The sequence below is a fragment of the Neovison vison genome, chromosome 3 (assembly GCF_020171115.1).
Source record: "Neovison vison isolate M4711 chromosome 3, ASM_NN_V1, whole genome shotgun sequence".
NCBI classification, from domain to species: domain Eukaryota; kingdom Metazoa; phylum Chordata; class Mammalia; order Carnivora; family Mustelidae; genus Neogale; species Neogale vison.
The window spans coordinates 38,373,143-38,853,706 of record NC_058093.1 but is presented as its reverse complement, the minus strand read 5'-3'; the positions used below and the strand labels follow the sequence as shown (position 1 = coordinate 38,853,706).

At 41.3% G+C, this 480,564-nt stretch overlaps 5 protein-coding genes, 1 non-coding gene and 1 pseudogene across 32 annotated transcripts; 5 read left to right on the top strand and 2 right to left on the bottom strand.

Annotated features, from left to right (window-relative positions):
* Positions 1-10,334: 10,334 nt before the first annotated feature.
* On the bottom strand, positions 10,335-85,756 carry SP140 (SP140 nuclear body protein). Of its 8 annotated transcripts, none has more exons than XM_044241817.1 (26): positions 85,676-85,756; positions 83,663-83,790; positions 81,138-81,301; positions 64,773-64,950; positions 63,146-63,314; positions 60,793-60,876; positions 59,245-59,328; positions 54,517-54,600; positions 51,080-51,163; positions 47,456-47,521; positions 46,977-47,060; positions 43,615-43,710; positions 43,294-43,398; positions 42,429-42,482; positions 29,839-29,904; positions 28,276-28,356; positions 24,927-24,986; positions 23,505-23,609; positions 19,576-19,718; positions 18,368-18,415; positions 15,482-15,523; positions 13,147-13,262; positions 12,352-12,457; positions 11,935-12,012; positions 11,597-11,740; positions 10,335-10,802 (listed from the first exon to the last, which is right to left on the bottom strand). In XM_044241817.1, exons 3-26 carry the CDS (start codon positions 81,194-81,196, stop codon positions 10,695-10,697), a joined length of 2,244 nt encoding a protein of 747 aa, XP_044097752.1. In that variant the 5' UTR covers positions 81,197-81,301; positions 83,663-83,790; positions 85,676-85,756; the 3' UTR covers positions 10,335-10,694. The 8 variants fall into 8 exon arrangements, with proteins under 8 accessions (XP_044097752.1, XP_044097758.1, XP_044097757.1 ...); XM_044241823.1 differs by having other exon boundaries at positions 19,615-19,718; XM_044241822.1 differs by having other exon boundaries at positions 43,294-43,395.
* LOC122902070 lies at positions 33,905-34,596 on the top strand (annotated as a pseudogene).
* SP110 (SP110 nuclear body protein) lies at positions 85,724-120,119 on the top strand. Its single transcript, XM_044241826.1, has 21 exons — positions 85,724-85,918; positions 88,677-88,824; positions 90,425-90,593; positions 92,465-92,722; positions 93,086-93,130; positions 95,893-95,970; positions 98,015-98,083; positions 100,072-100,221; positions 102,347-102,430; positions 105,471-105,536; positions 107,008-107,151; positions 108,652-108,720; positions 112,675-112,773; positions 113,218-113,360; positions 114,200-114,241; positions 115,985-116,083; positions 116,549-116,664; positions 117,352-117,460; positions 117,760-117,831; positions 118,393-118,533; positions 119,620-120,119. Exons 2-21 carry the CDS (start codon positions 88,678-88,680, stop codon positions 119,728-119,730), a joined length of 2,211 nt encoding a protein of 736 aa, XP_044097761.1. The 5' UTR covers positions 85,724-85,918; position 88,677; the 3' UTR covers positions 119,731-120,119.
* A 75,810-nt stretch (positions 120,120-195,929) lies between these two features.
* On the top strand, positions 195,930-225,969 carry SLC16A14 (solute carrier family 16 member 14). 2 transcript variants are annotated; one of them, XM_044241797.1, is made up of 5 exons: positions 195,930-195,999; positions 202,826-203,097; positions 209,763-209,906; positions 215,617-216,585; positions 223,478-225,969. In XM_044241797.1, the coding sequence occupies exons 2-5, from the start codon at positions 202,839-202,841 to the stop codon at positions 223,627-223,629; spliced, it is 1,524 nt and encodes a 507-aa protein (XP_044097732.1). In that variant the 5' UTR covers positions 195,930-195,999; positions 202,826-202,838; the 3' UTR covers positions 223,630-225,969. The 2 variants fall into 2 exon arrangements, with proteins under 2 accessions (XP_044097732.1, XP_044097733.1); XM_044241798.1 differs by lacking the exon at positions 209,763-209,906.
* A 15,021-nt stretch (positions 225,970-240,990) lies between these two features.
* Positions 240,991-333,629, bottom strand: FBXO36 (F-box protein 36). Of its 2 annotated transcripts, XM_044241796.1 has the most exons (4): positions 333,514-333,629; positions 272,415-272,523; positions 252,882-253,054; positions 240,991-241,179 (listed from the first exon to the last, which is right to left on the bottom strand). In XM_044241796.1, the coding sequence occupies exons 1-4, from the start codon at positions 333,607-333,609 to the stop codon at positions 240,991-240,993; spliced, it is 567 nt and encodes a 188-aa protein (XP_044097731.1). In that variant the 5' UTR covers positions 333,610-333,629. The 2 variants fall into 2 exon arrangements, 1 of the variants encoding a protein (XP_044097731.1); XR_006383801.1 differs by lacking the exons at positions 240,991-241,179; positions 252,882-253,054; positions 333,514-333,629 and adding an exon at positions 268,182-268,268 and having other exon boundaries at positions 272,415-272,487.
* On the top strand, positions 301,383-301,489 carry LOC122903788. Its single transcript, XR_006384015.1, has one exon. It is a non-coding gene; the product is annotated as a U6 spliceosomal RNA (small nuclear RNA).
* Positions 332,951-479,678, top strand: TRIP12 (thyroid hormone receptor interactor 12). Of its 18 annotated transcripts, none has more exons than XM_044241789.1 (43): positions 334,150-334,250; positions 375,857-376,003; positions 392,656-392,781; positions 393,623-394,278; positions 394,366-394,425; positions 411,117-411,222; positions 413,999-414,135; positions 419,721-419,804; positions 420,845-420,940; positions 430,436-430,584; positions 433,385-433,420; positions 433,503-433,598; positions 434,516-434,608; positions 434,812-434,973; positions 437,265-437,333; positions 437,421-437,586; positions 440,045-440,162; positions 440,283-440,439; positions 442,244-442,397; positions 443,541-443,769; positions 444,078-444,196; positions 446,469-446,676; positions 449,441-449,541; positions 449,762-449,936; positions 451,301-451,442; positions 452,565-452,756; positions 454,010-454,161; positions 455,684-455,841; positions 456,222-456,295; positions 456,379-456,578; positions 457,375-457,502; positions 458,828-458,979; positions 459,651-459,793; positions 460,899-461,055; positions 462,614-462,712; positions 469,473-469,587; positions 469,893-470,047; positions 470,763-470,927; positions 474,048-474,212; positions 475,751-475,864; positions 477,568-477,662; positions 478,351-478,454; positions 479,137-479,678. In XM_044241789.1, exons 2-43 carry the CDS (start codon positions 375,906-375,908, stop codon positions 479,331-479,333), a joined length of 6,102 nt encoding a protein of 2,033 aa, XP_044097724.1. In that variant the 5' UTR covers positions 334,150-334,250; positions 375,857-375,905; the 3' UTR covers positions 479,334-479,678. The 18 variants fall into 18 exon arrangements, with proteins under 18 accessions (XP_044097716.1, XP_044097714.1, XP_044097724.1 ...); XM_044241788.1 differs by having other exon boundaries at positions 440,283-440,442; positions 455,669-455,841; XM_044241781.1 differs by lacking the exon at positions 334,150-334,250 and adding an exon at positions 332,951-332,968 and having other exon boundaries at positions 393,623-394,425; positions 440,283-440,442; positions 455,669-455,841.
* The last annotated feature ends 886 nt before the right edge of the window (positions 479,679-480,564 follow it).

The following is a 480,564-nucleotide window of genomic DNA, read 5'->3' as shown; positions in this document are numbered from 1 at the left end:
GAAACATCCATGTGTCCTCCCGTGCTTCCTGACTTGTCTAAGACGGTTTCTCAGTATAATGGGGTGGGCACGGCGGGGGATGGGGGTGGGGGGGGACTCCTTATTTGCCCCTTCCCCTCACGGACATGGCTGGGGGGCGAAAGAGGGAAAGGGAAAGTTCACATCTTCTCCCTTCCTGTGGGAGAGCCTGGACCCAGCAAGATGCCAGCGTGGGAACCCAGGACTGGAGAGAGCCCACATTCTCAGCATCCTAAACCAGGGCAAGTGTGCTTAGTGTCCCTGGAAATCCGCCAAAGGTAAGAGAGAAATCTGCAAGGCCACAGCCAAGGTGATGACGTTGGTTAACGTCTCAGGTGCCTGGGTTTAAAGTGTATTTCCCAAATTCAGTCCTGAGACACCTGAAAAGCAGTCAGTCACCAGGGTGCAGAGCAGCATCGGCTTCCCTTGGATGGACAGGGAGGTTGGAACCTACAGGACCTGGAAGCCAATGGGCAGGTGAGCCCCGTGGGGAGGAGGAGCCTCTGCCTCAGAGTCCTGTCTGTCCACAATGTCTCCTTCAGATGTGAATCATCATTCCACAAAGCCTGAGAAGTGACCCAGAAGACTTCATTACATTTGAAACCACCAGGGGAAGGAGGTTTCTATCCTGTTTCCATGGATATTCTGTCTTTCCCCCAAAGGGGTAAATGGCAGTCTGGCTGGGATTCCAGGTTGTTGACAAAGACTCCTTTACCCATGGACCAGGTGTCTATACCAGGAGCAGCACACACCTGGATCTCTCTCCCCCACTCTCTCTCCCGCTTTCCCTCTCTCTCTCCCACTCTCCCCCCCTCCCTCACTTGCAGGGGTAGCAGGACTGGAAGCTGAGGCAGTGTTGAGCACATCTGTCCTCTGCTTCTGGCCTCCATGGAACACAGATGACACCAGCCTTTTCTAGTGTCCCTTGTCTCTCTCCTTCTCTGTCCCTGGGCAGCAGACTGTCCCAAGGCCACCACCATACTGGGTATTGGCATATATGTGCCAGCTTTTCCGTGGGTCTGCATAGGGCACCTGCAATAGAGGTCACTGAGTGGCCGGCAGGGGTGGGGACATCTATGGGTGGCTGCTGCTGTGAGGAGCACTGACATCAGGGTGCTGTCCTCAAAGTAGCCCAATGCTGGACCTGGAGGCCTGGAAGGTGTGAGAAGCATGCTGAGGAGGGACTATGGGGCAAAGGACCCACCAGGGGACGGGCTCTGTGAATGTCCCCAGGAACAGCTTCTGTTCAGACTTTCATAGCAAGTCTCCAATTCAGGAGACCCCTGTGGGGACCAGAGGTTTGTCCCTAGGAACCCAAAGGTAGGAAGGCTTGGTGACAGCAGCCAAAATGGCCACTAGGGAAAGGACATAACAGCCTTCACACTTCTGTGGATGTGGAATCACAGAAGAACCTGGGATGTGAGTGGGAACACTCAGGCCCTGCTCCAATGTCCCTGAAAGGGACATCCATCAGTGGGACTCATCTGGACTCCCTAACCTTCCCTCCTTTCTGCAGAGACTCTGGTGGAAGGGGTGAGCTGGCTCCTTGCTGGGTCTCCCAGGGCTCATGGTGCCTGGAAAGGCTAGGTCTCTGTTGGCTTTTCCAAGGTCAAGTGCACAGGGACAGGACGTTGAGGGGGGTTGTGGGAGGCTGGGGGTGTGTCTGATTGATTAGAGCAGCCTGAGGCTCTGTGGATAAGTTCAGTTTGGGGGTTCAGTTTGAAGGATCCCTTTTTGCTATATACTAAGCCATGAGTCCCAATGTAGCTTTTATCAGGAAGAAAGCTGGTATTTTGAACCCCATCTATTCAGTTTTATACCGATCTGCCTGCTGGTGTGGAACTCAGGTGAGGGAAAGGGAAGCACTTTGAGAGGTAGGGGCAGCGTATGGGTACACATATCTTTCCACCAGTTCTCATCCACCCGTGCCCGGGATGGGTAAAGAGGCTCAGAATCCTACCCTCTTGCCATTGCATGGTCATAACCCAGTCATCCCGAACGGATTCTGTGGGTATTTGGCGACAATATTTCTGCGTTGAGGGGCTGAGGTGGGGGCGGGGCCCTTTTCCCACTAAACCAGAATCTCAGGGACCCCGCAGAGGTGGCAGAGGCGCAGAGGCACAGAGGCGCAGACTCCTGTTGCTGCCAAGTTTGTACAAGGCCAGAGGGATTGCTGGGGATGAAGTGTGAAGGTTTCTACAGGGAAGAGAGTGACTCCTTGGAAAGGGGGCTGGGAAGAGGCATGTGGGGAGAAGAGGAAGTGGTTAAGGGGCGTGGGTTGTGGGGAGTGACAGAGAACTCCCGGGCCCCTTGAGAAATACGTCTGGGCCACTTTCCGAAAGCCTGCACTCCCCTCTAGTGGTCACAGTAGGCATTGCAGTCTCCTTAGATCTGGCATCCGTCGCCTGCTCCGCCTGTTCTGGGAAACCGAAACCGGAAATTGTTCTTGTAACTCTTTAACCCCTCGAAATTAGTAGCAGGAGCGCCATTATTTCTTTCTACATGAAGGTTAACCAATTTAAGGATTGGGTCCTGAGATGATTTTGAGATGCACACATGGACAAGCTTCCGGCCTGGACTGGGAGGGTCCTCCACACCTGCTGACCATCATCTGGAGGGGAAGGGGAGGGAGACTGCTCTACCAACAGGAGCTCTGACTAGAAATGGGTGTGGCTGGGGAGACCTTGGACACTCCCAGGGCACCTGTGCCTGGGGCTGAGAAAGTCCCACGCAGAGGATGAGGTTGGCCTTCACAAACCAGCAGTTTAACAGTCCTGGGCCAGGGGAATTCCAACTAGAGTCTAATGAGCTCCCCCCTCCCTGCTAGGGCCAAGTCCTGTGCTTTTTCCCCGGCCTGGGGCCCGTGTTTCTCACATGTACAAGTACTGTGCTGGAGGATCCAGCACACTGGTACACAAGGAACATGTACGTCTGGCCAGGTCATCGAGTGGCCCCAGGAACACAGAGATATGCCCCTGAAGCTCTCCACCAGGCTCTGTGGGCCATCCCATGTCTCACCTTAGAGTGAAGTTTGTCAGCAACAGGTATCCTCCCAGGTCTCCTGGTCCAATGGTTCATGGTCAAGACCACAACCAGCATAGTTGTAAGGATTTCTCAAGACAACGACACTGAAGTTAAAACCTCACCACTCTCATTTGACTCTGGCTCATAAATTATCCTGGGGCATTAAGGGAATACAGGGAAAGTTCCCTGGAGGTCGGATGCCATTTCTGCAACTTCTCCCACCTTTTAAGAATGGCCGGTGGGCTCTGTCGTATAGGTGAAACCCTCCCTTCCATAGAGAAGGAAGACCCCTCTGCCTCTTCTGGGCATTCCATCTATAGTCTATGGCACCCCCACCCATGAATAATTTAAGGGTGGAAGGGAAACCTCAGTCTCCTGAAGGTGAAGCCAGGGTGAGGGGCTCTCATGTGTCCAAGAGCCTGGATCCCAGGCCAAGATGTGAGGACAATAATGGCTTCCTTGAGCTGTGCCTGCAAGAACCCCGCATCGGAAATTGTGTCCTTATCCCCTAGGGAACTTCAGCAGGTTGGGCCTGGATTTACCACTTGCCATCAGATGAAGGTATCGTGTAGGAATCCAGGGACTGTCTTGTATTTCCTGAATACACACGAAGTAAAGGCATCAGCCAGCTCCTACAGGGCACTTCCACCACACGCAGGGACACAAGATTTTGCAAAAACTTCAAAGAGTGGACATGTCCAAGGGCATGCTGAGAGCGTCTGCCACAGGCTCCGTCACTGTTCTCAGAGGCCCTGGGAAGTGGTCACAGACACCAGACAAGCCAGAAGCTGGGGCCACATCGCTTTGTAGCTAAGGCTCATGCGCCTGAGATCTCAAGGCTGGGGTCCTGCATCTTCCTCCCCATCCCAACACAGGCAAGCGTAGATGGGCCCTCGGAGATGGTGAGATGGAGTGTGGTCCTCCCTGCCTCTGCAGCAGCTCTGGCAGAGCTCAGGGCCACCGCTCCCCTGAACACTCCCCACTCTTGTTTCCAGTGAGATACAGGTGTGAATACTACTATGTTTGGTATGAACTAGTGTAGACTCTTTCTGTCCCACACATGGGACTCAGGGGAAACTCTGGAGGATGACCAGGGGAGAGAAAAGTCCTAGATTTGATGGAAAGTAGAATCAGTAGTTCCAGGTCAGATGAAAAATCTCAGACCCATGGGTCTGAGCAGCAGGACCTGCTGAAGTTACGATAAGAATCTGATTACTGTTTGGCACAACTCCTGTGTCCAGGCTGGGTTTAGATTTACTAAACTGGCAGCTATTCGGCACCTCTTGCTGGACTTGGAATGATCACTCACAAGGCCCTGCTCAGACACCACCACCACCCCCCAACCCCCGTTGCCTCCTCCTCTTCAGCTCAGACTAGTTCAGCCTGCTTTCACTTGGTCCCGGGCCATCAGCCAGCAATGTGGGGAGGGCTTAGACACTGGGTGTTCCTCTCTATGACTTTCTCTTTTCTAGCATTTCCCCCTTGCTACCCAGAAAGCTTAGGGACTCAGGCCTTCTTCCCTGGCTTTGCTGACCAGAGGGAATGTGGGATTTCTATCAAAGTTTTTGTTACCCCATGCAAGACTGGCCTGGCGACTCTGGGGCCAGATGATAGTAAACAGTAACATCTTACTTTGGCTGTTTCCTCTTGAGTTCTGACTTCCCTCCAAAGTCGGCCTGCTTTGGTTTACTTTTCAGAGGCCTTTGGGGATGGTTTTTTGTCCAGAGCTTCTAGCTGTTTTCCGCAAGAGGCTGGTTGGTGAGGAACCCAGGCTTGCAGGTCTAAAGCAGACCTCCTTATCCTCAGTCCGAAGCTGCAGGCCCGTCCTTCCCCCTCCCAGACCCAGCCATGCTTCTGTAGACGCCAGTGGTTCCAATGCCGCCTAGCCCTCGTCCAGCCAAGGGAGAGAGAGACACGAGTGTGTAATGCATGCATCAAACAGAAAGCACCCCTTGGTCAGCTGAGACGCAGCCAGAACTATGCCCGTTGTGTTCTTCTGTGCCCATGGGAACACAAATCTCACCTACTTAAGGAAGGTAGGGGGCTTGTTCAGTAAACAAAATGACAGAGCAAATGAAATGCCTGGGGGGGAAATGTGGATTATTCTAGAATTTCAGTTGGAGTTAATACTTATAGATCTATACAGATAAGACATATAAATTGTTGCTGAGAAGTCTAGATCTATACAGATAAGACATATAAATTGTTGCTGAGAAGTCTAAGACGACTTTTTTTTCTTTGTTCAAGGAGGGATCTTGTTTTTGTTTCAAAGGGCTTAATTTCAGCAACCTTGTCTTTCCAAGGAATTGGGGCCACAGCCCTCCCTCTGCTTGCCTCCTGCACTAACTCCCCATCCACAAACTAGGAAAGAAAGGGCCCCCGACTGGATGTGTGTAAGTTAGTATTTGGCTTGATAGGAAACCCAGCCATGCAATTCAGTTCCTGGGCCCTGATTTCGGGCCTTCTGAAGCCTCACCACCTGGTTTGCTTAGAGAGAGCTAGAGAACCCCCTCTCTCCTCTCAGCCCAGCAGAGAAGGGGGTGAGCCCAGTAGAGCTGCCTTGGAGGTTCAGGCTGAGGGGTCCTTACCAAGAGCCTCAGGACCTCAGGAACACCAGGTCCTCCTACAGCTCCCAGGGCCATGGTACACTGCCCCCTGTACGGTCACGGCCAAGATCCCCAACATCTCAGCAAACAGCCTGCAACTGAGTCCAGGTAAACCGGACTGATGGGGTGAGAGGCTTAGTGTCCTTCATTGCCCTTTGCTGTCCTGGAGGGGAGGGGAGTAGACACCGTCCTTTCAAGCATGAAGACCATCTCAACCTTCATCTCCACAGCACAGGGCAGTGAGACCTCAATCAACCTGCTCCATTTGGCTGGGGGACCTCAGCCCCTCTGAGCAGCCAGGCATTGCCCTACCCTCCGTTAGACACAGGGCCTGCCGCGGAGAGTCGATGGGTCAGACTTCATCTCCTTGGCCATCCAGCCTCTTTCCCCACTTTCCTAACAGCTCCCAGTTTCCTCTGGGTAGACAACATCTCCCCTTTACGTGCAGGAGCAGAGCAACTGCTGATCAGAATCAGGCCCCTGAGTGAGCCGTACCCGTCAGCTGCTTTGGGGAGTTAGACTCTTGAGAGAAGTTTGCTATGGAGTTTAAAAAAAAGAAAGAAAGAAAGAAAGAAAACATTCCTTCTGTGGTGGCTCCTTGACAAGATGGCGGAGTTGTTCCTGGAGCTTGGCTCTGGGGCTGTTTGCAGACTCTGGGTCCAGCTTTCCTGCCCTTTCATTAGCCAGTGGGTGTCTGTTCAAAGAGTGTCTTTTTGTTCAACCTCCGTAGAGCTAGTCTGACTGGCAAAGAGCCCTAACTGATACAAGGATGTTTGTGAGTTATTTACTTACTATTTTCAAGACCAGAAACTTCTGAGGAGCACAGCAAATATTAACTCATTAATACCCATGATTCCACGAGCTACATACCACTTTCTTTATTTTACAGATGGAATTAGTGCATGTGGTTGGGGGATCAAGTCACGTGCCCAGGGATTCACAACCATGAATGACGCTGGATGGCCCCGAATGAGGAGCTAGGATTCCACCTCCTGTGCTGGCCTTGAGAACATAGTCTGTGTTCTCAAACACGAGGCTCTGCGGTCCCTCATTACAAATTAGAACCGTTCACAACACCAAGAATAGTCAATAAGAGCCAACTGCAATTGAGACTTAATGAAAAATAAAAGCTGTGATAAGGACGATATAGAATCATATTTACTGACATGTAACAGTGCCCATTATACACAAGTAAGTGAAAAATACTGATTAGAACACATTTTATTATTAAGACAGTATAACCATTGCCCCCTCCTAGCTGGTACTCACCCCACCCTCATCCCATTACAAAGCCTGGAAAATTTTTGATCAAATTGGTTTCTCCTTACCCGGAGAAGACTAACAGGCATTGCGCTTCTTCGTGGTAGAAGATGCAAGGTACAATAGCTTGGAACTTTAGAGGGGATGTCCTGATATGCCCCTCACAATTGAACCCCTAAATACTTACCTATATGGCTGTACTGGAATTCTTAGTAGGGCTTATCTCTCACCATCTGAAGTAAGAGTGATTCAACAAGAACACAACACTTTCTGCTTCTCAGATCTAATTTACATACTGTCATAGTGATGGTTAATTTTATGTGTCAGCTTGATGGACCAGAGGACACCCTGTTTAAACATTATTCCTGAATATGTCATTGAGGATGTTTCTGGATGAGATCAGCATTTTAATCAATGCACTCAGTAAAATCAACTGCCCTCCCCAGTGTGGGCAGGCACCAGCCACATCATTAAGGGCTTGTATAGAACAAAAAGGGGAGAAAGGGAAATTCATTCTCTGCCTGCCAGCTTAGTTGAGCTTGGATTCACTTTACTTACTCTCTTGGATTTTCTACTCTCTTAGACAGGGATTTACATGATCTCTTCCTCTGGTTCTTGGGCCTTCAGACTTGGGCTGGAATTATACCTCTTCTTTACTGGGCTTCTGGCTTGCAGGTGGCATGTCGTGGAGATTCTTGGTTCTGTTCCCCCAGAAGAGCCCGATTAATACAGTCATTGCTATAGCAGACCGATGTACTATATTTTAGTGACGAGGCAGACTGGGTTCCTTCCAGCCATGTTGTAACAGAGAACAGGAAAATTCAGATGGTCCCAGGGAAAGACTGTAAATATGGACTGCTGTTCAGTCTATGTGAACATGAACTTCTGAACTTCTTCTTACCCTATTTCCTACCAGGTGCGTTAAAAGCACTGGGTGTGGTGAAAAAATAATGAATAATGTTTTTGTGAAAATAAATAAATTGGAAAAAAAAAAGCACATGTAAAAGTTGCATAGTGTGTACACCATAAGCCATGCTACTCAGCTCTAATGAGGATACCACATCCAGAACAACAGCTGGCTCGGTCCTACAACTTAATTACAGTTATTTATTTATTTATTTTTTTATTTATTTATTTTTTGAGAGAGAGAGAGAGAGAGTGCACATGCAAGCAGGCTGGGAGGGGCAGAGGGAGAGACAGAGAAAATCTTAAGCAGACACCACGCTGAGAATGGGGCTTGATTCCATGACCCTGAGATCATGACCTGAGCTGAAATCAAGAGTTGGACGCTTAACTGAATGAGCTACCCAGGTGCCCCTTGATTACAAGTCTAGTAGCCATGAACCAAGTGGCTTCTACAGAGGTCAGACCAAGGATAATGAGGATACAACCACTATAGCCTTGAAGTCCTTGCAGGTGGCACTAATCTCGGTCATTCCCCAGCCCAGGAATATGATATTGCTTTTGACTATTTCACCATGGGAAATTTCAGTTCCAGAGCCTTTCACTGGGATTTTCTTAAGGCAGTCATTATTATCTCACAAGGCATTTTATAGGTTAAAGGACCAGTTCATCCAACTCTCATGTGTGTCCTGATTATATGCTCAGAACCTGGGGTGGCTCCAAGGATTGAGTGGACCCCTTGTGACATGGATATTACCTGACTTCCATATACTCCACTCTAACAAGGATCGTGTTGGGGCTTTGCCTCCCTAGAGTAGCATCAAATCAGATGTTGTTTTCAACAATCTTTGAAAGATCTATGTATTTTCCATTTTCTGACCCATAGTTCTAGAATAAAAGAACATCGATCATTTTGGTGAAGATCTGAAGAAATCACTACATGTATTATTTGCAGTTCTCATTTCCATCAGCAGGTTTTGGGTCCAAGAATTGACTCAGGCCTGGAAACTGGGCAAGGGATCTTGACTTTTCATTGGGGAAGCTGAACTCAGTTATCTGATCATCAATTTTTAATCTCTTTTGATGGTATATATGAAGCAATCTCCTTGTTGGCTGCCCATCTGTCTTGCCTATAAGAACACCATGTCCTATTAACTATCTCCAGAGACATCCATGGACCAGGCCCCCTGGCTGTCATTCCAACCTTGCTCTCCATTCCAGAAGTTACATCATCTTGCTCTGACAGTTAAATGCTGCCCTTAGCTTTTGTTGTCCACTCATTTCCATTGCTACTAGGGAATCCAGTTCTGTAAAACATGCCTACATTTTTCCAACCAACAGAGAGTGGCCCCTGCTGAGCATCCCAAGAATACTGGTGCCCCCCCAGCAGTGCACTGTCACCTGGTTAAGTCAACATCTCTGAGGCTTCCTGAGATACAGTCACCTGAAGGATGGGATTTCCAACTGCAGAAGGCAGAGCCATGCCAATTTCACTTTGCTTTTAGACTTCCCCGTTCCATAACCTGTCCCAGTAGGTCCAATATCTCTACTTCTGCTTTGTCTAGTGTGTACCCTGCCTTACAGCAAGCCTATAAGAGCCACCCAGGAGAACAGTAGAACCATCACCTTTGGCTCTTGCCAGGCTAATGAAGTTCTGTGGCACAGCAGAGTGCACGCATATCAACAATTCTCCTCTTTCCAGTTTTGCATCTCCCTTTCTTCATTTAGTATCCACTCCCAGACACAATCCCCTGGAACCTGCTGGTACACACTGGCCAGTCCCATAGCACCATTGGACTAGAAACCCTCTCTTCACCTAGCAGCTGTACTCAGGACATTCCCAGTCAGGGCGTGTGGAGGTTACTCTGCAGGGTCCTCATTCAGGGAAGAAGTGGGGTGATAAGGTCTGTCTCCAAAGTAGGGGCAGGAGTTCTCTTCTACAGGCCCAGTGGGTTCAGGGGGATCTGGAGTTCAGAGTTCTCATATACATATTCCTAGAGAGCCCCTTTCTGAGTTCCAGGGTTTCACTCCTTCTTCATTAGTACCCTCCCTCTGGCATAAGAGACCATCCTGAGCTTAGAATTCAGTCTTCTCTAAAGTTCTACTGTTCTTAAAATATTTGGGTCAGTCCCTCCATACTGTCTGCTTTCCAGCTGCACGTATGAGGATCTCTTTGTTTAGGTGGTGATTAACAGATTTAAGCCTGTCATTTATTCTTTTCAACATATTAGAGGCACTTAGCAATAACCATCAAAACCCATGGTTCTTAGTGTTACTATTTTTCTTTTCATAAACGTCAGGCCATCATATCAGCTGGTGTGCCTCTTCCCCTGGAGCTCATCCAGTTTCCTACAGGTGAAAGTTTGGGCAATGGCACTGTTATAACATCCCGGGAACTATCAACATTCCGCTTGTCACCATCTGGCTAAGCAGTGATCCAACATCAGAACTCCATCTTTAAGGCCCATTTGCTGGGACAGTTACCTGAAGTTGGGTTTCTTGGAAGCAGAGGCTGAGATAAAGTCTCTTTAGTAAGTGATTTATTATGAGAAGGCATAGTAGAGGGTGTTTTTCAGGAGAAGAAAGGAGAGGGAAGAAGGATGGCATGGTGGGAAAAACCAAGCATGGATGTGGTTCCAGCTAGAGGCTAGCTCTAGCTTGATCTTCTGGGGAGTGCATGAGCATGAATCACACCACACATTGGTCCCACCTTGGGGCTGGGGGCCAGCTCCCAGGTCCAAGAGGTGTTAACTCCAGATGAAGCTGGCATTGGCAGAACATGATATTTTGGGGAGGGGTGGCATCCACAGCCAATCCTCACAGCGGATGGGAGATGAAATTTCTGCCCCAAAAGGGAATTTTCCAGGATACCAACACCCTCTACTATGCCCGTGAACTGCTCTCATTTGTTTCTTCAATAGCAAACACTTCCTTGAATTTCCTCTCGAATTTTTCTTCCAGTCTAAGTCCCATTAGGCCAAAGTCATTGTACTGAAAAGAAAAAAATTTTAAGGACAAAAATAACAATCCTCATTGTCAGTGTTATTAGACACCTTGCAATCAAGAAGTTTGAAGACCCTTGTTTAAACACCTAAGTTACATTAACCAGGTGACACTTAAAAATTCATGCAGCTAAGGGTAACTGTTGTTTCCTAAATGCACAATTACTTCTCACTAAGCAGACAGGGATGGGAAATCACTGCTTACCTGAGACTTTGACTTATTTGGTTTGGATTGTTTATTTTAGTGAGACTTAGAAAAGTCATCTACGTTCTTTGCAACCATCAAGAGCTAGTAGTCTAACTACAATCAGCCATCTCCTTCTAGTCCTAGAGGACTTCTAGTCCTCTCTGGTGACCCTGTAAGACTACACACTCCACTCACATGCAAAGGAGTCTGAAATTGGGACTTCTAAGAGTTTCCAGTGAGTTTATCTGGGGAGAGATAAGAAGGGTGACATAACTTTAAGAAGCAATTCTCTCCTTGGGTTTGAAGCAGGCAGGACTCCACTGTTCTTTGGGGACACCTGTCACCTTGGAGCAAGGGAATGAGCTCTCAGGGGCCTGGGGTTCTGGTTACAGAAATAGCCTCTGACTCCTCTGACTCACTCTTACCCTGCTATGGTGAGCTTACGTCCTGAATTAGAAAAGTCACTCCTTTCCAGAACCCTTCCTTGTGCAGGCTTGTTGTAGGGTGAGGGAAATGTAAAACTTTCCAGGCACCAGACTATGAGGGCAGAGTGACTCAAAGGAAAAAAATGAAATGAAGGCTGGGAGAGCCTGTACCTTGTAAGACACCCTGTGGTTCTGAAAGATGAGACGCATGTCCTGCACGAACTCCCCTACTTGGCGATAACCCTGTTTATTCAACTTCTTCTTGATTTTGTCCAACCACATGGGTTCCTTCAGGTTTTGAGAAACCTCTCTAATCTGGTAAGAAAATAATATCAATGGAAGAGTTACTGGCATAGTTCAATGTCCCCAAATCCAGCAGAGACCCAAGGTACAGATAATGGTGGCTCATCCTGTCTCATGGGATTCAGATCACAAATTTCTCCAGCGCCTGTGTGAAGGGCCCAGAACATCACAGTGGCCTAGAAGTGTGGTTGGTTGTTATTACTTACATAGTAATAATATGGGATCTTCGAAAAAAATGAGCTCTCTGAATGGCAATAAACCTTCAAGAGGAGGAACTCACATTTCTGCAAAAGAGGAAGGCTGTGAATAAAAAGCAGTTTGGGTGGGAGGGGGGGTGTGGGGGGAAGCTGTTTGGAGACATTAAACCCATACACATGCCCAGGCAGAGACATGACTCACACCAGTGTTCTGGAAGTTTCCCCAAACATGTTTGGCTCTTGGAAACAGACATGTAATAACAGAGTTATTTCTTCCACAATCAAGTTCTGGTATGATTTCAGCATGGTTGAGACATGGCTTGGATAAATAGACTCCTTTGGGGTGCCCTTCCCCTCCCCCTCTACCTGTTGGACTTCTCACATGTACAGGATAAGGAGAAGGCTTGGGGATTGCACCCAACTCACCAACTGCTCCTCAGGCTGCATCTGTCTCTCCAGGGCCTCAGATTCCCCGTGACATGGCTGCCTTCCAAAAGACTCCATCCTGCAGATGGTGCAACTCCATGGGCTCCTAAGAGGTTGGGCATGAGTGGACAAGGGCCAGGGCCCTGAAAACAGACTCTGTTCCAATGGCTACCACTATCCTCCTTTCAGGCATGGCTGATGGACACAGCTGGGAGATTAAGGGGTGCCCCAGAGTCTCCAAGACCCCCAACCAGAACTTAAGCCCATGACCCTCCTCCCATCTACAGTGGCACCAGAAGACTCAGTGCATGGAGGGTGGTGTCAGGGTAAGTGGTGTGTTCTCCTTCCCTTGGCTGAGCTGCTGGGAGCACAAGACGCCCTGCCTGTAACACCCAAGTGTCAAAACTGGGCCTTAACCCCTTGTGACCCAGGTTTCTATCAGCCCATTGAGCCCGTGGTAAAAATGCAGGAACCAGACCACATATTCTGCCTTTTCTGCAAAAGCACAAAATGCAAACAGTTGATGTTCCCATCTTTGTGAATAGGGGCCTAGGCTAGAAAACACCTTGAAGGGATAGTAGCAGTATGAAGGCAAGGGATGCAGCCACCAGCCTCAGCATCCCAGCCTCAGCAAAGAACAGTATTATTTCCTGCCAGTGTCTTTAAACATCTCTCTGGACCATACTACTGGACCCCAATGTCCAACCCTGCTCTTTCTCTGCTTCGACACATAGGTTCCTCCTATTGAGGGGGGAAGGATTCCTAATCAGGGCCAGGGGACTTTATCTCACAAACCTCTCAGTTTCCACAGGTGGGATGTGACAGTGTTTATGAAAAGATCTCGAACAAGTATCACAGCAGAACAGCATTCCTCCACTCCGGCACATCTCACACATGTTGGAGTTTCCCAGCTAGAAGGTGAAAAAAATGTCCGTGTCCCTGGTGAGACCCCGACAGACCACCGCTACAGGAATCTAGAATTTGAGACCTTTGTGCGAACCTGCCTGGACACATCTAGCTTCTCCCTGAGGTATGAAGGAGCATCATGGGGTGGAGGCTTCAGAAAAAGTTACCATCTTCAGTGATGCTTGGGAGGAGGAGCCTGTGTGTCATGCCAGAAAGTCCTCCCTATAAAACCAGAGTATCTAACACAGAAAGACCAGCAGCAAAACAAGAAGATGGTTTTATAGGAATCTGAATACTATTATTACTTTGCAGATAAAAAAGTTCCCAAGAGAAAGTGCTAAATGTATTTGCCTATGCCACAAGGAAGACAGACTTATGGAAAGATGAAATTTTGAGAATTTAAAAAGATAGCATAAACCCCTTAATGTGGAAAGTGATAAAAAATGAAAAGACACTCATTAACAATATTTTGAGTCTTGTTTTGGGATTTGGGGTGAAAATACTTATGTTGAATGAATTGGGTTCTGGTTATTTCTTTTGTTTTTAAGAATGGCCATGTATGAGGAGGTGCTAACCCCAATGAACATCTAGCCAAATTCTCCCATTCAATGTTCCAGGGGATCCTCAAGGATACCTCCACTGGGGCTGAGACTGCTCTGGCATGGAGCTGTGGGGCCATTTTTCTTCTCATCAGTGCAGGCACTCATAGATTACTGTCATCAGTCTCTAGGAAGTGATGACCACTCTCCCCAGAAGGACAATGAAATAACAAATTCAGCCAATGTTTAAGAATCTGTCATTTGTATACTTCTTAACAGATACATCTGTTTGATTCTTAGTCCAGCTGCACACTAAACTCATCCAGGAAGATTATGTAAAATTCTAAAATCCTGGTCCCAATGCCAGAGATACTGAATCAATTGGTCTGGGTGGGCACAGCCATTGGTGTTCTTTTTAAATTCATAAAATGGGTAATTTGTGCATCAGAATCATTTGGGACTTTTAAACAATCCTAATGTCCAAAACATGGCCTAGATTAAATAAATCAGAATTTCACAGAGTGGAATCTAGGCAATGTTATTTTTCAAAGGTCCTCAAGTGATTCAGTGTTGAGTTAACCCAAGTTGAGATTTAGCCTGGTTATTAGGCATGGGGATATTATAAGTCAATGTTGAACTGGACCATAGTATCTACCCCTGGAAAGATTATGAACAGGGGTGAGGGTCTATGTCTATCCCAGACAAGCCACACAACACTGGAATTGAGGGCTGTTTAGATGATTGAAGACTCCCTCAGTTGGCCAAGTGTCAAAATCAGTGTGGATAAGATCTAAATCTTGTTGGGGGATTGCTTTGAAGGTATAGTGTACACAAACCCATCCGAATACCCCTCCTCTGTTCAGTGTACTGTGTCAATCTTACTGCTTGATATCCTCTGTGAATGCTTCCCCCTGGAGTTGTACAAAGATGACTCTGATTCAAAAGTCTATTTTGATGCAATGAAAGGAATCAAAGTATGATTTAGCATAGAGAGAGCAATCACCCATAATTTTGACAGAAGTTATAGCAGGTAGCCATATGGGACCACGTGGTCCCATATTGTGGGGATTGTGTGATTGGCTACGTGGTGATGGTTTCAGCCCTCACCACCTTAGCACCTTGATGGCTCCCTTGAGATTGGAGACATGGCCTCCAAAAAAGACCACTTGCCCTGCATGCACTTGCCTGCAGGACTCATAATAGGGTCTACCCCCTGGAATCATCACCAGCTTGGCCAAGCCTGTTCTTTCTGGTGGATCTTAGCTCTGCCTGTACCTTGGAGTGGATGTTTGTGATTTTCCTTTCCTCCCCTATTGCCTTATTTAAAATGCTAGTCTCCCAAATTTGCTCCTTAACCCTAATCTGCTGGCCAGCTCTAGCTATTACCACTTTAGGCCCTGGTTCTAGAGACCCCAATGGTCTAAAGCTCTGCCTCCCATACTCACTTTCAAGGGGAAATGAGGAAACAGGAAGGTTTCCCTGAACAAATAGGAAAAAATATTTTCACACAGAGACACAAACTCCAGAACCACCTCCCTGGTATGGGTGCTGCATCTGCTCTTCTCCACTCGTCACACACAGTGACACACTCCAACTGAGTGTGAGCATGCTTCAAGGAAACAGCAATGACAGTACATAGAGGAACAAGGCCTCGATTATTCTGGGGTTAGAGGTGTAGTACTTACATGAGGGTCAGCCAAGATATTGTCATGAGGCTTTGGTATTTTCTGTTGAAAAGAGAGAAAGACTGAATGACAATATTGAATGCAAGGATTGCATCCATCCCTTATTCAACAGCTATCTGTGGAGGAATTCAAGCCACAGTCTACCCATTATTTCATACTTTTTGTACGGACCTATATATCTACTTGGAGAATAAAAAGTACCAAAATACCACTGTTTGGCCCAATGCAAATTCAATTTCCTGGATTTCTGACCCAAGGTAGACCTTTATAAAACCAGGCAGGGAGTCCAGCCCTGATTTCCACAGATGGAGTTGGAGAAACTCCACTGGTTCTCCTATTTTGAAGAACCCTCAGGCATTTTTCTCTATCTTAGAGAGTATCATCCCACCAGGAAGAGGTGCAATGGGAGAATCAGGTTGAGAACTCATCATCAACAGCCCCCAGTGACCACAGGACCCAGAGTCCTGGAATCCATGGAAACATACCAGAGAATTGCACTGACTTTTGCAGTCCTCTTAGGGCACAGCCTCAAAGATAAAATGTGCCCAAGTTCCCCATTGTGGCAGCTTTTCTTCCAGAGAAAAGGTCATCCTTCTCTCTCCTCCCTCCTTTTCTTCCAGAGAGAAGGTCATCCTTCTCTCTCCTCCCAAAAAGATGTCAGCTGGGAGACTTTTCAGAGGTAATTGATTATCACTCACTAAACTTACAGTGCTTTTGCATATTCAATAGAATGACCAGGCATCCTTCCCTCTGTAATGTGGTTTTTATCTCCAGCACAGAGCATAGTAGTCATAGACTAGTGTGATACATGGGACAATGACCTGAGAAGTGTCCAGTCATTGCCTATCTCTCTGGGTGACCTAAAATCTCCCACCCCTCCCCAGGTTAGAATTTGAGGTTGAAATAATCCTTGAGGTCAGGAATATTGTTTCAATCAACTTTAATGGCCATTAGACATTTAGTATGGACTTGACAATTATATGTTGAATGAGTAAATAAGTGAATATTACTTAGCTTAGGAAAAGAGATTACTTGCTATCTCTTAAGAAATATTAGTATACAATATACTGGAGGAATATATTATTTTGCAACACTGCAACTATCACCAAAAGATATTAGTGGCCCTTGTCAGGAGCCAATAAACTATCATGTGATATCAAGAGTGATACTGAAGTTTCTGAAATCCAAGGGGCTCCAACAGCAAAAGAGATTCTGGGAGGCACAGAGGACCCATTGGGATAATAATGAATTGTAAGATCTTCCATTCTGGGGAGTTCATGGAGAGATACAAAATATAGAGGCGGCTGAAGCTTGTTGTAGGAAAGTATTGCACCCATGTATAAGGGTAGATACTGTTGATAAGAAGTTGCCAGCTGACAAGGGTAATCTGACTAACTATTTTATCTTGTTTTTTAAAGTTTATTCTAATTTCATTTTTTAAGTAAGCAGTATGACCAACATGGGGCTTGAACTCATGATCCCGAGATCAAGACTCACATTCTCTACTGAATGAGCCAGTCGGGTCCCCCAAACAGAGTAACTCTTGACATCTGGGAAATGATACAGATGCTGGTCTTTAATATACTAAATTGATCAAATAATAGTTTCCCTTTAGGAAATCCAGTGGATGCAATGTCCCAAGGACTGAAAGTTCAAATGATCCAGAACATCAGAAAATCACATTCCCAGTGGAAGATGACGTTTCATTGGCCAGCTAGGCATGGCCTAGCTTAGAAGTCTATGAATATCTTAGATGGCCATTCTTACTTGAAGTATGTGAGAATGACACTTCTTTTCTCCCCCTCTTTCTTAAGTTCTTGTTCATACTCGATCTTGGAAAATCCATCACCTTGTCCTGAATCTACACTACACTTAACCTGTTTATTTGTTGTCTACATAGACTTCTTCTATAGAGGAAGAAACCATTTTCTCAGATAGAAAAGAGGTCTCTACACCCCCCCGATGTAGCCAAAAGGGTAGCATCAAAGTAAACAATTTTCCAGATCTGCCCCTCCCATATGATACATCAATCTCCCAAGAAGTTCTTTCTCAACAGCATCATCCTCAAGACAGGCAAGTAATTTCCCCTGAGAAAAAAAGGTCTGTGTGTACTTTTTAATGAAAGGTGAAAGGGGATGAAATGAATTAGAAAAGAAAATATGCCTTTTGTTTCCTATCTCATGAAATGATTTGGTTTTGTCTATGTCCCAGAATGGACTATCTGCTAGAAAGGAGTTGTCTGAATCATTTAATGAAATCACCATTAGATTTCATTAAATTGGACAATAGTAACGATGATTTAAAAAATCTGTATTTGAGTTGAAGATGACCATTTATCACCATTTCCCCCCTAAGATTTATTTATTCATTTAAGAGACAGAGATAGAGTGCATGAGCAGGGGGAGAGGCAGAGGGAGAGAGAGACAAACAGACCACTTGCTCAGTGGGGAGCCTAAGATGGGGCTCGATCCCAGGACTCTGATATCGTGACCTGAACTGAAATCAAGACTCAGATGCTCAACTGACTGAACATCCAGGGGCTCCAACCCTATCTTACTATGAAATTTTTTTGTATTGCATAGTCATGTTTGCTTTTACAACTTTGACACCCTTACAACATCTGCACCTACAGTTAAAGCATATATATGAGATCTGTTTTGATGACTCCTTATCATCTCTACCTCAAATGATTTATCATTCAAAGAAGATCTTGTCTTTTATACAGCATAATGTTCGAAGTAGCAACTCTGAAGTCACATGCCCCCCAAAAAAGGGGGCGGGGGTTGGAGGAAGCAGAATTATAATTATCCAAATGATTACTATAAATAATTGTGCACACAACATCAGTTACATGATGAGAACTTATAAAAAGTGACTAATAATCACCTTTCTTCTCCCGAAATATTTTCTTGGAGGATTATGTAGAAGTCCTTTCTGAAAGATAAAAAGATCCAAGTTTGTGGCTAGCCTATGTTTCTATTTTGTAAGTCTGGCGCTTCCAGCCTCCTCCCATATATTTCTAGCTGGATGTCCCACTGCCAGATCAAAGCCAGGGTGGCTAAGTGAAAAAATATCTCCCTCTTCTCAGCTGTACTTCCAGAATTCAATCAATGGTTAGAATTTCAAGCATTGGAAAGTCATCTTTGGAACATTTTTCCTTTCTCTTGTCTTTTTTCCCAAGTTTTAAGAGGTTTTCCTTCATCTCTTTGACACCTCTCACTTCCTTTCCATTCTCACCAATGCCACTCATGCTGAATCCATACACCAGGACTATTCAATCAACACACATTTATCCCATGTGTACTGGGTATCAGACATTCTGGACAATCTTGGACACTTAAAGATGGACAAACCCTAGTGGTATTTTGAAAGAAAAAGAGAATGCATGGAAGGATAAGTATAAAACAGTATAATAAGGGTCTTAGTAGTGGGCTCATGGAGTCCAGGGAAGGGAGGACCAGGCCAGGTTGTTCAGGGACTATTCAGAGAAGGGAGACATTTGACATGAGCATTGCAAGTTGCATATAGGTATCTTTGGGCTGAAAGACACTGAAATCATTTCAAGCCCCCAAGATTGTCTGAAATATTGTTTTAAATATGTCATTGCATGCCTCAAAAGACCTCACTTATTTTTCATTGTCTATATTATGAGTTTAAACTCCTTAGGCTGACATTAAATCCTTCGTAAACAAACCCCATTGATGGATCACCCCTTATCATACACAGCCAGTCTACCCCAACCCACAGAGCTACTTTTGTTGTGGTTCTGGTTTTTATGCCATTCTTTTTCTGGAGCGTCCTCTTTCCATTTGTTTGGCTGTAGACAGTCTTGTTTCGGTGCATGAAATTTTCTGCATGCACTTGGGTCACAATGACCTCTCCCTCCTTCAAGCTCTGGCCTCTATCCAGACAGAGCCCCTTTATAACATTAATGTGCAACATTATAGGGAGGTTAAGAATGTGGGGCATCTCTCCCTGGGTCAGCAGATAAACTCAGGGGCATCAGATTTTTAGCTATAACTCAACAAAAATTTGGTGAGCAAATAATGACTGTACAACAAGGAAAGTCACATCTACTCCAGTCCTTGGAATACCTCCATTAGCCATCGTAGGGGCCTCCCACCACAACGCACACTCAGCTTCCAGTTCTTTGATCTTTTGTGGCCTCCTTCAGCTTCAAATTGCTTGGGGGTGAACCATCTTCCATCCTCACTCTGTATACACTTCACCAAGACTCCTGTAAGACCAGGGTAAGTTGAGCCTCAGTCCTCTTTGTCTTCAGAACTCAGATGATGAGCTCCCACCACAATGCATCTGGAACTGTTGCAGCCAGCGCGACAAGAGGGAGTAGGGTTGAAGGATAGGAGAATGAAGAAAGGGAATGTGGGGAACAGAAGGGACACAGGCGAATGTGTCAAGCAAGTGCCAAAGTTTATTTTGCAGAGTTCTGATTTATACCACACAGTAAGGGAATCACCTCCTGTACATCTGGTGCTAGTTTCGATTTTGGCCTGAGAGTAGCTGGCCATGCAGAGATATCAGACAGCCTTGACCTTCGTGGTTTGGACACCTAGGCCATAACTCAATATTCACAAAACACAGGAGCCTTATTAGCTTAGTCTTGAGACAGCAGCTGCAATGGCAACAAGCCAAACCTTACAATGTTCTCATAACAATCACCAGGGAGACACGGTGGCACTCTAGCTCGCCACCTGTGAAGGTCCTCGGTTGAAGAGGCTCCCAAGAACTGTTGTTTTATTCGGTTAACCCCTTCTAGGCATGAGGCCCTCAACATGGAACCACTCAATTTGGGCTCAAGATTTATAGCAGGAGAGTCTAGCTTCCATTTTCAGCCTTTGGAATGCCCAAATATAGCCTGTAAGACCCCTTAAAGGAGATTTCCTGCCTTGGGGCAACATTTCTTTAAAACTTTGTACAATAAAAGGTGATAATTACCATCAAAATCAACCTTTTAAAAGTATTTCAAAATCATCTACAAAGGAAAAGCACATGAACCTGAAGAGTGAGAGGATCTCAATTTGCTGGGGACAGAGAACAGACCAGTCTCCAATAGCTCTTGGGACAATGTGAAGGAAGAACCTCAGGTTGATACTGAGCTTAGAATGATATCACCTATTAGTGATTCTCCACTGCCTACAAATAAAGTTTAAATTTCCTAGGACAACATAGCTTTTAAGACACCTCTTCCGTTAGTTCTTCAGATCCTCACAATTTTCCACCAAATAGTAATCTCTTCTGAATTCCCATTGCACTTTTTTTTTTCCTCCGAATTTATTTATTTTCAGAAAAACAGTATTCATTATTTTTTCACCACACCCAGTGCTCCATGCAAGCTGTGCCCTCTATATTTGTAGGCAGTGGAGAATCACTAATAGCTTTGAAAAGATAAGGCTGCAAAGTTAACCAGTTGAATGAACAGTGCCTGTCAGTAAGATGGTGCTTATTATTATATATATTGGACTGGCGACGGGAGATCTGTTAGATAGATTCAAAGAGAATAGACTTTGGCTTAGATTAGAGGGATAGAGAGTTTAGATGACTTGGATGATGGTTTCTATTTATAAAACTAAGGATGTTGGGAGGGGAAATGTGTTTGAGGTAAGGTAAGGGAGAAGTTGATGTGGAGGTGAGTAATTTTGGAGTTTGAGTTGCTTGTGGAACTCTCCGGATGGCTTCATTTAGCATAAATTTGCAATCTTCGGAGATTGAGGTGATAGATAAGTGAAGTCCTGAGGATGAGTAAGATAATAGAGCTTCATTGTTTAGACTCTTGCACTCTTGAGATAGGGCTAGGATGACTGAGAAACCAAACCTTTAATTTCATTTCAATTAATTTAAATTTAAATAGCCACATGTGGCCAGTGGCTACTGTATTGGAAAACACAGACATAGAACATATCAAGAGTGGCAGAAAGTTCTGTTAGACGGTACAATTACTACAAAGAATAGGAGGCTTAGGATGAAGCAGAAACAGGTTCCAGAGAAAATTGAGAATGCTGCAGTGGCACAGAAGCCAATACGGAGGGGTCACATAAAGGTATCAGAGGATAAGCATTGAATCTGAAGACAAGGGAATCATTGGTTATCTCAGAAGAAGGAGTTTCTCTAGTGTTATAAATATGAAATCAAATTTTGAAAGAGTTGAGAAATGTAGTAGTGGGTAGTAGAAGTCAAAATGTAACTATTTTGTACCCCCCCCATTTGCTTCTATTTTTTGTCCTCACAATCATTTGTAGGAGGCCTTTAGTACATTTTTGTGTCCCCAGTACACAACCAAGACTAGGTAGGCAGGCAGGCATCTAGGGATGGAGGCTGCAAAGTGAAAAGCAGCAACACAGCACCAACACGAAGCTGGACAAATTGGAAGAAAGTGTTTAGTATGGAAGATTTTTTAAAAGTTGAGCTCTTGGAGAATAGCGCTCCTGAAATGGAATATTTGACTGTCCAGCATGGTGGCTGAATTGGTGCTTTTTTGGGCTATTGGGAAATCTCTCATAAATACTGAAATTGCAGTGTTGGAAGCTGTGTTGTAGTTGTTGAAGCCACGTAGGGTATGATGGTTGAACATGAGGGATGTGGGAGATGGGTATGTGACATTTTAAAAACTTGATTGTAGAAAATTTCACGCGTATATAAACAGAATAGTATAATAAACCCTAAGTTACCCAATTAAAAAAAAAAAAGAATGGTATCACCTGATTCTGAAGCCTTTATTACATTTTTTTAAATCCAGTGTAATGGCATTATTAAGCAGAGCTTTTCCCTTCCCTGAAATCATGGATAGCTGATATTAAAAATAATTTTGAAATGTTACCCAGTGGAAAATTAAGCTATGCATAAAAGATAATCATATGCTAAACAGCATTTCTCAATAATTGGGGAAATGCAAATCAAAAATATCATGAGATACCACTTCATACCCAATAGGATGGTCATATCTAAAAAATCAGACAATATAAAAAAGAAGTCAGACAATAACAAGTATTGACAAGGATGTAGAAAAATTTGGGCTCTCAGACATTGCTGGTGGGAATGTGAAATAGTGAAGCTGCTGTGGAAAACATTTTGGTGCTTTCTCAGTAAGTTAAATGTAGATTTAGCATGTGATCCACCAGTTCCACTCCTGGGTATATAACCAAAAGAATGGAAAACATTTGTTCCCACAAAAACTCACACATGAATATTCAAAGCAACATTATCCATAATAGCCAAAGAGTAGAAACAACCCAAACTAATGAATGAATGATGTATATGGTATATTCACACCATATGAAATATATTATTTGGGGAAAAAACGGAGCACCAATACATACTAACACATGGATGAATCTCAAAAACATCATGATAAGTGAATAGCACAGTCATAAAATGGCACATATTATATAATTTCATTTATATGAAATACCTAAAATAGGCCAATTTATGAAGGAGAATATAGATTAGTGGCTGCTTAGGGCTGGGCACCGGGATGAACTGGGAATGCGTACCAACTACAAATAGATGTGGCATTTGCTTTAGTGGGGGATAGACACATGTTCTAAGATTAGATTGTGGTGATGGCTGAATAATCCTGGGGAAACGCAAGCAAAATTCAACATTGAATTGTACACTCTGAGAGTTGAACTTCATGATATGTGATTATATCTCAGTTAAGCTGTTGAAGTATCTTACATTGATTATGTAAATTAATTCCTCACAGCTATACTGTGAGGCTCTCCAGTTCTAAATTCTGTGGTCTCACCGCATCCAGCACCCTCTCCTGGTGGTAATCATCCATAAGGGAGGAAGGATATGAAGATTGAGGCTGAGGGCCTCTTCCCTTTTATTTCTGGTTCACTGCTCTTTGGTTCTTTGGGCATTGTGGGATGATCACTTAATATGTATTCTGGAAGTATAAAAATGTCATCTTAGGGATCCCTACCTCCTTTCCTCAATTCCTTGAATGTTGTTTAATCCACATGGGTAATTCCATACTGTAAATCAAGTAGACCATGGAACCTACCTTGTTTCAGTCTCTTCTTATATAACATCCCCTTCACCTTACCACAGGCCACAGGAAGTATTTGAGAGTGAAAATTCACACTATCATCTCTGCACCTTCTTGACCCTGAAAGAGAAGATTTCCTCATTCCACCTCATTTGCAAATGCACATGCACCTCTCTAACCTTGTGGATTTTGTTCTTGTAAAATACAGAGGTGCTTAGGGAAGTCCATGCTACAAATCTCTAGCATCAAAGGCTTTCTTCCATGATATTTTTGATACATAACTATAGAATGTCTACCTCCATCTTACCCTTCAAATCCCACACAAACCAGAATGCTTTTATAGAGAAATAAGTCTTCAATAAAACTGCCTTATTCCCAATCTAGTAAGCCTTGCTGATTCTTACATGACAATGAATTCTTATATGAAATTCTTGGATTTCAATTTCAATATAAGAAATCAAATAAATTCTTATATGATTCTTATATGAAACACACAACAGCTGCCTTGTTCTGAAGGGGGGTCTCCAGCGACATTATTTCACCACAGTCAGGTAGCTGGAAACAAAGTGAGAGACTGTACTTATGTCTCCCTAGTTGAGATCTGACTCACTGAGCAGAGAGAGGGGAATGAATGACAGGGTAACCCAATGGAGATGATGTCTGCCTTCTTTTGTTTTTGTCTCCGTCTCTTGTTCTTATTCTTGTCTCTGCTTTGCTTCATTTCTCCCTCACTAAAAGAGGAGCTAAAAGAGGAGCTCAGGAACTCTAGAACAATCTGCACACTGCAGAAGGGGAGGTGACTGGCGACCTGACTCTGTGGAAGTAAGGATGAAAGGTCTTCAAAGTAACTAACTCAAGGAGGATGTGTAGTTGATGCTGCCCTTCCAGCTGATGTTTAGAACCATGATGGGAGGAGGGAATGTCTGTGGTCCAGTGTTGAGCTGGGTAGACTATCAGAACTGCAATGGACTGAGAATTATTGGCTTAATTTTCTCTCTTGCTTTGTGCTCAAGTGACAAGTCCAAGCACACACAATCAAAAGTAGAGAAAGGCAAAGACTACTGACCATGACTCCAGGCTACCTGCAGTGTGCAACCTGTGACTCTCTATGTAGCAAAAGAAGGATCAACTAAATAATGTGGGTTATATGGCAACAGATGATTTCCAGCTCAAAATTTGTCAGTTCAGTAAAGACGGTGTCATTACACTGGCCCCTGGACCCACAAGGTCTGGTCACCAAGTTACTTGTTTGTGGGATTATCTTGTTTCTCTTCCTGATGTATTTTGAAAATGACCCAAATTACATACATCTTTCAATAGTTAGTAAAGCTATAACGCAATTAGGGAAATGGGTTTATTACTAAAATCACAGAAACCAGGAAAGCACAGGAAATTAGCTGTTTAGTTATTGAAAGTTATTCCCCTTTTCTTCTTTACCTCTTGACTGGAATCTTTTCTGTGGGGCCCTTTCACTATGAGTTCTGCCTCTCCTTTTCCCTGATAAAATAGAAAAATATAATAACAATCACAGACATGCAGTTGCATTGCATATATTAGTGCTTTTCAAAATTTCCATTTAAGTATAATTTCCCCAAAGCCTGTCTAATGGATAAAGAAAAACATATAATCCCTAGTGTTAAGATACCAAGAATTAGATAGCTAACTTAGGTTTACCTTATATTTTATTTTTCATAGCCCCACATTAGTAAAACAAAAAACAAGTGAAATCAGCATTCCACTGATACCTCAAGCAGTCATGTGTTAAGGGCTTAATAGATGTCAGTTGTACATCTACTAATTTACTTAGTCTTTCCAACAAACATATGAGATCAAGATGATGATTACTGCCATTACAGAAACTAAAATGTTCAGAGAAAATTGAGACAAAAACTATAAATTTAAGTGAAGGCATTCCAGGTTTCTTCTTGTGGAGAAATGGAAATAAACAGATGTTCTGTGAGGGAAAACCCTATGACAGGTTTTACACGTGAGACACATTCCACAGACCCTGAATGAAGTCATTTATACGTTTGTGCTGAAAGTGATAATAAATGTGACCAAGGGCTTTGTTTACCTGGGTTTGGACAAAGATATTAGAATCTAAGAAACTACCAGAAGAAAACTAACCAAGAAGAATGGGTAGAATTGAGTCTTCCAAAATCTTAATTTCAAATAGTTACTAAGAATTGATTTGGTATGTTTCTGGGGAGTGGGGAGGGAGAGGGTGGTTGGGTTATGGACATTGGGGAAGGTATATGCTATGGTGAGTGCTGTGAAATGTATAAACCTGGTGGTTCACAGACCTGTACCCCTGGGGCTAATAATACATTATATGTTAATAAAAATAATTAAAAAAAAAAAGAATTGACTTGGTAGGTGTTGCATCAGAAAATGTTCTTACTTTTTGCAAGCTTTGGCTATGAATATGCATGTCTGTTTGCTGTCATTCAAATGTGCTTTAGTTTCTAAGGCAGGAAGACAAATTCATTCTCTTCTTTCTGTGTTCAATGCCCCACTATCTGGTGGTACTAAGTGGGATTATGTAGACCCCATAAGGAAATATTTTCCAGACTACTCAGTCCTAAGTGCTATAAACTATAAGCAGATTATGAGCATATTAGACCAGCAAAGCAAAAAAAAATCTTTCTTTCAATTAAACCCAAAATGGACTGATTGCTTGGTAAATAGCCCCATTTTCTGGACTTTATCCTACACAATTACTGAGAGAGTTTTCATCTCTTCAAGACCAAAATGGCCCCATGGATGAATATTGATAATTAGACTTTATCACATCAGACAAGTTATAGACTCGCAAGTCATCACTCGTTGTTATTTAACCATTACAACCTGGGGACACAAAAATTAGTTATAACCTGTCTAACATTATTTAACCAAGATAAAATCACTGGAAACAAAAGATTGGTAAATTTCTATAAGAAAGTAAAAGACTTGGGTATTACCAGCCATGGGCTAAGGAGAATAACTAAAAGGGTGAAACTGTGGTTCTCAAAAGACAGATTAATCTTTTTGCTCCCTCTTGGTTTCTCCCTCCAGAAAGTGGGATCACCAGCCAATAGAAGGTCATCCACCCAGTTAGCTCTCCAAGGGACTCTCCTCCTCTCTTCTTCACCCAAGATGGTAAAGTGGTTATGGACTCTCTGGTGCTCTCTCATTACTCTCCTGAAGGTCTATGCTCACAGTACCAAGAGAAGAGATCCAGATATCTTACTCTTACCCTCCCATATCCCAGCCAGGCTTGGAACTAAAGCTCTAATCATAACCTTGAACAACCCAATAAATAGAGAGTCTTTTTTTGGTCTCCATCTGTCCCTCTCCCTGGTTACATCTTTCCTGGGACTGGTAGCTATGTTAAACTTATCTTTCATCAAACCCATTAGGCCTAATATTTTTAGGAAGAAAAAGGAAACACACTGAAATACATTCTAGCCTGTGGAGCTTTTGATAGAAGGAAACCTAGAGCTTAAAACCAGCTAATTTATAATACAGCACCATTGTGTTTTCTTTTGAAAATAGAGTGATTAAGCAAGACAGGATCTAACTAATTTTTATGTCCCCAGGTTGTAATACCCATTTGATAATACAGAATCCCCTACCATGAATTCTATCATGGCATTTAATATATAATTGAAGGGGTTTTTTTAATTGTTGGGCTTGGTATTAATTAATCTCTAATAGTAATTGTGACACAATTTTAAATTATTTCCTGTTTTCCCAAAATTTTAGTAAAAGTCTCAATAGAAGGGAACAATTCACTAAGTGCCAAGGAGGGTAACCAACTGTCCCAGTCCACCCAGGACTAAGGGGTATCCTGGATGCAGGGTTTTCAGTGGTAAAACTGGTAATGTCTTGGGCAAACCAGGTTGTGTTGTTCACCCTAGTTTCAAGCAATCCGATCATAAGGCAACGGGACCAAGTCACTTATGTGACCGTACAAAGTATCAGTGGAACAGGTTATGCCAGCTCTAGTTCTTTACTCATATCCACACAGTAGAAGAACGGCTACATTTCTCTGCAAAAAAGTCAAGCAGTGGTAACAGACCAAACTGTGGAGGTGATGAAAGAATTTCATAGAGGAAAGAGCTAGCAATTGTGTACCCTGCATTCCCAGTGTTATCTCTCCAGTGACACATATCCATTTCTTATCTCTCCTCTCTCATCCATCCCCCCTCCAATCCTGGGGTGGCCCAAACCAGTAGCTGTTGAGTGTGGGTGGAGCCAAGCGAGAATGTGAGAAGAATGTGACCATGCCGCATCCCCAGTGCAGGTGGCCCAGACAGAGGTTTACTCAGGCTGAAGGAGGGGAGGAGCTTTGAAATGGAGAAAATATTGAAATTTTAATACTAGTCCCAAAAGGACTCTTAACTACTGAAGAGGGACTTAACTCTTGTGACATGGGAACAGGAAATCTATCAGGCATGCCCAAGTCAGGAAAAACTCATCCAGAAGGTAGATTTGAAAGGGCAGTGAAAAAAAGAACTTATTTTCTACCTGTCATTTACCAAGTCTGGCCATGTTAATAAACCAATGATGCAAGGTAAAGAAATTTCCACAAAAAGCAGATAAAACTCAGGGAAAAGATTTTAGGTCCTGGGCAGATAAAAACTATTATATAAACGCAAACAATTTATAAGCCTGGCTCCAAATGGGTTTGCTTTCTAGATTTTGCTGCTCTCAAACTGACTGATAACCTAAGCTGTCAGTTTAAGTTTGCTAAATTTGTATTGACCCCTGGGGCCAAGTGGAAGTGGTACAAACTTTATCTTACCCCTGATCTTGGCACTTCCTTGCAGACGCTTTTTCACTTTTCTCTCACTGGAGACCAACTGGTCATCAGTGTCGCTTCTTTCTGGGGATAAGCAGGGAAGATACAGAGTTGGACAAAACAGCAGTTGACATGAGAGACCAAAAGCAAGTGAGTAAACACCGGATTCAATTCTGAAGCCCCTTTTCCTATTCACTCAGCCAAGAAAGCCTGTTTATGGTAAGGGATCTCAAACAGGTGTCTAGAGCATACTCTACTTTTAGGAGGGAAGAGTTTTAATTATGTACAAGATTTTATTGTACTTTGGAAAGTACAAAGTGGTTTAGAATTTATCTATATGTTTATCTATGTACACCTAAATGAGAATGATATAATAATTAAATCCAAATATTTGGTATTTTGAAAATATCTATTTTAAAATATCTATTCTTAAAATAGATGCTACCACATTTTTTTTTGCCCAAACAAAACTGTACACATTCACCAATAGGGTAGTCATATAAATTGACAAGAACATAAGAAATATAGATCGGTGAAAATTAATAATTTTAATTGGACTTCAAAATCTTATTATATGGCTCTGTTCTAAAATTGATGATCACATGGTCTAGGTCTCATTTTCTAGAAGGAAGGAGTGCTTTAGACCACTACTGAGGGACACCTGGGTGGCTCAGTTCATTAAACGTCCCTCTTGATCTCAGCTCAAGTCTTAATCTCAGGGTCATGAGTTCAAGCCCCACATTGGGCTCCTCGCTGGGCCTGGAGCCTACTTGAAAAAAAAAAAAAGAAAAAGAAGAAGAAGAAGTAAAGCATGACTGAAGTAAAAAAATTTCAGAGGTCCAACTAGAAGTAATACATAATCTATTACTGGAAATGTAGAACATAAAAATTATATGAGATATCACTATTCTAGAAAGAGCCATAATTAACTTGTTCAAAAATATTCCCCTAGGCTTTTGTCTCTGTATATTTTACTATTTAAACAATATCTTTTCATTGCAAAATTTGAACATGTTTAATACTTTCCTTGTACACACATACACTTAAAAACACAAATAATAACATAAATATCACCTATATTCCAAAGACCATATATAAACTACTGCATATATTTTTATTGATGACCATCTATTGATTTTTCCATATATCCATATCTGTGTCTCTCACTCTATAGACAACTACATTTAAGTAAGAATTTACAAATATCTAAAAATACATTTGTACAAATATATATGTTTTTGGTTTTTGACCATGTGCACAGGTGCATGCCCACCTACACATATAGGCTGTTTTTTGCATTTGGCTTTCTCTGGAAAATCTTACCAAATTAATACAAATTTCTTGACCCAGCAGAGAAGCCACATATGGAGGATGGCACTGTCTCCTGGGATCACTTAGCTCTGGGTGATTCCGTGTTGAGCACTAAGCCATTTTGTGCAAGCCACTAAGTTTTCAGGCCTCCTTGTTTACAGCGTATTAGCTTATGTCCTCATGGTGCAGCCGCTAGGAAAGGGTCAGGGCCCAAGCAGTGAGATAAGAAGCAGGGCCTTACACTGAAGTGCTTACCTTTTTGATTTACTCTTCTCTGATATCTTCTTTTAATCCTTGTCCAGGCATGTCCTTTCTTTTTTCCTTCAAACAAAAGAGAATAAAGTTAATCATTCAGAGCTTTAAATATAATTCTCAAAGCCATAGATGTTAGTAGTTTCGAGTACTTTTTCAGGCCACAAGAAGAGGATGAAATTCTTAAATACCAGCACAGCTGTGTGAGGCTGACTACAGAGTTATGCTTTACTCCACACAGAGTTGGGAGACTACAGGAGATGACCTTCCTTTGAAAATTAAAAACCAAAAGCAAAAAAATACTAAAATTGGAAAATAAACAGGAGTTTATTTTGGTGTCTTAGCCTGAATGACCACCTTTGGGGACGTATGTCAATGTTTCCTCTTCAAGTGTCAAATGTGTCATGAGGAGGCACATTCTTCATAGTCAGATAGCGTCATGGATAATATGCCATGTTGGAAGTTGGGAGATGTTCTTAGCTTTGAGGTGGAGACTTAAACAATCTCTGTACTTGTAGTTGTGACACAAATCCTCCCACTTCTGTGCCATCTAGTGCTGGAGGACTTAAAGAAACCATAGCAGGTTATGTGTTGTGCAGCGTATGAACACATAGGAGTGTGAAAAGACCACTGGCACTGGGTAAATAGAGATCTTATCTTTTCACCATTGTGAAATAAAAATAGCCAGCTATTAGATTTTTACTGCCAAGAGTGAAGACCCAATCCATGGAGGGAGGCCTTGTGACTCCCTCTTGAGATTCCCATTTTATTCGGAAGTGGATCTACTCAGACTCTAGGACTTACAAGGCAGGAAGGGCCTATAAATAAAAAGCCTTGCTCATCAAATGAAAATGATATGTGCAAGAATTCTGAGATTTTGCCCTGTTGGTACCATGGCTTTCCAAGACCCTGCCCAGGCCTGTGTAGAAGTTATGACTATGTGCTAACCTGTTTGTCTGTCAGTGGGTAGAGCCACATCACAAGGGACTTTGTTCCTGACTGCTCCAGGACACTGATCAGGCCTTTACCTCCTCTGGGAGCTATGGGTGGTGCATCAACACCATCCACATTTCAGCTCACAGACCAGATGACTCTGGCCACACCACTGTGGCCCTAGAAACTCATATGTGTCAGAAGCATGGCCTGTATCATTAGTAGTCCGACAATGGTGCCCTTTATCAAAAAGTTCCTTCCAATGCACTGATTGTCCGACTCTATGTCCCTCATCTCTTCCTGGACACCCACCTCTGGAAGGCTCCTTTGTCAGTGAAGGCAGCTGTCCCCAGAAAGGGATTAGTTCCTTCCTGCATCATGATCAGGATAAAAAGTGGTGGGGGATTAATGGTGTTAGAACAATTCTGAAAATTTAGGATTCTGTTCTGCCTGCTCTTGGAGATGATGCCTCATTCTTTCTCCTATCAGTCTGTAGAACAGAGCCTTCAGAGAGCCTAGGGGATTCAGATTTAATTCTGATCTGATTACATTTTATGAAAATGCCCTTGTCCGACTTGTATCTGACCCTCAGGATAAAAGTCAGAGTGGGAATAGGAGATTGTAAGGAAAGGAGATGAAGTTACAGCCACCAAAACAGTACACACAGATTTTGTGGCAGAAAAGGAAGAGCAAAAATCCAGACACCTCTAAAGTCTAACAGGTATGGTGGAAGGGGAAGCATTAATGATATCTGTCTAGCAGAACTGCCCTGAATCCTTCCTCCAGAGAGAAACTACCCCAGTACATATCTCTTACCACAGACATGATGAGTCTACCTTTCTGCATCAGACAAGAAAACAGAGATTGGCCCCAGCATCTACACATCCCATGCAAGATTCCTCTAGACATCATCCCTACCCCTACTCTCAGTCACTTGGGAGGGTGGGCAGTTAGGGAAGGCTGATGCCACTCGGTTTGTGTCATGGATAGAAAGGACCGATTGGGATGGACTATCCTCAGGAAGTGCCCCCCCAACTGAACCCCACCCCCAAATCAAGAACTAGATGCAATGAATGAAACTGGGAGCTCCAAGGTTCATAGCCCGCCAGAGGCCCACGTTGGAGGCACCATCCATCTTCCCCTGGTTGATGTATGTTCCATTAGGGAACCTCAGCAACTATAAATGCTTCCCTTTCAGAGTCACCATGTGTGCCCCTGGAATTGCACATCTTGTGTGGAAATGCACTTCACTTGACCACTTATGAAAACATGGTAAATTATACTTTAGGGTTGTCATTAGAGACCTAAATCATTTATACTTTATGAAATTTGTTAAATACTGTAGGAAACAAATTGAGTGGATTTGGTCTTAGCCTACACTGGCCAAATTAATCAAAATGGCTGATGGAGTCGTGTCTTCATGGGTAAATTTACCAGGATCTGCTGTGTTTGGTAAATTTGTGGGAAGGCAATTTTCCATGGCATTTCCACATGCCTCAAAATATCTTTTTGGCAAGGGTGTTTGAGTAACAAATAACCTTGGAAGCCAAAGATAATGTAATCCTCTAGATCAGAGAGCAGATTTGTTTACTGACCTGTATAAAATAGAAAACTCCCTCCTCTCCCCAGAGGAGATTTGATCAAGCTCCAGCTAATAATATAATGTTTCCTTCAAGGGTAAGGTTTGAGCAGGTGTGCCAGCAGCTTCCTCCTAAGACCGAGGTTTCTGAAGTGTGGTATTCCTCAACTTGAGCACAGCCTGTCTGTGCCGCCTCACAACCAACGTGGGTTTTCAGGGAGAAGAACTAATGTACCTATCCTATATCCCAGACATTCCATTCCTAGGTATTTATACAAGGGATCTGAGACATGAAGCCACAGAAAGTCTTCTACAAGAATGTTAAAGTTCACTGCAGCTTTTTCTTATTAACGAAAAACAGGAAACACTTGCAGTATGTGTCAATAGGAGAATATATATACAAAATTTGGTATACTTATATACTGGGTGATACTTTGCAAAGAAAATGAACAAAATGTTGATATATCCAACAATGTGAATAAATCTGAAAAATATGCTGAGTTAAAGAAACCTTACAGCAAATGAGAACATGCTCCAAAACCTCACTTATTTAAGGTTTTAATACAAGCCAAACCAACCTGCCGAGAAAACTTAGAAAAGTGGTTCTCTCTCATGAGTGATGGATAAGGCTATACCAAAGGACATAAAGGTTCTTTGCAGGGGGATGGTCATGTTCTGTATCTAGATAAGGATTTATACAGGGGGAATACATTTATCAGAATTCATCAGATGATACACTTCACATTTGTGCATTTCATTATAATGGTCATCTTAAAAGAAAAAGAAAAGAACTGAAAACAAATAATGAATTCTAGTTAATGATATGCAGGTTGAAGTATTTGGGGGGAAGTGTACTGATATCTGCAATTTTGAGATGTTTCAAACTTGAAGACGGGTTAGTGAAGAGAAGGAACAAATGGATAGATAGATGGAAACATGACAAAGTAAGAATAGTATAATGCTAATTATGAATCTACATGAAGTATCTTGGTGTTTACACAAAATTCTCCCAAGTTTTCTGTCCCTAAACTTTCCATTATTCGATCATGGCAAAAGAGCTTTAGAAAGAAAAGAAAGATTATTTACCAAGCAATGACACTTAGAATAAAAGAAGAATTTTCACCCATCACACAATAATTTGATAAGACAGCACATTAATCACCTTACTGTATTGAGGAGAAATAAATGTCAACTTAAAATTTTTAATCTTGCTTTAAAAGTTCGATCAAGGCAAATTTGCAAAGATAACACTTGGAGAGTCTGCCACTTAGAGATCACTCACGAAAAGAACCAAAAGAATTAAGTCAGCTGAACAAAAGTCAAACAAAAAAAAAAAAAAGAAGAAGAAGAAGAAGAAGGAAAGAAAGAAAGAAAAGAAAAGAGCTCTTTCCCATCTTGGAAGACGGCGGGTGACAAAGCTGAGATGCCAGAAACAAGGAAGAAGGAACTGAAAGCCAAAAAGGCTGATGCTGGTAGCAAGGTTAAGAAGGGGAACCTCAAGGCTAAAGCACCAAAGAAGGGGAAGTCTGACTGTCGCAAAAACCCCATCCTTGTCAGAGGAAATGGCAGGTATTCCTGATTGGCTCTGCATTCCAGAAAGGCCACATACAAGAAAAAGTAATCAACAGCTAAATCCAGGGTTGAAAAGGAAAAGTTTCTTGCTACTGTCACAAAACCAGAATGGCGGTAAAAAATACCTACAAAATAAATAGGTATTATCCTACTGAAGATGTGACTCGAAAGCTGTTAAGCCACGACAGAAAACCTTTCAGTCAGCATGAGAAAACTGCAAGCTAGCATCACTCCTGGGACCATTGTCATCCTCACTGGGTATCACAGAGACAAGAAGGTGGTTTTCCTGAAACCACTGAGCAGTGGCTTGCTACTTATGACCAGACCTCTCGCCCTCAGTCGAGTTCCTCTGGTAGAACACATCAGAAATTTGTCATTGCTGCCTCCATCAAAATTGGTATCAGCATTATGATAATCCCAAAACACGTCACTGAAGCTTACTTCAAGAAGAAGCTGTATAAACCCAGACACCAGGAAGGTGAGCTCTTTGACAGAGAGTAGAAGAAATATGAGATTGCACAGCAGCACAAGGTCGATCAGCAAACTATGGTCTCACAAATTCTGCCAAAAACCAAAATTGTTCCGCAGCTTTAGACTACCCACACTCAGTGTTTTCTCTCACAAATGGAGTTTATCCTTACAAATTGGTGGTATTAAATTTCTTACAAAGAACCTAATTAAGTAACTGATCATTTAAAAAGTAAAAGAAAGAAGAGTGAGCATATAAAATTTAAAAAAAAATTTAAATTAAGGAAATATCAACTGCAAAAAATGGTAATAGTTTCAACATTTGTGATGAAAGAAAATTAAAAACAAAATGATACAATATTACACAACAATAGCTACCTGGTGAAGAAATCCAGGCAAGACCAAGTTCACCTACCAAGGAGTGCAGTTTCAATACCAAGGAGAGCAGCAGAATTCCAGATGGGTCAAATGCCGAATATATGGTGAATCCCCATGTTCATTAGACCTTCGACATCATCTGGGATTGAGGCACGCTAAAGAGATGCCAGAAATCTCATCTCAAATTTCCAAAATAGCAGAGGAAAAGAACGGAATATAGAATTCAATCTCAATCCATCAGAAAGCAGGGAATGAACATAAAAACACAGGAAAAGAATGGTCAACAGTAATATAGAAGATATAAATCCACATATATCAGGAATCCATGAAAAATACAAAGTGAACTGAACTATTAAAAGATTAGAATTATCAGAGAAGATTATTTTAAAAACTAAGTGTTGCTATAGGAAACATAAAACACGGCTGTACAAGAGGACTTAATGAAAAGGAAATTTTAAAAATTCAAAGATAAAACATTAAAAGTTAAAATAACAATTTTAGCTTCCCAAGAAAGAGAATTTAAGGTAAAAGAATATATATTAGAAGGATAAGGAATAAGATTGTGTGATTGAAAAAATCCACTAAGTCATAACAATCATGAATTGCCTCATAGTACTTAAAGTATCAACAGAATAAGGAGGAATTGGCAAATACACAATCATGTGGGAAAACTGAACACATCTCTGTGCAAACCCAATACAGCTTAATTTAGAAGATTTAGAACAAAGTTGTTCTTGACAAAGAAGATGTGTATGGGGAGAAGCTAGAGCCCAATATACAGTATTTTAAAGTGGCATAGGCCATTTACAAATATTGACCATACATTAGTGTACAAAGGAACTTTCAACAAATTTTAAAGAACTGATGAGGTCAGTTGTTCAGACTGTGTTCCAGATGGGCATCTTCCATTCCTATTTAACAGAATACCTGCATTATTAGAGATGTCAATGTGTCTGTACAATACCCTAGTTTATAATGTCCCTTTCAAGCTCCCATGGCCACCAGCTTAGGATCTGATCAGTAAAGTAAAAGCAGGATATTGTTGCGGGAAGAAGAGAACTCTAGGAAAGCTTTTCAGAGAAGAGATAGACCTCTGCAGGAAGGTGTATTTTGCTCTTCACCCTTTCTCCCTCTGTTGGCCTAATACATAGACACACGGCTGGAGCTCAGGAGGCACTTTGGACAATGACATGTTTTTTTTAAGATTTATTTATTTATTTAATTGAGAGATAGAGAGTTTATGAGCTGGGGGAGGGGCAGAAGGAGAGAGACAAGTGGACTCCCCACTGAGCAGGAAGCCCAGTGTGGGGTTGGGGTTCAATCCCGAGATTCTGGGATCATGACCTAGGCTGCAGGCAGACGCTTAACTGACTGAGCCACCCAGGCACCCTAGGACAATGACATGATCTTGACAGTGACTGAACTGAAAATCAGAAGAAGCTCCAAAGTGAAGAGCCTAAAGTAGCCAAAACAAATTAGAAAAAGAAAAACAAAATGGGAGGTCTTACACTAATAGATTGCAGCACTTACTATAAAGCTATAGTAATTAAGATGGTGTAATATTGGCATAAAGATAAACATACATATAAATAGAAAAGAATGTCCAAAGTTACACCCAAACACATATGGACAACTGACTTACAACAAGGATGTCAAGGTAATTAACTTATAAATTCAATGCACAAATGATCTGGGACAACTGGGTATCTGAATGTCAGAAGGAAGGAAGAAAGGAAGGGAGGGAGGGAGGGAGGAAGGGAGGAAGGAACAGTGGGTTCTTCCCTCACACCATAAGCAAAATTAACTCAAATTGGATCACAGATATGAATGCAAGAACTAAAAACCATCAAAATTCTTGAAGAAAATATAGTATCTTGAGTAAAGATTTCTTAAATAGAACTGAAAAGTTGCAAATTATAAAAAATGAGGTTACAATTCAAAATAAAATTTGCTCTTTGACACTGCTAAGAAAATGAACAGAGAAGCTACAGATTATACAGTATATAACCAACAAAGGACTTCTATCCAGAATATATTAATAACTTTAAAATTAGAAAATAGACAACCCAAATAAATATGGATAAAAATTTTGAATAGACAATTCACTAAATGAGATCTATGGGTGACAACTAAATACATAAAAAGATGGTTCAGCACCATTACTCATTAAGAAAATGCAAATTAAAACTATGAATTACCCTTACACACCTATGAGGATGGCTAAAATTAAGATTAGCAATACAGAGTGTTAGTAAACATATGGAGTAATGGGGACTTTCTACATTGCTGGTGGGAATATAAAAAGATACAACATAAAACATACTTTGGCAGATCCTTAAAATGTTGAATATGTACTTATGTTCATATGACCCAGTAGATCACTCCTACATATTTACCTAAGAAAAATTAGATCATATGTCCACCCAAAGATTCGTATGCACACGTTCCTAGAAGTGTTATTTGCAATAGCCAAAAACTAGAAACAACTCAATGTCTATCAACAGGTGAGTAGATCTGTGGAATATCCATATAATGAAATACTTCTCAGCAGTAAAAATGGAGTGACTAATGATGCACATACCAGCATGGTTGTGTCTCAAAAGCTTTATGCTAAATGAAAGGGCCACGAGGGGCACCTGGGTGGTTCATTTGGTTGAGCCACTGCCTTCAGCTCACTCAGGTCATGGTCCTGGAGCCTTGGGACGGAGTCTCACATCAGGCTTCCCCTACTCTGTCGGGGGCCTGCTTCTCCCTCTCCCTCTGCCTGCCACTCCCCCTGCTTGTGCTCTCTCTCTCTCTGTGTCAAATAAGTAAATAAAATCTTTTTAAAAGGGGGCCACGTGTTGAAAACTGTGTACTGTATGAAATCATTTATATGACATTCCAGAAAAGATAAAACTATAGTGATAAAAACATCAGCTGTTGTCAAGAGCCAGAGGGTAGGAAAAGGGACACAGGTTCACTGGATGATGGAGATGTTACATGTGATGACTACAGCATTACATGACAACACATTTGTTAAAACTCATCTAGTCATCCCTTAACAATGATGACTGCTAGTGTATGAAATTATATCTCAATAAAGCTCATAAGGAAAGTAAAAATGTGCCAGATCTACAGAAAGAAAACTAAAACTTCGAAGAACATAAAAGGTGATCTGAAAAAAATGTGTGGTTCATTCTCCTTCAATTCTACCCAAATTAATCTGCAATTTCAATGTATTTTCACAGAATTGGGGAGGTATTGGGAGAAAATCTTGACTGATTCTAAAACTCATCCACAATAAGCAAGCCAGGATTACTGAACTCTTATTTCCTTTGCCTTTGGAGACGTATCTTGAAGGAAGTTATTGTGGCTGATGTCAAAGAGGTTATTGCCCAAGTTCTCCTCTAGGATTTTGATAGATTCCTGCCTCACATTAGGTTCTTTTATCCATTTCAAGTTTATCTTTCTGTATGGTGTAAGAGAATGGTCGAGTTTTATTCTTCTACACATAGCTGTCCAATTTGCCCAGCACCATCTATTGAAGAGACTGTCTTCTTTCCACTGTATATTTTTTTCCTGCTTTATCAAAGATTATTTGACCATAGAGTTGCAGGTCTATATCTGGGCTCTCTACTCTGTTCCACTGGCCTATGTCTGTTTTTGTGCCAATACCATGCTATCTTGGATCACAGCTTTGTAGTAAAACTTGAAATCATGCAACATAATATCCCCAGTTTTGTTTTTCTTTTTCAACCTTTCTTTAGCAATTTGGGGTCTCTTCTGGTTCCATACAAATTTTAGGATTGTTTGCTCCAGCTCTTTGAAAAACACCGATGGAATTTTGATTGGGAAGGCACTGAAAGTATAGATTGCTATAGGCAGTATAGACATTTTAACAATGTTTATTCTTCCTATCCATGAGCATAGAATGCTCTTCCATCTTTTTGTGTCCTCTCCAATTTCTTTCATGAGGGTTCTGTAGTTCCTCGAGTACAGATCCTTTACCTTTTGGTTATGTTTATTCCCAGGTATCTTGTGGTCCTTGATGCTATAGTAAATGGAATTGGTTCTCTAATTTCCCTTTTTATATTTTCATTGTTAGTGTATAAGAGAGCAACTGATTTCTGTACATAGATTTTGTATCCTGCCACATTACTGAATTGATGAGTTCTAGTAGTTTGGGGGTGGAGTCTTTTGGGTTTTCCATATAAAGTATCATGTTATCTGCGAAGAGAAAGAATCTAACTTCTTCTTTGCCGATTTGAATACCTTTTATTTCTTTTTGTTTTCTGATTGCTGTTGCTAGAGTTTCTCGTACTATGTTGAACAATAGTGGTGAAAAAATTTGAAATCTCTTTTCTGATGTTCCTCCCTGCATTGTTTACTTTTTTCCTTGCAAAAGAAACTATAAAGAGTAGGAATAGCAAAATATACTTGAGAGCTTTGTAATTAAACCAATTGCTATGCATTAGAAATAAACAAACCAGTGTTTCAGAGTAGAAATAAACAAACCAGTGTTTCAGAGTGCAGGCACAGATCCATGAATATAAGGAAAGGCACATAAAAAGGACATTTCAAGTCATAAAGAAAAAATATTGGGGTTATTTCTTGAAATTAGTGTCTCGCATCATACACAAAAAATGTGAAATATAGATATAAACATTAAAAAGTATTAAGTACTTCTGATATTCTGAAAGCAAATACAAATATTTTTAAAATTTTGAGGTGGGAAATATCACTGTAAATTTTAAGTATAAGCTAGAAACCATAAAAGAAAAGCCTGACAGATTTTACTACATAAAATTTTCCATCTTCCTTAAGACAAAAGATAATACCAACCAAAAAGAATAACATTAAACAACACAAAATAACAACATATGTCAGCAAAATGTAGTATATATATTATTAGTTCTATGCTTGTTCAGCATGGTTAAAAAAAAAAAAAAAAGGCCAGCAGGATTGTATCACCAGCAAGACACATGCACCAAGCATTTTTAGGAGGAAATCAAATGACCAATAATAACTGGAAAATGCTTAACCACAACAAAAATGAAAATAATGCAAATTAAAACAGAAATGAATGGTAAACTTTTACAGGTAAAATGTTACAGGTAAAATGTTAAATGTTTGTAAAGTTTTGTGCAAGAAATACTGCTCTAAAGTAAAGAAAATCTAACTGTATGAATAGATTTATTCAGATATATGATAAAATTCTAAATGTGTTAATATATGCCTAGAAAAAAATCTGGAAAGATATATGTTAAAGTTTACAAAGATCATTTATTTTTTTTATTTTTTTTAATTTTTTTTTCAATTTATTTATTTTCAGAAAAACATTATTCATTATTTTTTCACCACAAATATTTAAAGATTAATTTATTTATTATTTGAGAGAGCATATGAACACACATGCACATGGTGGGGAGGGGCAAAGTGAGAGGGAGAAAGAAACCCAAACAGACCCCGAGTTAAGTGTGGAGTCTGACCCCAGGCTTGATCCTATGACCCTGAGATCACCACCCAAGCCAAAACCAAGAGCCCGATGCTCAACCAACTGCACCATCCAGAAACCCAACAAAGATCATATATTAAAAATAAATAAATAAATAAATAAATAAATAAATAAAGATGTGAGCATTCTGAAAAAAATGTAAATTGCTATTTTAAAAGATGTGATCTAACCACATTCCTTTTTTCATTTTTTGGTCTTATGAAAAGTGTTAGTTCTCTATTGCTTCTGTAATAAATTGCCATAAGTTTCATGGCTTAAAAGAATACAAACTTATTATCTTACAGTTCTGAATGGCAGAAATCTGACACAAGTCTCACAGGGCTAAAACCAAGGTGTCTACAGGGCTTTGCTCCTCACTGGAGGCTACAGGATTTGAAGGACCCAGGTGACTTGATTGCGGCCACCTACACAATCCAGGACAGTCTCCCCATCTCAAGATCCTTAGCTTAATCACACCCTCAAAGTCTCTTACCATGTGAAGTAATCAGTTACAGGTTCCAGAGATTAGGACTTGGATGTCCCTGCTTCTGTTGATAGAAGATCCTTAGGGATCATAGCACTCCCATGTATGTCACAGGGATCTCCTCCATTAGACAGACCCTTCCACAGATCTTTCCTATACAATCATGTATCTATTTTTTACTTCTGTGGACATGGCTGAGGGGATCTGTGAGTCACATACTTAATCCCTTCAAAGAACCTCTTCCTCGTTGACTGAATACGATGACTGTTCACTACTTCTGGCGCATTAGCAGAAAGTTGTAAAGCCATACTCTTGGTTATCACTACAGACCACACTTTTCCTGACAGTGAAGCTCCAAATTTTAGCACCTTTTGCAGCTTGGAAAGGCTGAGACCTTTTCAAATCATCAAATCCTGAACCATGAGAGACTATGGACTCTGAAAAACAATCTGAGGGTTTTGAAGAGGCGGGGGGTGGGAGGTTGGGGGAACCAGGTGGTGGGTTATTAGAGAGGGCACGGATTGCATGGAGCACTGGGTGTGGTGCAAAAACAATGAATACTGTTTCGCTGAAAAGAAATAAAAAATTTTTTAAAAAATCCTGATTCCTTTTGCTAAGCAGTTCTTCCTTCAATTTACCTCTTTCCCCTTGCATTTTACTATGAGCAGCAAAGTGGAAACCAGTTGCACCTTTATCACTTTGCTTAGAAACCTCCTTAGCTATATATCCATAAAGTTTGGTCTTCCACACTATCAGCAGGACAGAATTTTGCTAAGCTTTTGGCCACTGCATACTAAGGCTTCCCCTTTCTCTAGTTTCAAAAAACATGTTCCTTATCTCCTTCAAAGTGTCACCAGTGACACTTTGAACTTCCATATTTCTACCAAGTCCTCATGATGATTTGGATATCCTCTAAGACAAAATAGGTTTTCTCTACCATGTTCTGCACTTCCAAGCTTTCTCTAGCAGAGTCTGCAGCCCCATATTTCTAACAAACTGCTTAAGGTAATCTAGACATTTTCTATCATTCCACTTAAGATTCTTCCCTTTGCCCACTGTCCAATTCCAAAAAACATTTCTACATTTTAAGGAATGCATTACACTTGCACTCCACCCCCAATAACCAAAGTCTGTATTACTCTTCTACTGCTGCCATAACATGACTACAAATTTAGTGACTTACAACATAAATCTATTATCTCACAGTTATGTTGATTAGAAGTCTGACAAGGGTCTCTCTGGGCTAAAATAAAGATTCCAGTAAGCTTTCATTCCTTTCTGGAGGTTGTGCAGTAGAATACATATCTTTGACTTCCCCAGATTCCAGAGGTCATCCATATTCCTGGTTCTTTCCTTCCATCTTCCTCCTCCTCCAGCCAACAATATGGTATCTCTGTGTGACTATCTTCCATGGCCACTCCCCCTCTCTCCACAGCTAGGAAGAGCTATTCCATTATATTGGGTCTACTCAGATAATCCAGAACAATCTCCTCTTCCAAGGTCCCTAACTTGATTATATCTGTAAAATCTCTTTTGCCACATAAGATAATAGGTAATACAAATTCCAGAGATTAAGATATGGACATCTTTGGGCAGATAGCATATTATCATCACTTAATATTATAAATAGTAATAGTGCAATTCTAGCATTTAAAAACCTCATTTTTAACATCAAAAGCAAGTAAAATCTTATGTACTCTTACTTCTCTTCCTCTTGAGTCTTCCCGAAGAAGAGGTGTTTTCAAGATCCACAGTATCTAGAGAATTGACAGGTGAGGGTAGGGAAACAGAACTTAAAAACAAAAGTTACACATTTTAGGATTACTCATACTGCAGAAGACTTGAATTTATAAAGATGTTTGGGTTATCATTTCTCTCTCCCTTCTGAAGGGACTAAAAACCTACTGAGTTCAGAAGTAGGAGTCCAAGATGGGCCCCAGGTCTTCCTTTGTTTCTCAACAGTCCTTGGAAAAACACTGTGAAATACCTTTGTACTTCACTTTACTCAGGAACATTTGTCCAGGTATTAAGATTATTGTGAGGATTAAACAAAATCTTATGTGAAAATATTTATAGGAAATCACTAGATAAACCAGCAACATGCTAGAGGGCATCCATCAAAAATATGTGCTGAGTTAAGGATAGTCTTTCCTCTTGACAAGTAAGTGGCATCACTAATTATCTTTTGAGATTTTTCTAAGGTTGTGACAAAAAGACACTGCTATCTACTAGCAGAAGTATGCTTGGCTTTCTTGGGCTCCACAGAAGATTGGGTGTGACAGGGATGGAAATCACTTTATAAATTCAAGTGTTCATTATTAGTAGACTAATGTAGTAAACATGATACTGCCATCTTTAAGTGTGTATTTCTACTACAACACTCATGTGTAATCAGCAGGGCCCATCCTGTTAAACACAACTTTATTATGATCTCTTGCCTCTCTACTAGTCCCAAAAGGGTCAGGTCAAACAAAACAGGGAACAGGATACTGGAATGGACTGGACCACCTGCCACTACCCAGACCCTATAGAGCCACTCCCCATCCCACAACTCTCCGGTGGCCTTACCCATCATGTCACATGTTTGGCTACTTTCAGGACCTTCCGGCACATCTTTTGAAAAGCACATAACACAGGAACACTTTTCATTTCCATCTGCTGGTAGCTCAGCTTCTGGGCCAAAATTGTGATGTATGAAGACTTTAATTTACCTCAGGTACCCCCTTTTCTGTACCCTTCTTGATCACCCCTTCTCTGCTTCTTCCTCTGAAATCTTCCATTGACCATCCCCATCTCTGGCCTTTCCTTTAAGTCTCCCTTTTTCCTCCCTTGTCTTTTTTTCTCTATCAGCTCTGTTTCTGTTTTTCTTATTCTCTAGGTCATAATTACCTTCTCCATCACAGAGTAGTAGTCTGGAACTAAGCTCTTCTGATTCTTCTGATTCTTCCTCTCTATTCATTTGGAGAGTTTCTAGTTTTCCAGATACTAAAGAGAAGCAAGAAAATTACAGTCCATAGATCCTGAGAGTGACCAGGGAAGAGCTTCTGGTGCTTTCATGCTGCACCATGATATCCTGAGCTAAAATGAACTGCCTTCTAAAAGACTACACCTGCTCCAATAATCACAACCTAGAGCTGCCAAAGGCATGCTTTTCCCATCTTTTATACCTCATTCTGCTTTCTTTTATTCCTACTTTTCTACCTGTAGGCTCAAGAATAAAGGAAAAAGATCTTATTCTTTCAGGAAAAAAACAGCTATTCTTTGAAAATAGTAAAAAGTAATTATGAGAACAGTTCTAAACTCATCCCAGTTGGTCCATCACTACTTACATCACTAACCACATTTAAAGCCAGTCAGTGACAACCTCACACTTCTGAAAATCAGCCCATCAGCAAGAGTCGCATTCCAGAAAGCCTGTTTTTATGACTAAATGATAACCTAGTTATAAACACTCCCCAGGTCTGAAAGTCTGCAGTTCCTGAACTACAAGCTTCCTAAAACTCTACCTAAAAGCAATTTCCTTTTAAAAAGAAACTATATTCTCTAAGTACCATACCTCCTTCCACCATGCATCTTGCTTATCAAGATATGGCATGATGGTCTATCCCTCCAAAAATGGATTTCATGGCAGAAATGAATGGCAACATCATGTTGGATCTTTGGGCCAATAGGCCCAATCCACTGCTTCTTGTGCCCAGCTCAGATTGGGTGACTGATCAATCCATCTCAATAATGACTTGAGCTCTGCCTTGTTTCATTGAGTTCTTATTTCTGAATTAATTTTTATTTTAGATTTTATTTATTTATTTGTCAGAGAGAGAGAGAGAGAGAGCACAAGCAGGCAGAGTGACAGGCAGAAGCAGAGAGAGAAGCAGGCTCTCCGGTGAGCAAGGAGCCCAATGTGGTACTTGATCCCAGGATCCTGGGATCACAACCTGAGCCAAAGGCAGTGGCTTAACCGACTGAGCCACCCAGGCATCCCCTGAATTAATCTTATTACTTAAAGGTGTATATGCAATTAGACACAAAGTAGTTAGACACTTTGGTTTGGAGGTGTAGCATTTAGCAAATATTCTGTTAATATTTTTTATTCTTCTACTGTTTCATTTACTCTAACTTTTGTCTATTTTCCAAAAGGTTTTCTTATGTGTGTTTGTTTGCTCTTGATTTTCTTGTGCTTCTTGAATGCTGGAAGGAAGTGATCCAAAGCAAATAGATGGAGGCACAGACCTGAGAAGTCCCCTATGCAAAACTTATTGATGGACGTGGGTCCATTAGACAGTAGCTAGTGTGTGCAAAAATATTTGGTCACCCTTGGCCTTGAGTCCCTCTCCAAAACCTCTCATCAATTTGAGAAACAAAATCATTTTGTTTAGCAAATAATCTGAGGTCAACTGCTATCATGTTATCAATCATACGTTCCCTTTGCAGTCTCTGCTCAATGGATGAACCCAATACTCCATTCACTTGCAGAACACAATTCTCATCAAGGACTGCATCAGGTGACCTCATTGTTACTTGCCATGGCTGTGTCCTGGTTGAAGCTACAGTCTCCTCCTGAAAGAACTCCACTTCCTCTTTGTACTCTCAGAATTAGTCTTGCACTTTTCTTAATAAATGGCAAAATTTCACCAAAGGTAACTTTGAGTTTCAAAGGAGAAGTCTGGACATGTCAAAAGTAAACAATGCTTTTGATAGTACTTCTATAAGAGAGAGAAAGATGACCAAAAGTTCCCATGTCCCAACCAGTAATTGCTAATTTCAGACCATCGTCTAACAGTTTCTTTTCTTTTAAAAAATCTCCATAAATTTAATAGGAAGGATCTATTTTGCAAATGAAACTACCAGATTAAGGGGCACCTGGGTGTCTCAGATGGTTAAGCAACTGCCTTTGGCTCAAGTCATGATCTCAGAGTCCTGGGATCAAGCCCCATGTCATGTTCCTGGCTCAGCGGTGAGTCTGCTTCTCCCTTTCCCTCTTTCCCTGCCCCCCTGCTCCTGTGCTCGCTCTATCTCTCTCTCTCTCTCTCTCCAATAACTAAATAAAATCTTGGTTTCACTTACTTCTGAAACGTAAGGAATAGCATGGAAGACATTAGGAGAAGGGAAAAATGAAGGAGAAATCAGAATGGGAGAGGAACCATGAGTGACTATGGACTATGGGAAACAAATGGAGAGTTTTAGAAGGGAGAAGGGTAGGGGGGATGGGTGACCCTGGTGATGAGTATTAAGGAGGGCACAAATTGCATGGAGCACTGGGTGTTATACACAAACAATGAACACTACATCAAAAACTAATGCTGTACTATATGGTGACTAACATAACACAATAAAAAAATAAAATTTTCTCTCATTAATAATTAAGTAATTAATTAAAAAAGAAAGAAACTACCAGATTAAATATAAAGGAAGAATAATTTTAGAATTCCTAGAAAATTCTCCTATGCATAATCAATTTATAATTGATTTGAACATTAGTATGTCTACACTATGCATGATTTGAGATCTGCAGGCAGTTGACAAAGTAGGTACAACTCACTTCTCTGTAGTACCTAACCCAATTACTATAACTCTTTTCTAAAGCCAGATTCTTTTCTTTAATACATTTATGCTCAGCTTTGTTTGATGTCCCATTTGATAAGAATATGTTACATTATTTACTTGGGAAAGTCAATGGCTCAACTGGACTGTTATTTTCTAGAAATGTACTTAAGTCTCATTGTAGTAGGCAGAAGTCTCAATGTCCACTCAATATTCCCTTCCCTGACCCCGGGGACTGCAAATATCATGAGATGTTACCTCTATTTTTAGGTTATGCCATATGGCAGAGTTGCTGTTAAGAAAAAGAGATAATTAACATGAGAGATAACCAATGCTGGTGAGGATGTGGGAAAAAGGAAGTCTTGGTGCACTGTTTGTAGGATTATAATGTGGTGTAGACACTATGAAGAACAGTATGGGGGTTCCTCAAAAAAAAAAACCTAAAAATTAAAACCTCCATATCATCCAGCAATTCCACTTCTGGGTATATATCTGATGGAAACAAAATAAGTGTGTCAAGGAGCTATCTATGTCCCCATGTTCATTTCAGCATTGTTTACAATAGCCAAGACATAGAAACAACCTACATGTCCATCAACAGAAGAATGGATAAGGAAAATGTGATAGGTAGATACATATATACACAATGGAATACTATTCATCAATTAAAAAAAAAAAGGAGGGAAATCCTGCCATTTGCCCTCCCTTACCTGATTCACTTTCTGGTAGTGAGTTCAAGTCTTCCTGAGGTTCTTCTTCATCACACATTTCTAAACAGGCACTGTTACCTTCTGCTGAACAGAATAAAATCCCTTAGAGGATCCAGCATACGACCAATGGAAACAACAGCAGGAAAAACCACCCTGAAAATCAAGGTGGCTCAAGTAGCTTCCAGGTGGGAATGTCCCTGACGTCAGACCCTCCTGCCTTTGAGTTCACCTGACCTGGAAGTTAACATGGCTTATGTCACTATCACCAGTGGCTGAGAATGGTTCACTCATCTCCCTCCCTTACCATACATAATTCCCTCTCTTTTTGACCCTTTTCACTTGGCTTTACACATTTCTTCTGTAAAAAGAAGTGAAGAGGAAGGGAATCAGTGGAGGAGGGAAGAGAAGGGAAATTTTCCTCCTTGTGGAGAGAAAAACAAAGATTTGGTTAGCAAAATGGAAATTGAAATTGTACTTACCTTCCCCGTCACATAGCAGTTGCCTGGGCACGTCCACTGGTTCTCCTTCACTGATCATCTGGGGAGCTTCAGGATCACAGGACCATGAAGGGAAATAAGGAAATGAGCTGAGCCAGGATGTTCAGAACACAGGTGAGCTGCCCTTTGGGAAAAGGGACATCTGTTCCAAGGACCCCACTTGAGATCCAACTGAGCCCTTCTTCCTCTGGCTCCCCTACTCTCTGCTTCTCCATTTCCTTCCCATAGATCTTCCTCCAGAGATTTCCACTTCTGCACTAGGAAAATATTTGTGCATCTTTGATTTTATGGGCTCCACTCCCCTGACTTCTTCTATTTCTTTACTTTTCTATCTTTTTGTTTCCTCAGTGGTGATCTTAATCATTTCTTTCCTGCTTATTCCTCCTATCTCTCTTCTTCCAGGTCTCTCTAATCCCTAAAACAGGGTCCACCCCTTCTGTCACTGTCTCTCTTGACTTCTTCCCCTTCCAACTGGCATTCTTTACTTGTAAAGTGGAAGTTTTTCTGATTTAGGCCCTGTTCTGTTCCCCCTGGGACTCTTCTTACATGACCCACATTGACCTCTGTTAGCTTCACATAGCCACTACCTGCAATGAAATGCTCAGGGCATGGGTCTCTGCTCTTCCTCCTACTTGATCTTAGGGAAAAACAAGTAATCTTCATCTGTGCTTCCATGCCTTTCTCTAGGGAGAATTAACAGCAGTTTCCCTAGTACTCACTTGCCAAAGTACTTTGGAGATTGAAAAAAGATAAAAAGCACAAAATAATCCAATAACATGATGACAAAAGCTATAATTTGGGTTCAGGAGCCCTTGATCCTTCCCTCTGACAAGAAGATCTCAGAACCACATTTCATCTGAAGCCTACAAGTTTATGACAATATAATAATAATATTAAGCACTAGGTATATACTTAATTAACTTTTGATTCTTTATAGAAAATAATAAGTAGCCAGGGGTTAAAATCACAATACTGAGTCCTTCCTATAAATAGACATAAAGAGTGTGAAGGAAAAAAGGCACTGTCTTTGCCAGTATTTCTCTACCACAACATGAAGAGGGAATACATCTGTTCTAACAATAAGGGCCATGCTGTTCAGCTCTGAATTTAGCTGCCTGATACCCTGCAGCCCAGGGCTGGCAATCCCTTCCTTATCTTGCCCACATGCTGGTGGGGAACTCAAAGCTTCCTGAGGCTCTTCTTCCTCACGGGTCTCCCAGTAGGCATTGCCATGCTCTGCAGAAAGGAATGAAACCGGGTGCCTGGGTGGCTCAGTGGGTTAAGCCGCTGCCTTTGGCTCAGGTCATGATCTCAGGGTCCTGGGATCGAGTCCCGCATCGGGCTCTCTGCTCAGCAGGGAGCCTGCTTCCTCCTCTCTCTCTCTCTCTCTGCCTGCCTCTCTGCCTACTTGTGATCTCTCTCTGTCAAATAAATAAAAATAAAAATCTAAAAAAAAAAAGAAAGGAATGAAACCCCTAGTCATCTCAGTACAAACCAGGGGAGATCATCATGAGAAAACTCCCAGCGAAAGCATGGAACACTCAGGAATCTGCTAGGTGGGGCAGATTCACAAACTATCTGGTCAATCTCTGGGCTCACCTGGCCTCAGGTTGACTCACTCCTGTTGCCATCACCAGAGCCTAAGGACTATCCACCATCTTCCTCCCCTTGTGTATACCTAATTCTGTCTCCACTTCTCCTCGTTTCCCATTGTCCCTGCTTATTACTTCTGTCTCTGCCCTTATCTCCTGCTGTCAGTGTCTCCAAGTGCTTCTCTTTGTTTGGATGTGTTTCTGTCTCCTTTTCTTCTGTATCTTTTTCTCTTGTGCCTCTGACACTCTTTAGTGTTTTTATTACCTTTCCCTATCTCAGTTTTTTCTTTCTTCTAAGTTAGGAGAGGTATCCCTAAAATAGTACTGTATAACCTGATCAGGAGGTGGGATAAGGAACAGACTAGGTCAAGGCAACACCACCACGCACAAGGAAAAGTTGTTCTAACGCCCACATATAAAAGAAATATTATAACATTGCAATCACTGAAAATATTTACACTATCATGAGAGATGAGGCAGAAACAATAGCCTGGTGCACCACGGTGAGTGGGAGACACAGAAGACCACAGGAAGGACAACTGATTTAATCCTAAGACAACAAAGATCACCAGGTTTACATCAGAAAGTAATATGATCTGATTGACATCTTGCAAATAACAATCATGCTAAAGTGAAGGAAATGGAGAGAATGGGAACAAGAGGAAAGGGTACATTCATGTCCCCTTTAACAAGGAAGCAAACTCTGGAGAAGGAGTTTCTAGTTTCACAGAAGAAGCTGTTAGCATCAGTTTTGGAAGTGTCAGTTCCTGAAAGTCATCTAAATGGAGAGGATCCTGTGATAAATGCATTCAGGTACACAGAGGGATGACCTTGGGAGACAGGTGTCCCTAGCAGGCATGCACTTGAGACTCATTCTATTACCTGGGAGTAACTGAGATAGCCAAGGAGAGAATTATTGGTTTCTGACTATGTCCTGGGCACCACTTCCTACCTGGGGAGATTAAATCTGAAAACTCACTACCAAGATAGCCTCCTTTTGTTGGAAGATGCTCATGTCTAGACTTGTACTTCAGCTTTATAAGATCCCAACTTCTCCCCTATACAGCAGTTTCCACTCCTTTTTGGTTTTAAAATTATTTTTATATAACTCTTTCTCTACATAGTCTCCTTTGTGCTTTCTTTCACATTATTATTATTTTGATGCTTATTTGCCAAATTATTATATAATCTCTCTAATTTTCATCTTCATACCTCATTTCTCCATTAACTTACACCCTTTCCAGGTTGTCTCTCAATTTCTCCTTTTCTACCTCTGTTTCTCTGAGTCTTTCCCTCTGGATGCTTTAAAATTTCCCTTATTTTATCTATTTTTCTTGTTCTCACAGATGTTTCCTCCCAAACTGACAGATGTTCTTCCCTTTTCACATGGACCACAATACCAGACAGCCTTCTCTTATCAGCTCTATGCTAACAATCTCCCTAGGGACCTTTTAAAGTGCAAACCTATCACTCATTCACAAATGAGTGATATGTCCATACTGCTGATACTTATGGAAGTAGGCTGAAAATGATCTCATTGCTTCAATTGCCATAACCTGCTGTTATTTGGGGTTTTGTGGACATTTAATAAAATGACCCAGGCCCTTCTGCTCTGGTGCCCCAGCCTACCTCTGTTATATCCTGTCTCCCTGTGTTCTCCCTGACTTGAGAACTCAGGAGCTCTGTTCACCATTATTCTTAGTCTCTCTCACAGTTTTGGAAAAAACAAGACAGAAAATGGACACAGTCTTACTTGTATGTATGTGAATATGAAGAATAGAATGGTAGGATGGGAGAAAGGTAAGATTTTTTTTTCCATGCTGATCAGAAAACAAAAGCTTATTGAGAGAGTTGGGAATTTAAATCAGAATTAAAAATTAAAAAAAAAAAGAAACTAGTCTACTATTGACAGTGGACTTTTAAGAGTTATCTTTTATGAGGAGAACAAATCTCCCAACTTCTGGAGCTACAAAACATTTAATGCTTAAAAAAAAAAAAAAAAAAAAAGAATTACCTTGTCCCTCTTCTGCTGGCTGACTGGGCATCTCCTCTAGTTCTCCTTCATTAGTCACTGGGGAAACTCTGGGATCATAGGTCACTGCAGAGAAACAAGAACATTATGGACCATGGAGGGTGATGGGAGCAGAACTCATCATGTCCACGCCCCACCAGGATGGGAAAGAAAGCTGCCTGCTCCATGGGGCCCCTTGGAGCCACATTGTCTTGTTCCGCTTTCTGCCATCTTGTTACATCTCCTCTGTCCACTTCTCACTGTCCCACCTGCATTCCTGCCTCCACACATCTGTTTCCTAACTGTGCATCTCTTACATTGTCTGGGCTTCTACCCCATCTCTTGTTTTTAGGCCTTAGATTTGTTTTTGCTTTTCAGTGATAATGTATCTATTTTCTCTCATTACTCTGTCAAGCTTTCTTACTCTAGATGTCTTCAAGCCCAAGTGGTTGAGTCCATTCCAATGCTCTCTGTCAGTATTTCCCTTTCTCTCCCCACCAACATCAGTTTTTCCCTTAATTTTTTTTTAACTCAAGAAAACTTTTTATTTTAGGAGGTGAAACAGGCCCAGCTGCAAAAACACTAGAAACAATTCTCTTATACTAAGGTGGAAGACTGATGATTACATTCTATTAGAGCAGAAGGGGCTGTTAAAATACTCTCCTGTCCACAGGCCCTTAAGAATGTTGTCAAACAGTTGAAACATTTGGAAACCCATACCCAGTTTTTCTTTTTTTCTCTTCTTAAAAATTCTTTATTTAAATTCAATTTAATTAGCATATACTGTATTATTAGTTTCAGTGGTAGAATGTAGTGATTCATCAGTTGCATACATTACCAGTGTTCATTACCATACATACCCAGTGTTCATTACTTCAAGTGCCCTCCTTAATACCCATCACACAGTTAGACATTTCTCCAAAGAAGACACACAAATGGCCAACAGTCTCATGAGCAAATGCTCAACCTCATGCAGCATCAGGGAAATACAAATCAAAACCACAATGAGATACCACCTCACACCAGTTAGAATAGCTAAAATTAACAACTTAGTTTTCCTCTTAATGAAGGTCTTATGTTGGACCCAACTTCTTTGGGAATGTGTGGGACTCCTGGGGCTTCCTCTTCGTGTTCTGACCACAGGACCCCACCTTAACTGCCAGGTGGCTTCCCACAACTGTTCCCTCAGTGACATATCCACTGCTGCCCACTCTCCCTTTTCTGCTTTGCCCTTGCAAAAACAATCTGAATGCCTTCTGTGCTTTGTTTTCCCATCCACAAAACAGAAGTTACAACAGTTTATATACCCGTGTCTTAAAGTTTTTCAAAGATAAAAGGAAGTCTCCCACAACCCAGTAATCTGATGGAGACTGTCAGAAACTTTGCATACCTGTCTTCCACACTTTGTTCTCTTTCTCATTTTTACCCTTCCCATATGTGTCTGCCTCTTCTGTTTCCACCTCTGTTTCACTCTTGGGATCTCTTGTCACTCCTCTTTATCTTGATTTGTTTCTTTCCCCATGTCTGTTCCCACCTCCCTTTTTTCCCCATCATGCTTCCCTGGTGCTGTGCTTTATTTCTTCTTCCTGACTCTTATCTTGGGGATTAGAAAAGGCATCTCTGAGATGGTATCTAATATCTACATGATTTCACCAGATTAGTGAGTGAATGGGCAGGTAAACTGTCCAAGCACAGGGCCAAGCATGTGCCAAAGCTCAGGTGAGAAAGAGTAATCAGATAATTAAAATTACTAAACAAGTTTTATACAAATTTTTGAGGTAATTGCAGGACAGACATGAGGCTGGACTGATGGGAAGGAAAGTGGATTTAATCCTTCTGACAATAGGAAGTTATCGACTTAATGTAGGAAAGTAGAATAGACCAACCTGCATTTTCAGAGTCCTCTAGTTAACCTGGAGAGATTGGGTATGAGGGGAACATGACTGGAAGGAAGATATGAGACTAGAGGCTGTTGCTCTGGTTCCAGAGAGAAGAGACATCTGGCTAGAGTGTTTGTTTTGGGTATGAAGGGGAATGGATGGGCAAGAGACAAGTTTGAGGTATAGCTGACTAATCTCGATGACTGATGGGCTATGTGAGTTGAGGGAGGGGGATGAGTCATTGATGACCCCTAAATTTCTGCCTAAGGAATGAAACAATGGGATTCTGTCCTGAGATAGGGAACACCAGGAAAGGAGGAGATCTGGTGTCAAGAAACATGGCATGTGCAATTGAGGGTATCTTGTATTGAGGTTCCTGAAAAACATCCAAATGGAGATGTTCTTCAGGCCTCCTGCACAACTGCATTCAGACCCTGAGATGAGTGAGGTTAGGAAACAAGTCTGGGCCAGACAGGTGTTTGGGGATCATAAGTTATAGATGGGAGCAGACAAAGATGACAGTGGGGAGGCCCACTGCCTCTGAGAATATTAGGGGGTACCATATAGATAATTGGGGACATGATAATTTGAAAACCATGGCTAACATTTTCCACCCTTAGTGGCAAACTTGTTTCCGACGAATGACTTCTCTCAATTCCTACAATGTCCCAAACTATCTTCTCTTTCCCTTGTACAGTGTTCATCTCTGCTGAATTTTCACTCATCTCCTTTTTCTTAACGTAAAACTTCTGTGCCCCTTCTCCACCCTTTCTTTTTCTTAGTGTTTCCCGCCCACCCCACCTCGCATTTTTCTCTTAACATCATGTTCTCTATCTAAAATGATGGAGTTTATCTCCTTTCTTCAATGTTGTTCATTTCCCTGCTTCTATCTGTTCTCTCTAGTTCTTAACTTTCTGTTTCTAATTTTTCAACCTAAGAATTAAAACTGAACATTTAAATTTCAGACTTTCTGTGTATTTCATCCACGTCCATATTCCTTCCCCATATCACCAATGTTCTGGACTGTGGTCATTGGCAAATGAGCAAGGATCCTTCCCTTTGCCAGGTACATTTTGAAATTCTTTCACATGAGTTCTCTGTGTTGCAATTATTCCCATTATGCCCATGTTCCTGGCATAGCTTCAGGGAAAATAGGTTGGAAACGATCTCCCCTTCCTGATAACATGGTTATATTTAGACTTGATGTCTATTTAAATAGAATTGCCAATCACTTTTGTCCTGTCTCATGAGTTTCATTTCATGACTCCATCTATATTTTTCACTCTCCCTCTCTTTGTCTATGTTCTATACCCAGGGAAACCCCAACCAGTCTGAGATCATTCTTCACTGCTTGTGTCTCTCAAAGGAAGCAATCAGAAGCTAGGCATAGTTTGTCTATGTGAATATGTCAGGATTGATGGATGGATGGATGGATGGATGAATGGATGGATGAAAGGCGAATAGGGAAGGGATGAAACAAGGTGTCCCTCTACATTGAAAATAAAATACATAGAAAAATAAAGTTTTAATTAGATAACAGATCATTTAAATTCTAATTACCTTCTTTATCGTAAGGTAGTAATCCGGGCATCTCTTCTGATTCTCCTCCGTCATCCCTTTGTGGAGCCGCACGTTTGCAAGACGCTGAAGAGAGAAATAAGAACATGATAAACAGTTGGCGTGGATTCTGCCTGGATGTGGCCAATACTCAGAGAGCACTGGAGCTTGATGTTCAGAGTACAGGAGAACTACTCCTTGGGAAGAAAAGTATATTTGTACCCAATGAGCTTGCTCTGCCTTTTTAGCACCTTCTTAGGTCTGAGTTCCCTTCTCTTTCCTTCCCTCTTCTCCCTCTAACCCTGTCTCCACATGTTGCTGCCCCTGCCCCCATGAAGCTGTAGGTGTCTTTGTCTATGACTTCTGCCATCTGTTTGCACTTCTCTCTTTTTGCTCCTCCACGAAGTTCATCTCTTTACTCCATTATCTCCCTATTTATTCTCTTATCTCACTTTCTCTCTGCTATACTTAGTATTTCATGAACCCTATGCAATCCCTTGGAAGTAAGTTAAAGATTATCTCTCCCCTCCCAAACCCCAACCTGCTAGAGTTTAGAGTTCATATACATTTAGACAAAATTGGGCCTACTTAACCAACTCCACTGGTACTCCCAGTCTGCATTCTTATTATTCTGTTCCCTTCATTCTTCACCCTAGAGCCCTTCCATTAAGGTGCTTAGCCTCCTTTCTCCTCTGTCTCCCACACACCTGAGGAAAGCTGAGTCAAAGTGTATATTTGTGTCTGGGGGAAGGAAAGGAAATGTCCGTTGCATACAAACAGGCAAACAAATTTAATGAAGTAACTGCTCATTTAAATCATAATTACCTCTCCCATTGCCTGGTAGCAGTTCAGACATCTCTTTAAAATCACCTCCATTTGTCCTTTGAAGAGCTTTATGCTTACAGGAAACTGAAGGGAAATGCAAAAATGACCAACCAGACGTGACAATAAGGGAACAGAGCTCAGGAACCTCATGCTGAACTCTGGTGTTCAGCACTTGGGTGAGATTCTCCTTGGGAAGGAGGACCTCACCTAAGACCTACCAGAGCCTCCCTCTAGCTCTTCTTCTTCTGTTATCCTTCATATACCTCCTTTCCTTCTCATTGTTCTGTCACCACACACTGTTTCTTCTATACCACGAAAGACTGGACATATCCATGAATCCCTGGGCTTCCCTCTTGGGCTTTTTCTTATTCGTGGTTCTTCCTTGCTCTCTGTTAGTTTTCCTACTCGTGGCTCAGTTTATCTTTCTAGATCTCTTGCCTCCCACATGGTAAGTCCCAATCCTGCCAGCCCTTTCTGCCTTTCCTCGTTCTCACTACTGAAATATATTTGTTAGCATGAGGGCCTTCTTACACTGGGCCCTGAGCCACTGGCCTAAGTACCTGAACACTTTCTGGGTTCCCCCGTGTGAACTCTGCCTTGGTGATCCTGGCCACCCTGAATGTCAGCCTCACATGATGATTACCATAGTCCTTCCAACTTGTGTAACTGCTTTGACCTGATAAAAGACCCTTATACACTGCAGTGCTCCTATTTCTTTATCTATAAAATAGGAAGAAGCAATAGTTTGTCTCCCTAAATGCATAAGTTTGTGAAGATGAAATTATATCTTATTTGCCAAAATTCTTTGAAAATCACAGTAACATAATAAAAACTATTTGACAAAAATTTTAATTTAGGGTGGAGAGCCGTTGATCTGAAGGACTATGTTTCTTCTGGGCTTTTTCCAGTATCAGGCACAAAATAATAACATTATCAATAAATAGGATAATGCTTAGTTTTTATTCTCTGGAGAAGCTAAAGGGTCTGTGGGTATAAATCCAAGTTTTTACTATGAATAAGAATGAAAGACATCCCCCTTCTTCAGCAAATCTTTCCCCGAATGTGTATTTGGGAACATTTATGTGATTCATGGGATTCCAGAACACCCTGGATTTTTTCACTGTGGAGTGTGCTCAGGGTAAAATGCATCAGGAAACACCAGCTTGAAACTCAGCCGCCTGACACCCTGCAACCAAACACTGGCAAGCTTCCCCACTTCTTTGCTGGGCCCACGCCTTGGTGGGGAGCATAAGGCTTCCAAGGCTCTTCTTCATCACTAGTCCCCCAACAGTCCTCGCTATCCGCAGCAGAAAGGAATCTCAAAAGGAAATCTCACCAACATCTCAATTTATGACCAAGGGAAAATCACAGCAAGAAAATAAGAAAAACCAAGAAACCCTGAGAAACTGAAATGCCCCATTCCACAAGACAACCTGACCTAAGGTTATGTTCGCTTCAGTAGCTTTCACTAGAGGCTGAGAATAATTCACCCATCATGGGAAAATATTCCTCTTCTTACTTACACATCCTCCTTTTTCTATTCTTCCCTTTTCCGATTCTGTAAATCTAATCACTCTCTGCCCTCAGTTTCTGCTGTTGTCTCTTGGAGCTTCTCTTTTTCTTGGTGTGTTTCTCTCTTGTTCTCTGCTCCTGCAACTTTTCCCCTTGTTTTCCCCTGATACTGCTCCTCCTCTCCTACCATTTGTCTCTCAGTTGTTCCTGCCTAGCTTTCTCTAAAGACAGGCCTCCCCAAGATGGCTTGTGTTAAGTAGGACTTAACCAGAATGGAGGAAGTTACGCCAAGGGCAGTGGAACAGAAAAACAGTTCTAAACAAGGCACATGAAAAAACTCAGATGTGAAGGAGATATCTAACAATTAAAATCATTGGGGAAGAAAGTTTCTTTTATTTTTCTATTTTCTTCTCTTTTTTTACTTTTTTATTTTTTTTAATTTTTTAAAAGATTTTATTTATTTATTTGACAGAAATCACAAGCAGGCAGAGAGGTAGGCAGAGAGAGAGGGGAAAGCAGGCTCCCTGCTGAGTAGAGAGCCCAATGCAGGGCTCTATCCCAGGACCCTAAGATCATGACCTGAGCTGAAGGCAGAGGCTTTAACCCACTGAACCACCCAGGTGCCCCAATTTTCTTCTATTTTTTTAAAAGATTTTATTTATTTATTTGACACAGAGAGAAAGAGAGATCACAAGTAGGTGGAGAGGCAGGCGCGGGGGGAGGGTACAGGCTCCCTGCTAAGCAGAGAGCTGGATGCGGGGCTCCATCCCAGCACCCTGAGATCAGGACCTGAGCCGAAGGCAGAGGCTAGAGGCTTAACCCACTGAGCCACTCAGTTTCTTCTATGATGAGGCTGGAGAGATAGGCAGATGGCTCATTGTGGGGCAACGCTGGACCCCAGTGAGAGAAACTTTTATTTAATTCTTGATGTATTAGGAAGTAGGAAGTACTTCTTATTATTCCTAAGTAGGAAAATAATACAATCTAACTTTTATTTTCAAATGTCCCATTCAGTTGAAGGGCAAATAATTCACTTAATGGCAATAAGTTTGGAGGGAAGAGGGAGGCAGAAGCCTGCCTCTGAGAACCACGATAGTTGACAGAGACATGGATTAGAGACTCGGCTCTGGGCACTGGACAGATGGACAGGTGGGAGATATTCTGAGGGAGAACTGACCATGTTGGAAGAGTGACAGGTATGTAACTGAGGGCCAGAGAGTCATGGGCAACTGCTAGGTTTCCAACTTGAAAAAAACACAGGTGAACAGCAGTCTATCACTGAGGGACAGAATACTGAGGAGTTAGATCCAGCTTGAGCAAGGAAGAATGAACAATGCTTTCAGTTCGGGGTGTGCCAAGGTTAAGGCTCTTGAAAGAATTCCAGTGTTGTTATCTATCTGACTCCTAGCCTTCAGGTCCATGGATAAATAAGCTCTGAAGATGACCTGGGGTGGAGATTTGGTTTTGGGAATCACTGAAATATTCGGGGAGAGGCCTATCACAATCTGACATTTCGTAAGTGCCACTTTGATAATTTGGGACAGTTTGATCTGGAAACTCAGAGCTAATGTCAGCCCTTGTGCCCAAAGGTGCTTCTATCCCCTGCCCTGGCCCCAAACCTGCAACATCCCAACCTGCTCCTCTCCTTCTTGTCCCCTATTTATCAGCCCCCTAGTTTCCATCTATTCTATTTCTCTCCATAGGTGTCTTTGCACTTCCCCAGCTTTCCCCATGTTCTAGTATTTATTTTCCACTCCATATTGCTCTTACTGTAGATTTTTCTCTCAATTTTTATCTCTAATCCTTGAGCCATTTTTCAGTTAAATAAACTACCTGCTACATCTCCCACTTCCTCCCTGCCTATCACTGTTTCTCCCACTTTACCTTGGGAGAGCTTCTATCTCTCCATGTGCTGAAATCCTCCTGATTAACTCTCTCATCATTTCCAGCACTCAAGGCTTAGACTACAGTACCAGGGGCCTCCCACTGGCCAGCTCCAGGGGATCAGTCTCCCACATGGACTGCACATGGATGCTACCTCCAAATTCCTTTCAATGGTCTCTGAAGTTAACTGAAAATTATCCCCCTTCCCCACCCTTGAGGGTAAGAATGTATGTTCCTTTTAGAAAACTGGATCCATTTGTGTGATTTGTCCTGTTACCCTAGCTACCTTTTCCTCGTTTTCCTTCTATATTCTCCATCAAAGAGTACTCTCTCTGCTGAGGAGCTCAGATTCGTTTTTCTCATGGTGTCTGTTACATCTGTGGGTAGGTAAGTTCAGGTAGAAAGAAGGATTAGCAGAAGCCTGGGATCAGAAACAAAATGCAGGCTTTCCTCCCGCAAAGATAAGAAAACAAAGATTTAATGCAGAATTGTAAGTTGAATGATAGTTACCTTGCCCCTCATTAGGCAGTAAGCTGGATGTCTCTTCCAGTGCTCTGACATTATTCATTTGGGGAGGTGAGTGTTCACAGGACTCTGAAAAGGGGACAAGAGCATGGCAGGACTCAGTGTCTAGAAAAGAGACCTCTGTGTGCTGAAGCTGAACTCTGATATTCAAGCTCCAAGGACTTCACCTGGGGCTCACCAAAGCCTTGCTCACCTCTTTCCCATTGTGATGCACCTAACTGAAATGTAAAACAACTGTGTCCCCAATGCAGCCGTGGCACTTAGTGGCCATTTTCAACACCTGGAACATTTCCAGCAGACCAGAGAGCTCCCATGTGCTGATTTCAAGTCTGTTTACAACTACTGTAAGCGACCACTCTTCTGATTTTTTTCACCTTCAATTAAGTCCTTTCTTTCTGGAAATGTGCTCATCTGTCCTGATGCTCACATAAATAGGGTCACACAGCATATACTCTTGCGATTGGCTTCTTTTGCTCAGTGTACATCGGACTCTTGAACAACACTCACAACAACTTTATTTTAGATATATAGATTTCTATATTGGTAGTTTCAATTTACATGCTAGAACACAGAACGTAAGTAAGTCGCTGAAGCAAGCAAGAGGTAGAGCCCAATGTGAAGCCAGGCAGTGAGGACTCAACACGTTTGCCCTTTACTGGTGTAGAGAAGAGGATTCGAACCTAGATTGGTCATGCGACCTTGCACAAATCACTAACTCCCCTCATGTCTCTGTTTCTTCCCCTGGAAAGTAGGACTAACAAAACCTTATCATAGGGTTGTAATGAGGAGTACTTGTGAAGGGATAGCTGAGTCAGAGTAATTTAGCAAGAAATCATAATTTTCTGTATTAATGCCATAAGCATTATAATTTGAGAAAGGTTGGTGTTGCTACTATTGTCACTGTTAAGTGATTATTGCCCTTTATTCTCTTTACCCCCATACACTTTCTTTTTCCCTCTCTCTCTCTCTCGCTCGCTCACTCTTTAAGTTGGGAACTCACATCCCTGAGATCAAGACCTGAGCTGAGCTCAAAAGTCAGATGCTTAATGGACTGAACCACCCCAGAGTCCCTCTTTTTCTTCTGCACAGCATCACTCCTTCCATATTCTCTTCTGCACACAATTTTTACTCTCTCTCCCTCTCTTTTCTCTTATTATGGGAAGCATTTACAGCAGTTTCTTGCCTTTCTCTTTGGGTCTGCCTCCTGGTGCCAAATCTTACCCCTTCCTAGATCCACTAAATTCCCAATTCCCACTAAATTGCATCTCCTGGTCACAGTAAGATCTGCTCTTGTGCATTCCTGTTATACCTTCTGAGTGATCCTCTCTGCCTGGCAACATTTTTGAATTCCACACCTGGTTGGTTAGTTAGGATCCCATACAAGCCATCACTGACTTGGCTTTCTCTTCCCCCACCATCTCCTTTTACACTCCTCCCCAGGGGGCACTCTCCACCCAGGAGCTTGGCCCCCTGATCTCTGCTGCCTTTCCTCTCAGCAGATGAGAGAACAAGTCTCTGTGAAGTCACACATACCTAACTGGTGAGGTACTTGTAAGTGGAGCATTTCCTTTGTCTCTTCTTCATCAATGGCTTCATAATGGAAGTTGTCATAAATCACTGGGAAGAGGAAGAAAAGGCAGTTAGAGACTTCTGGCAGTGACCAGGAGCTTCCTCTCTCAACTACACACCTGGCTCACCCCTGACTCCAGCAGTTCAGCAGGAGCCTTCCAGCTCTCGGGGAACCCTGGGCTTCAGCAGGTCTCATGGGATGAGAGACTGATGTTATTGTACATCTCACAAGGTTTAAGAGAAGATGGACAGTGGAAAAGTTGTAAATAGTTCAATGAACTATTTAGAACAAGGAAAGCTAACTTAAAAAGAAAATATATATATATATATATATATATATATATATATATATAATGTATTTTGTGAATTCTACATGCAACTAGGAATATAGAAGCAGCAGAGGGATTTCACCAGGAGAAAACTAATGTTTGAAGAGAAATAGACCTATATAAAAAAAGAGAGCCCCAATATCTTTTAAGGATGGAGGTTTTAAAGGAAAGAAACAAAGAAGCGAAGAAACAAGAGAAAGAAAAAGAGGAAAGAAAGAAGGAAGAAAGGGAGGGAAGGAGAGAGGGAAGGGGGAAGGGAGAAAAGGATAGAGGGAGGAAGAACGGAAGGGAGGGAAGGACGGAGGGAGAAAGAGGATCTTAGATCAGGGAAGGAGGATGATCTTGTGACAAAGTAAACTAACAGTGAAGAGGAACTAGCATTTTCCTGGGGTGGGGTGGGTGGGGAGAGATACAGGGAACAACAACAAAAAGACACTCTATTAGGCACAAACAGTTTGAAAGACACACCTGAAAGTGAATGTCACAGCTGTACCAGGGTCCCAGGAAATGACAACAAAAAGTTCAGGAAAGCAGCCTAGGGCACCCCGCTTCACAGCTGCGTCTAAAGGCAACTCAACCAATGATAGACAGAAAACCAAGACTCACAAAACACGAGGAAAGAAATCCAAGAAATAGAGAAAGACACCAGCCAAGAAAGATGACAGGAGCACAACTCCTGGAAGCAGCCCCCAATGAAAGGTGAGGGCAGTAAGGTTGGGGGGAAGGTAGAAAGGCTCAATTCGCACAAGAGATGCTTCTGCAATCCCCAGGACACATTGACTTCTTGTCCAGGCAAATACCAGAGGAGGACATGGGGATAAATGCTGTGTGAGACAGAGGTCTTGGGAACACAGGGGGTGCCCCACATGCATGTATGTGTCTCTCTGTGTATGTGAACAACCATCCTACCAGCTTCTTGGCTTTGGACCTTGACCCATGGCTCCCTTGAACAATAGGGTCTAGGAGGCGCCAGCAGCAACCTCCTGGTGGGTGTACAGGGGCGCGGTAAGCCTCAGCATGGGGAGCCCCAGAAACTAACATATGTGGTGTGGGTGCTGGTGTCCAAGGAAGGGGATCCCCACAGACCACGGAGAGGATCAAGCCTCTGAGATGTGGGCAGTAACAGTAACTGCCATTCCTTTATACCCATGAGCTTGGGCCATCCTAGTTCTATATATTAAACTGACTTAAAATTTATGATTGGTATTTGATTTCCTTTATTCCTTTTTTGACTTGGATATACCATAACATGGAAATATTATAGATTTTCTTTTAATCAAGCTATGGTTTTCATAAGCCAGCACGTCCCAGTCTATACATTGACTTCTTTCACTTTTTCTCTGCTTAAAAATCCTTCATTACCTCCTTATTTCCCAGATAGTAAACTTCAAATTTCTCGGCACTGGGAATCAGACCCTCAAAAATCCCCAGCAACTTCCCTTCCCAGAATTAGCTTCCAAACACTCTCTCCCAGGCTGTATTTTCAGCCACAGTCTTCTGCCAGCCCACTGGTCCTTTCCCAGCTGCCGCTCCCCAGTCCTCTCTAGTGACTTCTCCACTATTTGTCTGGAGAAGTAAGTTGGCAACAACTGCACCAAATGACACATTTTCTAAAACAAAGAAAACCTTTGAATATTTGAACATGACTACAGGTAACAGAGAAGCTTCCTCCCCTTTCCTACAAAAGTACATCATTCATGCCTTCCCCCCTAAAAAAAAGTAGAAGTTCAAATCCTACATTTCTCAGCACCAAATTCAGGTCCTGGCTGAGCAATCATTGGTGGAGTTACTTGGCTAAAGGTCTGTCACCCCCACTGGCTGTAAGTTCCATGAGGACATGGATCATGTGCATTTTCTTCACCACTGTCCGTGCCTGTTATGGAGCAGTCGCTCAATAAAATGACTATCAAATATTAATGAAGATTGAATGAATGAATTAGTAAATGAATGGACTTGAATCCCCCAAAGTTGTTGAAAGCTGTAATTACCATTTTGGAAGCTTCTGCAGATCTCAAGTAAGTCAGGATAGGCCTTTAGGTTTGTGTTGCTGAACAGTGCATCCAGAACTGTCTTGTCAAATGTCTTCTCCAGTTCACTGAGCACCTGATAGACCACTTCTTCCACTGGGACCTGATTACTACAAGCTTCTTCAAAATTCTTAAAAATATTGAACAGAGAATTATGTAGATATGGATTTGCAGGTTATAGAAGATGCAGATTGTAGCCCAGACCACCTGTTCTCTTGTGAAATGTTAGAATGTCACACATGTTTGGATGACTTCTTAAATAACCATCACAAAAATAGACCCTTATTTGAACGTCTCTGACACTGATGCACACTTGAGGGAGGAATTTTGAAGAATAAAGATGGCTTCAAAGTCAAATGATTGTGGAGGCTTCAAGAGCCTGGCTAGGATGCTTTAAGAGTGCTAATGACTATGTCCACAATAGCCAAACTATGGAAAGAACCTAGATGTCCATCAACAGATGAATGGATAAAGAAGATGTGGTATATACACACAATGGAATACTATGCAGCCATCAAAAGAAATGAAATCTTGCCATTTGTGACAACATGGATGGAACTAGAGCGTATCATGCTTAGCGAAATAAGTCAAGCAGAGAAAGACAACTATCATATGATCTCCCTGATATGAGGAAGTGGTGATGCAACATGGGGGCTTAAGTGGGTAGGAGAAGAATAAATGAAACAAGATGGGATTGGGAGGGAGACAAACCATAAGTGACTCTTAATCTCACAAAACAAACAGAGGGTTGCTGGCGGAGGGGGGTTGGGAGAAGGGGTGTGGGGTTATGGACATTGGGGAGGGTATGTGCTTTGGTGAGTGCTGTGAAGTGTGTAAACCTGGCGATTCACAGACCTGTACCCCTGGGGATAAAAATATATGTTTATAAAAAATAAAAAATTATAAAAAAAAAGAGTGCTAATGACTGATAATGAGAGGCCATTCTGTTGATGGGGCAGTAACCACTGCCCTCCCACCAGGACTGACCTGCCCTGAAAGGCTCCAGGAATTCAGGTGACCACTCTCCCCTGCAATGAATGTGGCCAAAGGGCAAAGAAAATTCATAAAGACAAAGAGAAGGCTTGTCCTCAGTGTCCCCAGGAAGACCCATTATTAACCTTCACCTGTGTCCTAGGGCTCCAGAAATTTCTGAAGAGCAAGAAATGATTTTGACTGAGAATTTAAGCATTTGCCTCTGGATTTATCCTAACGTGACCCAGCTTGCCTATGAGTTTCAATCATCTCGGGTTCAAATGTGTCATATAAGAGGGCTTTGTAATGAAACATCGCCCAGTTCATTTATTTGCTTTTGGTTCCTATTACTCAATTGTATAAATGTACCTAAGATGCACTGTAGCTTTGTAACATCTCCAGTCCCAATCCAGCTCCATCTCCACCACCATGCCCTTCCCCCTACATTTCCTACAGAAGAAGGAATGTTTTCTGTGTTGCTGTTTCTCCTGTCACCTCTTAACTTACAGGATGGTGGTGGTCCCCACCCACAGAAGACCCTTGGGCCTGTTCATTGCACCCCGCAGTCTGGCAGAACATTGGAGGGGCTGGGTATCATAAGAAAAGTCTCACTTACTTCATACTTTTGCTCAGAGATAAAGCCAAGGTCTCGGAGGCCCATAAGGAGAGGAAATGTCTTATTTATTGCACTTGCAATCTCCACCTTATTCTCTTTGAAGAACGTAAAAATAAACTCATAGAAAGCCTGCTCCTCTGGGGTTTGGTCTTCTAGGTTCTGGTTCCCTGTGAACATCCTGAGAAACAAAGACACATTACGAATTGAGTTTCCAAGAGGCCTGTAGTGAGTGGAAGATTTTAGACATGAAAGACAATCACGGGAGAGCCAATGTGTATCCAATAGTGTTCTTGTGGAAGGACCAGAATAAATGGAATTTGTTTACTGATGGAGTAATCAAGGATGCAGTAGAAGAAGACACTTCACTTAAGAAAGACTTGTATGTGAGGGGCGCCTGGGTGGCTCAGTGGGTTAAGCCTCTGCCTTCAGCTCAGGTCATGATCCCAGGGTCCTAGAATGGAGCCCCCCATCAGGCTTTCTGCTCAGCAGGGAGCCTGCTTCCCCCACCCCCCTCTCTGCCTGCCTCTCTGCCTACTTGTGATCTCTGTCTGTCCAATAAATAAATAAAGTTTAAAAAAAAAAAGAAAGACTTGTATGTAGCAGTGAAAGAGTTCACCCTGAGATAATCAAAACTACTGAGAAAGACTTTACCTGAATCTTCTAAAGAAAACATTGAATTTAAAAATGTTAACATCTTTATAGAAATTGATATGATACTGTGATAGCGAATTTTAGGTGTCAACTTGAAGGGGGTTTGGGGAAGAGAATAACACTTAAATTGGTAGATTTCAAGTAAGTAGGCCGTCTGTAATGTGGGCCTCATCCAATCAGGCAAAGGCCCACACAGAACAAAAAAATTGACCTTGCCATGAAGGCCCAGATAGAACAAAGAGAATGAAGAAATTCACCAACAGACCACTTTCAGACCAGAACTACACCATCAACTCTGATGGGACTCCAGCCTGACAGCTCCATGGCAGATTTTGGAATTGCCAGGATCCATGTTCATGTGAGCTGATTCCTTTTATTTTTTAAGATTTTATTTATTTATTTGACAGAGATCACAAGTAGGCAGAGAGGCAGGCAGAGAGAGAGAGGGAGAGAGAGAGGAAGAAGCAGGCTCCCTGCCGAACAGAGAGCCTGATGTGGGGCTTGATCCCAGGACTCCAGGACCGTGACCGAGCCAAAGGCAGAGGCTTCAACCCACTGAGCCACCCAGCCACCCCATATACACTGTTTTTAAAAGAAGTTTATAGACAAAAAAAATACAAAAACAACTAAAATAATATTATAGAACATAGCACTGAACAGCAAGGTGTTTTTTCTTTAAACAAGGTATGCCTGATTTGTTTGCCTTTTTCCATGTATCATTATATTTATAATGTGTCCATATTGATATTTTTAAGTCAAATCAATGCATTTTAATTGCTGTGTAATAATATTTTACATAAATATAGACAGCATTTATCTAATAATCCTTTACTGGTAAATGTTTAGGTCTATTCCGATTTTTTGTTCTTATGAGCAGTATATTTGTGAACATCCTTGTTTAGATCTCCTTATGTGAACATAATAAGAATTCCTTTAGCTTACATACCTAGAAGTTAATTGTACAGTAATTGGGTATACCACCTTCAAACTTTTAAGTTGCTAAGTTCTTTTTCAAAGTGATTGATTAGTTTACAGTCTTGCCAGAATTTCACAAGAGTTTTTCTTTAGACTTTTGTAGACACTAAGTATTGTCATACTTCAAAACTCCAATCATGATGGCTGTAAAGCCAACTTAATTTTGTTTTCATCTACATCAGGAAGTATTTTCTGCAGTTAAAAGAACACATGCAGGAAGTAGCAGGCTGAGACGACATCAGGTAGCAGAAGACCAACTAGATAGCTTATCAAACCATTCTGAACACCTACAAATCCAAAAGGAGATCAAAGATAAGAAGAGCAACAATTCTAGAAACAAAATCGACCACTTTCTGAAAGGTAGATCAGCGGAGAAGTGAATCCAAAGCGATGGGGAGATATATCACAGGGGAAGGGCCCAGCTCCCGGCAAACAGCAGAGTAACAGAGCACAAAATCAGAACTTTGAAAGTCTGCTCCACTGAAGGACATCACTCCTGAGGCTAAACTGGGGTGAAGCCCACGCAGGGACACTTGGCCTCAGGTCCCACAGGGTCACAGAAGGATCGGGGCTCTCTGAGTGTCAAAGAGCTCACAGGTATTAGAGCAGGGAAGCCAGCTATAGAGACAGAGCCAAGGAGTGAGCTCTCAACTCAGGGTTACCTTGAACCATAATCCATGGCACAGGCCACTGCTCTGTGAGTGGGGTCCCTACAAGATCCGGGGAGGCACCCCCTGGAAGAGTTCAGGGATCTGCAGGGTTCTGAGACTCTAGGCAGAGCTGCAGGCCAGAGACAGAGATGCTTGGTCATAGGCTGGGTGAGCTCAGAGCGCGGCTGGGGGCCAGGGAGACAGAAGTAATTGAGCACTTTCCTCTGAGGGTGCACTGAGAAGTGGGGCTCTGAGCTCTCAGCTCCTCCAGGCTGGAGATTGGGAGGTGGCCATTTTCATTCCCATCCTTCGGAACTCTACAGAAAGCGTTCAGGGAACAAAAGCTCCCAAAAGGGAACCCTAGCAGATTACTTAACCTGGCCCCTGGTAAGGGCAGTGTAATTCCACCTCAGGCAAAGACACTTCAGAATCACTAAAACAGGCCCCTCCCCCAGAAGATCAATGAGAAATCCAGCCAAGACCAAGTTCACTTACCTAGGAGAAGAGCGGAATTCCAGAGGAGGAGAAAGCAAAGCATTGAATTCATAGCTTTCTCCCCATGATTCTTTAGACTTGTAAAGTTAGTTAATTTTTTTAATTGTATTTTTTTTCTTCTACTAAACTTTTTTTTAACTTTTACCCTTTCCTCTTTTAACATTTTTAACCAGTTTATCTTAACAATACCTTTCATTTAAAAAAATAACCTTTTTTGAAACTTCATTATTATAGTCATATTTTATCCTTCATTGTATCTAACCTTATTTTTTGTATACCCAAAGGGTTTTTTCTTCTAAAAAATTTGGGATACAACTTCTTCTAATAGATCAAAATACACCCTAAATCTAACACCGGGCTTGTTCTAGTCTCCAGCCCGAACAAATTCTCTCCACCTTCTTTTTCATTATTCTCCCAACTAACTTACCTTATCAACTCCTTTTTTAGAAATTAAAAAAAAATTTTTTTTCATCCTACTCCATCCCTTCATTGTGTTTACCCTTGTATACGTTTTTCATTCTTTAAAATTTTGGGAGGTTATTTCTTCTAAGAGACCAAAATACTCCCAAAATTAAGTGGGTGACCCTGTTATAGTCACCAGTCTAATATATACATTTTTTTTCTTTTTTATGTTTTTTCTTTATTTGTTTTCTTTTTTTAATTTTTTTTTTCTGAACTTCTTTTTACACACTTCCCCACCCCCCCACAATTTGGGGTCTCTTCTGATTTGGTTAAAGCACATTTTCCTGGGGTCTTTGCCATCCTTTTAGTATTTATTTACCTCTTCATATATTCTTATCTGGACAAAATGACAAGACAGAAAAACTCACCACAAGAAAAAAAACAAGAGGTAGTACTGAAGGCTAGGGACCTAATCAATAGGGACATGGGTAATATGTCAGATCTAGAGTTCAGAATGGCAATTCTCAAGGTTCTAGCTGGACTTGAAAAAGGCATGGAAGATATTAGAGAAACCTTGTCCAGAGAAATAAAAGCCCTTTATGGAGAAATAAAAGAACTAAAATCTAACCAAGTTGAAATCAAAAAAGCTATTAATGAGGTACAATTTAAAAATAGAGGCTCTTACTGCTAGGATAAATGAGGCAGAAGAAAGAATTAGCAATATAGAAGACCAAATGACAGAGAATAAAGAAGCTGAGAAAAAGAGAAACAAACAACTACTGGACCACGAGGGGAGAATTCAAGAGATAAGTGATACCATAAGATGAAACAACATTAGAATAATTGGGATTCCAGAAGAAGAAGAGAGAGAGAGGGGAGCAGAAGGTATATTGGGGAGAATTATTGTAGAGGATTTCCCTAATATGGCAAAGGGAACAAGCATCAAAATCCAGGAGGTGCAGAGAACCCCCTTCAAAATCAATAAGAATATGTCCACACCCTGTCATCTAATAGTAAAATTTACAAGTCTTAGTGACAAAGAGAAAATCCTGAAAGCAGTCAGGGACAAGAGGTCTGTAACATACAATGGTAAAAATATTAGATTTGCAGCAGACTTATCCACAGAGACCTGGCAGGCCAGAAAGAACTGGCATGATATATTCAGAGCACTAAATGAGAAAAACATGCAGCCAAGAATACTATAACCAGCTAGGCTATCATTGAAAATAGAAGGAGAGATAAAAAGCTTGCAGGAGAAACAAAAACTGAAAGAATTTGCAAACACCAAACCAGCTCTACAGGAAATATTGAAAGGGATCCTCTAAGCAAAGAGACACCCTAGAAGTAGTAGACCAGAAAAGAAGAGAGACAATATACAGTAACAGTCACCTTACAGGCAATATAATGGCACTAAATTCATACCTCTCAATAGTTACCTTGAATGTAAATGGGCTATATGACCCAATCAAAAGACACAGCGTATCAGAATGGATAAAAAAAACCAAAACCCATCAATATTCTGCCTACAAGAAACTCATTTTAGACCTGAAGACAACTCCGGATTTAAAGTGAGGGGGTGGAAAACAATTTACCATGCTAATGGACATCAAAAGTAAGTCAGGGTGGCAATCCTTATATCAGATCAATTAGATTTTAAGCCAAAGACTATAATAAGAGATGAGGAAGGACACTATATTATACTCAAAGGGTCTGTCCAACAAGAAGATCTAACAATTTTAAATATCTATGCCCCTAACATGGGAGCAGCCAACTATATAAACCAATTAATAACAAAATCAAAGAAACACATTGACAATAATACAATAATAGGGGAATTTAGCCCTCCCCTCACTGAAATGGACAGATCATCCAAGCAAAAGATCAACAAGGAAATAAAGGCCTTAAATGACACACTGGACCAGATGGACATCACAGTTATATTCAGAACATTCCATCGCAAAGCAACAGAATACACATTCTTCTCTAGTGCACATGGAACATTCTCCAGAATAGATCACATCCTGGGTCCTAAATCAGGTCTCAGCCTGTATCAAAAGATTGGGATCATTCCCTGCATATTTTCAGACCACAATGCTCTGAAGCTAGAACTCAACCACAAGAGGAAATTTGGAAAGAACCCAAATACATGGATACTAAACAGCATCCTCCTAAAGAATGAATGGGTCAACCAGGAAACTAAAGAAGAATTGAAAAAATTCATGGAAACAAATGATAATGAAAACACAATGGTTCAAAATCTGTGGGACACAGCAAAGGCAGTCCTGAGAGGAAAATATATAGTGATACAAGCCTTTCTCAAGAAACAAGAAAGGTCTCAAATACACAACCTAACCCTACACCTAAAGGAGCTGAAGAAAGAACAGCAAAGAAAGCCTAAACCCAGCAGGAGAAGAGAAATAATAAAGATCAGAGCAGAAATCAATGAAATAAAAACCAAAAAAACAATAGAACAAATCAACAAAACTAGGAGCTGGTTCTTTGAAAGAATTAATAAGATTGATAAACCCGTGGCCAGACTTATCAAAAAGAAAAGAGAAAGCACCCAAATAAATGAAGTCATGAATGAAAGAGGAGAGATCACAACCAACACCAAAGAAATACAAACAATTATAAGAACATATTATGAGTAACTCTATGCCAACAAATTTGACAATCTGGAAGAGATGGATGCATTCCTAGAGACATATAAACTACCACAACTGAACCAGGAAGAAATAGAAAGCCTGAACAGACCCATAACCAGTAAGGAGATTGAAACAGTCCTCAAAAATCTCCAAACAAACAAGAGCCCAGGGCCAGACGGCTTCCCAGGGGAATTCTACCAAACATTTAAAGAAGCACTAATTCCTATTCTCCTGAAACTGTTCCAAAAAATAGAAATGGAAGGAAAACTTCAAAACTCATTTTATGAGGCCAGCATCACCTTGATCCCAAAACCAGACAAGGATCCCATCAAAAAAGAGAATTACAGACCAATATCCTTAATGAACACAGATGCAAAACTTCTCACCAAAATACTAGCCAATAGAATTCAACAGTACATTAAAAGGATTATTTACCACGACCAAGTGGGATTTATTCCAGGGCTGCAAGGTTGGTTCAACATCCACAAATCAATCAATGTGATACAACACATTAATAAAAGAAAGAACAAGAACCATATGATACTTTCAATAGATGCTGAAAAAGCATTTGACAAAGTACAGCATCCCTTCCTGATCAAAATTCTTCAATGTGTAGGGACAGAGGGCACATACCTATACCTTAATATTATCAAAGCCATCTATGAAAAACCCACTGCAAATATCATTCTCAATGGAGAAAAACTGAAAGCTTTTTCATGAAGGTCAGGAACACGGCAGGGATGTCCATTATCACCACTGCTATTCAACATAGTACTAGAAGTCCTAGCCTCAGCAATCAGACAACAAAAAGAAATTAAATGCATCCAAATTGGCAAAGAAGAAGTCAAATTATCACTCTTTGCAGATGATATGATACTATATGGGGAAAGCCCAAAAGACTCCACTCCAAAACTGCTAGAACTTGTACAGGAATTTAGTAAAGTGTCAGGATATAAAATCAATGCACAGAAATCAGTTGCATTTCTCTACACCAACTACAAGACAGAAGAAAGAGAAATTAAGAAGTCAATCCCATTTACAATTGCACCCAAAACTATAAGATACCTAGGAATAAACCTAACCAAAGAGGCTAAGAATCTATACTCAGAAAACTATAAAGTACTCATGAAAGAAATTGAGGAAGACACAAAGAAATGGAAAAATGTCCCATGCTCCTAGATTAGAAGAACAAATACTGTGAAAATGTCTATGCTACTTAAAGCAATCTACACATTTAATGCAATCCCTATCAAAATCCCACCCATTTTTTCAAAGAAATGAAACAAATAATCCTAAAATTTATATGGAACCAGAAAAGACCTCAGTTAAAGGAATATTGAAAAAGAAAGCCAAAGTTGGTGGCATCACAATTCTGGACTTCAAGCTTTATTACAAAGCTGTCATCATCAAGACAGCATGGTACTGGCACAAAAACAGACACATAGATCAATGGAACAGAATAGAGAGCCCAGAAATAGACCCTCAACTCTATGGTCAACTCGTCTTCAACAAAGCAGGAAAGAATGTCCAATGGAAAAAAGACACCCTCTTCAATAAATGGTGTTGGGAAAACTGGACGGCCACATGCAGAAAAATGAAATTGGACCATTTCCTTGCACCACACACAAAAATAGACTCAAAATGGATGAAGGACCTCAATGTAAGAAAGGAATCCATCAAAATCCTGAGGAGAACACAGGCAGCAACCTCTTCAACCTCAGCCGCAGCAACATCTTCCTAGGAACATCGCCAAAGGCAAGGGAAGCAAGGGCAAAAATGAAGTCTTGGGATTTCATCAAGATCAAAAGCTTTTGCACAGCAAAGGAAACAGTTAACAAAACCAAAAGACAACTGACAGAATGGGAGAAGATATTTGCAAATGACATATCAGATAAAGGGCTAGTGTCCAAAATCTATAAAGAACTTAGCAAACTCAACACCCAAAGAACAAATAATCCAATCAAGAAATGGACAGAAGATATGAACAGACATTTCTATAAAGAAGACATCCAGATGGTGAACAGACACATGAAAAAGTGCTCCACATCACTCAGCATCAGGGAAATACAAATCAAAACCACAATGAGATACCTCCTCACACCAGTCAGAATGACTAAAATTAACAAGTCAGGAACAGATGCTGGAGAAAATGCAGAGAAAGGGGAACCCTCCTACACTGTTGGTGGGAATGCAAGCTGGTGCAACCACTCTGGAAAACAGCATGGAGGTTCCTCAAAATGTTGAAAATAGAGCTACCCTATGACCCAGCAATTGCACTACTGGGTATTTACGCTAAAGATACACACATAGTGATCCGAAGGGGCATGTGCACCCAAATGTTTATAGCAGCAATGTCCACAATAGCCAAACTATGGAAAGAACCTAGATGTCCATCAACAGACGAATGGATAAAGAAGATGTGGTATATAAACACAATGGAATACTATGAAGCCATCAAAAGAAATAAAATCTTGCCATTTGTGACGACATGGATGGAACTAGAGGGTATTATGCTTAGCGAAATAAGTCAATAGAAGAAAGACGACTATCATATGATCTCCCTGATATGAGGAAGTGGAGATGCAACATGGGAGGTTTGGGGGGTAGGAAAAGAATAAATGAAACAATATGGGGTCAGGAGGGAGACAAACCATAAGAGACTCTTAATGTCACAAAACAAACTGAGAATGGTGGTGGGGGGGAGAGGAGGTGAGGGAAAGGGTGTTGGGGTTATGGACATTGGGGAAGGTATGTGCTATGGTGAGTGCTGTGAAGTATGTAAACCTGGTGATTCACAGATCTGTACCCCTGGGGCTAATAATACATTATATGTTTATTAAAAAATTTAAAAAAAAAAAAGAACACATGTAGCGCACATGATCTGCCATCAAGGCATCTCAAACTGTGCCCCAGCATTCTTTCCCTTAATCCTGTTCTGTCTGGTATGTTTCTTGAGATTCCATTGTATAATATAATTAAAAATCACTCAGTTGGGGCACCTGGGTGGCTCAGTAGGTTAAGCGGCCAACTCTTGATTTCAATTCAGGTCATGATCTTTGGGTGGTGAGGTTGAGCCCCACGTCAAGCTCCAGGCTTAGTGTGGAGCCAACTTGTCCCTCTCCTTCTGCTCCTCCCTCCACTCATATTCTCTCTCTCTCAAAATCACAGACTTAGGGGCACCTGGGTGGCTGAGTCGTTAAGCGTCTGCCTTCAACTCAGGTCATGATCCCAGGGTCCTGGGATCAAACCCCACATCAGGCTCCCTGCTCAGCAGAAAGCCTGCTTCTCCGTCTCCCACTACCCCTGCTTCTGTTCCCTCTCTCACTGTGTCTCCCTCTGTCAAATAAATAAATAAAATCTTTTTTTAAAAAAATCACAGACTTAAATGAAACCATGCAATGAATGCTATTCTGCTACACAATATTCTGTAAGCAGAATATTAAACTGAATATTCTCTGCCTAGAAAAATCCTACTCTTTCTCAAGAACACCTTGGTTATCACCTATAAGAACTTTTCCTCACATTCTCCTATCTAACATGTTCCTTAATCTGTTTACCTCTATTAGACAGAGGGAGATCATTCTTGGTTATTCCAGATTATTCTTTGACCCTACTGTGTGATATCATAAACAAGGATGGAGTTTTGCAAAAGCCTGTTCAATTTACCCATTCCACAATGAGCCTGCACAAAGACAAATACAGACTCTGGATGCAGATCACTTGAGGACAAATCCTGGCTGTGCTTCCTACTTGCTCTAACCTTGGCCAGCTTTCTGAGATTCAGTTGCCTGATGTGACACAGAAGTAGTGATAATATCCATTGTCAGGATTTGGGGAAACTTAAGTAAGACGTGTGTTGAGTATTTACAACAATTGTACAGCAAATCTTCTTAGTGAACAACAAATGGAAGAAATCTCAAGGAAAATGTACAAGAGGTAGCTCTCTCACACCCGTCTGTATCTGCAGGGGTAAGAATGGCATTCTACATCATAAATTAGGTTAGAGATGCCCCTCCCATAATATTTCAAGTAACAGTCACAATAATATATGTTTTTCTCTGGTCTAATATAGAGACGTGTCTATATTAAAAAGTATAACTCATTGTTGTGTATCTAAACCTGTCCATGTAAGTGTTCTCTATACATGGAGACCTGTAAGACCCCTGGATTCCAAACACTATGGTCAAGCCTGAGAAAAATAATTTCTAAACCGAAAAAGCTTTGTAATTCTGGTTCTTACTCAATAGGTGCCTTTTGAGTGCCTGGCTGATAGTATCTTAATAAACCTCTCTGTAATTCTAAAAGGTATAAACACTTGTATGATTTTTCTATCCCACATTAAAAGGGTCATTGGGACTTCGCGTTATAAATATGCATTAGAACAGAATGAAACCCATTCCTTCCCTGAATTCCTTTAAAAAAGAAAATGACTTCTGGTTAAAGCTAGTTGACCCAAGACAAGTGCTTTGCCCTCAGACTAGAGAGTTCCCTAAAATGGAAGTAAAGGAATTAAAGGCACAATAACTAAGGGAAGGGAGTTAGGTGAGAAATTGAAATCAAAGTCTGAAAGAGCAAAAGTGGTCTGGGTGCTAACTGCTGTAGCTGGTGGCCAAAGACCCCAGAGGCAAAGAAGGAGTCCATCCAGTATATCCTTCAGCCCTGAGAGGCAGTGGGGCCTGGGAGGGAGACTCAAGCATTAACCAGCAGGATTGCTTGAAAGGCAAAATACTGAATGCCCCCATGCGCATCCATGCAGGAGACTCGAGGCTGCTTAAGAAAAATAGAGATGACTCGGAGGGGAAAAGCCTTCAACCTCAGGCATTTGGGATTCACAAAGCCAAAACCACAGATTTTCAAGTCTATCTCATTTAATGGAGTTCCACACTAATACCTCAGTCCCTTGCCCTTAAGTAGGAACAAACAACAGGCCACAAGCGTTTGCACAAACCTACCACAAGAACGAGTGGAACCAAGATGAGCAAAGAATAAAAATGACCCCAGCATACACAGAAATAGTGCTGGGGACAAAAGAAAGTTTCCAAAAAAACAAGTATTGTCATACAGATAGGAGCATATATTGTTTCCAGGATGACATGAAGAAAAATCAGAAAATAAGAACACAGTGGGCCTGGAAATTTGAAATGGTTGTTAAGATTAAAAAAGAGATGACACCTGTCAGTGCAGCGGGGGCGGGGCGTGATGGGCTGGGCAGTCACACGCTGAGCCACCGGGCTTCGGTTCAGTCGTTTCAATAAGCATCATCAATATCAGTGGTTCTGCTGCCTCGAAACACAGCAGGGCTCCTCCCCTGTCCCTTCCGTTTATAGTTCTCTGGGAGAGTTCTATCTTTCCGTTTTGGGTTTTTTGTGTGTGTGTTTTCGTTTGTATTTTATATCTTGTATTTATGCCCTAAACACATTTTGTACTTTTTTTTTCTTTTTTTAAGAAAAGAAACTCGTTTGTGTATATATAGATATTTGCATGATACACTGTAGTTGACATTCGGTTCCTCAGAAGGTCTTGCCGCTGTCAGGTGTTACGCACTACGTCCGTCATAACTGTATTAAACACATTTCATATGTAAATAAATGTGGGACATTGGCAAAAAAAAATTAATAAAAAAGAGATGACAAAAAGGTTAGTGAAAGTGGTTATAAAATAAGAAAATTTTCCCAGAACACAGTGGGGAAAAAAAGAGGAACCTAACCAACTAAACTTGAAACCCTCAATGTCTAAAACAGTTATTCAGTTCTACAGATTCAGAGGTAAAAGGAAATGACTCAAAAATATATACTCTGTTCAGTTATTCATGTGTGAAGAAGGCAAGATACTTGTGCAAGGTACACTGTACTGAGCAGAGCATAACCTACACCTGAAACTAATGTAACATCGTGTGTCAACCAAACTTCAATTAAAACAAATCATTGTGCAAAGGCTCAAAAAATATTTCTCTCCTGCACCATCTATATTGGTCACACAATTTTCTTTAAGATTTTATTTATTTATTGGAGTGAGAGAACAAGGGTAGGGAAGGGGCAGGGCGAGAGGGAGAAGCAGACTCTCCTCTGAACAGGGAGCCCAACACCGGGCTCGATCCCATGACCCTCAGATCATGATCTAGGCCGAAGGCAGACACTTAACTGACTGAGCCACCTGGATGTCCCAGTCACACAATTTTTAATGCCATTTCTTTACTTCTGGGCAAAGGTAAGCTGCACCTTCCTGTCTCCTTGGACTAATAGGTATCACTTTGGCAGAATTCCCAGCTAACACCTGATTAGCCATGCTCACTTCTCCTCTGTTACAGTGGCTGTCATTTCATATGGCTGCCACTCATCAGCCAGAGTCAGAGTCCAAGTTGAGGGTTCCCTGAAGCAGAGGTCATTGACCCACTGAAATTTTAGAATCGTTGTTGCAATAGAATAATCTACTCCATTCTTACTGACACATTCTCTAGAAAAATTATTTGATGATGTACTACAGAAGAGAATTAAGAAATCAATACCAGCAAAGTTTTGTTACAAGGGAAGTAGAAGGCATCGCCCAAACCAGTTAAAATAGCGATGTCTAAAACCTATAAATTTTATTTGAAAACAAAAGCTCATCTCAAAGGTTATTTTTTTATTTTTAAAAGAGTTTATTTATTTATGTATTTATGTATGTATGTATGTATGTATGTATGTATTTATTTTAGAGAGAGAAAGAGAGACCACAGAGGAAGAGGGAGAAACAGACTCACAACTGAGCAGGGAGCCCAATGCGGGGCTCCATCCTAGGACCTTGAGATCAGGACCTGAGCCAAGGCAGAAGCTCAACTGACTGAGCCATCCTGGTGCCCCTCAAAAATTACTTTAAAATCGTGAAAAAATAAAATTAAATTAAAAAATGAAAAAAAATAAATATTTGGTATAATTCTTCAGGGAATAAATAAATAAGTAAAAACAAAAAATTATTTTATTATTTAGTGATTCTCAAAGTAGGGTCTGGGGACCCCTGGGGTTATATAAGACCCTTTTAGGTATGAGCAGGGTCAAAACTGTTTTCATAATAGTACTAAGACATTATTAACCCTTTTCCTCTCTTGTCATGTCACACATGTATAGTGGAATTTCCCAGGGAATGCATGTTCTGTGGCATCATAAAAGATTGAATGCAGAGCTGATAGGAGAATCTAGCTATCTTCTACTGAGGCAACTATTAAAGAGATCTGTGAAAATATAAAGCATTGCTAATCTTCTTATTAATTTACTTTCTTTTAGAAAACAGTTATTTTTCATAAAATATGTCATTTATATTAGCAGGTAATGAGTACATTATTTTTTAATGAACAAATAAATATTTAAGTGCTCAGTTTTAATTCCTAATATGGCAAATATCATATAGATGTAATCATATAGATAGAGTTCTCACTGATTTCCTATTCTCAAATCATCTAAGAGATACTGTTTGTTCAAAGTAATAATAGCAACTATGTGATTAGAGCATTTGGACAAGCAAAATGACAACAGCAATGTTGATTAGGACAGGAAGGAGAAGTTGGTGACATTCTAAGATTCCTGCATCTCCCATGAAGCAGGACAATGTAATTTGAAAACGTGGATATGAAGAAAATAAATGATATTAAGCAAAGTAAAAATAAATAAGTAAATAAATAGCTAACAGATATGACTAGTTGTAAATATATATTGCAACCTCTAGGGAAAGCACTAAAAATGTTTTAAAAGAAACATAATTCATATACCAGGAGAGAAGAGAAAATGGGGTCATAAAATGTTCAAATAAAACCAGAAAAGGCAGAAAAAGATAAGAGGAAAAAGTAGAAACAAAGACAAAAATAATGAGTAGAGAACAGTTGCAGACATATAGCTATTAATCCAAGTACACAGATACTCTATATGTGAATGATCTCAATGTAACAATTAAAAGACAAAGATCAATAGAGTGGAAAAATTAAAACAAAAAAACACCCAACTATATGCTGTCCATAAGAAAGCCACCTTAAACATAAAAACATAGATAAGATGAAAGGGAAAGGATGGAGAAAGATATACCATGCCAGCGTTAATCAAAGGAAAGCCATAGTAGCTATATTAATTTCAGACAAAGAAGGCTTCAGAACAAGGAAAATTGTCAGAGCTAAAAATGAGTTATATAGTGATAGAGGGGTCAGTTTCTCCAGGAAGACACAGGAATCCTTCATATGCATGCAGCTAACAAAGTAGCATCAAAGTACATGATCCAAAAATTGATAGAACTATAAGGAGAAATAGATGAGTCCTCTACAACTGTTGGAGACCTCAATGCCCCTATTTTAGTAATTAATAGATCAAGCAAGCAGAAAACTAGTAGGAATATAGTTGACCTGAAAAGCACCATCAATCAACCTGATCTAATTGCCATTTATAGAAAATTCCACTCAACAACAACAAAATACACATACCCCTCAAGCTCACATATGCCATAAAATATGCCATATTCTGAGCTATAAAACATACCCTAAAAATTTAAGGATAGAAGTCGTTTAAAAATATGTTCTTGGAGCATAATGAAATAGAAGTAGAAGTAACAGATAGCTGAAAAATTCCCACAAATACTTGGAATTAAAGAACACACTTCTAGGTTAAAGAGGAAATATCAAGAGAAATTATAAACTATTTTGAGCTAAATGAAAATAAAAACACAGCTTGTTAAAATTTAAGGGATGTAGCAAAAGCTGTGCTTAGGAAAATATAGAGCACATATTAGACAAGAAGAAAGATATAAATGAATAATCTAAACTTCCACCTGTAGAAACCAAAGAAAAAAGAGAAATTGAGACCTAATGCAAGAAGAAAAAAATAAATCATAAAAATTAAAGTAGAAATCAATGAAACTGAAAAGAGGAAAACATTGGAGAATATCAGTGAAGTCAAAGCTGATTTTGGGGGGAAAATCAATAAAATTGATAGACCTCTAGAAAAGCTAACAAAGAGAGAAGATAGACTTTGCTAATATCAGAAATGAAAAAGGGATCATCACTATTAATCCCATGGATGTTAAAAAAGATAGCAGAGAAATAATACCATGGAAAACTCTATGACGAAGAATTTGGTAGAAGATGAAACAGACAAATTCCTTAACATGCAAAGACTACCAAAGTTCACACAAGCAGAAACAATCACCTGAATAACCTATATCTACTAAAAGAATTGGAACAATGATTAACAAACCTCCAAAAGGGATGTCTGGGTGGCTTAGTTGGTTGAGCACTTGACTCTTGAGTTAGGCTCAAGTCATGATCTCAGTGTGTGGGATCAAGGCAACATCAGACTCCTTGTTCAGCTTGAAGTCTGCTTGTGATTCTCTCCCTCCCTCTCCCTGTGCCCTCCTCCCCAACCCCACCCCACTCATGGTTGTGTGTGCACACACGCATGGGCTCTCTCTCTCTCTCTCTCTCTCTCTCTCAAACAAACAAACAAATAAATTAAAATCTTAAAAATATATATATAGATCTCAAAAAAGAAAAGCACCAGACCCAGGTGGTATCACGAGTGAATTCCATGGAACATTTAAAGAAAAAAATAATAGAAGTTCCCTCCAATCTCTTCCAGAAAATAGAAGAAGAGGCATCACACCCCAACTCATTTTATGAGGTCAGCATTACCCCACCCTCACTTCTCAGTGCCTTCCTTTCTCTGCCTGGAGGCCAAGGACTGGCTGGACTCAAGCGTGCTCATCTCCCATCTCTCGGAACCAGGTGGAGGAGCAGCTGTGGACTGCATCCTTGGCTTCCAGGAGGGAGGGTGCTGGGTGCTGAGGACCTACCTGGCTTTTCTGCAACGGTGGGTGACATTCTGGGGTCTGGCCAGCACTGGAGTTGGGTTAAAGGGATTTCCATACCCTTCTACATTACTTTAATTTCTAACAAGAATGTGTTGATGTCTTTATCTTGTATTTTGAGAAGACAAATTCCCCCCTTCCCTAGTCAAATGTGTAAAACCCCGGAACAGATAAAGCAACGTCTCTCTCCTTACCTGGTTGCCTTTGTCAGTATTGGATCTGCTTTCACTTCCCCTAACTCGTTGGTGTTCAGGGGCCCTGCTTAGATGAGCTCTGAGCAGAACTATCCCCCTGCTACCCAGAAGCCAGAAGTTTGATAACAGGCATCCAATTTCACTGTTAACTTTTTCTGAAAGAAACTTTTCAGGACAGAGTTGTCTTTGGGATTGGGGTAGGGAGAGAGGAGACATGGGAGCAATGGGAAGATTTGTAGGGCATGGGAGTCATGGAACCCCACAGCGAGGCCTCAGGAGGATCAGTTCCACCCACGTCAGTCCAGCTGCATGACTTTTGCAAAAAAATAAAAGGGTGACATGAGTCAGGGTGGCCCCAAGTTTCCCCAGCAGCTAATCTGCTGTGATTTAAGAAATCTGATCTGCCCATTATTGATTTATGTGGAATCTTTTTCTGTCATATACCTGTGGAATGAGTCTGGGAAGACAGAAATAACCAATGTAGATGCCGACCTTACAGGAGATAGGGATCAAGGACAAGAGGTGAGGACTGACCTGCGGCTGAGCTGGCTGCCTCCACTCGCCATCTTCCACTGCCAGCCCCACTGGGTCATGGAGCTGGCCCAGGATCAACCTTGAGCAGACGTTTACTCCCTTTGTGCCTCCCCGGAGCTCTGAGGAGAATGTCTACCAATTGATTGATCTCTCAAGTGTGGCACCTGAAGGGTAAAAGTGAAATCACTGAAGCGTGTGATGTGACTGCACCGACACAACGGCCCCCTCCGTGCCCAATTTCTAAGGCAGTTCTCAGCCCTGGGGATGAGGGGCAAGGCCAGCTGGGTTTCCATGGCAGACAGGTCACTGTTTGTGCAAAGGAAGGAGAACAGAAAGGCTGATTTCACGCAAATAGATCCAGGTTGTTCGTGGTGAGGGGGCATAGTATATGGGGGCAGGAAGTGAACCCCATGTTTGCCCCAGCCTCTCTCTGCTCAGGTGGTCATGAGAAGGAAAGAAGGAAAGCCAGACATTTCAGATCTTCTCTGAAATGGTGGGCTGGCCTGGCGTGGTACTCAGCCTGAACCAGAACAGCATTATAAGATGGGGAAGATGTTCCTCAAATTGCCGAAAAGCAGCCAGAGGCCGGAGAGAACCCCCGACTCCTGCAACCAGAGGGAAGTTCCAAGTTTGAGCAGAGAGGCCTGGTGTGCCATTCTGTTTTCTTAAATTCACGGGCACTTTACAGATGCATCCAGGGTGATGAGAAAAACTGAGCTTCAACTCATCACTGAAGTCGGGGTGACAGGCTTCCCAAGGGATGGGGGGAGGATTTGGTACTGACATTACCTAGACCTTAAAGGACGAAGTGATGCTGGCTACCAAGGGCATCACATTCATGTTTGTATGTAATTTTTTTCACACATAGCCAGCCTTTCATTCTGTAAAGGATTTGAAGCCACTTACAAAACCACACTGTATCAGCATAAAGTTGGAAGATAAAGAAACAGGAGCAAAGCACAAATAAAATAAACAAAACTGGAGGACTAGAAATTCTGGTAGGACAATGGGTCCAAGACAGGCAAATGGGAGTCAAGGCATCTGTAGAGTCCAGGGCCTCTATCAGCACAGTGGGCCAAAGCAGGTGAGGCCTGGGGGACCAGAAGCAAAGCAGGATGTTTCTAAAGTATGTTCCACCGAATTCTGCTTCTTCCGGCTCATTATAACTGTGCTATAAATTTGCACAGATCTGTTTGCCAAGTGTAGAGGGCCAGAGACTTCTACCCTTCTGCACACTTCAGCTCTTTCTTTCCTCCAAAGAAGTGAACATCCATCTGGGTGGGACAGATTCCATATTCTGGAATATTGATGAGGACATCCTTACCAGTGGGTGGGGCCTACAAGCTTTGCAGGTGCTGCACACACATGGGACCGCCTGCATCCACCTGCTGCCTGTCCTTTCTCTCTCCCTCTCTCACTTTGTGGGTCAAAGGAGCTGTGAAACTGAGCTGAGTGGCCCAGGCAAGGCCTGGCACAGACTATGAGAACCCACTGCGGAGTCTCCTTTCTCTCCTCTTCTTGCCCTTAAGCAGCAGGCAGACCCAGGCCACCACTCAACTGGACAATGACATAAATGTACCAGCTTCTTTTGCTTAGAAACACGAGGTCTTTGGCATTACTCAGGGGTACTCCCACTGAGTTTACAAGAAAGCCCTAGTTTGCGGTATCCTGCATTAGCCCAGTTAACAACAGACTGGAATTTTAGCTTGTATCTCCCTCTATCTTGTTTTTCTCTATGTTCACTAGAGAACCAATCTACCTGAGATAACAGATCCCGGACCAAAACCATCAGATGGTCCCTGGTTCCTAACACAGGGTAGAGTTGTTTTCTTTTTTCTTCCCTATGACCCGTAAGATAAGAAGATTCTGACCTCTGTCCTGCCTCTGTTTCCCCACCCAGATTTAGGCCAAGTAGGTGGGAACCTCTGAAGGCCAGTCAATGCTTTCTTTATAACTGGAAAATTCCTCTCCATCTTGTTAAGTGTGCTAAGATCTGGCACTTAGAATTGTGTAGTCCTAATCACAATCCAGTGCTAGAAGTTAATATGCTACCTTGCTCCTTGCCCAAATCTACCACTCCCATTTTTGAACACTAATGGGATGTTCACTCCATTTGTGTCTAGGCAGGTAAGATAACCAAGCTCAGACTAAGCATACTTCTGTGAGGACTCGTTGCCCACAATTCATTCTGATACCAACTTTTAGTCAGTTGGAGTGTTGGGGTATGAGTAATCAAAACTGACACTGGCTAACTCAGGCAGAAAATCAACTTCTTAGATGTACGTTGGGTAACTCCCAGAATTTACAGGATGGCCAAGGACTGAGATAAGAAAATAAGCAGTCTGGGCAGTAAGATCCTAAGCCCAGGTCATTCCACAGACCTCAGATCCATGGTATGTGGGCACCGATTTGGCAATGTGTTCTTTCCATTCTGGTTAGAAAGGAGAGTCAGAAGGAGTTTTAGTTCCTGCATGACACATAAGCACACTCATTTACAGTTTTGTCTTGGGGTTATAATAACTCACCTGTCCTTTGTCATAAAATAGAAGAGATCTGGATCACCTGGACATCCCACAGAACATCACACCGATCAGTTACATTGGTGACATCATGGTGATCGGACAGGATGAACGAGAGTTGGCCAGCACATCTGCTGAAGAGGAATAATATTGACCTTCAACAACAGAGGAATAATACTGACCCTCAACCTCAAGAGCATCATGACGACCCCAAGAAGCCATAGAAGTATGTATCAAAATGTACATACTGTATTTTTTCATTTCTGCAAAACTTTGATACTTGCAAAAAGAATCCTCAATAACAGGAAGCACATCAGTGACTGCCTGATGCTGTGGTTGGGGAGGAGGCTATTTGCAAAGGGTATGGGGGAACTTCCTGGAATGAAGGAAATGCTTTTTATTTTAATTGTAATTATGATTACATTGTTAAAACCCATGGAGTTAAACAGACACTTAAGACGAATGCATTTTTATGCCTCAGTAAAATTGAGCTAAAAAGGAATTATGCATAATTTTAGCAAATTCTCAGAACATGTATCATTGAAATAAACAGCTCAACTTTTCTCATTAGTACTGAATTCTCAAGCATGCATGGCTTAGATAAAAACATCTTTCATCTTTATTCACATCTTTTTCTAGTTTAATCATTTCCGTCTGATCTGGCATTGTTTCCTCACCTGCTTTTTTTTTTCCCCCCCCTTTTGCCATATCTATCTCTGGGTGGGTCTAAAGGAGGGGATTCTTGGTTCCAGGCTGGGATGTCCAATGTCCATGAGGGGGTTTTCTAGGGTAAGTGGAGGGCTTCAGGTAAATGAATTGTGACAATTGTACAAAATGGTCTGATTCCCTCTCGCTGCCCACACTCCTGTACCACCCAGTGCTGTATGCTACCTAGCATGGCAGCCGTGAGCACCACATTGTGTCCCGGGGCTCCCTCTATTACCACGGGCTTCCTGAGTCTTCTATGCTTCTGTCAGTGCTGACCTGCCAGCCCTGGCCTGTTGCTCTAGAATATGCCTGGGTTGCTGGTGCCTCCATAACAAGCAGGGAAGGGCTTTCACTTGAGCCTGTGAGCCCTGGTTTCAAGCCTTTTTAGACCCCAGAACCATTTCTCCCATTTTTTCCCCCCGTGAGGAGTATGGGTGTCCTGGTAAGGGGAGCTCATGGGTAGAGCACATTTGAGAATTATTGATTCAAATAAAGTTAAACAGATTTCCGTGTTCTCAAAGACCCAATGTACATATGGAATCGTTCAAGGGTGTTTGGAGGGAGTATTCTGCCTTCCCTGAAGTGGCTGTCTGGAGTCTTCTCCTGGTCCCAGCTCTTAGACCTGGCTTCCTCACATCCCCTGCTCCCAAATGTCTGCCTGGCCCCTGGTCACTTTCCTGCCCAGAAGTCTCCCTACCTTTACATGATTTCAGATTATTATTTTTTTTATTTTAGAGATTTTTATTTATTATTTGACAGACAGAGATCACAAGTAGGCAGAGAGGCAGGCAGAGAGAGAGATGGGGAAGCAGGCTCCCTGGCAAGCAGAAAGCCCGATGCGGGGCTCAATCCCAGGACCCGAGATCATGACCTGAGCCGAAGGCAGAGGCTTTAACCCACTGAACCACCCAGGCGTCCCATGATTTCAGATTATATTCAGGTTCCCTTTTATCTCAACTTTCTCAGACAATAATTTTATCCTGACATTATGGGCATTTCTGATTTACCTCCCCTCCCCTTTGGTTTCCATTTGTTTTTTGAAGTTTGATGGTTTCTAGTAAATTTATTCAGTTGTATAACCATCACCATACTTCAGTTTGGAAACATTTTCATCCCCCCAAAATTACAGAAGGAGAACAAGTCCTGGGCAAATAGAAGTGGGTAGGGAAGCATACAGATGGTAGATTCCCAGCTCCCTCCCATGGCCCCTGGGGCTGGACTCTAATGCCTCCTCCCTCCTGCCCAGCCCTCCCCAGGCTGATCCAAATGGCAGCACTCCCCACCTCCCCCAAATGCCCCCGAGAACCTCACAAGTGTCTGGACGGAGATGGAGGAAGGCAGCAAGCACTGTCTTCAGCTTCCTGCACGATCTGCTCCAAATACTTTCACTTTTCTTTTCTCCGGAAGCCTGGCCCTCACTGCATGTGGCAAAGCACAGACTTCCTGTTTCTTCCCTGGCATCCCCCTGCTGTTCTCTCAGTCTTCCAGGAGTGATTCCTGGCTCAGACCCTGGACCGGGAAAGGGGCAGAGCAGGTGGCAGACCCAGCATCCAGGTGGGTTTTTGTCTTGGCTGCTTTATTCTTCATGTTTGGTGATTGGATTCTGATAGCTGATTTCCCGGCAGCAGCTACAGGATGGAACCAACTACTCGAACTGTGAGCCTCTCTCTTTGTAAAATATTGTCTTCCAAACATAGAGAGCAAAGTGGGATTTAACCAGAGACTCTGAAAAAGGGGGACAGACGTGGGAGTAGTGGGGGAGCAGATATAAAACGCTTTTTTCCTAAATTCTAGCCTGTTGTTGTGGATGGAACCAAGATTTGCTCTCTACTCTCCTCTTCGTGCTCTGTGATTTACACTTTGCCCCAAATGGGCAACTTATTTATTATCCATCGTGTAAGTGACTAGAGGTAGTTGGTGGGAAAGAGACAATAAAGAAAAAACATTTAATTTCCTCTCTAGTGTTTCATGAACTTTTTATATATTTTTCTTAAGCACATTTATGATTGGTTCCTTGAAATAAATTCCTGGAAATGGAATTTGGAACTCAACGGAATACATGCTTTAGAGCATCTGACCCTGATGGCTAAATTAGACTCCAGAACATTTGGACCTGTTTACATTTTCACCAGGAGCATTTGTGATTATTGCTTTTATTCTTTATATGGAAAAATTTAATAGGCAAACATTATTTAGTTTTCGGGATGCCCGGGTGTTTCAGTGGTTAAGCATCTGCTTTCTGCTCAGGTCATGATCCTGGGGTCCTGGAATCAAGTCTGGCATTGGGATCCTTGCTCAGCAGGGAGCCTGCTTCTCCCTCTGCCTGCTTTGCCTGCTGCTCCCCCTGCTTGTGCGTGCTCTCTCTCTCTCTCTGAGAAATAAATAAAATCTTTATAAAAAATTATTACGTTGTCTTCTTTTGTACTGTCCCAACTACTGGTGAATTGCCATGTTTTTATATATTTATTGCACACTTGAGTTAATTGCCCTTTTATGCCTTTTGCCTTTTTTCTATGTGGATGTTTATTGCTTATTCATTTTTAAGACTGCTTTACATGATAAAAATCTGAACACTTGCATACAAGACCCAGTATCATGCACTAGTAAAAAATGGGTTGCCTGGATGGCTCAGTAAGTTAAGCCTCTGCCTTCCGCTCGGTCATGATCTCAGAGTCCTGGGACTGAGCCCCCACATTGGGCTCTCTGCTCAGCGGGGAGCCTGCTTCCCCCTCTCTCTCTCTGCCTATCTCTCTACCTACTTATGATCTCTGTCTGTGTCAAATAAATACAATCTTTAAAAATATATACATATGTTTAAAAAAATGGGGCTTTAGTCAGACAAGCTCTGCTTTACCAACCTTAGGCTAGTTACTTAACCTCTCTGTGCCTTGCTTCCATTCTTGAGAATCATAACAGACGAAGAAAAAGGAACCTAGTGGATATTATGTTCTGAATGCTGAATGCTGTAGTATAATTAATCATCCTAAATGTAACCCCAGGGCCACTTCCTCTTCTTACCACCTGTTCATTCTGGCTTTCTTTTACTCTGTGCTGATCTTTGAAGCATCCTTCCCCATTGGATGGATTCTGTCTGTATCAGGAATTCTAGATCTCCCTTCCACCTGTTCTCAGTCTTCCAGGATTTGTTCACAATTACAGATCTCCCATGGTGTCCTTTCTTTCTCAGGACTGTTATGGATTATCCTATTTTTACAATATGTTTCTTTTTTCCTGTCAAACTTACAGGATGTGGGAATGAGTAGAGAGAGCAGGGATGCTCTGTCTTCCACTGGTATTAGCCCTGGAACAGTCATTACTTACAGTTTAACTTTCAATCATACACAAAATGAAGTTGGAAAGTTGGAATCTCTGTTTTGTTTTAAAATAAAATCTCTGGGTGGTTGAATTTTTTTGTTAGTACTCTTTTCTTGACAATTTGTCAGGAATGTCATCTGTAAGTTTGCTACCTATTATAACATGAACATTTTCTCCTGGCCTATCATAGCTAATTTTTATAAATGTCGCATGAGCATGGGAAAGGCCCATGTCTGTTCTGAGATATGAAATTGATATATATAATAAATCAGTTACATTGCCTTTACTAATCATGTCTTTCACATCTTTCACATCTGTTTATGTTTGTCTTGCTTCTGTGTCAAAGATTATAGGTGGGTTACTAAAGTTTCTACATATTATCAGGTTTTCATCTTTATACTCATTACCGGGTGGTCCCTCTTTATGGGCTTTGTTAGTGTCTGCCTTAAGTGACTGCTCAGGCAATCTTAACTCCTTTCAGTGTAGCCATGGACGATAGAACTTGTGACCATAAACCTAAAAGCAAAAAGTCGGAATCTGTTTACTTTCTACTACTTCCAAGTCATATGACTTAGGGCAAGACAGTAAACACCTCTGTGTCTCAGTGTCCTTCACAATATAATGGCTACAATCACAGTAACCATCTTGCAAGGGTTTTGTGAGGCTCAAATAAGCTAGTGCATGCAAAACCCTTAGAACAAAGTTTGGCACATAGGAAGTACTCAATAGATATTGGCTATTTGAAATCTGTTTTATGTTTACCAGCAGCCGCTTTGGGATTTCGGCATCATATTCTTGGTCGCTTTCCATCTCCACGGTCACTGGGTGTTGTTATTGCCTCCTATGCCCATGAGCCTTTTAGGCAGGCATTTTGCTTTGCAGAGTGCTCAGGGCTGCCTTTGGGACAAGGTTGCTCGTCTGAAGACGGCTACTGAGCGCAGAGAGCAGCTCCCTGAATTCCCAGAGTCTTTATTCTCTTCTCATGCCTCTTTCATAGGATGCTCACCATGACCAGGGCCTTAGAAGAGGCTCTTCTCCAGCACTTCATATACCGGAAGCTGGAAACTGCTTATGCCATATACAAGCCTTTTCCCTTCCTCGAAGGCTTCCGAGACAAATCCTTCATCACGGAGACAATGTACAGGGTGAGTCATGTTGCTTGCTTTCCCATGTCAGCCCAGCCTCACCAAGGAGTCCCCATCACTGAAGTTACAGACCCCAAACTCCTAGGGCTTCTGGAGCTCAAAAGACCTATTCCCAAAGGCTCATTGTCAAGGAAAGATGGGGTCATAGGGCCTTCCACACAAATGACCTCGACCAAGGTTACTCGAAACAAGAGAAATGTATTGTCTCACAGTTTTGGAAACCAGAAGTACAAAATCAAGGTGTTGGCAGGGTTGGTTCCTTCTCAAGGCTCTGAGGGAGCATCCGTTCCCTAACTCTCCTGCCTTTTAGAGGCACCAGCAACCTTTGTGTTCCTGGGCCTATAGAAAAATTACCTACAGTTGTGGTTTCAATCTCCACATCAGGCTCTACATGACCATTTCCTATCCTTGTCTTTTCTCCTTCTCTCCTTTTATAAGGACACTGGTCATTGTGATTTAGAGCCCACTCTAGTCCAGGGTAATCTCATCTCAAGATCCTAATTTAATTACATCTGCAAAGACCCTTTTTGCAAATAAGGTCACATTTATAGGGTTCAGGCAGACATGTCTTTTTGGAGGAGCGACACCATTCAACCCACAAAGAGCACCCTCCCAGTTCCTAAGAGCTTGTTGAGCACAATCCACTCAGATGTGAAGCAAGGCAGGCATTGGAAGATACGACTATGCAGACAAAAAGGGCATTCTTTTATAATTTGGGGGTTTTCTTAATGCACTTCCTGAGCACCAGGCCCAGGGAAGTGCATCAGTGGTTGAACGATCTTCTCCCAGTCTCGACCTGGTTGGTTCCAATCCTTCTTCACATCACAGCCCAGATGTCACTACTCAGAGAGGCTTCCTCAACCCACTCATCCAATTGATTTCTCCAAGAAACCTATGCTTTCTTTTCATAACAATTTTCTCAATAGCAACTGGGCATTTCTTTAATTTGTTTATTATTTAATGCCTATCTTCTCCACCTGACAGTGTCCCTCGCTCAGCGTGGGTAGCACCATGTTTATCTTATCCATTGCTTTCTACCCAAGACTAGTCTAGTAGGTGCTCAGTGTTATGTTGTTAATTTTCCTGCCATGTTTCTCCCTTTGGCCAGCTTATCCTGAAGAGGAGTTCTCTGGATGACTTCCTTATGGCTAGAACCTATTCAGGCTATCCCAAGTCCAAGAGAGGGAGCAGAGGCTAACAAGCAATTGCAGAATTGCCCCCTTGTGACCAACTCCTTGATCCATTGCTACAGAGTTCTGCCCAGAGCCTTGGAGAATTAATGACACAGTAGCAGCCTCGACTCCCCTTTTCCTTCCCTATTTCTCTCTTCCTTCAAATGTACCTAAAATAAGGTTCACAAAGCAAGCTTACTTTAACACTTATTTATTCCTATGACTAACAATCCAAATGTATGTGAAGTTCTAAAAGTGAACATGTGGAACTGTAACTTTTCTATGTTAGAGTTTAACCATGCATTTGTGCTGATTCCTTCTTAACGGAACAGAATACCATTCCTACAACTCAGAAAACCATAAATGTGTAATAAACTTCCGTTCTGTTTTATAATCATTTATAATAATCCTCGACTCCATTTTTTAAGGAATCCTTGGAAGCCTGTAGAAATCATGTCCCTGTATCCAGAGTAGTGTACAACATCCTCACCCACCTGGAAAAGACCTTCAGTCCGTCGATTCTGGAGACGTTGTTCAGCCGAATTAACCTGAGTGAATATCCCAATCTGACAACTATTCTCAAGGGCTTCAGAAGCGGTACGAGGCTTGTTGAATATCTTTTGGGCTATAAAAGCATGCCAGAAGCTGCTATGGTCAAAGCTTGTGTTGGCTTTCAGCCCCCTGGAATTATGCACTTACAGTGCTGGGTTCTCTGGAGAGATAGGGAGCGTACTCTATCACGGGTGCGCCAGGAAGAGCAGCCTCTGGCCCCAGCTCTCTAAGACAAATTTCTAGAAGACACATTTCTGTCTTACCTGTTCTATAATGTGGGGGGAAAGTTGTCCAGTTTACCCCACTGGGGAGTCTCTAGGAAATACAGTTCCAGAGACTTAGTCTGGCAGAAGGATGAGGAGAACCAGAGGGGAAGAGAAATGAATAGGAATCGACAGTAATTATCTTTTTGTCTCAGTACTTACTCTGTACCAGGCATTGTCCCAAGCCCTCTATTTGGTTACCTCATATCATCTTTATTATTATCCCATTATTATCCCCATCTGACATATGAAGAAGCCGTTATTATTCCCATCTGACATTTGAAGAAATTAAAGCTCAGAATAAGTTTCCCAAAGTTACTTGTCTGCTAAGAGCAGAGCCAGCTGTCCCACTTGGGGTTCCTAGCACCAGGGCCTGAGATTTCAGTCCCCCTTTTAAATAAGGACAGGTGGAAGGCTTGAGATTTCAATCCCTCTTTTAAATAAGGACAGGTGTGCTCCTGGAGGAGAGGGGAGGGAGCTGAAGACAGAGAAAGGGTAGAAGAAGGAAGCAGAACGTGATGCACACTAGGAACAAGAACAAGCTGGATAGATAAAGAGCAGGAGAAAGAGCAAGGACAGGGATGGGAAGGAGGAGGCCAGGGCAAGAGGAAGAGGTGACATGATCACTTTAGGCTTAAGGCCTAAAGCGCATGGTTCACTTAGCTGAGAACAACAGGAAGAGGACCAGCAGGTCACCCTGGATTGTAACATTTTCTTAGTGGGTTCACCACTATTAACAGCAAGAGGTTCCTCCCCCAAAGAAGAAATGACTCCTTGAGCTAAAGGGGTAGCAAAAGAGAAAAGTGCCCTTCCGTGTTAACCCAGGTGCACTTGAGTCCATGCTCCTGGCATCATCGGGATGGCATGAGGAGGACTGAGTTCTCAGAAGCCATGCTAAGTCAGTCTGAAAGCCAGAGACACCACACCCTGCAGTGCTCCCCACAACCTAGCCAAGCTCACGCATCTTTCTGGATCTGCAACTCTAAGCTTTTGTTCTAGGCCCCTCTCCAAAATCCCACCTTAATTCTTTTTTCTGTTCACTGGTTGAGACAACTTAACTCCTGAAATAAATGATGGCGAAGAATCATAAGAGAAACCTGGCAATTGAAGGAATCACATACAGAAAGCCAAGGGCCTAGAGTATTGAGGATGGGGTGGAAAGTTGGTGTGGCCCACCATAGGGTGTGAGGCAGGGATCATGAGGCTTGTTCTGCAGAAATGAGCATAAACCAGAGTAGAAAGGATGCACCATGTGAAGGAATTACATTTTATCTTATTTGCTACAGGGAGGTGTGATGTGTTTATTTATTAAAACAGGGACATGTATTAAAATTATAACAGTATACAAAATTGTCTAAATTCTGAAACCAAAATTAAAGAAAAACTGAAGAAAATTAAATCTCTGAGTTCAAAGTGAAACTCAGCTTTATGTGGGAAATGACTTCAGTATTAGACCAGAGGTCTAATGCCCAAATCAAACACATAAATAGAAAGGGGCCACAAACAGAAGATGCTGGTCGTGAATGGGTTCTATGCACCTGAGGGAGGATGAATCACCCCATGCCCCCAACTCTTTGGAAGTCCTGTACAAAGAAATTCCCTAGTAATTCTGAGTAGCCAGGGCATTGATGTGTGTTCCTTTGCCGATCCCAGTTGTCATTGCCTATGGAGGATGCAACAACAGAGCTGTGCTGACCCCCCTCGAAGCTCCAGCCAACCCAGCAGAAGGATGCTCCCTCAAGATGCTGCTGCCACTGCCCCCACCCCAGAGCCACCAGCCCCCTTTGCCCAGTGTCACTGAACCCAGTTCATCAGCACAGCATAGAGCTGAGATCGTGGGTGAACCATCCAGCCCTTCTGACCCTGCTGTGGCTCTCCCCAGAGCCACCAAGGAAGGAAGGATCATTCCAGGTGAGGGAAAGACTTTGTCTGACACCTGTGCCACCCTGGCCTAGGGTACCTGTGGTCAGGTCTAGAAGCCCAGGGTCCCAACTTTTGGTAATCTTGTCCATCCCGTGTGCCCACCTACACACACAGCCTTCTCCAAGAAGGACTATGAGCCCTGTTAGGGGCTTGGGGAAAGCTTAGAACCCAAACACCTGCTTCCCACCCCTGGAATAACCCAACTCTCTGCCCTGGGGCATTGATGCTTCTGTCCTGGTTGTTTTTACCATTTGCTTTCCTCCCTGATATGCTGTCCCTGTACCCTGTAATGATTTTTCTTCCTCTCTTCAATGCCCGACGACAACTTAACATCCAAAATAAATGATGAAGAAGACCCACAGGAGACATTTGACTCTCCCCCCAACACTGTTCAAGGTAATATTGCTTGGGGATGACTTAGTTTAGTTCAGAGTGGATATGAGGGGCAAACATGCACCTGCCAACCCAGAGGCATGTAGCAGAAGCCCAGAGAAAAAGAACTGTGTGAGACAAAGAAAAAGAAACAGGAGGACAGATGCCCCAGCTCAGCACAGGACTACTTGTCAGGGATACCTCTACAACCAGTTTGATACCATGATGTCCACCTAATATCAGTGGTCTGAACTGACACATAACTTGTACAATATCCCTCTCTGTGACCCTCACTAAGTTTCTCACTTTCTGGTTACATGGTCCTTCCAGTCATATTCATTTTTATGTGGTTTGGACTCTAAGAGTTAGATGAAATGTTAGAGAAATTATTAGAAAAGATGATAGGGGCACTGGGGTGGCTCAGTGGGTTGAAGCTTCTGCCTTCACCTCAGGTCATGATCCTAGGACCCTGGGATCGAGCCGCATTGGGCTCTCTGCTCAGCAGGGAAACTGCTTCCCTTCTTCTCTCTCTGCCTGTCTCTCTGCCTACTTGCAGTCTTTGTCTGTCAAACATATAAATAAAATCTTTTAAAAAAAGGCGCCTGGGTGGCTCAGTGGGTTAAAGCCGCTGACTTCGGCTCAGGTCATGATCCCAGGGTTCTGGGATCGAGCCCCACATCGGGCTCTCTGCTCACAGGAAGCCTGCTTCTTCCTCTCTCTCTGCCTGCCTCTCTGCCTACTTGTGATCTCTGCCTGTAAAATAAATAAATAAAATCTTTAAAAAAAAAAAAAAAAGAAAGAAAGAAAAGATGATAAAACGTTGAAGGATCTGCTGATTGAAAAATCTGCTAAAACATTGATTTAGTTTCCAAAATTGTGTTTCATATCTCTCCCAACCATCATTATTAAGGACATTGATTCATTAAATGTAACCATGGAGTATTATCAGGCACTGTCGAAAATGGTATCATGGATTCTCCAAGACTGAGCATAAAGGGCCCCATTTGGTCCAAATGTTTCCTTCATTCCTCTAATACCCACCATCCATATAAGATTAACATAATCATGAAGCCAATGACAACAGAAGAGTCTATCTTCTAGACTACCCAAAGAAAGAAATCAATTATTAAATTAGGAAGTAATGAATCATTGTATTCTATACCTGAAACTAATATAACATTGTATGTTAACTACATTAGAATTAAAATTTTAAAATAATAATAAAGTTGAAAGAAATTGTAAGCAGCTAGTTGAAAGGAAATGATTATTGACTCTCCTGCTCTATCCCACCCTTGCTGGGCCTTGGTGTTGGGTTGGCCCCATCGTTTTTACTGGCAGGAGTAGATTGGTGTTGTTTCTCTCCCTCTGATCCCTGTTTGCTGGTCCTAGGACCTGGAATTCCTCTTCTTCCTCTGTTCAGTGTCCCATAACACTCTGAGCCCCCAGATAAAAGATAACAAAATGCTCAAAAGATGCCCCACCAGGCTACGTGCGAGGTAATTTTGATGTAGACAACTTTAGCTTGTCCTACTTTCTGTGTCTACCGAGAGATGAGGTCATTGAGGTCTTCTTGAGACAGAGCTCTCCTTGCCACTCTAGACCACCATCTTTGGGTTGTGCTCCCAGCCTTCGGGAGCTCCTACATGCAGGAGACCCTGGGGTGGACAAGGGAGACAAGTCTGGGAAAGGAAAATCTAGAGTGGGGTCACTGAAGATGAGAGGCAGGAGCTCAGTTGGTACCCCCTGGGCCTGGGCTACAAGCATCACTAGGAGGTGTGCTAAGCACAAGCATTCACTGCCATGAGTGCTGGTGGTAGGAACCCTAGGGAAAGGACAGGGACTGAGTCAGAGCAGAACTGTGTAAGTCACCCATGCTCTGAGGTCATTGCAATAAGGTAAATTTCAAAACTGCTCCATCCAAATGTGAAGGAAACAAAATCGCTGTGTGGCCCAGGAGTGGATGGTTATTTCTCCAAGTTCCCACTCTGACTGTGGAGAAGTTTCAACTTTAAAACCAGTCATTTCTATAGCATTTCAATTTTTAAGAGTTAATAGGATTAAAATAATTTTAAATGCAACAAATTATTTAAAATGTCTCATGACTGCTTACCAAAATCAGAGATTGATCTCATAGCACTGTGCAAACAAGAAGGTGACAGTCTTACTTGAGATTTATAATGGCTTCCAGCCCTTCTGTCTTCTCAGTGCAGCAAAAAAGTAGAACTTTGTATTTATTTGCTGTTAACACGTGCTTACAAGTAGAAGTTAGCTCCTGCTTTCTTGGTCCTTGTACACAGAACTATCAAGACTCTTAGCTTCCTTCACTATTTTTCAAGGTAAAATCATGACAAAGAGAAGGTCCAAAAATATCCATTCACAGACCTCTAAGCAATAACGTGTATTTTTCTTATGGCGAAGACATTCCCCTTCATTGAAGGCACCAGAACTCAAGGTCAGCCCTCACCCAGCTCGAAGCCTCACTCCATGCATGAGGGCGGCTGAGAACCCTTCTTCCTCTCTTCCACTGAATAAGGGGAGCCTCTTGAAACAGATCAAACTGAGCCTTCCTCTGTGTGACAATGGTTCCCTGCTTCACGGGGATAGCCACCCAGGCAACTCTAACCACAAATTGATCACATCAAGGCAGAGCCAGGGGGCCCCATGGGCTGGCAGACCTCTAGCCCATGGTGACATGTTCTGCACCCTCCTGCTCTGCCCTCAGCTCCCTCAGGGCTTTTCCTTCAGCCTGTTCCAAGCTCTGAACTGAATTCTCTTTCCTTTGTTAGTGATAACAGATGACTCTCCAGAACCAAACGACCCCAAAGAGCTCCAGGAGGCATCCAGCATACCTCCCAACAAGAAAGGTAAGGAAGGGTTGCCTTTCTCCTGTAGACATCAGGAGCATGAATTTGGAGAGACTTTCTGCTTTTCTGCTATTTTGTCAGAAGATCCCACCATATGATTGTAGTCATGATGTACATATGTTTCTGCATTCACTGTGCCTTCCTTGAAGGCTTTCGTGAAGACTGTAAGGAAGCCAGGAGGCACTGAGGGCCTTTGAAATATGTATCCATTGCAGTCACTTTCTCTGAAATCATCAAGGTCTTCTTTACCCACAACTTCTTGAAGGGTTAGTCATACCCCCCTCTAACTGAAAGTGGGTTCCCCTGAGAGGACACTGCAGTCTCTCAAGATAAGGCCGCATACTGTCTGCTCTCACTCTTGGTGGAAGGCAGGGAGGATGTCCACTGCTTGCTACCCACGAGCCCCAGCCAGCCCCTTCCTCCTCCATCCTCTACTTTGGGGCTTAACCATTCAAATGAAATACTCCCTCCCTAGTCATCACTACCATCCTTGACTTGCCCCCAATTCCTCAGCACACCCGAAAAGCTGACTTAGAATTTTTCTATCAGTTCAAGTTCTGCCACCATCCTGGACACCTTCAAGGTACACATGAATAAGAGTACTCTCAGATCCTTCTTCAACTCTTTTCCAGCAACTTCTTCCTGCACCAATTCCTGGCTCCTGCACCCAAAGGCAACCCATCAGCCTTCCCATCATTGAAGCCTGGCTCAACCTCCCAATAATTAATTTCAGAATTCTCTTTTTTGACCTCTAATACTTAAAGTCTCCTGCTTCTATAGCCATTGTTCCATCTCTGAGCTCTCCTCCTCTGCCCAATCTTAAAAAATTAATTCGAGAGACACCTGGGTGGCTTAGTCAGTTAAGCCTCCAACTCTTGATTTTGGCTCAGGTCATGATCTCAGGGTTGTGGGATCAAGGCCCATGTTGGGTTCTACACTCAGCAGAGTCTACTTGTCCCTCTCTCTCTGGTCCTCCCCCAGCTCACATATGCATGCTCTCTCTCTCAAATAAATAAATAAAATCTTTTTCAGAAATTAATATGAAGGTATCCCTGCCTGGTTTCTTCCTTACAATTCGTTCCCTCTGGAGCTGTCCTTCAACTTCATTTGGATGACCAGTGCACTGGCCTTTCTCTTTTCTGGTTCATTATACGCCCTCTTCATGCCCCTTTATACAAGGTTAGAGCCCACAAACCATTACTTCAGTAACGTCTTGCTGATATCTTAATCTGCCTTGACTCTCACTGTCTTTTCCTAGTATCCTCTGGCAGGTCTTGGAGGGACCCCATTATCGGCTTTCTGCACACTGTGTCTGAAGGCCGGTACTGCTGGGGAGAGCCACACAGCAGGACAGAGCACATGGGCTGTGTCTTCATGACTCCAGCATAAATGACCCTCCCATGCTGCCTGACAATTGCACTTCTTGCAATGATCCTTTCCAACCCTGAGCTTTTTCTTTGAACTGCCGACCCTCTCACCACCTCTTTTTTCTTAACAGATTACTTTTCCTCCTACTTCATAGAAAGGTTCAGATAGGAATCCCCTCAGTTCCTGCTACCAACCAGCAAACTCTAACTGCATCTGTCCCCTCCTCTCTGGTTCCCTCTTTCCCTCTATAGCAATCGTTCCACCTCCCCTGATGAGGTCCATGACCCCTTCTCTTTCCTGAGAATTCAGCATCTCCCTGTCACAGGATCTGCATTCAACCACTTGCCAAGCTTATCAGAGCTCATGAAAAGAGCTTCCTCTTGATTCTCAGCTCACCTCACCTGCTTCCATAGTTCTCTCCTCCATCTCACAACCAAACTGCTAGAAATGAGTTAGCTAAACTCATTGTCTACATCTCTTCATGTCGCTCTCTCCTCTGCCATGTTAGAATTTCTTCTCCCTCATTTCATGAAGCAGCAACAAGTAAGGTCATCCCAGTACCTCCTCACCACTATGGTGTGAAGACCGAAAGGGAAAGCTGAAAATTATCGACACGTAAAGTTGGCAGGTTTATGTTTGTAGCCATGAAAAGATGATCTGTACTTTTTCTGTTTAGGAAAGAAAAGAAAAAGATGTATCTGGTCAACTCCAAAAAAGAGACGCCAGAAAAAAAGCCTCCCAAAAGGTAAGATGGGAGAACAAGAGGAGATCAGAGGCCACAGACACCTCATGTTTGCAGGTCAAGGTGTGGGAAATCGAATTTTATTCTAATAAATGAGGAGACATTGAAGAGATTTCATCAATAAAGTGACATGATCCCATTTTATGTTTGACAAGAAGGGTTCTGGGGCTGTGTAAAGAATGAACTGGAAATGGAAAAGAATGGAAGCAGGGCAACCCATTTGGGGGGCAGATGTCACACAAGTGGATAGAACTCTGGATTCAGATCTGGCAGTGGGGATGGGGACGACAGCCAGTTCAAGACCAGCTTGGAGGTAGAGTTGAAAGGCCTCGATAAACTGGAAGCTAGGAGCAGAGAGAAACGAGGCCTGCTCTTCAGTATCTGGCTTGAATGGCTGGGTGGAGGGTAGCATGCATTGCTTAGAGAAGATGCAAATAATTGGAAGAGAAATTTTAGAATTTTCCATTTCTTTCAAGGTTGGTGTTAGCGGTCTATGACCTTGTGCCAAGACAGTAAGTTTTTTGTCAAAAACTGTGAAGGGTCTGAGATGGTACCCCATTAGGCACCCTAAAGAATGTGCACTGGCACATTCTTTAGGTATATGACCACCGCAGGAACCCAGGCACCTGAATCCAAGGGGAGAGAATTCCTTATTAATATTCACAACCAGCTCAACATCCAGAGTAACACTGCAGCATCTAACCCCCCCACATGCAGACCCACAAGCAATGAGAAGAGAGCTGATGGAATCTTTCTGAGGGCAGATGATATCCCACAGTCAAGAGACAGATAATGAGAATGGTGGATTTTCTGTTTATGGACAAGGACAACCATCCTCTTGCCCTCCTGAAAGGAAAAGAAAACAAAACAAACAAACAAAACGAACAAACAAAAACACCCCTTTTGCTGCTCTGAGATTAAGATTGAAACAAACCTGGGTTCTCACCCTTAACTTTTGGAATTTAAATGCCTCTTTCTAAGAGGCAGAGAAAGCCCAGGTGTCTCCAGGTTTTACAAAGTTGTCTTCAAGTTCTGGGCTTCAACCCTTTTGATGTGTAAATACCTATGGAGGGAGGACTCCTCCCCCCCTTTGGATTTCACTTTGGGAAGTTAACTTTGGGACTTAACCTAGGAATTTAGCCCTGCTCTAGGCATTGGGCAATCGCAGGAGATGAGAAGTTTTATCATCCGTTTAGATCAGACAGCAATTGACTAGCTATAGCTCTCTTTCTCATGATATGTGAAGAGCAAATGTGTCTAGGTAAGTGAAAGCAAGCATTCCCTATCTTTATTCTGTATGTATTTCCATGTTTCTGGGGGCGAGGGCTTCTTACAGAAGCACTGAGAAATCAAGGGAGTTTAATTTCCCCACAGTATGTCACTCTGGCACTTGATAAAAAATCAGACTCAAAGATATAAATATAAGTCCTTGGCAAAATGAAAGCATCCAGGACCATGGAAAAGAGAACCCTAAACTTGACAAGACCTACCTCAGGCATTGCAAATCCTCTGTGTTCCAGACTCTCACACCATCATGGGGCCCCTCAATTCTTTAATACTTTGCACTCTCCCTACCAGAGGCACCTAAGGACACTTGGATTTCTCCTGATCCATACCTAGGCCCTCAGCAACCTGGAGAGGTACTTTTAAACACTGCCCCTGCGCCAAAACAGACCACTTAGCCATTTTTACTCGGATGCGGCCGCCGCATGTGGTGTCATACAACAGGGCCCAGGAAACAAATTCTATTACTCTGGGATTCTGGTTAATTTCAACAGGTTATACAGGGGTGAGAGCAGATGGGAAGTCTAAGGGAGAAAGAAAGGTGCACACAAGAAAAATATGTAATTTTACAGAGAAATAGCAGGAGAAAAACAAGACACAGGAGTTCAGAGATCTCAAAATCTGTGGGAGCTGGGGGCATGCGGGGGGGGGGGGTGCTTTCCTGGGCACCCTGGTGAAAATTATTCACAAATCACTATTTGGCCCAGGGAAAGCCTCGCCTCGGCCAAGAAACCAAGAGAAGCTCCAAGTGGTGGAACAGGCAACTCAAAGGAAGGACGATTCACCCAGGAAGTCAAATATCATGCCAAGCGCCCAAAAGGCAAGCGCTGAATGTGCCCAAAGCTCTGGACCGGAGGGTAAGGCCAGTGCCAGAATCTGCCATTTGAATGGTTGGTGTGGGAGGGTCTTTCACGGAACAAGCAGTGTTAGGCGGGTGTGTAAAGGTAACAGCAGAGGGAGGGAGAAGTGCGGAGACAGGTGTGTGTGAGACAAGAGGGACACAGATCTGCTGTACCTGAGGACATTTTGTGCAGAAACAGCTCTGACCTCAGCGGTGACCTAAGGCAGTAGCTCTCAACCTTTTTGGTTCCAAAACTCTTTACATTCTTCAAAATTACGGAGTACCCTAAAGACCTTCTGTTTCTGTTGTTTATATTTATCTGTATGTACTTCGTTAGGCATTAAAACCGATCGTTTAAAAATATTTATGTGTTAGTTCATTTAAACATAACAGTAATATGCCAACTACCTATTAATATAAATGATATATTTTCATGAAAAACAAATATATTTTCCAAACACAAAAACCGGTGAGAAGACTGGCACCATTTTACATTTTTACAAACCTCTTCGCGTCTAGCTGAATCCAAAACAGCTGGATGTGTATAGTTGCTTCTGTGTTCGATCGGTTGGGAAACATTGCTTTGGTGGGAGGACAGGAAGATAATCCAGCTTCATGAGGATCTGTCGTTCCAAAGGGTAGAGTATTTAAACAGTTTCTTGAGATAATTCTTTGATATTGCACCCAAAGTCAAGAAGGGATGGTTTCTTAAAGGTTAGTTGTGAATTAGCATCTGAAACCACAGCAATTAACTTCTTACACCCTTCTGAAACTAGTAATACACTATATGTTAATTAACTGAATTTAAATAAAATAAAATTTTAATTTTTCTTTAAATTAACTTGTTATACTCTGTTGCAATACAACGCATTGTGCTGTCTTGCATTTTAAATGGCATATCTGCTTACACAGGATTTTGTAATATCTCGAACATTTGGAAAATATTGGTTCACTGAATTTGACACTAAGCTTGCAGCTCAATCACATGAGTATTTTTCTCGAGACATTCATGCTTCAAGATGTAGCAAACTGCTTTAGATGAACTCCCCAGTTTTCCACAGAGACTATTAAAAAGATGTCTACACTGGGCGGCTGGAGGGCTCAGTCCGCTAAGCATCTGACTCTCCACTCTTGGCTGCAGCTCAGGTTGTGATCTTACAGTCGTGGGATCCAGCCCTGCATCAGACTCTGTGCTCAGCAAGGAGTCTGATTCTCTTTCCCTCTCCCTCCTGCTCACTGTCTTCTCAAATAAACAAATAAAATCCTTAAAAAAAAAAAAAAAAAAAAGATGTATACTCAAAGGTAGAAATTTAATAAAGTTAATAATTTTCATTGTTTCATCAGGAACATTCTTAAATGAAACTGGCTTCTTTTTTTTTTTTTTTTTTTTAATGGTCTGTGGCAGAGAAAACTGTATGCGGTTTAGGGACACTGCTTTGATTTGTCCTAGGGTACCAGCAGCCTTCCCTGCCATGACTGCTGCTCCACGTGAGAACTTGTCAACATAACGAAAAGGCATAGATCATCTTAGTATGGGACCAGTTTTGACCCCAAAGATCTCCTGAAAGGGTTTCTGGGACACCCCAGGGATTCACAACTTCACTTTGAGCTTCTAGTCCAGGGGCTCAAATGACTGCCCGTCACTGGACATTTCCCTTGGTAGAAGACAAGCTACTGCCCAGCCTTGCTCTCCTCCTCCCCAGAGGCAGACAGACCCAGTGGTAGAATCATTCTCAGAAAGGGTTATGGAGGGGCACCTGGATGGCTTAGTGGGTTAAAGCCTCTGTCTTCAGCTCAGGTCATGATCTCAGGGTCCTGGGATGGAGCCCCACCTCAGGCTCTCTGCTCAGCGGGGAGCCTGCTTCCCTCTCACTCTCTGCCTGCCTCTCTGCCTACTTGTGATCTCTGTCTGTCAAATAAATAAATAAAATCTTTTTATAAAAAGGAAAGGAAGGAAGAAAGAAAGAAAGAAAGAAACAAAGAAAGAAAGAGAAAGAAAGCAAGCGTTTGGGAGGTGCAAGCAAGACCTGGAAACCCCAGCCTTCACGACAAAAGGTCTTTCCTGGGACCTCTGGAAACTCCTATGGGACTTTCCAGAGGATATTCTGAGATCTGAAAGAAATGTCTTTTATTTTTTTCAGAAACCAGTGATGACTCACCAGGAATGAATGAAGAAAAGAGCCTCCAGGAGGAGCCGCCCAGCACAGCACCAAGCACCCCACATGGTAAACAGGAGGGATTGCAAGTCCCTGCATGCAATCCCCAGGAGCCCAAATCAGAACTGTTAGACTCTAAATCAGTGTTTCTCAACCCTTTTTCAATTATCACTGCCCTCAGGAGCCCTCTTAGATATTTTTTCCTAATCATGAACACAACCTATGATATTTTAATACCACAAATATATTATATATCTATTTATGTTTAGATAGCTAGGTAGATAATTATTTTGAGGAGGAATAAATCTGTCTCTCCATATACTTTATACATAAAGAGAATGATTTCCCACCCAATCCCCAAGTCAACTTTTCTTCTACCTAGGAGCTGTACCACTACTCCTAAATGTGTTCTAAATACATTCATGGTACTCTATTGGAAGTTCCCAAATCATGGAACAAAATCTTTCCCAAGGCCCAGATTTCCATGTTGCCCACTTGACCTTTCTGGGAGAGTTGGGAAGAGACCAGCTCATCATAAACACAAATGCAACTGTGTTTGTGTTTCCTATAAGCAACTGAGGGGTTACAGCTGACACGGCTGTGGGAATGCATTGACAAACAGTGAGGGGAGTGCACCCTCACCACTGCTACCATTGGCCATTTGCTATCACTATCCTCAGAGGGGAAAAGAATATGAATATTTTTCTGTGCATTGGCAATGTGGTCATTGTGTCACAAAATCACAGAATGCAACTCTCAAATGACCAGTATTTATTGTCAGAAAGAATGGGTAAAATTTGCCCACCTTAAAATACAAATGATCGTTTTAACAGTTTCTCCCATATTACACTAACTTATATAGAAATACTTGAAATTTTCTCATGGATAATTTCATTTTATTTCTACAACAAACCTTGAAAAAGGTTGAATAATGATTTCAGATTTTACAGATGAGACTGAGACATGTCAAGGATGAGTGGGTTTTTCCAAGATCCCATGGATAAAGGATGGTGGCATAAGACAAGCACCTTGGTCCCCTAGAACTTTCTTCAGACCCCATTATAATGGAAGAGACCTAAATAATGTTATCAACTCTTTGCCAACTCAGTAATGTCTGAAATGAGGTGGTCACAAGTTTAAAGCCTCTTTAAAATGACTTTATCTTATTACTTTCTAGATCCAAAAAATAATGGAAATAAACCATCTTTAGAAAGATCACCTGGGGAAAAGCCTAAGTGTAAAGAACCTATTCGGTCTCTGTTAGGGTGGATCTAATGTTACTTTTTTGGGTTGTTAACACTCTTCCAGGCTACGAAAGACATGCTAGCCCATAAAAAGATTTGTGCTTTTTAAAATAGTGATTTATTTTTTTTCAACATAGAAAAATTTCCACACTATAAAAGCAATATGCAGCCGCCATTGAGATTAGCTTGCTGTGTGGGACAAAAACCACCTTTCTCCTCAAGAACCAGTGGCTGAAATAAGAGAGCTTACTTATTTCTCACTCCCATGTGGAGGTAGGCTAGAATCTCAAACTCCTTAGTTATTGTACCACCATTCCCAGAGGGTGGCATCCCCTCACTGGGCCCAGCTAGCAGGTCTACATTCCCACTAAAGGAAAGAGGCAAGGTCTAGGAGGGTGTGTCCCTTCCATTGAGGACACCATCTGTAGGTTGCATTTAGACATTCTGTTACCATTTCTTTACTATGAGTGACCTGACTACACCTGACTGCAAAGGAGGCTGGGAAATGTCATTTTTATTCCCGAAGGACAAACCAGCTCAAATCCAACCACTTGATGAGCAAAGAAAAGTGACACCAGAGAAAGCCGAATAGTCAGCAGTCCCTGCCCCATGTACCGTGGTGGTGAGCAATGCTAAGTGCTCACCATTATTTCCAGTTCTCTTCCGAGCCCTGGATGCTGCATTTCCCAGCGCTTTGCAGGAGACAGGGCGGCGATCACAGGTCTGGCCAATAAGCTGGTGCGAGGGTCACTTCTGAGTCAAAACACAGAAGAGCACTGTGCCACTCTGCACCTCCTTCCCCTGACTGCAGAAGTGTGTGGAAGAGGGAGGTGCCAGAAGCGTGGGTCTCAGCCCCACCGCAAAGGTTGCCGGGAGACTCCAAGTCCCGCAAGGGACTCTGTGTGACTGAGACATAACACTGTGAACATGAAGCCACCAAACTGTGGTTTTGTTTGTACTGCAGCATAAGACTATCCTGGTCTGTGTGATACAGTGTTCTCAATAAAATCCACAGAGTCCGTACAGGAAGTTACTAATCACGAAGTGAAACTCCTATTTCATATCTGCTTCCCCTAGTTTATTTCTGTACCTTAGACATCTGTATACATTATCTCATTCTAGATACATAGAAGCTCACACTATAGAGTCTATAAACAGTTTTTTAATTATATATTTAATACACATATCTGCATATCAATGTTATCTATTTTTCTTTCTTTTAGTTATACAGTACATTATTGTATAATTAGCAATTTAGTTTAAATAATCGCCCATATGATGGATAGTTAGGCTATCTCTAATTTTATATGAAAATAGAAATCATGTTTGTATGTGTTTGTATCTTTGCACACATGTCCAATTGATTTCCTCAGAATTAATTTCTAAGTGCAATTACTTGGTTAGAGCCTGCGCGTCTCTGATTTTATCTATGTAGGCAAATTTTATATATACTGAAATTTCCCTCTTTTTTTGCCTTAATATTATAAGGATGTTTTTTAAAGTGTGGGGATTTTTTATTTTTTAAACATTCAAATCTATTCATCTTTCACGTTTATGATTTTTACCCTTGAGTTTTAGCTAATTAAATCTCTTATATGTGGCTTATAACAATCTCTCTATTTTCTTCTACTCTCAAAAAACTGGTTATTAACTTGAAAAAAATTATATATTTTGTTATATTTATTTTTTAAATGGCATATTTTAAATGTTGATAATTTGGTATATCTATTACTTCTTTGTTCAATTCTTTTTTTATTTCCAAATAAAATGGAGTATTTTTACATAAATTTATTTATGAAGTATTGATATTTTAAGCTTGAAGATCAATATTTATAGCCATAAGTGATTTTTTTTCCCTGTTTTAGGAAAGAGGACAGAAAAATATAATCTTCCATCTTCAAAAAGAAGACAGGAAAGAAAGCTCCCAAGAAGTAAGCAAGAAGAATAAAGCTACTATTCCCTTGTTCAGGGGCTTACCTGGATGACCAGTATGACCTCCTCCAGCCACATGGCCATCTGGGTATCCCTGGAGCACAGACAGTCCCATCCTTGCCTCCTAGACCACCCTATTAAAGGACATCCCCTCACAAAAGAAGGAGAACCCAGACACCATGTTGGTTCCAGCAGACTTCTTTCCTCTTATCAGTAGGAGGAATAGGGTGGAACTGGATAGGAAGTGTCAGACAGTTTTGAGATTAGGACTGTGTCTAGTCTGGCTCAGAGCAACGATGAATAGACCAAGCAAGTCTTAATGGACAGGCAGGATTCAGACTCCCAGTATCAAACTGGAGTTAGATTTAGAATTACTGAGCATTCAAAATCACCTGAATCAACTCATGCTTGTTTTTCTTGTATCATGCATGAAAATTGGATTATTTGCAGTTTAGGAAAAAAAAATTGTAAAACTGCATTTTTTAGTTCCTCTGCTTTATCTCTCTGCTGTCCTTGTCTCCCTGAACTCTCTCTCTCTCCTACATTTCTCCTTCCCTTTTCCTTCATACTTTTACTCAAAACTATGTATCCAAGGTGTGCCAATCAGCACCACTGCTTTGGACATGCTCCGAATTTTCCTGCTTGTTTCTAGGGCCTCTCAGTCTCGGATTTGACCCAGGAGGGGACTCAGATCTCCTTGCTTGCCTTCTTCTTCCCCTTCTCTCTTTTTCCTGATTTCAACCCCATCACCTTCCACAGCTGGAGGAAACTTAGTGTTTGTCATATGCTTCTTTACCAATGACTTCTAGGAAAACTTCACATTTAGACCTCCAAACTTGTATTCTTAGCCTATAAAGGTAATTTTTGGAACTTAGAAATACCTTGGGCTCTCAACAAGTTCTATGTTTCAAGATTTAGTATGAGGTCTCCAAAACAGCCTCTACTGAGCAGTGACATCTCAGTTCTAGCCAGTATCTATCCTTTCCCAGATACTTATGATATAATAATTAGGGAACCTTGGGTCATTGTGATTCATAGAGATAAAAAATACATCAGTTTAATATTTTCAAAAATATGCTCCCCTTCTATATTCAGTCAACAAAGGCGAATGGAGTGTAAGGTATGTGCCAGGTACATGTCCCAGGTCCTGAGGGTTCAGCAGTGAGCAAATCACAAATATCACTGCCCTCATGAAGTTTACATTCTAGTTGATGTGTAATGGACAAAAAGGGGAGTTGAGGGGAGAAAGAGAAACAAGATGAAGTATTGTGAGTTTGGGAAAGAAAAAAAGCTACACACAAAAAAGAGGAATAACTATAAGAAAATAACATTAAAAATGAAGTACAAGGGTACAGGGATTTCCTGAAAGGTTGAGGACTGGGGTATGAGAGGGGAAGTCACTAAGCGGGGAGGAGGCAGTTCACTAGGGACCCCATTTAAACTATTCACAAATCGCTATCCCATGCGCAGCCTCACCTAGGCCCAGAATCCAAGAGAAACTCCATGCGGTGGATCAAGCAACTGAAGGGAAAGGTGATTCAACCAGGAACTCAAAGATCATTACAAAGGCCCCAAAAGCAAGGACTGAATGTGTCCAAACCTCTGGACCAAAGGGTAAGCTGGGGACTGAATCTGCCATCCGATTGCTCAGTGTGGGAGGGCCTTTCATGGGGCAGGCACAGGGTTGGGTATTATGTGAAGGAAATGGTAGAAGGGAGTAGAGCAGACAAGACAGCAAGGAGCTTCTGGACTGAGAGTGGTTGTGGAAAGAAGTTAGTGCAGTGCTCTCAACAAGCAGGTCAGCTCAGCTGTGCCACGTGGACTCAACATGACCACTTCCCAGTGTCTACTGTTTACATTTCCATTAGTAGAGTCACCACTGCTCCAATGGGCCTGGGGACTTCTGTCAGATTCATGCCTGTTCCATGGGAGGAGTGGCACCAATCCTCAAGGTGGACACACTCTTAAGAGTATTTTTTAATGGCTTATTTCTAGATGTGAAGTGGCTTAATCAATATTTAAAATTAGCACAGACTGATGATCATATTGTTGCCATTTCAGACTCCCACTGACAGCGTACAGATGCTCTTTTTCCTCCACCTCCACCAAAACTAGAAATAATAGAACTTTTCTGTGTTGACAGATTAAAAACAAAGAATGATATCCCTCCCATGTTTTCCTTGGAATCTTTTTGCATCTTGCATGTGATAGATTGTATTACTGCTCACTGATATCTCAGAAGGTTATAAACCCTTGCCCTGTAGACTCCAGTGTGGTCATTCACTTGACTTGGCCAAAGAAATGTGGACAGGTGTGAGGGTCACTTCAAAACCAAAGCTTTAACAACCTTTGTGTGACCTTTTTCTCTGCCATGGACCAACAGTGTTCTAGAGAGAGGTTGCTCTGTTCCCAGGATCCATGTATGTCAATGACATGGAACTGCATGTGATGAATGTATGTCAATGACATGGAACTGCATGTGATGAATGTATGTCAGTGACACGGAACTAGCTTGTGATGAATGAGCAACATGAAGGAGAAGTACAACTGGGTTGTTCTAAGCCAGCACTTGGCAAACTTTTTCTAAAAGGGCCAGATAATGGTTCAAGATTTGTTGGCCATACAGTCTCCAGTGCAACTACTGGACACTGCCACTATAGAATGAAAGGATCCAGAGACAATTATATATAAGCGAATGAAGATAAAACTTTATTTTTATTTTTTATGTTTATTTTGTTAGATTTTACTTATTATTACTTGATGTTCATTTCTCAAGACTCATATCTATCTTGTTTCTCCAAAGTGGTAGAAAGACAGAAAAAAAATTACATTAAAATAGTTGATATAGGGGACGCCTGGGTGGCTCAGTTTGTTGGACGACTGCCTTCGGCTCAGGGCGTGATCCTGGAGTCCCGGGATCGAGTCCCACATTGGGCTCCCAGCTCCATGGGGAGTCTGCTTCACTCTCTGACCTTCTCCTCGCTCATGCTCTCTCTCACTGTCTCTCTCTCTCAAATAAATAAATAAAATCTTTAAAAAAAAATAGTTGATATAGAAAACATAAAAATCTGTTTCAAACTATAGATGACGTTAATTTCTTTCATTTTTTTTTAGAGAAGAAAAGGAAAAAAGATGTTGATTCAAGTTCAACAAGAAAGTGTCGGAAAAACATTCCTCCAAAGGGTAAGCCAGAGGCAGGGACTGTCCATCAGACTACATGGCACCCTGGCCAGCAGCTGACTGTTTGTCTTCCTGTCTTCCTTCTCTTTCCTTCCCATCCTTGTCCTCCTCTGCCTAGGTATCTCACCTGCATTCTTCTCTGCTCTAACAAAATGTCACACCTGACACTCCAGGTGAAAGGCAGTGCATACCTTGGGTTGCCTACCCAATCACCAACTTCTCCACTGGGATGGATTCTTCAACACAGAATCCACCAACAAAGACCCAAAATGTTTAAGAGAAAATGACTGAACCCATGAGTCAAGTTCTAACATCAACTTCTACTTCCCTCATTGTAAAATTTGGTGAAAACTCTTAGGGAAGCAAGGCCCTGATGGTGTTCCTATTTGCAGAGAGCTGAGCTTTCTCTTCCTGTGATAGACAGGGGTGCCGGACTGGTCTCTGTGGGTCAGCCCCTTGGCTTGTTTCTGCCCCCTGCACTCCGAGATCTCTTGGGGTCATTCTCCCCCTCTCTTCCTCCTCCTTTTCCCCCTCCTCTTTTTCTGCCTGCACTCATTTTTCTTCTGCTTTTGTGACACTTCTTCAGCATTATCTCCTCTCACTCTCCCTTCCCTTTATGGTTCAGTGACATTGATTGGTCTTTTTTTCCCCATGAATTTATTGAATTTACTGTTGAGGTAGAACAGGTGCTACTTGAGGTAGGGCCCACAGACTGGGGCCATTGACAAGTCTGTGGCAGGTCTGCAAAAAGAAGGAGCTTATAAATTATCTGTGACACTGAACACACTGTCTTCACAGACCATCTCAGTGGAGATGACTTGATATCCATTTTTTTTCTTTTTCTTTTTCTTTTTCTTTTTTCTTTTCTTTCTTTTTTTTTTTTTTTGAGAGAGAGTGTGACAAAAGTAAATGAGCTCCCCGGGGGACACCTGGGCAGAGGGAAAGGGAGAGAGAGAGAATCCCAAGCAGCATCCACACCCTGCATGGAGCCCAACATAGGGCTAGATGCCACAACCTTGAGAGCCTTGATTCTATTTTGATCAAGCTGCTATCTCTCAACACATCACATGTTGAGTAGTGCTCGTGTAATAGGCCTAAGAAAAATGCATGTACCATAAATGTACACCTTGAGGAATTAACACAAAGGAAAAACTCACATTTAGCTGGCACCTAGGTCAAGAAACACAACATAACCCACATCCACAATCCAACCCCTACCCACATGCTGAGTGCCCCCACTAGCCTGATTTCTCAGAGCATGGGCCATTTTGAAACTAGATGCTATGTCCTCCTTTCCTGCTCAGGACTTCCTCAGTGTATCCCCCTCATACACCCCCTCCCCAAAGCTAATAATCCCCCTTGCTCAACTTCCCTTTGCTTCACACCCTCAGGCCTCAACTTGAAGTAAGCATTCTCTGTCCCAGCAGGCAAGGGTGAGTCTCCCTGACATGACTTCATAGAGCCTGGTGTTGTTTTTCTTCATGGCACTTGTCACAACTATAATTAACTGTTGACTCTGTGAAGGGCAAATGAGATCAGTAAGCAGTCAATCTTGCTCATTGCTGTACGTCCAACTTCTTCATGCCTCACAGGGTTTATGCTTAAATAACTGTCAGATCAATACTTTATCTGTTCTTCTTTGCAAAGTATGAATACCAATATCAGAGCCTCAGTTTACTCATACAATGCAGTATGAGCTCCAATGACTACTACCATGGAGCTCCAGACCTTTCCCCAGGCTATGTCTGTCCATGAATGATTCTCACCTTTTGCCTTTTCCCTATGTTCATCTATCCAATCAGTAATTACTTTTTTTCCATTCTGTTTTTCCTTGTCTCTGTTAGGCTTTCTTTTTGTTTCCTCCATCATGCTTTTCATTCCCATGAACTCTCTTTGTTAATTGCTTACTTTTCATAACAGGTTCCTCACTGTTTGCTCACACTTATGAATGGTGATCTCATAGATGTGGGAGAGCTCCAGGCAGGCTTCTCCTCAGGGTTCCATCCTTAAAAGCCTGTTTGCAAGAGGAAGACTATTGGGATGCAAAATTATTGGGAACAGATCAGAGAGCTGTCCCTCCTTAAATACATGGTGGGCTTTGGAAATACTCAGGACCCAAGGTCCTGCCTGACTTGGTAAGCTGCCTACACCAAGAAAAGGACAGAGTCTTGCTTGTGCCCACAACTCTGCACCCTGGCTTGCTGCCCAGAACTGCCAGTGCCACCCACTGTTCCTGCATCTGCTTATAAGGATGTCTGGGACCTATATTTACCATAGGGAATTAAGAAATTAGTTCCATGAGACAGAGAACTATACAAGGTCCCCAGTGCCCCGCTAATCCCCCTTGGGGTTTGCAGTAGTCCAAAGTTGCTTGTGGCTCTGCCTTGTCACCCACATTAGGAAACCCCAGGGACAAATCTTTCACTCAGCTTTGACAATAATATGCACTTAACATAAACTTGCAAGTAAATTGCATAGTCAAGACTATAAGCCCAGCCAATCTGGCTCCTGAGGCTGAGCTGTCATCCTCTGGGCCATATCAGTTGAGTAGCCAGAGTCTGGAGACAAGTAGTGGAGCCGGCCACTCCATGTGAGAATTCCGGCTGGCTCTTGAAACTAAGTTCTTCCTACCCGCTATTCCTACCCAGGCTTGCTATAGCCCCTGCCCTTCCAAGACTGGACATCTTCTACCATTCTGTTCAGGGGAGCCATCCTTTCAGTCTTCAGGGATCTCTGCTTTCTTATCTGACTCCAGTTCACATCTTTCCAAAGTAGCTAATGGTTCCTTCACCATTGATGCTGCTCTGTTCTTTTTCCAATGGTTCTCTCTTTTTCATACACTTCTTTTTGGTTCTTTTTTTTTTTTTAAGACTTTATTTATTTATTTATTTAACAGAGAGAGATTTAGATTTAGATTTAGATTTAGATTTAGATTTAGATTTAGATTTAGAACAAGCAGGTGGAGCAGCAGCGTGAGAAGGAAAAGCGGGTTCCCTGCTGGGCAGAGAGCTGGACACAGGGTTTGATCCCAGGACCCTGGGATCATGACCTGAGCTGAAGGCAGAGACTTAACTGACTGAATCACATAGGGGACCCTCCCTTTGGTTCTTTTAATAAGTATTTGAGAAAGTTGGACTGGTTGTTCACCTAGACTTATTCCACAAGTAACGTCCTATATAAGCAACATAAGCCATAGGAAGAGCTTTCTCCTTGCCCCCAGAGACAGCTCCTGCAGTCTCTCTGGAATGAATCCATCTACAGTGAGGCTGGGACAAAAAGAAGCAGGAATTGTTGATATTTATTTTAAACTTTTATAACTGCTTCTCCTGAATCAATATCCCACATCCCTACTCAGGGTTTCACAGTTACCAAATCTCTCCATGTGCAATTTGCTGATTAGTCTAGAGTTCTTGTGGGTTTTCTTTTTTATTCATAGGGAAAGAAACAGAAAAATAATAAAATGAAAAAGGACGCAAAAAATGAAAACTGACGATAGTAACTCATTGCTAAGCACCACACTCATGCTGCCTTGGTTTAAATCAGGAGATAAGATTATAGGAAAAAACCTTTTCTCTAGCCACATGGGCACCACGAAATATTCTGAGCAGGCAACTTCTATTCACACAGAAGGATAAGCAGGATGCTTATGAAATAAAGGAAACTTAGGTGATGGCCAGTTAGCTTATGAATTAAAACTATCATATATTTTACTAACCATTTTGTTTGATGTAATGTTGGTGGCAATGGTTTGGTTTATTGGAAACTGCTCTGTCCATGTTAGCTAACCTGCCTCTTAAAATGGAAGACCCCCTGCCAGTTAACCAGAGGTTGTCTCTGGTGCCACTTACATGATTATTGTTATTACTATTATCAGAATTCAGGGAAAGGAAAATCCATGAAGAAAAGAGAATGAAGACTGAGCACACTACACTCTTCTACTTTCCTTTCTACTTTCAGAAAAACCTGAAGATGAAACTGTAGATTTTCTCTCTCCTGAGCTTCCTGTGACCTGTGGTGAAGCCAAAGGGATTTTATACAAAGAGAAATTGAAACAAGGTGAGTTTCTCAGTCTTCTCTTTGGAACCCCTAAAACCACTAGAAGAGAGAGAAGTACCAGTGTGTTGAATCACCCAGAAAATGATCCCTGCAAGCGAGGTTCCTGAGAAAGAAGTGCTTGCTAAGAAAGAATTTTTAGTTTTCTGTGTCATGGTAAACCTGGCAGCTGGGCCACTCTACTCCACAAGGAAGTCATCCACTTGCCTCATGTAGATGTCACAAAAAATGCAAATCCTCTCCTACTCCCACACCACTCCTGCAGGTTTTAGGGCTTCCTTCAGTCGGAGAGTGGAGGAATCCAGACTCTTTTGCTACTGCTCCCTCCCTATAGGGAGGCTCTCTGGACCCAGGCAGGTGGAACAACCATAATTAGGGATTTGAGGTTTAGGGTGAATTCACAGAGAATGAAATTGGATCTAGGAATAGTCCATCTTTATCTTACAGGCTCCTCAGAGAAGTGCATTCGGAATGAGAAGGGGGTTTGGTTCACACCAAAAGAATTTGAAATCGAAGGAAAACGGGCACATACAAAGAAATGGAAGGAGACTATATATTGCAGAGGAAAGACCTTAGGAGAACTGCTGGAGGTATTTAACAGGGAACAGATGGGTGATGGGTTTAATTCCTGGAAGGATAAGTGGAATTCCAATAGCAGAAATGTGAAGGAATTTCCTTTAGGATTCAATAGCATGATTGAGAAAGAGCTGGATTTTTCATAGAAAAATTTGTGGGTGAGAAAGTTAGGAATGCAGAGTGGTGGTACCCACAGCAGAGAATGTTAAATGTGAGGAAAGAGCTGTGAGGGTGAGGTCTGGAGAGTTTTAAGAAGTTTAGCCTGGGGGTATTAGATGGGGTGAGCTAGGAGGAAGCCAGATAGAGACACAGACCTCTGAGACCTTCCTTGCACCCTCTGCCCAATAAAGACCTCCTCCATACCCAACTCTATCTGGACCCCTGGGTGACACCTTTTCAGACCATCCTGTCTGTCATGCAGTCAGGCAGTCCCTCGTTTATACTTCCCCGGCTCACACTCTATCCTGTGAGCAACAAGCAAAGCTAGTGGTCTTTGTGATCCCAGAACCCAACACAAAGCCTCCCCAAAACACTAAAAAAATTATCACTGGGATGGAATCATAAGGACTTTACCTACAGAAAGAAAAGTGGAGAGGAAAAAATGGGTGAGAAAAGAACTGGAAAGGACTAATGGGTCTTGGGCTTGAGCAATGGGGGAAAAACTTATTTTGTCAAGTGAAGTCCAGAAGAAGAACTGATTGGAGGATGGAGCTAATGTTTCTCTCAGACACCTTGGGTTTGAGACTGAGTAGGATATCCCGGTACAAATATTCACTAGGAAGTGGGAACTTCGATGTGGACAAAAGAAGAGGCTCTAGAATAACCTCAGTCACTGACCCCTTCTCTCTTTCAGAAAGGACTTTTGCTCTGTCCTCCAAGAAGTGTCAAGAGAGAGGTAAAGAGCAGGTGAATTTCTACCACATTTTCAGTCTCCGTATTGCAGACTCTGCATCCAAAGGCTTACCTTTGAGTCCTCAAGTTCCCCAGCCCTGGGTCACCTTTACTTTTAGGCATTGCATCCTCATGACAATAGCGTTGGCACACTGATACATGTATGTGCCACCATAATTTCACAGTTCATTTTATATGGGGCCACAAATAACTCTTAAAATAAAAGGACAGAAACTGATGATTTACATGTGTTTTAGACCTGGATATTTGGATGAATACAGACCAAAGTTGTCAGAAATAGAGTGCTCTAGTTTGAAAAGTAATTATGAAATAGAGGTAGATAAGAACAGTATGTGAAAGAGCAAGAAGACCATCCTTGATTGAACATAACTATTCCTCAATTCAACATGCTCATTATCAACAGTACCAAAACAAAATAGTGTTTGAACTGGGCTTTGTCTCAGCAGAACGTCCCTCCAGGTGAGAATGGCAGTCATCATTGTCTTGTGCTCTTCCTCCTCAGCCTTCTTCACTTGCTTAAATATGCCCTCCAGATACAAATCTCACTCATGAACTTCCCATTGATCCAAACCTTAGGCAGAGGCAATGGTGCCTTTCTCATGTCACTCTGGAGGCTGCCCTGACCCTTGGCTGGATTCATTCAAAGTTTAAAAAGCCAAAGGGTCCCCCAAAGCTGTTTATTTTATAAAACATCTTTTCCATGCTGATTTGAAATATCTTAATGTGTACAGGGGTGCTCCTTGTAATAGCCAAAAATTAGGGAAGAATACAAATGGCCATCATTATTATAAAACAAAAGGATACATCTACTGACTGGTGTTCAAAAAAAAAAAAGCATGGTTATAGACTCCTCCTTAGTCAATAGAAAACCACTCAAAGGTTCTAAAGTCAAGAAAGTTTCAGAAGTTTAAACTAGTAGTAGTAGTAGAAGGAACCCGATTTTGTTTATGTGACTATGTAGGTCTGTGATTGAAAATATATCTGAATGAATTGGTTATTTTGGCATAGGATTATATAAGACATTGTTTTCCATATTATACGTTTATGTACAGGTAGAAAATGTCCATTTATTACTTTTGTAATGAGCAAACAAAACAATAAAGATATTTTAAATCCAGAGCATTAATCAATGGTCCCAATATTATAGTTCCTTCTCACTCATAATGTTACACTGAGCAGGGAGCCCAACACAGGGCTCGATCCCAGGACACCAAGACCATGACCTGAGCCAAAGGCAAATGCTTAACCGACTGAGCCACCCAGGCATCCCTCCGAGTGCCTAGTTTTGAGAATGGACAAAACATTTCCATCCCTTATGTCCTCAGCCAGGTCCTTGGACTTGTGTCGTGGACAGTCGAGGGTAGTGGCAGGATTTCTCTCCTTAGATACGACTGATCCCCAGCTCCTTCAGTCCTTTCCTCCAGCTCCTGATGGTCTATTTCCCACCTTTTCAACACCCAGAAAGATGCCTCTTCCTGCCTCCTACCTTTAGTACAGAGAAAACATGTTCTTATGTATGGAGCCCCACTGTCCCTCTTGCGGGGTCAGGAGTAGAACCAGGGGCTCCTGCCTGTAGATTTTATCCAGCAGTAAAAATCCCTTGTAGAATTTACTGGATCACATTTTAAGACCATGAGAAAGACAATGATTTTAAAGGCTCACGAAATGACCGATTTATACAGCAGCTCTCTGTCTTTATGTTTCTGTTTTTTGGCCATAACATCAGGAACCATTCTGGGTCTGCCCGGCACACTTGCCTGCACACAGTGGACGGGACAGTTCTGAACCCAGAGGCACAGGCAGCCTGGGTGCCAGTCTGGCTCAGGTAGTAAGTTGTATCAACTCTGCAGAATAAAAAGACAGCTCGCCTTTCCAAGCTTGTAAAATAAGAAGATTGCCAAAAGCCGGGTTTTCTCAAATTTCATGTACTTCCAAACCATCTGGGATCCTGTGAAAACAGATTTCAGTTCAGTAGGTCTGCATCTCTAACCAGCTCCCAGGCGATGCTGATGTTGCTGGTCCTCAGGCCACACTTTGTATACAAAGGGCTTAAAGCGTGCTCCATCCCTTCCAGCTCTGGCAAGGTGTGGTTCAAAGGCAGCTTGATGATTCTTGCCATTTGCCTGTCTGCGATAGGAAAGGCCACGCTCGTCCCCCATCAGCCACCTCCCAGAGCACCATGGTCAGTCAGGTTGGAAACTTCCACTGGGCAACACACAAGGATGGCATGTTCCAAAGCCCCTCAGTGTCAGGGCTGATCCCAGTGCTGCTGCATTCTCTCTGCTTCTAGGGAGAAAACTCCAAGGAATGTGAGGTGTGCTGTAGAGGCGGACCACTGGTCTGCTGTGACACTTGTCCAAGAGCCTTTCATGAGGACTGTCACATCCCATCTGCAGAGGCAGAGAGGTTAGTGAGACGCAGCCTTGTCTTTTGCACACGGACTCTGCCCAGGCTCTGCCTCTAGTGACTCTTCTCCAGGCAGAAGAGCAGGACCTGTGAGCATCATGGCTCAGGTATGACCCAGAGCAACAAGATGGGGTCTATGTTCCATGTGGTTTCGTGGCAGACTCTACTTCTAAGTCTGTGACCGAGCCACCTTGCCTCCACCTTGCCACTGCCCCTGGCGAGCATCCTCTCCTAGTTTTACAACCCTGACTCCCATCCCTGGGGATTGAGGATGGGAAACACCAGCTGTTTATGTTCCACGCTTTTTCAGAAAAGGCAGGAAACATGGCCTGGTTCCTGCATTTTACCACGGGCTCAACGGACTGATAGAAACCTGGGTCCCCAGGGGTTAAGCCCCAGTTTTGACATGTGGGTATGACATGCGGGGTGTCTCAGCTTGGGGAAGCACAACCCACCATTCACCCTGACCACTTTCCGTGCACTGAGCCCCCTCGTGCCACTCTCAATGGGAGGAGGGTCATGGGCTCAAGTCCTGCTTGGGGGGTCTTGGACACTCCGGGAGGTGTCCCCCTCACCTCCCAGCTGTGTTGTCCATCGGCCATGCCTGAAAGGAGGACGGTGGCAGCTGTAGGAACAGGGTCTGTTTCCAGGGGCCTGGCCCTTGCTCACTCATCCCCCACCTCTCAGGAGCCCGTGGACTTGCACCTTCTGCCGGATAAAGGAGTCTTCAGGAAGGCAGCCGTGTCACAGGGAATCTGAGGTCCTGGAGAGGCAGATGCAGCCTGAGGAGCGGTTGGTGAGTTGGGTGCCAACCCCAAGCCTTCTCACCCCAGACACGTGTGAAGTCCAACGGGTAGAGGGGGAGGGAAAGGGCGCCCAGAGGTGCCTGAGGGAGCCTGCAGTGTCTGGCTTCCGAGGATGGCGATTCGGCGCCCAAAGTCCAGAGTTCGATGCACCCCACGGCTCTTTCGCAAATGTGGCTGGACGGCCGGCTGTGTCCAGCTGTGCCCTCTTGTGCCTGTCTGTCTGGGCACAGGCCCGGCTTCACTCTCTTGGAGCTGCATTTCCCTTTAAAGCTCTCTTCACATTTTACAGAAATGTGAGTTCCTCCTCTTGAAGGCCTACTGTCATCCACAAAGCTCCTTTTTTGCAGAAACCCCACATAACGTAAGTGACGTTTCATGGTTCTTGTTCTCTGGGCATCTCTTTGACGGAAAGCTCTCTCTGGAATTTGGGAGTGTGACCCCTAAGGGCGCCGGCTGTTGGCCAAGAGCGGGTTTAGTTGCAGAGTCTAGAGGGGGGACACCCCTGTTCAAACCCCACCCTCCGCATCCGGGTTCCGGCAGCCCCGCGCGACTTGCTCTGCCTCGTGTGTACCTCAGTTTCTCCTTCTCTTAGATGAGAATGTTTTTCTTACAGGCAGCAGAGCGTTTAGAGCCCTTCTCGGGAGACTTCAAGTCCCGCCTCCACCATTTTTTAGCTGTGAAATCCTGAGTAGGTTGTTTAAGGTCTCCCTCCTTTGGTTTCCTCATCTGGAAAATGGGCGTAATTATAGTATCAATCTCACAGGGTTGTTGTAGGATCATGTTAACCTAGTGGCAGTGCTTAGACCATGTCTGGCATAGACAAGTCCAGTGCTAATATCATCACTTCTGTTGGGTTCCTGTTGGATCCCTTCCAGGAATAATGGCGGTGCCAATATCACTCTTTTGGTGGCTTTGTCCCTAGATTCGAGATTATGGAGAACCCTTTAAGGAAGCCATGTGGTTGGACCTGATTAAGGAAAGGCTGAGTGAGAACGTTTACACAGTGGCGTGGTTTGTCCGTGACATGCGCCTCATCTTTAGCAACCATAAAACATTTTACAAGGTAAAGCGTGTCTCTTGGCACCCCTTTCCACTTTTCCCTAATTTCTGGGGCAGCAGAACTTTGCAAGAATTTTACCAATCTGGTCCTAGAGAAAGCTCAAAATGAGTTGGATTACAGAAGAGAGTGGCCTCTTAACTTCAGGGGTGGAGAGGAATTCAGACAGAACAGGGAGAGGGAAGCATCCTTCCCTGAAAACAATCTGTCCCCAATTCTAGAACAGGCTGGATAGTCGTGCGGAGAACAGCCCATCTCATCCTGCCTCGTTCAAATGGGGAGGAAAGGTGATTTATGGTTAACTTTGTTCTCCATGCCTCAGAAATACAGAAATGAACAAAGGAATTCAACTTCACGAAATAAACTTCCAGGATGCTCACGCTTGGGTTTTTTACTCCTAAATTTTCCAGGGGACCCAAACCTCCAGAATTGCCCTCAGAGGGTGTTGGGTTCATCCTTTGTCCGCAGTGAGGGACAACTAGTTGAGTTATCTTGCAAGCCAACAGGTTGTTAACTGTAGTCTGTTGAGTTTATCCTGATTTATACTATCATTCGTACAGATACTTCTTGGGAGGTATCTAAGGAAGATTTCTATTTCCACCCAGCCGCCTTCCCTTCCTCCATGGCACAAGTTGGCCTGTTCATGAAGACACAAGTTCTAAACTAGTGTCAGCTTGTGGAGCTGGAGGGAAAATCTACCCAGGGAGCTCCTCCATGTCTGGCCCACTGTCAGCCTTGGAGAACGGAGGGTTCATCCTTCCTTCAGAGGGTGGACTTTCAAGAAATGCTTTATCTCTGTCTGTTTTATCCCAAGCTCAGGCTTTGCAGTGATTAAAATCAGCTCTCCAGTCCTGACCACCGGTCAGGTCCAAGTTAAGAATTGGGCAGAGGCATGTCCATTTCAGTATTGTGGCATCAACGTCTCCCTGTGCCCTGCGCACTCTGCCTGGCTGCTGGGGAAGCACAGTATTTGGGATAGGCAGGGTGGGGCTCTAAAAAAAAAATTTTTAAATGCAAGTGTTTTGATAGTCCTAATTCTTTATCCTTAAACGTCTGTTTGTTTGCTTTTTTTTTTTTTTTTTTTTCTTTCAGGCTTCCAACTTTGGTCAGATAGGACTGGACTTAGAGGCAGAATTTGAAAAGAACCTCAAAGAGGTGTTTATTTTTTGCAAAGCCAATGAGAACAGCTTCCAGACTCGTTGACCCTGTTCTAGAAAGACTAAGACACCCCAACTTTAGGACCCAGATGACATGACACTGGTCACCTTTAGATAGCCAGTGAGTCTGGGATGCTATTGGCTACCCTCTTGACTCAAAGCCAGAGCCTTCATACCATCATCATGCCTTCTTTTTGTTTGTTTGTTTGATTCTTTCTACACCTAAAAGTGTGTGTGTGTGTGTGTGTGTAAGATACACCTCTAATCCCCAGCCAAAACCACAAGCCTCTTCTTTGTCAATATTTCCATCTCTCTTCTCCCACAGTTATCTAGTCTCTTTTTCTCAACTAAACTACAGGGATAATAGCTTCAGAATTTTTATAGTCCAACCACTATGAAAAAGAAACCAAGTTGAATCTTAAATTGTGTGGAAATTAGTTTCTCTTTTATATGTATATTCTGTTATATTTTGTTTCTGTTATATAGATATATAATTTATATATAAAAATATATTTTATATATATCATGATATATTATTTATATCATTACATATTTCATATACCATTGCAGAGAGTACTTTTTAGAATTTTGCACTTGTATTTGTGAATGAGATTGGTCTGTAAGTTTCTGTGTACTGTCAAAATCAGATGTAGGGCTATCTCAGCTTGGCACAAGTATGCCTAAAACTTTCTACCTTTTTATGTGCTCTGGAATAGCTTATAATGTTTTCAATGAACCAACTCATGAAATTTTATAGCCTGCTATTCTTTGAAGAGGTAATATTGACCACGTTCTTTGCTTTTTCAGGGTCATTAAATGATTCAGATGTTCTCTTGCTTTTTGAATCAGTTCCAATTTTAGTTTTCTAAGAAGTCATTCATGTATGTGTTGTTTTGACTTGGCCTTATTTCTGCCATATTATTTTATTCCTTCTCTTTGGAATACTTTCATGTGATTTTAGTCTATATTTTCTTTGTTTTTGCCTTCTATTCTGGAAGACCTTTGTAAGAGTTTTTAATTTTAATATTTACCTGCAAGCTTTCCAAATGTGTTTTTAACTTACTTTTTAAATGTCAGAGTCTGGGGTGCTTGGGTGGCTCAGTCTGTTGAGCGGCTGACTCTTGATTTCAGCTCAGGTCATGATCACAGGGTCCTGGGATTCAGCCCTGCACAGCAAGCTCTGAGCTCAGTGGGGCGTCTGCTTGACATTCCTTCCCCACTTCTGCCCTTCTCCCTGCTTGTGCTCTCTCTTTCAAATAAATAAATAAATCTTTAAAAGATAAATAACTGTCAGAGCCAAAAATAAAATATCTTCAATGAGCCACATATTTAAGCCAAGGTGTTCATCACCTCTTATGCCCCTTGGTTTCCTAATTCAAACAGGGAAGAATTCACTATTTTATAATATAGCTATTTATTATCATTATCAAATGCTTACTTTTACTTTGTATTGTTTTAGTTTTATTCAATTATATTATATAAATCATTATTTTGTTATTTTTACATTATAGAAATTATTTGTTACTTCAAATAGCTACCAGAATGGAAAAGCAGAAATTAAAACCACAATACCCCAGCTTCAGGACAGCAACATTAATGCTGTGAATCAGTGCCGCTGGTCTCTTCTCGGCAGTGACTTCTCCTTGCTTCTTTTTCTGCTCCTTCTTTCAGTCAGTGTATCTTTAGGTAATTTTTTTTCCGGCAATTTTAAAAGAAGAGTACACAGGTGGCATGTTTTCTGAGACTTTGCATAGCTCTGAATGTCTTCTCTGTTTTCATAAATTCACTGTTGGGCTACTACACACACACACACACACACACACACACACATATTTTAAAGACTTTATTTATATATTTGACAGAGAGAGAGAGCACAAGTAGGCAGAGAGGCAGGCAGAGGGAGAAGGGGGAAGCAGGCTCCCTGCCAAGCAGAGAGCCCGAGGCAGAGCTCGATTCCAGGACCCTGGGATCATGACCTGAGCCGAAGGCAGAGGTTTAACCCACTGAGCCACCCAGGCGCCCCTACAACATGTATTTTATCAAAACTTCTCACTTTCAAAATCAACTTAGACTTTGGTCCACTGTGTTTGGGCATTTTCGTCCTATACTTGTGAAGTGTGCTTCTTTGTTAGTGTGTAGGCACACAGCGGGTTTCCTTGTTTTCTCTGTACTTACATATTTTTGACGGACAGGATTCGGTATAATATTCTTATCATTGATCTTGCCTGGCACTCTGCCCTTTCAATATACATACCCAGTTCTTTTTTTCAGCAGCTGCATTAAATCTTTCTGATCCTTTTGTTCTGGGCTCTCTTTCAAGAACATCTATTATCCATACACGGCTCTCTGCTCTCTGGCTTATCTATTTATCATTTAAAAAAAAGAAAAAATAAGTTCCGGGAAGCACTCCTCTTCTGAGGTCATCAGTCTAAGACTTAAATATACTTATTCAAAACAATTACAATTCTATGGTCAATATTTTTAATGATTTTTAAAATTTTTTTAATTTTTTATTTTTTTATAAACATATGATGTATTATTAGCCCCAGGGGTATAAGTCTGTGAATTGCCAGGTTCATACAGTTCACAGCACTCACCATAGCACATACCCTCCCTAATGTCCATAACCCCACCACCCTCTCCTGACCCCCCTCCCCCCAGCAACCTTCAGTTTGTTTTGTGAGATTAAGAGTCTCTTGTGGTTTGTCTCCCTCCCGTTCCCATCTTGTTTCATTTATTTCTTTCCTACCCCCTAAGTCCCCCACGTTGTTTAATGATTTTTTCATCATTTCAATCATGCTAATTGCTCTCTATCAACCTAGCAAACTTTTCTTATCACAACACTTTTCTTTTCTCAAAACAAAAATAAAAACTTACTGCCACTACTAAGTTGTCCTGACCTGTGTTCCTGATTTCTTCAGGAATGGAAGAGTGTTATGGATGGAATTGTGTCCCCGCCCCCCTCAAATTCCTATGTTGGAGCTAACCCCGTGCACCATATTTGGAGATAGGGCCTGTAAGAAAGGGTTAATGGTTAAAGGAAGTCACAAGTGTAAGGTCTTAGTGAACTAGGATGAGTGTCCCTATAAAAGGCGGAAGAGACGCCCAAGGGGGCTCTGCCCGTGTTCTCTCTTCCACAGAGGAAGGGGCAGGTGAGGAGGCAGCAAGAAGGAGGCCCCCTCTCAGCCACAAGCCTGCTCTTCCTCGTAGGGAATCAGCAGACACCTGCACCCAGAACTTTCAACCTCCAGAGCTGTGGGAAATAAATGCCTGTTGTCTATGCTGCCCCAACCGACTGACACAAAGAATGAGAGGCACTTGGGACCCCACTATTCTCCCCAAACAGGGACTAGGGCAGCAGTGTGTGGGAGCCTCCGTCTCGGTTCCAGGTGTCACAGACTCATAAACAGACAATGGAGAGGGAGAGTCCCCTATTGTTTCCACAGCAGCATGAACCACGATGTGGACTGGCCAGCTATGATCCAGGAAAGGGTGCAGGCAGCTTGAGTCCTGACTTAAAAGAAGCAAGTAAAGAAATAGAATTTCTTGTATGATGTGAGAAGGGGACAAACGAGGCCATAAAGACTGCAGTTCCTGATGCTGTTCTGGAAGGGAAGATTGGGGTAGGGTGTGGCTAGAGATGGCCATCCCTGCGGTACAGATCTCTCCTCCTCCCAACTCACTGTCTGTGCATCAGGATAAAAGATTTCTAGGCCCACCCCACCCTACCCCACCCCCGGCCCCCGGCCCCCGGCCCAATGTTTACCAGTGGCCAAGATTGCTGTGTATGAAACGATTGCACATCTTTTGGTGACGCTCTCTCCCATTCTGACCCTGGCAAGCTGAGTCGAGTCTCTCTTTCTCCTATCACCGCTGTGGCCTGCTCTGTAACTGAAAAAGAAACCAACAACATTGAAAGAGTCTTTTATTCCTTTGAAAGTTTCAAACACTAGCAGTTTAGTTGCCATGACAACCAAGACCCCATCCCAGAAGCCATCTCTCCCTCTGGCTCCCTTTTGTTATCCTACTGTTCCTCTGATTTTCACACTATTTCCACCTGTAAGAGCAGGGTTTGCTTTATTCTGCTCTACTCAGCTGACCCTCAGTACCTCCAGCAGGTAGGCTCCTGCCTGCTCTTCCCTTGACTTCGCAACCCCAGTCCCACCCTCTGGCGTCAGTGACACCCTTGCACACAGGCCAATTGCCTCTCCCCACGAACCCCTTCTAGTTCTGCACCCAGGCTGTTTCTCCCTTCCTGGTCCAGCTCTGTTCCATTCCTCCCCAACCAAGCTGGCCAGGCCTGCTAGAGAGCCTAGGTCAGCCCAGGATGACCCCCTCAAACCGGAGGTTATAAATGACTCTAAAGTGGTCCCTTGAAGCTGGGCAGGGCAAAGGCTACAAAAATGTAACATGGAAAAGCTTTCTATGGGACGTGACTAAAGGAATTATACATAAGAATATTTACCCTCCTCCAGCTGATACCAGAAATTCAACCTTGGAGGGGCACCTGGATGGCTCAGTTGGTTAAGTGTCTGACTCTTGATCTCCTCAGCTCAAGTCTTGATCTCAGGGTCATGAGTTCAAGCCCCACATTGGGCTCCAGACCCAATGTGGAGCTTATTTAACAACCAAAAAAAAAAAAAGAAAAAGAAAAAGAGAAGAAATTCAACCTTGGAAAATTCAATCTTAGGATCTGGGAAGGCATGGTCTCCTGGTCAAGTTAACCTGTCCTCAGGGGAGGTAGACTTAACTGGCAATCAGCATCTGGCCTGAGCCCCTTTCTCAGATGCTCTCCATACTTTGGCAGAACCAGACCCAGCAAGGTCCCATCCTGCAGGTGGCTGGGGAGCTGTGCCTCCAGCTGGCCTGGTAGGTCCTGCTGGGAGCCTTGGCCTCTCCCCTTCCTTCTCTGAGGAGACTGACTACTTCTTTCCCCCTAAAGATTCTCCTACTCCATCATGGAGTTCCTCACCTCCTGGAATTGGGCGTGTGGACTACATGATTCCAGGCTCTCCCTTCTGCCATTGTCCCTGGGAAAAAGAAAAGGAAAGGAAAGGAAAAGAAAGGAAGGGAAGGGAAGGGGAAAGAAAAGCACAGACCCTTTTCCTTTCACAAGCCACGCTGCTGTGAAGTCACACGAGATAAAGGAATCCATGAAGCCATTGTCTTACTCATTTTTCCCCTGGTCTCAAGGGGGCCACTTGCATCTCCGGAGCTCTCTAGAAAAGGGAATGCCATTCAGCAAAGACCCTCTCAGCAGAAGGTTCCTTCAGGCAGTGTGCCAGCAGGCGTTTCTGTTGGATAAGACCAGAGCTGAGATGCCTTGGCACTGGGGACACCTTGGGCCAAGAGGAGTCATTGGCATCTGATGGTTTGGAGCGGGTGACGCCCCCGTGGGACCCCTCTCCTCCGTTGATCCAGAAGTGACATGGAGGCCAATTTGCCAGCAGACAGCACAAGGCCTTCAAGCCAGGAGACTCGGGAGTGAGGACAGCGACCTGAGCCTGGACGAAAGGCCTGAGTGTCAGCAGGAAGGAGCAGCTGCAGGTCAAAGATGTCAGCTGTCACCAGAACTCATCTGTCCCATTGCCCTGGGATAGAAAGTGTTCAAGGTGGAGGGATGGTTTGGCACTCTAACGCTGTAGTCTCAGGAGTGAGATGAGGCAGACACGTCCTTATTTCCCAGGGGCAACACTAAGGCTTCCTGTCTTTAGACTCGGCAGCCCTGCAGGCAGGGAGCCAGGGCGCTGGGGTCGTGAGCTCAGACTCAGGCTGCAGCGATGCCCCGTGGTCAAGGCCCAGACCAAGGGGCTGGCTCTGTGGACCCCATGCCTAGTGTCTGAACTGATTAATGGGCCCACGGAAGTGCCCTCGTGGTGTGAAAGCCTGGTATTTCTGCCCCCCGGGGCAGGAGGCTTCTGGCAGCCCATGAAAGGTGGGCATTGGGGCTAACGGGCACATGTGAACACTCAGCAGCAGGTAACACCTGAGATGTTCTAGTACCTACTGTATCCTGCAGGGAGGTGTATCCCCTGTGAGAGGCTCGTCCTCCTAAGAGGCAAGGCAGAGGATTAGTCCTAATGTGGGGCACGGGCAGTCGGGCTACCCCTCAGCCCCTACGAATAACAATGCAGCCAGAATTGCCCTGGGACAGAGGCCAGAGGGCAGACTTGGCTATTTCCGTATCTGGACCGCACCTGATGTATATGTGTAGCCAAGCCTGGTATCAAAACCACCCGTCCCCGGGTCCTCAGAGTAGTTTTCCCTGGACTCTCTGGACCTGGTTCTGAGCTCTTTGGAACACCTGGGCACAGCTGAGCCAGAGAAGAGCTCTTCCCACTAGCCCAGAATAGGCTCCAAACCAGTTCTGAGAGTTCCAGGCACTCAGGACTTCTGCAGTAACTGAGGATGAAAGGTCCCTTTCTCTTCTTGTCACCAGTTTAAAACCTCAAGGTCAGTGTAGATGCACTAGGAGGCGCACTAGGAATGCCGGCTGGAGGGAGGGCTGTGGGATCTGTTTTTCACTGAAACAGTTTGGGGTCTGGTGGTTGGCCCAGCCTGGAGCTGGCCACCAGCGTCCTCTGACCTGGATTCTGGAATCTCCCATTAGCAGGAACGCCCATAGGGCCTGCTCTGGGGGAAGCTGCACCACTAGAGGGGCCTTTGGTCCCAGTAAAGTATCTCTGACCTGACGGTGTTCAGAGAGGGGTTCTCCAAGATGGCTGGACATGGGGTCGCTGCTTGCCAAGATGGCCCGTGGCTCACGGCTTCAGAATCACCACGAAGCTTAAGATGCAAATTCCTGGGTCCCTGGCCCCAGATGGCAATCTCTAGGGCTGATGCCCAGAAAATGGTGCATTCTACAAGCTTAACAAGTTTTTGAGGTGACACTTTTTTGCCACCATGAATTCTGACCTCCACTGCCCTTTTACAAGATCCACTGCTTATCTTCTGACAAGCGAACCAATCTAACTACTGTGGTGAAGCTTGCAACTTAATAACAAGAGCTTCCCAAGCCCTGCAGGGTGACACAGCACACATTTGTGGTTAGCCTGACTTCCAGGCTCTTTTGTTTGGCTGTTTCTTGTGTTCTCTTTTATTTAAGCATTTATTCAAATAGAACCAGCTTTCAGAAACAATGATAAGGAAGGAAAGAAGGTATTTCCAGAAGGAAAAATGAGACCAGGAGGAGAAAGCAGCTGGGAATGGGGGTGGGGAGGGCTGGGAGGAAAAGCAACAGAGCTGGGGGTAGGGGGTTGGAGGACAAGCGCAGGACCTTGAAGAGAGGGGCAAGTGGAGACCATGCTTTGTCCCAAGTCAATCTTGAGAGACCTGAGATGTCTACATGCATTTTGAAGCTTTCCTTGGATGTTGGTCTGGTAGTGTATTTGAATGTGAAATCACCCTAAGGTGGCTGCCAGGCACCTCCCTCCCCTGTTGTGTCTAGGCTAGGGGCAGTTGCAAAGAACAAGGAATCCAGAATAGTGCCAGGTCTGGGGTAGACAGGCTTCATTGCAACGGCTGCAGGGAAATGCAGGAAGTGAAGGCAGTAGGGGGCCCAGAGCAGAGGACCAGAGGCCCCAAGAAGGCAAGGGAAGCAGCCACATCCTGAAAGAGGCACTGTGGTCACCCAACATCTAGGTGGAGACAGGAAATAGGAGAGGTGGCTGGGGGCGTGTCCCTTGTACCACCCCACCCTTCCCTGTTAGTGCTTCCAAGCATCAGGTTCCAACCATCCAGGCTTTTAAGGGGGAGCTGTGCAGTCGGGGTGACGAAGAAGGACCACTGTACCCAAGGCAGGAAAGGCAGACGATATGGACAGGGGTCACAGGAGTCTCCTCTAAGCTCCAGCTTCTGGCCTAAAATACCTAAAACTAAAATACACCTTGCACTTGATGTAGTTTTGGAATGTTGGTGAGGTCCAGAGCTAGAGGCCAAGAAAGAATTCTTGAGATGTCTTTGGTGCAAAAAGGTGGTTTTATTAAAGCACAGGAACAGGACCTGTGGGCAGAAAGAGCTGCCAACCTGGGATTGTGAGGAATGACCGATTATACACTTTGGGGTTGGGGGAAGTAAAGACAAAGGGAACTTCTGAAAGGATTTTCAGATGCTGAAGAAGACGTACAGGATACCCCAGGCCTAGCTATTGTCAAGCTAAGGTTGTTTTTGCCTCTAGGAAAGCATTAACATTAAGACAGTTGAGAGCTTCCTGGAGGAACTTATACCCTGCCGGCCTTGAGTATTTGTCAGTGGGCTGCAGGCTACAAGGACATCCAATTTGAGGTACATTTTCCTCCAGAAGTTAGGTCATTGCCAAGAATGCCCCCTTCCTGCAAATCACCAAAACAGCTGCAGACCGAGACCCATGTCCTGCAGGACAGCGATCTCCATAAGCCAACCACTGGGTCTTCCTCCCCCCAGCTCCACGGCAGCCAGGAATGCCCAAGGAATGCCACACACACCCCACTTTGGAGGGGGTGTCTGCAGGGTCTCAGCTGTGCCCTGTCCCCAGCCCACCCTCTGCTCCCCCATCATACTGAAGAATTACACCCACTCCTGATCCCCAGGAAAGAATCCCAATCCTATCAAACTGTCACGGTCCATCCACCTAACTTCTTTCCATTTAACTGTTTCATGTAGTTATTTCACAGAAGTCATTTCTTGAGAACCACTAAGCCTGGTTGGGCTTTATTTCTGCAGGAAGAACACCTACCCTCAGCCCCAGAGTATCTAAAACTTTCTTTCACAGGCAGATTACGGAAGGTGCCCAGCCCCAAATTACTCATGTTAATTCCTTAGCAGGGAAGAAGTGTCATTGATCCAACCACGCATGCAGCGTGTCTGGCACACAGTGGCCACTCCATAAAGCGAAGTCATTGCCATTGTCTGAGATTAGTGGGCATTCCTAGCCCTTTACCTGCATTGTCCCAGGTCCTCCCTCACCACCCTGCCTGTCGGTGATCCGTGGAGCTGAGGTCCCATCACGCTCCATGCTTCAGCCTGGACGCAGCACAGATGACCAGCTTCCATCAGTCTGGCCAGAAACCACTACCTGACTAAGGTTAGGCACGGGGATCCCCAAAGAGAATGTGACCTCAGCCCCACCCAGAGCGACTACATGCCCAGAGGGGTAGACGATGGGGACAGAGGGAAGCTGTGAGGGTGGAGTTCCCGAGACCCAGCCTCCTCTTGTTCCTTGTTTTCCTGGATGTAGTTCTCATTGTGGGAAACCTTTCTTAAAGGAGAGGGAATGCTTTCTCAGAAATACTCACAGCAAGGCAACATTCCTACCTCACTTCCCCACTCCACCCCTCCCCCAGCTTCCTGGGGTGGAAATTCGTGATCTAGCCCAAGGTCCAGCCCCAGTGACATTCCAGACAAGAGGCAGGAAGTTGGCAAACAGCCACAGCACTTCAAAGAGTTGGCCCACAATTTACTGGCTTTGCCTTTAGGTGGCATAAATGCAGAATGGGCTGTGTGTCCTCACCTCCACTGGAAAACCACCATCGCCCAGGTTTTGCAGTATCTTCCCTGTTGTCCCCACCTCTGTCTTGCCAACCCCCATCCCACCTGCCTCCCAACTCCAGCCCACACCCTATTCCCTGAACAGCAGCCCTACTGTGCCTGTTGGAACCCTCGGATCCCACTGACTCCACCCTCACAGTGAAAGCCCCGAGTCCCGCCTGGTGAAAACTCCTTAATATTTCTCCTTTTTGCTGGATCCTCTGCTCCTCATTCTTCCCTTTCATTGTTTCCTGAGCACCAGGGGCTCCTGCTCAAGACCTTTCCAGCAACAGTTCCCTGTTCCTGGAAGTTTCCTTCCCCTACAAATGCCCATGGTTCGCTCTCTCATCCTTAAGGCGTTTTACTCAAATCTCTCCTTCCTGGGGAAGTTTACCCAGACTCGCCCCTACCCCTGCACCCCTGCCCTCACCTGACCCCTCTCACTCCCTCTTACCTGCTTCCTTTGTTTCCCTACAGGGACCCACTGATCATGTTCCAACACAAGCTGTCCTTTGTTTATTATAATCCATGTCTGTCTCTTGCCACTATGATGTAAGCTCCTCGACGACAAGATTTTTTTGTCTACTTTGTCAGTATACTTCTGTCAAGCTTAGAAGTGCTTCATAAATATTTGTAGAATGAATGAATGATTCTATTCTCCCAGGTATCCTGAGCCAACTGGCCTGTGGATTCCAGAGCTTCCCTGAGCAGCATCTTGCCACCTTGTCCCTCTTCCTCGTTCACTAGTGGGGGTCTCCCTCTTGAGTACCGGGCCAAGACTTCTTGTGGTAAGTTAGTTTTGCTCCAAGATTTCTCCTGCAAAAAGTTTCCCAGAAGGGGACAGATGAGCAAACTCAGCTACCATGCAAAACACTTCATCATCGAGAGACTTGCCAGTTCTTCTGGCCACAGACAGAATATTGGGCCATCTCAGGAACCTTCTGATATCACCTTCATTTCCGACCCCAGTTTAGAGACTGTCATCTCAGGTTTTTCGCCTACAGATTCGGAAGAAAGAACAAGAGGCTTTAAATTTAATAAGCTTAGCTGCTGCGACTCTGATTTCTACTTAGGAAGGAAATGGATTAAGAATTCAAGACTCCTCACCCCATCTACTGAGCTGTGTCTACTCTTTGATTTCAAAGACCAGACTGGTCTATGAGCCATGCTGGATATTTGGCATGAGGTCCCAGGCTCTTAATGGGTCTCTTCAGATACCAACACTACTGAGAGAGAGACAGGTGTGAGATGTGGCCTCGAGATGGGCAAATTCCCATTGTAAGTGGCATGTGCAATGATCTGTCTGACATTCTACCTTTTAGCTCATTCCTTGCCTGTGGAGCAGTCAGATCCCATTCTTACCTGTGCCCCACCTCCAAATCTCCTACCCCAACATTGCAGCACCCTGGAATTGACCCACTCTTTCCAGTCCTGCCTCCAATTTCTGATCTTTACAGTCTGGTCATGGATTGTTGCCACTCCTCGATAAGTCTTCTTCTTAACTATTCCCAGGAAATGCCCATCTCACCCTAAAGAAGCAAGAAGAGGAAACTAGGAGTCTTCTTATGGCTTCCTTTAGTTCAGAATTGTTTAGCACCCCTGAGCCTACTAAGCCATGGATTCCATGGCCATCTGGAATGCTGAGTATGTGTAGAAAGTGAGAAGGGGAATAGGTTTCCATATGCCTCCACTCCTAAAAATTCCCAGAAAAAAATATTTTTTATAAATGCCTAAAATATGATACAACTGTTCATGGAATCAACTAACATGAATCATAGTTCTGTTTGTTCTGAAACTATAAAAATCATAATTTTTCATGACGATAGAAATAAAAACCCTAATTTGTCCAGCAAATACTTTTAAAACAATTGGATATTCACATGCAAAAAAAAATTAAAAAGGAAAAAAAAAGGAACTCAAACTCATAATCTCATACCACATACAAAAATTAATTTAAAATGGATCATAGATTAAATTATAACAGGTAACATGGGAAAGCTTCTAGAAGAAATATGGGGGAAAATATTTGCCCCTGTGGTCAGCAGGATGACTTCCCAAAGATGCCCACTCCCTAACCCTGAACCTAGAATATGCTAAGTTATATGGCAGAGCGACTTTGCAGATATAATTAAGGTTACAGACTTTAAAATAGGGAGCATATCCAAGTGGGCTTAATCTAATCACAAGATCCCTTAAATACAAAGAACTTTCTCCAACTAAGCAGAAGGGAAAATTAGAGATTCTAACTGTGAGAAGGATTCCACATGTTTTTATTGGGCGTGAGGGTTAGGCACTTAAGTGTGAGTATCAGAGAGAAGTCTCTAGGAGCTAAAGGCAGCCCTGGCTGACACCAGCAAGGAAATGGGGACCCTGGTCCTATAACCTCAGGGAACTGGATTCTACCACCAACCTCAATGAACTTGGATTCTTCCAAGGAAATAGATTCTTCCTGATCCTCTCAGCACAAACCCAGCCAACCAACACCTTCGTTTTGACCTTATGAAAACCAGAGCTGAGAAACCAGCCAAGGAACCCACACTTCTGACCTCTAGAAATGTGAGATAAGAAATTCATGTTGTCTTGGGTAGCCTGGATGGTTCAGTCAGTTCAATGTCTGCCTTCAGCTCAGGTTATGATCCCAGGGTCTGGGATCCCAGTGTCCTGGTTCCCACATCAGGCTCCTTACTCAGCAGAGAGCCTGCTTCTCCCTCTGCCTGCTGCTTCCTCTGCTTGTGCTCTCCCTCTCTCTCTTCCTCTGACAAATAAATAAATAAACAAACAAATACATAATAAAATCTTTTTTAAAAAAAAAGAAATTCATGTTGAATTATGCCCCTCAATTTGTAGTAATTTGTTGTAGCAATACTAGAATATTAATAGAGATCTTGGGTTAGACCTACCTAAAGATTTTAGGTAGGACATAGAAAAACATGAACTGGGGACACTTGTGTGGCTCAGTCAGCTAAGTTGCTTTTGACTCAGGTCATGATCTCAGGATCCTGGTATCTGCTTCTCCCTCTCCCGTCTCCACCTCTCATGCAACTCTCTCTCTCTCTTTCAAATAACTAAATAAAATCTTTAAAAAAAAAACACATGAATCGTAAGAGGAAAAAATGTATATATTGAACTTCATCCCAATGAAAAACTTCTGTTCTTTGAAAGATACTTTTAGGAAAATAACAATGACCAACCAAACCAAGACCAAAAGAAAATTTTTACAAAACATGTATCCAGTGAAGGACCTGAATCCAGAATATACAAATAAATCTTACAACTCAGTAATTAAGAAGACAAAACACCCAATTTTTTTAAGTGGGGAGGGCCAAAAATTTGAACAGATGCTTTATCAAAGAGATAAATAAATGGCAAATTAAGCATATGAAAAGATGTTCAACATCACTGGCCATCAGGGAAATGCAAATGAAAGTCCCAGCTAAATAGCATTACATACCTGTCAGCACAGCTAAAATTTAAAAGACTGACAATACTAAGATTTGACAAGGATGCAGAACAAATAGAAATCACATGCATGGCTGAAGAGAACACAAAATGGTACAGCCATGCTGGAAAAGAGTTAGGTGGTTTTTATAAGATTAAACATATGCTTATCATTTGATCCAGCAATCCCCCCATAGTTATTGAAATGAAAGCACAGGCCCACAGAAAGACTTGTACATGCATGTTCATAGCAACATTATTTGTAATGGACAAAAACTAAATTGAGAAATATCCTAAATGTCCATCAACCAGTGAATTGGTAAACAAATTGTGGTACATTCATGCAATGGGATACTACTCAATAAAGAATAAAGTATTGATACACACAACAACATAGATGAATCCCAAGAATATTCTAACTGAAGAAAGCCAGACTCAAAAGGCTGGTGTGTTAGTTTTCCAGGGTTGCCATAATAAAATATCACAGACTGGGTGGCCTAGACAAGAGAAATTTATTTGTTTTCTCACAATTCTGGAGACTGGAGGTCTAAGATCAAGGTGTGGATAAGGTTGGTTTCTGGGAAGAACTCTCATCCTGGCCTGCTGACAGCCACCTTCTGGGTGTGTCTTTACATGGCCTTTCTTCTGTGTGTGTGTGTGTGTGTGCGTGTGTGTGTGTATGTGTGTGTGTAGAGAGATTTCTGTTGTCTCTTCTTATAAGGACCCCAGTCTTATTGGGTTAGGGCTCACTCATATGACCTCATTTAACTTTAATTATCTCATTAGAGGTCCTATCTCCAAATACAGTCATATTCTAAGGTACTCAGGGTTAGGATTTCAATATATGAATTTGGGAGAAAAAACACAATTTAGTCCATAATAGATGGTAATGGGATAGTTTCATTTATATGATGCCAGTTGGATGACCATCTAGAGAAGGAAAAATGGGAAGAACAAAACACAAATTGATAGTGACCCTGGGCTGGGGATTGGGGGATGAGAGAGAACTGACTGCCAGCGGGCCAGAAGGAACTTCCTTCTGGGATAAAGGAACTGTTCTCTGTTTTGATCATATTGGTGTCATAAACCTCTCCATATTCATCAGGACTCATTGAATCTACATCTAAAAGGGGTGAATTTTATTGTATGTAAACTATCCCTCAATAAATCTGACTTCAAAAGAAGTCAGAGCCCCCATTTTGGTTCCACTTGGCCCACATGGTTCCTTAAATTTGATCATTCTTGTTACTTAAGCTTTTGACAACAACAGATGAGTTTTCTAGAGTTTTTCTGCCAAGTCTTCTGCAGTGAAAGACCCATTTAAAGGCAAAATACCCAGAAGAAGGTTCTGTGCCTTTAAGATCCCTACAACTCAGGATAATGATTTAGAATGAATTGCCTGCTTTCCTTCCTCTCATCCCAGCTAAGAGTTCATCATCAGATGAACGATTTTTAATCGTAGATGACGATTAAAAAAAAAAGAACACAGCCTATCCCATCTTACATCTTCATGTTCCCTGTATTTTACCAGAAAACAATGGTTGAATTCTCTAAAGTAAGGACATGTCAGCTGCCATCCTCAGAAGTGCTGACAACAGAGACCTCAGAAAACAAATGAACACTCATCCCAGACATCTCTGGCAGCAGTTACCCTTCGTATAGAGATGAGAACTGCTCGGTAAGAACAGATGGGGGAAAAAAGATGTGAACAGCATCTGCCCTAGGGCATTCCTGCTTCACTTTACATTCCAGGTCTCCCACACAGCTCAGTGAAATTCAGAAAACACCCTAGATTTAAGACTCTCCAATCCTGATGTTCTACCTAGATAGGTAAGTCACAACCCACTGTATTATATGTACTGGGCCAACTGCCAGAGGTAGAGTAAGTGCAAGAAAGAGATGCTAAGTCAGTCTGCTTATCATAATGAGCAGTGAAAATTATGAAATTTTTTCACTTTTTCTCCTTCTGGGATCCCTATTATGTGACTGCTGGAATGTTAAATGTGAAAAGTGAAATTCTTTCACTTTTTATCGCTATCATATTATATTGAGTCAAGGACACTACAGATTGTAAGGAAGGGGAAAAAGTTGCAAATTAAACTATGCCACAATTATTTTTTATTTCTTAGGAATTGTAGTGTGTATTTATTCAAGAAGCTTTTAAACTTATTTAGACAGATTCTTTTTTATCCCATATCACCTATGAGCCAATAAAAATATAGATGCAAAGAAAATTGATTGGTTAAGGTGTTTCTTAAATCTATTCCTAACTTTCTTGAACCATATTTCAAATCAAAGTCATCAGATTCTGTGTTTTGCCAGGCTGTCTTTCTTGGCCAAGGTTAGCGAATGTTTTCTGCAAGGGACCAGATAGTAACTAATTTGGGCTGTGGGGGTCATGCACCTACTTGACACTGCTGTGATGAGAAACAGCCATTGGTAATACTTAAATCAATGGGCATGGTCCAAAAAATCTTTATGGACACAGGAATTTGAATGTCATCATTTTCACATGTCATGAGATATTCTTCTTTTGTTTTTTTTTTCCGACTATTTAAAAATAGAAAAAACATTCATATTTATAGGCTATGCAATAGCAGACGGTGGGCTGGATTTGGTCTGTGAGACTTAGTTTGCCAACCCTTCTTCTATACTGTCAGGAACATTGGTAATGCAGTCTATCTTTTTGAATCATATGCTGTAATCTCCAGGGTTGTCCTGAAACAATCCATCTTGCAAATTTGGATGCTGGGGAACATTGGTCAGGACAGACTGGGTTATGGTGCAGTAACTCTAAAATCTCAGTGGCTTAGAGACTGCCAGGAAAATGACAGAATAGGAGCCAGTCTCACCTCGTGCAGGGTGATCCCCTGGAGAACACCCAAATAGCATAAATAACCCAGAAAGCAACCTGAAGAGTGGCAGAACACTCCCTGCAGCCAGAGGTAGACAAGAGGCCACAACAAAGTGGATCCACCTCCTCCAATCACTCTTGGCAAGATCCCATCAAAACAGTGCTACGAGCCTGGCAGTGTGGAAGCAACCCAGACAAGGGCCAACACCACTCCAAAGTGAGTCCTGCTCCAGGGAGAGGAGAAGATAACCACATACCAGTCTGACTGTAGCCCCTGCAGTGGGCTGGGGGCAAGCAGCTGATCTAACTATGGGCCCCACCCACCAACAAAAGTTTCTCAGGGGACAACACAGGGAAAGTGCCCCACAGCTTGGTGCTACTTCGTCTCTGGAAAACACCTGGTCTTACTCAACTCAAGCCCAAGGCAGCCCCAGACTGGCCCACTAATACCACAGGCACCAGACTCTGCCCACAATGGGCAGAGAACCATTGAAGGCTACACTAAAGGCAAACACAGCTTCACCACAATGGTAGGTCACCCCTGTAGCAACACACATAGGAGACACCCCTGAAGCACAAGTTTCTGGTGAAAAGAAGACATTGCACTGTGGGGTACTACAGGACCTCTTCTTCATAAAGCCACTACTTTCAAGTGTGGGAGATATAGCTAATTTTCCTAACATGTAGAAGCAGACACAGAAATAGGCAAAGTAAGGAGACAGAGGGAAACTGTCCCAAATGAAAGAACAGAACAAAATCTTAATAAGAGACCAAAACAAAATGGAGATAAGTAATATCTGAGAGTGAATTTAAAGTAATGCTCATAAAGATACTCACTAGAATTGAGAAAGGAGTTAGGACCTCCATGAGACCCACCACAAAGAGATAGGAGACCTAAAAAAATAAGCAGTTAGAGATAATGAACTCACTAAATAAAATTAAAAATAGATCACCTGGGTGGATGGAACTAGAGGGTTTTATGCTGAGTGAAATAAGTCAATCAGAGAAAGACAATCATCATATGATCTCCCTGATATGAAGAATTTGAGAGGCAATGTGGCAGGTTTGGGGGTAGGGAAGGACAAAATGAAACAACATAGGATCGGGGAGGGATACAAACCATAAGAGACACTTAATCTCACAAAACAAACTGAGGGTTGCTGGGGGGAGGGGGAGTAGGGAGAGGGTGGTTAGGTTATGGACATTGGGGAGGGTATGTGCTATGATAAGTGCTGTGAAGTGTGTACACCTGGCGATTCACAGACCTGTACCCCTGGGGCTAATAATCATATGTTAATAAAAAATAAAAAATTTATTTAAAAAATAGATCACCTGGAATAAATAGCAAACAAGAGGGAGCAGAAGAACAGATCATCAGCCTGGAGGACAGAGTAATGTACACAAGTACACAAAATGATTATAGACCCAGGGAACTCAGCGACACTGTCAAGCATAACAGTCACATAATAGGGATCCCAGAAGGAGAAGAGAGAGAAAAGGGGAAGAAGATTTATTTAAAGAAATAACAGCTGAAAATTTTCTGAATCTGGGAGATGAAAGAGAAATCCAGATCCAGGAGGCACAGACAGCCACCAACAAGACCATCCCCAAAAGGTGTACACCAAGACACAAAGTAAAAACAGTGACCCAAAGTAGTGATAAAGAGAGAATTTTAAGAGCAGCAAGAGAAAGGAAAGCAGTTACACACAAGAGAAGCCCCATAAGGCTACCAGTGGATTTTTCAGCAGAAACTTTACAGGCTAGAAGAGAGTGGCATGATATATTCGAAGTGCTAAAAGGAAAAAATCTGCAGCCAAGAACACTCTACCATAAGGCTTTCATTCGGAATAAGAGAGATAGAGTTTCTCAGAAAAACAAAAGTTAAAGGAATTCATGACCAGGAGCAAAACCAGCCATGGTCCCCATCACACAAAATGCCACAGGCCTGTGGATCCCAAATCCACAGTCCAACCACCCTCCTGCCTGAGTCAGCATGTACTGCTTGCCACCTGCTCAATGCCAAGTCAACACACCTTCACCTCAGACTGACAAGGACTCAAACTGACACTCTTCCCCTCAAATTCCAGCCGGTGTACTCAAGTTTATGCACAAAAGTGGGCATAATTATAACAGCAGAGTGAAACAACCCAAATAGTGAAACTAATTCCATAGACTCTACAATGGATAAAAGTAGTGTTCTAGGCTGGAACATTAACAAACACATCAAAGAACAATACATACACCATGATTCTGGTTAATTAAAGAAACAAACCCAGAAAAAATAAAATAAGATGAAATCATAAAGGGAGAAAAACCATAAGAGACTCTTGATCATAGGAAACAAACTGAGGGTTGCTGGAGTGGAAACAAACTAGGGTGGGGGGATGCGGTAACTGGGTGATGAGCATTAAGGAGGGCACATGATATAATGCACACTGGGTGTCATATAAGACTGATAAATCACTGAACTCCACCTCTGAAACTAATAACACACTGTATGTTAATTAATTCTATTTAAATTTTTTAAAAGCACCCCCCCAAAATAAAATAAATAAAATAAACTCTCAATGGCTTAAAACAATAGTTTATTTATCACTCATGTAAGGTCCCCTGAAGGTCAGGGCTATTTTCTAGGACAGCTGTCCCTCATGCAATGACTCAGCTTTACTCTTCAGATAAACACATAAACCTCAATATTGGAAAGGGGCAAGAATGTGGGAAATCACATCTTAGCTCTTAAAGGTTTTCCTCTGGAAGTGACATGTTTTGGTTTTCATTGGCAAAACCAATCACATGGCATTGTCATTTGTAAATATATCTACAAAGTCATTGACATTGTTACCTCCAAAACGTGTAATCTAATTCCCCTTCCCTTGCAAGTGACTAGACTTGTTGCCTCAGTGCTCACACAGGGAATGTTGCAGAGGTTGTCCTGTGTGACTTTCGAGGCTAGGTGTCTTACTCTGTTCGGGCTGCTAGAACTAGATAGCACAGGCTGGGAGGCTTCTGAACAACATACATTTACTGCTCAAAGATCTGGAGGCTGCAAATCTGAAATCAGGATGCCAGCATGATTGGGTGAGCGCCCTCTTCTAGGTCATAGTCTTTATGTGGTGCCTTCATATGACAGAAGTGGCAAGGGAGCTCCCTAGGGTCTCCTTAATAAGGGCTAATCCCATTCATGAAGGCTCCACCCTCGTGACCTAAGCACCTGCCAAGGCCCCACCTCCACATACCACACATTGGGGATTAGTTTTAAATATAGGCATTTTAAGGAGACACAAACATTCAGTCAATAGTACAAATGATTGAGCAATATTCTGAATTTTAAAAAACATTAATGCATCATAAACTATAGTTACAATGACACCACTAGGCTCAATCTAAGCTTAACTCATTGAAATATGCCAGATTCAATTGCCCAAAAATGGTCCTGTAACCATACATGTATATATGCAGAAATGGGGGCGCCTGGGTGGCTCAGTCATTAAGTGTCTGCCTTTGGCTCAGGTCATGATCCCAGCGTCCTGGAATCGAGCCCCGCATCAGGCTCCCTGCTCAGTGGGAAGCCTACTTCTCCCTCTCCCACTCCCCCTACTTGTGTTCCCATTCTCACTGTGTGTCTCTCTCTGTCAAACAAATAAATAAAATCTTTAAATACAGAAATATAAATTTCTCTACACACACATACACTTAGCCTTCCATACTGCGAATATGTCATAGAAATGTCTATCACTCTTTTTTCCTGTTGCTAAAAACCACATAACATTAAAATTACCATCTGAGCCATTTTAAGTGTACAGTTTGAAAACATCAAGTATATTCATATTTCTGTAAAACAGATCTCCAGAACTTTATCATCTAAAAAAAAAGTCCATTTCAAAATTTACACCCATTAAACAACAACTCCCATTTTCCCCCTCTTCCCAGTCCTAGCAACAGCCCCCCCACTAATCACCACTTTATTCTCTGTTTCTATGAATTTGACTACTTTAGATACGTCATATTAAGTAGAATCAAACAGCATTTGTCTTTTTGTGACTGGCTTATTTCTCAGCACAATGTCTTCAAGGTTTATTCATGTTGTAGTGTTGATGGGATTTCCTTTTTTTTGAAGGCTGAATGATATTCCAACATATGTATAGATTACTTTTTTTTACCCATTCACCCATCAACGGGCATTTGGATTGCTCCCATCTATTAGCTATTGTGAATAGTGCTATGTCCATGACCATGCAAACCTCTCTTCCAGACTCTACTTTCTTTTTTTTTTAATTTTTTTTAAAGATTTTATTTATTTATTTGAGAGAGAGACAGGGAGAGAGAGCATGAATGAGGAGAAGGGCAGAGAGAGAAGCAGACTCCCCGTGGAGCTGGGAGCCCGATGCGGGACTCGATCCCGGAACTCCGAGATCATGACCTGAGCCGAAGGCAGTTGTCCAACCAACTGAGCCACCCAGGCGTCCCTCCAGACTCTACTTTCAAAAGTATGGGATTCATTGGAATTGCTGGGTCAATCCAGTGGTCCCATTTTTTATTTTTTTTGAAGAAACTTCAATCTGTCTTCTATTATGGTTGCACCATTTAACAATCACCAACAGTGCCCAAGGATTCCAATGTCTCTACACCCTTTTGAACATTCGTCATTTTCTGTGTTTTTTTATAGTAGCCATCCAAATGGGTGTGAGGTGGGATTTTTTTTGTGGTTTGGATTAACATTTTGGACTTTTTTTTTTTTAAGATTTATTTATTTGACAGAGAGAGAGAGATCACAAGTAGGCAGAGAGTCAGGCAGACAAAGAAGTGGAAGCAGGCTCCCTGATGAGCAGAAAGCCTGATTCAGGGCTCAATTCCAGGACCCTGAGATTATGACCTTGAGCTGAAGGCAGAGGCTTAACCCACTGAGCCACCCAGGCGCCCCGGTCATTCTTGAATAATAAAAAGTCCTTTGGTCTTTTTGAGGTCCAAAAAACAATCTCATTTTAGCAAATGTGGTAGGCAAAGTAACACCAACTACTACCACAAAGATGCCCTAATCCCTGGAACCTGTGAATGTGTTTTGCTACATTTCAAGGGGGAATTAAGGTTTCTAGTCAGCTTCCCTCAAGCCCCCGGGTGGCCTGTGACTCCTGCAGGGTTAGCAGAGATAGAAGCTGAAAGAAGATATAAGGGGCAGGAGAGATCATCCTTACCAAAGGCAGATACTAGACAATGCTTGCATCTTCTGGGTGGGACAGTCTCCCAGCAATAATTGTTTCTCTTCAATAGTGCTTTGTGGAGTCCTCAATCAAAGTTACTGCTTCTGGGCCCTTGGGCAATCCTTGTCTCTGGCCAGGTGCTCCTTATCCCATCTTCACCCTCTGAGCCAGTGGTACATTCCAGCCTCTTTTGGCTGATGGCCTCTGTCCTTTGGCAAGAAGCCTTTAAAGACAAGCCTTTTCCGACAACCCCAAGGTCAGATCATTCCACCATTCCTCTTGGCTCATAAGAACACTCTGGCATCCTCTCCCTTCTTCCATCAGGGATAAATGTGTGGTTTTCTCCCCATTGCTTATGTATCTTTGCTTGGCCATCAGCAGGGCAGTTCAAACCATAACCCTTGATATTTTCGGGGGGGAAAAGTGCTTAAAATTCATTAATGTGGCTGATTTTATAATCCTGAGCTTCTGAGCAATGGCCTGGATTCTTTCAACATTTTCTTATGATGAGCATTATGAACCACCTTTCTGTTCTTGCTTTTAGGGACTTTGCCTAAGTCCATTCTTAGTTAGCCAATATATGTTTATATAGTATATCTATGGATAAGTCAGAAATAGTTTCACGCAGTAATAATATGGTTGCCATTATGGTAAAATACAATGTTGGTAAGAACTTGGGAATCTTGAAATAATTTACATTTTTTCCTTAAGTAGTGTATTTTCAGAGCTATTTGCAAAGTGTGTGTTCTCTGAACATGTCCCCCAAACCTATACCCTTTCTGACTTTAGTATATGTGCTGTCAAAGCAAGTACTACCCTTTCTGACTTTAAATTCAGTATCGTTGCCTAGCTCTATAGACAAAAGAAACACCTTACAAGAACCCTCAACAAATTTCAAGTGACTTTAGCCACCACTTCCTCTCGTCCTTGCACATCTTGTCCAAGTTTAAAGTTCTCTAATGAGTGCAAAAGATTTATACATCATGAGAAAGATTATTGTTGACGTCATTTATGATAGACTCTTAAATACAGAGAACAAACCAGAGGGAGGTTGGTAGGGGGAATGAGTGAAACAGGTGAAGGGGATTAAAAGGTACAAACTTCCATCTATAAAATAAATAAGACACAGAGATGAAAAGTACAGCATAAGGAATATAGTCAATAATATTTTAATATTGTTATATAGTGACAGATAGTAACTATACTTATCATGGTGAGCATTGAGTAATGCATAAAATTGTCAAGCCAATGTACTGTACATTTAAAAATAATATAACATTGTATGTTAATTATGCTTCAATAAAAAAATTTAACACCTCACCCCCAAAAAAGGGGAAAAAAGGAAAGCTTTAAGGATAAATGAAATTGTGTATTTTAGACCTAGGGCTTATAATTGAGTTAATTTTGGTAAATTTTTTGAGTTTTTATTCTACTCTTGGCACTCAGATTATTTTATATTTCAATAAAAACAAAGAGACAGCTTGGGTTTTGTGAGGAAGGAATTTGTGAAAAGGGCATGTCTTACTGACCAGTGAGTCCATTACATCATTTGTACACCTGCTAGCTACAGGCGCTGTGTCGAGTGCCAGGACACAAAGATAATCAACCCTGGCAGTCTTTCTGGCCTTGGAGAGATTTTCATATTGCTAAAGAGAAGGTCATGCTTTGAAATCTCAGATTTGAGGATGGAGGAAGAGAGAAGACACAATGAACACCCAGAGAAGAGGCAAGAAGGACTTGAAGCCAAAATGGAGTCTAGACATGATATGGAAGGCACTAGAATCTGAAAATAAGTGGGGGTCTAAGGCTGGGAAAGTGTAATCAAAACAATGGGTGAAAAGAGGCTCTTTTCCACAAGACAGTTGTCTACACCCAAAGCAAAGTGGAAAACTGAAGACCAAATTTCATAAGAAATTTGGTCCAGCTCTCAACGAACACCTTCAGCCAAGTCATGTAAATGGAAAATGTGAAAGGGAAGTTCCTGTCCTCCTAAGCTCCTGTACAGCCTTTCTAAGCCTTAGTTTTTCTCATTTCTAAATCAGGAATAATAATACCTATATTATATGCCTGTTGTGAGGATTTGATTTTATGTATATAAAATGGCCTGCATAGTGTCAGGAACTTAATAGCTGTGAATGTGTTGAGCAACTATTTTGCTTCTGTTGTTGTTATCACCTGTAAATAAAACTAAATGTCATAATGGTGGATCCCATGGATTGGCTCTTTCAATCCTCATTTCACCCTCACTTTGGGATAACTTCCTGTTCCTGTGAAACTAGGAACTATATTTCCCAGACTTTTTTGCTTGTAGGGTCTTAATGCCAGATGAGTTTCACCAGTTAGAGGCAATCACTTGAGATTTGAAAGATGAAAGGAAGTGGAGGCCATCTTCCAGTTGCTCCTTCTTTTGCAAATTTACTACATTAAGAGGGGCCTGAGGCATGGGCAGCAATGGTGGAAACAACTGCTAGACCACCAGATCCCTGTGGGATTTTGACACCAACAAGTGGTGGCTCCTGATTTCCACTCCTCCAGCCCTGCTGGTATCTTTGTAAGTATCTAAGTCCCATATTAAACCCATGTGTCTAAAGTACCTAGAGTAATGATTCCTGTTTCTAGAACTGAATCCTAACTTACTTAGAAGTGGGTGTTTCATCTAAAGAAATCTCATATGTAAACTCCCATGAAGGACTTTATTTTGTACTACTGCTTCAAAATGGCTTAGATTTAAATCATGAGTTAATTCCCATGTTTAAACCAATTCAATGTTCTTCTTAATGCCATTTTCTTTGAGAACTGTTAACAAAATACAATTAAAGTGTTCTGGAACTTTGAAAAGTTAACTCCAAGTACCACATTGAAAGAGGCAGAGTATATTTTTTTATTATAACCCAGCCATTGTCTTTCTTTATACTTTCTTTGGTTGAGAGGAAAATGGTCCCTGAAATAAGTTTGCCTCCTCATAACTGTTCTTCCTTCCTTTCTTAGTATCAAGAACCCCAATTTTTAGCTAGGGACACTACTACCCAGCTAAAATTTATTCCCACTCTCCCTTAAAGCCACGCATAACCATATGACTAAGTTTTGGTCAGTTAAATATAAAAAAAAGTGTTTTGTGTAATTTCTAAAAGGATATAAACCCTCCTTTGCCCCTTCCTCCTTTCTGTTGGCTGGAGTATGAATGTGATGACAGGAGCATTAACAGCCATCTTGGGTCATGAGGCAGTATAGTAATCATGGCAGAATAGAAGAGAATGAACCTGTTGCCTACAAAGCTTCTGTATAGGACTGGATTGTTTACCTCCAGATTCCTTTTACATCAGAAACAAACAAACGAACAATCTCAAACTTAAAAAAGTCATTGTTATTTCGTTTCTGTTTTGTTATTACATGTAGCCAAGCCTATGCCTAATTAATAATAAAGGAACAGCCAAACTTCTTCTCTTCCTATCAGCCATGGACTGTTTCTCAGTTTTTAAAAATTAGTGCATTCTCAAAAACTGCCTCATTACTAAGACGCAGTAGGACATGCTGCCAAAAATGTTGATCTGGGTTTAAAATTAAAGACATGAAGTGATTTCACAGAAGCGAATTCCATGTACACAGCAGCAAAATTTGCAAGCTAGATGAATAACTCTGACTTACTCATATGGTTGAGTAAAAGGTAAGTCCTCAAGCATAGCTAATGATCCATTAGGGCTAGAGTTATTGATTCAGTGTGGCTGAATTTCAGGTTAAACTGTCTCTCTGTTGGTCATCATGTGACCACACCACAATTGACAGCACATCCAATGGTACAATCTGCTTTGCAGCTCTTTATTCCAGAGCCCATAGATCAGAGGGTTAAGACATTGGGCAAATGCAAAGACTCCAAAAAGCACCAGATTTAAAACAAAGAAAAACAACCCACACATCTTTCCCAAACCTATGAATATCAGGGTCGGTATCACATGTAAACCCATCTGCACTAAATGAATAAGGACTGTTTTCCTTGCTTTGATATTTGATCTATTAAAATGGCCAGCCCGTTTCCCTTCTTGGTAGATCAGAGAGTAACTTACAAGAATGACGGACAGAAGAAGGAAAAGGAAAACCATGCCAATGGCTCTGGCAACAGAACCATTTAAGATCACAGGGCAAAGGGGTTCAGACTTTAAAATAGCACCCTGAGTGGGGCTAGTACCCTCTATGAGGAATAAGCAAACATTCTTGAATATAATGATTATCCAAGACCCAGTCAGAACCCTATACTTAATTGAATCTACAAAGGCCAGAGATTTCAAAGGCCAGCAAATGGCCAGGTAAGTGTTGACAGCCATCAAGGCCAGGGTGAAGAGGATCCCTTCTCCAACACTTAGCTGGACCCCAAATACCACCCAGCACATCAGCACTGGACTATTGGCCAGCAGAGCCCGCATCCCTTGGAATACCACCCCCAGGCCACAGTAGGAGGAGATGCACAGCAGATGGTGACACAGGAGGATGTAGCGGGCCTCTTTCTTCAGCTTCGAATTCTGTGACACTATTGTGACGATGATGGCAGTGACAGATGTGGCAAAGAAGAAGGCAACGGTGTACACAGAGGCTTTCACCGTTGCTTCCAGCCTCAGCCAATCTGATATGTTGCAGTGCTCAGAAGACAAGTTCATGATCTTTCAGGGCAACTTGGTTCCTGCAGGATTAAAGAACAAGGAAGAGTGAATCTTAATGCTTCTGGTGTGGTTTTCCAGCTCTGTGATCTAGCAGAAATTGCAAGGAATACATTACACCTTTTTCTGTATAGAAGACAACAACTTCAGACAGCATCGACATGAATCAAAGAAACTGGAGAAATCTTCTGGGCTCTTCACTTTATTTCAAGAGAGGAGCACGTACTCCAACCATCCAAAAGGAAAGTTTGAAAGATGTACTATCAGGAGTCAGCAAATTGCTCAAAATCAGGTCAAGGTTTTATTCTTTGTGCATCCTTTTCCAACTTTGATTATGAGAACTTTTTCGACTCAGAGCCACAGTTGATGAACCCAAGTACTTGTTAACATTTAGCACATGCAAGGGTCTGGGGAAGACATTAGGGCAAGAGCTGTAAGGAATGTGGGGAAGCCATTGATGCAGAGTCCTGAATTCATTTGGGTCCATAAGACATGACCGGGATATTAACAAAATGACAGCAGTGAGAGGTGACATTTACCCAGTACTTTCTAGGGATCAAAACTATTTTTAGATCATATTCCTCACCAGCTCTGGGGCATGTTTTATTTTCCACAAAGTGGTTTTATTATGCACTTTTCACAGATGGGGAAATAGACCTAAAGAGGCTAAGTAACCTGCTTGGGGCCATATGGTTATTGGGTAGAGGGGCCAGGATGTGAATTTCAGAGTACAACTCCAGAACCCACTCTCACAACCACTATAAGAATGTTCATGTCAAATGCAAGGTCAAATAAATGCATACCATGAGTTCTTCTTTGGCCAATGTCATTGGCTCCCAATGTCAGCTGGATCCCGTTTGTAGAAATACTGTTTCTGTTGTTAAGCTGGAAGACTGCACATCCAGCAAGGTTCTGGGATCTTGGGATTACTGAGGGACTGTGACCACTGAAATGGTAGTAGACACACTAGATCTCCTCAAGCAGAAACAGTGGTAAGTGGCTGTGTGTTGCAGCCTGGGGATCCTCCAAATCTCAGGATCACTGTCTCTGAAAGTCTAGTGTAGAGATGCCAACCTTTGCCTCCCACTATGGCTTTACTCATTCCTCATCACCTGTTGCATCACCTCCCTCATCAGAGTTGATTGGAACTAGGGGTACACATCTGACACTGAGCTGAATCCACCACTGTCTGCCTCTTAAAAATCTGACTGAAGAATTCTCAGAGAATGGAGTTTGAGTGTGATGTTGAGTGATTGGCCTGCCAGTCATGTTAGCTCGTAGGTGAGTAGAAGAAAGTGATCGAGAGAGGTAAGAGAGAACCAGAGGGAACCACAGAGTCCCTGCAAGGCTCCAAAAGCCCTTGCAAGGTAGAGAGAGAACAGCATGGGCTCCTGAATTTCTGATTCTGCTGAGATGCTCTGAATTTTCTGTGCTGGGGTTCTAAAAATATAACACACCCCTCTATTATTTAAGTTAGCTTAAATAGGTTTCCCTCTACTCCTTTAGGTCAGCCACTAGCATTCGAAAGGATATAGAGTGGACCCTGAAGAGGCCCAGTATATCATATGGATTTCCTAAAAAGTGTATCACCGTGGAGACAGCTGCTGCAACTTGCCAAGAATCTGAGATGCCACAACTCCTTATGAAATTCTTTGCCCAAGGCATCTGTTCTCCCCCTGCATATTGTGTTGTCACCCTTTGTGGAGAATTTCTCCTGTTTAGATGGATTTTTGTGCCATTGCTGTGCAGTCAAACTCCATGCGTTTATTCTTCTCTCTCCAGCCCCCAGAGAGGAATTGAAATGGGAATGGTCATTGTCATTGTCAAACTCAATCATCACGCTTTCTTTTAGCTGCAGAATTTTTGGTCAAAATCTTATACCAGAACCCTTCAATAATCAACAGAAAAATGCTTATCCACAGGGCACACTCCTGTAACTGTCCTCAAGGCACCACCATAGACACTAAGGGCCCCAGTGAAGATGGCAGATGGACCCTGGTAAGTTAGAACTCTGCCCTGCCTGGTGGAGTCATAAGAACTGGGCTTTAAGCCTAGGTCTGTCACCAATTAGGAATGTGATTGTGGATATCAAAGTCACTTTGCTTCTCTGGTCCTTGGTTGCTTACATCATAGTCATACAGGATTACAAGTTCCACATCTTTTCTATCTACAGAGTCATCCTCACTGACATCCTCAAGAGCCAAATCTTAACTTGGGCCAGGAGATTCTGGGCTTTTTCCTTATTCTTGAGACAAGATTGGCCCTGCCTTGATTCGGAATGTCCCCATCTTATCCTCCATGGCTGAGCTTGAACAGAACTGCCAGCTCTCTAGGACAGGGCCTGCCTTGTCCTGCTAGGTCCCCTCTAGGACCTAAAACCCAGTCACTGAGTCCCTGAATTAGAAGGCCACTGCTGGCAGGCTATACAATTGTGACAGCCTGCCTGTCTGCTGGGCCTCCCAACAATGCTCATTCCCGAGCTCACTGTTGCTGGGTTTGACCCAGCTGATGGGCTACGCTCCCGCATTATTCAGTCTTGCTTCCCATCCCCCATTCTGCCCAGAACCTCAGTCATGTCTTCAGCTTCCCTGTTGGATTCCTCTTTTTTGCTCAGCAGGGTTTCCCTGCTCCTGCATGTCCCTGACCCCCATCATTCCTACACACCTGTCTGGCTCTTTCACAGCACATTCCCAACAGCAATGAGTGGGGCTTGGCCTTGTTGTGTTCTACGACTTGTAATCCTACACAGAGCATCAGAGACTCCCATTGCACTTCCTTTGAAAAAAATTTTTACAAGCTTCTTTTCTCCCAAATTACTGTAGCTACAACTATAATAAACCCCTCTATTTCCAGATCTAATACACGTTTTCAGGCAACTGGTTTTTGTGGCTTTCTAGTATGTTTAACAGACTGATCGATGCAACACACCGTTGCATCATTCTAATCTACCGATCTTCACTGCACATTGAAACACACGACACATATTCTAAGCGGTGAGCTAACCAGGTGGTAAAACACAGGTGCTGACTTGCAGAAGCCTCTCACCCAACAGAAGAAACAGAATACTATATAACTAGGTAATAATAACCAGAAACATCATGTAGTTTCACTTAACCTGCCAGATGAGCAAGAAAGTTGGGTGTCTCCAGCAGGGTTGAGGGGTTGTTCAGAATAGAAAGGGTCATGGAGTCAGTGAGAGAAAGCTTCTTGGAAGAGCTGAGGCTCAAACCTAGCCTTTCAAGGTTGAAAACAAAGAAAGCAGGACCCAGGGTGAGGTGGATAGAGACGAGGAGAGGTCCAGATTGCAAGCACAGAAAATGGGAAGAGCCAGGCTGGGGCAAAACCTGGGAGTTTCAGGAGAGATGAGCAGATCCAGTTTGAGGGACTGAGGGCTTTTTCAGAGGACTAAGGAGAAAGTCCAGGACCAGATTTGGAGGACCTTCATTCCATTCCAAGGGTAAAAATTCACTTTGCACTCAATAAGGAGCCTTGCATGATTAAAATTAGGAGGAGCCACGCGACAGATTAAGAGGACACATGAGATGCCCACCCTTGCCTGCACAGTGGGGTCTGATAGGAGCTCTACAGAGCAGGAAGCCTGGCACAGGACAAATGTACACAGTGAAGACACTACTACCATAGCAAGTGGCTTAGAATTCTTCTTGCGGACATAAAATTGCCGGGAGAGTTGCAAATCTGCAAAATCAACGAGGGCAAGTTTTATCGCCTTTAATTTATTTATGAGAACTCAGAAAGATGAGTTCTTTATTCAGGATCATGCCGCCAGACAGAATTTCCCATTCTTCAAATACATATTCCTTCTCAGAGGTATATTTGCTCATGGCAACAAAAGCCATATAAGAAGTCCCCTTCTATTATGTCTTATCTCTACTCATGGTTCATTCCTAGAGTCTTTTTCTTTGGAAATTGTAAAATGGAAATACCTATTTTCCTCCAGCCCTCAAGGTTCCTTCAGCTTCAGCTCTGAAAGAAAACCCTGGAGCTAAGAATCACATTTGTTCCACAACTGCTGTGATAAAATCAAAAGCAACTGCCACCACTCCCTACAAAAATCCTGCTGGAAGCATGGGGGGCGGGGGGCGGGATGGGCACCTAACAAAAGCAGGGAAACAATGGGTTCCAAAGAGTCCAACTTACGGCAAACCCCTGAGGGCAACATGCTACCCTTGGTGGGAAACTGAATATATGAACACATATGGTCAACCCATGTATAAAAATTAAATGCTGATCCACAGCCTGTAGCAACCTGCCAGGAAACCAAGCCCCCGCCCATAGTAACAGGTGTCTCTTGTGACCGTCCAGGTAGCCAGACAACAGCCTCTGTAATAACTGGCCCCAAACAGTCAGGACTTTATTAATGATCGGCAGCTTCCCTAATTTTTGTCCCTGCTTCCAACTTAGGACCAACCAGAGAGAGTCAAATATGTCCCCCCACCCAGTCACAAAGACACCCCACTTTTAGTTAGCCCTCCTCCAGCTTCCCCAGGCTCCCATCAGAGCACACCTGTAGCCTCCCATGCCCACACTAAGCTCCCCCATTCCTCTGCCTGCCTCTGAGGCTTTGTTAAAAAGCAAGTGACTGGGGTTCACTCCCTTGCTCTCGCAACCTCTGACTAGGTGGCCTTGGTTTTGCTCATCTGGTCGGTCTTTGCTCGTCTTCAGATCGGTATGAAAAGAAGGTGCTAGGGGCCCTCCAACAGCATGTGTACTTGGAGCCATTTCCCCAGGGAGATAATGAATGGGTGGCAGCACATTCTTCTTCTCCAGCATGTGCCCCCATGCTAGTCCACAGCAGGGTCCAGGGAGACAGATAACTTCCACGGAAGGGCACTGCCTACCTTGTGAGTCCAGGGTCACTGAGATGGGAGATCTCCCCCACTCTTACCTCTGAGGGCAACCATTCCTGAACAGACACCCCACTTTCAAAGAAAACCAAGAGAACGTTGGATGGGTGCTAATGTGAGGGAAGAATCTGGAAGGAAGATAGGAAGAGGGTAAAGACACAAACAGAATATAACGGTAGATATCCATGCTGACTGCTCACTATGAGACGGCTCTGGGGGGAGCTGACTTCTTTAATCTGCACACCAAGCCCAATAAGGAGGCACGATCTTTTTTTTACATTTTTCCCAAAAGAAAACTGAGATATAGAGGTGGGAAGGAAGCCATTCAGGGTTAATGAGCTGGTGACAGTGATACTGGAGCTTGGACCAGGCAGTCCACCTTCAGCGGTCATTCTCTAAACCCCCGAGGCCAGGTGCCCCACATCAGGGAAGGGCAATACCTAAAGTTTGTGACAGACTCCCCACAACTTCCTCTCAGGGTGTTGCTGGTTAATGGTGAAGTCTGGCTTCCAACCCAATTCTTCTGATTTCTGAAATGACATTTGGCTATTGTTTGTTGAGTTTTTTCCCAACAAGACCTTACTGGTGCAGGTGAATTGAATTCTTCTTTAAAAAGAAAAGAAAAAAAGACTTAGGTATTATGGTCTGAATCATGCCCTTTCCAAAATTCACATGTCGAAACTCTAACCCCCAGAACTTCAGAATGGGACTGTATTTGGAGACAGAGTCTTTAAAGAGGTCATTAAGTTCAAATGGGGCCATTATGGTGGGCTGTAATTTCATCTGACTGGTGCCCTCGCATCCTTATAAGAAAGGGAGATTTGGATACACACAGACCCTACAGATGTATATGCACAGAGAAAAGACCATTGTGAAGAGGCAGCGAAGGGGCGACCTCAGAGAAAACCAACCCTGCTGACCCCTTGATCATGGACTCCCAGCGTCCAAAACTGTGAGTAAATACATTTCCGTGGTTTAAGCCACTTTGTCTGTGGTATTTTGTTTCGGCAGCCCAAGCAGACTGATCCAGCAGGAAAAAGCAGCTCCTAGCGACCAGCTTCCAGCTCACTGAGAAGGGCTCAGACTCTCCCATGGGTCCACCCAGACTCTCCCCAGAACCTCCACGTGGGAATTTCTGAAGGAAGGAAGATCTCTGAGAGGAAGGAGGGACTTTCCTTCTTGGGTGCTCACGGTCTGTTGGTTAGTGTGGGCCAGGCTTTGGGCCAGTATCTGACTATACCGCCAGTGGAAAGGACCATCAGCTGAAAACAAAGCTCAGAAATGATTTCAAATTCTCTGTGGCTGCCAGCAGAAGGCCAATGAGAAGAAGTGGATACTCAAAGAATTGCTCTTAAAACCCTTCCTGGATGATCAGATCTCCTCTCCTACAATAAACATGCCCTCCTCTCTTTAAACATGTCCTCCCCTCTGCTCTAATCGTGATCTTACTTCTTTGGTTATTTTAAAAAATCACTCCTGTCTGGGAAGCTTTGGTGATCTCCTCTGTTATTCTCCTCAAAGCAGGCAGGAAGGAAGGGAGGAAACCGGTGTCTGCCGAGCACAAGTCACTTGATATCAAGAAAGAGCACATAGTAAATATTAGCTGTGATTGTTGATCATCTGAGAACAGCTCAGAGAAGTGACGTGGGAACTAGATGAGATACAAAGGCTCTGTAGGTGTATCCTGTGATTTCTGAAGGCAGCAAAATCCCACATTTTTCGGAGTGCTTTTTCAGGCAGTTAACTTTTTGAGTTTGAACTCACCTTTTAATTTATAGAGGGAAATTCTCCGGCTTCCTTCCCCCACTCTTTTTCTGACCAAAATTTTGATCTACAGGTGTTCTTCTAAGCACTCATAGGATTCATTAATCCAGAGACCTGACACCTTGCTTTACAAGAACCTTGGCCTTTTCTGAGCTACTTAATGTGTAAAAACACGTCTTAAAAAACAATGCACTTGCGCATGTTTACTTGAGGTTTTGAAACACAAGGCTGCCCATGAACAAGGGTAGCCATGTGAAACAAATCCCCAAACCTGGAATACAAATAAATATTCAAGGAGAAAGTATTGAAAAGAAGGTAGCTCATAAGAACAGTGACAAAGCTCTTTTCATTCTATATCTAAATAATAGTAACTGTGTGTGATCTAACCTTACAGTAACAACGATAACAAAAAAGGACACAATTTAATGACACATTTCACTGTGCTAGATGAATCTGCAGATATAAATAGACAAAAGAGCCATACCAGGATTTCAGAAAAACATTGTACAATAATACTACCTGTAGTGATATCATAGACAACAAACAACATTTTCCATTAATCTTCATATGAGCTTAAATAATGAATTTATATGATATCACCAGCGCACTGGCTAAAATAAGAGTCATTCAATTCTGCTTGGATGGATATCTCTGCACTGGCGTGGACTAACTATGAACAAAAGTAGTGGTCTCGACACACAGACATGTATTCACTCAGCTGGTGAATTTCAGCTCAAGGTATCATCCAATTTTCGAAAGCTCATGTTTCACCACTTCGCTTTTGTTGAAGACCTATACTGGTTCCTGTTTTCACTAACTGGAAAAAAGATAAAAAAGCCACAATAGCCTTCCACAGTTGTTGGAGCCAGGATGGAGGCAGCATGCACCCCAAGCGGCGAGAGACCCTCCTCTCATCCCACGTCCTTCCCCAGGACCATGCTTAGCATCTCAGCTCTAGGCTGCCAGACTTTTTAACTATGCCTATGAGCCTCACCTCAATTTATTTTGTGCAGCCACTAGGTCCTATGGGATCAGAAAAGTCTATGGGAGTTGATATTGGGATCTGGGAATGTTCACAAATTTCTCCATATAAATAAATGGTAATTGCTTCTTTGCTTTATGCCATTTTGGCTTATAAAATGTTTTCATGGGGGTGGGGGGCACCTAGGTGGCTCAGTTGGTTAAGCAGCTATCTTGATTTTGGCTCATGTCATGTTCTCAGGGCCATGAGATCCAGCCCCTCACTGGACTCCATGCTCAGTTGTAGGGTGTGCTTGAGATTCTCTCTTCCCCCTCTCTCTTCTCCTCTCCCCGTTTGCTCTCTCTCTCTCTAATAAATAATAAAATCTTTAAAAAAAAAAAAAAAAAGGAGACACCTGGGTGGCTCAGTTGGTTAAGGGTCAGCCTTTGGCTCAGGTCATGATCCCAGGGTCCTGGGATCCTGCCTCAGCAGACCCCACCAGGCTCCTTGCTCGGGGAGGATCCTGTTTCTCCCTCTGCTTGCTGTTCCCCACTGCTTGTGCTCTCTTTCTTTCTGAAAGATAAACAAATAAAATCTTAAAAAATAAATAAATAAAAAGCTCTCATGGGAACACTTTAATTTCAGATAGCAGGATAAACCTGCACATGTGTGCCCACCAGTGTGGATCTAAGATTTAGAGACCCATCAGTATCCAAAACACACCAAGAAGTCTCTGACATCAGGGAGCTTACACAGTCAGAGCCCCTGACACTAACTTAGAAGTCAATAGACAGATGGCATTTATATATAAATTATACTTGATTATATATGTCATGCAAAGTCAATTCTCTTTATCTGAAAACTCTGATTTATAATTGAATGTAAAACCCATGGAATGCCTTAACTTTTGCCTTCTCTGTAAATTTTTACTTAGCACATAGTTGATTATTAACTTGGAACTTTTACTTAACTATTATATAATTGATTTATCTCAGTTTTCAGAATCCTGTATATTTACAAAATTTCTTTAGCAGGGATATAAGCCTCTGACCATAGCAGAGTCTATTACCATGTGAATAGACTAGCATTTTTCCATAGGAAAATCCATTTATGCCAAGTTATTAAAGTTCTTGATTATTTTTATTAGCATTTTATTAGCTTTTTAAAAATGGCATAGAATTTTGAATCATATTTATAGAGCAAATGGCTATGTCACTATCTTTGTGATAATCTTAAAGTATGACCATTATATTTATCTGTTTATTTAATGGACTTATTCCAAAATAAGAAGCATATTATTATTATTAATGTTATGTGGCAAACATTGTTTATAACTATATTTTGTATTTTTCAATAGAAATTACATTGTAAATATTGGTAAAAAAATTATTAATGTTGAAAACCTCAGCTGTGTTATCATACAACCACTTTTAAAAGATCAAAAAAATGAATAATCAGAATTTTAAAATTCATGTCCATATCCCATTTTCTCCATTCATACATTCACTCATTCATTCATTCAATAACTATGTATCATGTACCCACCTTGTGTCAAGCACTGTGCTAAATGCTGAGCCTGTGGAGATGAATGAGATATGGGTTCTGTTTTCAAGAAACTTACTTCATTGGAGGAAGGAGAAATATATTTTTTTCTTTCTTTCTTTCTTTCCTTCTTTACAATTTTGAAAGCTAGTTTCTTCTAACAATTAGACCAAAATGCACTCAGAATCTAGTTTACCTGTCTGATTATATTCTCTCTCTCTCTCTCTCTCTTTTTTCTTTTCAGTTTCTGGTCTCTTCCGATTTGTTTAGTGTATATTTCTCTGGGGTCATTGTTACTATTTTAGCATTTTGTTCTCTTGTTCATTTATTCTTCTCTGGACAGAACGACAAGATGGAAAAACTCACCCCAGAAAAGAGAACAAGAGGCAGTCCTGTCTGCCAGGGACATAATCAGTATGGATATAAGTAAGATGTTGGAATTAGAGTTCAGAATAATGATTATAAAGATACAAAACTGGGCTTGAAAAAAGCATAGATGGCACTAGATAATCCCTTTCTGGAGAAATTAAAAAACTAAAATCTAATCAAGTTGAAATCAAAAGATATTAGTGAGATGCAATAGAAAATGGAGGCTCTAAACTCTAGGATAATTGAGGCAGAAGAGAGAATTAGTGATAAAGAAGGCCAAATGATGGAAGAATAAAGAAGCTGGGGAAAAGAGAGATAAACAACTACTGGATCACAAGGGAAGAATTCAAGAGATAAGTGATACTATAAAGTGAAACAATATTAGAATAATTGGGGTCCCAGAAGAAGAGGAAAGAGTGGAGCAGAAGGTATACTGGAGCAAATTATAGCAGAGAACTTCCCCAATCTGGGGAAGGAAACAGGCACTCAAGCCCAGGAAGCACAGAGAATTCCCCCCTTAAAAGCGATAAAAATAGGTCAACACCTCAACATACAATAGTGAATCTTGGAAATCTCAAAGACAAAGAGAACATCCTAAAAGAATCTCAGGACAAGAGGTCCTTAACCTACAAGGGTAGAAACATAAGACTGGCAGAAGACCTAGCCACAGAGACCCGGCAGGCCAGAAAGGACTAGCATAATATATTCAGGGTGTTAAATGAGAAAAATATGCAGCTAGGGATACTTTATCCAGCAAGTCAATCATTCAGAATGGAAGGAGAGATAAAGAGCTTCCAGGACAAACAGAAACTAAAAGAATTTATGATCACGAAGCCAGCCCTGCAAGAAATGTTAAAGGATTAGACAAAGGTGATTTTTTTTTTCTCTATATCCCAATAAGAGGATTGGGGAAGTTATTCTTTTTCTTGCATGAAAAACCCAGTGGGAGATAGGGGTACAATTGTTGATGTACATATCCCAGTGGTATGTACCCCACAAATAAATATTTATGCCACTCTGATCTTGTGAGACTAGTTTCCATACTCAAATAACCTTCCAATAAAATTATAATTTTTTTTACCATCCTTTTCACCACCTCTTGGTCACTTAAACTATCTGCATCCATGGGCTCAGGCTCCCACTAAGTCCACTAAAGAATCAGGCTTACATCATGGTTAGTGCCATTGTTATTGCCAAAGTTACCTAACCGGAGCATCTACCTTGTTTCAGATTTTCAGACTGCCCTGATCTTAAAAGTGTGGTTGTCACTTAGTCTATGTCTTGAATTCCTAAATGTCTGGTCACAAAACATTGAATATTATTTCTGGATGATCCAGGACTGGAGCTACATGAGGACATTTGCTCTTTCAGAGTTGTTAGAGTGGTACCATGCAAATCCCTGCCTGGACCCCAAAGAAATCTGACTTGGTCAGAAGGTAAGTGTTCTTACTGAAGGAAGAACAGACTTCAGACAGAGGACCATTGGTAATAAAAGAGATGAGCCAAAAATGAGTGGGGACCTGTAGGGGACTTCAGTTTGTGTGACCAGAGCAGTAAGAATTTATATAACCAGGAAGGGATGTGTTATCTCTAGGTGGTCCTCCCAAAAATTATGCATCCTATTTTAACACTTAGAGATGGTTTGCTTGTAAGATTAAGATGCCTCTTTATATAACATCAGGAGTGACTAGTTTGATCTTGGAAATGTAATCTATGGAAACCACTGAGTGTACTTACAGGTTCAACAGAAAGGTATTAAAATAACAGCTGAAAATAGAAGGATGCTTGTTCCCTTGGAAGCAATGAAAAGCAAATAGTAAGAAGTTAATAATGTATCACCATTGAAGAAGCAATGAGGCCCCAATTAATGTAATATCCTGATCTACTTAATAAGCATATCCCACAAGTTGAGAGATACTCAGCCATGGTATTTTTTTTTTCTGCTGTGTGATAGAGTTGTGTGAGGTGTCTATAGTTAGTTAAATGGAGAAGTAAGGCATTTGTGGAGCTCAAAATCTTTTAGGGAAGATAGATGTCTAAGCAAATAGTTTCAATTCTATGATTTAAGTGCTTTAATTCAAAGTACCATGGAAATCAGAGGAGGGAGTCTAATCTTCCTAGAAGAGTCAGAGAAAACTTCTCATTGGGACAATGTTCTAAAAAATAAGGAACATTCATCCATCCAGCTAGCCAGCCTCCTATTCATCCATTTATTAGGTATGTGTTGAGTACCTCTGACTGTTCTAGATGCTGTGAATGCCCACTGAACAAGACAAACCAAGTCCTTCTTTGAGTGAGTTTGCCATTCTGGTGGGGTACAGATGATATTACCAAGAGAAACACAGAATGGCTCCTTAAAACCATCCAAAATCAACCTTCAGACTTCATTTCCTCTCCCATGGGTATTTTCCTACTGAGACCAGAGTGCCTTGACCACTTAAACTGGAACATTTCCATCCTTTGTTTAAGTATAGTTCTCATCATGAAACCAAAATATCAATTGACTGTTTACCATTACAATGGGATAATTCCAGAAGTGTGTGATTAGATAAAATCAGGTTTTTGAAAATGCAGAATGGAGAATCAATTTCAAGCAGAAATAATATTGAGAAACATGAGAACTCCTTACCTTACATTACCAGTAGAGGTCTTTTATGCCCGTGGAAAAATGGGTTCTCTTTTCTAGGAAAAAAGTATATGGAAGACCAGCAGGAATTCCTCCGAGAATCCTGGGAAGAACTCCCAATACCCAGCTCTAATGGAAGTGAATCAAGCGAAGTCTCTCACTTCACATTCTCCCAGGCGCCTGAGTCTTCAGATCTAGGGCTCCTTCTGGTCTGGCTGCAACAAGTGTCACCCTATGATTCCCAGTGCAGAGAGCTGCAGGACCTCAGAGAAAGCGGGGATTTTTTTGTGGTAACCACTTCCTGAAAGAACACTCCACGTCTTCTGTCCAAGAGGGAAGTGGAGGAACCCAAGGCCTCCCCTCTTTCACCCCTTCTGGGGTTGGAACCCACTTCATGGTGTTTGAAGGTGACAAGAGAAAGCACTTCCAGAGAAAGCTAAAAAGCTTCTCTACCCCAGCATATGGGAAACATTCAAGCCACCGGAAGCGGCAGTTTTGAGCCAAACTAGCCTTCAAAAATCTCATGTTACATCTATAGAAATGACCACAATTTCGTAACAGAGGCAAGAGAACTGCAGTTAGAAGCTTCTGCAAGGCACAGTTGGTTCCATTCTGAAAATTCATATTTCCTGTTTGCCAACATGTCTGCTTTAAGTCTCTCAAGCTGCTAATTACACTGCAAGTGTTACACACCGACTTCTCCTCATATTTATAGCCTCATTTCTTTTTAAAGTTATTCAAGTAATATGTTTGTTGTCAAAAACATAAATAACAGATAGGCATAACTAAGAAAAATCAAAATCCCCCATAACTCCACTTGAATATAAGCACTGTGGGCACTTTGCAGTACATCCTTCCAGCCTTTTTTCTGTGGTGAGAATGAGCTTCTCAACATCCATTCCACCCCATCCCATTGTAGAACATCCTTGCAGATTTCTTGGGATTTACCCCATATCTACCTCCATTATGGCCTGATTTGGCTAAACTAAATTATGATAATCCTAGGCCCTTGCCACGGTGTTTGTTTCAGGGATCAGCACCTAATCCAGATCTAAACCAATACAATACATTTGACCACCAAGAAAGGCACTTGATCAAGATGGTCCAATCAGAGCAAAGCCCAGGCTCCCCCAAAAGGTCAAGAGAGAGACACTCATCCCTTCTCTGTGTTTGGACAACAGGAAGCTGTTGGTGGCCAGCTTGCCAACACAACACAAACCCGCTTTCAGCAGAGGCAAATGCTTCAGAAGGCAGAAAAGAGATATAAAAAAAAATTGGTTTTTTAAGGAACTTTCAGAGTTGCTAAATTGAGCTAACACCAAAACCTATCTTACTTCTGGAGTTTCTACTTATATGAGCGAATTCATTTGCTTGTTGAAGTGAGTTTAAATTGAATTTTCTATTACTTGTAACTTGCATCTTAAATGACTCATGGAGATATTTTTATTAGGATGAGGCTATATTGCACACACTGTTATAACTGCTTAAAAATATATAATAACCACCCTTTCTTTTTAAGATAAATATACTTTTACAAAATTATTAATTGTACTTGTCTACTGCAAAGTATTCATTGCACTTGTCTACTGCAAATCATTTCACAGCATGCCATGTGCCTTTTACCTTGGATATGGTATTTTTTTTTTACCGTTCTGAACTTTTAAATTTTAGTTAAATCAGTCAGTCATTCTCTTTATTTTTACTACCCTTTTTGTGTCATTCTCTAACCTGAGAACTCACAGTCATCTGGTTCAGCCTTTACTAGTGAAGATGACCTGATGGGAACAGCAACAAATCAAGGCTGGGATGCTTGAGACTCGAGACATTGGGAAGCAGCCTGGGCTTGTCTGAACCCCAACAACCCTGGTAGCTTCTCTCCAGCTTCCCTAAAATGAAGTATGTTTTGTGATTAAATTATGGCCAGTGGGATAAGAACAGATGAGACGTATGCAACCTCCCAGCTGTCTCTTAGCAAGGGAAATGCCTTCCCCTGGATTTCACTCCCTCCTTGGGTTGGAGTGAAGAAATGGGGATAATCTTGTAGATAAGCAAGATACCTGGGGATGACAGCATGATGACCCAGAGGGAGCTTGTGTCACTGAAGCTGTAGAAAGTGCATACCTCCTAGACTACTTTTAAGTGGACTGTTTCTTTCCATTTCATTCCATAAACTTCTCTCTGTGGGAGCCACTGTTATTTTGGGATTTTATTAAAGAGCCAAACCTGTATCCTAACTAAAAGAGTATCATGTGGTTCCATTTTACACACACACACACACACACACACACACACCGCCATAAGAGAAGGTAAAGAAAATGATTGTTAATGTTAATTAATTCAGGGAATGGTACTATAGGAGTTTGGAAGGAAATTATGAGCTTTTCTTTTAATATTGATTTTATTTTTTTGACCCAGGCAGCTCTAACTCATGAAGTCACATTACTCCCATGTGGTTAAACACCTTTTTTAAGTGTTTTTAAGTCACTTCACTTAAAGCCACAGCCCTAGACTTTATGTGTGGAAGAAAAGGGTATCGGTGGCAAGGGAGCAAATATCACAACAGGCAGAAGAGTGTAATTCTAACAAGATTGGCCGAGATTAACATTGTGTCGTCCATCATGAATGTGTGCTTCATAACCACCAGGGACCAGTGTTCAGTGACATTGGTATATTTCTTTATAGATAACATGTTTTTATCTTTTTTTTAAAGGTTACCAGAAAGTTATTTCAGGACTATTCACTGGATTCTGAGATATGATATAAATGTGTACCTCAATATGTTTTTCCCACACAAGGAAAAGTATTTAGAAAGATTTCAACACACATATGGCAAAAGTTCTTATATTTTTTAAAAAGTCCTTGCAAATGTTAAGTTTTCATTCACCTATGCCTGTAAACATTCAGATGTTATGTTTTTAACATATATTTATGTATGTCCCTTTTGCTCATAGAAAAAGATCCAGAAGGATGCACAACAAATTAACAATCATGGTTACTTTCCAGGAAGGGTATTGGCTAGCTTTGGGGAAAGGGAAGGCTGGAGGAAAGCGGTGACTTTTTACATTTACCAAGTTTGTATTGTTTGTATCTTTACAATGAGACTGATTTCATATACTGAATTCATACATTTAAAAGGTAAAATACAAGTTTTAAATAAAGAGTGGGAAAATGAACTAAAAGTATTCTTTAAGTGAAAAAATCTATAGCTTGTGATTTTTCAGGAATGTGTTTCTAGCTGATATTGATGGATATATTGGGTAAGATGATTTCTACTACATATAACAGAAAACTCCAATTCATACAGATTTGAGACATTGTGAAAATCTTTTTCTCACATGACAGAGATGGTCATGTAGGCTCCAAGGTCAGTTATTTCCCTGGTTTCGTGTGGTCGTCAAGGTCCAGGGTCTTTCTGTCTTTTTAATTTGTCGTGTTCTGCATGTTGGCTGTTTGCCCTCATTCTGATTCCCCTCACAAATGACCACAACAATTCCTGGTATCGTATCTATATATTACGACATGTGGGGAAAGAAAAGGGCCTCTCTTCCTGAGTCTTCCTAGGACAGAAACACCTTTCCCAGAGCTCTCAGGGTCAACTTCCCTCCAGCATCTTTGGAGAACTGAGTCACAAGCCCGTTCCTGACCCAACCTTGGCAAGAGAAGGGGAATTAACACTTCTGACTTAGACTAGTTGTCAACAAGGGGAGATAAACATACATGGACTGGGCAAAACAATGAGTCTTCCCAAACATTATCTCTCCATGGATATATGCATAAATCAGAAAACTCAATATTGTTACACTGTCAGTTCTCTCCAAATTGATCTCTACATTCAGTGCAAAGCCCTAGTAGTTTTTTTTAATGGGAATTAACAAATTGATTCTAAAATTTGTACAGAAAAACAAAAGACCTAGAATACACAAAACAACTTTAAAGAACACTACCAAATTTTAAGATTTACTATAAGAACTACACTAATTAAGACTGTGATATTGCTGCATGGAAAGACCTATATCAATGATAGAGAGGTCAATGGAACAGGATAGTGTTCAGAAAAAAGACTCATATATCTGTATATCATCAATGGATTATTGCCAAAGATGTCAAGGTAAATCAATAGTAAATGGAGAATCTTTTCAATAAATAGTGCTGAAACAATTATATACATATATTAATATATTTTTTAAAATGAACCTTGAACTGTATCTTGAATCATTTACAGAACTCAACTTGAATAGATCAAATGAATGGATCCAAATGAATGGATCATTACCCGAATGTAAAACCAACAACTGAAAAAAATAAATAAATAAAACCAACAATTGTATAACTTTGTGGGGGGGTGTAAAAAAATAGAAGACAGAGCGCCTGGGTGATCCAGTTGGTTAAGCCTCTGCCTTCAGTTCAGGTCATGATCTCAGAGTCCTGGGATAGAGCCCCGCATTGGGCTCTCTGCTCAGGGTGGAGCCTGCTTTCCTCTCTGTCTCTGCCTGCCCCTCTGCCTACTTGTGAGCTCTCTGTCTCTGTGTCAAATAAATAAATAAAACCTTGGGGTGCCTGGGTGGCTCAGTGGGCTAAGCCTCTGCCTTCGGCTCAGGTCATGATCTCAGGGTCCTGGGATCAAGACCCGAATCGGACTCTCTGCTCAGCGGGAGCCTGCTTCCCCGTCCTCTCTGTCTGCCTCCTTGCCTACTTGTGATCTCTGTTTGTCAAATAAATAAATAAAATCTTTAAAAATAAAGAAAGAAAGGAAGGAAGGAAGGAAGGAAGGAAGAAAGAAAGAAAGAAAGAAAATCTTTTTAAAAAACTAAAAAAAAAGGAGAAAAATCTTTGCAGCCTTAGGTTAGGCAGATATTGATTTTATAGGATACAAAAAAGTTCAAGCCACAAAATAAAAAGTGTATAGTTTTTTCCATACTCAAAACTTCTGCTTTTGAACTCTTATTACTTAATTAAAAGATAATAACACAGATTTTTAAAGAGCACAGAATTCGAATAGACATTTCTCCAAAGAAGACATACAAATTGCCAAGAAGACATGAAAAGATGCTTATCATCACTATTCATGAGGGAAACATAAATTAAAACCACAATGAAATACCATTTCATAACCACTAGGAGAGTTTGCATCAAAGGGAGAGAAAATAACTAGTGCTGGAGATGACGTGGAGATATTGGAACCCTCATACGTTGCTGGTGGGGTGTAAAATGATATAGCTGACTTGGAAAACAATTGGCAGTTTCTCAAAACATAAACATAGAATCACCATATGTCCCAGCAATTTCCATGCCAGGTATATACCCCCCAAAATGAAAACATATGTCCGTACAAAAACATTTGGTTTGTACAAAACGTTCAGAACAGTTAATAAAAAAAATTTTTTTAATGTTCAGAGTAGCATTGTGCCTAATAGCAAAAAAGCAAAAACAACACATACCCATCAACTGATAAACAGATAAATAAAATGGGGTTTATCCTTATGGTGGAATATTATTCAGCCATGAAAAGGAATGACACATGTTACAACATGCATGACTACATTATGTTAAGTGAAAGAAACCAGAAACAAAACAAACCTACATATTATATGTATGCTATAATCATATTATATGATTCCATTTACATGAAATGTTCAGAATAGGCAAATCTGCAGAGACATAAAGTAGGTGAGTGGTTCCCAGGGCCTCAGGGGAACTGGGTATGACTGCTAATGGGTATAGAGTTTCTTTGGGGGGAGATGAAAACATTCTAGAATTGGATAGTGTTGGTGGCCCCACAACTTTGGAAAACAGTTTGGCAGTTTCTTAAAAAGTTTATACAGTTACCACATGACCCACTCCTAGGTATTTACCCAAGACAAACAACAACATATGTTCACACAAAACCCATATACAAATGTTCATAGCAGAATTATACAAAATAGCCAAAAGGTGGAAACATTCCAAATGCCCATTAACTGGTGAATAGATAAACAAATCTTGGTACATTTACACCAAGAATACTGTTCAGCAATAAAAAGAAATAGTTAAGCTAACTAATGCACACTGACACAAAATATGGGTAAACCTCAAAAGCATTATGCCAAGGGAAAGAAACTAAACACAAAAAAAGATACCAAATGCATAATTCATTTTTACATGCTATTCTGGAAAATCCAAAACTGTAGAGACAGAAATCAGATCAGTGGTTGCCAAGAGTTAGTGGAAAAGGGACAGCTACAGCGGGGCAGAAGGGAACTTTTTTGTTTTGATGGAATGGTTCTGTCCTGAATGATACAACGGTAAACATTTGTTGAAACTCAAAGAACAGTGGTGCCTGGGTGGCTTTGTTGGCTAAGCCTCCAACTCTTGATTTTAGCTCAGGCCATGATCCCAGGGTTGTGAGATTGAGCCCCACGTTAGGCTCTGTGTGGCACATGGAGCCTGCTTAAGATTCTCTCTCGCTGGGCCTCTGGGTGGCTCAGTGGGTTAAAGCCTCTGCCTTTGGTTCAGGTGATGATCCCGGGGTCCTGGGATGGAGCCCCGCATCGGGCTTTCTGCTCAGCAGTAAGCCTGCTTCCCCCTCTCTCTGTCTCTGCCTGCCTCTCTGCCTGTTTGTGATCTCTGTCTGTCAAATAAATAAATAAATAAAATCTTTAAAAGGAAAAAAAAATCCTCTCCCTCCCTCTCTCTAAAACAAACAAAAAAAAACCAAAAAACAAAACAAAACAAAAAACGAAAAAACCCTCAAACAACTATAGGACTTTTTTTACTATGTGTAAATTATACCTCAATAAATCCAATTAAAAATAAGCTACATTATCCTAATCCATCCTCTCCCTACAAAAAAAAATTAAAATTAAAAAATATATATATGTATATATATTCAGGAACTTTTTTTTTTTAATGTGGGGAGAGTCCTATAAAGAGGAAGGAAAGCCAAGTACATTCACTTCCTCAAAAATGCACATCCTCTGTTTTCCAAAACACAATTAAACACCTACAAATATCCACACATCACCAGCTTTGTAAAAACTCTTAATAAAACTACTCACTTTTTTGAGAAAGAAATCAGCTTGGCTAAGACTGTCTCTCCCTGCCCCTCTAACCTGGTCACACTTGTTTTCAGCAGGCAACCTGGATGCAAGCTGGGAGAATGTTTGGTTTGGTTTCAAGTGTTTTCACTTCCTCTAAAAGGAGGTTACTATGGGCAACAGCGACTAAAACAGAGAATGATAAAATTGGATCCAATCTGCCCACATGAAAGGTGCGGTGGGCAGAATCCACACTCTGCCCACACCCCCTAGGGTCTCTTTTCCATTCCCCCTGACTGTACCCTTTCCCTCCCAGCAGCCAGCACCACCTTCAGGCCCAGATCCACCTGCCTGTGCATTTGGTAAACGAGTCACCCTGGAAAGAACCCACCCCTGCCCCCGGCAGAGCCCCTAACTAGTGACTGGCAGATAGTCTACCTGACTCAGCTCCTTTGCACCTGATGAAGACAACGCCAAGGTAATTTTACATCAGTGCTTCTCATACTGTTATGCTCGCATGAATTGGCTGGGGATTGAGTTCCAGTGCAGATTCTGATGCAGGAGGTCTTTGAAGCTCAAGTTCCAACAAGCTCCTGGGTGATGCAATGCTGTCATCCACGGATCCACTTTAAGCCCAAGGGTCTCTTGTCAGAGCTCCCTACAGTGTCTAGCAAAAAAACAATAGGCGTCTACACATCTTGGTGTGCTGGAGCAAGAGGAAATGCCTTAGGGACAAAACGTGGGTAAGGTCAGATGGATAAGATGTGGACCCACAGGCAGACTATAGAAGGGCTCCTCTCCAGAACTTCCAGAGGCATATCAGGATTTAGGAATTCAGCTGACATTCCCGTAACAGAGGCGTATTTGTGGGCTGAAAAGCATAAGAAACTTCTGTCCCGCATCCCTGACCACTCAGAGGCAGTGAGTGGCAATGAGCTGTGGGGAAGGGGCGATGCACAAAAGAAATAGGGGCCATGAGCACACAGCGAGGCTGTGAAGGATACAGCTGTGCCTGACAGCAGGGGAGCCGAGGTGGGTTTTAGACGGTTTCAAATTTTGTTTAAAAAAGGAAAGAATGGGGCGCCTGGGTGGCTCAGTGGGTTAAGCTACTGCCTTCAGCTCAGGTCATGATCTCAGGGTCCTGGGATCGAGTCCCGCATCGGGCTCTCTGCTCAGCAGGGAGCCTGCTTCTCTCTCTCTCTCTGCCTGCCTCTCTGCCTACTTGTGATCTCCGTCTGTCAAATAAATAAACAAAATCTTTTTTAAAAAAAGGAAAGAATGCTTGTTGGCAGGTAGACTGGTATGCCTTTAGACTCTGTCAAAAGAATGTTTTGTTAGACCATGTCACAGAGCACGTAAGGGTTGTTCATCAGGCTCATCCATAGGACAGCTCAGGAAGCAATTACCTGACAACACGTCAAGGTTATGAGGCTGGAAAATGTCCTCTCCTCTGGGCTCCCACAACACTTTAAAACTACTGCTAGAGCACTTACTTCTCCCCTTGGTTGCCATTCAGAAAGTTTTCACCAAGTGTCAACATGTTTCAGCCTGCATTTTAGGCACTGGGCATCCAAGGATAATCAACACAGAAAAGTGTTCACACAATTTATATGATAAGTGGGAAACATAAATGATAAGCACAACAAATGCATATAAAATATATCAAATAACTGCCAAGTAGAGAATGAAAAAGAGGTGGAAACAAAGCAAGGGACTTGGTAACCACTTCAGAATGAATGGTGAGGGAAGATGTCTCAGTCCATTCAAGCTGGGATATGTTGTTATACTATCTGTCTATCTATCTATCTATCTATAAGCTGTGGGGGCTTATAAACAACAAAAAATTATTGCTCACAGTTCTGGAGCTGAGAAGTCCAAGATCAAGGCTCCATCCAGCTCATTCATTGTCTGGTGAGAGCCAGATTCCTGGATGGAAAGCCATCTTCTTTGTGTGTCCTTACATGGCAGAAGGCATAAAGAAGCTCTCTGTGGTCTCTTTCATGAAGATACTATTCCCATTCATGAGGGCTTTGTTCTCAAAACCTAATCATTTCCCGGAGTCTGCCACCTCCAAATGCCAGCACACTAGAAAAATAGGTTCAACATATGATTTGGGGGAGAAATAAACATTCAGTCTGTAACACAGGACCTCTCTGAGGAGGTGACATTTAAGCTGAGATTTGACCAACTTCAGCTATGTAATGAGGAGAAAGAACACAGCTGATGAAAGGACACATGTAGTGCAAAGGCCCTGAGGCATGAATATATTTGGCAATTTCAAGAAACTGAAAGATCAATGTCCTACAACAGAACAGATAAGGAGAAGAGTTATTTGAAAATATGTGGGAGAAGAGTCAGATCTTTATAAGCTAGAGTAAGTTTAGCTAGAATTTAATTAAGTTTGATTTTTTTCCCCCCAGTTTGGTAGCCAACATCCAATATGGATCCTAGTGATCTTAACCTCAATGAATCTTAACCAATGAATAAGCCTCTCCCACAATGAACTGGGGCTGGCTTGTATGAACAATAGAATACAGAAGTGATGGTTGGTTCATGACTTCTAAGGGTAGGTCATAAATACACTGCAGTTTCTGTCTTTGTCCTTGGATTTGCTTTGAGGGAAGCTAGCCACCATATTGTAAGGACACTCCAACAGTCTCATGGAGAGACCCACCTGGAGAGGACAGCCAGCAAGTTGCCAGCAGCAACTTGCCAGCCTCAGAACACCTTCTTCCCACCGCAGCCCCAAGCAACAGCTGACTCACACACTCTGAGCTAGGGCCACCCAACCAGGCTACTCCAAAAATATATGCTTTTTTCAGAACTGCTTGAAAGTAACTTGCAGGATACTTCACCCTTAAATACTTCAGCTAGCATCTCCCAATGCTAGAGAACTTCTGCTGCATAACACAATTAACATCACTACATTAAAAAATATTAGCAATAATTCCATAGTATCATCTAACATCCAGTCCGTATTCAGATTTCCCAGTGGTCCAACAAATATCTCCCTGGGACTTTGGACTCATTTTACTTGTGATAACTGTGATAATTATCTTGTGATAATTATCTTATGATAATTCATGAATATGTTTTAAGCAAGAGATTGGCATGGTCTGATTGGCAACTTCAAAAGTTCTGTCTGACTTCTGTGTAGAAAAGAGATTGAAGGGGGTAAGTTCATTTCCTGAGGCTGCTATTATAAATGAGCACAAACTTTAATGTATTTTTATCTATTTGTTTACTTATCACAAATAGTAATTTATTTTCTCATGGCCCTGGAGGCCAGAAGAAGGAAATCAGTAGCGCTGGGCCAAAAATCAGCTGCCTTTGCAGCTTCTGGTGGGCGTTGGCATTCCTTGGTTTATGGCTGTGTCACTTAAAACCTCTGCCTCTGTCTTCGCATTGCCTTCTTCTCTTCTGCATTGCCAAAGCTCCCTCTGCCTCTCTCTTGCAAGGAAACTTTTGGCTGCATTTAGCACCCACCCTGATAATCCAGGATCATCTCTCCTCTCAGCATTCTTGACTTCATCATATCTGCAAAGACCTTTTTCCCAAATAAGGTAACACGTGCAGATTCCAAAGAATAGGACCTGATGTCTTTAGGAAACCTTATTCAGCTTCCTCCATGAACCCAAAATAGAACTGAGAGGACCATTGGCAGCCCCTGCCCATGTCCAGGCAAGATGTCTATGTCTTGGAACAAGATGCTGTTGGTGAAGAAAGAGCGATAGACAGATTTAGGGTAATTGCTGATAGATTTGATAGGGAGCAGTGGGAGCTGTGGGAGGAGTGCAAGGAATCAAAAAACCTCCCGGAGCCTGTCCAGTACTCCCGCTAATCTCCATTAACTAGTTATCAACTCCTTGAGAGCCCAAAGCCTTTCAGTATGTCATTACCTCTGGGACCCAGGCTGGGGCTTTTCTTATGGTGGGTCTACACCATAATTTAACTGAATCGAAAAGAGATACAGGGGTCAGAACATCAATTATCCTCTTTGCCAGACTTTAGCAATGTCTAGAAATGTCAGAAAAGTTCTGTTTGAGAGACACCTGGGTGGCTCAGTCTATTAAGCCTCTGCCTTCAGCTCAGGTTATGATCTCAGGGTACTCGAATTGAGTCCCACATTGGTCCTTGCTCAGTGGGGAGCTTGCTTCTCCCTCTGTCTGCGCTCCCCTAGTTTGTGCTTTCTCTCTCACTCTTCCTCTGACAAATAAATAAATAAAATATTTTTGGAAAAGAAAAAGAAAGAAAAGCTCTGTTTGGCATTGTTCTTTGAGCGCCAGTGACCTAGTCTGAACCTCTCAAAAGAACCTTGTTCTTAAATTAGGGCTCTTGCTTCTGCTCTGTCTGACCTGGGTGGCTGCAGTAAGAAATCCAGAGAAATCTCTGAAAAAGATCTTTTACAAACTAAGCAAAAGCAACTTATGTTTTGTTTTTTTCTTTTAAACTGTCTTCAGTATTGTTATGTTTAAATTTGATTAATATGATGTGACGTAATGAAATTTAAATTCATCTGGTCTTACTGATTGTTTTAAGACCAACAGCTGACAAGCTCTGAAAATACGTGATTTCCTGATAACTTTACCTTAGTATAAATGTGACTAAGGGCCTTCATCCGTTTTTATACCTTAAACAAAGAAATCTAATGCAGACACAAAAATCTTCTTTGAAACCAGTAAAAACAATACTTACCCCACAGCCATATTCTGTGAGGTATAAATGTGAAACACATTCTACTAACTTTATAATGGTAATGAAATCAACTTTCAAAATACTGTCAATTATTAGATTTTATCTTAGGTCAACTAGTATTGCTTGCTTTCCTTGGCTCTTATTAAAATAACCCTAAAGAGATGAATATCTATTTTCACATATTTACTCATTTCCAATATGAATACCAGGGTGCCTGGTGGCTCAGTCTGTTAAGTGTCCGACTCTCGATCTCACCTCAGGTCTTGATCTCAGGATCATGACTCAGGGTCATGAATTCAAGTCCTGTGCTGGGCTCCACAGTTGGTGTGGCATCTACTTTAAAAAAAAAAAAAAATATATATATATATATATATATATATCCATATATAAATATATATAATATATAAATTATATAAAAATTATATTTCTTTAATATAATTTATATGATAAATTATATATAAATATAATATATATCCATAATATGTGTATATATATATCCATATATATGGATACCAAAGAGATTTGCTACATTCAAGACCTACACAAGGTAGGTCTTCCAGTGTTTCCACAAAGCCTGGAGGGACAAAAAGCCTCAGAGGGATATTTCTGCCTTTTCCAACCTCAGGCAAAATTTGACATGCCCACCAAGTGCCAGTCCCCTAAAACAGCTCCACCCAATCACAGAAGTGCACCAGGGAGGGAATGAAATCACTTTGGCTGGGATACAACTTCTGCAGATTGCATGCAGATCAACCTCCTGCTGCTTCCTATTTCCTTCCTACTCTTCCTGGTCTTGGCTCTTCATCTCACCCCTCCCACCCGCCCTGGCTCCCCCTGGTTCTGAAGATCCATCTTGGACACCAGCTTGACACCAGGACTACTGTATTCCCTCTCCAACACCAAGATCTGGGGGTTCAGGTTAGAGATACTTGGGTTTTCAGTTGGATCCCGGGGTGGCTGCCTACCTGGGGCAGGGTGTGGAGAGAGGAAGGAACAGGAATTAGGCATGAATCATTTGGCAGACACTGAAGTCTACCACACGTCTAACGTTGTCTAATGCACTGGGGATTCTGTGGGGAACTGGCCATAATCTCTGCCCTCAAAGAGTTTACAGTTCAGTAAGGGGTGGGTGGAGATGGATGTACAAGTCACTCCGGGAATACAGGTCATAAGCACTCAATTCAGTTTCAGGAGGGGAGAAAGTATGAGACTCGGGGATGGAGTTGCCAGATTTACTAAATAATAACACAAGATGCTCTGTTAAATTTGAATTTCAGTTAAAAAGCAAATAATTATTTGGGGTATGCATATCCCATGAAATATTTGAGGCAAAATTACAGTTTAAAAAAAGTGTTCATTGTTTATCTGAAATTCAAATGTAACTGGGCAGCTTGTGTTTTTATTTCCACCTCCAAAAACTGATTTGATTCAACCTATAAGACTGAATCCCCAAATTTTCAAGGGTAGATCTTGCAAGTGGGCAGAAAAAAGGCAAATACCTATGTCATGCAGTTTGAAAGATAATTACTTCTAAAGCCCCTTTTTTTCTCACTTTCATCTACCTGTAAAGGTGTTTATAATTCTACCATTAAAAATTAGCTCTTTGGGGTTATCTGACTTTTTTGTTTTCTAGTGAAGTAGTAGAAAAAGGAAAATCAAGAAAGCTACTGCAGCTTAACATAAGAAGGAGCTTTCTAGAATTAAAGAACTGGTGAGTATTAGGAAGTGAGCTGTCATAGAAGATGTTCAAGAATCGGTCACATGTAAGGGAGGTAAACAGGGCTCAGTTGGGTCAGGTCTTGGCAAGCTTTCTCTGTAAAGGAGTAAATAATCAATATCTTTGGCTTTGGGAGTTACGTGTTCCCTGTCACAACTGCTCAAGTGTACCACTGTTGCCATTTTGTAGCACAAAAAAAATGTATAAATGCATGGGCCTTGTATTCCAATAAAACTTAATTTTCCAAAACTGGGTGTCAAAGTAGATTTGGCCCAATTTGCTGACCCCTGGCTTAGATAATCTCCAACATCCTGTTCAAGCCTCAGATTCTCTGACAAGTTAAAACTTTCAAAATGCCAACACCCCCAACAGTGGTCCCTTAACTGTTCAAACTGTTGAGCCAGGAATGAGTTTTCAATTAAGGCCTCTGAGAAAATATAAGTGGGCCCCAGGGATGGTCAAGAAGAGGTCAGTACACAGAGGAGGAGAAAGGGTTGAGGAAAAGTGGCCCTGTTTGGCCTTCCAAGTGTAGATGATTGGAAATCAGAGATGACCCTTACATGGTCATCTCCCTACCACTCCACCCCCACCAGCAGATAGAGACCAGGAAGAAGAAGGGGGTGATATTTGTTTCAACCACACACATATTGAAATGAATGACATCAATGAATGTTCACAGCAAGAGTGGAGGAAAGGCCACTTCATCAACCCAGTGGTGAAGCTAACCCAGTGGATTATAAACAAACACCTATCAGTTCCCAGAGTAGGAGTCTTTGTTCAACAAGGAGATCCTGTTCTCTAAAAGGCATTGAGAGGAAATAAAACAAGCCCTCAAGAGGTTAGGAAAAGGAAAAAAGAGAATTTTAGTATTTTTTCCTTTCCCTTTTGTTTTTGTTTGGTTGGTTGGTTGGTTTTTATTTCTTTTCAGCATAACAGTATTCATTGTTTTTGCACCACACCCAGTGCTCCTTGCAATACGTGCCCTCCTTAATACCCACCACCTGGCTCCCCCAACCTCCCACCCCCCCCCTTCAAAACCCTCAGGTTGTTTTTCAGAGTCCATAGTCTCTCATGGTTCACCTCCCCTTCCAATTTCCCTCAACTCCCTTCTCCTCTCCATCTCCCATGTCCTCCATGCTATTTGTTATGCTCCACAAATAAGTGAAACCATATGATAATTGACTCTCTCTGCTTGACTTATTTCACTTAGCATAATCTCTTCCAGTCCCATCCATGTTGCCACAAAAGTTGGGTATTCATCCTTTCTGATGGAGGCATAATACTCCATGGTGTATATGGACCACATCTTCCTTATCCATTCATCCCTTGAAGGGCATCTTGGTCCTTCCCACAGTTTGGCAACCGTGGCCATTGCTGCTATAAACATTGGGGTACAGATGGCCCTTCTTTTCACGACATCTGTATCTTTGGGGTAAATACCCAGTAGTGCAATTGCAAGGTCATAGGGAAGCTCTATTTTTAATTTCTTGAGGAATCTCCACACTGTTCTCCAAAGTGGCTGCACCAACTTGCATTCCCACCAACAGTGAAAGAGAGTTCCCCTTTCTCCACATCCTCTCCAACACATGTTGTTTCCTGTCTTGCTAATTTGGGCCATTCTAACTGGTGTAAGGTGGTATCTCAATGTGGTTTTAATTTGAATCTCCCTAATGGCTAGTGATGATAAACATTTTTTCATGTGTCTGATAGCCATTTGTATGTGTTCCTTGGAGAAGTGTCTGTTCATATCTTCTGCCCATTTTTGATATGATTATCTGTTTGGTGTGTGTTGAGTTTGAGAAGTTCTTTATAGATCCTGCCTATCAACCTTTTGTCTGTACTGTCATTTGCAAATGTCTTCTCCCATTCCGTGGGTTGCCTCTTTGTTTTGTTGACGATTTCCTTTGCTGTTGTTGTTTTTAAACATTTTATTTATTTATTTATTTGATACAGAAAGAGCGAGAGATCACAAGTAGGCAAAGAGGCAGGCAGAGAGAGAGGGGGAAGCAGCTTCCCTGCTGAGCGGAAGGCATATCAGGATCTGAGCTGAAGGCAGAGGCTTAACCCACTGAGCCACCCAAGCACTCCTTTCCTTTGCCTTTTAAAAATGAATTCTATCTACAGCCATTATATTATGTCATCCTGAAATCACTCAAAGACTTAAGATAGAATTTTGTTCCCAAAAGCCCTAGATATTAGGAAGTTCTTGAGTCATGCTGGCCAATTTTCTGCTGCTATTACAGGTGCCACCACCCTGTAGGCTCTGCCACCCATTACCAAGGCTCTGCCATGCAGTCTACTCCCCCCAACACCCAAGCCCCGGTCCTCACTCAGACCCTGAGAAATCAGTCCTAGTGCCCTCTACCTCGGGTTAACTCCCTTGATTGCTTTATTCTTCCACTCACTCAGATACTCCAGGGCCACTAGATCTGGGAGAAACCACTTAGCACCTGCTCTCTGAACTACTGCTACGGGTCTCTGCAGGACTAAGGCTCTGCTTGGTTCTGAATGAAGTGGGTGTGGAGGAGAGCTTGTGGGCTTAGTTATTATGGTATTCCCTTTGTCTTCCCTCTTCCTGTTTCTCCTCACAAAGGGAAATGGGAGACTGAGGCATGCAAGCATCTGGACTTTTGTGGGGTGAAGTGTGTCAGCATGGGGTCTCATGGGGTCTCCTATGCCCTGTCTAGCCCAGCACGAAGACTTGATCCCATCATTGAGACATAACAAAAATTGTGGATTTGTAGCAAATGGTTTAACTCGATACATTTAAATGTTTCAATGCATAATACAGAATAAGAGCTAACTTGTGCAGCATTCATAGGTATCAAAGCATTTCATATTTGTAAAGCAAGGGTATTTTCCAGGAAGCAGTTATTTTCCTATTTACCAACCATGATAGAAATGTGTCAACATTTTAAAAATTATTTAATTTGAATTACACACATTTAACATACAGTGTTATATCAGTTTCAGGTGTGCAATACAGTGATTCAACAATTCTTTTTTTTTAAGATTTTATTTACTTATTTGACAGAGAAAGAGAGATCATAGGTAGGCAGAGAGGCAGGGGGGAAATAGGCTCCCCGCTGAGCAGAGAGCCTGATGCAGGGCTTGATCCCAGGACCCTGAGATCATGACCTGAGCTGAAGGCAGAGGCTTAACCCACTGAGCCACCCAGGCACCCTCAACAATTCTTTACATTACTCAATATTCATCATGTTAAGCGTATTCTTAATCCCCTTCCCCTATTTCACCCATCCCCTCACTATCTTCCCTCTAGTAGCCATCAGTTTATTCTCTATAGTTAAGAGTCTGTTTTTTGGTTTCTTTCTTTTTTATTTTGTTTGTTTTGTTTCTTAAATTCCACATATGAGTGAAATCATTTCTGACTGGCTTACTTTGCTTTGTGTTATGCTCTCTAGATTCATCTGTGTTGTTGCAAATGGCAAGATGTCATTTTTGATCGCTGAGTTATATTCCATTACACACACATGCATACATATATACATATGTATATTCTTTATCCATCCATCAGTTGATGGGTTGCTTTCATAATTTTGCTATTGTAAATAATGCTGCAATAAACATGGGGAGCATGTACACCTTTGAATTAGTATTTCATATTCTTTGGGTAAATACCCAGTAGCACAATTACTGGATCATAAGGTAGTTCTCTTTTTAACTTTTTGAGGAACCTCCATACTGTTTTCTACAGTGGCTGCACCAGTTTGCATTCCCAACAACAGTACACAAGTGTTCCTTTTTCTCCACATCTTGGCCAACACTTGTTGTTTCTTGTGTTTTTGATTTTAGCCATTCTGACAGGTGTGAAGTGATATCTCATTGTAGTTGTTTTTTTTTCTCATTGTAGTTTAGATTTGCATTTCCCTGGTGATGAGGGACACTGAGCATTGCTTCATGTGTCTGTTGGCCATCTGAATGCCTTCTTTGGAAAAATCTGTTCATGTCTTCTGCCCACTTTTCATTGGATTATTTGGGGTTTTTTGGTGCTGAGTTGTGCAAGTGCTTTATATATTTTGAATACTAACCCTTTATTGAATATGTCATTGGCAAATATTTTCTCCCATTCAGTAGGTTGTTGTTTAGTTTTGCTGGTTGATTCCTTTGCTCTGCAGATTTTCTTTTAATGTAGTCACAATAGTTTATTTTTACTTCCATTTTCCTCACCTCAGGAGACAGATCTAGAAAAATGTTGCCACATCCGATGTCAGAGAAATTTCTCCCTATGCTCTCTTTTAGGAATTTTATTTTTTCAGTTTTCACATTTAGGTCCTAAATCCATTATGCTAATTTTTTTGAGGATTTTTGCATCTCTATTCATCAGAAATGGCCTGTAGTTCTCTTTTTTTGAAGTGTCTTCATCTGGTTTTGTTTCAGGGTAATGCTGGACTCAGAATGAATTTAGAAACTTTCCTCTTTTATTTTTTGGGGGTAGTTTGAGAAGAAAAGGTATTAACTCTTCTTCAGATGTTTGGTAGAATTCACTTGTGAGACCATCTGGTCCTGGACTTTTGTTTTTTGGGAGTATTTTGATTACTGATTCAATTTCATTGCTGATAATCAGTCTGTTCATATTTTCTATTTCTTCCCAATTTAGTCTTGGGAGGTTGTATATTTCCAGGAATTTATCTATCTCTTCAAGTTGTCTAATTTGTTGTTATATATATTTCATAATATTCTCATTTTATTCTTTGTATTTCTGTGGTGTTAATTGTTACTTCTCTGTTATTCCTGATTTTGTTTGAGTCTGCTCTCTTTCTCTCTCTGTTTTTAAAGGAGTCTAGTTGAAGGTTTATCAATTTCATTGATCTTTTCAAAGAATCAGCTCCTGGGTTGATCTATCTGTTCTACTGGTTTGTTTGTTTGTTTGTTTTGAGATTTTTTTGTTTGTTTTGTTTTTGTTTTTAATTTCTGTTTTGTTTATTTTTGCTCTAATCTTTATTATTTCCTTCCTTCTACTGGTTTTGGGTTTTGTTCTTTTTCTAGCTCCTTTAGGTATAAGGTTAGGTTTTTATTTGAGATTTTTCTTATTTCTTGAGATAGGCCTGTATTGCTATAAACTTCCTTCTTAGAATACCTTTTGCTGCATCCCAAAGACTTTGGACCACTGTGTTTTCATTTTCTTTTGTCTCCGTGTATTTTTTTATTTCTTCTTTGATTTCTTGGTTGACCATTCATTGTTTAGTAACATGTTATTTAACCTCCATGTACTTGTGTGGTTTTTTCCAGATTTTTTTCTTGTCGTTGATTTCTAGTTTCATAGCATTGTGGTTGGAAAATTATGACTTTGATTTATTTTTATTTTTTTTTATTTTTTTTTAAAGATTTTATTTATTTATTTGACAGACAGAGATCACAGGTAGGCAGACAAGTAGGCAGATAGAGAGGAAGGGAAACAGGCCCCCTGCCGAGCAGAGAGCCCGATGTGGGACTCGATCCCAGGACCCTGAGATCATGACCCGAGCCGAAGGCAGCGGCTTAACCCACTGAGCCACCCAGTATGGCTTAATATGTGATCTACTCTGGATAATGCTTCATGTGTCCTTGAGAAGAATGTGTGAATGTGCATTCTGCTGCTTTAGGATGGAATATTTTGAATATATTAGTTAGATCCATCTAGTCCAATGTGTTATTCAAAGCACAGTTTCCTTGTTGACTCTCTGTTTGGATGATCTATCTGTAAATATAAGTGGGGTGTTAAAGTCTCCTACTGTTATATATATTACTATTGATTACTTCCTTTATGGTTTTTTGTTTTATTTTGCGGCTTTATATTTGGATGCTCCCATGTTGGGTGCTAAATATTTATAATCATTGTATCTTATTGGTGGACTGTTCCCTTTTTGATTATATACTGTTCTTTTTTGTTTCTTGTTGCAGTTTTTTTTTTAAAGTCTATTTTGTCCAATATAAATATTGCTACCCTGGCTTTCTTTTCACATCCATTTGCATGATAGATGCTTTTCCATCCCTTCATTTTCAATCTGCATGTGTCTCTAGGTCTGAAATGAGTCTCTTGTAGGCAGCATATAGATGAGTCTTGTTTTTTTAATCCACCCTGTCACCCTATGTCTTTTGATTGAAGTGTTTAGTCCATTTACAGTCAAAGCAATTATTACTAGGTATGTACTTGTTGCCATTTTTTATATTTATTTTATGGTTATTTTTGTAGTTACTCTCTTTTCTTTTCTCTCTCCCTTTTTTTAAGATTTTATTTAATTATCTATTTACCTGAAAGAAAGAGTGAGCAAGTGGGGCTGGGGATAGGAAGGGGCAGAGCAGGGTGCATGATGAGGGGCTCTATCACAGGACCCTGGGATCATAGCCTGAGCTGAATGTAGACACTTTATCAACCAAGCCACCCAGACACCCCTTCTCTGTTCCTTTCTTCTTTTGCTATCTTCTCTCAGCTTGCTAACTTTCTTTAGTGAAATACTTGGATGCCCTTCTCTTTATTTTTTGCATACCTATTACTGGATTTTGATTTTTGGTTACCATTATGTTTCTATATAGCATCTTATGTATATAGCAGTTTATATTAAGTTGGTGGTCACTTAAATTTGAACCCATTTCTTATTCCTCTCCCCCCAACCCTCACATTTTAGGTATATGGTGTCATAATTTACATCCTTTTATTTTGTGAATTCATTGACTGTTTTTAAGATTTTATTTATTTGTCAGAGAGAGGGAGAGAGAGCGAGCACAGGAAGACAGAGAGGCAGGCAGAGGCAGAGGGAGAAGCAGGCTCCCCGCCGAGCAAGGAGCCCCATGTGGGACTCGATCCCAGGACACCGGGATCATGACCCGAGCCGAAGGCAGCTGCTTAACCAACTGAGCCACCCAGGCGTCCCTCATTGACTGTTTTTTGTAGGTACACTGAATTTTACTGCTTGTGTGCCTCTCATTTTTCTTACTCCTGTTCATGGTCTTTCCTTTCCACTCAGAGTCTCCTTTAACATTTCTTGTAGGGCTGGTTTAAAGGTCATGAATTCCTTTAACTTTTGTTTGTCTGGGAAGCTCTTTATCTCTCCTTCTATTCTGTATGATAGCCTTGCCGGATAGAGTATTCTTGGCTGCAGATTTTTTTCCCTTCTAACACTTTGAATCATGCCACTCCCTTTTTGTAAAGTTTGTCTGTAAAGTTTCTGCTGAAAAATCACCCGATAGACTTATGAAGTTTCCCTTATACATAACCATCTTTTTTTCTCCCACTGCTTTTAAAATTCTTTCTTTGTCATTATTTTTTTTAAGATATTGAATATCCGTTTATAAATTCCGATCTGTAGAATTATATTTTTATGTTAAAATACTTAGATTATTTCCCCATTACTTTTTTTATATTTTATTTTATTTTAGTTTTATTTCTTTTCAGCTTAACAGTATTCATTGTTTTTGCAAAACACTCAGTGCTCCATGCACTACATGCCCTCCCTAATACCCACCTTGTTTCCCCAACCTCCCACCCCCCCGCCCCTTCAAAACCTTCAGATTGTTTTTCAGAGTCCATAGTCTCTCATGGTTCACCTCCCCTTCCAGTTTCCCTCAACTCCTTTCTCCTCTCCATCTCCCCATGTCCTCCGTGTTATTTGTTATGCTTCACAAATAAGTGAAACCATATGATAATTGACTCTCTCTGCTTGATTTATTTCAGTTGTCATTACTTTTTGCCATTTTGATTACTGTGTGTCTTGGTGTGGCCTCCTTGGGTTGATTTTGTTGAGGGCTATCTTGTGCCTTCTGGATCTGGATTTCTGTTACCTTCCCCAGATTCAGGAAGTTCTCAATGATCATTTCTTCAAATAAATTTTCCACTCCCTTTTCTCTATCTTCTCCTTCTGGGTCCCTATAATGTGAATGTTATGTGTGATAGTGTCAGTGAGTTCCATAAGTCTGTTTTCACTTTGTATTATTTTTTCCATCTGCCCAGCTTGATTGCTTTTCTTTACTCTGTCTTCCATGTCACTTATCCATTCTTCTGCTTCCTCTAGTCTACTATCTATTCTATCTATCATATTTTTCATTTCAGTTATTGAGTTCTTAATCTCTGATTGGTCCTTTACTATGTTTTCTCTCTCTATGTTAAGGGTCTCAGTGAAACCTCCACTCTTTTCTCAAGTCCAGTGAGTATCTTTATGATCATTACTTTAAATCCTCTATCAGGCATATTATTTATCTCCTTCTCATTTAACTCTCTTGCTGGGATTTTGTCTTGATCTTTCATTTGGGACATATCCTCTCTCTCTTCATTTTGTCTAAATCTCTGTGTCTGGTTCATGTGTTAGGAAGGTCAGCTACATCTGCGGCTATTAAGAGTAGTGACTTTATGAGGAAGAGTTCCCGTGGTGCCCTCTGATCTGTTCATCAGAACTTGGCACTTGAGGTGTGTCTCCTTTGTGTTTCATGCACCCTACTGCTGTGACTTAATTGCCTTTGCTTTTAGTCCATTCATTTGCAATGGCTCTCTTTGCCTATTGTGGGCAAGGTTTGGTCCCTGTGGTGTTAGTGGGCCAGTCTGGGGCCACCTTTGGCTTGAGTTGAGTCAGACCATGTGTTCATCAAAGATGAAGTAGCACTGAACTGCAGGATGCTTTCCTTGTGTTAGACCCTGAAAAATTTTTGCTGATAGACCAGACCTGCAGTCAGAGCAGATATCTGCCCCCAGCCCGTGTGGTTACCTTCCCCTCTTCCTGGGGTAGGAGTCACTTTGGAATGGTGCTGACCCCTGTCAGGACTGTTTGCACACTGCCAGGATTGTGAAACCACTTTGGACCGCTCCAGACAAGGACTTATTGAAGATGACAAGTCCACAGAAAATGCAGAAGGGAGGGCTTGTAACATTAACAAGTTTGTGAGGGTTTGCTATGGGAGAGGACCTAGAGCCACAGCCTGGGTGGAGGGGCACATCTTCAGGAGAACAAAGGTGTGGGGGGTGCATATTAGCAAGTTAGGTAGCAAGTGCTGGCCCTACCCTGATTCCTGCAGCTGTCCATGTATCTTGGCTGTGCAGAGGGGAGGGAAATGTTGCCAACCAGCCCCTTCATCCCTGGAGAAGTCTTCCAATCCCTGCCCCTCCAAGCACATGCTCTGAGATTAGTAAACAAGTTCTCCCTCCCAAAAAGCCCAGGTGTTTGTCAAACTGCTACTTCTATGCTGTATCTCTGTGGGGCTATTTGTTGTATTGTCTCCTTTAAAAGCAAGGACTCAGTTTCCTTTCTTCTTCCATCTCTCCCAAAGCAGGGCCTGCTGATTTTTGAAATTCTGGGTGTTGAGCCCCACAGATTTTGAGAATTCATGAAATTATGCCCTTCTGGTTTTCAAAGACAAATGTTAAGGGGATTTGTCTTCTCTAAGTGTGTTCTCTATACCTGGGTACTTGATAGAAGGATCCATTTTGCTCCCAGCTGGATCTCTATCCTTCCTACCCTCTTTGTTCCAGGCTCTTCTATACACTGAGCTGTGGAGAGTCTATTCTGCCAGTCTTTGGGTTGTTTTCTGGGTTGTATTGTATTGTATTGTAACTTGTATTGGATGTTATCTAGCTGTATCTAGTTATCTAGTTGTATCCATGGTATGAGAGGAGTTTAGGGCCCTCCTACTCTGCCATTCTCCCCAAAAATGTCATCAATCCAAATATTTCAGCATTTTAATACCCTGTATGGCCATACTAAGAATACCAGCTGAAATTAGCTTTGCTATACCCAGAATGGACTGGATGACAGTTTGGGATACATAATGTGTCATCAGGACTCATAATTAAATATAGTTTTCCCACTGTGTGAGGAACTACTTCAGAAGGGTAAAGGACATAAAATTGTTTTCAGTGTCAGTACCAGGCTCACAAGAGCTTCTGAACACAGGGGCCTCAGGCCTTGCATTCACAGGATGAGCAGCCTTAAGCCAGATGTGACAAGACTAACCTTGCCTTCCTTATCTCATCCATCCCTATACACTTGCTCTTTCCTGGCCTTGACCTCCTTCACCCCTTGGAGCTCTGTCTGGTGTTCCCTCTCTGAGATGCCACCAGTTCTCCCAGAGCATTTCATACTCTTGATACATTATTCCTATATCAAAATGCTCTGCCCTGTGTCTGTTTCCCTCAACTCTCTGCTCTCTGCTTAGAAACTGAGAAACTCAGCTGCCTACAATTGAAAGTGTGTTCTCTCCCAAAGGCATCCGAGTTACAAAAACTGTCATGAATGCCCTAAAAAGATAAGCTCTTAAGATTCCATGAAGGTGATTTTTAGGGGAGAAAACCTTCCAGGTATGCTACACAGTGGAGGAAGGGGTTCTATCCATTCTGCATAAAGTTGGTTCTGATTTTCAGGAACACATCCTTACCACGTTCTGTGGGACTGAGTAAATAAATAAGAAGGGTACCTTTCTGGCCATGCTCCTTCCACAGCTCAGAAAGCAGCACCTTACCACCCTTTGCTTTAGGGGAGAAAACCTTCCAGGTATGCTACACAGTGGAGGAAGGTTCTATCCATTCTGCATAAAGTTGGTTCTGATTTTCAGGAACACATCCTTACCACGTTCTGTGGGACTGAGTAAATAAATAAGAAGGGTACCTTTCTGGCCATGCTCCTTCCACAGCTCAGAAAGCAGCACCTTACCACCCTTTGCTCTCCAACTGGTGAGACCTAAGCCAGTTGGATGGAGCTGTGACACAGCCAGAACCAAAGAGCTGAACTTAAGGACCATCTCATCAGAAACCAGACTTGACCTGAGATCCCGGGAACCACAGTGTATGAAAGGGAAGGAGGGAAAGGGAGAACAGGCCCTTGTCTAAAGTATCCTTCTCCCACCCACCTTCTGTCATGCCTATAATCCACTGAATCCTAAGAGCTTCTCAAGATTCCAGTATTGATGAGAATAAACACAGCCTCTGGGAAATACTATAATTCAGTGTTTATTCATCTATTCATGTTTCCCAAACATTTCTGAACATTGAGACTATGCAAGACGTCTACAGTTGTACCATTTAACAGTGATCAAAAATATATCCCAAAGCCTCCAATACTCTATCATGTCATCTTTTCACTTATCACTTCTCTGCTTTATCACTATCTGAATTTAGACCGTCTATTTGTCCACTCATCTGCTTGCATCTTTTCTCACTTCTCCCAACAGGTACCTCACAAGGGAAGACACCCGACCTGGCCCATCACTGTAACCCCACTGCCTAGTGTCTGCACACTGTGAGTGTTTTGTTGAATGAATGAGAGTAAGACAATGATGATGATGATGGTGATGATGATGATGATGATGATGGTAGCTAACCCTGGGAATAGCTATGCTCTGCAGCACATTATTCTGTTTCTCTACATATATTATTTCATTTAATCCTCACAATCCAATGGGGCAAGGGCTGTTATTATTCCCATTTACTCAGAAAATGGAAACCAGAAATGTTAAGTATAATACCCAAGGTCATACAGTGGATGAACCAGACCTCAAACCCAGGCAACCCGGCTCCAGAGCCCATGATCATACCCACTTCACTGCATTGCTCTGCAAATAGAAGTAAGACAAACCTGGACCCTTAGAGAAAATTCTAGTGGGGAACTTGAAACATGAAATGAATGACCATCCCACAAGCTAGAATGTGACAAATGCAATGACAAGCCATAGACTAGGGGATGGGTTAGTTCAAGGGGTCTCAAGGATATCCTTACTGAAGGTGGCCTGGGTGGCTCACTCAGTTAAGCGTCTACCTTTGGCTTGGGTCATGATCTCAGGGTCCTGGGATGGAGTCCCACATCAGGCGGGAGCCTGCTTCTTCCCTCTCCCTCTGCCTGCTTCCCCTGCTTGTGTGCTCGCGCTCTCCTCCCCACCCCCCGACTGTCCTGCCAATATATAAAATCCTAAGGAAAAAAAAAATCAAAGAGAATATCCTTACTGAGCGGTAGAATAGGGTCCAGGTGCCCTTGAGTTATGGAGAGAACTGACGGGAAAAAATAGGAATAAAAGTATGCCAAAAAAGGGAATTGTGTGACAAAGTTCACAGAAGTAAAAAATGCGAAGCCACCATCAGAGACTGGTGTGAGGAAGAGAGGAAGTCCCGTCTGGCTGGAGCCCAGGCCTGCAGGGGCAGAGGACTATAAATGGTGGAAGCTGAGGCCAGATTGGGGGAGGCAGTGGGGCATGGGCACTTCATGTGGAAGGGTGACATGATCTGAAACCTCTGAAATGCCTATCTGTTCTAGCTTGGCGACCAGGAATAATGGCCACTAAGACACTGGGGACTTAGGAGGTGGGAGTTTGGCCCAGGGATGAGGAATATTATTTCCAGCAGTCAAGGTAAGTGGCGGGGTTGGGCCGGGGCGGGGCGGGGGTTGGGGGGAGGCCACTTGAAAATGATAAGAGGACCAGTCAGTGTCAGAGGATTGATGGGCAAGAAAACACCTGGAGGAACAGAGGGAGGGGAGAGCTGAGCCACTGAACTCGGAAAGGGTTGGGCTCCAAAGACACTTAATTTTTGACAACTTTGCTCTGGGCCATCCCTGATCATAGATGTTAAATTCTGAACCTCAGGCCTTCATGCTGAGACTTTCTTATCTTTTTCCTCTCCCCAAGTTGATGAAGCACTTCTATAAATCTCATCCTTTTGGAGCCTCACAGGCCTCTGGGTTTTCAGCCAAATTTAAACAAAACAGAGAGTATCTACTACTGATCTGTGGTGTTATTTAAAGTGCCCTGAGGCTGGGCTCGATCAGTTAAGCATCTGCCTTCCGCTCAGGTCTTGATCCCAGGGTCATTGGATCAAGTCCTGCATCCGGTCCTTGCTCAGCAGGAAGCCGGCTTCTCCTTCTGCCTCCCTCTCCCTCTGCCTGCCACTCCCCCTGCTTGCTCAATCCCTCTCTCTCACTCTCTCTGACAAATAAATATAATAAAAATCTTTAAAACAAATAAATAAAAATAAAACAAAATGCCCTGAAGCAAAACAAATTTCAAGCCAGGAGTAAACCCTTCTAATCCCCAAAGCAGAGTTTTTGTAAGGAAAAGGAAGCAGATGAACCATGGTCCTGGACGGAACAAATGAAAAGAGGTTTACGCACAGCGACTGTTTTGCTGTCAGCAATTAGAAAAAGTAGACATCCAGAGAGAGAAGTAGGACAAGAGCAGTCAACCAGAGGATTCTCTGCAGGGCCCGTAGGAACACAGCAGGACCTCTGACCCACCCAAAGGCAAGAAATGTCACCCATGCAAGCATTCCAAGTACTAGTTACCCAAGGCACTGGGGCCCGCCATCCAAGATCAATCACGTGGGAGCCATGGAATCAATAGTAACACAAGACACACAGGCCCCATGTCACTCTGGATGCTCGTCCGGGCAAGAGAGGACGCCTGGGTGGCTCAGTTGGTTAAGCAGCTGCCTTCGGCTCGGGTCGTGATCCCAGCGTCCTGGGATCGAGTCCCGCATCGGGCTCCTTGCTCGGCGGGGAGCCTGCTTCTCCCTCTGCCTCTGCCTGCCATTCTGTCTGCCTGTGCTCGCTCTCTCCCCACCTCTCTCTGATAAATAAATAAATAAATCTTAAAAAAAAAAAGAGATGGATCTTAACCCCAACTGATTCAAGAACACACCCTGGTTCACGTAGCAAAAAGCACAGATTCTTGAAAGCATGGCTGGGCTCAGATGCTCAAATGAGGGCATCATTTCTTTGTATTTCCAACTCACAGTTCTGTTCTCTCTAACCTTAGATTGTTAGCCATTCCCCAAGTCCGATGTGGTAGCGAAAGCTCCCCCCAGCAGTTTGAGGCTTGAGTCCCACGAACTTAGTGAGGTCAGCAGAGAATGGCTCTTTACCAATAGTTAAACCCAAGCTTAACTGGGATTGGAGTGATTAGTTTGATTTGGGTCGTTCCTAAGCCATTCCTAAGCCAATTTCCACACAGAGGGCAACAAGAATGGAGAGATGTTAAGTCTGCAAAGGAAACTCCTTGTAGTTTTTCTGCATTTTCTGGGACTGCGTAAGATCTAAAACCAAAGGCGGAGAAACAGGAAAAGAAAAAAGCAGTGGGATTAGCCAGTTTCCTGCAACATTGTTAATGAAGGCCACAATAACACTGTTTGATACTAAATGGAATTCGGCACCGGAAAAAATTCAGTTAGCAAATAACAGGGAACACTCATGTCCTGCTAAGGGCCAGGCATCGTTCTAAGGACTTTACATACTTTCAAAATTCTTCTTTACTCCTAAATACTTCAGTGAGCATTTCCTAAAAACAAGAGCATTCTCTCACGTAACTGAAGTACAATTTCCAAACTCAAAAATTTAACAAAGTTATAACACTGTTACCTAATCTCCAGACCTGAATCAGATTTAGTACTACCACTGGTAAAAACAATCTGGGATCCCACATTGCATTAGTTATCATGTCTCTGTCTTCTCCTTCAATCTGGATCTTTGTCTGTCTTTCAAAATACTTGCCTTTTCTTTTTTCTTTTTTTTTTTTTTAAGATTTCGTTTATTTATCTGAGAGAGAGTGAGTGAAGAAAGAGAGCACATGAACAGAAGGAGGAGCAGGGACAGGGGGAGAAGCGTACTCCCCACTGAGTAAGGAGCCCGCCTTGGAGTTGGATCCCAGGACCTGGAGATCATGACCTGAGCCAAAGTCAGACTCTTAACTGACTGAGCCACCCAGGTGCTCCGACATTCACCTTCTTGAAGAGTACAAAGAAGATATTTTTTGGAGCATACCTTAGTTTAGGGTTGTTTACTGTTTCCTCCTGATGAACTTTAGTTTGCATGTTTTTTTATTGAGAGTCTCACAGAAGAAATGCTCCCTCTCTCAATGCATCACATTGGGAGGCATATGTCCCTTGACTTTATATGCTCTAAATCATTTACACCTCACAACAACCCAAGAACTAGATATTCTTCTTCTCCTCCTCCTTTTTCATTCTCCCCATTTTACAGAAGAGGACACCAAGATGTATAGAAGCTGAGTTAACACTAAGAGATGAACAAAGTAATGAGCGTTGGGATTTGAATCCAGGTGATGAGACCCCAGGAGTTATGCCTTTTCTTTTTTTTTTTTTAAGATTTTATTTATTTATTTGACAGACAGAGATCACAAGTAGGCAGAGAGGCAGGCAGAGAGAGAGGAAGGGAAGCAGGCTCCCCGCTGAGCAGAGAGCCTGATGCGGGGCTTGATCCCAGGACCCTGAGATCATGACTTGAGTCGAAGGCAGCGGCTTTAACCCCCAGAGCCACCCAGGCAAGGGGTTATGCTCTTAACCTCTAATTTATGATGCCCCTCCAAAGGGCCGCTATCAGGCCATCTTCTCTCTGCGGTAGAATGGGTTGGATGACCCCATTCTCACTATGTGAGAACAAAGTCCCCTGCTACATGCCAAGTATGTGCTTCGCAGGCATTAGTCTACTTGATCCTCACAATAACCCTCTGGTATGTCCAGCCATCACACCTACTGTACGGCTAATGCCCAGACCACATAAACACACAGGGGAGAGTGGAGTCTGCTATATTTCAGCTCAGGTCTGACTGACTCACAACCTAAATACCTGAGCAGTGTTTGCTCTTGGCTTCGGTCACACATGCTCTGCTGCTTTGCATCCGGGAAGAGGACAACTTTTTGGTTTTCATAATCACTGGTTTACATAGTCCTAGGAGTTTCCTAATGCTGGCCTTTGGTCTTCACAGTATATTGAAATCAACTGATCTCCTGCAGAGGAGCCTACATAGTTGTAAGGTGGGGAACTTGCCTGGTGAGCAAGGTCACAGAAACCGTCTGGGGCTGGAAGAGCCACGGGTGTCCCAGAGAGAGCACTGGAACTTCAACTTGCCATCAAGGTGAAGAGGAAAACTGGAAACTACAGACACATTGGAGGAAGGCCGGAGGGCAAGACAGAGCAAAGAGGTCCAAGAACACTGCAACCACAGGCTGAAGAGTTGGAGCCCACTGTGACATCTCACTCATTGGTTTCCTAGGTGTGCCTATGCGACTGGAAGCTATAAGGTAGACACATAAGAAATCCAGCAAAAGTGATCATAGAAAACAGAGTCATAGAAAAGAGAACCATCCACCTCCTACGTAAAATTAAAGAGCCTGTCTACTGAGTCTCCCTTAAACTATACATTGTCCTACAATAGCTTGTATTCATTTTCCTGGAGCGAACACTTGCCCTACAAGAAGAGAATGATTCAATTGCCCCCATCCAAACTCCTTGCCTCTTAGGTTCATAGCATTCACATTTCATCTCTTCAACTGGATTCATCAGAAATATTTGCTCCTATAAAGACTGAGGTCATGACTGACAAAAGAAAATGCTGGATCTTTCTCATCTCAGTTCATGGAGTCCCAGACTTAGTCTTATTCATTAGTGACCTTCTCAAAGAATATGACATGGAGTTGACTTTTAAATAGAGCATGAATGTTTAATGTCAATGATCCATTTCTGGACACTCAAAATATTTTATAAATAGTATAAATTATAAGTGTATTGTGCTCTAAAGGAAGTGATAAACTGTAAATAGAAACCTATACAACAATGAAGTTGGTATATAAATATATCGGCATGTGGGTAGTAGCCGCAGAAGGATTCATTGGGCATTCCATTGGTCAGCACCCTGAGAACATTTAAAATAAGACTTGATCTACAAGCACCTTTTTGGGAAAATAGATATTGAATAAAAGAAGAAACACCTATAGCTGCAAGAAAAATATTGAATGATTTGTTTACTATCATCACTGATTTCCTTAAAGACTTAAAAAATCATTTACACTATTAACCAACAAAATTATCATACAATGCCCACAACCTGAGCATTACTTTTTTTAAGACACATGTAGGAGAAAGTGTTTAATTTCCAAGTTAGTGACAGCCCTGGCATTTTTACAACTTCTACTCCTATGAAGTCACATGTTACTCCATGAGGATATTGATTATTTCTATCAGAAAGAATAATGTAAGACACTTGGAAGACTACGGTGAAGACAGAAATGTATCATTGATTTTGCTATATTTCACCCTTGATCCATCTTTGAATTTGAATCCATGGAAAATGTAAGCTTGCAACCACCTGGGAGAGGAGAAGTTTTATTGGTGCTTGGGGATGAAGTGTAAGGAGGTCATACATCAGGAAGAAAATACCAACCTGAATGCCTGGGATTTCTCTTCACGTCCTTGCATCTAACACCCCTTAGGAAAAGCAAATTGCTGTCTCACTCATGAACCAGACCTGTAGGCAAACCCTGGGGCTCTCTCACAACTTGTGTATCAGACAGCTATGTGTGGGCTGTGAGAGAAAGGGGGATGTTGCAGGAACCACAAAACAAGACACAGGCTGATGAACTTTAAAATAATTAGGCTTCTCAGGGCACCTGGAAGGCTCAGTGGGTTAAAGCCTCTGCCTTAGGCTCAGGTCATGATCTCAGGGTCCTGGGATCAAGCCCTGCATTGGGCTCTCTGCTCAGTGGGGAGCCTGCTTCCTCCTCTCTCTCTCTCTCTCTGCCTGCTTCTCCACCTACTTGAGATTGAAATAAATAATATCTTTTAAAAAAAAAATAATAATTAGGCTTTTCTATTGATATGCATTATTCAAGTATGTAGGTAACACATCGTGACCATGATTTTACGGATATTAATGCTTAAGATGAGACTAGGGAAGGTATTTAAATGAAAGGACAGAGTTGTGTAATTAACTGTACCTTGGACTTCAGGTACATAGAAGTAGATTCACCAGGCACCTGGGTGGCTCACTTGGATAAGCCTCTGCCTTTGGCTCAGGTCATGATTCCAGGGTCCTGGGACGGAGTCCCACGTCCAGCTCCTTGCTCAGTGGAGAGCCTGCTTCTCCCCCTGCCTACCACTCCCCCTGCTTGTATGCATGCACTCTCTCTCTCTGACAAATAAATAGATAAATCTATCTTAAAAAAAAACCAAAACCACAACAACAACAACAAAAAAAAAAAAAAAAAAAAAAAAAACCACGGCAACACTCTCGGGTCCTCTCCCTCTTCGCCAGCACTGTATTATCACTTGCTTTTCTCCGCACCCAGTCTGCTGTATCTACTGAGGCTCATATCCTTGCCAGGAGTGTCAGTGCTTCGAAATCTGGGACACGAAAAACTGCAAGGGCTGCCTTAGGCTCTTAAAAATGCACCCAAACGTCCTTCCAGGCCTTGTGAGTAATCACCAGCCAGACCTGGTCTGAACTCAGACCCCTGGCTGCTGTGGGAAAGGCTTTACCTAGAGGAGCACTCTGTACTACCACCGGCTCTAGAGTGTACCTTGGGTTTCTGCCTCCTTCCAGAACTAGAACCAGAATCCTCAGGGCACCCCCCGCACTTTGTTGCCTCTGCCACAGTGCCTGACCCCTACCTCTGGAGTCACTGACACATCTAACTCCAACGGTAGCCCTGCTTGAGAGATGCCCCAGAGTTTTCATCTGTTTCATTAGGGTTTTTTTGTTTTTCTAGTTTTTGTTTGTCTTTCCCTTTTTTATTTTTTTAATGATTTTATTTATTTATTTTACAGAGAAAGACACGGGGAGAGAGAAAACACAAGCAGGGGGAGTGGGAGAGAGAGAAGCAGGCTTCCCCCTGAGCAGGGAGTCCAATGTGGGGCTCAATGCAGGGCTCGATTCCAGGACCCTGGGATCATGACCTGAACCGAAGGCAGACACTTAACTAACTGAGCCACCAAAAACACAAAAACAAGCCACAAAAACAAGGTGCCCCTTGTTTTTACCTTCTTAAACGTGGCTTGCTGCTCTGATCTCCAGTCCCATACATGCCCTTTCTTTGCCAGGTGGCCTAAGAGACTGAGGCACTGTACCAAGTGGAGAATAAAAGCCCTCTAAATTCCCCCCAAAAGTCTACAAAGCCCTGCACCTCTTTCACAGTCTTAGGGGTTGTATAAATTTGCACCTTATTAATCACAGCTTTGGGGACAAGATGCACCTTACCCAACCACATGATGCTCCACACCTTACTTGGGTGCCTGGGTCTTGCTTTGTCTGTGGGATCACTGCCCATTCTCTGCCTTACAGGTGCTCCAGCAAAGCCTGTAGCTGTCCTGCAACAGAGGCAAGTCTTTGTATGTTAACACTGTATCAGCAACACCATGAGCCCATTTTACCAATGGGGGCAGGGAGCAGGGACGGGTCTCCAGCGGCCATCCCAGGACATATTTGTAAAGCATGCACGTAGCCTTCTGGGAGCACCTGAAATGTTCATCACTGTCCCTCCCGCATGAAGGCAAATTATCTGAGTTATCAGAAACCTGTTGAAGTCTTTTCCAGGAATTTCCTTGAAGCTGAAGCACTTTTGCAGGAACGCTTTTTGCCAAAGCATCAGAGTAAAACGGTAATTCTCTGTAAACGGCAAGAGACTTAAAAATGGCTGCAGTGAGATCTGATGGGACTTCATCCTCATGCAATCGACAAAGGAACATCTGCAGCGGTCTCATTGTTACTTATTTTTATTATTACTATTTTTTAGCAGTCTGTTTTTTTAAAAAGCCTTCCCACCTTTTCTCTTCAATCTCAGTGGGCAATGTTTTGGTTATCTCCCACGGTACTTACTTTTCAAAGACCTGCTAAGATTTACAACTTCAAGGGACAGAGAACAAATGTAGAGCTTTCTCCTAGGAGTTTTGGGGGTAATTGCTATTTTAAATTTTCCTTCGTATTAAGGACCAGAAGGCCTGGGGGATTTCATCTGTTTGACCGTCCATCACGACAGCATCGTCTTCTTCATTTCCGTCACTTTCTCAGAGATTCCAGCTCTCAGTGTCCTAATCGGGCTTTGTCATTAGTGCCTGAACCAGAATCCTGGTGGCACCCTCCTCGCTCTGCAGAAGGCCACAATGCTGTGTCTAACTTGTCATCTGCTTTCCTGCCCTATCTGACCCCCCACACACACACACACATAGCCAGCAGAGTAGTGGACATTTGCACAGCCTTCTCTAAACTAAGCTCTTCTTACTTTCTTCTTTGTTTGCTTGGATTTTTTTAGAGACGGAGGGGCAGGGGGAAAAAAAGAGGGAGAATCTTAAGCAGGCCCCATGCCCAGCACAAAGCCTGACACAAGACTCGATCTCACAACCCTGAGATCACGACCTGAGCTCAAATCAAGAGTTGGGACACTTAACAGACTGAGCCACCCATTTCTATCTAGTTTTCTAATGCAAACTTCAGCCTCTAGTTCAGCATTGGGGGCCTGCAGAACTGCCCACAGAGGAGGCCAGCCCATGGCAGTCATTTGTCCCCTTCTTTGGCACACTGTGCTCTGCACAGTGCCTCCAACTAGGGGCTTAGATGGCTTGGGTTTTGGGGCATCCTGATACTCATCTGGCAGTCCAAGAGCACCTACTGCACAGGCCACCCCTCCCCATACATACCTCACTGACCAATTCCGGATTTCCCCCAGCAGCCCCTTCCCAAGGTCACACAAACCAAGCAGGTGCTCTCAACACGATGTCACCATCTCCAGGATATGTCCTTGGAACAGCCTCTGGGAATGGGAAAGGCAAGTGGAACCCACATTCCAAGGACAGGGGCGGGAGGAAGAGCCTCCGAGTGCCCAAGTCCAGCTCGCAGGTCAACTAACAGTCCCATCTTTTCCATGACCTTCCTCCACCCCGGTTTATGTATGGTCCACTTTAGTCAGTTTTGGGAGGAAGGAAATGGTTTCTAGTTTACACACCACTTTGCACAACCATCACCAAAATCAGTTTTAGAATGTCTTCATCACCCTCAAGGAGCGTATCCATTAGCAGATACTCTCTCTTTCCTCTCCAACATCCCCGCCCTAGGCAACCACCAATCCGCTTTCTGTCTCTACAGCTGTGCCTATTCTAAACATTCCTTCTAAGAGCAATCATACAACATGTGATCTTTTGTGACTGACCTTTTTTACTCAACATAAGGTTTCCAAGACTCATCTGAGTTGTGGCATGTACTGTTACTCCATTTCTTCCTGTAACTGAACCACAGTCCGGTTCACAGCTCTATCCCCTTCCGTGCAGCCATTCATCACGTGATCACCGTCTGGGTTGTTTCCACTTTTGACTATTACGAATAACGTTGCTGGCCAAGTTTGTGTGTGGACTCGTGTTTCCCTTACTCGAGGGTATACCCGGAGGAGGGGAATTGCAGGGACCTTTGACAATTCCTTGTTTAAATTTCTGAGGGTCTGAAAACTTCTCCACAGCAGCCGCACTCTTTTGCATTCCCACCAACAGAACATGAGGGTTCTAATTTCTCCACCTCCTTGCCAACACTTATCGGTCAGGTTGACACAGAATTGACCATTACAGTGTCCTTGCAGCAAACTTGGAGGGGTGTGTGTGGGCCTGACTTCTACACTGAGTAACAGACAGAACAATGTCCTTGGGACGACGGAGTTTTCACATCATCTTCATGCCTGGACTGACTTCCTAGTGGCTCTGCTCAAATGAGGCAGTCAAGGTAACACATTGGGTATTCCTCAAAAACCTTCAATATCTGGGGTGCCTGGGTGGTTCAGTTGGTTAAGCATCCAACTTCTGGTTTTGACTCAGGTCATGGTTCCGTGGGTGGTGAGACTGAGCCCTGTGTTGGGCTCCATGCTCAGCAGGGAGTCTACTTGAAGAGCCCTTCCCTCTGCCCCTCCCCCCATTCAAAGTCTCTCTCTCTCTCTTTACCTCTCTCTCTCAAATAAATAAATAAATAAAGCTTTAAAAAAAAAAAAAAACCTTCAATACTCTGTCTTAGCAACTTCCTCAAAAGCTGATTTTATCCCAATCTATGCTTAATCCACACCATTAAACCCCCAAATTAAGGCACAGATTGTGCACAGATAGTTCCTCCCAACTCCAGTAATGAAATCAGTTGAATGCATGACTAAAACTGAGAGGTTAAAAAAAATAATAAATGAATAAATAACACAAAGAGAAACAGCTTCCACAGGCAGCTCTCAAAATGTTTCATCTTCTTAAGAGACAAGGTTCTTATTACCTGATAAAATTCAGCAAAAGGTAAGACAACTATTGGAACAACATGCAATTTGCCTGAAAATCAAGACATAACAATATGTTCCTCTACTGCAGATGAGAGGGTTTAGGGCTTGTCTTTTACATTCTAATGTAGGGTGAATTTCTAGTCCTTTAACCCGGATGTCCCAACCCTTGGATCACAGTCAGACGCTTTGCTCTGGGCCTGCCCTCCAGTGATCTGTGTCAGCAAGAGACCCCTAGGCAGGTGAGAGCAGGGACGCTTGTGAAGGAGAGTAAGTTCCTGGAAAGCCTTCTGTGGGAAATGAAATCAGTATCGTGAAAAAGTGTCTCCACATCCATGTTCACAGTGGTGTTATTCACATAGTCAAGCTTAAGAAACAACCTAAGTTATCTGTTGACGGATGAATGGATAAAGATGGGATAGTATTCAGCCATAACAAATCACATCCTGCTATTTGTGACAACAGAGACAGACCTGGAAGACATGACGTTAAATGAAATATGCCAGACAGAGAAAGACAAATATTGTGTGATCCCACTCAATGTAGATTCTTTAAAAAAAAAAAAAAAAAAAGTTTGAATGGACAGAAACACAGGATAGAAGAATGGTTGCCTGGTTGCCAGCGGCCAGGGGATGGCAGAAGTGAGGAGGTGTTGGTCAAAGGGCACAAACGTTTGGTTAAAGGTGATTGTGTTCCGAGACTGTAACGTACTGAGTGGCATTTACCGTTAACAATACTGGATTGTATACTTGAAAGTTGTTAAGAGAGTGGATTGTAAGCATTCTCCCCACAAAGGAAACGCTTGACTGTGTGGATCATTTCACAATGTACTTGTGCATCAAGTCATGGCATTGTACACTTTAAATAAACATAGTTTTATTTGTCAAATATACCTCTACAAAGCTGGAAACAGAAAGAAAAGAAAACCTTCTTTGGGCATTCCAGATGTGAAATGCGCACGGTTCAGACTAGAAGCTTCTTGAAAAGCAGAGGTGAGGTTGCCTGGGAATTTGGGACAGGGTGAGGCATGGATTACAAAGGGTACACATGAAAATTCTGGAGTTGTTTGATTGATGGGACAGTTCCCAACTTACGCTAAAACTCATCAAATTTAAACATGCACATTCAAATAATTCCAGTTCATACTACATCACTTATACATCAATAAAAGTACAAAGTTTCTGAGGGGAAAAAAAATGTAAAAATCTCACAGACCGGGGCGCCTGGGTGGCTCAGTGGGTTAAGCCGCTGCCTTCGGCTCAGGTCATGATCTCGGAGTCCTGGGATCGAGTCCCGCATCGGGCTCTCTGCTCAGCAGGGAGCCTGCTTCCCTCTCTCTCTCTCTGCCTGCCTCTCTGCCTACTTGTCATTTCTCTCTGTCAAATAAATAAATAAAATCTTTAAAAAAAAATCTCACAGACCTCTTTTCAAACAAGACGGACCATCTGCACTCGAGGTACTGCTATAATCCTGACTTGCTATCAAAAGCCTGCTTGAAGTGCGTGCTATCTGAGGACAGCAGAAAGGACTACTAACTATCCACTTGCTCATGTTCTGGTCAGCAAATTCAAACATTTGCAACACATAAGCCTAGTGCCTCATCAAAATGTCCTCAGTTAGCCATCATTTCTCACAATGTTCTCAATTATTTTTTAATCAGGGAGTGATATTTTTAAAAACGGCAATCTGAAAGACATGTAAATATTCTTTGAGAAAAAACAAAACACAAAAAGAAGGAAGGATGGTAGACGGCAATCTGTGGTAGACAGAATAATGGGCCTCCAGAGAAGGCCCCATCCTAAGCCCTAAAACCTGTGACTATAATAAGTCACATGGCAAAAGAGGAATTAAGGTTCCAAGTGGCATTAAGATTATTAATCAGCTGACCTCAAAACAGGGAGATTGTTTGGATTATCCAACAATCCAACTACCACTGGGTAAACCAATGTAATCACAAGGGCCCCTAAAAGTGGAGGAGAGAGACAGAAGGTGATGGGAGCCAAAAAGAAAGGCATAGAATGAAGGAATGCTGCTCGCTGTGAAAACAAGAATACTGACCACAAGCCAAGGAATGTAGACACACTCTCAATCTGGTGGCTCTTCCCTGAAGTCGCCAGAGGGAACACACCCTCGCCAACACCTTGATTTCTGCACAGTAAGCCCCATTCCAGACTTCTGACCTCCAGACCTAAAAGATACTAAGTTTGTGTTTTCAGCCATTAAATGTAGGGTAACTTATTACAACAGCAATAGAAAACGACTATAAGTACCTTCAGGTGAGGGGAAACGGCACTGGCCTCGTTTTTTCCCCTTCACTTAACCAGTACTGAGAACTTTCCAGGGCAAAGAATTTTATTGGGCACAGGGTACATAAAAGTGAAATGAAATTTGTGTGTGAGACCCAACGGGAAGAGACTGATTGGAAAAGAAGCAATGAGAGGTGGGACCTAGACTAGGACCAAGAATTAGGGATTTTCAGTCCTCTTTGGCCAAGAATCCTACAGGCCCTGCTCTTCTCCTCCATCTACAAAGTGCCATGTTTCGCGTCCCAGACTTCGGTGAGGGTTTTGCATCTCACTTCCCTGCTGAGACAGTGAAATGGAAGGTGCTTCTCTCACGCGGATGTAGGATGAGGCTTCAAACCCTTTCCTCCGGTTCTAAATATGCAGAGCATTAGCGAGCCTCAGCCAAAGCCATAAACTTCAACCGGCCACAAGAGTGTGCACGTGAGATGACTGCAATTTTTTCCTGCCAAACCAGAATTAGCCGGTATAGGAATGAACGAGCGTGGAGATTTGAAATTGCACCGATTGGAAGAAAGCACAGGTTAGGTTCGGGCACCTCCAAACGTACCCTTTTTAAAGCCATACGGACTGAGGCCTGGAGCTCGAAGCTCCACGAAACGCTCACCTGGCCCGACAGCGAACGGCAGAGGAGCCCGGGCCCGGGGCACCGAGCGCACGGAGCCGGCCGGAGAGCCGAGCCGCAGCCCCCAGCATCTCCATCCAGGATGCTGGGCGACATTGCAAAAGCTCTCCACGCCCAGCCGCTCAGGGGGCTCCGGGGCAAACAGCAAGTTCGGGGATCCGGCCCGGGAGCCGAGTGAGGCCGCAGCCCCGCGCGCCGCGGGCGGTGAGTATCCCGAGGCCGTGCGGCCCCGGGAGGCACCCTGGACCGCGCGGGTGGCCGCTGCTCCCCGGGGACCTGGGCCAGGCGCGGCGCAGGCCGGGGGCACGGACGGGAAGGCTGCTGGGCGATCGCCGGCAGGGCTGCGCCGAGGCCACCGCGGAGCTGGCAGGGAGCTTCGGGCCAGGGCGGAGCGTGGGGACGCGCGCCTCTTTTTCCCGGCCGCCGGGACCCCCCACCCGGTGCGTCCCGCAGAGCGCACGGCACCCCCCGGGACCCCAGCCGCGCGCCGCTCCCGCCTCCTCGAATGCAGCTTGTAACTCAAACCAGGCGGTGGCGGAGCGGAGAAGGGGAGACCGGGGGCTGCGGTTAGGGGACGTCCGGGAGTGCGGAAGCCTCCCCGCGCAGGCGGCCGGGACTGCGCTCGGCCCGCTTCCCCTCGGAGCTGGCAGGTTCCGAGCCCGCCGGAGGACCCGGGTGCGCGGGATGTCGGGGTGTCGGGGAAGCGGGCAGAACGCGGAGCCCGGGAGCGGGGCGCGCGCAAGCCCAGGGCGCGCAGGTCCCGCCGTGGGGAGGAAAGGGAGACCAACGGGGGCGAGGGACGCGGGGCGGCCATTACCCGGCCGGTCGCCGCCAAGGCCATTGGCGAGGTTTTAAAAAACTGAATCGTGCTTACCAATTAAGTCGTTTTCATTCCGCTGGAAAGTTGATTCAGGCTAATTATCAAGGATAAATGAGGATTATTATTGAGAATTAGAAAGATTCTTTTTCGCCTTGTCTGGCGTATGTGTGAGTGTGTGTGTGTGTGTATGTGTGTGTGTGAGAGAGAGAGAAAAGAGAGACGGGGAAAGGGTGAATAAAGTAGGCTTTGGAATCCCTCAGACCTGGCTCCGCCACCTGCTAGTTTGACCTCTAAGCTTCACTGTCCACATTCGACTGTAGCCTCAGTTTCCTCGTCTGTGAAATGGGACTTGTTTTAAAAGATTTTATTTATTTATTTGAGAGAGAGAGAGAGCATGAGAGGGTCGAGGGAGAAGCAGACTCCCCCCTGGAGCTGGGAGCCTGATGCGGGACTCGATTCCAGGACTCCAGGATCATGACCTGAGCTGAAGGCAGTTGCTTAACCAACTGAGCCACCCAGGCACCCTGTGAAATGGGACATTAATGCCAACTGGACAGGATCGGTGTGGAGAAACCACTCAGCACAGTCCCTGACCCATGGAAGGCAATTATATGTCCAGTTCTTCCCAGTATAGCGTGAACCCAGGGGATGTTTCCTTTTCTCCTGCACTGGCCTCTGTGCACTCGCTCCGCTCCCTAACCATTGAGGTTCTAACCTCTTCAGCCTGTTGGGCTCAAGTGCGCTCCCTAAGATTGCCTTGCACACCAGGTCTAGAGGGCAAAAGAACCCACAGCCCAATTGCAGGCAGCCGGCCACTCTCTGCATCTGATGAGAACCAGTTACTGTCCTAGCCTGTCCACCTGTAATTTGTTTTCACTGGGCACTCTCCCCTTTGCTCGCCATTTATAAAGCACTCGCGGCATGCTAACATAATCATAGTAACCAAATTAAAAGTGAATGAGTTGCTTATAAAACTTACCCCGGAAATAAATAAATAAATAAATAAAACTTACACCGGTTGGAGAGCTGTGGGAATTTGATTTGGTTTTAATCTCAGATACACTCCAGCTGGATCTAGATTATTTTCACCTCTACCTGGTGGCACATAAATATGCAGCTGGCCTCCATCTCATAGCTTTCATGGATTACATAATTTCCCTTCCGTTATGATGGTTCTTCCACCATTTATGAACCCGCATTTGGGGCAAAGGAAGGTTGACTGTTGGTCCCATAATCTGCCCATTGCCTTCCTTCACTTCCTTCAGTGCAAGGCCCTAATGTTATATGCTGAGCTTCCAACATGCCAGCCAAGAATGGGTTCCATCTTACCTGATGATCCTAGAGGAAACCCCACACTCCATGCCTCATTTACCCCAGTGTACCCCATGCCTGTTGATGTTTTACATGTATGACAGGATGTGGAGAAGGTGGGAGAGCTTGAAGGCCATGTGATGGAGAAAGACAGGGAGCCTGGGACAGGGTGGTCCAGAACCATCTCTGGTTCACTTGTGTGTACTCTCTCCCTCTCTCTCACAGAGTATAGACTAGGATATAATACTCAAAGAGTTATTTTGTATCTTATAATTATGTAAATGCTAAAAAGCAAACTTGGGAGTGGAGGGGGTAGAAATTTATTTTTCTGTTGTGTTCTTTTGTTTGTTTTAATTAACCTGGTTGGACAGTAAGTTAACTGTGATTAGTCCAAATGGGTATTGCTTATAGGGAGATTTAGATAGGAAATGCTGATGGCTCTGCTGCCAGGTGTACCTTTAGGGACCTCGTGAGGATGGGACAGAACTTCGTTTTAGCTTCCCCCGCCCTCCACCAGTCTCTGCACTGGCTAAGGGATGCTAGATACACCCTCGCACCTCTTGGATAAAACTCGGCAATTAAATTCTATTCGATGTCATTTATTTATGAACAAATAATGGAAATGCCGAGAGCAGTTCAATGACAACTGCATCTCTCAACCCATAGAATAAATAATTCAGTGAGAATATCAAGTTCTTAACATTGCTTAGGAAAAATGCCTGCTATTTCAACTCATGGGTTGAAAAACCATAACCTTTGTGATATTATTATTTGACACATTTTCAGAGATGTAAGTGGGCTTTAGGAAAATGCCAAGGTGTGTTGTTTTGTCTGACTAAACAGAGCTGAGCATTATCCCACAGATTTTATATGTGTGATGTTATTACATCATGTGCCCTCCTTAATGCCCATCACCCAATTGCACTGGGTGTTATATACAACTGATGAATCATTAAATTCTATTTCTGAAACTAATTTTAAAAATTTAATTTTAAAAAATAAAAAATAAGGGTGCCTGGGTGGCTCAGTGGGTTAAGTCTCTGCCTTCGGCTCAGGTCATGATCTCAGGGTCCTGGAATTGAGTCCCACATCAGGCTCTCTGCTCAGCAGGGGGCCTGCTTCCCTCTCTCTCTCTCTCTGCCTGCCTCTCTGCCTGCTTGAGATCTCTCTCTGTCAAATAAATAAATAAAATCCTTTAAAAAATAAAATAACATAAAATAAAATGATCTTATTTTATATTCATATAGGTTGTTTGCTCCCCCGATTCTTCACTTTGTGGCTTCTTGGAATTTTACATACAAGTAGCAGAGACAAAGGAAAGACAACCACTGAACAGCCCTTCTGATCCTTCTGTAGGTTTATCCTCTGGGCCTTGGGCCAATGCAGCTCTTTTCTGGGCTGCAGGCTCTGGAAAGCAAGGGCTACCCCATCACTTCCTGTCCCCAGGCAGGCTGTCCTCTTGCTTGGGGAAAGCAGGGTAGTGGCAGGCTAGACTTCCCCAGGAAAGCGGCTCTTGAATCATCCTCGTTCTTTTTTTTTTTTTTTAAAGATTTTATTTATTTGTCAGAGAGAGAGAGGGAGAGAGCGCGAGCACAGGCAGACAGAATGGCAGGCAGAGGCAGAGGGAGGAGCAGGCTCCCTGCCAAGCAAGGAGCCCGATGTGGGACTCGATCCCAGGACGCTGGGATCATGACCTGAGCCGAAGGCAGCTGCTTAACCAACTGAGCCACCCAGGCGTCCCTATCCTCGTTCTTTTTTTACAACCCAGCCACTCATCTACTAGATGCAAAGAGCTGATCAAAATGGCATTTAAGAGATAGAGAGAGGGACTTTTATTTTGTTATCATAAAGTTAATATGTATGTATTATAATTTTTTTTATCAACAAGGTAGATTAAAGGAGGAAAATTACTTTAAGACCATCATCCAAAGAATAATCTCCCTTAAAATTTTTCTGTTTCACTTCAGTCTTGGAGTGAATGGTTACCTATTTCTAACAAAAACAACAAAAGGATTATTGCCCACATCCAGTTTTGTAACCCGCCCATGTATAATACACATCTTCCTTCCGTGTCTTCAAACAGCCTTGTGCAATGAATGATTGATTTAACATATACTCTAATGTTGGAGATTAGAAATGTTTGCAGGGGAGGGGAGTTCTCACCGTGTCAAGGTTTCATTACTATATTTACCTGAATCTTGAGGGAGGAGCAGAATAGGAGCGGGAAGTTAGGAGAGAAGCGTGTTCCCAAAAGAGAGAAGAAGAGAAGGTCATGCCCCAAAGTTCAGGACACTGTGTCAAGGTCAAGGAGATGTAGGTGCTTTAGCAGGTCTGGAGCACAGGAACCAGGGGGGAGATAATCTATGGAGAACCTGGCAAGGCAAAGAGAGTCTGGGCTTGATCCTATGGATATCTCTTGACAGTGTGGAGAAGTCACATGACAAGATAACATTTTATCCCTCCCAGCTGTCTGTAGAGCAGGGAGGTGGAAAAGGACCCAGGCAGAGAGGAGCAATCTGGGCAGGAAGTGTAGCGGTTGAGAATTGGGTGGGTGTTTAGGACATAGAATCACTTAAAAGATAAAAATAATAATGAGGACGAGGTATGAGAGAAAGGGAAAGTCAGGATGAGCCCCAGGACAGATCCATTAAACTAATCTTCCACTGACGTCCTTGGTTCCCCAATGCCCATTTCTTCCCAATAAATTCTTAGCCGGAACCAATGCCACAGTCCAGGGATGAGCCAGCTTTTCCTAGGAAGGGTCAGAGAATAAGTATTTTAAATTTCATGGACCACATAACCTTTAAGAAAGGTAAAAACAAATCTTAGCTTGGGGGTGTGCAGAAAGAGGCTGTGGGCACTGTGCAATCCACCACAGTCCGCTTCTCTGACCCCCACCCTCCCAACCTGTCCACACTGGAACACTGCTGAGAAAAGCCTCACCTTTGGAGGGGGTCCTCATGTATTTGGGATTATTTTTTAGACTTCCTTCCTCCATTGCAATGACATGATTTTCAATAACAACCATGTAATGGTTTGTAATAATCAGTATTTTCTTATTTTTTCTTTTGTTTTAAAATAATTAATTGAAAAAAAGAACAGATTTCTGTCTTGAAGACATTATTCAAATTGAGTAAAACATGTCTTGTATTGATTGCACACTTCACTTTACAAACGAAACATTTTCACCTCACCATCTTACCCTGTTTCACTATTTTACACGTTAAACAAAATAAAATCTCCAGGTAGGTGTACAGAGTGACAGAAGTAAAGAGGTCAAGTTCTGGTTCTTTATCTCTACAGTGACTGTGTCGTTCATCCATCTCGAACGTGCTGCTGAAGGTGGGGACATGAGACACCTTGGGGGCCGCGGACCAAACTGGGCCACAGAGAGTTCCAGTAATTCTCAGCTCCTGGGAACTTAGTCTCAAGTGTGTAGCTGGGGCCACACGGGTGTGGGGGTCAACGGTAGAACCAGTTGACCCCCACAGTTGAAATAGCTCCTATGGATAATACAGTGCTTATGGAAGGATAAGTAATAGTACCATGCTGGTTTGAAGCTTACAGATAGAGAATTAAAAACATCATAGTTTGGAACTTTGGCCAGCAAAAGATTTTTTTCAGAAGAGGAGTATTTTATTAGTGATATCTAGATTTGCTGGCACATAGTGATCATAATAAAAAGCAGACCAACTTTTAGTTGTTTGTTCTTGTCTTAACGTTCTCTGATGATGATGCTCGAATTGCGCGCTTCCGGGTCTGAGGGCTTCCAGCGCTCTGTCCCTGGTGCTGCTCACCCACGGCTCTGCCCTACTGTCTTGCAGGGCTCAGCTCCACCTTCAGAACGACCCAACAATAGTTTCCACTTGTCGTGGGCAACAGTCTCTTCCAACAGTCTCTTCCTGAATGTGGAGGGCCCTTCACAACCACCACCCTCTTCATTCTCAGCCAGTGACCTCACTTCTACTTGACCCAAGAATTAGACCATCGGGTGTAACTTCTCCTCCCACTACTTGGCATTGTCATCTCCATCCACCTGCTGCTTTGCGCCTCCTGATCAAGACCAATCCTGCTGTTCCACCCCCTCCAGGATTACTATCTCTGTCTCTGTCTATCTTTCTTTTACTCCTTATCCTCAGTTCTCTTACATATACTTAATTCTCATCCTAAGAAATAAAAATGAAACCAGAGTCCTTGCCTGATCTGGCATCACTGCCCCCACTCCAGCTCCAGCCAGCCTCCAAGCCTCTTTTCTGTGTCTTGTGTATCAGACCTGAGTATCGCCATTATTAGAAAGCTCTAGCTCCCATTGTAATAATAATAATAATAATTGGCCTTCTAGTTTACCATCTCTCCTGAGTTGTGTTCATAGAGGTTGGTCTTCCGAGGTGAATCCACTCTTTTGTACCGAAAAAACTCAAACGTTGGGACCCACAAAATGAGGACCAGATACTCTGCCAAAAGCTCTACCAAGGCAAAGCTCCCCTGAAAGGTTGTTTAGAGCCAGTCCTTCCGTGACATCTTTGTTGTCACCTGTCAGTATCCATCCCAATGCTGGTCACAAGGCATGGGCTTGGAGTCAGGAATACCGGGGTTCAATTCCTTGGGTTCCTTGTAGCCATACTTCCCAGTCATGGGAACTTGGGAAAGGCACTTCACTTCTCTGAGTCTATTTCCATTTCTTTAAAATATGCATAGTAATGGTTACATACAGGATGACTGTAGAGATGAAACAGGCTTCACAAAAGCACTTGCCAGTAAAAAGGCAGGAGTGTTCTCAAATCTGCATAATGACAAGATGAATCTGAAGGTCAGTTGGTGGGGAGGCAGAGCTGTCCAAAGAAGAAAAACTACTTTTGGCTTGACATTCAAGGAAATTATTTGTCATGTGTATTTCAGAAAATCTTGGAAAATGTACACAAGTCATGAAGATATTGGGTATGATTTTGAAGATGACCCCAAAGATAAGAAGACACTTAAGCCCCACCCAAACATTGACAGTGGATGGGCTTGGATGGTGGTTCTTTCCTCCTTCTTTGTGCACATCCTCATCATGGGCTCCCAGATGGCCCTGGGAGTCCTCAACGTGGAATGGCTCGAAGAATTCCATCAGAGCCGTGGCCTGACTGCATGGGTCAGCTCCCTCAGCATGGGCATCACCTTGATTGTGGGTATGTTCGCATGTGACCTGTTGCAAAACTGATTTATTATAAATTGACAATTCCCTGCTGTAAGGTTTTATATGGTCAAAACATTAGATACTAGATGTTAATGATATCTAGTACTGTTTTTTTTTTTATCATGGGACAATATATATAAGATCACGTTTACTGTTTCAGCCATTTTTTAGGTATACAGTTCATTGCCACTAACTGCATTCATTCCCACCATCCGTCTCCAGAACGTTTTCATCGTCCCAAACTGAAACTCTGCACCCATGAAACAGCAACTCTCTTTTCCCACCTTCCCTTCACCCCTGACCGTCACCATTCTGTCTTCAGTCTCTATGAAAGTACCTCATATAAGTGTAGTCCTACAATATGTGTCCTTTTGTGTGATATTATTATTTGGATATTATTAAAAAAATTTTAATGTTTTAAAATTTGATCATTTAAAAAGCTCTTTTTTACCCCAAACTCTTTTCTTGACTACTCTAATTCATTACATATTATTACAGATCTGTTTATTTAATATTTGGAAGTATTTGTAAAAGATAAAAATTTTAGAGAAAACACCACAAAAGGCAAGTGACGATCTTATTTCAGATTTCCTATGATTTAATTTGAAATACTGACCATATGCTGTTGAAAAATCTATTGAACTGCTTTGAGAAAAGTTACTGATGTAGCTAACAAGAAGGAATAATAATGTATTTTCTAATTAAACCTAACCACACACCAATCCGTGAAGGTCATTGTCATGCAGTTGGAAATGCCAAGCTAGAAAGTTATCATAAATAACTGTTATTATGGCCTATGTGTTTCCTTTTGGGAACTAAACACTTTTTACTGTCAACTAATATTTAATAAGCATCTATTATATACTGGGTGTTTTCCCTTACATTATCTCTTGAAAGTAAAAGCCACAATTTTACATCAAAATTTGTTATATTTATTTTTATTTATTATTTTAGAGAGCATGCACACAAGTCGGTGGGGGACAGAGAGAATCTTAAGCAGGCTCCACGAGGAGCACAGAGCCCCACTCAGAGCTGGATCTCAGGACTCTGAAATCATGACCTGAGCCAAAACCAACAATCCAACACTTAATCAACTGAGCCAACCAGCACCCCTATGTTGACTTTTTTTAAAATTTCTAGTATTCACGAAATTACACTAGAAACATAAATAGCCTCGAATCTTTTTCTGGTTCTGTGAGAGTCTGTGTATGACAGGCATCTCTGTGTTTGATGGAAGCCTCCCTTTTCAGTGATTTCCACATTGGTAATTAACTCCTTGAATCCAATTCCAAGATTTGTTGATCTTGGCTGGCATTCAGTCAATGTTATTTTGGATAATACAAACAACGTTAATAACAGTGGTAGTGCTAATGATGGAAAAACAAGGACAAAGTATTATTTCTCAAGATGTGTGTGGAGTATGTGTGTTTATCAAAGGGAATTAATAGTAATCTGGTTTTAAAATTACATAAGGGCACCATTACGTGTGGGAGGGCATTGCCGGTAAATCATCTGGCCTGCAACATTTAGGAACTGACTCCTTCAGCCCTACGTTGACCTTGTTAAAACTAGAATATCATCAGTAAGAAGTAGGAAGGTTTACTTGAGTGTAGGCAATGTGTTAGTTTTATGTTGGATGTGATTCAACCTTCTCAATAAGTCAGTGAAGGAAAACTGCGTCTAGAATACCTAACATCCAGGTTTTTGCCTTTTTTTTTTAAGATTTTATTCATTTATTTGAGAGAGAGAGTAGAGTACAAGAGAGAAGAGTACAAGTCGGGGGAGGGGCAGAGGGAGAGGGAGGAACAAACTCCAGGACTCTGGCATTACCACCCAAGCCAATGGCAGACGCCTAACTGACTGAGCCACCCAGGCGTCCAATTTTTACCTTTTTAAAAATAAATCTTTAAGCGGCACCTGGCTGTCTCAGTCCATGGAGCATGCGATTCTCGATCTTGGGCTTATGAGTTCGAGCCCCACATTGAGTGTAGAGATTACTTAAAAATAAAATCTTTTTTAAAAATCTTTAAGGGGTAGAACAAGATACTTACAGATTCAATCAGGAAGTATGTGTTCACCACAAAAAAGAAGACTCAGTGAAAAGACAGGATAGGAAATGTCCCATTATTTTCCAAATCACCCAGTGAGGTTATTTCATATGTTATTTTGTGTTTCACAAGCTCTACCAAAATAAGCAGTGGGAGCCAGTCCTGAAAGTCTTGGAAATGATTTTGAATATGGATAAGAACACCAAAATAAGAACACCCAAAATAAGAACACCTAACTCATAGCGATGGTGAAATGTGATGGTCCTCTTTGATTTAATTGGGAGGTAACTATATATTAAAAATTCTGTTTGAGAGTCCATATACCCCAGACAGTGTCATTTCAGCTTGTAGACTAACCTCTCTACAGGAAAGGCACCTGCTCGATAAATATCTTGGGTCTTAGAAATCATAGCAAGTCTCATAGTTATATAAATAAAAGGTCTTTTATCTTATCATGATCCTAAATTGCCGTTCGTTATCTTAAGCTGTCTGATACATGATTGCTGCAGAGCTGTTGGGTGTTTTCCAAGCCAGAAACCTGCAGTACAGCTTTCCTTTATTTGCTGCTTAACCATATGCCATGTGCACGTTATGTCCATGATCTCCTTTGATCCCACAGCCCCACCAGCACCAGCCCATTGTCTCTATCTCACAGAAGAACATGCAATGTCCACAGACTTCAAGGAACTTACTAGAGGTTAAACAACCAATGAGCATGAGAGAGTCTCCAAAGCTGGTCCATTGGACTCAGAATTCTGTCTACTACACCCTACCTCCCGTCACTCCGTCAGATGAGAACTGAGAATATGTGTGAAGTAAATAAATAGAAATTGTTCTCATTTTCCAATCATTGTGAGCCCATTTGGGTTTTCTCTCTTAAATTAAAAAAAAAAAAAAAATCCGTGAATTACATTGCAGAGTTGAAAGCCCTCCTTGGGCAGTGGCTTGCATATAAGAAACTTGATAATTTCATTCTTTGCTAGCATGGACTTTGCCAGTTTCCTGCTGAAGGTTCCACTTTTTAACAAAATGGAATCACCTCTGTCGTCCCTACAGCAGCCTCGGTGACAGCCATGGGAAGCATTCTTGGTGGAAGCCATGTTAGGGGCATCTGCAGGCTGCAGAGGTCACTGTCGCTGCACATCAGATCCATGTGGGGAACTTTAAAAACCCTGCCTCTCACGCTGTACCTTGACCATCAAATCAAAATCTCTTGGGATGGGATTTGAGCATCAGGATTTTTTTTTTCTTTTTTTTTTAAGATCCTAAGTGACTCCAGTGCTCAGCCTAGGCAGAGAGTCACTGAGGTAGAGGCTCTGAACTCCTTACCGCAGGGAAGGGTGAGCCCTGGTGGCCAGGAGTTCATTGAACTATGTACTTTCATCCGTGACTGTATGTCAAGGTCACCGGGACAGGAAAGAAATTAGAATTTCCTCATGGTGTTCCCTGCAGCTCTATTATGTGGGAAATGGGCCAAAATTAGATTCCTTCTGCAGAGGAGGGAGTCTGTGTCTCATCCCAGAACACCGAATTGCTCTGCAGAAGTGGGAATCATAGCCAGACGACTGTCCCTTCACCTGCCTTGCCCCTTGTCCTTAGACTGCGTGGGGAGTTCATTGCATTTTGGCAAAATGCTAATTTGATCTTGGAGATTCCAGCTGAGCATCCGTAATGATGTGAAAATGGAGCAGAATCAGAACGCTTGGGTCCGGCTTCCTTATTTTGACCAATCTGTGTTTTGCAGCCATGCAGGGGTCACAGCATTTCCAGGACTAACTTTGCCGGTTGGGGCTGACTTTGCCTGTCTGCACGTCGTAAATGACAAAGGCTCCACCCTGTGAGAGATGATAACTGAAAAGCCAGAAAGTGTCACCATCTTACGTTATTATCAGTAAAGCAATTCATCCTTTCTTTTTGATATACAACATTTCTCCAGACTGGAGTATCTGCTCGTACTTGGGGGAATTCCACCTCCCTCCTTTTTCCCCACATGCTTTCTTAATGCAGTGTTCAGAAACGTGCAGTATCACAGAAAAACTTGCTTCTGGGCCCTTTCTGTAACATGGAAAACATGACCATATTCCTGAACTGCTATCTGGTGACCTGTCATCTCTTAAAGGGCCAATTAACAGCCAACAGATGAGTCATGCCTTTTTCTCTTTTTTATCCACTCATCAGAGATTCCAATAGTGAAGCGACTGTGGGTTTAGGAAAATAAAAATCTTTGTGGGGCGCCTGGGTGGCTCAGTTGGCTAAGCATCTGACTTTTGATTTTGGGCTCAGGTCATTATGTCAGGGTTGTGGGATCGAACCCCATCTGGGCTCCACACCTATCTGCTTGAGATTCTCTCCCTCTGCCCCTCCCCCCACCCAGGCACATGCTCTCACGCTCTCTTGCTCTCTCTCAAATAAAAATCTTTTTTTTTTGTTTTGTTTTGCAATTTTTTTCCAATTTATTTATTTTCAGAAAAACAGTATTCATAAAAATCTTTTTTAAAAAATATTTATGGGGGCACCTGGGTGGCTCAGTTGGTTAAGTGGCTGCCTTTGGCTCAGGTCATGATCTCAGGGTCTTGGGATTGAGCACCGGATCTGGTTCCCTGCTCAACAGGGAAACCTGCTTCTCCCTTTCCCTCTGCCTGCCGCTCTGCCTACTTGTGCTCTCACTCTCTGTCAAATAAATAAAATCTTTAAAAAAAAATAAGAATTTAAAAAGTATTTGTGAAGAAATCAAAGACACACTTTCTTTTCAACTTATGGTTTCTGAATTTCAGTTGCCCCCAATAATTCCCTCAGATGTTTATATCAATGTGTTTGGTTTATATATTATTTATATAGTGTGTTCATTTTATAATATATAATAGTATATTTATGTAAAATATATTTACTATACTGTCTATTTTAAGAGGTTTACCTGCTAAGTTATTTTCTAATGCATCAGGGTTCATTAAAGTAATAAATCATTGCCTTCATAATTTTTAAGATTAGGCCTGCTCAAGAAAAAAAATTCATTAGCAAACTGTGCATCCAAATATGTACATGCATATAGGTAGAACCTTAAAGGAAGATTTGATTTCAGTTTGAACTAAAAGGCAAAGCTCCTTAGAGTTTAACAAACTTTTAACCTGAAATACTCCCACCAGAATATAGGGTTTCATAACTATCAAAAGGAATAATGATCGAAAATAAGATGATTTTTTAAATGTACCCTCTTACTGAATATGGACTACAGCCTTCCATTTTATTGCTAAAATACAGATTGCTTTTTGCACAGGGAACCATGGATCCCAACACAAGCATTAAACTTCTGTAACATCGGAAGTTACCACAGGATCACCAGAGTGGTTCAGTCGGTTCAGCGTCTGGCTCCTGATCTCAGCTCAGGTTTTGATCTCAGGGTGGGGTATTCAAGCCCGCACTGGGCTCCATGCTGGGCATAGAGCCTAGTAATAAAAATGAATGAATGAATGAATGAATATTAGGAAGAAAACAAAGAGGTTGACAAAAACCAGAGTGTCATAAGAAAGTAAGCAGCCAGGACAAAACATCATACAATACTATACTGCTGTGAGCCTGGCACTGTCTGTGGACCAAGGTGTATTTCTGAGTCTCCACACACTGTCATAAAAATCCATTGCCTCGTGGGGCCAGCCTGGGACTGAAAGACAGCAGGGGCTGACGTACAGTATGAAGCAATGAGAAGTGCTTTGCAACACGGTTTGCATCCAGGTGTCCTCATGAAAATAAGCTATATCAGTTCTTTGCTGGAAGCATGGGAGTCCTGAGAACCCCCTTGCTGTACCCCCCCCCCCAGGTCTGGAGTCAAAAACTGAAATAACAAGTAATGTAAGTGAGGGCAGGAGGCCAAGTACGGGACCAAAGGGAGGGGTGATGACTATAGCAAACTAGGAGTGTGGGCACAGGGAATCGGAAAGCGATGGCACTGCTCCAGCCCATCTTGGCTGTGTGGGAAACTGCAGGATTCTGTGTTGCCATTGGATTTCTTGGGAATGCTCTTAATTTTTAAATGCTGGCAACTGATTCAAAACATCTTTTAAAGATTTTATTTACTTATTTCAGAGAGAGTGAGAGCAGGAGTGGTGGGGAGTGGCAGGCAGAGGGAGAGGGAGAAACAGGTTCCCTGCTGAGCAGGGAGCCCAACAGGGGCTCGATCCCAAGACCCCAGGATCATGACCTGAGCTGATGGCAGACGCCCAACCAACCGAGCCCCCAGGTGCCCCAAAACATCTTTTAAACTATGTTCTGGATAAACAAAATACATCCACAGGCTGAATAAGCCCATAGACCACTAGTTTTCAGACCTACCTGTGCTGTAGACAAGAGAACGAACTAACTCATTTGTCTATTTCAGGTCTGCCTTTCTTGAAAACCTAGAACCTTGTGCTCTCCAGCGAAATTACTGAAACCCATCTTTGCATGCTAAAAGCTATTTGCATATAACGCAATGGGAGTTTGGGTTCGTTTTATTTAATAGAATAAATAAAGAATAAAACTAATGTTTTATTCTTTGTCTTCACGTGAAGATTTTAGAGGAAAGCATGAAAATAAAACGCCACCAGTCAATTCCCTTTCCAATGTCCCACGACAGGACCTTTCATCGGCTTGTTTATTAACACCTGTGGGTGTCGCCGGACCGCAATAATCGGAGGGCTGGTGAACTCGCTGGGCTGGGTACTGAGCGCCTACGCCGCAAACGTGCATTATCTCTTTTTTACCTTTGGAGTGACAGCTGGTAAGCATATTGATATTTTTAGCCTTAATTTTAAATATATTTGTTGGGCATTTTGACAATGAATAATTGTGGAGGAAAGAAAGCCATTAAAATAGTTTTCCTTTTTTTTTTTTTTAAGATGGTATTTATTTGGGAGAGTGTACAAGAGAGCACAAGGGGGCGGGAGGGTAGAGAGGGACAGGGAGAAGCAGACTCCCTGCCGAGCAGGGAGCCTGGTGATGCGGCCCCATCCCAGGAACCTGGGATCATGACCTGAGCTGAAGGCAGACACCTAACCCACTGAGCCACCCAAGCATCCCATATTTTGTCCTTCTTTTCTTCCACTCCACCCCACCATATACTCCAGGAAATACTTTTTAATATAAGATATTAAATATGCCTTACATGTGGAAAAAAAACAACCTAACAAGTGTACTTGGCCTTCCTATTAGAATTTAATTAAATTTTTCATGATTGGTTCCAAGTGCTTGTCTTCTCTCTTATGAGGAATAGGGAAAGGAAAGTAATAATACAGACATAGATGAATGGACCGAATATTAAGAAAACTAATAACATTCTCTCGTTTAATAACTACAGAATGGAGCATGAATCATAGAATAATTATTTTCTCATTCAGCCCTATTCAAATGAATGAAATAGCAGCAAAATTCACATATATGTAAACTCTTAAAAAGCAAATATAGGTTACTGGCTACGAGGCAGCATGGTTTACAAATCCATTCTGCAAAATTCATTCCCAGCTATAATTTCCTTTATCAATAGGTAGCAGGAGTCACATAGATAAGAAGCAGTTTCTTACTTGTACAATTGGATTGCCGTGAACCAGATCCAGCCTTTCTTTTTGAGTACAGAGCTACTGTCCTAATAATGACACATTGGCAGAAGTGTTGGTATAAGAGGTAAAAGTTAGAATTTGGAGGGCGCCTGGGTGGCTCAGTGGGTTGAGCCGCTGCCTTCGGCTCAGGTCATGGTCTCAGGGTCCTGGGATCGAGTCCCGCATTGGGCTCTTTACTCAGCAGGGAGCCTGCTTCCCTCTACCTCTCTCTCTGCCTGCCTCTCTGTCTACTTGTGATCTCTCTCTGTCAAATAAATTAAAAAAAAAAAAGTTAGAATTTGGAAAACTTGCTCCACCCCCACCACTTATTATCTGATGACTTTGGGCAAATTTCTTAACCTACTCATACTTCAGTTTTCCTATCTGCAAAATGGGATCATTAAGAGGGCTTGGTTTACAGGGTTGTTGAAATGATTAGAAGATCATCTGTATAAAGCACTTAGCATGATGCTTGTCACAAAATAGAGTTCTCAGTAAGTGTTAGCTAATATGTAATTGTCATATAGAATGTAACATTCTTATAATGAGCTTAAGGGCATGCTTTATGATAGCAGGAGACGTGAACACACCTGCTCACCAAAAAGTTGGCAAGTTGGTTCTTCGTAATTTACACTGATCCACATCTACACATAAAGCTCTTCTTAGTCCTTTGAAGCATAGTTTGGAAACCATTGATCTGAAGGACTTGGTAATAGTTCTTCAAGAGTAATTTAAGATGTTTCCCGTGAGTGTTTTAGAAACTTTCCCCCAAGCACTCCAATGCCTAGAGTCCACACAGGGGTTTCATACTAAAGGTAAGGAAATGAACACTCCTGCTGAGCCTACAGAGCCACACTGGGGTCCCTGCACAGACCCCTGGCACCCCGTGAACGGGATATGGTAGTAGTTGATTATACAGACTGACTTGATCCTACAAACTGGGACTTGAGATTAAGTCTCATCATTTAGACATTCCTATGATTAAGTCTCATCATTTACACATTCCTTTGTTTACATGAACTTTATTTCTTGCAGTTGTTTATTGACCTGCAATTAATATTGTTTCCATATTCTTCCTTTAATTTTTAAAACTTTTTAAATTAATTTTTTTAAATAATATTGTTTCCATATTACTTTTTTATTCTTTTTTCTTAAGATTTTATTTATTTATTTGTCAGCGAGAAAGAGAGCACAAGTGGGGGTAGCAGCAGGCAGAGGCAGAGGGAGAAGCAGGCTCCCCACTGAGCAGGGAGCCCAATGTGGGTCTCGATCCCAGGACCCGGGGATCATGACCTGAGTGGAAGGCAGATGCTTAACCGACCGAGCCACCTAGGTGTCCCATTTTATTGTTTCCATATTCATTCACTTATATATTTAACAAATATTTCTGGACCCAAGAACGTAGGAGAAAAATCAGAGGGCTGGTGAAAGGAAAGTGTGTCTTTAGACAGTCTCTTGCTTCCCACTTTTTATACACGAAAAACCCAAAGAAATTCTCGGAAAATAAACGTATCCACCTCCCACACAAACATATATCTAACTATATGTAACTGGAAAATCCAGCTAAATCAGTTAGCTTATACAGACAAAATCCTGGGCTGTCATTAGGGAGGCATGTGGAAACTGATTGGCAATCTAGCCCCTATTTAACAGAAAAGAAAGATGGGAAGGTCTTAAAAAAAGCAAGTGCTTAAGAGATATATTTCACTGTATAATTTGCATTTGGGAAAAAAAAACTTTATTCATATCCTTCTTCCTTCCAAAAAGCATTTGAGACAGTTTTGTTTTTATGTCTCTCTCTCTCTCTCTCTCTCTCTCTCTCTCTCTTTAACACCTAGACAATTAAAACTATGTAGGAGTATCCTTCTATTAAGCAGGAAAAGAATGTCTGTTTGAGCAAACTTAGTTAGCCAAGGAAGTCTGGACTGAATTTCTTCAGCCTTAGCAGAGCTCCATTTTCTTAACCCTGTCTTCTGAAGACATATTTTCTCCCATCCACACTGACCCAAGATCACAGGATTTTTTTTTTTTCTCTCTCTCCATCTGGACCTCTTTCCTCCTCTTGACTGGGAGGGCTATGGTGAAGAATTGTTCTAGCACCCTGCTCAGGGCTAGACATTAATGGGGCCTTGACTGACCACTTGGCTAAAACCCATATTCCCAAGGCCTGTCCTTTAAGCTCACGGAATAATTGTGCCCATAACAGACAGCAAAACCACATGAGGAAGGGGATTCTGTCAAGGGCATGAATAGTGTAATAGGGAAATAGATACTTATAACATGGGGCATGGATTTCTTTTTTCCTCACACAGGGAAGCATCCATTATTCACACTAAGTTAGAATGAGTGCTGCTTTTAGGCTTGGGTACCTCAGTTCTCTTTCTATTAATCTTTTTATTCTGCTGTTGTTTAGAAATCCATAACCACATTAAATTTAGGATGTTGGTCATTGTCAGTAACAAAGCAAGATTTTTAAAAATTAAACTTATCTTGTGCTCTCAGCAAAATCCAGATGACAAATTTCACAGACAAATGACCCAGTTTTGTCAACAAATTTCAAGAAAAAAGAGAGTTAAATTTCAAGAAAAAAAAAATTTAAAGAGGATTAAGATTCAATAGGGGCAACTGGGTGGGCCTTATTTGGATCATGATTAAAGAGACGGATTTTTTAAGAATACAGTCATTTATGAGACAATTCGAAATGTGAACACCTTCTAGATATTTCATGATATCAAGGAATTGTTCATTTTATCAGTTAAGATATAATAATTATGCGGGCACCTGCATAACCCACCTCAGTGGGTTAATCCTCTGCCTTTGGCTCAGGTCATGATCTCAGAGTCCTGGGATCAAGTCCCACATCAGGCTCTCTGCTCGGCAGGGAGCCTGCTTCCTCCTCTCTCTCTGCCTACTTGTGATCTCTGTCTGTCAAATAAATAAATAAAATCTTTTAAAAAAAATATAATGATTATGCTGGTTAAAGAATTCTTCTATTAGAGATTTATACTAAAATATTTGCACTTAAAATGATGTACATGAGATTTGCTTTACAATTGGAGGAAAGAGTACATCTGTGGGCGATTAAATACTTTTCTCTGCCTCTTTAGATATTAGGAAATGAGAAATTCTGTTTTTTTGTGGACATAAACATCATAAAATTAATCCAGAGTTCAGTTCAAAATTACCGATAGCTGTTTTCTTCATGCTTATTTCTCCCATAATGCAAGTAATTATTATTACCCTCACTGAGGCTTGCAAAGGGGCTTGGGTACCTGACCCCACCTCTACTGGAAATCACTTAGAAGCTTAATTGTTCTCAAAACAAGGGTATCCACCCTCACGACTGGTTGAAGATCATTGACTTCTGACAGTTGCTATAAATATCACTGCTTTCAAGTAAACAAAGGAGGCGGGTTGCTTCTGGAGGTTTATTTTAGAAATTCAGGTTGAAGCAAAATCCTTCTTCAAAATCCTATGGGCCAGGGGTGGGGGGAGGGCTATGAGCGGTTTAGCGGGGGAGGCAGTGAGCAGCGGAAAAGGAACAGGCTGGGCAGTGGGGTCTGAATTCCGCCCAGAATTCTCCAGTTTCTTGCAGCAGGGTCTTGGGAAAGTAACTTAACTCCTCATGAGGTTCAAAAGAAGGGCATAGGGATGCCTGGCTGGCTCAGTCTGAAAAGCATGCAACTCTTGATCTGTGGTTTGTGAGTTCAAGCCCCACGTTGGGTATAGAGATTACTTAAATAAATAAAACTTAAAAAAAAAAAAAAAAAAAAAGGTAGAACCACAGCTAACTTCCGGATTATTGTGAAAATCCAATTACATAAAGCCTATGAAGCAAGTAGCCCAATATTGGTCCTCAATTAATGGTAATGACTTTTATAATTGTATATACGATGGTTCTGGTCTATTTTTAAAATCAAGTATTTCTGAAACTATTCAATGATAATGAACTAAGGAGGCTTCGGTTCTGGGAAACAAGATTGGTCAAAGTCTCTTTTGTACTCTCATGCTGTCGTTCTGTTGTCAGGAAGTCTTAAGTATTAGAACCATATGGCCGTATGATCACTGAAGTGGGTCTCAGGGTTTACCTCTATCTGTACCTAGAAGTTGAGAATGCAACCCACAACCTCTTGGCCAGCATTTTATATTATTTTATTTCATTTCATTTTTAAAATAGGGTTTTTTTTAAGAGCAGTTTTAGGTTCACAGCAAAATTGAGCAAAAAGTACAGAGTTTAGTTATGTCCCCTGCCCCCAACGCCCACAGTCTCCCCCACCAGCCTTTTAATTTTGTCAACGGAAATTACAAACTGTTCCAATTTTCTAAGAAAGATACAAGTGAAAATCAGAGCTGCCACTTAGCATTAGGTGGTTCTGACATCCAGTCACTGTGTATATTTATAGGTACCTTACTTTTATTCTTCCTATTAATTTGTGAACAAATGAACCCATTCCTGAGGCTTCTGCAAATTGCCCGGAATTCCTCCTCTCCATCCGCTGGTACAAAAATACTTTCCTGGGCACTTAAGGCAATTAGTAGGGACAGCAGGGCCCCAACATCCGTTCATTCTTCCATTCATCTACCTTCTCATCCGTTCATTCATTCTGATATTCTGATGTGAGGGTGCTGGCTTATTTTATTATTGGAGGAGCCCATGCTGGAGGGAGATGATGGGCTGGAAGCTTCCGTGAATGACCCTAACTGTGCTTACCCACTGCTGCTTTTTTACCAACGTTATTTCTCTGTGTGATTAAAAAAAGAAGAAGAAGAAAGAAAGAAAGAAATAGCATAGGGATGAATATAATGAATGGCAGATGACCTCTACATGCTGCAAATGCCAGATATGGCCATTTAATGTTGTGCTGTTTGCTTTTTCTTCCCATCCAACCCGCGCAGGCTTTGGAAGCGGGATGGCCTACCTGCCGGCGGTGGTCATGGTGGGGAGGTACTTCCAGAAGAGACGCGCCCTCGCCCAGGGCCTCAGCACCACCGGGACAGGGTTCGGCACCTTCCTCATGACGGTTTTGCTCAAGTACCTGTGCGCGGAGTACGGATGGCGGAATGCCATGTTCATCCAAGGCGCCGTGTCCTTAAACTTGTGCGTCTGCGGGGCGCTCATGAGGCCCCTCTCTCCGGGGAAAGACCCGAACGACCCAGGAGGGAAAGATCCGCGGGTCGTGCTGGCTCACTCCCCTGGATCTAGGTCCAGTGGGCCGCTGGGCGGAGCGGGAGAGAGCGGACCCGGGAACGAGGAGACCGGCGGTGACGCCCCGGCCGGGGCGAGCCCGGAGAAGGCGGGGCACAGACAGACCACCTGCGCCTTCGGGGTTCTGAAGACGGCCAGCCGGCTGACCGTGAGAGTCCGGAAGGGCTTCCGGGACTGGTACTCCGGCTACTTCGGGGCGGCCTCGCTCTTTACCAATCGAATGTTCGTCGCCTTTATTTTCTGGGCTCTGTTTGCCTACAGCAGCTTCGTCATCCCTTTCATCCACCTCCCGGAAATCGTCAATTTGTATAATTTATCGGAGCAAAATGATGTTTTCCCTCTGACTTCAATTATAGCAATAGTGCATATCTTTGCCAAAGTGATCCTGGGTGTTGTGGCCGACTTACCTTGCATCAGTGTTTGGAATGTCTTCCTGATGGCCAACTTCACCCTTGTGCTCAGTATTTTTATTCTGCCCCTGATGCACACATACGCTGGCCTGGCGGTCATCTGCGCGCTGATAGGCTTTTCCAGCGGCTATTTCTCCCTCATGCCCGTAGTGACTGAAGACTTGGTGGGGATTGAGCACCTGGCGAATGCCTACGGCATCATCATCTGTGCCAATGGCATCTCCGCGCTGCTGGGACCACCTTTCGCAGGTAAACCACGCAAGGTTTTAAGAGCATAGAGTACACGTGGAGAGCGAGGCTGCCTTCTCATTCATATTTTGAAGTCCAAGATAAATAAGAAAGACGTTCCCGTTTGTGTATATGCTCTTTTTTGCTCCCATTCCAGTCCCCCAACTTCTCATTTGTAAATGTTAGCAAGGTAATGGTCATTCTTTCAAGCAGAATGTACAGGAACGTTTGGTCTCTATCTCCAAGGGAAGTTGGCCAGGCTGGTAAAGTGGGCAGTGGAATAGTGCAGAACCCCTGCCCCAGTCAGGAGGAGGCAGCTTCTACCCAACTCTAGCTGATTTCTGTCACCAAGAAACATGGAAAATTATTACCAAATCCTCTATTTGTTAGGCTCTCCCTCCCCCAAGAAAAACTAGGAACTCTGGGCTCTTTGGTGACCATTTCCAGATTTTTTAAATTTAATTTAATTTATTTTATTTTATTTTTAATTGAATGTAGTTGACATACATTACATTAGTTTCAGGTGTACAACATAGGGGTTCAACAATCATGTGCATAATGAATTGCTCACCGTGAGAATCGTGACAGTTTCAGATCTTTAAAACACTGTGTGTGGGTCCCACACAACACATCTATGAGCTGGATCTAGCCCCATAGGAGTTTCTTGCCTCTGCTATCAGCATTGCCACAAACTTAGCGGCTTAAAATAATACATATTTATAATCTTATAGTTCTAGGGGTTAGGAGGCTAAGTTAGATCACAATGGGTTAAAATCGAGGTGTCCACAGAACTGCGTTCTTTCTGAAGGGTCTATGAAGGATTTCTTTCCTTCTTTCTTTCTTTCTTTTTTGTTTTTTGTTTTTTTGTTTTGCCTTTTCAGCTCCTAGAGACTGCCTGCATCTGGGGTTCCTAGCCCCTTCCAGCCTCTTCTAAGCCAGTGATGCAGCAGTAGTCACAGACCTCTCTCTGATTTTGATTCTCTGCCTTCTTCTTTCATTGATAAAGAAGCCCGGGTTGCACTGGGTCTGCAGGACAACCGTGATCACCTCCATCACATCACATCTGCAGTCTCTTTTGCCACCTAACCTAACCTTCTCAGGTTTTGGGGATTAGGACATGAGCAGCTGGGGAGGGTTGAGGCATTCTGCCCACCAGAGACCCAGAGCCTGCCAGGTGACCACAGCCGGGACAAGCTTTCTCATAAGTGTTCACCCCACTGGCAGAAGGCTTGTTTAAACACCTTTATTTTGAAGTGCCCCGCAGAATTTGATGTTCAAGACATCATGGTTTTTTGTCTATATGGCTGACAACTTGACAGCTGGTTGACTAAAGGCTTAAGAACCAAGGTGCATTTTAGGAAATCCAGTGGCTGCCTATGGGGGCCCCTCCTGGGCTAAGTTGCTCCTGTTCTCTGCCTGTGCACAGAGACGCAGTCTCAGAATTTCTAGGTGAGAGTGAATAACTACAGCGGTGCAGCAAACTATATTGGCAGCTGTAAAGTCAGAACTTGTTCAGTAATTGTGTATAGAATTCTCTCTCAGGGATACATTTGGCTATAGGACAACACCCCACCAATGGTAGCTTAAACAGAGATTTAATTGTGTCACATAACCCGAGATCTATATTCAGAGATACTGGATGGTATTGGGACAGTGTCTCCAAGACCTTCCTGGCCTTTTCCTCATGCTAGTTGTCTCATGGCCACACAATGGCTGCTAAAGCTCCAGCCCCTACATCTTCATTTATACCAAAGAAGAAAATGGGAAGAAAGGCTCAGTTGCAGCCGACTTCCATTTTCATCTGACTGGCTAGAACTGCATCATACAGCTAGTACAAGCTTCAAGGGGAACTGTATTTAGCTTCCTCGCCTCTGTACTAAAGGGAGGAAAAGAGAAAAGAATGGAGATTGGGGGTTGGTCAGGCAACCAATGGTACCTTCCAGAGATGTTAAACTGAAATATCCATTAAGGGGATGCAGACATTACCAGTGGCTCATCTACTCTCTTCTTAAGCTATATTGTCTGTGGGAATAGAATCTGTCACTGATGGTTCTTTTCATGATCCAGGCGTACTTTCTGCTTCTAACGGTCCGTCTGGGGTTATTTTTACACTGATCTACCCGATTTCAATAGCAACATCACAACACAGCTGTGAGGTGCAGCTTAAGCAATTCAAGATCCGTGTTCATTAAAGTACCAAAGTTGGTCATCATGGCTTCCTTATCTCATTCCCATGTCACATCCTTCTCAATGAATAGCATTTCAGTGCACTTTTTTGGAGTGGAAAAGAAGGAAATTCGAATAAGAAGCGGGGGGGGGGCACCTGGGTGGCTCAGTGGGTTAAAGCCTCTGCCTTCAGCTCAGGTCATGATCCCAGGATCCTGGGATCGAGCCCCACATCGGGCTCTCTGCTCAGCAGGGAGCCTGCTTCCTCCTCTCTCTCTCTCTGCCTGCCTCTCTGCCTACTTGTGATCTCTCTCTGTCAAATAAATAAAATCTTAAAAAAAAAAAAAAAAGAAGAAGAAGAATAAGAAGCAGGGAGTTATCGCCAAACCCCCCATCATCAGGCAGGGGTACTGCCTGCTTAAGGTTCCTCCCTAGAAGTGGATCTGGAGCTGAATGTCATCCACCGTGGAGGGTAGAAACCATTGTATTAACGATGAGGAACTGTCTATGAATGGGTGTCAGAGGCTACCATGAGGAGTTGAAGATCAGTGTTGTGTTATGTGTCTTTAAGCCAGCAACCTCAGAGGACTCTCCTTTGTGTCTTTCTCCTCCTTGCACTGAAGTCATGAGCTGGAAGAATGCTCAAGAGCATCATTGCCTGACTGCGTTGCGTTTAATTCATTGACTTTCCAGACCAAGGAGCCAACATTGCCATGAGATCAGGCCCGGCCTTTTACGCCTTATAGTTCAGAAGTGACTTACACTATGAGTGACCAAATTACCACATTACATTCTTGCTAGAAATTCAAAATGGGCTAGGAATTATTACTTGCAGGGTTTGCTACAGGGGAAATTATTGTTCACATTACCTTTTTCTTTTCTAATGGGTTCAGAAATGAATGTGTTTTCCATTTTTCAAAGTGGCTTCTACTGGCATTAAGAAATCTGGCACCATTTACCAGCATGTTAGACAATCACAGAGTTCCATTTAAGTGAAGAATATACAATCAGATAGTGAAACAGACATTGCAGCTGTGTCATTTAGCAACATGAACTTCTTGATCTAATTCATTTATAATATTGTTTGGCATTCAGTTCCTCTCCTGTAAAGATGTAATAATAGTGCCTACTTTTCTAGATGTTTCCAGTGTAAAATATAGCAAAACGTGGCCACCGGATTTGACTAAAAATCTGCACATACCTCCTCTCTTTGCCTAAAATGTAACAGCCTAGCAACAATTTGCAGTGTTTTCCATCAAAGGCTAGGAAGACCTATTTAATAAATAAGAAAAACAGCCATCATTCCTCATTTGACAGACTCAAAGGAAAAGTAAATGCGATGTAATAGGGAACAAGATTTTTCTTGGAAGCTGTTGATTTGAATTGATGGTTGGATCGGGGTTGCCAAGGATGCCAGGCTCTGAACCGAGGAATCGAGATCAGATCTGTAGGGAGAAGTGGTGAAGGATGAATGAGGTGGGCAGCTTGTCAGAAATATCATTTCTCCGAAGACTTATATCCATGCGTGCTGAGGATCAAAGCACAGAGTGAAGTCCTGTCTCTCCTGACCCGCTTTGCCTCTGACCCAGGAATGGAATCAATTCAAACTGGCAGAAATGTTAAAATGGGCACCAAAGAAAAAGGGCAGGATCCAGAGTCTTTTAAAAATAAATCTGAGGGATGCCTGGGTGGCTCAGTGGGTTAAAGCCTCTACCTTCAGCTCAGGTCATGATCCCAGGGTCCTGGGATCGAGCCTACATCGGGCTCTCTGCTCAGTGAGGAGCCTGCTTCCCTTCCTCTCTCTCTGCCTGCTTCTCTGCCTACTTGTGATCTCTGTCTGTCAAATAAATAAATAAAATCTTTAAAAATAAAGAAAAAAATAAATAAATCTGAAAGGTAGACTAGAGAAACCTATGGGGTTAATTTAACATAAAATTTAGGATTATTCCCCACCCCCATCCTTTACTATGAAATTGTTTGGTCAAGTTGGGGGCATTTTTTGAAAAAAGGACACATGAGTTACTGAGACACCCTTTTTTTTTTTTTTAAAGATTTTATTTATTTATTTGACAGACAGATCACAAGTAGGCAGAGAGGCAGGCAGGAAGAGAGAGGAAGAAGCAGGCTCCCTGCTGAGCAGAGAGCCCGATGTGGGGCTCGATCCCAGAACCCTGGGATCATGACCTGAGCCGAAGGCAGGGGCTTTAACCTACTGAGCCACCCAGGCGCCCCTGAGACACCCTTTTTCAAACATTTATATGTTTAGAGGAAAGAACATATTTTAAAATATAGTGAACTCAGTTAACAACTGTAATAAAGTATAATATACTTAGGATGTTCTAAAGTCTGCAGAGACAAAAGGGGAGATGGAGCGGAGGGAGGGCATGCTAGGTTGTGCTAAGAGTGATGGAGTTTTTACATAAGGGGGAACTGTGTATGTACAGACAAGGAGCCAAGAGAAAATGTGTTTGAAACTCTAAAATCTTGTGACTTGTGCTCATGGTTAAGCTGGGGGCTTCAGGGGAAAGAGGTAAGGGCCACTTCACAGACCCCCAGAACCTATATTCAACCACTTCAAACAAAAAAAGTCAATAAACACTCTGAACTAAGTCCAAATTAATTTTCCAATCAGGTAAGACTTTGTCCTATTTCTGGGATCCGTGTTCAGCAGCATGGATAGTTCTGCTCATTCCAGCTGTCAGCGTTCGTGATTTATAGGATAGTTTATTCTGTCACTCGATCATAAGAAAAGCACAGATTCCGGGCACCTGGGTGGCTCAGCCGGTTAAGTGTCTGCCTCCGGCTCAGGTCATGATCCCAGGGTTCTGGGATCAAGCTAAGCAGGGAACCTGCTTCTCCCTCTCTCTCTGGTCCTCCACCCCCACTCCTGTGGTCTCTCCTCTTGCTCTGCTCTCTCTCTCAAATAAATAAAATCTTAAAAAAAAAAACAGTTTTAACTGTTGCAGTGACAAGATCGGCTTTCATAGGGGATGAGTGGAGTATGAGAACCTCGTTTGTATTTACTGATTGTTTTTAATGGTAGCTTCTAGATAATCCCACCCCACGCTCTGCTTGTAGACACAGACCTTGCTGCATTATCTGCCCATGGACCGGCTCATCCTGGTAATTCATAGCGGAGCGTGATGGTCACATGGTGCCTCTGACCCAAGCTAGGTGTGCTCCTGTTCAGATGTCAGTGTCACAGCGCCTTTCCCATTCAGTTCTGAAGCCAGGGTCTTTGCTTTTTGGATTAGATGGTTCATCTCCCTTGTTCTTCTTGCCTCAAATCAGAGATTGGGAAAAACTGATAGAGCCTTTTACTAAAGTTCCATCTCAGGAGTCCGGTGTTTTCTTCGTTTGTGTGTCTCAAACAACACACTCAGAAAAGTTGGTTAACTTTTAAAGGAGATCTGGAGTCTACAGATTTGAGTGGTTACAATATATAAATATTTCAGGCTGTCCAGTGTTTTTCTTTATGACTACTTTGACTCACCCCGGCGCATTAATTATGCACGAGACACAATAAAACAAAGATGACACACAATTGCCAGGAACTCAGACCAAAAAGCAGTGGCTTTCCTGTAGCGATTTGCTGCTAGGGGAAGGTTGGGTTGCATTTATGCGTTCGTTTGCCTGTTGGATATTTTTTAAAAGATGTTATTTGAAAAGTGGTCATGGCATGCAACTTTGGTCCTTAAATCCTTCCTATTTTCCTTGTATCTTTGCTAATGAATATACTTGTTGATATGAACAAAAGTGAATATTCAAAATTTACATTTTTACCGTAAATGAAATTCCTGTGCATAGCTTAATCCTCTCAGTTCACATGGTTTGGCTGCATGGGGACCCTGAACTGTGACTGATTCTTTGATTTAATCACTGAAACCTAATCACATTTCATAGTTTCTGAGGCTTTTCTTTCACATTTTAACATCTCTGAAATTGGAATGCATTTTACAAAGTCCCGGGAAAACATGGAGTCACATTTTCATTGACAAGGACATCTCTTTCTTATTGCTACAGAAGATAATGATGCATCATGCAATTCATGATAACTTGGAATCCATGAAATATAATCGTTTTTTCCAGAGTGCCTAATAAGATTATTATATGAAAGTTTTAGATTATAGTATTAAAACCTGATCATTCAGTCAGCACTGAAGGCTCTATCCTTGACAATGTAAAGTTCTTTGTATATAGAAATATTAAAGTTTCACAGCTGTAAATGTGAATTTTGTAAAACATGGAAAATTTTATTCTTTCTAGAACTAATGTTTACTCTCAATTATCCCACAGGGAATGTAAGTTCAAATGTCTTCTACTCAGCTTCTTTTAATATACCCTAGAAACTTCTTCAGATGAGTTTTGAAGGTTTGAGAAAAGATCTGTGGTTATATTTGTGAAAAAAGAAAATCATTAGGTTCCCTTTTCCCTGCTGGCTTTGTGCCGGCCTGAGAGACTCTGAAGTCTGCCAACCAGATCCTCCCAAGGGTCGGCCAGCTCCTGTTTCCCTGCCTTAAGCACTTTGTAAGGTACTCTAGCAACTTGGGAGAAAAATGCCTGCCATTCTCAGGCACTGCGAAACTCTGGCTTATGTAGACTGGGCTTAAAAAATGGCAAACTGATATATTTGGGGGATGACGTGACATAGAAATAAATTCCTATAGAAATATTTACAGTCGCAATAATTGTGTTCTTGACTCTTACCAACTAGGTTACACTGAATATATTCCTTTTTGTTTTGCAGGCTGGATCTATGACATCACAGAAAAATATGACTTTTCCTTCTATATTTGTGGCCTACTTTACATGGTAGGGATACTCTTTTTACTCGTTCAACCGTGTATTCAAATGATAGAACAATCCAGAAAAAAATACATGGATGGTGCACATGTGTAGCGTCATGTTCTGTTTCCTGTAAGATTTCTTTGGGGGACCCATGCCTACCTCACATGGTTGCTGTGAGGAGCCCATGACATCGTTGGGAAATGCCTGTCTGGTAGCCGGCACTGTCCTTTGTAAATGCCTTGGACTTCATTTGAAAGCAGCACTGCCTTTCCATTTGGGGAGAAACAATGTCGCAAGGGATGAAAGATGACATACATTTTAAAGATGACAATGTCCTTCAAGACGGCCTATTAAATAATTGGTAGAAAAGCCCTTACAAAATCTATTCTGTCTCGTCATCCAATGGGACTAAGGTTTTTAGAAACAGCTTCTGAAACAAAGACAAGGAATAAAGTCTTGTCAACTCATCTACTCTTTGTACAGTGAAAATAAATTCTCTAAATGCTTCTGGAAAGCTTACAGGTAAACGGGTTTCAAGCACAAGAATCTGATTGGCCTTCAGAACTCATTACAGGGAGCTGTTGATCTACTAGGGAAAAGCAAAGGCAGGCTCTAATTTCACAGGTGATACATTTAGTACAATGAAAGAAACATAGTTTATATTTTTTTGAAAGAATTCTGCAGCTAAGGAGTATAGTTTTTCAACCCTCCTCTAAGAAAAGCATCTGTCCGCAATTCTAGTTTAGTACTAATTAGTTATAAACTGAATCTTAATTCAAAACCTAGATAAATAATAATAATTTCCTTAGCAAAAGTCATATTTTTCACACAAACATTGAATCAAGGGCTAGGAGTCAAGCACTTTCATTTGTATCATTAACCTCTTCATTTATGAGCATAATCGGGGGTTATACAATTTTTTTCTGAGTTTCTCCTGCATAATAAAACAGAGACGAAACTGCTGGTTGTATATTGGCAGTTAAATCATCTTTGAAGTGTGTTACTGATCCAAAATGTGAGACTATCAAGTCGTGAGGGTCGGAAATGGAATGCCCTTGGTCTAGACCTCTGTGCATCTAACATTGGAGTAGGTGGTAACTGACAGCACTTCTCCAGGGCCTCTTGTCCTATAGACCATACGTTTGCCTGAGCTCGACACGGTTTTGAAAATTGGTCTCTTGACTCATTTCATACACAACATAACTGTAATCTGTGACATCAGATGATGTTCTTCCTTTATCTGAGATCTCTATTTTTCTAAGCCAAACTGCAGAATGTTCTTCCCCAGAATCATTTGGAAATTTCTGGCTGCCTTACTTGTTTACGCACATTTTAGAACTATTTCAATTTCTACTCACAATTTGCGCATCACATACACACAGATCCTTTCATATCATTGCCAACATCTTGGGTCAAATTTATCTAAAGTGAGCACAGACCATTCTCAATTATCCTTGGTAATTAGAGACAAGAATAGTCCTAACAATTGGAATCACAGAGTGTTACCCCAAGCTTTGTTTTAGCCAGCAGTTTCAGACTTAACCTCCACTGAATGCTTTAGAGCTGTTGACAAGGAATTACAGGGACAAGCTTCCTTTTTCTTCCATCTCCATTATTTCCTGCTCTTATGTCTAGTGGGAAGGGTTTCTATAATCAAAGGGACCACCAAAATCCCAATAATAATAAAAGGCAGCTAATGGAAAGGAGAAACAAAAGCATGATTAGTGTACACACTCAATATTACCTCTAATAACTCGAGAACCGCCTGTAAATTGTTATAGGTAATAAATTGCATGTCATCCTCTGTTTGGTTCAACACAATGATCTATTTGTTATCATCACAGCTTTGGCTGCTGTTTAAGAATCCAGCTGTCTATTTTGATAAAGGTACTCTTAAATCCTGCGACAATGCTGTCTCTCTATATATATTTACTGTAAACTCAGATAATGAGATCGAGAAAACACGTGTGTTTTAAAACTGACTACATGACTTCCATGACTTTCATTTTCAGACAACACCAAATGAAGTATTTTCAATGGTGCTCTAGTCAATGCATTCTGATGTTCACGCTGCCGGCTGTGCATCTTAAACAGGAATTTTTTTTTCTAGTTCCCTGGCTTTCGTTATACCGAAGTGAGATCTGCAATTTATACAGGTGTTCGTTGACTCTGCATTGATGGAATAGTGATTTCTACCGAATCAGAAGTTCCTATTTTACAAAAACAGTAAAACCTGCTTGCAGTATTCATGTTGACAACAGAATAAAAGAGAATGCTCTGAGGAATTACAACAAATATATGCATACTTCCTGTTTAAACTATGTTATTCTTTACAGTTCTTTGACGATATTATTTAGAGTTAATTGTATATTTATCCCGTGTGCTTTATCATGTTCCCCTCGCGTATCTAAGTCATTTTTATTTACATATGATGAAATAAATTTTGTCCTCTTTAAAGATGGTCAGTGTGTTTTTGTGTAAATCTCTATTTTCTTGGCTTTAAGTGGGGAAAGTCCTAAGACATAACTGATGTTTATCTGTGTGGTTCTTTCTGCTGGAACAGTTTTTCTCTAAATGTGGTCATAGAACCACCTGGAGAGGATCCCATAGCGTGGTCGTTAGAAGTGCTAAGTGCAGCAATTAAATTTGAAATGTACACACCTTTTAATCCAGCAATTGCATTTCTAAAATTTTTCCCTACATATGAACAAATGAACAAAGATTCTTAGATTTGTTGTTTGTTATTAAAAAAAAAAAAACTGGAAACAATTTAAATGTCCATCAATGGAGAACTGTAAAATAAAATATGGTACTTATGCAAATTTTTTTTTTTTTTAAAGACCCATCTAGGGCACCTGGGTGGCTTAGTCAGTTAAGCATCAGTCATCGGCTCGGGTCATGATCTCAGGGTTCTGGGGTCGGGTCCCCTGTCTGGCTCCCTGCTCAGCAGGGAATCTGCTTCTCCCTCTGCCCTGTCCCCCAGCTTGTGTGCTCTCAGTCTCTCTCAATCATAAATAAATAAAATCTTTTTAAAAAGAATAGTGGTATTATTTTACATTTTTGTGAATTTCTTTAATATCTGACTTCATAGAAGAGAGCTGGACTCTCATCTTCACTTCTGCATTCAGTCTGCTGTGATATGTGGTTTTGATTGACATGCAAGAAAAAAAGTTCAACCTTAAACCAATATATAGTTGGGAAAGGGAGGAATATTTTAATGGTCTTTTCAAAGAATTGTAGGTTTTTTTTATTTTATACCATGCCAAAACTCAACACACTTGTATTTCTTAAAGGTCTGTTGCAATGTGGAATCTGACATAGTATCAATGAACTCTTTGAACAGTCTTCACTTAGAGGCCATTGATCTGCCTTGCACTTTGGATGGATCTTTCGCCCAATTATGATTTGGTAACAGCTCTTTAGTTTTTGGTTTTTAAACCAATATTTAGGAAAATATTGGTGTACTGAGTCTTAAAGATCTTCCAGATGTTTTTATATTTCATACAGTGTGGTTAAAAATCATGCGATCTTTGTGTGATTCCATTTCTACGAAACATCCAGAATAGACAAATGTATAAAGACAAAGCATATTGGTGGTTGCCAGAGGCTGGGAGGAGAGGGGGAATGAAGAGTGACTGCTAGTGGCCATTGCCAATGGGGTATCCTTTTGGTCTGATGAAAATGTCCTGGAACTAGATACTTGTTGCATAATTTTGTGAATCTATAAAAACCAACGAATTATATGCTCTAAAAGGGTGAACTTCATGGTATATAAATGCTATATCAATTGAAGTGGACAAGCTCATGGAGGTTGATATAAATTACACAAAATTCTGATTTCCTTTGGAAAGCTTAAATATTATCATTGGCAACAAATACTGCAGTTGTTTTCCTTGAAGTGACAGCCTCATTTTCAATAATGTGTCTGCCAAATATAAACACAGCTTTTCATGCAAAAGGCACAAGTGAACTTCACTTGGTTATGGAAGTTCTTTGCCCCAAGACAACCCTGGACTTTGATTTGCAGTGACTATGCTTTGTGCCCACTTCCCATTTTGTCACGCAGAATATTAAAAAGATGTGGACTCACGAAGAAAGACTTAATAAAGAAAAGGTGATAATGTTTAAGATTTCATCAAAGATAAGTGAGTCTGGCCATTATTTGACTGCAAGCGCATAGCCATGAAAAATAACAATGGCTTCTGGGACAATCTGGTGTTCCTTCTTTGACCTGTGCTAAGGTGCTTTGACGCCCCCACCATGCTTCTGCACCGTCAGTGCAAACATCCATACAGTTGCTCCGGGATCAGTCATGAGAGTGAATAAAATAGTTCAATACTGTGAATGTTTCAGTGCCATTTCAGTGTGTCCCCAAGCATTCACATAAAAGATCGATGCAGAGGTGTGGGGCAGCAGAGGGGCAAGGGAGGGCTCCTGGGTGGCTCAGCTGGTTAAGCATCTGCCTTCGCTCAGGTCATGATCTTAGGGTCTTGGGATTGAGCCCCGCGTCGGACTCCCTGCTCAGTGGAGAGTCTGCTTCTCCCTCTCCCTCCCCCTGCCTGCACTTTCTCTCTCTCTCTCTTGCTCTCTCTCTAATGAATAAAAAAAATCTTTTTTTAAGAGAGAAGAATTTCTTAGATTAGCTGGTGCTGATATCAGATGAGCACAAGCAAGACGGCGAGTCTAGCCACTTCTATTGACTTGTCCGTGTGTGAGACAAAAGTAGAATACTGCAGAGAAGACACTAACTCAGCCTTCATGTTTGCAGCTAAATCTTTAATATGACAAGCTACTGTATCAGTAGACAGTGGTGCTGCTGTGATTCCTTTTGCTGACTCTCCATCCAGCAGGCATTCAGCAGCGTCAGCCGAACGGGCGCCTGTGTCGGTCTCCCGCCAGTTGGGTGCAGTCACTTCCCTGAGCTGTACTTCAATGGCTTTTGCATTTCTCGCTTGAAAGGCTGTAATGATCAATTTGGGGCTTTTAATGAACTCATCACATCTACATTTAAAATACTCAGTTCCCTTTTCTTTAAACTCTACATTATTATTCTCAAAATGGTGCCACAACTTAAGAGGCACCAGAAAGGTAGGATTTTAACATCATAAAGCTGAGGAAGAGATAAATCTTGGGAAAGATTTTCTTTCATGTTCCTGCTTTTTTTTTTTTTTTAGCAGATTTCAGTTTCCTCTTTTTCAGCATCTTTAGGTTGCAGCTGTGGGCTAGGAAAGCAAGCTCTCTAATGTGCTTTTTTTAAAGCAAATGGTCCATCCTTAATATAATAAAAACATAAGTGAATTTTTAAGTTTTAGAATAAAAGACTATTAAATTCTAAAATCGTGATTTTTATATTAAGTTTAAAATGTATAAACCATCTAGAAGGATAATTTTAAGTTATATTATAAAATAAGCCAACAAAGATACCTACCTCTTGCTTGAGTTTCCACATAGGAAAACTTAAGGATATCAAAATGGCTTATTCCATGATAATGAGGTTGCAGAAATTACAGCACGTATAACAAAGCCAGTTAGCAAGAGCACAGTAGAAGCACTGAGAATGAATTGAGGCAGCCTCTGAAAACTGAGCATATTTATACCCTAAGCCTAAACCTGAAGAACATTCTAGAAAATACAAAAATAAACAAGCATACTGGCTGTCAGGCAGTGGGTCTCGAGTGTCCTTCCTACCGGAAGCACGTGTTCCAGAAGAACAGAATGGAGCAGAGAATACCCCCAACTCCCTGCGGAGCATATCAGAATCTGCAAGGGGGGATTTTTAAACTATTACCCTCCAACCCTAGGTACACTCCTCCACTGCCATCACCAGGCAAGCTCTGTTACAACAGGGCCCTGGTCCATCTTCAAGGTGTCCCCAAGCCCTCGGCCCAGTGTCTCCCACTGGGCACAAAGCAGGAGCCTGAGAAGCACCTGGCAAAACCCCCTTGTGGTGCTGTGTTTGGTGGTGGAGAGCGTGAGCTCCAGCAGCCTCTCTCTCCGGCAGCACCACACCACACAGGCCTGAAGACCTAGCATGGAGGTAAGTAGAAGCACACCTGCAGGACGTTTAGGAGCAGAGAGCTAGGAAGCAAGCCCACTACTGGAGAACCTCGGACATTATAGGGAAAAAAAGCTGTACATTTACTGCCTGTGAACATGCTGGCAGGTCGAGCTGGGTCTGTTTCCATGAGCGTCCCCAGTGCAGAGTCCAGGGCTTGAAGCAAGTAACTAATACAGAAACAGTTTGGAAATGAATTAACAAGGAGAAACAGGGTAGCAGTTAAGGTATTAGCTTCAGAAGACTGACGGAGGCAGGAAGACCAGAGGACAGAGTGGGAGTCGGGATGGAGGGGCGGTGGTGGTGAATGAATAGGTGAAGAGTTTTGGCAGCTGCCAAGGAGAGAAACAGGATGGCACTTAAGGACAGTAGGATGAAATGAAGTTTCTTTCAAAGAGCGATGGATGCAGGTAAGGAAAGAAAACGGATGGGCAAAGAGGAGAGCCTGAAGCTGCAGGAGAACAAGGAGACGGGAAGGACCATGGTCCCTGCGGATGGGAGGTAGAGAGCGTGGGAAATAAAGTATCACCTACCTCTGAAGGTAGAAAGAAGAGAAGGCAGGGCCGAGGACAGAGAGATTTATTTAAAGACGGAGAGAAAAGCAACTGTGAAGTTTACGCTGATAACTTAATTTCTGCAAAGTGGGAGGCAAGTTTTGAAGATCCACTGTGAGGAGTCCAGGAAATGGATGAGACTATAAGTGGGCTGTTAAGGGGATGGCAGGAAGCCAGATGAACTTGGCCGGATTCTGTGGTGCACCAAGGCTCATCTGAGCAGGTTCTGAGCAGATGCTCTGTGCTCTGCTGCAGGGAAGAGGAAGTTGTCTGCCAGCCCAGCAGGCACTGAAGGTGGAGGGGGAGGACCGTCAGGTGTCATCGAGGGTGTCGCTGATCACAGAGACCGGAGAGCGTGGGCTGCCAAGTACAGCCAGTGAAGGGCTACTGCCAGAACGGGAAGACACGGTCTGCAGAGCCCCAGGTTAGAGCAGAGAGCAGAGTCGCAAATGCTTGCAACAAGGGGCGGATAAGGAAACTTCCCTCCAAAACGAGCCTAGCCTCCCCCCAGAAATCTCAGATGGGAATGATATGAAAGAGCCAGCCATGCTGGTCACGTGCGAGTGTGGCTTCCGGAGGTCTCCAAAGTCAAAATGTCCACAAATAGCGAAGTGAGGAGAGAATGCTGATGCTGAATTAGGAAGACTAGGAAGCAGCACATTAGTCACCCAGGAAAGGAAAAGGGCAGAGGTCCCTGGAAAAGCATTAAAGGTGCCAGAGATTAACTCTATGGACCTCCAACAAGGAAGTAGGGAGGGTTGCATTGAGGGTCTCAAACGGGCACTGGGAGCCCTTTCCAGAGTCAGATGAAGTAGAAAAAGATAAGAGTCTTTGAGAGGGGCTGGTTCCTAAGTGAAGGAAGTGGCAGGAAGAAGGGACTGAGTCTGAAAGTCCCAGTGAACCATATTCAACCATCCACTCAATCTCTTACTTAGTTTTCCTGAAAAGTGTGTGAGGGTTTGGAAAAAGAATTAGCTCCTTATTATTAAATGAACTTAAATACTTATTTATAGGGGGGAAGGGCAATAATTTAATTCATCAAGAACCTAATGGAAAAATCCTCAACAAAATATTGGCAAACCAAATCCTATAATACGTTTAAAAAATCATTCACACACAAAAAAATAATAATTCACCACAATCAAGAGGGATTTATTCCCGGGATGCAAGGGTGGTTTGACATTTGCAAATTAGTCAGTGTGGTACATTGCATCAACAAGAGAAAAGATAAAAATTATATGATCATTTCAATGGATAAAAAAAAAGAAGAAGAAATGCACTTGACAAAGTACAACACCTATTCATGATAAAACCCCTCAACAAAGTAGGCGTAGAGGGAACATAGCTCAACATTATAAAGCCCATATATGAAAAACCCACAGCTAATGTCATACTCAATGGGGAGAAACTGAGAGCTTTTCCCCTAAGGTCAGGAATAAGACAAGGATGTCCACTTTCACCACTTTTATTCAACATAGTACCAGAAGTCCTAGCCAAAGCAATCAGACAACAAAAAGAAATAAAAAGCATCCAACTTGGTAAGGAAGAAGTAAAACTTTAACTATTTGCAAATGACATGATACTATATATAGAAAACCCTAGAAACTCCATCAAAAAACTACTAGACCTGATAAATGAATTCAGTAAAGTTGCAGGATAACAAAATCAGTGCACAGAAATCCACTGCATTTCCAAACACCAATAATGAAGTGGCAGAGAGAGAAATTAAGGAAACAATCTTGTTTATAATTGCACTAAAAATAATAAAATATCTAGGAATAAATTTAACCAAGAGGTGAAAAACCTGTACTCTGAAAATTATAAAACAATGATGAAAGAAATTGAAGATGACACAAATGGAAAGACATTCCATGCTCATGCACTGGAAGAACAAATATTGTTAAAATGTTTATACTATTTGATAAGGTCTTTGTTTGGTTTTGGGATCAGGGTAATGGTGGCCTCATAGAGCAAGTCTTGAAATTTTCTTTCTATCTTTTGGAAAAGTTTGGGTAGAATAGGTATGACTTTTTTAAATGTTTGGTAGAGGAGCGCCTGGGTGGCTCAGTCAGTTAAGTGTCTGCCTTTGGCTCAAGGTCCTGAGATCAAGCCCCACATCGGGCTCCTTGCTCAGTGGGGAGCCTGCTTCTCCCTCTCCCTCTGCCTGCTGCTCCCCCTGCTTGTGTTCTCTTCATGTCAATAAATAAATAAGATATTAAAAAAAATAAATAGGGGCACCTGGGTGGCTCATGGGTTAAAGCCTCTGCCTTCAGCTCAGATCATGATCCCAGGGTCCTGGGATCGAGCCCCGCATTGGGCTCCCTGCTCAGCAGGGAGCCTGCTTCCTCCTCTCTCTCTGCCTGCTTCTCTGCCTACTTGTGATCTCTGTCTGTCAAATAAATAAATAAGATCTTTTTAAAATAAATAAATAAATGTATGTTTGGTAGAATTCCCTTGGGAAGCCATCTAGCCCCAGACTCTTGTTTTTTGGGAGGGTTTTGATTACTGTTTCAATTTCCTTGCTGGCTATTGGTCTGTTTAGATGTCTATTTCTTCCTGTTTCTGTCTTGGTAGTTTATAAGTGTCCAGGAATGCACCCATTTCTTCCAGATCGCCTTGTTTGTTGGCACACAGCTATTGGTAATAAGTTCTAATAATTGTCTCTATTTCTTTAGTATTGGTCGTGATTTCTGCCCTTTCATTTATGAATTTATTAACTTGGGTCCTTTCTCTCCCCTTCTCTCTCTCTCTTTCTCTCTCTCTTGGATAAGTCTAGCCAGTTCATAGCAACAGTGTAGTTTAGAGCAACAATGTCCACAATAGCCAAACTGTGGAAGGAACCGAGATGCCCTTCAACAGATGAATGGATAAAGAAGATGTGGTCTATATATTCAATGGAATATAACTCAAGGATCAGAAAGGATGAATACTCACCATTTGCACTGACATGGATGGAACTGGAGGGGATTATGTTATTTGAAATAAGCCAGGCAGAGAAGGACAACTGTCATACAGTTTCACTCATATGTGGAACATAAGGAATAGAGCAGAGGACCACAGGGGAAGAGGGGGAAAACCAAATGGAAAGAAATCAGAGAGGGAGAAAACCATGAAAGACTCTGGACTCCAGGAAATAAACTGAGGGCCACAAACTGAAGGTTACAGAAGGGAGGTGGTGGAATGGGGTAATAGGGGATAATAGGGTGATAGGTATTAAGGAGGGCACGTGTGGTGATGAACTCTAACCACTGCTCATTAAATGCAACTAATGAATCATTGAACACTACATCAAAAACAAATGATGTATTATATGTTGGCTAATTGTATATGTATTATATGTTGGCTAATTGAATATTTTTAAAAAGTCTATACTATCCAAAGAAATCTAGAGATTGAAAGCAATCCTTATCAAAATACCAACAGCATTTTTCACAGAACTAGAACAAGTAATCCTAAAATTTGTATGGAACCACAGAAGACCCCAAATAGCCTAAGCAATCTTTTTTTTTAAAGATTTTATTTACTTATTTGACAAAAAGAGAGAAAGTGCACAAGCAGGCAGAGAGGCAGACGGAGAACCAGGCTCCCTGCTGAACAGGGAGCCTCACACAGGGCTCAATCCCAGGATTCTGAGATCATGACCCGAACCAAAGACAGGTGCTTCATCGACTGAGCCACCCAGATGACCCTAGCCAAAGCAATCTTGAAAAAGAAAAACAAAAATAGAGGTACCACAATTCCAGACTTCAAATTATATCACAAAGCTATAATAATCAAAACAGATTGGTACTGGCACAAAAAATAGACACACAGATCAACAGAACAGGGTAGAAAGCCTAGAAATAAACCTACAATTATATGGTCAATTTATCTTTGATAAAGGAGGCAAGAATATGAAATGAAAAAAGACAGTCTCTTCAACAAATGGTGTTGGGAAAACTGGACAGCTACATGCAAAAGAGTAAAACTGAACCACTTTCTTACACCACACACAGACATAAACTCAAAATGAATTAGAGACCCAAATGTGGGCGCCTGGGTGGCTCAGTGGGTTAAGCCTCTGCCTTCAGCTCAGGTCATGATCTCAGGGTTCTGGGATCGAACCCCGCATCAGACTCTTTGCTCAGAAGGAAGCCTGCTTCTCTCTCTCTCTCTCTCTCTCTCTGCCTGCCTTTCTCTGCCTACTTGTGATCTCTGTCAAATAAATAAACAAAATCTTTAAAAAAAAAAAAAAAAAGACCTAAATGTGAGACCTGAAACCATAAAAGTTCTGGAAGAGGGCACAGGCAGAAATTTCTCTGACATCAGATGTAGCAACATTTTTCTAAATATGTCCTCTGAGGCAAGAGAAATAAAAGCAAAAATAAACTATTAAGGGACGCCTGGGTGGCGCAGTTGGTTGGACGACTGCCTTCCGCTCAGGGCGTGATCCTGGAGTCCTGGGATCGAGTCCCACATCGGGCTCCCAGCTCCATGGGGAGTCTGCTTCGCTCTCTGACCTTCTCCTCGCTCATGCTCTCTCTCACTGTCTCTCTCTCTCAAATAAATAAATAAAATCTTTAAAAAATTAAAAATAAATAAATAAACTATTAAGACTACATTAAAATAAAAAGCTTCTGTAAGCAAAGGAAACAACCAACAAAACTAAACTGAATGAGAGAAGATATTTGCCAACAATATATCCAATAAGGGGTTGTTATTCCAAATATATTCTAAGTGGTATTCTAAATATATAAAGAATTTATACAGCTCAACACACACACACACACACACACACCAGGTAATCCAATGAAAAAATGGGTGGATGGCATGAACAGACATTTCTCCAAAGACATTCAGATGGCCAACAGACACATGATGTCTTTATGTGCATGAAGACATGCTCTTCATATCTCAATATCACTCCTCACCAGGGAAATGCAAATCAAGACTACAATGAGGTATCACTCCACAACTGTCAGAATGGCTAAAATCAACAACACGAGAACAACAAGCGTTGGTGACGATGTGGAGGAAAAGGCATCCTGGTGTATAGTTGGTGGGAGTGCAAACTGGTGCAGCCACAGGGGAAAACAGTATGGAGTGGCCTCAAAATCTAAAAATAGATCTACTCTAAGATCCAGTAATCACACTACTGGGTATTTATCCAAAGAACACAAAAACACTAATTTGAAGGGATACATGGCCCCCAATGTTTATTGCAACATTATTTACAATAACCAAATTATGGAAGCAGCTCAAGTGTCCACTGATAGATGAATGGATAAAGAAGATGTGATATATATATATATATATATATATATATATATATATATCAATCAGCCAAAAGAAAGAATGAAATCTTGCCCTTTGCAACATGGACAGATCTAGAGAGTATAATGCTAAGCGAAATAAGCCAATCAGAGAGAGACAAATACCATATGATTTCACTCATATGTGGAATTTAAGAAACAAAATAGCAAACAAAGGGGAAAAAAGAGAGACGAACCAAAAAACAAATGCTTAACTATGGAAAACAGATAGTTACCAGAAGGAGGTGGAGGGGGAGGGATGGGGGAAATAGGTGAAGGGATACACTATGGAGTATTATGCCTCCATCAGAAAGGATGAATACCCAACTTTTGTAGCAACATGGACGGGACTGGAAGAGATTATGCTGAGTGAAGTAAGTCAAGCAGAGAGAGTCAATTATCATATGGTTTCACTTATTTGTGGAGCATAACAAATAGCATGGAGGACAAGGGGTGTTAGAGAGGAGAAGGGAGTTGGGGGAAATTGGAAGGGGAGATGAACCATGAGAGACTATGGACTCTAAAAAACAATCTGAGGGGTTTGAAGTGGCGGGGGTGGGGGGGTGGGAGGTTGGAGGAACCAGGTGGTGGGTATTAGAGAGGGCACAGATTGCATGGAGCACTGGGTGTGGTGCAAAAACAATGAATACTGTTATGCTGAAAGTAAATAAAAAATAAATTTAAAAAAAAAGAAGACACTTATCTTGATGAGCACTAAGTAATATATAGAATTGTTGAATCACTAGGGATGCCTGGGTGGCTCAGTCAGTTAAGTGTCTGCCTTCGGCTCAAGTCAGGATCTTGGAGTCCCGGGATAGAGTTCACATCAGGATCTCTGCTCCGCAGGGAACCTGCTTCTCCCTCTGCCTTCCTATCTCCCTGTTTGTGCTCACTCTCTCTCTGATAAATAAAATCTTTTAAAATAATAATAATTTAAAAAATTAAAAAGGAATTATTGAATCACTATACTCTATACCCAAAACTAATATAACACTGTATGTTAACTGAACTGGAATTAAAATTTTAAAAATAAAAAATAAAGGACAACTGGGTGGCTCAGTCAGTTAGGTGTCTGCCTTTGGCTCAGGTCATGACCCCAGAGTCCTGGGATCAAGTCCTGTGTCAGGCTCCCTGCTCAGTAGGGAGTCTGCTTCTCCCTTTACCCCTGCCCCCTGATTGTGATCTCTTTCTCACTCTCTCTCTCAGATAACTAAATAAAATATTTTAAAAATATATATTAATAAATAAATAATAATAAATAAATAATGTAGTTCATCAAAAGCTTGGAATATTCCCTGGACAACTAAATTAGAATGTTCTCTTATACTGTGCTCAGGGCCTAATAATTTCAAATGACCTTGGGTAAATCCTATCACCTTTTCAAATTCCATTGGTCAAATGTGGTGTTGGCTCCAAAAAAAGTGATATGTGGCACTTGTGGTTAAGAACACAGACTTTCAGTATAGATTTAAACCTCAGCTTTACCACTTATTTGTCATGAAATCTTGGGGAAATTGTTCTCTTTGAGAAGAACTTCAGTTCTGCAGGCCATACAGTCTGTATTGTGATTACCTAATACTGCCATTGTCCTGTGAAGGTGGCCATAGATAATACATAGACTGTGTGCCAATAAAACGTTATTCCATAGACACAGGTGGCTGGTCCAATTAGGTCTATGCCATAGCTTAGAGATGTCTGATCTGTGAGACAGAAATAATAAATAATCACTTACCTTCAAGGGTTGTTGTAAGAATGAAGTTGGTTACTACCTGTTTCTTGGCACCTGATAGACACTCAACAAATAGAACCTGTTATCCTTATTCTTCTTATTATTATCTTCACTCTTTCTAAGTTTATTCCAACTCCGTCTGTGCCCATGAATCTATGGCTGTAAGACTTACCGGATATGCAGAACAAATTTCACAATGGAAAATTTCTTTTCTGAATGGAGATCCATGTGGAAGGAACACAGATCTGGGAACATAATAAACAGGAAACGTGGGGGTTCTCTGTGGCTCCAGGCCCTGAGGGTTCCACGTTAGGAGGACAAACCCCTGCTAGGAGGACAAACCCCTTCAAAACAATATGTAAAGCTAAGATAACAGTTTTCCTTTGTAAAGAGACCCGGTACATGGCATTATGTTCCTAACTACTGGGGTATGTTTTTCTTTCATGTGATGGTAGCTTGTCTACGCAACATTGTTTTTTTTTTGTTTTTTGTTTTTTTTTATTTATTTGATAGAGAGAGAGATCACAAGTAGGGAGAGAGACAGGCAGAGAGAGAGAGGAGGAAGCAGGCTCCCTGCCAAGCAGAGAGCCCAATGTGGGGCTCAATCCCAGGACCCTGGGATCATGACCTGAGCCGATGGCAGCGGCTTTAATCCACTGAGCCACCCAAGCGCCCCTACGTAGCATTTTTAACATCTAATTGAAGGCACTCTTTGTCGTTTGAAACCAACTGTTCAGGGTTGAAAAATTTGGATATTCTCCCACAGTATATTATCTTAACACAAACTGAGATAAATGTCATCCCACCAAAGCTCAGAGCAAAAAACTATGCCATGCAAATGTTTATGTTTTTAGTAAGGTTGTTCTGTATTAGTCTTGGCATCTTGGGAGTCAGTCTGGGGTAATTAATGAGGGCTGGTGACTGTTTTGGACAGAAGCAGCTGGGAAAACAATGATAAGTAGCAGTTAGTGAGTTGTCCCTATCCCGCTTCCCATCCTTCACTCCAATCAAAATCTCAGTGTCGGGCGCCTGGGTGGCTTAGTTGGGTCAACAACTCACTCTTGATTATGGATCAGGTCATGATCCCATGGTCGTGGAACCAAGCCCCACACTGGGCTCCACACTTAGCACAGAGTCTGCTTATCCCTCTCCATCTTCTCCTCCCCCTGCTTTCTCTCTCTCTCTCTCTCTCTCTCTCTTTCTCTCAAATAAATAAATAAAATCTTTTTAAAAATTCAAGATCTCAGTCTAAACTCTTGAGTCAAGTGCTGCCTGGGTGGCTCAGTGGGTTAAGTCTCTGTCTTCAGCTCAGGTCCTGCAGGAGCTGCAGGTCCTGGGATCAAGCCCCGCATCAGGCTTTCTGCTCAGCAGGGAGCCTGCTTCCCCCTTTCTCTGTCTGCCTCTTTGCCTACTTGTGATCTCTGTGTCAAATAAATAAATAAAATATTTAAAAAAAAAAACAAAAACAAAAACCTTGAGTTGACTCAGTGCACTACATTTCGGATTCCCTATAACTGGGGTTGAATGCACCTGCTATGCTAACTGCTTCAGAAAAAGAAAAAAAAAAAGAAAAACAAAAACCAATAACGGAACTTGATAGTAAGTAAAATATATTTATTTTTTTGTTTATAAATTTTCACACTTGCTCTTAAGAAGCTGGTCTTATAACACTAAACATATAAATTATCAGAAGATACCAGCATTTTGCTTTTACTATTACAATGGGAAACGAGAGCAAAGTAGAAACACTTCTGACTTAAAAGATAGGAGAGGACAAGGTTATAAAGTGCTGTGGCATTTCGTTGTGAAATGGTATGTCAGGCACAGAGCAGTGTAATTTGTCCACATGAAAGCTGTCCGTGGGGGCAGAGAGACAACACCATAGCTATCTATTTCCAGCTGATGGGATTGCCACGTGGGATCTAACATGGAAAATGAGTGAGAAGAGGGGCAAAGTGTTTCAAGGGCTGAGGGTACCAGTCCCCTGCAGGATTTTAGGTTGGTGGTATTCTTGGTTAGTTGGTTTTTTTGCTTGTTTTGACCAAAAAATATAATTGGGTTATAAGGCATCCAAATTATTAGGGCTAATAATCACGGGAATAATCTAATAACCTGTGTTATTTTAACTGTTATCAGCAATAGCCAACGTATCAGTAACTCATTTTTCATTGTTATTTAACCGTTAGCAGCTATTGTTATGTTATATTTTCCGTAGGTAGTAAGTGTTTTCAAATGGCCTTGTTTGTGCTCCTGCTGATTCATGCTGACTCTAAAACGCCTTGCCTGCCCATAAGCTTTCAGTCCCAGTTGATTAAACACGACATACGAAATGCTTCAGCCGCTGACATCACGACATACGAAATGCTTCAGCCGCTGACATATTTGCATCAATGTTGCGAAGGAGCTGGGGCTATTTATGCAGTCGTGTTGCGCTTACACAAGGTCTCGGCCCACACGTGGTGTCAAGCCATGTTCCCGCCCTGAGTGAAGTCGGGACTTCGGGGAGAAACAAGGCTGCAGGACCTGTGCAGGAGCGCGTGCTTCCAGCCTTCCAGCCTTCGTGCTCCCCTGCTTCACCCCGGCAGAGGCCCTCCTGGGTGGCGAGGGCAGCCCGGCTCTCTCACCAGTTAAACCTTCGCTCTGTGCTCGGACTAAATCCAGAACAACGCTGACAGGCTCCTCAGCTACCAGGAAGCAGACTGTGCTCACTTTCACAGATGTCGCTGGAAATCTATGAGTGAGTTTTAAGGGGGTGAGTTTTAATGGATGGGGGGTTAAAACCTGGTTGGGTCCGAACACAGGGTCAGCAAAAAGGAAAAAAAGAACCCAGCACTAAAGTCGTGGCCCCGAGTCGTTCAGGAGGACTTGAGTGGGGAGATCAGCGCCTGTAGATGCTCAGGGCATCACAGGAAATTCCCCTGCTTGGGATGCAGGGGGTCATGTATTATTTCTTCCAGGCACTGAAGTGCAGGTTGCAGGACAGAAGAAATGGTAACTGTTCATAAAGTGATGGGAGGTTGACAGCTACGTTTTTCTGTAGCGTAAGAGGAGTCATCAGATAATTTCGCTGCTTTGAGTGTGATGGGAGTGAGGGTTAGGGTGGGGGATTTCTTCATCCTCTAGAAAGCACAGGAAGAAAACAATTTGCAAATTACCCATCTCAGGGATATAGTTTCCTCCTCTCAAATGGTACTGTTTTTACCCCCTCTTCCAGGTTAACAGATCACAAAGGGCACTTGGGTTTTCACTCAGTTACCCACAGCTTGTGATCTTAAAAATCCCCAGGGTAGAAGGCGTAGCTGTTCACATTCCTAGAGGGAGGACCAGATCCCAGGCTGTCCACAAGCAGGGACAAAGCCTGGCACCCAGGGGCCACATGACAGGGCCCTGAGTTCAAATGGAGGAGAAGAGAGCTGGGAAGGCAGCTGTGCCCCCGGGACTCCTGCGGCCCCTGCCCCTCCCCGTTGCCCATGGGGACGCCGAGGCACCTCAATCAGGCAGAAATCCTTCCAAATGCCTACAGAAAAACAGATATGTAGTAAAAACCTGCGAGTAATCATTTATTGTTTGTTTCTGTACAGCAGAAGCCTCTTTTCTTACCGGTGTCTCGGCTTTCTGTCCCACAGCCCTTTGTGGGGGCCACGAATTGGACCCTCCTACAGGGGGTCTGTGGTTCAGGCAAGGCCCTGCCTCGTCAGGTTGGGTGGCTTTCCCTATTGCTCCTTGAAGCAGTAAATTCAAATCCGAGTTCTTAGTGGAAGGAAACAGAAGAGATTTGGACACAAAAGGGAACTACCGCGAGGCCTCGACCCCCACCCCCGCCGCAGGTAAGAAAATGTGTCCCTAAAATTGACTGTCTCTCTGGCTTCCTTGTCTATGTTTCCTCTTGCGAAGCTGTCGCTGGAGCTGCAGCTTATTGGTGAAGAACATCTGTCTCCAGCCCACGTCCTCGGCCAGGGCGCGCATGTCTGGCGTGATGGTGTCACAGGCGGATTTCACTATCTTCTCCCACAGTTTGTCCGATGTGCATAGCTGTCGGCGGGAGGGGCCAGAGGTGGGTTATGTCAGACGCAGGAGAAGGACAACTCACTCACTCACAGAATCACCCCAATTCCTGTCGTCTGTGAGAGACTGGAGGAGATGGGACCTGGGCACGAAGGCGCACCAGACACGGTTCCCATCTCCTTCCTCTCCTCTTGGAGGAAAGGCAAGTGCACGAATGCCTGAAGGACGAAGCGATATTTGATTCATGGAATAAACTAAGTCATGATCTCATTTAAGAGTAAAACTGTGGGCGCCTGGGTGGCTCAGTGGGTTAAGCCTCTGCCTTCAGCTCAGGTCATGATCTCAGGGTCCTGGGATCGAGTCCTGAATCTGGCTCTCTCGCTCAGTGGGGAGCCTGCTTCCTCCTCCTCTCTCTCTCTCTCTGCCTGCCTCTCTGACTACTTGTGATTTCTGTCAAATAAATAAATAAAAATCTTTTAAAAAAAGGAATAAAAATGCAAGATAGCTATAAATAATACATATAAGATATTGCTTTTTTTTTAATTTAATTATTTATTTGTCAGAGAGAGAGAGAGAGAGCACAAGTAGGGGAAGCAGTAGGCAAGGGAGAAGCAGGCTCCCCACTGAGCAAGGAGCTGGATGTGGGACTCCATCCCAGGACGCTGAGATCATGACCTGAGCTGAAGGCAGATGCTTAACCAACTGAATCATCCAGGCGCCCCATTTACAACATTATACAGTTAATTTATATATACAACATTATATTGTTCATTTCCAACGAACCACCTAACAGAGGCTGGCAATGGTGTGGTTGACTGACCTTCCTCCCAGTGCTGCAGTACCTTCTCAGGCGGGAGCATTGTTAACTCCTGCTGGGCTTGCCTCCATTTTATTTTATTATTACTATTTTTTTTTTTTTTAAGTAGGCTCCACGTGGGACTTGAACTCTCAACCCTGAAATCAGGAAAGCTAAAACCAAGAGCAGGTCGCTGAACTGACTGCGCTAGCCAGGCACCCCCTGATTTCCCTTTTTATCAGTTCCATCCAGTGGTCGTTATTCATGAAAATCCAGAAGTGGAAAGCTCTAGGCATGGTGGGCGAGCAATTAAAAGCCCAGGGTACCTTTAACCAGTAGTGTCAGAGCACATTGGCCTGGGCGCTTCCCTTCTGCTCGATCCCCTCTCAGACATGGTCCAGCTGTCCGAACCTCCACAAAGACGTCTCTTACAAGGAGGCAAAGAAAAGCAGGAAGCCTGTGGGCCCTTCAAGGATCGATAATGGATGGCACATACGCTAAGGGCAAGAAATTTTGTGTTCATGGCCACATTTATTTATTTATGTATGCCAATTTATTTCATAAATTATTTACTACTAATCCGAAGCAATCTCGTACGAGATATAGTGAAGGAAAGGAAGGCATTCATTCAACTTACACACAATGTTGCAGGAGAACCATGGCGGGCAAGGAAGGCAGATCCGTATCTAGAATGGGGCCAGGATCCAGGAAGGACAAACTGCTGCTTCCTCCATGATGAAGTCTGGGTGTTACTGACCCATCCTTGCCAGGGGCCATTCTGTTCATGAACCCAGCAAACAGGAGGGTGCCTGGGGAAATGCACTGCCTTTCACAGAGCAGACCATTTGACCCACCGAATTACTGAAAACCGTCTCTGCATTAGTGCCTTTTGCTGAGCAGTCCCATGGGACACAGATATCTTTATCCTCCGGCTTACGCTGAGAAGTCCATCCAAATACCCCTTCCCTAGGAATCACCACAAATCTCCAAATCTGGTTCTCTTCAAGACGTTGACCGTCTAGCCAGAACAGTAGCCTTTAACCAGAAGAAATCCAAGAGCTGTTTTTCAAAAAACAGAAACTTTCCTAAAAACAAATTCTGGTCTTGACTCTAAGGCCCTGGGGTACAAGCTGTCCTTTCCCGCTGGAGGCGTGCCCACAGGTGTCAGCAAGGACCCAGACAGGCCCCCGCCATGGAGGCTGCAGACCCTTGAAGCATCATTGACTCTGCGGGTTCATGAGAGGCACAGGGTACACGGCTGATTACAACACGTTGTTGCCAGAGCATCTGTGGTATAGGCTACCTCCTGCTTATCAGGATGACATCATCAACGTCATCAACATCATCATCAGCCCATACGACGGCGCCAGGATCAACAGCTCCGTGGTCTAAGACCACGGCCAGAGAACTAACGGGATCCAGATGCAAAATGAAGAAGGTGTACTGTTCTGCCCATCAGGGGAAAGCAAGTCCACTGTGGTGTGCTTCCTGGAAAGTCCAGGAAGACAGGAGGATGGCGTGCGACAGGGTGGTGGCAAGGGAGGAGGTGAGAGATGGCTGGACTGTAGATCTGTTTTGAAGGTGGAGCTCATAGACTTGTGAATGAATTAGATGAGAGGTGAGAACAAAGAGAAGAATTAACAATGAGCTATTTGGCTTGAGCAGCTGGGTGGATGGTGTTGCCAGTGACTGAGAAAATAAGACTGTGGGAGAAGCAGAATTGGTCTGTAGGTATGTGGCAGGGGGCAGGGGGTGGGGGGAGATGTCAGAGGTCTGGTTTTGGCATGTCAAAGCAGCAATGTCTATACTCCTTCTAGGTGGAAGTGCTGAGCATGCAATTGACTTGAAAGTAAGGAGTTCAGGGGTGCCTGAGTAGCTCAATGGTTAAGCATCTGCCTTTGGCTCAGGTCATGATCTCAGGGTCCTGGGATCAAGCCCTGCGTTGGGCTCCCTGCTCAGGTAGGAGCACAGTTGGGGAGCCTGCTTCTCGCTCTCCCACTCCCCCTGCTTATGTTCCCTCTCTCACTGTCTCTCTCTCTATATCAAATAAATTAATTTAATTTAATTTAATTTTAAAAAGTCAGAAGTTCAAGGAGACAACCTGGCCTGGAAACACACGTTTGGAAATTATCAGTGTGTAAATACTATTTAAAGCCCTGGGGGTGCCTGGGTGGCTCAGTGGGTTAAGCCTCTGCTTTCGGCTCAGGTCATGATCTCAGAGTCCTGGGATTGATCCCTGCATCGGGCTCTCTGCTCAGCAGGGAGCCTGCTTCCCCCCTCTCTCTCTCTGCCTGCATCTCTCCCTACTTGTGATCTCTCTCTCTGTCAAATAAATAAATCTTTAAAAAATAATAATAATAAAGCCCTGGGATTAGATGCTATCACATAGGTGTGACTGTAGAGAGAGAAAATGCCCAGGGAAGAGCTCTAGGACATTCCAACATGAAAGCAGTCAGAAAATAAAACAGTTTCCAGCAAGGGAGTCTGAGAATAAGGAAGAAAACCCGGACAGCAATCCAGTGTCTCAAGGCTGCTGAAAAGACAGGAGTTTACAACTGACTGGTGCTTTTGTAATATCGTGGGCAAATGGTAACCTTGACAAGAGGTTCCCATGGCAGAGTGGGGACTGAATGCCTGGCTAGAGTGGGTCCAGGAAGGGACAGGAGAAGACAAAATGGATATAGCAATTATGGTCACTCTTTTTTTTTTTTTAAGATTTTTATTTATTTATTTGTCAGAAAGAGAGAGAGAGCACATGGAAGACAGAGTGGCAGGCAGAGGCAGAGGGAGAAGCAGGCTCCCGCTGAGCAAGGAACCCGATGTAGGACTCGATCCCAGGACGCTGGGATCTTGACCTGAGCCGAAGGCAGTGGCTTAACCCACTGAGCCACCCAGGCATCCCTATGGTCACTCTTTTGAGGGGATTTTGCTTGAAGAGCAGAATAGGGAATCAGGTCAAGGCATTTTTTTTTTAATGTACTGATGGAAATGACCCAGTAGTGGGAGTAGGACGAGTGACAGGGACAGCTGCATGCGCGAAGTGGCTGAGCAGAGGAGCTGAAACGCACAGGTGGAAATGTGGCCTTGGGTAATAAGGAGGAGAACTTCTTACCTGGGACAGGAAGTTTACAGAGTTGATGGGCAGAGGGATGAGGGGAAGGGACAGCAGGGCAGTTCTCTGGTGACTCCTTCCAATTCCTCCATGAAATAAGAGGCCACAACATCAACTAAGAGTGAGGAAGCAGGGGACTTCAGGAGAGAGAAGAGGGTGTAACATAGACATCTTGGAGGGTAAAGGAGAGTAAGAAATTCAGTTTCTAAGACAAAAGGTATTTTATGTATAATGTCGTCTTTGGTTCTGAGTCGTTTTTTAATGCCAGACACGTTAAAAAAATATGGTCCCAAGAAACACGGAAAAAGAGAAGTGAAAGAATGAAGGCCTCTTGTTTCTAATGCTGAAGGTGGGAAAGCAGGGCCCTGTGTTCAAGACAGCACACTACTACGATCCTGCCTGCAGGTAGATGCATCTTGATGTGTGTGCGGCTCTGTTCTGGACAGCCGGTTTGTACAGCGCAAGACGGCAGCATCTCCAGTCCCATATGGTCCCCGGAGCAACCGGCTCTGGCCAGCTGGAGGTGAGGAAAGCAGTAGCCTTTACCCCCTAACCTGTGGGCTCAGACTAGTATGAATAGTGCAACATCGAAGGGTTGATGCCCCAGACATTGGGTCATGGGGAAGCCCAGCTGCCTCCCTTATCTCTGGGAGGAAGGCCTGAACGATTACCAGGCAGCCCCCTCCCCCAACACACACACACACATACACACACACGCACAGCGGACCTGCTGTCAGCTCCCGCCCTGGACACAGCCCTGCTCTGCCTGTTACTACCACCATTTCTACCTGTCCCTCACAAGACGCACCCCGCCCTGAGTATTAGGATTGGAACCCACCCCAGCATTCAACAGCCATCTAAAGGGGAACAGTGGGTGCCCCTGATTTCTGTCCTCCTATTATGGGCCACCATTTCAGCCCACCTGGCCTGTAGCTGACACTTACTCCCCTCCCCACCCCTAGCTCCAGGCAACCAAGCATTCTCACTGGCCTGGCCTTGGCTCTGTCCTGCCTTGCTCTCCTGCATCCTAACTTCCTTCTAGGGAGGGGGAGACACGTCAATGTCACGTCTATTTCAGGACACCATTACATTCCATTTTAAGCAGAAATCAGCCAGGACTTTTTACTTTTATACTTTTCTATATTTTTATGCTACTCTAAAAGTACTCTAATAAGGGAAAAGAAGGAATTACAAATAGAAATGAATAGTAAAAGAAGGCATAAGAACTTAAGGTCCTTTCTGCATAAATATCAAAGCAAAAAGTATTACACATTCACATAAAGGTTACCGGGACACAGCAACACTGAATCTTCTGATATTGACAGCCCCCCAAGCATTCTGATATTGGTTAAATCATTGTTATCTTCAACAGTCTTCAACAGTCCTTCAAGGTCTAATTTCTCTATTCAGATCACAACATATTCTAAATATAAGCAACAAAAGGAAACTCTTAGAAAATGTCTTAATATTTAAAAGTTAATGGATCTTCCGATCCTCCTATAAAAGGTTTGAACTCTTAACACCAAGGTAGATGACTACCCTTTACCAGCACGATACATCTCAGGATATCAGTGTGCCTCATATAATGAAGAATTATTGAAAAGAACTATGAGATTTGGAGAGAAAGAAAATAATTCTCAAAAGGGAGCTTAAACTTTCACCAGTGTAACTTCATTTGTGACTCGTATTTTATACTGGAAATACTTACAGTTTGTTTTATATTATAAATTGGTCTACATAATGCCCCCATTTAAGATGCCCAAACCCTGGGGCTCTTTGCTTGGTAGATGCCAGGCTGAGAAACACGAGGTATGCATCCTGGCTATGGTTCCTGGGACTGTGAGCCAAGGCACAGCTAATCGTGGATTTAGCTCCCCCTGGTGGTGGTGCATGAACCTAACATAGATGATGCTATCTAAAAGTTGAAGGGGATCCTAGGGCTTATCTAGATAAGACCCCTCCTTTTACAAATGGAGGAATTAAGGGTCTGTAAGAATAAGGGTGGCTCAGTAGGGTGGGCGTCCGCCTTCGGCTCAGGTCATGATCTCGGGGTCCTGGGATCAAGCCCCGCATCGGGCTCCCTGCTGAGCAGGGAGTCTGTTTCTCCCTCTCCCTCTTCCTCTGTGTTCTCTCTCCCTCAAATAAATAAATAATCTTTAAAAAAAAAAAAAATGCTGTCCAAGGCTCCTGGTGGGGAGTGGCTGACCAGGGAACAGAACCCAGCTATCTGTCTTCGTCCGATTTAAACACCTCCCCATACGTGTACACAGGGAAGCTAGGAATACACCCCACCACCCCCAAACTTCCAACCTTTCACAGTCTCATGAGACCTTTTATCTGTACCATTTTAATATCAAATTCTTGGACTGGATTCAGAATTGGGTTGCTGTAAACACAAGCAAACACACAGATGTTGGCTCCGACTCAGACCCGCCCACCGACCAGGGTGTGGGCTTCCCATCTCTATGTTCACCTGCTCTCCAGGTGCTTCGCCTACTTGGCCAGACATGGGAACCACAGTCATAGCGAGACTGCAGCTGTCCCTGAGTCACGACCGAGATGAGTATGTTTATATGCCAATCACCGTCATCATCCTGCCGTGTCTGGGATTTACCCTTTCATCTAACTGCTGAGGTTCTTTCGGGTCTATTCTGGTGTAGTTTGCTGGAAAGGGATAGGATCAAGGCCTGGTGCTTCCTGGGCCAAGACAGGTTCCCTCCTGGCAGATTACCTGGCAGGACTTTGGGTCAATCACAGAGCTGGCCCTCGGCTGCCTTTCTCGTATCCCATGACACGAGATTCACCTTTGGAGGGTGTGCTCATCTTAACAAAGCTCCCAGAGGATGCCTCTTTGTTGTTCACCCTGAGAAATACAACCACCCAACATCCAGGCTTTCAGGAACTCATCCATGGAGACTCCACTGCTGGGTAAACATAGAATGAGAGCAAGAGAGCAGAGAGTGGGAGTTAAGAGAGGTGGGTCGGAAGCAGGACATTCCTAGGAAAGGGAACAGTATAAGCAAATGCCAAAAGCCCAAAAGAGCCTGCCCAGTGCATGAGAGACGGCGAGGAGAAAAGCCAGCAGAGAATCCTGGAAACAAAGATGGGTCAGGGAGTAGAAGGCCTAAACAGGCCCTTTAGGCGTGACAACGAAGGGGTTACTGTGAACGAGGCCAGGGACATTTAGTTCTATTTCTGAGGCATGGCAGAGGAGGAAAAGAAGATGAGGAGGTTGAGAGTAGACTAGTGGCTTTGGGAATTTAGGACGTCATAAGACCAGCGAAATTTTTGGAAATCCAACAAAACAAAAATTAAGAACCAAAATAAGATTGCTAACTTTTTAAATTTTTCCAAGTTTGGATAATTCGTTGAAATGATCAAGTTTTACAGCCATTATTTCATAAAAGAAGGGGCATTTTGGGGCACCTAGGAGGCTCAGTCAGGTCACGATCCTGGAGTCCCAAACTGAGTCCTGCATTGGGCTCCCTGTTCAGTAGGGAGTCTGCTTCTCCCTTCCCCTTAGCCTCTCCCCTGGCTTGGGCTCTCTTATTCTCTAACTTGCTCACTCCCTCTCAAATAAATAAAATCTTAAAAAAAGAAGAAGACGAAGAAGAAGGAACATTTTAACTCTTCCCAAAATAGGAAGGCCTAACCTCCAATAAAGGATGGTCATTTAGTCTAGCTCATTTGGTAAAGCATGAAACCCTCAGTCACAGGGTCGTGAGTTCAAGCCCCACATTGAATACGGAGCCTACTATTTAAAAAAAAAAAAAAAAAGACGATCATCATCATCATCATTTAAATGGAATAAACTTGGTTTGATAACAAACCCTTCATATCTCATTTACTTACTGTTTTCATTTCATCATGGATTATAAAATTCCACCCCCATTGATGATGCTAGTTTCCTGAGGGTGAACTACCCTGTAAACTTGTTTTTGTTTTGTTCTGTTTTGTTTTCCCAAGGAGAAAAGGAAAGAGATTGGCTGCAAATCGAGTCTAGAGTTTTTGAATTCTCAAGGATGAGGCTGATTTGAAAAAATTTCAGAGAGGAAAAAACAAATGAAAGAAAGATTTAAAAATAGGAACTAAGGGGGCCTGCTTCCCAGCCTCTTCTCCTGCCTCTCTGCCTACTTGTGATCTCTGTCTGTCAAATAAACAAATAAAATCTTTTTAAAATAAAAAATAAATTAAAAAAATAAAAATAGGAACTAAATGCAATGTAGTATGCCAGACTGGTTCCTGAAACAGCAAAAGGACATTAGTGGAAAAACAGATGCAATATGAATAAAGTCTGTGGCTTAGTTAATAGTATTTTATCAGTATTAATTGCTGAGTTTTGATAAATATCCCTGGTTATATAAGATGTCAGTGTTAGGGAAAGCTGTGAAGGGTATATGCAAACTGTGTGTATTATCTTTGCAACACTTACAAATCTAAAATTATTTGTAGGAGCGCCTGGGTGACTCAGTCATTACGCGCCTGCCTTTAGCTCAGGTCATGATCCCAGAGTCCTGGGATCAAGCCCTGTCTTGGGCTCCCTGCTCAGTGAGGAATCTGCTTCTCCCTCTGCCTCTGCCATCCCCCCTCCCCTGCCCCTCGTGCTTGTTCTCTCTCTCTTTCTCTCAAATAAATAAAGAAAATCTCTTTAAAAAAAAATAAAACTATTTGTAAACAAAAAGGTTTTTAAGGCCACCTAGGTGGCTCTGACTCTTAATCTCAGCTCAGGTCTTGATCTCAGGGTCGTGAGTTCAAGCCTCGAATTGGGCTTTGCATTGGGTATGGAGCCTACTTTAAAAAAAAAAAAAAAGCTTTTTAAAAATAACAACAACCCAAAAGAGAAAGGAGATAAGTGGCAGACTAAATTCCCTTGACTCAGACCTTGGAGCCAGGTGGCGGGCAGCACTGGCCTCTCAGAGGAGAGGAACACCTCCCTCCCAAAGGTCAGAGGAAAAGGGTTAGAACTTGGACACAAATAATTTGCTAATAAATTTGCCTGCAGAAATTTGAAATGGAAATTTTTTTCTTTTCATTTCATTTGAAATGGAAATTTTTTTCAAGGAGGCAACTAGCAAGACAAAACAAAGTAATTGATAAATGTAGGTGAAAACTAAGTAAACGGTATACAGATAAAATATAGACTGAAGACAGAAACGAGAAGTAACAATTACATGGAGAGAAAAAGGCACAGCAGCCCTGGACTGCTTTCTCCATCTTCAAAAAATTCTGCTCTGCAAGGATACCGAGAGCTGAAATCAGCAACCCAGAAAAGGCTTCCTTTAGAGCAGCAGGTAAATTACGGAGGATATTTCCAAGACAGCACTGAAATAATGGCAGGACGCTAAGAGGGAGCCATCGAGAGCGGAAGGGAGCAACACCTGGGGAGAAAACAGTTGCTCAGCGTCAGGAATAAATTACACAAGACACCGCGGTTGCTGCCACTCTCTGACGAATCCTTCCATTTCATTTTGGGAACAAGCGCGGGCCCTGGCAGAAGTTTTCAATAGATCCTGACTAGTATATTCATGTATTTAAAATTCTTTTTCATTGAAAGTAGGAATAATCAGCTTCTTATCAGCAGCAAATCTTTAATACATATTTTAATGGAAAAAAATATATAGTGATTAATTATAATACTCCCTTCTGGCTCTCCATTTTTAGGGGGAAAACCAAGTAATAACATAAGCTTTTATCCTCAAAGAGGATACATGAAATAATATAGGTTATATTATTTAAAATGTATATATACTATGCAGCCATCAAAAGAAATGAAATCTTGCCATTTGCGACAACGTGGATGGAACTAGAGTGTATCATGCTTAGCGAAATAAGTCAAGCAGAGAAGGACAACTATCATGTGATCTCCCTGATATGAGGAAGTGGTGATGCAACGTGGGGGGTTAAGTGGGTAGGAGAAAAATAAATGAAACAAGATGGGACTGGGAGGGAGACAAACCATAAGTGACTCTTAATCTCACAAAACAAACTGAGGGTTTCTGGGGGGAGGGAGGTTGGGAGAAGGGGGGTGGGGTTATGGACATTGGGGAGGGTATGTGCTTTGGTGAGTGTTGTGAAGTGTGTAAACCTAGCGATTCACAGACCTGTACCCCTGGGGATAAAAATATATTATATGTTTATAAAAAATTAAAAAATAAAAAATAATAATAATTTTAAAATGTATATATATCAAGAAATATGACGGCATGATTGTGAAAAAAAGTGTTGATCTTTTAGGTAATAAGATTATGAATTAGGGGCACCTGGCTGGTTCAATCAGTAGAGCATGTGATTCCTGATCTCAGGGTCCTGAATTCAAGCCCCACATTGGGTCTGGAGCCTACCTAAAAATAAATAAATAAATATAAATAAAATAAAAATGGGTGAATACGGTCTTAAAGATTTTTTTAAGCATTATATTTTATTTTATTTTTTACTTTTTTTTTTTTAAAGATTCTGTTTCCTTATTTGACAGTGAGAGAGGGAACACAAGCAGGGAGCGTTGAAGGAGAAGCAGGCTTCCAGCCAAGCAGGGATCCCAATGTGGGGCTCGATCCCAGGACCCTGGCATCATGACCTGAGCCGAAGGCAGACGCTTAACCAACTGAACCACCCAGGAGCCCCAATATTTATTTATTTTTAGAGAGAGATGGATCTGATGCATGTGAGGGGAGCGGGAGAGTGATAAAGAGAAAGGCAAGCAGACTTTTGCTGAAAGTGGAGCCCTGTGCAGGACTCAATATCATGACCCTGGGATCACAACCTGAGCTAAAACCAAGAGTCAGATGCTTAACTGACTGTGCCACCCAGGCACCCCATGAATAAATGTCTTAAAAAAAAAAAAGATTATGATTTAATTCATCTTGGGAAGTGTTGCATGCTCTTTTATAAATGGTCATTGCCCCAGTATATTACAACTAAATACCAAGTTAGGTTTCTTCTGTTTCAAACAAAGTCCAACTCTAATTAATTTAAGCCAAAAAAGGATTTCATGGAAGAATGATATGTGCATTTAGGAATAACTAAAGGGGCAGGAACGAAGGCATCTTCCGGGATACAGGGAGAGGAACCAACAATGGTTGCCTCAAGGCCCTGTCATTGGGTGAAATCCGCACCAAGTGCATCTTCTGATCTCATCATTCTGCTGAGGATTCAAAATAGTGTGAGAGAGTCTATTTGGTCAGCCTGGGGCATGGAGGAGGACAAGGCACTATGATGAGCAATTTCCCCAAAACCATCAAATTGTGAATAGATAATTCTGCAAAGGGCTGTTAATGGAAGAAAGGGAGACAGATAGAAGACTCACTACTCCATGCCTTCTTTCATGTGGCCATGCCTCTGCCTGAACTGTTGCCTGGACTTGGAATGCCCCTCAACCCGAAATGCCTCTAGTCTTCAGACCACCTCGTGAGCTCTTATTTTACCTTGAAAACCCAGAAAAAAATTACTCTTTCTGTGAAGCCTGGCAGAGGAAATTACTTTGCACTCTTTGTACCTCATACACACATCCTTTCTTGAACTGCTCACATTATACTGTAATAATCTGTATCTGTTAGAGCCTCTCCTGTTAGACTATAAGTTTCTTGAGGGCAGGAATAATGTCTTTTCATGTCTGCTACCTCTGTGCATAAAACAGTGCTCATAATCAAGTAAGTATTCAACAGATGTTTGCTGAAATGAATGCAAACAATAAACTATGAGGAAGGAAGGAAGGAAATAAGGAAGGAAGAGAGGGAGGGAGGGAGAGAGGGAGGGAGGGAGGAAGACGAACTTTGAGGAAGGACAAGAAAAAACCCGCATAGACACAAAATAATTATCTGTTACCTGCGCAAATCTGCGTGACGTTTGAGAAAGCCTGGCAATATCTTCAAGATCCAGATAAGAAATGATATTCAGGAGCAGATTGTCTGAGAGCCGTTCAAGGAAGTCAAATTTACCTTCACATAAATTGAAGACATAGTCTAATATTCTTGCACCAAATATTAAGGCAATTTGGACTGTAATTAAAGAAACCAACAAACCAACAAAATTACCATGTACAGACAGGTAAAAACTATGATCTTTATCAGTAAGTTGTGCTATAAGGCATTCTTCCCCAGGGAGTAATGTTGGATTATTCCCACCTTCACCAAGCTGTCTTTGGTGACATGCGTTTGTGAGACATTTGTTTTCAAGCACTGTCCCTGCCATGAGATTGGTACCTTTGAGGGATACTCACTGTTTTAACCCAGTGATGAACCACATCCCCTTGACTTCATCAACACCAAATTCCAGTCCAGGCAACTGACTTCACTAGTCCCCACTCTATCCTCACTGTCACACCGTATGGGCAAAGATGCTGGTCCATGTGGGTTTTCTACTACCCTCCTTCTCCCCAAATTGGTCTGAAACATATTAATATCTCTTAATTTTAGCTGATTTTTGTTCCCTTATTGTTATACAGTGTTTCTCCACCAAACTTCTTTTTCCCTCTTTACCTTCTTTCATCCCTACCTTTACATAATGGAAAAAATATATAGAGAAGCAATGAGGAAAATAAGTGGCTAGTTCATGAAAATTGAGTTAACTTTTGCCTAACATTTTCTATACTTTTCAGTTATTTCCAAATTGGAAAACATCCAAAGAATCAACCAATTATAATGGTCTATGTTAAATATGTTCAATGAAAGAAAGTTAGTTTCTCTTTTTAACTCAGTTCCTTTAAAAACAACAATTAATTTATTAATTCCCATTAATAAATGGGAAAACATGTTTGGAAGGATACATATTCAAATTTTAATAGTGGTTAAATCTGGGTGGTGACTTTCATTTTCTTTTTTTTGTTGTTTTTGTTCATCTGTATTTTCTCATCTTTCTACAATAAACCTGTATAACCAGTGTAATTTTTTTAGATCCAAGAAGGAAGGAAGGGGGAAAGGAAGGAAGGAAAGAAGGGGGGGAGGGAAAAAAGGAAGAGAGGAAAGGAGGGAGGGAGAGAGGGATGAAGGAAGGAAGGAAGGGAAGCCCTGTACCTCCTCATATGAGGGAGGAAGACAGGGTGATGATGGAGTAAACATGTGGATTCCAGTGATCCCAAAGCTGGGAACTTTCTTGGTTTCTTGAAGCTCCTTTTTTCCCTTCTGACTCTGAAAGCATCACTAAAACTAGCCTTTCTAGAGACCTATTCTTAGAAAAGAGAGCTCTCTATTCTACATGGACTAAATACTCGTTCATGTATTTACTCTCTCTCTTAAGAAAAGAGAGCTCTCTATTCTACACGGACTACCAATACCCAAGATGTGGGAACCACCTTCCTTCCTCAGCCTGGAGCATTCCGTCCGGAGCAAGTAGAATGGTGCTGTCAGGAACCCTGGGCTCTGGGCAGAAGTCAGCAGAACTGTGATTCAGCTGGTTGATGGGTCTCTGATTTCAGGATGGATGTGGGGTAAGGGCCATGTTTATGTCAAAGCTCTAATTGTGCAACTCAGGAGAGCCAGGTATATAAGATTTCTCTCCAAAACTGGTTAGTCCAGCATTCCAAAGGCATTAAGGGTTTTAGTGGCTTCTGAATTCCAAGTGCTTCCAATTCAAAGCACTTCTAAAGTCCAAGGGCTTTCCAGAGGGAAAAAGAACCCTGTCAAAACTTCAACTCTAAAGGATAGGTATCATGGAGAACTCCCAGCCCACCTGGAGAATAAGAAGAAAAGGCAATACTTAGTTAATGGAGGGAGAAAAAAGCCCTTAGTATAAAAACATCCCTTAATATAACTGGAGATGTTTGTTCATTTTTAAATGCCAGGAAAACATGTTCAGTGCATCTTTAGATGTATTTTATGAAGCCTCTACCAGTAAAGTCCTTAAAATGTAAAAATTATAAAAGGATGTATACACCTAGGGATGTAATGTGACAGTTTCAAAGTGTATGGGTGTTGGGGTATCTAGAAAAGTATTTTTTGTTTACTTGTATTTTTTATGTGGCCAACACTTACTTCTTTTGAAATAAGAGACAAAAAAGTTAAAACAAAATCCATTTTGAAAAGTAAAATCACTATCTTCTTGTTGGACTGTGTGTTCACCAACCTCCAAGATGGCTCCACAGAATCTCTTCTCCTGGATTTATTTCTCTGTGTTTCCATCCCACACTGAGTTAGGGCTGATCTATGAAACCACTAAGATATTGTCTAAATGACATTCCAAGTCTTTATCATAAAAGACAGTGGGGATTCTGCCTTGCTGCTGCCTCTTGGATCACTCCCCCCGGGAGAAGCCAATACCATATGCTAACAGGGCTCAGCAGCCCTCTGGAGAGTTCCATGGGCTAAGAAATTGAAACTTCCTTCCTGGCTACAAATGCCACTTTTTCGTCAGCCACGTATGTGAGTCATCATGGAATCAGAGCCTCCAGATGACTGAGGCTCCATGCAACACCATACGAGACCCAAAGACTGAGCGAAGCTGCTCCCAAATTCCAGACCCACAAAAACCGTTTGAACTAATAAACATTTATTATGGTTTTAAGCCATTAAGTTTCTGGGCAGTTTATTACACAACAGGAGACAATAAGGATTTGGGTACTTCCAAGTGTTGTGGTGCCATAATGGATGTGGGAGTATCTTTGAAATTGGAAAGTGTATGGAAAATTTGAATGAGTTTGAGGAGGGTGTTAAGTGCAAGGCTGAAGAGCTTTCAACAAATAGTATAATAAATAAATAAATGGCTGGTTAGTAGAAGCTTGGTAGACTCTGAGGAGGCTTTACAGTCAAGGGTTTAAAGGAAAGTGAAGAAAATATGACTAAAAACTGGAAGGTGGGAGACCCTTGTCATGTAGTGGCAGAAACATTATTGCCTACTGAGATATGTGAAGTAAGAAATAGACTTAAGGGGAGGTGATTCAGCTATGTAGAATTCCAAGTGTTGAACATGCTATCTGACTTCTTGCTGCTTAAAGTAAAATGTGAAAGCAAAGAGAGAAGCTAAAGGAGGTTTCTTAAAAAGCTGCCAGGATCTGCTGGTTTTGAATTTTCTCTGCCTCCTCAGATGGCAAACAATGCTAAAATTAAGAAATGGTTCCAAGGCAAAGATCAAATCCCGAACAAGCTCAGGAAAACCTGGTATGAAGATGAAGCTGAGTGCATGGCTGGAAAATGCTTTGTTAAGAACCATTCAGTTGGGGCACCTGGGTGGCTCAGTGGGTTAAAGCCTCTGCCTTCGGCTCAGGTCATGATCCCAGGGTCCTGGGATCGAGCCCCGAATTGGGCTCTCTGCTCAGCAGGGAGCCTGCTTCCTCCTCTCTCTGTCTGCCTCTCTGCCTACTTGTGATCTCTGTCTGTCAAATAAATAAAGAAAATCTTAAAAAAAAAAAAAAAAAAAAAAGAACCATTCAGTCAAATATTAGTGCTTCCAAGAAGCTGAAGGGTATTGCCACTCGGGAGTAAAGAGCAGAAAACCAAGGCAGAGAAGGGCTTGTTTCAAAAAGGTGTGCAGGTGTGGTTTTGCTTAATGGAGTGAACCCAAAAAAAGTCAAAGACAACTATGACGTTTTTAAGAGAATTCTATGGGTAGGAACACTGCTTGCCAGCTTGAACGGAAAGGTCAGAGGCAGTGCAAAAGGAAAAAGACTCCAGACACTCAAACTCCTACAGGCAGGAAGTAGGCTGAGAAAACTAAACCCACAAAGATGGGTTACCTTTTGTAGACAAGGAGGATGACTCAGGATGGATCCAAGGGTCCAGGAGGTAAAACCAAGAGCCATGAAGAATTAGTAGAGCTCTTGAATTCTCATCAAGAACTGATAACCTCACTGAACTCTACCTCTGAAACTAATAATACACTGTATGTTAATTAATTATGTTAATTAAGTTGTCCCATGCCTGTCCCACCATTACAGGTCAGGTGGAGAGGGACAGAAAACTTGTCTAATTTACAGGCTTCATATCTATAGGAGCTATCCCTGAGGAACTGCACTTAAGGCCTTGGACCTGAGGCGCCCATCCACCTAGGGACTTAATCTATGTGATGAGATTTTGAACAGCTAAAGATACACCACAAGAAGAAAGAAATTTACATAGGGAACACCTGGGTGGCTCAGTCAGTTAAGCGTCTGCCTTTGTCTCAGGTCATGATTCCAGGGTCAGAGGACTGAGTCCCTCATCGGGCTCTCCACTTGGCAGGGAGCCTGCTTCTCCCTTTCTCTTTGCCTCTCCCCCTGCTTGTGCTCTCTCTCCCTCTCTCTGGCAAATAAATAAATAAAATCTTTAGAAAAAAAGAAATAAAAGAAAAGAAACTTACATAAAAGGAAGGAATAGAATTTCAGAAGCAATGATGAAAATAGAAATGGCAGTAAACATGGGCAAATCTGTATTAATCATGTTTGAAATAACAAACTGCCAGAGTTGTCAAACAAGACAAATCAAAACGCCATTTCACAATTATAATTTAAGGTAAAGGTTGAGAATGTAAATATTCTAAGGTTCTTGATATTCCAGAGGCAGATAGAAATACCACACAAAGGAAGGAAGGGAGGGAGGGATAGAGAAAGGAAAAAAGAGAAAGAGAAAGGAAGGAAAAGTTAAATAAGAATAACTTCCAGAATAGTTGCTCTATAATCAGCTGGAGATTGGTTCACAGCGGAATGAAACAGAAAACTCATTTTAAGGTGACTTAACAAGTAGGGGTTTGTTGTTTCCTCAGTTAGTGTGTGGAGATGGGCAGTAAAGTCTGGTGCAGGAGCTCCATTATGTCATTAATGTCTCCGGGTTCTTTTATCTTTCTGTTCCACATTCTTAGGATGTGGCTGTCACCTTCAGCGTCACTCTGAGATGGTCTCTGTCCCCTAGACATCATAATCATGCCAGTTAAAAAACTCTCAGATAAATAACACTTGCATACACACACACACACACACACACACACACACTTCTGGCTATCCTATTTATACGAGACATACTTAAAAATAATAATATGGAGAAGCAAAACTAATAGGATGGGGAAACATAGACCAATTCAAACCGAAAGAAAGCTGATACCGTTATATTAGCAGACAAAACATATGTTGCAGTAAAATTCTCCATTGGAGATAAGGAGGAACCACCAAGGAGTAAATTCACCTGGATGATTTAGTACTTCCAAACTGGTACACCCCTGTGGCCCCTGGATGGCGCAGTTGGCTAAGCCTCTGACTCTTTGTTCCCGCTCAGGTCCTAATCTCGGGGTTGGAAGATCAAGCCCCACATCAGTCTCCAAGAGCAGCAGAGCATCCAGGAGTTTGTTAAAGTTTCCCCCGTCACTTTGCCCCTTCCTGTGCATGCTCTTCTCTAAAATAAACAAGTAAATATTTAAAAATAAATAAATAAACTAGTATACCCCAAACAAAATACAGAGCAAACACCAATAGAATTATGAAGAAAAAAAATTATAACCCTCCACTGCAGTGGGAGATTTTATAACCCTCGTATTGATACTTGATACATCACACAGAAGTGAAGTTATAGAATATTTGAGTAACACTATTTATTTATTTATTTATTTATTTATTTTTTAAAGATTTTATTTATTTATTTGAGAGAGAGAGACAGTGAGAGAGAGCATGAGCGAGGAGAAGGTCAGAGAGCGAAGCAGACTCCCCATGGAGCTGGGAGCCCGATGTGGGACTCGATCCCGGGACTCCAGGATCACGCCCTGAGCCGAAGGCAGTCGTCCAACCAACTGAGCCACCCAGGCGTCCCTTGAGTAACACTATTTAAAAGTTATTCTATTTAAAAGCAAAGTGGACATTGCTGTAGAAAGACAAAGATCAAATATTAGTGAGCTATGCATCCAAATTTGAAAAAATGGTTACCTCCCTCAATTAGAAGAAAATAGAAAGATAAGAACAAAGATTAATAAAATAGAAAAGAAACAGTGGAGGTAATCAGAGAAACAGAAGGCTTGATTTTTTAAAAGATTAATAAAATAGATAAACTTCCAAGAATAAATAAGAAGAAAAGGACAAAAGCATAACTCAGTCCTATTAGGAATAAAATATATATATATAACTAACTTCAGCAGGGACTTAGAAAAATTGTTACACTGGGGCACCTGGGTGGCTCAGTCGGTTAAGCATCTGCCTTCAGCTCAGGTCATGCCCTTCAACAGGCTCCCTGCTAGACAGGGAATGTGCTTCTCCCTCTGCCTCTCACCTCGCTTGTGTTCTCTCTCTCTCTCTCTCAAATAAATGAAATCTTGAAAAAAAAATTGTTACACTAACTAACTTAAAATTAGTCCTATTGGACAATCATTCAGAAATATATAATTTATCAGTTCTGACTCAAGAAGAAAAAGAAAACCTGAGAGACTATAACCAGTAAATAAACTGAATCCACCGATCAGATTAAAAAAAGGCAAACCTCAAGTAAAGCTTCAGATCCTCACTGCTTTATAAGTGAAACTTACAAGCTCTCAGAGAACAGACAATCCATATTTTACTAATTTGTTCCAAAGAACAGAAACAGAAGGAAACTTCCCAATTAAATTATGAGGCTACTTAAACTAGCAACGATGGTAAGGTAAAAACAAAGTTGCATGTGAAAAATCACTTAGGAATATATGTGGCACAAATTCTAAATACAACATTAGGAAATTGAATCTATCAACCCATCAAAAACATAGATAAATGGTGACCAGTATAGTTAGTCCTGGGATAATCCAAGAATGGAATAACTTCGGAACACTATTTAATATAATTTGCCATATTAACAAATAGGGGGAAAATGATTACCTCAAAAACCGGGGAAAATTATTTCATATAATTTTAACACCTATTTATGAATAAAAACTCTTAGAAAATTAATAATAAAAGAGAACTTTTTTAACTTGATTACCTGATATAGGCTAGTTACCAGAAACTTAGTAATAGTAGCAATAATAATAACAATAACTAGCATGTGACTCTGGGGCTCAGGGTCATGAGTGTAGAGCTTACTTATATAATAATTAAGTGTAGAGCTTACTTATTGGGTGTAGAGCTTGCTTATATAATAATAATAATAACAGTAACATGAATTTGTACAGTACCCAATATTTGCCAGGTACACACACACGCACACACACACACAGAGTACATATATACCATCCATATAATCATTTGGTCCTCACAATAATTCTATGAGAAGGGTACCATTATTATTCCCCTCTTAAAGAGAAAAAGATGAGAAATAGGGAAGTGGTTTGCCCAAAGTCATGCAGTGAGAAAGGTCACGTGGTGAGAACAAGGACTGAACCAAGTAGTGTGCTCCACTGTGCTTCTCCTAACCACGATGTTGTATCTATGGCCTTTCATATCAGGCATGATGAGAATGCCCACTCTCATCACCGACTCTAGTCAGCATTGTTTTAGAGATCAAAAATAAGTAAGTAAAAGACATAAAAATACATTGGGGTTAGAAAGCAAGGACAAACTGTCCATATTGCAGGTGATCTAAATATCAACGTACGAAAGACAACAAATTCTACTGAAAAATGATCAGCATCACTTCTCTATATACCAGCAACAATTAATTAAAAGTGATGCCTTAATACACATTTGTCTTTTGACCCAGTAATCTCACAAACATATATTGACTAAATATGAAATGACCCATGCACAAGGTTATTCATCTTGGCATTATTTGTATTACCACAAAATTGCAAAGAACCCAAATTTCATCGCTGGGATTCTGGGGCACTCACACAAAGAAATACTATGCAGTTGTGGAAAAAAAAAGGAGGAAGAGGAGTAGGGGGAAGAGTGGGAAGAAGAAGAGGAAGAGGAAGAAGAAGATCTTTAAAGGCACGAAGTGATCTCCAGGATATACTGGTGGAAAAATAAGCTGTAAACAGTATGGACAGAATGCTACCATTTGTATAAGGGGTGAGGGACTATATATATATATATATATATATATATTCATATATATGTATTATGTAATAAATAAATATTATATTTATATTATATACTAATATTTATATAACACATAAATATTAATTTTTATTATGATAAATATATTGTTATATAAACACACACACATATATATATGAGTTTGTTTATATGGCAGAGAGAATCATTGTAAGGGTATGTAATAAATACAAGGGCTTAGCCTAGGGCAAGGCAAGGAAAAGGTGGGGCAGAGAGGAATAAAATGAAGCCTCTGAATGTATACTGTTCTACAGTTTTGACTTTGGAAACACACAGGTTTTATATAATCCTAAAACTGCATTTTAAGGGACACCTGGGTGGCTCAGTTGGTTAAGCATCTGCCTTCAGTTCAGGTTATGATCCCAGAGTACTGGGATCAAGTCCCTCATCAGGCTCCTTATTTGGTGGGGAGCCTGCTTCTCCCTCTGCCTGCCACTCCCCCTGCTTGCGCGTGCTCTCTCTCTCTCTCTCTGACAAATAGATAAATAAAATCTTCAAAAAAAACTAATAATGAATAAACCCCCTAGCAAGGGGTCATGAAAAAAAGGGAGAAAGCACAAATAAACATTACCAAGGAAGGAAAAAAAGAATAGCACTACAGACACAACAGCCATTGAAAGAAGAGGATATTATGAGCAAAGTACACCAACATATTTGATAATTTCTATAAAATGAAGTAAATGTGACAAATGTTAACATCTTTTGTTAGTGGTATTGGGTATAATATTATCTTCTTTTTTGTAGGTTTAAGATATTTCTGAATTTTAAAGAAGGGCCATATGCACCCCAATGTTCAGAGCAGCAATGTCCTCAATCGCCAAACTGGAAAGAGCCAACATGCCCTTCAATAGATGAATGGATAATGAGGATGTGGTCCATATGTACAATGGAATATTACTCAGCTATCAGAAAGGATGAATATCCAATTTTTGCATCAACATGAATGGTACTGGAGGAGATTATGCTGAGTGAAATAAGAAAAACAGAGACAATTATCTTACGGTTTCACTTATTTGTGGACCATAAGGAATAGCATGGAGGATATTAGGAGAAGGGAAAAATGAAGCAGGAGAATTTGGAGTGGGAGACAAACCATGAGAAACTATGGGCTCCAGAAACAAATGGAGGGTTTTAGAAGGGAGGGGTGTCAGGGGATGGATGAGTGTGCTGATGGGTATTAAGGAGGGAATGTATTGCATGGAGCACTGGGTGTTCTACGCAAACAATGAATCATGGAGCACTACATCAAAAACTAATGATGTTATGGACATTGGGGAGGGTATGTGCTTTTAGGTAAATTGGAAGGGGAGGTGAACCACGAGAGACTATGGACTCTGAAAAACAATCTGAGGGGCTTGAAGGGGCGGGGGGGGTGGGAGGTTGGGGTACCAGGTGGTGGGTATTATAGAGGGCACGGCTTGCATGGAGCACTGGGTGTGGTGAAAAAATAATGAATACTGTTTTTCTGAAAATAAATAAATTGGAAAAAAAAACTAATGATGTACCGTATGGTGACTAACTTAACACAATAAAAAAAATTTTAGTAATTTAAATAAAAATGTAAAAAAATTTTAAAAAGATATTTCTGAATTTTAAAGCTTATTTATTTATTTAGACAGAGCCATACAAGCAGAGGAAGCAGCATGCAGAGGCAGAAGCAGGCTCCCTGCTGAGCAGGGAACCCAGTGTGGGGCTTGATCCCAGGACCCTGGAATCATGACCTGAGCCAAAGGCAGGCACTTAACTGACTGAGCCACCTAGGTGCCCCGAATTTTAAATCTTTTAAAGAGCAAGGTATAGGATACAATGTACAAGATTCTTCTTTTTGTGTTAATGTATTTTACCATTTCTGGAAGGATAAATAAGAAAACTGTTAAAGATGGTTGTCACAGAAACTGGGAACATGGGGCCAGAGAGAGACTTACTTCTATTCTAAAACCTCTTTAAACTGATTTAATTTTTGTATTACTATGTGTGTTGGTTCATTTTTTTAATCTCAGAAAACTAGTTAATAAAAAAGTGATAAAATACAAGAAGAGTGTTGCTGAGATCTGCCTTCCCTGCTCTGTAGCCCAGGGCCAGGCTCCCCACACTTCCTCGAAGTGCTTCTGCCTCCAACACTCTCCCACTCTACCTTCACCCACAGGCCCCCATCCACCATGGGCAAAAACTAGAAATCCAGGCTGAAGTCAAGGAGTAGCTGATTCTTGAGGACAGAAAGAAGGAGGGGAGCAGGCTAAGAGGTGGTAGGCAGGCCCAAGAAAACAAAGTTTCAGGTCAAAGGCTGAGATATGGGCTAAGTGAAGAAGGGACCCAGAGAAAATGGATCATGGGTCCACGGCATGGGGCTGACACAGATTTGGGAATAAGGTAAAGCCAGTAATTTCCCACTCTCTTATTTCTGTTGTACCAACATCCCCAGGACCTAGAACTCAAGCCAATATTCCAGGATTGTTAGTATTGATAGTATTATCAATTTTCTGTTATTGTCCCCCATTTCAAACACGCAGTCCTGGTTTTTTTTTTTCATAAATTATCTAAATGTCCAAGAAAATTTCAATTCTTTGCATCTAAACTATAACTCCCCGCTTCCTTTTACAAGCAGGAGCAGAAATTAAAAAAACTTTGTCAGTCGGTTCAGAAGATACGGTTGTTGAAGTCATTTGGTTTTATCACAGGGATTTTTGTGGATTGGCCTAAATACTTAACCACCACTTATAACTCATTCAAAGATCAAAGCAATCAACTTTAGAGTGGACTTAAGTTGGAAAACAACTTATTTTTAGGTTGGATTCAACCTCAACTCAGGAGTCAGCACTTTCAACGGAGTTTACACAGGCACATTTTTGCTTTAAACTCAACTTTAACAATATTTCCAATAGCTAATTTTCTGGCAATTCCTACTTCTTTAACTTAAGGGAAAAAAATCCATAGATGTTTCTTCAGATTTTTAAAGGTCTCAGAGGAAAAAAAATTAAACTTCATAGACAAGTGGACAAAGAATACAAACGGGCAAATTACAGAAAGGATATAAATGGTAATTAAACATGACAGGATGCTCAACTTACTAGTTATCAGGAAAATGCTAATTAAATATGACACTATTTTCACCATCTGACTGGAAAAGATGAAAAAGAATAGTAATACCTAATTAGTGATGGCAAAGGTGCAAGAAAACCGTATCCTGTCGGATAGAGTATAATTAATACAGCAGTTTTTTGGAGCCCCGTCTGTGAGGACAGTGAAGTAATTGGCATTTTATGCAAATTTTGGATTACTCAAAGTTAAAGTAGGGTGACATCAAAATATTAATGAAGTCTCATTTTATGAATAAATGCTGAAATAATAGAAGTTGCCCACTTTAAAATTCTTTCAAAACTAGCATAATTAGGGGCTCCTGGGTGGCTCAGTCAGTTAGGTGTCTGCCTTCGGCTCAGGTCATGATCCCAGGGCCCTGGGATAAGGTCCCACATCAGGCTCCTTGCTCAGCGGGGAGCCTGCTTCTCCCTCTGCCTGCCTCTCCCCCTGCGAGTGCGCTCTCTCTCTGACAAATAAATAAATAAAATCTTAAGAAAAAAAAACCTAGCATAATTATAAAGCTCAAACAAATTAGAGATCATGGCATCCATCCCATGGCAGGCCTACTCAAACTAGCTAACAGAAATACCATTGCTGGTCAACTGAGCCTTGGGCTACAGATTCAGTAACAAAATAAAATACTCAAAATAAAATACTCTATCAAAATTTATAATGTATATTTTTTTGGTCCCAGTAATTCCATGATGAGGAATCTATGTTACTAATATTCTCACCTAAGTGTGCAAAGATAAATATGCCCCAGAATGTGCCCAAAGGCTTCTGAAAATGCCCGTCAATGAAGAACTGTCTATTTCTACCAAGAAACACCACACAGCCTTGGAAATGGACAAGGTATTTCTTTATGCATGCTAACAGAAAAAAAATTTCACAACATATAACAAGTGCAAAAATTAAAGAATTCAAGATTGTGTTTTTGTAAACAAACACGCACAATCCCAAACAGAAAGAATTGAAATGCAAGAGAAACTATTTATAGCAGTTATCTCTGGGGAGTAGAGCTTGGAGGAAGAGAGAAGGAGTTTTCACTTTAAAAATTTTAAAAACTATAATAGCTAGTTGTAGGTGTTAGGCAAATTCTTAGCCTTCATTCAATTACTCCTCATAAGGACCCTATGAGCTAATGTTGTTATTATTCCCATTATCAACAGTTGAGGAAACTGATACCCAAAGAGATTACATTAGGGGTGTCTGGCTGGCTCCGATGCGGGAGCATGCTGCTCTTGATCTCAGGGTTGTGAGTTCAAGTCCCACTGGGTATAGAGATTACTTAAGGGTGCCTGGGTGGCTCGGTGGGTTAAGCCGCTGCCTTCGGCTCAGGTCATGATCTCAGGGTCCTGGAATTGAGTCCCGCATTGGGCTCTCTCTCAGCCTGCTTCCCTCTCTCTCTCTGCCTGCCTCTCTGTCTACTTGTGCTCTCTCTCTCTGTCAAATAAATAAATAAAATCTTTAAAAAAAAAAAAAACCAACAGACTAAATCATTTGCCCAAGGTCAAACGTGTAGCGCATTTGAAGCCAAGATCTGAATAGAAATAATCTTTATTAAGCAACACTCGACTGCCTGCTAATAGTTTTCTGTGTACGTAAGTATGAATGGCTTTTTAAATAAATATATGAATTTTGTCTCTTAAAAAATGCAAATCTAGGGGCACCTGGGTGGCTCAGTCATTAAGCATCTGCCTTCGGCTCAGGTCATGAGCAAGGGGCCTGGGGTCGAGCCCCATGTCAGGCTCTCTGCTCAGCAGGGAGCCTGCTTCTCCCTCTCCCTCTCCCCCTGCTTGTGTTCCCTCTCTCACTGTCTCTCTCTCCCTATCAAATAAAAAAATAAAATATTTTAAAAAAATTCAAATCTAGGGTGCCTGGCAAGAAGGGCGGAGTCAGAGAGGAGTCTGAGATGTGACCACGGAAGCAGTATTAGAACAAGAAGGACTGGACAGGCCATCATCACGGCCTTGGAGGATGGAGGAAGAAACCAGAAGCCAAGGGATGCAGGTGCCTCTAGAAGCTGGAAGGGGCAAGGAAACAGATTCTCCCCTAGAGCCTCCAGAAGGAAGGCAGTCCTACTCACACCTTGAGTTTTGCTGGATGAGACTTCTGATCTCCAGAAATATAAGACAATAAATCATTATTATTTAAGCCACTACACGGTGGTAGTTTGTTACAGGAGCAATAGGAAACCACTACAATCATTAATTACTAATTAAGTAATGATACACTCTGTTTTCAAGATTACAGAAATTCCCCTACCTGAAAAGTGTGTATTTTGCTATGGGCTGAACTATGTCCTCCTGACCGCCCTCAAATCTATACACTGACATCGTAAACCCCAGAACCTCTGGAGTATGACTGCACTGGGAAAAAGGACCTTTATTTATTTTTGAAGGTAGGCTCCACGGCCAATGTGGGGCTTGAACTCATGACCCTGAGATCAAGAGTCAACATGCTCAACCAACCGAGTCAGCCAGGGTCCCCCGCCCCCCCAGGAGAAAGGACCTTGAAAGGTGAGGCTAACTGGGTCATATGGGTGGGCTCTAATCCATTCTGACTGTTGTTCTTAAAAGAGGAGGAAATGTGGACACATGGAGAGACACCAGAAGTGGGCACACACACACAGAGGACAGGCCCAGTGAAGACACAGTGGGGTGGCCATCTGCAAGCCAAGGAGAGAGGCCTCAGAAGAAACCAACCTTGCCAGCACCTTGAGCCTGAACTAGCCTCCAGAACTAGGAGAAGGTCTATTCCCGGTGTTTCAGTCATCCAGTCTGTAGTACTCTCATGGCAGCAGAGCCCACTCCTGCAGTTTTATGTGATGTGTTCCTCCAGAGCTGCTTATAACTACCATAAGTATAAATATACTAGTAAGTTCTAAAATTTACTCCTTGTGTTCTTATATGAATTTAGAGCCATGAAAATAAAGTTTGAGCAGTAATTTTGTTATTTAAGCAATATTCCTTCATCAGAAAATGTATTTTCATTCATTTTAACAAACATATACTAACTGCCTACCATGAACCTGATCTTGAAAAAGGAATGATTAATAAGATGTGGTCCCTGGGCTTGAAAAACTGTCTTAAAAGTATCAGTCTGGTAGTGTGACCAGACTTGGTGTAAGGGCTTTCTTCCCCCTCTGGAAGAAACCATTGATGAGAAACCTGAACTCTGTTAGGACCAGATTTGTAATTAAGAAGGATCTGTTGTAGAATTTACCTTGTCCCACTCCCTAAGAGTTCTCTCAAATAATTCATACGGCAACTATTTACGGAGCTATCTATTGCTCTAGGTAGGTGCCAAAGACCCACTGGTAAGTAAAGCAAAGTCTTTACCATAAGGCAATTTACATTCTAGTGATGGAGACCGACAATAAATGAACAAATACCATAGATTATATCATGTGGTAAAAAGTGTTATGAGAGAGCCAGTCTTCCAGGTTAAGGAAGAGGGGATTGTTATTTTATGCGGTAGTCAGGAAAACACTCTCTAATAAGGTAGTTTCAGCAGAGACCTGAATGAAGAGCAAATCATGGGGACATCTGGGAAAATATATTCTTAACAAAGGGAATAGCAAGTGCAAAGGCCCTGAGGTAGGAGCATGCTTGGTTTATTCAAGAAGCACCAGGGAGGCCAGTGTGCCTTAAATAGAGTACACAAGAGAGGAGAGTGGCTGAAGATCACTACAAGATTTGGATTTTTACCCTAAGTGAGATGGGAAGCCACTGAAAGTCTTAAAGCAGACAAGTAATGTGACCTGATATATGTCTTGAAGGGCTAATACTGGCTACTGTGACAAGACCACACTATTGTAGGGCAAGGGTAGGAAAAGTGAGACCAGTTAGAAGATTAACTCAATAATCTGGTTGAGAGGTTGTTGTTGGTTGGACCAGAGTTGGAATTGGTGAGAAACATTCTGTATTAGTTATCTACTGTTAAGTAACAAATGATTACCAAATTTGCCAGCTTAAAACAACAAACATTTATTTTCTCACAGTTTCTGAGATTCAGGAATGTGGGAGTGGGTGGTTCTGGCTCAGAGTCTTTTTCTCCTGAGGTTCAGTCAAGACCTTATGTGGGTCTGCATGATTTGAAGCCTTGACAGTGGTGCTAGGGTCCACATTCAAGAAAGCTCCTGAATATGGCAGCTGACTGAAGGTCTCAGTTCCTCATCACACGGGCCTCTCCACAGGACTGCCTTGAGCCACAGCAGCCAGCTTCCCCCAGAGCAAGTGAGAGAAAGAGGGAAAAAAGAAAAGTCAGACGTCGTAGTGTCATTTATAACCTAACCTCCAAAGTGACACATCAGTCCTGCCAGATTGTACTGGTCACACACGCTGACCGAGCACAGTGCGGGAGGGGATGACACAAGGCTGTGAACACTGAGAGGTGGGCATGTTTAGGGACCATCTTGGAGGCTGTGAACCACCGTTCAGATTCTGGTTTTGTTGATGGATGACATCAAGCATGTGAGAGAAAGAAAGAGACCAAAGCTTACTGTAGGATTTGGGCTTTTTTTTTTTTTTTTTTGGCAGGAGGGAAGATCAGGAGCTATTTTTGGACATGTTACATTTGAGAGCCCATTAGAAGTAACTCAAGTGGAGATGTCAAGGGAGCAGCCAGATAAAAATCTGAGTGGGGAGTTTCTGGGGAGATGGGCCAGCTGGAGATATCATTTTGGGACTTGTCAGTGTATGATGGCATTTAAAGCCAGAGCCCAGATCCAATCCCCCCAGGAGTTAAGCCCAGAGAGACAAGAGAACAGGCATTGGAGCTAACCCTAAGCCCCCAACGGTTAGATTGGCAGAGAAAAGGAGGAACCGACAAGGATGTTGGGAAGGGACCAGTGAGGCAGGAAAAGAACCAAGAGCTTGGTGCTCGTGGAAGCCAGGAGAAGAAAATGTCCCCTCCAAGTTCAGTGCTGCAGAGGTCAAGAAAGTAAGAGTGACATGGTTCCGGTCCTCTGCCAGAACACCAAGGGTGGCCCAGATTCTAGAGACGTATCGTCAGTGTGTACCATATGAGTGGGAGAGGAACTTCAGGTGAGAAAAACCATGGGGGGGATCTTGGGAATATGATAAGAAGAGAATAGGAAAAATCAAACCAAGTCAAACAATACTTAAAAACAGAAAATAATGATTATGAGTTGACCATGTAGTGTGTGTGGCTCTAAATATGGTTCAGGTGTCAGATCCCTGAATGCCCACAGCGACCACATGGAATAACCATTTTTTCCCCAGGTATGAGGAGAAAGTGGGCTTACAGAGGGAGTCAGGGTCAGCCTGTGGTCACACAGCTGGGTAGGAGCAGCAACAGTTCAAATTCTGGCCACTGACCCCTGAGCCTCTCTCTGGGCCCAGCGCACGCCTCTTCTGCTGTAGGGTTGCCTTCTGAGGGATTCCTTAAGGACCAAGGAGGAGGAAGGGGCCAAATAATATCGCTGTCTGGAGTTTTCTCCTCTGCCAGAGACCCGGATGCTGCAGAAGTCTAAAAAGTGAAACACAGGTGCCTTTGAACTTGCCAGGTGATTTAATTCAATGTCTCAGTGCTACTCCTGTCCCGAGGCCACCAGCCAGTCCTGAAACTGCAGCTCTCAGACTGCTATTCTATTTTATTTTATTTTTTAGAGATTTTATTTACTTACTTGAGAGAGAGCAAGAGTGAGAGAGGGCACAGAGGGAGAGGGAGAGGCAGACTCCGGCTGAGCAGAGAACCCTACGTGGGGCTCGATCCCAGGACTCTCGGAAATTACTATCTGAATGGAAGGTAGATGCTTAACTGACTGGGCCCCTCCAGCTGCAATTTTAAAAGTCCCACCTTATTGCCTATTTTCCCAGGATCAGGAACCCCACAAGTGTTATCCCCAAGCCACTGTTGCCCCACCCCCCCACCCCTATATCCTGGCAGGGGGCAGGGGTGTGGGAGGTGTCTGGGGCAAGCAAGAGATTGTACTCAGAACACAAGCAATGCCAATGTCCCTTGCCAGATTTTGTGATTGGAAAATCACATGGTCTGTCCGTGAATATTTCTTGCTTAGACATAAGCTTTGTGGTAGTTACTACTATGCTCAGAAAGTAAATTGGATTCTGACCTAAAAATGAAATGTGTTATATAGAGTTTACTTTATTTTTAAGATTTTAGTTGTAAGTCATCTCTATAACCAACGCGGAATAGAGTCACTCCAAGACCAAGAGTCATCCGCTCCAATGACTAAGCCAATCAGGCTCCCCTATAGCAGTTGACTTCATCACTGCAGAAACCTGTCTATTTTACAGTTAAATAAGCAAGGAGTACCTGGACTGATTTTTATTCAATGAAAAGTGGACAGCCTTTCCCCCAACATGGTTCTTTTTAAGTACTTTCTATAAGGAGGTTAACTAAAGAAGATGTATGCAACAACAGGAATTGAAGTCAATCAATCCAGACTTTCAACTGTTTAAGGAAACAAAATCAAACCAAACCCACTCTCTGCGTAAAAAAACAACTATTACATGCTATAATTTAAGCAGTAGAATATCTTTTAAGAGTGTTGATTATCAAAGATCCACCCAGAATGTGTCTTTAAGAATAAGATTAATGGGGGCGCCTGAGTGGCTCAGTGGGTTAAAGCCTCTGCTTTCGTCTCAGGTTATGATCCCAGGGTCCTGGGATCGAGCCCCACATCGGGCTCTCTGCTCGGCAGTGAGCCTGCTTCCCTTCCTCTCTCTCTGCCTGCTTCTGCCTACCCGTGATCTCTCTCTGTCAAATAAATAAAATCTTAAAAAAAAAAAAAAAAAAGATTAATGTACTTGAGGGGCGACTGGGTGGCTCAGTTGGTTAGTCCACTGCCTTTGGCTCGGGTCATGGTCCCTGAGTCCTGGGATCGAGTCCCACATCGGGGTCTCTGCGCAGGAATTCTGCTTCTCTCTCTGACCCTTTCCCCTCTCATGATCTCTCTCACTCTCTCTCTCAAATAAATAAGCAAAATCTTTTAAAAAAATAAATAAATAAAATAAGTAAATAGAACTTCTAAACTTAGAAAGAAATAAAAAATGTTCATGCACTTGATTTTTCCACTCTTGGTGTTTAGTCCTGGCAATGCCCGTCATTAGCAGTGGCACCCTGGAAAGGCATATCTATTCTTAACCTCATTAGTGAAATGGGGATAATACTGGTTATTTCACAAGGATATTGTAATGATAAAATGAGAACGCATATTTAAAAGTTTGATATTAACTCCTAATAAAATAAAAATTTCTAAAATGGCTTCTAGTTTTCCTTTTTTTTTTTAAAGATTTTATTTATTTATTTGACAGAGAGAAAGATCACAGGTAGGCAAAGAGGCAGGCAGAGAGAGAGGGGAGGAAGCAGACTCCCTGCTGAGCAGAGAGCCTGATGCGGGGCTCGATCCCAGGACCCTGAGATCATGACCTGAGCCGAAAGCAGAGGCTTAACCCACTGAGCCATCCAGGCACCCTAGTTTTCCATTTTTGTATGAAGGTAAATAATTATTAAGGAGGTTAGTTAAAGGGCCTCCTTTTAAGAGACACATACTAAAGTGGTTTAGCATGAAACGATGTTAACAACTGAGATTTGCTTCCAACTAATCCAGTGGGAACAGTGGCTTAGTGTGGAGATTTGGGCCACATTTTGAGTATCTTTGAAGCCAGGTGATAGGTATCTAGGAGTTTGTTAAAGATCATTTGCTTTTTATTTTTAAAGATTTTATTTATTTATGTGACAAAAAGAGATCTCAAGAGAGCCTAAGCAGGGGAGCTGCAGCAGAGGGAGAGGCTGGCTCTCTGCTGAGCAAAAAACCCAAATGCAGGACTTGATCCTAGAACCATGGGATCATGACCTGGGCCGAAGGCAGAGGCTTAACCAACTGAGCCACCCAGGCACCCCAGCTTTTTATTGGAAATTTTCATGTTATGAAAGCAAAAAGCACAGGGGAAACCGGAGGGCAAACCATGTGCTTCCCGATTAAGGCTACTTCTGAAGCAAACCTTGATGTTAAAAAGAAATGGCAGCAATTTTGCCAAAATGCATGAGAGTCCAAGGATTTGAGAAGTTGACTGTGTTTTCAAATAACCTTTCAATTTATTGTTAACTAAAGGAAACCCATTTTAATTCAATGTTGTAGGAAAAAATTATATTTATGCAATTTAAGATTATTAATGGAACCGACACTTTAACCTGGAATCTTAAACACTTGAAGATTTTTCGCAAGAGAAATTTTGGGATATGTTAGCAATTATCTGTCTTTGAGTACATAATAACATATCAGTATTTCAAATGACGATATGCTGGCTATTTCTGTGACAAAATCTGTCACTGATTAAAGGAAATTAAGCAGGAAGTACATAACGTGCTTCCTTCCTTACCTTGAAGGTGGGAATTCTCTAGGAACTCTTCATGAGAGTCTTTTGCTTCTCCAGGCTTTGCTGATCGATACTCACTCCTCAGAGAGATCTTCCACCATCTAAAGACTACCTGTGATTGAATAGAGACGGATAGGAATAAAACTGATTCCGAAACCCAATCCCAACAAGTACAGCTTGGTGTGGGATTTTGCAAATTCCCTGCAGTAGCCACTAAGGCTACGTGTCCAACGTCAGCTGTAACTTTACCATCTGGTGTCACATCACATCAGAAATGAGGTCTGCGCATCAGTCAACATTCTCCTTAGAGATTGGGGTCACAAATCAAAGTGCTGGAAGGAATATTAAAAATCTATCATGTCAATCGATGTTAAAATCACGCAGACTAAAATGGCCACTTGTCTCTTGAGGGTCTCTGAGAGTAGGCGTTCTCTAACTTGGGGAGCCAGTTCCAAAGTTAATTGTTCCACTCTCTGCCTCCCTTTCTTTCTGCAGGGCAGACACAATGAGTGGATACTTTCCTACAAGACCAGCACCAGGGAAAGCACCATTATTATGTTTTGCCTGATGCATGTAAGGGTGATTACACAGGACTCTTCTTGGTAATGGACCTGCTCATGGCCCGTTGGACATCTAGGAACCTGTTGGTTTATCTGGAGCAAACCTCATTTCCATGGTTACGGACTGCATGTAAGTTCTATGTTGATTTCACTGCAGTGTCAACTCCTGGCCCCGATGAGGAGCCCCCTGAAGCCTATCCAATTTGTCTCATGTCCTTCAACCTACAATGGAACTGGGAAATTATTGAGATGACAAAGCTTCCACCAACTTGACAAACCAGATTTTTTCCACATTTAGATGAGGGCTATGTGGGAACAGATGGGTAAGGGGACGGTGCAGAGAAACTGGTTGGCTTCCTCTCTCACTAGCATCGCCGTGTAAGGTTATAGCAATAGTCTGGAAGGCTCTGCCCAAGGCAGAATTGTTAAGCAGGTGCAACTTGATATGGGCCCTCCCCTTGTTTATAGTTTCCTCTCTCCCATCCCCACCTACCTATCGCTCTCTGGGGTCTACACAGGTCCTGGGTATGCCTTTTTGGGCCACTGCCCTGGTCCCTACATTGCCCTGTCCCTAGGCCCTTCTTGGTGTGGTTCTAGAACCCCTCCTCCCCAGCTTTCGAACTGCCTGACCACCTCATTGCTCGTCTCTTCTTTCTCCCCGCTTACAGGCCTGGGCTTTAGCCAGCTTTCCTCTCCTTGTAGAGCTGTCTTCCTGTGCCCTGTCGTCTCCTTCTCCCAACCTCCTCCCCTTCCCGGATATCCGAAAGGTAACCACCAAACTCTCAGGGCTGTGGAGACTCTTTATACCATCTTACCTGGCACCCTGCCCAACAGAAAGTAGGACTTTTAATTAAAGGCTTACTATTCATATAGGTTTACATATAGAATATATAAGTTACAAACACCTAAAGTCTGACAAAACTTGCAGAAAATACCTTAACCTGACACTTTTGATATTCCTGAGCAGGAACCTCACCAAAATGGTTCTCTTAAACATCTTTCCACCCCATCCACACAGAGGTGAGGGTGTTTTGGTCCCTAGGACTGCTGTAACAAAAAACTAAAGGCTTAATTGACAGAATTTATTGCTTCACAGTTCTGGAAAGCTGTTGACAGGTTTGGCATCTCGGAAGCCTCTCTCCTGGGCTGGCAGACGACCACCTTCTTGCTGGGGCCTTATATGGCCTTTCTTCTGTCCGTGTGAATCCCTAGCGTCTGTCTCTTCTTATAAGGATACCGGTCATATTGGATCAGGGCCCCACCTTTATGATCTCATTTAACCTTAATGACCTGTTCAAAGGCCCTATCACCAAATCCCAACCGTGGGGATTAGGGCTTGGACATAGGAATTTTAGGAGGACACAATTTAGTCCCTAGCAGAGTCATCCGTTACAGTATCTTTTACTGTATCTCTGTGATACACAGGGACATCAGTAGAAAGAGCACAAATTCTGGAGAGAGACAGAACTTTGCTATTTAATCGCTCTAAACTTCAGTTTCCTTTTTTATTCCCTTTCTATTAGACATCATTGAAATTAACATTAAATATGATAAATATTTCCTTTCTATTGAGGAAAGATGCCAGGCAATCCGAATCTAATGCTGTCTCTATACCACATGATCTGGAACTTTTGAACTAATGGGGAGGTCAGAAATAATTTAGACCATCTCTTGCAACTCATACAGAGGAGCAAAATGTTTCCAAGAGATTATGTTAGAAGTGGTGCTTTGTCTCTCTCTACGACCACATCACCGGAGGTATGTTACCGTGAAAGCAAGTCTTGGGTTGAATTCTGCCACAGGAAAGACACCACCAAGCAGGTACCACAAGAGTCCACACTACATTTCTGGAAGCTAAATGGAGTCCCCTCCTCACCGTGCACTTGGGCACGCTGTGGGAGCCTTCACAGGGAATTATCTCTCTGGGGCAAGTACGCCCATATTACAATGACATAATCAGCTACCCTTCTGGCCAAATCAAGCAACTAAATCCCTGGGGAAGTGGAGGATTCCAGAACAAATGGAGTTCTAGATGAGGCACTACTCCAGCAAAGTTGTTACCAAGCTTATTTCTTCTGTTGTTTGAAAAAAGGCAGAGAGATGTACACAATTGTTAAAATATTTTAAATAAAATATTTTAAATTTTAAATATTTAAAAAATATTTTTAAAATATTTTTTTAAATTTTTAAAATATTTTTACATTTTTAATATCTTTATTTCAAATTTTTATTTTTTTATTTTTTATTATTATTTTTTAAAGATTTTATTTATTTATTTTTCAGAGAGAGAGAGGGAGAGAGAGTGAGCACAGGCAGACAGAATGGCAGGCAGAGGCAGAGGGAGAAGCAGGCTTCCTGCTGAGCAAGGAGCCCGATGCAGGACTCGATCCCATGACGCTGGGATCATGACCTGAGCTGAAAGCAGCTGCTTAACCAACTGAGCCACCCAGGCGTCCCTCAAATTTTTATTTTAATGTTATTATTTTAAAATTCTTAATATTTTTAAAAATTTTTAAAAATTTTAAATATTTTTGTAATCTTTAAAAATTTAAAATTTTTTAAAAATATTTTAAATAAAATAAAGTAAAAAATTTTTTAAACGGCAGGGAAACACTTATAATCTTACTTGTCTCCTATCTTGCACATTACTCCTTTCATCAGTGAAAAATTATTCCCGATATTCATTAGACTAATTAATTAGCCCTCCGGTACTGATGTAGGAAGCAGTTCTTGAAATGCTTGCAATACTGTCCTCTAGAGGGAGGATTCTCAGGGCACAGACTCAGATTAACTTGCACACAGGTTAACTTGCACACTACTGGCCCCCCTGAGGTATTTAAGGTAAATTACTGAGAATATAACACTTGCCTAAGGAAAGATGACTGGCTAGAACCAGAATCCAAGCCTCCTTACTTCCCACTCAGAAACACAGGGTTTGTTTTGAGGCACAAAGCTTTCTTCAAATATGACCTTTATGCTACGGGTCGGCAGATCAGTTCTACACAGCACAACACAGCAGTCAGAATCACTACTAAGCCTTGTTAAGACTCAATTATGCTCCATATACTACACTTATTAAAAGAGAAAATTAGATATTTTCTACCACTTATTGTCTCTCAGATTGGTAAAGTTGTGTTTTCGTTGTTTTTTTTGTTTGTTTGTTTAAGTGATAAAGCCTAATATTGGTAAGGACAAGGAAAAATAAAAGCCCTTAATGATCATTGAGAAGGGCGTAAATTGATTTGGCAATACTCCTCAAAAACCTGATGTTCATTCCTACCCTTGGACTCAAACATTCTACTTGTTAAGAATTTATCCTCAGGGTGCCTGGGTGGCTCAGTGGGTTAAGCTTCTGCCTACAGCTCGGGTCATGATCTCAGGGTCCTGGGATCGAGCCCTGCATCTGGCTCTCTGCTCCACGGGGAACCTGCTTCCCCCTCTCTCTCTGCCTGCCTCTCTGTCTACTTGTGATCTCTCTCTCTGTCAAATAAATAAAATCTTTAAAAAAAAAAAAGAATCTATCCTCAGGAATTTATCAGAAATGTGTATAACATGTTTAATGAGGATAATTGGGAGAAAGGCAGGCAGGGATAAGAGGCCCCTGCCCTAAGAGGTTACCACCCTTAAAAGGATTTGACACCACCCCGGAAGGAGCCCCACCCTTTCCCACAGGATAGGTAGATGACAAAAACCTGATTGGATGACAGGCACATGGAGTTAATCAGATTAAGACAGCCCAAACCAAAAAAAAACATAAAAGCCCCTAGATATTGGGGCACCTGGTCAGTTGGTTAAACATCTGCCTTCATCTGAGGTCATGATACCAGAATCCTGGGATTGAGCCTTGCTTGGAGCCTGGCATTGGACTCCCTGCTAAGTGGGGAGTTGGCTTCTCCCTTTCCCTCTGCAGCTCCCTCTGCTGGTGCATTCTCTCTCTCTCTCTCTGTAAAATAAATAAATAAAATCTTTAAAAAAAAAAAAAAAAACCCCAAGATCTAAACACCAAATCGGCAACCCTCATGTGTCCCCTTCCTCTTCAGGAGCTTTGTACTATGGCTCGATAAACTTTGCTTTGCTGCCCACCACTGTTCGTCTGTCTGATCTACCTCATTCTTCTAAGCAGCACGACCCAGAACCATGGACACTAAAGAAGAAATCCTGTAACATTTTGATATAAGAATGTTTGTCATAAGTTAATTATGACAATGAAAAATCAGAACTGACCTAAGGGTTTGATAGTTGGGACTAAATGAATAACTATGGCACACCTAGAAGATGGAATACTTTGCAGCCAATAAAAGAATAGGTGAAAAATAACACAGAACAATGTTAATGATCATTCCTGATCAAAATATATACCACTAATCCAAATATTGAAAGAAAATATTTATATATGCAGAGGGAAGGAACATCAGTGTAGCAGTAAATGCAACTGTTTCACATGACAGATCCAGCTTGAAGAAAGCTGACCTAAGAGGTATCCCCCAAATATTTGTAAAGTGGTTGCTAACAATTCTGGTATTAGCTCATCTTATGCCAAGTCATATATTCATATATAGCTACTGTTACATATTTATCTCTATTTTGAAAATCTTAAAGTCTATAAATCTTGTTTTGTTTTTTTTTTTTAAAAGATTTTATTTATTTATTTGACAGACAGAGATCACAAGTAGGCCAAGAGGCAGGCAGAGAGAGAGAGGAGGAAGCAGCCTCCCCGTGGAGCAGGGAGCCCATGCGGGGCTCGATTCCAGGACCCTGAGATCATGACCTGAGACGAAGGCAGAGGCTTAACCCACTGAGCCACCCAGGCACCCTATAAATACTGTTTTAAACACTGTTATTATTTCTCTGCCACAAGAGTGCTCGCAGGCACAAGATGGAGGGAGGGGCAGAAGGAAAGAATCTCAAGCTGACTCCGCACTGAGCACGGAGCCCAAGCAGGGCTCATCCCAGTACCCTGAGATCATGACCTGAACTAAAATCACAAGTCAGAGGCTCAACAGACTGAGCCACCCAGGCACCCCGAGTATCTTGTTCTTATTAAGTGTGAATGTTTTGTTAATGAACATTCCAGCAAGAAAAGCTGCAGAGGAGTTTGCACTGTTTTCACAGGACTGTTGAGATTTAGCTGGAAAACGGGCTTGACTGTGCTCCCCCCAGGTCTCCTGAATCTCCCAAAGGCCTGTGAGCCATAGGCAACTCTTTATGAATGAGGAAACTGACCCTAATGGCTTAGAAATCTTGTGTCTACTCCTGCTGTCGAGGCATCTGCTGACCTTGCCGGTCTAGTTGTCGTGTATTGCTTCATACCTGCTCCAGGAAGGATGGGCAGCGAGCCTTGTTAGAAGGTACATGCCACTATTTGGTAGTTTAGTAGAAATCATGTGACCATTGGTGGAATTCTTAAAAATTTTTATTTATATTTACCGTCTTTTTAGACCTCTTATGTATTTCCAGTAAATCTTTGCAATAAACTTGGAAATTGAGTTTCCTTTTGAAAAAGAGGTCAAAGGTTTCTCACTAATCCCTTGGCACCTCTTCTTTACCATTTATGAAGTCAAGATGATGAGGCATTTGTTGTTCATCTGGCAAAGGTCCCTAAACGTTAGGTGCTTTCCCCCACTGGGCACGCAACTCACTAGACAGTTCTTGAGGGGTCACTGGGAAAGAAATGGGCCCAGCTGGGCATCTCAGCATCTGACAATATTTGGACAATGCACATCTCGGTCCTCACTCCAGGCTGATATTGTGCTAATCCCACCACTCCCTTAACTGAAAAATCCTTCCACCGGGACAAAAACCAGAGAGAATCTGTGATTAGACAGGTCTGGGTTTAAACCCTGTTCTTTGTCTTTTACCTTGGGCAAAGGTCTTCATCTTTTCCGGCCTCAGTTTCATCTCCAAAATGGACATAATGACGATGTCCCCTCACTGACTCGTGGATGGATGACATGAGATAAATCCAAAGAACCCAGCCGGATGCCAGATACGGGGTACACCGCAAAGAAGGAGGTTCTTGCCTCTTTCTCCCTTCCCCTCTTGTTCACCTGCTGACTAGTCCCTCATACCTGTAATAGCCAACTCAGCCTCAAATACCAAGTATCTCTTTCCTCCTCAACTATCTAATTATATTTGGTTCTTGATCGTATTCTTCAAAGACATTTATTTCGGCTTTTCACTCTGACCAGGTATTTGATTTATTAATCATCAATAATCATTAAGAATTGCATGCTCTTTGCTGTATTTCCTCAACAGTTTAATTTTCATCCATCCAGTTAAAAAACAAAGTTGCTCATGAAGGCTTGGAATGACTTGCTAGATACCACACACTCAATGGGGGATTCCAAATCTTTCTAAGTGTCTGTCTAAGAAATAGGTTTGGGGACGCCTGGGTGGCGCAGTTGGTTGGACGACTGCCTTCGGCTCAGGGCGTGATCCTGGAGTCCCGGGATTGAGTCCCACATCGGGCTCCCAGCTCCATGGGGAGTCTGCTTCGCTCTCTGACCTTCTCCTCGCTCATGCTCTCTCTCACTGTCTCTCTCTCTCAAATAAATAAATAAATAAAATCTTTAAAAAAAAAAAAAAAAGAAATAGGTTTGTGAGTTAGCACGTGGCTGTTTCTGCTTTCTCTTGGCAGACCACTGTTATTTTACCAGATCAAATTTCTCCCTGCTTTGGAAATCATATATAATTAGGGGATTTCACACAGTGGAACTGAGATACTGTGTCATGGAGAGTTTGTGGAATCAGGTCTTTTATGAGGGGAAGAAGGATTTTGTTTTTAACAGGCCAGCGAGAAATGGAGACGTGAGGACTGCAAGGTAAACCCCGCATATAACTTTAGCTCTCGATATTACTCAAAAGCTCACAAAGCACTGGTTTTCCGAAAGGCAGAAAGATGTTATTTTTTTAAATGAATTATGAAGATAATTTTATTTCACCTTATTTAAATCAGACAACAATTATGGAGGTTTCCATGCAAATTTATAACATCAAGTATCTGCTCCTCTCTGTTTCTGTGTTTGGTTCAATTTGTCTAACTACAGCAAAACTTAGATATTCAACTATCCAAAATTTCACTCTGGAATAGTAGTAATTTTTATACATTAGGAATAAAAGAAACATTATTATTAATATTAGTAGTATTTAAAGAGAGAGAGGGAGGAAGGGGCAGAGGGTGGGGGAGAGGGAGAGAATCTTAAGCAGGGTCCATGCCCAGTGCAGAGCCCAACATGGAGCGCCATCTCACAACCCTGAGATCATGGCCTGAGGTGAAACCAAGAGTCTGGCACTTAACTGACTGAGCCACCCAGGCGCCCCAACATTATTAATGGATAAAATAAGTCTGAGGCTAAGATGAAAATGAAATAAAAAGAAATTTATCGTAAGACCTGACTGCATTGAAATATTTCTTCAAGAATTCAGAAATGTAGTTGCCCTTGGAGAGTCCAGTTAGTAAATTTCAAACACAATGAATGTGATTAGGAATTGATAGCAGACAATGTCGGTTGCCACCCATCTGCCTTTCCTAGTAGAGCCGGGTTTGTCCAGCAGTCTCTCTCTTCTGCATAGCTTATGCACAGAGTGCAGACCTCATCTCTGGCTCCAAGAGGCAGGACATGATGGCTCCAGTGATTCTTGGCAGTTTTTTCCCTTTGCCAGGGATTGGTATGGGCATTTGATAAAATTTTGGCCAATGAGACAGCAGGAGAAGGCTCCAGAAGCTTTGGGAAGATTTTATCACTTATAAGGAGAAACAGGGCACCTTTTGGGGCACTGATCATTGTGCTTTGATGTGATTGCTGGAGTTGCTGTAGCCATTTTGTGACTAGGAGGGGAGCCAGGCTGAGATGACAGCTATCACCTAGAGGAGACAGAAGCAGTATATTGTGAAGAAGAGGAGTTTGAACACTCTCACCGTGCTGGGAACCTCTTTTTCTTTGGATGTGCTTCATGTGAAATAATACCATATTTCATCAGATCTAATACACTATCCATTGTATGTCATGTCACAGCATAATTTTATGTGCGTTGTAGAAAGAAATAACACCGGCAAAAAAAATGACATACAAAATTTTTTTTGAGGTTTTATTTATTTATTTGACAGCAGGAGAGAGCATAAGCATGGGGAATGGCAGAGGGAAAGGGAGAAGCATGTTCTCTGCTGAGTAGGAAGCCTGATGAGAGCTCGATCCCAAGACCCTGAGACCATGACCTGAATGGAAGGCAGATGCTTAACAGACTGAGCCACCCAGATGCCCAACATGTTTTTTTAATCACTTATTTTATATTTATTGAAAGGCTCTTTTATTCATCACTAGACATGTATTTTGTATTTTGTTATGTTATTTTTAGCATTTGTATTACTTCATTAATTTTATAAATTATATTGACACAATATATGTATTTTGTTAATTCTGATATAATATATTTATACTGTTCTTGCATGTATCTAAAAAAGGAAAATATAAGTGGAATAAATAGATGAATGTATTCCTGAAACTTCCCCAGATTCAGAGTCTGAGTCTTGTGGATCACACTGCGGACGAGTGCCTTCATTGTTTTATTCAGAATATTGTCTTCTGTGACATCAGTATCATGATGATAACCACAATAAAATAGAGCTCTTTTTTTTTTTTTGAAGACTTTATTTATTTATTTGAGAGACAGAGAGCAAGACTGCAAGCGAGAGAACACAAGTGGGGAATGTGGGGCTCGATCCCAGGCCCCTGAGATGATGATCTGAGTGGAAGGGAGACACTTAGCCAACGGAGCCACCCAGGTGCCCCTAAAGTATTGAACTCTTAAGCTGGCTTTGGGGCTATGGAGAGCTTGCCTCCTCTTGGCTTCTACTTTGGGAATGCTGTAAACATGTCTGATTCTCCCCCACACTCTCATAGCTGCTGGATTTTCTTCTGAGCTACTGCTCTGATGCCTGGGCTTCTGAGTTGTTTTCAGTTTCTAGCTCTTATGAACAAAGTTTCATAAAACTTGTGTACTGGTTGTTGCCCTCTTTTACTCCTTTTAAGTTGTTAACCATCCTCTATTCATTAGCAATTCTTTAAAATAAACTGTCCCTGGTAAAAGAGCAATATGGTTTCTGTCTCTGTGGACCTTGCTCGAGATATCTGATTAGAATCTTCCATCACTCATTATGTAGGGCACTTGGTAAGAGCTTTTAATTTGGGGCTACTTCACGTCTAGGACATTTTTTTGTATAAATTTTTTCCGGATTTTTTTTTTCCCCTAGCTACTGGATGTCCTGGTCAGATTCTTTTCTTTTCTTTTTTCCCTATTTTCCCTCTTTTCTGTTTTTCTATAAGGGTTCCTCAAGTTTATCTTCCAGCCCTTCTGTTGAGTTTTCCATTTTTCCTGTCCAGTTTTTTCTTTTCTAAAAGTTCTGGTTAATTTTCTGAAATTTTTTAAATGGCGTGCTGTTCTTGTTTCATGGTTATCATACCTCGTCTTACCCTGCCGAGGCTATTACTGATGAATATTTTGTTCTGTGTGCATTGTCTTTATTATCTCCAAAATTATATTTTCTGGATTTTGGTGGTGGTGATGGTGGCCCTGATGATTCATTTCGCCTTTCCAGCCTGAGAACTCTTAGCTGTCCATGCATATTCAGGAGTGGGGCGCTAGGGAGATGATTGGCAGTTCTAGCATTAAGCAGGGCTTGTCCGGAGGAGGACCTCATTATAGGGTGGTCTGATGGGGTTCTTTGGTTGGAGGATCCTCAGTATGAGTATCTTTTGATCTCCTCACCTGGCTGGCCTGGTCTGATTCTCCAGAGAAGAATTTTCCAGCTTTCTGCCTAGAGGGCAGAAGGCTGGCTGCCTACACCATCCCGTGAGCCTCAGGAGAGTCAGAGTGAGTCTCTTAAATCAGGTTGTGGATTTTCCTTTCATCTCTTGCCATATTTAACACTGAGTCCCTCTGTCCCAGTGACCTGGGGCTTGAGGCCATGGTATCCCTCCTTACCACTCCAGAGACCAAATCTCCAGTCTTCTGGAGGGTGAAGCAAACTGTTCATGGTTGTAGAGGAGGGGAGGAGATGAGGAAGGTGGTTCTAACCACATCTCAAATAGAATTTTAATCATTCCTCTTGTCTTCAGGTCCTTCTTTATCCTTGCTTTCAAAAGAACCCATTTTTACCCATTCTTGAGCCTCCCTGCTGAGTTTCTGGGGCACAAATTTGATTGCTTCCTGACTTGCCCACCACTGGCTTAGATTTCAACTTTCCTGGGGCTGTTGATCTACCAGTAGATCATCTGCCTTCTAGTTTGCAAAATTGTTGCCTTTCCTATTCTCTTTGTCTTTGCAGGTTATGCTTAGAAAAAAACCCTGTAATTGTCATTTTAGTGATGTTGCCAGAGGGAAGGAAGATATATAACAGTTCTTTTTTTTTTTTTTTTTTAAGATTGTATTTATTTGTCAGAGAGAGAGAGCACAAGCAGGTAGTGGCAGGCCCAGTGAGAAGCAGGCTCCCTCCTGAGCAAGGAGTCTAACGTGGGACTCAATTCCAAGACCCTGAGATCATGACCTGAGCAGAAGGTAGACACTTAGCCAACTAAGCCACCCAGGCATCCCTATATAATAGTTCTTTAACTAGAAGCTGTGCTTTGTGTATTCTTTTTTCTTTTTTTTTAAGATTTTATTTTTTTATTTGACAGATAGAGATCGCAAGTAGGCAGAGAGGCAGGCAGAGAGAGAGGAGGAAGCAGGGGCTCGATGTGGGGCTCGATCCCAGAACCCTGGTATCATGACCCAAGCCAAAGGCAGAGGCTTTAACCCACTGAGCCACCCAGGCGCCCCATGCTTTGTGTATTCTTAAGATGCTTAAAATGCCACCATAGAGAATCTGAGATACTATATTTCTCAACTTAAATACACAGAATAATGTAAATAATTGAGTTGGTAGTCAATGTTTAAATTTGGGAGTATCTGTTACATTTACAATGATTTTAAGATATTTAAAAGAATGTGATCTACATTGTTTTTTAAGATTTTATTTATTTAGTTAGTTTACAGAGAGAGAGAGAGAGAGCACAAGCAGGGGGAGCAGGAGAGGGAGAGGGAGAAGCAGGCTCCCCGCTGAGCAGGTAGCCCCATGTGGGACTTGATCCCAGGACTCCGGGACCATGACCCGAGCCAAAGGCAGAGGCTTAACCATCTGAGCCACCCAGGTCCCCCCAGAATGTGATCTACATTTTTACATTCGTTTCATTACAGCTTTGCACACACTTGGTTTGATTTTGTTAGATTTGTTATTTTGTCTCTTCAGATTTTAGAAATGCTTGAGAAAGTCAAATACATTAAATTTGTGGTATAGATTAAAGCATTTAAGATGATTTAATTAAGTTTGTAGATAGTATTTACATTTAAGATAATTTAATTTGTTAAATTTATAAGTTCCATAGCTTTAATTAATAATTTCTAAGATAATCTGATTAAGTTTGTAAACAGTGCTTAAAAGTTTAGAGGATTATGACTTATTAACTCTAGTAAATTCATTAACCGTTCATCAAAGGATAACGAAACTAAGTGTTTTGCATTGTCATTCAAAATTACATGATTTACAATTGAATTTACTAGGTTTGTATTTGACTGTTTAAAGAAAAATAGATTTGGGGTGCCTGGCTGGCTCAGTCAGTGGAGCGCTGGCTTGTAGGACTCTTTAACTCAGGATTCTGAGTTCAAGCCCCACTTTAGGTTTAAGGATTGTAAATAAATACACTTTAAAGAAAAATAGGTTTTTAATTTTTAACTTTAATTGAATAGCAGTGATAAACACAAATAACTAATAAATCAAAATATTTGTATTAATTTACAAATTATAAATAATTATAAAATAGTTCCCTAAATCCAGTTAAAAATATTGATTTAGGTGTTTGGGGACAACTTAGCCATTTGGAAAAAAAATTTTGATTTATGCCTAACACCAGGATAAACTCTAACAGATCAGAGATTTGCAAGTAAAAAATGAGACCATACAGGAGCTAAAAGGAAAAAATGGTGAATTCCTTTATTATCTTTCTATGTCTCAAATCAAAAGCCTAAAAGAGAGGATTGATAAATTCGACTATATAAATATAAAAAACTTGGAAACATGAGAATGTTTAAAGCAATTTATTCATAACAGCTCTGGGTTGAAAACAACCAAAATATTCATTAACTGGTAAAGAGACAAAGACATCCATATGACAAAATATTACTCCGCAATCAAAGGAATCGCTGATACCTGCATCACAGAAAGGCAAACAGAAATCAGGGGAGTGGTACCCAAGGGATGAGGGTGGGAGAGAGGAATGACCGCAAAGAGACATGAGGGAAACCTTGGGTCGACAGAAATGGTCTCTCTCTTTAGTACAGTGCTGATATTAGGGTGATTTTTACTATTTTGAAAGTGTATCTTGAGAATCCTGATTTTCTTAAAGTTTATTTATTTAATGGTCTCTCTCTTTAGTACAGTGCTGATATTAGGGTGATTTTTACTATTTTGAAAGTGTATCTTGAGAATCCTGATTTTCTTAAAGTTTATTTATTTCTTTTTATAATCTCTACACCCAACGTGAGGCTCAAACTCCCAACCCCAAGATCAAGAGTAGGATGTTTTTCCAGGTGAGCCAGACAGGTGCTCATAATAAATCTGGTTTTTTAAAAAATGTATCAGACAAAGTCAAAAGAAAAACAATACTTTGAAAAGAACATCTGCAGTTAAGATTGCGACAATAGGCTAATCTCCCTAAAAAATTTGTAGAAACAGAGAAAAGGCCAACAAATTAATTTTTAAAAAAGGATTTTATTTATTTATTTATTTGACAGAGAGAGAGAGAGAGAGAGATGACCAGAGCAGGAGCACAAGCAGGGAGAGTGGAAGAGGGAAAACAGGCTTCCCGCTGGGTGGGGAGCCCGATGCAGGGCTAGATCCCAGGACCCCAGGATCATGATCTAAGCTGAAGGCAGATGCCCAACCATCTGAGCCACCCAGGTACCCCAAATTAATTTTAAAATGAGCCAAAGACATGAAAACAATGTTCACAGGACAAAACATTTACATGGCCCAGAAACATATGAAAAGATGCTCCATTTCACTCATAATAATAGAAAAGCATATCAAAATCACCTTGAGATATCATTTCTCATCTATCCAGACTGGCAACATCCAACAGACTGAAAATTCCCGCTCTTAGCAAGAACGTGGGGAAACAGGTATTCTCAATGTGGTACAAAAGCTATAGAGGGAAATCTAGCATAATCTAATAAAATTACAGCGAGGAAGAGATGGATGACTATTTATTTACTTTAAAAGATTTGATTTATTTGACAGATAGAAAGCAAGCACAATCGGGGGAGCAGTACAGGGAGAGGGAGAAGAAGGCTCCCTGCAGATTAGGGAACCTGATGTAGGGCTGGATCCCAGCACCCTGGAATCACGACCTCAGCCAAAGGCAGACGCCTACCTGAACCACCCAGGCGCTCCAGGATAGTTTATTTAATAAATAATGTTGACATGGGGTGCCTGGGTGGCTCAGTGGGTTAAAGCCTCTGCCTTCGGCTCAGGGTCTGGGATCAAGCCCCGCATCGGGCTCTCTGCTCGGCAGGGAAACCTGCTTTCCCCTCTCTCTCTCTGCCTGCCTCTCTGCCTAGTTGTGATCTCTGTCTGTCAAATAAATAAATAAAATCTTAAAAAAAAAAAAAAAAAAAAAAAGATTCTCTCTCTCTCTTCGTTTGCCCCTCCAACCCCCCTGCCAGCGTGCACAAGCTCTCTTAAAAAAAAATGTTGGGGCACCTGGGTGGCTCAGTTGGTTAAGTGACTGCCTTCAGCACAGGTCATGATCCCAGAGTCCTGTGATCGAGTCCCATATCAGGCTCCCTGCTCCTTGGAGAGTCTGCTTCTCCCTCTGACTTTCTCCCCTCTCATGTTCTCTTTCACTCTCTCTCAAAAAAATAAATAAAATCTTAAAAAAAAAATGTTGACTTGATAAGCCATCCATCTAAAAGAAATAAATTTAAACCCCTACCTCCAACTACATTCAAAAATAAATCTAGATAAACGAATATAATAAATGCAAAAAGTAAAAATGTAAAATGTATTACTTTAAGAATAATAAAAAATATCATCTTCATTTTAGAAAATGGTATAGGAACCAGGGATCGTATCACACTAAGCATGATTATGCATGCTTTTTTATTATTTATTATTGAAGTGTAGATGACATATACTATTTTATTAGTTTCAGGTGCACGACATAGCGCAATTTTAAACATTAAGCAACACTTGCCAAATGTAGTTACCATCTGTCACCACACAACGTTATTACAATATTATTGACTGTGTAGCCTATGCTGTACTTTTTCATCTCTGTGATTCATTATTTTAATACTGGAAGTTTATACCTCTTAATCCTTCACCTATTTCACCCACCCCACCCCCACCTTCCTCCCCTCTGGCCACCACCCGTATGTTCTCTGAGTTCAAGAGTTTGTTTTTTAATTATACATGCTTTTAATATCATCCTATTCTCTCGCTAAAACCTTGGGATCAGAATTCCAGATTTTGACTGATTAGAAGCTGCTATTTTAACTCAATAATTCACTACAGAGGTTGTAGCTTTCAGTTTTGCTCCCGCAACTCGGTTTTGAGACCCAGAAGTGCAACTTTAAGCAGTATTCTTTAGAGAAAAAAATTCTACTACAATAGAGCAAATTGGACGTCCTACAGAATTTACAATGACTGTAATTGTCTCCTTATTGTGCTTAAAGACCTGGGTGTTTGTACACCAGACACAATATCACATTATGAAGATTTTCTGCAAGCAAAACTTTCATGAGATTTTGCACAAAGGAGGATATGTAAGAAAACACACACACTAACAGTGGGATTCTTGGCAGAAGAGGGGCAGCTGGGTGGCTCTGTCAGTTAGGCGTTGGGTCACGATTCCAGAGTCCCCTGCATCAGCCTCCCGGCTCACCAGGGAGTCTGCTTCTCCCTCATGCTCTGCCTACCTGTGTTCTCTCTATATATATCAAATAAATAAGTGAAATATGTTTTTTTAAAAGTATCATTGTGAAACGAAATGGGTAGGATGCTGGGCTGCCTCAGTCAGTTCAGCATCCAGCTCTTGTCTTCATTCAGGTCATGATCTCAGAGTCGTGGGATTGAGCCCTGTGTCAGGCTCCATGCTGGGCATGGAGCCTGCTTAAGATTCTGTCTCCCTTTCACTCTGCCCCTCCCCCCCCAAAAAAGAAAAAAATAATAAATTGTTAAAAAAAAAAAAGACGACGACGACGGTAAGATCCCACATGAGACCTTACAATCCAGGAAAAAGAAGTCATATAAGCAGTAAGAGGTTAAAACATATGTCACACCGAAGTAGGGGGGATGTCACTGACTATTCCTACCATGTGAAGGCACAATGTCAAGGGGGTGCAAGCAGTTGTTTTGGACCCAGAGGGATATTCCAGTGCTAGAATTTATTTATTTATTTGACAGAGAGAAATCACAAGTAGACGGAGAGGCAGGCAGAGAGAGAGAGAGGGAAGCAGGCTCCCTGCCGAGCAGAGAGCCTGATGCGGGACTCGATCCCAGGACCCTGAGATCATGACCTGAGCCGAAGGCAGCGGCTTAACCCACTGAGCCACCCAGGCGCCCCTCCAGTGCTAGAATTTAGTATCAGGATGGCCTTGGGCCCATCTCATAATCTCTACTTGCTCACTCCTAACAGTCCCATCTTCTGGGAGGATTAAAATGAAATGATACATATAAATGTGCTTAGCAGAGCACGAGATAGGTTTTCATTTTCCTAGTCTACCAAATTATCACTGGGATTTGTTTACACAAGAGGTCAAAAATGGGGCGCCTGGGTGGCTCAGTGGATTAAAGCCTTTGCCTTCGGCTCAGGTCAGGACCCCAGGGTCCTGGGATTGAGCCCCACATCAGGCTCTTTGCTCAGCGGGGAGCCTGCTTCCTCCTCTCTCTCTCTCTCTCTGCCTGCCTCTCTGCCTACTTGTGATCTCTATCTGTCAAATAAATAAATAAAATCTTAAAAAAAAAAAAAGAGGTCAAAAATACAGATGCAGTTCCCCAGGTTTAGAAGCACAGATCAGCTCTTGCACTCTGGTTAAGAATATGATGAAAGCCACTGTCTTGCTACCCTTGACAAGGAGCCTACCATCTCCAGCCTGAGGAAACTGTGGCTTTCACCAGTCAGTTCTAACATACACACACTGACCCCAAAACACTAAGTGTGCCCATCAGATGCATATGCAGAAAATCTCAAAAGAAATTCAGAGTACTTAGAACACCTGGGTGGCTCAGTTGGTGAAGTGTCTGCCTTTGGCTCAGTTCCTGATCCCGGGGTCCTGCTCAGCAGGGAGCCTACTTCTCCCTGTGCCTCTGCTACTCCCCCTGCTTGTGCTCTTTCTCTCTCTCTCTGACAAATAAATAAAATCTTTAAAAAAATAAATAAATAAAAGTACTCAATAAACAATAAGATCAAACCAAAACAAAAAACAAAAACCCTCCAAACATAGATGCAATTGCTTCTTTAAATTATTATTATTTTTGAATCAGTACATTCTTATCTTCTGGAACAACATCCAGAAAAAACAATATAATCTGGAATCCTCTCTCCCAAACCTTCCAGGTAAGGACAGAAGTGACCAAGCAGGAAGGAGGCCCAGGTGTCCACGGCTCCACTTCACGGACCCTATCTCAGGACGTATGTGCCTCCAGCTGGCAACCCGCCTTCTTGATAAAATTATTATTTACAGCTTGAAAGTGTCTTTGCTTTGGCTTCTAGTCACAAAATAGTAGTCTGCTTGTACAAAATCTATTTTTTTTTAATTTCCCCCAGCTTTCTTGGGTGTCTAGTTAGAAGGAAGTCTGTTTGTACCTCATTCCCTGGAGGGGAAGGAAGAAATGTAGACCCAAGTGGTGGAGAAAAGGACAGTTTCTCTCTTGAGGAGGCAAACATCTGCTATCAGAAGTATGGTCGCCTTCTCTCTCTCTTTCTCTCTCAGCTTTCTCTCAATAGCCACTGCTAGTTCTCTCTCCTCTGGGGTGATTGACCCGTTCCGTGTTACTGCTCCTTCAAACGCATCCCCAGGGGGAGGGCAACCCCTCAGGAAGGAGCTTTCAGGCTCTGCCCATGTAATGTTTCCCCCTTCCGGATGGTTTCCTTTCTTCCTGTTTGTAGAATGAACACCTGCTACTGAATGCTTTGATCTCTTCCCTTACTTCTCAGTGCCTATCTGCTAGTCAAAACACAGTCACCTAAGACCCTTCATTTCTGGGAAATGAAGATAACCTAATTACCGAATGTATCAAAATTGGAGGTCCTCTGTCAAAACCCTCCTCACCTTCTGTTATGGACGGAACTGTGTTGCTCCAAAACTCCAATGCTGAAGCCCTCACCTGGGGACAGGGCCTTTGAACAGGTAAAGGCTGAACAGGTAAATGAGGTCATAAGGGTGGGTCCTAATCCCGTTCAACTGACGTCATTAAGGAGGAGAGGAAGAAGCAGGGGGGATACACATTTTCAGAGGAAAGACCACATGAGGCCCCCGTGAGAAGGTGGCCACCTGCAAGGCCAGGAGCGAGGCCTTACCAGGCACCAAACCTGCCAACACCTTGATCTTAGACTTCTAATCTTCAAAACCATGAGAAAATATATTTGTTTTTTGTTTTTTTAAAGCCACCCAGTCTGTAGTATCTTGTTATGGCAGCCCTAGCAGATTCATACAGACCCCCAAATGATGACAAAATAATAACAGATGTTTTCAAGTGTTTGCCACATGCCACGGGCCGTGTACTTTGGACTTTTCCCCATTTCAACTTTACAACAACCCTGGGAGCTTAGCATCATTGACATTTCACAGATGAAGAACTGGTTCTGACTCACTCGCTGTTCAGTGAATCTGAATCTGAGTCTACCTGACCCCAAAGCGTCTACATCTACTCACCATGTCGTCGCACTGGAATGGCAGAAGGCCTTAACTTCTCCATGTCCATGATATGCAGGGAAACCATAGTGGTGTTTACAAACTTAATGGCGTTAATCCTCAAACTCTGAAGATTTCGCGCTGGATGGGTTTTTCACTTACTTCTGGTGGGTGGTATGACTGATGTGCTAAGTCACAGCATCTCATGTACTCCCTCCCCATTCCACGAGCACATAGGGCATCTCACTGTTCTAGAAAAACTGACCAAGGGGCACCTGGATGTCTCAGTCGTTAAGGATCTGCCTTCGGCTCAAGTCATGGTCCCAGAGTCCTAGGATCGAGCCCCACATCGGGCTCTCTGCTCAGTGGGAAGCATGCTTCTCCCTCTCCCACTCCCCCTGCTTCTGTTCCCTCTCTCGCTCTCCCTCTGTCAAATAAATAAATAAAATCTTAAAAACAAAACAAAGCAAAACCTAAGCCCTATGCCCGTGAAGCTTGCATTCCATGGGCGTATGTGTGCAAGAGATGGACAGTAAACAAAACAAGTAAATATATGTCCTGGTGTGTTAGAATGTGAGGTTAATGCTGTGAAGAGGGGCACCTAGTTCAGTCGGTTAAGTGTCTGCCTTTCACTCAGGTGGTCCTGGGATTGAGCCCAGCCTCAGCTCCCTGCTCAGCGGGAAGTCTGCTTCTCCCTTTCCCCCTTCTCTTGCTCTCCCTCTCTCGCTCTCCCTCTCTCATGTGTGCACTCTAATAAATAAGTAAAATCTTTTTTAAGGGCACCTAGGTGGCTCAGTGGGTTAAGCCGCTGCCTTCGGCTCAGGTCATGATCTCAAGGTCCTGGGATCGAGTCCCGCATCGGGCTCTCTGCTCAGCAGGGAGCCTGCTTCCTCCTCTCTCTCTGCCTGCCTCTCTGCCTACTTGTAATCTCTCTCTGTCAAATAAATAAATAAAATCTTTAAAAAAAAATCTTTTTTTAAAAAAAATGCTATGAATAAAAACAAACTAGGGAAGTCAGACAGGGAGTGCTGAGCCTGGGATGAGGCTTCCATATTAAACAGGGTGTTTGGAACAGGTGTCATTTGAGCCCTTCCGAAGCCAGATGGTGAGAGGAGCCAGTAAACTGCTTTGCTTCTCACCCAGCATGCCCCATGTAACGCTTCCAAACATGCAGGTGATAAGCACAATCCCTTTCTAGCAACTGACCCTAAAGCTGAGTTGCTCACTGGAGACAAATGGCCTCAGTAGCCTATCACGGAACCCCAGGATGACATCTAACAGGCTTTCCTGCTCAACTGCAGACTGTAGGGAGAATAAGAACAAAAAGGCAATTTCGGACGCTTTCTTCAAGTGTTTTGCTCTTCACTCATGCATTTGTTTTCATGCTGTATGCCAGCCCCTTGGAAGATCTTGTCTGGAACACAATGCCTTGTCCACTTGGAAGATGCTAGCAAACGCAATGAGAAATTGGCCTGAGCAGGATCGGCAGCCTATCTCGCTGTCCAGTATCATTTCTCATCATCACCCCAGCGAGTTGTGTGTGCCGTGTCTGGGCTATACCACAGTACATTTGCACACACATGCCCAATGCCTAGAGTGTCCTCCTCTGCTATGTCCTCCTGAAAACTCATTCTTCAGACTTAGTTTGAGTCACTTTCTTTGGGTCATCACAGTCCGTAAAAGGTCTTACTTGTCTGCTACTCAAATAACCTGCCGCATAAAGAAATGTTCTCTAGTCTCTCTGGAAAACAATTAGGCCTCCATATATGGTCAAAATTCCAACAGGATTTGAATCAAATCTTCAAAAGGTCTGTAGTGATGGTCACAAATCCATGTCCTAAGTCAATCGACTGATCAATCAAATAAATACTGTGTCCCTACTACTTGCAAAGCAGTGAGCCAGCCAACTGTTTGTGTATGGAGATAGGGTAGTGTAAAAAATGAGTAAGTCTTGTTTAAGAAGATCCTACCTGTAGAGCCAGCACATGAATTCAAAGTGATATAAAACAATCATTTATCCTGGCTTGTAAAACGAATATGCAGCTTTATTTCCTTAGACTTTATACTGTTATACCAATATAGTAAATAGGGCACTCACTTGCTTAACACGCATGTGTGAGAAATAACATCTTTTCTGTAAGTGAATATTATTTTATTTTTGTATAGGTAATAAATGCACATGGTAAAATGAACAGGGTAAACAGGGAAAAGCATCTCTCTCCATCCAGAGAGAACGTGTTTGCTAAACCTAATCTCGGTCCCTTTGGTACCTCCTTCCTTTCTGCTGACGTTGAGTCCAAGTTCCTGAGGATCAGTGAGGCCTCTGTGCCACTAATGGCGAGCCAGCAACAGGTGAAATGCCCTCCATGCCGTCTGTGCTTGGGTTATCCAGCGCAGGACACAGGTTAAGGGCTATAGCAGTGTCCTCCTGGTCCCCTTATGCCAACTTTTCCCGCCACTGCCCCCAACCCCCACCCCCAATGGTGGTTCACAGAAGAAGGTGCTCTATGACCAAGGTGGCAGGAAGGCTGTCAAGAGGCCGGTAGGGCCAGCACCTTCTCAGGCCACCTGCTGGGGTGGGAAGGCACTTGAAACCTCCCAGCACTCTCCCCTATTCATCTGCCTTTCCTATTCCTCACTGGTGGGGAGGAAGAGGGCAAAGGTCTACTCAGTTCCTAGAACTTCAGTCTACCTGGGGAGTCCACTGAGTTTTTGACCTTCACTCCCAAACCAGCGTAGAAGGAAATGGGCAAGGGCTCTTCTGGTGAGCCAGCAGCAACTAATTCCTCTTTCTCTCCTCTCTGAAGACCCCCCCCTCCACTTCTCTCTGCAATCTAGAAAGTTTTCTCACTGGAGTATGGGGCGGGGGGGGGGGGGCGGGGGGGTGGCGGGGGGGGGGGGTACAGCCAGAACCACTGCGGTCTGTGCCGAAACCTTTAGGCACCCCGCCCCCACCCAGTTTGGGCTTTTGAAATTTAAAATCCCAGGCCCTTGCATCTCAAAGCCTGGTCTTGGGAAAGTCCCCAAAGGCAATGCATGAAGCTGCTTTGAAAGAGGAAAGCAGGTCTTGAAGGGAAAACAAGATAAGAAATTCAAGAAGTCCTCAGTCAAATTTAAGGTTTTGCGTGGCCTACAGTCTGGTGTGATAGTGTAACCTTCCAAATGTACAGTTTAAAATAAAATAATCCCTAAAAATATTTATATTAGGTAGAGTAATTAATATGATTTATAAAATGTTCTCTTGGGCAAAAAACACATTTTCTTGAAAAAGTATAAATGAAAAACACTGGATTCAAAGAGTTCTCTACCCACCCCAAAAGGAGTTCTTTCCCAAGTTACATTAATGCCCACAGTGCAAAACTTGGCAAGTTTTCTTGTCCATATAGACGAGGTTCCATTTAACAGCCAGGTTTAACAGCTGGCCAAGCATCCCATGGTCCTTTCTGTTTAAGCTACACTGGAATCTGGCAAAATCATTTGAACACATTTGACAAGTTACACAAGCCAGATTTTTCAGGTTCCAGTCCCTGACTTCTGACCTTGGACAGAACCCGCCTTCCCTCCTGTTAAAAAGAAACCACAAGTCCAAAATGGAGTCACTTAGGCCAGATCAAGTCACCAAACCAGAGCTTACTACTTAACCTAATTAGAGTTTTATTCTCCCCCACATATGTGGACTTAACCAGTCAGGCATTCTCTGGTCAGCACAGGCACAAATGAGGTAACCTGTCACCCGGGCCTTCTCCATCCTCCTCCCCAGTGAAGATGAGGTAATCACCAAATAAGACCACCCTCCCTCCCCCTAAGGGGAGGTGACCTTGCCTGAAATAATCCTTTCTTTTCTTTTGTTAATTGTCTTGCCACTTTTCTGCTTATAAAATCCTTCCATTCTGCTTGGACCTCCTCTCCACTTGCTAGGTGGGATGGGGCCCGATGAATGAATTGATTAATAAAGTCTATGAGATCTTTAAAAATGACTCGGTTGAATTTTTGATATTTAACACTCCATACCCCCTCCTCTCTCTTCCCTCTCCTGCTGGCTCAGCTCTTGACTTTTTCTTTTTTTAAAAGATTTTATTTATTTATTTATATGACAGAGAGAAAGCATCAGTAGGCAGAGCAGAAGGCAGAGAGGGAGAGGAAAAGCTCTCTACTCCCTGCTGAGTAGAGAGCCCAATGCGGGGCTTGATCCCAGGACCCTGAGATCATGACCTGAGCCGACAGCAGAGGCTTTAACCCACCGAGCCACCCAGGTGCCCCTCTTGACTTTTTCTTTGAGCCATGATTTTCATGCAAGGTCTTGGTCCCACAGCTCTCATCCACTGCCCTGGGGATAGTCCTCAAGCTACATGCTAAGATTCTCTCTTCCTGAGACAAAGTAATATACAATTTCCTCCAGATATCTCCTGTTCTTCGGAGGAAACTTTTCCAAGTGTAGTCTATGCATTGGGTCAAATTTCTCATCCTACCACTTTTCAGTCTAGTGTATAAGGCTCTGCACAACTTCGGGGACATGGTTTAAACCAGCGGTGATCTCAAGTGGTTTAATGGGGAAACATTCATTCATTCAACAAATACTTATCGAGCGCCAACAATATACCATGCACTATTCTGGGTGCTAGGGATACAGCAGCGTACGGAAATGATGAAAAGTCCCTTCGTCCATGGAACATTCTAGCAAGGAGAGAGGGACCATAGAGGCTTGCTTATTTCTTTATTGTCCCCATTTCAGTGATACACCAGTCACCAACTCATAAAACAGAAATCTAAAAGAGCCTGCAGTTCCTCACCTTCCATTCAACTGGTCAACAACTTTCAATTCAACTCCTAAATCTTTCTCTTAATCCACCCTCTCTCTGTACTCCTACTACTGGCTTTAGTTTGGGCTTGACAGAAATATTTACACACAAAAAGTGGCAACTGCCACAAATCAGGGTTCTCCCCATCCAGAGTCAGTCTTAAAGCATCTCCTAGCACATTACTGATTAAGCCCTTAAATGTCTTCCCCTTGGTCTGATACAGAGGATTTTCTTTTTAAAGATTTTTATTTATTTATTTGACAGACAGAGATCACAAGTAGGCAGAGAGGCAGGCAGAGAGAGAGGAGGAAGCAGGCTCCCTGCTGAGCAGAGAGCCCAATTTGGGGCTCGATCCCAGGACCCTGAGATCATGACCTGAGCAGAAGGCAGAGGTTTAACCCACTGAGCCACACAGGCGCCCCGTGGGTTTTCTGTTCTCCACCCCTCCTCCCCATGGCACTCTCCCAGAAGTCAGTCTTCACACATCTGCTGTTAGGATGCCTACTAGGCTTCTAAGACATCCCCATGATCGTGTCAATCCTCTGTGCGAAACTCTTGCAGAGATCCTCACTCGTTTCAAAGCCTTGGTGTTGCACATAAAACATTCTTGATCTGGCCCTTCTTATCTCTCCAACCTATATCTGATGTTACCTTTTGGTCTACCTACATACCAGCACTTTTTTTTTTAATTTGTTTTTTAAGATTTCATTTATTTGTCAGAGAAAGAGCACAAGCAGGAGGAGGGGCAGGTAGAAGGAGAAGCAGGCTCCCTGCTGAGCCAGGAGCCAGAGACAGGACTCATCTGAGGTCTGAGGACCCTGTGATCATCACCTGAGCCCAAGGCAGATGCTTAATCAACTGAGCCACCCAGACGTCTCTAACTGCATACCAGCCCTGGTATTTGTCTCTTACTCCTCTGTGCTTTTGCATAGGCAAGAGCAAAAGTTCCGTCTGCCTGGGAGACATGGCTAATTCCCAGGCATCTCACAAGACTGTGAAGTCATGACATCTTGAGCTCCCTTTCCAAGCTCAAGGTGGTTAGATGCCTTTCAGTGTGCGCTCGCTCATAGGATCCTTTGAGTAAGTCCCTCAGACACATAAACCACTGCACTGAGACTGGTTTCCTTTTTTTTTGAGCTCTTAGTTAACCTGTGTAGGACTGTGACCCTCACTCTGATTCTGGACAAAAGGACTTTTTGTAGGTTCTTCCTTAGCTTCTTCCTTACCTTACTTGTAGATTACACAGTCTTCCTGGATGATCTAATCCATCCCTGACTTCCTTGGCTTTCTACCATCTGTGTGTTAATGATTCACCATTTATATCTCCAGCCCAGATCTCTTGGCTTAATAAGCATCTCTACCTGGATATGCTGCCTTAATATATTTAAAACAGAATTCAATTATCTTCTCCAAGCCTCCTCCTCCCGGGTTCTTGTGTCAGTGAATGGCATTATGAGGGGTCGACAAACTCTAGCCAATAAGCCAGCTATGCCCACAGCTTAGGCAAGAGTGGATCCTACATTTTTTTAAAAAAGAAAAAACAAAGCACAAAGAAGAATACAGAATACAGACCATATGTGGTCCACAATGCCTATAATATCTCCTATTTGCCCTATATACAGTTTGCCAACTCATGGGTATTCCCATTTGCCAAAGAACCTGGGTATCAATAATAGTACTAATTAAATAAATAATTAATAGTAATAATTAGCAGAAATTGACTTTACCCTTTTGAAACACTGGGTGTTGTATATATTTCACTTTATTCTCCTATCAACCTCTAACAATGCATTAGGATACTTTGGGCTACATTTAACCAGAAACCCTGACGAGCAGGCTGAAATGGGAGTTTAGAGAGAGGGACGATTCAGACACGTGTGATCAGTGGTTCAATTTTATCATCAGGGACCTAGGTTTTTCCATTGTTCTGCTTTCTGGAGTTCAGGCAATATGGCAGCAGCTAAAGTCCGTTTCTCATATGGTCATGGACTTGGCTGTCTGGGGCACACAGGTAGCAACTGGGGCTACGTGTGTTCTCATGAACATCTGCTGAGAGCAGGAGAGACTCCTCAACCATGGAATCAGAGGACTTCCGTAGGACTGAGCCAAACAGGACAACTTGCCCCGCCCCACTGTCTACTGTATAACCTTCTCCCTTACCCCAGATCCAAATAGTAACTGAGTCTTCAAAACAATCTCTTGAATTTATTTCTGTTCTTCACAACTATATCCACCAGTCTGTAACAGCCTAGAAAGCGAGGACAACTGTCTTTGCTTCATGTCCAGCATCTGCCATCATAGTGAGTTATAGGAATGAATGAAGAAATTTCATGCATATACCAGGTTATCATTTTATAGTAGAGGAAAGTGAGCTTCAGGGGGCCAAGGTCACATAGCTACCAAGATTTACTTTCAGTCTGTCTGACATGGAAGCTCATCTTGAATTATATACCATGGTCCCCTTCCTCTTGTTTTGTCCTTTTCCATTGGCTCTTTCTTCTTAGCCTTAAACATGCTCAAACCTCTCCTTCCTAACAATCCCTCTGGCCATGCTTTCCCTACAATCTGAATCTTCTCTGACCCTTCCCTTTATAAACAAGTTTCTTGGAAAAATGTCCACTTGCCTGGTCTTTACTTCCTCCTTTTCCATTCACACCCATTATGTCACTAACTCCATCTTGCAAATGTTACTGGGATCCTCCCAGCTCCATACCAAAGGGCAACCCTCCCATCTTTATTTCACTATACTCTGCAGCATTTGACTCCTTCTCTTCATCCCTCTTCTTCCCAGAATCCTCCCTGATTTCTAAGGTTAGGTTCTCTAAGGATTCCTTGTCTTGTAATGTCTCCCTGTCTTTGCAGAGGATGGCCCAGAATCCCCTCAGCTTCTATGGCCCCAGTTTCACCCAAGCTTCATGATATCTACTGTCTCTGTATATAGCCCACCAAATCACAACTATTTGTTTATCTTTTGTGACTATTACTGTCCTCCAAGACAATCTCCAAGTCTTAGTTGGAGACTTTTTTGTAGCCTGCAGAGAGCCTCTGGTGAAAGACACAGAATGGCTATCAGTAGCTTGCTGAATGAATTAATGAATGAACGAACACACCGACTTATCCAACAGCACATAGTCAGAAAATGGCAGAAATCAAATCAAGGGGAGCTCCTGGGTGGCTCAGCGGGTTAAGTCTTGCTTTTGGCTCAGGTCATGATCTCAGAGTCCTGCATCCTCCGCCTGCATCCCCCGCCCCCACCTACCTACTTGTGATCTCACTCTCTGTCTCAAATAAATAAATAAAATTTAAAAAAAAAGAAAGAAGAGAGAGAGAGAGAGAGAAATCAAATCAAGAGAGGTCCGAGATTTTTCCAGGAGACGATACTGTTGAAAATGACAGTAAGGGGGTGCCTGGATGTGATCTCAGGGTCCTGGGATTGAGCACCAAATTGGGCTCCCTGCTTCTCCCTCTCCCACTCCCTCTGCTGTGTTCCCTTTCTCACTGTGTCTCTTTCTGTCAAATAAATAAATAAAATCTTAAAAAAAAAGTAAATGAAAGAAAAATAAGTTTCTTGGGTTTTAGAAGTCATCAATGTGTGGGATATAAACTCCATAAAGTTATACTTTGGAAGATACAAAATTCAAGTAACCTTTCTATTTATAGATTTATATTCACAAACATTTAGATTTACTTTGCATTAATTTACTTCTGTTTAAACAAAGCTTAGTATGTACACTCGTTGAGCATTTACGTATTTCATTTAAAAGTCAAAAAGAATAAATTAGGGATACCAAGCAAGGGAAATCTAAGCAACTGAAAAATTCTTACTGTTACGAAAATACCAGAAAAGCACTTTTCTGTAAATGAGCAAACTATTTTCTGTTAAGTAAAATTAAGTACTTTAATCATACTTAAGCATATTAAATAATTTAAAAATTAAGACAGCAATTCAGCCACATCTGATTTTACAGCCTAGGGAGTAGTAGAGAAGAAGGAGGGTTGTTACCAAATAACGACTGCCTGCTGCTTTTCTTCCTTTTTGAAATGCTAAGTAAGGGCAAGTGCTGGGGAAATCAACATGATGAAAATGAGGACGGGATTCTCCAGCAGAGTCACTCAAATGGCCATAAAAGAGGAAAAGATTAAGCTCCACAAAAGGGCTAAAACTACTGCAGACCGGACTTCAGCCTATATCCAGTCAAAGTGGCAAGCACTCCCTCAAAAAAAGAGGTGATAGATTAGAATTGTAAAATCGGGAGGTACTACAGTGAATAGGTCTATAATAGATTAACATTAGCCTTACCTCTTTCGAGAGCTACCCTATTTTATTCGCATTTAACTGCTAAGAATTGCATAAGTGCATTGCATTTCTTTGTAAATAAGTTTTTCATCCCAAAAAATAAAATGACATAAAACATAAAATATAATAAATAACCCGAGATCGTGGTGAGGAGATAAACTGTACAGAGTTACTCTGGGGTAGGAGCTCATCTTTAAAAAACCATACTGTGGGGGCGCCTGGGTGGCTTGGTGGGTTAAGCCGCTGCCTTTGGCTCAGGTCATGATCTCAGGGTCCTGGGATCGAGCCCCACATCGGACTCTCTGCTCAGCAGGGAGCCTGCTTCCTCCTCTCTCTCTGCCTGCCTCTCTGCCTGCTTGTGATCTCTCTGTGTCAAATAAATAAATAAAATCTTAAAAAAAATAAAAAACCATACTGTGTGCATAAAAAAAATCTTCCTAGATTTACTAAAAATTACTGTGGATACATTTCTGAAGAAAAAATAAAAATAAGGAATCCTAAATGAATGAAGTTTACACTGAAGCCATAAATATATTTCCTTTCCCCACCCCAACTCCCCAGATCTACAAAAAGTAAAATGGATGAATTGAAATATATTCTCCACTAAGGAGGTAATCAACTAAGATCCAACTATTTTTTTTTTCAGTAGAAAGCTTTAAAAATCTGCCAATTAGGATGTCTCCACCTACTATAGACAACCCACCAAAAGCTGAGTCAGTTTCCCTGGAGAGTGTTTTCATTTATTTGGCTTTTAGCAACAATGGCCACACCTCTTTCTGAACAGTTTGCTGGCAACAACTCCCCATATTACTTTCTTAATGATATTAATTGTTTAAAGAGAACATTTTTAAAACATCAAAAAGCCCTTATGGTTTTTATAACAGTAATAAAGCTGATTGCAGACAGTTCCAATAATAACACAAATCACAGTGGGTAAGTTAAAAAAAAAAAAAGACAAAATTTAAAATCTCATTTCCAGGTATTAAGCAGACTCTACAAACACTTACAGATTAATCTGTGTGTGTGTGCCTGTGTGTATACGTATCCGTTTTACACAAATGGGGTAATAGTGAACATGCTCATTTGTGAACTCTTCTTTTATTCTATGTCTATGTCATAGACATCTATTCATGCAATATCTAAATATAATGTCATTTCTAGTGGCTTCACAGTGTTCCCTTATACAGAAGTATTCATGATTATTTAACCAATTTGCTACTGGAGGGCTTTTAGTTTGCTCCATCTTATTTTTGGTTATTATAAACAATGCTGTGATGAATATCTAGTTTGCGTGCATTTCAAATGTGGACAATTATCTCCTGAAGGTAAATTCCCTACATGGAGTGGTTGGCTTGAGGACACACATACTGTGCTCACTTGGGTAGCACATATACTAAAATTGGAATCATACAGAGAAGACTAGCATGGCCCCTGAGCAAGGATGACGTCCAAATTCGTGAAGCGTTCCATATTTAAAAAAAAAAAAAAAAAAAGAAAGAAAGAAAGAAAAGGACACACACACACTACTTGACTAAATATTGCCAAACTGTCATTGGGAAGCAAATTGGTAAGGACGAGTTTCAGTGGACTTCAAGAGAACACCCAACAAGATGGCTTACACAAGACAGAGGGTTACGTAGAAGATGAGGCAATTTTTGACCCAGGGGACAAGGCACCTTCCATTTTGGTACTTCATCATCTTCAGAACTTGGCTGCTTCTGTATGGTATGAGGGGGCTACTTAAATTCTAGCCATTGAATCTGCATTCCAGCCAGCAGGAAGAAGGAAGAGACAAGAAGGGTCCAACACCCAATGGCTCTCGTGTGAAGTCACACTCTCCACTTCCGGTGACATCCGTTGGCCAGAATTTGGTCCTGTGGCTACATCTAGCTACAGGGCAGACTGGGAATGTAGTCTTTTTTTCTGGGAAGCCCTTATGTTCAGTTAAAAGTCAGGCATTCTTTTACTGAGGACAAGGGAAAGTAGATACTGGGGACAACCAACAGTTTCTGCCATAGGAAGGAGGAACCAATTCACACCCCTGTGAATATCACACAATAGTCGCCATTTCCCAAGCCTTTACCAACCCTGTTACCCAACTGTTCCCACTGCCACTGCATTTTGTTAGTTATAAGGACAAATATTTAGTGTATTCTCAAATAGCTTGTGTAGTTCATGCTACTAGTATCAGTGATGTACACGGCCCCACCCTTCCACCCCTCCCCACAAGAGTACAAAGAACACACAAATGTGGGGATATATGTGTTACTCTGCCTTGATTTGTGCTTCAATGTTAAAGCTCTGTCCTTAGCTGACTTCTCTCCTCCCTCCAGGTCATCTCATCCATAGCTTTAATGCTGCTGAGTCAAAATCTTTATTTTCCTTCCTGATCTCCAGAGATTTAGCAAATGAGCCAGTTGATGACTGGGTATACCCATCTGGGTAATCTACTAGCATGTTAACAATCAACAACAACAAAAAAATGGGTCCCGTCATCTTGTCTTGCAAACACTTCTTTCTGCATTCCTTACCTTGGTAGCACCAGCTGAGTCATTGTAGACTCTTAACTTTCTCTCATCAGAACATTGACTTCATGACCAAATTCTACTGATTTCACTTCCATAACAACTGTTGACATTCCCCTCATCTCCAGTGTGCTCTTGAGGATCAAGATCAAATCTCATGACTCTCTGCCTCCATGCTTGGACCAATCCAGGCTACCCTCAACATCAAAGCCAAAGGCTTCTTACTAAAATGCGAGGTGAATGTGATGGCTTTCTTTCACTCTCCTCCCCACCCCCACAAAATCCTTTTAAGGCTCCCCATAGTCAAAATTCTTGGTATGGCACATGAGGTCTCCCAGCCAGTGACCTTTATCGGCATCACCTTGCATTAACCCCCTGACTGTGCCCCACATTTCAATGTATCACGCGCAGTTCCACAATGCAGTGACTTTGCTAAAGAGGATCCCTCCTGCCTAGAATTCCTAGAGATCTATTCCTTTCTCTCTCTTTCTCTTTTTTAGGATTCAGATCCTATAGACACATCCATAAAACCTTTCCCGCCCATACTCTCCGCCTTGAGGCCACTTCTTTGTTTTGTGCCATTTTTGTGTTCCATACTTCCTTCTAAAATATCACAGTTAAGAGGGTTAATATTTATTAACCCAACAAATATTTACTTAATTCCCACTGTGTGCTCAGCATTAAACTAAGCACCAGATTCGGGATCATGTGTAAGCTGAACACAGACCTTAGGCACTTGCAACTTTTAGTCTACACAGCTTATATTAGCAAAGCTACTTTCCATTCATCACCTTGTTTGCTAGAAAAGAAATTACTTCTCTCTCCCATTAGTCTCCATGGGAGCCTAAGAAACTGATGTTGCCCTGTTGCTGATATCATGTCAAGAGATATTTTCTTCAGTGTCTTTTTGCTTACTCAAATACTCATTTATTTGTGCTTTTATGACTGCACGCTGTTGGCTGCCACTATCCAGAGTCACTTGGATGTTTAAGAAGGAAAAATTGGGGGTAACCTTATTTGACCTATTATTTTTCAAGCTCTTTCCTCAAACTTAATGCCTGACAAAGGCCCAGTTAAGGGGATTCCTGGCAGAGATGCAGATAGACCTAAGAACAGGATGAATACGCAAAGACTGGGGTAAAGGGTGGCTGGGGTGTGTTCGTGGAGGGGGGGCAGTGTAAGCAAAGGCTGAAGGACAGAAGGGACGAGATGATGTCTACAGGAGGACAGACGGCCCCTAAACAGGCTGCACAGGGTTAGCTCATAGCACGCCTCAGACACAGCAGGGCACTGAGATTTGGCTGCACCCGTGGATCATATAGGACCCACGGAATGCAGTTCTAAGGCTTGAGTCACCGTCCCCTGCTTCCTTTCTTCCTCCTAGGGCTGCACTGCAAGCTTGCTCCTTCTGTGTTTCTTCTTTCCCTTTCACATCTTTCCAATCCCCAGCTTCCTCTTTTACCATGTATCCAAAAGACGAATAGATTTGAACTGAAAAATCTTACAGAGAAGATTTACAGAAGGCAATCCACGCACACTCAGTTTTGCACAAAAAAGAAATCCCCATTATGGAGAAACCTGTGATTTAGAGTAGGGTACTAGAATGCATTCCAAATAGATCAAAAATGTCTGGGTGTATTACTCAGGACTGCCTGAGTCTCAAGAGACAGAAATTCAATCTGGAGAAGTTTAAATAAGAAAGCAGTGGTGTCGGGTTATATAACTTGGAAAGACAGTGGTGTGGCCAGCCTCAGGCATGATGGGATCCAGGGGTGCAAAATGACAGCCTCAGATTATCAACGCTCTCCCTTTCCTTCGGTTTCTGATCCTCTCTGCGTCGGCCTCATGATCTTCTATCACAAGTGTGTGTCACTTGTGCAAGTGGGGAGCCTGGCAGCTAGAAACTCCAAGTCTACATCACCCTGTTGGAGCATCCCCAAAGAAAATAGAAACTAACTCTTTCTAATTGAGGGTGAAAAATCCCAGGGAATAATTGCATGGGGCCAGTCTGTCAAGTATGCACAGGTGTCCTGGAGGTGGGGGTGGGGGGAGCAGTTTGTTATGGGCCCGGCCCGGGTCCTATGGCCATCCATCTATTTGCCCCTCAGTGGATTCCTCACAGGTGTGGAGGTAGAAATAGTGGGGAGGAGCAGCGGCTGAAATGAATTCTGGGCAGAAAAAAAAATTTTGTGGCAAAGATCAGGAGACGCGTTAAGAGTGGGAAATGGGGCCGGATTGTACAGGTCAATATCCCATAAGTGAAACGGAGCACCAAATACTCCAAAAAGTCTGTGTGTGTGTATGTGGACAGCTGATTCTTGTTATGCAAAGTACTTAGGTTCTAGAAAGTTCACTGCTGTTGCTGAATTAGCGAATCATTGCCCTATGGGAAAGACAAGGACAGTTCCTATGAGCCTCTGGTCACATTTTCATCAACTGATCAATATATAACCTTGTTTTATATGTGCTTCTGCTTAAAGACACTTTTATATTGTTGACTCATTAACACAGACCTCACAGCCAAAAGCACTACCACTCATGTCTGAAGGAAGCTTGTCTAACATATATTTTCTGCATCAGGCACATCGCGGCCTTCTTGCACTTAGGAACACTGGGCGGCCCTTCAGCACGAAGCTTGGGGCCAATTTAAATAGCGAAATCACCAAGAAAAAGCACAAAAATAAGAAAACCATGGCATTGAATGGACCACGAAATGCACACTGGGTTGTTTACAGAATGAGAGCTGACGCATGAAGGCAGGTGTTGCCCTGTTCTGCCTCAGTTGGGATCATGCCAGTGAGTGGACTCGGTTTCTCTCTCTGCTCTGTAGGGATCCAAGAACGACTACGGAAGTGTCAGGAGAACATCAGTTTGGGGGTTATACAGATTTCAGTGAACAGGCAAATTCACAAATACGGGATCTACGAATAATGAGGATGGACTGCATTTTCCCCCTCAGTATTTAGGAAGAGTCCCCTGGCAGTGGGGGGCAGGTGGGAGGATGGCACTGGGTGCGGAGATCAAATGGGAGAAGCAGCAGAGCTGGTGGGAGGCACTGAGGGGGCAACGCGTAGGTAGTGACAGATGAACACGAGAGGAAGGGAGGACAGACTTGATTTCCAACCGGACATAAAGGGGTTGGGGGAGGAGGGCCACGTCAAGGAGGAGGGAGCGCTCAGCAACCTGAGTGTAGAAAAACGAAGAACCAAGTCTGGACCAGAATCTGACTTCAAGGGGCAGAATATGACTTCATTTTTCCCCCCACTAATTTATTTATTCACTTGACAAAGAAATAGCACAAGTAAGTAGAGCGGCAGGTAGAGGGAGAGAGAGAAGCAGGCTCTCTGCCTGGCAGAGAGCCCGATGCAGGACTCGATTCCAGGATCCTGGCTGGAATCATGACCTGAGCCGAAAGCAGCAGCTTAACCAACTGGGCCACCCAGATGCCCTTTTACTTATTTATTTTAAAGCAGACTCCACACCCCATCTGGGGCTTGAACTCATGAACCCTGAGATTAAGTCACACACTCTCCCCACTGAGCCAACCAGGTGCCTGACTTCAGTTCTGTAATGATCCATTTGTTGGTCCTGTCAGATGCTTTGTGTTCCTTGCTTCAGGGTATTTAAAAAAGCGTACTTCAACTGACTTAAAAATAGGGAACAAGTACTGTTCTAGTATTGAATGTCTCCACTTCCAATCAACCAACCAACCTCACTAATAATAATAGTAATAAGAAACCACACATAGCACTTACTATATGCCAGGCATTGTTCTAGGCTCTTTATTTGCCCATTTATTTCTCACAGACTATGAGGTATCATTATTAGATCCATTTTTAGATGAACAAACTGAAGTAGAGGGTAGTAACTTGCCTCCAATCCAGCAGCTAGTAAGTGGTGGAATCTGCTTATAGAATCCGTGTTTTTAACTACCATGTTATATTGGCAGTATTGATTATGGTTTCCTTATAAAGTCTTTTACCACACTGCCTCCATCACTGCCGTGCCAATTCCCCCCACCTCCCTTCTATCCAACGTGTGGCTTTGTCAATGTTGTTCACCATTTCTCATCTAAAATAGAACAGTAATAAACCATGTCCATCCTAATTTCTTTCTTCTTCTTTTTCTCTTAAAAAAACCCCAACAACAACAACAACAACAAAAACAAAACAAAACAAAAAAACAAAACAAAAACCCCAACAACAATCTTTAGCTATCTAAACCTAGTTTAAGCTATAGCTCACAAACTCCTATCGAGTTTCTTTTCTGCATAAGCCTAAACTAAACTCTTTTTCTTTTTTTAACAGGCTCCCTGCTGAGCAGAGAGCCCAATGTGGGACTCGATGCCAGGACTCCGGGATCATGACCTGAGCTGAAGACAGATGCCTAACTGACTGAGCCACTCAGGTGCCCCCAAACTCTTCATTTTCTTATAAAATACCAGTTTGCTAGTCTCTCTCAGAAGTTGTGTTTTCTTTTTCTTTTCTTTTTTTCGTTTTTTAAGTAATCTCTACCCCCAATGTGAGGCTTGAATCTATGACCCTGAGATCAGGCGTCCCATGGCCCACCAACTGAACAGCTGGTGCCCCACTTTTTCTTTTATAGTTGAAGTAGTAATAGGGATGCCTGGGTGGCTCTGTCAGTTAAGCGATTGAGCATCTCTCTTCGGTTTTTGTTGTGATCCCAGGGTTCTGGGATGGAGTCCTTCATGGTGGGTGGGGCCCTGAATAAGGAGCTTGCTTCTCCCTCTGCTTGCTTCTCCCCCTGCTTGTTCTCTCTCTCTGACAAATAAAATCTTAAGAAAAAAGTAGTAATAATCTGGACTTTTAGGTACTAATAAAATAATTCTTTTTGCCTTAAGCAACTCATTCTCGACAGCCTCATGTTTAAAGGAGTAATACTGGCAAACCATAAGTTACTCTTTTTTTTTTTTTTTAAGATTTTTTCTTTATTTATCTGACAGAGATCACAAGTAGGCAGAGAGGCAGGCAGAGAGAGAGGAGGAAGCAGGCTCCCTGCAGAGCAGAGAGCCCGATGCGGGGCTCGATCCCAGGACCCTGGGATCATGACCCAAGCCGAAGGCAGAGGCTCAACCCACTGAGCCACCCAGGCGCCCCAAACCATAAGTTACTCTTAACCACAGAGAGCAAACTGAGGGTTGCTGGAGGGAACTGGGTGGGGGATGGGCTAGATGGGTGATGGTCAGCAAGGAGGGCACTTGTGATCAGTTATATGTAAGTGGTGGATCGTTAAATTCCTGAAGTCAATATTATGCTGTAAGTTAATTAACTTGAATTTAAATAAAAAAAAATAAAGAAGTGATACTGCAGTTCTCATTGGAATACTATAATAATTAGTATTTATAAAACAACTGGAAAGTTGGGGCACCGGGTTGGCATGTCTGTCTGACTCTTGATCTCAGCTCAGGTCTTATCTCAGGGTTGAGTTCAAGCTCTGCATTGGGCTCCTCACTTAATAAAACAAAAACAAAACCAAAAAAACCCTGGAAAGTTATAAATGGAACTGTTAAATAAATGCAAGTGTTTTAATGTGGAATTGCCTAGAACATCAACACAAACATCTCTTTGTTAGCTTTATTTTAGTTTTGATTTTGCTTTGATTTCTCAAACACAGCTGGTTTCTAGCTGTGGAGAATGTGGGAGAGGTCGTGTTCAAGAAAGGTGGGAGGTATTTAATTCAACAAACACATACTACTCTGTGGCAACCCTTTTTATTCAGCACACACAGCCTCATGCAGTTTTTGTGAAAAAGATCTTGGGAGATGTCCACAACAGCAGTCTGTCTAGGTTCAAGTACACAATCATGGTGTGCCTGCAAAGTTGCCAATGGGCCAAGGCTCCTGAATGCTTCACATACTTACTCAAGTGCTTTTCTTTTCTTTTCCTTCTCTTTCTTTCTTTTCTTTTTCTTTTCTTTTTTTTTAAGATTTTATGTATTTATTTGTCGGGGAGAGAGAGAGAGAGCACAAGCAGGGGGAGTGGCAGGCAAAGCCAGCAGAAAGAGAAGCAGGCTCCCTGCTTAGCAAGAATCCTGATGTGGGACTCGATCCCAGAACTCTGGGATCATGAACTGAACCAAAGGCAGCCACTTAACCAACTGAGCCACCCAGGCATCCCAAATGCTTTTCGAGGCTACTGTTGTATATTTTTGGTTTCTTGTCCTATAACGATAGCCATCAAAACTTAAGAACCCAATACATTTTTTTTTTAAGATTTTATTTATTTATTTGACAGTCGGAGATCACAAGTAGGCAGAGAGGCAGGCAGAGAGAGAGGGGGAAGCAGGCTCCCTGCTGAGCAGAGAGCCCGATACGGGGCTTGAGTCCAGGACCCTGGGATCATGACCTGAGCTGAACGTAGATGCTCAACGACTGAGCCACCCAGGCGCCCCAAGAACCCAAAACTTTTAATCTTGCCTTGCATATCCTTCTTATTTATGTTTGGAGAAGCTGAGCATGGCACTGCCCATCTCACCCACATCTCCCATCTCTGGGGCTGAAATTCCTTGAGCACACTTTTTTCTGCAGGTGACATCTGGCCTGCTACCCCTGCCACAGCAGACTGGGCCAGGGTGACCATCTGACTTGGACCAGTGAGGATGTTTTCAGTTTTAGGTGATGGAAAACCCTGTCAGCCTGGTTTGGGTGAAAAAGAGAAACTGATTGGCTTACACAGCCGTAGGCCCAGAAGCTAAAAAGGAGGCCACAGAGACCGGATCTCTCTTTACCTCTTGGCTTCTTCTTCCTCTATGTTGGCTGCATTTGCAGGCAGGTTGTGCCTGGTGGTGACAAGCTAGCAGTTCCTCGATGAGGACAAGAAGGCTGCTGGTAGCTCTAGGCTCCTGTCATTACAGCTCTGAGTCCAGGGCTAAAGGGAATGTTCCTTTCTTAACAGGTTGTTTTTTTTTTTTTAATTTTTTTAAAAAATTTATTTGAGATTAAGACAGAGTGAGAGAGCATGAGAGGAGAGGTCAGAGGGAGAAGCAGACTCCCCATGGAGCTGGGAGCCTGATGTGGGACTCAATCCCAGGACTCTGGGATCATGACCTGAGCTGAAGGCAGTCGCTTAACCAACTGAGCCACCCAGGTGCCCCTTTTTGTTTTTGTTTTTTTAAGATTTATTTATTTGACAGAGAGAGATCACAAGTAGGCAGAGAGGCAGGCAGAGGGAGAGGGGGAAGCAGGCTCCCTGCTGAGCAGAGAGCCCGACTCGGGGCTCGATCCCAGGACCCTGGGATCATGACCTGAGCCAAAGGCAGATGCCCAACCAACTGAGCCACCCAGGTGCCCCTCGACAGTTTTAACATCAAATTGGCTTCAGTTGGGTTGTCAGCCCGTTTTCCAATAACCAACGCTACTTGACAAGGTCAGGTTCAACTTTTTGGTCTGTGTTCATATACAATGAATACGAGGTAGGGATGATTTCCTGGAGGAAAATCAGGGCACTATTACCACAAGAAGGGAGATAGACACTGGTGGCAAAACCATCAGCTCTTCACATAAGACCCAAGGACAGGTAGTATAGAGCTTGACTGTGGCCAAGGAGGAGGCCTGTTGGAAAAAACTCCCCAACCGGGATAAGAGGCTGAATAAAAACACGAGATCCTCTCTCTGGAGAAAACGGAACTAGATCCAGAACTGAGTAGCAGATAGGGGCAACATAAGCAGGACACAGAGACTAGAGCTGAGGAGGGAGATGCAGGGGCCGAGTCCCATGGTAGGGCAGCAGGTCAGCCCCGACGAGCTTCACCGAGTGGAACCAGGCTAGTCCTGTGGCCCCTGGGACCTGCAACGTCCTCGAGTCTCTGAAGCACAGCTGAGCTGCCAAGATTCCTACTATCACTAAGTCCAGGTCTTCTCGTGACAAAAGACCCACTCACATTAAGTGGGCTGAAGAACCCTAAGGACCTCACCAACATGTAATTCAGGAAAGATCAACAAAAATAATAAGGAAAAGAGATAAAGGGACAGAATGTGGCATATGGTGGGAAGGCAGAGAGCACTACATGCTGTGCTCGGTGCTGGGCCAGGATGTGGTGGGGGGTGGCAGGTAAGTTGTCTCCCATCATCCTTTCTACCCCTTCCTTGCCCCGGAGGTTTATTTCTAAGCAGCCAGCTTAGAGAGGCCCCTCACCTCACCCCACCCCACCCTATGGAAAATGTCCTGGGAGTCTTGAATACTTAGCTTCAAGGTGGCTACCTTGAAGGAGGTGGCTACCAGGGAGGTGGGATGTGTAATCTTTAAGCTAGGCAGTGTTAAGCACAACTAAAAGTTCAGTTCTTTTCTAAAGGGTAACATTGGCCATAGATGGGCTGACCTGCCATCTCAGCCACATCCCCCAAACTGAGGTCCCCCTCCTCTGTGCCACCACAGCCGCCCACGGTCATGTCCCTTCTTGTGGTGTTTTTTCCTGCTCCTCTTGTCCAGTAGCTTCCATATGGTTCAGAATGGCCACCTTAAATCTCCTCTTTACTTTCCTATTTCAGTTCCCTGCAGTTAGTTGGCTATATCCTTTCTTGTCCAAATTGTCAAATGAAGGATCACCTTTTCAGACCAGGCCCTACAAGTCATAGAGTTGCTGGTCAGCCAATGAATTCTCTGGCCTAAAGACAGATGTCCATCTTGGTCCAATTAACTGACAAGGGGAGGGACTAGGGAACTGTACATTTCGGATGGTGACTTAACCTCAGATGGGGTTGAGACAGGGTATGTAATGACTGACATAGCCAGAAAACTATGTTTTCCCTTGATATATTTAGGTGAATCAAGTAGGTAAGCAACAGATGTCCTTATATATTGTATTAATTTCCTAGTATTGTTTTAACAAAGTACCACAAACTGAGTGGCTTAAAACAATAGAAATTTCTTGCCTCAAAGTTCTGCATCCTGGAAGTCTGAAATTATAGTGTTGGCAGAGCCATGCTCCCTCTGCACCCTTCCTCTTCTCTTCTAGCTCTTGTGGTTTGCTGATAATCTTTGGTCATAACATGGCTGTCTTCTTATAGACGTTGGTCGTACTAGAGTAGTGTCTACCCTACTCTAGCATGACCTCCTCTTAACTAATATCTGCAACAATCCCAATTCTTCTTCTTCTTCTTCTTCTTCTTCTTCTTTTTTTTTTTAGGATGTTTAAGAGAGAGAGAGAGAGAAAAAATGAGCATGAGCAGAGGGAGAGGAAGAAGCAGACTGAGCAGGGAGTCTGCTGACATGGGACTGGATTCCAGGACCCTGGGATCATGACCTGAGCCAAAGGAGACGCTTAACCGACTGAGCCACCCAGGCGCCCAACAATCCTATTTCTAAATAAGATCACTATATGAGGTAATGGGGGTTAGGTCTTCACCATCCTTTTTGGGGAGGACACAACTCAACTATAGCACATACCTACTTGGGGTGCACAACCAATTTCTCCACAAATCAGGCAGACATCATTATAGCAGACTTAACTACCAGAAATACAATCCTTACTCAAAAGTTATATGACTCTGTAGTGAGTATATGATAAAGATGTGTTTACTATGTCTCTCTGTATTCATCAAATGTTCTTAGTTATGCCAGTAATACAGTAGTCTTGGTGTTAGTAACCTCCCTCCAGAAAAGAAAAAAAGGTAAAAAGAGAATCAGTATTGAAAGGTAATATCGAAGGAATAATTTTTATTTATTTTATAAATATATAAAATATTTTGCTGTTTAAAATCTGTTTAATTGGAAAAAATAAATTTATCCAGTAGACAACATACAAAAGCACTAAAAATGCATCCAACTACCTCTTAGCTCCTGTAGTGTCTTATGTGGAGCCTTCACAAAGGCCAAAATGGCTGCTGTCTTCACAGAAGAGAGAACCTGCATTAACTGTAGTAAAGTAGGGCGCCTGGGTGGCTCAGTGGGTTAAGCCGCTGCCTTCGGCTCAGGTCATGATCTCAGGGTCCTGGGATCGAGTCCCACATCGGGCTCTCTGCTCAGCGGGGAGCCTTGCTTCCCTCTCTCTCTCTCTGCCTGCCTCTCTGTCTACTTGTAATCTCTGTCTGTCCAATAAACAAATAAAATCTTAAAAAAAAAAAAAACTGTAGTAAAGTAATGACCATGTGGAAGAGAGTAATGGAGGAGTTAGAGGCAACCACTGAAATGCAGCTTGGCATAAAAGGATACGAATATGTAAATAACTTTCTCTTGTGGAATGCCAACCTCTCCCCTACCAAAAAAAAAAATGCCAAAGAGACATTTTCATAGTTTTAGGGAAGACAAAAACTCATCTTGGAACTAAAGGAATGTGCCAGAATATAAGGTAAGATAGAAAAGGAATTGTGCCAATAATTTATATATGTAAAATCCCTAAAACAGTACTATGAAGTAGGAAGTATTCTCTCTCTCTCTCTCTTTTTTAAGATCTTATTTATTTGACAGAGAGACACACAGTGAGAGAGGAAACTTAACCAGGAGGAGTGGGAGAAGGAGAAGCAGGCTTCCCACTGAGCAAGGAGCCCGTTGTGGAACTCCATCCCAGGACGCTGGGATCATGACCTGAGCTAGCTAAAGGCAGATGCTTAACGACTGAGCCACCCAGGCGCCCCATCTTTTTTTTTTTTTTTTTGGATAAGAAAATGAGACCATTTAAGAGTCTGACTGCCAATCTCTTGTCCATTCTCATGGAACCTTCCTCCCTCTCCCTCATGCTGTCCACACAGCTGCGTTCATGCCATTCTCCTGGCAAGAAACTTTGCCGCATCCGTATTACCTAGAACAGACTTTTTCATAGTAGAACCCTTTTATTAAGGGAAACTATACAGATGTTATTTACAATGACTTATGTGGATTTATATCAATTTATGTTTATCAAAGAAACAAAAGGGGTATTTTATGAAGTTTTTTTAATGATTAGATTAATAGTATTATGAAGTTGACAAGAACAAAAAAACTATTCTCATAAAAACAGCATTCCGAAATTAGGCAGTGAAACACATACGAAGATGAATTTTAGTGTAACTCAGCACCCACAGTCAGCTAATTTCAGCATTTGGTGATAAAATAAAAAGAAACCCCTAGGGCACCTGGTTGGCTCAGTGGGTTAAGCCTCTGCCTTGGGCTCAGGTCATGATCTCAGTGTCCTGAGATGGAGCCCCAAGTCGGGCTCTCTGCTCAGTGGGAAGTCTGCTTCTCCCTCTCTCTCTGGCTGCCTCTCTGCCTACTTCTGATCTCTCTCTCTCTGTCAAATAAGTAAATAAAATCTTAAAATAAAAGAAAAGAAAAAGAAAACCCTGATCCATGCCGACAATCATAAATCTGTTCTCTACATTATATCCTTGTGACCTTTTAAAAATGCAAACCCAATGAACATATTTCATCAACTCATTAAAATGCCATCGACTTTAAGTTGCATCATTATTTTATGTATAGTCCAAAAAGAAGAAAAAAGTTAAATGTTGATTTGGGAGATATTAAGATGTAAAAAAAAAAGCGTGTCTCACAATTATCGAAATATCGAATGCCAGCCACTTCATCCTCTTAAACATATCCATGGCATCTGCTTCTCTCAGAATCAGGACACCACTCCTGATGTTCTAAGAAACCTCCATGGCTTCACCATCATGTTCTCTGCATTCGAGCTGCACTGGCCTTCTTTCCATTCACCCAATCTTCCAGGTGGCAGATCAAGCTTTACTTCCTCTGGAGAGCCTTCCCTGATCTCTCTGACCAGGCCATATCCTTGGGCACTTGACAGCACTTACTATGGTTGACATCTTTTTTTTTTTTAAAGATTTTATTTATTTGACAGAGCGAGCGAGATCATAAGTAGGCAGAGAGGCAGGCAGAGAGAGGGGGGGAAGCAGGCTCCCTGCCGAGCAGAGAGCCCAGTCCAGGGCTTGATCCCAGGACCCTGGGATCATGACTTGAGCCAAAGGCAGAGGCTTAACCCACTGAGCCACCCAGGCGCCCCTATGGTTGACATCTTGTTTGGTTCCCATCTTAGTTTGGCTTATGTGTTTATATGATCAGGATCTAGCTCCGTGAGGCAGAGAACATGAAGTTCTGCTCCCCACTGTAATCTTAGTGCTTGGCACAGCAACTGGTAACATTGGATACATAGAAAGTACTCAAACATTTGTTGAATAAATGAATTGAAATAAAAATTTTTAAAAATTCATGTTGCTGCTTTTAGGATACTCTTCAGAGGATCTAGAAGATCCATCAATGAGAGTAGTAAGACTTCTGTTTCATGGTTGAATCATTAACAGTATCTACCAAATTCTTTTTTTTTTTTTTTAAGATTTTTAAAAATTTATTTGACAGAAAGAGAGAGCACAAGTAGGCAGAGAGGCAGGCAGAGAGAGAGGGAAGCAGGCACCCTGATGAGCAGAGAGCCCGATTCGGGGCTGGATCCCAGGGCCCTGAGATCATGACCTGAGCCAAAGGCAGAGGCTTAACCCACTGAGCCACCCAGGTGCTGTATATCTACCAAATTCTTGTCTCCGTATCACAGATACCAAGTTTAGACAAAAAGCTTGAAAATTAGTTACTATGTGTTAAAACTCCCTCTAGCTCAGTGATATTATCGCAAGGTGGTCAGTGTGTTTTTGTAAACTCTCTGTTCCAGGATTCTGTGCTGAGATGGTAGGTCTGAGTTTCTCCTGATTTTTCAGGCTCTCTCTCTGCTCTAATTATACCTGCCTTGTAACAGGCATGAACCCAAAGAGGGTTGGTCAGAGCTCAGCCTTCTGAAACAATGACACATTTGTAAGAAATTCTACTGTGTTCACAGTGATGACAGATGCTCTCCTGCCTCTGCCTGGAGATCTTTGGCCTGCCTCAAAACATGTTCACCTAGATGATGGAAGAACAAGTTAAGACTTTAAAATTTGGTGTATAAAAACATCTGAGGCTGTAGGTATTTCTTTTGTATACCAAGTTTTAAGTTAGTGAAAAATATTCAAAATATTTATTTGAATAAAATGCTAGTGGAACCTCAGAGGTACATTTATTTGCAAAACCAAAGGGTATGTGAAAACCACTGACTGGTTCTATTGAGTCTTTTTTTCTTACTTTTTCTTCTTTTTAAAATATTTTATTTTTTACAGCAAACTCTGTGGGACCTGAATTCATGACCCCAAGATCAAGAGTCGCATCTCTAATGACTGAGCCAGCCGGTACTCCTGGCTATATCGTTTTAATGCTTGATTTACCAGGGACTTCCTGATCTATCCCCTGGCTGCTTCTCAGTGCAGCCAGCACTCAGCTTCACATTTTGCAAGAGTACAATACTTATGACTTGTCCCTGGAATGAGCTCTCCCCTCACACACCTTTGGCCCAATGGACTGTACCTAATTTTTCTGTTTTGGTTTCCGCTCACATCTAGGCTTTGTGAGTCTTCCCTGACATGCTGCCATCCCAGGATTCCCTCCAATGCTCTCACTAGACAGTTCGGATCTCTGGTGGATGTGACCTTGCTATAGTCCATCTGTCTCCCCATTAGACTGCAAGCTTCCTGAGGGAGGGGAACTCATCTTTGCTTTGTTGGCATGGTCCGGGACTTGGTGTGCAGTAAACACTGAAAGAAGCCCTTCCGGAGCCTTCCCAACCTGGGTAGTTTCAAATTTTGTGGAAAAATATTTATCTTGTGGTTTTAAATTGTATTTCCTTGATCACTAGTAAGAGTAAGCATCTTTTCACGTTTTTATTTATTTATTTTTTAGACAGGGAGACTGTGCATGAGGGGTGGGGGCGGTTGGGAGGCATAGAGGGAGAGAATCTTAAGCACACTGCATGCCCAGCTTGGGGCCTGACCTGGGGCTGGATCTCACAACACAGACATCATAACATAAGCCAGAATCAAAAGTTGTACCCTTAACCGACTGAGCCACCCAGGCACCCCTTTAGATAACTGTTTCTTCATGTTCTTTGCCCACTTTTCCATGAGGCAATTTATCTTACTAATTCGCCTTGAAACTTGCAAGACTATTGTTTTTTAAAGATCTTATTTGTTTGAGGGAGAGGGGGAGGAGGTGGGGAGAGAGAGATATCAATAGGGTGGGAGGAGCAGAGGCAGAGGGAGAAGCAGCCTCTCACTGAGCAAGGAGCCTAATGAGATTATGACCTGAGCTGAAGGCAAAGGCTCCACCAATTGAGGCAACCAGACGACCTGAAACTTGCAAGGCTATTTTATTTTACTTTATTTTTAAAGATTTTATTTATTTATTTGACAAACAGAGATCCCAAGTAGGCAGAGAAGCAGGCAGGGAGAGAGCAGGAAGCAGGCTCCCTGCCGAGCAAAGAGCCTGATGTGGGGCTCCACATCCTAGGACCCTGGGATCATGACCTGAGCCGAAGGCAGAGGTTTAACCCACTGAGCCACCCAGGCGCCACAAGCCTATTTTAAAAGATCTCCTAAGCAGTAAATTCCATATCCTTTCATAGTCCTTCATCCTGCTGAGCCAGTTCTTCCCTGTGTTTAACCTAAAACCCACACATGGCAGTGGGCGCTTGTTTCCTCTTGTGTGGACCCCTGCTGTGTAAATGGTGACTAGCTGATTATCAATTATGATGAAATCATTCTTTTAAAAAATGTATTAAATAACCCAGGCCTCTCTTATGTAGTTAAATAATTGAAATTATTTCAACCTATACTCAAAGATCTTATTTTCTAATTATTTTTCTCTTTACTACTGAACTCTTACATTCTTTTTATTTTGTTAAAGATTTTATTTATTTGACAGAGAGAGAGAGAGAGAGCACAAGCAGGGGGAGCAGCAGGCAAAGATAGAGGGAGAAACAGGCTCCCCGCTGACCAAGGAGCCTGATGTGGGACTCAAACTCAACACCCTGGGATCATGACCTGAGCTGAAGGCAGACGCTCAACGACTGAGCCACCCAGTTGCCTCTGAACTCTACATTCTTTAGTCTAGAATCTAGAGACAAAAATGGGGCCCAGTGACTGGTTAGTGGTAGGCATAACTGGAAGACAACTTTATGGTTCCTAATGTCTGTACTTTTATTCCTGCCTCCCATATGGTGCCCCCACTCCTTACAGGGCTACTTTCTTATTTCATTGCTTGATAACCACTCCTAAAATATCCATCAGCCAGACTGAAGAAGACTACAGAACAAGGATTCCCTCTTAGTAGTTCTTGCTTTGTCCCAACTACTTGACACTCTTAACCAAAATTCTGTGAATCTCATACCATTTGTCCACAATAGTAAGGAATCTACATTAATAATGCCGAACTTATCCTCTAAAATGGACACCATTTTAGCAAATGAGTTTTAAGACAAATTTATGGCTATAGTTCTTCTTTTTTCCCCCTAGCTTACTGGTTGCTTTGTCCTCAACCCTCCATTCTCCAAGTTAGCATGTATTTTCATAACCATGCTCCGAGTTTGGTCCTCTGTCCAGTGAGCCTTTATACGATGGTTGTGTATTTATCTGATACCTTAATACATGGGTGTTTTCTATAGAATATAATTTTAAACATTTTAAAATCAAAATAGACTGCATCAAGTCTTCCAAACTCCCCTTTCAAGGTCATAAGGGATGAGTCTGACAAGGCTTTTCTCTTCATGAGTATTCATGGATCTGTCCAAGTTGGTTTTTTTTTTTTTAAAGCTTTAATCCCGGTCATCCTTTAACTTTAGAAATGTATTATTCTACTAGAGTTGTCCTTACACAGTACTACAGACTGGATGGCTTAAATGTGAATTTCTTTTCTCATAGTTCTGTAAGATAGAAGTCAAGGTGTTGGTATGTTGGCTTCTTCTGAATCCTTTCACCATGGCTTGTAAATGGCTATCTTCTCCCTGTGTCTTTACATCTCTTCTGTCTGTGCAAGTCTGTGTCCTAATCTCTTCTTATAAGGACACCATACTGGATTAAGGCCCACCCTAATGACCCCCCCACCTTTTTTTTTTTTTTTAACAAAAAATAGATTGAAAAAAACTAAGGCTGAGAAAAATCAACATTAATGTGGGCATAAAAGCAAGCAGCACTTGAGTTGCCATAACCCAAAAGAACTTGGAAATAAGAATCCAGGAGCTATAAAGAAGGGAAGCATTTCAAGAAAAGGCTGATCAACAGCATGAAATGTCAAGTATGCTGTCATAAGGTATCCTTTAGTTTTGGCAATTACAGAGTTACCTCATAACATACCAGGAGTAAGAGGAAGGTAGGAGCTGTCTGAAGGAAGGAAGGAAAGAAAGGGTCATGGAGCAGTGAGTCGTTTGTAAAGGAAAAGATTAAAAGATGAGAGACACAAAGGGACGCAGGGTCAAGGATGGTTTTTTTTTTTTTTTTTAGGTGGAAACTTGAAGGGGAGGACTACTTCAAGAGCAATTTGTTGCATATTAATCTCTGAATCATTCTGAGTCATTCGTTGTTTTCATTGAAAAATTTTTTCTCTTTCTTTTTTTAAAACAGAAATGGAAATGTAGCTATAGCATTTGGAAAAAGCCCAGAGTGAGTAAGTAAGGCTGGCCAAAGGTTATTCTCTTCTTGGCCATAATGTACAGATTCCAGGCAATTTATTTAAACTCCCTAAATCCCAATTTCTCATCTATATAACAATCGTACCTCCTTTATAAGCTCATTACAAGGATTAAATGCCTCACCTGTTATAAGCACTCAGTAATGCTTACTATTATTATAATGATTAGGTTTGTTATTAAAAGGTGGCTTTAGAGGGATCGAAAAAATTCTATTTGACTGACTGGATTTTAAGATGCTTCTTAGGTGAATAATTGTTCACTGAGACCTTTAGTAAAAAAACAAACAAACTGATTTTTTACTAAAGTAATCATATCTATTTCAATGCTAATTCATAGTAAAGTGTTTTTTTTTTTAAGATTTTATTTATTTATTTGACAGAGATCACAAGTAGGCAGTGAGGCAGGCAGAGAGAGGAAGGGAAGCAGGCTCCCTGCTGAGCAGAGAGCCCAATGCGGGGCTTGATCCCAGGACCCTAGGATCATCACCTGAGCCAAAGGCAGAGGCTTAACCCACTGAGCCACCCAGGTGCCCCCATAGTAAAGTTTTATTCTTTTTAAACCCACAGTAAAGACTTATTCTTTTTAAAAATTTTATTTATTGGGCGCCTGGGTGGCTCAGTGGGTTAAGCCGCTGCCTTCGGCTCAGGTCATGATCTCAGGGTCCTGGGATCGAGGCCCGCATCGGGCTCTCTGCTCAGCAGGGAGCCTGCCTCCTCCTCTCTCTCTGCCTGCCTCTCAGCCTGCTTGTGATCTCTCTCTGTCAAATAAATAAATAAAATCTTTAAAAAAAAAATTTTATTTATTTACTTTTGAGAGAGGGAGCACGAGCAGGGGAGAGGGGCTGAGGGAAAAGCAGACTTCCTGCTGAGCAGGGTGCCTGACACAAGACTCAATCTCAGGACCCTGAGAGATCATGAGCTGAGCTGAAGGCAGATACCCAACTGACTGAGTCACCCAGGTGCCCCTAGAAATACTAAATATTAGAAAGATCTTAGAATACCAGCATAGTTATTTACTTTTTAAAAAAATCAAGTTATTTAAACTAAAAAAAAAAAAAAATCACCCATTTCTCCCAATCCCAACCCCCTGGTTCTGGCAACTACCAATCTGTTCTATATATGAGTTTCATATATACATTCGTGCATGCATGCATGATACATAAACATACATATATATGTATAAACACATATATTAAATTTCACATGTAATGGAGGTCACAAGGTATTTGTCTTTTGTCTTTGTCTGCCTTATTTCATTTAGCATAATACCCTCTAGGTCCATCTATGTTGTTGCAAATAGCAAGATTTCATTCTTTTTTATGGCTGAATAATATTTGTGTGTGTGTGTACTACACCTCTTTTTTTTATTTTTAAGATTTTATTTATTTATTGACAGAGACAGACACATCTAGAGAGGGATTACAAGCAGGGGGAGTGGGAGAGGAGGAAGCAAGCTTCCCGCTGAGCAGGGAGCTCGGTATGGGGCTTGATCCCAGGGCTCTGGGATCATGACCTGAGCCAAGGGCACACGCTTAACGACTGAGTCACCCAGGAACCCCTGTACTACCACATCTTTGTCCATTCATCTGATGGTGGACACTTAAGTTGTTTTCATATCTTGGCTACTATAAATAATGCTGCAATGAACATGAGGGTGCATAAATCTTTTAAATTAGTATTTTTGCTTTCCTTGGATATAAGTACCCTGAAGTCTAATTGCTGAATCATATGGTAGCTTTATTTTTAATTTTTTTAAAAGATTTTATTTATTTATTTGACAGAGAGAGATCCCAAGTAGGCAGAGAGGCAGTCAGAGAGAGAAGAGGAAGCAGCCTTTCCTCGGGCAGAGAGCCCGATGCGGGGCTCGATTCCAAGATCCTGGGATCATGACCTGAGCCGAAGGCAGAGGCTTTAACCCACTGAACCACCCAGGCGCCCTCATTTTTAATTTTTTGGAGAATCTCTATACTGCTTCCCACCAACAGCACATGAAGGGCTTCTTTTCTGCACATCCTCACCAACACTTGTTACATCTTTTTGAAACTAACCATTCAGACAGGTATGAGGTGGTATTTCATTATTGTTTTGATTTGCATTTCTCTGATGATTGTATGTAGAGCATCTTTCTGTATCTCTTGGCCACTGGTATGTCTCCCTTGGAAAAATGTCTATTTATATCTTTTGCCCATTGAAAAATGGGATTTGTTTTTGTTTTTTGATATTGAGTTGTAGGAGTTCTTTATATATTGTGGATATTAGTCCCTTATCAGATATATCATTCATAAATGTCTTCTCTCGTTCAGTACATTTCTCTTCATTTTGTTGATGGCTACTTTTGCTATGCTGAAGCTTTTAAGTTTGATGTGGTCCCACATGTTTACATTTTTTTTTTTTTAAAGATTTTATTTATTTATTTGACAGAGGGAGATCACAAGCAGGCAGAGAGGCAGGCAGAGAGAGAGGAGGAAGCAGGCTCCCTGCTGAGCAGAGAGCCCGATGCGGGACTCGATCCCAGGACCCTGAGATCATGACCTGAGCCGAAGGCAGCGGCTTAACCCACTGAGCCACCCAGGCGCCCCCACATGTTTACATTTTTGCTGTTGTTGGTTTTGCTTTGGGTGTCAGATTGAAAAAATCATCACCAAGACTTCTGTCAAGAAGCTTACTGCCTGTTTTCTTCCAGGATTTTTATGGTTTCATGTCTTAACATTCATCTTTAGGACATTTTGAGTTTGTATATGGTGTAAGATAGTGGTCCATTTTTATTCTTCTGTGTGTGACTGTCTAATTTTCCCAATATCATTTACTGAAGAAACTGTCCTTTCCTCAGTGTATATTCTTGGTTCCTTTGTCTTAAATTAAATGACCATACATATGTGGGTTTATTTCTGGGCTTTCTATTTTGTCCCACTGATCTATGTGTTTATTTTTGTGCCAATAGCACACTAGTTAATTATTAAAGCTTTGCAATACACTTTGAAATCAGGGAGCGTGACACTTCCAGCTTTGTTTTCTCATGATTGGTTTGGCCATTCAGGGTCTTTTATGAATTCATAAAAATTTTAGGACTGTTTGTTCTATTTCTGTGAAAAATGCTTGTACAATTTTGATATGGATTGCACTGAATCTGTAGCTTGCTTTGGGTAATATGTATATTTCAACAGTATTAATTCTTCCAATCCATGAATATGGAATATCTTTCCATTTATTTGTGTCTTCTTTAAATTCTTTTTTTAAAAAAAGAGTTTATTTATTTGACAGAAAGAGAACGAAAGACAGTGAGAGAGGGAACATAAGCAGGGGGAGTGGGAGAGGGAGAAGCAGGCTTCCTGCCAAGCAGGGAGCCTGAAGCCCGATGTGGGGCTTGATCCCAGGTACCTGGGATCATGACCTGAAGTGAAGGCAGATGCTTAATGACTGAGCCACTTGGGCACCCCTTTAAATTCTTTCACTAATGTCTTGTAGTTTTCAATACACAGGTCCTTTTTTTTTTTTTTTAAGATTTTTATTTATTTTATTTATTTGACAGAGAGAGATCACAAGTAGGCAGAGAGGCAGGCAGAGAGAGAGAGAGAGAGAGGAGGAAGCAGGCTCCCTGCCGAGCAGAGAGCCCGATGCAGGACTCGATCCCAGGACCCTGAGATCATGACCCGAGCCGAAGGCAGCGGCTTAACCCACTGAGCCACCCAGGCGCCCCTCAATACACAGGTCTTTTACTTCCTTGGTTAAATTTATTTCTTGGTATTTTAAATCTTTTTGATATAATTATAAATGGAATTATTTTCTTTTTTCTTTTTAAAGATTTTATTTGTTTATTTGACACATCACAAGTAGGCAGAGAGGCAGGCAGAGAGAGAGAGAGAGAGAGAGAGGAGGAGGCAGGCTCCCCGCTGAGCAGAGAGCCCAATGCGGGGCCCTATCCCAGGACCCTGGAATCATGACCCGAGCCAAAGGCAGAGGCCTTAACCACTGAGCCACCCAGGTGCCCCTGGAATTATTTTCTTAAATTCTTTTTCTAATAGTTCATTATCAGTGTACAGAAATGCAACGGGTTTTCATGTATTGATTTTGTATCCTATAACCTTCCTGAATTTGTTTACTAGTTCTAATCGTTTTCTGATGGAATTTTTAGCTTTCTAGAATATGTCATCTGCAAAGAGTGATAGTTTCACTTGTTCCTTTACAATATGGATACTTTTATTTCTTTTTCTTGCTTAATTGCTGTGGTTAGGATTTCCAATACTATGTTGAATAAAACTAATGAGTGGGCATCCTTGTCTCATTCGTGATTTTAGAAGAAAAACTTTCAGTTATTGCCATTGATTATGATGTTAGCTGCAGGCTTGTCATACATACAGTATATGACTTTATTATGCTAGGTATGTGTCTTCTATATTGCCTTGCTGAGAGTTTTTGTCTTAAATGAGAGTTAAATTTTGTCAAATTTGTAAAAATAATAATCTTTAGGTACTGCGTATGTTAACCCTTTGCCTACAAAATCTGTAGCCAACATTTTCTCCCAGGCAATTTATTAATTTTAAGTATCATTCATGAAACAAACTTTATTTTTTATTAAAAAAATATTTTATGCTTAAGTAATCTCTACACCCAACATGGGGCCTCAAATTTACAACTGTAAGATCAAGAGTCACATGCTCGAGTAAGCCAACCTGGCACCCACAAAACTGTATTTCATTTTATTTATATTTATTTATTTTTAAGATTTTATTTGTGTGTGAGAGAGAGCTCACAAGCAGGGGGAGCAATAGGCAGAGGGAGAAGCAATTTCTCTGCTGAGCAAGGAACCCCATGGGACTCAGCATAGGACCAGAGCTGAAGGCAGATGCTTAACCAACTGAGCCACCAAGGCATCCCAAAACTTTATTTTAAATGTACTTGATCGGGCGCCTGGGTGGCTCAGTGGGTTAAGCCGCTGCCTTCGGCTCAGGTCATGATCTCAGGGTCCTGGGATCGAGTCCCGCATTGGGCTCTCTGCTCGGCAGGGAGCCTGCTTCCTCCTCTCTCTCTCTGCCTACCTGTGATCTCTATCTGTCAAATAAATAAATAAAAAATAAAAAAAAAATAAATGTACTTGATCTGCCATTCTTTTCTTTTATGGCTCCCAGATTTGAGTTTTGTGAAGACTCTACCTACTTCCAGACTCAAATAATATTCTCCTTTATTTTCTTATGGTACGTTCCTATTGTATGCTTTGTGCATAACATGTACTTCTTCAATCCATATAAAATATTTTTAATGGACAGTATGAGATAGGGACTTAGTTAATTTTTTTCTTATTTTGTGGCTGTTTGATAGCCAGTTGTTATAATAATTACTCAATGGTTCTTCATTTCCCCACTGATTTCAAATGTTAAGTGGGCATTTATTTACTTATTTTTATTAGAGAGATTGGGGAAGGAAGGGTAGAGGAAGATGGAGAGAGAGCATGAGAGAGGGGAGGGTTAGAGAAGCAGACTCCTGCTGAGCAGTCAGCCTGACTCGAGGCTGAATCCCAGGACCCTGAGATCATGACCTGAGCTGAAGGTACACTCTTAACCACTGAGCCACCCAGGTGCCCTGGAGAGAGACTATATATATGTATATATTTTTAAGATTATGTATTTATTTATTTGACAGAGCGATCACAAGTAGGCAGAGAGGCAGGAAGAGAAAGAAGGGAAAGCAGGCTCCCCACCGAGCAGAGAGCCCAATGCGGGGCTCAATCCCAGGACCCTGAGATCATGACCTGAGCCGAAGGCAGAGGCTTTAACCCACTGAGCCATCCAGACGCCCCTGGAGAGAGACAATCTTAAGCAGGTTCTGTGCCCAGTGCAGAGCTGGACACAGGGATAGATCTCACAACCTGAGATCATGACCTGAAAGGAAATCAAGAGTCGGATGCTTAACTGACTGAGCTACCCAGGTGCCCCTTAAGCAGGCATTTTAGATGAGACTCAAAGGAGGGGGAGAATTTGGATGTGGGGATATGACAGGAAGTGATTCTAGTGATTGGGACCAAATTCACACAGATAGCATGAGAAAATAACGGGTGTTCTTTAAGGAATGCAGAGTATGATGGTCCTGGAGCCAGGAAGCACTCAGTTTATAATAACCTCAATAATAATTTAGAGAAAAACAGCAACCTTGAACTTTAGAATATAGCTGAAAGACCTTAGTGGGTTCTTTTAAATTTTTTTGAAAAATAAGATTCATTATCTATTCAGAATAGAAACTTTTGACAAATAAAAGGATACACCTTAAACCTGATTTGAAAAAACCTACAGCACACATCACACTCTTTGGCAGAAAACTGAAAGCTTTCCCCATAAGTCTAGGGAACAAGACAAGAATGCCTGGTGTCATCATCTTTCTTCAACATTTTATTTTTTTTTTTATTATTTATTTTTTTTTAAAGATTTTTATTTATTTATTTGAGAGAGAGACAGTGAGAGAGAGCACGAGCAAGGAGAAGGTCAGAGAGAGAAGCAGACTCCCCGTGGAGCTGGGAGCCTGATGTGGGACTTGATCCCGGGACTCCAGGATCATGACCTGAGCCGAAGGCAGTCGTCCAACCAACTGAGCCACCCAGGCGCCCCTTTCTTCAACATTTTAGAGGAAGTCTTAGCCAATGTCAAGTAGGACATGAGGATTCGAAAGGAAGAAATATATCACTATGCTCAGAGGACATGAATTTGTCATAAAATCTGAAAAAATATGAATCACTAAAATTAGTAAGTGACTTGGTAGGATCACCAGATAAAAGGATATTTACTAGAAGCAAAAATCAACTGTTTTTTTGGCACCTGGGTGGCCCAGTTGGTTAAGCAGCAGCCTTTGGCTTGGGTCACGATCCCAGAGTTCTGGAATTGAGTCCTGCATTGGGCTCCCAGCTCCACAGGGAGTCTGTTTCTCCCTCTCACCTTCTCCTCGCTCATGCTCTCTCTCACTGTCTCTCTCGCCAATAAATTAAAAAAAAAATCTTAAAATCGTTTTTATTAGTAGCTACCAATAGAAAATACAATTTTGAGAAGATAACTTAAAATAGTCAAACACCTAGAAATCTAGCAAAATATATATATAAGATTTCTATACTATAAGAAATCCATAACCAAAATTAAGGAATACCTAAAAAATAATTTTAAAAGACGGATATACTATATTTGTGGATTGGAACCATGATATTGTGGAGATGTCAATTCACCAAAAATTGAGCTATATATTCATTGTAATCCCAATCAAAACACCAACAGGTATTTTTGTAGAAATACAAGCTAAGTGTAAAAATAAAAAAATAAAAAAAAATAGGATTCGAGAGTACCAATAATGATTTTCATGAAAAGGTGAAATTTAGGGGTGTCTGGGTGGTTCAGTCAGCTAAGCATCTGCCTTTGGCTCAGATCATGATTCCGGAATGGGGGTGGGGGGCAGGTCCTTGCTCAGTGGGGAGCCTGCTTCTTCCCTCTTCCCCTCCCCCTACTCATGCTTTCTCTCTCTCAAAAAATAAAATAAAATAAAATAAAATCTTAAAAAAAAAAAAAGGTGAAATATGGCTGATTTGGCATTGGAAGAAGACCATGTAAATATTTAAACATTTCTTCAGTATTTGCTGCTCTTGTACCAGGCACACTACTGGGTATTTTCCAGTTAGCATTCCCCAGAACCTTAGCTCTGGAGATGTTCAGAGAGAAAAAAGGGTCCCACAGTCACCAGCCTACAGGAAAAGCTCCATGGTACAGTTTCCTCTTGGGAGATTCATGGTGGACAGCAGGATTTTAAAGGCTCTGACAAATGCAGAAGAGAAGAAAATAGATTGTGTTTAACCCAGGATTTTCCAATCTCATTTGATGATTCAAGCTCTCTTTGAGAAACCCTGGCCTGGAGTGCTTTTTATATGTATCTGTTCTTCCCATATCAGTGAAATAGCAAAGAGTTGATTTTTTCATTGTTCATTTTATGGATGAAGAAATGGAACCTTAGGCAGGTAAAGACTTATATAGGTCACATAGCTACTAACACACAATCTTCAATGCAAATCTAATTTTTCTTTTAAAAAAAAAATCCATTACTTTTTCCAGGGCGAAACACTACTTTCATACAAAATAGCACTTTAGAAATGGAATAAACCTTTGTGATCTCTTAGAGTAGTAACCTTACAATGTTGATGAGACAATTGGGGCCCAGACAACTTAAGTGCCTTGCCCCAGGTCAAGAGCTTGCAGACTAGCAGGAACAACAAAAGAATCCATGACTCAGTGACTCCCAATTCAGTGCTCTACTGCCCCATATAATTAGGAGACAAATATGTGTCAATGCAGGGTGAGACCAAATGAACTGCCCAGATTGAGGAGGTGCTCTCAGATGCTGAATGAATCATTTACCTGAGAAAAGATGATATTGGAGCTCTGTCAAGCTGTCATGGAATTTTGAAATGAGGGTTTAGGAGCCACTTGACAACTGGGTTATAATATGGTAGAGCACTGAATATTGTCATTTTCAAGATTTTAACCCCTTATTTGTATTTTTATCCCTCTCTCCTGGAAAGTGCCACATGTCACTTTGAAAAATTAAAGGGAATTTAAATTTCTGATCAAAAGCAATTTCACAGCTGGAATTGGGTGCATCCCAGAGTAGCACAGGTTAGGAATCATTTTTCTGAAGTGTGTCAGATCTGAGGAATAGAAGGATAATGCAGTAGGCAGAAACACCTGGCAGAACCTGTAGGGCAGGGAAGGGTGTTCACTGTGGGTACTGCTAAGAGCGGGAGGGAAAACCAAAACACTCCTGAGGAGGGCCAGGGGAGGGCTGGGCTGAAGCTGAAAGCTCTAAGAGCAAAGAAGGAAAAAGCTTATATTTAACAGCAGAGGGAAAAATGAGGGACTTTCGGAGACAAAGAGCCAGCCCCCAAACGAGGAGAAGTCAACCGTAAAATAACAGGGAAGAGGAAAATAAGCGAATGCAAATATTCCACTGAATTCTGGACATTCTGTGCAGAAACATTTTGGTTGTGGATGGTGACCATTGGGCACAATGGGCGAAACAGATAGCAGAAACATTCAGTCCATTAGTGGGAGACAGTCCCTTAGGGACAAGGAAAGAGTAACCAGAAACAAAAAAGGAATGTATGTTTTACTCTCCTTTGCTTTCTCTTCTCTATGCCTGTGACTCTTGTGGACCTTATGTGGGGTAGAGTAGAGCATGATTTAGGGGTTCCTAGGTCCCCTGGGGAAGTACCATCATGATCTCAATTTGACTGCACTCCATCCGCCTTCTAAAATGTGCAACCTGGTGTCTAGTTAATATAATTTTTAAAAAAGATTTTATTTATTTGACAGACAGAGATCACAAGTAGGCAGAGAGGCAGGCAGGGAGAGAGGGGGATGCAGGCTCCCTGCAGAGCAGAGAGCCTGATGAGGGGCTGAATCCCAGGACCCTGGGATCATGACCTAAGCCGAAGGCAGAGGCTTTAACGCACTGAGCCACCTAGATGCCCCGAGTTAATATAATTTTAATTTACTTGAGAAGTTCTGTTCCTTAAGGGCTCCTTCGTACTATCTCACCCCCAACAAAGCAACAGAAGATAATCTTTTACTTTCTCAAAAGTATTACCTACATTAAAAAACTAAAAGGCAAGGGGTGCCTGGGTGGCTCAGTGGGTTAAGCCGCTGCCTTCGGCTCAGGTCATGATCTCAGGGTCCTGGGATCGAGTCCCGCATCGGGCTCTCTGCTCAGCAGGGAGCCTGCTTCCTCCTCTCTCTCTCTCTCTGCCTGCCTCTCTGCCTACTTGTGATCTCTGTCTGTCAAATAAATAAATAAAATCTTTAAAAAAAAAAAAAAACTAAAAGGCAAAAGACCCCATAAAATCCGGAATTTCTAGACATTAAAATTTCATAAGTATTCAACCCATTTGCACTCTCTGAATTTGTTGAATTAGAACCACCCCCTCCCCCGGGCAGCAGTCTCTGGTGACAGTTATTAATGCTGCCCATCATGTGATGGGAGGTGGCTCAGAGGTGATACCGGTGCAACAGATGCAAGTACAGAGCAGGCCAACTTCTCAGAATAAGTGCTATCTGCTCACATTTTCATTTTCAATTTTTATTGCTTTTCTCGGATCATAAAAATAAATGTTCACTGTAGAAAAACTTGGGAGCTTTCAAAAATAAATAATGCAGGGGCGCCTGGGTGGCTCAGTGGGTAGCTTCTGCCTTTGGCTCAGGTCATGATCCCAGGGTACTGGGATGGAGCCCCACATTGGGCTCTCTGCTCAGCAGGGAGTCTGCTTCCCTTCCTTTCTCTGCCAGTCTCTTTGCCTACCTGTGATCTCTGTCAAATAAATAAATAAAATCTTAAAAAAAAATATATATATATACACACACATATATATATAATGCAGAAAGTGAAAGCAATCCAAAATTCCAACCCTCAGAGTGAAGAGCTTCAACTGTTTCCTCTGACATTTATTTAAATTTCATTAACATTTATTCAAAACAAAATACAACTCTTGTGGTGGTCGTTTTTTTTAAAATGGGATCATCACGGTAATGTTTAACCCAGAAACTTACTCTTCTTGCTTAAGATCTGTTCTACTAAAGAGATCCATCACATTGTTGTTAAAAGGATGTATAGTATTCGTTGGTTTGAATGATTCAGTGTAACGAAATTTCCACTAATGGAAGTGTATTTTTATAATTATTTCACTCTGGTGAACTTCCTGCTCACATATCCTAGTACATAGGTGAAAGCATTTTTGTGTATGAAATCCTAGAAATGGACTTGCAGGGTCAAAGGGCGCATGTATTAACATTTTTATTAGGTTGTGCTTGAATCTTAAAATCTTTAAAATTGCTGTGCAGTCTGAAACAGTTATTGGCCGGATTCTTTGTTGCAAAGCCTAAACATCAGCCACTAAGTCTAAATCCTTTTAATTCCTTTTTCAGAAGTCTTTGGAGAGGACAGTTTCCTGTCACAGGCTGCCATGCGACCTCACATGTTTTCTGTCAGAGCTACAACTCTAAAGCACATCAAAAATATTTGTTATTTTTGAGGAGTGAGCTTTTGGAATTTCTTTTCTTTCTTCTTTCTTTTTCTTTCCAGAGGACATTAGCTTTAGGTATCTTTTTGGAGTTTTTAGTAGGCTTAAGTAAAATAGGTAAATTAAGGTAATCTATTACTCATTCTTCCTCCTTTCATTCGCTGGACGGACTATCACATGTTGGTACTCTTGGGACGACTGCCTAACACAGGTGCAAGAGGCCACTATCTGTCAATTCTCATCATACAATTACTGTTTCTAGCAGTTTTCCATCGTTTGTCACATTAAACTTAAGTCACCAGGGGTGACCATCTTAAGCAATACTTCCACTTCAAGAGAACGAAGAAAACAGAGTTTCAAGAGTAAAAGACTGGTCATTGTACCCTCCTGAGCCTCCTACTCTAAAGTGATTTTTTCCCCCCCTCTGGATTCAGATTTTAAATCATCTGTGCTATCCATTAACTTGGCTATGAACTTCCTTTGTTTTTGAAAAGCCATTTCAGTGTTTATATAAATCAAATCACTAAGTATATTCTCTCACCTAGATTACATGCTCCACAAGAGGAGGGATTTTGTTTGGTTTACTGATGTTTTCTCAGCATCCAGAACAGTACCTGGCCATAAAAGGTGCTTAATACAGATTTGTGGAATGAAAGATGAATTCTTTGAAGCCAGAAATCTTGTATTTTGCATCTCCATAGTAAATGCCAACTTGCTGATTAAATAAAGGAAAGGATCTTCATTCAGGAATACAATTTAAGATTTTCTTAGAAGCAAAGTATGGAGTATCCTTTGCCTAAATAATATTCAAGGTTCTTTCCATTTCTAACTTACTATGAATCTAGCAGTTTTCAAAGAATTAGAATCCAATATAAGAAAATATATATACTACTAAAACTAGAGTGAAAATAATTGCATAAATCTTTGATTTAGAAAGCAGTGCAGTGATTTTTCTAAGCCTTCAGATCATTATAAAGATCAAATGTGAGAAACTATATTGACCATAAATTATATTCTGTAAGTGCCTCTCTAGGGAAAAAACAAAAAATCATGCTATTAAGTTGTTAATTGGGAATGCCTCTATAAGCATAAAAATATGTATTTACTGTTACTGTATAAATAAGAAGGCAAAAAAAATTTATGTATAAAATCTATATTCTGGACTATACCAACAGTGGTATGACCCTAATGAGAGATATCTGCCTTCACATCCATGTGAAATGTGCAGTTATTTCAATTTAAAGCCAATAAAAATAAAAGCAGTGAGAAAGAATAAAAAAGAGAATCAGAGGGACAGAAATATCCATCTAAATCTGGGGCCTATTTCGAATAATATACAACGTTTTTGGAAATAAAGGAAGAAAGAGAGGAAAAACTTTAGAAAGTCACTTCAGAAAAAGTCCATCTTATAAAACTCATTTTAATTCTAGTGTTTTAGTATTTATTTATGTCAGACCACCTCTTAGTGGATGTTTGGTTTCCTGTGCTGAGCCTTAGAAAAATTGTCTTGTGGTCAGAAAATAGCATATTCTCAAGACAGTTGACTGAAAAGACTGTTTTTTTGGCTTACTATTTTTTACAACCAATTTTACTTTAAAAAGAGAGTGAATTAATCAGATTTGAGATGAACATGCACTGGCTGAACTGTAGTGGATATATTCTGCCTGCTTAAAAAAGAAAATGAATCAGCTTGAAAATGATTTTATATAGAAGCAATTGACATGAAGAATAGGGCCTCAAATGAAAGTCAGTTTTTGATCTGAGAAAGAGAGAAAGAAATAAATAAAAGAGAAGAAAGAAGATGAAAAAAAAAAGAAAAAATAAGAGAGAGAAAGCTGTAAGAATACTTGGGTGGGGGAGGAGCGTTTCATAAATCACAGTGGTTAGAAGGCGTGTGCCCAAGTTAGACTAACAGAGCAAAGTCTGAACATCAACAACAGAAGCATTCTTGGGGAAAACTAATGGCCAGGAACACTCTATGGTTAATTTACTAAAATAAAAATCTAAACAAGTATTCATTCGTTGAGGCTTAGGACATGATAGTACACATGACAGTACACTTGTAATAACGTACTTTCAAGAAAAAGAAATCCTCAAAAAAAATTTTTTTAAGAGACAAATTATGGAAAAAACTGTAAACAGAACATTTTAACTTAGGTGAGGTAGATGGAAATAGAAAACAAAGTATGAATATGGTAAGGTGTTATTGCTTTCAATCATTAATGTTAGAAAGTGAAAAACTGTAGGATCATACATCTTAAGACGAATGGAAAATGGTTCTAAAAATGTACAAAAAAAAAAGAATTTCAGCGTTTATGATTCCAATTAAATGTGTAAAAATCCCCCCGCCAAAATGTTCAATTAAATATCTAAGTTTGACAGGTTATCAAGCTTTTATTATAGATATACTTGCAATATTTATAAATACCCGGTTTAAAAATACATATATTATTTTTAAAAGATGCTTTTGAAGCTATTAAAAAAGCATTCTTTGCCTACTTAAGGGCTCACGGGAAAACTGATGCCATATTCAATAGCTACACCAAAACAAATATATACAAAATTCTAAATTTCATTTTATAGAAATACCATCTGTTAAAGTACAAGGTGCTTTATCTCAGAGACAGGCTTAAGCTCAGCCAGGAATCAGAAAATGTGTTCCTAGTGGAGGCCCAGTTCAACCTGATCATTTCATGAGCACAATAAATCAACCAAAAAGCCCACCTTAAATAGCTAAAGCAGTCATAAAAATAGGCTGATGGTTACTTTACTCCAGCGATAACATAATCCTCGGTCTTATTGTTGTGGAGCAGATGTCATTATGGGTGGGGCTGACGCGCAGAGCAGCTGAAACATTTTTGTACCACCCCCCGCACACTTTCAATGGGATAGAAGGGGCTCCAAAAAGGTAAGGGGAAAGCTCTCAACGATCAATTCCTACTAGAGATAAAGAAGTTTTGATGTGGTCGTGGTACCGGAAAGACCACAATGAGATTTTAAAAATATCCCATGATTAGCTCCTACCCTGGAAAAGAGATCTTCCCTTTCTCCCCTCCCCTGCCGGCTCCTCCTTGGGACACTTGGCTGAGTCTTTCTTTCTCTCCTTCCCACGCTGAGGTGAGGTTGCACGCCAGCCAGGGACGCCTGTTTTTCTCTTCGCGCGGAGGGAACTCTGCGGGTAGGAGCCCCGGGTGGCAAGAAGGGAGAGGGCGGCGATGTGGGAAGGCAAAAAAATCTCGCCAGGGACGAGCCGGGCTGGGGTTGGGAAAAGAGACGCGGGCCACAGAGGAGCCGTCCGAGGAGGCCCAGGTGACGAGGGAAATCTTCCCGGCTCGGGGCTGGGACCGGACGCTTCCGGCGGGCCACAGTCGCTCTCGGCCTAGCGCAGCTCGCGTTCCGCGCTCCACCCGGGCGGCAGGGTGTTAGAGAGGGTAAACCGCGCCTCGCACTTGCCTGGGACCGGGTGACCAATAACTGGTAATAGTCTTTGCTCGGCGCTGGGCCTTGTCCTACAATTTCGAACAGAGTCTCCGGCAGCCACGACGCCATCTTGGGACGCCACCGCCGTCGCTAAGACAACCAGGAAGGGGCGGGGCTTGATTGGGGTCATGGGGCCAAAGCCCTAGTTTAAATCGAACCCCGCTTTTCAACTAGCGGGGGGTTTCTGCCTTGGGGTGGTCGACCTCTCTCCCAAGAGTCTGAGAGAACTCTGGTCCGTGAAATTTCAAACCTCAGGTCCCTGGTGACCCGAAAGGGAATTAGTTCCTGCTACCATGGAGGGGAGGGGGTGACCCCGGCGGAGGGATACCAAGCACAGTCCCACATTCCCCTTCCTGGTCCCTCGAAGGGATCGGGAGGAGATCTCAGGCCGCTGGGAGAGTCGCTCCGGGCGGTGGGGGAGGGAGGGGCGATGTGATGGGCCGCGAGTAAGCAGCGGGGCCTTTCCCGCGGACGAGTTCGTCAGTCTAAGCCGGCGGGCAAAATAGTTCCCGGAGGGTGTTGGAACGGGAGGGGAGGGAGGCGGCGCGGGCGGAGGCGCACGCCGGCCGCGGTGCTGCGGCTCAGCTGATAATTGAAGGGACCCGAGGAGCCGCCGCCGCCGCCGCCGCCGCCGGGGGGGGGTGGGGGGAGCGAGTGGAAGTTACTGCCGCGCCACCGAGTCCGGACCGGAGACTTTGGGGCCCAACTAGGTAATTAGGGCTCAGTTCCGAGCGGCCGGGCCAGGCTTGGGGGAGGGCGTTGTGCTGAGGGGTTGGGGGGGTGGCAAGGGGGGTGGGGAGGAGCTGGAACAGAAAGTCCTAGGAAGCCCGGTTGTGTCATCGCCGCGATTCGGCCCCCGCTCGGCCTGCTCCCGGCGGCAGCGGCGGGGCCGCGGAAGGACCGGGCCGGGGGTTGACGGGCGAGGCGCTCGAGGGAGACCGGGGCCGGGCGGGAGTGGGGGGGGTTTCGCTGGGTCCCCCCTTTGGCCCCCCGCGATGAGGAGGGCCCTTCACGGAACCGGGGTAAGGCGTGCGGATCTTGGGGAGCCCTGTGGGGGCCGGGGGGGCCGGAAGTGGGCTTTGGAGCTTGGAGGGCGTCTAGGAAGCGAGAAAGTGGGGGGCCGGAAGTGCAGGTGGGGGGTGTGAAAGACGGCAAGGGTTCCCCGGAAATGGGACGGGGGGCCCGGAAACCGGGAGAGGGGAGGCTCCAGGGCCGGGGACGGCCCGGAAATGGAAACTAGGGAGCAGCTCGAGTGACAACAGTTGTGGGAAGCGAGGGTCAGAGGAGGGAGAGGCCGGAGTGACTTTAGACCGCAGTAAGGGGTTTCCTGCCAAGGGGGGGAGGGTTGTGGGCGGGCGAGGCCGGAGACAGGGGTCTGCGCTGGGCAGTTTCTTTAGCCGTGGGAAGTTGAGATTGAGTGAGGATGACGACGAGACGGGCGTGCAGGGGGGCTGGAAAAGAGGCCGAGAAACTTAGACTGAGAGGAGCAGAGCATGCTTCTGAATAGATCAGAGTGGAAATCGGGGGTGGGGGTCCAGGACTTGGGAGGGAGGTGGACCAGTTGTCACTCCAATCGTATTAGCATTCAAAGCGAGTCAGGCGATTAATTTATTTATATGTGGATTACATAAAACCTATTATATCGTTTGTCCATTCAGTTCACCCTCTCTTCCGTCCTCCTCCATGGTGAGTGGGTTTCTAGTTCAGAAACAAGTTAAGGGGAGTTCAAATAACGAAGGCTGGAAAAATCCCAAATCCTGTCCTTCTTGGCGCTTCCTTCCTTAGAGTAACAGGAATCCTTAATTTGCTACAGGGAAAAGAATTAATAACGATTTAAAAACACATGCAAATCGGGAGGAAATAACTTAACACATTTGAACTGCTGGGGGGACCTTGTGTGGTAAGAAGGAACGGAAGGGGCTGCTCCTGAACCCTTAAGACACGTTCGTTTGTCTTTGATAACGCCGTTGTACTTTGGGGACGTTTAGCTTAAGCGTCGTGTCTGGCGGTGGGTAGAGTTTAATTGCTTCGTTAGTTAATTGAAGGAGGGACTGTGTCAGTGAGTAAATGTTTGTGTGTGAGGGGTTCAGGGGTATGTTTCTTAGTGCAGTGAATGTGTTCTTAGTGGACGTCTAACTGCTCCCCTGCTGTCTTCCTTTCCTAGTCGGCCTTTCCCGGATCTTGCCTGGGCTGCCAGATCACCCGATCCCCGGGCTTTACTCCGTTTTGTAGGCCCTTTAGTGCTGTATTCAACTTTCTATTCCTCTCCAGTCTCTCTGTAGATATTTCTGGCATTTCATTTTTTAAAGACCCAGAAAGTTGAGGCTGAGGATCTCCTCTCTAAAAGCAAAACAAAACAAAAAATACAGGGTAGAAAGTTGAAAGAGCTATTGAGTGGGGCAAAAAACCGACGCTTGGAACAAAGGTCCTAGTTGTTGGGGAAAAAGGCAAGAGGCCTATATGTGAGGCCTGTGTGTGGTGTGTCTGTGTGTCGCATTTACTCGGGGGTGGAGGGGGTTGGGGGGGCGGTTAAGATTGAGGAATGGCATCATCAGGTTAGAGAGTCAGTTGCATGCAGATAGTTTTATTAAGGTTTATTTTCATTATGCAAAGAGATCAATACTAAGTGTGAATTTTGAAGTAAATTTTAAAGTAAATTTCTTCTGAAACAGCCCTGCTCCATTTTCAGGCCCAGAAACATTAACGAATTAGTGTGGCTTTTACACATCATTGTGAGATTGTTTGGGGAGTTTTTATTTCATTTATTTTACACTTAAGAGAACATATTAATATGGTTGGAGTTTGTGGGCTTTGTCTACATCTGCTTTTTTGTGAATGTGCCAGTATCCATAAGGATTTAAGAATTGCCATATAATTAATGTAGAATATAAATAACGTTATCATCATTTCTATTGGATTCCCAGTTTTTAGATAGTTTGAGGGGTTTGTAAGTCTGCTGAGCTCACGGTTATTGTTTAGTTTGTGTCAGTGAACACGCCTTTTGTTTCAGTTTTTCATTTCCTTTCTAAAAGTTTTAGAATTTGGCAGTTAGAGTTCCAGAAGCTGCTAAGCTAAAATAATTTTTTTTAAAAATTAAGGGGATGCTAAACCAGTATAAAATCAGTGTTTTCACTGACCAAAGTAAATTTGAATATTTACCTTTCCATTCTAACTTTTAAGATTACTGTATTTATGTTATCTAGATAAGATTTTATGATCCTATTTAAGCACCTCATTCCAGCAAAGAGACAAACAATGGCTTGGGAATTCATACAGTGCCAGTTAGTAGCTGTGTGACCTTGAGCTATTCACTTAACCTATCTGGTCTCCAGTATTTTTTTTTTTTAAGTATTTGTTTTTTGTTTTTTGTTTTTCATTAGAGAGCTCCAGCATGAACAGGGGGGAGGATCAGAAGGAGAAGTAGATTGCCCTGCAGAGCAGGGAGCCCCCATGCAGGGTTCTGTCCCAGGACCTCAGGATCAAGACCTGACACTTAACCGAAGGCTGACTGAGCCACCCAGGTGCCCCTGGTCTCCAGTTATATTATTTGTGAAATAGGGATGGGTAACCACTGTTTTACCTCACTGGGTGATTTTTGAGACCCAGTGGATATAATGGTTGTGAAAAACTATGAGCTGCTAAATAAGTATAATACATTATTAGTTTTAGAAAATTATGTTAGCTGTTTTGAGGTCACTGAAAACACAGAGCTTCTCAGCAGTGGTAGTGATGGGGGTGACCTTGATGTGAGGTAGGTTGCAGATATGAAGTTACAGCAACTTATATTTTGAAACTATTAAATCGGTAATGGAACTTGGGCTGAATTTCTTGTTTTTTATTATTATTTTTTGCATCAGCATGGTAGATATTTTTTCACTAGACCTCCTACTGAATAAATACGTTAATCATACTTAGAGATTTTCTTTACATTTTATTGTTGATGACATGTACCTGTTCTGGTCTGTGGCTCTTATGAAATTGACTTGCCACCATTAAGAGAAAATAATTGCCAAATCTTGATCTGTTTTCTTTACAGGATTTAGGGGGATTTAAAAAAAATTATTATTATTTTTTCTTTTAAGTGGGTGGGTGAGGATCTTTCTGAGCAAATAGGATACCACCAGTTGCCCCTTTATTTTTCCATTTGCTGAGGTACTTCAGCAGACTCAAGTTGAAAAAGCAACCTGTTTGTTGCTTTTCCTCTTCACTCACATTTTTTCTACTGCCAGTAACATGCACTTTTCCTTTATTTAAACCATTTCGGTTCACTTCAAATGGCCCCTTCATTTCACTTCCTCAAAAATTTATACCCCATGACCTTTACTTTTTATTTCTAGGTTATCTAAATAAGCTCCATTTTGGGATTAGAGTGCTAAATTTGTTAACATATGTTGCTTTTGTTTCCTCCGCTAGATTATAGGCTTCTTGAAGTTAAGGATTATTTTGTATCATCACTGTGTTTTGCATGAAGGGGCACATGTATGCCTAATTTAAAATAATACCCATTTTTCCTTCCCACTCCAAACTAGTAATGTTAGCCTAGTCTTGCTGACTATGCAACCAGTCTTCCCCCTTGGAAAGAAATCAACAGATTTCCTTAGGATGCTATTTGGTTTTGTGATCACAGCCTCTTGTATTTCTGACTGCTGTGCCATCGAGTGCCTGGAAAGGGTAGAAGAGTAAGAAAGAAGTTGATATTATACAATAAGTAGAATTGATAGATTGTTAATATAATCCTGCTTGTAGTTCTTAACATGTAATGTTAGCCTTACAATTTGTCTGTTTTCTTGTAGTGCCTTTGTATAGTTCATACTGATTTCTTGAAGTCCTAAACCTCTAGCAGTTCTCTGTAATGATTCGAACACACAGTAGGTGCTCATTGTTACAGTAAATAGATAAATATACTGATGCTGAACCAGTCTCTTGATTTTAAAGTAAAATTTAACTTGGCCAGTGTCCTGGATTTTTTAACAATACAGTTCTTTAAATCTAATACCCTGATTTACTGATTTTAGGTTATGGGCAAGAAAAGTTGTTTTCTAGGCTGAGATAAGTCTCTTAAGAGTACTCTGAGGCCTTTCAGATTTTGGTTGTGATTGTTACAGTTTCATTAAACTGGGTAGGCCAGAAGAAAAAGGAACTTATCCATTATTCAGACCTACCTGTTTCATCTTGAGCACGCAGAAGCTTTTGGTAAACTTCTGCAGCTCTACTTGGACTGGGAGAAAAAAAATCTGCTTGCCACTCTCTCTGTCCTTTCATTAGAGAACAGCATTTATTGTTCATGCAGACACCTGATTTGAAGGTTGTAGACTTGGGTAGTTGTCTTGACTGCCTTTTCTGTCTTTGTGACCTTGGGCGAATAGTTGAACCTTTGTGAGTTTTAAGTGCCTAATCCGAAGTGTGGTTTTGCCATCCAACCTAGGTTTGTCATTTTTTTTTTTTTTTTAAAGATTTTATTTATTTATTTGAGAGAGAGACAGTGAGAAAGAGCATGAGCAAGGAGAAGATCAGAGGGAGAAGCAGACTCACCATGGAGCTGGGAGCCTGATGAGGGACTCGATCCCAGAACTCTGGGATCATGACCTGAGATGAAGGCAGTCGTCCAACCAACTGAGCCACCCAGGCGTCCCTACGTTTGTCATTTGTATGCTAGACACTGTATTTAGGAGATTAGGCTAGGTAGATTGGAACACAGGGCCCTTCCCCACTGCTTCATTGCAGCATTGACTGTTGCCTCATTTGTTAACATCCTTTTACCTAGAATATATTTCTGTTATATGTAGACGTGAAAGGCTTTGAGGATAGTGTTCCTTAATTGATGTTCCTTAATTGAAGTCTGTCTTCCCCTTTTTTTAAGTCCCTCTAGCAGTGTCTGGCCTGCATTAAGGAATCTGAATGTTTATTAAAGGAACAAGTTTTGTGAGAATAAAATACTGCTGTAAGTGAAAATAATTTGTAACAGTTTAACGTCTTACTTGTTTTGACAAACTTTTTGAATCATAGTTGATGCTAAAAATTTTGTGTTTTTTTTTTAATCTTTTGGATATTTTTTAGGACTACGAGTTACTTTGTCATGTGTAAAAAGATGAGGACAAGCCTTTTCATAGTCTTTAATCATCCTTTATGTATAGTAGTTGATCATTTAAATTCTACACTGAGGTCCTAAATATATTTTGATACGATGTGATGCATGTATTTGTTAAGTATGCAGTTGAGTTTTATACAGCATTTTTGTTTAGTTTCTTTGTTTCTTTTTTAGAAAGGATATATTTATTTCTGTAAATAAAATGTTATTACTCATATGTGGATTTTGAAGATTATTTATTAGCTGAAGTGTCTATCAGCAAGTCTTCAAGACTTAAAGTTACAGAATTTCAATGTGTATTTTAATCAACTTGTTGGCTGCCATAACCAATGAGTTCTACCCTGACTTCAAAACTCCTACTCATTCCACCCGTGGGCAGCATTCTGAATAAATAGATGTACCTTGTGCTGTATCTTCTTGAGGTCAGATTAACTCAGTTTGAAGTCCTTATACTGGTAAACATCTGTGATGCCCTGGAAACCCAAAATGAGTTTTTACAGATAACTGCCAGTCTGAAATTCACTGTTGAGTTGTAATTTAAGCTGCTTTGTGTCCTTAGAGAGCAGGTTCATGGAGATCATATGGAGGGCCTCTCTCCCCCCACCCCCACCCCCTTTTTTTAGTCTTTCTGAAAACCTAGTGCTTGTAGTTGCCTTGTAAATAGTAAATACATGAACGTGCTGTAACGTCTGCTGTGTCCCAGTATGTTGTAATCTTGTCTGTTTTTGCACCCTTGGCTGCGTGCATTCCAATTGAGCTGCTTGGTCCTCTCTGAACACACTCCAGGAACTTCAGCTTCCTTGCTTGGACTTTGATGAGTTGGCCTGGATCGACATCCTTCCGCATCTTGCGTCTCTTGTAGCTACAGATACGCACTTCACTTTTTTCCAGAACCTCCTGTAAGAGTTTTACTCCTCACTTCTTCCTTCCATGACATCTTAGTAGTTTTAGTTAACTGCTTTCACCATCTGTCTTACATAATTAGTCACTTACTTCTTCTTAACTAGATCTTTGGCTTTTTGGCGATAAAGCTCTCATTTCTTCCATCGCCGTGGTGGCTGGCACAAGCTCCTGACCGGCATTGTACATGGCGGTGACAGTTTATTTTGGTGACACACTGAGGAACTATATTGTGAAAATAGTAGCACCATTTGCCATAGTTTCTGTCAGCTTGCTTATTTTCATTTCTTAGGGTTTGGTAGCTGAGTGTAGGATGCTAGAATATAAATTTTTCAGAATTAGGCTCATGAACATCCCCTTTGAGGGATTAAGGCGCTACACTATTTTACTAACTTTTTACCTTAGGTTTAGCATTTGGGAATTATGTTTACTACCAGGTAAAAACATATTTATCAGTACATATTTATCTAGTAGTTACTGTGTGCCAGGTCTCTGCTGGAAGGAATACAGAAGGTTCTTGTCCTGCGTTCCATGGTTTCATTTAGTTGAAAATCACTTACCTTGTTGAACTTACGTGATAACTACATATGGTATGGTGTTTAGCATAGAGAAGTATCCTGTAGCTATGGTAAAGGCAGGTTTTCTACATTTAGAAAAGAAGATAGAAGAATCACAATTAAGAAACTGATAAATTAGGGCATGAAATTTGGCTTTACTGAATAAACTGTTGGAAGTGCCTTCATTGTACAAATATTTCCTCAGCAACTAATGCATGTGCATTTCTGGTATCATACCGTCTTGAAAAATGCTGAGGAGAAATAGATTTATAAAATGAGATTTCTTGAGTTGAAGAGATGTGGTACTTTAATGTAGATGAGTTCAAACTATAACAGTATAACACAACATTGAACACTGGATATTGTTAAGTATAAAGTTGAGTTTTACACAATGGGTCCTCAGAAGCTTAGAGGGAGGTTCCTAGGTTGAAGTTGACTAGTTTGAGGAAGACTTCATGGAGAGACTTCAAGTCTCTGGACTTGAACTGGCCTCATTTGTTTGGGTAGAGAGAAGGATGGGGAGCTTAAAAAGGTGTAATTGAGGTGAGGGTCTAATGGTCCCATAAACTGACCCTTTGGAGTAGAGGGTCCACATCTGTGAAATAGGAAATCAGGCTGAGATGATTGAGGTTTTCAAATGGGAGAAATTAAGAAATTACTTTTAACAAGTAGACATGCTGAGTTTAGTGTTGATCCATGAATAAGTGGTGACAGCATGAAAAAAGTGGACAGAAGTAATTTGATTTGTAAATGATCTACAAAGAAAAAGTGCTTTCAGATCTTATATAGATACTATCTTTATGAAATGGCTTCCGTTTCTAGGACTGTATAAAGGGTTACTGTGGTAAGTTTTGGCGTGAAAGAAGCAATAGAGATACAATATCTTGTTAAGTTTCCGTACTTAGTAGTTGAATACTTCTGTTAAATAAGCAGGAGCTGTCTAAATGACTCCCATTGCTCCTCTGTTCAGTCATAGTGTTCTTCCCCTTTAGTGGAAGCTGGCATTCATTTTGTCTTAACACACTCATCTATTGTTTATTCAGTTTTGTTTTGTTTTGTTTTTTTAAATTCAGAGTACTGTTGGAAAATTAGTATATAATTTTTTTGAGTTCCTCAGTAATATCAGCCCTCTTTATAAGGGAAACTTCTGCTAAGCACATAGTAGAGTAAAATAACAAAACGTTTTAAGAATAGTAAATTGTGGCTTAAGTATTACATAATTTTTTAAAAAAGATTTTATTTATTATTTGTGAGAAACCATGAGTGAGAGCACCAGTGGGGTGGGGGTCAGAGAGGTTCCCCGTGGGGTTCAGTCCCAGGACCCTGGGATTGTGACCTGAGCAAAAGGCGGACACTTACCCCGCTGAGCCGCCCAGGCACCCCTGCCTACTTAAAAAAAAATTGAGTTATTAATTTTGAGAGAGCTCATGAGTGCAGAATCTCCAGAAGATTCTGGATCCCCAAGAGTGGGGAGTACGGACCCGCACTCCCCACAAGTGGGGCTTGGTTCCACAACCCCAAGATCATGATGAGAGCTGAAGTCGGTTGCTTAACCAACTGAGCCATGCAGGCATTCCAGTATTTATATATACTTTTAAAAAGTGCAGGTTAATATTCCCTGTTTTTTTTTTGTGTTGGTTGGTTGTTTTCGGAGCGGGGGCGGGGGCAGGGGTGGGCAGAGGGAGAGGGGGAATGAGAATTTCAAGCAGACTCCATGCAGAACATGGAGCCTGATGTGTGGGGATCATGACCTGAGCCAAAATCAAGAGTTGGACACTTAACCAACTGAGTCACCCAGGTGCCCCAATATTGCCCGTTTAATCAAGTTAAATATCTTAGTAAAATATTTGCTTAGCACTCTGGCTGATGTCATGGTAGATTGTTTGTTATCCCTGTTACTTTTATAAAAGTACACAAAACAGGATTTCAAAATTAGGAAATGAGGTTAGCTGGTGGCTGAAGGGTAACTAAAGATGCAGAGAATAATGTTTATGCAGAGAATAATGCTTTATTTAGGTGTCTGGTAGCAGTAATATTTAGTTTTCTTTTTTTTTTTTTTAAAGATTTTATTTATTTATCAGAGAGAGAGAGGGAGAGAGACCGAGCACAGGCAGACAGAATGGCAGGCAGAGGCAGAGGGGGAAGCAGGCTCCCCGCTGAGCAAGGAGTCCGATGAAGGACTCGATCCCAGGACCCTGGGACCATGACCTGAGCCGAAGGCAGCTGCTTAACCAACTGAGCCACCCAGGCGTCCCAATATTTAGTTTTCTTACAGCAGCTTTTCTAGAGTATTCTTGTAGACTTTGCTGATTGCAGTTTGAATTCATTTTATTCTTAAGTAGAAACAGAGATGTTAGCAGTTAGTGCAAGATTGATAGTTTAGAGGAAGGCTTAACAGGTGACTTAACATCTGTTAAAGTTGTATAGCACAAAATTTGTGAGGGTTCGTGGACTTTGGAATAAAAACGTTTGTGAAGGCTGTGTATTTTACTACTACAAGAGATGAGTGTCCTTTATTTTATTTTATTTTATTTTTTTAAAGATTTTATTTATTTGGCAGAGAGAGGGGGAGAGAAGCAGGCTCCCTGCTAAGCAGAGAGCCTGATGTGGGACTCTGTTCCAGGACCGTGTGATCATGACCTGAGTTGAAGGCAAATGCTTAACCAACTGAGCTACCCAGGCACCCTGACAAGACTGTCTTTTATTCAAGGCATTGGTACAGCTTCCTAATTTTTCCTTTATTAAACCATGTTTCCTTGTCTTGTGTCCACCTAGGGAGAGCAGCCTAGTCTCAGTAGGGAATTAGATTTAAAGTCTACCCCGTTCCGTCCCAGACCCACAAGCATTTCTGCCTTTCTCCCAGCAGATGGCAACAATTAGGCTGATTTTTGAGGAGATTTCAGTACTTCTTAGCTTTGTGATCAGACTAGTTTCCTAATTATATCTCAACTGTCATTAGGAACTTCACTGTTAATTTACACATCTTGACCTCTAAATACTTTTCTTAGGAAACTAGACTGTTAATTGCAGAGTTCTTTCTTTTTTTATTTTACTCTTCGCCCGCTCTTTTGAAAAGTTTGCCCTTCCAGTTGCTGCTGTGAGGTAAGACTTGGGGAATTTCAGCCTTTGGTGTGGCACTGTAAGATAATCTGCTTCTGCCTCTTTGAACCATCTAGTATTACTTTTCAGCTGCCTGTATATTAGGCCAGGCCATTTATTCTCCAGGTACCTTCTCATTACACTAACTATTCCGAAGGGAGTTACCGAAGAGATAGTTAACTATCATTTGGGATCATCGTTGTGGCACTGGTTTTAAGTGATACGCAATTTATAGTTCTTGAATTGGCTAAAGAATCAGAAAACTTAATGTTTGCTGGAGTAGCACCATTTTCTTTTCTGTCAGCTGGACCTTCAACTTACACATTTACTTTCATTCAGCCTGTGTTAGTTTGTTCTTGTTACTAAAAAAGAAAAATAAAATTCATAATGCACAATTAACTTTTCAGAGTTTACTATATTTAGAGATAGTTAGAACTTTTTATAAGATGCCTGCTGAGTTTATTAAAATTTTTAATACGATAGTAAAGGATTTGGGAAGTTTTCATATTAAGAGTTTTAAAGTTAGGAATGGCTTAATCTGTGGTTCTCTTAAGGAACATATAGTCAAAAACTTAGTAAAACAATGGTTCTAAAAAACCATTCTGGAATTATGTCTGTTTTATGGTCTGGTATTAGAGTCACAGTCCACTGGAAGGAATTAGGCTGGTTTCAGCAGCTGCTGCATTTATGTTTTAGAGGTGTTGCTTGAACTGCATTAGCAATACTCACATCTAGAAAAATGCTCCTGTAAGATGTCTGTGCTCTCAGTGTAAGTAGTCTGAAGTGAGCAGTGGATGTAGAATTTGTATATAAATAATAAGCAAATGTTATGTATTATTATAGATCTTTTTGAATACTTAAAGTCCTAAATCAAGATTTGGGATGAGGAAGATTCGTAAGATGTCCTTGGCCTTGAGTTTATAGTTTCATTAGGGAAGGAGATAAAGTTGGAAACAAAAGTAACCCTAAAAACTCTTAAACTGAGTTTAAGACATTATTCAGATGTCTTATCAGGTGACTAGGAACAGAGTTGTTAGGAACAGAGAATTACTCAGTTATTTCTCAGTATAGTTGTCTTCATCCGTGTATACTTGATCACATTTAATTCCATATGAATCCTTGTTGTCTTTCTGATGTGGCTGTCACTGTGAATATGTGTGATATAATCTAACAGTGCTGTAGACCAGGCTAGTGGTGTGGGAGATGAATGGGATAAGAATAATAAGAAAAGGTTCTTTGAATAATGGCAACAGCAGCCAACCTCTATTGAATCCTTCCCTTGGCTCACTGGTACGTAGGTTAGTCTCCACGGGAGGAGGGGTGAGAAATGGAGAGGTAGATGGGCTGGGGATGGATAGGTAAGGTGGTAAATAGAAGAGAGTTGGGCATTCTAGACAGGAAGGTGTAATGAGGGTAGATCAGAGTCTGCTTCAGAAGAGGGTAGAATTTTTCAGTGTTCAAGGAGAGTTAATTGTACTGAGTAAATAAATTCTAGATGCTGTGTTTATTGTCTGTATTTACTTGAGTTTTTTGCCCAAAATTTCCCATAGGGAGAACATACCATATTCTTGCTTTGCTTTGAGTATCTCTGGGTTGTTCATAACCCCAACTGGAATAATAGGAAATACATAAATACAGTATAATGGAAAAATAAGATGAAAGTATGAGCCAATTAATATCTGTGCATACATTTACATGAACATTTTTCTTTTTAAAGTTGGCATTTTTATCCTGAAATTTTAGTTTTATTAAACAGTTTTGCTTTTTCATGGGTATACATATTTATGTATTTTGAAGGCAGTGCCCTGTACAAAGGATATGGGCTTGAAGCCAGAAACTGATTTAAACAAGATCTTCCCTATGTGATCTTGGATAAGTCGTTTAAACCTCTGAGGCTTAGTTTTCTTTTGTATAAAATGGGTTGTCATGCAGATCTTGTGTAAATAGTATATACTTGAATGGTAGCTGCTGTTTTTATTTATAAATTTATTTATAAATTTAAAAATGTCTGTTAGGATGGTTTAGAGGAAGGCTTATACACTGTCTTCCAGATCTGGGCTCAGTAAACTTTTACAAGGTGCCAAATAGCAAATATTTTTGGCTTTGTGGGTCCTGTAGTCTCTGTTGTAATTACTCAGCTGTTGTGGAGCAAAAGCAGCCATTGCCTTTGTTTTAATAAAACTTTATTTACAAAAGGGAGTGGTGGTCCAGATTTGGCCTGTGTGCCGTAGTTTGCCAACCCCTGCCCCAGAGTATTACTTGCTGCCTTTACTTGGTTCACAGGATTTAGAAATGACATCCGTATGTCTTAAAAGATAGCATCATAATGTGTAAGTGATACAGGAATTTGGTATAAGTGACTAAGAGCAGACTGGGATAGAACTTAAACCCTGGTTCTGATACAATTAAATTTGTGACCTTGGGTCAGTCACTTTATTTTGGCTTCGTTTTTGCATCTGTATAATGGGAATGATAGTAATACCTATTTTAGGTTTGTTGTGAGGATTAAATCGGTTACCATGTAAAACTTGGAAACAATGGCTGTTAAAGGGTAAGTGCTCCGTGGGTAATGACGGTTAATAACCATTCCTTTTGAGAGAAGGCATTTCCTTTGTTGATAGTCTATCTAAAAGGACAGGTTTGAGAAGGTGGATTCTGTGAGGGATAGACTTTAAGGAGAAGGGTTGAAATGAGATCATTTGACAGTATGGGTGGACTCATCAGCAGGATGAATTTGGGTTCTGGTTTCCTGGTTGTTTGATCTTGGGCAAGTTACTAAGGCGTAAAGTATAGAAAAATTGTACTTTATGGGGCGCCTAGGTAGCTCAGTGGGTTAAAGCCTCTGCCTTCAGCTCAGGTCATGATCCCAGGGTCCTGGGATCCAGCCCCGCATCGGGCTCTCTGCTCCGCAAGGAGCCTGCTTTCTCCTCTCTCTCTGCCTGCTTGTGATCTCTGTCAAATAAATTAATAAAATCTTTTTTAAAAAATTGTACTTTATAAGATTCTTTTGAGTTTTTCGTGAGAGAGAAGTGCAAACACCGTGCCTTGTTGTTCCCGGTAAGGTGATCAAATGGTAGTTGCTATATTACATGTTTTTGATTAGGGTATTGACTTCTAGAAGGAGTTTAATAGTAGCTTTTACTCTATATAAAAGAACCATATAATAGTTCTTTTTAAATGACTTCACAGTTGCTGTAAATGTATGAAATTATAGTCAACAGTGTGTGAATTTATTGTTTTTCTGATGTCATAATTTAGGTGTTAGTAAATTTAAATTTAAATGGATAAAAGTAATTTTATCCATTTTAATTAAATGGATAATTAAAATGACACTTTAAAGATTGAAAGTAAAAATATTGCCTGACCTGGACTAACATTAAGTGTTTTGAAAAGTTTTTTTGGAGAAAGTATCTATATTTGATCCAGGTTCAAATGTTCTGTCATTGCTAATGATAGCCTTTATGACTACTACTATTAGTTTCAATAAAATGTATGATATGGTTCAAGTTTTTTTTTTTCTTTTTCCAATTTATTTATTTTCAGAAAAACAGTATTCATTATTTTTTCACCACACCCAGTGCTCCATGCAAGCCGTGCCCTCCATAATACCCACCACCTGGTACCCCAACCTCCCACCCCTCCACCACTTCAAACCCCTCCGCCACTTCAAACCCCTCAGATTGTTTTTCAGAGTCCATAGTCTCTCATGGTTCACCACCCCTTCCAATTTACCCAAAAGCACATACCCTCCCCAATGTCCATAACCCTACCCCCCTTTTCCCAACCCCCCTCCCTGGTTCAAGTTTTTTTTTGATAAAACTTCAGACTTCTAAAAATATAGTTAAAGGGCGCCTGGGTGGCTCAGTGGGTTGAGCCGCTGCCTTCGGCTCAGGTCATGATCTCAGGTCCTGGGATCGAGTCCCGCATCGGGCTCTCTGCTCAGCAGGGAGCCTGCTTCCCTCTCTCTCTCTCTGCCTGCCTCTCCATCTACTTGTGATTTCTCTCTGTCAAATAAATAAATAAAATCTTTAAAAAAAAAATAAAGTAGTATAAAGAATATCCCATATTCCCTTTAACTAGTTCTAAGGTCAAATTTTTTTTTTTTTTTTAAATAATCATTAGAGGATAAATCTTTTCTCTTTTAGAAGTTTTCTTAGGGGCACTTCTGTGGCTCCAGAGGTTAACTGTCTGCCTTTGGCTCAGGTCATGATCCCAGAGTCCTGAGATGGAGGTGTTGGGCTCTCTGCTAAGTGGTGAGCCTGCTTCTCCGTCCCTCTCTGCCTGCGTCTCCCCCTGCTTGTGCTCTTTCTTTCCCTCCCTTTCTCCCAAATAAAATCTAAAAAAAAAAAAAAAATTACTCAATGAAAAGCTTAAAAACACCTTTTTTTTAAAAAAAAGGAATACATGTAAAATCTTCTGAAAAAAGGGCAGTGCAGTGAAAACATTTTTTTTATGTGGGTCTTTACCAGTCATTATACATGTTGACTTTTCAGAGGATTGCAAATGTGTTTTGTGTCTGACTCTAGGCCATCATTAGTGAACATTATTGGCAGTTGGACACTCTGAAATGGCCTGCTTTTTAAAGGACTTAATTTGCTTTGTATAGTGAGTGAGCCTTGCCCTTTTCCTTACTGGTTGGTGGTCCTGTATGTTTAGCACTCTGTGTGTCCCACCTTGCTTCCCCGAGCTTTTAAGGTGTTGAACTGCAAAACTACTTGCTAGAAGGCTTGTACCCCATGGCTTTAAGAAAGTGATAATTCTGGTAGCTTAAAGATACTTTAAAAAGTATATTCTCAGCACTTTCTGCTTAGTTGAGGGGATCAGTAAGGCCTTTAAAAAAAGATCCTTTAAACCTCCTGTATCTGAAAATAGTAAAATAAGTGAGAGCCTTATTCTGCAACAAGTGAGGGCCTGTTGTGTGCCTGGCAGACATGTATAAAACCTTTGGCCCTTAACTTTCAACATGCAATCTCTTTTCTCTCCTAAATGCTCTCTGCCTTTGCCTGCCATTCCTTAGTGATGACTGCTATCTGTACTTTGCCTACTTGAAGAGTCTTAGGTAAGTGGACTTAAACATTTAAAAAAAAAAAAAACAAAAAAATGTTAGAGTGTAGTTTTGGATTCATAAAAAAAAGGTGCAGAGATGGTTACCCTATACTCCTCACCCAGCTTCTGTTTTGTTAGATTTTTTTTTCCAAAGGATTTTATTTATTTGTTTGACAGAGATCACAAGTAGGCAGAGAGGAAGGCAGAGAGAGAGAGAGAGAAAGGAGGAAGCAGGCTCCCTGCCTAGCAGAGAGCCCGATGCAGGGCTCAATTCCAGGACCCTGGGATCACGACCTGAGCCGGAGGCAGAGGCATTAATCCACGGAGCCACCCAGGTGCCCCCGTTTTGTTAAGATCTTAACATGAGTAAATATTTGACTCAGCTAATGAACTAGGATTGATACATTATTCTCTCTATACATTATTTGGATTTCCTTAGTTTGCTTCACCTTTTGGCTTCTGTTCCAGGATCTCATCCAGGATGCCACATTACATTTAGTGGGCAACTTTTAATTTTTGAGGCATTTATTTCTGATTATGAAGTATAGACAGAGTGATAGTTAAAACTTGAATAAAGAAAAACAGAGAAAGTTAAGAACCGATCCATAATTTCTTTACCTGACAAATCTCTTTACCTGACAGTATAGACATTTTTGTTCTTTCTTCTAGCTTTTGTTTTAATAAAAATGGGTCCATACCATGTTTTTTTTTTTTTAAAGATTTTATTTGTTTATTTGACAGACAGAGATCACAAGTAGACAGAGAGGCAGGCAGAGAGAGAGAGAGAGGGAAGCAGGCTCCCTGCTGAGCAGAGAGCCCGATGCGGGGCTCGATCCCAGGACCCTGAGATCATGACCTGAGCCGAAGGCAGCCGCTTAACCCACTGAGCCACCCAGGCACCCCATACCATGCTTTTTTAAAAATAAATATTTTATTTATTTATATGACAGAGATCACAAGTAGAGAGGCAGGCAGAGAGAAAGGAGAAAGCAGGCGCCCCACATGGGGCTGGATCCCAGGACCCTGGGATCATGACCTGAGCCGAAGGCCAAGGGTTTAACCCACTGAGCCACCCAGGCACCCCCATACTATGTTTTTCCCAGTACTATTGTATGATGAACATTTTCCTATTTTGTTATTCTTTATTGTTTGCTTTATATTTATCATAATTTATTCAGCCTTTCTAATTGTCAGATTTAAAAAGACCTGTTGTTAATAATGCTTCAAGGAACAGCTTTGTGTCTAAAGCCAAATTTTAATTTATTATGTAATTTTTTATTTTTTTAGAGAGTGCACATGTGGGCCAGCGGGGTGCGAGGGACAGAGAGAGTTCTAGGCAGGCCCCATGTTCAGCGAGGAGCCATCTCAGGGCTTAGACATATGACCCTGAGACCACAGCCCAAGATGAAATCAAGAGTTGGACGCCTAATTGGCTGAGCCACCAGGTGCCCCTAAAGCTAAGTTTTTAAATGAGAGGTCTCTGTCTCTTGCCTTTGTATGAACTTGGAAAGCATTCTTGTGTGTGTAAGAGAGAGGTGTGTGTGCTCATAGCATTTGGTGGAAGAATTAGAATCCTCCGTAGGACTCTGCCCACTCCATAGGTGGGCAGAGAGGCTCTTGCCCACCTCTCTGACGTTCTCTCTTATTTTATCTTTTAGTAGCTCCCCCTGTTGCCAAAAATGCTCTTCTAGATCTTACATATCTGTCTCCTCATTGGTGAGGTCTTGGCTCAGTTGGTACCCTCAAAGATGCCTTTCCTGGCTACCTTATCCATAATAATTCCTTTTTCTGATAGGGACATTTTGCTTGCAAATAATAGAAAACTTAGACTAACTGGACCTAAAACAGATCAGGGTTTCCTTTTCCTCATACAACGTGGTTCAGGTACACAGTGGTTCCAGCAAGGATTGCACTCTGTTTCTGCTCTGCCTCTCTCAGCATGTGGTTCTTCAAGATGACCAGATAGTTCTGTCATGGCTTGAAGTCATTGAGTCCATCACATTTGAGGTAGGAAGGCGGGGAAGATGGGGCCTTTTTTTTTTTTTTTTTTAAACTCTGTGCCCAGGGTGGCGTTTGAATTCCTAACCCCCAGATCAAGAGTTGCATGCTCTACCAACTAAGCCCGCAGGGCACCCCACAAGCCTTTTTTTTTTTTTTTTTTAAATTCAGAAAGCGAAAATATTCCTGAAGGATGCTCAGCATACCTCTTATTTGCTAGAGCTAGGGCCTACCTGTCGCGAAAATAAGAGTAATGGTGGTGGGTTATGAATATAGTTCATAAACCTCTGGCTTTTAAATTCTTTTGATGTTCAGTCCATGATTAGAAATGCCCTAATTTGCTTCACCAGTGTATGTGTAGAAATGTATATGTAACAGAAGTAAATGTCAGACACTATTTAAGCATTAGGCATACTGTTTTCTATTTCATCTAAAATTTCTGGTTATGACCTTTTAAGTCTGAGAATTTTTAACCTTTTCTGTAGTGTGGACCCTTTCACAGTCTTTTTTTTTTTTTTTAAATATTTTATTTATTTATTTGACAGAGAGAGATCACAAGTAGGCAGAGAGGCAGGCAGAGAGAGAGAGGAGCAAGCAGGCTCCCCGCCGAGCAGAGAGCCCGATGCGGGACTCGATCCCAGGACCCTGAGACCATGACCTGAGCCGAAGGCAGCGGCTTAACCCACTGAGCCACCCAGGCGCCCTGACCCTTTCACAGTCTTAAGCTGTGGACCCCTCAAAATAATTCTAAATTCCTAAAATAATTGTATGAGACAAAACCCCCAGAATATCAAATGTTGAAATCTAGTTTTTAAGCTACTAAATTAGTATGTTGTAATCTAGTAATACATTTCTTTATTAGCACTTTCAATAACACGATCTAGCAGCTGTTCAAAGCAGTGATGGGTGTAAATGATATTTTGAGGTATCCGCAACAATTGTAATGTGATAGGATAATATCTGTGATTTCTCTTGGTGCAAAGCCAAAGGTACTGCCAATAATGCTGTGGTTTGTTGCCTATTCAGGATAGAAGGAAATGTTAAATTTCAATTAGAGGTTAGTGAAATTATTTTTTTCAATCTAAGTTCATGAACTCCTAATTATGAACCCCTGGTCTAAAATTGATATCAAGCCTCTACTCTTACAGTCTGAGGATAAATACTGGCTTTGGCCCAGACATGACTCATCCCTTAGGGCCAGGGAGTAGCACCTTCCTCAGGGGTGAATGGATTTGTACCTCCTATGTGGCAGGATTCTTTTAGCATGGAAGAGTGTGGGATAGATGGAAATTGGGTAGGGAGTGTTATATTCTACATTCTCCTGTCTGTAGTGTCTCCCCGCTCCGCCTCTGCTTAATTCTCTCTACCGACTGCTTAATTGTCCTCCCAATACTATCCAATGTTAGTGTTGTCTACCCCCACCAGTGGCAGGTAAATACCATTGGGGAGAGGCTGCCCCTTTGTTAAGTAATTGAGTAGCTGAGTAAGACCTGACACTATCATCTCCCAGCTAGTAAGTCTTGGCCTTGTGTCCCCTCATCTCCCCCCCACCCCCAAAATAACACAGCGTGACCACGGTAAAGGTTTAAATGTCAGGAAATGGTAGGTAAAGGCACTGCTCTGAAGAGCAGTGGAGGAGAGGAGGCCATTCTCCTGTCAGAGCGCTGTAAAATGACTTGTGTTCATGTGGTTCCCTGCCCTTGAGTTTTACATGTGTGGGTATATCTCATGCAGTTAATAAACCAGGAGCAGAGATTTATTTTTTTTAAGTTTATGTATGAGGGATAAAAAAATTAGTAAAGAATTCTAGTCTAAGAACATTAAACCTCCCTGGAGTTAATAGTACAGTCCTACCCCATGCCCCATCCCCACCTTCATTTTTTAATTTTTAAAATTTTTCGCTTCAGGGCAACCTGCTTTTCTTTAAGTGGACATTCTTTCTTTTCCTTTTTAAAGTGAGTTGCACCAAACCTGATTAATGAAAATTCTTGAACTGCCTGCTATAGTTCTGGATTTTTTGCTTAAAAACTTGGGTGGGTAACTACAGTTGATTTTAAAGTTTCCTTAAAGCAGTATTTCTGACTTAAAAGACACATCAGTGCTTTTTGTGCAGTTGGGCTGCAAACATCTGTTGATTGAATACATTTTAGGAGTCTGCATAGCTAGAATATCTGCCACTTAGTCTTTAGGTTTTCTTCAAGTTTTGATAGAAAGTAAACAAGTACTTCATTTGGATCACTGGCCTTTCTGAGTCCTAGAAGACTTTTGAAACAGCTAAGTGATACTATCCATGTTGGATATAATTATTCTTGTTTTGTTTGCTTTAGAAAAAACAAATATTTAAATTGATCCAATATCAGGTATTATGAAATATAGTCATTAGTTCCTTTGTAAATACTTCTGGTTTTCATTTTATTTTTGTATTTAATGACAATGTTGGGAAACAAGAAGTTAACTGACTTTCTAACCAGTGTAAGGACTATGAAGTAGAAAAGGCCATCATTACTTTATTAGAATAGAGAATAGGAAGATGTATAAGTAGTGAAGAAATTGGATTGTCAGGTTTAGTAAATGCATTAAAAAATATATTCCATTCTATGTAGGAGTCTTTTCATTCTTAACAGTTGGTTTATAGTGCCTTTCAGTACCTGTTGGGGAGAGTCTGGTGTGTTACATTTTACTTGGTGACATAGTTGAAGATCTAAAAGCAAAAGCTTTAGAATTTATCTTTTTATGCAGTACTTTAGAAGGCAGGAAACACTTTCAAAGCAAAACAGTTTTTTTAAGTAGTTCTGTCTAGATACATAATTCCTATGCCTTACAATTCAACCGTTTAAAATCTCCAGTGTTTTTAATATATTCACAGAGTTGTGCAACCATTGCCACGGTCTAATTTCAGAACATTTCATTGCTCCAAAATAAACCCTGTACTCATTGGATTTTGTAAACTTTTAAGTTAAGTTTTAAAATTGACAGTTCGGGGGCACCTGGGTGGCTCAGTGGGTTAAGCCTCTGCTTTCGGCTCAGGTCATGATCTCAGGGTCCTGGGATCGAGCCCTGCATCGGGCTCGTTGCTCAGGAGGGAGCCTGCTTCCTCCTCTCTCTCTGCCTTCTCTCTGTCTAGTTGTGATCTCTCTGTCAAATAAATAAAGTCTTTAAAAAAAATAAAATTGACAATTCAGATGTGATGTGCACTCTTCGTGTTAAAATCATATCCATTTAAAAAAACAACTAGTGTTGCCCATTTTGTAGTGTGGGACTACAGATGGAAACTACTTGGTACTTGGATTTATCCTCCAAGGAGGTTCATCCCATTTGATAGTATTTCTCCTTAAAATTACTATTATTATTTTTTAAGATTTTGTTATTTTATTTGACAGATCACAAGTGGGCAGAGAGGCAGGCAGAGAGAGAAAGGGGGAAGCAGGCTCCCTGCCAAGCAGAGAGCCTCATGTGGGCCTCGATAAGGGACTCGATCCCAGCCAGGATCCCAGGACCCTGGCTGGGATCATGACCTGAGCTGAAGGCAGAGACTTTAAACCACTGAGCCACCCAGACCGCCCCTCTACTTGAAAAATTATTAGCACTTAAATTTAAACAGCCTGTTAATTAGAAACTATGCTTATTTATCAGCGGTAACACTGTCACTTGGACAAAGCTGGATAGGAAACTTCTTGGAAAATGCCAAATTTAGTTCAGAGCCAAACTTACCAAGAGTGCTGGTTCTGCCTGGTAAGGAGTAATTTGCCAGTTCTTTTCGATATTTCAAGGTAGAAGTCCAACAGGTAAAAACTGAATTTTTGATTGGCTTCTACAAACTTGCATTCATTTTCTTATCATTTAGAAGTTTTTACAGATGGGGCACCTGGGTGGCTCAGTGGGTTAAAGCCTCTGCCTTCAGCTCAGGTCATGATCTCCGGGTCCTGGGATCGAGTCCTGAATCTGGCTCTCTCTCGCTCAGTGGGGAGCCTGCTTCCTCCTCCTCTCTCTCTCTCTTCCTGCCTCTCTGCCTGCTTGTGATCTCTGTCAAATAAATAAGTAATAGTAATAAAAATCTTTAAAAAAATTAAAAGTTTATACAGAATGTTTTGGTTTGAAAGATATAATAGCACTGTCTACATTGTCTTTGATAAGCAGTTTGGTTGGCAGAGTTAGGTGTGAATTACATCTTTGGAGTTTGTTTTGTCATTTCATTTGTTGAGGAGCTTTCAGACTTTCCTTAGATTTCCTGTCCACCCATTTCCTGTTCATTTATTCATTCATGAGTCCACAGGCCTGCTGTCTTTCTGTCTCAAATGCCCTCTTTTGCCTTCCTGCCCACCACCCTCTTCTGGGCAGATCTTTTCATCAATAAGAGTTTTCATATTTCCACACCTGAGTGGTTTATTTCCTCCCCTAAGGAAGGCTTGGATTGTTCTGTAATAAGTGCCTTCCAGTAGTAGTCTCTCGGTTTTTACTCTAGTTATTTGTCCACAGTTTGGTCTTTCTCCCAGAGTTCCTTAGTGTTGCATGCATCCTACCCGAGATTTTTTTTTTTTTTTTTTAAGATTTTATTTATTTACTTGACGGACAGAAATCACAAGTAGGCAGAGAGGCAGGCAGAGAGAGAGGAGGAAGCAGGCTCCCCGCTGAGCAGAGAGCCCAATGGGGGGCTCCATCCCAGATCCCCGGGGTCATGACCTGAGCCGAAGGCGGAGGCTTTAACCCACTGAGCCACCCAGGTGCCCCCCTACCCGAGATTCTAATGTTGTTATTATCTGCTCATCTCACTCACTTTAAAAGAGGGCATAAAAGAGGACCGGGGATAGCTGATAATCTCAGCACAAAACAAAATCTTCCCTAACCCTTCTGTCACTTCTGGTTTATTCTTATTTTCCAGAACAAATGCAACTGTCCTGTTTAATGTTTTAGCGTTGCTTCCTCTTTTTACTTCTCCTCTAGTTTGTTTTGGCTATCTTTTTAAATTATTTTTGGGCAAGAAATGACTACACAGAAATTGGTGGCTTTGGTTTCATTCAGTTCTTTCTCTTTTACTGCTACTACAAGTTGATACTTGCATTAGATGTATTTCATCTTAATATTTTTCTCCTTTAAATTTTAATAAAGCGGGAAAAGAAGGCACTAAATTTTATGATTCCTTGATACTGATTCTAGTGTATTCGGCAGTGCTGTTTGGTACGGTTTTTAGAGTGGCATCTTACTTTAGTGGTACTGTATGTGTTACCACTTAATGTTGAATTTTTTTCACTTAGGGTTATATGTAGTATTTTACAAATAGAAAATTACCACCTGGGTTTGATGCATATGAATTTATACTTTACAAAAAAAGATTTATGTATTTATCTTAGTGTTTGAGAGAGAGAGTGCACATGTGTGCGGGTTGGGGTGGGATAGAGGGAAAGAACCCCAAGCAGACTCCATGCTGTATGTGGAGCCCAGTGTGGGGCTTGATCCCTTTTCCCTGAGCCAGAATCAGCAGTCAGCTGCTCAACTGAGCCACACAGGTGCCCCTGAATTTATACTTTTAAACGGCTTCATATAGGAAAATTAGTCTGAGAGTTAGGAGATTGGAGTTCTAATCTGATTGCAGTTTAAGGTACTTGAGCATAAATGAATTTCCTTCGAATCTCTTCTGTTAAATATGAGTAATATTTGTTCTTGCTACAACTCTGGGATTGTTATGATTAAAGAGACAAAAGCAAGGTGTTCATACAGAATAAGAGTATACAAAAAGTTTACATAGTTTTGTCTTTGTTATTGGAGAAAACACTGAATTTCCATGAATGAGTCAGACTTAAAAGAACATCTGAATTTGGAGGCATTAAAAGTAAACTAGGACATAAAGATTTTATTTATTTGTCAGAGAGAGAGAGAGCATGCGTGTGCACGCTCACACACAGGGAAGAAGATTGGAAGGCAGAGCTGGCAGAGGGAGAAGTAGGCTCCCTGTTGAGCAAGGAGCCTGATGCAGGACTCAACCCAGGACCCTGTGATCGTGACCTGACCTGAAGGCAGATGCTTAACTGAGCCACCCCCGTGTCTCCTCCCCTTTTAAAGATTTTATTTAAAAAGCAAACTAGGACTTAAAAAAAAAAAAAAAAACTTAAGCCTGGGGCGCCTGGGTGACTCAGTGGTTTAAGCCTCTTCTGCCTTTGGCTCAGGTCATGATCTTGGGGTCCTGAGATCGAGCCCCACATTGGGCTCTCTGCTCGGCAGGGAGCCTGCTTCCCCCTCTGCCTGCCTCTCTGCCTACTTGTGATCTTTCTGTCTCTGTCAAGTAAATAAATAAAATCTTTTAAAAAAATTAAGCTTTAAATTTTAAACACTTAGAGTTATTACTTGAGATCAACTACCCATGTTTGTCTAATTAAATCTTTTAAGGATGGAATCAGGAAGCTGAGCCTCAGGAGCAATTAACTGAAATGAACATTTCAGATATTCTTGCCTATTGTCTCTATTCTGTGTCTGCTTCTTCTCTCTCTCTCTCTCTCTCAAGACTGCTTCCCAATACAGCTGTCCTAAACATAATGCCAGACTTCTGCACTTAACAATCTAGGTACCCAATCTAGGTACCTTGGGGAAGGATTCTGAGTGGTCCAGCATAGGTCATTTACAAGTCCTGAACCCTAGTTAACTTGTGGTGGGTTTTGTAGGATACAGGGGATTGTCATGTAGTATGCTACAGCTTCTATAAGCACCTGTGAGACTACATTAAATAGAAATAGGTGAGACACGGTTGTCTAGTACGTATACCCCCTTGTAGTATTTAGTAATATATCTGAATTTGCAAAATGCTGTGGAGCTCTTCGGAGTTGTAATATGCAGAAACACTGAGAGAATTAAGGTTATATATATATATATATATATATTTTAATACACATGAACTTTAGTGGGGGCAAGTTCAAGGTAATGAATCAGAAAAATCAATCTAAACCTTGCCAATGGATAATGAACTTCGAGTTAATTGCCATTTGACTGGTAAAAAGTATTTAGATACTACTGTGGAAGTGTGCTTACTTTCCCACTGTGGGATATTCTAGTCCTTTTTTTTTTTTTTTTTTAAGATTTTATTTATTTATTTGACAGAGATGACAAGTAGGGAGAGAAGCAGGCAGAGAAGCAGACAGAGAAGAGAGGAGGAAGCAGGCTCCCCGCTGAGTAGAGAGCCGGATGCGGGGCTGGATCCCAGGACCCTGAGATTATGACCTGAGCCTAAGGCAGAGGCTTAACCCACTGAGCCACCCAGGAGTTCCTCTAGTTCTGTTTTTGCTATTGATTTCTGTTCAGTTGTATTCGTTGTGGTCAAAGAATATGCTCTGTGTGATTTCATTTCTCTTGAATTTGTTGGTTTATTTTATTTATGAGGCCCAGTGTATGGATAGTTTGTCAATATTCTGTGTGTGTTTGAAAAGAATGTGTATTTGCAATGTTATATTTGTCCCTGTTACGTCTATTGATAATGTTACTGTTCACATCTGTATCCAGACCATTTTATTTTTTGGGTGTCTTGTTAATATCAGTAGCTGAGAGAGGAGTTTTAAAGTTCTAGATTTGTTTATTTTTCAGTTTTCCTTACAAGGTTTTAAAAGCTGTCTTCCTGGAGCTGTCTGGTGGTTCATTTGGTTGAGCATCTGACTCTTGTTCTGGCTCAGGTCAGATCTCAGATGTTGGGATCTATAGCCTGAGGTTGGGCTCTGTGCTCAACAGGGAGTCGGCTTGAGATTCTCTGCTTCTCCCTCTGTCTCCCCCCCCACCCCCGCTTGTTTTCTCCCTGTCTTGCGAATAAATTAAAAAAAAAAAAATCTTCTTTTTTTTAAAGATTTTATTTATTTATTTGACAGACAGAGATCACAAGTAGGCAGAGAGGCAGGCAGAGGGAGAGAGAGGAGGAAGCAGGCTCTCTGCAGAGCAGAGAGCCCGATGCGGGGCTCGATTCCAGGACCCTGGGATCGTGACCTGAGCCGAAGGCAGAGGCTTCAACCCACTGAGCCACCCAGGAGCCCCTTAAAAAAAAAAAAATCTTATAAAGGGGAATTGCTGTCTTCTTGAATTGAATCTTTTATGATTATGATGGAGCTATTTTTAAAAAATAATTTATTTACTTTTACTTTTTAAATTCTTTTAAAAATAAGCCCTATGCCCAGTGTGGGACTTGCTCATCATGACCCTGAGATCGCGTTGCATGCCCTGACTGAGCCAGCAAGGCACCCTGAAGAAACCTTTTTTTTTTTTTTTTTTAAAGATTTTATTTATTTATTTGACAGAGATCACAAGTAGGCAGAGAGGCAGGCAGAGAGAGAGGGGGAAGCAGGCTCCCCGCTGAACAGAGAGCCCGATGCGGGGCTGGATCCCAGGACCCTGAGATCATGACCCGAGCAGAAGGCAAAGGCTTTAACCCACTGAGCCACTCAGGTGCCCCGAAGAAACCATTTTTATCTCTAGTAATGTCTTTTTAAAAACTTGTAACGTCAGTTTTTAAAAAAATATTTGATTTATTTATTTAACAGAGAGAGAGATCACAGGTAGGCAGAGAGAAAGGCAGAGAGATGGGGTGGGGGGGCAGGCTCCCTGCTGAGCAGAGCTTGACCCGGGGCTAGATCCCAAGGACCCTGAGACCAGTACCTGAGCCAAAGGCAGAGGCTTAACCCACTGAGCCACCCAGGCGCCCCAGTTTTTTCTTTCTTTTCTTTTTTTTTTTTTTTTTTTAAAGATTTTATTTATTTGACAGATCACAAGCAGGCGGAGAGGCAGGCAGAGAGAGAGAGAAGGGGAAGCAGGCTCCCCGCTGAGCAGAAAGCCTGATGCGGGGCTCAATCCCAGGACCCTGGGATCATGACCTGAGCTGAAGGCAGAGGCTTTAACCCACTGAGCCACCCAGGCGCTCCGTGCCCCAGTTTTTTAATGCTGATAAACTACACTAGTTTTTTTGGTACAGTGTTTGCATGGTATGTCTAACTTCTTATTTTGTTTCTCCATCCTGATGTTTTAAATCTGTCTCTTTTGGTTGAAGTGTTTTGAAAATCTAACTAGAGGTGGAGTTTTACCATTTTATTTTCTAATTTGTTGCCCATATTTGAATTTACTGTTTTTAATAGATGGATGATTCCAGTCCTTGGTTACTTCAGCAACTAAAAGAATATATCTAACACGGTCTATAATTAACTCGTATGTTTACTTGCAGAAAACATGAAGACCTCAGAATAGTAACTCAGTTTACCAAGCTCCTCTGGGCTTTAAGATACTGTTGTCATTTTACTTAAAATCATTTTTTATAACCTTTGGATAGTATAATTTCATAAAATTAACGTTCATTTACATTTATCTGTTTGTCACCCTTACTTATTCTTGCATCTCGGTACTATATCAGGGTCATTTTCTTTGTATTGCTGGTGGAAAAACTCAGTTTTTAATCTGACAAAAGCTTAATTGTCCCCCTGCCCCCCACACACTTTATTTATTTGAGAAGAGTGGGGAAAGAGGACCGAGGGAGAGAATCATAAGCAGGCTCCATGCCCCAGGGTGGGATCGAATGTGGGGCTGGATCCATGACCCTGAAATCATGACCTGAGGCGAAACCAAGAGTTACGTGCTTAACTGACTGAGCCTCCCTGGGGCCCCAGAACCTTAATTCTTCTGAAGATGATTTCATTTGGTATAGAATTCTAGATTGGCATGTATCCTTAGTGTGCAGAAGAAAATAAATTCTACTGTCTTGTGGCTTCTGCTGTTGCTTTCGAGAGTTCAGCTGATAGTCTGTAAAAAATAATTCCCTCCTTTCCCTCGTGCTGTTAGATTTTCTGTCTTTGGTACAGGTTTATTACATGGTTTCATTATGATATGTCTAAGTAAATGTCTTTTTATTTATCTTGTTTAAATAATCATTTGGGCTTCTTGAATTTAAGGGTTGTTATCTTTCACCAATGCAGAAAATTCCAAGCCAATAAATATTTAGATATGCCTCACCGTGTCTTTGTTCTTACACTTCTGAAACTGTGACTAAACATATGTTTGAACGTCTTAATTTTATCCTCATTATATCTTCTTTATTTTGAATATTTTGGCTTCTGTGCTGTATTCTGTGTAATTTATATCTTAATGCTTTGCCTAACTTTGTCTAGTATGTTGCCAGACCTGTCTATTGAGTTATTTTTATTCACATATTAGAAATTCTTTCTGGTTCTCTTTTAAATCTGTCCCTTTGAACAGTTTTTTGTTACCCTTGAGTTTTTTTCAGTTTTGGCCTTTGTATCTTTAAACATAGAGAGCATTTTGTTTCAGGTTTGTCTGATAACTCATATCTGAAATCTGTATGATTTTTTTTTTTTCCTAATCCTTGTTCACAGTGCCTTGTTTACTTATGTGGTGTTCACTGTCTGTAGTTTGTTTGCAGAGGTTCCCGAAGCCTGGGATAGAGAAGATGGGCTTTGCTTCTGTCAGGTATTTAGGTGCACTAAGACTTGGCTACTCAAAGAATAGCCCTTAGGCTGGCAAGGGAGCTTTTTGGAAATGCAGCATTTCAGGCCCATACCAGTATTTTACTGAGAATCTGCATTTTAATGAGCTCTCCAGGTCATTCTCAGGCAGGCTAAATATGGAACAGTCCTGCATCAAAAAATTGACAAGATTTGGGAAACTGGCTTAAAGTTTCTTAGATTATCAGATTATTGAAATTTCAGATTTTTCAGAATATGACTAGAAATCTTGAGAAGAATGGGGAAAGAGGACCGAGGGAGAGAATCATAAGCAGGCTCCATGCCCCAAGGTGGGATCGGATGTGGGGCTGGATCCACAACCCTGAAATCATGACCTGAGGCGAAACCAAGAGTTATGTGCTTAACTGACTGAGCCTCCCTGGGGCCCCAGAACCTTAATTCTTCTGCAGATGATTTCATTTGGTATAGAATTCTGGATTGGCATGTATCCTTAGTGTGCAGAAGAAAATAAATTCTTGCATTTATTGGAAAATAAATTCTTGCATGTATTTGGAAAACTCTGGCTTAAAGTTTCTTAGATTATCAGATTATTGAAATTTCAGATTTTTCAGAATATGACTAGAAATCTTGGCCACGCATGTACAGATTTTCAGATACAGGTTTATTTATTTTCTCTTTCTCTCCTTTGGTGACTACCTGTGTCCTCTCTGCTTAGCAGCAAAGTGATTTAGCAGTTGGGGGTGGTTGGGCACCGTTATGGCCATATCAGTTCTCAAGGTATATATAGCCCAGAGTGGTGTTTCTTTGTTTCATTTTAGTGATAAAGACTAAAATTTGAAATAAGATTGGGTTCTTGTAGTTTGGGTTTGGAGAGTCAAGTGGGAAAATCTTTATAAAGAAGTGATCGACTTCATTAGTAAGGAAATACAAATTCCAACAGTGAGATACCACTACACATCCATGAGAACTTTTAAAAGACCGGTAACACCTGTGTTGACGAGGTCATGGAGCAACTGGAAGTTATATACTCACTGGTGAGAGTGTAAAATATAGCTGTTTTGGGAAAGGTCTGATGATTCCTTTAGAAGTTAATTATAGAGCACCTGGGTGGCTTGGTTAAGTGACTGCCTTCAGCTCAGGTCATGATCCTGGAGTCATAGGATCGAGCCTCACATAGGGCTCCTGCTCAGCAGGGACTCTGCTTATTTCTCTGACCCTCTGCCCTCTCATGTGTGCCTTCTCTTTCTCAAATAAATAAATAAAATCTTCAAAAAAAAAAAGTTAATCATAATCATCACAATGACCTAGGGAGGCTACTCTTAGTATTTATTGAAGAGAAACGAAAGCATATGTCCATTGAAAGACTTGTGGAAGAATGTTTGTAGCAGCTTTATTCATAATGGCCCAAACCTGGAAACAGTCCTTGTGCCCATTAGCAGAGGAAAGAATAAACAAAATGATATGATCTCACAGTGGAATACTACTTAGCGGTATATACTGATTTGCTTAGGCACGTGACTGAATCTCAGGATATACTGAGTCAAAGAAGCTTCGTACAAAAGAGTATACACATTCTGTGGTTCAATTTATAGGAAATCGTGGAAGAGGTAAAATTAATATCTGTAGAATGGTGGTCTTTAGAGTTGGGAGAAATACAGAATTGACTGGCTAGGGGAACAAAGAACCTTTTTTGGGTGATACTCTAGCTTGATACAAGGGTTTAGGGTACAAATTTATTTAGGATTTACTTGTATACATTTAACAACATTCATTAAATTTTATCCATAAGATTTGTGTATTTCACTGTATGTAAATTTAACGGAAAACTTGAAACAAAATTTGCACTGTAGTTAATGATATATACAAAGTATAATGATGTCTGCAGCTTACTTCAAAATACTTCAAAAGTAGGATGGATATTTGGCCAGACAGACAGGGATGCATAGGTGAATAGTTAGGGATACATCTGATAGGGATACATCTATGATAAAGGAAATTAACAATCTGCTACTTGTAAAAGCTTAAGTGGTGGAATTATGGGTATTTATTGAATAATTATCAAGTTTTTGTATTTTGAAAATTTTCATAATTGTTGGGGAGAAGGTAGTGAGAAGTGAAAAAGATGACAGTGAGTTCAGGAAAGGAATTGGGTTGTACAACTGGCCTGTTTTTACACATTTTTTTCAGTTTGTATTTGTTCCATTTTAAGAGGGATAACTATTCTTTTGATTTAAAAATGGCTTTTAATTTTTTTTAAAGGACAGAGAGACAGTGAGAGAGGGAACATCGGCTAGGGGAGTGGGAGAAAGAGAAAGAGTATGCTTCCTGCCAGCAGGGACCCCCGATGTGGGACTGGAGCCCAGGACCCTGAGACCATGACCTGCGTCGAAGGCAGACTTAATGACTGAGCCACCCAGTCGCCCCTTAATTTTTTGATTTAATTTTGTTTCAGCTGAGAAAATTTTGTTGAGACTAGAAAGAATGAGAACCACTGGTCCATAACTACTTCAGTGGGCCAAAGACTCTTTTTTTCAGCTCACTGTCATTGCTGTCTGTATCCATTTACATACATGTAAAAGATCTATCGCTCAGTTTAAAGAAGGGCTTTTGTTAAAATACTTAATTGGTAGACATGGGCTAGTTTCACCTTGTTCTCATTGTATTCCATGTGTACATGTTATTTACTTGTTCTTGAGGCTTAGTCGGTACTTGAGATTTAGTAGGATGCTGCTGTGCAGACTGCCTGAAGTGGAGGTGTTTTGTCTTTTTCCAGAATGGAGTGGTACGGATAGCTGTTTACCTCCACCGCACGTAAATTGGGTGAAGTGTTGAACTGCTTCTGCATCCTCTGGAGTTTACTGTTAGGCAGTTGGATCTTATAGTATCAGAAGACTGTGCTCATTAGCCTCTTATATAAGGAAGGTGTACTTCTATGCTTAGGAGCTATGGAAGCAGGACTGTATGTACGCAGATGTATAGGGTCACTGTGGCCATGTCTCAAATGATGGGGGCCAGGGTGTTTTTTGTTTTGTTTTGTTTTTTTAACCTCACAAAGGCATGTCTTTGATAATCTTACAGTGTGCTAAGAGTTGGGAGGCAAAGATTTAAAGGATGAATTAATGAAATGTAGGTTGACACATTTAGGTCAAGGATGATTTGTTCTATATCCAGGAGCTTAATTTTTCTCATTTCTGATAAAGTGAAATCCCTATGGACATATTTTTTTAAAAAGCAAGTGGTGATGACTCTGTAAACAAAAGCAAGTTTCCTTTCCCTTCCAAGATCATAATAACATGTATTTGAGTCGTTACTCTTTCTGTGAGAGACATAATGGAGGATGTCACACATAACACAGAAATCAAACCGTCTCATGAACCTCTGTGTACCCAAGACCCAGATCCTACACTGTCAACTCTTAGCCTTTTTTTTTCCACTTATACTCTTAGCCTTGCCTCAATTATTTTGAAGCAAATTTTGGTTGTTACTTGATCTGTAAATATTTCAGTCTGCTTCTTTGAAAGATGAGAACTCTTTTTAGAGACATAAGCTTAATCCCATGACTGTACAATGAAAAATAGTTCCTGAAGATCTGTAAATATCCAGTGTTCCATACTGCATTTTGTTGCTGTGTCTCTTAAAATTTAATATGTATGTGCTGTCTTCTCCTCCCCCTTGCAGGTTGTTTTTTTTGTTTTTTGTTTTTTGTTTTTTTGAGAGAGAGCAAGAGAGCACATGGGTGGGAGAGGGAGAGAGTGTGTCTTAAGCAGGCTTCATGCTCAGTGCAGAGTCCAATGCAGGGCTTGATCTCAAGGACCCTGAGATCATGACCTGTGCTGAAATCAAGAGTTGGATGCTTAATTGACTTGAGCTACCCAGGAACCCCTGCTTACTGTATTTTCCAAGTGTTTTATTTTCTTAATTTAATGAGATCTGCTTATCTTTATTTTATAGATGAGGAAACTAAGCCTTTGATAAGTAACAAGATTTTTCCCAGGTAGCATGGTTTATGGGTAGAGCCAGAATTCAAACTGATTAAAGAAATAGGTACTCTTTACAAGCTTCCCTCTCTTCTCTCCTGTTGACATTTAGGTATATTTTTCTGGGATATTTTTCCCCTTATATATGTACAGACAAATACATACAGAACCCTCTCCTTTCATTCTTGTCCTCTAGTCTCAGAGAGGTATTACCTGGTGAGTCAGCCTAAAGTAGCTTTTTCCTTCCCGCTTCCTGTTATTCTCTGCTTTGTCCTATTTTTCTCCTATTCCATCTTCCATGACACTTACCGCAGTGTGCAAATAGCTAGATTATTTTTTGTTTTCCCAATTGAGCGTGAGCTCCATCCAGGCAAAGATTATGTCTGTTGATGCCTGTCAAGGCTCGCAAATATTTATTGAGAGAATTAAAGAAGTTCTGCCCTTTGCAGGAGTGCATTATGTACAAATCTACCTCTTTGTTTTTTAGGACCTCAAAGCATGCTGTAGACTTGCTACAGTGTACTTATTTAACTATTCCCTGTTGAGAACATTTGGATTCTCTCCACTTACGCTCTATGACGGTACTGCAGCTAGCATCTTGATTACATATATCCTTGCAGACTTGTGCAAGTGTTTCTTTAGGTTAGATTCCCAGAAGATTCCTAGAAGTGGAATTGCTGGATTCTAAAATGAGTGGCAGTTTTTAATTACGGCATGGAGGAGAGTCCTGTAAAGATTGCAGAGGATTCTGTGGTACATAATAGCCCCCCCCCCAAAATGGTGTAACCTATATCAGTTCTGAAACCTAGCTGATGCAAGAATCCTGTAAGGAACATTAAAAAAACAAAAACAAAAACAAAAAACAGCTTGATATCCCTTTAGCCACATTCTGGTAGGGCCCAGGAAACTATATGAAAAACAAACAAACAAAAAAAACCCTAGATTTGGGAGTAACAGCTTTAATATTATTCTTGATTGTAGGTTTGTTACATGTTCTGACTCATTATAGACACAATCATTATACTTATTTTTGGTAAAAATGCTACTATTTATAGGAATGTGGGGCACTGGTCTGTAGAGTATATGACATTCTAAATGTGAGGTTTTTTTTAACTTGAAAAATATTTTCTGAGACTATTTCCAAATTTAAATACAATTCCTGTGACATGATTTTAAACAAAAATTTGGAACTATGCATTGTTCTATCTTGTACTAAAGTTATGTCTCTCCAACTTTGAGTTACATTTTTTAGTTTTCTTTTCCTTGAGCCTAACTATAAACTTAGTAATATTTGTTCCTGAAAATTCTCCAGGATCTACACTGTTGATTACAGGTTACATATTGCTTCGAGATGTTGGTACCAGTCCATGATTATTATCACTGTGTTGAACTATTTTTTGTTGTTGCAAGGAAGGCTAGGTATACTTTCTAATACAAGCGGTGTTAAAGAAATTAACCTCTTCCATTTCATTATTATGGTGGAGTTTGCAGCAGTGACCATATGTATTGAAAAAAGTATTTTGAAAGTAATTACCTTATTATAAGTAAACACCTATGCTCTGAAGGTCATTTACCAAACATAAAGTTGTTTTTGTCCGCAGGGAACACCTTACTGTAAACTACAGGATACTGTGTATTTTACTTTGAATAATACTTCTTACCAGTTATTCCCTCCTCCCTCTTCAGTAGCTCTTCTCTTTTGATTATCATTGTGTGATCGTGGTCTTTATAAGGAAGAATTTATGCACTATACTCTGTTTAAGAAAAGCCAAAATAAATGTTAGGTTAGAGTGTAAAATTTAGAGCAGAATCAGATTTTAGAGACTATCTACTAGTGCCTAACCTTTCCCTTTTGTCTCTCTCCATTCCGGGGTAGGTGGAAAAGAACATCTTTAAGAGGATGTACTAAAAATGCTAGTGATAAGCTGACCTTCCACCCCGCCCCTCTACCGATTGGCTAATTATGGTAGCCAGCAGGATGGAGACCTCTTAAAACTGGGTCTATGGAGCCATCTTTGGCACATGGGCTAAAACTTGCTGATTCTAGTCTGTAATTCTTGAGACCTTAACAACTAGAAGGAAACACTCTATTAAATGCAGTTAGTATTTTGAAGGATTATACAAGTTATAGGAGCTAAGACAGGATTCGTATTAGGGAGTGAGGTGCTTTCTGTTTTAGAAGTAGCTGGGCAGATTTTATCTGTTTGTGATAAATTGATCATAGAAGGATGTTAAACAAAATAGACCTCTGGTGCAGTGATCGATATGATATTTCTGGCTGTTACAGTGTGTCATTCTGTGTGGTCTGTTTCAGGCAGTAAGAGTTCCATTTTCTTGGAAATTGGATTTAGATTCTGAAATAACTTTTTTTTTTTTTTAAATATGTGTCTGGGGTATAGAAACCTTTGAAAATCAGTTTGACTTTTTCTGTAGTTTTTAGTAAAGACACCACGTGATTTAAAAAATGAACATGAGAAAATCTGCTAAAATGGTTTTCATGGGTTTATTTTTTTGGGTTATTTTTACCCACTAAGTGTCATCTTCTGTAGAGTTAAAATTACAACATACGGAATTGTGTACAGAATTTTTTGACTGCAAAAGGTCTCGAGAGGGTCCTGTTCTAAAAGGGTAGATGATTTAAAGTTTTTTTTTTTAATGTATTCTCTATAGGTAATATTTAAGCCAATGATTACTTATTTACACAAAATTATATATGTAGATGTATTCTGTGCCCAGCATTCTGTACCTGCTTTTTTGCTTAACAAGATCTTGACAGTGGTTCCATTTGTAGTGCATAAAGCATTTTCCCTCTCAAAATCTTAAGGTTGTTTCCCTGTTTTAAATAATCTGTTTTAAAATTGTGCAATAGTATTATTTTTTCCGTCTGTTTCTTTTTATTAATCATGTCCTCCTTTTTCTCTCCTTCAGTTTGCTAAAATGGTTTTCATGGGTTTATTTTTTTCGCCAGTTCTAATTTCTTCCTCTGACCTGCGGTTAATTTTCAGTTTTGCTTTTGGTTATTCTCCCTTTGAGCAGAGCTGATTATCTTGATGCAAGGCTTGTGCTACCTTGGGCTTGGTGGTTTAGTGATTGTTTGCCCCAGCTGATCTTAATTTTGGAGTTGCTGTTTGCCTTCCCTGCTTCTCTCTGCCAGTTGTAGGCTCTTTTTTGTCTTGGTTAAACAGGGAGTTGTTAAATACAAATGGTGTGCCTGCCTCCTTTTTACTAGCCACGCCTCTCGCTATTTTGGCTTGTGAAACTGGCCCTTAAGGAAGGCCCTTAAGGAGGAGGTACTTCCATCTTCTGTTGCCCTTGCTCTAGGGTTCTTAATTTTTTCAAGGAAAGGGTCATTGATAGGAAACCTTAAGATATTCTTTGCACCTTTCTCTTTAAAAACTCTGTGGTCTTTACCTCCTTCCTGTTTTTGGTATAGGTTTTTGTTTTGGGGGGGCGGTTTGGATAGATTTTATTATATCTGGCAAATGGTCTTTCCATGATTTAGGGTGTATCCGTTTTTACTCTAGTTTCAGTATAAATGGAATTTTCTTATGAAATTTTAAAAAGGTCTTATTTATTTATTTGACAGAGAGAGACAGCGAGAGGGGGTGTCAGAGAGGGAGCAGCAGTCTACCTGCCGAGCAGGGAACCCGATGCGGGGCTCGATCCCAGAACTGTAAACTTACCATGACCTGAGTCAAAGGCAGACGCTTCACGACTGAGCCATACAGTTACCCCTTTCTTAGGAATTTTTAAGATTTTATTCATTTTGCTTGATTTCAGGAAGGGAATTAAGGAAAACCTTCACCACGCTGTCTCCTGTTTCTCGGAGATAACTGTTAAGTGTCTCCGTTACATCCAAAAATCTTGTGAAAGAAGTGCGCTTTTAGACCCAAGAAATTCTGGAGTCTCTTATCATGTGCTATTTAATGTATTGACGGTGTCAGTGGGGAATCCCAGGTCCTGCTGAATAGTATACTTTGAAAATAACGACGAGATTTTTGCTAGATGGGCACTTAAAATAGAGTCTCAAGGCATATTACAGTTGTAACATGCGAGTGTTGGCATCGGTGTGTCTCCAATGTCCTCAATCTGGTTAGGGCAAAATTAAGTCACCTTTTCTTTTCTCTTCACAGTGTCACCTTTTATGCTGCTTCTCAGATCATTTAGTGCACTTCCTGACAATTCATTTACGTATTGGTCAGTTAAACTGATTTTTTTTCAAAGGACTGTGAAAGAATTAGAATCTTGAGGATATGCTCCAGTCTTGGGATGTCATGGTTCTGTAATGTTTGACTCTTTAAAGAAGGTAAATGTATAATTATTCTTGTTTGTTCTGCCATAGAACATAATCCTAAAAGGCATAGACTTTAGGTCAAATCTGTGTTTGAATGTGGCATGGTTACCTGTTGGCCTCATGCTGTTAGGATTTATTTTACCGAAGTTCCACAGTTTCTCTAAAGGATGGTAATTTCCAGTACCTGTTTTTTATAAAGTTGTAGAAATTAGATGAAAAGGCACTTAGCTTCCTACATGGTAAGCACAGAGTAAATGTTATCCATAATTGTTTTTATTTTAGTTTTCACTTTAAAATCTGCATCTTTCCATTAAATAATTTTGTTTTCTAGTGTTTAAATAAATAATTTGAAAATACTACTTTTATATGTTGTACAACATTCAGCATTCTATCATGATGTTGGATTGGTTTTGATGCCCCTGAATTGAAATAAATGCTTCGCTGACCCAGTTCTCAGGTCACTTGGCCCTTTTTCCCTTACCCAGTGGCTCTTCCTCCTCCTCTCTGCTCCTTGTGGGTGGGGATTGTTTCCTGTCTCTCAGCAAGTTTCAACCCCTTGCTCTTAGGGAAGCTGAAAGGTTATTCATTCCTGTTTTAAACATAGTCTTGTTTGAAGTCCTTGACATTTCTTACTTATGAAAAAATGACTTCTTTTGTAAACAAGGGTAACTACTATTCCATTTTATTGTGGAGTTGTTTAATACTACCACTGGGATGTTTAAGTTAACTATGCTTGTTCTTAAGTCTAGACTTTTTTTTGGGGATCTGGTGTATGGAGTTGTCCACATTTGCAGTTCTGGATGCCATTACTTGCAGCCTGAAAGTCCATATGCCATATCTTGTTGCATGCAGGCTACTTTATTTTGTAACCCTTACCTTACCTTATTTGTAAAGTGGGAATAGTAAAATGGTTTATGAGGCTCGTTGGCACATTTATACTTGGCTTAATAGAATAAACAGAGGAGTAACGTGTTATACAGTTTTTCATTACTGTTATGATTAAACTCTGGTTTCAGAATTGAACCCAAACCAAGTCACCTTTGGAGGACCACTTCTAAATAGAGGGCCTAAGAAATGGTTTTGGGGAAGACAGTGGATAAGTTCACTTTCAATGTCAGTTCTGGAAGCTGAAAACTTTTCTGCAGATACCATGTGTGGATATAAGTGTTAGCTTTTTTTAGTGTTAATATCTTTACTGTGAAATAATGCAGGTTTTTTTTTTCGGCTTTCGGTGTTGCCTCTTAGGTAGTAGGTTGTGATTACATGAATAAACACATTAGTTCATTTGGGGGCTATTCATGAACTCCGTTCTGTGTTACTAAATTGGAGATTTGCTTTCTATTCTATTAGATGTCCTTCATGTGATAAAAATTCTGCGTAAATATTAAACTCTATGGTATTCCTTTCATACTTGGCCATTTGATTAGGAAGAACTACCACATCTTAAAGTTAATTTTTGCAATCTGTTTCTCTCGGTGTTCTGAGTTTTACACTAAATGAATGGTTGACTTTTTAAGATTTTTCCCCCTAACCTTAACCTCTCTCCTGTGATTTTTGAATACAAAATTAGAAGGAAAATCAGTTTCCAAAATGACTGCATTTGAAATTTCTTTGAAAGAATATCCTTTTTATAAAATTTTAAGAATGAATTTTAAAATGTAGGTTAATAGCATTTCTGTTTTTCTTGAAACAGTTGTTTGCCTGAAGAACTAAATACTTACCTATTTATTTATTTATTTATTTGTCAGAGAAAGTACAAGGGGAGGGGGATGGCAGGCAGAGGGTGTCAGTAGGTTGGATCCCAGGACTTTCGGATCATGACCTGAGCTGAAGGCGGGTGCTTTACTGAATGAGCCATTCAGGTGTTCCAGAACTAAATACTTCTTCACATAAAATTCAAATGCTATTTCACCTGAACAATGAGTAAGTTGATTGGACATTAGCTGTGAACAAAGTCACAAATTTTAGTCTTGAACATTCCCATTAGTATTTCTATGATTTTCCTATTGAGTTCAAAGCCCTATATGCCATCTATTTTATTTCATTTCTTTAGGAATGAATATCAGAAGTTTTTGGTGAAAAAAGCTCAGTGATTATTTTATTTATTTATTTGACACAGAGAGAGAGAGAGAGAGATCACGTAGGCAGAGAGGCAGGCAGAAAGAGGGGGAAGCAGGCAGCGGGCTCCCTTCTGAGCAGGCAGCCTGATACGGGGCTCGATTCCAGGACCCTGAGATCATGACCTGAGCCAAAGACAGTGGCTTAACCCACTGAGCCACCCCGGTGCCCCCTTAGTGATTATTTTCACAGAAATGAAGCCAGTGGAAGAGTTCTATGTTTCAGGACTTGGTAGTTAGGGTTACTAATAAGCTGGGCTTAAATCTTCTAGTTTCAACATGAAGATGGAATCTTTTGAGTTCATATGCATTTCAGGTTATTAAAACAAATTCTAGCAATATAGATTTTATATTGGTATAACTTGAATGTGTTTTACAGTTTTAATTAGTGAAATACATTTAGGCATAAGTAATTGGTTAAGACAGTACTGAATATTCATATAAGAAAAATGATTAAGGAAAAATGATTGAAACAGTAAAAACTTTTGGGCCCTGATCTGGAACCAAACAGGAGTTAAATTGGATTGAAGTTGAGGTGGTGGTGATTTCCAGAAGGGACAGCTCTCCTTAGTATCAGGATTCAGAGACTTGAACTTTTTAGGATTTGTCTGTAATGTAAAGAGTTGAACTTAGTCTTCCTGGAGAGGGTCTCTTCCAGCTTTGGATTTACTGGTAACCTGGCTGATGGGGGCGGGGGGTGGGGCTACTGTTTGTATTGTATACTAATCTTGTATTTACTTTCTGGGGTTTTAAACAAGTTAAACAGAGCCTTTCTTAAAGATTAACTTAAGTGATACCTTGCTGGCTCAGTCCGTGGAGCATGCAATCCTGATCTTGTGGTTGTAAGTTCAAGTCCCATGATGGGTGTAGAGATTACTTAAAAATAAAATCTTCCATGGGACGCCTGGGTGGCTCAGTTGGTTAAGCAGCTGCCTTCAGCTCAGGTCATGATCCCAGCGTCCTGGGATCGAGTCCCACATCGGGCTCCTTGCTCAGCAGGGAGCCTGCTTCTCCCTCTGCCTCTGCCTGCCATTCTGTCTGCCTGTGCTCGCTCTCTCCCTCTCTCTCTCTGATAAATAAAATCTTTAAAAAAAAAAAAATAAAATCTTCCAAAAAAAAAAAAGAGGATTAACTTTGGTAATAAGTGTCTTTTTTCTTGCCACCCTTTCTCTCTTAAATCTCAAGAATTATCCAGGTGCAGCCGTGGGCTGATGATGGTATTGGTGGACAAGCTCTGAAGATGTTGGGGGTATTACTTAGATTACTTTGGTAACTATAGGTCGGAGTAACCAGTGTGACTTAGACTCCTTTGAATGACTTAACACCCGGTGACAGGCAGTGTGCATTTAGTAGTAGGAACTAGGCAGGTGAGATCTTCCAAACTTGTTTAATAATAGTCTTTGCTTTTCAAAGTGAAAGCAGCTGTATCACACCGTTCTCCTGTATCCGTGCTTTTTAGGGTCCAGGTGAAATGGCATCATGATGTCTGAATTGGTGAAGCTTCTTGGGTAAAATCTGAGAACAGCTTTTATTTAATTCTGTAATAGGGTGCAGTTGTCCTCGGGTGCGGTCCAGTAGAGCTCTTTTAAAACATCTCCAGTTTCTGCACCCACAGAATTGGAATCTCTGAGGCATTCGTATTTTGACAGAGCTTCCCAGGTTATATTGTGAAGCTCATCCTTAATTAAAAAATGCTGTCGTGTTTATAGTAAAATTCACTTTGAAACATATTGCCAGAAACATAAGACTCACCTTGACAGTGGTTTTTATGATGAAGTCTCCCTCAGTGTGGTGTTTTGCCACAAGTATTCTTTTCTTTTGAGTAAGTGTTGATAGTAATAAGAGTAACAGTTAACATGTACTGAGCCTTTGCAATACCAGAGGCACTGTGTTATGTGGTTTGTGTGGATTTCTCATTTAATCCTTCCAACTGCTCTAGGAGGTAGGTTCTTTATCCCCATAAACTTCTGGTAGACAGAAGCACAGGGAACAAGTTGTGTGGAGTCAGGATTCCTAACTCCGGAGTCTGCATTTCTAACTCCTCTGCTAGAGTGACATACCTAATGGCTTACAAAGGGTAAATAAAAATGACTCCTTTCATCGCAGACTTCAGATTCCAGATCCTCCTCCTTAACGGGAGGTAAGTTTGTGTGTGTGTGTTTGTGTGTGTTTTAAAGATTCTGTCTATTCATTTGAGAGAGAGAGAGAGAGAGAGAGAGAGAGAGTGAGTGTGTGTGTGTGTGTGTGTGTGTGTGTAAGCAGGGGAATGGCAGGCAGGAGGGAGAAGCAGACTCTCTGCTGAGCAGGAAGCCCAGTGCAGCACTAGACCCTGGCACCCAGATCATGACCTGAGCTGAAGGCAGATGCTTACTGACTGTACCATCCAGGCGGCCCTCAGCATCAGGCAGTATTCACAAAGTGATTTACGATTCCTTCTATCAGTTTGCAATGTATAGACAATATATAAGGATACATAAGTGACCTTTTAAATATACTACACACAGCTGGGAGTTTTATACTGTTTACCCTCTAACATATCTTGGGGCAGATCTTTCCATATTGGTACATGTAAATTTAAATTTTCTGTTTCTCAGTGTCTTCATACTATTTCTTTTTTTTTTTCTTTCTAAAATTGATGATAATCACTTTAGTAATTTGAACTTTCTCACCAGAGTTTGTTTAGTGTATTAATTGGTGATGTGGGCATATGTGACAGAAGCAATCCTTTTCTACTGATTTGGGTTAACCTGTAACTCCCAAGAAAACCCACTTCCTGTTACAGGGCATGGAATCTCTTAAAACAAAGTCCAGTAATAGATTTAGTCATGATTAATTTGCATTCTCTTTAGCACCAGTTCCTGTAATGTCACATTCATTCTCTTCCCTCCCCGGTAAATGGAATTAAAGAACTCTACTTGGAGTTTGACTTGAGGCTTAAGAAAAGTTGTGAAGGTTTGATTTATACAAACTGTGATTCTTCATTTGAACTGATTTTAAGTATCAGTATTTTTTTTCCTCTATAATAATTACATTTCTTATAGAAAGTTCACATTTATGATTAAGAACCATGCTTTGAGCTGAATTGTTAAACTTATGAATTATTCTCTCAATTTCTAACAACTCTTTGAGGTAGGTGATATACTGATTCACAGAAGAGATAAATGAAATCTAGAGAATAAGTGTTTTGTCCAAGATCACAGCCAGCATAGCTGATGTTGAAATCTGGGATCTCTGGGACCATTTCTCAGTTCACTGTACTTGACCTGCTTTTTCCTCATTTCTCCATAGTTTTAAGGTTTCTTTTGTATTTATGATGATTTTGTTATTCACAGCAATACTGTGAAGTAAGGATCACGTGTTGTTTTTAATTCTGTGGTTGAGGAGTTGGAGGCTAGAGGCTTTGGTTTGTACCAAGGCAGATTCCTTTAATAAAACATGTTCTATCACAGGACTTGACCTGTGGTATTCTGAGGTTGAGTGCAGTGACCTTTCCTACCCACCATGGGAAGTGGAGAAGCAAAGATGAATTTCTGCTTGTGCTCTGTTCTTGAGAATTTCCTGGGTGTTCCATGCGAAATCTATGTTAATTTCATGTGCTGGGTTTGGACCACATGCCCTGAATTTGGTATATTCCTGACAATCTTACAAAATACGAATCAGATTTCAAATAAGATACTCTAGCATTGATGAAGGCTGTACAGATTATTTACATAAAATTTCCCCCTCGTCTTGGGTGCCCTTCATTTGGTTTCTGTGTTGTACACATATAGCTGATCTTTCTCTCTCTCTCTGTTTTTTCCTTTTCAGTGAATGGTAGTGTCTAGAAAGGGTATGTCCCTTCAAGAGAGAGGTGCCAATGTCCAACCGGCCTAATAACAATCCAGGGGGGTCACTGCGACGTTCACAGAGGAACACTGCCGGGGCCCAACCACAAGACGACTCGATAGGAGGAAGGTATGTATTTGATTGTAATTTAAAAGTAATTGGTGAAAAAAAAAGTAATTGGTAAAAATTGGTGATTTTTAAAAAATCATTATGTGGACGGAAACTAACATGGTTCGCTACCAATGGGTGAGCAAGTAACACAAATAGAACTGGAATTCAGAGCAGTCCTTTCATCATTTCCCAAACGTGCTAAGCTCAGAAAATAGTTGTCAGTCATTGACATTATCAGAAATCTAATTAAGGGTCATGAACATGGTATGTCCTGTTTGGTTTGCCCTCTCCACCTTACACGCATGCTCTTACTGGGCTTTCAGTTGATGGTTTGTGGTGCCTTTGCTTTATGATGCGTGTCTTTATTTACTTTAGAGAGGAAGCATCATTTGTTTTAAGATCTTGAGATCTTGAGTCTAGCTTTTTGAGTTTTCCTCCCATCTTGTTTGACAGCATATGGACGCTGACAGGCTGGTGAGGCAGTCTGACTTCGTGGGCTATCACTTACTCATCATTTCCTTAGCGGTCTGCTATTTAGCAGGTTTTTCATTGGAATACTTGTATAGGAGGTAGTGTGAAGAATCAGATGCGTTTCTCTGGAATAAAAATTCCTTGTCTCATTGAGCCAAGGACTGTCATTTTATGTATGAAATATTCTGAACTGTACTTGCAAGGCCAAGGCCTAATTCTCCGATGCACGTGTAGCTTGCGGTCAGTAATGGCAAGATCCTAATACGACTACCTGATAGGGGCATTACTGGGGGGCATTACCATGTATATATTGTCCAGTAAATTATATTAAAACAATGTCAGTTGTGAAGAATATATCAACCTCTCCTGCTGATGTTGGGCTGTTCGGTAGTTAAACATACGGACTTTGGATGAGGACTGCGTTCAGTGCAGTGACCGTCTCTGCCGTTAAAGAGCTGTGTATCCTTTGTTCTGTCTTTAAGGAAACCTCAAGTTCTTCGTCACAGTGGGGGGATATCTGTGTCATAGGGCTGTCAGTTAACTTCAGCAATTTGTGCCACACTGGGTAGCATGGTACTTAGTACAGAGTTCTGTTCTGAACTTGTGTTACATTCAGATTATTCTTTGTAGCACCCCCACTTTATTTATCTGTTGATTAAAAAATATCCATTATAAAAACATGGCGTGTTTCTTTTAGAGAATTTGGAAAACACAGAAGAGTGTCAAGGAAAACATCCTAACAGTTGAGATATTATCACTGTTAACACTGGCGTAGTTTCCTTCGTTGTCTTTACCTCGTGAATATATAAGCCTGTATGTGCATGTGTTCACACATAAGTACTCGTACTATTTTGGGGGTGCCTGGCTGGCCTAGCCAGGAGAGCATGTGACTGTTGATCTCAGTGTCATGAGTTTGAGCCCCATGTTGGGCTCAGAGATTACTTTAAAAAAACATTAAGAAAATGTGTAAGTGGGACACCTGGGTGGCTCATTTGGTTGAGCGGCTGCCTTTGGCTCAGGTCATGATCCCAGCGTCCTGGGATCGAGTCCTGCATCAGGCTCCTTGCTCCGCGGGGAACCTGCTTCTCCCTTTGCCTGTGCTGCCACTCTGCCTGCCTGTGCGCGCGCGCTCTCTCTCTGGCAAATAAATAAATAAAATCTTTTTTTTTTTTTTTAAAGATTTTAAAAGATTAATAAAATCTTTTTTTTTTTAAAAGATTTTATTTATTTATTTGAGAGAGAGAGATCACAAGTAGGCAGAGAGGCAGGCAGAGAGAGAGAGAGGAGGAAGCAGGCTCCCCGCCGAGCAGAGAGCCCGATGCGGGACTCGATCCCAGGACCCTGAGATCATGACCTGAGCCGAAGGCAGCGGCTTAACCCACTGAGCCACCCAGGCGCCCCAAATAAATAAAATCTTAAAAAAAAAAAATGTGTAAGTAACTTGAACCTTTTGCACAACTGCAGTTTTACATAGTACATACTCAGATTCTATTTGAACTCTTCCTCATGACCGACATTTTGGTCTTCATATAGTACTCTGGTTCTAAAATCCACAGTGATGTTTCAGCACCATTGTCTTCCCTCTGTGTGTTGGTGTTGAATATTTTACCGTACTCTGTATTTTAAAAATATGAGTGGGAAATAGAAATGGAAGTGGTTAATGTTCTTAAGATGTATTAGTTTAAGTAACTAATAAAGTTGTAATCAAGATGGAACTGTAATTTGATTTGTAGATTGGCACACTTTTGCCATAGTTAATTTGCTTTCAGTCTGTCAGTCATATGTTCGGTTGGTGCAGCAACTGTGGAAAACAGTATGTAGATGCCTCAAAAAATTAAAAATAGAAACACCATGCAATTCAGTAATTCTTCTGCTGGGTATTTACCCAAAGAAGACAAGAACACTAATTCCAAAAGATACATGCACTCCTTCATTTATTTTAGCATAATTTATAATAGCCAAGTTATGGAAGCTCTCTAACCATCCATCATTTAGTGATTTAGATTGAGAATCTAGATTTAGATTTAGCGATGGATCAAGAAGATGTGGTATATGTATACAGTGGAATAACACTCAGCCATAAAAAAAAAAAAAAAAGAAATCTTACCATTTGCAGCAACATGGAGAGAGCTAGAGGGACTTGTGCTAGTTGAATTAAGTTAGAAAGACAAATACCGTATGATTTCACTAATATGTGTGATCTAAAAAGACAACAAACAAATTAAAAACAGAAACAGATTCATGCAGAGAACAACTTGGTAGTTGCCCAGAGGGGAGAGGGATGGATGGCAGGATGGGTGAAGTAGGTGAAGGGGATTAAGAGTTCAAACTTTAAGTATTAAAATAAGTCACAGATGTGGAATGTTCAGCCTACAGAATATTGTCGGTCATGTTGTAATGTATGTTGACAGATGGTGACTACACTTATTGTGAGCACTGAGTAATGTATAGTTAGTTAGATCACTGTGTTGTTCACCTGAAACTAATATGACATTGCCAACCATACTTCGATAACAATTTGAAAAAAAAAATTGTATGTTCAGTTGTGAAGGATAATATTTTAAAATATGTTTGGAATGGCAGAAAACCTGCTAAAGAATATATATAGCAGTGTATAATGAGGGTTTTAGTACTTAAATCCTTTCTCCCTTTCAGGAATATAGCCTATTTCATTTCTTAAACTATTTCAACTTTTGCATGTTTTCAAAAAACATTCTAGCAAAATTAGCACATAAAGGAGGACCAAGTCCTACCATCCTTCCCCTTAAAACTCAGTATCATTTGTGTCATTTGCTTTGCTTAAAACATGACTTCTAAAATCTTTTATGTTCCACTGTGTGACTATCCCATAATTTGTAGTAATTCTGAAAAAATATATATATGTATTTTCTTCCTTTTATGTAGATAAGTATAATTATGATCAGGACATTCAAATTTAGGATATTAGCCAAAAAAGTCTTACCAGTTTGACTACGAATGTAAATTAGGAGATACTCGTTCAAATTTATTTTCTCTTCTTAGCTTGATTCTATGCTCAGGAAAGAATCTCAAACCTGGGAAGGACCTTTTTATCAAAGCCCAGGCTCACATTGAAAGCCCTGTAGAATGTTCTCTACTAGAAGTGCTACTTAATCTCTAGAAATCTCTCTGGTGATTTTGGGAGAGAGAGAGAGAGGAATGGGATAAGTTGAAAGGGAGCAGTTACAACTATATTTTCATTCTCTTTATCTGACTCCTCTTGATTAGCTTTCCTAAGTAAAATGCTGTTATTGTCAGCTTTTGATTCAGAAGTAGTCCTTATCTTGAAAATGACAGCACCCCACTCATAGTGGGGTGGTTAAGCATCTGCCTCCAGGTCAGGTCATGATCTCAGGGTGTGGGATGGAGCCCTGTGTCCGTCCTGCCCTCTGCTTGACGGGGAGCCTGCAGGAGCCTGCTTCTCCCTCTGCCTGCCACTCCCCCTGCTTGTGCTCCCTCCTGTCAAATAAATAAATAAAACCTTTAAACAAAAAAAAAAAAAAAAAAGAAAGAGAAAATGTACTCCTCGTGATACAGTGATTGGACTCATGGTCATAACAGCATCCATAGCAAGAGCAGTGCACTGTTGCGTGTTTTGTTAAAAAAATATCTATACATGTTCTTCCAGTGGAGAGCCACAGAAACTCCCGAGTGAGAAAAAGTGTGTTGTCCCTGTTCTCTGAATGTGGTAGTTTGCTCAACTTGATACAGTTAGTGTGTAGAGTCAGGACCTGATTTCCAACCACTTGACTCTGAAGTCAGTGATTTTTTTCCATTATGCTGAACTGTTGTTACTGCACAAACCACTTAATCCATACGATAGAGGACTTGGAGGAGGGTATGAAGTATGTATAATGGAAGAATATTAGCTCATTCAGTTGAGGACATAAGTAGTAGTTTTTCCCTCCTAGAATTTTTAAAATCATTCATTTTTAAAATTCACTTTTTTTTTTTAAACTTTAATCAGGCTCTCTTTGCATAGCTTCCTTCCTGTGACCATTCCTTCCCTCAAATCAAGGTCACTTACCTTTCCTTTTCTTTTTCGAAGAATAGTTTTCATTCATCCTTCAGCTAATAGAAATTAGGATCTTTGGTATATATTTAATCTCCCCTGATTATTTTCTCTGCTCTGTTTTCCTCTATCCATAAATGAACTAGATTTCTTCCTCTTATATGGGTTCTCTCTTTACCTTCTATAGTCTTTTGGGTTGTAGCTGATCTGTTGTTCTCTTTTCTGTTCTCTGTCAGATATGTTTTTGAGAGAGGGAGGGCTAGAGCTGAGGGAGGGGAGAGAATCTTAAGCAGGCTGTACTCCCATCATGGAGCCTGACACAGTCCTCGCACTACCCTGGGATCCCAGCCTGAGCCAGAATCAAGAGTCAAGATGCTTAACCTGACTGAGCCACTGCCCTTCTCTGTCAGAATTTTTGATGGAGTGAGGAAATGCTTGAATCTAGTCTACTCCACCTTCCCAGCCCCTTTAAAAAAATTTGTATGCAAAGTTTAAATTACTTACTATGAACTCAGTTATAAGGACTGTAGGTAATAACTTTTTTAAACATTGTCAGAGCAGGGACTTTAAAAAAAATTTTTTAGACAGTATTTTACAGAAAGGAAATAGATTGGTGTTTTGCTTTAAAATCTGTTTCAATTGGATGAGATAGAGAAAAGCACAAAAAAAGCATGAATATCTAGAGATAAAGTCTGTGTTAACTTTTTTATTTTTATCTGTCTTGAAAATACAATTTAGCATGTAGCCTATTACACTGTAAATACAGTTTTGGATCCTGTTTCTTTTGAAAGCTCAGCATCCTAACAGGTTTTGTTGGTAATTGTTTACAAATGGCCACTTGACTTACTGAATCATAGTAATGTAAATGTTATATATTATATATATTTTATATATAACATTTTCCAAAATTGTATATAACATTTTCCCAAATTACTTTTTAGTTTTTGGGTAGTTAAATGTTTGCAGTGGGAAGGTTGTTGCTTATGCTTAAATGTTTGTATTTCAGGTGCCTTTTAAGGATAGGTTCCCGGAAGTGAAATTGCTTGGTCAAAGGGAGTTTTTTATGGTCAACTTGTTTCACAAGATGGTCAGCTTTTTCAGCCATTTACTTATTGTCATCATCAGGAAAAAGAGTGCTTTTCCTCATCATGCTGTTCATGTTATTTTTACCTTGTCAGTTGGATACAGAAAAAAAATCATCTGTTTTATTTCATTGGCGTTTCTATATAATGAGGTTAAGCATTGGAAAAATAGGTTTAAGGAATGAGATGTGAGAACATTTTTCAACGTAAGTATAACCAGTAAGTTAGTATGTGTTGTGAGTCTCCCTCATACAACTGTACAGTAGAACTGACCTTTAAAGTCACTCAGCTGACATGAGCCCCTCTTGTAACAGCAGCCATCTTTTGTTGAGTTTCCTCCCTCAGTTCTTCACCCCTGCAGTTTGAATGGTAGGTGTTCTTTTCCAACATGATCATACTCTGCTCTTGGCTGCCTGTTGCCTAGTCTTTTGCCAAAGCTGGGAGAATATGCAGTCCTCCATTGTTCTGAGCTCATTGGTGGGACTGGGGTGGTCACATGATTCAAACTGGAAACTTTCTCCTTCCTGGTAGCAAAGAGAAGATGTGAATCTGAAGTTGCCAAATGGCACATCTCCTGCGTTAGGGAAGAAGAGGGACAGGCAGAGAAAAGCAAATACATAATTTCTGGCAAGTTTGAGTTCTTAGTTCTTTAGAACTATGTTGACTTCTGTCTTCTCTATGTTTGATTGTTTAGCTGTTTTGCAGCTGGAGATATGTGTGTATTATATTTAAAGATTTTGTTAGAGAGAGAGAGAGAGAGAGAACATGTGCAAGCAGGAGGAGGGGAGGAAGAACCACAAGTAGACTCTGGAGAGAGAGAGAGAGAGAGAGAGAACATGTGCAAGCAGGAGGAGGGGAGGAAGAACCACAAGTAGACTCTGCCCTCAGCTGGGAGCCCAACATGGGGCTCACTCCCACAGCCTCAGGATTACCAACTGAGCTGCCCACGTGCCCTGCATGTGTATTATTTTAATAAAGCTTCTTTTGGCTTTATTTTTTTTTTTTAAAGATTTTATTTTATTTATTTGACAGAGATCACAAGCAGGCAGAGAGGCAGGCAGAGAGAGGAGGAAGCAGGCTCCCCACTGAGCAGAGAGCCCAATGTGGGGCTCGATCCCAGGACCCTGGGATCATGACCTGAGCCGAAGGCAGAGGCTTTAACCCACTGAGCCACCCAGGTGCCCCGCTTCTTTTGGCTTTATTAAAGAGCCCTGTCCTGTCTTCACCTACTTGTAATCCAAACTCCGTATAAGATTGTGTTCATCCATTTGTAGAACACCATGCTTTTAGGCCCCATCCATGCTGGAGGGTAGTTATAAAAATGAGAGTAGAAAGCCCGTATGACAAGCTGTTCCAACTCAGTAGGGGAAATGGGCATGTAGGTGATTGATTAGAGTCATGTGAGAGACATTTCTAGCGATGACCTCATTGATTTGGGTTCTGAAAGCTAAAGAAGCAGTTGAAAAGCAGGTGGTACATATCAGCTATATTTGTCTCTACTTGACATGTGGTCATTAGCTAGAGGGTGTGGATTTTATTTCTAATTTTTTGTACCACTTGCTGCTTTCCTCTGAAGTGATAGGTGTTCAACAAATACTAGTGTGGGTTTGAAATAAGAAAGTTGACTTCCTTGGCATTTCTAGGCACAGAAATAGGACCATCTTTTATGGAAATGGTCATGAAAAGATGATTGGAGTGAAGGCAGAGTTGAAATAGGACAGGGTCAAAATGGGCTACATAAGAGGATGGGTGAGAATATGCTACAGGAACTCTATTTAACCATCTAGCCACCAGAACACATGTCTGTCGCGGGTCAGCTGGTGGCTCTTCTCTGTGTCTGCACATTCAGGGATTAACGCAGATTGCTCCAGCAAGAGAGCATGGAGGAATTGCCCTCTGGCTCTCCAAGGCTTCCCCCAGAAGGGATTCATTTACGCTCACATTCCCTTGACAGAACAAGTTGTATGGCTCTACGTTAATTTCCGAGTAGTTTGGCAAGTGCCACCCTACCATGTGTTCTGGTCAGAGAAGAAATAGAATATTTGTAAACTGCACATTATAACTGTCAAAGGCCTTTGAAACATTTTTTTTATTCTTGTACCATGTCTACAACAGACCGTTTGTTTCCTTCCCGAAATTCTACTTGGCGCAGCACAGCCATGCATACAGTGTATTTTCTTCGCATCTCCTACTAATTCACCTTTAGGATACCTTTTTTTTTTAAATTTTATTTATTTATTTGACAGAGAGAGGTCACAAGTAGGCAGAGAGGCAGGCAGAGAGAGAGGAGGAAGCAGGCTCCCTGCCGAGCAGAGAGCCCGATGCGGGACTCGATCCCAGGACCCTGAGATCATGACCTGAGCCGAAGGCAGCGGCTCAACCCACTGAGCCACCCAGGCGCCCCAGTAGGATAACTTTTTTATATATTTTTTTTTGTGTGTGTGTGCGCGCGCCTCCTGTCTCTTTTTTAATCCTGACCTCTACAGGTGGAAGTTCAAGCTTTATTTATTCTCTTTGTGAGGACGAGAATGTTACTGGCAGACATGGTTAGTGTGGTGTGAAAATGACCTCATTGTTTCTTGAGACTAAATTGAAACCACGTTTATAAAAACATATACTGGAGTTAGCCAGGTAGCTGGTTAACTTGCTCCTTTCAGTAATGGTGAATCTTACTGTTACAGTTAGGTGCTCTGAGTTTTAGCCTCCCAACCATGTATGCATATACTCTTTCACTCCTAGCATTGTTTTGGTAGTGCTTAGAAGGCTAGTCTGTCCCATCAGGTCTTTGGGCTGGGAGGCAAGATTTACAATGTTGTGTTAAACAGTGGCACAGTTGCATTTGGTGCAAGGATGAACAGAGGCTAGTAGTTGGAGGTTTTTCACATAGGGTTTTATTTATTTATTTATTTATTTGATAGTGAGTGAGGTAGAGAGCACACGTGGGGGGAGGACAGAGGGAGACGGAGAAGCAGGCTCTCCACTGAGCGGGGAGCCCAATGTGAGATTGGATTCCAGGACCCTGGGATCATGACCTGAGCCGAAGGCAGGCACTTAACTGACTGAGCCACCAGGTGCCCCTTACACATAGGGTCTTCATAGTTAAGTTTTTTCTTGGACCAGCAAAATAATATCTTAAGTGTTTTGTAAATTTCTTTGCAGTGTAGATTTCTTGCTTTAATCACTAGTATGAGATTGTGTTTAAAAGTCACATGATAAGCATATTGGAAACCCATAAGGTGTCAGCTGCCATAGATTTTTCATTTCCTTAACTGAGGCTTTGCTTTGATTCTTCTGTCCCTCTATATTGAGTGAATCTGATGTTCCACACACCAGGTTTTACGAGTGCTTTCTCAGTATCGGAATGCTTTCCTAGAAGAGTATGGGTGTGAATGGAAAAAGGAATATATACAAATGCTCCTTCCATAGTTAAACAGCAAGTTTAGCATCCCACATGGAAGGCTGTTTCTTGGTAATAGGGAAAGCAAAAGAAAGCAGGAGGACTCTTTCCACACACTTTCTTCCATTTTTCTTGCATATCATTTGCAAAGCCTTAAGTCATTTAATTTGATGTGTATACAATCAGGGACAGAGATAGCAAAATGGATAGGAAAAATTTCATAGCTGTAGATGCAGGCCTTTTCCTTTGACCCTGAATCCCTATGTATAGCTGCGGGTTTCAGGTTCAGAGAGTCAGAATGCCTGGGCTCAGTCTTAGCTTTCCTGCCTAGGGGCCTACATCTTTAGAGTAGAAATAGACCTGCCTTGGGTGTCTTTTGAGGATTAAGTTGGTAATGCATTTAAAAAATGAATGTGAGGGGCGCCTGGGTGGCTCGGTGGGTTAAGCCGCTGCCTTCGGCTCAGGTCATGATCTCCGGGTCCTGGGATCGAGTCCCGCATCGGGCTCTCTGCTCGGCAGGGAGCCTGCTTCCCTCTCTCTCTCTCTCTCTCTCTGCCTGCCTCTCCATCTACTTGTGATTTCTCTCTGTCAAATCAATAAATAAAATCTTTAAAAAAAAATGTGAGGTTTATCGCATAACCACACCTTTAAAAGTATGTATTCTGGGATCATCTTAGAAAGTTTTTACTCACGTAGTTACAAAAACCAATGTACCTTTGAAATACTAAAGACTATGTCACTAATCTACCACTGATCACTAATTTACTTTGGATTATGTTGGTGTTTATATTTCCTTACCCAACTCCTTTGTGAAATGTGGAGGGTGAAAGCATATTGAGCTGTTTGGTCTCCACTTGGGGGCCATTTTTTTCCACAGTTTTTTTTTTTTTTTTTAAAGATTTTATTTATTTATTTGACAGAGAGAGATCACAAGTAGGAAGAGAGGCAGGCAGAGAGAGAGAGAGAGAGAGGAGGAAGCATGCTCCCTGCTGAACAGAGAGCCTGATGTGGGACTCGATCCCAGGACCCTGAGATCATGACCTGAGCCGAAGGTGGCGGCTTAACCCACTGAGCCACCCAGGTGCCCTCTTCCACAGTTTTGATTACATTCAGTCCCTCTGCCTTGTTTCTGTTACACAGTAAAGTACAGACTGTAGTTTATTCATCCCTCCTCCGTATTGCTTGGGTCGTTGAACGTAAGAATGTTTTGGTTTTGCCTTGCTGTTTGTAATGCTGTAAATCTCCTACTGTAGACTATTACCAAAGGACAAAATCTAGATCCTTTGACAAGGCATTTAAGCCGTAGCCTGTCCTTTCAACCTTGGTTCCTAATGTAGCTCTGTGCTCAGGGAAATTCATATCATTGGCCAGGTGCCATGTGGGTTTCATATTTTCCTCTCTCTGCTTTTGCCTATAATCTGCTTTTGACTCAAATGTTCTTTTTTTTCAGCTTTTCATTCTTAGAATGTGGTTTAAATCCATGTAGTCTATAAAGCCTGGATTCTCCTGCTATTAGTAATTTCTCCCTGTGTTGGGAACTTTGTAGCACCTGGTAGATAGATCACATTGTTTTATGAGGCACTGACCTGTTTGAGGACAGGAACTCAACTGTGTGTTACCTGTATTTATATGCCTTGTCATGACTTGCATATATTTGAATTGGCATACCTAACAAATCTGTTGAAATGAGAAGCTTGTTACAGTAGTTCTCAAGTCTGTTTTATTGATCTAATGCTCCCATCCTGTAATGTGTATCATAGAGTGTAAACATCTTTATTATGATGCCCCTTTGTTAGCTTGAAATGAATTAAGAAATACAACATACATGCCTAAGCAGTTTAGAAACATAAAGTGTTTTTAAATATATAGACTGTGTAAGCATTTTTGTAAGGGTAAGAATTAGCAAGTAAAAGGAAAACAGTTGGTACCAAAAGATTTCAGTAGGTAAATGCTTGGGCTCATTGACACAAGATGACACTATATTCAGATGCTTGCATTTATATTTGAATTTATTGAATGTGGCAGCTACAGCAACATGCTTAAATGCCATAAGCAACATTTCATTGTAGACTTCTCCCGAATGACACATGACCCTTGGTAAAGCTGCAAAAAATGCAATCTTTTGTTGATTCCCATAGATTGCTAGAGAAATTTATGTATATTAAAAAACGTGCAAACCAAATACAAGCTGAGAAATTATGAGAATGTATTATTTTATCTATATCGTGGCCAGATTTCAAGTTTTTTGATAAGGTTTTCATGTATTACCAAGGCTACTTGAAATCTGTGGGTGATGGGACAGTTTTTCATTTTGTCTATTCTATATTGCATGACATTTTTTTTTTCATCTCTAGTCCACATCTGCTAAAAGGTAATAGCACCTGGTTCCCTAACGTGTTTTCATAATGTTCCCTACAGGGAGAACCACTGATGTTTAAAACATTGCTTTATTTAAAAAGTTCTTTACGGTAAATTACATAATCAATGGATTAGCATTTTGCCATAACTAAACATAGGAACATTGGTCAAACTAATCAGCTTTTTTTTTGTGATTGAAAATAGGAAAACAGTATATTTTGCTGAGAATATTAGTGAGTTGTTTTGTTTTTGCTTTTAAAGATTTAATTTATTTATTTGACAGAGTGAGAGAGCGCGCGCGCATGAGAGAGGGAACGCAAGCACAGGGAGAGGGAGAAGCCGGCTTCCCATAAAGTAGGGAGCCCGTTGTGGCGCTGTATCCCAGGACTCTGGGATCATGACCTGAGCCAAAGGCAGATGTGTAACGTAACGACTGAGCCACCCAGGCGCCCCGAGTTTTTTGTTTAAAGTAATTTAAATGAACTTTCCACCCTCATTATTGAAAAACCAGTGACTTATTTAAAACATGCATTTAATTTAGAAGACAGAATTATAAGAATGCATTTAATGTAAAAAAATTTAAAAAAGCATAAAATTGCACGCATATCTGTATGCACATACAAAAAACAAATTTGGATATTTAAGCCCCAAATCATTTGTGTTTGGTAATATGTACATGTATTTGAACTGTGAATATGTCTGGCATGAAAATTAGTTTCAAACAGAATTTAATACCTGTGACATAAAGTGTTAAGTGGTTACTTACAACTGGGCACTCGTTTCACATTAAGACAAGAATGAGTTCTTTGATAAAAGATTTTATCCTTAATTAGGTGGTGTCTGGATTAGAGATGGTTTTTAACCTTTTGGACTAGAAGTATTTTATTAAATAGTAGTAAAGGTAAATTGAAGTATCTAGCAGGGGCAGTCAACTATGATTTGCCCAGAAGTCAGCAAGAGGCATTTAGGTCTTAAAGCCACACAACCCAGAGTAGATTAGTCTGTTCTGTTGTAACCTGGGTTTCTTTAATGTGAGTTGGACCACATATACTTGCTAAATAGGGAAATGATGTCATTATAACATGGAAGTGGTGTTGATCGACACAGGCAGTTTTTCCTGTCCTGTTACTACATGAGCTGAAGTGGAATAGACTTTGAATTAGCGTGGAAGATTTGGTAATCTATGAAGATCTTATGAAAAAAACTTAAAAATGTTACAGAAATCACTTAGTGCAAGAAATAGCTAGCTCACTGCCTTTCAGAACCACTACGCTTTGCACTGTTGAACACTTGAAGGAAGCTCAAAACCACTTACTCCTGTATTTATAATGAAAGAAAATGAGAAAAAGGAAAGAAAGCATCCCCTGGAATTGTATTTTTAATTCTGAAGCTGGTCTTAAGATGTCTTTAAAAATTCACACTTAAAACAAGAAAGTACAAAAATAAGATTCCAAAGAGTGGGCCAACTGTGATTATTGGTGCAAATGTTAGTGGAGAGTTAATCTTTAAAATTGGTGATGTTTTTGTTAGGAACGTGATTATAAAATAACATAGGTTTGAGTGCTCTGTGCCCAGTCATATTTTCACCATTAGACTGGATATTTTTAGTGAGTGATTTTGTAGAGAGAGAGGTTTCTCCCCAACCAGGAATATGCATAGGATGATATAAACCTCCTGAATATATACCCACCCACTTTTCCACCTATCCTTGGGCTGTAATTTACTAAATGGGCTTATTCTGGTGCTTTTCAAAAGAGTTTGTCATGAATTTGACTGTGTTATTTTTGCAGATTTGATTGTAGTGGCTATAAATTTTACTGGGTCTTAGATTATGCTTTTTAATAAAAGTTAATGTTGAGCATTAAGGCCTGGTAAATGAGGGAATTGGTGAAATGAGCGAAAAGGCATCAAGGCTTGTTGAGTGTTGAATCCTTTGATACTCTAATTGGCTATTCTAGATTGGGCGTTACTATTTTATGGAGATTTACTTTACAGTATTCTAAGCATTAATAATTTATAAATGGGCATAATAAAACAGAGCCCTGCTTTGGGAGGCCACATATTGTTTCTTTATGGTACCATCTGGTTGCCTACTCTCTTCTGGTAAGCCAAGGGTTAGAAAACTGTGTATGACCCCCCGGGATAGATCCAGCTTCCTGCTTATTTTTGTAAATAAAAATTTGATCAGAATGTAGCCGTGCCCTTTTTGTTTACATATTGTTTATAATTGTTTATGTGACACCCTAATATTGCCCACAAAGCCAGAAGTATTACTACCCTTGACAGAAAATGTATTAAGACCCTGCTAAATACTGGGTGTAAGGGTAGTTAATGATCGCTATTTAATATTTTGGAATGTTTTTAACCAGTCTTCAGTAGGAATGTCATACTTAATTTTAGGAAAGGTGCAGTCAGGTGAATGGTGGGGATTGTTGGTTTTTGTTTTTGTTTTTAAGATTTTATTTATTTATTTGACAGAGAGAGAGATCCCAAGTAGGCAGAGAGGCAAGGCAGAGAGAGAGGAGGAAGCAGGCTCCCCACGGAGCAGAGAGCCCGATGTGGGGCTCGATCTCAGGACCCTGGGATCATGACCTGAGCTGAAAGCAGAGGCTTTAACCCACTGAGCCACCCAGGCGCCCCAGCATTGTTGGTTTTAAGCTAGTTTTGGGAGTTTCAGTTTCTAAGCTGGGTAGCTCCCCGCCCCCATTGTGATGAAATTTTGAGTATTTATCTGATAAATCCTTTTTAGGTCATTGAAGTTATAAGAACAATAGAAACCCAGGAGTTCATTTAAGTGGCTATAAAGTTAGGTCTGTTGAAGAGCCAGGAACAATTTTTGGGGGTAAAAAGAGGAGGGCTGCTGCCTTCTACATCACTCTCAGCATTGGACTGATGTTGGTGAGATTCTGTTGACAAAGAGAATGAATTTTCTCCCCCATCCTCTAGTTATTAACTAGGAATATATATATGGTAAACATTTGTTAAGACTGCCGTTTGAATATTTAATGGAATGTTATCACAAAGTCATTAACTCTAGAGGAAGTTTCCTTTTTTTTTTTTTTTTTTTTTTAAAGATTTTTTATATTTATTTGACAGATCACAGGTAGGCAGAGAAGCAGGCAGAGAAAGAGGAGGAAGCAGGCTCCCTGCTGAGCAGAGAGCTGGATGCAGGGCTCCATCCCAAAACCCTGGGATCATGACAAAACCCTGTGATCATGACCTGAGCCAAAGGCAGAGAGGCTTTAACCCACTGAGCCACCTAGGCGCCCTGGAGGAAGTTTTCTTTTAAATGATTTTAAAATGACGATCAAGGACTACAGCAAGGGATATTTTAAATTTTGTAATGAAGTAGGGATGCCTGGGTGGCTCAGTGGGTTAAGCCGCTGCCTTTGGCTCAGGTCATGATCTTAGGGTCCTGGGATCGAGTCCCGCGTCAGGCTCTCTGCTCAGCAGGGAGCCTGCTTCCCTCTCTCTCTCTGCCTGCCTCTCCATCTACTTGTGATTTCTCTCTGTCAAATAAATAAATAAAATCTTTAAAAAAAAATTTGTAATGAAGTAGAAATTGTGATTCAATTAAAAATGAAACCTTTGCAGACTTGACTAAAATAAAAATAAAGAGAACCTGAATGGCATAACTTATAGGGTCTGTTCTATCGATATTAAATTGTATACCTTGAAAATAGAACATTACACCTTTTAAAAAGTAATTAGGGTGACTGAAAAATTTACTCAGTTCCATTTCTTTTTTTTTTAAATAGAACTCTCAGATCTGTTAGTAAAAGTGTAACAAAAACAAAGCAGTTTCTAGAAATTAATTCTCTTTAATAGGAAACTCATGGGTTATAACAGAATTTCAGTCTGCATTGGAAGAATATCTAGGAAAGATGCAAACTAAATCACAGTGGATAAATCTTAAAAGATTGAGCTTGGATACACTTCGAAAAAATACATGTATCTTGAAAAATGCTTATATTCATTACTACAGTCAAGACTAAGAACACTATACTAGTAAGTCTTTAGAAAGTGCTAGTCTGTCATATATTAAAACCTTAAAAATGAAAATGATACTGCAGTTCCAAAAATGTTTTTTTCGTTGAGAAGCTAATTTCATACCTTCTTTCAAGAATGGAAGAAAAAAAGTAAGAGATGAGAAACCTTAAAGCATCTTTTTGAAGAAATGGTGGAACTTTTATGATATGTTAAGAACTATATGGCATCCTTACAGATTGAATTAGAATGGTCATGTGAGGTTTCAGGGTCTTATTTCTAAGTTCCTTGGAGATGAAGTTCAGAATGAAAGCCTTTAAAGAAATTTTTTTAACAGCTTTGGTATTAATGAAACTTTGGTCTTCTTATCAGAATATGCTCTTTTAAGGTTATTTACATGAAAGATGGTTGTTAGCTGTGAATTAAAATAGTTGCATCTTTTAACATTACTATCTCACAGACTATGTAACACCAGCTTTTCTGGGTATATATTAATGCATGCTCTCTTTTTATTGCTTATGTAAGTGTAATGTAATCATTGAGATTAAAAAAAAAATCTAACAACTGAAAAACAGTTTATTCATGTCCTACCAGCTTGCTCTTAGAACAGTGCTGGCACAGAATTTGTATTATTACAAATAAAACCCAACTGTATATCAGTGATGGGCTCTCTTGAATGTTTTGGAATATTTTGTGGTCAATTCTTTATCTCTTTCTCTAGAACTTGGTTTTTGGTGTGCTTTCTATTGATTAGTGCATTTCATTTTTAGCAAATACCATTCTATCGATTTCATGTAAGTTTATTTACTGTTTAGTGCTTCTAATGATTTTCCGTGTAAAATCAGTTCAAGAATTGATTCCTTCTGCCTCTGCATTTACTGTGCTAACCTGAATTACAATCTGGAAATTGGGAATCCGTATCCTTGTGGGATCACAGACTGCCTCTTCTGTAAAGCTTTTAAGCTGTTATACTCATATTATCTATTAAAAAGTAGTGTTTAGATCTAAAGGCTGGATTTGCGTTTGCAAACATTTAGCCTATATGAGTGTGCAGTATAATTGTTGAAAAATTTTTTATTGCTTAAGTAACTATAATATTGCTATTCAGTTATGAAAGTTGGTAATAAAAGACCTGCACTCTTGGGTTTTGAGGTATTGGTTCTAAGGCAGATTTTTGGCAAAATTATTTGGTAGAACAATAATTATGGAAATATTTGGGGAAAGGGTCGGGTGAACAGTAAAGAATTGGGAGACTTAAAAAAAAATGAAACATAATTCACATTTCAGTACTGTATTTGCATATCAGTTTCCTGATAGATTTCTGTTTTGATTTTTCTGCTGACAGGTCACATTTAGGGCAGGCAAAACATAAGGGATATAGCCCTCCTGAGAGTAGAAAATCTAATTCTAAGGCACCCAAAGTGCAGTCTAATACTACTTCTGAACTGTCAAGGGGACACCTTTCTAAAAGGTAAATCTTCACATTGCTTGTACATTTTCAAGGCAGAATTATTTGCATTTGAATCATTGCATAAATTAAAATTTAGCAGCTCATCGCAAGATGTTGTGATACGTTTTTTCATTATTCCCTGATTGTAACTTTGAGGATTAATAGTTTACTTTGCAGTGGTGTCAATGCAGTAGCAGTAAGCTCTAGACAATGTATTTTTGCCCTTGGAGAGCTGTGAGGTTCCCCTTTTGATTAACAAACCTTCATGGGCATCTGAAATGCCATTTTACTTTTTTTTTTTTTTTAAAGGTTTTGCTTTTAGTTTTTTCTTGGTAGAGCCAAAGGTCAGTGATTTCTTAAGATCTAATTGACAGGAGTCTTTTAGAAAGGTATGGTACTATATAATTCTCTTACCTTCGTTTTGACAGTGCATACATAAGTGGTTACGTATTTCAGGCTTTGACAAAGAAGTTATATTTGTGAACAGGGCACCAATATTCTAGTTTCAGCTAGTTCTGAACTGCTAAGAATTCCTTTTCTTTTAATCTTAATTCTTGTTTTGTGATTAGAAGGGTTAGTGTCAGTAATCTTTGGGCTGAAGAATTACTCTGATCTAATCAAATATTGATCTTCTAATCAAATATTTAATCATTCAAAGTCAGACCTGCTTTTTTGACACCCCCCCACACATTTTGAGCCATTTGAAAACTTGTGTTTAGTTAGCCTGGACTTAATCAGGAAGTCTTTTGCATTTTTTTTCTTTAAAGCACTATTTGCTCAGATTTGAAAAGTTACTAAGTACTATAGGACAGGTACAATGACGGCAGGCTGATATTAACTCTCTTCTTATCTGACCTCTCAGAAGCTGCAGTTCGTCATCTGCTGTCATAGTTCCACAACCAGAGGATCCAGACAGAGCCAATACTTCAGAAAGGCAAAAAACGGGGCAGGTGCCTAAGAAAGACAATTCTCGAGGAGTGAAACGCAGTGCTAGTCCAGACTACAACAGGACCAATTCTCCTAGCTCTGCCAAAAAACCAAAAGCACTTCAGCATACTGAATCTCCCTCTGAAACCAGTAAGCCACATAGTAAGTCAAAGAAGAGACATTTAGACCAGGAGCAACAACTGAAATCTGCACAATCGCCGTCAACAAGTAAGGCTCATACCAGAAAGAGTGGGGCCGCTGGCAGTTCACGGAGTCAGAAAAGAAAGAGGACAGAGAGTTCTTGTATAAAGAGTGGTTCTGTGTCTGAGTCAACGGGTGCCGAAGAGCGATCTGCAAAACCCACCAAGCTGGCTTCAAAATCCGCCGCCTCGGCCAAAGCTGGGTGCAGCGCCATCACTGATTCTTCCTCCGCTGCCTCGACTTCCTCCTCCTCTTCTGCTGTTGCCTCGGCCTCCTCCACTGTACCACCAGGGGCCAGACTGAAACAAGGAAAAGACCAGAACAAGGCCAGGCGTTCCCGTTCAGCGTCCAGTCCCAGTCCGAGAAGAAGTAGCAGGGAAAAGGAACAGAGTAAAACTGGTGGCTCTTCAAAATTCGATTGGGCTGCTCGTTTCAGCCCTAAAGTTAGCCTTCCTAAAACCAAACTGTCTCTTCCAGGGTCTTCTAAGTCAGAGACATCAAAACCTGGACCTTCTGGATTACAGGCCAAATTAGCAAGTAAGTATATGGAAACAACTTCTTCATTCTACTACTTCTTCCTTTTTTTTTTTTTAATCCCCATGAAAATTTTTCTTGCTTTGTCAAAAGTGATTATGCTTTTAGAGTAGTCAGATTTTTTTTTTCTTTTTTGCAGCTTGAGGCAGTCTTCCATTTATTACTATATCTGTTTGTAACAATACATAATACTTGATACTACATTTAGTTTTAATGAGACCAGTCAGGAATGCCTTCTTATTTCTGAATGCCATTGTAGTAGTTCCTGTATCTTTACCCTTTTAGTACCTGCTACTAAGTTGTTTCCGATTGTCAGAGTGGGACCTTAAGTTGGATCTTTTTCTTTAACCAGACAACAGAATTACTTCAGTTATGAGTTGCATTTGACCATGATCAGAAGTGAATGGTGGGGGTTTTTTTGGCCAGGGGGGCGGGGGGCGTGTTGGTATGATACATTCATGATATATGGAAATATGACCTAAAGTTTCAAAATAAATGTATCCTAGTATAGATGAAATCTATTCACATGTCATACTTAATGGCCTTTAAAGAGCTTAGTCTGAAGATGAACACCCCTTACGTTCCGTACACTGGGCCACGTAAATGGGAAAGAATGTTGCCCTCTTGAACAGTGGAGTAGAACTAACATTTCAGAATAATGCGTTTCAAGCAAAGAAACTAGATGGGCAATAGGGTTCTTTTTCTCTTTTGTTCAAAAGACTTTTTTAGGGAAGTGGCATGTTCATGTCTTTAGAATTGATTAGAGCTGGTGGTGGCCTTCTTCAGTTGCATGATTGCTATAATGCTGAAGGCCGTTCTTTTATTTTTTCTATCTTGAGAATTCTAAAAAATACAAAGAATAATAAAGCACTTAATGTACAATTCCAGCATGTAATTTTTGTAATATTTGTCCATCTTTTTAACTTTTTACCTTTTTTTTTTTTGCCCCCATAGAACATTTTTAGATTTTGATTTTGATAGGGGCAGAATCTTTTCTTGGTTATTAAAAAATTTATATAGTGTGGTAGTATTCTTGTCAAAGTTTAACTGATAGTGCATTAGCCTAACCTACTCTTGGATCAGAGACAGTTGTTAGCTGTTTAATTATCTGTACTTCCACTTGATTCAATATTTGCTAAACTTTGACAAGAATACTAGTAGACCCTGTGTAAATCTTGTGTTTAACCTATACCATAGGTTTATCATGAAGGTAATATCTTTTATGTTGTAGAATTTTGTTCAGTTGGGTATTTTAAATATATCTTATATCTGTGTTAAAATCTTTTGAATTTGAAGGTATAGGTACTGAATTAAGATTGGTACCTTGAAGTCATAAGGAAATTAAAAGCCAAGCTAAAAAGGGACCATTAGCCATCCGTAGGACCTGCCAAGGTTTTCTTGACTATTGGGGCTCATTTATTCCTGCTTTTACACCTCTTCCTTTCTGTTTTAAAATGAAGTAGAAGCATGCAAGCACATTTGTGTGTGTGTGTGTGTGTGTGTGTGTCCAACATAGTAGCTGTGTTGCCTCCACAGGCGTCGGGCCAGGGTGAGTTTATAGGTGCTTCGGTGGGATTCCATCCTCTGTTTTCTGCCTTCTGGTGTGCTGTGCTTGGCAGAGCGGACAGAGCTCCCCTCCTTAAGCTCTGATTTCCAGGAGGGTCCAAGGCAGGGCAAGAGCAGGTTGTTCTTAAGTGTCACGTCCTCAACTCTCCTTAGACACTTGTTTTCTTTTCTTTGGAGTCTGTTAACATAAGTTTTAAGGAAAAAACCTGACTCTTGCACCTCCCCCCAGTGCAGTTTCCTTTGTTCCTCTCCATGAGAAAGCATTGGGAGTTCTGACGTGACCCCAAGGCCATAATAAAACCAGTCGGCCTGTGAAGCTCATGCTGCATTGCACTTGGTGGCAAGTGGAGTAAAACTCAACTTGTATCGTCTTCCTCATATTCACAAAATCTGTGTGTGTTGTATGGTCACGAATACAGCTTTTCCGTTCTTTCTACCACTACCCTAGTTCTCAGGTCTTAATTATAGCCCAAGGTGTTGGAACAGGAGATGGGAATGAGCATTTATTTCACATTATTTATTTTTGAGAAATACCAGGTATCTTACATATGCATTCCATTTAATTTTTAAAAAAACTGGTGTTATTAAGTTGTTAGTTATTAAGGAAATTTATTTCAGAGAGGTGGGATAACCTGCCAGGTAACATACCTCACAAACGGCAGAGTTGGAAGATGGCGGCAATGTGTAACTTGAAGCCACTGCTTCCTTTTATTCACTGCTTACTTTTCAATCCTTTCTTCTCTGTTGAACTGTCACACCATATTTGGGTTTATTAGGAGATGAAATTCAATTTGATCCTTCTTCACTGGTATTGATTCATGTTTAGGGATGAATATTGTGTGAACCCAAGGATTTATACCATTCCATTCACTACGCATTTGCTTATTTTCAAATAAGTGAAAACCCTTCAAAACACATAGTAATGAATATTTATAAGTAACATTCTTGCCAAGTGCCTGATAACTTGTAAATCCTTTACATGGATCATGTCATTTACTCCTCATCAGCCCTTTGTGGCAGGTACTATTATTTCCATCTTACAAGTAAGGAAACTCCGAGTTAGTGGTCCGTTTGCCTCCTTAAGGTCACAGAACCAAGAAGCCATAGAGCCAGGAGTCCTTCCAGTTTTAGTATATGTGCGGCCAAAGTGAGCACTATAGAGCCAAGAATCAAACCCAGACCTTCTTGTTCCAGAAGTCAGTCGTGAAACTGGGATGCATAGGATTGAGTAGATCAGGTGAGCTAAATCTAGCAAGGCTTCTTGAGGTCAGACAGGGCAGGGTGGATTTTAGGCATGATTACTTAATGTATTTCTCTGGGGGAAAAGGAAGTTAATATAGGAAGCAATACCACAAAAGAGATGAAGGTACTTGGTAATTGTACTTAAGACTGTAGGGGCAAAATAAGGTATTTTTATGGCAATCTTTTTTGAGTTTCAAGTAATGGCATGTTGGGAATAGAAAACTTATTATAGAAGTGAAAATCCTGGGTTGGAATCCTAGTTCTCCCATTGTATCAAGTGGCGACTATGGGAAAGTTTGTAAACTTTTCTTTCTAAATGGGTATAATAGCTTATTTGAGAATAAATGATTATATGAGGACACTTAGTATAGTAGTTAGTACATGAGGTGCATCGTAGAATTTAGAGCAGCAGAAATTGAGTATGCTAAGACAGAAACTGTGTTCAGCAACCTTTTGAGAATGAAGGATTGATAAATCCTCTGATCAAGTTTAAGGTACAACTATTTTTAGACTTGAAAGATTTTTTTTTTTTTTAAAGATTTTATTTATTTATTTGACAGAGAGAAAGATCACAAGTAGGCAGAGAGGGAGAGGGGAAGCAGGCTCCCCACTGAGCAGAGAGCCCGATGCGGGGCTCGATCCCAGGACCCTGAGATCATGACCTGAGCTGAAGGCAGAGGCTTTAACCCACTGAGCCACCCAGGCACCCCTAGACTTGAAAGATCTTGATTTGAAGTTGTTACTACTTTATTTTCTTTTTAAGATTTTATTTATTCATTTGACAGAGGGATCACAAGTAGGCGGAGTAGCAGGCAGAGGTAGAGGGAGAAGCTGGCTTCCCTCTGAGCAGAGAGCTCAGTGCAGGGCTTGATGTGGGGTGGGGCTTGATCCCAGGACTATGACCTGAGTTGATGGCAGGTGCCCAACTGGCTGAACCACCCAGGCGCCCCAGAAGTTGTTATGACTTTATAGTGTTGCGAAGTTGGGCAAACCATGCAGCGTAATCCTGGATCTTACTTGTAAAATAGTAATAATAATTCATCTTTGGGAAGCATAAATAAAATAAAGTATGTGAAAATAACTTTGTATAATTAATGTACTGACATATATTAGTGACTCGAGAGCTATTGTCATATTTGAAGGGCTCTTTACGCATGAAGAAATGTCCGCCCTCCAGCAAGACATGGAGCATGATTAGATTCAGTGGGTAGAGGTTGACGGGCAGATTTATGATTAGTGTATCTCGTGGAACCAGAATCTGTATGTTATCCAAAAATGGATCTGGCCACTTCGTGAGATAAAAAGCATTCCAAATTGATTGATTGTCTGTTTTCTTCAACTTCTAAGAATCAGCGAACCTATTAATTAGAATATGATATGTTTTCTCAGGTAAAGAATCACTGTTGAACGGTTGCTCAGTAAAGCTTCATGGGAGATAAAAATTGTTTGCAAATTGTAGGAGTAATGGTACTTACATGATACTTCATGAAAACTCATTTCCCATAGTCAGATAACTACTGGAGGAGATTTAGGATTACATTAACACATTGAAGGCTGTGAGAAATCTTATGGTAACTTCTGCTTAATAGTATTTTACAGATTGGCGTGATCATCTTGGGAGACAGCAGTATTCCAAGGAACCTCTGGGAAATGATAGAATACATTTAGTCATGATACTTAAGAAGACCTTTCCCAGTGTGCTGTTTTGGCAACTGTTAACAGACTGATGAAGGAGTTCCTGGTCAGGAATTACGGCAGGCAGGAGAACTAGTGAAACCACTACTTTTGAGATGTGTTTCCTAAAGCCTTATGGCTTGCCAGCTGCAACTGATCAAAATAGCTCTATGACAGAGGTTATACTCTATCAGTTGATAGAAGTTTTGAGAATACCCTAGAGGGGATAGTATTATGTGACAATTCTTATTTTATTTTTTTTAATAATCTTTTAAAAAAATTTTATGTGACAATTTTTAATACACATTTAAGAAATTATTCTTGCTTTGTGTTTAGCATAAGTAAACAGACATTTTCAGAAATTTGTGTAGCATAAATGTAAAAGCAGTCCAGCAGTATAATGATACAAGTGAGTTTTGAAAATATTTTTATATTTTAATATATTTTAAAATGTTTTTATAATTCATATGGCTTCAAGGTCTAATTTGCTAATCTGACTTAAAGCTAATCTTGAAGTAGTATGACTTTCAGAGTATGTAGTGTCTGAATAGTAGAAGGTGATGGATGACGTAGAAATACAAGAAAGTTTGTGATCAAAATCTCTATATTTCTAGTCTGATGTGTCTATTTATAGATCTGGTCTCCTCTCATTATTTAAGTGGACATCATGCACACATTATTAATAACCTAGTCAGCAGTACTTAACAGCTTGTTTCCAGCTTGAGTTTCATGCTCTTCTGGTGACTTGAATGCAGCCTGTGGCCATTATTAGAACTAGACAAGAATCAGGCAGATGCAGAATTCTGGGAAGGTATTTAGGCCTCTATCATTAATCTAAGACAGAGACCTGTTTCTTTGCATCCCTAGCATGGTGGGAAGAAATAACAATGTGTTGAGCAGGAGAGAATTTAAGAGTTAAAATCTTGATTTCACCTAGAGTCTTAAAGGGTCATCTAAATAATTAAATTACCTTTCACCTCATGAGGTGTTGGCTGAGGAGCTTAAAGGGAAAAGGATTGAGTGTTGAGAGTTCTCTGCATTGTAAGACAGCTGTGAAAATAATTAGCAGCTTAAAGCTCTAATTTAATATGTAAGTGGTTTGAAAAATTACTGATTCCTAATAATTTTGAGGCTTTAAAAATTGTTAGAAAAGTGAGTTGTCAAATTAAAAAAAGAACAGTGAATGGAAACAAGTATCATCAGCCAAAGAGTTAAGAAGGCTTTGTTGTTTTTTTTTTAAAGTTTTCACATTTTTATTTTTTAAAGATTTAGTTACGTGCAGGGGGTGGGGAAAGAAGCAGACCCCACTGAGCATGGAGCCCAATGTGGGGCTTGATCTCATGGATCTGAGCCAAAATCAAATCTGAGTCTCAACCAACTGAACTATTCAAGCATCCCAAAGAAAGCTTTTATTTTCCTTTGCAGATTTTAAATTATCATGGTATGTATTTTTGTATACCAGTTCAGAATAAGAATTAATTTAGCCAAATTACATTTTACTAAAGTTACATATAAGTTTTAAAAAAGAGCAGTCTTTCCACCACATTGCTGTTCCCCAGGTCTGGTTATTTTGGTATTTATTTCCATGTGTATAGAGCGTGTGCTTGATTGTTTATTGACTATCGCCTGCCTTTTATGAAGGAGTCACCGCACCTCTGTACCCACCAAGCATGTACTGTATACACTTCCCCTTTGCCCAGGCATGATCAGTGCCCACCCAGTGTGTGTATGGACACATAAATGCCATTTACAGAGTCATGTCGGAAGGATTCTTGGCTCACATGTTTTTGTTTCTGTTTTTCTTGATTTAAATAATTACTTTGTTGATGTTTTTCTTTGTGAACCCATTACTCCAAACCCTGTTACTGTCTAAATTCTTTCTCAAGCTGTCTACTTGGCTTTTGTTAAATAGTCTTGAAGAAATAAGGCCTCTGGATGGCCGCTCATTTATGCCTGCTTCACAGCTTTTATTTATATAGCCTGGGCATTTTCTTCAGTCTTTTGTTTAGCTTTCTGTTTCCAGATCCGCATTGTCTTTCCCAGTTCACGGTTTTGTTTTGATGGAATATATCTTATTCCACTTGCTTTCTAAGAAAAACCGCTTATGAGATTTTTAAAAGCCTTTTCATTATTTTCAGATTTTGACTGTCTGAAAATACACAACCTTGGTACTTGTTTGATTGGATATAGAGTGCTGGGTTGTTCTTAAAAATTTTTAAGAGTCATCTTATTTTTAAGCTTTCATTAACTAGAGACATTCTGATTCCTGATCTGTTGTATGTATTACCCGTTCTTCTAGACGCTTGTAGATCTTTACCTCCATTATTTAGACATGTCATGGTATTGCCACAGCTGTGAGTTTGGTCTCATTTCTTGTTAGGGTAACCAACAGTCCTGGCTTCCCTTGGGTCTGAGGCATTCCCCCAGACTCAGGACTCAGCCTTAAAACCATGGTTAGAAGCAAGCCGACCAGGACAGTTGTTCACTGTATGCTTGTTTCTTATCTCTTTCTAGATTCCTATTATTTTGGATGATTGTCCTCTTGGAAAGTTCTGATGTTTTCATTCTGGCTTTGCTTTTTTCTTCTACTTTCTGGTAGATTGCTTCAAGTTCTTTCAACCTTTCTATTGATTTTTTTTTTTTCTTTTTTTCTGCTGGCTCTCTTGTTTTTATTTTCAAGAGGTTGTTTTGTTCTTACTTCCTTTTTATTATGTATACATTTCTTTTTTTGATGATCTTAATGGTGAGTTTTCTTACACAGTTCTCATGAACTTTTTTGGCGGGGGGGGAGGGAGGTTGATTTGGTTTTGATTTTCATATTGGGAATTTTCCTCAGGTTTTGGTATTTCCTGGTGGTTTTCTCATACTCAGATTTTTGGTCCACCAACACTTAATTTGTAAGCTCTGAGCACATAGAGGAGATTTCACTGAAATCTATTCTCTAGTGATCTCTTTGGGCTAGTCATTACAAAACCTGTCATTATTTTTAGATCTTTTTCTTTGGTGCAATTCCACAGAGATCTATTCACACTCCTGCCAGAGGTAAAAGCCAAACTGACCAAAGTCGGGGGGTTGAGCAGGAAAAAAGGCCTAGGAAAGAGGCCCTCTGTCATTTTATCTGTCTGTTCATACTTGATCCCTCTTCCTCTTCTCTCATTTTGCTATGGCACACCTAGATACAGCTGTGTGCTTTAATTGAGAATTTCTTTATTTTATACTTTGTTCAGAATAGAGGTCTTGTGTTTTGCTGGGTCAGCAGTGAGACAGTTACCCAGCTGTGCAAATGGGGGAGGGGAGCTGGGGATCTGACTGCTTCATAAACAGCCTATCAACCAGTCCTCAGTTTTATTTCAGAGTCATCCCAGAGGTACCTGGTACCATCAATTCCTGAACTTTGAAGGATTCTGAGTGTCATTCTCATTAGTAATTTATCTTAGTTTTCTGGAATTTCTAGCACTGGAATTTCTGCTTCCCATCTTGTAAAATTGTGTTGTGATAGTAATCTCTTCCGTTCTTCGCATCTTTGTGGATTTATGCCTCAGATTCTTTTAATGCTGGTTTAGTGGAGTTTCTGGAGAGGACAGAAATGAATATGTGTGTCCAATTATCTGTCTTTAACTAGAAGGCACACACTTTGTCATGTATATGCACATATTTCTTCAAAAGTTGGCGCTTACTCTCCGTAACAGTAGAGGGCCCGTTGTAAGCCACACACTGTGCTAGACATGTAACACACACTAAATTTTATCCTCATGACAACAGGATGAGGTAGAATCCCTGTTTTAGGTCTGTTTAGGTAGAAACCAAAGTGCTTTATTTGCTTAACACTAGACCTTTTTCCTTTCAAAAGAACTGTGAGTTCTGTCATTTGAATGGCTGTGAATGGACGTATCCTAATTTATCTCATTCTCAATAAATGGGCATTTACTTTGTTCTGAATTTTTTTAATTGACTAGAGCTTTGTAATTTACATCATTATCTCCTTGTTAGGTTTCTGGTTATGTTCTTTTAAAATATTGATGTATATTTTGAAATTGCCTGCAGAAGTATATGAATTTACATTCCCACTAGTAATGTAAAATGCCGGTCTGTTCATATACTTATTAGCCAAAACTGTATTCCTACAGTTTTTATTACCATACTGCTGTTGCTTAACCATTCCCTATGATTGGACATTTAGCTCTTTTCCAGTATCTCATTATTAAAAGTAATGCTTAGATGAATATCTTTGTACATTTCTAATGTGTTTAATTTATATTGCCAGATCAGTGCATGAAATTGCTCTGCATTGGCTAGAAAATAAAAACCTGGCTTAAAAAATCCCATTTGGGATTTACCTACTGTCATCTACACATTTTTTTGTTACTGAACGATTTTAAAATAAACATCTGTGATCCCTCTTTATATGCTAGGTTACTTTCCATTTTGTGAATTTATTTTGGTAGAGTAACCATTAATAAGGATGTATATACTGAAAATAGATACACAGCAGCCCCAAGTTATACCAGGTTCTCATGATTCTGTTTTGGCTGAAGGAATCAAGATCAAGTTACTGAAAATATTCCCACTGTTAATTAATTCTTTTTATTGGGTCTACTTTGTCTTGTGGCAAAATGTCCCCATTGCATGATTCTTAATTGAACTCTTCATGTGTGATAGTACTCAGTTATTTGGTGCATTTTTTCCCTTTTATGAAGAACAAACAAGTCATTCTGAATACCTTTTGAAACAGACTCAGCATGTAAATAAATGGATAATTGATAGCTTTTTATATTTTATTTCTGTTTATTTATTTTAAAGATTTTACTTACTGAGAGAGTGTGACCAGGACAGAGCAGAAGCGTGGGGGTCAGGGGGGTGGTCAGAGGGAGAGGGACGAGCAGACTCCCCGTGGAGCATGGAATCAGATCCCTGGACTCTGGAATCATTACCTGAGCTAAAGGCAGATGCTTACTGACCGACTGAGCTACCAGGGTGTCCCATTTGATAGCTTTTTAAAATTTATAAACAAATTGGGAATTTGCATTTCAACTCAGTCCTCCCCCCACTCCCCCCAAAAACCAGTCCTAATCATCCTCTGATACCTTTAAATGTAAATGAATTGTAGCAGTTTTGAATACTGTTATTTAAAGTAACTGGTTGGTGTACCTTAGTCATTGGTTTGTCTACTGACATTTTAAAAAGGAGAAGTATTTGTTATCTGCGGGAGTTTAGCAAAAATTGTCACACAAAAAAAATCAAGATAACTAGTTCTAGGGACGCCTGGGTGGCTCAGTTGGTTGGACGACTGCCTTCGGCTCAGGTCATGATCCCGGACTCCCGGGATCGAGTCCTGCATCAGACTCCCAGCTCCATGGGGAGTCTGCTTCGCTCTCTGACCTTCTCCTCGCTCATGCTCTCTCTTACTGTCTCTCTCTCAAATAAATAAATAAAATCTTTAAAAAAAAAAAAAAAAGATAACTAGTTCTAGAAAAATTAGTACTTGAAAATGAGATATTGTTTAGCTTAGGTCTTATTTTCTTCCTAAAATACGAGGAATTTTGTTTGTATTTTGTTTTGGACAAGTTTTTGTTGTTGTTTTGTTTTTTAATTTTTACCTGGTTTTTGAAACTTGGTGAGTCCATATATACTGTTCTTCCTTTTTCTTTTCTGAGTCCAGCTCAATAATTACCAATTTTTTTTAAAGGTCCATGTAGTATTTTAAGTTTTCTACCACATACAGTTTTTATTACATTTTCTTTCTTTTTTTTTTTTTTAACAACTCCCTAAAATGTAAAAACCATTCTTAGCGAGTGGGATGTCCAAAAACAAGTTGCCAGTTGGAATTTGGCCCACAAGCTGCAGTTTGCCAATGCCTACCTTAGAAACAAAAGTTTTAATATAATTGTATATTATATAAGATATATATTATATGATAACGTATTATCTGATAAGTGTCATACACACACATAAATACCGGTCAGTTCATAGGACTGGTAAAGCCAATGGATTGGCTAGCTTCAGGTTTGAATCAGAAAGGTGACACTGACAGTCCCAGACCTAATGTTACGACTCTCAACACCTTCCCCTCTCCTCCCCAAAGATGCTATCCAGTCATTTATGTATTAAATTTTAAGGAAGTTCCTGATATCTTTGGAGCATATGCCTATCCTTGAGCAAATCACTCTTTTGGAGGCAGGGTTGTAACTGACTAGGATGGAAAGAGTCTGGCCCGTTTGAGTCCCACTCCTATAATGGGAGTGTACTGTGAATGGTACTTATCAGTATCACACAAAGAAAGGAGTAGGAGAGAGTTCTCAAAAGAATTTAAAAAAAAACAAAACAAAACCAGAAAGGGTGTTTAGAACAGGGTTTCTGGGTATTATACAGTAATACAGTAGATGTCTACTTGATGATATTTATTTGTTAATTTATTTTAAAAGATTTTATTATTAGAGAGAGAGAACAAGAGAGCATAAAAGGGGAGGAGAGGAAGAAGCGGGCCCCCTGTTTACATGGGTCTTGATCCCAGGGCCCTGGGATCATGACCTGAGCTGAAGGCAGATGATTAACTGACTGAGCCACCCAGGAGCCCCTGCTTGATCATTTTTAAAGGTCGCTTTGAAATGAATATGTAAGTTGGAAAACAAAAACATTCATATAGTTGAATTCAGTCATTATTCACTGAATAAAAGTGTTAGGTCAATCTCTTCCCCATCTCCCTTGACTTTCAAACAACCTTACCAATAAATTGACATTTAGATTTATTTTCACTATATAACATAAGGACTCTTTAAGGAACTAGAATGATAGCATTGTTAAATTATTTTGTCATGGAGGGCTATATTTTTATTTGGGACTATGTGGATATACCATATCAAAGATTAGCATCCTCATTTAATTCGTGAAAGAATTAAAAATAGAATAAAAGCCTGGCTGTGAATATGTATTATCAAATTATTCTTACTTTTAAAGTAACTTAGTGGAATTAATAGTGAAAACCGTATCTTTCTAGAATTGATATTGTCCTACCTCTGGTTCCTCTTTTGCTGAGGTAGGCAGATCATGTTACTAATGCTCATTCTTGCTGCAAATTACAAAATTGGAGTCATTTCACAGTAATGTAATGCAAAGAGTAACACATTTAAAAATTTGAAGTAGGGAAGAAAAGTCACTATAAGTAGCACCACAATCATACCTATCTTTGTATTAGTTAAGAAAATAGTTTCTAAGACCCTCAGTTGTTCATTCTTTTCAGATGTTATATTTTAGAAATCCGAGCTTAGAGATTATGCTGAGTGAAATAAATCAAGCAGAGAGAGTCAATTATCATATGGTTGCCCTTTTTTGTGGAGCATAACAAATAACATGGAGGACATGGGGAAATGGAGAGAAGGGAGTTGAGGGAAATTGGAAGGGGAGGTGAACCATGAGAGACTATGGACTCTGAAAAACAACCTGAGGGTTTTGAAGGGGCCGGGGGAGGGTATCAAGGAGGGCACATATTGCATGGAGCACTGGGTGTGGTGCAAAAACAATGAATTCTGTTAATGCTGAAAAGAAAAAAAAAAAAGCTAAAACTAAATGTTAAAATTCGAGCTTACAAGTGGATACATAACGGATTTAGTTATTTCACATTTTATATGTCCTAACTTTATAAAAGAACTAATGTTTTTATAAAAGATGAAACCCTGAACTTGGAGCAAGTTAGTTGTGGGTTAGGAACATTTGTTTCAAGAAAAGAAAAAAAGGTAAGACATAGATACGCCGTAGAGGAGCAAAGCAATTCAGACTTTTAAGAGAATAGCACTGACTTCCAGTTTCACTTTTATCCACAGGAATAAAGATGATCAGAATATATTTATAGGAACAAGAGCATATATTCTTTTTTTTTTTTTTAAAGATTTTTATTTATTTATTTGACAGAGAAATCACAAGTAGGCAGAGAGGCAGACAGAGAGAGAAGGGGAAGCAGGCTCACCGCCAAGCAGAGAGCCCAATGCGGGGCTCGATCCCAGGACCCTGGGATCATGACCTGAGCCGAAGGCAGAGGCTTTAACCCACTGAGCCACCCAGGCGCCCCAAGAGCATATATTCTTTCATACCAAAATAATGTCAAGAGCTTTGGTGAAAGTATGTCTACATTTATACCTGACTTGATTACACATTAGACATTAATATATTAATCTGACCAGTGCTGTTGTGGATGCTTCTCAGAGTGGCCTCATAAAAACAAATGATAAATGCAGTTTTTGCTACATTAATGCCTCTGTGTGTGCGCAGACGCACATATGTGCCTGCGTCCCCGTGCATGTGAATTTTAATTCATTTTCAGTGAGGTTGTTGGTTTCTACTTACATTATTTCCTCTTTCATTGAAATAACTCTTACTTGACCAGTAGAATGGGAGGAGATACATTCTGATTCTACAAAACTACAGTGTTTTTACATGAAGTTTTAACATTTTCTAATTGAACTTGTAAGGCCCAGTTTTAACTTTGGCCATAAGTATATTGATAATGTAGTAGCCCCTGTTCTGCTTTAAAATAAACTGAAGAATTGTGTGGTTTGTCTGGGGTATGTACCTTTAAGCAAGTCAGTTAATAGTTTTATGTCTGAAAAGTAAGAATTATCATAACTTTGTATCTGGAAGTGCTTTTGAAAACTAGAACCAGTCTAAAATCGTGAATACTGTATGTTCTGGCATCGGCAGCTGAACGGCCAAAAGAAGGTTAACCTCGCCCCATTCTCTAGGCAGAGCCTGCTCCCAGAAAGTTTGGCATTTGTAATCTCCTAAAGAATGTTTAAGACTTTGGAAGAATGTATTGAGTTCTGCCAACGTTTGACTTGACTTAGAAATATTGATAAGTTAGTAATTACCAGTCTTTACCACATGTTTGGTATTTCCCTGTTCCAGTTTTTGGAGCAGATATACATGTAAAAGAGCTAGTTTTATCTTCCATTCTTGCTTCAGGTAGTGTTACAAATAGGGAAACCTGTTTTCCACTATAGAACATGACATGTAGAAGCTCCTTTATCATGGGATTGCCTTTCAGGAAACAAAATATTTGGGCTTATGTCTCCTAGTTTATCAAGCTAATTGGAGTCGTGTCAGAGAGCGTGCTCGTCATTTTACATTGCAGCATGATTATAATGGCAGTTAAAAATATTTTTAATCTACTTGTTGTTTTGGTTCTCCTCGGTCCTGCTTTTTGTTTATTTTTTAAGATTTACTTATTTATTCCAGAGAGAGAGTACAGTGGGGCGGGGTGGAGGGAGAGAGGGAGAGAGTGTCTAGCATTCAGTGCAGAGCCCAAAGCGGGGGCTCGATCTCCAGACCCTGAGCTCACTGCCTGAGCTGAAACAACGAGCTGGACTCCTACTTGGCTATGCCACCCAGGTGCCCTCTACTTTTCTGTAATTTATTTAGTATATTTCTCAAGTTTTAACACCAACAGTAGACAGAGACTGTGGCACATCCATTCAAAGGAATACTTCTTCACGCTAGAAAGGAATGCACTGTGAATCTCTGCAGCAACATGAAATCTCCAGAACACTGTATGACTCCCATTCGTATGAAATTCTAGAAGAGGCAAGAACGACAGACAGATGAGTGATTTCCAGAGGCATGAAGTGTGGGTGAGGGGATCAACTGTGAGGGGCACGAAGCAGTGGTCCTGACCTGATTGTGGTGGTGTTGGTTATACGGGTCAGTATATTTGTTCAAGTCCATATTGAGCCTCATATATTTAAAGTGAGTATATTTTATCATAAGGAAATGACATTTGAATGAAATTGTTTTATTTATTTTTTTAAAAAAGATTTTATTTATTAGAGAGAGCATGAAAGGGGAGGTCAGAGGGAGAAGCAGACTCCCCATGGAGCTGGGAGCCTGATATGGGACTCGATCCCAGGACTCCAGGATCATGACCCGAGCCAAAGGCACTCACTTAACCAGCCGAGCCACCCAGGCGCCCCTTGAATGAAATTGTTTTAAAGAAAGTTAAATACTGAAGTATAAAATAGTATATGAGTAGTGAAATGTTTGGTCAAAATGTATACTGTCCCCTAATAAGTAGTATGGCAGGAGCCCACAGTATGTTTAGTTGGTTATTCTATTTTGAATGTCACTGAATAGGTATAAACATTTTTGCTAGTGTCCAGTACCGTGTCATGGTATATGTGAAGACATTTAGCTGAGTGTCACATAAACTAATATTCGTGACAACAATACAGGGGTTTTTAAAGTGCTTTATAGGTGAGAACATTGTCGAGTGTTTTAATGTAGCATGCACTCACGGTTTTTTCTATGAATTGTTTTTAAAGCTATTCTAACTTTGTTGAACAATTCAAATAGGTAAGTATAATTTAATGTTTTCTGGAACATAATTTAAAATAACTTCAGAATTCTTCAGATATTAAAAAATAGTGATGCCAATTGGTTGAACACATTAAGCTAGTCCTATAATCTGTCTACGTGCCATGTTTATCTTTCAGGTGACAGGATGTATATGTGTCCAGACAAAGATAAAATCACGTGGGGTATCAGGCATTGATTTGGGATCACATTAAGTAATTCTGGTGATAAACTGCGGAGTAAATCAATCTAAAAGCAAAATTGAAATTTAAGAAACCCTTAGGCCAATATCTCTCCCCCTTAAAATTCCATTTTTGTTCCTTTTATGCCATTTGAGGAGTCTAGATAAACATTTCCCAAAATTTACTTTGCGGGGATGGGGGGAAGGCTAGAAGGTGTGGTTCAGATTTCTGAATGGTAATGCCTGTCTGCAGATTTTTGTCTTACAAAGAAGCTATAAACTGTAAGCTTCTGTTTGGTATTTAAAGAGTCCTTAACAGTGTGTTTTTCACTTAGCAGCTTTCATTATGTATATAGGATATAGGGACCATCCCAAGTTGAATGAACTTAAGTTTAAAATTTATTGTCTAAAGGATCATGAAGATGTCTAGAATCTTTTTTTACCACCTCTTACCCATACCCTTTACTGGTGTTTTTAACAAAATCAAGAGTAAGGAATTTATTTTATTTCGCTTTGAAGCAGTAAAATGGTCAAAAGTTAAAAGTTCTCTGGGACAGAGAGCACCTGGGTGGCTCAGTAGGTTAAATGTTTGCCTTTGGCTTAGGTCGTGATCTCAGGGTCCTCAGATCAAGCCCCGCTTTGGGCTCCCTGTGCATCGTATCGGGTGTCTGCTTCTCCCTTTGCCATTGCTGCAACCCATCCCTCCCATTTGTCCTCTCTCAAAGAAATAAAATCTTTAAAAACAAAAAAGTTCCTGGGTGTGGGGTAACAAGTGACCCGGAGAATTGTTATTACTGTGTAATTAGTCTGAAAAAGGAAACGCTCACTTTTTAAGGTGACGCTGTAGTTCTGGAAATAAGCTTTTTCACTTGGACACCTTTCGCTGTTGGAAGTCTTTGTGTAGCTAGAACACACCACCCAGTATATTATCATGTACAGTAACATTGTTTGGGCGAGTGGGAGGGTGAATGATGGTTGATGACCTCCGCATTGTTTATGAAATAGTAATAGACTTAATTGCTGTACCTTTTTAGAATCTGTTAACCCTATGAAGAAACCGGTTTTAGCTTCCAGAATAACATGTAAGGTGTGCTTTTATGGCTTTTTCCCTTAATTATCCAGTTATCTGTACATTGGACATTCTCATAACCTTCACCTCAAGTATGTTTTCCTTGCTGATGGGGTGGTGTGAAGAAAAGAAAGCATTTTGTTCTTTCATAGTCTTACTTGATGAATTTTATATAAACTAGATAAAAGAGACAGCTTAAAGACAATGTTAATGTGCTAATGAATGAAAATGAAAAATGGAACATTTGTTAAATTTAGTAAGATCCTGAAATATATAGTAAATTAAAAAAAAAGTCTTGGCTTTATTAGTGGAGGAGTAGAGATGATAGGAATGGTTAAAGGGCATGGTATGAGAAGAGGACGACTATCATTCACAGTGTGGGATAGTTTGAGTCAAGGTTGAACCCAGGTGGGGTTTGCCAAGTTTATCATGACGGGGAACGCCAAGTTCCATATTAACCTTGCCGGGGTGGATTGGGTAAGTAAAGGCACACTGCGACAGAAACCTAGCAGAGTGCTAGAGAGCCCGTGGAAGATGCAATGGATTTTTGACCTGAAGAACTGTGTAATTTTTACTTTATGATAATTTCTTTTTAAAAAAATGCACTTTTGCATTTCACGTGTATAGGTTTAAGAAAATCTACCAAGAAGCGCAGTGAATCCCCACCTGCTGAGCTCCCCAGTTTGAGGCGGAGCACACGCCAAAAGACCACGGGCTCCTGTGCTAGTGCCAGGTAACACATTGGTTTTTCCAGTTTACGAGCCATTTTGTTATCTTCTATTCAACTTCCATTAGAATCCTTCCCTTTCTGAGTTTTCAAAAATTACTGAAATTTTCACTTGAAAATTGAGTAGTAAAGAAACCTACCAATATAATTGAATTCTTCCCCAGTGTTGATGTGCATGTTTTTGCTAAGTATTAATCATGCAGTTTTTTGATAGCACTCTTACCCTCTACCATTTCCTCTGTTGCTCTGTTATTTTCACAGAGTTCCTGCCAGCTGTTGGACATTTCATTGTTTTCAGAGTGCCAGTTGGCCAGTAAATCTCTAATGAGCATCTTAATGCAGATTGGGGTTATTTTTCAGAGGTAGCTAAATTTCCCAATAGTGTGATTAATGGACCAAAAGGGATGCCTGTTTTAATGGTTGTAATATTGCCTAATTAGTTTCTCAGAGTGTTGGCATCACTTGAGTTTAATGGATCAGGGGGAGAGATGTACTTCATTTTCATTTTGTATTACAACACCTGTCCCTCGCAGAGGAATGTGGGTGTCATGTGTCTGCTTTCATGTCTTCAGTTCCCATTTTCCCAGTTACTGGTTTGGATCTCGTTTTCAGAAAATCAACTACCTTTGATACGATACAGTGTGTTATTTCACATTCTTTTATTAACTGATTGAGAATCTTTGGTCAACATTTTTTTTTCTTAATAATTTCCTCACCTTTTCACGCATGGTCAGTTGCTCAAATGCCTTTTTGCAGCTAGTTATTGGCAGCTGGGTAGGACTTACTCCTCTTTTATCTGTAGTTTGTTCTTCTAAATGTGCCCAGATAACAGTGATGAGGTCAAATGGTTTCAGTTTGCCTTTTCCCTACTCTCACTCAGGTGAAATGGAAGGTTTTAACTCTTCTGTTGTTTCTCTAAGATGAGCCACAATGACCTCTCTTGGTGACAAATACGGTAGTGGCACAAGGAAACAGAGTAACTAATTGCAGGTCATAAGAAAAGGACTCGTGGCACTTAAATCTCTACTTTTTCAGTTATTTTCTGGTTCTATCTGGATTGTTTAAAATGCCGTTTAAAATATCTGGAATTAGTAGAGGCGCCTGGGTGGCTCAGTGGTTAAAGCCTCTGCCTTCGGCTCAGGTCATGATCCCAGGGTCCTGGGATCGAGCCCAACATCGGGCTCCTTGCTCAAGCAGGGAGCCTGCTTCCTCCGTTCTCTCTGCCTGCCTTTCTGCTACTTGTGACCTCTGTCAAATAAATTTTTAAAAAAATCTTAAATAAAAATAAAACATCTGGATTAGTACACCTGTTTGCGTCTGTGGGTTCTTGGCAATAATTTTATGAGAACCCTGAGAGCCAAAAATTTGGGGCTAGATTTTTGAATGTGGCTTCCCCAGAGTTGATAATCTAAGATATAAACCAAATTCACTGGGGTTGAAATTAATTTTAAGTTGATGCAAAGTCAGGTAATCTAGTGTCCCATGGTTGTCTGCTGCCTGCCGCCTTCCTCCTCGTGACCACTGTCTTAGCATACGTGAAATTACTTACAGTTTACATGGTTATTCTCTATACCAGCTATTAGCCGCCTGCCTGAAATGCTCTTTATCTCAAACTTTTTCTGTATTAGTGGCAATTTGTCTTAACTTCAGTGCTTTTCCAGCCTGCTGCAGCCGTGTCTTCATCTCTCTTTAGACTAATACTCTTTGAGGACATCAAACTGTGGAGCACAGTGTGTGTCACATGGGTTATGCAAATTGAATGTTAAATAGATGAATTAATTTGAAGCCCACTAATTTGTAGCTTGGTAAATTGGGTCTGGAGTGAGCTGTTTCCGTAGAAGAAAAGATTGGCTAAACAAATCCCTATTTAGGGAGGATTTTTTACTACTTGGAAGAACAGACTCTTCTAGTACTCTGTGGTAATTCAGAGCCTTCATTTATGTGTCACTTATGCCTGCTGCTTCCTCATTGTTTTCTGGCCAGCGTCTAGTTCCACTGCAGTTTGACTTTGGTCTAAAACATTTCCTTAGTAGTGTGTTTCTTCATTTCCTAATTTGGAGGCCTGCTACTTAAACAATACGCAGTTACAATAATTTGGGGAATCTTTTGTTTTTACCTGATTTGCTTACTGATTTCTTTATTAAAATAGAAAAGCTCATCATCAGTAAAATGTAATTTGCTTTGTGAGAAATAACTGATCATTATTCTTTCCATATTACACTGTGCCTCAGTCCTAAACCAGTTTCTTCCTCAGTGTCATCTGTATGTGTTTATAAATGTTAAATCTTTAATTTTTTATTCTAAAGGACGGATCTCTTGTTCATTGTTAGGGTAGTTCTTTTTTTGTTTATTTAAGTTATCTGGAATTTAAGTGATAATTTCTCACATCTTTTTCTCTTCTTCCCCCTCCCCCTGCATTGTCAAGTGTCACTTGTATATTGATCCACTATTTAGCCTGGAAGTGGGGATCTATTATAAGTGAGTTGAATTCTTTCAGTAGGAGTCACTTTTCCATTTAATTGAAGTGCTGAAAAATCATTTCTGCCTTGTAAAGATGACAACAGCTCATAGCACCACAAAAGCATATATTGTGAATGCAGTGTAACTTGGGAAGAATTTTAAATATACAAAGTCTTGGTTGTTCCCATAATGATTTTTTGCAACAATTTCTATGGAAAAAGAAGAAACTGGCTTTGTGCTCCATGCATTGGAGCTTTGTGCTGCATGGACATTGCTCCTGGTCACTGGTAGTGCTGCCTGTGATGGCATCTTTCTGTTGCAGTCGGCGAGGCTCTGGCCTGGGCAAAAGAGGAGCAGCTGAAGCTCGTCGACAGGAGAAAATGGCGGACCCTGAAAGCAGCCAGGAGACCGTGAATTCTTCAGCTGCACGGACAGACGAAACTCCCCAAGGAGCCGCAGGTAGATTGGCATGTCTTAGCCCTAAAATGCATTTATGTATCTTAACGATTTGTTGAGAGATAAATTACCTTGCAGGCATACCCGTTATAAGACAAGAAAGGAGACAGAGATATACTTGATATTACCATCAGATAAACATGTTCTCCTTTGTTTTACTTTATAGGTTTGGTTTTTGATGAGTTGGATTCATTCGGTTTTCTTTTTTAATTCTTTTCCAAGTCCAAGTTTGTACTAACTACATTCAGAGGGATTTTAGGAAATAACGTCACTTTCTGTGAAGGTTCTTCTATATCAGTGCTGATATACAGTAGTTGCACAATGAAAATTTTAAGTTCATAATAAGAAAGTAAGGATATGGCTTATTGCTTCTTCATACATGTGTAAATTTTAATGGAGAATGTTGTAACCCCTAAAAAGTAGTAAGTGTTCTGCTCAAAAGGAACTTTAAGAATGCCATTTATGTTTTTATGGGCTTACTTTTATTCTACTTGATATTTTAGCACAACAAAAATAAGGCTGCTCCCCCACCCATTTCAGCTTTAAAAATGTATCTGTCACCAAGAAGAAATGAAGGCTAATACTCGAGAAGTTAATTGTCGCCAACAGGTTTTAAAATGTAGCTTGTCCTAAGTATTTCTTTCCAACATTAAGAACAGATGGGAAGATGTTCCAGGTCATTACTTTGTTATGAGCATGGGTGTGATGAGTCCCTTTTGTCAGAATGATACACATGGCCTTAGGTGTAGGTATGTTCTTACTTTAACGGTGTTCTCACCTAAGATTGGCGTGTGTGCTAGTTTTCTTTCATGCCTGTGGTGGAGCCTCTGCCCTAGTTGGCCAGGAAGGTTAGTTTGCCCACCACTGTTCATGTTTTGTGCTGCTTGTCTCAGCGTTCTGTCCAGCTTAACAGTTTTACCACTGTCTGTCTTGGTTTTGTATGTTAAGTGGCATGGTGGACTTGAACCATCTCTTCTGTTGAGAGAGGACATTTTTCCTGCACTTTTTTTTAAAGAATAGTTTTGCAGAAGGGTTAAGTTTGAGGGAAACCACAGCCCATTGCACATACAAATCACCGAAGCTCTTGATGCCACACAGGCTATGCTTCTCAGTGTTTTAATGTTTATTTCAAGTCTGCCTATGGAAGTAGGGCAGTTCCCACGTGGAGGACAGAAATGGAGCTGCCGAGTGTGTTAAAGTGGACCCATGACAGTGATTATTGGAGCTAGTGTTTGTAGAGTATACACTGCTGCAGACACGGTATTAAGCACTTTACATATACTCTCATTTAATGTTCAAAACAAGATGCTGAGGTGTGACTACTGTTCTCCTCCTCTTTAACAATGAGGGAAAACTGAGGCACATAGTGGTTAAGGTTGTGGGAGTGCCCCTGGCTGTGGGACTCTGAAATCCAGATTTTCGAAAAAGAGGGGCGCCTTTCTGATGGCTCTGTCCTTCCGCATCCCACACAGTCCCAGAGATAATCTCAGATGGTACCACTGACGGGCAGGATGAGGGGCGCTGTGTGAAGTTTTGATCCGTGGTGTATTTACGTAAGAGGATAAAAGTTTCAGGGGATTAGGTCCATAAGCCTGCCTCGTAAATGCTTATGTTCCTTGTCTTTGAGAGTGGAAGTCGTGCTGTGATCTCAGTATTTCCCACGTTCAGGGGAAAGATAACATGAGCCACGCAGCACTGCTTGGTTTCGCTTTGGAAGCAGGATGCCTTCTAGGTGCCATGGGCATCCTCTCTGCCAGCCCACTGAAGGAGTGCTGCGGGAAGAAGTAGATTCCTTATTAACTGGGCATGAAGTTCTTCCCTGTGATGTGCTTTTGTTTTTCCATATGTACAATTGGAATTTAAAGAGAAATAAAACCCTCTAGTGTGGAGTATAAACTGATGGTGGTAATGACTTAGAGCATCTCTTGGCAAGCATCTGTTCAAAGACAGCTCTTAGAGAGTTGATGTAACACTCTATTGGAAACATTTATTTTGAAATAATGTTTTTATTAATTGAAAGAGATTGATTTAATCTCTCAGTGTTTTTATGGTTGTTTTTCCCCCCAGTGTTATTTATTTTTGGAAATACCATCTTACTGACCTATTCCAGTGAAATCATTGAAATAAGCTTACTGCTTTTTGTACATGCAGTGTTTAAGCATTGCTCCACCTTCGGCAGACCTACTCCCATCACCCTGACTTTGCCAGTATTGTTCACACTTAGGAAAATTGGCTGATAACGATGTACCTGTTTGGTCACCTTGAAATCTATTTATATTTGGAGCCACTTCCCTCGTTTTTCGTAGAAGAGAGATGCTAGCTCTTGGAGTTGAAAGTAAAGTGCTCATCACATTTTCCCATGAGTTGGGGGCCTAGTTTTGGACTTTTATCAGAACTGTGTACCTCTTCATAGTGCTGGTAAAGTCTTATAAATACTAGAGACTCTAAAGTGAGAAATCAAGTATTCTTCCTTATACCTGCAAAACAGTCAGATGGCAGGGAAAAATAGCCTATGTTCTGACACCTAATTTTGCGCTGAGAATCTTAATTTCACAGGAAACGAATAGGGTAAGTTTTAAAAAAGAAAGTAACCCCAGTTCTGTCAGTTTTTTTATCTCCCTAACTACTTTTGTTTGGAATCCCTAAAAATTAGATGTGTCTGTATCACCTGATACCAGGGTCCATGTAAGGCGTAATTACATTACTAACAGTTATTATTTTGGCCTTGCTCAAATGTTTTCATTATACTCCTGAAAAGTACTGCTACTGATTGCCTTTAGGGATCTGGAAAAGGTGAATTCACCTGTTCAGTGAATTTGAATTTTATCAGCATTCTGATATTTTACTGTCTTTCTGTGTAAGGAGTCTCATTGGTTAAGGTACAAAGATGTGGGGTTCTGTGATAAATTTCTTATGTTCTAATTTAAATATTTTTTCCATAGTTTTAATTCAGCTGTGTATTAGAAACTATCTTGCATGGTGCCCTGAAGATACGCTAAAGATTAGGTGGGGGAGGTAGTGGTTTAAACAACAACATGATAAAGATTGACACCTCTTAAAAATCTGGCATCCCATTTTCTCTGCTTGATAATCTTAGGTTTATATTTGTGTCAGGACAGGTCTTGTGCAAGCTGCCCAGGGAGGTTTGACGCCTTGACTGAAAAATTTTATCACTGACTCCTGTTGGCTGATAACACTTCCTTACCTGCGTCACTTTACAAACCGCCACTCATGGGCGAGGCTAGTTTGGTTTATCTAATTCTGTAATAATACAGGGAACTATAGCAGACAGATGATTACTGTTTGCCATCAGTGGGCTGGTGAAGGATTTTTTTCTAGGGGTTCAGTGACTGATTTCTGTCAAAACAGGCCCTCCACCTCCATGAAAAATCAGAATATCCTTGCCCCTCCTTCTGGTGACCCTCTAATACATAAACTGAAAAAACCCAGCATTACCTTCCCAAGTGAAATTTTGTTTTGCCTTGCTTTGTTTCCTTAAAAAAGATGTGGTGCCAGAGGGTACTTTAAAAAAAAAAAAAACCAGTGACTTGATTTGTTAAGCCTTTGTATTTTCTCTGCACACAATTGGAAGAGTTTAAAAGCAAGTTTAAGAGTCACTTCAACGAATTCAGTCATAGTCAGAACCTTAATAACAGTATTTGTTAAGATTTCTGTTTAATGTGAAGAAGCAGCTGTACTAGAATGAAAAATTAGTACTGAAGAATACATTTAGTACTGAAGGATATATTTAAGGGGCCATTAGAGTACAGTATTTGAGTACAACTGATGAAAAGCCCACTGGGGCTCAGATCTCTGATCTGAGGGTAGCCAGTCAGCCTTGGGCAACTAAGTACACTGAACGTCACAAGGCCTCAGTTACCTCATGGAGTGTGAAAAAGCTGAGCAGCCTCCCTATATGGTCGTAAGGAAATAGACACAGCTTGCAGATGGTAAGCATTTCGTAAATGCAGCGTGTAAGTAGCATTCCAGAGTGCAGTTACTCTTTTTTCTTCCCCAGAAGTGTTTGTTAAACTCTGATACACTTTAATATTAGTATTTCTTGCTAACCTGTGAATATAAACCAGGGAGCTAATCTTTCCTGTAATGGGCCAAATAGTTGATGTTTTAGGCTTCCTGCAGGCTCTGTTGGAACTAACAGCCCAGCTCGGTGGTTGTAGCAGGAAAGCAGCAACAGACAATGTGTAAAACAATGAGTTTGGCTGTGTTTTAAAGAAATGTTATTTTGTTATTGACAAAATGACGTGCCGGATTGAATTTGGCCCGTAGGCCATAGTTAATGGACTCCTGTTTAAGCCATACGTTTTTAATGCAAATTTTTAAAAAATCCCAGTGAGGGACGCCTGGGTGGCGCAGTTGGTTGAACGACTGCCTCCGGCTCAGGGCGTGATCCTGGAGTCCCGTGATCGAGTCCCACATCAGGCTCCCAGCTCCACGGGGAGTCTGCTTCGCTCTCTGACCTTCTCTTCGCTCATGCTCTCTCTCACTGTCTCTCTCTCTCAAATAAATAAATAAAATCTTTAAAAAAATCCCAGTGAAATCGTAGAAAATACTTAATGAGATGTGAAGAAAATTATTAAGAAAATTTACAGTTGGTGGCTCATATATTAGCATCTCTTCAGAAAAGCTCTGTAAATTCACATCCATTATCCATGTACTTTTAACAATAAAAAATGTTCTGGGCTGATCTTCTGTCAGGGCTTAGGGTATTGTGGATCATGTTGTCATACACAGGTTAGTTGTATAGAATAAATGCTTAAAGACTCAACGGACACTGAGAGGAGGAACAGCAAAACTGCTGGTTTTAGAGGAATATCATTTCATCTGGTCAGGTTCACAATAGAATCAGCCTCTCTTTGCTTAGGCTGAATTACTGCTCAAGTTAGCTTTTTGGGTAGTAGAATCCTTCTAAAATCTCAATTCTTTTTTCTGCATTGGTTTTGACATCTTAGTTGTCCTCTATTTTGTCCTAAACTGCTTTACTGTTGGTTGTGATGTGTATCTTCCATCTTTTACCCTGGTAATAAGAAGGGTATCATCTGCATGCTCTTAGAGAAAACGTCCGAGTGATTGTTGTCAAGACTGCAGCCGAGAAGTAAAGTAAGGCCGACTGAAGAAGACACACGTCTGCTTGGAACGTTGCCCCCAGATGTCAGTTTTGTTTTCTGTTCCGATTGTGACTAATTCCCCATTTATTCAGCCTCATGGTGGTTTTGGCAGTGTGATCTTCATGGACTTTTGGTACATGATTTCAGGACAAGACAATTTAGGAATAGTTTCAGAGGCATGAGGAATCTGTCAGAGCCATGTATGGAAGGAATGTAAAGCTTGTATTTTTATGCTTGTTGAACTCTAAGATAGTTGAGCCATCCTTTCGTTCATCGAAGCTACAGGGCGAAATCTACAACAGCTGAGTGTGCAACGGGGAGACACTTATTTAATTGCTGCCTTTGTTGGTGGTGGTCTGTAAAACTCTGCTCTTTATTTTTTTTTTTTAAGGTAAACCAGAGATAATGAGTTTGAATGTTCCTCTCCTAACCCTCACCTTGTTTTCTCCCCCCCTTTTGAAGCCTCTAGTTCTGTTGCAGGGGCTGTGGGCATGACCACCTCTGGGGAGAGTGAATCCGATGATTCTGAGATGGGACGATTACAAGGTAAAGACAGTTAATGAGCTTATAAGAAACCATTATCACAGGCTGCCTATGACTTCTGTTCTTTGTTAAAATTAATTCAGATAAGCTCATTGAAACATAATCTAGCAATGCCTGTACTTAAACTTATTTGTGATGATTTGGATTTGGAAGATGATCTGCCTCTCCATTTTTACTCTTTAGACAAAATCTGATAATATATGTGTTTTTTGTTTTTAAAATGTTCTCCATTACAGTTGCTTATATAGTTGGTAAGGACTTAGGAAGGTCTTGAAAAGGGGATAGCTTAAAATGTCGTCTGGTATCCGCTAACTGTAAAGCATCCCAGTGGGGTGCTTTTGTTGTATTCTTTTGTGTTCTTGGTCACCTATTTTAAAATGAATGTAAGTGTATACCTAAACACCAGGTATTTTAATGGTGTGCTTTTAAAAAAGCAGCCTTATATTATGTGTATGCTCTTTACAAATGGGTGGTGGTGGAGATGTATTTTTATTGTGTTCACACAGTTGGTTTGTATGATAGATCCCCAGTGTGAGGCTTCTGAGAAGCATTATTTAGAAAGCACTTTCACATTGCTTTTAAGTTCCTAAAGTAACTTACAGCAGTCTCTTTTCAACTAGAAGTCTTGTGAACACATTTTTTTCTCACCTTTTGGACCTGATAAAAAATAATTTTTCCATATGTTTTTTAGAAGATCTCATGACCGTTATCAGCGGGAAAGCATCAAGGGTGCTTAACCTATAATTTCTTAAAAGTAAATACTTACTCTGGGTTTTTCTTTGATCATTTGATACAGTCCCCTCTGGCACTGATATTTAGTATCTCCATAAAACCTTAAGATACCTTCAAACTAGCACTTGGGTGTTGTAACTTATATTAATTAATATCTAAGAGTGGCCTGAAAAGTTTGATGTAGTTTCTCTTTAAAAAAAGGGGGGGGGGAGTAACATTACGTGTGAGATGAATCAGTTGCTTGAAATTTTTATGTAATATCAACTGCATTTACAATTCAACTATTCCTCATGCCTTTCTTTTTTCTTTAGCTTTGTTAGAGGCCAGGGGTCTTCCTCCTCATCTCTTTGGCCCGCTCGGTCCCCGGATGTCACAACTTTTCCATAGAACAATTGGAAGTGGAGCTAGTAAGTGAATACTCTTAAATGTGCCCTCCCCCAAAACCTTTAATAATTAGGTGGGTGCTGTTTTTGCTGTTTATCTATTGCTGTAAGGAGGCTTTCATATAAGGAGGTTTTCATGAACTTAAAACTTTTAAAAAATACGGTTTGTGCTCATTCTTGCCTTTAAGAAGACTCTAGGTTCTTCTGTACTTTTATTTTTGATTACTAGATTTGAGTCATTAGCAAATCATCCAGAGTTATGGCAAGATTGAATCTCTGTTTAACTCTAGCATAGTAAAGAATCTCAGATGATTACATTGATTATATTACAGCGACTGATTGCGTGATTTGCATAGATTTGAATCTTGATTTTTGTGTGGCATAATAAAATTTAATCCGTAAGACAGTCAATTTAGAGTGAGCCAGAGAGAAAAGATTTCTCAGCAGAATTACCAGTCGCTAGACTCATTTAATCAAATTAACATATTATGATCCAGAGATCTTGTCATATATGGTAGACAAAACACTGACTCTTGAAGTGGCAGTTTGTATCAGGAATAACTTCTGCATAATTACAAATCCGGTTAAATTCTTCCTGGTATAGAATACTATCTTTAGCTTCCTTAAACAGAATTTACATTTAAGCAGTATTTTTTTTTTTAATAACTTCATTGATAAAGTTTCCAAAGAATCAGCTGGCTCTTTTTAGACTTTAGTCATGATTAATTTCAACACTTCTAAAGTGTTAACTGAAGTTTATTGACTCTGACGTCACGGATATGTGCTAATAAAATTTTCCATCAAATATTCCAAGTTGTTGTTGTTCCTGTTTTTTAATGTGTGGACATATGCTCACATATGTGTATTTATGCTTAAGTCCCTTTCAAGTTCTGGCCTTAGCATTTGACAGGAAATTCAAGAAGCAGCTGGTATTTTTGGTTTGGTTTAGTTTTTGCTGCCATGACACTCAGCTCTCAGATAACGTACCCTGTTGCAAAGTTCTCATGAACCTTTAAAGGAGGATTCTTACTTAGTGTCATATATTAGGTACTGGGATTGTCCTGAGTCCTGAACAGGATAGTACACAGAGTTGTCTACCACACGGAACTTCCATGCTAGAGGGTGACCCTGGCAATAAAAAGACTGACTGTTCTCCAGCAGAAAAATTTCAGTTAGTGCTAATGCAGTGGAGGAAAACAAAGTGAGGATGTAGGTTGGCTGATTTGGGGGGGGGGTGTATACTTAGGCTGGTTAGAGTAACGTGTTCTGAGGCAGGGTGAATTCGTGGAAGCCTAAATGAAGTGAGGAAACCAACCCTGTACAGGTCTGAGGGAAGGGGAAGTGCACCACCAGAGGTGGGAATTAGCTTGTCATGTTGGAGAAAAAACAAGAGGGGCCTTTGGAAAGGGCGAAGTTGTAGAAGACGAAATCTGAGAAGGGTAGATACTCACTAGGTCATGTAGGGCCTGGCAGGCCCGCAGCAAGTATGGGTTTAACCAGTAATGGAGCTCAGGAACCATTGAAGGATTAAGAAAAGGACAATGGCATGATACGTTTTATGAAAAAGATAAGATATATGCAAAAGTTGAGAGAATAGTAGTAGAATAACCTCCACGAACCCATCAATAGTTATTAATCCTCAGCAATTACTGTTTCAGTTAATATCCTCTGTCATTCTCCCCACTCCCAAGATTTTTTTTTTTAAGATTTTATTTATTTGACAGAGAGAGATCACAAGTAGGCAGAGAGGCGGGGGGGGGGGGGGGGGGGAGGGGCGGGCAGGAAACAGGCTCCCTGCCGAGCAGAGAGCCCGATGCGGGACTCAATCCCAGGACCCTGAGATCATGACCTGAGCTGAAGGCAGTGGCTTAACCCACTGAACCACCCAGGCAGCCCCCCCCCCCCCAAGATTGTTTTTAAGGCAGTCCTATGTGTAATTTCATTTGCATGTCATTGAATTTGTGGCTATAAGGACAAAAATTTTTAAATTTTAGACAGTACCATGGTTAAGAGGAATCCTTACTTTCACTAGTTGCCTGTTTAGAGTGCAAATGTACTAGGCCTCTCATAAATCCATTTACAATTTTTCCTTATTTAAATCAGGATCAGAATATCTGTACATAACCATCGGTTAATACATTTCTTAAGTTCATGTGTGTGTGTGTGTCTGTCTGTCTGTCCCTTGAGAGAAATTTGATTCACATATTTTACCACTTCATTTATTTCTTGGAGAAAGCTGGGAAAAAACTTCTCAAGAGTATTAACATTAGGGGTACCTGGGTGGCCGAGTCAGCTAAGCATCTGCCTTCTGCTCAGGTCATGATCCCAGGGTCCTGGGATTGAGCCCTGCATCAGTATCCCTGCTCAGTTGGGAGTCTGCTGCTCTCTCTGCCTCTCCCCACAGCTTACGCTCTCTCTCTTATTCACTCTCTCTCAAATAAATAAATAAAATCTTAAAAAAAAGTATTAAAATCATCAATATCAAATTCATATTAAGGGTTGGCCATTGCACATGGAATTAACGTGAGCCATAGAATAAAACCCGAGTAGAGAAAGTGCCCCCCGCCCCGATCCAGTTCAGTGATGCCTACTGCATGGCCAGTCTTTGTCTTTACCCTTACCACATTCCTCCTCCCACATTGTAGGAAATGAATCCCAGGCATTATATAATATTATCTAGACACATTTAATAATGTAGCTCCAGATAATGTGCATTAAAACATAGGACCACCCCTTCCCCCCATGACCATTATCATACCTGAAAAATAAAGTGGTAATTTCTTTAGTAATTGTCCAGTAAGTCCAATGAGCATCAAGTTTCCTTCTCTCAAATAGTATAGGTGTGCTTCTTTATAAACTGGTGGTTGGATCTAGAGCCTTTTTCAGATTCAAGTTTTATTCTTTATTTCCTTGGTGGGGAAAGACTAAGCAAAAGTGGTAGTATGTTCTAATACTTAGGAGGCACATAAAGTCTGATGGTCTCTTAAGCCATCATAACTCAGTGCCTAGGTGACAGGGATTATAAACTGATAGTAATTCACATCTAATGAGCGGAATTTATGCATTAGAAGTAAAAGAGGTAATTTAGTAGAAATATATTAAGAATATCTTCCTTCTTCTATTTTGTTACACAGGAGAATAACCGGTATAGGAAAACAGATTTCTCCCCATACCAGTTTGGAAAAGAGTTGGGTTTTGCATCCTCCAAAGTGCCATTATTGTTGTTTTTAAATACCACTTTCAAGTGGAGACATTTTAGTGATTTTTTTGATGATTAAATTGTCCTGTCATTGGATGGTGGCATCTTTTGGGAGGTGGCTTCTCAGTCTTTCTGATATGATCCCTGGCAGTTTTTTGTGACTTCCTTTCTGATACATCAGACTCAAAACCTCCACCTCAGATCCTGAAATCAGGGATTTTCTCAGAGAACACCCCGGTTTCTTTTATATGAGATAGTATTTAGAGCTCATAGTCTGGGGCAGAGGTCTACTCATTGCTACTGTGGTGGCTTCTTTTTTTTTATTTATTTAAGATTTTATTTATTTGAGGGGGTAGGGGAGAGCACCAGTGCGCAGCCGGGAGAGGGTAAGGGAGAAAGAATCCGAAGCCAACTCTGCTGAGGCAGTGATGTGGGGCTCAATTCTGAGATCTCGATATAACGACCTGAGTTAAAACCAGAAGTCTGGACGGATAACCAACTGAGCCACCCAAGTGGCCATGGGGTGATCATTGTTACTAGGTACGTGTAGTAAACAAACCTAGGAAAAATTGTATTTTATCTTTTTTTTTCTTTACTTTTCTTTTCTTTTTTTTTTTTTCGCCCATTTATCTGTCTACAGACAGAGATCACAGGCAGGCAGAGAAGAGGGGGAAGCAGGCTCCCCGCCGAGCAGAGAGCCCAATGCGGGGCTCCATCCCAGGACCCTGAGATCGTGACCTGAGCCGAAGGCAGAGGCTTAACCCACTGAGCCACACAGGCGCCTCTGTATTGTATCTTTTAAAATAAAATCATGGGCACTTGGGTGGCTCAGTCGGTTAAGCGGCTGCCTTCGGCTCAGGTCATGATCCCAGAGTTCTGGGATCGAGTCCCCTATTGGGCTCCCTGCTCAGCAGAGCCTGCTTCTCCCTCTCCCTCTGCCTGCCGCTCTACCTACTTCTGCTCTCTCTCTCAAATGAATGGATAAAATCTTTAAAAATAAATAAACAAAATAAAATCATGAGTTTCCACTTTCAGTGTTAATTTAAATTAGGGCTGGGAGGTTTTTATCTACCTTATTTTGTATGTTCTTTCTCCCAAGCTGAAGTTTCAGTTCCCAAAGATAGTAACATGGTCACTTATTTGCTTTCTCCTACAATACAAAATTCCAGCTTAACACCAAAAGTAATATTATTGAGGTTTAATTTTTCAAGTTTTTGTTGTTGGCTGTTCTTGGGGACTCATTCTGTGGTCAAGTTTTGGTATTTTAAAGTCTCTTGAAATGACTCCTTCTCTTTATTCAGGCCTCCAAGTTGATTTGGTTCATTTGCTTGATTTTCTTTTAATTTCTGGAGGTTGCTTTTAAATTTTATCTTCAATTTTATCCTTATGGGATATTTACATGGTATAGAAAGTCTGATCTACAAATAAGGTTTATTTAGGGAAGTCTTAGCTTCTTTTGCTATTCCCTTTATTTATTTCCTCCTCCCACACAAATAGCCTTTGTTAATTTTATGGCTTGTCCTTCTGTTATTTACTTAAAACAAAAACAAATTCATATTATCTGCTTCACACTTCCTTTTTAAGATAGGAGGAGTAAGCTTTATACATTTTAGGTTGCCTTTAGTAGTATTTTGGTGATCCCCTTCCTATAGCTGCTACACATGGAAAGAGATACCAGATTCCTTTTAGTAGAGCTGCTTTAGTGCTCTGCTGTGGGGATGCATGGCTTTTCTATCATGTCTCCTCTTGGACAGTCAGGTATTTCCAGTCTTCGGTGTGTTTCAGCCAAACACCGCTTGCATATTTCTTCCTGTATTATGTTTAGGGTAGATTGTTGTAAATCAGCCTTATTGGAGCCATACCATTTTGCATTCCTTCCATCATGTGTAACGAACAGTATGGCGTCATTTTTTTTTTCTTCTTCTTACTTATTTGGCAGAAAGAGGGAGAGGAAGCATAAGCAGGGGGAGTGGCTGAGGGAGAAGCAGGTTCCCCATCAAGCAGGGAGCCCAACATATGGGGCTTGATCTTAAGGGATCAGGACGGGAGTCCGAGGCACTTGCCCAACTGAAAGTGCTTAACTGACTGATGCATTGAGGCACCATTTTTGCCACCTAGGCTCTCCCATGCTCTTGTTTTAATTTGTTTTACTTACACATGTGTTATAAACACAGTAAGACCTAGTTGTTGTTTTAGATTATCCATATTCTGTATTCCTTCGTCCATGTACACATCCCATTTTCAGTATTCTTAATTCCTTCCTGCAGTTTCTCTCCTAATCAGAGTTGTTTCCTTTCTCTGCAGAAGAACTTCTATTTTCGTGTGGTAAATGAGTACTAGTAATGATTTGTCTTTGCTTTTGAGAAGCCCTTGGTTTGCCTTAATTTTGAGGATACTTTTCCCAGGTATCAAATTCTCATTTTAGCACTTTGTGATGTCTTCTGTTGCAGAGTCTTACTGGTGGGGCGCCTGGGTGGCTCAGTGCGTTAAAGCCTCTGCCTTCGGCTCAGGTCATGATCCCAGGGTCCTGGGATCGAGCCCCGCATCAGGCTCTCTGCTCAACAGGGGGCCTGCTTCTCCCTCTCTCTCTACCGGCCTCTCTGCCTGCTTGTGATCTCTGTCAAATAAATTTAAAAAATCGTTTTAAAAAAAATTATAAAAGTCTTACTGGTGCCCTTTCAAGGCTGTGTCTTTTTTTTCCTCTGACTTCTTTTTAAGATTTGCTTCTTGGGGGTGCCTGGATGGCTCAGTTGGTTAAGAGTTTCCACTCTTGAACTTGGCACTCGGGTCACGCAGGGCTTGACCCCAGGCATTTGACTGACTGGACCACCCAGCCGCCCCTCTGCTTGATTTTCCTGCTTCTTCATACATCTAGTAGTTGTTTATGTGCTAGTCATTTTGTATAAAAGAACTGAAGCCACTCCAGATAACACTTTCCATTGTAAAGTTGTTTCCCCCTTTTCTGTATTGAAAAGGGTTAGGAGCTGATTATTTTGTTCGGGTCAGGCATCAGCTTGTTTAGACGAGAATGAGTTTTGTGTGACTCATTTCACCTGTGGCTCATCCCTCTTTGTGCCTTGTGATCCCCCTAGGGTTTTGATTGAGACCCTTGAAAGTCTCTGTCTACTTAGACTTGATTCATTATGCAGTTTGAAAATGCCACAGATGTCTTTGGGGTAGAACCCAGTGGCTGTGTATGTTTGAGGCAGGCCTCCTCCCTCTGTAGGGCCTTTGTCTTCTGAGCACCATGAGACTTAACAAGGTTTTGTTCTGTCTTACAAAAACTTCTAATTCAGCCCCAACCCTCTTCACAGCTCCAGAACTGGGCCGATGTTGGGACCAGTTCAGTCAGAAACAGCATCTTGGGGCTCCTGGGTGGCTCAGTGGGTTAAAGCCTCTGCCTTCGGCTCAGGTCATGATCCGAGGGTTCTAGGATCGTGCCCTCATCAGACTCTCTGCTTGGCGGGGAACCTGCTTCCCTTCCTCTCTGCCTGCCTCTGTGCCTACTTGAGATCTCTGTCTGTCAAATAAATAAATAAATAAAATCTTAAAAAAAAAAAAAAAAGAAAAGAAAAAGAAAAGCAGCATCTTCCTGTGACTCCCTTAAGTGCTCTGGGTTCTCTCCCCCATTCAGTTCAGCAGTTGGCACACTCCTGCCCAGGGGCCAAATTCAGCCTCCTGCTCGGTTTTACAGAGCCTGTGAACTAAAAGTGATTTTACATTTTTAAATGGCTGAAAAAATTTAAGAGTAATATTTTGTGAGATGTGAAAATTAAATGAAATTCAAATTGAAGTGTTTATTAATAGTTTTATTGGAATACAGCCACGCTTACTTGTTTATGTATTGTCTGTTCTGCTTTTGGGCTGGGGTTGAGTAGTTGAAAGCAACAGAGCCTGTGGCTTGCAAAGCCCAAAATACCTATGGCTCTTTATAAAAAATGTTTGCGTACCTTGATCTGTGATAGTGATTCTCAGACTATGGTCTGTAGCTTGCCTGGGGTTCCTGAAACCCTAATATTAAAGACATTAAAGCTAATATTAAAGCCATTGGTCAAAAGTCTAGTAATAATTGGTAAGGTTTTTCCTTTTCTACATTGCTGTTTGAATTTTGTTGATGTTTCAAAAGCTGTGGTTTGTAAAACTGTTAGTACATTTTTGAGAGAATCAAAGCAGTGGTTCTAGGTTCCGCTAGTAGCTGTTATATTCTTCAGTGCCAAGTGCTACTAGTGAAAATAATTTCAGTTTTATGTAAGGATGCCCTTGCTAAACAGAGTTACTAATTTTACTGTCTTTACCAAGTATATGTCTTTTTAGTAGTCCTTGTGAAAAAGCTGGACCTGAGTTTCACGTATTCTTCATCTCGAATAATGTTGCCACAGATTGAGTAGCCGCAGTGGTGGTCATACTGCTGTTTTATTTAATAAAGCTTGACATTGAAACAGTTTACAACAAAAAAATTATAATGCTGCTCATCACTGACATTTTCTGTTTTAGAAAATACGGTTTTCACAAAACTTTGTTTATATTAGTATGTAATGAATTAATGAGTATTTAAGTTTTTTCTCTCTTTAATGCCAGACACATTTGTAAATAAATACAAGTTAGCTATAAGCCACATAGACAAAGATGCTTTGGGGCTCCTGTGGTGTTTTGTTTTTATTTTGCTCCCATGGTTCTAAAACCAAAATTGATCAGAACATAAATTATGGCTTTTGCTTCTTATTGTCATTTTCAGTTGGTTTAAGGTTCTTTGGTATCTTATGACCATGCTAACATGATCTGTGTCCTAGAATTGCCAGCTTCCATGTTTATAAAACACCCAATGGATATGTTAGTTTTTCTTGTTTTCGGTGGTTGTGCTAGTGGGATATATGAACTGTTTCATTCATCCTTTGAAAGCAGATCTAGAAGCAACTGAGGGTTCTTCTGTTTCCAAGAGTTTATGTTCCCTTCATTTGTTTTGCCTTTCATTTCAGTGCAAAAATGATAGGCCTGATCTAAGTGGAACTCTTGTTTAGTTTGAAAATTTTTAAGATGGCAGCTATCTGAACTTGATGTTCTTGCAATATGTTTCTGGGTAGATTCTTCATCATGGTAAAGGTAGGTAGGCAGTAATAGTTATATGCAATTCGTTTGCCATAGTCTTAAATCTTGGAAGGATCACCATGTGTCCCCTTTGAAAGGCTATGCTTTTAGGAAGATCACTGTAACTTAATTGAAATAAAAATACTTCGGTTTTCATACGAATCCCGCCTTCATTGACAGTTTCTACACATCTGACATTTCTAAGCTGTCTAATGACTTGGAGAGGATAAATCCCTTATGCTGACAAGAACCTGTGAAGGTGTAGGAAGAGAAAGGGCTTGAAATTAGCATTAGCTATAATTTGGTGAACATTAATTATGGTTTCAGATAGGAAGGTGTTCATGAAAATTTGAAACACTTTTGTGGCCTTTATTTTTGAGTATGTTACCTAGATCACTGACCACAGCCTATCCCTGTAGGAGTTGAATCTTAGTGTTTTTCAGTTCTTTGGGCAATGAATTTGGGCCTTAAAAGTGGAAGTCATACGCAAAGGGAATGAGAGGAGGTGAATAAGCCAGTCTTTTGCTATTTTTAGAAGTACTGCATTCCAGGGGTGTCTGAGTGACTCAGTGGATTAAGCCTCTGCCTTTGGCTCAGGTCATGGTCTCAGGGTCCTGGGATCGAGCCCCACATCAGTCAGATTACCTGGTCGGCAGGGAGTCTGCTCTCTCTGACAAATAAATAAATAAAATCTTAAAAAAAAAGAAAAATACTGCATTCTCTCTACTCTCTTCTATCAGGTACATTGCTCTGTTTATCTTTATTTTCTTGCCATTCCACTGTTACCAGGATTCCATTTATTCTGAGCAGGACTTCGAGAGTATGTGGATTTTCGTTGAAGGCTGGTCATCACTTTTTAACAGGTGGTTATTCCTACAGAAGGCTTTTGCTTAGTCTGTATGTGTGAAAGTCACTCTGTCAGAGGTAACAATTTGTATTAGTCTTATGGATATCTTTTTGTTTTAGCTAGTAAGAGGCAATCCACTTGTTTCATTTTAAAAGAAAAATGAAAAGACAAAAATCAATAAATACTGTGAGATCAGTCTAAGTTAAGATAAATTCAGTCAATTTGTGTCTTGAATTATATCAGCAGCCTGTCTTAGCCCTAGTATAGACTTAGTCTTTCACTGGGATCAAAAGATAAGCAGCCCGCTGCCACATAGAGTCACACTTTATACCTACTAATAATTTCCTTAAATGTTTAAAAGTAATTATTTTTTCCCCTCCCTGTGAAGGCTCCAAAGCCCAACAGCTTCTGCAAGGACTGCAAGCAAGTGATGAAAGCCAGCAGCTCCAGGCAGTTATTGAAATGTGTCAGCTATTGGTTATGGGAAATGAGGAGACGCTGGGAGGGTTTCCTGTCAAGAGTGTCGTTCCAGCTTTGGTAAGAGTTTGCCCCTCATTTTATCTCAGTTCTCTGAACGTTGCTGAAGCATGATTATTTACACCGTTTGAACTAAGAGATGGTAGAGTGTGGCTTTGTGCTTTTATTTCATGCTTCTAGATCTTGGCAGTGATCGCTAATAATGAATTTGTAATTTTCTAAACTCCTACTTCTTGATACTTAAAATGACTGGTTTTATTTTATTATTTTTTTAATTTCTAATTTTTTTTTATAAACATATAATGTATTTTTAGCCCCAGGGGTAAAGGTCTGTGAATTGCCAGGTTTACACATTTCACAGCACTCACCATAGCACATACCCTCCCCAGTGTCCATAACCCCACCACCCTCTCCCGACCCCCTCTCCCCCCAGCAACCCTCAGTTTGTTTTGTGAGATTGAGAGTCTCTTACGGTTTAAAATGACTGGTTTTAAACCTTAAGTTGTTTGTTGCATTAGGTGATATCTAAACTTACATGCTCTCTCTTTTAAACTGGTGATACATGGGCAGTAATAAGCTGCTCCCTTGTGGCAGGTCTTTGTGGGCCACAAAGCTTTCGCGTTGTAATTGTGTGCAGCGGCAGAGCGTTCCAGCCACAAACCACGTGAATCCTTCCAGCTTAGGTTTTATGTTAAGTAAAAATATAAAGAAATGAAAGAAAACCTTTAGTGATGTTTTTCAGTACAGTCGTGAATTGATGTTTAGAATTTAAAAACATCTTAATTGCTTGAGCTTTTTAATGGGGCAAAAAGAGGAGGAGAAATTGCCACTACTAAATGTAGGCCCCTGAACACAGTAAGTCTTAAACAACAGCTTGGTAGTTTTCTTAGTTCAAGATTAAAAAGATTGGCTATATGGGAAATTAAGATTGAAGTCTGAGTGTAAAACAAAAGACTAACATAAACATCATGAATTTACTCATACAGCATATGAATATATTGGAAGTTAAAAACCAAGTATCATGTTAATAAGTTTTCGTTTACATAGCAAATAAAGTTGACAAAAACATGGTTGATGTGTCAGATTGTCTTGTTTGATCTCATTATCAGATTGTGGAGACAATTGAATGAAGCTCATTGAAACACAAGGTGATGCCATCTTTTGTTCTTGTTGGATGGCTCAGTTCTGGCAGGGTGAGAAAGGATGAACCAGTTTCTTCACTTTCTGTCAGGCAGACCTGGATAGTGTGAACTGGCACTTAACTATTACCACTTCCATTCTCGTGAGGGCTGGCATGTTGATTTCTGGATGTTCAGTGAAAGCAGTATTGATTTTTGTGTTAAATTTTGCCTGTGTCCGTATTCACACTCACCCTACCCATTTCCCTAGGAGCTGGTTTTGTTTCCTGAATTAAACCATCTTATTTTGTTGTTCTTGTTTATTGAAAAAATAACGAAGAACTAGGCTTATACTATGTAAGATACAGTTTTTATTAGTTGTATAAAGATGCTGTTAAAGCTGTGTGCAAATGTTGACACATAATCTGACATACTTGATTTGCTGGCCTTTGATTAGATTTAAGTGCTTCATCGACCTATGTAAGACAGCTCCTGCTAGTAATACTGACTATTGTTAATGAACTGGCCAGATTAATCTTCGATCAGAATTGAATATTGTGAATATGTATCCATCTGTCACCATTCACTTGTGTGACCCTGGTCATTTTTGTTGAAAAGGAATCTGTTAGAGCTGTTCCTCTCAAACATGGTCTTACAATGTTTATTCCATCTTAAGAATTGGAGAACTTGTTACTTTTCCTGTCAACATGACAACCCCTTTCGATCTACAGTGGGTATTTCAAATGACTGGTTATAGGTGATTTGAGTTCCATTGAACCCCAGATTGGGGTGTGTGTGTGTGTGTGTGTGTGTGTGCACGCGCGCACACACACACACAAAGTGATCAGGACCTCAGATATGTAGATGTACTTGACTTGACCTAGCATAATTCATAGCTGAGAAGGCACTCCTGTTAAATGAATATTGCATTAGAGTATCTGATGTTCATTATTAAATACATTTATTTGAAGTGTACTTTGTAACTTGAATTCAGTGCATTTAAAATTTCCCATTGAACTCTGAATGATTGCTTCCCCAGATAGGAAATTTCTTTGGTAGCTTTGGCTGCTTCAAGAGATTGGAGTACATACATAACCCTAGCGGTTTTGAATTTCTGCCTTTGAAAAACACGGCTAAAATCTGCTTATGGTCTTGTCCACAAGGGAAACTAAAAGAAATGCATGTAGACTCATTCATGTAGTTGTAGAATACGATGATTAATTTGGGTTTTAATTAGTGCATAGTTTCTGATGTGATAAGTAATGTGTTTGAGGACTTTACAGCTGAGTTAAATGGTGTTTAGCTCAGCTTGTAGAGAAGTTTATTCACAGGAGTTGAAATAGTAGTCTTGAATCTGTCTGTAGAGTTGTTAACAAATGCCAGTGCATTGATGATCTGTTTCTTTAGGTATTGAGTATTTACTGATGCCTGTTAAACAGGCATCTGAGAAAGGGGGCTAGAAGTACCAGAACAGTTGGTTGTAAGCCTTTGTTTTATGACCTGGATTGTGAGAGGTGATGATTATCTAGCACAGTTTCCAAGTCAAGAGCTATAATCTACATCCTGCCATCCTCAATATAATCATTTCTTGTGTACATATGCTAGGTTTTCACTTGGTACTATTTTTATAAGAATAAGGTCTTGACTAATACTTTCCATTTGAGTTGATGTAGAGGAAGAAACAGTTCTTCTAGGGATATAGATAGCTTCTAATAGTTTGTTCTCATCTTTTTTTTAAACAGATAACATTACTTCAGATGGAACATAATTTCGATATTGTAAGTATGTGGTGTATTTTTTTAAACACCCCAGATAAAATTTTGGGTTCTTATTGAGTGAAAGTGCTATTCTTATTTGTAGATGAACCATGCTTGTCGAGCCTTAACATACATGATGGAAGCACTTCCTCGATCATCTGCTGTTGTAGTAGACGCAATTCCTGTCTTTCTAGAAAAGGTAATCCTGCTTTTGCTCTGCTTGTTTGAAAGCAGGCCTAGGGGAATCAAGCTGAAGACTCTTGATTTCTGAATTCTAAAGTAGTACATCGAATTGTAAGGCCACCTTAAACAAAGACTTTTTAAAGGATTCATTTTCTTTCTTTTTTTTTTTTTTAAAGGATTCATTTTCTATTCATAGTATATTTTTTACCCAGGATGTCAGAAAGATAACTTTGTGTTTAGCACACCAGTAGTTTAAAGTTGACGCTAATAAAGCATTTATGGAATCATTTCAGTTAATAATTTTTAATGAGAGCATTTATCAAGAATATAAAATCTTTCAGAGAAGAACTTAAAGCACTTGATTAAAATAATCTCATAATTTCTAGAAAATATCCCAATGAGGTTGATAGCTATTTATACCCTCGTTTTACAGCTGAGACAAAGTGCTTGCTCAAGGTTATAAAGTGAGTCAGTGGAGAAAGGAAATTTTTTCATATGGTCTGTGGTAGGTTGTGTTTTGGTCTGTTCTAAGGGCCTTTTTCTTTTTAATGCATAATAAAATTTGCATTATCTGATAACCTTGAATATGGCATAAGGGTAAAACTTGAATTTTAAAATTTGTTATATAAAACAACCCATTTATTATAAATAGAAAAATTGAAAGTTATCTAATTGGATTTCGTTTATTCCCTATGTAAAACCTATTTTTCTGTGTCTTTAAAGAGAACAAGGTAGTTGGAAGGAAACTATATTTACTTGTTACAGCTTGAGCTCATAAATCACTGGTTTCCTATGGTGGTTTTCATGCTAGAGTTAGGGGCAGTGTATAGATTGATGGAATTAGCAAAAATACTGTGTTTATTCGTGTAGAAGATAAGCAGCTGGAAAAGCACTTGAGTGATGGCCTTAAGTTACCTATTTTTACGTTCCCAGCTGCAAGTTATTCAGTGTATTGATGTGGCAGAGCAGGCCCTGACAGCCTTGGAGATGTTATCCCGCAGACACAGTAAAGCCATTCTGCAGGCGGTAAGTGTTGCTACTGAAGGACTGTATTTCATTTCAAGTTGGATTTTAGATCCGCATTTGTGCTGGCTACTAGACTGCAGTTTCTGTAAGGTGCCCATGGTATTTCCAAAGTGATGTGCTAGACTTCTTACTCCTTTTTCTTTTTTTTTTTTAAATTGCTGTGAGAGGGTCTTTCTTCACTTTAACAGTTTTCTATATTTTAGGGTGGTTTGGCAGACTGCTTGCTGTATCTAGAATTCTTCAGCATAAATGCCCAAAGAAATGCACTAGCAATTGCAGCCAATTGCTGCCAGAGCATCACGCCAGACGAATTTCACTTTGTGGCAGATTCCCTCCCACTGCTTACCCAAAGGCTAACCCATCAGGTAAAACATGAACCTATTTTATGTGCCATAAAACATGTTTACTGTGTTTTTTAGAATGCCAGTTTTATCTAGGGTTTTAAATCATCCAAATGGATGTATAAATTGGAAATATTCTGATCCATGTGTTTTTATTTTCCTGCTGGGTTTTCCATTCGTGTACCATGCTAGGTTATTTTATATAATTTGATGGATTTACCCAAATGTGACAGCATTTCAGTATTTTGACTTTAAGGGATGAGTTTGTTATTTCAGCAAACATTGAGTGTTTTCACTCAATGTGTCATAGGATCAGAGTTTCCTTTAGGGCGATCATCTCTCCTCTAAGGCATTGGGTTCTGCAGGAAAAATTTGGAGGATGTGGGCTAAGATCAGAGATGAGATGACACTGCAGACTGACTGTTGGAAGTTGGAGAAGAGCAGAAACATTTATTTAGGTGATGGAATTGGCAGACAAGGTGATGGAGGATGAGAAGCAGGGCTTACAAAATCTGGTGTGGGGGGCAGTGAGTTAAGCCTTGTGGAGAAATTTGAATTTTCTTTTAACATAAATTGTCTTAAAATGTTGTTAATTGCTAAAAGGGTTTTTAGAAATCAGGCTCTTAAAATATTTATTTTATTTTGAGAGAAAGAGAGAGAGAGACCATGAACATGACTGAGGCAGGGGAGCGGTAGAGGGAGAGAGAGAATCTTGGGCAGACTCCCTGCTGAGCACAGAGCCATATATGGGACTCCATTTCACCATCCTCAGATCCTGACCTGAGCTGAAATTGAGTCAGGTGCTTAACCAAGTGAGCCACCCAGGCACCCCTAGAAATGGGGACTCCCAAATCAGCTTTACAAAGTGTGTTTAAAATAATCTCTGGATGGTTTGGTATAGAGAATATGCTCAATAGGGATTTATGTAAGAGAGCTACAAAAAAGATTATTAAGTCCCTGTGAAATGTTTTGCCTCTGAGATGATCAAGATACAAGTCATGCTATTCGTTGTTTGCTTACTTAATTTTAAAAACTTAGTAGACTTAAATAAATAAAATCTTTAAAAAAAAAAAAAAACTTAGTAGACTGAGGGTCCTGGGTGGCTCAGTAATGATTGTCTGCCTTTGCCTTGGGTCATGATCTCAGGGTCCTGTGTCCGGCTCCTTGCTCAGTGGGGAGTCTGCTTCCTCTCCCTCTGCTGTTCCCCACCCTTGTGTGCATGTTCTCTCTCTATTTCAAAAAAATTAATTAATTAAAAAGAAAAAAAGTTGGTAGGCTGCGATAACCTGTGCTTACTGTGTCTAGAAATGTATTCTGTAGTTGGGTGTGATTTCCATACTGTGTTTTGGAAAAAAGGGTGAGAATCAGAAGTTAAATTGTTGGGTGTGTTGTTTGTAGCACCCTTTATAGACTTAAGTACTGATAGTGAAGATATAGGGCTTTTATGATACCAGAATTATTCTCAATTTTGTATAAGCAAGCCAGTCTGGTTTTTATATCTGGAACCCATTTATCAGTTAGGAAAAAAAACACTATCAAAACACTTGTTAAACAGTTAAGTTGTTCTTATAAGGATATTTCTTGTTTTCTGAACGAGGCCTCTGTAATAGTGTTTCTAGATTGTTTTCATAGTGATTATAGCAAAATGACACCTATTTTCTCACATCATTGGTAAACCTCTGGTTCACACACACATATACTGAACTGTTTCCAACTTTTTAGTGTATACATGTTTTAAACGTTTCTGCTGCGAATGCTTTTTTATTTTTTATTTCTTATTTTTTTTAAAGATTTTATTTATTTATTTGTCAGAGAGAGAGGGAGAGAGAGCGAGCACAGGCAGACAGAGAGGCAGGCAGAGGCAGAGGGAGAAGCAGGCTCCCTGCTGAGCAAGGAGCCCGATGTGGGACTCGATCCCAGGATGCTGGGATCATGACCTGAGCCGAAGGCAGCTGCTTAACCAACTGAGCCACCCAGGCGTCCCGCGAATGCTTTTTTAGAATGATGTTTATCTTTGTTGTGACTTGTGGTTAAATATTGAAATTTACAGAAGCATAAAAGTTCCTTCATTTTTGCATATTTGCTCTTATTTATTGGGATCTTCACAGAGGAGAGAAGTTCTTTCAGTGTGAAGCTCTATGCTTTGAAATCATGATGTTATTAATTGTACCTTGCTTTGGTTCATTGGGTTTTCAAGCCTCACATCTTAGTGAACCGGCCTTGAGGAGTTTGAGGTTAGGAAGAAAATTAGGTAGTGATGTAAGACAGTGATATATTTTCTATTACTAAGCTTTATTTCTTCTATTAAAAAATAGGACAAAAAGTCAGTCGAAAGCACTTGTCTTTGTTTTGCACGTCTAGTGGACAACTTCCAACATGAGGAGGTAAGCCTTTATTCTTTGGTGGTATTTTCATGAAATTGTTAATTGTTGCGTCATGGTATAACAGTATTTTTTCTTTTGTTTGTGAAGAATTTACTCCAGCAGGTTGCCTCCAAAGATCTGCTTACAAATGTTCAACAGCTGTTGGTAGTGACTCCACCCATTTTAAGTTCTGGGATGTTCATAATGGTGGTTCGCATGTTTTCTCTGATGTGTTCCAACTGTCCAACTTTAGCTGTTCAACTTATGAAGCAAAGTAAGTGCTACTTTGTTGTCCACCTTCAGGCAGGAGAAGCGGGTTCTTAAAAAGTGTTTATTAATAAATACCGTCAATATAGGCAAGTAGAAGGACTTGTTAAAACCATGGACACTGGGGGTACCTGGGTGGCTCAGTGAGTTAAGCCTCTGTCTTTGGCTCAAGTCATGATTTCAGGGTCCTGGGATGGAGCCCCACATCGGGCTCTCTGCTCAGCAGGCAGCCTGCTTCCCCCCACCCTCTGCCTGCCTCTGTCTACTTGTAATCTCTGTCTATCAAATAAAGAAATAAAATCTTAAAAAAAAAAAAATGGACACTGGAGAATAAGGGAAGAAAACTTGATCCGTAGTAGTTTTGTGTGGGGACAGTACAGTAGTGCTTCCTGTGTACAATGCATAACATCTGCAGTATATTAAAAATTTATCCTTGGTGGTTCTAGGGCTAAAAATGCAGGCTCATTGCCTTCTCTCCAATAGTAATTATGTAGTGATGCTTCACTAGGGGAATACTGAGTTACGAGTAGTTGCCTGTCCTCTGCTTCCCCTTCTTTCTGCCCCTCTTAGAGTTTTCCCAGCAGTTTATCTGACTCCACAGTGCTTTCCTTCCTCAGGAATTTGGAACTTACTTGCACACATGACTCTCTCTCATCTTCGCTGCTTGAGTATTTTCTAGGCCCTTCTCAGCCTTATCCATCGATACAATTTTTGCACTGCTGTGTTGCTACTGCATTTCTCTCATAAACCTTAGATTTTGCAAGTTAATCTCATTAGACAGTGGGCTTCAGAAAACACCTGTATGTTAGGATTATTGCTTCTAGGGTGTTGATCCCATTTATACAGGATGCATTTAATGGTGGGTAATTTCATATTTTTAATTCTCATCTCTGAGGATATTACCGTGGGAGCCTAAGAGATGGTGTTCCCGGACAGAGAAGCCTCTGGCATCACTGTCTCAGATAAATATTTTTTACGTTATTTACATCTTTTATATTTAGTCACGTTTTTTGTGAATTGGCACATTGGCCCAGCATTTTGCAGGAAAGTAGTGTTGTTGAGCTGTTTTATTGAAAAGATTCTCTTAAAGCACTAATCACTCCTAAACTTGGCATTCCAGAGAATCATACGGCTTGTGTCATGAACAAAGTGAGAAGTTGGGGAAGGATGTAACTTTGTCTTGAGTAACGTCAGTGCATGCCCTAGGAGCCCTTTGAATTTTGCTGAGCCCACCATCTCCTGAAGTTTGAATCCAGATTATTTGTTACCATGTGTGGCACCACATTTCTCTAAAACAGTTTAGGAAATTGTTCACTGACTTGTTCTGCTTTACCATTTCGGACTTTTTTCCCCCTTAGGATGACTGTTCTCATCTTTGGCTTATTAGTCCATGATGTTTGCCGTACATTTATCACTTGGAGGCCACTAGACTTAGATTTTATTTGTTCAGCAGTAACACAAAGGAAGCATGTTGTCACCCTCTCATCTCTTTTTTTAAAAAAATTAAAGAATTCTTACAATGTAACTTAGCCGTGTATTCACATTTCTGAAGAGAGTTGGCAAGACTGTACTTCCTCAAGAAATTTAAAATAAATTTCTTAGTGAAATTATGTGGGGCAGCAATTTAACTATATAGGCTTTTGCCCAGATTAGTAGTGATACTTTGCTCCATAACAAAATTTAATGATTATTGCCAAAACATTTCAATGAAATGTTTTGTATTTTGCAAAGACCCAGTGCCATCTCTGTACCTTTTGTTAGTTGAATGACTAAATCTGTGGATAATGGGAACTTCCTCATGTTAGAGTGTTCTTGTGGGAGGCTGGTTTTCATGCATATTCCTCTATAAACTGATGTCTTCTGGCATTGGAAACTTAGGGTAGAGGATATGTTAATGACCTTTGTATTAGGTTGGCATGTTTGTCTTTAAGGTAATTAGTTACTTCCTGACCAGAGTATGGGTTACTTCCTGACCAGAGTATGGTAATATTTTGATGCTTATAATTTCTTTGTTTCATTGTGTTGACCACCCGTTTTCAGTATACTTAAACTAAAGGCAAATAAACTTGAATGGGGGATTAAAATGTACGTTGACTGCACTTTTGTACAAAGCACTGTGTTCTTCACACACAAATAAAACCAAAAACAAAATTTAAAAATTCCCAAATTGTCTGGTGTGGATTTTGTTTAAATGGCCAACTAGGACTCAGACTGAAGCCTTTAGAAAGAAAATTTTCATAAATTTCTTTTTTTATGTTTTCATTATAGCTCATTTGGCTTTTAAATTCCTATATATGGCATATTGCTGTATAAAAAAAATACCCTTTTTTTTTTACTTTTTATTCATGTATAGTTGACTGTAAGAAAATAATTCTGATTGTTTTCCCCCATAGGAATGATTGCCTTTTAAATGAGGTACTGTAACTAGTTTCATGGGTTTTTGGTTTCTGTTACTGGTTTTACAGACATTGCAGAAACACTTCACTTTCTCCTGTGCGGTGCTGCTAACGGAAGTTGTCAAGAACAGATTGATCTTGTTCCACGAAGTCCTCAAGAACTGTATGAACTGACATCTCTGATTTGGTAAAGATTGGGCTGATGATAAGAACTGTGGCTTATACGCGGGTATTTTACTTGAGAGATCTGTCATTTACTAATAGTTCAGGAAGCTACTTAATGAAATAATTGCACCTTTGTTTTCAGCGAACTTATGCCATGTTTACCAAAAGAAGGCATTTTTGCAGTTGATACCATGCTGAAGAAGGGAAATGCGCAGAACACAGATGGTGCAATATGGCAGTGGCGTGACGACCGAGGCCTCTGGCATCCCTATAACAGGATTGACAGCCGGATCATTGAGGTAGTAGTTTCATCGTACCGTTTAAATATATCTATTTTGGTGGCGAGTGGGTGTAGGGATGGAGTGGGGCGGTGGATATGTGTACTTAAATGTGCTCAATTTTGAATTAACTCAAGATTCTCTCATTTTGTCTCCTGAGAACAAGGTCCTCATTTCTGTTCAGGTCAACTGCTTCAGCTGCTAACTACCTGATTGACTTGGAGCAAGTAATTTAAGTTCTTTGTTCCATAGTTTCCTCATTTCTAAAAGGAAACATTGGAGTCAGGCTATACATTTTCAAAGCCCCTCTATTTCCCACCCAGAAGATGCCTCCCATAAACAAAGATTTGTAGACAAATAGCTCTTTGTCAGCATATTTTATAGAACAAAAACAAGGAAACAATTTTAGTATAAAAGTCTAGGTGACGAAATGGTTAAGTGAGTTTTTGATACCCACTAGCCTCAAATGTAGTCCACATGTTAATGGGATACATTTCAGTGACATAAAATGGGATATGGAAAAATGAACACAGTATTCAGAACTTTGTGACTCTTTGGGGCACTCAGCAAAATAAGAGGAATAATGAAAAGGAAAGGTGCACCAAAATATTTAGTGTTTTTCTATGAAGGTTTTATGTGTGATTTTTATTACTTTTGTTAACTTCCATATTAAGTATGCATTGAAATATTTCAGAAACTTTTCAGGTCAGCAAAATGGCCTTCAGTTAGGAAGTGTGGGTCACTGCATTATTTGGGACACCATGCATCATTTACTGGTATTTTCAATATGGGAGATAGCTTTAAGTCATACTATATTTTCTAATTTCAGTCTGTGATACTTGAATTTTTTTAAGGACATCACACTTGAAGAGACATTCTTCTTTAAAGATGTCTTCTACCATTAGTTTTTAAAAATGAAATTTTGAAAAAGAACTTTGAAACCATTGACTTCCGTTATAAAATCAGGAGTTCTTAAGACTTTAAGTTCCGAGCCAGCTTTCAGGAGGGAGTGAGGTGTAAGGGGTCTTGGCGTGTGTTCTTCACCTTAGTATATAAGCAGGCCATGGTCTCTACCATTAAGCTGCCTTCTTTTTAGCATTGTCCTGTTAATTGCATTTTCCCTGTTAGCTTACTCTCTTATGCTTAAGGAGTCCTGTCTTTGATTTAGCCTAAGAATTCCGTAGCCTGGACTGTTCTAAGAATGAGTATTCTATCACATCTTTTGACTGTCTTATCTCAAGCAAATAGTATTAATCAAAGCGTGTCGTTGTATTTATGTACTGTGCACACATGTACACCCTAGGGGTTACTCTCCTAGGTCCAGGTGTGTTGCTTTCAATCTTAGGAAAGTCTTTTTACCTAAGGATAATTTTGTAGAATCATTTTGTTTAAAGAAGATTTTGTGGGCTGCTAAAAATCTATGATGTAAATACTATTTTAACTTAAGAATTAGATACTAAGTTTTTTTCGGGTAATTATTTTTTTTCTATCAGCAATGTCTTAAAAGCTTTCTTAATATAAACGATGTCTTCCTTATGTCAGGGATTCTACATGACTGGATCTTCCATCAGGAATTGATCTGTATTTATATCTCCAGGGACCTTATAGAGTCTGTGGTGTATAATTGTGTTTAATTAAAAATGATTTATTAAATGAATGAGTTTTGTCTTGGCCACACTGTTAAATCTTCCATACTCTTTTACTTCACCATCTGAAACCTGATGAAATAAATATGTAAGTTAGCATTTATGGAGGGTCCCACTGTGTCTTAAGTTAATAAATTTCTCCATGTTTATATTCAAGGTTTCTCTCTCTTTGCTCTCAGGCAGCCCATCAGGTCGGTGAGGATGAGATAAGCTTGTCCACTCTGGGACGAGTTTATACTATTGATTTTAATTCTATGCAGCAAATCAATGAGGACACGGGAACAGCACGTGCCATTCAGAGAAAACCTAACCCCTTAGCCAATACTAACACTAGTAAGTACTTTTGAGTTAATAGTACTGTATTGTCATGTGAATAATATTTCTGATAAGTCATTATTTCACTGAGTGTCTTTATTAAGCTTAAAACCAATGTGTAGTGGTGATTAATTTGTTTGGTTTTTTTTTTTTTTTTTGGTCATGTTCTAACTGATTCATGAGCCAGCACTGCTGACATGGGACCCTCCACATTTTTTTCCTGGTCTCTGATTTTGTAGTGTCCTGGGCTCCGTCCGGAATTGGCCCGTGTTGTTTTTTGTTTTGTTTTGTTTTTTAAAATCTGATCCTCTTATTCCTCTTACACATTTAGATCCACACACACCTATCTGCTTAGTTCTTTACAACCTTTTTTGTTACACGTTCCTATCAAAATTCTCTTCTTCACTAATGAAGAATAGTTTTTTTCTGTTTAGGTTTCTGACATTTGTCTCTGTCCTTGGGGATTCAGTCTCTTGCTTTGCACCTCTAGTGTAGAGTGCAGGGGTCAGCGGACTTCTGAGAAGGGCCAGATAATAAATGTTTAAAGCTTTATGGATTGTACAGTGCTTGTACTGCATACCGCCATTATAGCGCAAAACAGCCATATAAAAAAAGAGAAAGAAATGTATGTGGTCATGCTCCAGTAAGATACCCCCCGCCTACCCAAAAAAAAAAGAGGAGCTGGGCCAGATTGGGCCTTTCGACCATACTTTGCTTATTCCTGGTCTAGAGCTTGCTTGTTTATCACTGTATTTCCCCTGAACCTTGTTTCCTCTGAGAAAAGCCACAGATCATCTTGTTTTTCCATAGCTTCTAGTCACATACCTACTGTCCATTTTGTGAACTTTGTTTATTTCTTACCAGTGGTTTAGCTGGCTAATACTGAAATATCCATGGTATTTTGTTGAACACATGCTATTAAAACAAGAGGTACACTGCGCTGATACCTTGTTCTTTCTAGCTGGCTCAGTTTTGCCTTAATGCTGTCTTTGGTGTCTTTGTGGATGCCAGGTGATTACATTACATAAATTAAGGTCTTTTTTTTTTTTTTTTTTAAATAACATTTCAAATAATTACAGTAAGTTGAAGGCTCTGTTGTTTACTTTTTTGAATTTGTGAGGTCTGTAAGTTTAGAATTGTACTTTTTTTTTTTTTAAACAGGTGGATATTCAGAGTTAAAGAAGGATGATGCTCGAGCACAGCTTATGAAAGAGGATCCGGAACTGGCTAAGTCTTTTATTAAGACATTATTTGGTGTTCTTTATGAAGTGTATAGTTCCTCAGCGGGACCTGCGGTCAGACATAAGTGCCTTAGAGCAATTCTTAGGATAATTTATTTTGCGGATGCTGAACTTCTGAAGGATGTCCTGAAAAATCATGCTGTTTCAAGGTGTGTTCATGAAAATAGTAAAACATTGTAGAAATTCAAGTCTCTGCAAGTAATCTCAGCAATCTTTCAAGTAATAATGTAGAAAAAAAATTGCATAAAACAGTTCATTTGTAATGTCTTGAGGCCTTCATTGTCTCTTTATATTTATACACACCTTGAGAAGGAGAAATGCAAACATTAAGCATTTAAGACAAATTTCAGTTGTTTTCACAGTGAAAATACATTGCTCTCAAAATTAAAGTAGTATGGCCAAAAATAATTCTCAAGTTCAGACAGATGTTTTATATGCGAATGCTTTCTTTTTTTAGTCACATTGCCTCCATGCTGTCAAGCCAAGACCTGAAGATAGTAGTTGGAGCACTTCAGATGGCAGAAATCTTAATGCAGAAGTTACCTGATATTTTTAGTGTTTACTTCAGAAGAGAAGGTAATGTCATTCATGATAATTAATTAATGGTTAATCTTTTAGTCTAAATAGTATTTCAGTAGCCGTATAGCTTTAATTTAGAATAAAAATTAAACTTCAGTCTTTTACATAGGAAGTTTTCATGCTTGTAACTTAACGTACATCTAAAGTGTGTCTTCTGTAAAATCTGTTAACTGATGTTGTGTGAGATTAACAGGCGGATGATAAACACTGTTACGTTTTAGTGATCTGAGTGTTCATGGGCCAGAAGCAATCCTTGACGTTCCTTTTCATGTGGATAATGTGCACCTGCCCATAGAGATGCTTGAAAAAGTCAAGGGTTCACTTGCTTTCCCAGTGAATCCCATTAGTAGATCAGAACACTAGTAAAGAGGATTGTTACTAACTTCCTTGGGTTTAGTTTCCTAATTTGAGGAATTTGAACATGGATGTCAGTCTTGGAGACATAGTACTTTTCCATTCTCTTTTTGAAGATCACAGAGATGAAACCGTATTGCTCATTTGGGTGTTTTATCCTTTTCAAACATGCCAAGATATTAAAGGGGTTCTTTCTCATCAACAAATCTCTTTATGGCTCTTTTGGTCTTTGAAGATACTTTGGTCTTGTGTGAGGACACAGGAAATAATGGTGTTTTACCCTCAAGTAATCCTTCTTAGCTTCACCTTCCATCTTATTAGCAGTCCTGGTTCTTTCTGCATATGGTCTATTACTCTTCTTTCATCACCTTACACTGGCTCTGTTTCTCGTCGCATCTCAAGAGTCTGTAGTCATGCTAATGTCAGAGTATTAAGTGGAAAGAGGTCTTCACTATTTCTTACTAGTTCTGTTTAAATAAGTTTTTTTAAAATCCCAACTCTACATATTTACATGAAACAGAAGGCAAACTCTGTTGTTAGCAGATGGGTGCATTTATGAATAGATAACTTCTTTGATCACATAGATTGTGTTCTTTTCAGCCTTGGATTATTTTTAATTTGCATTCTGTGTTTTGGTTTTCATGATCTGTATTAGTTGTTTGCTTTAGTATTACCTTTCACATCTATTTCATCTTTCTGATTTGGAAGTATATCAGAATATGTCTTTTTCTCACAGTGATTTTTTTTTTTCTTTTTACATTTACAGTACCATTATGCCATCAGATTGGAATTTCCATCCCCCCAAATTTACATAGTATATACAGTATGAGGTTTATGGAGGAGTTTTGATTAGTTCTCTACTTTGCATCTGGCTAGATATACTATTCTTTTAGGTTCCTCTTAAATGTCATTTATTCCTGGGGACCTCACCTTCCTTTCAGAGTCTGTAGGGTACTGATTGCTGTGTGCTCTGTCAGAACTTACTTTCTAAAGGACAGTTTAGTTTTTATGTGTAATTTCTTACATTGTTTTGTTTTCTCCCCGATAACTGCCTGAGTCCATTTTTCTCACCTATGGCCATATTCTTAGTATCTAGCACCCAGTCTGTCATGTTACTGCTGTAGATATTATTTGTGGAATATGAATGCCTCAAGTTTGATTTCATTCAGACATTTTGTGTTTTGCTGTGTTTTTGTGGTTTTTGTTTGTTAGTTTGTTTTAAGAATGCTGATGGAAAGCTCTGGACTGTTTCCCAGAAAAAAAAAAAAAAAAAAGTGAATGTGTGAACATGCATTCATACATTCACACACACACCTTGGCATACAGTTGTTCTTGGCAACTACCCCCCACTCCCCACCACCACTGTCCACCATGTGCATTCTCCTGTGGTTCTAGCCCAGATGGGAACCTCTGCCTTGTAAGTTGTTGTTTAGCTCCCCTTGTCTCCTGCGAGGATGTGAAAAATCACCATCCTTGGATTGCTGGTGTTCTGTTTTGGTCAGTGGTGTTACTGTGATCTTGTCTCACTGTGCATTTGAAGTCAGCTTACAACTGTAGTGAGTCTTTCTCTCCTGGCTATCAAGCCACAGGAGCACTACTGCATTTTTGTTGTTCATTGTTTTTATTATGGTATTTTGAATTTCCAGTAGAACTTTATGTGCAACTCTGTTAAATTTCCTGTGATCACATTTTGAATTTAGATCTCTTTATTTAATGTTGAATTTGCCTCCTACTTTCCAGAATGGAGTCAAGTCCAAAACCCTGGCACCTAAGTCATCATGCTCCACCTTACCCCCTCCCTCATTTGCTGGATGCTTTTAATTCATTCCCCGTGAATCAGTGTTAGTGTTTAGATTCTGTAATCGTGGGGAAGTGGTCTTGGTTAAAACTGACTGTTAAATCTGTTACTACATAGGTGTAATGCATCAAGTAAAACACTTAGCAGAATCAGAGTCTTTGTTGACAAGTCCACCAAAGGCATGTACGAATGGGTCGGGATCCTTGGGGTCCACGACGTCAGTCAGCAGTGGAACAGCCACGGCCGCCACTAACGCCACGGCTGACTTGGGGTCCCCGAGCTTGCAGCACAGCAGAGATGATTCTTTAGATCTGAGCCCTCAAGGGTAAGTCAGAGTTTTGTGCTGATTTTTATGCTCTTTGCCTTTACCTGTGTCCTGGTACCCGAGATTCACACAGGGAATAAAATGGTGAAATATTAGAGAGGACACTTTGTGTTTTCCCATCCTGTTTAGTTCGATGTTTAACAGGCATGGGAAGAGACCGAACACTTATGGGAGAGCCACTCTGTTGAGCCGTGCTTAGGAACCACAAGAGATACTAGGTATTTCCAGTGTCATATCAGGGAAGTGAGGCTCAGGAAACTTTCTGAGTGAACTAATTGAGAAGTCAGTGATGAGCACAGTGTCACACACTTACTTTACAGACGTAGGATTTGAACCCTCATATTTAATGGCATATTTACTGCACTGTTGCATACATACCAACTTCAAGACATCTAGATAGTGAGATAGAAATATTAAACATGGAGTTTTTTGAACTCTACAAGAAAAAACCCGATTTCCCATTCATTTTTAATTGGCAAAGGGCAACTTTGCTCTTAATAAAAGAAATTGGGAGTTCTTAAAATAGGTCTGCTTCCACCTCGCTACTCCTTTATTGTACTGTGCTTCTGAGAACATTACCAGACCCTCATTTTAGTTTTCATTTTGTTGTGATGAAACAAATTACACTCTGGAAGTGTTGTTGTTTCTTTGACAACTCAGTATTGCTATATGACGCACATGATCAATAGATTCAGTTCTGGAATTCAGAGTGTAGTTAGTGTAATACTCCTTCCTGCTCCTTTTAAGGTGTAACATAGATTTGGGTAAAACATACTGTACTTGATAAATGAGGTCCAAACATTTAATCCTGTCAACTGCAAGGTGGTCTTGTCCTAAGAAGCTTATCTTGCTCAGGATTCCAGCTCCTTTTGGTGCCACCTGGTGGCACTTGTCCTCTCTAGCTTAAATAAGAATTTTGGCAATTCTGGGACTTGGGCTGCAGATTGAGACTTCTGACACAGTGGCTGTTATTTTAGGAAGCCTCTTAGTTTGGGTGATACCTAAGTCAGGGGCCCAGTCCAACGGGATTGAGCCTGGGCAATATACTGGGGATCCTTCACCTTCTCTCTTTTCAAGTTGGATTTGCCTTGCCTTCCTCTCTTTTCCCTTCCTCTCCAGAATGACTTCTTGTCCCGGCTGCTATAGTAACTTGTGTTACTGCAGGGTTTCACTCTCTAGCGCAGGCGTGGTGCCTGAGACATCAGGTGCTTGGTGAAATGTGATGCAGCTCAGACAAATGCGGTATTTCTGAGCCGCTTAAAGGAATTAGAGTTCATTATAGTTTCTATAGTTGAAAATTCTAAAAAAAATGAGGGAAAACTTCTACTAAAGTTTTAAGCAGTTCCATTCCTTTGTAATATGCTTTCAAATAAAGAAAAGTTCATGTAAATTTGTGAAGGGGGAATCATTTAGTTGTGTTTGAAAGTTCATTTGTCCTTGGGGTGCCTGAGTGACTCGTTTGTTCAGGTATTCAACTCTTGGTTTTGGCTCAGGATCGAACCCCATGTCAGGCTCCATGCTCAGTGCAGAATCTGTGGGAATATTTCTTTCTCTCCTCCCCCCACCCCCCCTCACCTGCATTCTTTAAAATTGAAAATTCTTTAAAATTCTTACTCTTTAAAATAAATAAATCTTTAAAGAAAAAAGTTCACTTGTCTTGATTGTGAAGCATAAACATTTGTTTGTGATCTTAATATACATATCAGATGTTAGAAGTCCTTTAAAGGGTTTTTTATTTTTGTTTTTCTGGGGTTTTTTGTTTGTTTGTTTGTTTTTTCTAATTTTATTTGGGTTGCAGACCAACTGAACCAGAACCTTTTTTTTTTTTTTTAAAGATTTATTTATTCGAGAGAGAGAGTGCCCTAGCACAGGGTTGGTGGGGGAACAGAGGGAGAGGGAGAGACCAACTCAAGCTGACTGCATGCTGAGCGCGGAGCCCAACACAGGGCTCGAGATCATGACCTAAGCCAAGAGTCGGACACTCAATTACTGCCCCACTCAGGAGCCCGAACATTTTTTCCATATTAAGTAGTTTTGTTATTCTGAGAATCTATTGATATTTCAAACTACTTCTACTGTTGTTAAGAATATTAAAAATAAGACAAAGTCTGTGTGTGTTCTGTATCAGGTATTCTAATTCAAAACAGGTTATTCACACTATGACTTAATAGATTTGTTTATAGGTAATTCTGAGTAAAAAAAAAATCACTAAACTATTTATAAATGCATTCATTTAGGATGTTACTGTATTACATACCGTGAAAGTACTTTGGGTAGTATCAGGAAAGTGTCTTTAACACTCAGAGTCCTGTTGTATATATCTTATTCTTGTCATTTAACTTAGGGAAGAAATATGATAATCAGATTTAACATTCTTTTTCTAGTTTGATAGCACAGTTCTTTTTAGTATTGCTTCTTTGCATCCTAAATTTGTTCTTCATACTTTTCTGTATGTGTACAACATTTTATAGTAAGAGTTTTAACACAGAATTAATCAGATACTCTATTTGGTTTTACTTTTTTTAGTAGTTCAGTGTAGTCAAATAAGCTCTTTTTCTGGATTAATCATTTTTTGTGTTTCTAGACCTCTAGAACACGGCTAGTGCAGAGTCTGCATTAAATAAGTAATCATAAAATGAAGAATACCCTTTTATGGCAATATTTTACAACTCCTTGTTTCTGCCATTTTAGCTTGCTTTTCAATGAGCGATGATAATAAAGCGTGGTAATTGCTAAACTTATCCCATGTTTTCCTATGTGATAGTCGATTAAGTGATGTTCTAAAGAGAAAACGACTGCCAAAACGAGGGCCAAGAAGGCCAAAGTATTCACCTCCAAGAGATGATGACAAAGTAGACAATCAAGGTAATTGCTTTGGTAATGTGGTGGGCTGCAGAGGGAAGGACAGTAGCAGTGAGAGGCATGTACTTCTGAAAGCTCTTGACAGCTTTTAAACACACCTGGGTTTCCTGAACAGTTGTTTCAGTAAATTCATCTAGTATTATAAACAGGAATGTTAAAATTTGGTTGGTTTCTCATCAGTATGCTGAGATGACTTAACTCTCATTCCCGCTTCTTTTCATAGCTAAAAGCCCTACCACTACTCAGTCACCTAAGTCGTCTTTCCTGGCAAGCTTGAACCCAAAAACGTGGGGAAGGTTAAGCGCACAGTCCAACAGCAACAACATTGAACCAGCACGAACTGCGGGAGTTAGTGGTCTTGCCAGGGCCGCCTCAAAGGACACCATATCCAATAATAGGTGAAGTGGGGGAATTCTGTATTACTTTTGTTCTGAGATTAGTGAAACACTACATTCTTGCAGTCAACACATTTACTACGTGAAGATGAAACAGAGCCTTTCAATTTATGCTCAGAAATGGCATTGCTCAAGAATGGAGCAGATTTCTTAGTTTTTGAACTCTGGCTTTTTCCTAAATTCAGTCACACTTTAAAACCATTTCAACATTTCTGGTTGGGAGTTACCATATGTTCAAAACCAAACATGGAACCTGTTCTTTAGTTTTGTTCTAGACAAGGGAAAGCTGACGTATTTTTTATGTGCACACACAGACTCCCCCTTCTATGATACCCTTCTTTCCACTACCCTTTACAGTGGAACTCAAGGACCCTAGAGTGGAGGCTTGTTTGTTCTAAGCTATTTAGAATTGTATCAGCTAAACTTTCTCACATACCAGTCTTTGGCTGTTTTTGTTTTGCTTGTTTGTTTTTTGTATTTTAATTTTTTATCTTTTCAGTGTGTGGCTTTGAAAAAAAATTTTTTTTTCAGCCCTTCTAAGTTGTTTTACTTAGTTTTTTGGTCTCTGGTTGTAACACCAACAAGGATTACTTCCTCTGCAAAGAAGAAATTTTTAAAAATCAAATGCCCGACTGGGTTAAGAGATAGGCTTTTGTGTGGGGGTACGGGTGAATTTGTTTGGTTGTTTTCCCAATTTTGGTTACTAAGAAAATAAGCAAATGTATATCTAAAGCCATCAGAATTTGTAATTTAAATAGCCACGTCTCAGCTAATAGCACAGGTGCAGGTTCCTGGTCTGTAGTTCTTCAGTTTAGTTCTCCAAGGAACAGGATAAAGGACAAAGCAGGTATGTCTGTACCTAATGAAGCAGCCGTGTAGAGTTAGGGGTAGAGTTCCCAAGAAGGTAGAACTTTTTGTATATTCTTCATGTAATGATCTGAATTATAGTTTAAGTACATGAGCATTTCTCTACTATACCTTAGCCCATTTTGAAAATGACACTTAGGGGCGCCTTGGTGGCTCAGAGGGTTAAGCCTTTGCCTTCGGCTCAGGTCATGGTCCCAGAGTCCTGGGATCGAGCCCCACGTCAGGTTCTGTGCTCAATGGGGATCCTGCTTCTCCTTCTCTCTCTGCCTGCCTCTGCCTACTTGTGATTTCTCTTTCTGTCAAATAAATAAATAAATGATCAATCTTGGGGGGGGAAGAAAGAAAGAAAATGACACTTAATTTGATTCATCTGAATTTTAGAAGCATAGGTGGAAAATGGTTTTAAATGTAGCAGCTATTTGCCTTTGATATGGAGTTATAATTGAAATCCTTTCTATACACGGAGACTAAAGTTAATATCTTGTTTTTCCTTCTTGCAGAGAAAAAATTAAAGGTTGGATTAAGGAACAGGCACATAAATTTGTAGAGCGTTATTTCAGTTCTGAGAACATGGATGGAAGCAACCCTGCGCTGAATGTCCTTCAGAGACTTTGTGCTGCAACTGAACAACTCAACCTCCAGGTACCACGTGGGCCGCACCGTGTTGGTCCTTCGTCATCTTTTCCAGCATCTCTTCTGTCTTCCTGTCCTTTCCTTGATGACTCTGACTTTCCATGAATTTTGTTGTCCTAGATAGCTTTGTCGCCAGACATGTACCTTTAGCACTGACTTAGCTGTAACTTGTCCATTAACTTTTGTCCTTCATTATTTTATCATTAACTATACTAGGAATCTCATCTTTGACTTTATTCTCTTCTCATCTCCCCCCCCCTTTTAAAGATTTATTTAGAGAACACATGCATATGAGTTGGGGGAGGGACAGGGCCAGAGGGCCAGCAGATCTCAAGCACACTCTGCTCTGAGCGTGGAGCCCGACGGGGAACCCATTCTCACGAACCTGAGATCATGGTATGAGCCCAGATCAAGAGTCAGAGGCTCTGATTGAGCCACCCAATCTGTCACATTAATATTTCTTGACCAAAAAAAAAACTTGAGAGAAATGTCCCACAGGTACATCTCAACTGTGGGTATTAGAATTGATGGAGGACCCTCCTTAACCCCTCATCCACATGGATCTGATAGTACTTGGATAATAATAATAAGCCTTTTATATTTCATCTGATTCTTAGCCTGTTTACATCTTTAATGTACTTTGAGTATTTCGAGTGGTCAAGAATTGTCCATTTCATCCAGGTTTTAAATGTATTACTTTAAGGCCATACTTTATATTCTTGTTTTATCCTATCATTGTGGTATTCTAGCTCTTTATCCCTCAGTTTGTATTCTCAATTCTATGTCTCCTTTATTTATTTATTTAGTCTCTTGATTTCTTTTATTATTATTTCTTTATTTCTTTATTCAACATTGGCTGAATGCAAGACTTTCAATTTTTATGCTAGTAGTATGGATGCTGGTTTTCTTCCATGAAATCCTAACATTTCTGACTGTGTGTGTAAGATCATAGTTTCCAAGGTTCTACCAAGAATGCATCACTCCCCCCACCTTCTTTTTTAAAAATGTCGAGTATGTATTCAATTCCTTTTGGGGGAAATGTGCACTATGCATTTAGTTTAAGTCAATATAAATAATCAGTACAGATAAATCAGTATATCATTATAAAAATACTGTTCCCAACTCTTCCAGGTGGATGGTGGAGCTGAGTGCCTTGTAGAAATCCGTAGCATAGTCTCAGAATCTGATGTTTCATCGTTTGAAATCCAACACAGTGGATTCGTGAAGCAGCTGTTGCTTTATTTGACATCTAAAAGTGAAAAGGATACTGTGAGCAGAGAGATCAGATTAAAGAGATTCCTTCATGTATTCTTTTCTTCACCAGTAAGTTCTCTCCTGATGCTGATGCTTCTCTGTCATCCTGTAGGAATCATTGGTCACTGATGTGTGTATTTTCACCTTAGTAATTTCCTTTAGGTGCTGGTCAAGATATTGAGGTCAAGTCTCTGGCTTCTGATACAGTTAGATTTGGATTTCTTGGTCTTTTATATATCAAATATACTAGTAAAGCAACAGAATCGTGATTTAATGGCATACGTGCTATACTTTCTATGGCCACTGTATCTTGAGTCTTTGTTTGTTTCGGTAAAACCAACCATTAATAGTCTCTTGTGAATATATTTTATTCTCAATATTTGTTTTTAAACATGTTGTCAATATATATACATATAGGGAAATATGGTAAAATAGCTATATACATGAGAGAGGAAGCATATACGTTTCTACTTTGCATATAAAGTACAGTATTAACAATTTTATTGGAGTGTACGCAATCACCATTTATAATCTGGATTACCAAACCTCGGAGAAGGCTCAGAGAGGCTGCACTTCCTTCAGCCTCAGTAAGAGCAAGAATGTAACCATTCTTAGACACTAGTGACTTAACATCATTCTACTTATTGCAAAACTGCTTGAGAGAAGTCCTCCTCTGGATCATCTGTAGTAGGACTAAGGGTAATTCTATGTGTTGGTGAAACATTTGAGCACTTCCTGTATTCCTGTATGTTGGTGAAACATTTGAGTACTTCCTGTATTGTTTTAACTTGGGCTCGTAATCCAGACTTGTTATTTGTTTGAGATGCATTAGATGTGTAGCAGTACTGGATGTAGTTTTATACCATGCTTAAGATTAAGTACAGGTCTGTAATCTCCATGCAGCTGAATGGGTTTCAGGAGTTCTACAGTACGGTATGTATATATTGCCTGGTTCCCAGTGGATTCTAAATAGTGCTCCATGAACGTTGAATATTTTTGCAGGAAAGCATATGGATATTCCTGCTCAGTACAGGTAAATAAAGACTGCAAAGGGCCTCATGTCTGAGTCAGATCTCTTTGCCAATAAATTGAGTTTTCTAGCCTTTTTGGACTTAGGAATTAAGAATAAGGGATTGTGGGCCTGTACAAAAAAAGAGTCTCTTTGAAATAATTTAGATGCAAGTAATCATTCCAACCAAATCTATCAAAAGAGAATAGAGGAATAGTTCTCTTCTGTAAAACTGACGGTTAAATTTTCTTGTTGAGGAGTGTTCCATTTTCAAGAGGCCTCGCTTAACCTGTTGGTTTATTTATAACTTTAGCTTCCTGGAGAAGAGCCCATTGGAAGAGTAGAACCAGTGGGTAATGCACCTTTGTTGGCATTAGTTCACAAGATGAACAACTGCCTCAGCCAGATGGAGCAATTTCCAGTGAAAGTACACGACTTCCCCAGTGGAAATGGGACAGGAGGCAGGTAAGGATCATTGCCTGGGTGTGCCCTTGCCATTGGACTCTGTGCTTCATTTTGTTGAGGTAAAGTGCCAAGAGGTCTGGTAACATCTTCATCTGCTCTAAGACCACTTGACTATAATGACTGAAGAAAACACTTTCTTATCTTTAAAATCGCCCCATGTGTTTTAAACATGTTTTGGAAATACATAACCCATTGATTGTGTGGGTGAGCTATAATAAGCTTAGTGTTCCTTAAATTGATAGACTTTAATATATATGGCTTCTCTCTATGAATTTGTAGATAGGGATAATAAAATATTTGCATTCTGTGCAATAATGTGATATAAGTGGTTATACCTTTGATGGGTTTCGGCAGATAAGTGTATATTTTGAAGTTTCCTTGTTTCATTAAAACTTCTGCTTTTTCCATAATACAGTAGTTTTGCTGGACTCATGAAATGCTATAGAAAGAATTCACTGTAAAAGTTCATTATGGTATTTTCAGGTTGTTACAGGGTTTCTGGACTATTATGATTAGAAGCCTACAAAATAAGAAACTAGTTTAGTTTTAAAATACAGTCTGATGTGTTTTGAAAACATTTAAATTTTTTATTGAATTAAAACGATGCATTATTGGACAGATGAAGGGATCCGTGTGGGCTAGGGTTTTTTTCTGGCTTTGAATATTATTATAGAATGTAGTATTCAGTTTTGATCATTATCTTGTCCTGGGAAATTTTACGGAATATGGGGGCATTTTCATCTGTGCCTGAGAAAATTACAGTTCTTCATTTTTACCTAGATTTGTATTTTAAAAAATGTATGTTTACATATATGTGTGTAAATGTGTGTGTGTGTGTGTGTGTGTGTGTATTGCGTGCGTGTGTGTCTCCTGTCTAATGGAATATTCTTTCCCATACTCTTATTTGCATGCCTTATGGAATCTTACAGATAAACTGCATTTTAAGCCTGTCCATGTCTCACTATTGTCAGCCCTTTCCAGAAGTGAACAATTAAATATCATTACTGGGTTAGACTGGTGTAGCTATCAAACTGCTTCGTTCAAAAGACTGTAGCAAAGTAAATTTTAAAGGTTAGTTTTTAAAGTAATTTTAGAACTGTTTGAAAGCAAAAAAGAGGGTTTTTTCTTTGTTTTTAAAGCCATAGAATTTTCATTAGGCTGCGGCAAAATACTGCAGAAGTGAGCAGGCTCAAATGGTTGAGGAATTTATAATCTAGAGAAATAGTTAAATCTCAGTGGTGAGGATTTCTGCTCACATCGGTTTCCGGTATGATAGAGATAAAATGATAATTTAACGTTTTCATATGCATGCATACACACCGTCTTTTAATTCTTACTTTATAATAACTTTCACTAAGTAACTTGAATTGCTAGCTTGACTGTTGACATAGCTGGTAAGTAAGTGCTTATTTTGTGTCTTAAGAAAATGAAGTTTGTATTGTCTTTTGTTTGTATTATGTTGATTTTGAAAATAATAGAATAACTTTTTTTCACAAATTATCTTGAGCTTTTCTCTCAACAGAGGATCACAGGCTTTAAAATTTTTCAACACACATCAGTTAAAATGCCAGTTACAAAGACATCCAGACTGTGCGAACGTGAAGCAGTGGAAAGGCGGGCCAGTCAAGATCGATCCCCTGGCTTTGGTACAAGCTATCGAGAGATACCTTGTAGTTAGAGGTACTTTCCCTAGATGTGTGTTTTGTGTTTGTACGTACATTGGGCTGGGACTGTTAGGAGATGTGGGAACGATTTCCCTGCTTAGGGCTGCTTCTGTTAAAACCTAGCATTGGGAACTTGTGTTCCAATCATTCATTTTTACATAGCCTGTGGAAGTGTAATACACTTCCGAGGGGTTGATGGCTGACTTCAGTGATGAGTTCATTTATCATGTTGGAACATAATGCAGTAGAAATGATGCTCTGTAGGTGACAATTTTCTTAGCTTCTTCTGCTTCATAGGTCACAGTATTAAGAGTATGTTCATTTAACCAGTACGCGTGGGCTTTTCTTTGCCACGGACAATTGCTTAGGAGTTTAACGGCCTTCTTGGGTCTTCAGGGTATGGAAGAGTAAGAGAAGATGATGAAGACAGTGATGATGATGGCTCTGACGAGGAAATAGACGAGTCTCTGGTAAGGTGCTGTTCCCACCGTGTGGTCATGCACACGCGGTTCAGGGCCTGGAGCTTAAGTGGGTTTTCTTTTGCTTCATTCAGGCCGCTCAGTTCTTAAATTCCGGCAATGTAAGGCACAGGCTACAGTTCTACATTGGAGAGCATTTGCTGCCGTATAACATGACCGTGTATCAGGCAGTCCGGCAGTTCAGTATCCAGGCCGAGGATGAGCGGGAGTCTACGGACGACGAGAGCAACCCTCTGGGGAGAGCGGGCATTTGGACAAAGACTCATACAATATGGCAAGTCCAAAACTGACTTCTTTTGCTTTGTCATCAACTTCCATATGTCGTTCCTATGTTTTGGAATTCATAGTAATGACTGGCTTACATAAGGAGAGGGGGCCCAAGTCCTACATTTTATTATTAAAAGCCGCTTTACATATTTTATCTGTGTGTACGCGAATGCATGCATGTGCATTCATGTGTACGTTTGTATTTGCCTTCCTTAAGTCTCCTGGAAAACGTACTCATGGGCAATAATCACAGTATATGTCAACTTTTTAGATTCATTTCAAGTCTTTAAAGAAGACAAAAACCTCTTTCGAAGATGACATTCCTTTAGGTAATAAGCTTGGCATCTCTGAGCCCTTAGAGGCATTTGGATGCAGCTTTCTGCGTTGTTTGTGAATGTCTTCTACTTAGATTTAAAGAGAACCAATCTTCAGGGCACCTGGGTGGCTCAGTCGGTTAAGCAGCCGACTCCCAATCTCTGCTCAGGTCTTGATCTCAGGGTTGTGAATTCAAGCCCCATAGTGGGCTCCACTTAAAAAAAAAAAAAACAACAAAACTACAGAGAGCCATTGTTCTCTGAACCAACCCTGGCGTTCCTCAGGTGGCCTCTCCTGGGCCAGTGCACTCTTTGTGGTGGTTTCCTGAAACAGTGCCTGGGGATTCTCCAAACCCATAAGTAGGGAGAAACAGGTTAGATGTCAGAGTTCTGGTAACTGTGGTGTCTGTGGGTCACACTTTAGCTCCTGTAGAAGAGTTTGTATTTTTAAAATCAACATTTAGTTTACATACTCTCCAATCAATTTAGGTACAAACCCGTGAGAGAGGATGAAGAAAGTAATAAAGATTGTGTTGGTGGTAAAAGAGGAAGAGCCCAAACAGCTCCAACAAAAACATCACCTAGAAATGCAAAAAAGCACGATGAGTTATGGCATGGTAAGTTGGTCCATGAGAGGGGAAAACAAATTGCCACGGGGCAGTAGGTTTCTTGTTGTGGAAGTTTTAAAGGAATGATTTATATCTAGCAGTGAAACCCTTAGATATGATACAGAAAAAGTGAATTTACCACAAATGAAAAATTAAGTACCTGCAAAATTAAATTTTGGAAGAAAATTGGGAAGAATTCCTACTGTTCTCATGACGAATTTATGTTTTCATGAAGGTTAAAACAAATTTCGTTAGTAGAACACATTTACTAAAGAAGAGACTGATGGTGGTCAGGCAGGCCCTCCATTTTTGTCATTTGTTATAATCTAACAATTACAGAAGGAATGAGAAGTTCTGCCAGGTAGTATAATGACTGCAGAATGGAGTAGCGCCCCCAGTTGATCTCTTTTGTTTTGTAGCATGGAAGCTATCAAGCTTCCAGTCTCCGTGTGCTCACCCACCCCCGCCCCCCATTTCTGTGAGGGTAGCAGTGCTTTAACATTCGGCTCAGGGTCCTTCTTGGAGACCATCTCTATGCAGGAGTTCCAAACAAAATGGTGTCCGCTACTGGATTTTTTTTTTTTTTTTTGTCCTCAGAAATAAGGGCATTATAACAGTGTTTTCTTTTCTTTTCATCACAAAACTTAAGTTCTGTGGGTTTTTTGGTTTTTTTTTTTTTTTTTTTTTGAGGTTTTTTTGTGTCTGTGTTTTTGGTGTTAAAAATTGCCCTTTCTTTTATGATAGCAATAGTGTGGTAATTTTTAATTCCTTTGTTTGGTAAAAGTAAATGGCAACAGTTTGAGCCCCTGCCCCATGCCCAAGCTATTACTCAGTGAAATCTAAGAATCGTAGATCCCCTTGGAAACTCTCAGTCTGTCCTATCCTTGGCCTCAGATTAAATAGCCAAATCTCCTATCAGATTTACAATTGGAAATATTTGTCTGTTTTACATGGTCATTTTAAGGTGGTTATAAAAATTTAAAAATCCATGTATAAAACTAAACTTAAATTTAAACATTCTGTCTTTATTATTCTCTGTGGCCGTTTTATTGTTAGTTGTTTCTTCTGTTGAAAAGAAGAAATGGGAAATGAGTCCGTTTTTCTCCTTTACAGTTTATTGGGATATGGGAGGAAAGCAAAATTTTCATAAGCTTGTATGATGTATGTGTAAGATAAAGGGAAAAATGCTCAAGCTATCAGTACTCTGATAGGATACCAACAGTAGATCTTCACAGCTTGTGCTTACTATTTTCGGGGGATAAAAGGACACTGGCACCACTGGCACAGCCTTTCTAACTTGGGTCAAACCTTGCCTTTGATCTTTTGCCCTCTAGATGGAGTGTGCCCATCGGTATCAAATCCTTTAGAAGTTTACCTCATATCCGCGCCACCTGAAAATATAACCTTTGAAGACCCATCATTAGATGTGATTCTTCTTTTAAGAGTTTTACATGCCATCAGTCGATACTGGTATTACTTGTACGATGTGAGTAATGTGGCCTGCTTATGGAGTTTCCCATCGTGTGTAGTGCGTGACATGTTACCCATGGTTGATGGCTTTTTCTGTCTAGTCGTTGAGTTTTTGATGTACTAGAGACAGCCATAAGGATTCTGTTCAATGTAGGGGGATCATAGCCCAGTGAGATAATAACATACTGACCAATGGGAGTTTATCCCGCACTTTCTGTGGCTGGCCTGCATTCTTGGATTAGTGATCTTCCTGGCTGTAACTTTAATAAGTTAGGCTACAACATGAAGAACGATTGCGAATTTATTTATTTATTTATTTATTTATTCATAGAACTTATAGAAAAATTCTTTTAGTACATTTAAGCAAAAGTTCATTTATCCAAGTTGATAATAGAGAAGAATGACAGAATTGGCCTCACACAAAACATTAGCTGCCACCTCAATGATCGGATCAGTACTAGCAGCTTGTAGAGGTTGTGGTATTTGAGATCTGCATTGTAGAAGTTGTCATTTAGGTTCAGACACTTGAGTGAGGAGCTGTATATCGTATGTTGGGAACCAGGTGAAATCCAGGCCCTCTGCATACATTTTTGAAGATAAAGAGTTAGTGGATAGCACCCTAATGTTCTACTACATGCAGACTAAGTTTATTTATTTGTTTATTTATTTATTTTCAACATTTTACAGAACGCAATGTGCAAGGAGATTATTCCAACTAGTGAATTCATTAACAGTAAGTTGACAGCAAAGGCAAATCGGCAGCTTCAGGATCCGTTAGTAATCATGACAGGAAACATCCCAGCATGGCTGACTGAACTCGGAAAAACCTGGTAAGATGATTATTTCTGAAATGATGTCTCGGGAGTGTGTTATTGTTGCATGGGTATTAATATATTTTGTCACAAAAACAGTCTTCACTGGACCTACTTAAATGTGTTTAAATAACATCATATTTGATCACAGCTTGCTTAATATTTAGTGTCGCTGTCTGTCCTCTAGCTGGGGCGAATACAAGGTCTACTTGTGACAGTATGTGTCTAAATATATGAAACAGAAAAGTATGCAAGGATATTTAAAGAGATTTAAAATTCTCTGTCTTTGTAAAGTTGGACTCCAAAGGTATATAGTTGGTTGATTTTCTGAGCCTGTTTGCATCCAAACTTAACATTCTCAGAGACCATAGAACTGTACCACCCATCAGTACAGTAGTCAGTAGCCACATACATTTGTTTACATTTAGATCAGTGAAAATAAAGTAAATTAGAAATTAGATTTTAGTCACGTCAGCCACAGCCTTATGTGGCTACCTGTATTAGAACAGACGTTGAACATTGGCATCACCACAGGAAGTGTTTTTAGCAGCTCTGTGTCAAGAACTTCCAAAATCCTAAATCAAGAGGCAGCAGTAGGACCTGTGTCCCTGTAGGGTTCCTTCTCTGGAATCAGCATGGCTGTTTGGTAGGTTTGAATGACTTAGAAGTGCCAGGGCTGGAGGAAGACCATCATCATCATCATCATCATAATAATAATAATGCCATTATTATTATTTGTGTATATGTGGTGTGGGGATGGTTTGGCAGTGTCATGAAGCAGTGATCATATTTTAAAAACAGGGTTTTTTTGCTGGTCAAGTCAGACTTCCTAAAAGTCTTTGGGTAGATTAAAGATAATCTCGAATAGACCTGATTTAAAGTATAGGATTTTTAATAGTTGAATTTCATATTTCACAGCAAAAGCTACTTTTAATGCATTATTGATCCCTTAGAAATTTCATCCAAGAGTTATGAAAATTCTTCCAAATTAGTTTGCCAAGACCGTTTTTATTGGTTCTCTTAAAATTCTTCCTCTGTACCATAGTAACACGTTGTTTCTAATGTAGTGGTTTGTATGGTTTGTGATTCTAATTCAGATAATCTGTGTCTCATCTTTTTACAGCCCATTTTTCTTCCCATTTGATACCCGGCAAATGCTTTTTTATGTAACTGCATTTGATCGGGACCGAGCAATGCAAAGATTACTTGATACCAACCCAGAAATCAACCAGTCTGATTCTCAAGATAGCAGAGTTGCACCTAGATTGGATAGGAAAAAAGTAAGTTTCTCCCCCCTAATATGTAAAGGTAGACCGCATCGAGCTTTTGCCAGTAACGGGAATGCTGGAGCTGAGGCGCGTGGGAGCAGTGTCTGTGGTGCGGAACCGTCACACGGTCGCTGCCGTCCCTCTGCTAGTCTGTCTTCTCTGGAGCAGCCAGGGTTTCCTGTCAAGTCTTGGAACCAGGCTCTCTGTGATTCTTTTTCATCCCACAATTAAGAGTCCTTTTTTCCCATTTCTGAAGTAATTTCTCCAGTTCTTTTTTCTTAGTTGCCGTAACTCTCGTGCCAAGAAAGAGTCCTGTCTTCTCCCACCAAGGCTTTTTCTTTTTAATTTAGGAACTCACACTATAGCCTCCCTTTTATACTTGATCCGTATGCAGTAGGTAGAATTAACCAGATGCACTTTAGTCCCTTCACACATCACTCTGATCTGAGGTGACCAAAACAGGATTCTTGATGGGATTCCTGGCTCATGCCTAGTTAGCCCCTGGTTGCTGACCTCCATTTCCTGGGCTTCTCACCTTGGCTTCACACTCAGAGCTCTGACCACTCCACTGTGAGCCATTCCAGCGGCGACCCCATCCTCCATTTGTGACGCCACTGCCTTTTGCTTCTGATGTCTCTCTTCATCTTCCTCTTTCCTTGCTGAGGATTCTTACTCAAGTGTGTCTTTTGAAAACCTGTAACTCCAAGACTCATGAGAGCCACTAGTAATGACGTGAAAAGAATTAGAAGGAATGAGAAGCAAAACAAAAATTACCTTATACTTTTTGTTTGTTTTGCAAAGCCTTGCTATTTCTGTCTTTATTTGTATCAGTAGGATTGTGTCAGTGGCAGTGTTGGTAGATTTGGAAATCTAGCAGGACATGTCTCGTCCCCATGAATCTCGTTAGTAGATGTTTATAGTTGTGCTTGTAGGATCTCTGCAGGTTGGGGCCAGGAGGTTTCAGCTCATCTGTCTCACCTGCCCCTGCCACACCGATCTCTCCATGATGTAATAGTAACGGTGCCCAGGGAGAGGCCACATAGCTGCAGCCCTAACTTGCACTGGTGTCTGGCAAGGTTACAGAGAGCCTTTCTTCTCCACCTGAAATTTTCTCAACATGTGTCCTGGGCTCAAGATAATACTTAGACTTAACTTGTAGCTTTGTTGTCCACATTCATAGCAACACAGTTGCTTCTTAACCTTTCCTGACATGTGCTTTTCTAGAAATGGTCTTGGGGTGCTCCATTGGCTCAGCCAGCTCAGCATCCGACTCTTGGTTTTGGTGGGGGTCATGATCTCAGGGTCATGGGATCAAGCCCCATACCACTCCATGCTGGGCATGGAGTCCACTTAAGATTCTCTCCCCTTCTTCCTCGCCCTCTGCCCATTGCCCCACTCAAGCAGATGCATGCACACTGTCTCATGGGCTTTCTCTCAGATAAATGAAAAATAGTATTTTAATGGTTCCTTTTTTTTTTTTTTTTTGGCGCACTCCAAGAAATGCCAGCTGTTTATTATAATAAAGTGTAACACGAGCATTGTTTCCTCACATTTGTGCTTCGTTTTTCAGCGTACTGTGAACAGAGAGGAGCTGCTGAAGCAAGCGGAGTCTGTGATGCAGGATCTGGGTAGCTCCCGGGCCATGTTAGAGATCCAGTATGAGAATGAGGTGAGCTTACCAGCGTGCTTGGTTTTCGACTTCATTTGTGCCTTCAGTAAGACTTTGTTGGTCCTCTGAAATTCTAAAAGACAATTGGGAAATTAATCTAGAAATTGGAGATTTGCTCTGTGTAGGATGATCTTGGAAGGTGGAAACCCTCCAGTTTCCAAGATTAAGTTGTTTTTTTCCTGCATAAGAGCAAACGTTTGTGTAATTCTTAGGCTGATAAAGTGAAAGGATGTTTTAAGCATACCTTTCAAAATGTTTGAACTGCTTTAAAAAAAAAAAACAAACAACAGACTAACCTGTATAATAAATGTACACTTACAACATGTACAATTCTAGCCTTACAGATTCTCATGTCCAAATGTATTCAGTCTGAAACCATTATCACATCAACATCAAGGAAACATTCCATCACCCCAAATTGTTCTCCTAGATCACTTTGCGGTTCGCCCTGCCCCCTGCCTCCTGCCCCCAGGCAACCATCAGTCTTCTTTCTGTCTTGCAGTTCTGTCTTTTCTTACAGTGTCCTAGAGTATGTAGCCGTTTGTGTTACTCTTCTGTCAATCAGTACAGTTCTTTTGAGAGTCATCCAAATTATTTCCTTTTATCACAAATAGTAAGAGACTGTTACATAGATATTTCAGGAAATGTTTCATCACCAGGTGTGATGCACATTTTAGTTCCCAGTTTTTGACACGTGTGAATGATGCTGCTGTGAACATTGGGTACAAGTCTTTGGATAGACACTTTTTATTTCTCTTAGGTAAATTCTTCAGGGATGAATTGCTGAGCTACTTACTTAGTAAGATCCATTTTTACTTTGTGAGGAACACCACAGTTTTCCAAGTAGCTTCGCCATTTCCTATTCCCACCAATGATGGAGCTTGTGAGTTCCAGTGGCTTCCCATGCTCACCAACTCTCGGGTCTAGTTTTTTTAATTTGGCGTATTTTGGTGGGTTTACAGTAGTATCTTACTATGTTCTGTTTGCATTTTTCTGATTTCTCATTCCCATTTGTTTTATTGGCCATTCATATAGCGTCTCTGGAGAAGTGTCCATCCACATTTCCAGCATCGTGTTTTATGATTAAGTTGTTACTCTGGATATAAGTACTTTATGAAATGTCTTTGGAAGAGCAGACACTTCTAATTTTGTTGAAATCCAGTTTATCAATTTTTTTTCCCCCCCTGGTCTGTGCTTTTTTTTAATCCCAAGAAATGTTCTCCTCACCCTTGGTTTTCAGAGATTTCCCCCCCATGTGTTTCTCTAGAAATTTTAGAGTTTTGGCTCTCATACTTAGGTCTGTAAACCATTTTTAGTTATATACAGCATAAAGTAAGGGGTTAAGGATATTTTTCCTTTTTTCTAAAGATAGGCTATTTCATTTTCCTAGCACCATTTGTTTGAGAAGACATATTTCTCCCATATTGAATGACCTTGGCTCCTTTTTGAAAATGAGTCGATTGTGAATATTTGGATCTATTTCTGGATTTTCCGTTCTTTTTTGTTTTTTATACTGTCTTGATTACTGTATCTTTATAGTTATTCTTGAAGTCAGATAGTGTGATTCCTCCAACTTTGTTTTTCTTTGTCAAAGTTGTGGTTATTTCTCAGTCCCTAGTATTTCCGTATAAATTTTAGAATCAGCATGTCAGTGTCTACAGAAGGTCTCCCAGGATATTGATAGGGATTATGTTGAATTTTGGTCAGTTTGGGGAGAAAATTGACATGTATTAGTGTTGAATCTTGGAGTTCATGAACACCATGTAGACTTCCATTTGTTTAGGTCTTTTTATCTCTCTCAGTTTCACTTACTAACTTAAGTCTAGAGGTCTTTCATGTGCACATTTTGTTAAAATTCTCCCCAAATATTTCTTGTTTTGTGATGATGTTGAAAATGATACTCTTCTTATTTTCTGGTTGCTATTAGTTTGTAGAAATCGTTGATTTTTATATCTTCACCTTATTTTATGTGACTTTGATAATTTTTCGTTCTAATAACTTTTTAATAGATCATGTAGGATTATTGCAGAACCCAGACTTGGGAGGCTTAAAGGGCTCGATAGTAAAACATGCAGGGGCTGCGGGCCCTACACGGCCCATCACAACCACTGCATTTTGCCTTTGTTGTACAAGCAGGAAAGTGGCCGGAGATGATACTTACATGAATGAGCCTGGCCGTGTTCCAACAAAATTTTATTGTCAATGAAATTTGAAGTTCATCTAATTTTCACATGTGGTAAGATATTATTCAAGATTTTGCAACCATGGAAATTGTAAAAACCACTGTTAGCTTGCAGATGGTACAAAAAGAGGAAGTGGACTGGAGCTATAGTTGGCTCGCCTGGGGTGTTGGACAGTCTTGTCGGCTGTGGAGAAAAAATATGTTTTTACTTACTTTCTAACCTTTGTCATTTCTTTCTTTCTTTTTTAAAAGATTTTATTTATTTGACAGAGATCACAAGTAGGCAGAGAGGCAGACGGGGGGAGGGGGGAAGCAGGCTCCCTGCTGAGCAGAGAGCCCGATGTGGGGCTTGATCCCAGGACCCTGGGATCATGACCTGAGCCGAAGGCAGAGGCTTTAACCCACTGAGCCACCCGGGCGCCCCTCATTTCTTTCTTTTAAGACACTTTTATATTAAACAGCCTGGACCGGCCCTCAAGAAGTTTCAAATAATGGTTTTCTCTGTGGAAAAACTCTTGAGGGTACTTTTCCTCCCTCTTTCCCCTCAATATTTTTAAGACAAAACTTGAGAATGTTTAGACTTCTAAAACTCGTAAAGACTTAAAATGTCCAAAGCTTCTATTACACTGATTATAATAGCCAGTCACTCTGCCCATCAGTTTTCTTGACTGTAAAATGTGAGGTAGAGTACAACCACTAACAATCTGCAGTTTCACCTACGGTTATCCAAGGAATTTTAATATGAGTTTGATTTTTCTTAGGCATTTTCATCTCATTAAGACTTTTGAAAAGTTAATTTGAGAGTATTTAGTCATCAAAAGTAAAACTTGAAGTCATTGTGATCTAGGAAGTCGACCATGTGCTAGGGATCCGGGTTATGGCAGAGTTCCTACAGTCAGAGGTGCAGTGGCGGGAGGGGGTGGTGTGCAGCACAGGACAGAGGTACAGAGGATCCAAGTCCTACCGTCCTAGGAGCGTGTGAGCAGGTTCATAGAGTTCGACTGATGGAAGAGAGCAGAAGAACTAGGGGACCAAAGGCTGTGGGTCGAGCAAAGGATTGGGCTTTGTGGCAAGTAGCAGAAGCGATGGGGCAGAGGGAGATGGAGTGGAGGCCTTGGCTGCTGGATAAGAAATTGGCACGCTCTTTTGAAGCCACCCTGACCGTGCCTCTTGCTCAGAGATACAGTTCTTCAGATGTTTACATGTGCATTTCTTCTTCTTAAAACTGCAAGATCTCTGCCCCAGGTGACTTCTTTTCCTGAGTTTATTTTTAACTTTAATTTTTACTTTTTTACCCCAGTACATTGTTTTCTTGCCAGGAATGTCTTTCCTTCCCTCTCATATCCTTCGTGGTTCTGTTCACATTGCCTCTTACACGGAACCTGAACAAGTTCACGATAGCATCACAGTGATTGCGCCACAGGTCATCAGGACTGAGTTACTGATGTAGAAGTCTTAATTTAATAATCTCCACTGCTGGGTCCTACCCACTAATTATGGGAAAGATTCTAGGAGGATCATTGGGGAATAGGGCTTGGGAGGAGTACTGACTTTTTAGATACAAAGGGCCTCAGGTTGTAAAGCAGATTAAACCCTACAGGTCTGGAAGTGACTATTAGGAAGACTCCAGAGTAGCTCTAGAAGAATCCCAATTCGAAGTATCAAATCCAGATGGGCCCCATCTTGAATAGGGATGATTGGTAAACCAGTGTCTAGGCTCAGAGAGTCTTTAAGCCCCAAGATTGGCTGGGGCTACAAATGACCAACCTCCAGGAGGGCAAAGTGTTAGGAGCGGGGACTCTGGAGCCTGGCACCAGCGCTGCCTGACCATGACACTGGGCAGTTCTGTAAAGTCCTTGGTGATACCTCAAGAGGGGCAGAAGAGATGGACCTTTCTCATCCCATGTTGTTTGAATGATTAATGGTAGAACATTGTCCTGTTGTAAATGCTGGTATGTTAGCTTTTGGTGTTAGCTTTTGAAAGAGAAAGACTCAGTTGTCAAAATTCATTTTTTCTGTGTTTTTATTCCTAGTGCTTTATTTATCCTTTTTCTCCCCCCCCTTTTTTTAAGATTTTATTTATTTATTTGTCAGACAGAGATCGCAAGTAGGCAGAGAGGCAGGCAGAGAGAGAGGAGGTAGCAGGCTCCCTGCGGAGCAGAGAGCCGGATGCGGGACTCGATCCCAGGACCCTAGGATCATAACCCGAGCCGAAGGCAGAGGCTCCAACCCACTGAGCCATAAGAATTTACTTATTTGAGAGAGAGAGATCACAAGCAGGCAGAGAGGCAGGCGGTGGGGCGGGGCGGCGGGGGGAAGCAGTCTCCCTGCTGAGCAGAGAGCCCAGTGTGGGGCTTGATTCCAGGACCCGGAGACCATGACAAGGCCTAACCCACTGAGCCACCCAGGCTCCCCCTTTTCCTTCCTTTAAAAACAGATGAAGCAAAACCAAAGTACCTACCTTTCTAGTGGAGTGGCTGAGTAGAACAAAAGCCTGAAAAGATAAGGTTGATCTGTCGCAGGGCTGCTGGCCAGCCAGGTTACAGGGTAAATTGCCAGAACAGCTTTGACTACCTCCTTCCACACCTCACAGATTTGCTGTGATGACATGTTTACAGTGATACTAGTGCAGTTTGATATTTTAGGTCTGTTTTACCTTTAAAAATAACAGCCCGTTCCTTGGATGAAGGAATTAAACTGATCTGATTTGTGATTTCCATTTAGCCTAGGGTAATTACGCTAAAAGGAGAAAACTTAAGTGGCTCTAAAGCACCATCTGCTGGATATCAGATGTTACTGCAGTTTTTCTTTTTTCTTGGCTTCTCTTTCTTCCTTTCCCTCCTCTCCTCCAGTCCTCAGGATTCAGTGGCGAACAAAGTATACAGAATTCCTACCATCACAGAACTCCCCCCCCCCAGCATATTTACGCATATGCATATGATGGGTCACATGATGAAGAGAAAGAAAGGTGGATTGGCATGGGGGAAGGGATAGGGTGGTTAAGGGATAGTGTGGTTAAGAGGACTTTGACAGGCTTTTTAGTGAAGGGTTTTTCTAGAACAGAGAAGCAAAAGCCCTGAGGCAGATTTAGTGAAGGGTTTTTCTAGAACAGAGAAGCAAAAGCCCTGAGGCAGATTCCTGGTCCTTCCACAGAATGACCAGCCAGAGTAGGAGTCAGGCTATGAGAGGGGTCACCCAGGCAGTGCAGCCCGGCGGAAGAACGCGAGCTTTTGCTCTGAGTGAGATGGGAGGCCTCTCGGCACTGTGAGGCTGGACGAGGAGATGCCGGGAATGCAGGTGCAGAGAGCATGCAGGAGGCTCTAGCAGTAGACCAGGAAAGGGACCAGGTCAGAATATATTTTGAAGGGGGGCTTACAGTGTTGAATGATGGGTTGGAATGTGCAGAGTGAAAAAAAGAAAAGCCAGGGTGGTGGTGGTGGGTCCGGAAGGTGCCACCACATCCAGCCTGGTATGTTGCTGTTTGCAGAGTTAGAGTGAAATACTTGGTGGATTGGATCTGATCTTTAAACTAGTTTGGATACTTTAAAAAAGTAACAGTGATCATGATAAAATAATGCCCATTATCTGCAAATCATCTCTAAGTGAACTCTAGTTCTCTTGATCAGGATAATGGTTTGAGGTGGCCTATAAACTACTATATTAACTTGTCATAAGCTGCATATCTAATTTATGGTCCGAGCTGGTCAGACCTTTATAGAACGTGAAGGAGTGAGTAGGCTATGAGCCTAGACACGTGATGCCTCTCATGGAGCGGGGCTTTTCGTTCAGAGCTGTACAGTCACAACCAGGCTGGTTTTAAAATACCAGTGCCCAGGCTTTAACCATACTTGTCAAGCGAGAATCTTCAGGACATGCTCACCATCTCCATGCGAACATACTGATAAAGCGCTCAGGAGTTTCTAGGGCGCCGGGGGGGCTTGAGAAGCACCGACGTACTCCCTGAGACTAAGTTAGCCCGGTGGGTGCTCGCCTGGGTCTGACCTCCCTGGGCCCTGTGTTCTTCAGCAAAGCAGTGTTCAGTGGCTGTTGTGTGTCCAGGTACTCTTGAGGGTATAGAGGTGAATTAAAGTTGCCCTTGAGGGAGAAATGCAAACATAGAATGAAACTGTGGCAGTGTGAGGTGATGTGAGAAGTCGCTGAACAACGATTCCTGAAGAAAAAGGAGCAGAGTCCCTGTGCTGAAGAGGAGGCTTCTCTTGAGGAGACGACATGTGAGTTGGTTTCAGGGTAATAGCTCACCCGACAAAACTCTGGAAGGAGATCATCCTCAGACAAAGCCTTCTTATTCGCCAGGGGTGCGAGAGCTACAGCAGTACTGTTGTCAGTGTAGAAGCCCACAGCACACAGTGCGAATGTGAGGGTCCTGGGCAGTAACAGATGGTGGCTTGTTCTTGTTCCGGGGGACCAAGGCTGAAGGAGCCTGATCAGGACAGTTGGGGAAATGGTGCATGAATTAAACAGTTGCTGCTAGTATCCATATTGCAAAGAGGTTGGCCCAAGAAAAAGGCAGCGTAAAGTCTGAAAATTTGAAATTGTTTTGCCTTTGTTCTTTTGTAGGTTGGTACAGGTCTCGGGCCTACACTGGAGTTTTATGCACTTGTATCTCAGGAACTACAGAGAGCTGACTTGGGTCTCTGGAGAGGTGAAGAAGTGACTCTTAGCAATCCAAAAGGTAATATTAATGTGTGAGGTCGTCAGTTTGTGCTTTACACGTGAGGTAAAAGGGCCTTTATAATTCATTAAATAGATTTACTTTCTAGTAGAGGGCCATGGTCTCTGACCGTCATTCAAATATTAGCCTTTGTTTCCTCTTTTATCAAATTAGGGAGAACCTTCCAGCTCTAGAGGACTTTATTCCATGATCCTGATTTTGAGAATACTGACTTGCTTAGATGTTCTTAGTTATCAGGTTTTGTCCTGTCTTGTTTTGTTTTTTGGAAATAGCATCTAAAGTTTTGTGACTTGCTCATTTCATAGGAAGCCAAGAAGGGACCAAGTATATTCAAAACCTCCAGGGCCTATTTGCGCTTCCCTTTGGTAGGACGGCTAAGCCAGCTCACATCGCAAAGGTTAAGATGAAGTTTCGCTTCTTAGGAAAATTAATGGCCAAGGCTATCATGGATTTCAGATTGGTAAGTTTAGGATTATTTGCTTGTCTACATTTTTCTGTGTCTGTGTACTCTGAGAATATCTCAATCCCCTGCACTTCATGCTGGGTTTTAAAACAGTGTGTCATGGGCTTAATGGGCATATGACTTACATGGAGATTTCTATTTAAAAACACTAATTCGGGACCAGTATCTGAGATACTTGGTCACTATGTAGAAGACATTTTCTTTCATCCAGTGTCAAGTTTCCAAGTGAACAGTTTTGTCTTGCCTACAGAATGGGCTGTTAACCAGTTACTTTAGAAGTTACATTTTTTTCAGTTTTAATTATTTGGTTCTTCTTTTTAACCTCTTTTTCCCCCAGATGTGCAGTAGTGCAGACTACAGTAGAATTTAGTTTATTCCATCCCAAATAGATTAAGATTCCTGTAAACGATCTCTTAGTTTGGAGGCCCTTATGGAAAATATATGTCCATCATTGAAAGATAACCTTTTTCGGGTCACTGTTTAAATAGGATTCTTTGGTGTATTAAATTTTTCACAATATCAGGGCCCCAAATTGGGTTTAAATGGGAACAATTGTGTGTAATGAGAGAAACAGTTCCGAAATGTGGTTTCTTTGGAGGGGTGAGTTATTACTCAGCCTTAATAAATGATCTCTTAGAGTGTCCGTTACAGAGCTGAGGCAGTTCTAGGAGCTTAGCGTGACTGTTAGAATATTTTGTATACTTCCTTTCAGGTGGACCTTCCCCTTGGCTTACCCTTTTATAAGTGGATGTTGAGGCAGGAAACTTCACTGACATCGCATGATTTGTTTGACATTGACCCGGTTGTAGCCAGATCAGTGTATCACCTAGAAGACATTGTCAGACAGAAGAAAAGACTTGAACAAGATAAATCCCAGGTAAGGTTAGAAGATGAGGAAATGATCAAGTGGATCCGTTTCTACTGTTGTAAGATGAGGTCTTTGTTAAATGGTTTCTATTTGACAGAGTTACTATTTTACATTATTTTATTTATTTTATTTTAGAAGAGTTATTTTTTTTATTAGATTAACTGAAACGATTTCACAGTGAGTAAGATGACTTATAAAAACAGCAGGTGATAACAGCTTGATTAACAAATAAATGAAAAACACTCCTGACTTGAACACATAAGGCTCTTAATAATTTTAGGTGGGTTATGTGTCTGGGCAGATACTGTATCATACTGAATTTCTTTGGTAAGCATTTGAACCAATAAAAACTATTCTCAGGACAGATTGTTTTTCCAGAAAGGTAGCTTAATTTAGGAACAGTCCATCTGTTTATAGAAAGATCAGAAAAATAGTTTTAAAGGGCGTAGTAGGTGTCTGCTATTTCTTAGTAACATCTGTTGAGGCTTCTTTATTAGAGTGGCTAATCTTGAGCTTTATATTATTAATGTATATTCTTTACATATTAAGAGATTAAAAATTATTTGACCCAATCTGAAATTAATAGTGGGTTCTGTATCAGGCAGAAGAAGACAAAGTCACATTTAAAAAATAGCGGCACAGCGTCAGTTAGCTATATTTGGGCAGGCAGCATGGACCAGTGTTAAATCAACTCCCATTTTATGAATTGTGTAAAGTAAGAATAGAGCAGATTTTGTAGGGAAAGTGTCACATCTCCCGATAAACTGGAGAAGAGCTCTCGACAGATGGGAATTTTAAAATGCCTTATCAGGGAAGAAGGTGATTTGTAAGGGAATTAATTTTATCCCCCTTATTAATTAGTGATTTTTGGAAAGAATAGTTTGTTTATTGACAGCAATTAGCATTTTAAAGAGGCCAAGTCCATCTTTTCCATAGAAGATATTTTGTTTTAACATTTTTTAGAATCAGTTTTATGCTTATCAACTTTATAAATTTTATTTCTTTAATTTTTTATAAAATATTTTTAATTTATTTATTTGACAGAGATCACAAGTGGGCAGAGAGAGAGGGTGAAGCAGGCTCTCTGCTGAGCAGAGAGCCTGATGCAGGGCTCCATCCCAGGACTCTGCGATCATGACCTGAGCCAAAGGCAGAGGCTTAACCCACTGAGCCACCCAGTCGCTCCCAACTTTGTAAATTTTAAAAATGAAGGCAATCTTATTTGGAATCACCTCTTAGGTAAATGGTGGCCCCCAAAAAAGGAAGGAAAGACACTGTTCCACGTGCCGCATGTATATTAATTCATTTAATCCACAACATGTGTCAGAGACGTAGGTGTTTCTGTTATTCTTCTTTTGCTCATGAGACACTCAGGGCAGATAGGTTCAGTAACTGGCCAAGGTCATGGATCCAGAGTGTGGGAGGAGAGCTGGAACTCGCGTTCGAGTTCTGCAGCTTTCTCTCTTACACACTTTGCACCGTGCCACCCGTTCTATTTAATCCTTTTTGAGATTTGTTCTACAAATCTTTAATCTTTATTTTTGATGTTGTCAGTTTAAAAGTATAAAATGCATAGCACAGAAACCACATTCCGTGGAAAGTGCTGTACTGTATTAACCAGTTTTCATCCAGTGCATGAGGAATGGTGGTATGTGGTATTCTGGAGCCCCTCACCTCATTGTTTATGAAGTTATAGGTGGAGCAAACTTGGAAGTGTAAATTCTTAAAAGACACATGAAGCTTACTAGCTCTCAATGTAATGTAAAGTCTGGAGAAATGAACAGTGAATTCCTTCTAAATATCTCAGGGACCCTATATATTCTAGATTCCTCTCAATGATAGCATGTTATAATGCAGACCTTTATAAATAAGATGTTCCCTAAGTAACTGTGGGAGAAGAGACTTTCCGTTAGGATAGCAGTGACCACTTTGATCTGTGTGCGAGGTGGGGGGCAGTTTCAAGAGCTTTCCAGGAGGAGAACATTTGAGAGATGTTGATGATTACTATCTAGTCTTTCTGAGAAATACCTTAAACCTAAAATGAAAGGCCTCCCTTCTGGTTTCATCAAATGATTCACCTGCAGCTGAGGAGAGACCTAAACACAGGCTTTTTACAGGGAAGGACAGATTAAGGTATAATCTTAGTGTTTTTTCCTCTTCTGCATTCGGAATTAATCTGGATGGCTTTAATTTCCTTTTTAAAAGTGACTAATTTAAATCAGAACTTCCTAGCTTTTTTTTAGTTTAAATGACTAATTTCTTGCACCTGGACTGTTCAGCCACTGGGAATTTCATACTTGGGGGTATTTCGAATTTGGAAAGCCATTTCGCTTTCTCCTGTACCATGTACCTTCATTTTCAGGTAGTAGTTGTCGTTTTGCATGTTGGTTTCTAATCTTAAAAAATGTGTAATTCTTAAATGTGTGTTAGAATTAAAAAATAAATAATACAGACTGCTTTTAACATTTGTCTTTAGAGTATGACTCAAGGGCTCTGTTGGAACCTTTCTTCACCACAGCATTATTTTGTGGATACAGATCTGTTGTCATAGTGCTGAAGTCCTGAAGTCATAGGATGAGAAATCTTCAGGGTGTCCCTTAGACTTGAGCTTTTCCGGGGAGGAGCGGGGGAATAAAAGTTAATTACCATTCCTTAGATGGTGCGCTATTTGTATTTACTCAAGTAATAATGCATTCTTTGTATTTATGGTTTCCTGTCTAAGGAATGGCAGTTAACTATATGTATAATTGGATTCATGAAGATTAATACAGAACTTAGGAAAAGTTTGTCTGGCTCTGTAATCACTCTCAAATGGACCATCATGTAGAAGCGATTATGACTTTTTGTGAAATCCAATTTGAAATGTGGTTACATTGACCGACATCTCATTTTGAAGGAATAATTAAGTGAGCTTATTTTTCCCCAAATAAAAATAGTTGGATTCTGAAATGCTTGAGATTATTTCCTTTGGGATCTGAGACTTGTTCATGTGTAGATGAGGACACAAAAAGAAGTCCTGGAAGAGCAGAGGGAGCCCTTAAAATGTATTAGCATATCTTTTGTCTTACAAACACAGACACAGAACCAATGGAATGACAGTGCCTGACATCTCTCATCCCCCCTTTTTAGACCAAAGAGAGTCTACAATATGCATTAGAAACCCTGACTATGAATGGCTGCTCAGTTGAAGATCTAGGATTGGATTTCACTCTGCCAGGGTTTCCCAACATCGAACTGAAGAAAGGAGGAAAGGATATACCTGTCACCATCCACAACTTAGAGGAGTATCTAAGAGTAAGTAGTCGCGGCGCCCTTTCGGGGAAAGGCCAGCATGGGGACACGGGGCTTCTTGTTGACACTGCTCTGGGGGAGAGGGACGCTGCCTCTCCAGCCCAGTGAAACTCTTGGCACCCATGATCACGGCATCAGTCCATTTCTTCAGGTTTTAGCTTCTGTCTGTGCTTGAGAGAACATGTTGGATAGTTCATGATCCTCATGTGACCTCATATTTGCTGTCCTCAAGCTTGAATACCAATAATATCACCTTGTCTGTATTTAAAAGAAATCGGTGAAAAGGAGCTATCACTCTGTTCTCGCTTAACTGCATTTTGTCTTTCTATCAAAGTGGCTAACTTGATAGAATTAACACACACACGTACGTTTATGGGGGTAGCAAAGACTTTGAGATAGTTCATGGTTCTTAATTATATTTGCTAAATTAAGGGAAAATTATTTTGTATTGAAAAGAAATTCTGTTTTAAGATAACTTACATCGATCTTTATTACTACTTTTTAAAAAAATTTTCTTCTGGTTTATTTCTGACTTCAAGTGGGAAGAGCTTTGGGTTCAAGATCGAATATCAACTACACCCAAACTTGGTTTTTTCAGCAACCTACAGTGGGATTTTGGATAGAACCTTGGAAACATGTTGGCTCTGGTTTTCTTCATCTGCTAGAGAAGGAGAATAGATAGCAGAGGTCTTCAGACTTTGTTTCGTGTCCCCGACAGTTCTGTGACTGACTGACAGACACCCGCTTCAGTATTCAGAGAACTGTTTGCTCTTACTACCTGCTTTTTTCCTTACCTTGAGAAAGCTGAACTTTTAGCCTACTGGCAAATGACCAGGTGAAGGTTCTCTGAAAATAATTTGTAATAATGCTTTCGTTTTTGTTTTTATTTTTATCTGAACATGTCCTGTATTTCTTGAACTCAGTGGGTTAGCCAGAGTCACTGATGACTAGATCATGATCATGTTGGACCGATAACAGGAGCTTTCTGTTACTTTTCGACTTCCTGGGACTGCATTTGCACAGTTGGCCTTTGCTAAGTGAAGTGGAAGGGTTGCCTTCTAAGAACTTAATCAGGATTTAGAAAAATTTTCACACTAAAAATTCAAAACACTTAACAGTTGATAATTGCGAATCTTGAAACATCAGCTTTACTTCTAAATAACATTTTATCCTTTTGGGACACTGTCATCTGTTTCTCATCTGGGAAGGTGCTGTTCTGTGCCATCAGGTTTTTACATAAATGTATTTTTACTAAATATAAATGCTCATGGGTTGTTTTTGTTTGTTTGGTTGGTGTTGGTGGTTGCCGCCTTACATTTTCTTATTGGCCAGGCCCCCAGTTAGAAGTTGACCTGAGTGATCTTTTATGCAGTTTTCTGAGAGGTATTTTAGAGACTTGAATGACTTGTATTTTGTTTCCTATTTTCTTGTTGTTTTTTCTAAGTGATCAGGAAGGATGTTTCACTGTACTTTGCCAAGTATTGAATAGGAAAGAGAAATGAAATCTTGTCAGGGTTTCTAAAAGACCTTTCTTTTTGCAGCTGGTTATATTCTGGGCACTAAATGAAGGCGTTTCCAGGCAATTCGATTCCTTCAGAGATGGATTTGAATCCGTCTTCCCACTTAGTCATCTTCAGTACTTCTACCCGGAAGAAGTGAGTACCTTATGTCTCCAAGAAAGAACCGCTCATCACTCCATGTGTACCTGTAGTTATCTTAGCGGGCTGTCTCTGTGCCATCTAGCCAAAGGTTGTTGCAAACAACCACAACAACAAAAACCAAGCGGAGATGGGAGTTGTGGGAGGTTTGGGAAAGATCATTCCCTGAGCAAAGAAGAGCCTTAAATACAAAATATAATAGAACATAAATGTAACATTTGTATTATATAAATACTAAATATAATTTAACAGAGAGTGGGGTCTATGTGTGATTGGTGAGCACATAGCCTCGTTGTCCCCTGGCCCTGGGTGGGGTGGGATGCAGGTGTCTGGGTTATTGGGGCTGGCAGGAAGGGGCCTGGGTCCCTTCTGGGTCCACAGTGGTGAACACAGAGGAGGGGGCACCTTTTTTTCTTTTTAACCTAAACTTCCTGGATTAGGTAAGACATTGCTTTACGATTGCAGTCAGTCCTTAAAGTTTTAAGGGAGTGTTGCGGATGCTGTTGAGAAGGGGGACGTGAGCCTTTGTGCAGTTTTCCAGCCTTCTTAAGTGCAACAAGAGTCTGAAAAACTACTCGCTAGTGAGGAGCTGGCATAGGAAGGAGCGAAAGTTTGGAATCCCTTTTGTTTATTATTTGAGCAGTAACTTTAGAATACATGTCTGTTACTGGCTAAATCCAGCTTTCTTTGAATGACTTAGCATTGTAATCTCCATTATGGTTTTTATGTTCACTCCGATTTGCCACTCACTGAAGCAGGTGGTGTACCTGGCACTTTGAGGAACTGAATGTCACCTGGAATTGAAAGCAGCAGGCGTTGCTCCTGGAATTGAATTCTGGTCCCCACCACTTAACCATCTGACCTTACCTAGGTTATTGCATCTGATCTGCCTGCCTCATCCGTGAATTGCGATAACCTCTGTGTTACTGAATAGGATGCATTAAGTACCCTGAAAGTGGGTGACATAACAGTAGACACTAAATTTGATATGCCTTGAATTGGATTTTCTCAAAGTACGCAGTCATTCTGCAGATGGGCAGTTAACCAGAGAAAAGGTGGTTTAATTTGAAGCTGATGTTAGATTTTCCAGGCAGATACGAGCACTTGTTTGCTTTCTAATGTTCCCCTGTGATGGCTAGCTTGGTCCCCGTGCCGCCCCAGCCACCATCTGGCCACCATCTGCCTCTCTTTACAGTAAAGAGTGGGAAAGCTGCCCATTTGCTGTCTTCATTCAGCTTGCTTCTCCCACTTCTCTCTCCAGCTCAGTAGTCTGTGTCTTAGCTTCCTTCATGTATACCCTTGGGTTTCTAGAAGATAGGATTTATGAACTCTCCCTGGTTAGAAGTAGATGATCAAGGGAAAGCCGCTAAAGACATGAGAAGAGTCAAGTAAACTTACACCAAGGATTTGTCCCAAGTATGTTCTGTTGGCAATTAAAGGTTTCTCTAGGCCCCAGTCCCTACATGGGGGCAGAGGGCTTCTTCCTATAGCTGGAGAGGAGACTGATTTCATAAGTGCAGTAGAAGAGCACATCGGACAAAAAGAGGTTCTCGGCAGAACGTTTTGATGCTGAGAATGAAACTTTCCTTTGGCACGTGTAGACCTGTATTCTATTGGTATACCGCAAAACACGTCTGTGAATTTCACTCTGTTATGCAGCTGTGTCTTTAGTAATTTGTTATCATTGTGTGAACACGCAGCTGGATCAGCTCTTGTGCGGCAGCAAGGCAGACACGTGGGATGCAAAGACACTGATGGAATGCTGCAGGCCAGATCACGGTTATACTCACGACAGGTTAGTAGTGGGGTCGGCAGGATTTTCATTTGAGGGTCAAGAATTGGGTGGTGTGTGCATGTATATGTATACATCATAAACATTTTTAAATTTGTCTACCTATTTTATTTAAAAAATATTTTAAAAAACATTTATTTATTTGAGAGCGCATGGGCACGAGTGAGGAGAGGGATAGAGGGAGAAATAGATTCCCCACGGAGCAGGGATCCTCATGAGGGGCTCAATTCTAGGACCCTGAGATCATGACCTGAGCCAAAAGCAGATGCTTAACACACTGAGGCATCCCGGCACCCTAAGTTTGTCTACCTATTTTAAAGGAGACTTTTCTGATATTTTGGCCTTGTTTCTGTTAAGACCTTAGGACCCGAAGATTCTTTATCAAGCATTTCTGTAAATATGAACAGGCTGGGGGATGGGAGAAGACGGGTCTCACCCCGTTACCCATTTTTCTGTGTAGTAAAACGGAGACATCTGTATAGTCCCTGACATGTCTTAATCCTGCCATTTGAATTCCAGCTGTGACAACAGAAACCAGTTGGATTTCAGAGTGTACTGGAATGTGAATTCATAGGTAGTGGTAGTTAAGTTTTTACAGTATGTAGCTAATTGTGAGGGTCTGCATTGTGGGGTGATTCAAAACTGTATTTTAATATGATGCAATAATTGTGGTTGTTTATTTCTGTTGTAGTCGGGCTGTGAAGTTCTTGTTTGAGATTCTCAGTAGTTTTGATAATGAGCAGCAGAGGTTATTTCTCCAGTTTGTGACAGGTAGCCCAAGATTGCCTGTTGGAGGTGGGTATGCCTTTGCTCGGTGGGTAAACGGGTGTGTCAGCCAGCCAGACTTCAGTACCACAGCAGGATATTCTGTAGTTGACTTACAGGGCCTTAGCTGTAACACCGTAATGCTTCTAAGTGTTCACCCTGTTTTGCAATGTATAAGAGCTTTCACCAGCAGGGACGTTCATAAGGATGGTCTCTTAAACACACTGAAGTAGGATTGTTAATGAACACATAATGCTACTTTTCTAGATAAAATTCAGATCCTCAGGCCATTTGAATTAGAAACTCTTAGAGGAGAGTGCTTTGCAGAGTCTACTTTCCTAGAAGTGAATCACTCCTAACAGGAGTTGAATTGGTATTCTGTTTTAAAAGTCAGAAAGCCTAAGGAACTGTTTGCCTCCATATTCTACGCGGGCTTTTTATGGTAAATAAAACAGATACCAGTCACCTTACATTAAACATATATCAAATATGTAGATTTAATTGCCAAGCAAGAAAGAACACCTGTGTGTGTGAGCTGACCCCCGTGCAACAAGGGGGTGCGACGTTTCCTGGTAGTGATAGTGGGAGAGGGTGTGTTTGGGATTCCAGACTGATTCTTCTGGCTGAGAAAATGTTCTCTTCTGAGTTGGCCGTTTGCATCCTACAAACTTGCTAATAGGTTCCTTGGTCTTTTTTCCTTCCCTTTCATCAGGCTTCCGGAGTTTGAATCCACCTTTGACAATTGTCCGGAAGACATTCGAATCAACAGAAAACCCCGATGACTTCTTGCCCTCTGTCATGACTTGTGTGAACTATCTTAAGTTGCCGGACTACTCGAGCATCGAGATAATGCGTGAGAAACTGTTGATCGCAGCGAGAGAAGGGCAGCAGTCGTTCCATCTTTCCTGATCACAACGAGAAACGCAGTGTCTGCCTGTTACAGCAAAAGAAAAAAATCATGATTTCTTTTCTAAATGTATCACCTGAGTCAAGGAAACATGTTACGCCTTCTTGTTGTAGGAAAAACGGCTTGCAGATCATACAAGAGACACTTGGTCGATATTCATTAATGGCCCCATGGACTTAAAAGTGATCAGGCCCTAAAACGTTGTTGTGATGAGGGTTCTTTAGCAAGTTCTTGTTTAAATTATCATTTATTTGATGAGTGAAGTTTTTAACTTGCTTTGCTGTGTGAAATTTAAAAAAAGGGATGTTTTTCCAGGCTGAAACAATAAATGTCGCTGTGCAGTTTAACTCCGGGTGTGTGTGTCCATCGAGCCAAGTCTGCACGTTGTCTCCTTCAAGGACACATCTGGTTCATAAGGATAGAAACTCAAGCCCACGTGTCTTTGACAGATGCGGGCGCGTAGGTTAGCTGTCCGTGCCCGCCACTGCCCCGATTACCCTCCCGGAGTCACGTGTTGTCTGCGGCCCCCGCGGTTCTTCCGCCTACAGCGCTTGCGGCAGTCCCGTTTCCGTCAGCCATGGGCTTCTGTTCCGTGATCTCTCCCCAGTTAAGATACGGCTTAAGACTCACTGAACGGAAACATACTGTCGATGTAATTCAGCCTTTGTAGCCAGGTAGACTTTTCTCATAGCTTAGTTTGAATCTAGCTGTAGGGCACTGCTGCCCTCTCCCCAGTGACACACAGGACCGTTGATACCGTGACTCTGGTGACCACAGTAGCCTCTGGGCTGAAGCCGGGAAAGCTCACTCATTTCTTCTTTGTAGGTTCAAAAGTCTGCAGCTCAGGCTGGCCAGGATCTATTACCCTCAGACCAGAGCATTTTGAATTGATGTAACATTTTCAAGAAAATTGGCAATTTTCAGCCCCTGTTGGAGTAAAGGAATTTTTTTCTCCCTTGTTCAGAGTCTTCTTCCTTCCACACTCCCCCCACGCCCCCGGCTGACTTGGGACAGTTAAGCCTTTGTCTCGGCACCAATAAAAGCACCTGTAAGCGATGCTCTGTCCAGTTGTTTCACATGCTCATTTCCCAGATCTACAACAATCCATAGGTTACTGTTTTCACCTGAAAATAAAGTTTGCTTCACCTTTTTGTTTTTAGTTCTGTGCCGTATGCATAACCTCCCATCGTGTAGATGTATTTCAGTGCAAGCAAATCGTCACGTCTCCATGAG

What these genes read in the sequence shown, in the direction of transcription:
- SP140 (XM_044241817.1), bottom strand. Translation starts at nt 81,196, where the DNA reads ATGACCCAGTGGGGCTGGCAGTGGAAGATGGCGAGTGGAGGCAGCCAG. An exon ending in AAGACTCAAGAGGAAGAGAA is followed by an intron (nt 29,905 to 42,428) that starts GTAAGAGTACAT and finishes TTTTGTTTGAAG; the next exon opens with GAAAAAAGAAAGGACATGCC. An exon ending in CCCTACGATGGCTAATGGAG is followed by an intron (nt 18,416 to 19,575) that starts GTATTCCAAGGA and finishes TTTATCTTTCAG; the next exon opens with AAAGGACTTCTACATAATCC.
- SP110 (XM_044241826.1), top strand. Translation starts at nt 88,678, where the DNA reads ATGCTCACCATGACCAGGGCCTTAGAAGAGGCTCTTCTCCAGCACTTC. An exon ending in TCTCAAGGGCTTCAGAAGCG is followed by an intron (nt 90,594 to 92,464) that starts GTACGAGGCTTG and finishes TGCCGATCCCAG; the next exon opens with TTGTCATTGCCTATGGAGGA. An exon ending in CCAAACCTCTGGACCAAAGG is followed by an intron (nt 107,152 to 108,651) that starts GTAAGCTGGGGA and finishes ATTTTTTTTTAG; the next exon opens with AGAAGAAAAGGAAAAAAGAT.
- SLC16A14 (XM_044241797.1), top strand. Translation starts at nt 202,839, where the DNA reads ATGTACACAAGTCATGAAGATATTGGGTATGATTTTGAAGATGACCCC. An exon ending in GGGCATCACCTTGATTGTGG is followed by an intron (nt 203,098 to 209,762) that starts GTATGTTCGCAT and finishes GTCCCACGACAG; the next exon opens with GACCTTTCATCGGCTTGTTT. An exon ending in GCTGGGACCACCTTTCGCAG is followed by an intron (nt 216,586 to 223,477) that starts GTAAACCACGCA and finishes TTTGTTTTGCAG; the next exon opens with GCTGGATCTATGACATCACA.
- FBXO36 (XM_044241796.1), bottom strand. Translation starts at nt 333,609, where the DNA reads ATGGCGTCGTGGCTGCCGGAGACTCTGTTCGAAATTGTAGGACAAGGC. An exon ending in TATTGGTCACCCGGTCCCAG is followed by an intron (nt 272,524 to 333,513) that starts GCAAGTGCGAGG and finishes ATTCAATCACAG; the next exon opens with GTAGTCTTTAGATGGTGGAA. An exon ending in AGAGAATTCCCACCTTCAAG is followed by an intron (nt 253,055 to 272,414) that starts GTAAGGAAGGAA and finishes CTTTAATTACAG; the next exon opens with TCCAAATTGCCTTAATATTT.
- TRIP12 (XM_044241781.1), top strand. Translation starts at nt 375,906, where the DNA reads ATGTCCAACCGGCCTAATAACAATCCAGGGGGGTCACTGCGACGTTCA. An exon ending in GACGACTCGATAGGAGGAAG is followed by an intron (nt 376,004 to 392,655) that starts GTATGTATTTGA and finishes TTCTGCTGACAG; the next exon opens with GTCACATTTAGGGCAGGCAA. An exon ending in CTTAGCCAATACTAACACTA is followed by an intron (nt 442,398 to 443,540) that starts GTAAGTACTTTT and finishes TTTTTTAAACAG; the next exon opens with GTGGATATTCAGAGTTAAAG.